General features: G+C 41.6%; 2 protein-coding genes across 4 annotated transcripts; one reads left to right on the top strand and one right to left on the bottom strand.

The window, feature by feature from the left end:
• Positions 1 to 183,693: 183,693 nt before the first annotated feature.
• On the bottom strand, positions 183,694 to 526,864 carry ARHGAP6 (Rho GTPase activating protein 6). 3 transcript variants are annotated; one of them, XM_075776398.1, is made up of 13 exons: positions 525,946 to 526,864; positions 248,269 to 248,428; positions 225,258 to 225,329; positions 215,296 to 215,552; positions 211,186 to 211,381; positions 207,956 to 208,011; positions 204,103 to 204,253; positions 202,835 to 202,983; positions 199,309 to 199,488; positions 193,909 to 194,006; positions 187,479 to 187,741; positions 185,846 to 185,926; positions 183,694 to 185,129 (listed from the first exon to the last, which is right to left on the bottom strand). In XM_075776398.1, the coding sequence occupies exons 1-13, from the start codon at positions 526,447 to 526,449 to the stop codon at positions 184,423 to 184,425; spliced, it is 2,874 nt and encodes a 957-aa protein (XP_075632513.1). In that variant the 5' UTR covers positions 526,450 to 526,864; the 3' UTR covers positions 183,694 to 184,422. The 3 variants fall into 3 exon arrangements, with proteins under 3 accessions (XP_075632513.1, XP_075632520.1, XP_075632527.1); XM_075776405.1 differs by lacking the exon at positions 525,946 to 526,864 and adding an exon at positions 351,722 to 352,030; XM_075776412.1 differs by lacking the exon at positions 525,946 to 526,864 and adding an exon at positions 281,329 to 281,454.
• An 8,608-nt stretch (positions 526,865 to 535,472) lies between these two features.
• On the top strand, positions 535,473 to 540,326 carry LOC142605240 (uncharacterized). The gene is made up of 3 exons (XM_075776361.1): positions 535,473 to 536,593; positions 539,135 to 539,182; positions 539,269 to 540,326. The coding sequence occupies exons 1-2, from the start codon at positions 535,514 to 535,516 to the stop codon at positions 539,141 to 539,143; spliced, it is 1,089 nt and encodes a 362-aa protein (XP_075632476.1). The 5' UTR covers positions 535,473 to 535,513; the 3' UTR covers positions 539,144 to 539,182; positions 539,269 to 540,326.
• The last annotated feature ends 585 nt before the right edge of the window (positions 540,327 to 540,911 follow it).

The raw sequence follows: 540,911 nt of genomic DNA, 5'->3' as shown, positions 1-540,911 counted from the left end.
GGAAGTCAGCCCTGCTTATGCCGGATCACGCAGCGAACAAGCCTGGCGCGTCTGACAGCCGGAGGTCGCCTTCCATGGTGGGGATCCTTTCATACGGGCGACGCTTTTTTCTGCATGTTTCTGTCATCTGAATAGCGACTGTGACAACGAGAATGGCTCACAGGAGACATTTTGGGGTACTGATGAACGCATTTGCAAAGAGCAATGGAAGAAGATAAATAATCCTAGGTGCTTTGCCATTAACACAAAACTAATTCTCCCAATATGTGATGATGGTCCTTATAAATAAGCAGCATGTGGCAGTGGAAAGGATATTGTGGAGAGAAAGGCTAGGTATTAACACACCATTTTGAAGTTTGCACTCCACCTCTGTTACTATTGTGTGCTTCCACTCTGACCTTGGGTAATCCTGAGCTCACTGTTCTTTCCTTACCTGTCCTTATAATGGAGATATTGTTCCCTCAAAAGATAAGCATTGTTAGGAAAAGGCCATTAAACTTTATGAGATACCCAGCTATGCTGTGGAGGAGTATCATAAAAAAGCCTTTGAGTCTATAAATAAAAGATATATATGAGAGAAGATTATCCTACAAGGTCTATAGCTCACAGTTATACCTTGATATTTTTATTTTTTGTTTTTGAATTATTTAGAGAAAATAATCACAAAACTACCAGCCCTATTATTGTTATTATAGGAAATAAATTGGTGGGTAGAGCCCAATTCCAGTCTTCAGAATTATTTAGCACTTTTATTGTCCCACCAGGGAAGTTAATAGTACCTTTCAGAAATTATTTATACGCTACTAGTCAAGGAAAGTATCAAAGAAGCTGTTTGTTGGTCTGTTCCTTTTACTGCTGATCATTTCACAGAATGAACAGAAATAACCATAAATCAGAAGAGAGATTTATAGTATGCAGAAATTATCTAGTCATTTTGACTATACAGAATTTCATTTTTAAAGGATTCACTTACAATTTAATAAGACATTCAAATCACATTCAACAAATCACAGTGTCTCCAGTAACAGAGAAAGGCGACGTGTCGAACAGCCAAGAGCTGTACTGATAGAGCAAACCAGCGTTCTCTAACCCTTCGCAATGCGCCAGATGCCCAAGAGCCAGATGTGCCAGTACAGTTGCTCCATATAGACTCGCCCAGTACTGCCAGCTTCTTGACAAACATCACGCACCCTTCGTAGTACTACAAAGAAAAGCCTAGGAGGAGTGAACAGACACACGCACTCTAAGAACATGCCTGAGAGCCAACAGATAAAATCACAGCTACGGGAAAAACAGCTGGAAGCCTTATTATTGCATTCAGTGGGGACAGGATCACGCTCTGTGCCAAAGCAGGCATGCGTTCCTGCACGCACGGGCATCCTGAAGCAGCATTAGATAGCTGGTTGCAGCAGTCCTGGTGTTCAATCAGTTGCTGACCTGCACTGTGAAAATCTGCAGGGCTCGTAGTTACCTGGTATACGAGTACATTGCTATTTCTCATTCCTACACCAATTAGCCCTAGGCCTTCTTAGCCTTCAACCCCCCAACGCATACCAAACTTTGGTGACGAAAAAAAGACTACTCTTTCCCTTTCTTCCCCTTTCCCATTGTTCCTGAAGAGCCAACACCTCCATGGCCATAGAGTATGCGTTAGGTCAAAATTTCCAGTGAGTAGACCTTTTAAGTTATACACTTCAGCAGGGATTTGGGCTAAATACAGCAGGACTGTAAATCCTTAGATCCTCAGTTTTAGGCTGTGAAAGACAGTCATCTACTATGCTGGTACAGTACCTAGACTAATGTACTTTTCAAGTACAATATAATATAAAAATGAAAATGTATAATGCAGTATAATACTATGAATAATAAAATGAAGCACTAAAATTAGAGCCTAAATTGACATTTAAGTGGGTAATAGAAAGAGGTACATGTGGGTGTACATCCTCCCCTTTTGCAAAAAAGCACCCTAAGAACAGACATGTACCTACTACTCCTATTAGATTTGTGTCACTGACAGTGACTACAAAGACAAAAGGGGCGGTAAATTCAATCCATACTCTCAGCAGACATATCAAATGATATTATATGAAGCATGGATGATGTGGGGTGGTGAGAGGGAAATCAGTGTGCAATGTCAGCTTTTCCCAAAGCCTTGGCAGTCACTCAAGTGGAAAAAAAATTACCCTTTGCAACCAGGACAGATCATCTATGTGCAAATAGTGGCTCTAGTGCATAGAAATAGTCAAGAATTTGGGACATTAAATGCTTTTCATCAGGAAACTATTGCTCCAAAAGACTTACTCAAAAAAAAGAAATGTTCAATGAAGATATCCAGCTTGGAGTTTTGAATCTGAATCTCCCCATCTGAAGTGACTGTCATAAGGACAAGCTATTTGGGGGGGTGAAATCTTGGGGGCTTTTCCCCTTCTGGGGAACAGCCTTAAAATACTCTTCCTTTTTTTTTTTTTTTTTTTAATCCTGAAAATTATAATGGGATGGGAAAATTGTTTCCTGCCCAGCTTTCATGGTGAGTGGTTGGCAAATGATAGCAAGACACAGAATGCAAACAGCTGGATTCAATCACTGCACTTAGTAGATCCATGAAATGTGCTTGTGGATGCACCAGATACTTTAAGTACCAGTAAAGAAAGTTCTTCCAGACTCCAGGACAGACATCTGGCACTAATGGAGTTATGAGACTATGAGGGAAGATGGCACATCACACACCCAATTAACAGATGAATTAATCACACTGTAATTAACATAGATGTGTAATAATCTGTGCTTCGCTGTCTTTATCTCTAAAGACACAGCAGATCCCTGAACTGTCCTACTGAGATACTGGTACTTGATAAAAAAAAAACAAACCCAAACCACCAACAAACAACAAAAAACCTACAACCCAAAACAAAGGCACTGTCACACCTTTCTGAAAATACAAATATGTGTTTCTACAGTAAAGCATTACCTAACACTTTTCACTAGCAGCACAAGTCAGCAGAAAATCATTACATGTAAAAGAAAACACATCTTTGAAGGAAAGATGTACAGATTCAACCTCAAAAGAAATTTATTTCTACCCTCCAGTCATCTTGCCTTCTAAAATCTATTACTTTAATTTATATACATCCTACCACATTACTGAAGTTAATGGTTAGGATAAGTGTGTTCACAATATAGTGTAACAGAACAATATTTTCAAAGTCATATTTTATTGTTTTTTCCCTGATGGTGTTAACAGATACAAAGAATTCCAGTTTGAATGAAAGATCAAGAAGTGGATGAAACTTAAAAAATAAATATATAACAAATCTTTGTGACTGTCAGCTTTGCTAAGTCACACACACATAAACTGAATTTTTATAGACATGGGAAAAGTTATGTTAGCTGAAGAGCTTTTGTAAACTTACTTAAATAAGGTGCTTGATAACATCAGTTGGGATCCAACAAAAAGAGGTACTTTAATAAAAAAACAACTTAAAGAACTGCTTTTTCATGTAGGTTTGTAGCTTATAACTAAGCAAGGGGTTGGTCTAGATTACCTTAAAAAATTCCTTCCAACCTGAACTGCCCTATGATCCGATGAAGTGTCTTCTCTAAGTGTAAAGCCTCTGAAAAAAATGAACTAGTAATTTGATTACTAGGGTTTTATTGTAATTTTAACAAAATGAAATTACTCTGCCTTTTATTTATTTAACAGCACCAAAATGTAACACTGGCCCTGCAGTTGTCTTCAGTGCTGCAGCTCCCAGATAACCGGGTGAACCACCCAGGCAGCAGGAGTTTGGCGTGCCAACGGTGAGCTCCACGGGGATTATTAGCACAGCCGCTTCACAGCCGCCCCTTCTGCCGCAGTGAAAGGCCACAGGGTGACCTCAATTTTTTAAAAAAATAATCGGAGCAGAAGGTAGAAACCCATTTGTAAACTGGTGAATGTGTGATCAGGATGCATTACTGCAGGTCTGGAGGACCCAAAGTAACTTGCAGAACAGATTACTTAATGTAGGCAGGATTTTATATGATTGCACTAGATGGGTCTGTTTTCACTTAAAGGTGGAAAATTAATGTCTAAGAACAGGAATTAATAAACTAATTTAACAATAACTACAAAACATTTCCATTGAATGAGAAAAGGCTTTATAATTATGAAATAATAGAGTTTCCTGTTTGAATAACACAAGTCTGTATAGAGGAGTTGAATGAAGACTGAAGCTAAGATTCAGTAGCTTTTTGTCTGCAAGTGTTATACTAGAAAGCTTTCTGAGGAGGCTTTCCTGTACACAGCACTGAAAAACCAGGAAAGTGACGTTTCAATCAGAGAGGCTTCTTCCAGCTTCTTTATGTGAGCTTATCTTCTCAGACTTTCTCTCCTACACTCAGTTAAAATGTAAGGTACAACAAAAACCAAAGAATTAAAAACTGTTGGATGAAGCTTTGGGCAACGTGGTCTAGTGGAGGGTGTCCCTGCCCACAGCAGGGGGGTTGGAACTAGATGATCTTTAAGATCCCGTCCAACTCAAACCATTCTACGATTCTATGTCAACAGAATCGTATCAGCCCTCGTTTTATCCTTGTGTGTGTGTGTGTGTAATAAAACAACATGATGCTATAATTACAGCAGGTTTTGTTAAACTAGACAAAAGTTGAACAAAACATAAGCAGCACAAGCGGACACAGAGACTCTGTTGAACTGCTGTCCTGCACAATTTACATTCTTCTCTCATTGCAGGTCCTATAGTTTGCATCTATACCTTATCCGAAACATATTTTGCTTTTCTGCTCCTTTGTCCTTCCTTTGGCTAGATAAATAGAATGAGAAAAACAAGCAAAAAAGTGAGAGTTAGGAGGATATATCAGGGATATGCTGGAGATTTGGGGATAGAGAACGATCTCTCTGACAAATTTGCTCACAATGGATGAAAGGTGCAGTTCAAATGAAATATGGAGGTCATTTCCTCACATGCACATTTAGTGTGCTTTCCACATCTTGCATGCATCTACCATGTATTATTTAAGGGGAACTATTTTTATCACATTTATTTGTGCAAGGTAACAAATTACATCTGATGTTCTGCATTTAACTCCTTACTTTAAACAGCATTTTCGTGTGACTTTAGAGGGTACACACATATCACAGAAAACAATTAACCAATTCACTGCACTCCAGAGAATGAGATGCTAAAAGCACATGCATGCTACATTGCCCTGGGTATGAGGTCTGCAGGTCCTCCCACTCTCTTACTTACTGTAGAGTACCTGCCTAAAGCACTAAGCATACTACAGAAAGAGCTCTGATTATATACACTCAATACTACCGACTTAAAAATACGCTGAACTCATGTCTAAAAGTGCCAGTCAGAATAGAAGCACCATTTTGCTGAATCTTAAGAAATATACACAGAGAGCAGAGTCCCTGCCCCACACTGTAATGTCACTCATACATTACAGTTAAAAAATATTATAAACAAGATAGGAAAAATGAAGATAAGTATAATTTTTCTAAACAGATTAAGGGATTAAGACGTCTTTATTAGCATAAAGTGTCAATGACCTCCCTCTGCCCCCAACACACTAGTGGTCTTTCATTTACTTCCTGGGAGTTGGGAAAACAGTGATTCTGTACTTAATTTTTACAACACAATTTCAAATACACTATTTAGTGGCTGCATTACAAGTGTTAAGCATCTGTATCTCCACTCCATTCACAAATGCAGGTACTTTAATGTGTTCATGCATGAAAGACTGCGGTCCTTTAAAGTTGACATTTCAAGGCAAGCTTCTGGCATGTGAATGTAAACGACCCATTAGAAATGAAAGGAAAAATATGTTTTACATAACAGCACTTCAGAAAAGCAGAACCATATCTCTGACCATGAATTTCAAAGTAGACACTCTGCAGTCTTGACATGGGATCCTACCTGTAATATTCCCCAGTTTGCTGACACCGTATATGCTGCTGTACTTGTCAGAATGGCATTAATTAGGCACTGAGAAGAGAGAACACTGCAGAACAGCAAAGCACCATTATTGCTGCTCCAATTTTACAGCAAATTCCAGGTATTTATGGAGCATGGCACTCCAAAAAAGAACACGCAAGACCTGAAAACAGTGCTGAAGCACAAAACTAAGGGATACCTGCATATTTCTTAAACCTCTCCTGAGTACTTAAATGTTTAACTGTAAAGGAAGACTATCAACTCCTTTAAGTTCCTAATTATCCTTCCATGGATGAACTCTACATAGAGAGCAGACTCTGAAAATGCATCTGAAGATTTTGACAGTATTTATGTATTAATAATATTTCATGTAGTTTAGGACTTTAAGAACTTCAACAGAAAAACACCTGTTAGTATCTAGAAAGATGATAGTACTGAAGCACTTTCCTTCTAGTATTTCACTGAGAGGTGGAAGACGTACCTTTAATAAGATAACTATAATAGCCCAGAAATAGTTCCCCTCACAAAAAAAAAAAAAGGGGGGGGGGGAACCCCACAACAAAACAACTCAATCAAAAATGAAAGCCTGCTTGGCCTATTGAGCACTCTTTCACAGCTTTCATTGCTACACAAGCAATGACTCATCAAAAAATCTAAGTGGTAGCTGGTATCTGAAGGACCTCTTGTCATACCCAAATACCTCCGTACATTTTAAAACTGCACATACTTACGACTGTTAAAATGAAACAGCAGTTATAGGATCAGACACATCCTGGACAGACAATGGTGAAAAGTAACTGTAGTCATTGCTAAAGACAAAAACAACTGAAGAAAGTTAAAATACTGTCTCTTAAAATTGGAAGACTGTTCATCTGAGGTATTCTGAATTATCAGATGACACCATGAAAACCAAACCAAAATCTGCAGTTTCTTTAAAAAAAAAGTATATATATATATAGCAGCACAATAATCAAGGATACAAGCCAGGACAAAATTGGATTTTCTGAGAAGGAAAAAGTTTGTGGTCATGGCACATGATTTGCAGCCGGGAAATCTGACTTTTATTCCCAGAACTGCCACAGACTCCTTGCCTCTCTCAAAAATGCCTTTCCAAAGCTGTAAGTACAGAAACAAATTAGGAAAAAAAAAAAAAAAAATTGTGACAGGAAAAAAAAAAAGGTGGTTATGTTAATCTAAATTCTTTGGGACTCCAAATACCATTGTGGATACTTGGTTAAATGAGTTCCCTGGCAGTCATGGCTTTCTGTGTTACTGTCATCTAATGCATGGCATCTGAACTTGCCGTCTTTGTGCCACAAGCCCCTGTACGTCTAGCAGGTACCTCAAAAGCACAGACATAAGGAGTGTGTAAATATGCAGTCAAATACATGGAGAAAAAGCTAGCAATGGCAGTAGGTACTTGAAAATGTAAGTAAAATTGTTCATTTCTCATCATCACTAAGGTTGGATGAAATTTGATTTTACACATCTGTGCAGCAAATCAGGCATAGCAATGACTCCAGACCATCTGCCACAACCCAGGTGTGAGACTAGCTACTGTGGGAAAGACTGCTCTCCAATTTTGACCAGGAATCCTGTTTCAGCCTTGGTTTTTCCAAATTAAAACTTTTGTTAAACTAATATATTTTAGCAAGTTATAGTTTCACCAGTAGGTACGTATCACTGAAAATACTTCTCTTCGAAAAAGCCCCAGCTGCCAACAGGTATGAGGTGAGAGCTGAACTCCTGGAGAGTCAAGGCTATCTAAAAAATGAAATTTGTTCTAAATTTTTAAGTGCTAAATGGGTTAGCACATGCTTGTATGAATCTGCATCTTGTGGAGAAAATACAAAATGTTTAGTGCCAAATGTGATGTGAAGCCCCCAGTGTGGAAGCAAATCTGCTAAAGCTTTCACTTATCTGCTAGATGACCTCTTATTCACTTAACCTTAGAAATCTTTTTAATTTTCAAAGCAGTGCTGGAAGCTATTAACTTTCATTTCTTGAGCCTTTAAAAACTAAACTTTGCTAAAATTCTAATGGAATAATTTTCAGTTATGATAAATAGTCTCTTCCTTTATTCTACTGAATTTCCTTTCTTTTTTTTGGCTGGGAGTGTCGTTTTGAAGACGTATTCTTTTCAATGTTTCCACCATGCACCGACAGTAGTTGCCAAAGAGAGAAACACAAAGAAAGAGAATGCTGCTCCTCTCCAGCTTCCCAGCTGTCATGACAATAAGTTTAGGATTACAGGGGTAAGTCCTATATCTTATTCAAGAACCAAAGTCACTTTTGTAACCACTTCAGAAAAAAAAAACTCTCGAAAAGGAATGCACTCAACAGCATTTATGAGCTTGGGTTTCAGAGAAATTAATTAATAAATATTCTCCATTTTAGAGATCAAACAAATGCCGCAAAAATGTCAGTACTGCCTGTACTAAAATGAAATATGCACAAGTAATCCTTGATTTTCAGGACTGTATTTCAATGAGCTGTTCAGCTTTGCTGTAAGGCCAGCCCACAGATATGAGCAAAACACCACTTGTTTGAAGATAAACAGGAAGGGTCTGTGATGTTATAGTTTATTAGACTTTGAAAATTAGGTAGAATAAACATCTTTTGTGGTGGGTTAAAGAGGTGCCAGCTGGGCAAGATTCCTTGGGCCAAGAGAAAACAATCAAAGGTAAAAATTATGGAAAACATTCAGTTTTCCTCCAAAAAAAGGTACAAATATCTGCAGATATAACACTGCTCTTAATGAGAACAAAAAAAAATGTTGCTGTAATGCCAAAATTTCCAGTGTTGTCTTCTGTCACATGGACTGTTCTTATTCAGAGTGTGCACTGCTCTGAAATGATCTAATTAAAGCAAGAATGATAACAATTCCAATAAAACTCTCAAGGAAACAGTTAGGAGAAAAGAAAGGAAAATATTTTATTCTCCGTAAAAGTCTTGAATGACTACAAATTAAAGATACATGCCACTGAAACAGCCAGAGTATCATGCTGGTCGAAGCTTATGTTATTTATGCCTCAAAGAACCAAGCTTACTGAAACATGAAAAAGGTGAGTTCACCATCAGATCACCATTTCACTTTAAATGAAGCGAGGGGGAATATATACCTGGCACAAGGGATCCTGATGTATGTGCATTGTGGTATCTGTGCACATTTTATCTGAAAACTGGAAGCCATGTGAACACCTTACACTGAACAACGGATTCCTCAAATTTTGCTTTTTATTCAAAAATACTGAGGAAAAACAACAAAACGGTGCAGGTGTATGCCATTCCCAAACGTATTCATTAACTCATTTCTGCCGATCTCTTCTGATTATTAGCAGTAAGCTGATAACTGATACTAATGAATTCAAATGATATGCTTGTATTATTGTGACCAACGACTTTACTCTTGGCTATTGTTCAGGCAATATGTGGGATGTCTACAGTTCCGAAAACCTTTTCCAGCCTGAATACTTCCATTTCAGAATGAAACCAACTGCAGCTCCCAGAGCTAGTAAGAGATCTACGGCCACTTAATGCTCACAATTTCAAAAGGCTTAAACACAGTTTATGGAGGAGTTTTTCTTCTCTACTCCCTAGATCATTCTCCAGAAATGTTTTCTTTATACTGTCAGTTAATAAACAGTTCTTAAGAATATTTGGAGAAAATATTCACAACAAAGCGTGCATGAAGAATAGAAGCAGTTTCATTTTGGCGACATTTCTGAGATCATTAAGGTTGACTGCAGAAAGCTGGATTTCAGCTCTTTCAAATCTACAGAAAGCACACAGGGCTGAGCAGTTTATAGCAGACAACATGCAGAAGCAGTTTGGCCAGTCACGCAAGGTGGTCTTATATTTTACCAGCTGGTCATTATACAAATGTAACAGCAGGTAGCATCATTGCCTAAAAGTTGGTTTTGCTTTTTGGTGTAGTTTTTTTCTTTCTTTCTATACGCTTTTTTACCATCTTCTAAAAACAACAAAAAAAACCCCCCAATGTAGAAATATTTTTCATGGTTTGAGGTGCCTGATGCCTTCCCAGCTGTAATCACAGCATAATACAATACTCAATGTTTCAGTACACCAACCGTGCCATACAGAAGCATTACAGTTTTCAGCCACTCTACAAATCAGTTGGATGGACAATTTTGGTACTTCACAATGTAGATGCAAAGAAAAATCATTATGTTCAATTTAGTATAAAATTCTTGCATACAAGAAGTGTTGCCCATATATTCCTGGTAGAATTTTAGATGGCAACTTCATAGCAGGGCCCAGCTGTCTCCCAGCAACAGGAACAAAAGTTTCATCATTCATTTTCCTGGAATCAAAAATAAGACCAAGAATTGGGCAAAACCAGACAGGGCTGTAAGACATCTTATCTCTCAAGTTTCGATGTCTGGATTCCAGGCTTCAGCTTAGCTGAAATCCTAGTGAATTGAGGGATACGTGTGTCAACTAAATGTTTCTCATTTAGCATTGTTTTCTATTCCAAAGCACACAACAAACCATCACAGATGTTAAAAATTTCTAAAATTTCATGCATTTTGTGCTCATCTGAATTCTTTCTTGTGGAAAATCCTAGACACATTATTTGATATTTTTGGTTTTGCTCTGCAGGAAATACAGACATAAAATGGAAAAAAGATTTTTTTAAACATCTGTGCCTCTCCTGAGACTTTACATGTTATTTACTGATTTCCTGAACCAAGAGCTTTGTTTCCTCGTTGTAAGTTAAACACCAGTGGGTATTTAGTCAAAGAATTGTCTCTTGTAATTATTTTGCCTTTCCTTTTTTTTCTTCCATTGTTTAAAAACTATACATCTAGCTGCTTTAGTTAAACTTGAACACTACTCCAAATAGACAGGATACACTTTTAGTCCTGAAGCCTGCTCCAGGTCATGATGAAGTAAATGGAAATCTTAACAGAAACTTCAGTGGCAGCTGGATGGAGCCTGTGCTATGCACACTAATGGCTTTCTTTAAGTAGTGCCAAGGACAATCAATCATATGTTTCAGATTCAGTTATTTTTAGATTATTCATAACATTGCATTATTTTGAAAGCAGATACACAATAAGATATAGTAAGAAACCAGACAAATTATAGTTCAGTAGTAAAGGTATGTGTTTTGGATCAGTTCCTCCCTCTACCACAGACTGTCAGCGTGGCATTAGGCAACTTGCTTTAGTCCAGTGTCACAGTCCATACCTTGTGCAACTACAAGGCGGGGTGGGGGCATCGTTCCAATGGACACACAGCAGTGAAAACACCTGAGGATCTGTCCATCTGATACCCCAGATATTATTACAGTACACATGTGTTCTTCTGTGCATTAAAAAAGCAAAAGCCTCAAGATAAACATACCTGCAGAAAAGGAAAATATAGAACTTAATTTTCAGCAACACACTGCTGTAGTAACCTCCAAGTATTCACTGGAACGATGGAAATTATCAAAATGAATAATTCAGGAATAACTTTAAATTTCATTAATCTTGATATGTTAATGTATACTTAATAGTTGGAATCTACCACTGTCAGCTATGTAAGTTGCTAGCAAGAAATACAACCAGAAACTGAAATAAAGGGAAACATCAGATGAATGTACTGAAGGAGAGAGAGATGTAGTACAACAGTTACTGTCACTAGCACCATCTGTGAAATACCAGCCTTTTAGTAGTGTGGGAAGAGCATAAGGAGCAGCAAATGAAAATCAGTTTGGTTGAATGCTGCATCATTCCATTTGAATAAAAAGCTACAGACTTTCAAGTGAGGACCTTTGGCATTGGGCAAGGTTAGACCTTTACGTCTGATTTTTCAGTTACCTTGCTCTCCCAGGAGGAAAGCAAGAAGGGAAGAATGAGAAAGCCTATGAATAGTTATGCATAAGTGCAGCTGATCCTCCACAAAAGTACGTGAAAAATGTAGAAAGAAGTCCTTGGCCCAGCAGCACTTTCGCAATCTCCCAGAAACCAAAGAGGCTGAACCGCAAAACCCGTTCAATACACAGATGTAAGGAGAAAAAATGACAAAGCAGAATGTCTCTCTGTTATCCTGTAGTCAATAAGCAGTATAAGCGATTTTCTTTGAGACTTAAGTGGAATTTACCATAGCATAAGCCTTCCCTTGTGAGTCCAGCCCTTCAATCCACTAAAACATGGTTGCAGTTTAGCCCTATTGGCATTTTCAGTTGAGGAGCCAGCCACTGAAGTACTTAGTGAATTGAGGTTTTCCTCAAAGGAAAGAATTTCGAACTGAAAGATGTTTCAAGTTGAAAGAAAAATGAGAAGCACTTAATTTGTCTACTTAGAAGTACTTTTGGAACTACACAAACAGGGATTCCCCAGAGAACCACCCTGTAACTACTTAGATATCCCGAAGACATCTGGGGCCTCTGCCCTCCTAAGAACAGCACAGATAATACCAAATTATTACAAATGGTAACAGGAAGGATATGCCTATCCTTCCTGTTACCATTTGTGAAGTCAGATTTATGAAATTTGGAGCTCGTCTGAGCCCTTTTCTAATATGTATTTCTGTAGCCCCGTTACATTACCCTAGCTCAGAATTGTCACTCAAACGCATTTTTTCCCCTGGGAGGTGAATGTTAAAACCTGAAGATTTTTACATTTTGGATGTGTGGAAGAAGCTGAAATCCTATCCTGCTTTGCTATACTTTTTAAAAAAGGTAGAGACCAGAGCTTATAATGTTTTAAACCATTTTATTTAAGATGACTCCATGCAGACTATAATTTTTCAACTAGAAATGCATACATGTATCAGTTAAATATGCATTTTCATTCTGGAGGGGTTTTTTACATATTTACAAGCCTCATTAGCTGTCTGCTTTCTCTACCTTTGGCCACAGTTTTCAAACCATCTGCAAATTTCTCCTTTCAATGACTTGTCAATACCTGCCCACTTGTTCAAAAATCAGCAGAACAGGCTCCTAGATCAACAACTAACAATGGTAACTTCTGTTTTCTACAACTGCCGACCCTATCTTGCATTCCTAAAATACAATGGGGATTTTAGACACTCAGATCTTCTTACTTGCACAAAGAAGAATAAAAAAGCAACATGCTGTCAGCATGTTTTTCTGTCTGTTTGAACTTAGAGATGCAATCAGGAAATTCCCCAAAACAATGAGCTTAAAAATTAGGGTTTGGTACTCTCATTTCTCCCTTACAGATTACTTCAATGGAGCAGAAACGTTATTTGTATTAATAAACTAGTTTTCAAGTTAAGAGCAAGCAGGGTTTTCTCAGAAGAGCATTGTGTTTTGTCAGCAATTAAAGAGCTGGTTACCGAAGATGATTTCTCACGGATTTCGGTTTGTCCCCTCCGTGGCGCTCCAGAGGCAGGCGTGCACACGAACCCGAGCCCAGCTGCACCCCTGCGGCTGCCCCGGCAGGGAAGAGATCCCTGTGCTGGAGCCCCTGGAGACTTGTGTGGGCAGGAGCGGGCAGCAGCCTCTCGGCGCTTTGCCGGAGCAGAGGCAGGGGTTCCTCTCCTCTGCCCAGCGCGCTCTGCTCACGAACGTGGTAGAAATGAATCCCTGTGGAGGGCTGCACCTTTCTGCCAAGCCTGGCTGAAGCAGGCCATCAAGTTTCAAAGCTAACGCAAGAAAAATGGCAAAGAGCGCGATCGGGCAACACAATGCTTAATGAGGAAACCAAGCTAAAACATCTTCTGATCCTCACAAGAATGAAAGGAGAGCTACAGAAAAACGACACAAGGCCAAGCCCTTGTGGTGGCTTTGGCAAGCGCAAAGCCCCAAGTCCTCATTTTCATGGGTAAGTGGTGAAGCATGAGGAACGCAACATGGGTCAAATGAGTTAGGAGCAAATCCCAACAAAGGCGACGGCTCTCTGGTACTTCACAGCCTGCTCAGAAACGGCATCCTTCTGCTGTTTTCCAGACAATGACGAAAACATAAAAAGTTCTACCAGCTGAAAGGAGAACATTGACACTGTAACAGAGCAAATAGGTACTGCATGTTACATTGTGGTTCCTGAGCATCTCTCAATTTTGGTGCTAAATGGGTCACATTCAGTAAGAATCTTCATGCTTTGAAAATGTCACTATGATTGATAGCAAAGCTGGATGAGATAAACATTGCAAAACGCTGTCAGGGGAGGTGTAGGGGATACATATTAACTTTGATGTAAGCCTTTTATGGCATACATAAAAATAAATGATCTTAAAAGTTAATACCAATCACTGAGCACATATATGTGAAATCACAAGAGCCATCAGTGAGTTATAGATCAGCATCTGAGTAACAGGCCCCTTGCGCTACAGCTTTGGATAAATCACATTTACATAATCCAGCTGTGCTTCTCTGCACATATCTCTGCAAAGCATCATTTCATTATCAAGACTGTTTCTCCCTGTGAAATGTAAATCTTACAGTAGGGGCCTGCTGAGATGCAGGGCTGAGTGCAATGTGACTCCACCACGCTAATTAACAAACAGGCAGGCTCAATCTCAAAGTAAATGTCGATCCTTGCGATTAGAGAAATTGCTGCTCTGGCATTTTCTTTACTACCTAAAAGAAAGCAGTTTCAGAGTCATTCTTTTCTTTAAATGTCAAACTACAGCACACTCTCTGGGCCTAGGCTACTATTCAAGTTTGTCCCCCTTCTTATTTGCTCTATCATTACCCCGATTTCCTCATTTTCTCCTGATTAAAAGAAAAATATTATAGGTTAACATTATAGTAGGTATATACCTTTGTAGGTATAATAGGTATATAACATTATCAAGATGTATAATTTAACAGAACTTTTCTTGAAAATAATAAAATTAAGCATAAGACAAATGAAGACATTAAGACATAAGAGAATAGAAAGCAATCATATTGCAACAAAAGAAAGCTTGAGAAGGGGAAGGAGAAAAGAATAAGCTAGAGCTCTCTCTAACTCATGTCAGGGAAAAGACAAGGCCCAGCATATAACAAAATAATCCACTATTATTATCCATCCCATGAGTGATTTAGAAGGATAATTTTCTTGCAGTTCAAAGAATGGAAGCACATAGTTTTAAAACCACCAGTTTGCTTTTTTCCCCCCCTACTGTCTGAAAGCATTTTCCACAAAAATTTTGTTACCAAACCTTTCAAAAAAAGCAGCTGCAACCTGAGATTCTTACTCTTGTTCTTTCTCTTCGCGGGACAGAGAGAACCAAGGCCAGTGCAATCTGTTTCATTGCTGCAGGCAGATATGTCAGGACCCACTGCCTCCAATTCACCTCCCAGATGCTTTCCACACCAGTCTCATTGCTGCATTTGTGGCAGGATCCCTATTTCCATCAAGTTCCTACAGGAATAGTGGGTCAGGCACAGGATCCATCGCTTAGCATTTGTGCAAATTACTTCTGATAAAAGTAATTCTCTGATGAAAGTAAAGGCACTAGTTCTCCTCCCCACACACTTAGAGATTTCCAGTGGAAAGCAAGCCAGGTGTGTAGGCATGGAGGGAGCTGCTGTGCGCTCCCTTGGCCTGCATGACTGGGGGCTGAGCACCGCAAGTCAGACCTGAAAGTACAGCCTTGGGGTTTGATCATTGCAGTGACAGAAAGGGGCTACAGTCACGCAGAACTTCTTCAAATGCTTTTGTCTGATCAGGAATGGATGAGTATCTTATGGGATGTGCCTTTGATTCAGTGTCTTGTATAAAGACACTTTGAGACTGACTCGTATAAATATTCCTTCCAAGTATAGTACCAAATTGTGAGTTTGTTCCTCCTGAAGATTTGCCTCATTCTTCTTTTAAAGCCAAATTATTCTTCATGTATGGTTTGTAAGTTTTATACCAAAATGGGAAACCCAAAGCAGGATAGGACCATTTGTATTGATCAGATGTTGGATTTTAAGGCTTCAGACCAGTCTAGTGTTTGCATGCTTCCTTGGTGGAAGTAGAAAGAAATCTCTACACAAGCTTCTCACCAAAACTCTTGTGCTTTTTTTCCTCTTCCACATTGAAATTTGCTCCCACTTAAACCCACACATAATCCCACTCTCTTGTCTGTCTTTATTGTTTATGAATGTCAGTCTCCCTCAGCCACGAAACATTTATTCACTCAAATGACTCCTTAAATTGTGCTTCACCTGACAGACTTTTCAGGGGTGGTCCTTGACTCTATCTCTTAAAAGGCTCACATTTGAGTTACGTTGCATTCACTGGGTAAGGATCTATATCTTTTCAACTTTTTCCTCTGAGGAACGGAAAGAGCTCAGCAGACAAGCTCTTATTTCATATTCAATGATAAAATTGGTTACACATACAGGATAAAAAACAATGGTCATAACATGCTAGATAAAGTAGCAGCAGCTCTAATTAGAGGAGTGATGATTCATTCAAAGTCTACTTGACAAATAGCTACGAGAAAGAGAAACTTTCTAAATATGATGATGTATATGACAACATCACTATAGTTTCCATCACAGTTCTTGCTTGGTTTCAGCCAGAAATAAGTTTGTTCATGAAGTAAACATACTCCCTTCCCCTCTACTCCCAAAATATTAAGATGATATCCAATTCATGGGCAAAAGAAATAAGCACCTTCCTTCTCTTCTAATTAGCTGGTATTGCCATGTCTTGAAGACTCCTCTTGTCAAAACATGTGTAACTCGTAGCAGTTTGCTATTAGTAATGATATTAACAGTGACCTGTCAAATTAACTAAAAACAAGTGAATTAGGATTGCTTGTGATACAGACAGAAAGCCTGACGGGGATGTCAAAACTAACAGAATAGTTTCAACTCTGGTGGTCTTCTAGGATTGTATATGCCATACTTTGAAAGGTCAGAAACAGTTAATCAGCTTAACATAGAAGAGTCGACTAGAACTGTCACTTCAGAAAGATTTCTAAACAATATACATGCCTTGGTTTATAAAAAAAAAAAAAAAAAAAAAGAAAAAAAAGAAAAGAAAAAAAAAAAGAGGGGCCTGTATTAAGAGCTTATTGTGAAAAAACCTCTTTGATACGTTCTGACATATTCTGTTGCAATCATATGTTCCGCACTGCAGACCTGTCTAGACATAAAAATTGGGACCCTGATTCATTACACCATAGAAATTCTTTTACGTTCCTTAATTGAATTAATAGAAGATTTTTATTAATAAAATGTTTCTTGATCCCAGGGTTTTCTTCAGGAATAAAAGGGTTTTCCAGTACACATTGCCACTGAAAGGCAAATAAAATCTCCAATAAACAAAACAGCCAATGGTAGTTTTAGGAGCATACACACACACAAAGATCTGAATTTCAACTTCTAATTGTTTTGAAAGCATAGCCCCTAATCTCCTGCCTAGAAGGAATGCTCCTCTTTGTCCACCCTTGTTTCAAATACAGATTTGTAACAAAAAAAAACCCTCAAAAAATAAATACATGAAAATCTACATCAGTGAAAGGAGTTACACATTTTGTATGTAAATGTAATACTGCCAAATCTGCAGATTTTAATTATGTATTTTCTTAAAGCCAAATTTCATACTTAAATATATCGGCATGCTATTACCAACAATACTATAAATTGGCAGGATTCTAATAATACATTTATTATTAAGAAATACAAATTTATCTCAATTTTCAGTGCATGCAATAGATTTAGGACATATTCTTGCACTATATGGACTTCATATAAGCACCCCAATACATTCCAGTTTTCATTGTCTTGGAAATAGAAAAGCGGGCTGAGGTTTATGTCTAAGACCTGCCTCTGGGTCACAAAAGGAGAATTCAAAAGAAAGAGACAGAGTTAGTTGCTAAGAGACCACAGCTATTGAGCGCATGCTGTTATCTAATGGCATGCAATGAAGGCTTTCCAGTGTGAGAATGTGTAATGTATCTCTATGTACCAATAACGCCTGTCATTTACGGAGGGTAAAATACCATAATAATAGTAGAGGAGGCCCCTCATGGTAAGTTAAAGTGTACAAATGCCTAAATAGAAAAATCAAAGTCCTGAGGACTAAAATCTCTTGAATTAAGTCCCCGTATGCTTTTAAATTAGGTAAGCAAACTCATCATTTGAAAAGTCACGTCTCTGTTACTAATTTGCTGATACTAACCCTTATCTTATGATCAGCCATGTAAACTCCCACAGTAGCAAAGCATATGGAAGAAAGCAGTCAGCACCAGCTTGTTAATTCCAGAACTAAAAGGGTTGCATGTGATGTTTGGATGGGATGATACTGCCCCACTCTTGTCTACAACAGCTTTTTAACTGGCAGGGTTAGAAAAAGCCAGCTTTGGGCTTCACCCTGAACACAAGGCAACACTTAATGTTGGAACCATCAAAAAGGCAAGCTATTTCAACATTCACCAGATTCAGATTACAAAACCCAAGAAACTGTAAAAAATAAAGGTATTGCCATTTAGAACTCTATTTTCCATATTTATTTTACTCATTTTTACTCATGGCACTTAAGTGTCACCACACTACTGCAAGTATCTCTGGAATATTATAAGGAGAATGGATGGTGCTGCTCCTGCAGCTCCTTTGCTTTGAAATGTTTCAGATACATTTTTCCTTAAGGAAGGTATTCCTCCTCTCTCCCTCCTCTCCTTCTTCTCCTTCTTCCCCAAAATTTTATTCTGTCTGAACATGCGGAAAAGTAGGCAGTCCAGGAGCTGTGAGCAATAACCCTACCAGCCATCCTAAACTAAGACATTCCTGCTCAAACATCAGCGTCCATAACTAGATTCCACATCCTCTAAAGGTGTTTCTCTTATTCTCTGGCTATAAAAATGCCTCTACGTGACTAGCTGAAACCAGACACCAAAGTTCTACATGGCTACAATTTGATAAAATTAATTACACTCATACCTTGGTAATCCGGATTTGGATTAGGTAACATGTGGGGTTACCCATATGCAGTACAGAGGTCCACCCGCTACTTAAACTTATATATTTATGAAATTTATGCAACTTACTTTAGCACAAAAAGGTAGGTTACTTCATAAAAATTGAATGATGCTACTTCCACTGTTTTCCCTTGCAACATCACACTGGAAAGGTAACTTTAAAGCTGCCTTCCACACTGCCTTTGCAGAGGGTCTTTGCCCAACACTGTTCTACCCCATGCCGGTGTCTTCCAGAACAGAGTGGCCAGAAGGGGAATGAAGTTCTTGTTGCTGGATGTCAGCTGATGTGAGTAATGATGCTCCCCTGAAGCTGTGAATCTGGTGTATGTTACTCATCCAGAGAGCTACAATAGATACTTGCTTCTTAGCAAAATTATTGAACTAATAAAGTGTAATTGTTCTTTCGCAGCTATTGTGGTCAGTCACATATCCAGTTGTTATAAACGTGTGCTCTATTCTCATGCCAAAATTCTCAATGAAATTTTCAAAGAAATAAAACATTGTGACATACTTCTCTTAATGCATGTGTTTAATTACTGATAAAAAACAATAGGAGTTATAATATGAACTGAAGAAGAGTTTTGTGTATTCACACAAATTAGATTGGATTTTTTACCCCATGAATTCCTGAAGGCATTAATTTAATTGCAAAATTTCATTTGAACGTTCAGAAATAGCAAAAGCAATATTTTCAACCTGTTCAATTTGAATATCTTTTTCACTCAGCCAAAAAGACCAACTAAATCTTCAGAAAACAAATAACCTTTATTATAAAATGTATGCCTGTAATTCAGACCAGTGTCCACAATCAAGATAGAAAAGGGGTGCAGAAAGGCAGACACCTTCTCCAGTCTAACACCAAACTCATAATGAAAAAGGCAATGAACCATGCATTTAATTTTCAAGAATATTTAATCAGAATATTAAACTACATTATGATTATGGGCTGCTGATAAAATCCACATCTGCCTTATATCCATAAAGTCTTCAAGTGATTTAATAAGTCAATAGGATTCCTACATTAAATCTACAAATACTTATATATAATCAACAAAATCAGCACATGCATGTGTTTTTATGTGTTTGTGCATTTTAAACAGAACTGTTTTATCTGTGAATTCATTATGAATGATATTCCTCCAAAAACGATCTTTGTACGAGCAGTAATTGTAGTTCTGACTCCACTATAGTTATTACAAAAACTCCATTTGCTTTTAAAAGGTCCATCTCCCTTCCAAAGGTACTAAATAGAAATGTATTTATAAGTATATGTATAATTATATTCTTAGATAAATAAAAGAATAAGCCCAGTGTCAGTAAAAGTACTGAAATAAGACCCTACAACTAAAGGTTCCATTTCTGTCATGAAAGTTACCACTTTTTAAAAGGGCCGATTATCACATGCATCAAATAAACTCTATAAAGTTATATTGCACTGTTTATACGAACTACCCCCAGATTTCTATCTGCAGGTAACGTTTTTCATAGTGCTAAAAAGATATGCTATAGAAAGCATCTGTTATTTTGCACTTCTGTAATCATTTAAATTATGATAAAACTGCATGTTTGTTCCAACAGAAGCAAATGTCTGACCTAAGGCTTGGAGTTAGGTTGGGGGGGGGGGGGGGCATGGGTTGAGTGGAGGAGAGAAGGATTTTCTTAACCTTACTGTAGAGGTTGAAATCATATGGGAAAAGAAGTGATTAAGTAATGTAGACCAAGCAAAACACGTCTTTCAGAATTCAGCACATTATACACAATCACATTACATACATAACATGCATTCTTTGTAATAAAGATCTATATTCCAAGTAAGCAGTTAAAACCTTTCCTAAGCAGGTTACAAATCCCTAAAAATGTTGCACAAACTGAAGCCACTTTGAACTTTCAGTGATGGATTGCACATGGCAGGCTTTGCAAGGAAGCTGGAGGCCAACACCTGTTCCAATGAAAAAGCTGAAGTTGTACAAAGTTTCTGGCTCTGGAAACTCAATTTCAAAGAAGTTCTTTGATTTTTGGCCTTGAATCTCCGTTTTCCACAATTTGACACCAAAGAATAGTTCTAACGCAATAATCCAGACATCTGAAGAAACTAATAGAATGTGCACAGGACAGTATTGAGCTACAGGCTTCCTACCAAAAGATTTTACTTGTATTCCCATGCCACAAAATGAAAACATTTTTCTGTCTGTCCATCAATTTATATAATATCTCTCCATACAAATGGAAAAGATGTATTTACACTGTAATACTAATGGAACTTTATGTCCTGGAATTCTTAGATCAATTGCTAAACAGCTTAAAAACTGAAACAAATAAAATCTATTTTCAATCTGTTATCATTTACCCCTTCCTTTTCCCTAGGATATATAGTACAGAACACTATACATGATTAATTTTGACCTCTGAGAGCAAAGAGCTGTTTTCTATCAATGCATCTAATCTCTATAATTAGCATAAACTAAAAAAAAAAAAAAAAAATTTCTTTCACTTACCTCAGTGTTGTGTCATTTTTGAAAGACTAATTAAAAAATAGGCAATTAATTAATTCCATTCATAATTTATAAAATGTTTGATAAGCATTTTCTTTTTCTTTTCAAAAATTGTTGCTTTCAGCAAGAACTGTTCATAGATATATACATTTGGTAGGGCTTCATACTTTAGAAATATTTTAATATACAAATATGTGTTTTGGCCACTCTACTTAAGTTATTGATAGCAATTACATCATTTCAAGCACAAGCAAACCCATAGCTTTATCATTCTCCTCGTTCCGAAGAACAGAAGATATAAAAACCCAGTAACTCCCACTGGTGGAAAGAGAAGCAGTGGGATGCCCTGAAGCAGTGCTCAACCAGGCCTGTGAAAGCCTCACCATGGAATTCCCAACATTTCCTCCACAGCTCTTGGGGTACTTCCCGAAGGAAGGCATTCCCATTGGCCTTCACATTTTACAGCTATGGACGTAAGGACACAAAGCGATGACTTCTCTTGGCCCAGGCACCTCAGAGCCCCAGGTCGGCAAGTTCTGCGCAGAGCACAGGAGGTAAAAACAACCCCACTTCCAGCAGAAGACAATCATCGTGCACGTGCAGGACCGACGAGAAGAATACACACAGCAGCTCAGCCTGCAGAGGGGTGGCGCAGGCCACTGGTTTTACTTGCAACTCATCGTCTGAGTGAAATAAAGTTAAAAAACATGGCCAGTACTGAAAAGCTAACAAGTAAAGGTTAGTCCTTTGGAAACTATGTTCTTGCAGAGATCTATGAGCTACAACATCTGAGAGTGAGTATCAGACAGGACAGAGAACTGAGAAGTGATCTTGCTGATACCCATTTTATTCGAGCAAACTTAGATACTGCTTAGTCTTACACTTTGGTTTCCTAATCTCAAATTTGAATATTGAAACCAAAACTAATTCAGGGAGGCGTTCCAAGGATTACGCAAGAATGCACTCCGAGGGGAGCTAACAACTGGAACAGAATGTAAAAGTTTTAAGTGCTAACATGAGAAAGACAAACAGTAAGATACTGAAAGCAGCAGCATTTAACCAATCTCAGTGAATCTTTAATGAACAAATAGCAGGGGAAAAAAAGGTGCAGGCACACAATAGTCATAACAATTACATTTAGGATCTCTCTGCCACTAGCTGTCACAAAGACCAAAGAGGAATAGAGCAGATTTATTGCTATGCTGTTGCAGAGGCTAATCACTAATTCTAGCTGATAGTTTGAAATGTTTTGGATGGTTGATTTTGTCCTATTACCAGACATGAAGTCATCAGCCACTACGGACAATACAAACACCTGGTGGCAGATACGATATTCCAGATCAATGACCAGGCAGCAAGAGGACCTAGCTCAGCTGCTAATAACTTCAGCTATTCACCGGCAGACGGGACTTTGAGCATATTAGGATTTCAGCTAATCATCATCCTTACATATAATGCATTGAAAAGTTCATTAAAAAAATTCCAATGAAATAACTAAAAAGGTTCAAGAAAGCTCACAATAAAAAATTTTGACAAATACACTCCTATTCTGAGTGTCAGGGAGAATCTAATTTCATACAGAACAGAAACTGATGGAGAGACCAAACATGGGCCTAACCAAAAGTCAGCTCAAATTCACGCAGTGAAGAGCTATTGTATCAGTTTGCCATTCCCTTAGATGCCTGTGAAATTAACTGATGTTCAACACTTCGGGGAAAAAAAAAAAAGAGGGAGTTTTATTCTAATTTATTCTTACCAAAAAAAAGTTCAGAAGCCTACCTAGAAGCACCCAGAAAAAAGGCCAGGGATCTGGCATGGTGCAATTATTTTTCCTTTCAAGCCACCTAGTCTGACGAGCATCGCAGGCCCCCTAACACCTTGCAGCTACCATGCCTGAGACCCAGCTGAGGAGCAGTGCCGCGGCTCATTGCCTTTTCATTTCCACAACACACTTGGCTTTCTCGAGAGCTTGCCAGAGGCAACAACAATGGTGCAAAATGTTCATAACTACATATTGCACGTGAGCCACCAAACAGGAGCCAGTTTATTAGTGTTGTCAATCTACTTTGATAGGAACTGGAAAACCTACAACAAAAGGCTTTGTTTGACTTCGTATGAGGCACCTAGTTGTCAGTGTTATTTCTTCTCTCGGTATCTTACAGTTCAACGTCAAATACAGTCAAGTTCCCAGATTCCATAAGCCCACGTGCATATGATCCCACACCCCCACTATGCATAAGTGACTCTTTAGTTTCAGATTACTGTCAATGAAAACACAAATAGAAGAAGAGGTCCAGAAAGGAGACCTCGCTGCGCCAAGGTAGGACACATTTTATTCTATTTAAAATGACTGTAGATACACTTAAATTGAGACAAGGAAAGCTGTGAGGTTTAGATTTAAAGAGAAGGAATCAATCATCTTGCTGCTCAAGGGAAAGAAGGATTTAAGAAAATTGAAGTGGCAGAACTGAAGACAACATCTTTCACTGGAGCCAGCATAGGATTATAGGCAGAGAAAAACAGAAAACCAGTAGGAGAAAGGGACTGGAGTGAAGATTAAGAAAGTATTTTAACCCCTGGAAAACAAAAAATGTAGTTACTTATTGCTAGTGACCATAAACCAACAGAAAAGATAAAAAAAAAAAAAAAAAGAAGAAGAAAAACGCCTTTGCTGGTCTGCAACAGATACTGTTCTCATTTACCAAAATCTGTAATTTTCATTCAAATTATTTCTAAATTAATTTGAGTTTAGGCATGGAAAACCTCTTTTGTACACACTCCTGATTTAGTACCACAAGGTCTTCATCTTGCTTAAGTTGAGCTCAAGCCTACAGCCAATTTATATTCTGTAATAAAAATAGATGCTCCACTTTTCTGTCTGGACTCCGTGTTCTTATGCACAGGCTTGTTTCCCGTGTGCTTTTCCACTAATTTTCTTCTGCGTTTTTATAACATTACTTAAGAGCCATACAGATAGGTTTTAACCTATATTGATACCCTTCTTCTCTTTTCACCAGAGACATATTTAAAAAAAAAAAAAAGAAAAATAAAAAAGCAGGCCGATATTAGCTATGCTAATAGCTACGTTATTGAATCTTGCATATAATTTCAACGGATTTTCAGGTTTTTGTTTCTACAAACTTTGGGAAAACTATAAAGGTTTCAAGAATGCAAAGCATGCAATATGTCTGAACATAACAGAAAAGGAGTCAACTGCTTAAAATCCATACACAGCTAATTAGCTGACATGACACACAAATAATTACAGATGTTTCAAAAATGTAACCTTTTTCCCAGTTCACTTTTTGAATTCGCACTGACAAAATTCCCACTTCAAACACCATCAGCTTTGAAAAAGCCTCCCCAAATGGTGAGCACAGATATGGCATGTGTATGTTTACATTATTTAATTAAGGAATGCGGTGTGGCTGAAATCGTGAGAGTAATCAAATCATCAGTGTCTCAGGAGTAACGGGTGACATGCTGGGAATGCTTCCCACCACAGGCTTCCCCCAGAAGAGCGATGTTTTCATTCCTCAGGAAAGTTCTGCAACAATAATCCTGCCTCATCACACTAATATTTAACAGCTGCAAATTATGTATCTTTATCTTTCAGGTAGCTTGATCTTGTTTCATGGGTTTGATGGGTTTCTTTTTTCCTCCCAACAGCCACTATGGAATTATAGACCATAGATGGGTTTAGGCTGGCTGGTCATCTGGGTCGACCTCCTGCTCGAAGCAGGGATAATCAAACCCTTTCAAGGGCTCTCATGTCAGAGGACGTGTATTCCAGAATATGGAATATGTCTCACTGGGGGACACAGAAGGCTCTCCACTTCTCTGCAAATACTATCTCAGTGACAGACACGTTTTCTCCACTCCTTGAAAACAACTGCAGGGTGGGATAAAGTGATGCTAATGGGAAGTCCCACATCTAACGCGGGGGTGTGGCAGGGCGGATGGAGCAGAAATAAAGCAGAATCCCATTCTGTTTCATCCCGATCCAGTAAGAAGAGAGGAGGAAGGCAGCAGCCACATGAAGGAGCAAGAGGGAGCACGGACACCAAAAGCCTGTGCGAGGAAACTGTTCCAGCTCCTGAATCCCATGTCATCCAGAGTGCAAACATCCTTCCACAAAGCACTTCTCAGCCCCCCCTCTTCTCTGCCACATCTCAGAGATGCTCTATGTATGATGCTGGTGGGCGGAGAGCACGCATATCCACACATCTCCCCAAAGGGTATAGACTCTTCAGAAGCATAACTCCGTATGGTCGGCACGGAGTACATTTCCGCTGAGAAACGAGTTGTTAAAGGTAAGATGACTGTTGGGTAATGCCAACCAGAGAGACACACTGGGCCCATGGACCTCTCCTCCCGCCCACTGTTTTGTTCTCTTGAGTGGGTTTCCTCTCTTTTGTACTGCACACAGAATAGCAATATTTGGCCTAATAACCTGTAACTATTATTCACAGTCCTTCCAAAGACAGAAAATATATTTTCCACATTTATCATGCTGGCCTTGATGCCAGCCCATTTTTATTTTTATTTACAAAACTAAGCATTGTCTGGTATAATAGAAATGAGACTCATAATGCTACTTGTAATGAACACTTTGAGGTGGAAAAAAACCTCCCACTTCACTTTAGAAATAAATTATCTGCTGGAGTCATTTTCTCACTTCACACCATAACACTGCCATTTAAGAGAAATCATTGAAAAAGAACATTTTTGTAAGATCAGTTCCTCCTGCTTTGTAAAACAGAAGTCTGAGCTTCCTGGTGACATTTGACTTTTTATGAATATTTCAGTATTTCTACTGATCACATGAGTAGTGATGTTACTTTACACAAAAGCTATACTGAGCTGGCACCGCCTTTTGCATGTTACACATAACCTTCAATAAAAGGTTCTTAAAAGTTTCCTATTTCTTCTAAAAAAAAAAAAAATCACCATTTTATGCAGCATACATTTGATAATGACACCCTCCCAAGCATTGAATTCCTAAAATGCTGCCAGCTTTGTCTGCCTCTCATTCTCCAGGCAATCTGAACTATAAGTGATTTGCATTATCAGTTGTCAAGTCCACAAAGAAGAGAAGTCATAATAATAAAAAAAAAAAAAAACAACCCACCACATTGGAAAGAAACACTGTGAATGAGAAAGACCATTATTTATTTTTGATAACAGGATGATTTTGACTCTAATATGCAGCTGCCATCAGCCCCTATGCTTGTCCCAAGGGTGCTATTTGGGTTCTCAATTAAGCTAGTTTAATAAAGAAAGGCAGAGAAATATCATTGCAATAATAAAAAGGAAATGACAACCCAAGCCAAGAGTACATCTAGTCACCCTTTTAAAATAATAATATTTTCAGACCTGTCAAAGTAAGTGTTTTATGATAAATAGATGTTCTATTGAGATTTTTAAAAAATTAAAAAAAAAAAAAATCAGACCACTCTTGAATATCCTCTCACTTTTTCCTTCAGTGTTTACCTAATTTGTAATGTACCATCTCTAATGTACTTAAGCGGAGGGTAAGCTGTGCAAATCCTGGGGCAGTCTCACTGGCTTGAACATGCAGAGCCAGCCCACTGTCCCTTCCGCAGGCAATAAGCTACCTCCAGTTACACTTACACAGCACTCCCGCAAGAGACCCCCAAACAGCAGTCATAGCACTGTGATGGAAAACAAGGGGCTTAGAGCTCCATAGCTCTTCCATCTGATTATACCCTTTTTCAACCCATAGCTTTAGAGAAAAAGTCCTCACTCGGAAGCAGAGAAGGGGGAAAAACTTGCCCTTTTTACAAGCTTGTGTAGATCTTATTTGTGTTTGCAGAAAGCATTAGATGTGGACATGGGACTTCCCCACGGGAATCTATGAGCAAAAGGTGTCTTGCAGACACACGCTGCTCAAGAGCACAAATTTGGCATCTGCCCTGTGTTCTTGGATAATAACACTATGACATTTGGCTTTTGAAGAAAGAAAAAATATCTCTTCCCTAAGTGACTGAGCTGTAAACAGCATGATTTAAATTATTTCAGGAAAAACTTTTTAGTATTTTGTTTATACACCGCAAGACCGCAAAACCTAGCCATGCTTCTTTTTACCTGAAGAGAGATGTACAGCTATGTCAATCCTACTTTAGTTAATAGTGTCAGGGTTACGCATTCAACGGAGATGATGTTCTGCAAATATTACATCTTTGGCTGCCTTTATTGTTTCATCACAAAAGCTATTAAAACTGGCTAGCAGGCAGACCACAGTGTCTTGGAGCTCTTGGCTGCTAGAGCTTTCTCATCATATGTTTTTGTCTCATCCTGGACCTCCCTGACTCCCCACCTATTTCTAAATAGTTGTCCATGGACCTACTCTGGATGACCCTGCAGAACTTCCCCCTTCCTATCCTTCTTGCAGTTATGACTTCTACATGTTCTCGTGCCTGCTGCTCCTTTCTTCACCACTCTTATCACCTTACATGCTCTTCATCATAGCCCATTTCACTCAATTTCTGCTGTTTTAGGTCAGCAGACTCACATTTTGGTTGATTCATGGACAAAAATCAGATTCCTTCTGAACTCACTGGTAATCTTCAAGGACTCTGGACATGAGGGTTTGGTCACAAACTTGAGGACTTACCTTTCAATCATGTTTTTCCTTCCTTTTTAATTTCTTATGTAAATCTTTAAATTTGTCTTTGCTTCTGTCACTCATTTCACCAATTTTTTAACCAAATGTTTCTGTAGTACTGTTTTCTACAGATTTCAGCAGACACTGGCATCTGCTTGTATATTTGAATTGTATAGTGCATTTCAGACTAAGTTTGGATAAGAAAAGCTATAAAAAGTAAAGTATGTAGGGAACACTTGTGCTGGTTTTATATTGTGCTGAGCTTCTTCCCTATCACAGATCAAAAAAAGGGAGACAAATCCAGACAAAAGTTCATTAAATTGGGCCAGACTACTTCTTAGTCACTGTCTTACACTGTATGGACATAACCTCCTTTTCTTTCACTGCTTCATTATATTTCCTAATTATGGTTTTCTGCTGCGAACAGGAGCTCCTATTCCACATTAGGATTTAGGAAGAACACTTAGTCAGATAATGAGGCCAGCAAGTCTACATTAAATTGACTTGAGAAAACTGTGATATTGTTCTACAAATGCTATGTTTTCCAATTAAATGTAATTAAGCACATAACTGTTATCTTACAGATGAGGTCTAGCATGAGAATATCTCAGATTTCATTTTTCCATGAACAGAGAAACATCATATGGAAAAAAAGAATACAGAATGTGTTTTGCTGCTATTAGGGAACCACTGCTCACAAAAGGTTCTGTTTTCTATTCTTTGTATGGTTAATTCAATGAATTTAATGTAAGACAGGGTAGACTATGAATGCAAGATCAGGTTCCAAACACCAAAGTGTGAGAAAGATCATTTTAATTAGACCAACTGCATGGCATCCAGGCCCATAATAGGCAATACAATCACCGAGAGCTACAGAAGACTAGACTGATTCTCTGGCTGACCTACCTTTCCACCAAAGCCAATACAACAAGTAATTATGATTTCAAATACTCGCAAAAATAATAAGCATCACACTAGGGAAAACGAAAATAGACACACTATTTTGTAGCTTCACCAAAAAATAGGCTTTTAGTGTTGCAAGTAACCAGCTAGCATTTCCAAGCTACTGAGGAGCTTACTGCCACCCGTCCACCTCTTAGGCTCTGGGTACCACGCAGGGTTCTCATGAACGCGTGATGTCTGGCAGTCACTATGGGCAGCTTAAGTGCACAGCCACACTTGAATTCTACTCAAAATTATAGAAAAAATATTAATGGAGAAACCCAACAAATATTTTAATCCTCAGGCTGTTTAAAGGTTATCACAGTCATTGTTTTACAAAGAACTTTACTGGTTAGAAGTTTCTCATTTAAAGTAGATTTACAAAATTAAAGTCTTATTTGCATATAGCTTACTTGCTAACTTATAGCCTGAAGTTGTTTAATGAGATCTTGAAAAATTGCTTGTAATGAAAATGTAAATTAAGCCTTAACTCAAGTTCTGAAAATTCAGTAGAAATTAAACAATAAGGAGTCTGTATTTTTATAGGGTTTTTCTTTCAACCTATAATTTACCACACCTGCTTGAATTCCTTTCTAATCCTTTATAAAAACTGAGCTGTTAACAGTTTATTGTTGTGTAAAGTGTATTATTAAAATATTAATTTGGTTTTTTCTTTCCCTATGAAGTCTGTTTTACAAATTCAATTTTTTTTCATTATTTGTACGTTGTTTTATATGCAGAGGTTATACAAATATATTAAATGGTTAATATAAATAACATGAATACTATTTTAAGGATCAGAAGTATACTCTGTCAGCCAAAATGTGATCTAGGGGTGATTGTGTTACCTGGTAGACGGTAACAATCCAGAACATCATTTTACAGAGTAAGAAGCTGTTCTGATTCAAGAAACTGACAGTACATTAGAACAGACAGAAAAAGGATGGGGAAAAGTGCCATTAAAATCTATCCCATGTTATAGATTCAAACCTGAAAAAATTACAGCCTCAAGTATATGGAAGGCCGCCATTTTAGGGACTGAATTATGACATGTGAAGAAGCGTGTCCAGCTAGCAGGAAAACTCATTGCTCACTTCTGAAAACTGAAGATGAAGTAGTTGGCTCAAAGTCACGCTGAGAGTCAATAATGCAGCCCGGTAGTGGTCCATGTTTTCCTCACCCCAGTCCAGTCTGCGGGTCTTCTCGGTTAAATACAACATGGACATCCAGTCCCACTTGCTGTTATTTTTCTTGACTAAGCTAGTTTTGCAGCCTCTTAACACAAGCACTGTAGGTGTGGCCAAGAGCAGTGGTACTTTCAAAAACCTGTATAGTAAAATATCCACCAGGTACGCCGCTGCGATTCATTGCCTCACTAAGGCTGAAAAATCCAGAAAGGATAAATTCCTCTGTTTGCTTAACGCTTTGTTGGGACACGGTGCCTACAATTATATGAGTCAATTAAATGAGCCTGGGACTGTTCTCCGGCACCAAGGCCAACAGGCATGGAATAACTCACATTCACGCTGTTAAATTCTCCTGCCCTCCAAAACAGGGTGGCCACAGGCGTAACCCCTTACAGGGGCTATCCCTGGCCCATCCTAGCGCCCAAACCATGCCTAGGAACAAGGAAGACAGTGTTGGTTCACCAGGCCAAACCAGCCCAGGACCTCTCCGCTTAAGCCCCAGCACCCAGGGACCCTCCCCGTTAGCAGAGACCTGCCCTGGCCTCCTCCTGGCCCCTTGTTCAGGGGTGAGTTTCTGTCCAAGCTAAAGAAAGAGCATTTCTCTTCATCTCTCTCTTTTAATGACACAGACAAATCAAATAGCAGCTGCGTCCATGTAATAGCTTGGTTCCTGCTCAGTCACAAAGAAACTAGGTATTTATCCACACCTCTTTCATAGGTCTGGGAGCCACAGCCAGCTCTAATTTTGTGCGCTTTCAAATTTAAGTAAAGAAGGGTTTTTTTTTCTCTAACATGACCATTAATGATGGATAAACTTTGTCCAGATGTTTAGTTTCTCAAAACACAGGGGCCCAAATTAAATCACCTATATGAAGGTAAAACTCCTTTTGATTTCAGAGTGGGAGGAGAGAGGTGAATACAGTTTTTGTTTTCACCTGCACCCTCCACGGACTTTCTATTGCTCTGCAGTTCCAGTACTGCTATTCAAGACGGGGGGGAGGGAAAAAAAAAAAAGAGAGAAAGACAGTTTTCCTCAGTCTGTTAAGAACAAAGAACTAACACCCACATGGAAAGACTGCTTTTTATAACAAACACACCTCCTAAAAGTTAATTACTTTCAATTTAACACAGCAGGAGTGACTGAAGGCACCACTGAAATGAGCAGTGCCATCTAATGGAGGAACCACCTTGTGTAATTTGAACATCCATACAGTGAGAAAACAAGTCCACACAATATCTACATCAAGGCACAAGCACACCAGGAATTTTTCATCAAATAGAAGATAATTCCTGCCAAGAAGAGCCTATCCTCTAAGTTTAAGCATTTTGGAAATAATCAGGCTGCATGGGTTATTGCAGCAAAGCCAGGTGGCAGAGGCTGCGCTCTCCTTGTCCAGTGTGCATGATTGCTGGGTACCAGTCGAAAGCACACCACTACCAGTTGCTGACTCAATCCCAAAACGACATGTGCCATGACCTACAGAAGGGTAGAGGAAGAAAATTAAGCTTTGGGATTTCCCCCCCTGCCCCAAAATCAGCCCTCCTGCAAAGCAGTGGTAGCACAGGATACCCCACCACAAGCTGCCTCCGCGCGGGCATCTCGCAGGCTCCACCACACACTGTAACGCTACATCAGGAAAAAAGTGTTCTCTTCTATAAACAGAAGTTCTGGGGATGAAATGGTAAGGAAAAGTCCCTACATGATGACTTTGAGTCCGAACCAGATAATGTCATATTTTGGGGTGAGGGCTGAGGGAGGAACATGACAGTTAAACAGTTATTTTTAACTATGGTTGGTTAAAAAATATAAAGAGAGAAGGGGAGGAGAGAGGAGGGGGGAAAAAAAAAAAAGAGTGTCTACATTTTTAATAGATTAAACAAATTAAAATGGTATTTATTCCAAAATCCTCTAGACTTAGAAAAAATATCTTGAGAAGGCAATACAAATCTAAGTTAATTATGCAAATTAAAAGAATGCTGAACTATTGTATGACAGACACACAAAAAAGCATAAGCAATAAACTTTTCTCAATGGAAGATTCATTAAAAATTCCTCTATAATTTAATTAAAATCATGCCAGGAAACTAATTTTGAGATAATTTTCATCTTAGCTTTAATTCTCTAATTGTTTTAGTGTTTGAGGCCTTAAAGTACATCCGCATGGGGAAAAATAATTTGGCACTTTGGAAAGCAAAATAATTAATGCTTGGATTTTAAAAGTGGATAATATCCTCATGGCAGTTAGCAGAGTATTTTGTAAATTCATATGGCAAGATATATATAGTTATATTAGCATATATGCCTAATTTGTAATCCACATCTAGGCTGGAACATCCTTCTAGAAATTTTAAGAAATCCCTTTTTATTTCAAAGGGAACCTTGGTGTGCAGTGATTGTATATTTATGCTCTACAGTTTATTCAAGGGCTAATTAAATTCATATTTACATTCAAAACCAAACTCAAAGCAACTACCAGTATACATAAAACATTGTCCTGCTTGTGTGGTTTCACATCTCTTGTTTATAATACACAAAGTACAAACTTAAATGTTTCACCCTTGTTTCTCTCTTCCTTTTATATCTATGGGAAAACCGATTAGTTGTTACAGGGTTCTTCATTAGCAGGATTTAGCAGAGAGAGAGTTTGGAGTTATTTTTATGTAAAAAGTTTTATGTGTTTTATAAAAATATACTAGATAAGCATCACTGAATCATTTTGGTTGGTTAAAAAGAAAAAAAGAAAAAAGAAAAAAGGAAAAAAGGGAGAGTTCTATGGATTTTATAAATATTTAAGGCCTAAAAATGGTAAGGCAGTTGGAGATCAACTAAAAACAAATGGCAAGGCAATTTGAGATAAACTAAAACCAAATGTACAAATACATGTTCAGTGTAACTGTGAATTTAACAGCAAACTATATTATGCTTGACCGAAATAGAACTCTGTCTTTTTTACATTAATAAAGGCATATGTTCAACCATGGTAAAGAACTGTATGTTCCCATGTGTCTTTATGCCTGCCTGTTTGTGTTACAGATAAGGTGATGTTTAAGTAATTTAACCAGTCCATGAGGCTTCAGCTTCTGTTTACCCTAAGACTCACCCTCACGTCATCCTTCCCACTTGGTCAACACAGGGGCTCTCAGGGAACCTTGCTGCCTCTACGAAGGATTTATATTCTTCCCACTGAGGCATGGGATGAAACCACTGGGAACATTTGCTTCATTGCTGGTATCAGCAGTTGACTTCTTTTCTTTTAAATCCTTCCCAGTATTGAAAAGTCTTCCTTCTCAGTAATTCAGACTAGACAATATCTTGGTGGGATTTTGCAGGGAGATTGTCAATGGAGGGACGAGAAAAAAAAAGAGCTGTGACATCAAGCTTCTCAGCATTAGACTCCTTGTCTCACCTCCACCTCTGCTCTCCCATGTGGAACGATGCCATCTTCTAGTCCCTCCGAGCAGATTGGCTGGACTTACCAGAGTGAGCTTTCAGAAGATATGTATGAAATAGGATACACCATACAACATCTCCGCCAGACCTCTCCCCAGTACAGCCCAGCCATCATACAGAGTTGTATGGGATGGGGAGAAGGTGCTGGAAGGCGCCCATGCATTGGCATTACCTTGTACCACAAGGTGCCCTGGCACCCCTATGCCACTCCTCTGCCTTGCACCGCCCAGGGGTGCGGAGCACTCGCTGATATCAGTCTTCCTCGTGTAACACAGGTGTGCTCTCGGCATGCCATGGCCACTCACAAACTCCTTGCTTATCGGGTTGCTTCAACTCAGTTAGCAGCAGCTAGTTTTAACATGGTAATGTATTCACCAAGGGGATGGTCAGCTTGGATGGGAGCTCTAGAGGTCAGTGAAGACATGTTTCTATTTACTGGTTTAATGACTAAGCTGGCCAAAAGGATCAAGCAGCTTTCCCTAGGTTATTCAGTAAACCAGGGCTGCACTTCTGCTTAACACCCGAAGTGTTTCCTTCTACCACTTTTAGCCCTGAATAATAAAGCTGTCTTTCCAGAACAGAAAGCTGAAGAAGCTAAGAAACCAATTATAAGCTGCTTCAAATTTTAGTGAGAGAACAAAGCGTGGAGAGCGTGAAAGTGCAGAATACTAAGTTAAATCTTGGAAGAACAAAGGGAGAGAGTTGTTAAAAACAAACAGAAAGATAAATTCGTACGGTTACCTATTTTAGGAAGGGACATATAAGACTTTGCCAAGATTAGAGATGAAAAAGCTACATTGATCCACATTTATCCTCAATTACTACTGGGAGATGAGGGTTCAGCTTCCTGTTTCATCTGCAGAGTTCTTTTATGAAAAGCCAATTAAATTTTCTTTTAGTAGAGGCAGTGTGCCTCTTTGTAAAATCTCTGTCCCTTGCTCCTCTATTTCTCAGGTCCTCCTCTGTAAAGTGAAGATAATGAATGTTTCTTTTTCTCTTACCCTTTGTTTCAAATGGCTTTTCAAGTTCCCAGGAACCACATCTGTACACGAGAAAGCCCATTTCTCGGCAATGCCTCTAAACACCGCTAGGGAGTTAAGTGTACAAAAGTTTGCGTAAATATACTTTAATAAATCAGAGGTTAACAAGAAAGTCCATAAATTTCTATCCACAAGTTCAAATGTTCTTTCAATATTACTGCAGTCATAAAAAAAAAAAAACCAACCACACATCCTCTGGCATAAAGGTTCCCATCATTTAGGCCTTCTCTCTTGATGTTTGCAGTGTGTTTATCAAAATAAAACTGTTCATAAATGAATCACAGGCTCCGACTATCAATTCAATGCTTTTCCCAGTAAACACAACATCAAAAAGCCAAACTGTTTTAAACATACAAGACTATAAAGCTCTCTTTTCATTCATTATCTCTTCTGCAACTGCTCTAAATACTTCCTAGCTTAATTGATGGTCTCTAAACAATCAGTGTTTATATTCACTTTGGAGCTGCTTCAGCAGGAAGATAATAGTTACTGTTTGTTTTCTTTCTGTGTCCTGGCTGTCACTCAGAGCCACGCTGAATGGAAACTGATTTCCATCGCAGGGGCTGGCAGGAGACTCCTGTACCCACCACAGCCATTTGTTGCCCGACTCTGGTTAACACCTCACACATTAACCATGCTTCTTCACCTACATTTTACGTTCAAGCACTAGCGTTTTTATTGCGTTCCAGTAAACCAAACCACTTTCAGGCAACAGGAACATACAGGGTAGTAAACCTTGGCCTCAGGTCAACTACTCCTACAGCCAGGTCTCTGGGACTATCACCCAGGGAAGCAAACTGCTTGTCCCTGGGGTCTCGCTCCTCCAAACTCCCCTACAAGATGGACCATGGGGGTGGTCCCACACCTCACCGATCCTCGGGGTAAATAATCAGGAGCACTGTATTTAGTGAGGCCTGGACCCGAACTCTGCTTCCCCACTCCTGGCATCATGCGGCCTCTGGAGAGCTGCATCATCTTGTCCTCCATGGCCCAGGCTCCCTGGGTGGGCCATGAGGAACAGAAAACATAACCCCAAGCTTTGAATATACCCTATACTTCGACCCTGAATCCACAGAGCACTCACCAGGATAAGAAAAATTAATGCTGTGTAGGTGGATGACTCACTTCCACAAAGAGAAAAAGAAAACGAGAGGGGCCCTGTATGGTGTTTTGATAGGGCGAATTTCCACAGCAGTCTAATTGTTCACTTTTCAGTGGGAACCAAGTTAAAACAAGGAGAAACAAAGAAAAAAGGTAATCTTTTTAGCCCATATGTGACAATAAATGTGGCAATCTCTAAAAAGTGTTAATGTTGCAAAACATAAAATATTACTGTTACTAATCAGTGTGCATCATCCGTACTTACAGACTCTCTCGTTACCCCAGTGTTCAGCTGACATCCCACTGAATAAATACTGCACGGAAAGCTGGGGAGGACTCGCACCTTGACAAATTTCTATCAGTCCAGAAAAGACACTAAGCAGATAGGCTCCAACAGGCTCAGTGCTTGCACCATTCAGACTTTGACCTTATACCCACCCAAAGAGAGGATGGGTACGCTTCAGCCCCAGAGCTGAGGAGTCATGTCATGGCTGACACTGTCAGCGCAGGAATGGTCTCTCAGCCGGGTCACAGGCGAAGCTGCCCCATCACTGCATGGCTGCAAGCTCCCCTCTTCCACTTCTCTGGTGCTTCCACTTATGGCCAGACCTCACTTCTCCAGAGAAGGTGGATCAGGTCTTTCACACCACGTTCCTGTAACATGCATCATTCTGTAATTTTACTTCCATATTTGAAAACAAACACCACCTCTCCCTTCAGCAAACAACCCAAGAACTGCAATATTTAAATTCACAAAGACAATGCGATTCACAGGAAAGGTGTGATTTCCAATATTAGGTCATGGGTAAGGTAACTTTTATATCACTGTGGAGTTATGCTTTCTCAGTTACATGGTTTTCAACAACACATTTCCTAGCATTATCAAAGCAAATTCAGTGATACCTAGCTAGTACGCTGCAGTTAACACCAGCATCCTCTCTTAGAGGAAGAAATGTTTCTCACTGACCAAGAGTGATGCGTGTGCAGAATTCTTCACAAGAGCTCCCTTAATTATCTATCAACTTTACCCCTCTCAAATCAGGGGGTAAATGACAGACAGCACCAATATAGTGCCATTCCCCATGACAAATTGACATGTTTTAGAAAGCATGCAGATAAAAGAATTGATATTGCCAAAAATATGCCTACATAACAAATGTTTTCTAATGAATAAAAAAAGAAACCAAAAAGCTTCCTTCTAGGAACTGTGTTTTAATAATTCTCTTGTGAACAGAGTGAAAACATGAGGAAATAGTGATTTCAGCTGTAAGGTTTTTGTATTTTAGGTAAACATTCTTGCCGTTAGGGAATTGATACCTCACAAATTCCACCCCTTAATTTATCACATTTCACACAAAAAATGCATCTAATTGCAAATCTTTATTTTTGCATTTACACTACTACCAGCTAGCCCACCATGATTACAGCACCTGTGAAACTCAGTGCCTGGGGAAAAACTACTGTACCGCCATCTCCTTTCTATTAATAGAGTAATTAAATACATTTACCTTCCTGTGCACTGTCATTTTATACAGCCAAAGCTACTTATTTCCTGCTGAAACACTACAAGAAATGTTCATACATTTTGCTTGCTTGATATGGTGGGTAATTCTCAGGAATAAAAAAAATAATTTTAAAAAATAAAGATATACTGATTTTACTTTTTGCCGGAAATTCATTTTTACCACTCATGTTTCTCTTTTTAATATTTAAATTTGAACCAACACTTTCTACAGTTTGTGGTGGTTACTTTAATAACACAGTTAGCAATCAAATTTGTCAAGTTGATTAATACAGCATTTTCATATTGATTCAGTCACCTTTTAATTTCTGATAGTCATCTTCACAGCCTATGGAAACTTAAAGCACGTCCTGTAATGATTATTACACAGAGCTTGGAAAATAATAAAAAAAAAATACCCAAACCCAGAAATTTCATTTATTTCCTTCATTAAGTAGAATCTGTAAGAGTAAAATTCTGCATTTCATTGCACATGCATGGCTTCTCTTTATAGTCAGTGGAACTGAGGGCCAAGTCACACCCCTATTTAATTATTCTAAGATCTTATTCAAACATAATTCAAAGCATATTTTTCCTCTACAACTCTATAAACCATGAAAAGAATTGTCAAGTTTGGTTTTCAGGCTTTAAAAGATACCATTGACTTGACAATGCTCGGAAAAAGTGCTCACGAAACAACTAATATTGCAACTCCAGAAAAAACGCTCCTCATTGTCTTTCTTATGGTTCCACTGCAAAAAAAGGCGAAAACCAAATATACCTACCCAGCAACAAATATTCCTCCTGAATCTGCTTATCTAGTTCTCATCCATAAAACCTGTTACATTTAGCCCTCTTAAACTGACTGATCTCACTTAGATCACCAAGCCTGGTCTCACCAAGATCTATCTAGTTTTCAAAATAATAGCTAACAATTAGAATGGGAGGAAGAAAAAAACATGGAAGTGAATATATTGAAAATGACCCACTTGTGAGCAAGCACGGTGTGAGCCAGCTCTGAACTTCAGGGAGTCCAAAATTAGTTCAATAAATGAGTCTCATTTTCACTTTAAAATGAGCCCCTACAGATGTTTTTCCCTTTGTTGGAGATAGTCATCAAAATGCTTATGAATGGAAAAGAACTGCTAATACTAAAAGATTGTTCAGTTGGGCTCCGCGTCAGCAGATAGTTTCCTTCCCTTTCACTGATGCATACACAAACCTGCATATTCATATTTGCACACATTTTTTTAAAGAGTGCAAACCAGGGGAGATTTGGATGCACCAAAACCATGATGCAGCCAGAATCTTCTGAGGATGCGTAGCTCAATCCTGCAAAGTATGGTTGTTGTGGGTCAACCTCAGTGGGCAGATAAACACCACACAGTCGCTCGCTCACTTCCCCCACGCCAACCTCAGTGGGATGGGGGAAGAACAAAGAAAGAATAAAACCAAGAAAAGTTGAGGGTCAAGACAACACAAACAAAAATAAATAATTGTTTAATAAGTGAATGATAAGTGGAAGAAGAGGAAAGGAAACAAAACAAGTAATGCAAAAGCAATCACTCACTATCTCCCGTGGGTAGGCCAATGCCCAGCCAGCTACTGAGCAAAAGATGGCTAATTCCCTAAAGATCCCTATTTTCCCTTTTATTGCTGAGCATGACATTATATGGTATGGAATATGTCTTTGGTTAGTTCACGTCATCTGCGCGGTTGTGTCCCCCCACCCCTAATCTATTCACTGGGGTGGCAGAGTGAGAAACAGAGAAGACCATGATGCTGTACAAACACTGTTCAGCAAAAGCTAGAATATTAGCATGTTAAATGTTCAGTCAAAATTCTAAAACATAGCACTGTATGAGCTGCTGTGAAAAAAATTTACTCTATCCTAGCCAGGCCCAGAAGAAAGGTATAATTACTGTGATCAAACCCAGGTTATATTCAGAAGGAAAGGAACAAAGAAGAATGTCTCCTAAGACATAACAAACGCCGGCAAGGGGCTGGGCTGTTCTGTTTCTTTGTTTAGCAGTGGACTGTAGCTTTCTCTAAGAATTCAGAGGGACCAAAGCACCTAACCACTTCTGCAACAGTTCAGCTTGGCTATATCATTCCCCCAAGGTTTTAAAGGCAACCAGAGCTCATGGGTCTTTCTAGAGCCATGGTGCACATCACAAAGAACTCAGAGGGCTTAGTCTGAGACAACTTTTCTTGGTCGTGAGAAAACGTGACAAAATATATGCCTGCACATTTAGGATGTAATTTTGTGACCTTAACTGCCACAGCCCATTCACAGCACTAGTAGACAGTGTACTTGTAGCACTAACAGTACCAAAGAGTCCAACCTTTTCCCTGCCAACCTCAGGATAAAAATCTGCATGTGTTCACACAGTTCACTTGTGAGGAAAGTTTGGAATTAAAAATTGGCTTAGTTTAAATGTGCAGACGTTCTAACCATAGTTATTCATGTTCAATATCACTGACACATAGAGGACATTCACTCAGTCTCTGATAGCATCTCTAGGATTGCTGTCTAGCAAGGAGGATTAAGGAGAGTAAGCCAAACTGCTACTTCATGGAGAAGCAGCTATATTTGTAGGACTCCTGCCAAATTTCCCATCTAAAGTCTAAAAAGGCATGTTAAAAGGAGATAATCTGGAGCCATGTTTCCTTGCTAACTGGTCAGGGGAAAAGCGGTTATCACTCATCATTCTCTTCTGTAGAAGACCCTTCCCTATGAATCTTCCTCCTTCTCACCAACAGGAGAGACTTGCCTGTTTACCTCTGAGAAAAAATGAACACATCCAGCTCTCTTTTCCCCATCCTACCACCAGGATTTCTCTCCTTTGATGAAGTATCTCCTAGCTGAATCCAACAGTTGAGATAGTAAAAACATTTCATCTGTTACCACCACAGCTATGGTGAGGAACAGACACTTAATAGAAAGAGTTAGAGGTTATCCCATCAGGTAAAAGAGACAGAGAATAATGATGATCCAGAAGTTCTGTGCTTAAAAATACAGGGCAGAAGTGTGAAGGAGCAGGGAAATAATCCAACTAATAAATCCTCACAGGAGTTGCTACCCATAGCAGAACATTTCTGGGGGAAGGTTTAAGTACTTTGCAGGATATCAAGGAACAATTTCTGCTGGGAATGACATGGACGGATTTGGAAGTTAGTCTATCACTAGAGAGGCAAAAAAACCACCTCTTTGTTACACATTTGCTTTTATAAATCATAAAATTATTTATTCCTGAAATTACAGATATGCTGATCCAGAATTGCTCTTACCCATCTTGCCTAGATGTCTAATAAGTTACAAAGAAATATCTCAGTGTGCCAGAGGAAAGAAAGCTTACCTTTAAATTTGTACGGTTTTTGGCACTCACAATTCCTGTCTTCCACAAATATATTCCTAGGCAGCAGTGGAGGAGGTCTTAACAGACTCCTATAAGAGGCAGCAAAGCCAACTTGTAGTTATTTTAAAGAATGCATCAGTTGTCTAAAATTTTGCACCCTAGTACAGATCCTGTTTGTCTGAAAAGGATCCAGGCCATGTACAAAACGGTCTGCTGGACAGAGTCCAGAGTTTTACAGACTAAAAGCATATAAACTTTACAACATTCCACTCAAATCTTGCATGAAAATGCTGGTTAGTCAAACTGTGATAGGTAAAGGGAGGGGAATAGCTTTTAACACTGTCAGAATATTTTGGAGCCAATCTCAGAAGAACTATAGGAAGAGCAAAAGGAAAAGGTAGCATCTGCAAAATTTTTCATACCCCACTCTTTCTGCCTCCTTGACGTGAGATTTCACTCACTGCTACACTTACAGGGAGGTATTACTGATATTTTCAGTTTACAAGGTATAGACTTTTTGCCATCTGTTCAAAATTCAGATAAAAAAAAAAAATCATCTAGCTACCACTATGGTCTATTAAGACATTCTACAAAACCCTTCACTGATTTTCTGATGAATTGAGAATTAAATATGAGGCTTCAGTCCTAAGAATACTTTCTTACATGTTTAGTTTTATTGCCATGAGCAGAGCTACTAACTTACATGGGACTACACTACGTAGTAAAGTTAAGCAAGTGTGTAAGTGTTTGCAGCTTCAGAGCCTTAGATCCCTGTTCTGGTCCACATGACCTAACATAGCAAGTAATATCTACAATAAATTCGATTCCTTCTACTTCCATTTCCCCTGTTACCCATGGGAATGATGCTTCAGTGCTTTTCCAAACTATATGCAAATCTGCTACATTTTCATTAACCCTTTTTAATCGTTTTAACATTGAAACTTTGTGCGCAAGATGTGTAATTTCTTTGCACCACTTAATTCTGAGATAGAGTCCTTTAATGTTATAGAACTGGCCAGTGAGACGAATTCATCACAAATGGCTTATGTCGCTGGTACAGGCGCGCTTACTGTAGGCTACAGCACTCCATTACAATGGGAGTGGCATACCAGTTTTCTCAGTGTGACCATACACGCATACAGTTGGAAAACAACAGGTAAAGCTGCTAGATTCAAGGATCCTTGTTCTGAACAGGCTGCAAGCCTTGCTTAGCCACAGCTCCAGTTTACCAAACGAAAGGGCTTTCAGCAAAAAGTGATCAAGTTCCTGGGAAAGGGGGAATCAAAGCCTGAGCAAGAAGCACATCTGCAACAGTAGGGACAAATGCTCGGGGCCCCAGACATGGAGACAGGCTGGTGAAGCTGTGGATGAACCAGGATAGCCATCGTCATCAAAAGAGAGGCCTCATGAGAAGCATTCGTGCCCTATTATTAGCCCAGATGCGTTTGAATGGTGCATGGTAAGAGTGAAGCTGGTAGCTCACATGGTTAAGCGCCCCCACACTAAAAGCCATTTGAACTAGTTCCAGGTACATACAGCATTGTATAAGAAACTGCCAAGCCGCATCGGTCTGACATAAAACAAGGTCCCTTCAACCTCCTTTACAGAGTAGGAGTTGCAGAAGCAGAACCATTTTCCTTATAGGACCCATACTTGCCCGTTTCATCATGCAGTAATTCCAACAGATTGTTTTTTTTTAAAAAGTTACTGCAAAGAAAGGACGCACAAGAAGAAATACTATGGAGATAAATTACGTTATATTGGAAAAGTTAGAACTAGGCAAAAAACAGTTTTCCTTTCAGAAGGGCCTCATTCTACACCTAAATAAATTTATGGTGGTCTAAACCAGAAAAGACGACAGAAAGGAAGACTCACTCATTTCAGACTCTCATAAAATGGTTATTACACTCACTTGTGTGTGCTCTGACCCCTTCTGGAAAAAGTAGTAAATTGTTATTTTACAAAAGGAACATCAAGAGCTATCGGGAGCAGCCCAAAGCAGCCAGGATCTTGGTTCACCCATTCAAGACATGACAGATTCAGGGTTAAGATCCCATTCTGTCAACAACTTGACATGAGTCTGTGAGAGCTGTATCAGAGAACTGAAAACAAATCCATCTGCACTTTCAAAGCTAGCTTCAACATTTCTCCTCCATATTCCCCATTTACTGGCTACTCTTAAGACTGAAGAGCTTTTTTATAACAAAATTGTAGTCAAAATTAATCAGTCCTGCAAAAAATGTGTTTTGACCAACTCATGTTTTCTATCAAAAACAATTAACGAAAAAAATAATAAATAAAACATGAACCAGAAATACCTCATTTTCCTTTGATAGTTGAGTAGAATGAACCTACTCAGAATACAACATTGAGTGTCATGCTCACAGGGTTTAGCCAAGATTTGTCTGTACCACATGCAAAGCTAGACTGCACGTCTTACAGCAGCTTCAACAACTGTCAAGTGTGGCTATTTGCATTTCTGAGTAAGCTGCTGAGATGTTCTTCATGTGTGAGCTACAAAGCCCACAGTGGCTTCTAATGCCACCCCATGAAATCAAGAATAAATGTGATAGACCTGGGTCTCTCTGTCTCATAACACAGGCTGGTGATCTAACCGGTGGGACATTTGCCATTTCAGAGTTTGTTACTTCTTGTGCTTTGTACAGAGGCTCCATCCTTATTTAAACTGGCACACACTCTCTTGACTCTCCAATGCATAACCATACGTATTTCCAAATACAGAACTGCTCAATCAGAAAATTCTCTAGTAGCAGGGGCAGAGGAAGGAGTTCCTATGCTCTGAATGCTGTAAATTTGGCACATCCTGATGCTTCCAAGACAGCACTTCCTGGCTTGCACAACTGTTGAAATGCAAGTCAGAACTGAGACATGGGAACTCCACGATGTCATCACGTCCACGCTGCCGCTCTTCTCAGATCTGCTTTCTGAAGAGCCTTCAAACACTTTGTACAGTTCATTTGCTAATGGTTTAGTACACAGTGCTTCACCACTTCCCTTGGAAGACTATTGCACATAAATGTTACTCATAAACCAGAGAAGAATTTATAATTGGATACAGATATCTTCCAAAAATTGTTACACACATATATATATTAATTTCTGAATGTTGATCAGTGCGGTTTGAGTGCTTCTGTAATATTTATTAAACATCCTTTGCTATACATGCTGGTATGAAACACTATAAACAATTCCTCTTCTTCATGCCTTTGAAATTCTTTCAGACAGTTGTATTCTTTATAGCCACCATTTTGAATATGAGGCAGATAAACACTGCACTGGAAAAGCTACACCATACTGAAAAAGGAAGTCTTGATCCTATTGTTTCAGTTTATTAGCTTGCAACTCAATTTTAGAGCAACATATATGGTGAAGAATATCTATTGAAGCAAAAAGAGATGCTTTGTCTTTTGTAGGGGAAGGCAGAAGAATGAATGCGCTTATGTTCTGCAAGATGCATGAACAGTGGGGTGCGGCACAGCAGTATCTGTCACCTGAAGAGTCACACGGAAAGTGTATTTATGACTGCAATTGTTTATTAGATTGGAACTATACCTATCATACATTGGGGGATGGAAACATGATTTAGAAAAAACAACAGTCTTAACATTAAACTCCTGTTATACAAGTCTCCTGCACCTGGGATCATAGGAAACAATAGAAAAAACTGCCCTCAGCTCTTAAATCTATTTGTTACTGTTCACGAGTTTTGATAACACAGAGAATTTCATTATGCACCTGCAGCTTTTAAAAATGAGGACAATTTCACTTTCCATGGACTAATGTGTTAATTCATGTGTTCAGAGGATTGAAATCTTGTGGTCCCATGAACACAGGGCTCTCTGCTCCCAGTAGTTCAGAAATTATCCATTTCTTCGTAGGAACTGCAGGCAGACTAATATTACTACTTTGAAAATACTGATCATTCAGAGAAAGGAAGTCATAGCTGTGCCTGACGTACCACCAGAAAGAATCCTCCAACGGAATTAGACCATATGTTTTCATGGGCATGGAAGAAAAAGTCTTGAGAACAGTCTTTGCTGGTTGGGAAGGTGTAATATTGTCACCTTCCTAGCACTGTGTTCAACAGATACAACCCAGTTCACCCTATACTAAAAAAACAAATTGTGGCTTGAACATAAGACCTAAGAATCAGCTGTAAATGTTAAAACTGACTTCCCCGGAGTCTGGCCATACCAAACAACTATGGTAAAAGATTGCGATTAATTTGCATGAACTTTGTTTTTTTTAAAAATCCGAAGTAAACACAAATCTGATTCAGTGCTTGTACAAACATCTCAGTATCTAGCTGCTGTCTCCACCTCTTCCTAATTTAGGAAGCCCAAATGAATGCAAGTGCCAGAAGCCTATGGAGGTTCCTAACTTCACACGGAGCTTTTAAGGCTATTGGAAGCCTATTTTGATTTAGTCTCACATTTCCCTCTGTCTTATCTCCTAAGTGTTTGCAACCTCCACGTGGGACGAAAGAGTCCTCGATCCAGCACCTAGGATTTTTTTTTAGTCAACATCTGCATAATGTAAACATGTGAAGAATTATATTAGTAAGGCCACAAGCCAGGGTACCTTCTTCTCTCACCAGAAGACCACAAAGTCTGGATTCTTGCACCATCTTTCTCCCAGTGGCACAGATGCTACAGGAGGGAATAAGAAATTTTGATTCACAGATATGCCATCTCGTGGCCATAGTACTGCCTTTCTGGGAGATATTGAACACAGACTAGGACCCCCTTAGTCAGGAAAAGGTCACCTTCACATGTCTTCCATTTCCTGGGCAAGCTGGTCATATAAAAGGTAGACCAAACAAAAAAAATCTCTAGTTGTGCCTAAAAAAAAAAAAAAAAAAAAAAAAAAAAAAAAAAAAAAAGCTTTGCTCAGCTCTTGGGAGAATAGTTAGTAGCAATTACTCTTGGAAGAAAGTCCCAAGTCAGTGAAACTATCCACTGGTACTAAAAAACATGTCCCTTGAGCTCCAGAGGAGGGCAGCCCATCTCATCCCCTGCAGGGGGATGTTGTAGGTCTTGTTCTGAGGTACTGATTATGAAAGGCACAGCAGTCAAAGCTTAACGTCATATTTCACACATCTAGAAGTTAGGCAAAACCTAATTCATAACACACGTAACTTTCTCAATCTAGTGTTTAATGACTTCAGTGAGGACAAATACTGAGGCCCAGCTCTTTAGAAAGCACAGGTTGCTTTTTGTTGAATATTGGTACCATATTGGCGTATTACTGGACAAGAGAATTTTGTCACGTGTTTCATTAGATTTTTACTTTGACATCTATCTTCACAATATAAAACCATGAAAAACCACTGACACAGTCCTGATCTAGGAGAATTATTGAACCTTGCTCAGAAGAAAGTCATCTTTCAAACAATTTTTAGCTTTAGATTTAGCTTGTCCAAGCATTTTAAAGAGGATTTTCCTCTAGGCAAAATGTTAAAAGCTGTTTTTGTATAGACATATGGCTATACAGTTGCCTACAATTACTGAATGTTTTAGCAGCATGGTTCAATTTAATTTTTGCAATATATTTTTAGATGCAGAACTTCTAAACCTCAGAAATGAGAGTCAGATAGTGATGTTGCCTATGAATATAAAATGCAATATGCTTCTGTCACAAAAGACAGTAATTGAAAGTCATAGTAATGATTGCCATCACAAACCAAGATTTTTTTAACAGTTACACATTGGTTACCTGAGACAACGTTCCCTTCCAGCGTGCTCAGACTGAGGATTGGATTAAGTCAGAGACCCCTGTGGAAAACAGTAACTTCCCAACAGGAATGAGCAGAATGCATTACGGCATCCCTTTTGCAAGACGGAGTTCCCAGTCATCAACCACATGGCCTTACCCAGAAAGCTGTCAAGTTCACAGTGGCCATCTCACCACTTAGGCTAAATACTGATCTGAAAATCAGTTCTGAAGAACACTACCCTAACCACGGTAAGGAGGAGGGGAGCGTATTCAGCTTCTGCTGCTGAAAGATGACTTTGAACAGTGTGGCAGAAGCAGTTTGTTCCGCTAACAAATATCACTGCTGCAAGCCCTTTGCACCCTCCAGTTCACAAACCAGTGAATAGATGGAATGGTTCAAGTGGTTGCTTGGATAGTAAAAAAAGGTTTTCTGCTAATAAAGATATTCACCGTCTTTTAAAATTGATGATATGCACTAATTTTAGGAAGGTCAGCAGTTCAGTGTTTGCCATTTTATGACCTAGACACTGACAATTAAGTCAACCATCATTTAGGAATTCAGTTTACCCAATCTCACGAAACAATTGACCTCAGAAATGCTAACTCAGGAGAATGAGGTTAGAGGAAGTATCACGTAAAAGAAATTAATCTCACTTCTATTTCCCTGTTGTTCTTTTTCTATTTTTACATTCTCTTTCTCTTGGATCATTGACTTCAATTTGGGACCTAACTGATCGAATGCTATGCCTTGTATTCTCATAGTGAGCTTAATGGATCTGGCGCTATTGTGTACAGCATTGATCAACAGTAATCAATGACTTAGCACTGCTACATAAACATGGGAGATGTACTAATTCGTTGCCCATAGCACATCAATAACATATTTTACACAACAAACCAAACACTACACTTGGCTCTCCAAGGAGAAGCTTATCATGTAACTCTGCAGCCTACCTTCTACTTAGATACAGTGCTTGGGCGAACAGTCTCCTCACCTGCACTAACACAAGGGAGTTTTTAACTTCCCCAGATTTATTTGCAGTAGTTACACTCTCACTTGCTTTACGTCTACAGAGATGGTGCTGTTCTGGGGTTTTTTTTTATGACTACGTCACAAAACTATACAGAGAGAGGAAAAGGTATGTATATTATAGAGTAAATGGCAATGGTTTCACACGTGTAACTATTCCCACTTACTTCAGCCATGATTTTATTAGGTTTTGCATTCATTCATGTAATCTCTGTATTTGTTGTGACTAAATGCTAATGTTAAAATGGGAGTCTTGCCAATAACTCTTGAGACTATAACTGGTAGAAGCTAAAAGTAAAGTAGCCCATTCAAAGTTCCCAAATTTCAAAGCAATGAGTCCATAGTGTTAGAATGAGTGAAGAGGACAGCAGTGGGCATCCACTCTCTCATACACTGTAGACATAATACCAGCTTGAGGCTGAGGCTGTTCTTCCCTAGAGATACGGGCCACCCGAGAGGCACCAGAGAGTCTCACTCTGCTGATCTACTAGCACCTGGTTAGAGTATGGGAACTGGGGGCATAAGGTGGAGATAAAGGGCAGATGCGGCCCAGCTGAGGCACTGCTACAGCACTGGGACTTGGCCATGAGACATGCTGAGGTCTGACATCATTGGGAAACATTTCCAGATTCCATGCTAGGGACACAGCCAAAGTCGTGGGAAGCAATCACACATATGTAGGTCTGAGGTTTATACGGCATCATTTCCCTGCTCACAGGAGGGTCAACTATACTTAGATCATCCACAACAGGTATTTGCTCAGTCTGTGGAACCCACCTCCAAAGGCAGATGTGACAGATTCTTTGGGAAACCAGTTCCAGTGCCTAATACCATTGTAGCTGTACAGTTTCTTCCTAAAATCTAACCAAAGCCACCATCACTGCAAATTGCTCTTTCGTTTAGTTGCCTGTCATATTATAACCATGTCTGTGTATTACAGCACAGTTTATTCTCTTTTTCTAGACAGTAATTCACCAAGCTGATTTTGTGCAAGTAGCACATTGATAGTAAAACCAATGAGGTGCCCATTGTAGCAGCCGCCGCCCAGCTCTGGCGTGTTCACCTTTTGCTCTCATATGAAGGCAGCAGTGGGAGCTCAGGCTTCTCCTTGGTCCTCTGGGTGAAGGCAGCTGGATAGAATATTAGTTCATAAGAGTCCTTGTACAGGACACTCTGGGAATCCAGGTTTTCAATAAAACACACTCAGTTCCTCAATCTATGTCACGCTTTCTTGTTACAATTTTTTCTTTGCTTTCCATTAGTCTTTCTCCAGTTTGTTTGTATATTTCTTAAAGTATCATGTATAGAACTGGATGAAAAATTCAGACTGGGGGCTTATCCCAGTGGAACAGGGCAACATAATTACTTCTCATCCTCTTGTATACAATACCTTCAGTAACGACTGCCAGAATGGCTTTCGCATTTTAACATTTTGTCACTTTGGTGACTTGCATTCATTTTCTAATTTGCCATAGCCCACAGATACTCCTGCTGACTGAATTATCTCCATTTCCTATAAAATATGTTTTTCTTCTGACTGTAGCAACTCATGCTTCTTTTGGTTTCTTTAGACCTTCGTGATTTCAGACTAGCTTGCCAGCTAGTCAAACTACTTTCAAATTTAGTTCTAGCTCCCTCAGTCTGGGTGATGTACTGGAAACTTGGCAGATGATAGTGACTCCATCAATTAAACTTTTCAGTTTTCTAAGCCCTTTCTAGAGAGAGAACTTGCTATTTTAATTTTTATTATATTACAGCAATTCTGCATACCCCAAAACTTTAAGTGTCTGGGGTGAATAAAGGCCCATTCAGCTGACAGTTCTGCTCAACTGTAATCTTCCATTTTCTCCTCATGTTTTGTTTCTTTAGTTCTCATGTGACATAAACAAAATGTTCAAGCTGAACTCTTCATGGAGCAGAAATATAAGAACTAAAACCTTCAAGGCATGTTAGGTTAACCTCCAAAATTAAAATGCAAGCTAACAACTGTAAGTCATTTCACTGAGTTCAATTTCATTAATCTAAACCAAAACAATCCTGTTGTGCATTCCAGAGATGTGAAATGGTACACATTAGAATCAAGTCTCCAAAACATCAATGTACCTACAGGGTATTGCTGAAAAGTTGCTGAGATCAACAGCTAAATTTATTTCAAAATCCAGGTAACCTTGCCATTCAAGAGCGTGCTGTAGACTCTATACAGCGATATCAAAACAGATCTGAATTTTTCTTATGTTCGTTCCATTTCATGCCGTGAATATGGTGAGATTCTAGAATGAAGGATATAGTGATTTCATCATTTTGTTTTCTAACATCAAATGCATTTCTCTCTTCTCATCATTGTTGTCTGATACACGGATGCATGCCAGTTTCACTGCAATCTTTTCTTCTGTACATGATTCCTTCCAAACCATTAAAAAACACACTAAAATATGAACTATTGGTGAGTCTAGACATGAACTTGTCAGTTTTCTCTTCTGTATATATCATATATGTCATCCCATAGGACATACATTTTACTAACACAATTTAAGGTTTATTTGGTAAACGAATCATACATGCTGGTTGAGTCCGGTGATTTACATCACGTAAAAGCCGAACATCTCAAGCAACACATGTGCAATAAAAGCAAACAGATGTTTGCAGTCTGAGCACTGCGCTAATGGTGGTGGTATGGCAATGTATCAAAGGCAAAACACAACATAGCCAGAATTGCCCACTGGAGCGTTAAGCACAGCTGCATAACTTTGAACCCACAACCAATAGGATATCCCAAACCACCCTGGGGTACATTGCCATATTTAAGGTAATAATTCATAATTAACTGCCAATACCTAAACTCCTCAGCTAAAATGGGGTGGAATTTCTTGTGAAGGAGACAACAAGGATATAAAAGGTAGTAAAACAACTGCTCATTTTACAGAATTAACATAGCAGGAACACTATCGTTGTTTCATACATAGTGAAATTAAATGTGCCCAAAAAAATCCACCTCAGGAGACCTGATCTGAGGTTTTATGTGGAATTTTCCAGGCTAGGCAGCTACAAAACAGAAGTGTTAGAAACTCAGCAGCAGGAGCACATGCATCACTGGAGGAGCACGGCAGACAAGTCGTGACACTTCCAAGCTGATACCCTGAGTAATCCAGTTCATTACCAACAAGAGTGCTCTCAGCCTGTTGGAATGACTGGAACTATGTGTGAGCTGTCAAAAATGGCATTTTGTTCATACCACTGAATGCGAACGTCACCAAATCCTAAATGAAGCTGAACGTGGTATAACGATATCTAACAAAGGCAACTGCTTTTTTATTTTTATGCCATCTCCCAAGATCTGACATCCAGAGGACCGATGTCAAAATTGCCACTGAGTGAAGGGACCAAAGGAAAAAAGAAAGTGCAACTTAACATCCGCCCCTCAAAGGAGTTTTACAAAAACCTGTAAAAGGAAGATGTTGATGTGTTCAAGAAAAATCCCATGGGTGTTCACTGATTTACCTAAAAGCAAATACCAGTTGTTCCAGCCTCTATGCACACAATCACATGAGAATAGTAACTTTTTACTAAAAGAATTCAGTAGAGAATTTAGGCGCATATGAAATGGAACATGTGTTACAATCCCAGATATAGATACATTAGGAAACATGCATCTGCTGATGTACAGACTTTTGGCCTCAAGAATGTTCTTAAATATCTTGCTGAACATATAATACATTTAACATGAAAAAAATTAAAGTGCGGAACCACACAAAATTTGCCAAGTGTTTATGCATTCCCTTAATTACTTGCTACACCATCAAAAACTAGATTTAATATTAATATTAAATCACTTTCTTTAGCGAAAGAAAAAAAACCCAACCACCAAAACAGCAGGGAAATATATTCTAAGCAGCTGGTAAACTCAGATCCTAACACATGTTGCATATTTTCAATACTTTCTTGTACGAGTCTCAAAGCAGCGTGTATTCCAAAACTGACTCTGATCAATAGTTTTGAAATATAACTTGGAATTAACACAGAAACAAATAAATTCAAAAGATAAGCTTTCATAAATAAGACTACTTGCAAGACAACACAGGACTAGAGAATTTTGGGGGCTGAATTTTCAGCCCAGTAGTTTTCTGAACTTTTCAGACTAAATAAACATACAAGGCATGATAAAACTGCAATGTCACATCTTCATCACAGACCTTCGTGCTTTACATTTCTTAACCTTTTCTAATTAAAATACTTGCATTTTTCCTGTCCTAAACAATTACATTGCACATTTGTGCGTAAATATACAGACGTTGTAGACTTTATTTTCTAATCCAGGGCACGGATTTAAGTCCTCTGATCTGAGAAAGGGCCTTCCTAAACCGTTCCTCAGCTTTACGCTCTCCAGCTTTTTGTCTCCTTCATTTGCACGACTCTTAAGCACACATGCTCACAGGAGCTGTAATGCAATGCTAGGCTAGAGGCTTCTAGCCGGGAACACGACGTCTCATTTTTGGGTTGTGGTTGCAGACTGCGATCATCATAACTAGATCCTCAAACCCAGTGGCGCAGCAGAGCCAAGCGAGGCACTGTGGAATGAGGACAGCAGCTGGACCAGAAAGCACAGCTCAGATTTGGAACGATATTTTTAATTTTAAACTCCAGATACATTTATCCGTGGGTGGAACAAGAGGGATATACAAGTTAAAAAATAAAATCAACCAATAGACATTTTTTGCGGATCACGTGATCTCTGGATAGCAGCATTAGGCAGATGAACTGGGCAAACCAATTAAGATGCCTTGCCTGTGCTTCCTGTACTTCCTTATCATTCATCTGCAAAGCAAAGATTGAACCTCCTGCAGTACAATGAATGCCACAGAAGAAGTGCTCTCACCCCACTCTCTGGACACCCATCTCCCTCTTGCGTTATTCTTAAAGTCCTTGCTTAGAGTTCTGCAACTGCAGATGGCAATTTTCAATTAGGCATTTGCTTCAGGGGAAATAAGGAATTTACCAAGGTCACTTAAGGGCAATGAAATCACACATGCCATATAAAATGCTTACACTACAAAATGATAGCATAATGGAATGGTAAAGCCTTTAACAAAACCCTAAAGGCAGCATGCAACTAGTACAGCATGTTCTTTTATTATTTCAAGCTCTCCCGTTACACCTTTGCAAGCCTAGGTTTTGGGTTTTTTTTTTAATTGAGTAAGTGAAAAGATACCAGGAAAAAAACCCATGATGTGCCCAACTGCCTCTTGCCAATGTGTAAGAGCACCCAGTTTCAAATTATATGCAAATCAGAAAATGAAAGTAAGTATGAGATGATGGCTCTAAGTCAAGCAAACTTAAAAGAAAAAAAAAAACAACCACAACTTTGTACAATGAGCAGGGTACTATGTGAAAACATTGAAGACCTTTAGCATGTTCTTTCATTAAAAAAAAAAGTGATACTATACACCAAATACATCAAGCATTCTCGTGAATGAACCCACCAGTAATACAACAGGGAGGCAAAAGATAATTTTGGTTCAAGTGATCCAAATTTTTTGCCATACCTATAAATAATTTTTGCCATACCTATAAATAATTTGGTGCTTCTCATCTCTGGCACACAAACAAAAATTGCAATTCAAGCATGCATTAAACTTCAGACTGTCAAATTCAAGTATTTCTGTTTCTGTCTTGTCTCAGCTACACAACCAAAGCTGGTACCATAGGCGTATGCACTGGCTTGCTGCACTCGGTGCCTTTGCCTGGGTCAGCACACTCATTTCCAAATATACAATCCAACACAATACCATTACCACACCCTGAAAACACCGCTGTCATTAAAACTGATATAAAAGAATCCTTGAATGAATGAAAAAATAATCTTTAAACAGGGTCAGAATGAATGTTAACTCTTTTTTTTCTTTAATCAGTGAATGAAACACGTCATCTGTAAACACAGATCGGAGACCAGTGCCTAGGGCGGGAGGTTCAGACAGGAGAAGGGTCATTTTAACTTTAAACTTCAGATACATTTACGCAAGGGTGGAACAAGAGGGGCATACAAGTTGAAAAATGACTTGAATCCAGCCATAGCTACTGGATTTTCTTGTGATTTGGGATAATACGGAAGGTCTACCCTGTACTTTAAATTCCTTCATCGACTTTGCAATGCTTTTCTCACTGTAAACAAGGATAAAATTTCCCTGGGATGTATCTTCCAGCCATATATCCTGATCTGAAAAGAATTTGCTTTTTGGGCATCCAGGCCAATGGAAACTCAGGCAACACCACAGGCACAGCACCAAGCAGAGGTAAAAATCCCAGGGCAGACACTGGTTTTAGGCAGGTCGCACTATGATGCTGCAGGCTCTGCAGCCACACCGTTACACATGGTGTGGGTGGCAGAGGTGGGCACGAGGCACATACTGTGGCTGAAAGGGATGAGACCTCACACCGCCCCTTGTCTCCCTGGAAGAGTCACAACCACAAAGCTCGCCTGGGGCGGGCTGCAGCCAGGACCAGCCCTGCACTAACATGGTCACACAGATGGCTGCTCAGATCCTGGGGCAGAGCAAGCTCATGTCAACCCAGAATATACTGTGCAGGTTTTGAATGAGGTTTCTACCTCACTTTGTGCTGGGAAATCAAAAGACCATTATGATTGCAGCATAGCTAGACATTAAACTAAGGGGGGCGATGCAGTTTACTGGAGAAAATTGAGAAAAGGTGATTTAAAAGCATGTTTCCCTGGAGTCTTCTCCTGTCCTTTAAATTCACACTTTGATTACTAACAGCCCCGCTAAAAGTCTGTCCTCTGTGCTCCCCCTCAGTTCACAATAATAAAGGTTATTTGCAAAACCACCAGGATGAGAAGTGAGACAAAGGAAAGTTATGGTTCTGGTCCATCAACCCTACTTTCTTTGCTGTGGTGACTTCCACCAAGACCAAAGATGTCTCATGACAATGAACCCATTAGCTTCAGCACTGAAGTAGTGTTTAGGAACTTGCTATCTACTTTGCAATGTTGATGCTCCTATAAAATCCTCTGTTGAAAATACTACGGCTATTCTGTGTCATTCCCATTAATACCTCACCAAACATTCAAAGTCAGGAGTTTAGAAAAGTCTTACATATAAATGAATGAGAATCTGTGTCAACACAAGTGAATTTTAATTCTGTTAGTTCCTTATTCTGAATGAATTTTAACCAGGTAATACCATATTACTAATTTTGAGTAGACATTCACTCATAAAAATTAGAATTATTTAGATGGGTTTTTAAATAACAATCATCTTCATTGTAAGCTTCTAAACCCTTAGGCATAGGAACACGTTTTGATTTCCCACTTTGACTCCCAGGAAAGATGTAGCTACATCTCCCATAACTAGTGCATTCACATGCATGTGCACACATAAATATGAATACCCATGAAAATAATTGAAAAGCAATCATATGTCTATCAGTTGCTAAGATCAGAAAAGTAAAATCATTCTGAAAATAAACTCCACCTGTTTCTGACTAGTTCTCTGCACTTCATTTTTGTCTTAGAAGGTACTCAGAGAAATCAGCTGAAAGCATTTTTCCATTCCTATTTTTTATACCATAACTGCATAAAACTTGAATGAACTGTCCTGAAGGACTGCACGGCAGTATTATTTCAAACAGCTTTCTAGTTGGAAGAAGTTTTCAACTTTATTTTTCATTATGTCCTGACTAATTTCTTCAAGGAACAATCTCTCTCTAGCTCTGTAAGGATTTTACCCAGTGCCTGTTGTAAAGGTTATCAGAATATGCAAATACTTCCTAGGAAACACATATCCTTGTTTTGAACTGGGGTAATCCCTATTGTAGAAGAACAAGTTTTGCTTACATTTCCTAGAACAGTACCTGCAGTTTATTTTTTAACTCACTGAAAAATCTTTATTACTGCAGGAACTCCCTGTATTCCAACAAACACATTCCAGCTATGCTGACTAGCTGCATTCATACACATCAAAATAAAGTACACCGAAACCCTGGGAACGCTAACGGGGTGCACCTTTTACAAAACGTATATTTTAAGGTGAAAAAGAAATCGAGGATTTCTTTTCCCAGACACACTAGCATCCTAACACTGTGCGTTAGCAGAGCTCCAGCCAGCTAACCGCAGCATCTCAGCCTTATTTCCAGTCTCGGCTCACGCCTGTGTTCCATCAGAGATAAGAAAGTTTGAGAATCTCTCCAGCAAAAAGAAGGTGCATCCCAATTAGAAGCGCATGGAATGTCAGATAAGTTAAAGTAATTGTTCACACAGATGCTGCTGGTCACAAGCAGCGCTCTTTTGCTTTGCAGCCCTTATACAACATGCAAGCCATTTTAGGAGGCAACAACAGTTGTAAGAACAAGCCTCACTCCGAGTCTCTCCGCACTCTAACACTGCCACCCTCCAGCTGCCGCGATCCCCCTGACATACCTGCTTCTCCATTTTTTCGCCCTGAGAGTTTTTCTTTTTTTCTTTTTTTTTTTTCTTTCCTCCTTCCTGAAGTTGAAGAGGAGAGGGGGGACGGTCCCTCCCGGGCGGGCGCTGCCGGTGCCGGAGCCGGGGGCTGCGCTGTGTCCAGGCTCCAGGCAGGGCAGCCCGCCCGGCTGCGGTGGGGGTGTGGGCTCCCTCCGCGCTCCGCGCCCCTCTCGCAGGCAGCCCCGCAGCCCTGCCGAGCTCGTTTGACTCTAACAGGTTTCCTTATATAGGTAAACACAAATTGCATTCCTGGTGAAAGAGGCTAACTGGCAGTACGCTTAACTTAGTTAACTCCACCGATACCAAATGGGTCTGAGTGCCTGAAGTTTGCTAGCACGGCACTGTGAAGTGTCTCCAGAGGGGAGAATGCTTTCCTTGCAGCAGTTTAGCACCTATGAAACTATTCCATTACTTAAACCCATAATAATACCGAGTACAATGTTAGCGTTACATTAAACACTTGACATTATTTACAGAACACCCTCCTTATCCTACATTTTACCCCAAGAAAAGTACACGAGATGACAAAGGTATGTGCATGCACACCTAATAGTGTTAAAATAATTCCAACCCCATCAGAATGTTCATATAAGGACTACCATGTATTGAACGCCATGTGAAAAGGTTAGGAAATGAGGATTGCAATACTGATATCAATGGAAAGAAGCAGTGTAAGTAAAGCTTGTTTTACTCTTCTCCAGTTCCTTTTCTATACAATGTAATAGTTAAGCTTCTGGTGATAGATCTGTCTTTGTCGGAGAGGTGTGATTGCAATATATTAATGGACACACCTCTATCTAAACAGAGAAATACAGACATAGAGGGAGTACCTAGAACAAGCATATACTGTACTCTGCAGACCAGTGACACGTGTGTTTCATGTATTTTTTTAACCCTCTTGCCTGCTCACTACTCACTAAACCCCTTCTGCAAACAAAACTTATATATCTTGAAGGACTTCAGCAAGCAATTAATTCATTATAGGAAAAATCATGCAATATGTTTCCCTTTATTCTATTCAGACAAGACTCGCCTGTTCGTTATGGCCCTTCTACAAGCTACAACATTGTCAATGTGCAAGGGGGGATAGACAGAAAAAAGCACGAGGAAAGGAAAAAAAGAAGGAATAAAACAAATGATAGAGGAAACCAAAATAAAAAATGAGTGAAAATGAGAAAAGTTAAAAGTTTTGACCAAATAATGGGAGGCTGATGTTTTTTAAAAAGTACATTGAACTCCAAAACATATACATTTTTTTTCATTCTTTGCCCCGGATGTATTGCCCGTAACTCAAAACAGACAAGAGACATAAATTTGGTTTCCTGGTGACCTATGGAGGATTAGAAACAACAGACTACCACACAAAAGCCGGGAATTATCATTATCCAATGGACTACAGCTTTTCTTATCCCCATGTAATATATGACTTAAAGATCATCAAATAATATCCTGCGCAGAAAAGCTATTCCTAATGACCATTCCTAATGGTTTCAATACTTTAGTTATAATTTTCCTCTTCCCCTGAGGCATAAACATTAGACCTCATGATACTGCAGAAGCTTGGCTTAGAAGTTGAGAAAAATGAAAAACAATGCCAATAAAAGTTGTAAGACACTCAATAAATATATCTAAAATAGTCTTTCTGTACAATCTATAGGGAATCAGGAATACGTGGCCAGGGGCTTGGTGTAATGGTCTTCATGGAACTCTCAGGACACATAAGTCACTTGTGCCTTCACTGCATAAGAAGAGTATGTTGGCTTTGTCAAGTTCATGCTCCTCTGACAAAGTATTCGTGCTGGGCTACGCAGCCGTGTATTCCCTTATCACCAGTGAGCTTGTGACCAGTTCCTGAACAAGTATCAGTTCTTTCATGTGAAGCAAACCAATTAAAATCCATCAGATTCCCAAAACTGCAACAACAAAGGAAGTTTAAAAGGGCTGTTAGGCTAAAATAGATGTTACTTCAAGTACGGCTGACTTTCTGTCCTTAGGCTAGCACTTCTTCTGTTAGCCAACCCACAGCCCACCATAAACATGGCATTCATTTATCCAAAACCACTCCCTCAATTAAGGATTTTCTTATCACTTCTTCAATGCTCATACATGCACTTTATTTCCCCTAGTTTTATGCCAAAAGTTCAACTAGCTGTCATATTCTACACCTGACATACCCCCTTTACATCCATCCCTTGAAACAAACATCGTATTGTCAGTCAGTCATGGCATTTAGGGTTGTATAGCCAGGCATAAAATATCATGCTTTAGTTGCTGGCCCCCAAACCGTGATTTCATTGGCTTGCTGGCACACACATGAGAAGTTTCCCCTAGTCCTGTATATGCTACCTATGCAAGAGAGAATCCCTTTACTTAAAAAAGTCTTGTAGTAAAATAATAATTTTTTCCTCAAATATAAATCAGGAAGAAATTTATCTATACTTTCCCTGCATGCCTCTGCTAAAGTGTTAACAACAATTAATTAGGGTAATAGACAGAACCTGGCAGTAACCTAGACCTACTTTCATTCACTTTACTGTTGTGCATGCATTATCTGCAAGTAATGCCAAGATAACATTAATTACCCTGTAATCATTCTCTCCTGTTCTCCAGGAAGAGGTCTGGTAGGTTTGAGCCTGCATTCAGAGTCGGGGTATATAGGAAAAGCTCTGAGGAGATCTCTAAAAGATGTTATTTTTAATGTTAGGAATTAAAAGATTCATTAGAAGTGAATGCAAGTTATGACAGTGTGTTATTTTCTTTGTTACAGTGCTCCAAGCTGTTTCCAGCAAAAGCTCAGCATTAACTAGACGCTTTCATTCAATGTGTCAGTAGTTTGTTTCCTGTGCACGATTCATACAAACAGTTTATGGAGGTTTGTTTTGTTGCTGCCATTTCGATAGTAACTATTTGTAAGCCCAATGACCTTTGTCCAGCGGAGCTGAGAACCACAGTCCCAGGCAGAACCTCAGTGACTGATCAACGTGCTAGTGTTTCTCTTTACTTCCACAAGCACCTCACTAGCCGTAATTTCTTCTATCTCAAAAGACAGATTATAAGAAATATTTTCTCTTATTAAAAGACTGATGGATTTTCCTTCTCCCATTTCTGCCCATTTTTTAAATACACAGTCCTGTCACTGTTTATGTTGCTGTACCAGAAATGGAAACCTAGTGTAAATTTCCATGGTGAATTTTGATTGAATGGAATAGATAAGTGCAGTACACCAAGAAATATATTTCCTATATATACATTTCCATAATATATATTTCTTATATATTAAACAAATAACACTAGTCCCTAATCCTACCATGCGTGTCTAAATATCTGCTTTGAATATTTTTTCTCTTTTAAAAGCTCAGGGTGGAACACAGTATATTCAGTCTCCTTTTACTCCAATTCTTACTTGATAATAAGGTTTTCTTCTGAAGTTCTTTGTAGGCTGAAATTGTCCACACTTGAGTGACTCAATAAACTGGCTAAATTTAGCCAAGTAAGTTTAAAGCAACAGAGACCTCTAAAGTTTCATTGCACAGCACTGCTGCCCCACAGTTTCCAGAATTAAAGCTGTTAATGCATTCTTGAAGTTCTAATTTTTTCCATGCAATGGCAACACTTCCTTTCACTTCGATTTGGACAAGATTTCATACCTCATCTTGGTATCTGCATCTTTATATCTTCAGTTTCCCTTAGAGATGTGCATCGCTGAACATCCCACAATGCATGCTCTGTTCTTGTGGGGTGCAACAAGATCATTCATTCAATCGTTCATTGTTTGTTCTCAGCTACATTACCCAGTCCTCAAATCAAGTAACGAGCTCGGCTAGAATGACAGCAGTGAGTACCTTACAAATAAGGTAGATTCAGTTCTAACAGCCTTTGTTTAACATATAAGTCTCCTCAAAGATGTGCAATGGCCTATTGCATCTCTCTTTCCATGTCAAAAGATCTGTTAGCTTAAAAACCTAAAACCCCGAATACATTTCTATTTCCAAGTCCATAAGTGTTATTTCTGCACTGCCATTAAAATATTTTATACACACAGAATGCTAACTTTGGATTGTAAGATATTCTTGCAATCTGCACAGACACACATTAATGCTCAGACTTTTGGTTTAACACCTGAAAAAGCTACGACCAAAATGCCCTGGTGTAGAGTACAGCTTTCTCTGAGCGAGCTGACTGCTGCGCAAACCCAGCTGACTGGGTCTGGCTGGGATGGGGTTAACTTTCTTCACAGAAGCCAGGATGGTGCTGTGTTTTGGCTTTGTGGCTAAAACTGTGTTGATAACATACTAAAGTTTGGTTATTACTGAACAATGCTTGCACCACCTCAATGTGCATGGTTGCCTTTTTTCCTACTCTGCACCACTCCAGTGAGTAGGATGGGAGTGGGCAAGAAACTGGGAGGGAATGCTGCCAGGACAGCTGACCCAAATTGGCCAAAGGGATGCTCCATACCACATAATGCCATGCTCTGCAATAAAAACCAAGATAGAGTAAGAAGAAGGGTGTTGGCTTCCCAGGTGACCATTGTCACTGGGCATTGGTCTGCTTTGGAGAGTGGTAACTTACTTTGTTGTGCTTCCCCCCTCTTTCACCTATCACAGAATCATAGAATTGTTTTGGTTGAAAAGACCTTTAAGATCATCAAGTCCAACCATTAATCTGGCACTGCCAAGTCCACCACTAAACCATGTCCCCAAGCACCACATCTACACGTCTTTTAAACACCTCCAGGGATGGTGACTCAACTGCTTCCCTGGGCAGCCTGTTCCAGTGCTTGACAAGCCTTTCGGTGAAGAAATTCTTCCTAATACCCAGTCTAAACCTCCCCTGGCACAACTTGGGGCCATTTCCTCTTCTCCTATCGCTTGTTACTTGGGAGAAGGGACCTACACCCGCCTGGCTACAACCTCCTGTCAGGGAGTTGCAGAGAGCGATAAGGTCTCCCCTCAGCCTCCTTTTCTCCAGGCTGAACAACCCCAGTTCCCTCAGCTGCTCCTCATCAGACTTGTGCTCCAGACCCTTCACCAGCTTCGTTGCCCTTCTCTGGACATGCTCCAGCACCTCAATGTCTTTCCTGTATTGAGGGGCCCAAAACTGAACACAGGACTCGAGGTGCAGCCTCACCAGTGCCGAGTACAGGGGGATGATCCCTTCCCTAGTCCTGCTGGCCACACTATTCCTGATACAAACTGTCTTTATCTTGACCCATGAGTTTTCTCACTTTTGTTCTTCCTGTTTTATTCCTCTGTCTCACTGGGATGGGGGAGACAAAGTGAGTAAGCATCTGTGTGGGTACTTAGCTGCTGGGTGGGGTCAACCCACCACAAGACAATATAGGAGGTCTGAAATGCTAGGAGTAATCCTTTCATTCCTGACATACAGGCACATGCTGAGCAACTTAATTGTCTGGTCCAGAGACTCACAGCAGAGAAGCAGTTTTGGAAATGACTCTTTATTACTCATCAGCTATTAGCTTTTTCCTTCCAGAAGATACCTTGTAGTGGCCTGTGTAAGTTCTTCCATCTCACTTCATGGAAAAGTGAAAAACTGTCATGCTAAATTACCTTCTGCAGTGGCCCACTGAAGTCATTTGACTTCACCTTGAAATGCACTAGAAGTACCTAAATGGCAATTACACATCTGAGAAGCAGCTGAAGTTGTTGTCTCTCAGCCATCAGTTCCCTGACTATAATTATGTATACATAGGCACATCAGGCAAAAACACGGGATTTCCGTGTTAGCAGGTACACTAGCAACAAACTTGGGACCGAGAGCTATGTAGACACAGCAGGTAGCTAATATGCTCAGCTAAAAGAAGGCACAAAGTTTTGGTATGCTATTCTTTTCTTCCAACAAATGCAAAGTAAAATTAATGTAAGAACCTACATTCATTCAACATTCAGGCTGTAAATGAAAATATTCGAAATATAAGAAACTAAAAGGTTAAGGTATTCAGAAGCAATAACTCACAATTGCACACACTGTAGGCAGTTGAGCATGTACCTTATCTGGGGAGCACTAGCTGTACGGATCAGTTAACTTTATGATACAACCTTTACTTTTTATTATTTCCTGATCTGGTGTTCAATTTTACAACCTTAATGCAAGTTACTTCGTTAATAAAGCATTACTTATAAAATTTGACCATATTACTTAACCTTTACACAGGAACAAAGATGTCAAAACGAGTTAAAGGCTAATGTCTAAGGGTATTATTTTTACCCTTGGGCAATGAATTGAGCTTTCTTCCTCATCAGTGTTTCAAAATGCATCATTAAAAGCTATGTAATACAACAAGTTACTATCTTTACCCTTGCACCATGTGTTCTTCAGGTTTCAGTAACACGTTTACACTAAACAAGAGCTTTATGTTTTCATTAAATACATTCAAAACTCAGGGTCTTGGTATTAGATGAAGCAATTAGTACAAGATCCAGCAAAAAGCTATTTGCTCCTGAAGAGTTTAAATGCTTGATCTGGAAAAGTTAATGAAGTAATTATAATGTTGTTATTAATGAAGATTAGGGATGGATTAAAATGGCATTCGGAAAATAAACCAGACAATTAAATAGGCTTTCAGAACTGTGGAAACTCCTTAGGGTCCAGGGGAAAACCACTCAGAACACCTATACTAAGAAGGACATTTGGAAAACACGTAGTTCTTAATGCTGTAGGACTCCATACAGCAGAAACTGTCTTCATGTCAACATCAACATTGGGGATTGTAAGCACTGTGATGTTTAACGCTGACCAGCTGTGCTTGAAGCTTTGTTTTAAAGTCCTTTCAAGATGACTTTACCTGCAGCACCTTCCACATTGAGCATACTATCTAATGATGGAGCTATTAGAAATGTTCATTAGTATTTGAACTGACATGACCATCAAATTAGTTAAATCTGTAACATGATCTTGAGCTACATGGAGGAGAAGGATGATGCTGTAAATGAAACAGCTGAATTTTTGTTGAATGAACAGTTGAATTTTTATATTGCATCCCATGTAATACTGCAGAAGATGGAAGAAAGAGTTTGAACTGGAAAATCCTAAATGAGTCCAGAGAGGTGTTCTGGAGCAGGTGTGAGTAGGAAAGGCAGTGTGGGACTGCATGTTGCCTTGTTTGCCGCGAGGGCAGCATAAACGTCACAGCTTGTTGACACACTTTGCCTAGCACTTCTGGAGGACTCACAGCTTGGCAACTGCATTTCTTCCCAATTAATTCACTTCACCTGGCTATAAAGGCTGGAAGTTGGAGCCCAGTCACAGATAAGCTTTTCTGCAGTTTCTGGAAGAGAAACACTACAGTTTTGCAGACCTAGATCACCTGAGAGAGGTGCACCTCTCTTAACTGATCATAGAGGGGTGACCACACACCTGGCTTAGACACTTCAGTTAGGTTCCTTAAATTGGGAGATATGACTGCTGGCCAAACAGTGTGTGAAAATAAGTTATATGACGAAGAAAGTATTGATTAAAATGGATAGTAACCAGATTATTTTGACTGAAACAACATTATATGTCGGTAGAACATATGGACTAGTGTGATCCTTAGTTTTGCATAGTCCATATTCAGGCAAAACAGTCGAGCTTAAGTGTGTCCATAAAGACATCAAAACTTAGGGAAAGATGGTAAAGGCCAGGCAAAATTTTATATTCTGGGAGTTCTGAGTATTTAAAGGAAAATGTGGGAGTTTTTCTTTGCAGGTCCTTGTTATACAGAAAAGCTGAAGGACTGGTCAATAGCAACTTTTGTCATGGGGTTCCCAGATCAGGGAGGGGAAGGAAATCATTCTACAGCACATAGAGAGGAATGTGTATATATTGCAAACCCAAATGTTTTTAATAAAAAGTGATCTGTCCCACTCACTGTGTTACAGTACACAGTGAATTATTTTTGTTCCAAAACTTATGAAAAATAACTAGTTAAAATGCATTTTTAGACTTTGTGTCTATACAAATGAAAATCAGAAATACTAGTGGTATATAAAGAACACATACTCAAAGAACTGTACTTAAGAGTAGGGAGGTAATAAATCACATATTCACATGACAGCTGAGGCCTCACTTAGGATATCCTTTGACCTTCACACTGTGAAGATAAGAAAGCAGCAAAGATGAAGAACATTAAGAAAGCTGCAAGATATAAGGAACAAGATGGAAAGGACATGTAGTTTAAACAAAATATGGAACTTTTAAGGAGTTTTTGAGAGAAATGAGATGAAAGAGAGACCCTTGATCATGGCTGACCATGGAGAATGTTCACCTAAAACGTAACAAATTTAGATTAGATGTGAGGACAAACCTCCAAATAAGAGTTATTCATCAGTGGAGCAGTCTGCCAAGAGAAACCCCTGAGTTATCAGAAGAGGAAATACTTAAAGGGGGATTAGATAATATACTCAAAATAGTGCAGCAGATAAACCTGTAAAATATGTAAGAGGCTGGAGAGGATAACTTCTTTCAGCCTATACTTCTGAGTCTTTGTTTAGGACTTTACATATAAAAATCCCCTTACAGTATTTGGCTTGCAACAGTAGGAAGGATCCAGTCCTGCAAAGTCTTAGTCATTGTAAGATTCCCTAACTATGCAAATAGCCTCTCTGAATTCAGTTTATTTTAACTTACTTCATATCATACAGAGCAACCAGAAATATTCCAATGGTTCCCCTCCCTAACTGTCTGAAAATTATTTTTAACAGTATCTGAAGGATTCTAGCTGAAGACCAGCAGACAGGAGAGAACACAGGCAAATTTTCATCTACTTTAAAGGAAATATGTCTCCCCCATTCTTCCATTGTCCCCTGTTACCCAAGGCTTGCTGCTGAGTGACAGTTGAACCTCCTGAAACTGGAGCCTTCTTCCCAAGAATTTTGTTACATGTACCCATAAACACTCTTCTGGTGTATCTTTTAAATTATCGTTAAATGGCAGCTTCAGGAGATCCACCGGAAAGAAAGGGGAAACCACCGTTATTCTGCTCTCCCTTGCTCCAACTGCTGCTCTTGTGGCCCTCCCACGTGGGATCCGCACAGCCACTCACAACCCCAAGGCAAAGGAAAAACACTGCCCTGCCAAGCTCCTTGCTCTCTCAAGCAGCATTTAACACCTGATATAACATGCTGGGGTGGGGAGGAATCAAGCTGAAACTCACTTGTGAGGTCACCTCTCGGATACTTGTGTGGCAAGTAGCAGAAGAATAATCAGGTCAGTATACATGGAGGCCACCTTACCCCATAGCAGCATCTGCCGTAAATCAGACACCTGAGATAGGAAACATCTTACCAGATCCTAGACATCCACGATACGGCTGCTTCCACTTCTGAGCTAAGCACCGTAGGCTGCTGCTGTATTCGGTGGAGAGAAATCAGCAGTTACAGGGCCCAGTTTAGCTGAGCTATTTTAGGCATCTGCTTTACGAATTATGCCCTGTAAGTGCCTATTTTTCTCCAGGGACTGTAAAGTGAATATTGATCACTGGCTCAGACACTTTGTCAGCTGATTCCCACCTTCAGATATTTATTTTTCTGTAAAATCTGGCATCATCTTAGCAACTGCTGCAAGTAGTCAGACAGTAGGAAGGTAGTACATCTGCCACTAGAGAGATAGAACCAAATCATCACATAACCTGTAACCAGTGATCTCCACCACCAGGATCCCTGGAGCCAACAGGAGCTGCCATTATGGGCAATGAAGAAAGTTTGGCTGTTTGGTTAGTTTGGCTAAGTATACTCATATTTGTAGATATTTGGCGGATAGAGGCTGGCTAGTTATCTTACTTTTTAGCTTCTTTCTATTTCTTTTTTTTAACTTTACAGGAGTACTATGACCCTTCTAACTCATTCGAGCAGAGAAAATAAAAAAGCTAGAATTTTTCTTTTCCTTTCTTTTTCTCTTTTTCTTTTTCTTTCTCTTTTTCTGTCTTTCTCTTTCTCTTTGCCTTTCTCTTTGTCCCTCCTGAACCACACTGCATTCTTCTCAAAAAAGTGGAAAACCAACAGGTCTGTGATTGCAATTCAGCTCCACACTTTGATTAATTCTAAAAGGAATTAGAACTGCTTGAATGATTAAAAAAGTTCTCAGTTAAAAAGTCTGCAGAATACTACACACACATGTTGGTATAATCCATGTTAATCACAGAGGCGGAAAGAAACACTCAATTAATGGTAGATACAGAAAAAGAAGTTTAATTAAATCTAACCATTAAGAAAACTCTTAGCCTGTAAGCTGATCTATAGGTAGGAAAATGTAGTCACTGTCCTTGGGGTTCCATTATTCTGGCAACAACATCTACTTTTATTTCTCCCCTTTTTTCTCTATTGCTTAAACACCTCTCATTACTCTCTCTCCCAGTAATATTGAGGGTGTAATTGAAGGAAGAAGTGGACAAAATTGTTCAACTCCTTATGGAAAATGCTGCAGCGCATATTTTCATGAATTTGGAAATACTACCAGCTGTCCCTAAAACCTGAAGGCAGTGCCATTTTCTTTTCAACAAGGGACTTTTGAGTTTAAAACTGTTAGAATGACAGCATTTACAGAACAAAAAAACAATTTTGTTTACTTTGGGAGCTCACAGGTTGGGGAAAATGAAAGACTTTTAAAGGAGTATGTGTTTTATATAGCCTGAAGGTGCCAGAATAACTTAAAATGCTTAGAAATCCGTGTGAGCAAGGCCAAGAAGTAAAGGGAACTTTCATTCCCTGAAAAAAAAAACCTATTTCTTTCAGCCTTCTACAGCAGAATATAAGCTTTCTGCATGCTTTGGCATCAAAATTGATTTTTAAAAAGCTAACAGGAAATTTTATTAGTTGAAACATCACTCCAAAATGAAGCATCAGAATTTACATAAAAACTTTTGAATACTGATTTCATTTTGCATAAAATAATTAATTCTGCTGTTGAAGTAGTTAAATATACTTCAGTTAACACACCACAAAATGAAAATGAATAAAACTTGCCCTTCTTTTATACTAAGAGACATTCAAATAAAAGAAGCCATGTTTCAAAGCCATGTCTCCTCTCATTCAGAAGGCAGGTGCTTGAAGGTGACTTGCACATTAAACAGGAAAAAAAAAAATGCCTTCATTCTTCATTTATACTGTGCTGAACACCTGAAATAGGAAGGATAGCAATAGAGGATGCGATGACCTCGTATGTCACAGGCTAAGCAGAAGCATGCTAGATCAGTACCTATAATGGTAGATTTAGATATGAAACACTACTATTTGAGGCCTTTCAATAATGAAGAAATGATGTGCTTTCCCAGTGAATCAACGGCCCAAGTGCAATGTCTCATGATACTGTGATAGTGGAAACATGGTATTTTAGAGCAGACAAGGAGGCAAAGCTTTAGCTGTTTACGTTTACTGAGCGTTAGTAGTTATACTTATTTCATAAGGTTTGCAATATTAACAGCTATCTGAAGTGAAGTTCCAGTTCAGATAAATCTACTCCATGTATGACATTTTCCCTACATCTGCAATCATCCCAACCACATTCTGCTGCTTTACTTGAGCAACTATATGTAATGGCCATGTCCAACAAAATTCACAGCAGATTTCTCAACAGTGAAAATCAGCAGGACAGTCACTCAGCAACATTTGAAAATGTGATCTTATATCACGATTATTCAAAAAATAATGCTTCGGTCCACATCCAGACCATGAAATAATTTTGCACCAGACCTCACTGTGGTCCCAGGCCTGTAACATCTCACTCATTTCTGAGAAAGAATACTCAATGTCCTTCTCCTCTTCAATTCTTTTCCCAGTATACACCCCCCAGTTACCAGCTCTGAAACAGATGTGCAGTATCTAGCTGCAAGACATTGCTTTCTCCTGAGCAACCTCAGTACAGCAGCCTACATGGTGCAGTAACTACGTGGTCCTGTCCTACGTCATCAGCTGGAGCCGCTGTTCATCTGCGTAGTTTGGTGGGGATATGCGTACAGGGTTAAGCTGCTTATTGATACAACACCAAAAGACAGCTCCTTACCCTTACCTTTTTAGATATCTGAGACATATTTCTGTTTTGCCAGCAACAGGAACAACTGATCACCCATTAACGCTGAGCTGGTAGCTGGGGTGACCCCAGCTGTTTGTTTGTTGACAGGTTACTGAACTGTTTGGAAAAGATGCAATACTGCTGACATTCGCTTCACCTCTGTGGGGTTCAGATGACACATATACCATACATTATGGCTTCCTGTACAACCTGAAAAAATACCTCTATGAATGAAAAAGTTGGGAGGGGGAGCACTTTTTTGCTGTCTACAGCACATGAATAACAGCAGCAATGGGGAAAGTCTGCACTAGAGCAACAGACTGTACAATGGCTTCTTTTCAAAGTTATTTGGAATAACCTGAAAACTCTTTCCGATATTTATCTTATTTACAGAGGGCTATGTACATATTAAATGGTTGCTTGGCTCAACCCATCTTGTCATATTTTCTCCCAAAGCATGGAAGTAGCAGATTGCTGGGCTCAAGGACTGCTTAGGCTCAAGGTTTATCCCTGGGCAAGGCCTGCAGGAAGGCTGGGAGAAAGCAGAAGTTTCTCTGCTTTCAGAGAACGGTGGTGCTAACATGCGGGAAAAAGAAGAGTGTTATATACTGTTCTGTAGTTACTCATGTAATGATGACAGCTAGTGAGATGTACTTCCCCTGTTAAAGCCCAGAGGAGACTGTTCAGGTGGTAAACTGTGACCTCTATAATCATCCACAGTGCACAACTCCCTGTGGACCATGTGTTCCTGCAGTAGGTTGTACATATATTTACAAACTCTGTTTCTGATTTTTTTTCCTTCTCAGGGCCCTGAAGATATGACAGGCCACCTCATTAGCATGACAATAAGGTGTCCCAGCATGTATGATACTAAGGTTTTAAGACATGGGGGACAGTAAGATGCTAGTAAATAGATAACAAAGCTACTGATGTTCTGTTCCCCTTTGGTTTGGCCAGTGATGGCTTTGGAGTTAGTTAGGAATTCTTTTCTTTTTTCTTTCTTTTTCTTTTTTTCTTGTTTCTGGTTTTTGTGGTATGAAGTATGTATCCCTTGGGATTCTTCTTCAGAAACATGTCAGCTTGAGGTTTCTTTTTATTTCCAGCAAACAAGAAGATAATTGAAACCCTTCCTGAGTTACAGCTATGTTTCCTGCTGGAGAGACTGACAGATTCAGCAAAGCACAGAGGACACTGAAAATGCAAAAAAGCATTTTGCTGAGTTTGCCATGTTATTCTCTTCGTACTCTTAAAATATAAAGCAGTTCCCTAGACCGGACTACGGGTCCTAAAAGGCAAGTAGCAAGAGATACTTGAAAAACAGACAGGAGCAGAAACTTTTTTATTTTTCTGTAGTCAGTGAAAGTGCCAAACTCATCAGTCTACAGCGCAGCACGCCAGCCTGGCCGCTGAGGGGCAAGGGGGGGTGCAGACCCCATGGCCATTCACCACCTGGTTTCTCTGCTGAGAGTCATTACAGCCGCCTGCCAGTTGTAGAGGCGAGCTAGCTTGTGCCAGGAACACCTGCCCAGGATGAGCGGTGGGGATCGACTGGCTTTCCAGCTGCTTCTCTGAGAAACTGGGGTCTTCTCTGCTTAGTCCCTTTATGGTGGGACATTCATTTCCTAGTGTATCTGCAATAAGCTTTACCTCATGGACCAGGTGGACATAATGTAAAGCCCATCTGCGAGACATGGCGACTACAGAAATCTGATATGGTTGTAGGGTATAATGGATTTTTGTCTGAAATGATGAGATTGTAAGGGATGCTCAGGCTTGGTACTGGCAGCAGCTAGAGCTAGGTGGGGAAATATTTATTATTTTTTTTTTTCTTCTTTGGAAGTGGAAACATATCTATTTCTCAAAACCAAAAAATTTCCACTGAAATAAAAATTTTATTGGAAAGTGTTTACCAGACTCTGGACAGACTCCTCTATCAAATGAAAAAGCCAGCCACTAGGTAGGGAATACAGACCTGTCATGTCTGTATCCATGTTATGCCCATCTCACACTCCTCTGAAGAAGAATCTGTTGGCAAGCAACAGCACAAATTTGCCACCCCTTGGGGTGTCCAGCACAGAGCAGGGCAGCCGGAGCAGCAGCGCTGTGCTGGACGGGCCATGGGACTCCGCGGGAGCTGGCTAAGCTCAGTGAGGAGCTTCCACAGCATGGCCTTGCACATGAGTATGCATCTCTTACATGATTGGACATGTATATATCTCTAAGGGTTTGATCTGGGAATCTCAGACCCAGCCTGGGGTTTTGTCAGATTTTAGAAGCTTAAAGAAAAACTGGTACTGTGCTGGATAAGGTGTAAATTATGGAAATTTGCTATTTGAGCTCTCCAGCAAATTCATAACCAGGCTATCCTAACTACAGGTAAAAGATTTACCAATGATTACAACAGACAAAATACCATTCACTGTATTTTTCCATGATGGTAAAAGTGCACTGAAGTGCTGTTTCACATTTTCATATTGAAAAGGAAAGGTCATCTGAACATCAGATTATTTCTGTTTTACACTGAAGTTGTATTCAAATATGCATGTCTAAATAATTAATTACTCAATTCTTTAAGCTTCATTGAGTTCTTTGCAAAAAGACTCGAGATTTTGTAATGCCTCTTTTAAGTTTATCATACAGAAATTTCTATAAATGAAAAGGAAAAAGAATATCGTGAAATTACTTAGATTTTTCTTTTACAATAATAAAGATTGCACTATACTGTGAACTAGGAAGAGAAGAGATGTAGCTTTCACAGACTAAACACTGGGTCCATGTGTGTCTTTTTGGCTTCTGTTTATAAAGGCTAATTGATTGGAAGAGCAGGATGGAAAGAAAAGATTTCATAATTTGACAACCTCAGACCAGTGAAAAAACAGCTACTGTCTTTTGATTACAAATATAGGACCTGTATTTCCTAAATGTATGTTCTTTTTAGCATAAATCATGCTATTAAATGCACACCTAATGTGTAAGGATGTGAGTGGATAACGCACTAAGAGCAACATTGAAAACATAACATAAAAGGTGAAAGAGGGAGACAGGCCTGCATGCAATTTGTATCCTTGAAAATCTATTCCAAAATCTTTTTTGCATAAAATAAAAGGGGAAAGAGATGGGCAAATTCTCTTTACATTTTCTTCCAAAAATAATAAGTTAATTGGAGCAGTTATGTGACAGTAATGAAGAAACTTATCAGGTGGTGGAAGAAGAGCAGGGAAGCATCAGCTGTTTCTAACAAACCTTTTGCTCTCAGAAAGTGTGTGAACACTTATGAAGCTGTTCCCTGACAGGACACATTCAGCCAGGAAAAAATCTGTAGGAATCACTCAGTCACTAACATGCAAGTGAAACCTGTCCACAGCAGAAACAAGACAAATTGTTTTGAGTGAGGTGCAAGTCCAGAAGCATCATTTCTGTATTTTAGAATTACAGACCAATAGTCACAGGTCTCATTAGAGCAGGCAGAGGGCTGAACTAGTCCTTGGCACCAGCTCCTACAGTCTCAGGACTAGGACTTAATTCTCATGGTTGGTGTCTGAGGTAGTCCAGTTTTGGTGCTGTGAGATCACACATTAGGTACACATGAAGCAGATGTGCTCTCTTGGGGGTGTTTACCTTTAACCAAGCCAGCTCGGGTGTGCAAGGTGTGCATCAAGCAGCAGTAAGCTGAGCTGCCTAGTTATCAGCCTTTTTTGGTGGGTTCTGCAATCCATGTTGAGTTTGATAATGTCATAATGCCCTTGTATTTGCACTGAGGCTAGCTAGTTATTCTTACTGAGACAGCTCAAAGTGAAGAGCTGTCATCATTTTGACTTCAATAGATAATATTGCCAGCCTATCCTTTGAAATATCACCTTTTTTTATTGCCCTGGTACTTCACAGGTCACAGCTTCAAACATACATCAGGTATATAACGCATCATCCTACATGTCTCCTCCAAAAGGCAGCAACATTCCCATAGAGCGCAACTGCAGAATCGTGGTCTCCCACCACTACAATAGCCTGGGATAGAATATTAGAGCTTAATTTGCTTTACATATGGAAGACTTTATAGAGTTTAAAATGTACTACACATATCTCCGTGCTGTGGTTGGATTTTTATGGGAAGACTGAAGGGCTAGATGATAAAAAATACAATGCAGTTCCTAAGCAATTCACTGTAGACTAAAATGTTGGAAAATCTCTTTGTGTAAGCAAGAACACGAATAATGCTTGTAGAGTGACAAGAGGGGTGTGGAAGTCATATAAAAGCAATAGAAAAAGCTACCTGTCGCAAGACACAGGAGGAATCATAGAATCACAGAATGGTTTGGGTTGAAGGAACCCCAAAGGTCATCTAGTTCCAACCCCCCTGCTGCAGGCAGGGACACCCTCCACTAGACCACGTTGCCCAAAGCCCCATCCAACCTGGCCTTGAACACTTCCAGGGAGGGGGCATCCACAACCTCTCTGGGCAACCTGTTCCAGTGCCTCACCACCCTCGCAGTGAAGAATTTCTTTCTAACATCTAATCTAAATCGACCCTCCTTCAGCTTAAACCCAGGAGAAACACTGCATTTTGTCATGAAATACAAGAGTCATTTCAGCACGCTGTGCATTAGGCAGCACAGTAATAGACCACTATCATTCAGATGCCACCGAAAGAAATTGTTTCCATCATTACAGTGCTGGTCCACCTCCTTCACTGCAGGTCCTTGTCCCCTGCCCCGCCACCTTCAAGTCCAGTAATGAAATCTCATAAAATAGAGCAGACGCCATTTCAGACCACAGTGCGTAAAACAGTCTCAGGCTATCTGTGAACGCTGCCACTGGTGTCTACAGGACACACGTACAGAACCAGTTAGGTTGCTGTAGGAAAAAAGAGCAACTTGGTCAAAGCCACCGAAGCACTAACACAACAGCTGAGACGACCCGTGTCACCAGGTAGGTGTCAGCCACCGCAGCTCCCTTCAGTCTGTGCCCGGCATCCGTGGGGCAGATGAGCAGCTCTTGCAGGGGGGCTGTGGGTGTGAGAGCTCCCCAGTGTGCCCAGAGCCAAATCCTGCCATTGGCTCAGCCAGCGCCCCGGCAGCTCCCCCGGTTGCCCGTCAGGTAGTGCTAGTTACAGGTCTTTAAACTTGTTAATAGTAGTACTTCCTAACTGTCCAGTTGTGAGCACTTTAATTTCTCCCCCAAATTACTTCACAGACTACACATCTGTTACTGCAATTTACACCTCTGCGGAAAGCACGTCTGGGGAGGCTGGGAGAAGCTACATATTTATGCTTGCTTCCCTCTGCAATTGACCTGCTCTTTCCTCATTTTTCTCAGCCTTCTCCTCTTTTCCTAGCTTCATTTTCCGCTTAACACCCAGAAGGAGAAATGCTACAACCAGATTTTTAGCTTTAAATTTGCCCCGCTCCACTTGAAGTTGCGAGTGGCTGAAGAGAAGACTGGGGCTCAGCTGTGTTTATTTTCCAGAGCCTGCAGCAGCAGGAATGATGTCCCTCAGATCAGTTGATTTTCCACCCCCCCGGCTGCCCAGGAGTGCCAGCGTGGCCAGGAGAGCTGTGCCCCTCGCAGGCATGGCCGGCGCGATGCTCGGCTTCTTGGGGAGGAGGTCAGTGCTGCTAAAGGTGGTCACGCAGCAGAAGATAAACAAGCCTCCAAAGGCTATGGGTGAGGCCCCCGGTAGCAGCTCCGGGAAGCACTGGACGATAATGAAATCCTGCTCCTCTTCCACAGCTACTGCCCTTCCCCTTTTCAGTTCTCACAGCAGGGGAAGTCGGGTCCTCCACGCTGCCCCCAAGCACTAAAAACAAGCTCTGCGCCTCATATTTGCCTCCCTCGTGTCTCTGTGGGGCAATTACTCAAATTTTTCTGAAGTATTTCAGGAGGAATATTTTATTCCATAAAGGAAAAAAGAAAAGTGCAATGCAACAGTTTGGCAAGCAAAACAACTCTATAAAATGTTTTGTTTCATTTTCCAGAAGTCACTCTCTGTATGTACTTCTAATGAATCTTAGAGATGCTAACAGGAATGTCTCTGGCCTTGCAACAACATCTATCTCCCAGCAGACCAGGTACCTCTTTTCACTTGGAGTGTATGGTTCTTACTGGCATTTTCAGAACCTCACTGCTGCCAGATTTTGGGCTTATAAACATCACTCTGGTTTTGCCTATTTCAGTATTTTCTTCATTACTTATTCAGGGCATTATTACAAGTTGTTCATTAGACAGCCCTCTGATACACACCACCACGAATGGGTGTTTGTAATGCTGGATTAAATCTTTCAGCAAATGTGAATTTCAAACGTTCCTGTACATAAGGAGAGGTCAGCTGTAGTGCTAGTCAGGCTTTCCTCATAACCATCTCTTAAAATGTATATTTAAAGTAAGTTGGTATTTGTTTCACATGTTTTGGGGAGTTTTTATCCTATACTTTCATACTGTGTACCACTGTATACCACATAGTAATTCGCTTGGACTGCATTTGCTTTGGGGAGTCAAACCATCCATTTTTCACTCCTGTCCTTTTGACTGAGTGATTTGCCAGATGTGACAAGGAGAACCCAAAAGTTTATGACTAGCCTGAAAGAAAAACAGATGATCCATTTCTGGTTTAATCTCTCTTTCTATTACGCTGGAATATTTCAACCATGGCATAAAACAGATGAAGAAACCACTCCGTTTTTATTCACAAAGCTTTTGTGCCATCCTTAACTACCTCTGGGACAGCTTTGGTCTCTTTGGAAGCTACCGTCCACTGGAGGAATAAAATTATCAACCTCAAGAGGAACAGGTGTGCAAAAAGGATCGGATGAGTAAGTAACCAACAGGTTTGGAAATCCCACGTTTAAGGAAGGAGAACAGCAGTGAATCGTGACAATGACAAGGAGAATTGCAGAACCAAATTCGAGTGTCTAGGGAGGTTATTCAAGTCCGGGATCAACACAAGTCTGCAGCGCTGCCGCAAAGAGGCAGTGCCTCCCTTGTGCTTACCTGGCGCCAGAACTAGAGCCCAAATGTCCCCGTAACAAGACGAGTCAGGGAAGCAATCAAGCTGAAAGATACCTTTTCTGGTTGGATTTGCTTTAGAAAGAACCATTTCTCACCAAGGAGCAGTACATACAATGGTGCCAACACAAAAGATGTAGTGGGAAGAAGACATACGGCCCCTCCTTCCAGTGGCTGTACAGACTTACCCTTAAAGTGAATGACTGCACAAGCCAGTAATTGGCCTGAAGTCTCTGAAATTCCTTCTGTTATTTGTAAAATTTGATACCAGTTGTGTTACAGAGAGAGAACAGGCAGAGAGACATACACATATAATTATGTATATACACATACAAAATTGTATTAGGGCTGTTATAGACCCCAGAAATCCCAAATATTTTAATGTTATAATACTACATCCTTAGCTTATACCGCTCCTGGAAAATAGAGTATCAACCTTCAGCTCAAAGTTCCTTTTTCTCCTGCTCAGTTTGTGCAACTACTGTAATCTCTGCGGATTTAGGTTTCCACAATTAATTTTACATGACATGAACCCTTGTGTTCTCTTGCTTTTCTTGAGGGTTAGTGCTGGTAAATAAATGACAACTAACAGTGAAGATCTAATTTAAGACCTTGAAATATAAATTTCATACTCTGCTAATAGAAATGGTTCCGAAACCAACAGCTAACCTCCATTCTGCTTGTGGCACCAGTTCTACTGGTCTCTAACCACACTCAGAGGAGAACTCTGTAACGAGAGAGACCCAACACAGTATGTGGGAACACCAGCCAGGGAGGGATACTGACTCAGGTCCCAGGAGCAGTGTCAGCGTGTCATTCTGCTCAGACCAGTAAGGTCCCATGCTGCAACTCCAGCCTATGCAGCTTCTCATGGAAAACTCTCTGGGCAGGAACCCTGGCATCTGAAGGCAGCTTTTGCTTGCATCCTACCATTTTAAGAAATCCAGATTGCTTAGCTTGGCTGCTCTGTTCTCAGTATTTGGACACACTTTATATAATCCATAAATTTTATTCACACTGCTTTTATATTTACCTTTCCAGTAATTTATAAAACAGTATTTAATAGCGCTGACCTGTAAATGATCTCTGCAAAATCCCATTTGAAATACTTCTATTCAATGATAAATCTTGCATGACACCACTTTATACATACCAGCTACCAAGTGCCTAAATCCATTTAATTTGCACTTAATCAGTATCAGATAGTGTTGACTTCTAATCACAGAAACATGCAGTTCAGTGTTTTACGAAAGGCAGTTTCTGCGGTATGTAAACAATTGCTTTAATGAACCAAACTTATCTCATCAGAGGAATGAAACCAGACCAACATACCATAAAATCTGGTTGACTCATTTCCATCTTTAAAATTTGAAATAATTAAATCCTGTATCAGCATTCTGATTTTCACCCTTCTGCCTAGGTCTGACATCAGCCTGGTTGGTCTAATACCTTCAGTCATTCCACCTGCCATTTCCAGCTACTCGTATGGCCTTAGCACGCACCCTCCTGCCTGCAGCCTCCTTGCTGTCAGAAAGATAATTCAGGTTTTCTGCCTGAATCATATTGTATTAGTAAATTCATCCAGTTATGCTGAAAAGCATAAATTCTTCAAAACATCCTTTCTGAATATTTATAGCTGTGTCATCCATTCAAGTAGCATCAGGGATGGCAGAAAATGCTATAACTTTAGCACATGCAGAGATCCCAATGTAGCATGACTATTCAAAACCCTAAACACAGAAAGCTTTTACTGAAGATCCAGAAGAGCCCAGTATTTGCTGTTTTAAAAGGCATAATGTTTGGATAATTCTCCAACATCAGCACTGACATGCGAGACTTACGATTTTGTAAACTTGTGAGCTCTTGTTTGAATGCTCTACAGGTTTCTTAACCAAGAAGTGTCTTCTTGCTTTCTTGTTACAATTTTTGTCTCTCATTTTTAAACATTGGCTAGCTAGTATGAATGCACTGCTTAAGACTTATGCTACTGGGCTGATGGTTAGCTAGACAAAGGAACTGTTTTCAAGAAATAGAATGAAACATGAATAATGAAGACATCCCTACTGCCTGGTCCCCTATAGCAGATCACAAACCAGTACTGCCATCCCATCAAATCTTTTTCAGGAGACAAAAGAAACAGTGCAGGTAAGTCCCAAAGAGATGGATATAGAAAAAAAGATCCATAATTAACATCTAGATGCAGAAAAAGATGAATTTCCATAATAAAAATATTATGCTTCCTGCTATTTCGGGGGCGTAAATGCCATATCTGAATTACAGAGTTGCCACATCCAGCAGTTGTAGCTTAAGATGAATGAGAAATTATCTTTTTTTTTGCTCTTTATTGCTGACCTGAAGTTTTCTCTCTACAACCAGTTGTTCTGACAACAACAAACCTGAGTATTGGGGTTACACCTGGGAGAATGTGTAAGGAGCATTCATACCTGGTTTTCACAAACAGCCTCGCTCAACTTCAAAATGAATGGAATAGAAATACTGCAAAATATATGACGTACAAGCAATGACAACAAAACTAAATCTTTTTTCTAGGTTGTTTTCGCCATAACCACAAAAGTTCCATTGAACAAAAAGTCTAAATTCCAGCTGAACATGCTGTAGGGCACAAGTAAAAGAAAAGAAGTTCTTATAGTGACAGACAGAAAATTAATTCCTCCCATCTGTAGGTATACAACTCCACAGCAGTGACAGAAAACAATTCAGGATGTTAGCACTTCATTTTCAGCTGTCATTTAAAAACAACTAGTCCATTTACTCTACCTGACCTCCAGTTATGTCAGATACATTCAGCTTGCTTTGGAAAGATCCACTGAACATTTTTCTTTAAGGGCACTGGAAGCCTGAGAAGAAAAAGTTCAAAACATCTGAGAAACGTTTCTGTCATTTGGTTTTCACAGAAGAGTGATGCGATGGTTAAAATTTAGCATCATAATGTCTAGCCACGTATACAATCTGGCCATAGCATTTTGAATTAACTGCAACCTATTCAAAATCTGGTATTTTCAATTAACTGGAGCTTATTCACATCTGGCAAGCTAGCAAACAGAGCGGGAGGGTGTTACAGCAGCTTAGCAGAAGCCTGCCATGAATACACATTTGGACAGCCTGGGAGAGCATCAGTGTCACTCTGGGAATGTTCCTGGCATGGTAAAAGAAAAACATCAAAGACATTACTGATTTAAAACTGCCTCCAAGAGCGCAATCTGTAGTGACAGGAAATGGAAAAATTATCCTCAAAGGGACTGCGAAGAAAGAGCTAGTCCAGCATGATAGTGGGTTCCACACATAAAGTTTATGTTTTGTCAAAAAAAAACCTGACTAAAGCAAAATACTGTGCAGGTTTTGGCCCAAAATCAGAAACAAGTCTTCAGGGCAGCTCAGAAATTGCAGGAACCAAATCGAGTTTGGAAGGGACAGCTCAGAAAGGAAGTCTTGTCATCTGCATGGTACATCTAATGTTTTAAAAGGCTACTGTAACCTAGATACCAGCATTTAAAAAACAACAAAAGACTAATAAGGTCTGAACATGGAACCCTGAAGAGCTATGAGAAGAAAAAAAGATCGACCAGAATAGCTATCAGAGAGCTCTGTCTGACACTACTCCAAACATGCCAAAATAATACTCATGGTAACCCAGCACTGCCTCTTCAAAGTTCACATTGCCTCGGCATGATTGATGGAATCAAAAGCTGCCAATAAACACGGGCGAAGAAAAAGGACGCAACTTTGATCCCAGGGTAGGCTGACGACTATTATCGTCCATGAAATTACTATGCGTAATTGCCATGCATAATGCACAAATGCAAATTCTCATGTAGTATATGTTATTGAGGCTTAATTGGAAGAATTAATTGACATAGGCTTTTGCAGTAGGAAAATCTATTTATAGGATGTGTTTTTGTAAACCATGGAAACAGCCCCTTAAGCTCCTTTACCAGTTTTTAAGCTGAACAGCCTAGCTTCTAAAATATATTTTAAGAAAACTGTTTAAGCATTCAGGGACAAAATACAGAGTAAATTTCTTGTCACAGTCTGAATCCTGTCGCTACACAGAGCTCTGCAAGAGCACTTCAGTACAATGTATCATTCTGATTACTCTTGAGCGTTTGAATATTCCTCCACAAAAATGAATTTCATATAGAGAGGGTAGGACATCGGTTACATTCCATCGTAACTTGGCCTTACACTTTTGGGGCATTCCCATTTGCCCTAGGCCAACTAGAGATTAAAAGTCCTTCACAAAGTTGGAGGAGACCCACTACAGTAAATTACATTTGCTTCAATGAACTCTCCCAACCTCTGGAGATCATGAGCGGCACAAAAGAGCTATAGCAAGGCTGAATTGTTGATCTGCTGCTCCTTGCTGAGTCACACGATCTATTCCTATAGAAACTAACTAATGTTTATACACAACCAGTTCCTGTAGTCCTGTTATGGTTTGGAGGCATCAAAATGGACAGCAATAACCAGGAGCCTAGGGAAGAAAACTGATTTTCATATGTATTTCCTTGTGAGTTAGGTACTTACTTTTATAGCTCATGGGACAAAGTGCAGATCCGGGGCATTTGTGAATATGCCTTTGATTTGTTTGCCAAATTTAAAACCAGTCCTTAACACTCTTGGATTTCCCATGTGTCCAATAGATCATTCTAAACAGCTGCAGTATTTGGCACAGGGGGCCCTTACGGGGTGACCACATCAAGAAGCGCTGAGGAGGAAAAAGGGCATATGCTACGAGATGGTGGTGGTGGAAGAGGAAGTGTGCGTTTAGGATACAGACAGCCTGGAAAATCCGAGGGGATCATTCTTACTTCCTGCTGATGGTCTGTGCCGGTGACCGGGGCAAGCGTGATCGCAGTCTGAATGGCGGAGGGAAGGAGAAGGGAGGCTGCGCTGCTGCGTCAAGGGGCATAGCAGCCCGCACCACATCTTGCACGTATTTACACCCGGAAAATCCCAGGCAGGCAAGCAGGGTACATGAATTAGAAAAACTAGAGGCATGGGTGACTACTGAATGGCATAGGTAGCCAGCTCGCATGTTTAACAAGATAAGTCTAGACAAAACTGATTCTTTGCACATGTGCTGAGCAGCCAATATGCAAATTTCTGCATTACTTAGATCTCTTGGGCAAACGGTCAAATTCCTCTTGGGTATCTGACAATTTCTCCAGTCATAAAAAAGGCGGAGGACACAAGAGGAAATACTAAAAGAAAGACAAAAGCCCCTGGTTCCCACCAGTAAATCTGCTTCTATGATCACGACATCTTTTCTTGATATCCTGAAGCAAAAGAAGGAAACCAGAAGCTACTGAGAGCAAATGGTACAGTAGATATGCTTTTCAACAGCATTGCTCTTGCAGTTTCCAGTGGGGAGATGGTTTCCTTTGGGTTAAAAAGACCCTTTTTCTCACAGTACAAATAATACGGAACTCTGGGCCAACTGTGCAAAGAAAGCCAAGTGTATTCTGCTCTGACTCATGTTAAGTCAGTTTTTGGTAGTCAAACGGATTGGCAGTCCTAGTTTACTCATTGGTTCAGGCGGTCTGTTCAAGTATCATCAGCTGCTATGTTTTACCTGGTATTCACATAAACCAAATGTAGACCTGAACTCCCTGACCTTTTTAAGGAAGTTTGTATATGAATCTAGTTTTGTTATGCAATGCCATTTCTTTGCCCCCAGTGGGGAGTTTTAGAGGTGTATTTTTTAGCATTTGGGCATTTTAACATGGAATTGCATAGACAGTATAGCCTGAACATGGTATTGTACTAGATCTTCAGACAATGAAAACGTTATGAAAACTTTATAGGCATCATTCCCATCAGAAAATATTTTCCACAGTAAATGTTGCTGGTTTCCTACTCCAAAGTAAAACCATTGTTCTTCAACAAAAAATAAACATTAATGCCTTTCCCAAAAAGGTGATGAAAAAGAATGAAGTACAGCTGTGTTACACATATAAGATTCCAAAGTAAAAAGCTACCAAAACCTTTACATTTTTCTTAGTGTTCTCAACGCTGTACTTTCAGAAAAATATTCCACCACCACAAAATTCATAGAAAATCAATTCATCTGGGAGAACTTTTGAGATCACAAGAGATACTACAACAGGTAGATATACATAAGCTGATATAAACAGTATGTGAATATTGGGGTATTACCAATTTTATATCAGTATAATCAATTTAAGAGGATCTTAATCGGTGTAATTGAAGTAAGTGTTGATAAGGTGCAACAAAATATAAACCAAACTACTGCCCAGGCTATCTGAACCCATCTCCTCTGCCTTATCCCTCCCATACCCTGAATTCACTTACATTCCTGCATGCATCAGCAGACTAGATGTAGGATTAAGAGATTCAGACCAAATTGAAACACGGCAGGTCCTTTGACTTTAGGTTACGCTCTGACATGCATCTTCATACTCGCAGAACTGCATTGCAAGAGTATGCCTACTCATTCACCTTTTAAGCCTTTAAGCCTGCCTTCAGCCATACTAGATGAGTCCAGCCCTTTTGGCCCCTTCATAGGTAAGCTCCACAGATACAGCCAAGAAACCCACTGTGCTCTAGTTTAGCACATTATTTCAATTGCTGACTCTGAAGTAAGCATTTGAAGAGAATCGAAATATGCAGGTGCTAAAAAGCACAAACAGTGGTAACAGCAGGAGCGCTTCTAAAACACTGCTGCTTCTACATTTCCTGGGGACCCTCCATTCCTGATGACTGCTGCTGTTCCTCAGAATGTGCAAAGATGGATGTAGAATTTATGCTGTTAGTAGAAGTCACTGATGTCTCTTGTAGACATTTGAGCCAGGATACTGTTTTCCTTAGTTTACATGCTTTTTTCCCCATTATTTTCACATGAGCACTGTGCCTTTCATTAAAACATAACTTTTCAGCATCTCTTGAAATAGGCTTGTTTGGAGGTTTGTGCATATATTTGATATAACTCATTACTTTCTGGTTTTAAGCAGACTCTATAAGTATACTTTTTGCCAATTAAGTAACTCTCAAATATCTGTAATATGAGGCAGCAATACCAGAGGTATATTATTTTGTTAGAAATATGAAAGCATATCCTTCCCAAATAATGCTAGAAAACTTCATTCACTCAGGAAAAAAACCAACCAACCAAAACAAAACAAAACAAAAACCCCACCAACCCACCAACCAAACAAACCCCCCAAATTTCTTCATATATAATAGTGCTGTTCTACTGTTACACAACCTTGACAAAAAAAGGAAACCTCATTAGACATTTTAAAACAATATAAAGGAATGACGCACTTCAGTTAACTGAAAAGGGTTACAGCACTCTGTCTTCCCTACTGAATTCAGTTGTGATCTACTGGAGACACACAAGCGTTATCAAATCTCAGTGTTTTAGTACAGTGAAGTTGTCTCTGTACTTTCTGTCCATGTCACAAGACCTCCCAAATAAGACAATGATCCTCAGCAATCTAAAGTATGATGGAACATGCTAAAAAAAAGTTATGAACACTAAACTTTATTTTCAGACACATTATTGATTCTTGCAGGAAGGAGATGAATTAAATTGGTTTATAGAGATGAATCTCACCATACCATTCCCTATGCTGTGCCTACTTGGCATGAGATAGACAAGTTTATTGTGTCATTTATGCACTACTAATGTTGCAATCATTTTCTATACAGAGATAGATAGATAGATAGACAGACAGACAGATAGATAGATAGAATCCATGGTTTCATAATATTTCCCCTTCTTTACCCACACATGGAAGAGAAACCATGAGACAAAACTTATTAAACACAGCAGGGAATCTGATTCAGGCATGGGACGTAAAAGTTGCCAACAGTTACCAATGTTTGAGCTTTTTAGCCTATTTCCACCACAGGCAATGCAGCAGAAGATGAGGACAAAGTGGCAGAATTCATTTGCTTACTGTCAGCAGACATATCGACTCCAAGCCGAGGGAGGCTGAGCAATAGACATCGCACGTCAGGAAGATAGCAATTTTCTCATGCGTCTCAAGCACACAGACAAACTGCCGACTGACAAGAACTTGAAGATATTTGTACTGCTTTGAAAATGAAGAACATAAAGGGAGTAACCATTGCCAGTGTTGTCAACTAAAGGTACCAGGAGATACATGCAAACAATTAACCCCTTTTCAAAGTCCACCATTTTATCCTGGATTTCTTCAAGCCTTTCTCTGCCATAGTTCATGAAGATGAATGTAAACAACGTGGAATAAGACAAAACCTCTAGTTACATCCCTGGTGGTTGCAGAATAGTAGAGGTGTGCACATTTAGAAAGTTGGAAGAAAGACACTGACACCATTACCATCATCTAGATGCCAACATTGCCAACAGTGTATATAGCAGTATCGTGGCACCTCCCGTAATGCTTGCATGCTAAAAGTGAGCAATTTTATAAGGAGTAGAGCCTGCACAGACAATGATCTATTAGTCATGTTATAAAAATTTTAAGTGCCCTCCTAAGCAGTTAGAGACAGAAGTCATGAATAAACAAACACCTGAGAATTTGATGAATACTCAAGAGGTAATACAGAAGGGCTTTCCCCTTGCCCACGATTGTTAAATACTGTGGGTCATGTTATAATAGTACCATAACACAGAGTTTTAGAATGATGCTTTTTAAATTATTATTTCTATGGTGAGGGGGCTGCTAATTCTTGTGAGTCATATTGGGCCTTATTGTTTTTGTAGACTGAACTGGGTAAGAGTTTACTTAACAAATTAATATTTAACTCTCTTTTCTTGCTAGTTTGGGGTTAGCAAACAGGTGTCATTTTATTGGCTTCCACATGTAGCTTTTGGTTTTGTTATGTTTCAATAAAATGTCTAGGTACAGCTCTGGGTGTTCGCTCAGTTGTAATGAATCAAGTGATTAAACACAGAATTTAAGTGAATCTACAAAGGCAACTGCAGGAAAATTCATAGTGGTGCAGTCAGACTCCCTGACTGCTAATAAAAATGCACCTTTAACATTTTTTGTCCAAGTTGATACCTGGAAAATCAGAGTGCAAACTACAATGCAACTTTAAAGAACTAAAAACCAACCCCCAAACCAAGCCTTCAAACAGGCTACCTCAACAACAATAGCATTTACCACTTGGGATTCCCCTCATTTATTCCCTTTTTTTCTATTTCGTCTTATGCATGCCACAAGCCAAACTGGAAGGACAACTTCCCTCAGGATGACATGCTTCCCTGAGCTGCCCTCACAAATCCATGACCTGACTGGTCAGCAAGTTACAGTAACGGAGTGGAGAAGTGGCATGGTAGAATTTGTCATGACACATTTGGAAAGGGACTTCTGTTGCAAGAGGCAATGAAGGTGTGCCTGAAACTTCCCAAAGCTATGCTTCATCCTGCACAAGCTAACATCCTCGTTGCCTGATCCTGCACACAACATTGGCAAGGGCCTAGTTAGAAGTCAGATCAGAGCAGTGAGTTGGCACCGGCAACTGATCAGTGCTGCAACCTGTTAATGCTGTCCTTGAACAGCACCAGTTCTCACACTGCTTCTTTTCCAAAAATTTCCTGAGCTTTTATTATCTGCAAGTTCTGTGTGTCATGGTGTTTCCATGCCTGCAGCAGTTCCTCGATCTCAGAGTTTCCCTGAAGCACTGCTGGTATGCATCTGTTCTTCCATTGTGCTTCTGCTGGAGATTTTGTTCTTCTGTTCCTGCTGTCCTGTGCACAGTAGCTATATCTGCAGGCTCCTCTGTCGATATTCAATGGGAAGTTCAGTGTTTGTTTTTTTTTTTTTTTGTGCAAGAAATTGAATCCTTTCTACCTCTTTTCTTCATGATAAGGCCACAGTTTGCAACCTTTATCATTTTGGTATGCCAGTCTTTCACAGGCAATAACTGCCCAGTCCAACTCTGCATCAGAAATGAGTAGGAAGCTTAATCACATGATAAAGAAATGTCGTCATACCCATATCTCACTTTTTTTTTTTTTTTTTAAAGCACATGCCTTTTTTTATGTGGCTAATGCAAAACACATATCAGATCCTCTTTTGCCAGCTGGTGTTCCATAACACCTGTCAAGCTGGATAACCCATCAATGATACAGCTTTTGAAGGTCCCAGAGTGGAAAAGAGAGTGGCAGTCACCGTTATTGATGTGACTGGAGGACTATAAGAGCTTGTCAACCATGACATGTCTGTGAATGGAAGAGATTAGCAAAAACGTAGGTGGACCAGCAAAGTTTTTTCTATCAACTAACATGACAGATTCACCAGTAAGAAGGATTTCTCCAAAGGAGCCAGACAACCACTGATAAGCTGCTAAAGTAAGTGTCAGTTGACTAACCAACAGGCAGTCCCTTTTCTCCTGCCTCTTTCCTCCCTCTTTGACAGCAGTGATAGGAAAGAAAGGACCAAACAAAAATGATCTCAATATTTCCTTTAGGAAATTCTCCACAGAAAGCATTTGAAAGGGTCTCTGTGAAGAGAACTCAAACAAACAGAAGACAAAATTAAACAAAAAATCAAACAAGCAAGAGACTTCCCTTTATTAATGGTCCTTTGCATGCCCAAAGTCATACAATTGACGTTCCTGAAAAGAGCCTTGTCTTTGATTTTAATGCTGGCAGATGTTGGTCCATTCATGATGGTCATGTAGTTCACAGGTAGACAAAGTCACTGTGCCACTTTTATAGATATATCCTTAAATTATAACTCAAAGAATAGATGTTTCAACAGTTTTTATGCATTGAGCATAAATCTCACAACATCAACTGCTTTTTTGGACTCACTTGAGCCTTCCTCTCCATTTCTGGGAAAGAAGAGTCAGTCATAGCAGTACATTTGTCTAGGGTGTCAGGTTCAGTGAGTGGAGTAATGGCAATAAATTCATCAAAATGCGCATGTTAGGCTATGGACTGGTGCTGTTTCTACATGCCTGTTTTGTGTACCTTGTTTTTCTACATAATTGTTTGAGGTGCTTGTATTTCAAGCCCACCAGCAGTCAGATGAGTTGGCTGGAAATTGTGTTGCAGAAGTGAACACCCCACCCCCCGCAACCCGCAGCTTGCAACATTTCTTCCAGATCTTCACCCCAACCCTTCCCTCTTGCCTACCTGTATACCAGGAGCTGAAAAACTGCCTCTTAGAAGAGGAGGTAATGGTTGGTCAGACACAGCAGGATCCACCAGTAGCCTATGGTGCAACAAAGGGTTAAACAGCCAAGAGAGCCTGTCACTGCCAGAGGTGAGAGAAAGGATGGAAAAGGACCAGAAAACACAAAAACAGGGATTTACAGGTTTGGCCGTTGGAAGACTGACTATATTTCAGCTACTAATTCCCATGCAATGTTAGCGTACAGAGAACTGACTAGCGAATGAGTAGCTAAAACGGGTACGTTTGCTAAGGCAGAGAGGGATTTTTTTTGAGTCAAGCTACAGCCACCACCCTGTGGAAGTGAATCTGGAGAAGCACCGTGTGAATGCTAGAGTGGTACAGGCAGGAATGCAGGCTCGTGTATACCTTCCACAGTATCTCCTAAAGAGAAATACCGGCACTGAACTAATACTCTATATAGGCTTTAAGTTTTGAAGAGTGATTTAGAAATAAGTAGACAACTTGACCTGTTCCACTCATTCCCCATATGCCCTTGGCAAGTCACTTGTGAATTTAATTGCTGAAATAGCTTCACCCAGCAGAAAAGTTCCCAGCAGCTTCAGTGAAGTTAGGACTTTAGTGTAGATACGCTACTGTCATTTGTCTCCAACACAGCTGAGCACCACTCTTCAAGACTGCCGAAGTAGTTTTGTGGCTGGAGCAGATCTTAAATTCAGTCTTTTGCTCAGTGCACCAACAGATGTTCCAGAGCAGCGGAGGTAGGAGGAAGGATCTAGAGCTACTGGCAAATTAAATCACATTGATCAGTGCAGCAACCGAAGTGTGTAAGCCTGTCGCCATCATGGCCTGGCTCAGCCAAATCCCTTTATTATCTCTTGAGGTCTATTGTTCTGTCATCTGCAGTTTCAATGGAGGTTTGTTGAACTCTTAGCATTTTCCATGGAAAATATCGAACATATTTGAAAATACATGTCACAACTAACAATATATGTTTTAGAGAGCTAGTTTAAGGAACATGCAGGAAATTGTGCACATACAGTGATTTCAAGATATGCAGAGTCATTATAAGGACTACATTTTTTGCCTTGCACTTTTCAGTTTATGCAAGATATCACATTACCTTCAACATTTGTTGAGCCACAAATAAACTCGCTTGCTGGGAAATGATATAAAAGATGATCCATAGCAGGAATATTAGAACTTGGGAGTTATAATACTACACTGAGTATTTCTAAATCCCTAATAATTGCAGATTTCCTGTAATTTATATAACTCATTCAGTATATTTTTTTATAAATCCTCTTGAACTTAACTGTAGTTTTAGGACTGCAAAATATAATTTCCAAATATTCAACATAAACTATCCAGTATAGTTTGATTAGCATCCCTCTGTGTGTTGAAAGTCCAGCAGAGTGGCTGTGCATGCAGTTACCCCAGCTGTGTGATTGCTTGGTTCATTGCCGTTCCAAGGTGTGGGGTGTGATTCATCTCAGAAGTCAGTAGGAAAGTAGGCACCACAAAATGGGAAGATTCAGTCATACTCTGCAGAAGCTCCATCCATTCCATCTTGCTCAGCTTTAGGAATGCCACTTCTTGAGCTCAGTAAAGCAGCGGTTTGAAAGTACTCATATCTTAGAGTTATAAATCATAACACTCCAACATCAATAACATGAAACTGCCAAATGCTAAAAGTGTTCATCTGAAATTCATGGGAAAAAAGTCAATTAAAAGACTACATACCTGTTAAGAGCTCGTATTTGACCAATTTCTAGATCTCCTCACAGGTGTCAATAAACCAAAGCTCGCTAACACTACATTTCTTTTCAGATGTCAGCTGACATTAATTAGAATCTGAAAAAAGATTATAAAGAATTGAACTGACCAACCAAACTCACTCAACTTTTGCCACGCTTGTGAGAATTATACAAAAGTAGGTCACAATATCACCACCAGTCAGAAGAAGAAATGCTCTGAATGAGTGAGACCTGTAGGGGAAATAGACATTTGGAGAAGCCAAATGAAAAACTTTTGCTAGAAATAACTAGCTGTATGACTTCTTCTAGAAATCTTACTAGATACAAATCTATTAAATCACTTCTGTGGCTTTTTTACCATGAATACTTTGATATAGGTATCTATAACATTATCATAGCCTACCAATCTCTAAATTAAATCTATGCTGAGGACTTCACTGTTGACATTCTCAGTAGAGCCACACTGTTATTAGCAATTGCTTTGAACACATTGCAAAAGTGCAGTAGAAATCAAGCATTACTAAGGCAGAAAAGTAAGATATGTCCTTGAACATGTCAACAGTAATTATTCCAAGTTTGTGGTTCACCAGCTTCTGCAAACTTTGTGGAGTAAGTACTCCATTAACCGTTTTGGTGGAGAGCGCGTTTGCTCTGTACTCAAGCTCAGCAGGAGAGCAGAGTAGGATTCCTAAATCAATAATTTTATTTCTTAAAAAAGGAAGCATCTAAATATAGTATTTGACCACATCATTTGGCAACATAAATGACACAAGATTTCTGAAGGGATAAAGCTATAACTTTTTACTCACACGCATAGTTTGCTGTATAATGAATTTAAAAGATTTTTTTTAACACTTTATACATTTATAAGTATTCCTCATCACAATGTACTTTTAAAAGCCTCCTATTTATTGCACAGGCTCTAGCCAGGTAACTCTTCTCACCTTTTACAATTATGGTATCAAAGCTACCCTATTTCCCTATGACAGCTGCAGAATGATACAAAACAACTGAAGTGCTGCAAGCATCCCTTTGCAAACAGCTTGACATCTCTATACACTGATTGAAAGTTACTCGAGTACAGTTTATTTTTAGGACAGCTTCAGTCTTCCTTATTGGAATTCCATTTATTGCAGTCAAAAGAATACAATTCTGATCGCTGCAACTAATTAGCAGCTTAAAGTAAACAGAAAAAGAAAGGCTGAAAGACAGCACTTATTAACTTTATTTGCATGACTAGGGGAGGAAAGAATTATCTAATGCTTCATCCATTTTTCCATTAAGGCCTAATTTAAGACATTGACTCATGAATACATTTTAAGAGAACAGTTTACAAGCAGAAATGTGTCTTCAAATGATTTGAAAATAAGTCAGTTGCAACAACAAATGACTAATAATCCAAAGGATGTGTAATGCCCTTGTTTGTCACCATCTACCATCACAATTCATACACTTGCAGGGAGACGATACAGATACATTGCATATGATACTGCATATATGATTAGTTTTATCTTTGTTTACAAAGTTATTTTCCTTCATATAAGAAGAACAGAAACAAAAGGCGTCCTCACAGATGGATGAAGGAGACAAGAGGGGAATTTCAAAAGAATATAGAAACTATGTTCACATAAATGAAACCCCCAAACCCCAGCCCTAATTCTGGACGTATATTGAGGACAGCTCTCACCCGCTCAGCTTCCTTTGACGCCTCAGCTTTTCTTATTTAATGTATCAAAGGGTACCCAAAACATTGCACTGTGGTGTTTGTTTTTAAGCTTGAACATAAATATGAAAAAAATGCAAAGAAGTTTTGCACACTGAAATATCTTGAAGATGCTCCTTTATACAATCTGCCAGAACACACAAATGCAGGCAAATTGTGGATTAAAGACTCTCACCTCAGTTTAACCCCTGGCTTGAATATCCAATCAGAACCCAGCAGGCATCTGAACAAGCATACCAAGGAAAATTAACTTCTAATTTTCTATAGGGGGCCAAGCATGAGTGCAAACTGTTTAAGTGTTTGCCAAGCAGAAGTGTACACTTTCATTGTTTCACTTGGAAAAAAAAGATCCATAAGCTGGCATACACCCAGATAGTTGGCGACTTGAAATTAGGATAGGTGATTGTGACTCCAGAGAAGCCTGAATTCCATTGTGCTACCACTTTACACAATGAGAATAACAAAATATCATCTCCAGACCAGATGGCAGGACAATAATTTTCAATCAGAAGACAAAACATGACATGTAAACTTCTGAAATGTTAATACCTAACCAAACTGCACATTGATTTTTGCAGCTACAAGGAAAACTGTGTATCTTCCATAAGTCAACCAGCGAAATTTTAACCCTTGCTCAGTCATCTGTAATTTTTTGTTAGATAGTAGATGGGTTAAGCAACTTCTTCTCATATATTCCCAATTAATTTAAACAGTAGCTCATTAAAACATCTTAATTTGAACAAATTTTATGATCCTTAGCCTCCTTCTTAGGTTATGAGATCAAAAAAAAGGTATGTAGAAAACTGATAAATAATCAGGCACTTACCCCTACTTTTCTTAATCATAACTTTAAATTACTTAAATTTAAAACTCTATAGAGAGGTTATTTAAAATGCCTGAAAAGTTAGAAAGTGTGTACACCTTCTACCTGCCTAGCCAAAAGGAATGTTGTTAATAATCTTATATTTAATGTTGCACCTCTTTACTGGAACACTTCCATCATACTTTACAAACTATATTGAACATGTATCAAGTAACACTCCAGAGACTCAGCAAAACCGGCTTGCGTAATGGCAGCTCCTTTCTCATAAAGCTGGAGAGGACCTGAACTCTGCCATACACCTGGGGACACGTCACAATATTCTCCCTAAACCAGAAGGAAGCCTAATAAGGCTGTATATATTTAAATTATAGGTGGATACACACAGCTCTATCTCTATATCTATAGTTATGTCTAGATATAGATAATATACACATTTAGTCTGCATATGTAGCAAAATATAGATTAATATACATGGATTTGTATAGATATCATAGACATTCTCACAAATGCTTTGTGTTTTAATACCATCCCTCATGCCTGAGCATGGTGCATAGACTTTCTTAATTTGTTCTTTTTAAGTCTGTGAAAAAAGCACGAAGTATTTTAACATCAAAATGATCCAGTGGAAAGGTAATATTCTACTTGAAAAGGAAGAGTGTAGGAGATAGTTGTTTCTTCATATTCTTCCTTCTCTGAAGGACTGATCATACCACAGCTGCACAGCTTCTCTCTGCCTCAAGTTCCTCTGCTATTTTGCTGAGGGTCTCAAAAGCAGATACCTGTTTCAAAGTGAGATTATGCAAGTACTATTAACCAGCCTACTTACCAAACTTCCTTGCCCCAATTTTACCTCCTTTTACCAACTTCATTTGGTGTGACCAACACAATCAATGCTATTTTGGTTCATCACTACCACCACTCTTCACCTCACAAGTCTGTGTTGGTTCTTTTTTACTTTCCCCTTTGTCAGCACCTCTTGTCTCCCCATCTCCTGCTACTACTACTCTCGCCCTTCGCTTAAAACCTGTGGCCCCCAAAACGCACATACAGCTTTCGAAGCCGCTTCCCTTTCCCTGGCATTCACTCTCAGATCTACCTGTCAGTAGAGAGCTCCTCAGCGACCAGCCCTCACCCTTCCCCTATGCCACTGCAAGCCTCCCCATCCGCCAGCACCCCTGTTCTGCCATCCCTGTCCCATGAGGCGATGCAGTATCACGTCCCCCTCTGATTGCAACTGCAGTGCCTGGTTCTCCAGGGTTCATTAAGTTTGGCACCTCGTGATAGACTGAGATAGGCACCTGTCATGTAGGCACTTCGAGCTCTTTCCACCTAGAACCCATGGCCCCGAATCCTCAGATATGTAATGCAAGTAAGCTTCACTTCTCCCTTAACAACTGAGGAGACCATATTGGTAATGAATGGGGAAGAGTGCTGCCTTTTCAATGATGAAACTGCACAGGGACAAAGAACATATGTAATCTCCAGACACGAGAAACAATGGACTTGCGTTTGTCCTCCCTTTATACTACTTACAATGTCCAGGTGCCCACTTTAAGGTCTTACTGCATTCCACTAAAACTGTCAGGTTCGCCTTTTCACCAAAGTGCTATTCTTACTACTTTGTAACTAATTAAAATGGTTTTATGAAATATTTCTGGCAAATATACCCACGTCTCCCATGAGACCACTGCACGCCCAAGCTGGCAAAGCATAGGAGTGTATGGGGAGAGGCAGGAGGAGGCAGGTCTGATGCAAAATCTATTGATGGCCACTCTCATTTCTTCTAATGGACTTATGTTCAAGATTATTTGGCTCATTAGAACAAGTGAGAATCTGCCACAGTATCCCTAATCTTTGTTAGCAGATGTCTGCCTTTGGACCATATGCTGGGTATAATCACTTTCAGTTGCCATTTCTACTGCATGGTGAGCAATTTGGCAACTACCTCCTCTCGTCTGAGAGGCATCTGGCACAGACAAAAGCAAGCCCTGCGGATTTTTCTAGCAAAGAGAAAGATATTGAAAACCAATTATGAATATCAAAGACTGTATCTGGAATATGCTGATAGTGCTTCCGCAGCTGTTTGCATATTTGTCTCCAATGATTTAGTTTTGTGTATGCACAATTATTATAGGAAGTTCATAATATACAAAAACATTGAGATGTGTGACTGCACAGAAAGTGAACAGCAGTTTTATCATATCATGATTTTTGTCAAAGCAGTGGTACCTAAGGTGTTTTGGGGTTCAAGACTCCCCTCTCCTGTTGCACTATAGTCATGCTACAAATTTGCACTTCACTATCACCAGAATTTGTTGGTGTTTCTGTATCTTTTGGTCATGAGGACAAAAGAAGTAATAGGAATAGCACCAAGGGAAATTTAGTGGAAAATTAGTGATTACTCTTATGTCATTCTTCAGTCAACTCTTGGAAGTGTTAAATCTTTGTGATGAAATACATCAAGACTCTGAAACTGCCCACAAATTTTCTTCACAGTTTCTTTTGCCACTTTTCAAATAATTCTCAGAATTTAGAGTTAAATTTCTTTCAGTTTTGCCTAACTTGATCAAAGAACATAAACCAAAACCAGTGTTATTCTCACTGCTTCCTTCTACTTGGTCCTCATGTTCCGTGTTGGGTGTTATCATTGCTATTGCACTGTAAAAGCCCTGATATGCCATCTATTTCATCTGGCAATGATTAGCAGTAATGTGTTCTTTAAGGCTTCTTTTTGTTTTAAAATGCTTTATTGCTATAGGACTTTTTTTTTCAGACACAATACACAAATGCATTTTGACACATTACGAGGCAGAGCTCCAATTTGTAGCAATATAAATAAATCTTCCCCTTCTCTCACACAATAAAAAAACTACTGTGTTGCTGGCATAGCTGCGAGTACATTAGGGACTTCTGCCAACCCAGCTATGCCAGTGACACAAATTACTTCTGCACATCTTTGACCAACATGATTATTATTCCGAAAGAACTGTGGTCTGTGGGAACAACTTCTGGTTAAGAGTTTCATTTCCTGATTGAGGATCACATTCTGATTTCCAAGCACAGTGATACAAATCCAGTATAATATCAAACACCAGGGTAATTCCAAATCACGTGGCTACAGAGGAAAGTCGCTGGGTAGATTGCACACAACCAAAGATGAGAGCAGGATCAACTGCTGATGAGAGAGTGCCACAAAGATTCACTTGTTCAAAAACTCACAAATTGCAGGCAGACTCTACTCAGCATGAGTAAAGGTGGCAGCCATACGACAACGTTTAAAACAAACACAATCACAGATGTTTTAATCAAATCTTGGTTCAAATTTAATTGAAATAAGCTTAAGAATTCTCAACTTCATTATTTGTTTGGTTCTGTACGTACAGCATGGATGGGGGGAAAGACACACGGGCTGACGAGGGGCATGTTAGAGAAAGCTTGTTTCCTTAGCAATTTACAAAGCAAATGAAGGTAATCTGAAACTTCAAATCTTACAGTATCTGCTTTATTAGACTTTAGTTTCTTGTTACTCCTTTCTCATTAGAAAACTCTTTCAAACACTAAAACGTCTATATAGCTCCTTCACTACTCTCCAATCCCTTTCTCTAAACTCTTAGGTATATATTAGACTTTAAGCTTGGTACATGAATTAGTTCCTTGTGATACTGTCCCACAGCAGGCATTTTACTGATCTAATAAAACCACAATGAAATTACTGTACACAACTTAATATTGAAGCCCAATTATTGATTTTTAGGGCTTTATTTCCAACCCAAAAGTGGCAACGTGTTTGAAATCCATGCAACTAGATCCGTCTTTGGCAAAGAACCAGCCAGCCATAGCGACATACTGTTCGAACATTACATTTTCCTCTGCTGCTCCAAGAGCCAGGAAATGATGTGTGCGTGTGGGTACGTGTAATATAGATGTCACTCAATCATCCTCCACCTCTCTAATTATTTTTATTGAACCGTTACTTTTCAAACACATAGATGGCAGGACTGTAAGAAGGATGATGGCATCTCAGTGGGGACATGACAATGGAGTAATTTAGTGCTACAGTTTGGTGTCAGTACCAAAGTGTCATTTCTCCAGACTGAAGGGCTTTGTAGGAAGCTGAAGTATCTGATGCAACTAATAACACAACCCAAGTGGACTTATCTATGCTACGGTATTAATTTCTACATTAAATTTACTTCAATATAAGGAAATGTTTGTGAGTTAGCCTGTGAATATTTGTTCATGAGGGAGTTCACACTGTAGTCACTGCATCCAAGACTGATCCAAAAAAAATCCCTTAATTTCAATAAACTTGGAATGAAAGTGCAATAGTTCATTCATACAACTAATTGGTGGAAAAATTCATAATATACTAATAGAGGAAGATTTCAGTGCTCACGTAAAATGTCCAGCATACAGAAAACACGAAGTAGTAAAGTAAAAGCAATGCAATAACTCAGATCCCATCCTGAAACGTATTCCCAAAGGAATAGCTTAAATGCTATATGAAACTGAAGTACTTATTTCCCTTTTCTTTTAACCTTCTAAAACAGAATGGAATATGAGAAGAGAAATAGCAGCAAAGTGTGTAGTAGGAAATTAAATCGAAGGAAGAAGGTAAAGTTAAAAAAAACGGACAACTCTTGAACCTTTGTGGAACTCAGAGCTCTAACTTAATTTTCTTAATTTAGTTTTCTTCTTCACTTAAATCCTTTTATTTCCAGGAAACCTTTGCAAATGATTTGACACTTTTCCAACCAGTCTTTTACTCATTACAACATCTTAGTGTCTCTAAAGAAGCTTAGGTTTTATGTGAAAACAGTTTTTGAACCTGGATGGATCAGCAGAGAACTTTTCAATTCTTACAACAATTACATGTATATCTCAGTGTCTGTACCACCTACTTGCTACCTAGACACAGATTATTCACCATTATTTGTCAGCATCATGAAACAAGCAGCTGAACTACCTATGCAGTACTCAAGATAGTGAAAAAATAAAGTATATAAAATGAGTATATGAAACGAGTGTTTCACAGATAGTCATGGGAGTAGAAACAAAAAAACTAGCAAAAGAGGATGTTTAGGAAAAGCCTTTAGAAGCCATTAGCAAGGCAAACTGTTCTGTAATTAGGGTGTGCAACCTAAAAGACAGGGTACACATACAGGGTATTCATCTAATTATTATGATGGTTCAGAACAGATATGAAGTTGGGAATGCTACGTGGTCTCTTCTGATTATAGAAGAACTTACCCCCCCAAAAAAGTTAAAACACAAGAATACATCTTGTACAGAAAGATGGGAGCTGTAATGACTCACCATGGGAAGAAGTAAATAGTAAGCAGTAAGGTATGCTAACTATTATCTTCTATCAAATGACTCTTAATGTATGTTCAGTGCATCCATTTGATCTTAAGGCACTGCTTTTTTTGCCTTCTAAATACAAGAGCTGTCTGCAAACCTTTGAAAGCAATTTCCATAATGGACACATCACACTACATTGTATGATCTTAAGTATTTTCCCCTCCTACCATTCTAGAGTCTGTGCTGCTATTTTAGTCAGATGATTACATTTCCATACATGAGGAAAAGATTAAAGAAAACTGAAGTCATATCTCAAATGCCTGTTCTATCGCTCTCATTCGTAATTCTATGTACAAATCATAGCAAAGTAGATTCTGAGTCTGGAAACTCCCATATATAATTCTTTGATTAAAACTGAGAGTCAGACATTCTGAAATTGTCTCAGTTCAAAGCTCCCTTTATTTTATAATGTTTACAACATTTCTTCATTACTTATAAGGAAATCATCTGAAGAACAGATATCTAAAATGGGAAATGGTAATCTGCTTTTGATGGAAAATCAGAGACCAGTAGACTGTCTTCCATATGCAACAGTAATCCCAGCCCATCCATTCTGAAGATTTACAACAGCAAGAGTGAATTAACAGCGTTCTAACTGTAGAAATTGCCTCTCAAGTTCACGTAATCAGAGTCTGAATTCAATATAGAGTTCCGTGTTGAATAAGCAAAAATAAGCTAACAAATATGCAGCCTGTCAGTTCCAATGAACCCAGACTGTGGAGAGTTGACAGCATATAGTCTCTCATACAGCTAAGAAAATTACAGATTGTAGCATGAAAGATTACGCATTGTTAAGCAGTGTCAAACCACATTGGCAGTTTTCACATGTCAAAAGTGTAATTACATAAGGATTATTGCTAGAAAAGCACAAGATCTGGGTGATGTGAGCTGAGTGCCAACTCAGCCATTGATCTGAAAACACTTAGTGTATATATGCATTCTGAATTAAAAAGAAACTATGTTTCAGTGAATTTGATTTTCCTTTTGCTGTTTGTTGGTTTTGGTTTGGTTTGGGTTGGGTTGGGTTGGGTTGGGTTGGGTTTTGTTGTGATTGTGGTTCTGGTGCTACCACGGATGGTACATTGCAGTCTCTAAAGGATACTCTGCCAACCTGAAAGCATCATCTTCACACAGAAGCTGACTGTTTCTGGCATGCCACAACAGGACCTCTACACTAGCAAGGAATAAGATAGCCCCTGCTTCAGATTTCCTTGCCTTTGTCAGTATAAGGCAGAGATGCAAATCTATTTTAAATATATTTATGTTTACTTTTTTTTTTTTTTTTCAGTGGTGCTGTGAAAGAAATCTATCTGCATTCAGCTACCACAGGGTGGAAAAATGGAAAAGAAGATTGTAGAAAGGTGCAAACAGACCGCTTGGGGATCAAGAAGAGAAATTAAGCCTGTCATAGGTCTAAATTTCATAAAGGTCACTGAGCTGGCCGACAGACCTCACCACCATATGCATAGCTTTGAAAAAACAGACATATTTCTAGTGCTGTGACTAGCTGTGACTTTACAGGGCCCTGTGAACTAATAGCTGACCTCGGGCTGAATTTTAATAGTCACCTGCTATAAGTACTTGCTATTAACTTTGTATTCAATTTTAAAAATTGGGAAAATTAACCCAAATAATTTATTGTAAGTACATAAATTATAGATGTTGCTTCTAGGGCAAATAGATGGTTATTTCTTCACAGAAAGAACAACATTTTGTCAATCACGAGTTAACACAAACTGAGCAGAACCCAAATCTTCACAGGTGTTATCAAAAGAGCAAAAAATGCAGATGCAGATACAATGACTAGAAACCCTTCTATGAGCAGAAAGAAAAAGATTGGGTCTTGAAATCTCTAACATCTGGCAGAAATTTTTAATTTTGATGAAAGAAGGAAGGAAAGAAATCTACACTTCTGCAAAATATTTCTAGCCGTTTTTCTGCTAGTCTACTGCTAGCCTGTGTTAATCCTAACTCAGACAATAAACACTCCTGTGCATTCCAGCATGAAGCAAAGCAGATACTATGCCATGGGAAGCTACCAAGAGAGCCAGGAAAAAATAACGAAAAATTAAAGTTGTGCTGTTGACTTTGTCCCAATGCTTCAAGTTATATAGTGCAGGCAGGATTATTTTTTTCTGCTGTTCATTCAGTAGCTGACCTACCTGACAGCAGCTGCATACAGTGGAAATACTGGGATATTTCAAACAGCATTTGCCAGCTAACTCAACACAAGAACAAAGAGATGGATTTGGTCCATGGTTGTTTTGGGGAAAAAAAAGAAGAAAAGGCACTCCTATTGCATTAACATACTTCTAACTTGCTTCAGCTTATACAGCAGGAAACTCTTTTACAGCTTGTTGCCTTCAGTAGAGAGTCCAAGACCAACAGCTTCTTTAAAAGTAATGTTCATCTGAGGTCACTTCAGTAATGCCTTTTGTTTCATGTGGTTTCTGTGCCTCTGGACCATCAAGGACTATATTACCAAAACAAACAGTGTAAAACTCACTGATGGTGAAAAAAAAGCAGTTATATATTCTTAAACATAAATTCAGTTTTGCATTGCTCAGTAGAATTCTGTTTCTGGAGCTATGTGTTAGGATGTAAGAGGCAGCAATTCTGCAACAGCAGAGAATCCCACATTTAGCTCAAACTTAGAGCATCTTCAGAAAACATATGCTTACTAGATAATAGTCATGCTTCACACACACAGAGTAAATCCTGCTAATTAGTTCATTTTTACTAAGTTTCACTTAGTTCATATTAGAATGGTCATTCACACTTATTCTAGATAGCATCTGAATGATTGGCTGACATTCAGTAGGGTCTTCCTTAAGAAATGAAATGCAGCTATAAATTGTGGACAGGAGTTAGACTAGATGTTAAGGCTTTGGCTGATAATGTGTTGTGGCTTGCCGATAGCTCTTATTAGAAGAAAATAAAATAGTCTGATGGAGTGAAATAAGAAGAAAGACCAAAGAAAATGAAGAGTAAAGTGTCTACAGTTTACCTGAATACTGGGAAAAGGTTAAATTGGCTGTGAAGTTTGTTCTGGTTTTGGCTAAGAAAGAGTTAATTTTCTTTCTAGCTGGTACAGTGCTGTGGTTTGGATTTAGGATGAGAATCATGTTGATAACACACTGATGTGTTTAGTTGTTGCTGGGCGGTTGTAGTGCCTACACCAAGTCAAGGACTTCTCAGCTTCTCACGCCCTGCCAGGTGCATCAGAAGCTGGGAGAGCACAGCCAGGACAGCTGGCCCAGGCTGGCCACAGGGACATTCCCTGCCATAGAACGTCAGGCTCCCCTGAGAACTGGGGAAGTGAGCCAGGAAGTTGGGTCACTGCTCGGAAACAGACTGCACCTTGAGGTTTTTTTTCAGGTAGTGAGCAATTGCATTGTGAATCACTTGGGTGGTTGTTATTGTTATTATTATTATTGTTGTTGTTGTGGTGGTGGTTGTTATTGTTGTTATTGTTATTATTTAATTATTATCATTATTATCATTATTACCTTCCATTGTTATCCTATTAAATTGTCTTTACCTCACCCACAAAGTTTTTCTCCATTCTCCACCTCATCCCCTTGGAGAGGGAGGGGTGAGAGAGCAGCTGCATGGTGCTTAGTTACTGGCTGGGGTTAAACCACGACAAAGTTGGTATCTCCTGCTATAAGTAAGGCTCTCAGAAAGATTCCACTTGCAGCTTGCAAGATTTTCTTTTATGGAGGCTTCCTGGAGGGTAAAATACTCGGGTTGTTCAAACATGAATTGCAGAAACAATCTTTAAAACCTTACAATTATTCCATGCAGTCATATAGGCAGTGCTGCTCCTTCAGGACAAGTCTCCTTCCCTTCTCCAAAATGCTTACACACACCTTCACAGCATACACACCATGGCCATGAGGCTTGGGCTCAGGCATGGAGAGCAGACCTTAAAAAAGATAAAAACATGCACTCAATGGACATGAACTCTGGATTTCCTTACTATTTTTAAATTAGTATTTGGCTTAGCTCTCAATTATTTTCATCCTCTTCAGCATCTTCAAACTGTTCCAAAGAGTAGCCATCAGTCTGCTGCTTTTCCAAAGCTTATGGTCCTTCCCACAGTTAGTTCTTTTGAGTATTACCAGTGCTACATCCAAATGTTGGTACTTTGCTAACATCTAGGTGCTTCTAAAATTATATGACATATGTCTTTTCTACTAGGCCAGGGTCTGATGAAAACTTGACTTACCTGGCCAAAGTCATCCTTAGTGACAAGGATTTGTTTCCATTTCTTGCTGAGAGGGGAGACAAGAAACCAGATCCATTTAGTGAACCTCTGAAGAATCTGAGCTGAGCATAACAGTCAGAACTAGATGTTTTGATATTTGAAGAAAGCACTCATTTACTAAACCGGGAACAAAACCCTGAAGGCAATTTAGGACAGTGATTCTTCCAAAAGGATAGACTCTAGAAGCCTTACACAATTTGTTACACTTCCTTCAGACACTTTTAGTATTTCGGGGGTTTTTTTTTCAGAGAAAATTAGATCTTTGTAGTCTGGTAAAGTAATTTGTATGTCTCAAGACTAGCCCAAAGGAACTGGGACAGAGCATGACTTTAGAAAATTAAATTGAAGATTACCTAGAGACAGAGCTGATCAGAAAACAGTTTCCTGCTTGAAAATAATATTAATAATAATATTGTTTCCATCTGAATCAACCCCAAAAGAAAGCAAAACAACAAAAAGATCTAGTTTATTGTGATTCAGAGTTTTATAGAAATTTTCACATCAGGAACAGTGAAGCATGACATTTCAGAAGCAATCTAGACTTTAATATTCTGCACAGCTGCTCTGTGAAACTGGCTTTCTTGTTAAATCTGAAAATGCCTAAATTGTCTAGCTTCCCTCAGCAGCCTTTGAAGATGCCAGAATTTGCAGCTTCCTGGCAGTAAAACAACACCAGTGGGACTATTCCAGCTTCCCAAAATCAATTTCGGCATGCCCAGGTTCCCAGTCTCGAGTCTGTAATGGTGAGGGGAAGGGGCTCAAAAACTCTCATCTGTCTCCAGCCAGGATTTTCAAGGCTTTTAGGCAGGGCTGGAAGCTGAAGCCAAATTAACAACACGACTTTCAGATTTCTCCCTTGGAGACTGGTATCTTGGAAGCCCTAGCCAGGGACCTGCCACTGTCTGCTGCCTTCAGCCATTGGCTTCACACCAAGAACAGTGACCACGTGCCACACAAGCCAGATGGATCAGTCCACATCTCCAAGATCTACAACCCCTGAAATCCTGTGATGTTTTGAATTCATTATTTTGCGTCGTATTAGTGAGCCATTTCCAACAAAGCACACTTTCTGACCAGCACTGCCTGGCAATGGTCTGAATTATGGTCTGAATTAAAATTGCCAAGAGCTTGACTCAGTTACTCCCAAAGCATTGAGTGCCATCTGTGATGGGGATATATACTTTAGGGTATCCCAGCTTTCAACTCCTATCCCAAAGTGCAAGGATACTCCAATATATCCTGTATAATATATGTTAACTGCACAGGGATGTGTATACATTAGGGTTCCCCACAGGATACTCTAATGTGTTGAAAAATTAGTTGTGCCCAAATCCATCACTTGTATCCAGCATTGTCATACTATCTCAGCAAATCATCTTGTTTTCCAAAAATCATAGAACCAGATATACTCCTTTAATTATTTGTCTTCATTAGGAAAGCTGCTGCAGTGACAAATATAACTCATCTCCTTAGTTGAATTTTGTCATTATTACAAGGTCCTACCCGTATTGACAGGGCAGCCATGAGCAGCTTTTTATCAGACAGTTCATCTGCAATGAGTATTTCCTGGCAGCCATCGTTTGGGGTTTTCAGTCCCATATGTTCAGACAGTGTTTGAACACGCCTGCACAAAGCAGGTCCAACCTGACCAGCATGCTCAAGGCTTCGTTCAGTCAATGAACATCCCCAAGAATGGATTTTTCACAGACTCTCTGGGCAGCCTGCTCAAGTGTGTAACCACTATCAGGATAAAAATTTGTATCCTCATAATCAGGATTTCCCATGTTCCAGCTTGTGTCAGCTGAATCCCATCACTGAAACCACTGGCAGAAATTCTGTCATGCAACAGTAAAATTAAATTTATTATCCTAAAGCAAGCAACATTTAGAAATTAATGCTCTTTTGAAAGGAGTCATTTTAGCAATGCTGTTAATTAGTGTGTAAAATATAACAAGCATCACTAGATTCCTATTTTCTCATATTATTGATAAGAGTTCTGCAAATGTTTGGTATTTCATATCAGTTACCTCAATGAAACTTGGTTTTAGGTATGTGCCAGAGATGCACAGAAGTCTACATATAGATTTTTATGCTTATATGGTTATTTGACAATATGAAGTAGAATTTTTCCATATGTCAATTAAAAACTTCTTTGTGGTTAAAAAAGAATTTTTTGACATTTCAGGTGTGGTCTAAATCCAGAGTAGGATAGCATGAGATGTTTCAGAGAGAATTTAGCTGTAAACTAATATGTAAACTAATAGGGAACCAAATAATAAGACTTATCAGAAATGATCTAGTATTCCACATCTTTTTTTCCAAGACAGTGACGTTTAAATCAGCTCAGACAGAATGGCAACACACCTAGGAAGAGGTACTTCTGTTTTCTTTGTCTTATCTTTAAACCTTTCTTTGTCTAATAATATTTCCTATGATACTATGCAGTAGGTCAGTAAATAGCTACAAGTAGCACCAAAAAAAAAAAAAAATATATATATATATATTTCACACCAAGGCTTCTGGAATTCACATACCAGCTACCACTGCTCTTGAACCAAAAGTGGCAATCAATATGAAACAAAATGTTCATTTATGTTAGGTTCTTTTCAGATACCAACAGCTACATCCCACTCCAACAGCAAGGGCACTGTTTGGTAATACTGTTGGTGAAGCAGAAACAAGACTCTGCTCTTTCAGCAAATTCTCCAAAGTTCTGGTAAAGATGTCTCACAGTAACTGCGCTTTTTTTTTTTTTTTTTTTTTTTTTTGGTGCAGTTTTGTGTAGGTTTGTCTTCATGGAGAAGATGTAATCAGCGTGCACCGCTGCTGTGCAGAAGCTGAGGGAAGAAGCACCAACGTCTCCACGGAGCAGAAATCCAGGACCTAAGGCCAGCGCTGTGTATTCTCCTCTCGTGCTGCCCCTTTTCCCACCTGCACCCTTCTGTCTTTCTCTCTAGCTAATCCCTTGTTAGGGAGCATCAAACCACAGCCACCACGTGGAGCCGGCACGCTGCATCAGTGCTACCACCTCACGGGACAAGGGACGGGCACAGAGCATGATGTCATTCCAACAAGAACACAGCAGTCCTACTGCCAGTAGGACTCTTCTAGCACATCCCCAAATTTGTGAATCCTCACCTAAAGAATTTCTGCCGGATTACCCAGCACCTTTACACCCTTGGTTAGAAACTATAAAGATGCTATAAATGTCAATATTTGATATGATTCTGTGTGTGGGCCATTTCCAACAGCCTTACAAATGGTAAATGGTCTCAGGATTATAGTTTTGGGATCACTACCTGAACATTAAAATCCTCAGGTGAACATAACTAATAAAATGAATAACACAGTCAAGTTTCCATGAAGTTTGTCAAGCTACTGTTCTGTTCAGGCTGCTCATGAGCCACATTCCTCTCTTTTTCTCCGCCGCTCTAAGTATGAGCAAATTTAGCAGGCGTTTCCTTACTCAGTATTTATAGGCCATATAAAAGCACTATTGTTCCTTTACACATGATAAAAATATTTTAAGATAGGCAATTACATGCAGTTTAATGGGTATTCTCAACAGTCATTGTGATTTGATAGAGAAAATAATTGTCCCATATTTCTAGCCCAAGCTTGTCTGACTTTTGCAAAGATCAGCTCTCATTAGTTCATGATTCCGCAAGCTTCTATGAGACCTTGATGACACTATTTTTTTAATAAAGACCCTTTTCAAACTTAACACTTATTTTGAAAGCTTTAGAGTTGACTGACTTCAAGAAGTCAAGAATAAATATAACAAATGTAGCAAAATGCCAGTTGCAGGCTGTAATAAAGAATTATGGGATTACAACAACTACTGATTCCCATAAGATTATTTCAAGTCTTCACATAATCACGTATTCTTCATGTATTTTCAATTTTGCTATAAAAACAAAGGCCAGTTAATAGTTTCTATATCTCTATTTGTTTTCCAAATTTTAAGCATAGTGTTCTGCCAACAAGCTGGATTAATGGTTAAATAAAAAACCCAAAAACAACAAAAAAACCCCCAACAATCTGAAGCATTTAAAAATTAACTGCTTGCTTTGTTGTTTTCATATTTGCCATAGTATCTGGGGATAAGTTTTCAGCCTGACCTTCCCAGTTTGTAAGCCCAGGAATTTTCGTGAGTGTCCAGATGTCTCAGGGAATCAGATTTATAGGACCTTAAAGGGAAACAATATTCATATAAAGCAGCTTTGTTCTGTTGGAAAAATAAAAAAGCCTCTAATGGGTGTCTTATGTGCAGCAATGAACACCATTTAATATTTGCGAACTCGGGTTGTTGGAAGGTCATTTAATACAAATTTCATTTTGATATCTGCTTATCAATTTAGTCAATGCTTTCACATTGTTACTTGTCTTTTGTGTGCTTTGTACAGTAGCACAGTAAGTTACTTAGTGTTAATGAATAACAAATATATGTGTGTGCTGCAGGGATGTGGGACCCTCATGGAAACTACTCTCCTATCCATCAGAGAGACAGGAGAACTTGCAGACAGTAATTCATATATAAACGAAGATAGACAGACAGACAGACAGACAGATAGATAGATATAGCCCTTTGGAAATGCTTATTTTTCCTGGTTGCGTACAAAGTGTACTTAAATGAGCAGTTCAGACTATTTTTATTGACTGAAAGTGTAAATTATAGGGTTTTCCAGATAATCAGTGTTCCTGTGCTTTTTGCTTCCCTGAATACTTCTTATTTTTTACAACAAATTTGTTAGCAAACCCTCCACAAACAATATTTTTCTTAGCTAAAGACTTTTCCAGTCTTGTTAGAGTGCAAACTTCACAGTTTTTTCTAAGTCTGTTCAAGTATACTAATTCCAATTAATTCATTCTTTACTTCCTTTGGTATTCCCAGTACAACACAAGAAACTTGGAATTATGCCTCTATGAAACCAACATTACTTTGATAAACGAAGCATTTTCTCATTAGCAAAAAGTACTCGTGCATATGATAAAATCTCCAACAAGGTTAGCAGCTGCTTATTAATGGCTGTTTGCTTGTTGATACAGTCATTTATGTTTAAACATGAGCCAATACACTACTGCAATATGTCTATCTGCTCCTGTGTTTTCCTTTGAATCCATGCATATCAGATCATATTCCTGTTTCTTTTACCATTTGCACCATTGCAAACTGGGAGCTACTCCTATTAAACTTAAGCAACCACAGCAGCATAATACTAGATAAAAATGAAAAAAGACACAAAGCTCGTATTTTTCATGCACATACATTTGCAATACATTACGGGTGCTTTATGTTTCCCTGTTCATTTTCTAGGTATATTTTCTGAGATCTGATATACTAAAGTGTTCAAAATGATATTGATGAATTATTCAACAACTCTTAACTGTGATTTATCTGAAAGCAGAAAGAATTCATCACCAGCAGAGCTAAAATAAACACGGTCTTATGACTTTAAGATTAAATTACTGACATAAACAAAATCTGAAATTCCTTCATATGGTGCTCTACATGAACATCAGCAGAGAAAGAAGTGGAATATTTTCTTGTAGGGGCTGTAAGAATGCAGAGACAGTTTCTCAGTTAAGATCATACCTCTTCTTCTTTCACAAGGATAGCAGAAGAACTATGTATTAAAAAATCTCCTCCAGCTGTATTTCTGACAACAAATGGTGATATAAATTGGAATGTACAGGTATTGCTAAATGTTTCATATAAAGCAGGTAATAAAAAGGGCACTTTACCGAGGTCCTCTTGGTGCCAGTTTCCAGCAATGAGTAAAATCCACAGCATACAGGAGTTACATATATATATATATATTTTTTATTTAACTTTACCTGGCATGCTTTTAATTGGTCTCTGAGGAACAAGTTACCAAGTAGTGAATCCAGTCATCCCTTGGGTCCTGTAACCGGGGGTACACAGTTTGGCTTTAGTTCTATGCTTCATAATTAAGCATCCATGATGAATGCACACACAAGATTGAAACACAGGATACCATTGTGCCTTCAGTTATTTGCAAACATGAAAAGTTTATTTTTAAGCTCAGCATTGTATAGAGGGTCTTTTCTTTCCCTCCTGTCACATGAAATACCAGAGAGGGACGGTTATTCTGGAAGGCCTTTTTTGTTACATATGGACAGCATGGAAATTAAGTCCCAGACCAAACATTTTAGGATTTGCAACAGGAAAAATTATAAAAACAAAACCCAGACAAAATTCTTCTGCTGCAGTAGGAGTCTCTAGTAAATTAATGTAATTCTGTTGGCTTACTTCATACTTACAACAGCATCAGGACGTGCAGGACTAGTGGATTTATTATGCATTTCTAACCCAGTGCACTTCTTTACATTTTCCTGTATGTTTCAAGGAAAAAATTCTCCCTGTTACACCTATGTCTGTCAGATCTAGATCCGGCTTTCAGGCATTTGAGCTGTTTAGATCCAAAGCCTGAACTAAGTCAAACATCTAGTGAGCAGTGAAAAGTTATTATCATGAACTATAAAGTTGTTTTCTTTTTCCAAAAAAAAAAGATTTTTTTTTTTCAGTTATCTTTCATAAGTTTTCATAATATTTGTCAAAATTTGATTTATCAAAACAGCTACTGGTGGAAAAACCAAATACATCTTTTTAATGTAATTATTTGAAAATATAAGAACTTTTCAAACAACTCTCTAAGACATCATTTTTGGTTACAAGTGCACATTCTCACACAATGCACTTTTAAAGTACATTTCTAGTTTAAAAACTTTATCTGTGAACTACTACTTCTCTTCTATATTCCTCAGCTACTTGCCACATGACTTCACTTTTCATCTTGTCTCAACTCTTCTCAGACTCCCTCACCCTGTAAATCTGAATGGCCTGTAACAATGGTACTTTGATCTGGGATGTTATTTTAGATACAACTGAGATATTCATCATAATAGCTCTAAGTACCATAAGCCTTTTAAAATCTTGTGCAAAATCCTGCTCTTTCAGTTTCAAAGGCATCAAGATATTACTCCATTGCTTCTTTCATAACCTTCCTCTCCAGCACTTAGCCTTGGGACACATAAGAAATACCTAGTCATTTGAAGGTTAGATTGGCATGTTTCCTAGAACAGAAAATAAGCTACTTCAATTTCTGAAATAAGAAAAAAAAAAAAGAGCAAGCAACCTACACCGTTTACACATTGCAAAATAAGGGATTATATGTGATCTTTCTCCTCTTCTGGAGTATATACTGGTGTATGCATTCTCTTTCCTGCCGAAGCACAGATTATTATACAACAGAGGGCTTCAAAAGCAATGAAAAACAATTTCTTATGATATTAGCTGTTACAATAGCATGCCTTCTATGCAAATATTTTCCTTTAAAGCTATTACTGCAAAATATTAAATGCACGTTTAACTTTATATTCATCAGTAGTCCCATTGTCTTTGTCGGATCACAGCCTACGTCTCTTTTCTACAGTTTTCATAGCCAGATGTTTCTCCTTAGTAATATACCCATATAAGGAGACACTAGGAAAAAAAAATAAAATTTCTTTCTAAAAGGATATGTTAAAATGTAATGCCTGAATTGACAGAACCTTTTGTACTTTAGAATAATAAAACAGAAATGGCAAGCATGGAGAAAGTGTTCTTAGAAGAAGATAATTTCAGTAAAATATATCTCCAAGCTTATATACTTGGTGAGTATAAACCTGTGGCAAATTTTTTTTCTAGAAAGTTGAGAGAATATTTCTGGTTTAAGACTTTAAAATTATTTTTTTTGACGCTCAAATGCGGGTTATACTGAATAATATTCCATCCCTCAAAAAGTTCCATCTGGTATCAGCAGAACAGAACGTGGAAGAAAGTGTACTCCTCAATATTCAAGTAAATGCAACAAAATCAGAGCTTTATTATACACATAAATATTTTCAAGTACCTTTTTCTACATGCATATATAATTTTAATCCATACAAACTATCAGAAAAAAAGATTTCTAAGAGGGCAAAGGAAACCTTCTGATATTGAATGGAAGACATATTTGCTAAATGTTTTACTGACTTTCAAATGTTAGCTTTTTCCAACAAAAAACCCAAAAGACTAAATCCAAATTGACTTTTTCTGGTTTTACAAGACCATAATAAATAGAGACAAAATAAAACCAACAATAACCATAAAAACCAGTAAGCTGACCAGAAAGCATTTCTGAAAGCTGTAGAAATCTTAACCATCCAGAGTGTTACTAAAGGAGTTTATTGTTCTTATAATTAAAGTATTAAAATTAAACAAGAAGTTAGGGAAAGGAAGAAAAAATTTAAATCAAGAGTTTTCCAGAGTGACCTCTAAGGACATTTTTTAATTTATTACCTTGTGGCAACAAAAACAAAACAAACAAACAAAAAAAAAGAGGGTGAGGGCAACAAACCAGTATCTTTAATAGAGAGATGTTATGCAATACAGCTAAACATAAGACATTTTGCCATCCACATTTTCTTGAAACAAATTTATGTCACCTTTTCCTAAGTTCATTGGGTTTATTTATTTTAAATTAGCAAGCCTTGCAGTTTGCGGCTTGCACTTTGTTTTTCTCTCTTAAGCACACAGTAACATAATTTTAAGGCACCCTCTTCCCAAATCCCATTTGGGTTGACATTTATCACTTGTAGATGTAACCAGAATTTAGAACACCAAAGTACTGTATTTCATGATGAAAAACTTGAACGTCTTTCTTTTAGGAGCTTCTGAACAAAGATTCAATTTGAATATGAAGCTGTCATGGATTTTATACTGTCTTTGCTGAAATTATCTGCTCTGGAGCCACTGTTCAACAGCTGTGATAAACATTCACAGTGGCAAAACCATTATTTAAGGAAATGTGAGTATCACTGTATGTCATACATTAGAATGGAAAGCACGAAACATCCATTTATAAAAAGCTGGGTTTACTGTAACAGAAATAAATCGAAACTCAAAAGTATATGTAATAGCTGTGATGCATTTAATGCACTGTTCTATCCTGTTTAAACTTGTTTTGAAATAATGTGCAAGAGTAGGTTGTTAGTGTTACTGGTTATTTGCCTCAAGATAGTATAAAAGTGGTTTTGACTGAAAAATATTTCCTTTACAGAATTCTATCAAGTAAAATATTAGAACTACCATCTTCCTGTGTTAAACAAAGTAAACCATGCCACTTTGAAGGCTTAATTTTATTTTTTCCTTATTCCTGGAGGTTATTCCTAATAATATTTAGGGAAAGAGAACTACATTTTCAACGTGAATACCATTTCAGAAGTTTGATGGTCTTAATTAACAAGAGCTAAATGAAAGCACTTCACAAAAGAATGTGGCAGAATGGTTGTTTTTTTTTTTCTCCATTCAGTTCAAGTCACTGCTGATTTAGAAGAGAGCTTGCTTGCTTTCTTGCATTCTTTAGCTAGGATTTGTGAAAGCAAATATGAATAACAGAGGAACGCCATTACTGCAGGTTTGGATGAGAGCTGAAAGAACTCAAAAGCACTACAAAAGGAAGCAGTGCAGATCAGATTTCTGAAAGAATTATTTTTCTAACCACAGCTGAAGAGTTAACATTGAAAGCAAATGTTAAAAGCTTTGAACGGTTGTGTATCTTTACCTGGATTACATTATACCATTGTAACAGGAAAATTAGTCAAACAAATTAATCCTGAGTACCTAACCATCACTTAAAACAGAAATAAAAGGAACTAAGATGCACTATTTTTTAAATTAAATATTTACATTTAAGATATTGTTGGCAGCATTTTTAAGGTAGTTCGGCTGGAACTTTGTTCAGACTGGTTTGGAGACATGATATTTGCCCACCCTGTTGCACGCTTCCATCACCGAAAAACATAGCATTACTTTACCTTGGGCCTGCTCCTATAGCCTGGGCTGCTGCAGACAGAGTGAGCCCAAACAGGGTGGCTCAGCCGTAACCAGCATCTATCAGGATGCCATGAGTGGCGTCAAGAGAGAACATAACATAACCCACTAAACTGGCTTCCACACCTACCAGGTAGGTGCTGCGGATCCCTGACCTTTCAGGGACTTCAGTGAGGACTCGAAAGTCCAAACTTAGCACCTAGGCTGCCCCAGCCTTAAAGGCTCCCTGGCACACAAAGATGCTTGGGTGCCTCAGAGACTGAGCCAAAAATGAGCCATTTTGAGTAAGAAGCCACCCATACGTAACCATGCAAATGTGTATTTCTATAGTACCAGTCTTATCCAGGGCATAAAGTTTATCCCTACAGCCTATACATTGCCATGCACACTCTTTTTGAGTAATGGAGGCCAGATATCAAAGGCAGGAGAGCCACATAATTACCCTGTCATAACAGCCTCTCCTCCCTCTTCTGCCCCCAAGGAAATAGTCATAAGTAAAGACTGACTGTCCTTCCTCCAAAAAAGTCACCCTGGCCATTCAGCTGCAGAAGCAGTGCTGGCTTTCCCTGCCTGCCCGCATGACTTTCCGTGTGGTCCCACAGCCAGGTTATCCCCGAGAGAGGATCTATAGATGGGATACCCTCCCAGCAAAGGCAGGACTCCAGAGCACAGCTGCCTCATTTTCCAGGTGTGTTGTCTAACCACCACCTGAAATAAGCATTCCCCACGCTGCCAGCCAAATGTTCAAAAGATGGCTACAACTGCATTTTTTGTGCGGTGCTCCACCCACAAGAGATTTTTCGAAAACACCTGCAGGCTCTCAGGTGCCACACAGCTTAGTTTCTGTATTTTAAGCAGGATTAGGTATGAAAGACTTAATTGAGTTGCTCAGGGGGAGATAGCAAGAGAAAAGGCGCATCACATGTTTGGGTATAAGCTAGGTTAGGCAGATACTAGATGGAGATTCTTTGCAGAATATCAGTTTCCATTGTCCACCAAGACTCAGCTCAAGCTCTGTTTGGCAAGTGAGAACAAGAGACACCTGAATTATTGGTTTAATTGAAGCACTTGAACTGCTTTGCTAAGGCAATTCATTAGGAACAGGGGCTTGCCATGCAGATCAGTATAGATTGTCTGACAGATACCTAGCATGGAGCAAGAAAAGTAGGGCTTTCAAGTATTATATCCAGATCACAGTGATATTGTAAGATGAAGACTTCGGAGTATAAATTTACAGCTCTAAATTAGTTAAGAGAATGTATGAAGGGTACGGTGGGATGACACCTCTGTCATAACCTGTCCCCTTGGGTATGCAGACTCAGATGAACTGTCTGCTGTCCTCTTTGGCTACTTGCGACTTAGTAGAATTATGTTCCCCTTGTTACCTTTTCATGGTCTATATCCTGTAAACAAAATTAACATTACATACAATTCTCATGTTTTAATTCCAAGTGACTAATAAATTTGGCAACATTGTTTCATTAGGAATAAATTCTACCATGCATAAAATTCACCGAAGTTAAATAGAGAACTTCCACTAGCTTCAAACCAGCCAGTATTTCACCCACGGAGAAACCCAACAGTAAAAAGTCATGGTCTTTTCTATGGAAGTATCAAAATAATGTTTTGTTCCGTAATACACACTCCTCTAGGAAGCGTAGCAGAGTAAGAGCAATTAAATGTTCATTTTAGATTCATGCTAGAGCCTGTTCCAAATAATCCAGCTTTAAAGGGAGCTTACTTATTCGAGCTGAGAAGTCAAGAGGGCCACATGTGATCCTCGGCACGACATTTCTCTGTAAACCATACTGTCTTGTAAACCATAATGTATAGTGAGTGGGCCACACAAACTAGCACACCTTTGCCACCCAGGTCTCAGAGGCTCACAAAGCTCAGGTGATCTTCTGGTCTCCAGCAAGAGAGGACAGGCAGCAGAGCTATTAGTGCTATCATCAAAAACTGTGCTCTTTTATAATGCCTGCAATAACAGTAAGGATACTATCGTCTACACAAGCAGGGCTTTCTGGCCTCTTGGATGACTTTAGAAGAAAATTTAATCTACCGTCTCTATTAAGCCTATTTACATCATAATTTTTTAATAAAAATACCAACATTTTAAAAGAAAACATACAAGAGTTAGACGCTCCACATGATTTAGCAGCTAGGAAAGCAGCTTTAATTTAATTTCAGACAAGTAACTTGGTATCTCAAAAGCTATAATCACCTATCTTAGTTGCTTAAATATGAAAAACATTAGAGAATTTTGGGTAATTTAAAGGAACCACTATCTCAGGATTTCTAACAATGCAAAAACAAATGGAAATGGCAGACGGTATAATCCACTGCTGCTCATTAATGACCTCACGTCAAAGAGATGTATATTTATGGGATAAATACTTGCTCTCATAGGTGAGGTCTCAAGCTATATCTGATCAGGGAATTTGAGCATGTTTCCCTGCTTTGCATTTGGCTCCATGCCCCAGCCAGTTCCCTATCAGGACAAAACCTGAACGAACACACAACATCATTCCCCACTTTCCACAGGCAGGAAAGCCAAATACACAGGTCAGGCAAGATCTGTAGAGATGCATGGACCAGAACCCCAGGGCATGCACGGTATGCCCCAGCAGAAAGTCTAAAACACAGTTCAAAAACACAGTTTTGAAAGATTAGTAGGAGACTGATTGAAGAAAACTCCTTCAGTTTGTAATGTCCGAAGTGCTTGTCAAAAGTGAGTTTCCCCAATATCAGCTTGTCACAAAAATCAGCCACTCAGAATGGGGCTCCACAGTAAGAAGTTTCACACAAGTAAAAATGTCACCATCTACATTTGAAAAATTCTTCAAAGTCAATTTTATAGTCAATGAAAAAAAAAAAGCTAGAAAACCTGGAGCACTGGCATCATGATAGGTACATCCCTAAATTCAGTGAGTTAAGCTAATTTAATTTTAGCCCTTCTTTAATGTATCAAGTGAAGGAATCTCTTAATCAGTGAAATATAATATTAAAGAAAAATAGAAGCTCTCATAATAAGCCAGTATAGCATACAAGACAACTTCACAAACCACAATTCTGAGTCCCCAGGATTTCCGGATTCAAAACCACATGAGTTTCAACTTTCAAATCATAATATTATTCCATTATGCTGAAATATTTAGGATGTTGCTACACTTCTTTTTCAATCTTGGAAACAGCATAGAAGAAAAAAGAGAAATTACCAAAAAGGCATGAGCAGAAAACATTCTAGCTCTGCGCAACAAATAATAGCATCACCATTTCAAACTGGCTACTCGGCATGTGTGTCAAATGAGATGATGCCTGCAAGTTCAGAATTTAGAGCTTCTGTTGGCAGTTTTGGTTCATTTTTACTCCTTGTTTCTAGTTATGTCCTGTGTCATTATAACCTTATTACATCTCAAGTTATAGGGTTGCTATCAACTTCACTCCAACACATTAAGGAGAAAAATGCTCTTTTCTTTTCTGACAGGTCTCTGAAAGTGTTTTTAATTCCTCCCCTCTCTATATGTATTATTCATAAATATGCATTATTCAGTAGCTAATTTGGACCAAAAGAATTTTCATGGATCACCTTAATAGCTGCTCAGGGAAAATGCTTTGTCAGAGACACCACTAACAACATCACTGGAAAAAGTTAATTTTGCTGAGCAGTGGTCAAAAACCTCAAAGACATCTGCTCAAAACACTATTGCATGTATTCACTGTATCAGGATAAAACTAACAGAAATCTAGGAACAGCTTCCGTAGAAATATAAGGCAGATTTACTGAGCTTTAGTCAAATCAATATCATTGCCAGAACAAATATTCTGGATACATTTGTTTAGCAATTTGTTTCACTGCACAGTTCTGTTGGATGATTTCTAGCTACAGGCTACCCCACTTATTTGCAGGAATAAGTGCAGGAATATAATTTTTTTCCCTGCTAAATCAAAACAGGGGAGAAGAAGGGTCTTTCCATTCAGAAGAACATTCAGCATATACTACTGAAATGTGGCTCCCTTTTTGCTTAATTTGACATGGCTGGTATGAAATTTGAATAAAGCCACGAAAGGCTTCCAGGAAAATCTGTAATGCTTCATCACGTGACACTTTCAAGTCTGTAAGTGACAGTTTTAAACCTCTTATTTCTCTCTTTTTTTTTTTTTTTCCTTTCGTTAGCATACTGTTGTCAAAAACACAGGGGAGCGTATCCATCTCCTAAAACCTCTAAGGAATCTTAGCCATTTGCTCAGCACACGCAGCAGTACACAGTTTGCATTTGTCTTGTGCCATGCACGGTTACCTCCCTTCACTTATGAACACAGCAATGCAGGTCTACGTACATCTACACCCCGCTGTAAAAGTCTCTGATAACATCAACAAGGTGCACAAGGCGTGATGAGACAGATACCCAATACACCACATAACTCGGTGACCCTTTGCAACCGGCTCACATGGCCTTACGCTCCTTCTTCCATTAAGCAGCTCTCCTATAGAAGTCTGCTAGAGCACCAGCTAAATCAGTTCAGTCCTGACGCTTTAGCTCATTTCTGACCTGGGACTTTCAGGGAATTTTAGCTCGGACCCACAGAGCCCTGCCTTTAACCTTAGCTCTGCTATTTCAGTCCAAGCGCAGGTTCAGCAGCATGACTGAGCACCGTGTTTTGGTAGTTACCCTGAAAGGGTCAGTACCTACAGGATGTGTCTGCACAGTGCAAAGGGTTATGGTGCATGATGCCTACTCCAGCATCAGCAGAGCTTGTTCCAAAATCAGGAACTCAATTTGCCATAGTAAATTCAACTGCTTTGCTCCCGGAACAGAGGCTGGCCATTTTCCATGGCATCCTACAGTCCTGAGGAGACCTACTACTAGTTGTGGGGACTCACCAGTTTCCCTACAGACATTGGAACTGTAAGAGCCCATTACTTCTCATACACAATGTGCTCTGGCTCTGTGAAACCACTTTGATGCAGCAGTTTTCTCTCTCAGACCTTACCAGGCAACACAGCTAAACACAGGGCTGTGGAAAAAGTGTTATCCCTACCTAGCACCATAATCCGGACTCACCATCACCACCTCTTGTAGCACCCCTGCTTTTTGTATTATTTTCTATCACAGGTATCTACAACAACATTTTCACACAGGAGCAGCAGCTGGGAGGATACAGCACCGTATCAAACTCCAGGCATACCTAGTCTGTGTATGCGTATGGGCACGAGGAGATGTCAATAGTTCATTTAGTTATAAATAACTGACCCCGCTGCTTCTATCACCAGCTTTTAGGCAGTGCAGCTATTCTTGATTCTGGCTTTTTGTTTAAAAAAGAAAAGTTAGCCAACAACAGCCCATGCTTCCCAGGTACTATTTGCTAGTGTAACTGTGCAACTTCAGAGTAGTTTCCGTAAGTATTTTACTGATTTTGACTTCACTTTCTGCCAACTTGTTAGATAGGCCTACAAGAAAACTTACACATTACTGTATTTTCCTATAATAAGAAGAAAGAATAGCCATACTTTTTAGCCTTTTTTTGAGGATTAGGAGAAATTAAATTTTTAAAAGTGGACCAATTATGTAAAGAATAGTTATTGCACAGTAAAGAAAGAGGTCACCTTTCCACAGCAATCTTCCTCAAATACTTCCCTCGGAGTTTTGGGACTCCATGCTACCAAAAAACGTTGTTCTTAATTTCTCTCTTTGTGAAAAGGTGAAAGCCCTTGGTTTTATACACTTATTCTTCTCTGTCTTTGCTTTAGGTGGGGACAGGAGAGTGAAGCAAGATGGACTGGACTGGAGCTGTTTAGTGTTAATATCACTGTTTCTGCCATAGTGTTGGCTTCTGCACTTGAACTGCAAGCGTCTAGCATTTGCGCAATGCTCTCCAGAGCTCACGTTACTAACAGGCAGAGAATATTGCTTTCCAAGAGAAGGATCTTTGCATGCCACCTTGCAAAATGATAGAATTTCTTGGAGTCTTAGCTTCTTTTCCCAAACGTTGGGCATCATGTTGGCTTGCGATGTCTCAGCACGTGCAGCTACCAGCGCTGTTTTTGTGTGAAGCCTGGGACTAGCACCCCACATGCCTTGCCTCCTCCATCCCACTGAGATGCTCTGTGGACCCAAGTCCTGCCCATGAACTGTATATAGGGATTTATTTTGCTTGACAAGTACTGATCTTCACCTCTTACTACAGCCCCAGCATGCTTTCTGCTCTGAACCAACACCCTAACGCAGTGCATTTCTACAGCAAGTCTCCCAGTGTCTCCACTTCCCGCGGTTTGCTGGGGTAATGGGAGCGTACACACTGAACTCCTCGCAGATGAAACAAAACTGGCAGTGCCCTCAACGTGCTGATGGATGTTCAGTCCAAAGGCTCAGGCTAGGGTGAGATTGAGGCAAAACTCCCAAACGGTGTGCAGTGCAGGCATCACATCACAGCATCAACGGCTGAGCTCCTGTTACACCACCTTTCTGGCTAACCCAGACACAGCCTTCTGTCACTAATCCTGATTCCAGCCCCACTTGGTTTCTTACTCAGGATTCAATTTAGCTCTTGCAGATGCAGTAGCCTGACTCCTCATTTTAAATCATTTACAAACTGTTCTCAGGATCTTTGATCTTTACTTAAAAGCATATAATTTCTGCTTTATTTTTTGTGTCATTCCCCATTCCATGATATTGTTTCTTTTGCCTGAGCTGTCTGAAAAATCACTATATGTCAAGTACTTTACCAGTAATTTAAAAATAAGGTTCCCTTCTAATGGTTTCCCTTCTAGGTTTAAGCAGCCTTTCTGCCTGGTCAGGTATCAGCAGCCTCCATTTTCCCTTCGAGTTTCAGTGAGGCCAGACTCAGAAGTGTCCCCATTTCTTCAGTTCACACCAGATGACACTCAGCAGTTACTTCAAGGCCACGAGACAGACACCCTCCACCTTCCCAGGGTGCTGGGAGGGAGCGGGTCGGCGTTGCTCCAGGGGCTCTGTGAAATCCAGCATCCTTTTTGCCAGACACCCCCACAGAATGGGCAGCGAACCAGCGGTTACGGGTTTGAGTGAGTGATGAAAAGGGAACCACTGCTGCCTTCCTGATAAGATTTCTCTCTGATGATGAGGCATCAAAGTAGGCTTGAGTCTCTACAGCTTAATGCAGGAAACAAACCAAACAAAAATACCAGATCTCGGGAGTGGTGGAAGGTGTTTACAACCATCACTCACCTCAAATAAACGATCCGAGCCTTAAATTTTACCGAACTGGAGCGAAGTAGTGACAATGCCTCAACTGAGGGGGTGAGAATGCCTGTGATGGGAGCCACGAGTCATCACACCTCGCACGGGTGCCACAAGTCACAAAATGCTGGTGGTGACAGCATGCCAAGCTCAGACTCCATCTGCAGGGGTAGCACGGTGCGTAAGGCCACAACCTACGGATGGATCATCTACACTCGCGTGAGGCAAAATACTGATTAGCAGCTTCAGCTTTTTCAGTCTGGATCTCAATTCGGCTAGTGTTCAAAGGCAGAAATATGACAGCCTAAAAATAGCTGTCAAAAGCACAAGCTGGAAGCCAGCATAGTGTCTGGGGTTATTCAGACTTGTGAATGGTGTTGTGAGAGTCCATGGAATTATAGAGCTAACTCTCTTAAGGCATTCCTCTTAAGGTAAAACAGTAAAAATCCTGAGATAGGAAATTAAAACATCAAATTGGAACCTAATCACCTCAGCTGTTTGAGAAAAGAGCTTAATACCTTGACTTTCATTTTATAATTTGCACTTGATTAAAAGGAAGATGAATTACACATCTGTGTGACAAGAATTGATTCAGACAGTATAGGAAAGGAAGAAACAGTCAGTTTTCTGGATTTTTTTACTCCAATTTTTTTTCTTTCCTTATTTACAGTGACATAACAATTACAATATAAAAGCAAGAGCTGACATGCTTAGCTTTAGTAGCCTAATGACAAAGTTTTCTCAGATCACGTATCAACTTTTCTACAGTAGTGTGCTTCGCAGAAGACACTGCAGCACCTCAGTTAATATGGCTGGCTGAAATGCACCCCCTCATAACAACCACCTGTCTACTACGCACTCGAAGAATTAAGAAATTAAAGCTCCTTGCCTCTTCCTATTAGTGAGCATGTCCAAAGTAAACCATAGGTTGCCAGCAGCTCGCTCTCCTTTGAGGGTTTTATTCAGCCTCATCCGAAGTCCCCAGTATTTGCCTGCCTCGTGCTTTATTAACCCAACAAAGCTGCATATAATGCACCTGTTCACAAGCTTAAACTAGCCTGAAGCCATGTGCTGACAACCCATCCTGCAGCCAAACACAGCGTTAGGCTCTTCTGTATCCTGCAGCAGGCCAGGCCTCCCTGGCACAGCAATGGCTGCAGTCCTCGTGGTCCAAACCCCCCGTGCCTGCCCCTGTGGGCACCATTCAAGAAGGGACTCGGTGTAACTCCATCTTGTCCATTGTCCTAAAACGGTCTCTGTCTTCAGGCCTTTCTAAGCATCAGCAAACGTTGCGGTGAAACGCTGGGATGATATTGCCGTCCCTGTTTCACTTCAAAGACTTTTAGGAGCAACTGCTGGAGCTGTGGAAACAAACAAGGACCTTTAAAAAGACTCGGACTTACCGTATTGCTGTGAAATGCAGACTGACGCCCATTAAACCACAGAAAATTGGTACAAATCTCTTGCAATAAGAAAATAGGTGCGGAGGAAATAGCAGCTTTGCAAAAAATTGAAACCTGTGTTTAATTTTCTAACAGGGAGAGTTTATGAACCTGATTTCTATAATTAATGCCTACACACACAGTTCCCAGTCCTGAGTTCCATCCAATACAAACATTGTTTTTTCGGCGGGGGAGAAACCTGTGATATCTCCCACAGCAAGAAGGCCAAGCACGGGGCGGGAGTGCATGCTGCCCAGATGGTGCAGGGTACCTCACTGTCTCTCCCATAAGAAATGTGGATACTTTTAGTAGTTAGGTTTTAATCTAGGTGAAGAATGGGGAAACAATGGCATATTGGCCAGATATGGCCTGCACATTCATTTCATACAACCTCTGACATATTTCTTTTCTGGCTTCTATATTGTGCCTATCAACAGACTATACAGCTCTCAGATAAATAAATAAATAAATGGATAAATTTGTCCAGTTGATTTAAGTTTGTCCCTTTCTGCCCAACAGGGTGTCTCTCATCCTTTCTCGTGTTGCTGCTGCCATTCCTTCATCTTCCGTGCTCTCATTACTCCTTTCCATCACATTTTTCCTCTCTGTATTTTCATTCTAAGCTGAATGCAAATCCAAAAATATTTGTTCTCAATTTATTAAAAATGTTGAAGCAAAGTCAATTCTCCCCATATGAAATCAACTTGCTGTTTATAATATTAAACACCAAATATATCCGTCTATCTTCAAAAAGTTCTAAAAACAGTGGGTTTTTCTTGCAACATTCATTTGTCATTAACATTATCCCCGCTACAAAAAGCAAAGTAACTATAAATAAACTAGTCAATATCTTAAAAGGGAACACTATTAGAGCTAGCTATGGAGTGCTTGGTTTTTCACTCCTGAGGCTATACAGCAGTAAGCCCCTTATTAAAGTTGTGTTTTCTGTGATTTCAGTGAACTGCACGAAACTCCAAAGATCTATTCCACGGCTTCCATTTTTAATAGTTTATGGACTTGTCTGCACATACACGAAAAAAGCCCCTTTCAGCTATCACAGTCTGGCTATCAGAGAGGAAGTTCATCCAATATTCTCCTATAGAGACATATATTTATAATATCAGTCAATCAGCAACTGAGTCTAGGTGCAAGGGACCAGATCATAAATCTAAATGTCTGAGTTCTGCCAATAAGTTTTTACATTATGACTTTGGACGAGTGATTTCACTCTTCTTTATGTACCTATGTACAGTCATCTGTGATCGCCTGTGACCTGAATTTAACTAATACCATATTAAATATTTAAATAATGTTTAGTATAACAAACTTCATTCTAACGGGAGGTTCCAGCCTGAGATTTCAAATGCTACTCCAATGCAAAGAGATGAGAGTCAAACTGAAAATATGTATTTCCTTTTCAGCTGCAGAAAAAAATGTATTTGTATCCAGAACACCACCCCATCACTTTGCATGGTAAGACTGGCTCTTTAACACTATGATTTATTTAGAAAGGAAGCAAATGTTCTGGATAAGCAACCCACTCTTCATAAATATTAACAGTATTAACTATCAGGCAAGATAAATCCACGGTGCTGTAAGTGAACCTTACTTTAAGGTCAAAGCCATCCCTCTGGCTATTGTTTGCAAAATGTACAAGACAGAGGACTTGTACCTTTTTATTTTTTTCTGCTCTATTTCTCTCTCTGTCTTTTTAAATGATTTAACTACCCTAGGCTCAAAACATGCGCTAGTAGATGAGTTGACTTTCCAGGTGGCTTCTCCCACCTAATAGGAGGAATTGTCCCTTTGAAGCATATACAAACCATCATTTAAGTCTAAAGAAAACATTGGCGAAGCGATGCCACTTTTATGATGCTGTTTATGACTGCCTATATTATTGCAGTTTGAGGCAAGGATTACTCGGCACTTACAGGTAATCCACTCAGATCACTGCTATACCAAATGAGGACAGTGCAAGGTTGTACTAATTTAACCGTTTTAGTTCCAATATGCATTGCCCAGGAGAAAACGACAGTGAGACTAACATATGACTTCAATAAACAAATAGGTTTCTTTAGCTCTTACATTGGGAGCCATGAGATGAAAGGTAGGGAACCCGAATTACCAAGCTCATTCAGAAGTACATGGCAACTGGGAGCAACAAGCATCTCCCGAGTTTCTCCAAACTCTGCAGAACCAGGGTCAGTTCACACATCAGCCCTCGGCAACTCAGTTCAGTGAGATTAAAACCAAGTATTAATGAAAACACAAAATTAATGTCATACTTTGGAGTAGTAACTTAATTTTTTCAATATTGCTAAACTTACAATGTGAGTCATCATATAAGTTAGGAAGTAATGGAGCCAAGATGTTAGGACACAAATATCCTGACCCCCTTTTGCTAGTTTCCAGGCACATGTTTTTCTAAACAGGTCACACACTGCCCCTGTGGGTCCCCGGGTACTGTCACTGAGCACATCATGGGATGTGTGTCATGAACATCTGCCTAGTTCATGCCCTCAATTACAGAAAAGAGCTAAAACCCAAGTGAACTAGTATTACATACATTCCTGCAAGAGCTGCAATACACGAATCACCAGAAGACTGAATTTTACCTGTAAGTGACAAAGAAGCAGCTATTTGGCATGTGCAGAATACAACATGCTGACAAAAATAAAGAGCAACCTCCAAGTGCGAGTGGGGAGACAGACATGAACCGCTAATAAAATCTCTCTCCAACCCATCCTCATGGAAGAAATGCAACACTTAGCAATTATCCCTCTCTCTACAATACTTCTTTCACAAAAAGTTTGTTTTCTTTAATAACTGGGGTGAATACATTACTCACGGAGTCACTGGCATGCTCTCCTAGCACTAACTCCAATGTGCGAGCAGACATCTCGCACTGAAGAGTTTAGGAGGGGCTTATCTGGAAGAAGGCGTGGGGAAGGATAAAGAAAACTAGTAACTCCAGCAGTCCCCTTCAGTCATTTCCTAAAAAGGGTCAAAGTGCAACTGCCCTGAAAAATCCAGACCAGGTCTAGCCTGAATTCCTCACATTTGCAGAATTCCAGACACAATTAGGAGACCAGTAATGACAGGGAAAAGCACAGACAATGTGCAGTACAAACAGCAACTATCAAAACCTTTGCCAAGTTTATATCCCATGGATGCATGCTTCCTTAAGTGAAACGGCACTGATAAGCGAAGCCGTGCCAGCTAAGGAAAGCAAGGCAAGGCAAAGGAGATCTTTGGTGAAGAGCGTTATCTCCCCTGGCTGCCACGAAGTGCAGGAGATTCCACAAGGCTGAAGTCATCTGAGCATGGGAATGACACCTTTATTATCACCAGTCTCCAGCCTGAGGGGAAACAACTGTACCAGTTAAGGAGTTATCTGGGCCTTCTCCTAGGCTTTTCTCCCCTTCTCTCACTCCTTCCCTAAAGCACGTTATCAAAGAAAACACAAACAAAAACTAATTTAGACTAGAAGAATCTTTTTTTTTTTTTTCCAAAAAAACCCCAAACAAACAAACCAGCAGAATTTCAAACACCTTATGACTGCTGATGAGAACATGAAGAGAACATTTCGCAGTATGTGGTGAACAGAAATTTTTAATTTAAAGCATGTAGCAGTTTCATGAAAAAATTATTTCTGGCACAGGCTAAAATGGTTACAGAATCCTGCAAAACCAGCACCAGTCATATATGTACTGATGTGACAGGAGGCAAGCTGTCACCAGCTGGAAGTTTCACTTGAAACTGACTGGATTCATATTCTTAAATTAATGTATATGGAGATTATTCATTGAATGCATTCAACTTTTATATGTTATGCCAACGAACTGATTTTCTTAATTGATATAACTACCAGGAGATACACAGTAATATATTAAGATGCTGGCTAGAATCCACATTTTTCATCTCTAAAATGCTATGGAAAGAATTGTGAAAGGTACAAAATGAAAATGTTTGAGGTACAGAAAATATCGGCAAGAGGCAGACGTAAAGACCGAGCTTACCAAGGAGAAGACTGACAGGTGATATGGCTGTAGCACGGATACATCATGGGGAAAAAGAGCAGGCTCATTAATCAAAGAGCATAATCCTCAGTGGTCAGAAGCTGATTCCAGATAAAGTTAAATTCAAAGTAATCGTTTGTTTGGACTTTGTCAATCATCATAAAAAAGCTATCAAAGCAAACCTTGCTTAATTTCAGATCAAAACCGGATGCCTTTTTGGAAGGCATGTTTAACTTAAACAGGAAGCATTGAGTTCAACATGGATAATGGGAAGAAGTGTAGCAGCTTGTGAAATACAGAGAGCAGACCACGTTATCGCCTTCCAGCTTTAGGCTTTACGAATCCCAGGGTTTTTTGCTGGACTTTAGTCATACACTGCCATCAATAGTTCTTATGCATTCCTCAAGGTTGGCTGGACCTCCACTTACATGCCATGCTGTACTATAGATTCTTTGCATGAACCTTTCCGCAGTCCGTGTCAGAGGCAACTTGTTCATTCACTAAAAATCCATTTGAACGAGTTTAACAAAAAATAAAGACAAATAAATCAGCTGTGAACCCTGTGGCTCAGAAACTAATTTTCAAAATATGCGTAAGTTGGTGACATGAAAATCAATTTCCTCTGGAATGTGCTTCTCCTCAGCAAGAGCTATTTCAATGCCCATGTGCTCTCTCACATCATTGGGTTTGGCTGTGATACTATTAAATGGAAGTGGCAAGATTTTTTTTTCCTCCCACAATGGATAAAACCCTTCATTTTCTGAAGTCACTGAGTAGGGTTTAAGTTCTGGAGGGTTTTAATAGAATTAATATGTGTATTTTGGAAGAAACAAGGCCTGAAATTTTCAGTGTAAAAACCAGGGAATATTAGATTTCAGTGACTGAGAAAAGCGGTTGGGAGAAGATTCAGTCAGAGACTTGAAAACTCAACTGCACTAAAGCTAAAGCTGTAAGTGCAATTCTGCAGCCATGACCCAACCAACTAAAATAACCAAAACAACCAACTATTAGTGGAGTTGCAAGGAATGAGGCGGAGGGAAGGAAAGCCTCACCCCTGCCATGGGCTCCTTGCCCCCTGAGGAAGGGATCAACATGATGTAAAACACCCCCTTCCCCCAGGGGCAGGCAGAGGGGGCACACAGGGAGCAGCAGGAGCAGAGCCCCCCAGCAAGGCTGTGAGCCCCCGGGGAGCCGCTGCCGGCTGCTCCCATGCACCAACCCAGGACCTCCAGTTCATGCCAACGGTGCGTCTTCTGATGGGGCTATGGGTTGCGTGTGGTGCCTCTTACGGACACAGGACATAGTCATAACCAAATGTTTGAGATGCCACTCTTCAGACCTGGTCACACTAGGAGAGAGCGGAAAAATGCAAGAAAATATAAAAGGAGAAACAAAGAAAGAAGAGGGAAATGGGAGGGAAAGGAATATTTGATGAGAAATCTTTCCTGTTCTCCCTGAGCCCACAAATCCTCAGGACCACCCTGGATATAAGTGAAAACATGCCAAAAAGAAAAGAGGAAATGCTTTTCACAGAGCGGTTACATTTCACCTCCCAGCTTTAGAAATGCCAGGCTGCCATTTTCAGAACTTATATAAGAACAGAGCTTTTTACCCTCAATTTCCATTAGTTACAAATCATTTTCTATTAGCAATCCATTTTAAAAAATTGTGGCAAAAATAAGCTCTTGGGAAACAGCATCAGTCATATCCATTCCCAGAGGCAAACTTGTTTCATCCCATTCTAAATACTGGTTAGTAAACAAATCCATAAATCCATTTTGACAATGTCATCAGATCAAGCACTGGCTTTTTGGGAGGAGGGAAAGGGGATTGATCAGGGCAAGAAACAACTTTAGAGGAATGACAGAAGCTTAAATTAAAAACAAACAAAACAAAACAAACAAACAAAAAAAGAATTGAGAAAAAACATGACCTGTTCAGAGAAAAATAATTATAAGAATCCTACACCAACCTCACTTCTCTATATCCAGAATTGGGCCTGTTTCCACCAGGAATGAAAGTTCTTCTGTATTCCATAGGGGGGGGGGGGTGGAAATCCCTTCCCAATTACACAGGTTTGATGGATTTCTTTCCTTTTTTTTTTTTTTGTGCCAAATCCAATAGAGAAAATCAATCATCTTCCTTCATGCACCTGTGGGGAAAAATCCTAAACATAGTAGTTTCCTTTGGTTGAGGGCAAGGAGGGAGCCTGGGCTACACAGCAGTGGAATCACACCACCTGCAATCCAAGTGCATATGCTTCATGAGGCACTTTTGCGGGATTGAAACACACACACGCCCTACATCTTTTTATATGGCAAGGGGCTACATGACATCTTCCATTCTAAAAGATACCTTCCTGTTTAAAAAAATAGAAGTGTTACAAGAAAAAAAGTCCTGGACTAGAGAAATCACCTTTTTAATGCCATGAAGTTTAGGCAAACTAGAAGTTTTCACAAGTTTGTATTTGTCCTCATATGCTTTTCTAGGGAAACTCCAAGTCAAGAACAATAAATGAAACAGGAACATTTGGACTATGCCTATACCAGTAAATGACACAAGGGGATGCTCCCAGGCACTATAATTTTGCTGTGCGTATCATTCACTGCTGGTAAGGATTTGACTTAGGCTACGGGGAACGCTCTCAAACTATTTCCAGGCACAATTTGGAAGTTAACTTGGGTCCACTGCTAATAGGTGGTCTGCATGACTATTTTGGAGGGTAAGAGTTTAATAGCATAGCTATGAGCTGCTCCACATATATTGGCCTCAGGGCCAGGTAATGATCCGGCCCTGTTGAGTTTACTAGTCTAGACTAAGTGCCAGACCGATGCTATTGCTAAAGCAAAACACACTCTGCGAGCAACACTGCTAGGGCTGCTCTTTCCTTAATCGGGAGAGTCTCCACGCTGAGTTATGTTAAGCTCTTCCCTCCGTCTCTCTCATGCATCCCGGTGGCTCCCACATCTCCGAGGAAGAGGAAGGAGGAGAAAGCTCAATTCTCTGGTCCCCATGCCTGTGGACCCCACATGTAGCCCAAACCACCCCTTGGCCAGCAGTTGGCCAACTTCACTGGTCCCCTTACTCCAAGAGGCAGAAAGCACAACAGGAGTAGCTCACTCACAGCTTAAATACTAACAGTTAACGTATGTTAGGGGGGTGATTATAGTCGGATAACACACATTTTCATTTTACTTTTTATACTGATGTTGGAAATTATGCACCAATCCGCTTTATTAAATTTATGATATTTTGGTTGACAAAGCAAATGCCTGTGAAAGTTATGAAATGCCACATTGAGATTTCTCTGCAAATATTATATATCTACATCCCTGATGTAAGTTTCCTCCTAAACCAGTTTTTCTTTCCCTTGCAGTTCCTCACTGCCAAATAAATGTATTTCCAGCTGTATCTGTGGGAAACAAATAGTGTCATGCAATGATCAGCTAGGAAATGCACACCTGTCATAAACTAAAGAGCATCTCATGGGATATATTGTATTCCGTTCCCAACTTACCAAGAAAGGATACAATGGAAAAAAATGGATTGGTGTCAACTACCAGATGTTTTCAAGCTTCTCTAATTAGGTAAAAATTAAACAACTGCTATGTTCTATATTATAGATATTTTGCAGATGTGTAATTCACATAAACATAGAGAGTCTGATTTTCATTTACTTTGAGGCCTCTTTATACTGCTTTGGCATCACAACATCACTTAATATTGGTGTAGGTTATTTACATTTGCATATTAAGTTCCTTTTATACTATGAGAGTATAATAATCAATTGCATGTAAGCATATCAATATCAGGCCCATTGTATGTTGGGGAATACTTTAGCAAGGAATCTTGAGAGACACCAGAAGGAAAAAAGAAATCTTATTCTCCTTTAGTATTTACATTTCATGTACAGTAAGTCTGCTAAGAATGTGTTAGGTTCAATTCATCTGTACTGTACATCTTTGCAAATGTCATTGCATATTTAATTGTAACTGTGATTAATTTGCTCAGGAGGAACACAAAATGTTGAGCTATGTTTTCTTTACCCTCACAGTCCTTTTCCTCAGGCTCTCCACAAACCCCCAAGCTGCAAAGTAATAAGGAAAAAAATAATCAAGTAAATCCTGCTTGTACCAAAACAACAGCAGTTTCTCATCTTCCAGATTAAAATAAGAGGAAAATTACCATTAGGCAAGGTAAAGGGGTAAAACTTTAGTAAAAAAAAATCTAAGACTGAACTAAGTGAACTATTTCATTCAGCTCCTAACAATGAAGGGGCAAAAAAAAAGTGTTTCTGTGTTCTTTCATACGAAGAAGGCTGGTTTAACTAGCTCTTGACAGACAGCCTAAAGTAACTCATAGATGAAGAGCCATAAGATGAAGGTACATATAATTCTGCTTATGGAAACTGAATGTACCTTATATGTACTTTCACCCAAGTAATAATTACCAGAACTCTCTACAGTTAAATACACATTTCTAACCCAAATAAGTAAGTATTTTTTTAAAAAGAAAGAATATCCATTATACAAAGAATTAAAGATAGGAACATGATTGACAATGCTTATCAGCATCTGTCTCCAGCCATTTCAAACAAGCTTTTCTCATATTCCTCAGTCTTGCATGTCTGTATTAGTTCTGGTACAGCAATAGAGTTCCTCCACTAGGGACTCTGGTGCTGGAAAGAAAAGCCTGACATACCATATGCTTAAGAGAAAGAATGCCTGGACTGAAAATTATTATTACTACAGAAGATTAGACAAACATACATTCACAGTGTATCATTTTGCACTTGAAGAAGATTGAAGCATGGTTATTAATGTATTTCATTTCTCTCTCAGCATTCCTGAATCATTATTTATCTTTTAGCCATCTGGTCTAAGTGTTAATTCTTCTTCGAGTTGGGCAGGTGTACTGTGTGCTTATGGTAACCATCTCTTTTGGTAAGGATTGTTTTATTATTATAGGCAATATCTGTCTAAATGATGTTGAACTACTTGAAAGCATTTGTCCAAAAACCTAACAAGACAGCATGGGGCAATTCTGATTAAAATGTTGTGCTTTTTTTGCTATGTTACACATTGCTCAGAAAAAAGGAATAGGAAAGTGAGTGTTAGTCTAAACTGCACGTTCAGCTATATTTGAAAGAGAGTTTTGTGAACTGCAGAGAAGTCTGGTCCGGATTTCTTGTTTCATTTCATGTTCATTTTGTGAATACATTCAAAATTACAAGGAGTGACTAGCTTTTAATCCACTTCAGCCTACGTGGAGCATGAGGATGGAGGCTGCCACCTGTTCATGAACTGCATATGCAGAAGTAACCTCAAATATGGGCTGGCAGGCCAAAGAGACATCAACAAACACCATTCCAGTAATCCAAGATACTGCATAATGTGTGTGTTACCCTAGAAATCACTTATATGTCCTATTCTACTTCATGTAGTCTAAGCTGTGAAGGGGGTGTGTGTTTCAGCTTGGTCCCCATACTGTGGGACTCCTCTTGCAGCAGCTTGCTGTCTTCAGACAGGCCTTGGGAGATGCAGCAAGACCTTGGGAGTGCTGGTGTTGTAGAGAGAAGGAACTAGAGGGAAGGATACCTGTGCATTTTGTTTTGATCCCATGACCTGTATCTCAGCCTGCATTATACTCTTGCAGCTTTTTTCATGCCCGAGTGAATCAGGAAGCTTTACTATTGTTTCAAGAAAATACACGGGTGATCCTTGGGCTGAGCACTTGAGGCAGGTGTGTTCAGCATGTGCTAATGCAGTGAGATGCAGCAATGTTTGCACTAGCATGAAACATCATGGCTTGGGGTACTACAAGCAGCTACGCTAACAGTTCTCTGGGGTGTAGCTAGCAAATAAAACCAAGTCTGGTAGTGCACGCTAATGCATCCAGATGCAGGGTGTCCAGTCCAGAGCCTGTTCAAGTGCGTCTGGATGACCCTGCATCATGCCATGAAAATACCCCTGTTCTTCCACAAGGAAGAAAGGTGATTTGAAGAAAAAAGAGGGTTAATAAGTGGTAGAACAAAATCTTGAAGAAAATTTTGGATGAGGATAGAGAAATGGAGACATAATTTGTAAGCAAAGAAGAGAAAAGATACAGAAAATTTATGAAAATAAAGTATTGAGAACACAGAGTTACCTGGAGACTGAAATGCAGAGAAAGAGGGAAAAGACGTTCTTTAGATGTCTAAAGAGAGATGTCTATGTCCTGTCATAGAGCAGGAGCCTCTTCCTTCATTTTCCACTTGTCCAGCAAAGCTACATGTGTGTGAACCTGGCAGACAGAGGAACAACTGGTCTGGAGCTGCTGGAAGCTCCTCACAAGCATCTGCATCACTGAATGGCTTTGGGAAATGTCAGTAGGGCTGTATGGGATGGGAGCCAGGGCAAGCTCAGGGGGTGTTCGGGAAGGGAAAAGGAAGCTTACCAGCACTGGTGAATAGTGGGGACAGATCCTTCCTCCCTCCCTCCCTCCCTCCCATCTGCCAGCCCAACCATCCAATGCAATATTCCTCTTTACTACAGCACAAGGGACAGCCCTCACCTCCCCCTCTGGCCAGAAAGACCTTTGTGCCATAATTAGACTGTCTTGTCCTTACCCTACCACACACTAGACATCCTGATTCCCTCCCTCTCTTCTTCCTCACCGTCCTGCCCATCCTCACCAAAGAAAGCATTTCCTTCCTCCAGTAACAGCCCCCTTCCTTCCCTTGGTCGCCCCTCACACCATCCCTCCCTACACCCGTGTATTTCCAGTGGCACTGGCACAACTGGGGAAGATGCTGGCTGAAAAGTACTCCTTGTACCACTGGGAGAAGGGAGTCAGAGCCACGAGGGTCCCACAGGTGGGACCTGCAGATCTTGCTGCCCTACCAAAGATGGGCAGCAGTGCCAGCCCCCCAGCAGTGCCTGGTCCCCTTGGGTCTTCCCTCTGCAGCAGCACCAGCATCACCGGGCATTCGGTGAGCAGATACTCCTCGAATAGCTGTTCTTTGGCAAGAACACCACAGGCAGCCACTGTTTCCTCATTCCCCTTTGTCTCTGTATACCACTGCCTTAGGCAATCACATCATTTAGGGAGCCCTACGGTTTCACTTCCAGCTACTCCTTTTCCCAGCAGCTCACCGAGCCCCCGACCACCCAGCCAGCTCTCCCCTGAGCCTCCCCAACTGGGCCCAAACTGCTGCCTGGGGGCCCCAGAACGGACCCAGCTTTTCAGACACAGCAGCAACAACAACAACAACAACAAAACCGTTTGCAAAGAGGTTTAAGTACATCTGGTCCTTTAATGAGTTTGTAGTGTGGCCCCTCCAACATAACTGAGGGGATAGAAGTGAGCAGGAATCAAAGGATCCCTTTGTCCCATACGAGCACCAAATAAAATATATCACCAAACACAATAAGTCGCCAAACCTCAGCTGTCTTAACAGCTTCCCTTCCCAAACACACCCTGAGCCTTGTAAAACAAAAAGAGTCGTTAGACCGTGGGCCTCACCTTAAGGAAGTTTGCTGTTGATCTGTAATCTCTTGGTTTTTATCTCTGAGGAAAAAGCGGTGGCACATCTGAAGGAATCTCTGCCTAAGTCAATCCCCACAGCCCTGTTTGCTTACCCCTCCATGTGCCTCCTCAAGAGTTAAACTGTAAACAAGCCAGCTCCCACTTTCAGTGAAATTCAAATAAAGTCTTTGTCAAGCTGCACTGGGAATCTAAAAAGTCAGAGCAAAAACCACAGGCTCAAGTCCTTAGAATGGGGAATTAAACAGGACGTCTTTTTCTTTATTTTTTTTTTTAAAGAGCAGTCCAGTTCTGACTACAACGATATTTTTATTCTGAATATTATCATTCCTACCACGAAGGAGGAACAGATAGAATTTCTGCTCGTGATTGTAAAGCAATTCAACACACATATTGACTGCGTCAATATTGAATTCCTGAGCCTCAATGCTATCAGTGAGTTAGGCCCTCTCAGAAATCCTCTCCTCAAAACCAAGGTATTTCATGATATGTGTAACACTGAATATCTGAAATGAAGCATTCAAGTGCAAAGAAGAGAGGGATTTTGGAATTTGGTCTGTGATTATGAACACCTTTCTATTAAATTTGTCAATTATCACACATCACCTGCCAAGCAAAATCTTTTTGCATAAACATATAACTTCATTCTAACAATACTAAACTTAATAAGAAAAAAACCCCTGAAATCTATATTACTAAATCATACCGAGGAAACAAAATACAAAGATTTAACAAAGATTGTTTTACCTAAGCTTGTTCAAATTGACTAAACAGGTGGACATGTGAGAGCTATAATTAATATAAGCAATGTTTGAAATTTCTAATCAATCTACAAAATAAAAGTATCTTCTTTGTAAAAGGCTGGTGAAACCTTCAAATAATATGTTTAGCAAGTTCATCATGCACAGAACCAGAAGTAAAGGGTTTTAAACTGAAGCAAATGAGGTTCAGGTTAGATGGTAGGTACTGTGAAGCACTTGTGAAAGATTGCCTAAAGCAAGCTCAGAGATGTCTATCACTCTAATTCCTGAGAACAAGTTAGATAAATTTGGCAAGACACTCATAATATATTCAACCAGCCTATTCATTCCAGGCTCAGGAAGGAACAAACATTTTGTTCAGTGCAGCTCACTGTTCTGTGTTATCACAGCTGTGGTACTAATTTTTAATCATATGGTATTTACTACCTAGCACTTAAGAAACACATATTGTCTGCTTGCATTTATGCAGCTTCCTTTCCTTATTTGACAGATAAGGAAAGAACAGAAAAATTGTCTCATTATAGCCTTTAACAAATCCATAGCAAAGTCAAAGATTCAGGATTTTCAGCTCCCATTGTCACATTCACTAATGGCATATAATAGTTCTTCATAATGGGGTAAGCAGAGCTAGGTTGGGTTCTAGAGGCATTAACCCAGAATTTCCTTGCTATGGTTGGTTCATTTCAAACAAAATATCATTTAAAGCAAGCTTTATTTGTTTTATCTATAGCAGCTGAACTTGCATAGATATTTGCATTTCCATTTTCTATAATGAATATTTTTATCACTTCTTCTTGCATAGCTATTCCATCTGCCGTCATCTTGACATCATATAAGAAGTCTCAAGAGCTTCATGAGCTGACTGTGATGATGCTACATGTCACATACAATGGAATTCAGCTTTTACAAGAAAACTTGGAGAAAAAACCTATCTATTTTAGGGATTTGTGCAACTTTAGCATCTTAACTGATTCAAAATACATTTTTCAGATTTTATCAAAGGCACTCAGAGAACTGCCTAATATCAAGTCATTAAGAAGAAAAATATTTTCCTTCTTTTTGATCTTATGCTTCCACTTTTTTTTTCTTAAAACAACAACATATCTAATATATGGAAGGCTTTGATTTTCACACAGAATTGCATTTGAGGTTGACTCAGCTGCATTTGTTTTTTAGTAAACAGAAACAAAAGATACACTTTTAATGCATGAAGTTATTCTTAGGAATGGTTTAGTATTCCAAGAATCATATTTGATACATGAATTGTGATGAAGTGTACTAGAACCAAAACACAGAAGCTAACTATGAATCATGCACAAGTAATGAACTTGCAGACAAAAAGCTTTGAAATCAAAAAACTAAAATAGTGAGGATTGAAGAGCTATTAATAGGACAAAGGGAAAGTTCAGAGGTAAGATGAAGTTCAGAGGTAACCTGAAATACTTAGAAGTGTGCATTAAAGGCATGGAAACAACCTTCGCTCTGCCTCACCACCAACATCAGTTTAGAGTCCTTCCTGGCTATGTGCATCCTAGGAATATTTTCCTGAAAAGTCGTTTGCTCAATTGAATGCTGGGAGGATGGAAAAACTCATTATTTATTGTATTATTGGAAACCTGAACTTCTTGGATCCGTCTCTTTGGCTACATTTGCCAAGAAGCATAATGCACTGTAAGAATAATTTGAAAATTAAGGACCATTTAACTGACAATGACATCATTTTCCATTTTTGTTATAAATGTTTTAAGGTATTTCTAGGTTTGCTGGTACAGCTTTTTATTTTAGTACCATCATTGTATTCTAATACCTAATATATATTAGCATGCACAATATATTTGTTTGTATAAATTGTGGTACATGTTTCAACACCTACCTTCAGTAGTTTTCTCCAGATAATGAATTAATCATAACTGTACCCAAGCTTGTACATTTGAGCTTTTTTTAAAGAAACCAATTGTCTCTACTTTAAGTCGTACTTAATCTAACTGCTTCATTGATGCCCCTCATTAAGAGAGACAGTCAAGGATGTTCCTAGGAGTACAAGAATGGTCTGTGTGGAAGCTGAGGTCCATTATCTGTACAAGAGCCACCTCAGGCCATACTGTATCAGTAGTTTTGGTTCCTGGGCTACACCTGGCAAAGCTGAGTTAGGTACTTAGGGCCTAAAGGAAGGAGGAAGAAATTGGTGCTCAGAGACAATACTTGCACAGCCAACATGCTGTGGAGGTTGACCTTTCTGAAGTCTCATGCATGTACAGGACCACCATCCGAAATTCCAGCAAGGACTGAGTGCCTCCAGAACATGTCTTTGGGCATGGGAGCATTGACTTACCCCTTAAAAATTCTTTCATTATTATAATAAAGTCAGCAGTAGTGGTGTCTACCTCTTTGCAAGACATAGTTAGAGCATTTGTCCATTTGAGCTTTTTCTAGCCACAACTCGTATTTTGCCAGAGACAGTCATAAACAGACATTCCTCAGCTGGCGAAAGAGACAGACTGACCACTTTCCATCCTTCACATGGACCAGGATAAAAGGCATGTATGAGGCAAGGGGAGACCCATCAAAAGAGCCCACCATGATTCTGCTGCCCAGCAACAGGGGGACTGACCTTTGATGGGGAGCAGTTTTGGATCCCAATCCCACTTCCACAAGATGTTTACATATGTTAATCTAATACTTTATTAATTCCAAACACACAAGCAGTCCCAAAGTGCAGAGAAAACCAATTAAATGAGATGAATAGCACGCACCAGGGCCCATGAACTACTGTACTCATCTTTAATTGTTCCTTTGGACAGTTTATTCTGGAGTGTTTGCATATACATATTAGCTGACAGCATATAGGTGCTGGCTTGAATAAGGAGGAGTGAGATGATCAGTAAGGCTTAACATAACATAAATACATGGGGCCACTTTTCAGGAAATGATCCTGAAAAGGATTCTTATGATGAGTCACTGAGACAGTAAGCTAGGAATAGCACACACATTAAAAAAAAAAATCAACAAAAAACCCCCCCAAAACCCCAAACAAAGAACAAAACCTTAAAACTAAATGAGAACAGACAAGAACAGAACAAGAACATCAGCAAGACATTTCTTCTTCACTTTTTTTTTTCCTTTTTTCCAGTGCTGTCACTAACACACGAACATATCAGGTGCTCAGCTATCATAGATTTCAGTAAAGGTTGCATATTTTATCAAAAAAGCTAATAATAACAAAAACGTGTATTTAAATAAAATTCAGACCTTCTAACCAATGAAGAAAAGACAGAAAGATTTTTTTTTTTTAGTATACCTTCAAAAACAGATCCTGGTAACAAAAAGCTACATTATAGTTCATGCTAGTTTAGTCATAGACTAGGACAAGAAATGAAGATAGGTGAGTATGAGGAAATAAATTGATTGTTAGGCAGACAGGTGGAAAAAGAAAGAGTAATAAAGTATATTTCTCCTTATTTTGTACTCTTATGAACACACAATGTCTGTGGTAGTCTCCTCCTCTATCGCCACCAGTGGCAGTCAGAGCAGTACGTCACAGCAAGGTTACCAGGAGTCAGAGCTGGAGAGCACTGCTCCACCCATGGGAGCAGCAGCTCATGAAGAGGTAAGTGACCAGCTGAGGGACAGAACAAAGGATGTGGTAATTCTGAAACCTACCAGAATGAAAATATACCAGAGTGTAACACAAAGCATTTCCTTAGGCTCTGCTGGGAAAGGGAGGACAAGAAACTAGCATGTCAATGTCAGCACAACCCTTTAATAAAGTTGACTGCATCTGATCTATAGCAGTATTTTGACCTAGCACTGTACTTTCTATCAGAAAGTCTCAATGGGTCATGGAAAAAACACCAAGTTTAAGTATGGAAACAAGAGGTCCGAGCTGAAAGAAGACAAGCCCACAACAAGAAGCAGAAAACATTGCATATACTATTTTGAGTTAATACACTGAAGGGATTAAGGCAGGTATTCTCCTCTGCTTTAGCTCTTGCAAGGGCAGAGAGAGGTTTTATTACTGTCTAATCCTGAGCCAGTCTAATCTGTCATGCGGTAAAGGATTATTTCTGTAGCTGGATTCATCCCTTGCTTCCTCCCCTCCCCTTCTTATCTATCAAGTTGAAGAGAGACCCTCTTTCATAAATGATGGTGGAAGAACCTACCAGGAAAGATACCCGAGCAGCTGTGGAGAGTTGTTCCAGCAGCAGCAAGAGGAGACAGGCACTGATTTGCTGGATTTAAGAAAGGAAAATAGAATTAAGACCAAGACTTGCTAACACACATCCAGTGAAATATCTGTTGATGACCATCGTCAAACATGGAAGTGTAAGACCTTGAGTCTGGTCTCACAGGCTCCAGGCCTAATTCTGCTACAGAACTTGATGGGTGATTTGGTACCTCTAACTGTGTCAACACCTCAGTTTTCCAGTCTGTAAAGTATTTCGAGATCTAGGGAAGTGTATGCTATGAAGAAGCTCATATTATCTTGCACTAACATTGAATGGGAACTGGATCTAGTTCACGTTGTAATTCATTTCGGTTGATTGGTTTGGAGGTGCCCAGTACCAGCAGCAACCGTAGACCTGGGCTGTTTGGGACCCGACCTGGTAGGAAGCAACCTCATGCCCTCATGCAATGAAACCAGACTCAGTGTATGCGTGTGTAAGGTAGCCCAACCCAGGCATGAAAAGCAGGTTACATCAGACTTTCCGAGCACGTAGGGATTAACTGCACAGAAGGTATCTCACTCACCACACCACAGAGGTGCAAGCAGGGGTCGATCGTGGCTTCACAACTCCTAAGAGCGGGACTGCTAAGTTTTGTTTCCCACAACTGTCCCAGCAGCCACACTTCACCGTTTCCCTTCAGGCTGTCGCTGACTGCGGTCCGACATAGCCAAGGGAAAGGATAATAAGGAAACTTCCATGGAGGGAACGTATGTTGTTACATAAATGCTTCCATAGGCCTGACTACTGTTTCCTGAGAAAGGAAACTCCATTCATCAAGTCTGTAATAAACTGACATCTCATCAGCAGGGGAAACAAGAGGAAGGCACTTGTGAAGGGAGAAATCTGTCCCTCTACATGTAAGAACTGTTTTCCTTTGCATGCCTAATCTGTGAGGTGACTAAAGTTTTACCCGCTAGTGCTATAATACTCACATGGGAAACATTAAGTTAAATATTACAAAATTAAAGTGTAAGAGTTATTGGAAACTAGAGCCGAGCAAAATATTAGAATTTTCATCCTGGGGGAAATTCTAATATTTCAACATTTGTTTTCTTCCAAAATTAGGATAGAAATGTTGAAATACCTCTTTTTTTCATAGAATGAACGTGTTCTCCGCCACTTTGACATTAAACTGAATTTGACAAAGGTGTTACAACATCTCCTGGGAATTGTTGTTAAGGTACCTTGTACTTAGAACATGTTAACAATGTATATTTTAGTTGGGTTATTGAACCAAAACCATAAAAAAAATGCTTGGGGTCAGGCAGAACATTCATTTCATCCTTTTCTTCTTTCAGGCTATTTAACCCTTGTATTTCCTTTAGCAAAAAAAGGAGGGGGAGGGGGGGACCCAAAGAAAAAAATAATTTAAAAAATTGTTCTATTTTGAAAGGGAAACTGGTTTTGCAATACAGGAGTCACACTATTCCATTTTAAGATATTCAACAGTGTTCTGGATTTTGTGTCTGATCCTCAAAAACGGTTCCTTTTTTTGTTAAACTTCAAAGTGAAAAAAATAATTTTGGTTCTCATGTTGTTGCCAAAACTAATTTTTAACATAGATTAGTTTAGTAAATGGTTTCAATTGTTTCACAACACTCTGACACCCTAACAAGTAACATCCTGGGAACTTGCTATTTATTTCTCTTCAGGAGGAATATTTCTATTGTCCTGATATTGTGCTGCTGGGCGCTGCTTGCTGGGTAGATCACTTTTGTTCTGAGAGTATTGCTGGTATGTTGGCTAAAGTCTGTTGACTTATTGAGTGGAGGAAGTAAGAGCAGAATGGAAAAATCTCGGAAAAGTGCCCTTATGGAAGTGAAAAGGTATCTTGCTGCAATTAAATGCACACTAAGGCACTTGAGAAGCAAAAAGAGAGGACTCCACTGTCCAGATTCTTTTTGCAGATTTAATCAGACTAGAAGTTTTCCACTTACTCATAGATCATTCATTGATCTTGTGATGTTAGTTTAGTTTGCTGGTATTTTCTAGACATCTGAGGTCTCAGGCTCTATTTATTTAATAGAAAAATAAAGCCTGAGACCTCAGATGTCTATATACACACACATTTTTTAAAAATCCCTGTTCGTATTTTTTTGCTATTCTCATACAAAGGCTAAAGGTTAGGGTTTTAGTTTAAGCACAATATTTTCATGGTTCATAAGAAAATCTGTATTAGTTTACATTTTTGGCAACTTTTGTTATACCCTAGTGATTCCTAGAAGTCCTTGTACTTTCCTGCTGGTGAGAGATACTTTCCATAAAATAACACATAGTAATTATTAACTCACTGTGATGTATTTTGTTAAGGTGCAGAGAGCATATTCAAAGGACTCAATTTATTCAGTGTCCAGTTTTGTGGCCATATTTTCCAGTTTAAAATTATTAAGTTTCAAAATGTACTTTTTAACCAGTATTAGAAGTTTGACTGATGAGAAAGACAGGAGCTAATCCTAGTTAGTTGTAACAGCCCCACATCCCTCATGCCTGACAGGCAACTACAGTTCAGCTGGCTGAGGATTTTAAAGGGTCTGTGCACTGCAGAAGGGTTATGCTTTGAAAACTCAAAAAATTAGTTCAGAAACTCCAACTCTCTGCTCTGGCAAGTAACCCCATGCAACACTACAGGCTTGGGGAAGAGTGGCTGGAAAGCTGTCCAGTGGAAAAGGACCTGGGGGTGTTGGTCGACAGCCGGCTGAATACGAGCCAGCAGTGTGCCCAGGTGGCCATGGAGGCCAACAGCATCCTGGCTTGTATCAGGAATAGTGTGGCCAGCAGGACTAGGGAAGGGATCATCCCCCTGTACTCGGCACTGGTGAGGCTGCACCTCGAGTCCTGTGTTCAGTTCTGGGCCCCTCAATACAAGAAAGACATTGAGGTGCTGGAGCATGTCCAAAGAAGGACAACGAAGCTGGTGAAGGGTCTGGAGCACAAGTCTGATGAGGAGCAGCTGAGGGAACTGGGGTTGTTCAGCCTGGAGAAAAAGAGGCTGAGGGGAGACCTTATCGCTCTCTGCAACTCCCTGACAGGAGGTTGTAGCCAGGTGGGTGTTGGTCTCTTCTCCCAAGTAACAAGCGATAGGACAAGAGGAAATGGCCTCAAGTTGTGCCAGGGGAGGTTTAGATTGGATATTAGGAAAAATTTCTTCACTGAAAGGGTTGTCAAGCACTGGAACAGGCTGCCCAGGGAAGTGGTTGAGTCACCATCCCTGGAGGTATTTAAAAGACGTGTAGATGTGGTGCTTGGGGACAAGGTTTAGCGGTGGACTTGGCAGTGCCAGGTTAATGGTTAGACTTGATGGTCTCAAAGCTCTTTTCCAACCTCAACGATTCTATGATTCTATGATGCTATTGATAAATGTATTTTTGTCTTTTTGTAGAATTCATGGAATTTCATTTCTTTTATGCTTTTATAATCTCTCAGGAATTATTTTCTCCACCAAGTCCCCTTTGAATATCCATATCAAATCTATATATTCTAAAATTTTAATATATTAATACTTTTTCAGTATATATTTTAAACAAACTGAGAATGTTTACAATTTTACATGCCTGTCTTTACAAAACCCTTATTGACTAGCAGAAGCCCATAGACACTTAAAGAACAAAAAGACATAACAGGAATAAATAGTACTAATAGTATGAGATGTGCATTTTGCAGAACCATACCCTATAATGTATTTTATATCTCACTAAAAAAGAAGTTGAACGTTGATCAATTTTCTGTACCTATTTAGCTCAGACAATTTTCTAATTTTTTCTTAAATTGCTTGAAAAAATATCTACCAAAAATTGCCTCCAGAGGCATCTCATGTAACTTGTTACTTCGAAGTAGAAAGCAGAGCCACAAGCAAGAATATGAAGCAAAAGACAATACTGGTGATCTCTCACATAAAATTTCACCCAGAGATCCAAAGCAAGTAATCCATTTCATAGATGGAGAAATGCATAAGCAGGAAGAAGGAGGATCAGCCCAAATTCTTAGCTTTTTACTTCCTTACCCTGGCTTTCAGCCGGGTTGCGTACTGCAGTTTGTAGCTGTAGGGTCTACAGAACAGCATACAGTAAAGTCAAATCTTAAAACAGATTTAACTGTGCAAAACAGTGAAGATTATGAATGGAAGCTCTACATTAAACTGTGCAAGGGAACACTGCTGGAGACAAGCTTTAAATGAAGTTTTGATTATTAATAGGATAACGTTATGAGAAACCAAGGAAAATGCTGTGAATTAATGCAGTGCATTTAATTAGGGCTCTGAAAGTCTGTACCTATCTTCATATTTTGACCAGTGAGTGAAATGACAAAATCAAAATCCACGCTTAGCAGAAGATCATCTGCTACCTTCCTATCAGCAGAACTTTACATGCTTCCCTAGTAATAGGACTGCCACGTGTTCACCATAGACTATGCAATTCTCATGAGTAAAAGCCCAAAGTCAGTAGCTTCATCACACTGAAAAGGGAAGAATAACTATTGATAGGCTGGACGTGCATACTAGAAGTTGTATGCTTACAGTCTACTAACAAAAACAGAGACCTTGCCACAGATTTTGAGAGAAGCAGAAGCAGACGTGAACTGTTTTGACTGGAACAATAAAAAGAACGAATACCAAACTATCACTTACATTCATGTATTCTATTTCACTTCTCATATTCCAGGTTCTTGTCCCTTTACTTAAAATATTTCCACTGGTCCAATTTTTCTTCTCCTTCTTTCTTTTATAACTACTTTGTCTGGACATGCTGAACAAGTTACTCTTATCTATTGACTTCAGTCTATTAGGCAAATTCTGAACATGCTGAAACGAATCATACAGATTGAGTTTGATAATGTGTCTGGTATCATATTTTGCAGAACACTTAAATTGCACACGTAATCACACACATACTGTGATTTAATTTTTGAAATATATTCACTTTAATATGGTTTCCAGATCAAAATATTTCCCCCAAAAAAGCATATGCTGTTTAATCTACTGATCTCTATGTCAAGAAACTTTGAGTACAAAATGAGTATTGTATATGTTTTATATCATATCAGAACCAACTGGCTTGAAAATTTCTCTAGAGAGAAATGAGGAAAAAAAATCCCTTGAAATAAAATAATTCTGTGAATCTTGGATGGGTCTTAATGAAGAATCTTTCATAATGATCTCGTAACCTAGGTCATGTTATTTCTGAAATGATAAGCCTATACACTCAGCTTTGCAAGCAGTAAAAATCTAAGCCAAAGATAGTAAATCGTCAGCTCCAAAAGCTGAACTCCTGAATGAACCATTGCAATAAAACTACACTTGCAGGAATGAGGGAAGAATGTAGGATGTGTTTCATCTTTTAATGTCTAGAGTTGAAAGAAGAATTGCTCTTTTCATACCACAACTTGTATTTCAGAAGTTAAAATACTTTCAGGGCAAACAGTATGTGATCAAAAGTACCAACAGGTTGTTATTGGTATGCACTTAACACACCAGCTCAGATAGTAGAACACTCTCTTTTTTTTTTTTTGTTTTTTGGGGGTGGGGGGGGAGGGCAGGGAAAGTCCAATCTATGCTTCTTTTTACATGTAGAATTTCCATGTCATTAAGCATGAAAGATTTTTTTAAAAGAAATTTTCTTCTTTTACCCCTTTATTTCTGTAAAGTGCAGTACCTTTCCATCTTATACCATTTGGAATAACAAAACCACCAATACCATGTGTTGCCTGAACAATTCTGTTCCAGCCAAGGCAAATCGACCTCGGGAAGCAAAAGCAGCCTTGGCAGCACCCAAATAAACTATATCCACAGACAGAGAAAACAACTCTAGCTCTTCAAACACAAATTCAGCTCAGAAAAGGCAATAATCCAAAGCATCAATGAAAAGGATGTAAATATCTTGCCTCTGCAACCCAGTTCATAATTTCTAGATCTTCTAAGTATCACGGAATCTCAGAATCACAGAGTGGTAGGGGTTGGAAGGGACCTCTGGAGATCATCTAGACCAACCCCCCTGCTAAAGCAGGATCACCTACAGCAGGTTGCACAGGATCGCATCCAGGTGGGTTTTGAATATCTCCAGAGAAGGAGACTCCACAGCCTCTCTGGGCAGCCTGTTCCAGGGCTCGGTCACCCTCACAGTGAAGAAGTTTTTCCTCATGTTGAGATGGAACTTCCTGTGTTCCAGTTTGTCCCCATTGCCCCTTGTCCTGTCAGGGGGCATCACTGAAAAGAGTCTGGCCCCTTCCTCTTGACATCCACCCTTTAGATCTTTATAAGCGTTGATCAGATTCCCTCTCAGTCTTCTCTTACTCCAGGCTAAACAAGACCCAGTTCTCTCAGCCCTTCCTCATACAAGAGATGCCCCAGTCCCCTCATCATCCTTGTAGTCCTCCACAGGGATCCCTGTCTGTCTTGAACTGAGGTCCCCAGAACTGGACACAATATTCCAGACGTGGCCTCACCAGGGCAGAGTAGAAGGGGAGGAGAACCTCCCTCGACCTGCTGGCTGCACTATTGCGAGAGAAGATCCTGTCTAATCCCCAAACTGCCAATTTTTCCTCATTACTGAACTGGAAAATACTACAGCCTCCTCCAAAATCCAGTTCCTCCACCTTTCACTACAAATATGTCTTCCATTTTGAAATTCAGATTCTTCCTACAATTTGCAGTTTTTTGGAGTTCTTTGTGGGTATTGCTTAGACTTAGTTTCCCCTTACTCTTAACCTTTCTCCCATCATCCCTCCTGTTATTTTTTATACACCTACAAGCAAGACTGGAAAGGCTGAGATTTTCAGTCTGGAATACTTCTACAAGGCTACACCTTCCAGCAAGGCATTCATACAGCTTGATAGCGTACCCTTAACAATAGCAGTTATTAGAAGCTATATTGCAAGTGCTCATTTTCAGTTAAAGGTCTGTCTAAGCTCCTGTAAAACTGTTAAGTTATAAATCACTTCGCTCTGTTATTATAAAAAAGCGGTAGCACACAATTAGCAATATAATTATAGAATTATTGCGCTCCACAAATTATACTGCCAGGCCCCCAACACATAGCTGCAGGGCCCCAGCGCAGCCAGGAGATTTTTTTTCTTCTAAAGCAACACATGTGTCAAGATGGATTAGAAAGCTTTTTCCAGATGCATGATCTTAGGGCTTTTCTCCCTTTTTTTTTTTTTCCCTTTTGCTGCCAAATCTGTTTTATCTTTTGAAACATCTTCCCTAAGAAAACGTACAAATCAAGATATGATTAAGAGGTAGCTGAAGGCAGTGAAGTTCAGGTTAAGACTCCAAAATCTAGCAAGCCTAGCTTGCATCTTGAAGTGTGGATGCTTGTGTGGTACTCAGCTAAAAGCCAAGATGTGAGCATGTGCTAGAAAACGCTCGCAGCCCATCATTATAGAGGGAAGCCGAAGGCCAGCTTGCTTCTTTTCTCAGAAGAGATCTCTCTGAACACAGAACACGTACAACCTGCTCTGAAGAAGAGTGGAGCGACTTGCCGACGCCAGTGCTGCAGCGAGGGACCCCCCTTTCTCCAGAGCAGGGCCCACCACGCCTGCCTGCCACACACTGCCTGCCCTAAGACAATAAAATATAGCACGTTTCCCCAAAGTTTAGTTAAGCCTTGTTAACTGCAAAGGGTCTTGAGACAAAACTGTTGGCTATTTTATATACGTACATAGTTAAAATCAGCGTAGCACCTGACTTCTGTTTACAGGAACATGAACGCAGGTAGGCAGTCAAATTAACCCACAGACCTGCAAGAAAAGTCAGAAGTTGGTTACCTTTCACAAAAACTGATATTTCCAGGGAAGGTATCAGGATCTCCTGAGCTATCTGTTCACATCAAACAATTTAACACACAACCATGGCCCTTTAACATAGGCACAAGTATTTCTAAAACGGGATCCAGTCTGTCCCTTTATAATAGGGCATGTAGAGGGGGGGGAAAAAAAAAAAGTAATCCTTTCTTTTTTTGCCCTCACATGGTCAGGCAGCTGCTGAAATCTGCACTCTAATAATAAAAGACTGGGAGTCACCAGGATGGGTTTGCATTCTCCAAGAGCAAAAAACAAAAGCAGCAGCTGCTGCATTAAGAGCACCTTTGGTGACTTCTGTTTGAGACAAGACGATATTTTTGGGGAACTTGAAGCAGAGGGAAGAGAGCAAAAGGAAGTTGTACAAAGTAAACATCATTGCAAACATGTCTGGGGAGACAAGAAATGAAAATGCAGAAGGATTTCCAGGCTGCAGTGGGCTGTGGATCTACTTCAGTCAGAAGGCATCCTGTCTCACTGTCTGGGTTCAGGTTGCTACATAGCTGCATGCTATAATTAGTCTGATAGCTGTGCACTTATTTTAATGAGTAGCAAAGCAACTGCTGGAGTTGCCTGTAGCTGGACTGATGTGTCAGCCTATAAATTACAGTTCTATTACCTACACTTTGGTGTTACACATCCTAAAGACCTTTTTCTGCAATTTGCTAATTGTTGCAATTTTGATAATTTTATATGACCACCTTTTTACCAAACAAAAAATATATTGAAGAGTTTTACTAGTTTAAACTGGCTCAGCAGTTCAAAGTAAAAGCATTCAGTACTTCCACCGTGCTTTTCAGCATGTGACCTCTCAGTGAACAAGCGGGTATTCAGCTGTTCATTTAGCGGAGCGTTCTGCAGAGCAATGGCAGTTGCACAGAAATGCGTACACAGATGAAGAGATATTTTTATTAAAAGGAAGCAAATTCTCAGACTGTTCCTCTTCCAGACATTTGCTATTTTTTTCTCATCATTTTTGGCAATGCCTGAAGAAAAGTGGCTGCTTCCAGCGGCTCTCGCTGGGAGTCCCTGCAGGGTGGTGGCACAGCCCTGCTCCTGCAGCGAGCCCCTGAACAAGGAGCTCAGGAATCTGCTCTTCTCCATCAAACCCTCGATGACCTTCACCTGCCCTCTCTTTCTGCAGTTCAAGCTCTCATCACTCTGCCACCCCCTGTACATATTTGGTCCCTGACTGAAGGAAGGATACATGTCATGGGTATGATTGAGCCCCAAAGAGAGATTTGGGAGAGGTTACCATTGTGTTTCAGCTGTGGACATCTATTTAAAAAATCCTAATGTGCCCCAGACACTTGTACTGTGATTTCCTATTTAAACCTTATCAGCTTTACCAGGATCCAAAATAGAAGACAGCCTTACTAACACGGGTGCCTTAGCACACTGTGGTGTCAAGATGTGACTCCACCACTGCCGAGGGGTCGGACAGCAAGACCAAGTTCACCAGTGAGCAAATCTAGACGGATTGCCTGCAGCACTACCACAGTTACCCTGGCATCTGCTTCCCTCCTCTGGATTTTCCGGTTCTTGAATATTTATCAAATTAAAGGTCAGTAGTACAATGCTCTCTCTGCGTCTAGAACAAAGAAAGAAAAGCACATCATTGAACATCTATATCCAGAGCTAAAAAGAGCTAATTCTCTCTTAATTAACACCTCACCACTCTCTCCCCTCATCAAAAAAACATCAAGGAACTGATGTCCCGCTCTTGCCAATTCTTATTAAATTGTCTGGAAGCTGATACCAGATTATCACAGTGGCTCCATCTGGTCATATAAACCGCTCTTTCCAAGCCCTTGCCCTCTGGATAAATTGTCTGTTCCTACTGTGAGAAGAGAGGCAGCCCACCTCACACGACCGTGGTACAGTGCCTGATGGATTGGTGTCCAGCATCAGTGTACCTGCAAACGCTCCCTGAATAAACACCCACCGTCCCAACTCCCTGGCACCTGGTACTGGGTAGCAGGGTGAGCCATCAAACCCTGCCCAGCTCTGCAAAACACAAGCAGAGCCTGACGTGACTCAGAATTCTTCAAGTCCTTTTCAGCACATGTCTAAGCATTGGGGAGTCTCTGAGCAACAGCTATTCCTAATTGTTATTACTTCCCTTTTACAAAACTCTAGCATAGAACTATGGATGCACAGTAGTTATAAAGGCGAAAAAAACCCCAACCACAGGTGGATACTCCCTATCAGCAGGAGGAATGCTACTTCTGTGCTTAGGCAGGAAGACTGCCCTCAAGATTACGGGAGAAAAGGCATGATCAGGATCATGTAAAGCCAGGTATCTTCTCTGAGCTTGGATTGCAAGCTGGTACACGAGCCATGTTCGCATCCAACTGAGAGGGAGTGACAGTGGCAGGGAAGGTTTGCTCTACACCTTCCTAGTTCCCACTAGACTAGATTTTCCAGTCTTTCCTTGTACAGCAGAGATTAAAAGATGTATCCCAAATAATTTAATAGTTACATGAAGAAATCCCAACAGTCCCTGGTGCCCTCTGTAAGCACTTTAACTCTCCTAGCAGTAACAGTAAAAAAACCCCTTCGAATTGCAGGGTGTTGTTTGCTTTTCACACTGCACTTCAGTAAAGATTACTCATTGTCAAGATTAATACTAACCAAACCAGACTATTTAGTTGTAAATTAGAAAAAATGGTCATAATAAGCTAAGGGCTTTGTAACTTTTTCCTATTTGTCCTTTCCCACACACAGCTTGAGCTGGTACATGCCCGTCTGTATGAGCCCGGGGACAGCCAGCAAAATCCCCACGGCTGGCTGCTGCGCAGGCATGGGAATGCGGGGGGATCTCTGTGTGTCCTCATGGGCTAGTTAAAAAAAATAAACCTAAGTGAACTATGATTTCAGGTTTTGCCATGCATTATATTATACCTGGCTAAAAACTTTAATTTTTTTTCACTAATTACCCAAAAATTTTTACTTTGAGGTTTTATTTCAAAATAATGAAGATGAGAAATACTTTACTATTAGTCTAATTAATTAAATGCAGTAGAAATCATACTTATATTGGAAAATTTGGCCAATAAATTAAATAAATACAAGAAGCTGCCAAAGCTATATTTACCTTTCAAAATAATTAATCGGTCATACACACTGCAAAAAAATGCTGGTAGCTTAAATTCTCTCTTCATAGCTTGTATCTTCAGTCTGCAACATCAGGTACAAAGAAAATAACAAACCAAATCCTCTGCCCTCTGTCCCCTCCCAGCTTTCATTGTTATTTATTAAAAGAGAGTATAAACAAAACCACACTGACTACTCTTGCACTTAGACTTTATTGCAAGGATCTGGAAGATAAAATTCATTCAAAACACTGAGGACAAATCTACACAGAAATCTGTTAGAATCTCTCCAGCCCAAATACAGAAACACACATTAATTCATTTTTTTCTCACAAGTTTTTTAAGAACTGGACTAAAGTTACATTTCATGGTCTCTTATTCCCATCTTTGCTGGATATGGGGCCAAGCCAAGACTGTAGGTTCAGTAACTCCTTCCCTGTAGTGAGAGCAAGTCCAAGTTCCCACACTGGGCCTTGCTCTTAGCTCCTTAGAAGACCTCAGTGACCTAACCTTTGGAAATTACCAATTTACATCTAAACCTGCACTTTGAACTCACATTTTGCATCAGTAATCTGCCAGACTAGCATCAGTCCATGCAAGAGGATAGTTTGAACGAGCTTTTCAGTCAAGCTGGGTAGCTTTTGCAATTGGACATAAATGCCTATGAAATTGGGATTAAAAAATGCTGTTGCTGATAGTTAACATCATATCATCAGCCATTTTGCCTCATTAAATCTCTTGTCTCCAAAACCTGCCAGGAAACACAGTTAAGGAGGTCTCGAAAGCATAAATATAAGCTAATTTTGAGTAAGAGGGAAAAATACACATGGAAATGCATAATTATATGAAGGAAATTATTTTTTAAATTGTCCATGATGTCTAAAGAGTTTGACAACTCCTCTTCAAATCTAGTAACCTAGAAATCTCAGAAAGAAATTTGTAGAAAGCTCACTTTTCAACTCAAGACTGGAGGGAGATGGGTTTCATTTAATATTTTTGTGACTTCTTCCTTTCTGTGAAAAAATGCCAAATATTCACTTCCCGGATTAGTTACTGGCATTTGAAGTCCATCTGTGAATTGGTGTCTAACAATGTATGAAGGGAGAAATTTACCCTGAAGAAGTTCAACTGAAGCGTACGAAAACAGAGATTAATTTAAAGCTGAGATGAGTACTCCTGAAGCTATATGTTTTGACATGAAAGCGAGATCCTAATGCTACAAAATACGATAAATGTATTTGTTTGCTCTGTCACAGCCCTTCCAATTTTTCAAAGCTAATTTGTAAAACCATTCTGTGTGTGGCCAAATTAATTTATTCCAATTGCATTAGAAGAGCACAAGAGCGAGTGCTGCGCTGACATAATACAGTCCTTTAAAATGACAAACTGCCTGAATGAAATTCACGACTCTCAGGGAAAAAAAAAAAAAAGGAAATTGTAAGGAGGGAATGATACCTGCAGCAGGACTTAGCAAAGATGAACAAGTTCCAGTGGGAAAATAAAGGAACGTGCTCTTTTCTAAAGAGAAACTAAATCAGAGTAATTTGCCTTGATGTTGATGGGAAATTACTGTATGCTTTGAAAAACTGGGACCTAATAGACCGCTCTTCGACTGGAATTGCAATGGTCTGAATGAGAGGAGAGAGGTGTATGAGAAAAGAGGGGATGGGCAGAAGAGGTCAAACACGGCAAAGCACAGACAAGGTTACCCCCAGTGATGTAAAAAGGAAATGGACAGCTGAGGTTCAAACCAGTTACCCATTGGATTTCATGGCTATTGTTTCTAACACTTTGTAAAGATTATTTATTTAGTGTTAATTAAAAAAATCAGGTCTAAGGGGGAAAAAAAAAAAAGCAGATGTAAAATTAATGTCTCTATAGAGATTCAAGTGGCCTGTTTGGAATTTCAAAGGCAGGAAATTCATGAAAACTATCATACAGTGGAACTGTCAAGCATTCAGTGATACCAGCTACTTAAGGAAAATGCTCAGTATCTCAGAGGCAGAGGCTGCCACTGACTGCTGCTCACATTTAATGGTAACTTACTCAACAATTCATGTCCATGCACTCAATGGGACTACCCAGTATGTGAGGTCCTATTATTGAAAACGTTCCCTTTATTACCACAATATATTACTAAGTGCTATAACTAAGTACACACTGTAGTATGGAGTTTACTCTACACACTCAAAAGAAAAAAACTGTTGCCAAGCTTAATATCTATGTGGGGATTTTTTGTAATTTAGAAAAGAACAGTAAACAAGCAATAATGAATAGAATAATGAATAACACCAAATTGTTACTTCTATTACTAAACTATCACTTTGATCCATTCTGACAATCATGAATTACTGCTCGTTGATCAGTGTGGCCTACAGCTCCTCAGATGACAGAAGTGAAGCAGGACTGAATTCTGCCTCAAAGCCAAAGAGTAGGATAAATCTTTACATTAGTTTTGTTTTTTCCTGTATAATTAGCTAAAATAATTCTATTGCCATTGTTGCCATTCCTCTCTGACCAGCTCAACTTATTTTACTATATTTCTCTTGCCTTTGGTTAAGGATATCATTCTGCCCCCTATCACACATAGGATGAGCCAAAGGAAAAAAAAAAAAAAAAAAAAAGATTTGCCCCATATTTGTTACGTGCTGTATCTCAAGGCATGGCATGATCCAGAACACATAAGAAGTGCTGTCAGATGCAAGATGCCAGTAGCACCTCTTTTCCTCAGTGCAAGACTCTTACTTTGGGATGGTCTGGGAGTCTACTCCCTTCGTGAAAGAAGGAGGAGCATCTGTCAGAACAAAGCCCATATTTTGCTGATTTAGTGGAAGCAGACTATGATCCCTGAATTCCTTTAGCAAACCCTTCACATTACCTATGCACTTCTTTCCTCTGATCTAGCACCTCCATGGGAACAGTGTACCCTAAGCTTACTGGCATCACCTTCACTCCAACCCAGGTTTAATGACAAATGCATAGGCATTTTTAGCAGGACTATACTTCCCAAGATGTAAAGAAGTGGGTTTAGATACAAGCACAGAAAGAAAAGATATATCAGTAAATCCTAACTCAAAGAAAATCCTCAGCCATACTTAAGGAAGCTCCTGCCCGGCTGTTTCAGCTCTGCAGCAAGAACTCCTATCTTGCCTCTCCTTGCTATAGGGCTTGGGACCTTGAATTCAGAGAGACATCCCTACCTCCTCAGCTGCCTCCTCTACTCTGGAGTCAGATTTTCTTGCTGATTCAAGTGCCCCTTGACAATCTATCTGACTATTTAGCAGGATTTCTGCAGTCCCAGTTTGGACATAGCCATCCAGGAACACGTGACCTAAATATAAACACTGATGGGATTGGTCAACTTATCATAGAATCATAGAATGGCCTGGGTTGGACAGGAACTTAAAGATCATCTAGTTCCAACCCCGCTGCTGCGGGCAGGGACACCCCCCACTAGACCACGTTGCCCAAAACCCCATCCAACCTGGCCTTGAACACTTCCAGGGAGGGGGCATCCACAGCTTCTCTGGGCAACCTGTTCCAGTGCCTCACCACCCTCACAGTGAAGAATTTCTTCCTAATATCTAATCTAAATCGACCCTCCTTCAGCTTAAGGCCATTACCCCTCCACCTATCATTCCATGCCCTTGTAACCAATCCCTCACCATCTTTCCCGTAGGCCCCTTCAGGTACTGGAAGGCTGCTATAAGGTCTCCCTGGAGCCTTCTCTTCTCCAGGCTGAACAACCCCAGCTCTCTCAGCCTGTACTCATAGGAGAGGTGCTCCAGCCCTCTGGTCATTTTTGTGGTCCTCCTCTGGACTAACTCCAACAGGTCCTTTTTATGTTGAGGGCCCCAGAACTGAACACAGTACTCCAGGTGGGGTCTCACGACAGCGGAGTAGAAGGGCAGGATCACCTCCCTCAACCTGTTGGCCACACCTCTTTTGATGCAGCCCAGGACACGGTTGGCTTTCTGGGCTGCAAACACACACTGCTGGCTCATGTTGAGCTTTTCATGGACCAACTTATGTGTTTAAAGTCTCCCTCCTACTCCCTTTAGTCAGCCCTGCTGGCTGACTGCCTCCACCCAGTCCAGATTACTCCTTTGGCCCACTAGAGATTACTAAAACACTCATATTAAATGTCATACAATGCATACGTTTTGTCAAGCTTGTGATCTGGGTCCCTTGCCAACTTTCTGTGGAGACCACACAATGCTTTCAAATATATGGGAAACACTCTAAGAGGTTAAGAAGTCCAGCTCTACAGGACCACACCGAAGATACAGCTAATTCAGAAGCTGATTTCAAAGTAGTGAATATTTTGGAACAGAGTAAGAGACAAGGGCAAGCAGACAGCGATATTTCCCTTGTATATTCTACCAGCTCCTGGCACTGCACAACGTAGGACTTCCTGAGCCAATGGTTGCATCAACATCTTAATGTTTAATAGGCCTGGGTGGAGTTTTCTTCCATGAACTTGTCCCATTGTCGTGCCTGGAAATGCTAGAAAGGCAAGCTCTCCTCCAGTCATTTGCCTTTACTGGGTTTCCCATGACACAGAAGGCAGTGAAACCCATAAGATGTTTCAGCAATTCAGAAGATAAGTACCTGGAAGACAGACAGCTGGCTCAGCTTCAGTCTGGATGAGAGCTTAGCGGTGCTGCTAGATGGAAGAAAGCCTTTCAAGGGTAAGCCACAAGCCTGGAATTAGATTTTAAGTGAATGCATCTGCCAGCCTGTGTTTACAAACCACTGCACATTCGAGGCAGCTTTCTCAGCTGCCAGACGCCCAAGCAATGGCACTCAAAAATTTTACCTAATGAGTAGATACATAATTTCAGAGCATGAAGAGGAGTAGCCAACCTCACCCACCCTTTCATCACACCAGAGCTGAGCTCAGCAGAGGGACCAGTCATTAGTTCCAGCCAGCCTAACATGTAAGGTTAAGGGCGTTGGGTTAAACAGTTTAATGATAATGGGGGTGTAATCTACAGGATTAATTACCAATTGCAAAGTGGTTTCAAGACGTGGGTGGCATGAGCTTGTAGTTAAAGATCTAGCTGATCCAGCTACTGAAGGCAGTGCTGGCTGACCCAAACCTGGCACTCTGCAGACCCCAAGGCAGAATGTGCTGGCTGGGGTTTCCTCCATCTTAAGGAGGAGTCAGAGTCTCTGCATCTATACAGCAAGATTCAGATTTGCAAACAAATACACAGCACAGACAATAAATGAGACAGCCCTGAAGGGAAGGGAGCATACAAATGCCCCTGAAGAAGTGAAGTCTATGTGGGATGCCATTCCAGGAAGGAGAATGCATCTTTCTGTGTAGCTGCAAAAACATTTGTGGCCATTCAACAAGCCTGTTGATGGACTTAGCAGGTCATGAAAAAGCACTAAAAATATATCCCTATATTTCTGGTGAAAACTTTTCTCCTAAGACATGCACCTTTTGGGAACCATGGTGGCACCTAGACACTCACAGATAGATTTCTCAAGTCACCATGTGGGCACAAAGCCAGAATCCCTGAAGAGATCAGATTCTAACAAGACAGAAATGCAGGAGTCAGAGGCACTGAAGGATTTGCCTGGAGTCACAAAGGCTCTAAATCATAGAGAAGAAAAGCAATCCTGCTTCTCCTGAATTCCAGGCTAGTTCCCAATGTATGCAGTCCCAGGCTCTGCACAAAATTCAAGCCATATGAAGGACAAAGAATTATAAATCTGGAGACTAATGCAGATAAACCATGGACAAGTACTGCATTCAACTCTGGGGCTCCCAACATGAAAAGGACATGGACCTGTTAGAGTTAGTCCAGAGGAGGACCACAAAAATGACCAGAGGGCTGGAGCACCTCTCCTATGAAGACAGGCTGAGAGAGTTGGGGTTGTTTAGCCTGGAGAAGAGAAGGCTCCAGGGAGACCTTATAGCAGCCTTCCAGTACCTAAATGGAGCCTACAGGAAAGATGGAGAAGGACTGCTTACAAGGGCATGGAGTGATAGGTGGAGGGGTAATGGCCTTAAGCTGAAGGAGGGTCGATTTAGATTAGATATTAGGAAGAAATTCTTCACTGTGAGGGTGGTGAGGCACTGGAACAGGTTGCCCAGAGAGGTTGTGGATGCCCCCTCCCTGGAAGTGTTCAAGGCCAGGTTGGATGGGGTTTTGGGCAATGTGGTCTAGTGGAGGGTGTCCCTGCCCGCAGCAGGGGGGTTAGAACTAAATGGTCTTTGAGGTCCCTTCCAACCCAACCCATTCTGTGATTGTATGATTCTATGACAATACTGGAAAGAGGAAAGTAAAGTGGATGTATATGGCATAAACTCAACAGGGCCAAGAAAATCACAAAGACTCATTTGTATTAGCACAAATAGCTTAAATTGATATATATTTGCACAATTCTTCTCCAAGAACAATTGCTTGAGCACATGTTGTAATGCAAACCAAAAGCAAAGGGAAATTAATTGTCAGACAAAAGCCTATAGAAAAAATATAAATAAACATACATATATATACATATATATATTTAAAGGAATACTCTAGAGGTATCGCCTGGAAATCACATTTGAACTCTTCTTTCCAGTCTAAGCTTCTTTGCCCTGAAGTCAAGACTTTAAAAAAGCTGTGCTGTGAAAAGCAAACAAAGAACTCACCTGTAATATTTGATTTCATGGGCAGCTGTAATTTTATATTCAGTCCTTTCACAGTCCTGCTAGATGGGGTGCATTGTCCTCCTAGCATTTATTCAACATCAAAATAGCCTAAAATATTGTTTAGCTGCATACCAGAAAGTGGGTGGAGTGCTCGCATCTTTCACCTTTTCTTTCAAATATTTGCAGAAGGAACCACTTGCTTGTATATATGGAAACTAAAATCCTAACATATAGTAGGAGACTGTAGAATACGCCTAGCCATAGAGAAGCAGCCTCTGCTTGCTGATCCAAGCAATTGCAGGAGCCAGCTCACTTTTCAGAGCCCCAAGAAAGAACAGTTATAAACAGTGTGCATCGCTGCTGTTTGCACCTGAGTCTCCTAAGATCACCGTCTTTTGCAAGGTTTGCTGTCAGTACTGCTGGAGGAAGGAGGAAGACCAAGGGACCAGATTAACACTTCATTCTGGTGGTTTATCATCAAGGTAATGCTGTTGGCTTCTTCAGTATGCACCACTATGAGATACTGCAGATCTAAAATAAATCCATTTAGGATTATACTTGGAACACCAAATTTCCATCCTAAAGAATACAATTGCTGATGAAGATGGTCACGAAAGGGCTGACCCTACATTGCCAATGCTCAACTAGTTCTCGAGCCAAGCCGCTTCCTGGCCAACCCTCCCAGTTACATATGGAGCATGATGTCATATGGTATGGAATGTCTTGTTGGCCATTTGGGGTCAGCTGTCCTGGCTGTGTCCCCTCCCAGCTTTTTGGGCATCCCCTGCCTTCTCGTTGGCAGGCCAGCATGAGAAGCTGAAAAATCCTTGACTGCTTGGCAACAGCTAAAATATTAGTGTGCTATCAACATTATTCTCATCCTACATCCAAAGCACAGCATTATACCAGCTGCTAGGAAGAAAATTAACTCAATCCCAGCCAAACCCAGGACAATATCAAAGGGCTTCAGAGGGTGGCAATGCAAGGATGGATCCCAAGTGTAACTGTTTATTTTCCAGTGATGGAAACCTTAAGCCTAATCCAGAAAAAGCACAGAGACACACTGGTTTGGAACAAATTCCTGTACTGCATCACCCCTCTACATATGAATTATTGCAGTGCCCTCATGGATATTTTTAATTCTCTTATTATATAAAAACATATACATTCAGGAAAATGGGAGGAAGATCCTCACTTTAGAGAAAGCATGCTGATTCCCAAAAGACTGGAAATGCACTTCAAGAGTAATTTGACTTAATGCAAATCTAAGCCATGGCTATTTTTGATGCAGTGACTGAATTCATAACTTATACAATGAAATAGAAACATTTGTCAAGAGCTGCAAACCAATTGTTGACAGGCGTGCATTTGTCATGGGATGTTAAATATAAATTTACACAAGTGCAGAAGGTTTTGCCGTGATGAGCCCTTTACAGAAACAGTTAATTAATGTTCAATTCAAGCTTCATTCATGGCAATTAGCAAAGCCCATCTTAGTAAAGTGTCTTTAGCAGCCAATATTTGTCATCTGGAGAATGGAACAAATCACATAAAACCAGTTAGGAATATGGGAGTGATTTAGAGTTTATTAATAATACAAAGAACAAACCTGTTTTCTGTTTCTTCAAGGAATCATTGTAATTTGCAGATTGCAATGCAAAATGAGATGGAGCACAATGATTAATCTGTGAGCAACAGAATAACTACTATACATATAACAGATGTCTGCTGTGACAAGGGGCACATTACCTCCATGTTTATATTAAGAAAGAAGAGGGATTCAACTGTTTTATATGGGAGAGTTGTGGGAAAGATCTCAGAAAGGCCCCTATGAGAAGGTGGGGAATTATAAATATTTGTAAGTGTTTATTCAGGTGCCAAGTACAGTACACTGGTGAAATTGGCCTGAATGCAAAGGGGAGTGAGGGGGAAAACATCTGATCTAAATGTTACTGGATTCATTTCACTGGTACAGCTATTGACTCAGTTCATCTCACTTGGTTGACACCAGCTCTGAGCCAAAACTTGCATGTTCATTAACATCAGCTTACAGATGACAGGATTTTTTTCAAGATAAAATCTTGCTGGAAAAAGAATACTATTAAAGGCAGTTATTTCTGAATAATTAGAAACACAGGAAGCAGCTTATCTTCATAAAGGTGGGTGGAAGTTGGGCTCTTTGGAGAGATGGCATCAACTACCCTTCTACATTCCTTGTGCTAAGCTTTGGCTTTGGCAGCATCTGATGCCTTTGCTCTTCCACCACCACCACCAGCTTGCACCACTAGCCCAGGTTCTTCAAGGAATATTAGAAGTCCATCTGCCTTTGCCAGGACGGCAAGGGGAAGATGGACAGTACCACTGCCTTTGAACAAGCTGCTGCAAAGATTTGGTGCCAGCTTCTGGCTTCAGCATTGTTCGAGTCCTCTTCGACTTCTGATAGAAGAATGTAAGTACTGCTGCCTAAACGAAAAATAAATAAAAAAACCCCCCAAACCCAAAAACCAGCAAAGCAGACAATAGACATAAAGGGTAGGATTCAGCTAAACTCACCTATGTATGACTATATATAGGTGTCCCCATGTGAGCTAGGTGCTTCAGGCCCCACCACGCTCAAATCACCTCGTTTTAAAGTGTGGAGCTGTAACTGACCTCCTGAACAGCTCTTTAATCTCTTTTGAGCACACTTTGCCCACATGGAGACACCTACCTGTAGACAGCTAAATGTCGATGTCCTAATTTACAAATTGAATATACCTAAATTTTGTCTTTATGAAAGAGAGACTATGAAAACTGAGACACAGTGCTGCTGTTCATTGAGATGGGCCTTCCCTTCTCACCTGTACCTCTGAACATCCAGAGAGACTGAAGTTTTTGGGGTCCTGCAGTGCTTATATCCAGCGATTACAGCATAGGGCACTCATACCCATTCTCCTCTCTGAAAACTGATCCTACCATATAAAAAATGGTGGAGTCACACCTGGATGTTTCTCTCCCCTGTTTAACAACTTCGAGCCGTCCGAATAACACACACTTCATTCCAAAATCTTGCTGGTTAAGTTTGCTACCTAATGGGAAATAGCTCCAGTGCCCATCAGATCGGCTCCCTTTCTTCCCAACCATTGCCTGCGGGGAGGGGGGCTGGGAAGGGAATGATTTCAGAGCACACCCAGCTCCATTAGCCCCCAGGGACACCAGCAGGAAACAATCGCAATTAATTCGGCCTTAGGAACGCTGTCATCTGTACCGACACAGGAAAATAATGGGGTGACACAGGAAAATAATGGGACCATCGTCAGCTGCTCTAGGTGGCTGGTAAGAATTACTTTGCTAAATGATGATAAACAAGGAAAAAAAAAAAAAAAGAAAATAAAAGAAGTTAAGCTCCAATCTGATACACCCCGAAGCTTCCCAAAGCCTGGCAAGGAAGCAGGGTAGCAGCTGGGTAGCTGGTTATACACAGTGTTGATTAGCTCTGCTTTTCTTATCATTGATAGCATCAACTTCCAATTTAATTTTAAACCACATTCCAGAAGAACTCAGAAGAAAAAAAAAATCAATTTATGTCACAGCATCAGAGAAAACTGGAATAGATAATGTCCAACTGGGGAAAAACATATTTAATCAAATCTACACCTTAGTTGAGCAGAGAGTAACTCATTGACTGACTAGCTAAGCATGCTGTATATTTGGGCACAAAAGATGTGTTTGTGAAATCCCAGCTGACTTCAAAAGTAACAGAATCAGGTCTTTCAGAAAACAACCTATTAAACATAGACTCACTAAAACCCACAGGCATAAGCGTAACTGTATTATTTTCACAGTGGTTACTGCTATAAAACTGCAGTATCGCCAGGCAGCAAAGCAATGCTTGGCTCACTCTCCATTGAAGAAAACTGAGAAATGCTGTACATGTAAGATTTCTAGTATCTAATGCCTGCCAGTTCTTTCCATGCTTCTAAAATATCATTTTCAACTGAGACCTGGCAATCTTATGTATATGTAAACAGTCCCAAATTATATGCAGTGTAAAATGTGCCAGGATCAGAAAACAAAGTATTATTGAGAATGGCTTTTTCCTACAAAATAGAAGTTATTTTTGAAAGGTTTTCCTTAAACAGAAACTGGAAGTGCACCTATAAACTCTGAATCCAATCTCATCTCTAATAAGAAGCCATTGTCACAGTAGCAACAATTAAAATTGTCTTTGTCAGACATCTTTATCATCACAGGAGGCAGGAAAAGGGACAGAAGACAGGCAACTCTTCTGTTTGACCTCATGCATCAGAAGGTACAATACGAAGCAAAGTGAGAAAATAAAATCTCGTGCAGGAGATGCAAGATAATATAAAGGTGGATTCCTCTGGAGAGGCAACAAGCACCTCAGGCCAACTGACTTGAGCAGGCAGCCGAAGGGAAAGCGAGCCACCGTACTGCCGAACACACAGGAGCCCCGACAGATGAGCTGAGCGCCTGGGGAATGTATACTATTTCAGGACTGCCTAGGTTTGTCTTCTACACTGACTTTCATATGATAGGATTAACAGAATGACTTGCAGCAAAAACAAGACGGTATTTGCTAAAGGAACCACTCAGCGTAGTTAAAATAACAGACTAGTCAGAGGAATACAGCAATATCTAGCTTATTCCCTGATTCATCTGCTCTGCCTGACAGTGTGGAGAGGTGAGAGGAAGGAGAGCAAGACTTCCAGTTTGCAGAGCAGGATATAAGGAACGGATGGAGTACTGTGGTCTCCTACCGTAGGACTACTCTAGTCCTTTATCGAGACTGCGGACACAAAGGTCTACATTTACCTTCCAAAATCCAAAACAAATACAACAGATAAACCCAAGGAAAAGCAAAATGAAAAATAACCTTAAGATAAATAATTTGCAAACAAGAAACATCAAGGGAAAAACCCAAATTCTTCTACAGGAATAGCTTCCTGACACACTTCAGCCCTAACTCTTTCCATTTTTATAGGAAGAACATAGAAAGCAGCAGAAAAATGGTGAAAGAAGGAAGGAAATCCAGCTGCCATTTTGCAGCTGCTTGTCTGGGGCAGGCATTTATACTGAAGCTAAAGGCTATAAAGAGCCCTCAGATCAGAATAACAAAGCCAAAAAAACACCAAAACCAACCAAGCAAAAAAACAGTTGCAAGGGCAAGTCTGACTGAGCATGTTCACATGTAAGTGGAGAAAGGCCTCTAATCATCTATAAAGCAAAGCTATGGAGCAACCTTTCAAAAAATGTAGTGAGACTAGAACTCAAGTCCATAAAGACAAATTTCTCAGATGTAGATGATATGGCTGTCTAGGTTAGCAGTCTTCCAGAATGCCCAAATTCATTAAGTCTCAAAGTCAAAATTTGTCTTCAAAAGTGCTTACCGAGCCACAAATATATTCCCATTAGCAGTAGGTTCTGGGTACCCAGCACTGTAACATTGAGCCAGAAGCCTGAGTCTGAATTTTGGTTTTTAGCTTGGTCCTTCAAATCTTGGCACTGTATGAGAAAGGCACTCCAACTCTAATGCTTCTACCAGTCCAACCAGCTCTATGTCCTTCCCACAGGCACATTCCTCCCTCTGACAAATCGGGGGTGGTGGTGGTAATATTTGGATTAAACTGATCCATCTGGAAGTGATCCAGTTCTAATCAACACTATGAAAAGAAAACCCCACTTTCCCCTCCTCTGCCAAAAGTAAGCCTTAGTCTCCCAGATCATCCAGCGCTAATGAACTCAGATCCATTTTATGTAGCTATTCACGTATGGTCAAAATGGAAAAAACAACTGCTGTCTTCCATCATATTAAAAAGATTCAAACCAGTTCAATCCCAATCATCACATTTGAAAATATGTTCACCACACTTGCAAAAATTTAGGACCACCTTTTATTTAATTATTTCCAGGAAATAATGGAAGATTTCCATTAAAAGTTAAATCCCAGGACCACTGTTAGCAATATGCACAATGTATGAGATCCTGGTTTAATACAGCTTTCAGGAGTTAGATTTTCACAGTGCTTCAAGATGTAGTTTGAAACAAATGCCTGGTTATTAGTTGAACCCATTACTATAAAAGTGAGCAATACTGTAGCGACAGAACATGTGAACAGCTGAAAGAAATACAGAATCATGAATCCTAAGCAAATAAAAACCTTTCATAAAGGAAACATTCCAAAATATATTTCCAAACAATGGTTGACTGCAACCAAGTAATTCACACCCCGTTGTGAAACAAACATTAATAATTTCTAGCAGACACAAGGGCTCAGAAGCAAACAATGATCCCCTCTCCTTTCCCCCTCCTATTCCAGGCTGGTTTACCAAAAAAATGTGATTAAAAGTAGCATATATTAAGTCAAAGAACTGAACTCACTTGCAGTTCTAAGGGGAGAGTAGCTTAGTAAAGGCATTTTTTCCTCAAGTGCTATTTCTAGGACAGTGCTCTTAAAAAAAAAAAAAAAAAATCAATCCACAGGCTTCAAAGTCAGCTTAACACTTCAAAAAATCGCTTTCTATCAAAACTATTTTTGGCATGAGCTTTGGCCAGTGTTTTCAGCACTCCTTCTTCCAAAGGCTGATACGCTGTAACAGAGTGGCTACAAGCGCAAACCTCACATAGGTGACAGTGGCTGTAGACATTAATTTTGCAGTTACTTGGGCTTGCAAGGAGCTCAAGAAGCTGAGTGGGGACAACGTTCACATATGCTATGTTTTAAAATAGTCACCACTTTTCCTTAAAATGACTTCAACATAATTAATATATTCCTATCAAAACGATAGAGGAAATTTTATCCCTAGTCAGTCAATGAATGGTTTCAGTTGCTTAAGGTGCTCTAATAATGCTAATAAAACTCAGAACATTAAAAGTCAAGGGTTTTTGCTAAAACTCGTGAGTGACAATTTCCGGTACTCTTTCAGACAGGTAGGTATGAGAAACAGCAATTAAATGTAAAGCACCTTAGGGCACAGGTCTGCAGAGTCCCCGCAGGCTTCCTTCTGGCTCTTCTGGTTCGTGCAGGTGGGTCACCCTTCTCCCCAGGACCTCTCCATCGTTAGACGATTAGCCACGTGTCTGTTTTCTCTCTGGCATTATGCCCAGCCAGTGTCAAAGGGAAGCAGCTCGCTCGTGAGCGACCCTCAAGCAAGGTGGAAGTTTTTTAAGTCTGGTTAATCCCTGAAAAGTTTGGTCAATTTGAGAAATCTGTGTCCCCATCTGGAATAAAGACCAGTCTGCTTATGGGGCCTAAAACCTCAAGAAACGCAGACTCTACGGAGATTTTTAGCATTCTTAATATCAGAGAAGAATTAAAATGAAAATGCTTTTTTAATCTTTAATCATTAACATTTTCTGGTTGATATTTTACCTTGTTATAAATCCTGAGGCTGTTTTCATTTTACCTAACCCACTCACCTGTGGCTGAGGTACGAACTTTGGCATTTCAGAGGTTTGATTGCCATGCAAAGATTGCGTGTATTTTTGATACCACTTACACTGTCATCATCAGTGTGCACATACTGCTGGACCCGCCCCCCGCCCCGTGTTCTGAAGAGTTTAGCTAATGCTGAATTTCTCTATTCAAAGAACAAAACAGTTTGTTGAGGCCTGACGAGACTGACCCAATTTTACAGAAATCTCAAGTATCTGTTACTGCCCAGTAATAAAAGCATAACAGAAATCCAGTAATAAAGACACTTTAGCAACAAAGTTACATGTAAATGATTTTGTATCATGAGCTGTTCTAAAATGCCATTCTAAAGCTTTTCCTTCTAAAATTTTCTCTCAAAGTTTTTTTCCCAAATTAAAACTTAAAGGGATGAGAGTTTTCAAAGGTAGAAATTTGAGCATTTTCAGTGTTGCAAATGGTCTCTAGCATGCCATGTTTCAGTTGGATTATTTAAGGTTTCTGTATGACCATATTTGCTGTCTTCTTCCCTCCCTCTTGCATTCTATAAATATAATTTAGTTTTAATGCAGCTCATCCTTTGATATAATCTGTATGGAGCAGAGACTTTTCTTTCTTTTCTTCCTTCCTTCCTTCCTTCCTTCCTTCCTTCCTTCCTTCCTTCCTTCCTTCCTTCCTTCCTTCCTTCCTTCCTTCCTTCCTTCCTTCCTTCCTTCCTTCCTTCCTTTCCTTCCTTCCTTCCTTTCCTTTCCTTTCCTTTCCTTTCCTTCCTTTCCTTTCCTTCCTTCCTTCCTTCCTTCCTTCCTTCCTTCCTTCCTTCCTTCCTTCCTTCCTTCCTTCCTTCCTTCCTTCCTTCCTTCCTTCCTTCCTTCCTTCCATGGTACTTAGACCAGCAAAGACTCAATTGGACTCAGTAGTACAAGTATATACAGCAAGGATGCTACACAAAGTGCAAGATGATCAATGTGTTACTTCTGTTGCATCATTCTGAGCATTACTTAAGTTCTGAGATTGAGGTTGTTGTAGAAAATTGGCAATTCTCTGAAAGAATGGGCCCCAGGAGTTTAGTTTTGGTCCTCTTAGGAAGCTGGCAATATAACTGCTAGGATGCTAAAAGAGATGCCTCTTGCTTTTTTGTCTTCCTTGAAGAAAGGAAATGCTTGCCTGTTAGTGCTTCTGATTAGTATAGCACAGCTCCTCTGCTGTGAGGGGCAATAATGCCCCTCAAGACAGAGGGAATAGTCACTCAAAGGCTGCATTAATATTTTTGCTGTAGATTTTTAGGATTTGTAACATTAGGGCAACACATGTCTGGCTGTTATACAGAAGTCCACTGAAAGCCACTACCACAGGCCTTCCCTCTCTTCAACACTTCAAGCAGGCAAACTGGAAACAATAAAAAGATTTTAGAGAAAAGCCATTCTGTCTTCTACCTCTGTGCATAATTCCCAGATGTGCCAGTGTAAGTTCAGCTCCCCTGCAGGACTGAAGAAGCAGCAGCTTATGTCCGCGAAGGCTCCAAAATGGACCTTGTCCTCCATGCTCAGAGTCTCCCCTGACTTCTCCTAGGCTGGATAACTGAATGATCCCTAAAGAAAATCTTATTAAGAAAATGATTATAGAAACCTTAACCAAATCTGCAGATAGAGCTCCATGTGACTTAGGCCATACAGAAGTGTTTAGATGAACCCAAAACTTCATTTTCTGCTTTCGTCTCTGAACACACCTAACCATGCCAAGACCTGGCCCACTGTTCAGGGGTGCCAGAACAACCAAACAGACGTCTATACTCCACCTGGACCCTACCTGAGGAAGTAAAAATAAAAGGCTGAGAAACACAAAGACATAGCAGGAGATAAATGGCATTACATACAAAATTTGCACACCGTAGGGGAAAAAAAAAATAAAGGAAAAAGATGTTTAATTACACACCCTCTTGAAGATTCATTAGGTCTTTTTCCTCCACTTCTCTCCTCCTAAATCCTCAGCATGGAAATCAGGCTCACACAACCCCATTTCATGCCATCCAAAAGTTCAGCTGGATTGAATGTTCAAGAATGTGTTTCTGGGGGGAAGGAGTTAGCACAATCACCACTTGCAAATTGTCTATGGAATAAAGAGAGAAAAATTGAACGGATCTTAGGACCACATTTAGTGAATAAAATACTGAAGTTCCCTCACACATGGATGCCAAAGGTAAGTTTGGCTTCTTCAGCTCTGCATGTGTATATAGAAATATAAAACCACACAGGGTTACAAAGCAGAAGCTATGCTGTGTTTGCTTAACAAATGAAATATAGATACTTAAATTAAAATTAAATAGTCAAGTCTTTGTTATTGTAGTAGAGCCAAACCAGTGTAAAAATCCATAGAATAAATAATCTATATAATCCTCCTGATAAAGTAATTCAACAGAATAACTCATATCAACTCCAAGAATTTGCTTATGCCTGTCTGCATGACTAGATCTCCATCTTTAATTTAAACTGCAAATAGAATATGCAGTTATCTTCTGTAGGGCTTTGCAATTGCTTTTCTCTAAATTGGTTGTAGGATTCAGCTGGTCCTTAATCTGGATGGGATGAGATATGTAATACAGAGCACTGTTCGCAATTTTGGTTCAGGTTTTCATAATCAATTTCTTAATAGGATTATGTTCAGGGTTCATTCAATTATCTCAGCACCAAGCCTAAAGTTTTCCTCAGCACTATGCTTTACAGCAACACTCCTATTCTTGCTCTGACATAGAATGTCGTTTACTCCCTACATATTTATTGTTATTGGCATGCAGCCCAAATGACATAATGTGGAGAGTGTCCTTAAAAAAAAAAAAAAAAAAAAAGATGGAAGCAAAAGGTAGAAATTTTTTCCAAGCCAAGTGTAGAGCATGAAGGAGAGATACTGTGACTGCTTAGAAAATGTTTAATTCAAAACCCTCAGAAGCATGAAGTGTTAGCAGTCAAAGAAAGGGAAAGAACAGGAATAAGCACTTCTCGGAAATCTGAAATTTCACTGCTGATTTCCATAAGAGCCAGGGGCACCTCATTGAAAATCCTGATGGACACCGATTGTAACTGCTCCTTCAGCCCGCGACAAGCTCCTGAGGGCTGCTACAGAAAGTCCTCAGGTAGAAACCAAGTCATGTTTATTTTTGTTTTCTTTTTTTTACAGGTTCTGTCCAAGAATTTTGACCCCCAAACTGTAAGGTTTAGAAAACAATAATCCTGTGGGTCAGGCTCTTTAGTAGTTACACCAGGTGCCAGGGTATTAACTGCAAAGGCTGCGTGCACCAGGTAGGCCAGCACAGGACTTTGTCCTAGTCCCTCACCGCGATAAAGAGCCACAAGGTTTGTAGGGAGAGGGGCTTTTGTTTGTTTGTTAGGTACACAGACATGCACGGCAGCGGCAGTGCCTAGTACAGACAGTTGGCCAGTTTGCCTCTGGAGCGCCACGGGGGGCTGGGGGGGGGGGGTGTGATCATGGATGAGAAGGGACGCAGGGCACCGGAGGAGGTGCCTCAGTGGGCTGCCAAACCGGCACCGATTTATATGGAAACCTGTACAAAAATGCAGGTCAGTCCCGCTCCATCGGCTGCCAGACCTCCTCTCAAGCTTCCTCCTCTCAAGTCAACTCATTTACAGCTCGGTCCCCCGTATCCCTTCACCCCCGTCGCCAACTCCTCCACGGCAGCTCAGCGCCGCCCCCACCGCCCCGCCCGCCCTGCAGCGCCGGGCCGGGCCGGGCCGGGCCGGGCCGAGCCGAGCTCCCCCCGCCGCCGGGCCCTGAGCGCCGGCTGCCGCCTGCTGTCCGCCAGCCGGAACCGGGGCTTCGGGGGAACGGGAATCGGGTAACGGAAGGGACGCTTATGAGGGGAAAAATGACCAAGAAAAGCTCAAACATACCTCTGAAAAATTCCTCTACCACTGAATAGTCCAGCAGTGAGGTAGCACACGGAAAGTCTGGGAGCGCCAACTCAAAATTTCTGATTAGACCATTGAGAAATAGGGACTTGCAACAGTGCTAAGTGTGATTTTTTTTTTAATTTTTCTCCCTTAAAATTCATTCTTGGAGTAAAGATTTCTCCATAGGAAAAAATGTGTAACTGACACATTTTCTCAGCAAGTTTGTTTACACTGATCATTATTATTATTGCACATAACAAAAAAACACGTTGTTGTTGTTGTTATTGTTAAGTTTAAACCCCAAACTTAATGCGATTTTTGTCAATTTAAAAGCCAGCGTACATCCGATCTTGCATAAGGGAAGAAACCAGACAGCACCTCATGAAATCAGTCCAGAGGTACGTAGTAGAGTTTACCTTCTGCTGCAGACACCGTCCACTTCAGCGAAGCACACAGGTTGGTAGCCCTTGTTTTTTTCTTTTTTTTTCGTTTCCTTCTCCTACCATTATAACCCTCCATAGCACCAGTCCTCAGAGATGGAAGCTTTACACAGTGGTCAAGCACACCTCAGGCCATATATCTTTTCTTTGAATGCACTGGAAGATGTGTCCCAGGTCCTAATGTTTCTTATACTATGAGTATGAAAAGTCTCAGGTATGGGGAGTAAGGTAAGAGGGCAGCAAGGCAGCGTTACCAAAGAGCAGTCAGAGTCCCAGCCCCACAGTGCTGAGCAGTAGATAGGAATAGCTCTGCATTGCCCTAGATCATCGCTGGGCATCAGCCCTCCTCTGCACCCTCTTCAGACGGCACTTCGAAAGCATCGTCTCCTAACAGGCTCAGGCAAGGGCTGCACATCATAGCTCCTTTAAACAACAGGCTCACCAACCGGTGTGCCAGACCCACAGGGTCGCAAACCAGCTGCCAGCAGCTGTGGGGTACAGCAAGGCCTGGGGAGCTCTGGTTCTCTGCCCGAGGAGACGGCCAGCCCTGGGACAGAGAGCGGTGAGAGGCCCGGGGCTGCAGGGAGGCACCCTCTGGGGTTTGGGCTGGAGAGGGGGCAAGAGGCAGAAGGATGGGGGAGAGGAGAAGGCATGTTTTGTGCACATCCATAAAGGTAGTAGTAACCCACAGTTATTGTGGGTATCGGAGAGGTTAACTCTGGAGAACCGTGCTAAGCACCTTTTATGCAAAATTTTGCCCATTCTGCCGAAACCCTGATGACAGGAGAAAATGAGGGTAAATAAATAGATCCTTCTCTAGCTGTATGTATTCCTGAAGTTCAAAGTGTGTTCGTACTTCACTGAACAAATCCTCATTTGCTAGGACATTTCCAGTCACTTAAGTTTAGAAATCCAGTCAATTACTAAAGAGAGGGAAATTGGATTATTCCTGTATTTCTCTTCTAGTAAAGCAAAGTCTTGCAGACTATACTTAGTGACCTAAGAGGGGAAAAAACACGCAGAACTTTAGAAGGATTTTAAGTCCTTGTGGGAGAAAGGACCTAATCCTGACTGCAACAGTATTCTGACAGTGTTATAAGAAAAAATTATGCATCTCTTTAAAATCATTCTATAAATTATGTGTTATACTGATTTATTCACCAGAAAGCATAAGTGAATCATAAAGATACAGGAAATGTAGTGTAAAGCATACATGAGTTGGTTAAGGCTCATGTGTCTCATAAGCCAAAGCCAGAGAGTGTTCAGTCTAACTAGCTGTACCATCAGTATGAGCTAAGCAAACAGGACAAAAAAGGCTTTCCCAAGCCAGAAACCCATAGTGGAAGGTGCTCAGAGCGGCATGATTAAACCTTCTGGCTGACAGATACCATTCTCCATTGCCCTGAGCAGACACGAGGTCCCTGGGCAGGTAGGGCAATGGGCTCTGTAGCAGTCTCCACTCCTTTTGGTTAGCTACAGAGCTGAAACTGATTATTCCGAGTGCAAAGCAGCAGGGTTTTTTGTGATGCGTGAGAGTGTGTGCACGTGTGCAGACAGGTTGCACACAAGCACACTTGAAGCTTTGCTCTTCTGGTGAGAAGAGGGTTGAACAGTGCTTGCACTACACTACGTGGAGGTAAGGAACGAGCAGATGCTCAGGCTAGTTACCGAGGCAAAACTCCCAATCTGAAAAGATACATTCTGAGATGTTTAACATCCGTTTGGTGCAGATTGGGACTGGGGGTTGGCATTTAAACTGATTTTTTGTCCTTGATGATGCAGAGGGTGTTTAGTAGAGCTTCCAGACCTGCACACATGCCCGTCTCCAAGGGCTTTAAAATCAGGACAGTAATAGTTAAACCAGCTCAAAGAGCTACAGAATAAGATAAAATCTCCTCAAGTTAAAGAACTGACACTTGGTGATTCCCTCCCTCGTACCCCAGTCTTTACCTACCTACATGCACATATACTCCAGATCACAATTGCATTAATCACACTTGGAAACTATTCTGTTGCGAATGTCAGTTTTTTCCCCCTCTCGGACCAGATTTTTTCTGCTAAACTTGCATTATAAAAGCATCTATTTTCAAGGACCACTAACAATTTTAATATGACTTCCCTATACATGCAGGTGCTCTCAACTCACAATAGTGCTCACAAAGCACACCGTACCTAAAGGTAGACAACTTCACTACAAGGACTGAACACACTCAGTATCTTGTGTGTTTTCAGTGAGTATAAATTGCTGCTGCTATACTGGAAGAAGCTTGTGGGGGCCAGATTTTAATGCTACAATTGAAAGGTTAAAGACACACCCAGAAGAAAGTCTCAGTTTTCAGCACAAATGTACACAGCCAACTTTGCAAATAAAAGCCTAGTGTTTCACGTGGCCTTGTTTAAAAAATCATAGAGGGAGTTTGGTTGTTTCCACTCCAAAGCAACAAAACATTTCATTGTCCTCTGAGAGTTCTTATATATTATGTATAAACCTTCAGACATCAAAATGAGTGCAATAAGCCAAGCATACAAGTCAATGATGTATATTTTGAGTTGTTGTCTGCAGCAAGTGACCATGAGAACGAGCAAGAGGAATATAAGCTCTTCCTTTGCCTATGGTCATGCTTTTCTGCTTTCTTGAATTCTTTCAGATTATTTAGCAAGGAACCAATTCAAAATTTGCTGGAATGAATGACTATGCCTATCGGAACAAGCCCTACTTCAGCATGGTCCAAAACATTTGAGATAAGGAAAAGAAAGACAAGATATTTTTTCTTTATTTGTAAGAACTGATTTCTCGTGCAGGGTATAAAGAGCATCTCCGTCCTCCTGAAGATACTTGGGAAACTCTGGCAGGGCAACCTGAAGACCTGCGCTATCGCATTTGTCCATCTTGCATCTGAACGAGCACTTCACTCTTAGGCAGCATCAGCATCATATGCGCTGGAATGGATATTTTCGGTTCAAGAGCTGGCCTAAATAAATAAAGAGCAGATCACTGAAAATTTTGTTTTTGTTTTCTTGGAAATAATCCCACATTTCATTCCAAATCAAGCAAACACTTGGCAGGACCTAAACCAAACATTTCAGTCAGAACTGGTGCTCCCCTACACACACCCTCCTTCAGCTGAATGATGAGGACATTTACCCCAGGCATGGAAAATTTAGGTTCAATCCCATTCTCTCTGTAAGGTTGCTTAATTTTTAATCAATCATCTGCCTTCTACATGCCTTGCTCTTCAAGTGATAAGGGTCAGCCGGGCACCGTTCCCTCACTCCCTTGTTCACACTGCAGAGCTTTGTGGAAAACACTGGGCTGTTGCCTTGAGGACTAATTGGATTGCGTCTCCCACTCCCAGCATGTCTCACCTCTCAGTGCATGTCCTGTCGCGTCCTTTTTTCCAATGAATATCTGCGTGTTAATAACAGATGGCATAGCACTATCGAGTCACCCTGAGGAAGATCTTCCTGCAAATACCCTTTAGCCTTGTAGTTCATACCCTGTCCTTAGGGGACCTGAGGGGGGGAAGGAGCTGAACACCCTGCTCAGGAAGAGAAAGTTTTCGAAACTGGGTATTCCACATTCCTGCTGGACTGGCTATTGAGTAAGTTACAGAGATGCTTGACTCCCTTCTATTCATCTAGCATAAAACAACAGAATGCACAGCAAGTTCAGACAAATAGCTTTTGGATGCCAAATCTGCATTTTTCCTTGAAGAAAATAATCCCTCTCCCCAGCCCCGCTTCCAAAGGGATTAAAAAGAATCTGCCAGCCCATCCCTCCAGGCTTGCCTATACAAAAGCAGCACTCCATAACAGCATTTATCTCTTGAGTTAGAATAGTTTTCCATCTAGTAAATAAAATACTTCTTGGTCCTAATAAAGAACAACAATTCATAGTTAATATCTTTAACAAGAACTTTTGATACAGTTCCAGAAAATAAACCTGCAACTAATATCCTGGGACTGAGAGTGTTACTGATCTTGCCAAGTCAATCTAGTGCATGGCTTTGGAGAGTAAGGAAGATAATATAGACCCTCTGTGTAGGGTTTCTTAAAATGGGCTCAGGGAGGAGCAGTTCTAGAGACAGAAGGATGCAGGGGAAACCACCCTTTCTCCTCTCTGGCATTGGTTCTCAGTCCCTGCCTGGTCCCAGAGCAGCAGTGATTAGGACATTAATATTCCATTCCTGTCCCTCACAGCAGTGACAGGTACATGCACTGTAGCTCCTATCTCGGATAAACCCCTTACACTCCACCTCACTATCCCTATTTCAATCTGCTGAGCACAGGATGGCCCCAAAGGACAACTCCACTCTGAGCAGTGTGAAAGCTTCTGGGGGGTTCATGGCCGAGAAATGTAGAGGCGTGGAAAGCGTGAAGCGTACAACAGGGCTGAACAGGAAAATAAAGACATACAGAACATATAGAAGAGAGAAAACAAGAAATTATTCAGAAACGGTTTTGTGAGAAGAACAATGGATGGAAACAAAGGCCACAGCAACTGTCCTTGGTACAGTGTGATGGGGTTGGAGGGAGGGAGGCACTTGACTGTCACTCCAGTCCCAGGAGGAGGTGTTACATGCACATACTTGGTGTGCACAATGCTGGGCACAATAGGATGAGAGCAAAGGACTTGAACCCCTTGCCCAGCAGCTTCCCGTGCGCCCAGGTACTGAAATGAGTGGTCTTCTGGAAGGACTGAACTTCAGCAGCCAAGCATTTGGATATCATTCCTATGTCTGGCTACATCAGTGAGGGGTGTTGGGCCTCCCTGTCATGGACACGTGTGCCGCCATCAGTCAGGGCAGCAAGAAGTGACTGGATTATCATTTAACCATGCCAGGTGAAGCCAGAAAACACAATACAGAAGGCCCTCAGTTGCCATGTGATGTTAACTACTGATACCCAGTTTCTGGGTGGGGGTCCCAGAGACTTTGTGGAGAGAAAAAGTTCACGGGATGGAAGAGGGCAAGCAAGGATTCATTTGACTGGGTTGGAGTCTAAAAGAAAATAAAATGGCAATTTTTCCAGGTAGGTTAAGCATAGGTATGCCCATGACACAGAAGGGGATTCAATGCACAGTGGATTTTAATCACCTGATTAAAAAGGCAAAGCTTCATACATTGTACCTGACAGTAGGTCAGAATTGTTACCAGCTGGACCTGATCTGGTATTTCCACACAGAGCTGTTCTCTGTCTTATAGATCTACAAGGTAAACCATTTAGCTTGTGATTTTACCCAATTCTCCGTTACATAATCTGGATACGCCCTAAGTATCCCTAATGATGTCTCCTGGGAGCATCTCCTCCTTTACGACCTCTAGAAATCCGCCATTAAAGAAATAGCTTCTTTGGGAGAGTGCTATGCTGAAAAAGTCTGGGTAAAAGAAGACCAGAAGAAAGATGAGCAACAACCGACCAAGGAAGTTTCTTTTGTGTTCCCAGTATCTCATGATGACAGTTTGTGGTGATCACTTCCGACAGTGCTTGGAGTGCTAGAGGGTCACAAGACACAGGCAACTACTGGAGAAAAAAAAATATATATATAGTCAGTTCAGTATGAGTATTGGTATTGGGCATCTACAAGTAGAAGGGAGAACATTCATTTTTGCTCACACAGTTACAAAGACCTGAACAAGCAGTGACAGCTCGTGATGTAGAATTTCTGAGACTTGCACCTACCCTCTGTTTTTCGGTGGTTCTTCTATGCAGTAGCAAGACCCCTTCAGTAGGTTACATTTCCCCAGCCCCACCACAGTGCAGCTCAGCTGGGATTCCCTTACATTCCCTGGCACTGCAGGGGTATGAATACTCCCACAGAACCAGATTCTTCTCAGTGATGCACAGCAACAGGATGAGAATGGTCACAAACTGCAGCAAGGGAAATCCCGACAAGATATAAGGAAAAAAAACTTTTTCATCATGACAGTGGTCAGACACTGGAACAAATTGCCCAGAGAGGTTTTGAAATTCCTGTCCCAAAACGATGGGACGCAGCCCTGAGCAAGCTGCTCTAACGGTGAAGCTGGCCCTGCTTTGAGCAGGGCTTGGACCAGATGACCTCTGGAGGTCCCTTGCCACTGAACCGTGCTGTGCGACCGCTCTCTGCTCGCCCCTCTGTCCTCACCAAGCGCAGCTGATCCTGGGTGGAACAGGACAGTGCATTGCTTGCCCAGTTACACACTGGCCTCTCATACAGCTTGTAATGTTTTAGCACTTAACTCCCAGTCAGCCTACGAGAGACAAAGCTTAGTTGGCTGAATCTCAAGCACCATCCGGGAAAGGACCAAGTTTCCACCATCCCCTCGCAGGTCTGCACAAAGTGAGGGACCTGAAGCTTTGTCTAGTGCTTCAGGCACCATGCTTTCTAAACCCAGGCACTCAAGGTAACTCTCTAGCCTCATTTCTTCCCAGCAGTCCCTCAAGGTCACATTGTATTCCTTGCCTATTCAACCCTTCCTTTTAATCACAGCAAAACCAGCAAGGTCTGACTGCATCTGTCATGGAACCACCACAGCCCCGTAGCAGCTGTGTGCAGACAGAGCACAACCACTCTGGGTGGAGACTTCCACAGGTGCACAGCATCTAACAACATGCAAGTAGGAGAAGTCCTGGAACTCCTGCTTGCACAACTGCTTGCATCCAAGGCACAGCTGAAGCAGCAGAGGCCGTGCCTTGCTTAGCCAGACCTCAGGTGTTACCGAAGAACCGTTTAGATCTGTTCAACCCTCCATATACTCAGAAGACTTAACATTGCTTAGGAGCTCCCCTTGAAAATGCCATTATTTGAACCACTTACTGGCAATCTCTTTTCCTTCCTTTATCTCTGCTGAAACCTAGCCGTGATCAATATTCACATGTTCTGCTGGATTCTCTCTAAGCAGTACTATCACAGCACTTGAACGCCTTCAAGCCTTCATTCCTTTTGATGTGGTTTTACTGACCAATACAAAACCTGGATGAAATTACAGCCTGACTGAAAGCCATAGCACATCATCCTCTTTAAAATCCTAGAGCTTCCTGACATAGTAATGGGCTGCTTTGGAATATTCATCTTAATGTTTTACATTAAAAAACAGACAGGGTAAGATCCTACTTGGGTAAGACAGAAGGTGATGAGATCATTTGTGCAAGGTTGCAGCTGAACCTTCTGGTCTACCACGTGCACTTCCATATGGGCTTGTCTCCCACGATAGTGGAGGTCTCAGAACCGCTAATGAAGAATAGCAACCAAGTCTGCCTTTCTAGCCAAAGGCTTCCCAAAGGAGACATCTGGGAAATTGTGTTGATGCTTCCCTCATCCCAGTGCTCCGGACACGGTGGCCTCCCCAGACCATGAGAGAACAAGTTGCCAGTGTGTGACTGAGCTACCCAGGGTGGTGCTCGAGACATCATGCTGCCCTTACGGACAGCAGCAGAACTAGGGTGCTACTGAAGCTGGGGATTTTGCTTATTAAAAGGTTTGTGTTCTGAGAAAGATGAGGTAAACCCCAAGCATTTTGGGTAACTAGTGCAGCAATGTCAGTTAATAGTAAGTCTGAAAGGGGATTTTGTGAATTTTTGTTTCATGGTGCCTGAAACTCCGAGGTATACGAAGTCCTTTCTAAACTACTTCATTGCACCACAGGGTCTTCATGTGAGCCCACCTCATTCACTCCTTTGAGCCTCTGTCATTCAATACTAAGGCAAATACTGAGAAATGTTTTGCAATTACCCCTGCACCTGAGAACAGGCATTAGGAGGGGACCCACCTTGTGCTTGAGAAGAGGTGAAAGGAGGGCTTTGGTGCTGCTTGTCCCCAGCCGCTCTCCCACAGCACGGGGAAAACATCCCAGCCACACCTGGGACTGTGCAAGTCTTTTCCCTGTAATAATACATGCAACATCCTTACGTGCCCCCTAAAATCTCCAGAAACTGATGCTTAAAATAACGTAATTCTAATGGACACCATTTATGTTAGATGTGAGCCATGAGGGCACTTCTTGGGACACTGTACTTTTTTATAAAACCATCAAGTGCTTCAGACACTGTCTGAAGAGCACGAAGGTCTTGGTACTGTTTCTCTCACGGCACACACACTTGTTTTATATATTTCCTTCCAACAGGTACAATCTCAGTTCTCCAAATGACAATCTCTTACGCTCAGTTCAATGAAACAGTCAATATTACGTGAGTCTGATCTGACTTGCAATACCATCCTGTTAACGTAAATCTTTAAATGGACTTTCTTTGGCAGCCCAATCATTCAATGTTCACTTCGGAGTGGCACTGGTGTAAAACATGTGACAACAAGAAGCAGAAAAACTGAAGCAGAACTTAACATCCTTAGAAAAGGTCCCACAAACAAAGCTAGTCTTATGTCTGGCCTGCTGTATCTACAAGAGCGTAACGTTCACAAAACATGAAAGGCAGCTTAGTACCCAGACTCACAGAGAGAGCTGGGGCAATACGACTCTTTCTCTTGTTAATCCCTTTGTGGGAACATAGCCCAAAACTCTCATACTTTAAAGAAAAGGTCCACAAGCTCTGACATGCAACAGCTATTTGAGTTTTCAGCTGGCCTAGCTATATGACCTGTGTCTTAGTTTACTGAATAAGAAGATATGCACCTAGACCAAAAAGCTGAAAGGCAAGGCCCATATGGACATATTTAAGAAAAGCTTTTTTTCCCTGTCTCCCCCCCTCATTGAACATCTATTTCACATGGGAGAAGGTTGGCAGGGTTTGGGCTCCAGCCATGAGGAACTCAGCCCAGCAGCCTATTTGCTGGGTGGAAGAATCGAGGCATTCAGCACAGCTCTTGTTGATCCAATTATAATGGATTTACATTAACGCAGTTGTGCGGTGAGCAGAAACTTTCTAAGTGGGAAGGTCTGCTTCAGTTGTCCTGCTAGCGTGTTTGCATATGCCTGCCAAATAAACAACATCTCCTGCTGGGTGATTGGAAACAAGTGTAAGAAGTTCTGGGTATACGATGCTAATCCTAACAGTATAATCTCTTCTGTGGTCTACAAAGACTTCTCCAATCACTGGATCTGGCGTGGTTGCACAGCAAATTCCCTGGGTTGGCAATGAAAGCTCGGCACACAGCCGCCCTGAGATCCTGCCTGGAGCTGGGCTGAGGATGGGAAACTCCTGAGGCTCGTACCCTGCCCACCCACCTCCCAGCAAGTGTGACGCTCCTCGTACAGACTCCTGTCCTGCACAAAACTTGCAGGTGGTGAAGTATGTGCTGTGGAGAGATGGAGACGCAGGGTGTGGAGATAGCGTGGAGCTCCAGGGCCCCGCGGGGTTCAGCACTGATCCTGCTGCTGTGCATGGCTGCGCATGGCTGACATGGACAGCTGACATCAGGGCGAAAGTTAGGTGTGCTCCTCATGGTAGCAGTTACGGTTGAGAGGTGCTTGGTGCCAGGGTGGGCTGTCTCGGTGGCTGTTGAGGAGACTATAGCAAATCACCAAGCTGCCTACAAAGATGTGAAGTGGACATTTGTCAAGCGGCAAAAGCATCATGATTGTGATTCAAGTGTTTCTTCTCTCTCCCTCCCGCCAAAGAAACCTCTTAAGATTTATTCAGAGGTGAACGTAAACCTGGGTGAGCACGAGTCAGCTTTTGGCTTTGGACACTGGGTCCAAGCCTAGCCCTACACTGGACATACAGTACACTCTGCTACCCTTTTCAAATATGCAGCATTGTGGAGAAGTGTCCTCCTTGCTGTCCCTTGATGAGTTTATAGTAAACACTAGGTAGTTTAAAAAAAAAAAAACAAGAAAGAAGAAAGAAAGAAAGAAAGAAAGAAAGAAAGAAAGAAAGAAAGAAAGAAAGAAAGAAAGAAAGAAAGAAAGAAAGAAAGAAAGAAGGGGGGGAATGGAACCCATTATTAAACTGTAAATACAAATCATGTCCTGAAAACTCTCATCTTATCTAGCTGCTATTAGCTTTGAGAGGTTCCCAGTGGTTTGCTGTGTATGTTGTGACATACCTCAGCAACCAGGGAGAAGTTGCCTACCTTTTACAATTATGAAATGAGTTCTGGTACAGCAGGAAACCTCTGACTGCAAAGCTGTGCTAAATTAATAACATCCCTTTATTGCCTTCTGTGCCCAAATTGGTTTCCTTGCCTTATACTGCACTCAGTTCTGCCCCATTCCACTGGGTGGGGACTGATCAGACTTGACAGCAGGTATCGCTCACTTGTGTGAAGGAAGAATGGTCATAGAAGATTTTTTTTTTAATCTTTTCTATGAAAAGGGACAGTGGGGCTTTCTGTCTTCCCAGTCTCTTCTGGTTGCTTTTGTTCTTCCATTGCCATCTGCATCCCCGATGTTCCTTATCCCCATGCTTACGCTAATCCCTTGTTATCGAAGGAAAGGACAAGTACATGTTCTCCCTGCCTACTCCCTGAAACACAGAATAGAAAATTGCCTGAGGCAAGTATGAATATTAAACCAAAAAGCTTCTGAACAGCTCGCCTTGCAGGGGCATACAGACTTCTGCTCCCTCTTTTGTACGCAAGGCAGATCCAATGGTCCACGTGCATATGAAGATCAGTGGGACCGAGGGGCAGAGCAGAGAAAGATTAAATAAAACCAAGCCCCCCACAACAAATGGGACAGGCACCTTGGGCAGAGCCCGGCTGTCAGGGAGCTGAACGCAGCCCTGCCCCATCCCAGCGTGACGCAGGAGTAACGCCATCGCTTAGGGCTTACCTGCAGCAATGATTGGATGTCTCCTCGAGGGCAGCGGCAGGAGTGAGGAATTTCCCTTACAAACACAGGTGGTTTTCTGGAATCTTTCCTTTCTTTTCAGCCCCTCCCCTTTGTCTTCATCACACTTTCCCTTTATTCCTGCAGTGGGAGTGAAGCAGAAACTTCTGCTACCAGCTAGCAAGGGCTCATTTTCCAGGGGTAACACTGCTGCCTTCCCGAGGCTCCTGGCTCAGCTTGTCCGGCTCTCAGGGGACACCCTTGTTTGGTGTCTGAAGGTGAGTCTGAAGGTGTCCAGAGCCTGAGGCTTCCTATTTACTCCCAGCACAAAACGTGTTGTTGGCACAGAGCACCTCGAGCTTTCCCAAGCTCCCTGTGCCTTAAACCACCATGGGCCATACCCGCACCCCCTGACGCTTGGGGCTTTGGCATTTCAGTGCAACAGAAGCCAAAACAGCTCAAGCAACCTAATCTCCAGTGCTGAGCAACCCTCCAAGGGCCCGAGGGCAGGGAGGCTTAGCGTAGATGCTGAGTACTGGGCAGCATCTGAAGATCCCTGTCCTTGGGGAGAGGCATCAGCCTTTCAGCTAACCTCAGCTGTCCAGACCTGCAGGACAGATGTGTGCACACCACCTCCCCTCTCCTCCGAAATCAGTCCAGCAGCCAGGCTCCACGTAGTACAGGACTTCTGCTGCTCCGACCTCCAAGTCCCACACATGTGCAAGCAAACACCAACCCCAACACCTTAGACTAGGCACTGCAGCTGGAGCAAAACCATCACCAGCAGCACAGCCTTGCAGCCCCAAGGACACCCCCTGCTCCATAACTCCCTGGGCAGATACAGTCTGCCAGCACAGGCCTCTCCGGCTGCACGATCCAGCCTGAGCAGCCCCTCCCCAGGTGGATGGGTAAAAGAAAATGGGGGAGGGCTGAGGAAGGCAGGACCAAAAAGCTGCGGGTGATCCATTGATGAGTGATGTGCAGCTGCTGCATTGCCCTTGGTCACCTTCACTAAGCAGGGGAATGGGAGAAGTAGATGATAGACACTGAGCTTAAATACACCTGGCATATCCCAGGAGTATTGTTCAAATCACCAGATGACAGCAAAATACTATGAAGAAGGAAGCACGTATTGCAGGTCACTTCTTGAGTGTTGGCTAGTGCACAAGGAAGGATGCAGGAGCCATAAGGCCAGAAGAAAATCAGAACAAAAGGCAGTATGGCTCTGTCCCAGCACTTGTGTAGCAATGCCATTGCAGCAATTCTCATAGCCACCTTCTCACCAGCACCAGGGATGAGGGAAGTTACTTGCATCAGCACAGAGGACAAGACACGCCAGCTAGCCGGGCCGCACCACACCTCCTGCGTTCCCTCTGGTGCTCCTACTCCCAGACCACTTCTGCTCCACCACACCAATCCTGGATGTTTCTAGCTGTATATCTCGACTCTTCAAGGATGGGAAGGCCTGCCTGAAGGTTTGGAAACTGGTCAATGGCAGTCATAGGAAAACAGCACACATTCTCCATTGCAAACTTTCTCTCTCCCTCTTTCTTTATTTTTTTATTAGTGGGGTTGTTCATTTTACAGGAGAGTCTTCCATCTCCCTAGGTCCTACCGCTCATTTACCACTGTCAGCTCACAGAATCAGCAGCAATAGGTTCTTCTAAAATAATGTTCACTCACTGAAAGCCCCACTCACTGAAAGCCCCAGTGGGACAAGATTGCTACTTCAGAGTTTTTTTCTTTTTTTTTTTTCTTTTCTTTGAACCTCACTGCTCATTTCACAGACCGCAAAGTGGCTGGGGCCATTTTGGGTTTTTTTAGGAAGATTTCAGAAGAGCCTCCTCACAGCTCTCAGCTCTTTCAGGGCTCCAGCTCTCCCTGCTATCAGAAATCAGGCCACAGCTACACGATGTTGATAACATCCTGGGCAAAAGCATAGCTGGTAACCTTTAACTGGCTATTGAGAGATACAGAAATAGCCTGTGGGTGTGAGGAAGAGTTTATTCAGCACCTCACCCTTTTAAACCTTTTTTTAGGAGAAAAGCCAGATGTTGCTTCCATATTCAACACTCAGTCTCCCCAAAGTGATCATATGATTCTTGTCCTCAAGTGAACGGTGTGTTTTTACTTCAGTAACCCTACTTGGCAGGCACGTGCATTTATTATTTTCTGCATGAGAAAGTGCTTTTCAGTCCAAACTAACTCTTTTTCTCTTTCTTTTTCTTTTTGTCTTTTTCTTTTTTTCTTTTTTCTTTTTCTTTTTCTCTCTTTCTTTCTTTCTCTCTTTCTTTCTCTCTTTCTCTCTCTTTCTCTCTTTCTCTTTCTCTTTCTTTCTTTTCCTCCTTCCTTCCTTCCTGTTCTCTTTCCCCTCTCCCCTTTCCCCTCTCCCCTTTCCTTTCCTTTTTCAACAGTAAAGAGGTTCACAATAGTAACCAGGGTTCAGGTGATCTTTTCTCTCCATGATTGAAGAGTTTTTAAACTCTAAAGGAAGTTGTTGTTTTTTTTTTTTTTTCCAGTAGCCCTTTTTTTTAAAGCAGACCAACTTTGGAATTTTATTAATACAATGCAGACAGACATCTTCCTTCCTGACCAGGGAGGCAAAGCACCCGGGCAGGGAGCAGTCCATCGGTGATGGTGGTTGTGGTTTCTGTGTCTGTAAGCTGCCTGCTCTGGGCAGAGATGGTTCAGCTTTGCAGGGTCCCAGCTGGCTAGAGCAGCGGGCATGTCCCTGTGCCCTGACTCCAAGGGGGCTTCACCTGCCAGGCAGAGGGAGCTGGGGCAGCTCTCTGCACCTTGCCCAGTGCCTGCGCGGCTGTGCGCACATCCACGCTCACCTTCCTCTCCTCCCGGTGCTGAGGTGAAGCCCCACAGCTGAACGCCCGGCTGCCGTCCGGACTCGCTCCCTCCTGGCAAGCAGCGTTCAGCCCCCCCAGCACACGTGCACAGGGAAGAGGAAGGGGCTGCTCCTTGTTTGGTAGGATGGGGCCAGATATTTTCTGATCTTTTTCTGACTTTTTTTTCCACCCCAGATTGTGAAGCACATGCTTTGGTTTTCCAGGCCCTTTTAAAATTCTTTTTTTATTAAAGCTATGCTTGGAAGGGGACATAGGGAAATGGAAAAGAGCCCCAGCAAAAGGAAATGGTGATCTGAGGCATCCCCTTATGTCTCCTTTGTTTAACAAAGGCATTGTTAATTTTTTTTCTGTTTTATTTAAAAGTTTAAATAATCATTATAAGAGGGTCCAGAGTCTGGGACTCAAGTCCTCACTGAGAGAGTGCGGCAACCACCCAGCTGGAGATACTGCTCTCGCCTGCTCTAACATGCTCTTTCACCCCCTTCCACATACAGTTCTGGATAGAAGTGGCTAAGGACAGCTTTGCTCTTCCCTCCCTCCCTCTGTGACCCTAAAACTCCAGTGGCAAAGGCATTTGCTTACTCAGCAGCAGAGGAAGGACGATTAACCCCCAGCTTTCTCAAGGAAGATTTTGTCTACCAGTCTCCACTTGCTAGCGCAAGCCCCCTCCTCCCTGTATTTCTAAGATGCCTGAATAGATCATATTGCTTTCATAGATCCCATTCATTTTTTAATTGGCTGAACAAATTAATTAAATCCTAGTCCTGTTCATGAACACTTTCAGATCAGCTGGAAACAGACTTCTCAGTGAATAAATAAATCCTATTTAAAAAAAAAAAAGGCAACAACAACAACAAAAAGGTGCAATTCCAGGCCAGGTGGTGTCTCTTCCTCACTTTCCATAAAGTCTGCATTTCTTACAGCACCCAACAGAGCTGAGCATGCTGTCTCCTTCCCAGGCCCCCAGGAACTGCTGCAGTGTCCCTGCCAGCCCCTCGAGCCCCAGATTCGCCCGGGACCCCAGGGAATAGCACAACATTGGTGAGGCCTCTGGATAAGTTTTGCTTTTCCCAGGAGCTGGGAAGGTGTGCTGAACATCTTGCTTTCCTTTCCCCAGGGTGTAATAATTTATTGGCATTAGACAATGGTGTTGTTAAATGCTCCTTCTCATTGTTGCTGGGATCACCATCCATCTTCTATTTTACCAGGCTCTTAGGGTGGGATTCATTCAGCCAAACTTGGAGGGCTACCGTAGAGAGCTCTCTATTTGGGCAACTTATTTATGCTTCCTTTATATAGGCAGTGGAAACAGGCTCAGCTAGTGACCAGTCTTTCAAAGGGGACCATGCTTCAAAGAAAGACTCAAGGAGGCTGTATGGATAGTGGCACAGAAATACCTGTCTGAATAAAAAGGGAGCTTGTGAGTGACTTTTCCAGATGTAGATACCACCTTTGGAGATGCTTTAAACTTCAGAAAAATTAGATGAATGCTGTTCTCAGAGATGGTGCATTTTATGACCCAGCACTCTGGGTGTCTACATGCCTTGAATAGCTCTGCGGTCTCTGCAGCACTGTCTGGACGCCGAGATGCCTTCCCCTAAAGCGACTGTAGCACAGCAGTAGTTTGCTGTTCTCAGTGATGTTGTAAAAGGGCTTACTGATGTGAAGATACTCTTTAATGCGACTGAGAACCATTTCCACTGCTTTGCAGTTCTGTGAGGTTACGGCATCGCACACTGAAGCTAGTCTTTTCTTTTTTTTGGAAATGCATACAAAGAGAAGGGAAAGAGAGAGAGGGAGAAAGATGAGGCTCAGACATCCATTGTGTTTCCCAGAGGAGAAAGAAGTCCCTGACCCCCTGCCAGACCAGCACCACAGAACAAGATGGTGCTCCAGAAAGGCTGGAATTGAGGTTTTTGACCTCGACCAATGCCTGTGAAACAACAAAGCCAGTAACAAAAACAGAAGAACCCCCCCAGACCATTCAACCACAAATTCCAGCCCATTGAACCACATCATTTCAACAGCAGAGACGTTCCAAGTGTCATTAAGCTGTACCATGGCAGCAGCCCAGGCTCCCGACGTAGACAGCAGAGCGCTTGAGAGATTTCAAGCACCCAAGGCAGCAGTTGGATTGGCCTGGGTTTGTAACACGGAGCCACTCTCAAGTGCTTGCCCAGGCTCTTGCCCACACACTGAAGCAGCAAGCCCTGCAGCTGCATGAGTGGCTTTAACAGGGCTAACTGGAGGCTGCTGCCAGAAGGGGCGGCCAGTCCCTCTCCCCCATCTCTGGCCATGTGCCTACCACTTGCGAAAGCCACTGAGCTACCTGAATTTTGTGTGTTCCTTGTACATGGCATGTTTCAGCCAGAACAAGTAGCCCTGGGATTCCTCCCACTGCTCCAAGAGCTGGTGTAAGGGATGGGATAGGGGGCTGGGGAAGAGGGAGAAGGTGCAACTTATCCCTTAGCAGCAGAGCATGGTCTTGGAATGGGCAAGTCCACAGTGAAACTACATCTTGTTTTAAAAGATGGCAGCAACAGTCGTTTTTAAAGTAATATTTTAAAATCTGAGCTTTTCCATTTTTTCTCTTGCCTCAGAGGTTCCCTTCCACATTTGGCTTGCATCTAGAGCTGCACCAATTCCTCACATTTTATTTTTTTTTTTTGCTTCTGCAACAAAAGAGAGAGGAGCAGCCCCTGCCTGCTGTCAGCCCGCAGGCACCCCATCCTTGGGGCACCCACATCTCATCTCCCGGGGCTCATCTGCGAGTGCAGCACACCCTTCCTCCCAGCGGAGAGGAGGTAATGCAGACCGTCAGGGCAAAGAGGGGGTTTTCAGTCCTAGGTATGAACCACCGTGGTGTGACAGGATGTGATGGGAGGGAACGGAACTGCAGGAGTTTGCCCTGAGGCTTGGGACCTCCAGAGGAGACCTTCTCTACCACACTTTTGACGGAAGCGGAGGCCCAGCATGCTTTTGCGACAACAGGAATTCTGTTCCTAAGGGAAACAGTCAGAGAAAAGGCTTGGATAGCCCCACGCTATGGACTTTCCCTGTCAGAGAAGTATTATGGTTGTACGAGAGCAGGCATCATAGGAAGAAAAATGTTGCAGAGATATAAAATGGAATAGCCCACACAGATCTATCAGCTAACATAAAGCTAGAAACAACCCTTTGTGACTACATTTCTAATGAAATATATATATATAAAAGAAGGTATCAAAAGAAATAGTCTCTGATTTCAGCCTGGAAATACAATTGTCTAACACCTCAGCAGTGTGCCTGCGCCCTCGCTAATGCCACGTCACCCCAAACAACCGTCCGTGCTCTCGATTTACCCGGTTGTTTATTGCTTTGCCCTCCCATCACCTTGGTTTCCTCTCTGTATCTGAAGAGACCTTACAGCGACGTGGGCACAGAGGCAGGGCACAGGCTGTGAAGGGGGGACGGGCTGCGGCGGGGCTGTGGCAGCCAGGGCCGGGTGGGAGCTGAGCTGGGGGGTGGCAGGTCCTCGGATGAACGGCCGCAGCACCGCTGAGCATCAGCCCCGTCTCCCAGGTGGGGTGGGAGAGGCAAGGAGAAGCTGGTCACTACGCGCTTCTAGCTCTGCACAGCAGGGCGGGCACAGAGGCACACAGGGATGCCCAACTTCCCTCATGCCATGTTTATGGCTGGATATAATGAGTGCCTCCAGATTTTGCAATAAATCATTGGAGCTATCAATTGGAGATTTTAGCCTTGGACTATGAGCTGCCTTTGTCCTAAAACTGGTCAATAAAATGATGCTTTTCTAGTTTAATTGACTTTTACCAAATAAAAAAAATTAAAGAAAATATAGGGTTTAGTAAGGCTAGACCTATTGTAAACACTTCATACAACCTATTTTGTCTTTAGGATGTTGGTATATGTTTACACATTGTGGTAGCCTTTTGCCAGAATCTAGTGGGGTCTTCCCCAGTCTCCCTTTCCCACACCACGGCTCAGCTACAAAAACCTCATGTCAGATTCAAGCACTGACGAGGGGAACGAGGGGCCTTACACATCACCCCTACCGCCTAAGCTCCAAACTTTACTCTGTACCTAGGACTGCTATTTCACACATCTGTCTATTCCTCCTGCAGTAGGAGGAGTAATTTTACAACATAATCTGAATAATCCTACGGAATAACCTCACTGTGAGAACAGCAAAGTGTTGGAATATAGCCATGTATGCAAGAGATACAACTAAGAATTACTACATCCTTAACCTGCTCGTGATAATTTTGCTCTGTCCTGTTCAAATGAAAATAAGACAGAAATGATGTGATCGTGGCAAGTGTTATTTTTAATTCATCGGAATTTATTCTAGATCTGTTTTCTTCCAAGCAATTGTATATTGAAATGTGTGCAGACAAGGCTGTCCTCCAGCAGTGGTCTCAGGTTTTGTTCTCTGTTTTTGCATAAACTCCATATAGATGGTAATATACACATATATGCACACACATATATACAGAGAGAGGTACTGGCAAAAAGCAAGCTCTTCATGAGGCTGAGTAATCATTAGCCACCTTTCACTAAAGATGTTAAAAATGTGCAGGTGCTTCTGTATTTAGAAAGGGATTTATAATGAAGAGACGGACATCTAGTGAACAGAGTATCTTCTGCAACAGGATTTCCACTATGCCTGGTTTTGCGGAGTATTATGGAGCTTTAATTCCCTGTAGCAAATCTGCATCAAGCCTGGGATAACATTGACGCAAAATCAAATAGTGAAGATTGCTCATAAGAGCCCTTTTTCGTCCTTGCTTATATTCTACTATCTTTTTAATTTGGGGTGGGGTTGGTTTTTTTTGGTAATAAATTGACACAGAGTTGCTGCAACAAGCTCACGGAAGAATCTTGTTCCTACCAAGCGTGGTATCAAGATTGTATTTGGAAAAATCCTGACAACCATCAGAAGAGCAGAGCTGAGGTTTATTCTGAATGCAGTATTCGTAAAGCGAGCTGGCCAGCCTGATGGTGCTACAACAGGCAAAGGCCAAATCCTGCCCCTTTCTACTTGGATTGGTGCTTTTATCTTATAACTCCACTTAGAAAAATGGAGATATGATGGGCAGGCTCTTTATATGATGGATTTTAAGCCTAAAACTCAAGTAAAACCTTGGATTTTGTGTATTTATGTCATCTGTGAAAGTGGTCCATAAGCTCCTAAGCCTTTCAGATGTTTTTGACAGAGGTACTCAAGAATGTAATAAAAACACATCAATTTTTACAGAAACCTTACTTCAAAAAAGGAGCAAAAAATATGCTCATTATTTTGCTTAGCTTTTTATTCCATCATTATGGCACAAGATAGAACTTAAAAGACAACATCACTGAATAAGTCTTCAACTTGATTAAAATTAAGACTAATACGTTTTATAAAATTCTTTTGATATGATACACTTTCCCTTATCAAGTGATAAGAAGAATTTTCTCTAAAATACTGAAGTACATTGCCACCTGCTGGCCACAAACAATTTTGCAATTTAAAACCACCAGAACGTGTATAAAACAGAAACATTTAACAATGCAACATACAGTTATTGAAGAAGTACTATTGACCCAGACTTTGGCACAATATTTATAGAAATGCAGCTGTGAACTTCTCCAAACGTCATGCTCATTTCTGAAACTCTGCGTGACTCCCTTTTGCACATCTGTCTGCATTTTTTTTCCTCTCTCTAACATTCTTAACGCTGAAGCTTTGTTATTTCAAAGGAAAAGCCATATTCTTTCTCATCTGTTACACACCTCAATTTATTGGGTTTGGTTTTCTAAAATTTGGATTCCAGTTTATTGTTTTAGAACAATACATAAAATCATACATTTATAAATATATATATTATATCCTGTATACATAACATTGGTTTTCCTGTAGAATGGGAGGGCAGACCTTTGCACTACATCCTTAGTTGGTTTAGGCATGGCCTTGCTCTTAGTTGATTCTCTGAGCTGCTTCCTACCAGAACCTAAAAAAATATTTTTACAATCTTGCATCAAATTTTAATTTCATTTGCAAATATATTTATAAGAAAAAAAAATATTTGGTATTTTTTCCCCTAAGCTCACTACTTACCCCTATAAAATATATGGCTTTTCATGTTCCACTCTATTTTAGTGTTTTTCAATAGGCAGTGAAAAGAAGGACAACTTCCCCCTTTAACAGGGTTGGGGTTTTTTATATAAGCACAGAAACCAGCTTGTGCACTTTCTATAGAATTCCAATGCATACCACGGTAATGTAAGTGCAGTGATTTTAAAAAAAGCAGTCATGATTGACTGACATCTGTATATGAAAACATAATATATGATTATCATACAATACCCATTACAGAATATACAATCATCAAAACTGCAGATATATAAATACATTTTTAGCAACATCGAAGCAACAGTTTTATCTTATACACAGCATATGCATACAGGGTTATTAGACTAAAATTTTCATCTTGTTTTTTCTCAAAAGCTTGCTGAAAAACAGGAACATACTGTATTTGTAAATGGACTGCTTGACAGTGCTGTTAAGAAATTAAAGTGAACAAAGTTTAAAAAAAAAGTATATGTGATTCAGTTGGTACAACACAAACAAGCCCTCCCCGTTTTCCAATGTCACCGTTGTTTTCCTATGAGGAAGGCATAGGGATGTACGAGTGGCAGTTCTGCAGAGTCCGATCATACAAGGGTTTCCGGGAGGGCATCGGGGTTATCAGCTGATAAAAGCTCCCAAATTTGCCACCTCTCCCTTTGCCAGTCGTGCCAGTCCGCCTCTGAAACATTTTTACTGTTCTGACTGTGAGGTGCTGTGGAATAGATGGAACTCGCTTGGGTGCGCGGGGCCGGTCGCTCCTGCCTGGAGCTGGCCTGCTCGGAGGCTCTGGCTGGCGGTCCTCCAGCTGCTCTGGTCCCTGAACTTTTTTCTTGGCGTTGAAGTCTCCACAAAGAGTGCAACGTTGAAGAAACGCTCGATCGCTGTGACGATGCAGAGCTTGTTTTCGCTGGGCCCGGGTAGGGGGGTGGTGGCCTCTCTTTTCTGTAGGAAGGCTTGGCCGTGCTTTGCGAACAACCCACGTTCGAGTCATGCTCACTGAGGTCCTCCACACTGCTTAAAGTCAAGTGCCGCTCCGACTTTGACTGTGACAGGTCTGCACTCCTACTGCCGACTTCAATCTGTGGGTTACTGCACACCCGAGACACCGTGGGATGGAGCTGACACTCGGGAATGGCAGCGGTCGTCTGGCTCCTTCGCATGACCTGCCTGCCGGCGTCCAATTCGGTGGAGCTGCCCTGCCACCGAGGAGAATACATGGCGAGGTTCCCCTGGGAGAGAGAGCACTGTCCAGGTCGCAGCAAGCTGCTTTCGTGAATGTTCCCGTAAGAACCTGGGGGCCAGAGTCAGAAAGACAACATCAGTCTGTGTAATCGCTTACATGGCATTTAAGAAGTTATTGCTTTTCCCCTGCATCACGCCGCAGAAGAGGGATAGGGGCTTTCATCATCAGGCTGTGCGACCAACGGCGTATCAGCCTCACCACCGGCTGAACCTGGGGACACAGAGCAGCAGCTCTCTGTCTACCTCAACCATTTCTATTACATTACCCAGTGACTCTTATACTTTGCTCTGACATAAAGCCTCACAGCACTTAACATCTTTCAAATGCTTGAAAAGCAAGGGGGTGTTTTAGTCTCAGAGTTCCTCTGCGAGGTGGGTGCAGATGGGAGAAAACCAAAAGGAGGACAGGCCAGTGACTGGTGATCACGCCAGCCAGAGGCAGGGCCAGAAGCCAGGGCTGCCAACCTCACAGCCTGCGCTCATGTGCCCCACCAGGTGTCCACCTTCCAATCACTTTTAGAAGAATATAAAAATATTTTTTGAAATAATTTTAAAACAACTTTTTAAATTATCTTATGACAGTTTGAAATGTTGCTACATTTGTATAACCGTTGCGCTTCTCTGCATTTTGTTGAACAGTTGCCTTTTAAAATTCCAACTCTCGACAACGCGAATTCTCCTCCTAGTTTCACTGCGATTTCTCAAAACCAAGAAATTGTTTATGTCTTTGCTCGATTTGGGCTTAAAACTTGAGAAATAACTGACCTGTCATTGCTGGATCTTTGCAGCCACTTTTCAGTGTTGAATGCCAGGTGCCCCAGATGTCAAAATGATCTTCGGAAACATCTAAATAGCAGTAAGAGCAGGAGAAGATGATGAATCAATCCCCTTAAAGCCATTATTTAGAAACATACAAATGGCATGGTAAAACCTTACGTAAGGTATGAGAGGCATTAACACATACTAGCATCTGACTTACTGTGCACCTAACACAAACAGATCTCAAATGTGTTTGTCCACAGTTACTTGCTGTTTCAGGCTCAGCTCCTGTAATGAATTCAGCAAGCTCTTCAGGGGCAGGACACCCGAGTTTGCTGAGAGACTGGAATTTCCCTTAAGTCCTCTGCCTTACTGAAGTCAGCGGGAGAATTTGCATAAGAACAGGAGGATTTGGTCAAAGGAAGGTAGTTCAGGGGCTTTTTAGGGGAAAGCTCCCTCAGGCAGTCCCTTCCCCAGGGGTCAGTGTAAGGCAGCTCTGTCGACCTGCAGCATCACTTGGATCTTACAAGGAAGTGCTGTCACAGGGTAGAGGTTTAATGAAATGCACACATCAGGCATTGTGCTGGACTGTAACTGTTTCGTGCCTTTTTCTGATTCCATCTGGCAGTAAAGCAACTTCCTAATTCGTCATGGTCCAGTACCATTGTGATGCATATTAAAGTCCAAAAGATGGTTAATATGATAAAACTTCATGCAATTTCCTGTTTATAACTTACTAGAAATCTGACCAGATTTTGAAACCTATTCAGAGATTTAGATGCTGAATATGGAAGATAAATGCCCACTGGCATTTATAAAGCATATAATTGAGATAACAGTCTAAATCCCATTAATTCCAAAGGGAATCAAGTGTCTAATCAGTACCTCTGAAATAAAACGGTTTTAAAAATACCACCAGTTATCTGCATCCCTAAGCACTGAAAGTCCTTAAAGTTTGGCTCACTAAATATGCATTTCATGAATGTAATTTTTTTTTTAATATTTTAAAATGAAAAACATCTTTAAATGCTGGTGAGCTATCAGTTTAAACCACAGTTCTTTACAGAAGAAATCATTCAGGTGTGCACTCCCTAGACAGCTATGGAAATTACACATCCCTGCACTAGTATTGCTAGGTGTGTAATTGGTAGCAGATGTAAAGCTGTGCAGCTCAGCTGTGCTCTCCAGTGAGATGGTGTTGAGGTCATTCTTTTGCATTGGAGAAAATTTGTAGCTTGATGGCTTAAAGTCTCAGATTTTTCCAAAGTATGGACCATAACCTTGCAGGTATTAGTCCTACAGAGCCAGACTAGAAATCAGAGTCTTTGCCAAGCTGTCACAGACAGGCTGAAAAGCAGGACATATATAGTTCTATTTTTCTAAATAATAGCTTCAAGTTTTGAGAAATGTCGTACCAAGAGCATCCCTGACAGACAGCTGAGCTAACAACGAGGACTGAGCACAAACCCTTCAGGCTCAACACAGAAAAAGGAGGTTGGTCAGCCATTTCTCGTAAGGTTATTTACACTATTGCCCCTCAAGTCCTGGTAGGTGATAAATCAGAGCAGACACTTTTCAATTATTTCAAAAACCCCCATCGGTCACTGAGGAGGAGAAACACGAGCAGGATGTACTCTACCTTTTCCAGCCTGTGATGCAGAAGAATTCTCCTTTGTCTTGGGCTTCAAATGTCCAACCAGCGTGTACTGTTCAGGTACCTTGTACAGCTTATCCGGGCTGCGGGCAACTTCCTCTTGTGTTGCCATCAGCGAGCGCTCAGACAGTACCGGGGAGTTGTTGTCGTAAGGGGAGACATCTCCGCTTGAAGCTTTGTTGGAGTCTGTGGAAGAATGTCTTCCTCCTGTGGAGTAGGAACCTTCTGACCGCAGCATCTCAGGGCTCCTGAGAAATTTTGATAAACAACTACTGTTAATGAAAAATGCTTTGTGTTTGCAGCTACAGGTGCAGTTTGACATCATACAAATAAAATCAAATACAAGAGTATGATCACAGCTGCAGAAATGAAAACACCTCAGAAGCAGTACAGATGTGAATTTTCTGTGAGTAAAACTTTTGCCATGAAGTGGCCAGCAGAGGCCACTAAAAATCAAAAGATGTTGCTGTCAAGAAAGAAAACAACAAAAACCACACAACTGTACAGTTCACCACAGGAAATTAAACAGTGAATCAATTCCTTATGTTACCTTGACGACTTAGCTTGTTGCAATACTATATCTGAGGGCATGATAGGGAAGATTAGTTTGATGGTAAGCAGTATGCTAAAATAATTTCTGCCATTCTGAAGTACTACACGGTCAGAAATCAAAACCTTAGCTTGCCTCTCATGCTATGAGAAGGATCCTCTTCTAGAGGCATCAGAAGGTAAATATTCTACAGAGGACAAGCAGATGCTTCTACTGTACCTCTGATGGGGGCAGCAAACAACTGGCTCTGCTGGTAACTGCGACAACTTCTTTCACCCTTTCACCTTTACATCACCAACAGCATGGCCTGCATTTAATTTTGACCAAAAAAAGCAAACAAAACCCCCAACAAAGTACAGCCAAGGCTCAGAGAGACAACTCTCATTTTTGAAATGTGTTGGGAACATTGAGGGAGATTTCTTGAACTGTTACAGTTCGCTATGCAGATAGGAGGCAGTCCATGACTCACTAAACCTGCCAAAGAATATGTAGAAATACTTTGTAAACAAACATAACATTTTTCCTATCGGTCCTCCTTAACTTGTATTTCTATTACTCATTTCTCATTTCTCTGCATCTTGATCTTTGTTTCTTAGATGCTTATCTTTTGCTTCTCTTGAGTCAAACGCTTCTCTCAGTGACCTCACGTTAATATCTACTTTAATTGCATGTGATACGACAGAAGCTCATTCTTGTAAATGTGTACTGAAAATAGTCAGCCATTCTCAGAATCAAATCCAAAGAGAGCTTGAGCTGAGTGAGCAGCCAAAGCACATTACTTGTTATGGAACAATAACCCTCTTTCCAGACAAATGAAATTAAACTGAAGAAAGAAAATAAAGAAAACATACAGCGGTAAGGCAGGCTAGCCACAGCACACTGAATATTAATACAGAAATAATGACAAAACTTAACACTGCTTTCAAGCTTTTTTTTGTTGTTTTCTTTTTCTGGCTGATTTACATCTTGCATGTCCCGAAGCATAAAATATATATATATACACACTCAACATCATTATTGTGTTATTCAATGTTCCTTTTTTTATTTTTTCAGTATAAAAGCAACCATAAAGTGTTTGGAATGAATTAACTAAGTTTACTCCTCAGTAACTCCCAGCAAGAAATCCATCACTGAACTGATGCTGAACCTCAACTGAGGCCAACTCAGAAAACCAGAGCTGCCATTTGGCAAAGCAGCGCTCTCTCAGGCTTCCCAGTGTGGTTGATATGGTAATGTTGAAGAGTCATTTAAAAAAACCCAGAAAAACCCGTGCCTCAATTAGGTAACTTCCCATCTCAACTTCTCATCTGAAGATGAGTTCAAAGTAAGTTAATCTATAAACAGCCACACACTGAAGAATTATTGTCTTTTAAATATGTACAATCTATCCCAATTTTTTTCCTCTTTTTTGTCCCTTACGACTCTCCTTCTGCCCTCTAAAGTTCTAAAAAAGTTTGTGCAGTGAGTTAAGACGAGATTTAAGCAATGTCTTTGGAATTTTAGAAGAACCAGAAAGACCTGAGAGGAAAGGGGACAAATGTTAGTATCTGTAGATCTCCTCTGACCAAATGTCTTTCCAGCTTTCTAGATGGAATGTCATCTAAAACCTACCCTGCTAGCATACAGACATACTTAGCACTAACGGTGACACCAATAAGGCTTATGGCATGTAAATCTTTGCAGGATCAAAACCTAACTATGTTGCACAGGGCAAAGAGAGAAGTATACCACCACTTAGCCATGGCAAGGTAACACAAGGAATGAGGGGAAAGGGAAATGGAAATGAAAGAATGTGGGAACATAAACTTGAGCTTCGTGAAACACTGATTTCATGTCTTACCTTGAATGATCTGTTATAGTCTATCTCTTCTCAAGACAGAGCTCCTAATAAAAATTTACTTAAATGGAAACTGTCAAGTCTTTGGAAAGATCCAAATGTTCAAGTTTCTAAACTCATTTACAGTTTCTGCTAGTAAGCCAATGCAATTATATAGACACATATATATATATAAAAAATATCACTTTCGAATTTGTTTAGAAAATCAAAGAAAATGCCTGTGGACTCTGCCATCAAAATGGATTGAATACTTCAAAGTTGGAAATTGATCTCATACATTTGCAGCCTTACGATGCTCTTCACGAACAAAATAAAACACAACTTGCGAAAGACTTTGGCTTGCATCTTCCCAAATAAAAAATAAATTCTCACATAATCCTTAAAACAAAACTTTTAGCATCTGTTTGCTTTAAGGTTTGAGCTCAGTAGCAAACGGATATTTACTAAAATTCAAAATTCATCTTCCCCTGGATAGCTATGAGATTCTCTCCCCATGCACTGCGGAAAAACTAAATTGGGAGGCAAATGTAAACATGGCACAAGATACCCACTCACCTATATGCAGTCTACAACTAAGGGCAGATTATGGTCTCCACAAAGAATAATAGAAGGTTATGTACTATCAAATGTGAGAAATTGGAAGGCAAGTAAAGCGTTTTCTCGTGGCTATGAACTATGTCAAAGAAAAGATTTAAAAAGTGGTTAGGTACAAACTGAAAGATGCGAAAGCTGCAGAAGGAACCTATGCCACGTGTGTTCAAAAATACCAGTTCAGATTCCAAAACAAAAATCAGCTATGCTATGAAGGAGTCTTGGGCTTTCCTTTTTAACTGGCATCCTTCTGAATTGGTGTTATCCACTAGAGTCTACTTGCATGGGTGAACTGGAAAAATGTTCATGCTACTACGACTACTACTAACAACAACAACAACAACAACTTCTACTGGGGATATTCCTACTTTTCTACTGGCATCAAGGTCATCAAAACAGGGAATTCCTTTCTGGTTTTGGCATAAATCCTTTTCTGTTATTCCTTAAAGCTTCTGAGTGGGAAAACAATTATATCTTACAAGGGGCAAATCATACGCAGTGTGATGGCTTGGCAGTATGCAGTAGTAATTTACATAGATACTTGAGCAACACAGGTGCCACCAACAAAACAGATTATTACAGGATTATGATATGGTCGCTGCTGTATGAGGGTAGAGGACTCGATTCAGGGAGCCTTTGAGGCTTTGAAAACTGCATTTACGCATACTACATGGCCTATAGTATGGCTTCATCTTTGCGTCACAGGTTAGGATGGATTAAAACCCATCATTACCATCCAAAAACATATGAAAATTCTATAACTTTAAAACTCAATTACTCTAAAAGAACTAGCAACCATGATAAGCAATAAATAACCATTAGAAACAGATTTTATTTTTGTGTTAGTTTAAAGATGCTTCATCTTACAGCTGGAAACCCCGAATTCCATTGTCATCAAGCCAACATACAAAAAAGTTGGAAAAGTCATCCACAAAAGCAGATTTCATAATTGCCAATGACAATCATGCTTTACCATGAACGACTTCCATAAGTTCCCTGATATCCCATTCACAATGCTCAGCTCTTAAGAGAACTGAAAGATGAGGAACATCTGATTTGTCCCCCGCTGGGGAAGAAAAGAGATTGCGTTGTCTCTGTTAGATCAGAGCCAAGAAAGCATTTGTAAGGACATCAAAAGCAGAGATGTGAGGACAATTGCAGAGGCAGGGCCTTCAGAGCAATTAACATGACACTGAAGTCTTGAAGTTGATTCCACACTCTACATTACGCAGTCAACTAGCTTTTCTGATGAAGAGTGCCTCAAGAATATGTAAAGCTTTCTGTTTCATGGATCCCAATCTGGATCTTGAGTACATGACCAGGAAATTTCCAAGAGTAGCAAGGATGTATTTTGGAGGCTCATTTTTATCAAATTAAGACAAACATCTCCTTGTTGTCTGCTGCCTCACATTTCTTACAGGCAAAATAACCAGCAAATACGTAGCCTCGAAATTGAGATTATGTTCTGAAACAGATGAATCTCTTAAGAGCATCACACTTCTGGCAATAACACTAAGCAATATTCCCTCTAATTGCCTGGAATATCTTAACCAAGAAGTTGCAATCACAGTGAAAACATATGTCATTAACATTAAGAATAAATCACTTACATGATAGCAGAGTAGAAGAAAAATGACAGATAGCAAGTTGTTCCTGTCTTAGTGATACTTCACCTGCCCATTACTGAAAATACAATAAATTGATACTAGTGTAGCTGTATGTTCCTATTTGGTTTTGTAATCTTTTCTTACAAACCCCCTTTTGTCAGTTGTGACCAGATTTGCACAAAAGATCCATTTTCTCCTGCAGGTATGCATGCTGGCTGAAAAGTGAGGCAGCTCAAGGAAAGGTCAATTAACAAAGGAAACAGGATCTAACAATAATTCGTTACATCCACAATAATTTGTGACAAATTTATGCTCAACTGATATGTGTAGCCACATGTGAGGTATAATTTTATGCCTTTATATTATATAGATGGTGGAATCCGGCATGAAGGTTTTTATTAGCTTGTGTTAGAAATAATATGATCATTCCAAAATGGGGAGTCAAAGAAAGAAGTCTCTACAGACTTTACCACATGTCATGTGATTCGCAGTGTCCCTCCCAATTGTGGTCTTGGCTCACGGCAAATGTGAAACAAGTGTAAAAGACAGCTAACATACCTCTAATTTATTATTTACTCTGCATTTATTGTGATCTAAATATATATATATATGGTTACTTGTTAGTCAGTCATAAACTAACTGAAATTATTTTGTGTCTGTGGTACACTAAGAAAACACACAATTACCACAAATCAGATGATATGCGATAATTTGCTACTGCATGTTGTGTGTTCCTGTGGTTATGTCCATAAACTAATAAACCCCTTTATAACACATGACATATTCTGCATGTATTTTTGTGTTTATTTTTTATAATTAAAGAAAGCTTTTTCCTCCATGTATTAATTATACTATTTCTTTTGTACCTCTTCCTTTAAAGCCAGGCACACTATTACATTACCTTCAACTATACAATGTTCAGAGGGAGAGAAAAAAAATCATAGCTGACTGACTGTACAAACTCAATTTTAATTATATTCTGAATGCACTAGGCACTTTCCACACACATAGGAAGACAAAGTCCAATCTGTCCCAGAGAGTTTAGAGTCTAGGAAACCTCTTAAAAATTAAAGCAAGCTTGTCAAATTTTGTGATTTTTGGGTCTAACATATTGGGATTCAGCAGACTAAAGGCAATGACTGTGTGTCCCATGAGAAAGCCAGGAATTCTGTTAATCCGAATGTACAAACTCATAGCGTTAAGGCACACGGGTGCAGGCATACATACACCATACACAAAGTTGGAATATGTTATGTATCATAACTGTAATAGTGATCGGTGTGATTATTTTTCTCTTCGGATCTTTCACAAAGCATACAATTAAATCATATCCATAGAGTCTCCATAAACCTGCTGTTGCGGCAGTTGATTTGTTTACAATGTCCTATGTGTCTATGACAGGAAAAGACCAAGCAACTGGTCAAACAGCTAGCCGTGACTGTGTTAAGGCACTCTAGGGTGTGTTTCAAGGATAGTGTAATACACGCCTCCTGTTACTGAAGACTACAACAAACCCAAGACACGAACCAGTAGATCACTAGAATACATCCTGTCAGATAATAGTGCACTGAATATTTTTATGTACATGTCATTCTGTTCTCTACAGCAGAACACAATCTTTCCTCTGAATCGGGAAACAAGATTTGTCTTTAGAAAACACTGTACAAGAGTCATCATTTCTTTGGCAGAGTCTGTGTAATGGGGACGATATTTCTACTCCACTGTAGACAGTGCAGAAGAGCTGTGGAAAACTAGAACCTTTTGAACACTTCCAGTGGGAGATAGAAATTCCCAGCAGAAACAGGGATGATGAAAAAACAGATTACTCACGATGACTGGGAAGCTTTCCTCCTCAACAAATAGTCCACAACATCCGGGTCAGTCTCTAATAGGCTAATAAGCACTTCATTCTGTAGGTCAGGGGAAACCTATGAAGACAACAAAAAATACTTAGTTGGACATGAATATCCTTTCACATAGATTAATTCTAGTACTGTGCTTAATCTAAAAGACCAAGTACAAATACATTTACAGAGAGTATATAAAATAAATACTCAGAAGCTTCCACTTAAAAGAGAAATTTCATGTAACAACAGCTGAAGTAGGACTAAAGATCATTTTTTTACGATGTCAAATGCTGATGACTGTTGAATATCCCACTGGTGTCCGGTTGGGTATTATATCTGGTAACAACAGTAGGATTAGTCATGTATTGTAGTCTCTAAAGCTCCAGTTCAAGGTCCTCACCTTACATCCCCATTCAAAGATCTGGGGACCTTTAAAAATTTCCATTCCAAGTGACTGTACTTCTCTTCTTTTAGAAAAAAATGTGAAATGTAATTAGGCAGGAAGGAGAATATATTCATATATTCTGTGACATTTGACTTATTTATGTCCCTCTCATATGGAAATTTCATAGTGACTGTTCTATCTATGAAGTTCTAAAATTGTTTCAATTTAGTGAGAGCTGCCAAAGGTGAACATTTTTCTAAATGAAGCCTTATAAACATTCAATGTTCAGGTATTCATATGGCCAAATCCTGGGATCTAGAAGCATTTAAAATCCTGCTTATACCCAAACAGAACTTGAGTAATTCCAGAGTTCATCTGCCCGTAATTCAGTTTTACAGTTGGGTACTGTTGGATCTCCAGCCACTCTGGACTTTGAGTAGTAGCAACAGGCTCAACCAGAATTTGTGCCATCTTCTTTGGAGTTTAGGCTTGTGATTTGCTAACTCTCTCCAGTGCACTTTGTATGGAGATAAACTTTCAGAACACTCGATAGCTTCAGCTGCTGCAAGATACAGCAACATCTCCTGGGCAGGTAGCGGGAATGGCACTCCAAAATCTGCCCAAGTAAACTTTGTGCTTCCAGCTGCATTTTATATGAATCTTATCATCCTTAAGTGAGCTTGTCCACATCACAGTGGAACATTCAACTCAGCCTTCACAGCAATCAAACAGATGAAACCATCTGAGAAACTTGAACTAACAGCCCAGGTTCACTCATGACGGATGGAGCTGGAGGCAAGACAATCTCAGCAAGGGGTCATCAACTGTGCAATATGCTTCTGGATGCAATTTGTCAGAGCCTGAATCTCTTGACCTGCAGGTCATACTGCATGGGCCATTTGTTCTCCCTGACATTTCCTGGGAAATAAGAATAGAATTACTAATAGATTCCTCAGAGGAATACCTCAGTTTGGGAGGTATTTAGGGAGTCAAGTTACAGAAAAGGCACATGTCTTTTAAAAAAATGAAATAATTTGAAAATAAATGAAGATATGCATCATTTAATTCAAATTGATCCAAAATCTTTATGAAAAACTTGTGTGACTACATATTCCTTTCCAAAAAAATTGTTTTTAGCCTCTATGCTGGAAAAATATTTTAGTGATGGGCATTGATATACTAGCATTTAAGTAAATATCTTCCCTTTATAGGAATACATTTTTAGAAACCTAGCATGCTGTAACTTCTCCGTTTAGACAGCCTTTCTATACAGTCCTATTAATTCCAGATAAAGTTTGAGGGTAAAGCAGAATTCATGTCCTTCTGTATGTAACTTACTATTCAGCTTTGTGTCAAGTTGATAAACTTGTAAGAATCTATTGAGAGAAGTTTGTCAGAAAAATAAAAATATATTTTCCATTATCGAAAATAAACAAATAAAATCGGTCTTTCATTCCATAAAAATGACTCTGAAAAAGCTCCAACAGGAAGTTCAGTTCCAACTGAAAGCATCCGTGGAACCCAAACTTAGCTGTTCTACCAAGTTATAGGAATTTAATTTGAGTGATTGAGGGCATATTAACCTCTGATCCTTCAACTGTATTTGTACTGATGGTCTCCTTGCTATCTATCTACTGGGTTTGGGGGTTCCTCCTGTGCAGCAATTTATTCAAGTTTAGTAAACTAACTTGACAAGTGTAGAAATGATATGCATGTAATTCTAAACTTACACTTACGGAGAACTACTATATTGGTATCTCAGAAAAACGTTACAGAGCTGCAATAACTATTATTGAATTAATTGTCCAACTGGCAGTTGTGGAGGAGTAGATGGATGAGAACTTGAAATTCAGGGACAGAAGGGAAGCCAAGGCACTGCTGAAATAACAGCTGTTGCAGCACATACTGGGACAGATCAGAGGGCTCTGGGGTTGTTAGGACTCCGGTAAAGTAGGAGATATTCTGATTTTTTGGGGCTGGGTGCTACATAAGAGTCACAGCTACTGACACACAGAAGGGTGGAGGGACCCTTTAAGTGTCTGCTTTGTGCTGTCCCTTGCTACTGATGTGGCACAGAGAGGCAGTGTGTGACTGCCTCCACAGCAGGGAGGCCACAGTAGCCTCTAACAGCAAAAATTTCAGAAAAACTAGATATTTCAGACACTATGTAGTGCTTCTTTGCAGCAGGGCTGGACTTGCGTGCTAGAGGATGAAAATGCATGACCAAGCCGCTCTTATCCGTCCTCCATGCCAAGCCAAAGCCAATGAGACAAAGCGTGGTTGAGTTGTGCCTCCCTGCACTCAGATGCTAGGCATAGTTCAGAGACTGGCAAAGAACAGTCCTCTGTACGCTCCCGTAAAACGTTTTAATGCATCCCTAAAACTCACGGAAATGGTAAGAACTGGATATGAAAGACTTTAACATCCTTAATATCCATGAATCAAGGTCAGAATCCATCTTCCATATGAAATCCACATTTGCACATTACTGATGTCAATGCTAATTGCTTAATAAAAACAGTCCCCAGTATCCTGGGTTGTTCTGACAAGCGGAACCTTCCTGACCCACCAATATGTCCGAATCATTCTGATACTGTGGTCGGGGCATCACAACACATCCTGGTTTCCTAGGTCTTATTTCACAAATGTTCCAGTTTCAATGCTGAAGCCAATCAGAGTTTTATAACCTCACCATATACAGAAGTAACAGGAAAAAAAACAAACCACCCCCACAAAAACACCTTAGCAGCAATACACTGTATGTTATAGTTGTAGCTGAATGCTCAAATCCAGCTGTTTTTCTTTTTGTAAGTAGCATAAATGTCACGTCTAAACAGCAGCTCTGCTTTGGCCCCACTCCTATGGGCTTGGAAAACAAATTGCTGCTGCCTGATTTCAAATTATCAGAATTTTATTACAATTACATGTACAAGTCTTTTCCCTTCAATGCATCTGTTACCAAATGATGCACTGGGCTAATTATCTTCAGAAGACAAAGAGTCTCTGTGCTGCTGATGAAAACATGAAAAAGCTGAAAGTAAAGCCCTCGTAAAAGCTTTTATAAAACACTAATTATGAGCAATTTGACACAAACCTAGAGATCAAGTAACATGTGTGAGTCTAGACATTATTCCAGAAAACAGGCAGAACTTGCCATGTTGTTTGTTAAACTGTGGCAATGGGAAGTGAAAGCACTCAGAGATGCTTGACTGTTAGACATCTCTATAAATTTCACATCAATATATTTTGGCTTTGAGGAGACTATCTGAGAGAGGTTTGTCTTTATCTCACATGCAGCTAGCCTCTCATTTTGAAATCTGATTTTAATCTCCCCCCACAATCTGAAAAGCTACTCTGGAAAACAAAAGAAAACTCCTCCCACACTGCATTTAACCTTCAGCTGAAAATGCAAGCGTTGAAGAGAAAGGAATAAATCCATCGCAATTAAAAGAGACCATATGTAGGTTAGTCTCACCCTAAGCCCCACCCTTTCCACACTGAAAGTCTGAACGTGTGCCTAAAGTATTACATACTGAGATGTGGCTGTGCCGTAAAATGTTCTTAAAGAGAAACAACACTAAGAATATTTCAATTTTTGCAAGTATTCTTATTCAAGTATTATTTTAAACTTGCTAGTGCCATCCATGCTCTGGGCCAGCAGACCTTCACACCAGAAGTTTTGCCACTTTCTTTTCCTGCTGTGGAAGGAAAAATAGCATCTAAAGTTTCCCCAAACTGTGAAAAGTATTATGGGGAAAAAAAGAAAAAAAAGAAAGATTGTCTAGTGTCTCACTTAAACAAGAATAAAAATAAAGCAAAGGATGTAATGAAAGGTAATACAGTGTGAAGGATGAGATGAGAAAATCACAAAGAAGTTCAGCTGAGGGTAAGACTGATAGGCAGGGCTCATGACTGCTTTCTCATGGTTGTCTTCCTGCTGAAATCTGGTAGACATTTTCCCCCGTACAGTACTATGTGGCCATCAGTCCCACTTCCCCACAGTCTAGGCTTGTCCATCTTCTCCCACCAAGGTTGTATCCAGCATCCAGCTTTGCTGGAGCACTAAATGAGGTTTCCAGAGTGTTCTTCCTCTTGCTTTGGGAACCAATCTCCTCAGCATAACATAAAGTGCTGCTTAGTGTCAAGACACAACAATCAAAGCTATTTTCACCTTTTCAAGACTACTGGTTTTGTTAAGATATGTATGTCTACTAAAATGAAGACAGGACAGTGCCCACCATTAGGTCTGACTGGCCTCTGCTACCGCAAAGCAGGGCTCTCTCAGGCACAAGTCACGCTGAGCTGACATCATTTTGTAGATAAAAAGAGAAAAAGGTAAAGCCACAGAATGAACTGTTCAGAAAACTGCTACGCATAAAGCATGTGATTTAACTAAGCTGCATTTTAAGTAAGCAACACATCCAAGTCCAAGGTCATCATCCCTTATATGAAGAACTTCCTCGCTTCAGCAAGAGAACAGAAAGGCACTCAGATCTATGCTTTACTCCTCTTATCTAACTGACAAATGAGAAAGCTTTGTCTTTCCATACAACCAACGAGAAAGTCTTCAGTAGGGGAGCTTGTTCCATAAATTAACCAAGGATCTTTTCTCCCTACAGAAAAATTGGCTCCAAAATTGAGAGGTGAAAGGTCATTTTCAGTCTTGTCTTCCAAACTAATGAGCAATGCGGGTGCATTTTTTAGTATACAGCTGAGTAGCCAACCCCACCATTTCCACAGACAGAAATCTTCTAAGGAAGATACTGTTATCAACACAGCAACCATTCCAGGCAAGATAGAAGTACATATTTTTAATATTATTGCTTACTGCAAAGCATGTTCCTTGATAGAAGACTACTTTTACTACCAATAATAATTGACCCTAATTTAATGCAGTTTCCACAGTTTATTTCACCCTAGTGTATTTTAAAATCAACCAGGCATTTCGTCATTTAACTTAAAAGTGCATATGAGTAACATGAAGAAACATCCACCTACCATGAAAAGGGCTTCATAGTTTTCAATCATCTTTTGTACAACAGCTATGATAGCAGTACTCTCTTCAGCTCGAGCTGAGCTCTGAACTGAGAATTCTTTGTCTGTAGATTTCTGCTTGTGCAACAAGTTAGGGCCAAAGATGGTAGCCAGGTTAAGCGATGTCATTTTGTTCCCAGTAATCTAGAAAACAGAATATAAATAAAGTGAGGTCTCCTAGAGTCTAATGTATACAGATATGTATGCATAGACACACATCTACACCCACACCCCCACGCCATTTGCCAGATGGTTCATTCATCAAAACCAAACCCAAGTGCTAGTCAAATAAAAAAATAAACAGTTTTTAGAAACAATTTTTAGAAATGTTGAAACACCTTGGCCATCTCGTCAACAAGTACTGTGGATTTTCTGGATATATTTTCAAATGGATTGGAGGAATAGAAGGTGGAAATGCTGCCTGCCCTTAATTCCCTGGAAGCTCAGCAGTGGCGTACTACTTCTGAACTCAGGGAAACCTCCTCCTACTTCGCCACCGGAACATATTACTGTCTCTTAGGACCAAATACTGAAAACTGTTAACCTTCTCAAGTGGCATTCATGATTTGAAACAGATACAGTGAGGAAAAACACACTTTTCCATGTTTAAACAGTTTAGATAATTAAGAAGTGTGCTCATTATTTTTATTAGTATTTTCCTGTCTTTTTGCTTGTTTCCTAGAACATGCCAAATGCTTACTTGTTGGGTGAATTTTTTGTTTTGTTTTGTTGGGTTTTTTTACTTTTTTTCTACCTTTACAACTCTACTTAAAGAAGCGATAGTAATCTGATTTTGGAAGAAGTAGAAGGCTAGGAATACATACTCGACTAGACAGAAATTATCTGAAAAATATGTCATATAGGTTATTAAATCAAAATTTTCATTGTTGTATTTGTGATTAGGCTACTTTTTTTCCCCTTCTATTCTTCTAACAGAGCAAAAAGCAGGGGTCATGTGCTTCCTCTCTGTGTCTCTACTTGGTTACTATTCTGGGAATGCAGAAGAAGATGCCAGCAGTTTGACTAAATAAGACTGTAAGTGAATTTCAGCTGTTGACCCAGTATTTCTTGAAGTGCTTTTTTTAAAGAATGAAAAAATATCAAGAGAGTTATTTTTCATTTGTTTCAGTTACATTTGAACTAATTATTTTTTTAAAAGGACTGGAAGAGGCACCAAAAAAGAGGCAGTAAAAACAGCATTTCAAGAAACAAGTGGTACAAACCTAATCTTTTCAAAGTAGTATTTTAATGATTTTCTTTGTAGCTGGTCATTTACTGAATACTCTAGTCAAACTTACAACTGCACCTGGTTTATTTTTTACAGAACTCAACCAGACAGCATAGAGATGACAATAAAAAGAGCTTTTCCTTTTTTTATCGGTGGGACCAACTGCGTAATCTTGGCAAGACATCTGCACTAAGTAGGTGCATGGGCAGTCATAACAAACATGTTGACTCTTTGTTTAGAGACTCATCCCAGCATGACTGTGAGTACAGCACACTCCCTTATTTGCGCACCACCACGCACCCGGCTGTTTTTCGGGTGACCTGCTTTTTGAATACTGTCAGAGTACTGAGCCACCAAGGATGCACAGGCATGTGGTGTCTTGAGTGTGCCAGGGGCAGCCTCTGGCTATGCCTGGATCTGCGTGTGCGAGTTGTTTGTACAAACAGTGAGTCTCTTCTTAAGGGCAGCCTCGGGGCATCCCTTAAAAAATGTTGTAAACATATCCACTGAAATTAATGGAATGAGTAATTTTAATAAAGTTAGTCATCCGTCTTCATCTTCATGAGAGAAGGGCTTTTGAAAGAAATTGTGAAGAGGGCCTGTGTGCCAAAGCTTGGCTGTTTTCCTTTCCAGTGATAGCAAACAGTCTGATAAAATACCTTCTCTTGCCCTGTATACTTCCCTTAATTATTATTCACTTAATTATTAATGAATAGCTTAAATAATTCTGAGTAGAATACTGTATTATCTATAAAAGGTATCCAATTGCACGTAATATTCCTGATGCTTACAATACTGCCAAGACAGCTTACATAAATTTGCCTTGCCAAAATACCTGTAGCAGAGCTGATGCACTGTTAAGGGGAATGAAAATGCCTTTATTACAACTGTTGTGCCTAACAAACTCTCTTAAACGGCATCAGTCTCTAGCCCTGCAATAAGATCCTCCTGGGTATGTTCCCGAACCAACAGAGAACTCTTTGCAGGACAAGGAGGACCATGACCTTAGCTGGCTTATACATGCAATGTTTTTAAGCACAGTAAAATTGTTACAGTCTACTCTTTTTAAATGCTTTCCACCATAGCGGTGCAGTTTTTTTATCAACTCCTTGCTGAGGACAAAAATAATAGCATTTAAAGTGGATTTAAAACTGAAATAGGCCTTGAAGTCACATACGGCACATTGGAATTTTGGACTTGAGGCAGAAATTTGGAAGAATTCAGTCTCAAAATGCCAATTGTTAAAACCAGCCTACTGCAAAATTTCACAGAAGACAGCAGGGTTTTCCACCTGGAAGACAAAATTCTCTAGGATTTTCAGCAGGGTCTCAGAAGTAACATCAGAAGTAGCCTCTGCTGCAGTTCAGAGAACAGAGAAGTCCCTTCCGTATTTGTACCAGATAAAGTGGTACAATTTCGTCAAGCAGTGACTGACTATACCCATCTCATTCAATGGTAATAGATGCCACCTCTGGCAGAGCAGCACACTAGTTCAAGCATTTTCCTGGCAGAAAATGGGAAGCCTGGATTTTCAGTTCTCCTCTAGTGCAAACGGCTGAGGTACACATGTGTGAATGCTCAGAAGTACAGCTCAGCCACACGGGTAGGGGTGTTCTTGTCTCTGCGGGATGGGTGCGCTCCAACTTCCCCACTGAATTTGGTCCAGAACGCAACAATAAGGAGGAAAGAAAGCAGGCAAAGATGGACCCTGACTCCAAGTGGTGATTGCACTAGTGATTGCACTCCAACAGTTGCAATGGCACAGGTGTAATTCCTGTCTTTTATTTGTTCATTCTTCGCTACCCTGTGCATACAAGGAAGCTCAGGCAAACAGGAGGTGAACTGCTATGTCCGAAGGCCATATAAGAAAGCAACAGCAGAGAATGAAAAGGGAATGAAAAAGCATACTCTTGAATGCCTGACACTTTTCTATGTGAGTGTTTTTTCCATAGAATATAATAGAATAAAACAAGGGGGAAGGAGGATGGATAACATTAGACATTCCTAACAACAAGACCAATGATGCTGTGAATCTCCCAAAGGAAGTGGTAGATTCTTTACTGGTTAAGTCATATAAAAATTAAATTCTCACAGCCCTAAGAACGTAGTAAACAACTAAATGGCAAATGCGCAGGCAAGAATATGAAATCTCGCTCCCATCTTTCAGGGGTATGCCAGCACCGTGTTTGTTTCACAGTTTTAAAGATCTCTTTTCAGATCATGAATTAAGCAAAGTTAAAGGACACAATGACCAGGACTTACCTCTTGGCCATCTTTGTCTGTGGTGTCTTCTGCATGGCCAGCCACTGTGGAGAGGAACTGCAGCAGCCGGTGTAGGGTATCGCAGTTACAGGGAGGTAGAAGATAAATGAGAAGCTGTAAGGTGCTTAGCTGTTCATCTGGCTCTAATACTAAGAGGAGGAAAAAATACATTCTAAGAAAATCACTCCAACTAACCTAAAAGCAGAACAAATATACTGTTCCCAGCCCAAAGGAAGGCCTAAGAATAGCTTCGTTTAAGGATCATTTTCCTTATAATGTCAGAAGAAAAAGAGAAAACTCTAAGGAAATACCAAAAGTGTAACAAATACTGTTATGGGATTTTTGCCTTGGTTGGTCAACTTTTTGCTCACAGGTTCATAGCATCTTTTCTCAGCCTATAGGAAAGCAAAATCCATGTTGCACACTCCATCACTGTCACTGGACACAAAAATTGCGTTTAATTTTCTACTTATTCCACTCATTTAGGTATAGCTACTGGTATATACAGGGTACCACTAGGAAGCATTCCAGTCAAGTTTATGCTTTAGACGTTTCAAATGGGTTTTCTTGCACTTTCACATCTTGTAGAGGTACTGGGAGACTGGAAAAGCAACTAGAGATATAAAGCACCGTCACTTTAACCATCTAAAATGCAATGGTAGCCAGTGACAAAGGTGGGACAGAGGCAGGGCCTCAGACATGAGGCCTAGAAAGAATCTGAAGAACACACTCCAGGCAGCAGCTTAAGCTTGAAGGGTCCAACTTTACTTTTTCCCAAATCTGTGAGAGTCTGCACTCAGGTCTTAAGCAACACATTTGGGAGTACTTAATACGATGGCTTTGAGGACCATTAACTATGGTGAAACTTGAACTTTAGAAGCTAGGTTTTTGAAGCCAGACTGGAATTTTGGTCAGTGAATAGCTCTAAAAATTTAAAGCATTAATGGTGCTAAGATACCAGGATTCAAATGGAAGTCTGTCATCTGCTACTGCTGAACCAGTGACGGGGTTAGGATTTAAAAGATAAAATGAATCACATCCTATATACACATGCAAAAATAGGTATAATTAGTGAAATCTTTGTGCTTGTTTTCTGGGCATACTTCCACAGTATGAAAACCTCAGAAAATTTACACTATACAAATATTTGGAGCATATCAAGGCTAGAGTATTAAACGCACAGAAAAAAGAATACAGTTAGTAGAGATTAAAGAATTCAAGCAGGTAAACTTTTGAAAATCAGTAAATCAAGATGACGCAGAGCTCACAGAGAGTGTTGATGAAAGGTGTATAAAGTTCTCTGGTGAGAAGCGGGTCAGGCATGTCACGCAGAAATTCCTTTAATAAAGCAGCAACATCGTGAATGCTGTGCTCTTCGTCTAATACAACATCTATGCCCCGGTCAAACTCTTCACGTAACTGAAAAAGATCACGACGCAAAACCACAGTCACTTGTTGTCCCAATTAGAACATCCCAACACAGAAAAATCTTTTAAGATGTAGGTCTTCATTTTCACTTTCCAGACTGGACATGACTAGTTTTTGGTAAGGTCAAAGACATAATTCATCTCTAATTGCTGCTTATTCCATGATACAGAACTTAAGGTTTGTACCAGAATGTAATAAAATACAATTCTTTCTTTCCACCTAATATATGGCACTCTTTTATGAAAAAATGTGCCCAAGTAAATATAATTTTTTTCAGAAATGTAAGATTACTATTAAAGGCAGAAACCAGAGAGAATAAGAAAAATTGCAGGAAAGGCTTTCTTATACCACCTTACTGCATTATCCCTAGATTTTAGGACCAGAAAACTAAAACTACATTTCATAACTTTTACGTTTTTTGTACAAAACCATTAATAATAATAATAAAATGCTAAAATCCACCAAACTCACATTTCTTTGGTGATTTAACACTGTATTTAAACATAAGCAGTAAGCAGCCAGATTCACTAAGACTTCACGGTATTTGTCCACACACATATTGTTCTGCCTTCCTAATTTCGTTATATTCACTAAGCGATCATCATTAGGGAGTTAACAAACAGCAAACTAATACCATTACGAGGTATCGCTATTTTTTACCAGCTACAGTCCTCCGACAAATTCTGTATAATTCAAAGGCCATCACACTTCCCAAAGGCAGATGAAATCCCTCTCCCACATCCAACATGAGTTACAAAAAGATAAAAGGCTGCCTTTCTGAAGAGATTTCCCAGCACCAAAAGCAGAATACTTTCTTCACGCTGAGCACTCCACCTTTTACTCTCTCTTCGTTTTGAAAATACTCAAGATGTTTTAAAACTATTTCCTAGGAAAATTTCCTACCTATTTGCTAATATTATGAGGTATCATGATCTTCTCAGAGAGTAATTATATCTAAATCTTACTAAATGAGAGGAAATTTGAGGTATCAGCTTTCTTGACCAGGATTATTACAGACATATCAAAAAGAAGAAAGAAGGTAAGTCACAAGCAAACTATGTGTCTGTGATAATCCGTGGCAAATCTTGGTCACAGGAAAATCTATCATGAGCGTGTATAGTGTGGAAGAATGTAGAAGATCCCATATTTTCAGCTGGAATTGTGCTTTCATAACGGGTGTGAAAGATGTTCTATAAAAACTATAGCCTCCTTTCTAATTTATTAAGATTACATTTAATATTATTAATATCAGTCATTATTAATAGCAAATAATTGTGCTATGAAGACCAGAATTTGTTCTTTATCCAATATTATGCTTCCCTCTGCTGATTTGTGGTCAAAGATTTTCCAGTGCCAGCTTGGGAAGGATTCCAGTCCCAGCTCAATTCTATTTCTCAGACTGGTGGCAAATGGGGAACATCCCTGTGGAGCACCACAAATTACCTCTATCCAGAAGACTGCTTCTGCACTTACTGCCCAAAATCAACTAAGGAAACAGATTAGCACTGCATCAGGAATTCGGACTTCCCAAACAGCTGTCTAAATCATAAATTGCTGTTATAGTCTTGAATATGGCACTTCTGATCTGATACCCTGTGACGCCTACAGAGATGTCCTAATTAGCACTATATAATCATTGCTAAAACATGGCCATATTTCAGGCCCAGGTATCGCAACTGTTAAAAATTGTATATTTCTAAGTTTAAACTTTCAGTCTCTCATTCAGACTTCATTCACAGGGAATACTTTCAGACTTTTGGAAAAATACACCTGGTGAACTACAGCATCCACCATGAGAGCTGAGGACATCCCTGCTGGGAGAGGGGATGGGAGAGCAAAGCACCAGCCATGTCGCTCTTCAACCTCAGGGTCTGGCAGTTGCTACCACCCAGCACAGAGGGCTGCCCACTCTAAGTTTGGCAACGATGCTCTTCCTCAAGCATCTGTATAGTTTCTGGGCACAAGCTGGTACCTGGCATCCCAAGGTACCAGACCTACCACCTTGAGTCAACGCTAGCTCGGCAATCTTTGTCCTACACCCCACTGAATGAGAAGGAGGGGCTTTGTAATAGACACAATTGTTCTATATTTTCTCTTCCTGCTCACCACCCAAAAATCCTGCTGGCACATGCATTTACTTACTTATGTGCATACTGCAACAAACTACCGTTGAAACAGGACATTTTCTAACTGGGGGGAGGAAGGAAAACAAAACTATGTCTACTTTCTACACAAGAAAAACTAATGAACAGCTGCAAAAGCACACCAAAATCCGAGTACTGGGTTTGGCTTTCCATGGTTCAGAAAATGAGTGGAATTTTAATTGAATCCAGACTTTCCCGTGTGTTCATGTTGACAGCATTTATTATTGTAACTGCAAGGGCCAAGCTGATGCTTCCATGTTGTTTAATGAAATATATTAGTTCACCTAATTCAATAAATTAGTCCATGTAATAGAATACATAAATACCCGAATCTCTTGATTTCCTCAGCTTTTGAAAACACAGTAAAAGAAAAACTGGTGAAAGTCATTATGTTCGAAGTAAGGCTTAGTTTACAAGTAAATGATACAAGCCCTCTGCTTTTTCCCCAGAGGTATGATGCAATTGTACTCACCCCTGAATGATAATATATGTTTTGACATTGAAGCTTGTAATGCAAAGGACAGGCAACTTACTTTTCAATACTTTCTCTACTTCAGTGTTGATCTAACAACTGCCTCGGCAGACCAAGAATGTTTTTAGCTTTGTGTTACACCAGCCACTCAGCAATAGAAACTGCTGGAGAATAAGCTATAAATCAGTAGGCTATACTGTCCTACCAGCCAGGATCAAGTCTAGCTATTCCAGGTAACTTTCCAGAGCACCAAACATTATACTGTGTAGTTTTTGCAACGAAGAACTATTATTTGTGGGATCAGATGCAGTCACGCTTTCTATTGCTTTTTTCTATTTGATCTTTTTAGTCTTATACTTCCTGGCAGGGCTATTTTCCTGTAACTTTTTATCCCCTCACTAAGCATCAAGCAACCATTAAAGCACTATTCTCTACTGCTCTAATTCAACATGTATTCCCAACTTCTGGGAATAACAATGCAATATCTAGGGCTGAGGAAACACCCACTTCTGAGATTGTTTCTGGAACCTAACTGTACACTATCTTTGGTTTTTCAAGATTTGGCTGAGATTAGGACTTGGATGGGTCTACCCTGACCTTCAAGTTTAACAGGGGTAAAAGTGATGTTTGGGAGCAGCTGTTTGAGGGTCAAAGAGATTGCTCTGTACTTTCATATTTTCTCTTGCTGTAAGTTTTCCAAAAAAGATTTACAGTTTGGGTTTACTTTGCAAGCTTCAGCTGTTTCTGAGATGCACCTAGCTGCCAGAATTTTTTTTTCCCTACAGTGTAACCTTTGGAAAATTTCATCACTGTAGTCTATTTGGATCTCCAACCCTGTGCTACTTCTGCAGAGCAAAACATACAGAAACTGTTAACCTGCTGAGAACCTAACAAGGATTTCACCAAATGTAAAAGATGACTGGAAATGGCCCTAGTATGAGCCATCAAAAAACCAATAAAGTCACTGACCCAGAAAGCCTGAATTTCACCACGTGATGGATGGGGAGGAAATCACTTAACAGAAAGGAATCAGGTTTGTTTATATCATGAAGGAAAAACATATCCATATCCACTCACCTGTCTTACTCTCTTTTTTGAGCTTCCAACTCTGAATATTCCTACTGTCTGGAGACCTGCAAGTGTAGCACATCAGACAACTGTTTTATTGTTTAATTTCTGCTGAAAATTGCATTGAACCAAAGCAATCTGGGCTATGTGTGTACTTAAAATGAGTAAAAAAAACCAAAACCCAAAGTACTTCTTTATAAACTTGTACTTACCATGCTGAGGCAAACCTCAGCTAGCTGCCTTGGATTAAGAAGCCATCCAGTGTAGTTCTTAAGGACTTCACGTCACCTAACCCACAAAACGGCATCTTTGTGACATTTCTTGTGATGCCATTTTTGTCCCTCACTACTACTTTGTGAGGGACAGAGGTATGCAGAGAGTGAGGCACTGCTCAGCATTTAGAGGTGGCACTTCCAGGACTCACATAAAAGGAAACAGGCAATAAAATAACTAAATATTTGGGCTCTGAGCTGTGTCTCTGGATGCAAGAAGCAGTTGGTGTTTGGGGTTACCCGCTGGCTCTACAGTGCCTGTCAAGACAAAGCTGAGAGTTTCCTTCAAAGGGACATAAATACGGCACTTGGGCAGATTACAAGAGGGAAGAACTCTGCCTGGAAGTTGTGTCCTATCGGGTGGGAACAGCTATCATACAGAGGGAGAGCTATAAAGAAGTACTGTTGTACTTCAGGCAAAGTGCAGAAAGTTCTGTCATTTAAAGTGATTTGGGAATGGGTGTTGCCTGCTGTTTGGTATGAAATCAGTTCAAACCTTCTTCTAGCCTTGTGGATACTACCAGAATATCAAACAACAATGTGGTTGTTGAATGGACATACTTTGCTGAGTAACAAAAACCGAAAAATTTGAGAGTAAATGCCACGTTGGAGATGACATGGTCTTTATAGCAATGAGAATGGGAGTGGAAATTTTAGAGACTTAAGCAGTTGTGTACATAATATCATTTTATCGACATTTTTGCAAAAAGGATGAAATTATCTATAAGCTTTGAAAAGTTTATGGTCTAACAAAGGCTAATCTGCAACATTCTTTTTCTCTACTTACATACAGTAGATGTAAAATAACGTTGCAAAACAGATACCTTTGGACAGCCATGGGGCTACACTTGCTAAAGATGTCTAGCTTGGCTGTGGTGTTTCAAGTTGCAGATTTTCATCAGAGAAATTCAGATACGATTTTGCCTTTCAGTTTTTAGTGTCAACAGGACACCTCTCCAAATATTCTTCTATCTTTGGTTAACAGAAAATCAAATTGATGGAGTAACATTTAGTAAACCCAGGAACATTGGTGGGGAATCATCTGAAATGAAGATACTCATATTGGGCAAAAACTGGAGGCTGGTTACCAGTTTCTGCACTAACATACAGTATTTGTTTTACACTATGGGCCTACAGGACGTTAAGCCTTTACAACTCTGGGACATGATCCCAGGGAAAATGGGGAAGGTGAACAAGGCCAGGGGTTTTTATGGCCAAAAACATAACCTTTTTTTGTTATATAATGCTCAAAATGACCATTTAGAGCATTTGTTGGAAATCCCTGGGTGATTTGCTGCTGAAAATTTGGCCTAAAGGACTTATGCATACAGGCAAATATTTTCAGAATCAGAAACTGGGTCCATCATATAGCCTGGAATGATGTTGTTACAGGATTATTGCTAGAACAGAAAGTCCTCTATTATCCTTAAAGCCAACGAGCAAACAATAGTGTCTGTTTTCTGCAATCTTTAAATTTCTCAAAGTCAACCAATCCTAATGACTGTTTTGTCGATGGCAGATTAAATTGAATATTGAAGAACATCAATATTTACCCCAAATTATCTCAGATTACTGTGTTGTGGGGTAGCTCAGTGCATTCTTAGAAAATGTACAAAAACCATCATAAATTTTCTTTAAAAGGAAACTTTAAAGTAAAGCAAATATTTTAGTAAAGAATGTTGTATAGAAAAGAATCTTTGTTAAGACAGTGGGTTAAGTGGATTAAAAAAATTTATCGCAGATGTTCACGTGACATAAAATCACAGCATCCAAAGGATAGTCAGCTGGGTGGCTTTTTTTGGCTGACTCAGACACTTTTATGTTCTCCAAACCCAGCTACCTTTGCTTAAAAGGACAAAAGTCATTCATCTCAAACTTAATCATCCTCACACTTATTTGTCAGTCATGGTATCTAATCTCTGTAAAAGGCTAACAATGACTCTCTCTCTCAGTTTTCCTTTACATATTTGTAAGCAACTTGGTTTTCAACTATGTATTGTAAAAGCTTAGCGTTGTTTAAATTGCAGTCCCTCATGTGCAAAAGCCTTTCATTCAGTCAGGAAATTATTTCTTTCTGGTCAAATTAGGCACCAAATGCATCATTTGGTGTTGCAGTCACCATTACTTCATGGCTTGTTTATTATCTGGCCATGTGCTAACTCTATCTTGCTGTGGTCAAATTATTTCAGTTCTCATTAAAAATCTTTACAAGACAAAGATACATTGGGAGAGATGCTGAACAGATACCTTGATTAACTATTGTTTCTGCATTACGTAAAGCTGGTGGGAGGTTTATAGCTGGACGATCATGAAGACATGAGAAGAATATTGGCAGGAGTTTGTAATTCCCTTCGGAGAGAGCAGGCCTGAGCCTGAGGCTGGTCAGGACTCAAGCCAGGGACAAACTGAGTAGGCAGCCCACAAGCCTTGTAGTGAACAGGAAAAAGCTTCTTGGAGCTTAATATAATTTAGAACGGGATTTTATTTCTTTCTCTGAGCCTCTATCTTCAAATGCTGTTTCTAGTTAAGTCCTGCACTGTAGTATAAACAGTTAATTTAGCTCTTACACCTTAAGATCCACTGGTTGCAAAGCACAACGCCAGGCTGACTGGCACATTTCAGACTTTCATTCTCACGATACGGGCAAACCCGTGGGGTGCGGAGAGCCGTTCCTGCAGAGCTGAGCACTCCAGTATGACATGAACGACCTCCACAAAATGTCTCCTTCCCTGTGCTGTATGGGCCAGTTTGCAAGCGTGTAGCATAGATCCTCAGTTTGGAAAGATGTCATCTAAGTAATTACTTGTGAGACAGTATCTTTAGCAAGAGGCAAAATACAAGGGAAAGCGTCTGACATTCAAAGATGCCCTTCCAATTGCAAGTATATGCTTGCTTCTCAAAATAAGCATTTATTTATATTATAGTAAAAATATATCTGCCACTCCTGGGAAAACGAAAGATTCTTACCATGCTTTTCCAAGTGCTGGCAGCAGCTATCTACAAGCCGGGGAACCTGCCTGTAAATCGGGTTCAGGCTTAGTTTCTTATCTCTTGCCTTTTCTTTTTTGCTCTGGGCTTCTGCTGGCAAAGAGAGCTGGAGAGCCTCTAACAATCGTGACTGATTGTCATCAAGGTCTGTAATAGAGTCCACAGACATCGCGCCCTGTAAAACACACACGCAAGAACAATCAGTATGGCTGGAGAAATCTGAACACCGCAGGACCTTACCTCATGAAGACTTTTGCCTACCTGCATTTTAAACAAACTAATAGAAAAACACAATTTGCCACACAGTTTTTGTAAATTAATGAAGTTATAAAACCAGTGTAAAGGATGGGAAAATCACAATGGTACCAATGCTATTGTTAACACATTACAAGGAATATAAATTAGATATTGAAAAAACTAAATGCTTTCCATTTACTCGGCACACCTTTTTATTGTTGTAAGCCTGCACATACTTTAGGACAAGGATGAATCACGGTCTGCGTGTGCACCTCAGCAGTACAATATTTAAGTGCATGGAGATATATACACATTTTTAAACCTGACTATTTCTTCTGCAGCTTGGGCCATTGTACCAGTGAAAATTATTCAAATGGATTTACAACCATACACCACATGCAGTTAACTAACACCACAAATACATACAACTGTAGAGATTGAAATAATCCTGTTTTATCACAGAACAAAGACACACCAGAGCAGTAGAGGGATAATGTTTTTTAGATAATTCTACTTCATGCATCTTAAGATTTTTAAAATCATTAAAATACCCATGAAAGCTTTGAAAACTATGTTTGGATTATAGGAAGGCACAGAAGTTCAAGCCGTCTGTAAAGCACAAAGCAGCACAAGCAGCAGGAGGTTTATTGCATGTTTCAATGTTCACACTTGAAAATTAAGATTATTTTTTTCAAGCCACAAGATTACTGTCACTTCAAAATGATAATTTCCCTCAAATGTTATTAAACACAACAGGCAAAAATATTTTAGGGGACATCTAGGCTTATAAATAATAATAATAAAAAATTTCAAACTTAGGTTTTAAGTCTCATTACAAATATATATTGTAAGTTATTCTCTTTCCCTCTGAAAAAAAGGATACATTTTACCATAAACTAAAATGAACTGTACAGGGATCCAGCATGTCATTCTAAGAAATAATGAAGAAAATGTAAATTCCCATTCGAAACTTTGCTGACAATCTCTAATTTCTTAAAAGCAAGCTGTTCAGCTGATAGGCATGTCATAGACTTCTGGTGAGACCTCCACATCTATTAAATGAGAAGTGTACAACTGCTAGGGAATTTCAAGCTCTAGAAGTATTTTCTTCCATCAGCCTAGACAACTGAACTTTATCAAGATTTCTGGCTCATGGGTTGTAATAAAGTCATACAAAGTCCACTGAGATTTTAACTGAATTTTAGTTCATAACATCTGGGGGGAAAAAACCCCCAAACCATCTAACTTATAAGGTATAGCTACGTTTCTTATAACTCATGGAAGACTTAAGAATAAAACACAGTGAAGCTTTTAGATTTTTTTTCTTTGACCCACATCTCTAAATAATCACTAGATCCTCTAAAATGCAACTTTGACCTTGATTTCTGATGCTTCTCAGAAGCACATTTGCTTGATTCTCCTCACCATTTCCTGTCAAAAGGAAACAAAAAAACCAAACAAGATTCCCTCAAGATTCCCTGGCTATGATCCATGCGTGTAAATTTCCAAACGGAACACTTTTTCTATTTTAAGAGTTCGGTGTTTCAGACATCAAAATTAATCTCCTGACACTGAAAATCCTAACACCTTCCTCACCGCTGCAGCTCTCCGGCAGCTCCTGTACCACAGGTGCCCTCCTTTATACCCTGCCTTTACTGGTCCTTCCCTGTCTGCAAAGCATCCTCACCTCATGAATCATTATTATCACAGAGTCACATAAGTCGGATTCAGATCCCTAAAATAGATGTAAATACAGTCAGTTCACTATTATCCTTGGGCATTTTATCAAAGTTGTGGATTAACCGGTACACTGAGCTGGCTTTAGGAAGAGTGACCTTGAGTTCAGTGTCTGAAGCACAGCACTGCTGGGCAATACCACGCCGAGGTCAGCTTTGATTTTAAATTTCGAAGTGCACAGGAACTTCTAGCAACATATTCCATGGCTCCAGCTCAAACTCAGCCAGACCTAGTATTTCTGGCTCAGACAGATCTATATGATTGCTGAGGAACGATGCAGGAGGTCATGCACATTGCTGCCTGGTACTCCAGGACTATTAACACAGACACAAAGCTATGCTGCAATGCCCAGCAATCAAACAAAAATCAAGTTCCACCTACTAAGCATTATATTTGCACATAATGGATAGCAGACCCTGCTCCAAATGTAAATAAAATGGCCAAGTCTTAAGCTAAGCACACAGAAACATGAAGGAAAGTAGAGAGTAAAGAGGAGATGGAAATGGCAAAAAGAAAATGAAGGCCAGAGGGACAGGTGTGGAATGAAGGTAAGAAGCAGCTTTTCTTTGTTTTTTAAGGGCTATGGAAGGCTTCTCTCTTTTGGAAAGGTGAGCAATATTACAAAGTATGCATGGGATCAAGTACTATCCATTGGCAGAACCATGTTCACTGTATTATGCTGTTGGAGTAGTAAAGCAGCATGACTGAGCTACTGATACATGAATTAGTTTTGGCTGCTTAACATGTATAAATAATATATTAACAGAGAGTCAGAATATTCTCTATAATAAGCACATAGAAAGTGCCTTGATGGATGACCAGGGTCTCAACTTCCAACTGCTGGGCAAAATCCTACACAGGAAATGCAGCAACAGTGATTTCTGCCTAGCTCTTGGAGGAGAGAGAACCATAGCACTCATACCATGAGCTCTGCAGCCAGCATTATCTTATATCCCTTACCGAAAGCCTCAGCTGAGTGTTAAAGACTCACCGGAATACACAAAAGTGAATGACACAGTTACAAAGAAGTGAAATGGTACAGTGATAAACAATCCCTTCGATTTAAGTTTTAAGAGGGCTGCACTCCAGATGTCTGTGCAGCATTTGTGTGAGAAACTGGTTGTATCAACTGCATGTACTAATGAATCAATTTTTATTTTATTTTTAAGCATTTGCCTTGATACAGTTGAAAATAAACAGTGCAACACTGCTCAAGAGATAAAACATAAGTGCAGGCTTCCTTACCATCCCCTAAAAAAGTCTCAGGGCAGTAGAGTAAGTACAGTGATAAGCAGAAGTACAAAAGCCAAAGACAGACAAGATATGGGACATGAGTTTATACTAATGTGAAATAATTGACAATTCATGAAGTACATTACTGAATAACTGAGGTTCAGTCCGGAGAGAAAATGTCAGCTCCTTCCACATCACACTGCCCACCATCATCTACTCTTGCTGCTCTGTAGGTGAACCATGTGCTACTGCATTCTCATGACTATGGACTAGAGGCTCAACACCCTGAAACCTGTAATCCTGGTATTAACAAAAAAACCCAAACCAAACAAGCAAAACACCCCCACACTTCTAGGAACTTGGCCCTGATGGAACTCTATCCCTTGGATGCAGCAAAGGAGCCAGGTTCCTTCTGCGTGCTGGGTGGTCAAATGCATGTCAGAGATCTTATCACACTTGGTGAAAAGAACAGCACATGACCCATATCTGGCCACATGAAGTATCTTTCCCTCATATGAAAACTGGTTCTGAAGCCAATGGGCGTATATGGCGAACTGCTATTTTTTGAAAGAAGTTGGGTTGGCAGGTTTCCCTTCACACATATTCAAATGTACTTTGCACTTTTGTGTGAACACAACTGCCTGTTCACATGGTCTGGACAGGCCAACAGTCCCTACGATCTTTCACCACCAGCAACACAGAAAGGTGATTTCTACTACAGTTAGAATTTTCTGGTATTGACCTGAAAAAAAAAAAAAAATCACCATTCACACATGACAGAAAAAATATTCCACAATCCACAGACACAACAGGGCTTTTTCCTGCTCTGGCTAGACCCTCCAGACCTACTGGCATGCTCCACGTTGTGATGGGTCTACTTACACGCCTCCTTGCTCGTGGTGCGGGCTCGGGTGTGTTAGGAGAAGTGGATTCGTTCGGTGTTTCTGATGTTGAGCTAAGAGATGAGTTACTGCTTGAAAGTTCCTTGTTCTGCCTTTTAGTTCCGAATGGCAAGAGAAAGGCCACAAAATCTGAAACATCTTTTTGCTCTTCTCTTTGAGAGTCTTGCTTGAGCTTGTAGGCCCGGTCATTAGCAATCACTTGGGACAAGGGCATTCCAAAAGCCTGGGGAATAAATTCTGCAACAACAACAACAAAATTAGAATTTACTGAACATCTGATATTTATTTAGTACAAAAAGAATTAAGTATTAAGCTGCTAAAAAGAAAAACAATCTGAAGTCCTTTTAAATATATAATAATACCAATGAGGTACTGGACTGCATAATAATAATAACAACAACATTCAAACAATAAAATAATAGTGGAGATATGCCAGGTAGCTGTTGTCCATGGTATCTTTTTCCAGTTGGATTGTGCAAGAAATACCACACAGAATCTGGGAAACTCAAATGGGAACAGATCTAATTAAGATCTTAACTTCCACTGAAAGCAACTGGAAGTCAAACACCTTTGGCTACATCTAGATGGTGCAGAGGGACATCACAGGCTCCGGTAACCTAATCCAGGGACTGGGGACCCTGGCTGGACTGGTGCCACAGCTCCCTCACATTTCAGACCCCTTCGCTAGGTTTCTTTCTCACAGATGCTGTATGGCACCAGAGTCAAGGGGTACAGGCACCTGCATGGGTCTCGTTACAGGTCAGGAGGGTATGAACCTACCCGTACAGGGAGCTTGTAAGTGCATCCGCTATTCAGACTAAGCCTTCAAGGATACGGTTTTAATTATATACAAGAACCATACCACTTCAACATACCGGTAAGATTAAATCAGTTTAGTAGTGGTATATCAGTATAAAGGTCCCTTTTAACAGTACAAAAATATATACGGACATAAAGAAATGCAGGAGAATACAGTTTTCTCTCAATTAACAAAAAGACTATTATCCCATCCCACATCAATATACCTGTAATGTACAAAACCAGCATATACTTCAGGTCTCAAAGTAAAATGCTCAAATGTTTTACAAAACAGAAAAATGCTCTACAGTGAAACCAGGCAACAACAACTAACATTGAAATTCTTGTCATTAAGTTTCAAATCTAGACCTATTTGAGAACCAAAACCACTAGGCCGAACTGCCAATCAGAACCGTTTTGTGCTCCAATGGAAAGAAAAAGTAGCTGACTCTATTCATACTGGTGAAAGTAGGTGTAGCTTCTACTAGGTTACAGCTTCAGACCTGCCTGTATCAGGAATAAATAAAGCACCAGAGATTAAAAGCAACATTTTTTTTAAAGTATGAAAAAGGAACAACAACAAGCAAACAAAACCTCCTTATATATTCATCCTTTCTTTGGCTACAATCATCTAAATGATTAAAGGCCAAAGTTCCTCCTGGGACTTAAAGTCTGTTTGTATCTTTGATGACACTTTCAAATTTTATCTAGGCTTGCCTTATCATTAAGATTAAAGTAAAGCATTGAAGAGTGTATTTTATGAATCTTGAATGAGGACACTACTAGGCTATCATACTAAAGAGACAAGGGCCCATTGTTCTGATCTAGTGAGAACATTACTGCTCTTTAGAAATATGAAATGTTAAGACATGAATTGACTTTGGTGGCCAGACAAAACCAAATCAGAAAGCAAAGCCTCACATATCAAGCAAGTCTGGAGGTGACCTGTGAGTAGAATGGCATCTAAAAACATCTGCATTTAATTTAGGACAAGAACGAACATCACCACATGCGTATCAAGCAACACGGGGATTGCCAGTTCCAGGAGTCCAGAGTTAGACCCATCCCTCCTGTACCCAGCAGAGTGTGCCTATAAAATGATGAGAGTAGTAGTATTATATTTTTTTTTTTGCTGTTCTACATTATCTGTCCAATGAACATTCGAGACCACAAATGAAACACACATATGCAACAAGCCTCCCCTTCTGCCTGTCTAAGCATGTACTTTCCTATACCTTCAGCATCGCTATTTATCCGTCCTTCCACAACATGTCCTTAGAAAAGCCACTGAGCCAAATGAAATCCTGAACATGAAATATTTCTCTGGTTTTGGCTTATAGTCACTCGTGCCTCAAATTGGGATGGAACAGCAGTATGTACCCAGTGATGCCCAGTAGCATGCTGATGCCATTGAACCTACAACACTAGGATCCACTGGGACAAGATCAGCAGGAGATGAGACCTCAGCACTGCTTCGTTAAAGGAATTTCATTAAAATGACCCTCTCCCTGACTTTGTTATGTACAGGCTGATATTTTGAGGTAGGTGTTGCTCTTCCTTGAAAACTCTCAGGTGTGGGATGCCAGGCTTTTAATGGCTCTTGCTCAACGTGTCTGTGGAGCAGTAAAAGGACACTGAGCTCTAGGCTGCTTTGCTGTAGGCCTCCTTTTCAAGAGGCCATGAACCACCTCCCTGATTTCTCAATGTCTGGCAGAGATGGGGAACTGGACGAAAACCAACTGGCTGACTTTCAGACTAAATACAGATGGAAGTGATGCTGGCTGGCAGTGGTAATTACGTTAAAGAGTTGGCAAAACCAGTAAGTTTTCGTTCGTTTGTTGAAATTAAGAGAATTGGTTGCACTCTCTGCAGATTGGCCACAGCCTTAAGTTCCCACCAAAATGCGTCTTTGTGTGTGCAGTGGGGGGGTGTGGGGGTGGTCAGCATAGTTTGCCCACCACTCTTCAGAATTATTCAATCTCAACAATCTCCTTGTTGGACAGGTAATGTCATGTCCATTAGAGTGAATGCCAGCCCTTTTGATATTTCAGAGTCATTAAAGAAGAGTTGTTACCATGCAAAGTATTAATGATCCATTGATGGGGGAAAAAGGGCACTGCCTCAGATGTGTAGGTTTGAGGCTGTGGTCTCACAATCCAGGTAAAAGTACCGACAGCCTATTTACTGCTGTAGGCTGGGGATCCCTACTGTCAGAGATGTCTCATTTGTATGAGGAAACGTCCCTTAGAGCAGGGGCTCAAACTTTGGTCTGTTGTATATACACTAACTGAGTGCCAAAGCTATTAAGTTAGTTACTCTCTGTAAAACCAACAAATCTTTGATCACTTACTCAATCATCAGAGTGGGCAGCTTAAAAAGAAATTTTGCAGAAGGCACCATGTAAAAATGTGAAACAACCTGGCAGACTCGGCAACTAGTGTGGAAACGCAGATTCATATCCTTAGCCCGAACAGCAGCATATAAAGACTTCACTTTTGATCCATTCTGGTTTTTCGTGTTTACTGGCACAGAGGACAATTTGCTATTTTGGAGAAGTGCACAATGTCTTTTATCAGAAAGTCCATATTGCAGCTGAGGAAAGTTTCTTAAGAAAATTTTGATCAAAACTGGTATGTTCCTAAGAAATCTTAGTGATGGAAAATTAACATTTTCTAATAAAAAGCACCATGTCACAGAAAAACTCCCAGCCAGATCAAATAAGAGTTTCAGTGACCATAAATCCTTTTCTTTGCTAATGAATTGATGATATCCAGGACATTGACCCATACAGTTAACTTACTTGGCCTCATGCCACCCCATCCAAGTATAGTTTTGAAGACTTCTCTGAAGTTTGAGCTAGTGAAAATTGCGGTTTCCATCCCACAAACCATAGCAGTCTATTAAGAACCAGTGAGGTCTATATTCTAGACCCTAATAAGGCCTTCAATGCTAATAAAGTGAACAGCATACAACACAGCAATTTTGGACAGTCTCTTTAGCACTTTGGGTTTTTTCTGAAGTACAGCTTAAGTGCTAGTTTTGAGCTGCTAAAGTCTTGTGATCAAGATCTCCTGAGGTGCTTGTACTACCTCTATTTAAATGACAGGAATAGAGTTGGAGACAGCTCCAAGAATAATACACTTTAAAAGGGATATTTAAATGGAGAGGAGTCTTTAAGTCAACCTCCTCAGCTAGTCAGACTGGTAACTGTGTTTTGCCAACAAATTAATTACTTTGAATCTGTAGAGAGAGTGACAGAGGCAAGAAAATAAGGAAAATGGAAACCTTGATCCCTAATGGGAATGGCGAAACTCCTCCCATCTGAAGGTTCATTAAAACCCTGCATTGACTCCAGAAGACTCATGGTAAGACAATGGTCTCACAGTATCAGCTCTGTGGCTGAAACTGCCTTCTTCAGCTAGTCGGAGCTCACTGACCTTCAGGAGTGATATAAGGCCTTCCCAACTACTTGGGCTTTTTCTGTGGGCAGGTCTTTGGTTTTGGTTTGTTTTTTTTTTAAATTAAGAGGTTCTTCAGTCCTTTAGTTAACTTTAGTACAAATGATGACACAACATTACTTAAAAAAAACCCTTTTTTATGCATAGAGAGCACCAGAAACATTTCTGAAGTTTTTTAACTTCACGTTTCTGATAAACTATAATAAAAAAGAAACTTCAACTATTCAGCTCTCTCCTTAGGCTGTGCCAAGGCGTACTGACATCACGATAGGTTGAATTACTGAAGAACAAACACAAACGTTAAGAAATACCTCTAGATTTACTGAGCATGGCTGGGAAGTAAACATGGAAAACATTTTTGAGAATTCTGAAGTAAAGAAAAATCAAACATCTACTGCTGGATCTGCATATGCCACAGAGCTACCAGGAAGGTCTATTCTCAGAAACTCCAGCATACAGACCAGGTCTGCTAAGGCCCCGTGGATGAACCTGTCAAGTATTTACATTCCACACAGAAACACCAGCAAAAGGGATGATCCTCAGTTGCTCAACAAATCATGTAACAAGTGATTATTATTTCTGAGCAGGTCTCTCAGTTCACTTCTAGGGTTTACTGGAACCAAGACAAAATGGAGCTGGTTTACCGATAAAATCTTCTAGGAGAAATCCTTTCTGGGAGGCATCTCTCTCAGGAACGCTTGTGTGTACTTTCCAAGTAGGCATGCTTACGCTGACCCCCCCATCACTAGCAGGAGAAGGACGAAAGGCTCCGCTCCTGCTGCCGTCAAAATTAGCAGTGAATTTGTAAGGGAACAGTACCCAGCCGCCAGCATGCAGAGCATCCTGAGAATTTCTTATTCCAAGCAGCACTGACATTTTACTGCTCCTCCAGCCTGAGTACTGTTTGTCAGCAGCTAAAGCAAATGTTTGGAGACATATGTAGACTGCACGATTGAGAGTCACGATGGCCATTAATAACGAGGAGACAGGGTAGAGAAAAGCAAAGACACTGAATGATGGAAGCTGAAAATCTTGCTTAAATATCTGGGTGGAGTGGTGCTCTCCTGTTTTGTCTGTTTACATCTGGCAAGTTTTGCTATATCCTGCTCTGGTGAGTCACTCAAAAATGTAAAAACAACTGAGAAAACACTTGTTTTAAAATTTTTGCCGCTTTAATGAGATGATGACAGATGTACCTGTCAAAAAGGACAAAATTAAGATATGAATCTCATTGAAAGTGCATTCAATTCTACTTCAGTCCTTGCTGGCCTTCAAAAGTATAGTAGTTCGCTGACACTCTCACTTAACAGAAAGACAGGTTGATCAACTGATCCATCTAAATAAAATATGATGTTAGGAGTGTAAAACTCCACAGATTGGACTGAGTCCTAAACTATGAGCGATTAAGTCTCCAAAAAGTCCTAGAAGAAATAAGTAAGTACCATATCCTTTTTGTTATGCTTTTTAAGCACAGACACCTGCTGGGGTGGGGAGAACAGTCTTGGGCACAAATCAGAGAGAGGTGGTACCCCCCCAGAGACAGCAACTCCGGAAGTCTACAGCCTAGGGTGGTTCAGTGCACATCAATCCTAAAGGAGAGGGACTGTCAGGCAAGACCAAGGACACAAGTCCTCCCTGCTCCTTCTCAGGAACTGGGCACACCCCAAGACAAAACGCTGACTGCAGGCACTACAAAGTGCACAAGGCTCATGCCTCGTGTGCCCTGCAGCAGGGTCTCCATCCTGTGTCCATGGAGATGAGCACAGCGGCCTTTTTTCCAGCTCTGTGGCTTCCCGCACCAGGCACATCTCAGTGATCTTTGGCTGCAACCCACACACAGGATCACAGAGTGCTGTGCGATTATCAGGATTAACCTTTGGGAGGCTATGCATGCAAGAAAAGATACGTTTCAGGTGGCATGTATTCCAGGTGAGACCTAACAACATGGCACCCTCAGCTGTTACTTTTCCTGGTGTGTGGGGTCTCCCAGGCTGGGATATAGGAAACTCAAAATTATATACTCTTCAAACTGCAATTGTGCTTATAAATGTGATGGCTGCAGTATAAGCATGGTGGGCTCATCCTTGCAGAGACCAGCAGCACCAGGACACAAGGCATTACGTTTTTCTTTCCAGAGCTAGCTCGTCACCTGAAAGTTCACTGACACTGTCACTCCTAACTCCTGAGGCTGGCACAGACACGCACGTCCCAGCAGACGCAGCAGGGCAGGAGATGCTGGTGTTGCCACTTCCCACAGGAAAACAGTCACCTTTCACCAACTATGCCAGGTCAACAGCCTGCAGGGCACAATCCAGCACCATCATGGTTGCTCATTCCTTCTGCCATCACAGATTAGCAACATGCCCTCATGGCCAAGAAGGCCAATGGTATCCTGGGGTGCATTAAGAAGAGCATGGCCAGCAGGTCGAGGGAGGTTATCCTCCCCCTCTACTCTGCCCTGGTGAGGCACATCTGGAATGTCCAGTTCTGGGGTCCCCAGTTCAAGAAAGACAGGGAACTACTGGAGAGAGTCCAGCAGAGGGCTACAAGGATGATGAGGGGACTGGGGCATCTCTCGTATGAGGGAAAGGCTGAGAGAGCTGGGGCTGTTTAGCCTGGAGAAGAGCAGACTGAGAGGGGATCTGATCAACGCTTATAAAGATCTAAAGGGTGGATGTCAAGAGGATGGGGCCAGACTCTTCTCAGTGGTGCCCAGTGACAGGACAAGGGGCAATGGGGACAAACTGGAACACAGGAAGTTCCATCTCAACATGAGGAAAAACTTCTTCACTGTGAGGGTGACCGAGCCCTGGAACAGGCTGCCCAGAGAGGCTGTGGAGTCTCCTTCTCTGGAGATATTCAAAAGCTGCCTGGACATGATCCTGTGCAACCTGCTCTGGATGATCCTGCTTTAGCAGGATGATCTAGATGATCTCCAGAGGTCCATTCCAACCCCTACCGCTCTGTGATTCTGTGATTCAGAGTTCAGCAAGTATATGTGGGGCAGACGATCTTTAATAACTCAGTAGGGCAGAGAAGAGTACAACCAGAAACAACCATGGAGAGAAACCCTAACAAGTAGAAAGCCACTTGCTGCTGTCTGGGCTATTTTTGCCTCTTGTTTGCTGCTGGCAACAAGTAAGAGCCAACATGTCTTTCTTTTCACTCTGCTGACACAAGCTGGTTGGCAACCTGACTCCTTCCAGTTTCCTGGCCCTCTGTACCCTTACTGACCATCCCGACACCCCTTACAGACATCCCAAAGGAAGGAGAGAAATATAGATTCTGCTGTTCAAGTAGTGCTGGACTATTTTCCCTTCAGGGGGTGCTCCTATAATATTTTATGCATGGAGAGAGCATGTAAGACATCTCTATAAATGAGAATAAGGCAATGGAAGATGGATTGAAAGAGGATAAAAGCAGAGGGGTTCATGTTTGAAATGCCTGAAGTTAAAAGAGGGAGTGGGGTGGGTAGAGGGAATTAAAATTAAGAGAATCAGCATAGTGATTTTTAAAAATGCTTGGGTATAGTTAACCAGAAAATATGAGCAATACTGAAAAACAGGAAGCAGATAAATATATACAGGGATGAGTAAGTACAAAGTGCTGACTTTTGCTGTCAGGGCAACTACTGAGTCCTAAACAGCAAAGTGCACTCAGAACATCCATCTGAATGAAAATAGAAAATAAATCCCCAAAATTTCTAACAGAATGGAGTATAAATTCTGTCATGTGTGGCAGAAGCACAAAAAAGAAATATCCCTGGACAGAAACGTAATAGCAGAAAATAATATTATCTGTAAGTATTCAACCAGTATGGTTGTGTAATTACCAGAGGTCAGCTGAAATAAAACAAGGCTATAAGGATCACAAAAGAGTACAAAGCAATGTAAGAAAAAATATTGTTTGAAAGATCTTTGGCAACAGAATTTAGGGGAATAAATAGCAACTCTGGGATAAGCATTTGTATGCAACACCAGAGGAAGCTATCACTTCTCAGGGCAACGCACCAGAGAGGCAGTGGAGTAGTTGTGGAAGTGCACCAGGTTTGGGTGACACAACAAAATTAGGTCTTTGGTGAATTATCAAACAAATGTATTATTGCTAACATCTGCTACTGCAATGAAAAATGTGAGAATAAAAAGATAAAATGGATTTAAACTTTCAAAAAAACTTCTAAACAGAAACTTTCAAAGGAGACTACTAGACATGCTATCCATGTGGGTGGAAAGATAAAAGCTCTCAGTGGATCAGAAATTCATGAGAGACAGTGCTGCTTTTTAAAAAAGAAGCAATAAGTGCCTACCCATTTCCGATGCAGAAGAGCACCCCACAAACCACTATGGATATCAGTATCTGGCAAATGCACTGAAAAGCTGGGAAGGTTTTGCACAGAACTATGTTGCTTTGCACTTTGAACTGCATAGAGAACTATGGGGAAAAAAACAAGGCAACTAAGCAACATATTGACTGATTAATTACGCTGCAGCCAAATGTAATGCATTGACAGGAGCAGTACAAGATAGATTTTTCCCCAAAGGTGGCTATAAAATCATTAAACCTCTTCCTCAAAGACTCATTCTGCTTGTAGGTTTAATCTTACTTCAAGTAATTCTCATAACAAAGATTTGTTACTCACCACCCAACATGGGAGGCAACTGGATTTATCCAAACAAATGTGTCAGAGGTCTTTCAGTCTTAGAAGGCTTAATGCAAATATTTTCCATAGCCATTTTTAAAGCAAGAAAACAATAATCACATATATGAAGTCACCAGACAAACAAAAAGGAAAGTATTTTCTCCCTGACAAATATTTAAAGTAACTTTGAAGTGGGAATGTGCATTTTTTGAATGGAATTTCAAAGTTCTATCTTTCTACCAAACTAGTTTACAAGCAATAACATCAGAATAACCAAATCGCTTCTCTTGTTATAAATCTGTGTGTGTGTTTATGAAACTGGGGTGTCAATACTGAGTTTTACTACCACTTTTCCAGAACTTCTTTTCTAGGAGGGCACACAGAATTAAATGCACAAATCACCTACATGCAGAAAACTGTAATTTCAGAGACATTTTTCAGGTCTCAATGTCTAGACTTAGTTCAAATGGCTGCAAATTACAAGTCAAGTTCAGTGGATTAGGACCCAGCCCATAAAGCTGATTAGCGTCCAAGCAAGAGTCCAATGGTATCTGTAAATCCATGTCACATGGAGTTTAATAAAACCCAACTGATCAGAAGCACTGAAGTATTTATATATTTTAAACAATGGCTGTTTTCCTAAGGTTAAAAAAAGAAAAGCAAACCAACGGACTAGCTTGGGCAGGGCTGTGTTCACATGCTTTGCAAAACTGAATGAGGAAAGTGCAAATGCAGGTAAACAACTGGATCATGTTATCCAGACCACACTCTGCACTGGATGGTGAAAATGGGGAGAAAGAACAATGAATTAAAAAAATGTAGTCCTTTAACTCCTCCTTTTCTCCCAGGAAATACGCTTTCAGTTGAAGAGATCTGGGTTATACAAATGATAAGGATTAGACATATTTTTCAAATTGGAAATTAATACCTAGGCAGTACATCAGCTCGGTACCATTCTCCTACTCCAGAAGTACACATTTAAGACTAAAGAAAGCTCATATGCAAAGCCAAGACCCTATCAGTAAATATGTACTTGTTTTATTTTACCTTTGTCTCTGTTCTTCTCCTTTCCTAATGAGTCCAGTTTCTTTCTTAATGATTTCTTCCTCTTTTGTCCATCTGTAAGAGGAAAAAAGAAAAAAAAAAAAGGAAGTGAAGAGAAAGAATGCTGAACAAACTGCTGCAGAAGCTGTAGGAGCATGGAGTAAGATGGCCATGGCACTTGGAGCCAGGAAGGGTGTGGGGTACATTTCACAAAGGCTAGGGACTGTCATGGTCCTGCAGCCCTAAGGAGCACTGCTTTGTTCACACAAATGCCAAGGTTGTACTGGGGAACCAAAATTCATCCGACTGCATGCTGCTGGGCACATCTGCACCTGCGTGGTAACACAGCCCATGTAACAGAATGGAAAGATAATTTCGAAGATGTAACAATTGAGATTTGTTGCTGGATGCTCTTGATAGCAAGGTACCATAAACCTAAAGGTACTGGTTAGCTCTCACCCATGGTCACAAGACTGTGATTCAGCTGTGGAGCTGAAGGTAGTATTTGGCAAGGGAGGATTACTAACCTCCAAGATAAATTCTGCATACCAGTCATACCAGGCGGGCAATAGCTGACCACCTTCCCATGACCCATCTGATCTGAACTCACACTGGGAGCTTACAGTTTGGTACAGCACGTCCAGATTGGCTGAGATGGATTAGCGTCTCAGAGAAATTATTGTTCTGACACCCTATATATCATTCAAGTTTTCACTAAGGTATTAAGGACCAAAGATTTTAAGCAACAGCATGGGCAGGTTCATTCTTGAAACAATTATGTCAAAAGGTTGGCTATCATTATTTCCTTCAGCAGCATCTCCTATAATGAAAAGCCAACAAAAATGCATTTTATTTATTAGGTCTCAACAAATACCAGGGATTAAGACGTGGGCCTGCTTTAACTTGTACCTTTTGCATTTTTTAAGTTCCAAAGCAATATAAAGGGTCTAACATAGGGACTAATACTAACATAGGTACCACTCTAGCTAAAGGTTAATGAACACGTACCTCTGCCTTACTGGTTTTGTAACATGGCAAAAACTCAAAAGGAACACACCATATCTGTTTTTCACTCTTATGATAAGAAGGTCACCAAGTAATTTGCCTTAACACGTTTTTCTAGTTATGTAAATGGTCTTTCACAGCAGGGAACACACCACAGAGGAGCAAAGTGGATCTTCATCGATTAATTCTCAACTTTGCAACTAGGGGCCACGAGAGAACACGAGCCCTTTCCCCACAGTTTTCCCTCAACTCCTATTGAAAGCCATGCTCAGAACATTACTCAACAGGCAGCTGGACAAACTCTGACTTTTTCATAGCCAGTTAATCTTTTTTTACTTCAACATTAACATTTCTTTTTAGCTTATCTAACAGTGGTTTGATCGACTGCACTTGCACATTTGCGCACTGCATTTATTTAGAGCCTGTTTGCTCCTAGCACTCACTTATCTGTGATACGCAGTTCCTGTCTCTTGAGGCAGACTGTCATTTGCTGGTTATGTTAATTCCAGTTTTTCCACACCTGCTCTGGTAAGGATTCATCTCTCTGAAATAAGACTGATTAGAATGGGTAAGGTATTCTGGATGAGAGTTCAGCAATATAATGGTGGTAATGCATTACCTGATATGGTCTATGATTAGATTTTCCTTTTTTGTAGCCACATGACAAGTTCGTAACTCAAAGTCGTACTTTGATTGATTAATATACCCAGGCTTTTCACACCTTCTGACATTTCCAGTTGATAAGCCTGAGGTTATTACAGAAATTCTTCTTTCACCTCCTGGCAATATGAATAGTTGGTATCCTGCTTACATAAACCTGACAGTACTGCTTGTTTTTGTAGGGTTCCTTACTATCACTGTGTTCTGGTTTTATATATATAAAATTATTTCCAAATTATTTTTCATGTTACAAATTCAAATTACTGCTTTACAGTAGCCTTTTGACAAATGACTTACATTTCTTTGGAGTCTTAGAGCCTTATTCTCCAAAGACCCATTTATTGACATTCTGACATTCCACTGAAGTCTACCGAGGCGTAAAATTGAGAACAAAAAATTGAAATTCGACGTATAGTGTTTTGCTATTGTAATTACACAACTGTAATTTCTCAAGTGTTTTAGTGCTGCAAAGTCAAATACAATAGAAATACAGGAAAAACATATGTTATTCAATATTGAACACAGGAACAAATGGCACTCATATCCACACGGAAAATAGGTTAACAACTTCTAGGGCCAAACCACCAATGCTTGCACATGAACCTTGTTCTTAATGGGCGATTCTTTCAACTCCAACAGTGAAGTGATTCCTCAGTGAACGACAGGCTGAGCCAACATTTGTGCATTTGTGTCTGCAAACCTTGAAGTCTGGATACAAGTGATGCTCAGGCCCAGAAGAATGTGAGAGCAGGAAGCAGTTGTGGAGACGGACAAACCAGAAAACAGAGAAAAGAGTCCACTCTGTGCGTTCCTGAGCAAAGAAAGAGTTCTCAGAGCGACAGAGGAGAGACACTTACCTTGGGCAAACGGGTGCAGTTCCACTGAAGGCAGTGAGGCTGCGACCATTTACATTTACAGTTTACCCCATGGCAGAAGAAAAAGAGTTGCATATAATAGAGAGGAATCTCAGTGAAAAGCTAAAGCTTAGGAAATCTGCGAAGAGGTCAGTTCCAGTTCTCTTCCTCCCCCAGCAAAAGACATAATTAATTACAATCTATATTCTGTAAAAAGAAATACATTTTGAAATGATTGTTGATTTAGGTTACCATCAGGCATGAGCACTGCTAAAATACTCATAATATGCTTAAGGACTTGTGCAACTCCAGCAGTTTTATATCTTAAATCAACCCTATCCATAATAATAATGCTTAGTACTTATTATCTGCAATGTGCTTTGAGAATATAATTAATATCCAAACCATTCTTGGGAAACAGGCAAAGATTATTACCTGTGCTTAATACCTACTGTACATAGTAAAATTAATTAGCAAATATTTATGCAAAATAGTATTATATCAGCCCAAAGTACTATTACATATGGCCTGTTATTCTCATTTCTGGATTGGAAATGTTTAAACCACAAAGTGATATATGCTGTCGGGCTTCTATCCAGCCTTTTGCGTATATAATTATCACTTAATGTCTTCTTTCTATAGATCAACAATGTACTGCTCCTCCAACAGATCTCATTCAATAATATTAGCAGGACAAGAGAAGTCCTCAAAAGACAACAACTGTCAAAGTGAAGGAAGCTGCTTTTTTTTTTTCTTTGTTAACCCATTCTGTTTTTTTCTGAAAAACAACTGCACAGGCAGCTGTCCAGATCAGTTGTTTCCAAAATGAACTTGGTTTGTTCAATACTTACTCATTTATTCATTCATTGCATTTTTCACTGCAATGCATACATCACTCTTTGGGCATCTATACGTTAAGACTAGCATGATGAATATTTAAGAGACCAAGAGTCTAGTATCAAAGTCCTGAGTGCATATTAAATTGCTACTTGACCTGTTTTTCCAAAGTGGTGAGCGCTTCCAGGTTCAGTTAATGCCAAAAAGACTTTTCTATTTGAAAAATTAGGTCATGTTTTAGGACTCTGTCAGTGAATAAAGCCTGCAGAATGTAAGAGTATTTGCACTGATAGACCAACTTTGGATAAGAATTGAGGAGTTTGACTTCTGGGATTATTATTTTTGAAATTTTGGGTTACAATTGAAATTCATCCACAGTGTCATCCCTAACACCATTTAATTAGCAGTTACACTCTCAAACCCCAGATTTTATATAGCCTATTTCAGGGCCTAAATTTCACTCTGAGAGAGACCATAGTTATACCAACTAGGTAAGAAGAAGCCATTTTCATGCTGAGGATATATAAATTTCAGCTCTAAAAGTTAAAAAAAGGAAAGAAAGAGAACTTTGTATATTTTTAATGACAGATTGCTCAGTTGCTTTGCACAAGACCACCTACCAACACCACATATGACTCAGAGAAAGTAGAGGCTGAATCCTATTACTATTATTTACTCCCAGTACTGCTTTACTCATTTTAAAGTCCTGGAAATCAACAAGTCTATTTGGTAGGTACAGGTGTTGCTCAGCATGAGCACAAAAGCGTCACAAATTAGGTATAGGGAATTTGTTCAAGATGATACAGTTAACGGCACACCGGGAGCGAACATTCCGGAACTCTTGGCCACCAGTCTCATATTATGTCACTTAACAGGCACTATACTGTGTAGCCCTAATCCAATTTATTTTTTTTTTTTAATTAATATAACATGCAGTAAAAAGTACAACAGCACCTAAGCTTTCTAAGTCACTTTTATGACACGATTATAGTGTTAGACCACAGATTATGGAAAATACCCTGTCAATAAGCTTGAAGTGAACCTGTTAAAAAAAAAAAAGATTCTTCAGCACTTCTTTTCCTTATCCATGGGCTTGTGTATTATCTATAAGAATGAACATTTCTTTTATGTTAGATGCAAGGACATTCTTTTTTTGTTAATCAAAACCGTAATTCATACCGACACTTCAAACTAATTTAACTAAGTGGGGTTTTGACCAAAGAGACCTTCTGTTGCTTACGGGGTTACTGAGTAAAGAGAACTCCCCTCCTCAGCTACTGGCAACTTCCTTTGCTTATGACAATTGTGTTTCTCATCCATTTAGGGAAGAAAATTTGTCGTGTTCTAGAATTAAGGGTTATTTTCACACAGTATAAAGAAAGGAGTTATGTGAGAGATGAATATCATACCCATAGCTCATTTATCAAAACAGAAACGGATTAAAAAGTTGATATTGGGAAATTTCTAAAATACTTCTTCATAGTAGTTATATTCATGGCCATTCTCCCATAACAGGCATTAGCAATTAGATCTAATTTCATTTAAAGAAAAAAAATAGAATATATTTTCTAAAAGTGTAATCCATTCTGTCAAAATTACAACCACAAAGCATCAGTTTGACCTCTCTTGAGGACTTCTTGGTTCACTTCACTCATCAAGAGCGACTCGTTTCCCAAGTGCCAGCCTCCCGCACTCAGCCCGTGAGCCGAACATCAAGCTACAGTGTCTCTTGCCTGTGCAATACTGCAAGTCATAGAGACTCTGCAATCAGAAAACACTGCTAAATTCTGTTGACAGAGGACAATAAAGACAAGACTGCGCTTCATTCATTGACAGTGGCACTGTGTGGTTGCAGTCGCTTCTTCGGGTCGCTATACAAAGCAAATTCGCTTCTGAACGCACACTTGGAGCTGCCCTGCTGAAGAAGAGGGTGCTGGTTTTATTTAGCTATTTCTGTGACTATAAATGTCCATCTTGAAATATTTATTTAGATTAACTTCTTGTTGAAATGGCCTGTCCCCATGGGGTAACTTCCAAAGCACTGCCAGCTGCAGGACAGATGGAAGTTAAACAGTTTCAAGGAGAGAACCAGGAGCTACAGATTTTGGCACATAAGGTGATATGAACAGGGAAGGGCTGAGCCCACAGGTATTTACTTCCCATTAGTCTCTTTCTCCCTTTAACCTGTCCTCAGCCGTACACATACATGGAGATCTCCCTCAGTGATGCAGATTGTTATATTGCTTTGGAAGCCTTGGACTAACCCCCTATTTCTCACACTGCTGCTCCTTACAGCCCATGCTGCTCTCTTTATTTCACTTGGACTTAAAGTCAGCACTCCTTTTGTGCTTGTCAGCCTGCAGCTGATGGAAGAAAAGCCATAATCCTTCAAGCCCATCCCGCAGCTGCAGCCGTGACCTTCCAGGTGGCAGCGGGCTCACACGTGCTCACCTCAGCCCACGGAGCCAGGTCTGGGCTGCCGGCCGCAGGCACCACAAACGCACCCAGAGGCAGCTTCCCTCTGACGTGCTGCTTTCTCTGATGCAGAAAACAAGCTGCATCAGCATTTCCCTCTCCGGGAAGTTCCCCCTGAATGCGTTTATGGCAGAAGAAACAGAAAAGGGCAGAGCTGAAGTCAAAAGCCCGTTCTTCAGGAGAGAGGCTGTGGCTCCCCGTGGGCTGCGCGCAGGCGGGACCAGCACCGGAGCATTGCAGCCCTCTGTGCAGAAGCGCTGCCTGACCCAAACCCTTCCCAGGGTGAGAAACTGAGTCAGGCGTGGGGAAAGCCGACTGCGTGGAAAACAGTGTTCTCAGCAATACATTGTGCGTACAACATCAACATTTGAGAAAACCTGAAACCATTAGGCAAAAGTGTGCTTTTTATTCTCTTCCTCCTCCTCATCCCACCAGATGCTTTGGTAAGCTGTGGTTAGCGCATCTTTTTTGGACATAGGTTCCAATCGCTCTGGGCTAAGGCATTACTGATTGTTAAAATGAAACGCAGAGGAATTACAAAATCCAGTTGTGCAGGTTTAAGTGATGTAGCTGCTGGAAGTTGAAATTCTGCGTTATACACGATCTCTTTACTGTGGAACAGTAAGAATTTGGTCACACTGGTACATGAATTAAATTATTTATCTAGGAAGTATTCATAAGTTGCCATGGAACCTGCCTAGAAGGCAAAACTGCTGGAAACCTCACCTGCTTCAAAAGAAAGCTGCATCCCTGCAGGAACCTGAGCTTTATTAATCAAATAACACTTTACAATAACTTTTTATGATTCTGAGACAAATTTAAAAAAACCCCAGAACGCAAAAACCAACCCTCCATAATTTGCTTGCCAGGTATTAATAGATTTTGGATGCTACACATCTGTTCTGAAGGCAAAGGTGATATACCAATTTACACCAACTGAGCAAATTATCAGTAGACTGTCCTGTCTTTTAGGAAAACACATCTAAGAAGTGTAGTTCCAAACTAGAATTAAACTTGTTAGAGTGAAAAATGCACCATTTCTATTGAACCTTATTCTCAAGGTCTATTTACATGAGAAGGAGTCATGTCCTAACTTGCTGAACAAAAAAATGTTACGTGCTGGAAAACAGCAGGATATAGATATAGACTATAACTGCAACGAGATAGGTACGAACCTTTCTTCAGAAAAAAAACCCACTGCAAACCAAAAAAAACAACCAACCAAACACCAACCAACTACCACCACCCCCTAACCCCAAACTTACTTTGGGCAATGCTGTAATTCAGATAGCAAATACCACTCGATTCCTGTGGATAGCAGAATCGTAAGAAAACACGACATTTCAGCTCCACTTGCCTACACCTTCCCTAGCGTATACAAGGTTTTAAATAGTCTTAGTAGATGGGGAATAGGGGACTCGGGCTCTGGAGCGAGGTCAGGGCTGCAGAAGCCACGGCTGGAGGGAGGGGGCTGCCAGCACAGCCCGCCCCTGCCAGGCGAAGAGCCGGGCAGGAGCCGCTTTCCAGTCCTGCGCCAGGCCACCGCGCTGCAGGGAGCGGCAAGTCTAACAGATGAGCGTGAGCAGAGCTGCAATGAAAGCAACCCTTGAGAGAATACAAAGAGGACGCCTGCCTTAGGTTTGTGCATGCCGTGTATAAATATCCTTAAAAGATCAGAATTTTTAACAATTTCAGAATTTTTCAAACCACCACACCAGAACCAAGAATAAAGTTCCCTATCTTCCCTTTACATTTGATTTTTTTCATGTATTCTTTAATCCCGTTGCATTTGGACTCTTGATTAGAGGGAATTGTGTTTGAAAAGTTGAAAGAAAATCTTTTCAGCTATTTGGGCATTACTGGAGTGAAAAAAGACATAGTTTTACATCAGTTAAATACTTTTTTACTCACCGATACATTTAAAATGGCTGTATTACATGAACTCTGAGGAACGATACATTCAGTGAGTTCTACAGAGGAAATGAAAAACCAGAACACTACACTATAATTGTTTTGGAGCTTATTGGTATTTGCTGAACCTTTAGCTGGACCTAAGGAAACCACTCATTTTGGCATGAAAATAAACAGTTGGCCGTATCTTTTTTTATGCTAGGATGAGGGAAACTGCTGCTGCTGCCATATATAGAAGGGATGATGGAAATAACTTACTCGAACAAGCATGCAAAGCTACCTGGCAGCCTTTAGAGGATTACAACGGAAGGGCCAAATGCCCTTCTATGGCTGTCACTGGAGAGCAGCAAAAAGCAGGTGAATCCCTGGAAAGGCAGAACAGATGAAGTTGCAGGATGCCAGGTCTGACTTCCCTGAGCATAGACAGAGTCTGATTCTCAACTAAGACAAAGCTCTGCTTGCTTCAGTGCCTACATTAGCGCAGGATTTCCTGTGTCAGAAGTCCCAAATCATAGTACTCCACTAAAATAAAATTAAAAAACAAAACAAAACAGAGAGAGTGGGCCAAAGGGTAACTTGCTACACATTTTTCCTCCGGGAAGGTCTTTTGATGAAGCACATGCCTTGTGTCAATATTGGAAGCAGAAAATATATCCGGGTATACTGAAATTAGAGGGAACCACTCCTTCTATACCTCAGGGCAATATTTGCTATGCTGAGACTGATGACAGGATTCACGAAACAGTAATGTGAAATAGCAGCTGCAAGACAACATGTAAACACACTATTTTTTCAGTTTGTAGCTGTATCTACAGTGTGGCAGGAGTTTCCCCAAACTCAAAAGGTAGGTAAGTTCCTAACTTAAACAGATTGGGGTACATCAGGGACTTTGCTGCTGCCCTTCTCTCTACATGGAAGGCACTCAGAAACCACCATGATGGGAGAGGTTTAAAAGCTTTGAGAAGGACTGAACAACATTCCCTGCTTGGGGTGCTTTCATAACTGACGGTAAAATAGGTCAAAAACTGTCTGCTCTACTACATCAAAACAACTACAGTAAAAGAAAATATTTTAGCTGTACTGACAGCTAAAAAAAAATCAAAACATCAAACCCCAAACAAACAACAAACAAGAGCCTTGATGCTGTAGAATGAGATAGGAAAAATACAAATAACAGCTCTAAAACTGCCTCCAGTCCACCGGGGTCAGGGGAAAATGGACTGTCTCCTGGCATCAGTTACCTAAACAAAAAGTCATTTTATGATATGGAGGGGGGAGAGTAGTTTGACACCATTCCTAGTCGCAGCCTCTCTTGATTCTACAAGAGGAGGAATTGCCTTTAATCCCCACAGTACAGGGTGGGCTAGGGGCAGACCAGACATTGAATTGCTAGCATTTAGCTGGCATTGAACTTTTTGTGTACTGATAAGCTGGCTTGCACACCTGTACTGGCAGGTGAAGCAGCAACCAAGTTTCCTTACATCTCCCTTGGAGCCTTCCCCCAGGTTGCTCTCAGCGTGAGCACGGGCTGCGCTCTTCAAACGATGAGGAAATTCCCCCAACTCTCTGCAATTCAGAGGACTCGCCAGTGGTCACAGAGGTGGTTTGGGCCATCCAGGTCCCCACTGTCTTCTGACCATCGTTTTATTGTTATTGTTAACCCTTCACACAAGTCTTTGCTCAGACTCTCACCTTAAAGAAGGAGCTGTGCAAGAGACTAAGACGGTCTTCATAACTTGCTCCCTCCAGGACTAAACTCATCCACAATACTGCTTGGAGCCTTGATGAAGATATGAAATGAGAGAGGAGCCTTTAGTGCATGGAAGTGAAATCAAGGTGCAGAAGGTCTCTCACTGGACAGGTTGGTGGCCTCAGTACTTGAGATGCTGTCCCTTTGAAAAATGACCAACGGATCTTCTTTCCAATAATGTTTCATTGTAATAATTATCTGTCCTCTGTATCATCATCTAGCTTACATAGTTTTTTATTAATAAAAAGGAACAGGTGTTGAAAATGTAAACCACACAGATAAAAGGCACAATGAGCTCTGCAGAGAACACTTGGGTCAACTTCCCGCACAGAAATAGAGTCACATAGACATTTATCTAATCTATTCTTAAAAACCTTCAGCAGGAGATTAGGTCTCCATTAAATCTCGAGGTAGCCTTTTCAGTGTAAAAGCCTAATACAAAGATATATATAGTAACGCAGCTCTGATAAAATAAGTCTGTCTGTAGTCATCTCATCCTTCCTAACCAGTATTTAGAGACATAACTTAGACTTGTGGCACCAACCACAGTAATGTCACTGAAACCATGCCTTTGAAAAAACTTTAGAAATTAACTCTTCTACCTAAGGCAAGAAGAAATCATAGAATCGTACGATCCTCATCAGAAATACTTCCTTAATGCACTTTCGAAAGGAGCAATACATGTAAGATAATGAAATAAATCTGATTTTCAACTGAAAATTTTAAAAGATGTATACCAGAAGAATACACATGGCAAAGCTCTGCCAAAGGCAAGTGGAACATGGAAACTAGCAGGCTGCAAGGTCAGTATTCTTACTAAAGGTTCAAAAGTTTCTCACATGGGATATATTTATTGGTATTCATTCTTTGGCTTTGAATTGTAATAAAGCACAAAATCTTAAGTTACCATAGAATCACCACACACTTATGTGGGTTATTTGCAAAGCACAGGACAGCCTACTCCAAAAACAAAGGGCTGGTACTACATCAAGTACTAAAGACAGATTTGGCACAACACAATCAAGATTACCTCTGTTACACTAGTGTTCTCACAAAGATTTAGAAAACAAAAAGAATCATATACACCTAATTTTGCAAAACACGGTGTTTTAGAGCCTCTGTATGTGCATTTTGCTTCCTAACACTGGTTCCCTCGGGTCATTTGTCTGAACTTCTCAATACAGCCAATGGTCATGAGTAACATTTTAAAACGGAAGCTGAGATTTCCATGTGGCACATTAATGCAGACAAAGTACTGAATTTATTTATATGTACTTATAGTCAATAGCTATTTCAAGTGTACTATTAAGGAAATTGCATTAGATAGGAATTACTTCTTAGACATAAGAAATTCCGAAGTTCAACGGGACTTCACATCAAATGTATGCGTGCAGCAGTCTCTGGCTCCGGATTGAGAAGAGTAGTACCCTAAACCCACAACAGTTAGCATCTAAATAAGCAACTGCCCTAATAATGAAGACCTCTGGTCATGATTCCATCTCCAGTAACTATGTCTCATGACATTTGTACATGGAAATGTGGATTGCAGTATTTCCCTATTTATCTTTGGAGTTTCAGCAAGGTCTCTTCCCTTCATTGTGAAAGACTCCTGCTCTTTGGCACTCCTGCCCAAGGAGCTCCGCAGCAAAGCATCCCTTCAACGTCCATCCCTGTCCCCATTCCCTTTGTCCACCTTCACAAAACACACCTACACAACACAAGTTACACAGATCTTTCTTTTAAAGGTGTTGTGTTATTCACTAATTTTTCCATGTTCACATTAATGGTGCCATTGATTGCATCAAAAAGCCTAGCATTTTCTGCATCTGTTCTGTATTCATACAGCACTGAAGAAAATGCATGCTGCTTCTCGATCAAAGCCCCTATTTACCAAAACAGACACCAATTATTAAAAAGACAAACTTTCTTTTGTTTGTAGTGAGTAAAAATGTTTGCTTGTAAACTATTAGCTTGTCCTTAACTGACAGAACAGATATGCTGAAGAAAGTTTTCCTGATGTAAATGGGCACATAAAACCTGCTATGTGATACAAGAAAATTTTGGAAATCAACTTGCTGAGCATTACATAGTGTCTTTTATGAAAAAGCTGCCTCACAGCAAAATTTTAAAAAGGAACAGATTACTAAAAACTTGCTTAAGTTTTGAAGATAATAAATTATTTCCCCTGTTCTACCATTAGAAAAATTATGGTCTTGCAAGCTTTGTGTGTTTCCATTTTGTTCTTGTCTCAATGGTGGCAAAAAGTCAAATTAAAAAAAAAAAAATCACAACCAGAAATTTCTGCAAATTTCCTTATTGGGAGAAAAAAAATGTATTTTTTTTTTTTGCTTGCTTATCTCTCTTCCTGGAAAAGTTCCTGTCACCTTCACTTTGACAAACTTCTGTGTAGCAGAGCGCAGGCAGCTTGCTCTTACAACCTCTACCCTGCAGCAGCTGGGACTTCTCCTAGCTTAAAACATTAAGTCAATTTTATTTTCTTTTTTTCCAGACTGAAAGATATGGCTTTTATTTTCCCAGGAGGAAAAAAAAAACCCTCAGAAAAAAATCATGTTTCCACGGAAAATTTGGGGGTGAGGGGAGCTTCCATCCAAAAATCAGCAAGATATATAGTTTTCATCTCTGGCCAAGTCTGATACAGTATATCCAAGATTTATTAATGTAGCCTACAGGAGCAGAATTTGGCTCACAGTCTTCCTTGTCTTTAACATAATCTTCATGAACATTGCTGTATTGAAAGAAAATCCATGGACTCACAGGATCATGTTAGAGACAGTATTTATATGACAAGAATTGGCAGAGGTTGGCATTAAGAGGGGTGGTAATAAGCCTCTTCACTTAAAAGATATACTGATGCCAACTCAAAAGCATCCAGTCTGTAATCCCATAGCTCCACAAAGTATAGGCTACAGTTTATTTAGATGCTTTGCACTGTTAACAACAGCCTATAAAGTTTATAACATGGTCAGTGATTAAAAACAATGAGCAGCTTGGAGTCCTCACAAAAATGCAAGTCCAGATAAAAATCATAGTCACTCTCAGTGTTAAGGAAAATGGATAATGAAATACAATGACAAGTAATGTAAGCAAAAAACAGATCCAAAAAACTACTCCCTGCCAAAATAAACAAGAAGCGGAGAACGCGTTAACTCTGAATTCCCATTTTTATTCAAAGCTAAACTGGAACATATTGGGGGCAAAGTGCACCCATGAACAATAAAAATTCAGAAAGCCCAATTATCTATGGTCTCTTACGTTTCAGAGATGGGGCCGTCTCAGCACTGTCTTTAATCACACACTTATTCAGCCCTGCTCCTTCAAATTCACCTTCCTAAAGCGAGTTGTACAGGAGACTAATGCCCGCTTCACGTGAGCAGATGCTCAGCATCACACACCTGGTGGAACTGGCTACAAAACTAGCATACAGAAACGTACAACAGCACATGTTCAAGTAGCACAAGCAGTATCTCCCCTTAAATGACTGGGACTGCATTTAGGTCTCTAACCCAGCATTAGTTATACTGAATACGATCCAATAGATTTGGCAGTAAAATTAAGGATTACCTTCTCTCTCCCCAAATGTCCCAATAAGTCTTAAAAAAAAAAATAAATTCCCTCTGAAAGTGCAACACTTGATGCAATCGCTGAAACTACTGTGTATGACCTAGTTGCTGTTAACTACAACTAACTGTGTGGATACACATTCTTGTCATAGGTGGCATCAACACAGTAAACAGTCTTTTTAGTAACGGCAGTTAATCTCTTCTATTACATTTGGTACACTTGCTGAAATACCTGGGTAACGTGTTTACTGTCAGTTCTGGTAAGTGAAGACAAATTCTGTGGCTCGCATTTGGATTTTCACTCCAAAATAGTTGAGAAACATTAAAATAAACCTGAATGTACAAAGTAAACATATGCAACACTTGCATCAAAGCGTAAATATACTTCGGTATGTGGTGCATGTTGAAACCAAAACACTACATCAACATAATGTTAAGGTTGTGACCTAAGTCAACAAAAACAAGATAAATCATCAGAGATGGATGTCCTGGACTTAGCCCAACCTACTGCATGTACTGCAATCTGTTGCATTTGATCTGCTAACAGTGCTGGGCTAACACGTAACCTCAGCATTCAGTCTTCGATACGTCAACCTCCTATTTTGTAGTGAGACTGGAATAAAGATATTTCACCAAGGCAATTTGAAGTTACGGGCCTGATTTCTTGTGCTAATAGTCCTCCTACAAAAAAATGCAGTTTGATAGCATCCCAGTAATACTCTACTGAAACATGGGTTAATATTGGGATTCATTATTATTAATTCTAAGAAAATAATGACATATGAAAAATAAAAAAATACTTCTAAGATTCTTGCCCAGTAGAACTTCTAAACTGAGCAAGCCCAGGCCTCTGAAATCAGATCTAGTGCACACACGAATAAAAGCTCCTGTGTCAACTTTCTCACAGCTGAAATTCTGGCCTGAAATAATTCAGGAGGTTAGAATCAAACAAATTTAATAAGGAAAACAACGCGATTCTGCGAAGGTCTGTGAAAAACCTGGATAATGTATTCCCCTTGCTGACTCAAATTCTACTCCATCCACGTTAAATTAGTATTTCCAAACTTTAATAGGAGAATTCGGCATAAATTTTCATTTCTTTCCCCTTTTTTGGGGAATAAAAGAGAACACCTTTTTCTAAGTAGTTTACCTCGATGTCTCATAATTGACTAGTCCTACAACTTTCTTCATCACAGGAACCATTTCTAATTCCTGGTCCTTCTGAGTCCTCTCAGTATCTTCACCTTCTCCATCTTCAAGAGTCACTTTGAATGTATCATCCACTTAAGAATGAACATTAGCATATCAAGAGGCTTCATAAATTCTGCAAGCTTAAGCTGATAGATCTGCTGATGCTACCTTAAGCTGGTAGATCTGCTAAACTAAGATTAAACACAGCTATAAAATGATCCACTCTTTGAGGCCATATTCTTATTATGGGATTGAGGGGACATTTCAATCCACAAATCAGTGGGGCAGCTCTCTCCTAAAAGCAGAAGGTCTTTTGATTTGTTGAACTTTTCTGGAACTGAGGGGCAACAATCATATCAACTATGCCTCATCCTGCTGGTCACCACTTCCTCTGTATTGAGAAGCCCCTCAGTGGCTGGCCCATCCACGTACTGAAGGCACGTCTCAGGTCTCACTCATTGTTCCCTTGTCCTCACCCACCCAGAGCTTCGTGTCTTCTGGTCTGCACCAAAACAGAGCCCTGACACATACCTGGAGCTCTAATGCACGAGTCCACAGGTCCAATTGCAATGACCACCTTTCAGCAGAAAAAGAAACACACCTCTCTTTTTATTTTTTTTTTTTATTATCGGCCCATGAAAGGTACTTCTTTCCAGCAGGTAATTTCAAACATGCAGCTGTATTATTCAGCTGCAGCTGTAAAACAACAGTCTACAGGCTGATAGATATGAAAAAGCTTCACAACGTTTGTTTAATAAATAATTACATGCTGCCCCAAGCTTGTCAAAGCAAATCAAAACAAAGCCAACAGACCAGCAGATATGCGCTCTGTGTGTCTGTTCTCTTCCTTTGGTGCCTGAAGTCAGTTTTGAGTCTGAGTTGTACTGTGTGGGCAATGGCAACGCACATGCCTTTACAACACCTTGCCAATTTAGCCTGGTAACTCTCCGAAGCAGCACTGTAGTCTGACAATTAATAAGGCAGAGAGAGAAAAAGGGAGCAGTTTGGTCTGTGCGCTCTTGGTTACTACGCTTGAACCATTGCACAATCACTGCGTGAGAAAAACTGGTACCTACCGATACGATTATCAGCCTACTGGGTTTTTCCTTCCTACAGTAGTTGAAACTGCGAGGCACGCGGCCGGTGCTCCCAAAGTGGGAGGCAGCATATGAATCAATAACAAATTATCATCTACCCACAAAGAGCAAAATAAATAATCCCAACCGGTAACATGTATCATGCTTTTATAAGACAAATGTAAAGCCTCTGAATAGGGTAAAACAATTCTGTGTAAAAGAAGAAAGTCTTCTTATCTACTTCTTCCCCCTTGTCTATTAAGATCCCTTTCTTTCTCATTGGACCCATGTCTTCACCCCCTGTTCCCAAGGGGGAGCCTACCAACTCCCTGTCCCAGCCATAGCAGCCAGGGCTGGGCAGGAGTAAGTGGAATGTTTTCTTCTAAAAGCTATCTTGGGCAGTGCTGGGCAGCAAACACTACTGGTGACACCTATGCTTTATAAAAATAAAGGCAATATTAAACAGACATGAGTAGCAATATGGCTGTTTTCTGGTGCTTGTCCAGAAATACCCCCAGATTTTTTGATAACTTTTCAAAGAAATGCAATGGAACAATATCATATACACTTTCGAGTAGTCAACAGCACTTAGTAAATTATTTTCCCAGACCCAACTTCAGGCATCAGTGTTTCTCCTTTATCAAGAAGCCCATCTGTATTTGGCTATGGAAGAGGCAAGAGGATGGAAACTCCGTGGGGGAAATTCCTAACCTACAAGACTTCTACGTGCTCATAACTCCTAAGTCCTCTGCCAGCCACAACCCTTCCCCAGAGTTTTGGAGATTACACTTGGTGTGGTAACAGCACATGAGTTTTCTATTTTGCTCCACAGACACATACATGACACGCTTCTTTTGCACCCCAGGACAATGCAAACAGCTGGATTGTTATTGCAGTAATAATGCAACATACCTAATTATACCAAGATGCTTACCGTGCAGCAACTTTGCCCAAGTGGCTACAGCACAGGACAGTATTATTAGTGAGAAACATAACTGAGCAACTTCTGGAACTCTAGGAGGTTTAGTCATGGGAAAACATCAACCATTTTCCATCATTCTTTGTTGACACTATGAAGAAAACATGTCCCGCTCGTGCGGTCACAAGGGACAAAGTAACGACAAATAAGAAAATCCATAAAACACAAAACATTGTTGAGAGATGGTGACTTGAATGTGGCCATTTCTATATAAAGAGGTAGATCAGGAGTCAAAAACTTGCTGTCAAGAAGATAAGAAGCAAAGGTGCTATTTCCATCTGAGTTACTGGAGATGTTGGCCACATTTCTCCCTGTCATTGTACAGGTAAACAAATGTATGACAAAACATACATTGCTTCTATGCTCCTCCACTACTGAGATCAACAAAAGCTCCTCAGGAGTGTGGTATCTATCACGAACATCAACATCAGGAGATGACGAAACTCAGACGAAAAGTCAGGACTTCACCCAAGCTATAGGAATAACAGATAGCTGGACTCAGCAGACAGCGGTTGTCACACTATTGGAGTGACAGCAGAGAGGTCTCTCTCACAGAGGTGAGGAGGGGCTGGCTCTGTGGCATAAGGCAGCCCCGGGACACGCTGTAGGGAACTGGGCCTGAAAGATGCACAGATCCCACCTGCTCTTCCTACATCCACGTCCCTGCACTGTCCTTCCCTTCCAACACAGGAGTTTTCGAAGAAGAAATGAGAAATTAATGTATGAGAAATCCAGGCTCAATAGTCAATCTGTACAATTTGCTAGGTCAAATTAAAAAAGAGGCAAACAGACAGAATTACAAACTTCCAAGTATCTGCCAAGTATCCAGTTTGCCCCTTATTTTCACTGAGATGCATCGCGATTTAGCATTAGCCACTGTTTACAAGTCTTTGGTCAGCTTACAGTCTGATGAGCTTAATCATGTGCTAAATCATCTCTAAGCCAATTTCAGATACTACTTTTGAGGACTTTCATGGGGTGGTCAAGCTTTCTATACAATTCAGCTACAGCATGTCTACTTCTCTGAACACTGGTAGTACCTACATATTTTTCCCACTTCTTGATAGGTATTTGCCCAATTTTCACAACAAGAAGCAGCCTACAGATGCCTCAGAATATAGGCCATGCAGATTCAACAGTTTGCAGATAGCATTTAGTTTCTAGTAATCCTCTCATCTTCTCTTTTTCTGTACTTGTAGTTATACAAGCTCCATTACTTCCTAATTATCCATCTATCTCCCCGTTACTTCTTAATGAGCAACCACAAAAAGCAGCTCAGCCATTTAATGTTCGCATGCCCTACTGGTAAATGCACACGTATCTAAGCAATATTCAGAATTATCACTGAGCATTTCTTTTCTTCCTCATTTATCCTTTCCCTCCACAACTCCTCCAGCCCCATTCCAAAGCTGGGAAGACAGCAGCACATTCTGCTGGGGGCTGGTGAGAACACGAGCAGTCACAGAATCACAGAAGGGTAGGGGTTGGAAGGGACTTCTGGAGATCATCTAGTCCAACCCCCCTGCTAAAGCAGGATCACCTACAGTAGGTTGCACAGGATCACGACCAGGTGGGTTTTGAATATCTCCAGAGAAGGAGACTCCACAGCCTCTCTGGGCAGCCTGTTCCAGTGCTCGGTCACCCTCACAGTGAAGAAGTTTTTCCTCATGTTGAGATGGAACTTCCTGTGTTCCAGTTTGTCCCCATTGCCCCTTGTCCTGTCACTGGGCATCACCGAAAAGAGTCTGGCCCCATCCTCTTGACATCCACCCTTTAGGTATTGATAAGCGTTGATCAGATCCCCTCTCAGTCTGCTCTTCTCCAGGCTAAACAGCCCCAGCTCTCTCAGCCTTTCCTCATACGAGAGATGCCCCAGTCCCCTCATCATCCTTGTAGCCCTCCACAGGACTCTCTCCAGTAGTTCCCTGTCTGTCTTGAACTGGGGAGCTCAGAACTGGACACAGTATTTCAGATGTGGCCTCACCAGGGCAGAGTAGAGGGGGAGGAGAACCTCCCTCAACCTGCTGGCCACACGCCGCTTAATGCACCCCAGGACACCATTGGCCTTCTTGGCTACAAGGGCACACTGCTGGCTCATGGAGAGCTTGTTGTCCACCAGGACTCCCAGGTCCTTCTCTGTAGTGCTGCTTCCCAGCAGGTCAACCCCTAGCCTGTATTGGTGCCTGGGGTTATTCCTCCCTAGGTGCAGGACCCTACACTTGCCCTTCTTGAATTTCACTTGGTTCCTCTTGACCCAGCTCTCTAGCCTGCCCAAGTCTCGCTGAATGGAAGTGCAACCTTCTGGTGTGTCAGCCACTCCTTCCAGTTTTGTATCATCAGCAAACTTGCTGAGGGTACACTCTGTACCCTCGCCCAGGTCATTGATGACTATGTTGAACAAGACCAGACCCAGTACTGACCCCTGGGGCGCACCGCTAGCTACAGCCTCCAGCTAGACTCTTGTGCCGCTTACCACAACCCTCTGAGCTCTGCCATGCAGCCAGTTCTCAACCTACCTCACTGTCCACTCATCCAACCCACACTTCCTAAGGTTGCCTATGAGGATGTTATGGGAAACAGTGTCAAGTCACAGTCTCTTCTTGCATAAAGAGAGGTGAAAACTGCAACTGTGACCCCCTGACTCCCAAATCCTATTCAAGTCCCTACCGATAGGTTCACATCATACCTTAAAACCCAGCCAGATGCTTGCAGAGTTGAATTAGGGCTGAAGCCCCAATTCCTCATTTGCTCTAACCAACAAAGCCCTGCAGCACCTACCAGTGCTCCCAAACCACCAGTGAACTGGGACAGGACCGTGAAAGAGAGGAGATTTGTAACTATGAGGTAGGTATTTAGGAAACTGCTCCAAACAAGCCTCATTCAATACCTCTTCTGCTCACGAGCTACCTGGAGCCTATGAACAGAGGGGAAGAAAAGGAGCTCCTCTCCTGCTTTGATCCCCATTTTACTTTGAAAAAGCCACCTGAGTTACCTTTTTTTTTTTTTGTGAAGACAGAGTGTAAAAGGTTCATTTTTTCCCACTACTTGCGTACAAAGACATACACAATTGGAAAGTCACCACGATGTACGCACATCTAAAGTGAATTTCATCACAGGTTTGTTTTTTTTTTTTCCTCCCATTATAAAGAGAAGACTGACTTCCTTGAAAATGAGAAAAACATGGTATATTCTAAACAGCAGCTGTAAAGAAATTTCACCAGAATCATTGTACTGTGGTGGCACTCAGAACATCACGTAACAAATTAAAAATCTTTCACAGAGTAATTGCTTTGGTAGAGAAACTGTGTAATGCTCTGTTTGGAAATGATAGCCTCTTGCAACTTAACACATGAACCTAGAGACAGTATAAATGATTCTTCCTATAGAATCTGCTGGTGGCAGATGAAAGAATGACAGGGGAGCTAAGAAAGATGTTGATTACAGAATCTGAAAGACAGATACAAGGCAGAAAAACAAGAGAACAAGAAACAAACCTGAAGGCTCTCTGTCACACAAAAATAGTAACTCTTGATCAATTTGAATTCATTTAATTGCCTACTGCAGTGCAATTGTAGCGTATTTTAAATGGCATGCTGGTTAAATAAATTCATGTGGGAAGTGGTCCCCTCTCTGTGACCACAGAATATTTAACTAAGAGATGTCAGTAATGTGCTTCATTAATGGTAACGGCTGCAGTACAGCAGAGGACAGGGATCACATATGAGGCATTACATTCTATGCATTCCTCTCCAGGGTGAGAATAGCCAGATGTGCCCTAAAAGTGCTAACTAACTGTACTTGCTGGGACAAAGGGGGCTTCTGAGCATGGGAGGACGGAAAAATCATGAAGAAGCAACCACTAGCGGCATGACTGTGATCGTAAAGATATGGCAGATGCTTCTGCACTCTGACTTAACTTAAAGGCAAGCATGTTTGGCACAAACACTAGTTACCCAAGAACAATGAATTTTTACTTTCCACAATACCTGTGCCAGTAAATGTAATTAATCAAATGCCTGGAGGAAGCAAATGCCCAGCAGGCATAAGCATGTTCTAACATCAGTCATTCACAAATTTTGAAGAACACTCAAAGAACCACAAAGAATCCCAACTTTTAAAACCACTTTCTGTATTTTCTAATACATAGATTATCCCACTAACCTCTGCTCCTGAGTATCTTCATGCAGCATTCTCTGCAGTAGAAGCTGTAGAGCATGGCTATTCTATCTCTCCAGACCTAGAGAGCTCCCCCAACTCTACACATCACTTTTTTTCTTTTTTTTTTAAAGAGAAAAAAATTAACAGCCTTCAGTCTGTTTTTAACTTGAGACACAAGTGGTTGCGATGGAGTTTTACGTTATTTGTATTCCTGCATGCCCAGAGTGCCCGAGCCCATTTCAGACTGCTATTCATGCTGCTAAAACTTGAAATTCTCCATTTACGCAGTTCTGTGATGTTAGCAAATCAACTGGATGGCTACCTGCACCCACAAATACATTTTCATTCCATGCCATTCAAGGGTGATGGGAACATGAGGTGGACTTCAGAAGAGTCTCTGCAAAGGGCCTAAACTGTACTAATTTAAGCATATAGCTGATTCTTATTCTCCTACCAAAGTGCCAGCACAGATGTAGCATGATGGAGTGACAGAATTACTATTTACACATATTGCGGTCTGCCAAAACTGGTGCCAGATTTAGGAATAGGATGGACAGTTAAATACTAAATGCACCTTAATTCTAGCTACTACCTTCACTTCCTTCAACAGACGGTACTACATTTTAAAACTCAATTGCACCTGCTATTCATTCACCCTGCATACCTTAGAATACAGAAAAATTCATGATCTCGTCACTCAGAGCAAGTACGCAGATGTGAAATATGCCTCATCAATAATCTCACTGGTAAATCTAATCTGAATTGTAGAACCCAATAGCTAATTTATTTCTCATCTAAACTGAAGCAAAAGATACATGAAATGATGGGGTCAGCCACAGAGATGAAACTGGAACCCATGTTTCTGAGTTTGTGAAGTGATTTTTATTTTAATATGCTTCACCAGAGATTGCATTATTCCTGTTCAGTTTTTATGCATAAAATTATACTTTTCAGACTCAATATATCTAAAATTAATTACACATTACATCTTTACCCATATATATATGTGCTGTGAAAATAAAAACTGTTCTTATGTGATATCTCAACCTGAGAGATTCAACAGTTCCTAGTCTGCGAGCACTGGCAGCACTGTGCCAAGTTGCCTGTGACTCCAAAGCATCTTGCAGAGAAAGGGTGGGTTGACTGGGAAGAGACCCTGGCTTTCCCAGATGGTTGGCCTTGTCATGGCAGTCCCAGAAGAAAACAGCAAGGAGAACACAAAAATAATATTCACTCTCCGAAGCTCAAAGTTTCTTAATATGCATATGTACGCTCTATTGTCTTGGATAGTATTACCTCCATACATGTATATTCATCTCCCACTGGAACTGCCAGTGGCAGTTCAGACTGCCAGAAAACATTGCAGTACCCTTAGTGATCCAGTTCCTCATATGAACGTCTTGTAAAATTGTTTTCATATTGATGGACCATTTTTTGAGGGACCAGGAAGGCTGTGGTGGAGCTTAAAGAAGTTGATCGTATCCACCTCACTACAAACTGATGCCCTGCCAGAATTGGTAAGCTGGTTTTGGCAGGAGTTTTCTGCAGATCCTAAAAAGCTGATGAATACCCAAGCTGATGTGTTTCACATTGGTTCTTCTCCACACCATTGTTTTCATTGTCTAGACAACTTTTTTCTACTTAACTTCAATTCATTCAAAAACTGGTCCTGCGCCATCACTGCATATGCACTGCCACGCAGTACCTCTGCTCACAGCCAAAGGTGAGAATTCAGTGGTTCCTTGTCATTCCCTAAATAAGTATACAACAACTAGAAAGAAACAACAGGAAAGCCAGATTTGCAGATGATTGTATCATAGGACAACAGCTGTCTTTGCTAGGCTTGATCTCCAGCCTACAGGAAACAATGGAAACTTTTGTGTTAGTTTTAGTGAGATTTAGATCTCTTCCATAGTAACTTAAGTAGAGGTCTACTTCGTGCACATATCCTGCATCAGGACTCTGATAACTGAGTCTCTCCTTTCCAATTAATCTCCTGTTCCTTCAGAGTTCAATGTTTTAGGCTGAAAATTAACTTATTTTCTAGGAAATAATCACCACTCTCTTTAGTAAAACTTGGATAGGATTAATCTTACTTGATGAAATGTCTTCACTGTCTGTCTGACTAGTGATGGTTGGCTTCTTCCAGAGCCTATACAATATAGAGTGAAACAGCCACTTCTGTGGTATGATCTATGTGACCTACACAGATGAATACTTTTGGATGTCAGGAAGTGTAAGAAAAGCCTTTTTCTCTCAACTGAGTATTAAGAGATGCTAGCATGAATAGGTCTGATTTAGATTATCTACCCTATTGACATCTGCCCTTGATCAGATGATCCCACCCCAGGTGGCCTGAGTTGGCCATCGTGGATAAACATTACTAGTCATTTTTACATAGTTACTACGTCTAAGCAGAAATGAAATAGAAGACAATGCCTGTGGAATAAACAATCTAGTGTTTTCTCCCTTCTATTGCTGCGATATGAAGTCAGTGGCTCAGCAATCTAAACAGAGACGGTTTATCAAGCCCTTACCTTTGGGGATAGTAATCTGACAGCCCAGGTCACAGTCCTGCTGCAACTGATAAAAAGCCACTTCCTGCAGCCGAGCACGCTCCAGCTCCGAGAGGCTTTGAACGGGAACTGACTTCAGCCGAACACTGCGCCCTGACATGCTGTTCCAAGTGAAATCACCCTACAGGAAATCAAATGGAAAAATATGAAGCATCATATGGTATGCATGGTTTAATAAACAGAACCATCTCTTTTACTGCTAGGAAAAACAACACAGGTCCTCTTTTCTAAAAGGCCATTTTCTTGGACATCTCTAACCTTTCAAATATCTTTGTTTTCCGAAGAGCAGCATTCCTTAAAAGGAGTACAGACATGCAAAACAAAAAGTCAGTTCTCTCTGAAACAATTTAACCAAGTATTGTTGCAAAAACATTAGGATTCCAGTAACCAAAAGCACAAAACAGAAAGAAAAAAAAAATAAAACAACAACCCTTGTCTGCTTTTCCCAGTTTGCTTTCTTTGTACAGTACTCATTCGTCACTTCGTTCCTTTCCCAGAACAGTCAGTAAGACATGCAGACCTCCACAGGTCCGCGGACAAGCAGCATCTTACCTCCTTCAACCTGCTAATCCCACTCCACCAGGCCGTTCACAGCATACACAGCCGGAGCCCCTTCTCTTTTCTGACACATCCCATCCCCTCCTTATGATGGTATTGCGTTTAGACCACGATTGACTAAAGGACAAGCTGTTTCACGGTTTTGAAAAGCCGTAATAACAACGTATGCGTTAAAATTTTTAGAGGAAAACAACATGAGATATGCTACATCTCTGTGAGGTACCAATTATGCCTGGAAAGCAAATCAAAAGCTTTAGCTGTTCTATCTCCCACCTGTGATAACATACACAAAAAGCTATTCTCTTAGCTAGTATTTAGCTAGGGTGGAGAGAAATAATCATCAGTCAAAGAGAAGTGCAAGCACACAGACAAGCTTAAAGGCTGACAGTTAACTTGAAGCAAGAATTTCAGAATTCATCAAATCATCATCAAAGAGCGCATTTTAGTACAACAGGGAAAGATAGAAGAATTTGTTTTTCACATTCTAATGGTGTTAAAAGATAAACAAACTTGTCAGTAGGTATAACCTGATGCAGCTGTAGATAATGGAAAAATTCTGATGTGCATCAGCGGAGCTGTAAAGACAAATCCACCAACCTGCCCTCCATCACAACATGGCAGACTTACAATTAAGGAACTTCACTCCCAATTTAAATGCTCATTTTGAGTTTAAATTTCAACATCTGTACCTTCACTGCATGCTCATTTTTTCACTGTTCACTTATAATTCATCTGTTCTGCACATACACCTGCAGTCAAAGGATGTCCATTGGCTTTAAAAGACATTGGCTGAAGCCCCTTATTACAAAAATCAGGAAAATTTGACTTTACTTAGCAGCTATACATTCTATTGTATGTAGACATCTTTGTGCATGCTTCCATATATTTTGCCTATATATGTGTATATATATGTACACACATACAACCTCTATATATATTTGTGTACACAAACACATACACGTATCTATATACGTATACCTTTGCATGTTTGCATTCACATATACATATGATAGAAAAATTGTTCACAAATATGCAGCACCATCTAGCAATATAGATCAAAGGAATTACACATTAAACACCATTTCTTATGATGCATGAAGTATGAGTTCATCAAGGAAGCTTTTTTGCATGGCATTTTTTTCTAAGTCATTAGGCAAGCATAACAGATAAAGCTGTTACCTCAATGTGAACAACTGCACGTTTATACACTCAATGCATGTACTGTGCTCAATATCTTGATGATATTTAGATATACACAGGCCACATATGCAAACTTCTGCGCTAGCTCAGTGTCTGACTGCCGGAATTCGTTCCTTCAATTTTTGCCTCTTCATGTCTCCTTCTTCTAATGCCTTACTGTTGATTAGCTAGATTTAGTAATCTCAAACTAAAGGTTTGCACGGTGACACAAGCCGAGCCGATTAGCTTAACTCAAGCAAAACCAAAGCAAGAGTCACATAAACCTTATTTGCAAAACTGCAAGTAAACATTTACATTTTTTAAAAAGCTGTTGTCATTTATAGATAAAAGTGATCAAGAACAGAATCCACAACCAGACAATGTATACTAAGAAACTAATTCCTTTCCAACCCTGATAATGCAAAAGAAACTTTACAAGTACAGAAGTATGTGATTCAATCGTCATGAACATATAACGTACAAAATGTTCTACAAAGTGGCACAGAGAAAAATATAGGTCTTTATGGTAGAGTTTGGAGGTATTTTATCTTATCTATTTCTCTGAGATGAGCATTTTCATAAACAAAAATATCACTGATATGTCTACCATAAAAAAATGTCAAAATGAGATAATTAATTTTGAAACAGGAATGGGAAGCAAAAAGGAAACCCATTAGAAAATATTGAGGTAACAGAATATGGAAGACTCTAAACTTTTTAGGCCAGGTCCTCCTTCCCATAGAGCACAAAACAAAGGGGCTTTTTGGAATTATCACAAATGAAATAAATACTCCTTAACTGAATTTTGTGTGGACACATGATTATTGCTCTTTTTCGGATAAAAATTACCAAGGGAAAATCTAACTCTGGAGGTAACTCGACATGCTCTGCCTTACCTCCGAGTTAGCTCTGTTAACTGCACAGTGAGCTGTACCACTGCAATGCTGCAGCTCAACTGTTACAGAATCACAGAATGGTTTGGGTTGGAAGGGACCTCAAAGATCATCTAGTTCCAACCCCCCTGCTGCGGGCAGGGACACCCTCCACCCCATCCAACCTGGCCTTGAACACTTCCAGGGAGGGGGCATCCACAACCTCTCTGGGCAACCTGTTAGCCCAGCCAAACCAATTGAACTTGGAGAGACAGGGTTTGCTAGCCGTGGTACAGCCCTGCATTAATACTCTGCTTTAGAGACCCCAGTAAAGCCTTTTGCACAGAACCATGCTGCTTTATATGAGCAGAGCAGCAGGCACTGGCTCAGGAATCCTACTCGGGCTAGTTTTACCTTAATAGGGGAGCACCTCACCTCATTTTTTTACAGGAGGTCAAGGGTTTAAAAGCAAGCGAAAGAAGAAAGCCCCTCAATGAGATTATGAGGGCCATTCCTTCCAATCACGTTTTTTATTCTGGCAGTCTGCAAGCTCCCGGCGTGTCCCTGACGCTCACTGGGTTGGCCCTGCCTGGCTAAAAACGGTGCGATGCAAGCTCTGCCCCTTCCAATGCCACGACAGGTCGCGGACCAGTGATAAAGAATGTGGAATCACTCTGTCCAGTCTGTGCACTAAAGAAGGCATTCCTCTTTTACACTCGATGGTTTTGATAAAACCTCTGCTAGGTCACATTAACATAGGTTTTTACTATGCTAATAGAACACATGACTAATTAACTAAAATATTTTTGGAAGATCATGTGTTAGGGCCAGTGGAATCTCCTAATCTGCTAAAGAAGTGAGACTCTAAAGAAGAGAAAAAGAGGCTTCCTTGAAAACGTCTGTTTTATTTGGCAAATATCACTGTCTTCTAGGAGCCAAAACACACTGTTTGATAATTTAATGTATTCAAAGACTCCTATGCTTTCCATGACACAAGGTAAATTAAAAGCCTCATCTTCCGTTTACAGCACTGTACAACTTTACATACAGCCTGTAAATTACTGCAAAATCAACCAGGCTTGGGAGATGTCCAAAAAAGTCAAGCTCCCTTGGAGAATGGGTGCTGGTGCAATTCCATCAGTCACATCTGCCTAAAGCTATTCTCCACTCTATGGGGCAACTGAAGGAGGGAAAGGGCAGACAGACACGGAGAATATTTTCTGTTTCTCTCTCCACATGAGGAGGAACATTTCATCAGCTTACTTCAACTTCAACATCAGAAGAAGCTTCCTTGCAGAAGCTTAAGAGGAGCAGAAGATCTTTAAGCAGCAAGTCAGAGTAACTTCGTTTTTGAAGTTCATGCCCTGCATACGTGTTCAGACATGCATACACAGCTCTTACTCTATTGTTTAGATTATAGGATTGAAGGTTAGAATATGACCTGCAAATGGCTCCTTCATCACCAAGAAGAAAAAACAACAACAAAAAAACCAACCACCAACACACAAAACCAGAGGAGTGCAAACAGAAATATTGCTCTGGGACAAAGTGATCAGCCTGATAGGATACAAACTGCTAACTGGAAGGGTGCTTTCATAACTGACTTTTACAAACCTAAACCAGACCAAAAGCCGCCTCTGGTTTTTTCTACCAACCAGTCACTTTCTTTCCCTCACAAGTCTCCAGCTTCAGCTGCGTTTTCTCTCTGGCCCTCCCACTAACATCAAACATCATTCTTCCACTCAACTGAGCAGTTCACTTGTCGGGTAAGTAACTAACATGCCAGAGCAGATGACTCAGCCAAGGAGATGACTGGTTAACTGCATCTCATGCCTTTGAAGAATCTGTCCACTTTTCCTATATTTCTTATCCACGGTCATAAGGACATTCTTAATAAAATGCAGACTGCAGTTTTACTAACATTCTTTCTAGCATTTTTTAATGGGTTGGATGTTCAGTGGCTCCAAAATAAACGTTAAGTGGTACATCCTGACTTAAGTTTCTCTTAAGCGTCTGTAGGCTATTCTTGTGTCCCTGACCTGTTTCTCCTGAGCCTGAGTCTTTCAGGTGTCTTTTAGTGAAGTCTCATTCTTCTGTCCTTTGTACAATACAGAAAATGGTCGACAACTACTGCAAGGAATCCTGAATGCAGATGTAAATCTACAGGCGATGATCAACCTCTGTTGATCTCTGCGGAGTTTCAAGCCTTAGTGAGCAATGTGGATCATGCACAGGATAGGAAATAAGACACACACACCCCCAGCAGTTTTAGATAACACAAATTTTAATGCAAGATGGAGAAAGCAATTTTTATCTTACTGCATTATTGTTATTGTTAATGACTTTAGCCTGTACTCATTTAGGTAAATGCCATTATCAGATTAGCTATCTACTTTTCATTAGTCTTTTGCTCAAATCCATTTGAAACCACTAAGATCAAAACCAATTATGCCTACTTGTTTTCCTCCTACCCTAGCAACACTTAGCTATGTGCTTGTGTTTAGATGGGTCTCCACTGTAAAAGAATTCAATATTTTTGTGCACGAAAATATTATATTGCAAATAACATGGCAAATATAGCATTACGTCTTAATTCTGTTTGCTTAATTACTTCTTTAAGCTTCATGAAACCGCATATCATTGCCACTTTATAAACCTTTCACTTACCTTCATCATTTATTTCAACTCTCTCTAAAATTATTTCCAGACTCCTCAGGCATAAACTCTCACAATGAGACTGTTGGTACAGGTAATCCCTCTCTTCCTCACTTCCCTGGTGTTCCCGGTAGCATGAACCAAAACCAGTTCCGAAGTGAAAGCCAGTCACTCCAGTGCAGCTATACAATCTATGGTATGAAATCAGTGTACATAACACTGTTCCTGACAGGGGAAATAAACTACGTTAAACATCCATTTTAGCTCTACATGCAGTTAAGGACCAACTGCCTAGTCCTAAACACGAAGAAGCACAAGACTTGCTGCATGACATGGAAGCATTCAGAGGAAGATATCTGAACATGGATGCACAAAGCATGGGGCCCCGACAATTAATCTTCATTAAGAAAGACTGACTTCATTAAGGTTGTTATCTAGAGTGACATCCTGTTCCCCTTGACGTCAGTGGCAAAATTATTAATATGGGAAGAGAATAAGTACAGTCCAGATGATCCTGTGTTACAATTAGGAGCCTTGCACTAAAGTTGCCTTACCCCCTACTATATTGTACTTATGAGTATTAAATAATGTATGTACAGAAAAAGGTATTAGTTTTGGCAAAAAGATCACACTTTACAAAACAGCAGTTTAGATATCAAAACTACTTAATGGTAATTAATATAGCGATAGCGTTGCCAAAGACAGACACTTCCTCACTCCTAGCTAGCATCCTGTCTCGTTCCCAAGGCTGGAAATCCACATGCTCGGGATCGGTATCGCAAGACAACCCCTGTGGGACACTGGAAGGCTGGTATTCCCCACAGGGGAGGCAGAATTCACACCCACAGCAGAAATACTTCCTTTAGCAAGATGGCAGGAACCTGCGCCCAGGTAAAGATACACATTTCAGAATATTACAATGGTGATTTCCATTAATTGGGGGGAGGCGGGGGCGGGGGGAAAGTCCCTCTAACTTTAGTCTAAGGGTAAACAGGGAACAGAAGAACGATCGTGCTTTCGCAGCAGTATTAAAATTGCTAAAATAAAGGGGAAAATATTTCCTGTTCTTCCACGATCAAACTCTCCAAGTTTTTCAAATGCCTCAGGATACAGTTTCATGTTTAGAATATTTAAAACGCATTCTCTTTAAAAACCTGATGTGTAATGGAGATGTTTTTCATTCCTTTTCTGACATTAATAAATATGAATTATGTACAAAGGTATTACCTAGCAGAACATTCATTCCTAACATATGCACTCCATACTGTACTTTTTATACATCCTGAAAACCAACCTCCAGAAGTTAGAAAGCTCCATCAAAATGCATCAAAATACATGTTCAGAATTTCTGAATTTCTTACTTCAGTAGATATCACTATTTTTGGAGGAATTTATCCAGAAGCACCAAGATTAGAGCCAGAAGGGGCCAAGTACTTTTTTGGAGGTGCCAAAATGCAGACAGAACACCTTAAAAAGCCTAGATGCAACTGTAAAAATACAGTTGAAATTTTGACGGTCTTCATGTAAACAGATTTTTGTGTATCTTTGTTAGGAAAAGAGAATTAAACCACACTGCAATACTCTGAATTTTGCTGCAGGTTGAGAGTACATGCACAGGTGCACGCAGTAACAAGCTGAACCACAGTAATTAAACCATCGGAGACCACAGTAATGGGCTACACTACAAAAGCCAGAGGTTTCATTGCTCTCAACACAAGAGATGTGGGATAGCCTGGGTTGATTAAGAGGAGAATTCTTGTCCTAAAAGGGATAAAAGTTCATATAGCACATATTTTGAGAGGTTGGTGCATATTTTGAGAGGTTTTTCTCAAGTGTTAAAAGTTGCCTGCTTCAGCAGGAATAACGTGAACTCTGCAAGTTAATGGCAGCTGACCCAAAATCAAATACAATAGCTGCAGGAGTATTATTTTTAGTGGCAAAGCTGCCTTATATAGACCCCGCTCCAGCTTCTGTGACCAACACTAACATGCTCCCAACAGCCCTCGGTGTTCAACTGCTCGTGAAGCTGAACAAGGAACCGCCAGCCCGTGATACACCAAAGAATGGCACGTCCTCTCATGTCCTCTCTGAATTTTCCTGTGCCCCAAGTCACGGAAAAGGTGGGCTCCGTCCCGAGGACATCCTTTGCTCGATACTGCAGGTTGCAGTATCCATTCGTGCCATGAATGCCATCCATTCACGTTATGCTCTTAATAAAGGTAAAGATTTCCAATGAGATTTTGAGTATGAAATAGTGCTCTTTCTCCTAAGCGTTACGAGATTAATGTTAAGCATATAAAAACATAAGGCCGAAACTACATGTGAAATACACTTAAACAATTTAGATTAAGCAAATATAATCACATGTCCTATTTGTAGCTTTACTACTCATCCTGAAGTAGTACAGAATGCCCTGGTGAAACAAAAAGGATCTCTGCTAGCACAGCACAGAAATTAACCATTTCCGCATGCAATTAAGAATTAATGTGGCCGCAGCCAATGCTCTGAACAGTTAGGACTCGCATCTATTTCTATTATGTTCAGTATTTAAAAAAAAAAAAGCCACATGTTAGAGAGAAGTAAATTATCTACTATTTGAAAGACAGAATGCACGTGAGAGAGCACAGACTGTCATTCCCAAGCATGAAAAAAACCGTATCAGCCTGAGTAGTGTATAAAAGGCTAAAAACGTATGTTTGAGTACTTTAGTTTACCTCATGGATTTTGAGCTTTTAAGATATATGTAGATTACATTACCTGGCTTGAGTATACAGCCAGAATCTCATCATGAAGCAAAATAAAATTATTAATTCCATGACTCCAAGAACTGGGATTTGACTAATAGTAAAGACTTTAATTCAATACAAACCCCTATTAATGTTTGAAGCAGTTCAAACCAGTACTTTCTATAAACTGCAGTTACTTACAGAAAGGGGTTTTGGTCTAAGAAAAATGAGATCTGTTGCGCTTGTGGAAAATAGCCATTCTGTCTACCGACACACCAGCCCTGGTTGGAACACAATTCTAGGGGTTTTTTTTTCTTCTTTTTGGGGGGAGAGTGGGGGTGGGCGTGATTTAGTTGATAGGAATAAAATGCAAGACATCTCCAAATATTTACATTTGAAAGCAGAGCGAGAGCTCTCAGTTACTCGGCCAAGACACAGGACTCAGGCAGAGGTCTGTACTACCTGGCTTAGAGCAACAGCTTGAACCAGGCTTTACACCACCACAGGCAAATGCCCTAATCAGGAGGCTACTGACAACTAACATCTACCCCCACTACCATACCGAACCTTGGTAGAGATTGTCAGCCCCCCTCCCCGCCCTCCGAAGGACCTGCAAACTCATTATACGAATGGCTACTCTCAGAGCCATCTTGGACACCTCCAACAGCGACTCCCCTCAGTCCGTACTCTAACCATGCATGCTCCCTCATGCACACTCTCTCACAACCTGGGCTGAAATAAAAGGTATTGTAGGAGCCGTTTTCTTATTTAAGGATGTTTTCTTTCAGTCATGAGTTTATATCACCAGCCAGCAGTGTTGCAGGTGTCAGTGACACGGAGTATGCGTGCTTCTAGGAGGCAGGGACAGGCACGTTTCAAACATGCAGAAAATAAGCAATTAGCTTTTAGGAATTAGGAGTTTTCACTTCATTTGCTACATAAGTACTCCACACTTTCATTTTGGTTTTATCACTCTCCCACTATGTTAATGCAAGCATGACCCTGTCCTACACACTGATGTCAGGCAGCCAAGGAGAAACCCATACCACTGAGTGAGTTGCAGTGCTCTGCCAATCTACTCTGGTTTATTGGGATTGTGTTTCTTTCTTTGTTTTGTTTTTTTTAAGATCTGGGCTATCAAATTCCACCCACAGCGGCAGCTGTTTTGATGACTCTGTCGCGCTCCTAAAGATCCTGCAAAGACAATTCTCAATGGAAAAGTTCTAAAAATAGAGAAAACACAGAAGGTCTAATAATTAGGGAAAATATTGTGAGTACAGAGAGGTGGCTTAGCACTCACTAGCATTGTCGTTACTTCTTACCTATGTAACTACTCTTCCTCTATTTTCTATGTATTGAAACAGCACATGCTCTCTTCTCGCAATGCACAGCAAAGGACGATACTTCAGCTTATTGAGATGCACTACTTCAGCATTTCTTAGAAAAAATATCCTGCTTGCACACATGAATCTGCTGAAATGACATTAAGTTAAATACCAAACAAGAGTTTAAGTATTTTTTAAGAAACCACCTCAGCTACACTGGAACTATACAAACTGCTCTGAATACACATATAGCTATAGGTCAGATTGATGGATCAGCGTACATACCTGGAAAGACCACTAAAGAGCACCTTGACACTCATCACTGTCTATTAACATGGAAGCTTGTTAAAAATGTGGCATTCTAAAGCAAGAAATGTAAAATGGATCCACACAAATAAAACCACTGTGCTGCAACATCAATTTTCAAGAGAAAGGTACGCTTTGTAAACTGCCCCTCCAACTTGAGGCGCTCTGAGTTCAAACTGTGTGCCTGCCAGACAGCCCGCGACTTCTTTGTTTTTAAGCAGCACATTTACTTTGGACAGAGAAAGGGAAAAATAGCCCATAAAGTTCCCACTGTTATGAAAAACAGAAACAATTGCTAGAGTTACAAGCTCCTCATGGACTGAGCCAGAAGATGAACAGCTCTTGGTGTCTACTTTCTTCGACGCAGCTAACCCAAATTTAAAAATGCAACAATAACAGAGTCATGGCCATAAAACCTGATGCTGACAGAAACTGTTACTTGCCAAACTGAACCTATGCAGCTGCAGCTGTCATGCCATCAGCTTTCAAGAAGCCTTTATCCTCAGCATATTTTGCTCACAACTGCCTAGGTTACGGAGCCTTCATGCACAGAGCATACAGAAAAGGATAAAAATGTCACCGCACATTTCAAAGCCAGCCACCTGATGAAGCCACTCACATACAAATCAGCCTAATTATGCAGTTTGGTTTAAAAATGTGACGCCAGTTCTCATTCCATAGTTTCATTCCTCTCGGTCCAACTATGAAAACAGGCAAGGTCATCAAACCGGTCTGAAAACAAACAGTATTTGAGGGCTCTCAGTTTGTTGATGGATCTCCAGAGCATGGTAAGTGGTCGGTAGTGCCAGTTTTTTCCCCCCAACGAGTCAAAGCTGTTCTGTTTTCTTCAAACGTAGCTAAAGCACAAAAAAATTAAACCCAGTGTCACCATGATCACCACATTCAGCACATGTTCTCCATCATGCTTATCTCTACCACACTACGTACGAGATTATTCGGTTTCCTTACCCATTAATTAAGTTCCTTTGCTTCTTCAGTGTCCTTTAGTATTTGATCAAACAAGATTTGAAGTAAGAACTTGAATCTGACTATGGTGCTTCATAAAAAAAGAAAAAGGTAAGAATAATGTCGTTGTCCTGAAGCTGTGCACCGAGCATCTGAGAGCCCCCAGGTGGAGCAGCTGTGACTCTCCCAGGACACCTTTTGCTGCCAGACGTCATGAATCTTAGGGGGGAAATTTGGATCTTTTCATTTCTCCGCTTTGAAGCGAGCCAAGAGCCCAGCCCAGGGGAAAGCCCACTCACACGGACAAGTCGTGACCGCGTTCCCTGCTTCTTACTGCAGAGTAGATGTCCCGAGACAGTGCAAGGAGTGGCGAGGAAGGGGCAGGTCTCCCCTCAAAAATCCTTCCTCCACCGTGGCTGTGCAAGCTCAAAACCAACTGGAACTGCCCAAACTGTCCCTATTAGAAGCAGCTGAAAGAACGCTGGATGCAGCTGCCATGGCTCCTTGGAGCACTCAGCAGTTTCTGCCTGACCTTCTCACGCTGTTAATTTGTGGCTTTTTAAAACACCTTTGAAAACTTTCTACTCAAGCAGGCAGGCCAGCTATATTTATAACATGGTTTTGACAACAGCAGCAGAGAGACCGAGCATTTTACACAGTTTGCTAGGGAGAAAAAATCCTTGATAAAGGTGCTGCTTCATAAATAATGTCTGTCATGTTCACAGTCCCCATACACAATGCTGTCATCTATAGTGCGTGGGCAGGGAGCGGAGGAAATTTGTGAAAAACAAACAGTGAATCACTAATGATTCTGATGGCAGCTCTGCCCTACGTGGCATTTCACCAAGTCATCATTCAGAGCGACAACTTTGTTTCTCGGCTGGCACGACTTAACGCTTCATCAGGTTGTTCACAGAACAGGAGAAACCACGGGCCAGAGATCACGGCAACAGCAAGGCAGATTATGTAATTATTTCCCCCCCCCCCCCTCCCCATATATCCACCCAGATGCTTTGTGCACCTCTAAATTGAGGTAGGCTGAACAGCCTCCCACCTGCCAGGGTACGAGAGCCCATGCTCAGAGCTCAGAAACACACGCAGCCCTGCCTGGCTCCACGTCTTGGCCCAAAGTGCCTGGCTGACAGCAGCAAGCACAGACATTGGATGTCCCTAATTTCAGAGCCTTATCCAAAGCCCAGGGAAAATCAAGGCACAGGTCTCAGCATTTTCAGTGCCTCTTACTCAGACATCAAATCCTCAAATCACACAGCCCCTCATCTCTGTTTCCAGTCTCTTTCCACGCTACTACCCTGGGCTGAGCGGTGCTAAGGACAGCCGGCGTGTTGTGCACAAAGCATAGCATGCAAGACTTTCAAGGGAAAAAAAACACCTGTCTTAGCTGCAAAGAGAGATGAATAACCTTCTCAGAAAAGTACCGTCACCGATTGTGCTTACATTCCAATACAAATCCGAGGCACTGAAGTTAGATTTCTCTCTCCCCATCAAAACGCTGTAGCCAGAGATCAGTGTCCTGCCAGTCATCTCGTAATTATGCTGTACGTTTGTACTTCTTGCAATCTTTCTTCAAAAACAAGTTTCTTCAGCCCATATATCCCTTGTGCCATTATTCTTTGAGTTTCCTCTAATGAGCAAAACTCTACTATTTATATAACTGGAAACGGGGAAGTGCTCCCTCATGAACCCACGATGAAGGAACTGCCATTTCCAGGCTCTACACAGCAGCCGCCCTGGAAGCAAAGAATCTACAAATCACCAACCTTTTTTGGTGCCCTGCAGAAAAGATAAAATAGAGTGGCTGTGAAGAATCCAAGTAGCTTGTCCCCCTTGTATTTATGAGCTCCAGATAAGGATCCATTATCCTGGATAAAGTATGTGGAACTGTATTGGAACTATAGGTTCCAATTCCTATTTATTGTAACTATAGGTTGACAGCAAGGGTTTCCTTCTCAGAAACTCAATACGTGTTGAGTTCTGCTTTGAACTGGGGTTCTTCACGTTACTGAGTAGCTAACGGTATTCTTTGCAAGTATCAGGGTCCTTTGGGGTACACTGTCTATACCTAGATAATCTTATTTTTATATCATTTCTATTAGCTACCAGCACATCTGTGGAATTATTTTCCCCCATTTCAAACTACTTTTTCCAGTAATGCACAGCTTTGTATTTAAAAATATGCTATTCAGGATGGAATCTTATAATACAAAATGTTCACAGCTAATGGAGAGGTTATAGAAAATATAGCCTATCAGCAACCAAATGGCAGAAAATGAACACTTCTGTTGTCTACTTTGTATTCATTTCTTCCCAGATCACTCAATAATATTCATCTTAAAATTTAAACTGAGCTTGGCTTAAAAATCTCATTGAGAAACTGGTTAAGTGATTCTGATATTGTAAATTTGTCATTCACAGATAAACAGTATGGGACTTTTAATTTGTTTCTTAATTATGCAAAATTCCAAGGACTTGACTCTCATTCCAGAGGGGTGCAGGATTAGGAGAACCAAATTAGCAGGCAGCTGAGAATTCCTCTGGCTGATCTCTTACTACATCAATGACCAACGCGGGCCACAAAAGCCTCACGGGACTGTCAAAAATAGCTTCAGAAACAGAATTGACCTAAAAATCTCATTTTTTCAGTAGAAAAAAAAAAATCAGGGTTTTGTTTTAAATAATAGTCATGAAAGATATGTTTTCTGTAGAAAAAAAATGATGGTTTGGTCAAAAAATGAACAAAAAATTGCAGCTAAGAAAGATGATGTTTTCAGTCCAAACCGCTCTGGGGTACGTCTTGTGGGAGTTGCGATTCAAGCGCCTTGCGTGCTTGGCTACCTTTCCACTCCTGAGCAGGGATTCCTCTGACAGAACCTTCCTTCACCTCCAGGGATGCCACTGAACCATGGAAGTCCCTTACGGCTCATTAAAAAAAAACCTGGGGTATAAAAAAAAAAATCCCAAAACCCTGTGAAACAGCTTCCAGAAGACATGGCAGAGCTATTTTGAATAAGCATGTTTCATTTTTTTATTTGCATGAAAAGTAATTGAAAAATGCTGACTACTTTAGCCTTTCCTGGATCCCTTTTGAGCTATAACAGGGAGCCCCAGAGATAAAGACGGCATCCACAGTCATGCAAGGTTACACGCATTAAGCTCGGGTGACACCGTTCACTCAAAAATAAAAATAACTAAGAGAAGTACAACAGCCATGATTAGATTTACGCTTGATGTTATCCTAAGACCTGTAAAAATATAGAATCGGTAGCAAGTTGCATATGCAAAAAAGGCATTTTAATTATATCTAGGCTGTCTGGTTCAGTAACAACAAAACACTCCATCTACCCCAGAGACTGTCTGCCGGTGCCTCAGAAACTTGAGGCAACAGAAAGCAAATAAAAACCAATTAAATATACTTAACTCAGCTCTTTTATCTCATGATTTTAAGTGTTACCTATTAGCAGAAACTGATGACTCCAAAAGAGATGACGTACGTACTCTGTCAAGTTATATTAGACTCTAATAAAAGCCCATACAGTGAGAGAGATTAAGAGAGAACATGCAGCATCATCCCTATTTCTAGAAAAGGAAAACCTCTGAAGGAGTTGCAAAGACTTTGGTAACCTAATGGAGAGTTGAAAGAAGCGCTCACAGTCCTGGAGGAACCAGAGCTGGGTTTGCTCAGACACGCTAAACTCTGAATAACAGGAAAAGAGGATGTTCTATTTTTTCTCTGAGACTTTTGAAAGCAGTCAAACATATTCTGAGTCATTGCAGTATCTTGAAAACCCCACTTTACAGCTTTGCTTTTGTAAAGTCCGTACAGTGGATTTTCCCTTTATTGAAGTTATAAAATCCAAGTGCGATGAGCAGCGTTAGGCATTAGGTACAGCCCATACGTTACCAGTGGTTGAATCACAAGGACAAACTCCCATCTTTGGGCATGTTTAGATTTCCCAGGCAGGAAGCGGCACATACACAGAACTATGGATTCAAATGATGTTTTGGAAAATGATGCACTAGATTTTAAAAGAATATTTGGTGAGAAGAGGGTGCAGCAAGGACCTCATCCGGCTCTCGGAGGGAGCAGCACAGCCCGGGAGAAGCCCGCAGCAGCTCCCCGCACACACAGCCACGCACACGTCTGCAAGGCTCCAAGCCCTGTGCCTGAAACTTAAAGCTTAAAGAGAGCAGGCCCTGCTCCCAAAGCATTTGAAAGGACACATCTCCATCCACAGTCTCCAAATGAAGGACATAAACATAAACAAACTCAGAAGCAGACCGAAAACCTATTTTTAAATGAATGAACAGCTTTCCAATGTCCTCTTCTTACCCTCCTCTTCTATTTCTTCTCTCCCCCCCCTTACGCTTTTGTTGCCAAATGCTCTCTGCTCCTATTTAAAATTTTTAATGGCAATCTAGCAGACATTCCCAATCCAATTATTTTAATCTGTCTGTGTTAAGTGGCCACAGCAGCTGTTCACCTGCTCTTATCGACATTATTAATACTGTAATTAAAATATACATTAGTCAGCTGAAAGATCCACATAAACCTCTTCGAATTTGACTTTTCATTATCGGTTGAGGAAACTGCTTAGTGCAAAAAAGAGGAACCAAGAGTAGAGGTTTTAAGAGCTGGTATGAAGCTCTTGCTAAAAAAGGCATGCAGACACAGGAAGTTCAAAAGCTTTCACTGCAACATCCTTGTAAAATCAACAATTGCTTACCACGTTAGGTTCGCTGCTGGGTCTCACACTATTGCCGTACGAAGAGCTCCCCATCCCACAGCCACGTAGCAGCCCAGCATATTGCTTTTGAACTTTTATCAAACTCTACTAACACTGAAATATCACAGCATTTCAGCTTACTGTCAAAGATTTCTGGTAACATAGAGGTCTACAGAGCAAATTCATTTTGAGGTTTACAGGATCTAAGGAGTTCTTATCTCATCATGCCCTTTAATGACCTAAAGGAGATTATTTGATACAGCTCATTAATAATCACAAAGTTATTCAAGGGAAACTCAAGCCATAAGCCTGTATTTTGAAATAAGAGGGATTATACACTTAAGTATCATTGCAACTTGCTTCTAACCTGCTGCGGCTGAATTTTAATTGATCGCCTTAGACGTACTGTTTGTTCTACAGATCCCCAGGGATCTCTTACAGGGTCTATCACATGCCAGTCTCTTTTGGAAGTTACACACTTTTATATAATTACATATACGTTCTCACATAAGGGTCCAGCTCTTCAGAAAAGTCACCCCAGCAAACCAGCAGGACCTTATAAGCTTAGCTGCAGTATGATAATTTCCATTAACTGAAGTTGTGGCTATTTGTGCAGAACCAGAGGAGGACAGAAAAAAACCTGATATAAATAAAGCTCTTTAAGAGCCTTTACTCAGGTCTCAAGAATTCAACAGCTGCATCCCATTCAAAAAATGGAACAGAATAAATATCCTCAGCTACAAGAACAACTTTCCAGGGGCCAAGTTGAAAACTGGGTACATTTCTAAAAGACGACATTGATTTTAAAGGCATTTGTAACAGTCTCACATTTCATGGTATTTTTACAAGTTAACTTTGTGTTATTGGTATTTGCTTTAAGGCTTTATTTCCAGGAGGTCTGTGAAAGTATAGGCGCATCTCAGGTGCGTATTTATGTAAGGAATACATAAAGAAAGGCAGGTATCTAGGGCAGCATCATTCTGACTTCTCTCACCCCTGTCTGAACTTCTGTATTTGAGTCCCTAGTTATCCACTCAATGCAAATGGAAATTTGCCTTAGTATTTTCTCCTAATACAGCTCTGGGTCATACAGAAGCATTCAGTATCTTACAGGACTGACACAATTAATGAAATACATAACCTGGATCAATAAAAATTATATACACTGTTTTGGTAAAGATGGATAAAAATACCCAATAATGCTCGCAGACGGAAACTGAGGGAATAATAAAGAATGAAGCATCTGTTAAATGTATAACTTTATGTTTATTATTCCATAGAAGGCTGCTTCCCTTATACGTCTCTATTCAAACCCTCCACTGCATAAATATTAAACATGCTTTTCCTCTATGACTTCTTACACAGCACAGAATTAGTGGCAGAGTGTTACTGGTGTTATTACTTTTATTATTATTACCCATACATCATTCATTACAGAATGAATTAGCTTATCCTTGAGGAATCCCTTACACTTGGTGAAGTTTTACCCTCTCCATTTGACAGAGTAATTAAAGCCAACAATGGCAAAAATGCAGAGTAATTATGGATGTTTCAAATGCTGATAGAGCAGCTATGGGGTAGACCAGACCTACAGTGGGATTGCTTTCAAAATACAGGCATCTCCATCAAACTAGACACCCTAAGTACCGCTTCCAATCAGTGGCGATCAACAGGAACTTTTGGGGAAGCAATTAATTTCACTTGGTTGACAGAGATAAGAATGAAACTCCAGAAATGCCTTTTTCCCCACTTCCTCCCATGCAGGGAAGGAGCGTACGGTGGCCAGCTCAGAGGTGTATGTCTACACTGTGGCTAAATTGCAGACGTGTAGCAAGATGAGCTGAATTCTTCCCTTAAATACCATTACCCCTGGCTGCTGCGCACTAAGTTTCCTCCAAGCACTGACCTTTGCTAGCAAGGCAGCAGGAACATGATGAACATGTTTATCAGCAGCCATCTCCACGTCTGTCTGATAAAACACGGGGTTTAGTGGCAAACTTGCCAACAAGTTCCCTGAGGCCGAGCATTCATTCAGCTGCAGCCTCTCCCCACAGCCCCCTAAAACAAGTGGCTCCAACCAAGCTCAGTCGGACCACCACCACCTTCACTGTACCAACCCATCCTTGCAGAGCCCAGCCCACGTCCCAGATAAAGCCGAGGCCCTTGCAACGTCCAGAAAGCAGCTCAAGGTCATTCTTCATTTTATTAATTTCAAGCCCAGCAGTGAAAATGTCAGCTGTGGAGGAACCTGCCTTTGCTTAGTTTGTTGCCTGCTGTAATTCCCTGAAGTCCAATTGCCATTTATAGCGATGGGGTTGGGTGGAGCATCCCTGGGAAGAAGGAGATCACAGGCTGCATTCTTCAGCTGCTGCAAGACTCTTTTCCCCTAGGAACTGGGCACACGCTGTGCTACTATGAAACAAACAACAGTCGGTCGCAATTTTTAATTATACTACTACTGGCTTTCAACTAATTTGGTGCCAACCTCTACAAGAGCAGTTTCCAGCACTACAAAAATTTACCCTGAAAATCATTCCAATGAGTTCTGTTACTAAGGATGTGAACTCCCACAAAAATGAATGGCAGATTTGCAGTAACTTCACTGAAAGCAGGATCATGCTTCCCCCCCCCCCCCCCCCCCCGCAGTACAGAGCATGAAATGCCAGATGAAACAATAATATACTCATCATAAACATTGACGTGTTGAACTCAGAGTTGAGATGCATTGTGGTGTTACGTAACTAGCAGTGAGTATTAGAAACCAATATAAATTAATACTGCCTTAAACTTCCCTGCCTTTTACTGGCTTCTCTCAAAAAAACATCCGTAATCCAAACCAGAAAAAGAGTCAGAGCTCTTTCAAGTCCATTAGGGACTTGGTTATTGCCAGTCTGTCCTATACAGAAAGCATTCAGGCTACAGCAGACTACACAGGGAAGCATGCAATAAAGATATGCAAAGAGCATCCATAGATTGCAATCATATAGTTAAGGCTGTCCTCCTCCCCCATCTCTTCCAAAAGGCTAAAATTGCCTTCTATCTGAAAGCAAACCAGAAGACAATAGTACAAATACCATCCACAGTTCACACTTCCAAGAGTACTGTTTAAAAGCAAATAATCTCCTAAATTGCTCTTTCCAAAATAAGCTCCATTTTTTTTCTACTAGTTAATAATTACAGAAGAATTTTCTCAAGTTTATTGATGGTGGGAAAGAGAAGTACAGTTAGAGCATTATTTTCTTGTAGAGAACTGAAATAACACTTTTTCCAGATTTCCACAGAGATGTTCAGTGGAAAAATGCCCAGTATCCTGAAACACTTCTCTCTGGAAATTAATTTCACTCTTTCCTTCCCATATAATCTTCTATGGATGTGCAGAAAAGTACACAATAAAACAATATGCAGTCCTTAAAAGCACATTGAAACATTCATTTCTGGTATCTGAAATGTCTATCTGTGAGGCCCAAGTTGATTGTACAGTATTCCAAACCAACAAAGATTTTCTACCAACCTAGAAAGTCTTAGGGTTTGGGTTTTGGGGGTTTTTTATATTGTTTCCTAGCATTGCTTCTGATAAGAATCAGCAAGTTCTGCTTGGATTAGTTGTTTTATAGAAATAGTTGCATAACAAAGAGGAGTAAACTCCTGTGCCCAAGCCTTAAGCTCTAAGGTAAAAGACTAAAACGCCAACTATTAGAGTGTGACTGCATGTCTCAAGTTCTCATTTATTTTCAATTCTTCGGGTAGTTACAGAAGTAATTCTAAGAGTCATCCATCATGTCTCCTGTTAAAGATGTCTTTACAAAATGTGTCCACTTGTTTTTTCACCCTACCATGGGTGAGAGGATAAGAAGCATTTCAGACTGTCCAAGATAAACAGTTTTTAAAACTTGAGATTACCCAGATAAAAACTTTCTCAGAAACCTAGGGGAGAGCGAGAGGGCAGGAGGGGGCAGAAAGAAGGGGAAAGGAGAGGGAAGAGGCACTGACCCAGCTCATTTATCTCACTGCAGAAGAGAGCAGGGATATGTTCCAGACCAGCTAATAGTTTCAATCGTATCGCCTCATACAACCCATTTAAGTTTGCCTTGCGTTTTGCAATAGGAATTAACACATGATAACTGTTACCGAACTGAGCGATGAGTTGACCGTCCACGCCGCCGCACTGTCGCTGTCCCTTCAGAAGAAGGCTGTCCCTGCAAGGGCCAGACAGCTCCTCTCCAGAGGCAGAGCTGACAGAGGTGGGCACGCAGCCACAGCTTTCGGCTTAACCCAGCATCCTGCCCCTTAAAGGTGCTCATCTCCATCCTTGCGGGTCAGGACTGAGCTGAGGGGAATGTCGTGAAGGCACACAGTCAACTTCAGGTGTCACCAGGTTTCTAACAGTGCTTTCCTATTTTTCTGCAATGTTTTTCTCCAGTCCTACTGCTTTATGGTCACTACTGCCCCGTCCGCCCTTCAGCCCCGCAGGACTCGCACAAAAGGAAAACAACTGCTGCACAAAGGCAAGTGAGAGACTAAACACCTATTAACAACACAAAATAATACAACAAAAAAAAAATCAGAGGGATGGGGAGGGAAAAGGGACATCATTTATCTTCCACTTAATATCGCTCCTGTATTACACGACATACGGTATTTCAAATGCAGTATGATTTTAAAAGGTGATCGCCCCTCGTAAACAGCTGCGGTGAATTACTTGAGGCTATTGCAGAAAACGGCTGTCCAAGCTGTATCCCACTGCCCAGGCTGCACCCCGAGGGACCACTCGGTCCTGCTCCCAAACACTTCTGTCATCAAATAGCACAGCCGGTCCACAGACAACTGTTCTGCTGTATAACGTAGCACTGGGCTGGCCAGACAGACCTGTTCTAGACAACATCACCAATTTGTCTTTGCAACCCCCAAAATAAATTTAAAAAAATTAAAAGAAAAATTAATTTTTTTTCCTTGCCCTTACTAACACAAGATGCCTAAAATGCTTTTGATAGTCTACTGATCTGTGTACCTACAGCTGCTTAGGTTTACATGATGCTGGCATAAAATCAGCATAATTATGCTTGAAATAAAAGACAGGAAAAATTTTTAATAACAAAATGCTTGAAAGGTCAGCTTGTAGTACACGGCTGTTGAAGAAAACACATTATTAATCAGGATGTTACCGCATGTTTTTATTTGAGCATCTTGTTTCATAATTTAGGACCCAAATTTTGAATGTAAAATAATTACACCAAGTGTTTGTTTCCCACTGACCTTACCACCAGATTTGCCCATTCCAGTGTGAATTAATAAGGCTATTAAATCACTTGGCATCTGTCATCATGTAAACACAGTCAGAATCTGCTCCTTCACTCTCAGTGACACTACAAACCTTCTGACGGACTTTTCTTTGTATAGAAGTTATCTTCTGTAGATACACATATCTTCTGCATAGAAGATAAACTCCAGAGAGCAGACACTTACCTGGCCAACAGCATTGTGTTACTACCTAAAGCCAAGGATGGAGAATTTATTGGCTCTGCTGACAGCCACCATAGATTTTCAAACCCTGCAAGCCAAGAAACATTCATCTAAGCCATCTTGTGGGTTTTGTGCTGTGCTGGATCTAGACATGTTTTCTAAATCTTGGACTCTGCCTCCCCACTAAAACAACCCAAGGGAAACCAGCGCGGCACGCAGATACAGCTGGGGCTCTGCAGAACCTGTAAGGATTTTTTGCCAGCAGGGATATCAACATAAAATTTGGAAGCAGATGCGTGTGTGTTAGTGTGCATATGCATATCTGTAACGCAACGGTGGTTTGAGAGAAAAATGCCATACATTTACAACAGCTAATTATCAAAACAGTACGAACAGAATGAGAATACTCAGTTGTTACAGGCTGAAAAGCAGGAAAAAAGACTATTGCAAGGATGAGGACCTTGTAGCTGCCTCCTATGCCCCCACGTCCCACCCTGGCTGAGGTACCCTATGTCCCTAGGTAGGCCTGGGCTGCCTGCAAAATTCCCAAAATTCCCTGTAGTGCATTAGCAAGCAAAACTAAACAAAAAAACCCCAAACCAAACCCAAAAAACCAACCCCTACAGAAACTCATAACACATTGTAACAAGTTATTACCTGTTTTATTTTGCTACATATTTAACAAGTTTCCACAGGAAGGTGGCAACCAGGCCTGAGCATAAAGACAGCCACCTAGTATACAGTTATGTAGTCTTTTACAAGGTGGAGGGTTTTCTTGTGGGTTAACAGCTGACCTCACCTCACTAGCGCTACTGGGATAGTGAATATCCATCCCCCACGTTCTCATGTGTGCGGCACTGCTCTCTGAAGATTTTGGGAAGGTGTGTAAGTGCTGGTGGAGACAGACCCCACTGTCCCCAGTGGAGGTGGTCAAGCCTGAACTGAAGAGCTCGCACAGCTTCACGTACATCAACAACGGATGCTTATATTTTACAAATATTGTACTTATATTTTATGTAAGGCTGTCCCTACGCTTCAGGGGACACCGACCCACTCCAGACAGTGCTTGGTCTTACCAAGGCTCCCGTCTGACCAACCCACCCAGGTTTCTTTGCCGGGAGGGGGTGGGTGTGGAGCTGGGACCCATGCATGGTCCAGGCCTGGGAGCTGAGACGTGACCTCAGTCTGGTGGTACAGCAGCAACTACAGATGCGAAGAGAGAAGACGACGTGCATTTCTGGAGTCCAGAAGCATGTATGCAACCAAGCTTACGCAGCTGAACAAGTGACAACACATCAACAGCAGTGCAATTACTATCCGTGTTAGCACTGTTAATTTGCAGTTAAGGAAAGACACCATGTGCTAGCTTATGAACCTGATGTAACTTTAACTTAATATATTTACAATGCATTTTGCCAAAGAGTGCACGTATGGTTAGCTACCTTAGCTCAGCCATCTGCTAAGCTTCGGCAGCCCCGCAATGTTCCTGATATAGTGGCTTATCACTGCTGGTAAGGACAGTTGACCAAGACCATAGGTACTCTTGCTCAGGGCTCAGGCTGAAAGCTGATTTCAGTTCAGGATGGAGAAAACCACAAGCCCAGAACCAGAGGCTGAAGTTCATATTCACATACTACACGTGCCTAGGCTCATGCCCTGGCAGCAACCCAGCTGGCAGGGAACAGCCTTAATCCACACTATTAAACTGCCTCCCTCTCCAAAGTGGCCATGTCCAAATGGTGTGGCATGAATAATTCCCAGCCTGTGCTAACTCTATACTCTGGAACTGTTTCAGAGAGTTGGTCTAGACCTCAGCTACATCAGAGACATCAGCGATAACCTGACAGCACAGATGACTGAGTCCCAGCACCAGAGGATGCTCTCTGATGTGGTTCAACCTCTCCATGTAGACATGGCCAAAGAGAGCAGAGCAGGCAGCAGAGGGTAGATACACCTGCAGTCATGGCATTTACATGTCTCAAAGAAAGTGACTCACATACTGCAGTAAGTCCTAAGTAAGAGAAGACATGAAGCTTCTCTCAAGAGTAAAGCAAGGGGAGAGAGAAAGAAGCATCTCCTTTGTTTTCCTTCTGCTTCCACAGTTGTGCTAGACCTGTGCTGTCTACTGCCTGACCTTGGGAATGCAAATGAAAAAGAGATTCTTGCCCCTGACTGATTAGGCCAATTCTTCAAACTTGTACAAAAAAGGTAGTATTACATTTTGTGTTTTATTTTTCCTGTCTAAGCTATGTGAAGTATCTCTGTAAGAGTGAACTTGTGTGCATACCCTGTAGTAACAAACTTTTAACTAACTGCAAAAAAAAGAACTAACATTAATATCAGTGCTATACCATTAATTAACATTTACCTCTGTTAGGCAAGTCTTCTCAAGGTACTCTCAGTCCTACTGACTGGGTCACACTACTCTTAAAACTGGCATTGAGCTTCACCTAGATTAAGGCCAAATGACAGAAGACTCAACGTATTTCAAGTCAGGCAAGTCTATTTCTACAGAGCTGATTTATACTTTTGTGATCATTTGATGCTGTTTTCTTATAAAGCAGACAGTGGGGCTGCCTCTCTAAAATTACCTAGGAAGTTGTACGCTCCAGTTAACAGAGACAGATGAAGCTACTGGTATTATTCAGACAGTGCTAAGCACTTCTTTCACCTACTCGCCAACCCACACCACAGTCAGTGAGACTTTATGTCCAAGCAGTTACGCACGAGATGACTTGTGCTGTTCAATAACAGCCAATTCAGTAAATCTCTCAAAATACAAAGGATATCTTTCCTTTGGCCACCCTGTTGTATACAACTTGCAACAAATTTGACTGCTGGCAATCCTTAGCTCTGCAAGAGAACAGTAGCAGTGCTTTCCTCATGGCACACTTTAAACCAGATTTTTCAGCTCAGTATATTTTTTTTTTCCTATTTTCATGCCTGCACAATTCTTCTGATACCAGAAGACAAAAAAAAACCAACCCAACACCACAAACCAAAAAACCAAACATGAAGGACTTGTTCTGACACAGTGGGGTGCCTGATGGCTACAGTTTCCCAGCTCCTCAGGGGAGATGCCACTCTCAGAGCCCCTCTCTCCTGTTCTCCTGGGATAAGAGAAGAGTTTGACATTTTCCTCACCTTTTGAAAGGAAAATGAAATAAGCAGGCCTATCATCTACCTGATTTATTTTCCAACTTTGAGAAGCATAAGAAGGATCTGTTGCTACCTATTTACTCTTTTTCCTTTAGCCTTTCCAAGGGAAGAGCTGTTCCCCTGACTCCTTGGCAGGATAGAAGAGGTGATCCCATTACTCCTTGGGAAGCAAGAGCAAAAGGGATATTTTCACTTACCTCCACAAGGAAGTAAAAGAGGATCAACAGTGTTTAAAACACCAACAGACTCTGTGTAAGTGGAACAGAGCAGGAAGTTTAGGCTGCATAAGGATTTTCTTTAGAGTTCAGTTGCATCAGCAAAAAAAGGCAGTTGTGATTTCCCTGTCAGTTAACGCAGATGAGCATTTTTCACTCCGAGCTTTTACCTCAGCTAACTACTATCCAACCAAACTACTTCCATTTTTTCTCCTACGTAACGCAAAACATTAACATCAATTTCTAATTAAAGAATGCTCACAGAACATAGAAATTATAAGCCGCAGAAAATCTTTAGGTTGATTTACACTGCTATTGCATTTTATTTTTCATGGTATGAAAAAAGCAACTATAACCTGCTATGCCTTACTCAGCATTTCTTCAACATTCTTCCTTACTGAGACGTTAATAAGGTCAATGATAAAAAAATTGGAAACATCACTTACAAATTAGTGCATTAACCTAATTTCTATCACCATGAAAACCTTGGATTCTTTTGTCCTGAAGCTTCACACCAGGACAACAGAAGCACCATGTCTGGCTGGCAAAATGCATACCTAAATACTTCAGAAGCCAAGAGCTTTATACATCGAAATTGAAATTTTAGTCATACAATTTTGCTTTCTGAAATTATTTCTGAGTATTATCAAACCACACAGTTAACTTAAGCTTGTTTTCGTGACCTGACACAGTACTATTAACATAGGTTATGGCCTAAATTGGCTGACTGTAAGAAAAGCAAAATACCTTACTTTTCTTTAACTCCCAACTGTGATGACATGAATGATGGAAGACCTCAGGGCCATGAAGTCATTAAGTGCTGGGAAACGAAAAGCCTTTCAGAATGTGATCCAAATGTAGGAATTCACCCGTCCACTCTGCTCCTCCTCTTCACTGGGGCGAGCAAGGATGTTCCCTGTATGGAGATCTTGGTGCCCACTCGTTGGGTAAGGCATGGGTGACAGTCCTGCAATTGCTTAAAACTGTGTGCAAATAGATATTAATCCTCCTCTTCCAATACTCAATTTTGAGTCTGAGAAGTCTTTTCACTGAAAATCTATTTATTTCTGAATGCAATGAGAATAGACGGGTTCCTGCAATGGAAATATCAGCCCCTCCCAGTTTCTTAGCTCCGCTCATGGCAGCACTTTGAAAGCATGACCTCCTTAACTTTGACGCACACTTTTGCAGAGAAGTCGCTTCAGATAATGCTTTTAGCAAGGCAAACGTACCACACCATTATAATAATAAATGATATGTGAATTATAAATTTGGCACAAAATTCTATAGTCCATGAACAGAATTACATTAAGATAGATAAAACGGCCAGGAAAAGCAGAAAAGAAACTCATAACTCTAACGAGGGAGTGGTCTTCAAGGCAGCTTTTAAGTAAGTATTTTTATCAATTTTTTTTCTTGTAAGTCTCCTGTAAGGTTTCTCAGAAAAAAAACCCAAAAACCCAGCCCCCAAGAGTCATGAGAGCAAAAACTCAACACAGCAAAAAAGGATCATTCACAGCTCAAATATTTTTGCAGATTCTCCAGTTGCTAAAACCTATTGTTGTTTTTTTAAGGCTATGACTGCTCCCACATTCCTTTCTCAGAATCTACTAAAGCTGCGCTGTTGGCAAGTATTGCTACATTACTTTTAAATGACATTTAGTCCTTTTGCTCTTGGTACTCATGAACTGGGCTTCAAAATTAAAGGGAACTGCCCTCAGAGATTGCAGAAACAATGGAGACCAAAACCAAAAAAAGTTCAAACATTTGCGTTCTGTCTCAAGATAAATTCCAAAATCCAAAAGGAATTTTATCACCAATTTGCTGTTCCCACCAAATACTTAATAACGAATAATCCAACTTTCCAAAGAGACTGCAGAAGATTTGTCCTCGACTGTTTATTTTCATTCAGATCCAGATGCTAATATATGAGCGTTGGGTTTTTTTCTGATATAATGATAGCCAAAGCAGTATTTTTTCATCTTGTTACAGACACTATAATTTGAGAAAGACGGGGGTCTGAATCTTGACCGCTTGCCTCCTAGGTGTAACATATGCTATGCCACTGAGCGTTAGCAAAGAGTCGCCCATCTTGGCCTCAGAGTTAACACACGGCATTTGACAGCTCTGTGCCATTACTGCTTTCTGAAGATCATCCTGCCTTCACGAATAGCAAAGAAAAGAGATTAGCATTGCAGAGGAAAACTCGCCCTCCTGAGACTGGAATAGCATTTGGTGTGCCACGGCACGATGTGCTGGAGTTGGCAGCCGCTCCGGGCCAAAGGGCAGGATTTCTTTTCCAAACTCCTCCAATCTTATTAATCTTTCCATAGGAATGAAGTAGAGATAGTAACACTGTTTTGACTGCTAATGCTTCATGTAAAAATAAGCTCCTAATGACTTCAGACAGAACACAAATCTGCCAGTCAGCAAAATATTTAAGTACATGCTTAGTTTAAGAAGTTTTGCTATCTATTGTGTGCAACTATTCTCTTGAATCATAGACGTAGGCTGGGTTTTGTACAGCCAAACTTGAGCTATTTAGCAACTCATCCCACCCATCCCAGCATCCTAGAAGGGAATGCTTTGACCTAAAGAGGTGCTCGCTCTTTCTGTCGACTGCAGTGAGGTACGAGACAATTGCCTTATATGTTTAACTGGTAGATGAGAAAGCTCATGCCTGAAAAATCCTACCCATAATGGCTTACCACTAACTCAGCGAGACAAATCTGTCACCGCTATATTCGTTACGTGAACTCAAAGATTGTCAGCAAGACCCAGGGCAAGCACTATGTTACTACAGAGTAATTTTACTTTGTAACAGCAAGGCAAACAAAATACATCTTACAGTTTTCTTTTCTAGTTCCCCCTCAGCAAACACATCCTGGTTTTATCAACTTGAGCTAATACATAAAATATTTCATCTTTTTGACAAACGAATTCACTTTAACACACCTGGTAGCAGGAAGAAAGTTATTCATTACTGAGCTTCATCAGTTTTAACCAGCTCCCAATTATGTAAAACCAGAGCACTGCAAATTGAACCTGACCCACTGGGTCTTCAGACAGAGAAGATTCATTTCAAAGCAAGTTCAGAAGATGAAACTACATCAACTATATGGAATACCTTCAAGTGCCAGTCTTGGTTTATCAGTCCAGAAATTTGTTTCGAACATGGAATTTCACGCAGTAAATGAAATTGTGGTTTTGCGGTATTGTACGACAAAGGAATTTGCCTAAAAATGGGAGATGTTCATGCATTTGTATTCAGGCAACTCCACAGTCATAAAAGCCCATGATATCCTTTAAATGAAGGAAGAAAAAAACAGAAAACAAAAAAAATCTTGTCCAGTTTTAGGTAGTACTTTTTGCCTGTACCAAGTCAGAAAGATGAGAAGTGTTGAATATTTGGAAAAGGTTATCTGCGTAACAGAAAACTTGATCATTACACTAGGAAAAGAGAATCACAGATTTTGGAAACTATGATATCTGCTTTTTTTCCTGCTTTAGTGTTTTTGCTAGTCCAAAAATATTCCCCATTTCTCTAAGACCAGATGGCTTTAAGTTTTAACCTCGTGGACTGCGGCAGCAAAGTTGGAACAGAACTGGAAACACAGAGGTTTTCATTCTCATTAAATGGTAATGTTTTTAAAATTTAGTTTCAGCTCACATCAGGTCCACAGCAAAACTTCCAAAATGTGTTACAGCAGGAGGTTCTGAGCTAGGGAAAAAGATGGAAAAAACCATTTAACAAAATGCCTCCATCTGCCTTACTTTCACTTCACAAACACAGAATTTCTCAAAATTTGTGACTTTGGGCCAGTATCTCTACATAGGCAACTCTAGACCAGAACCTTCAGGGCTTCTGGACTCTTGGCTCACCTGAAAGACATCCCAGTAGACCCTGTGGTTTTAAGATATGAATCTTTGATTTGCCGCAAATTAATCAAACTTTTTATGTTTTTGGCACACAAAGTTTGACCATTTTTTTCTATAGAATTATTCTTCCCAAAGTGTTCTGTCGTCTTGTATTGCTGCATGCTGTTCAGCACACAAAGAATATTGAAAACCTTCTCTAGAAAACGATGCCATCATAGGTATTACCACTGACTCAGAGTATAACAGCACGATCAATGCAATGCTTGGCTTCACCATCTGTTCTTAGGCAAGGAAATACGCTAAACTAAACTGACATACCTACGGATTACGATGGTCTCCTTTTCCTTAGAGGAAGGAATATCTTCTTTGGAAGGTATTAACATCTTTAAAATGGTACCAGAGCTTGATGAGACCCCAGGCGTCACATTTCAATTTTCTGCTTTTCTCTGTACACACAAGCCTCAAAATCTCCATCACTGAAAGACTGGCATCGACATTGACTGCCTATGAACATGTATGTAGAGGCATATTACTCCTGCACTAGCACTTAGATTTGTTACAAGAACACTCAAATGCCAAGCATTTAGAACTGCTGCGTCAAGGCATCTGGAAAGTGAAGCACTCAAGTACCCTCCATGGAGACGTAAGTTAGGAGGAAGCAATAGAAACTCTTCCTTGCATGTTCCATAGCTGGAATTCAAACACGAAGGAGGACAATACATGAGGCAATACTCTGCATGGACAGATATGGTGCTGTATTGTGGTCTAGAGACACTTTTCCCTTAAACATCACACATAAGTATTTTGCACGTTTCTTCTGTTATGCTTCTATTATGTTATCCTCCCACTTGGGGAAGGGGGCATATAATAAAAGAATATGCTCCCTATTTTGGAGAATATAATAGTGTTCTTATGTGTTTTGAAAAGATGCAGACCGTCCAATGACAGGAAAGACAAACTTTGGTGCAAGAGCTTTTATTGTATGGTCTGGACAGCATAACAGGAGCCATCCCTGAGAGCTTCTATGTGCCACTGTTAAATACATGTTAAATAACAGTGTGAACACAGTAAAGTGGGTGCCTTTCTCCACCTGCGCCTCCATCCTATGACTGATTCAATGGGAGCTGGCTACATCAACCACCACCATTACCAGTGGCAGTCCAGCACCACCCACAAGTGCAGAGCCGACCACCTCTCCAACACGCACTTTATGGCACTCCAACACCCGCTGATGCAAATCCCCCGGCTGTATCCAGTTTCACCAGTACCAACCAAGCCTGCCAATGCCAGCTCAAACAGCACAACCGCAGGCGGGTGAACAGCCAAACCTGCCTGAGCAGCCCCAGCACCCTGTCAATCCCAGCCAACCGATGCGGCCCCAACAGCTGGGGAATCCCCACCTGCCCACGTACCCCATGAACCCGCTGCCCTGTGTGCTCCCGGACATGCCTCTGGAGCCATGGCAGTCCACCAGCAAGAAAAAGCAAGGAGAAATAATAAGAAGGCTTTTCCCCGCCCCCCACCTCCCCTCAGCCATTATGGCCAAGAGTGTGTTAGTTAAATCAGTGTATCTCTCTGTGCAGTCACACTCCTGTCAGGTTGGAATTGGTTTATATCAGTTTAGCTTCTGTCAGACCGGACCAAAAGATCAAATTTTAAACAAATTTGTAATTAAAGCAGGCAGATGACTGCCAGATCAGATCTCTTACTGCAGCTTTATCGTATCAACACAGCTTCGAGTCTGTCGCGTCAAAGCTACACAAAGTTACATGGAATTTCAGAGGAAGAAATGTGTATTAACAAACTGTGCAATGCTGTACAAAGGGAACACTACACATTGCAGGACCTTTTGTTCTACAGGAAAATACAAACATACTAATATCATGGCCTTTCCAACAGATAGAGTTAATAACATGTCCTATTCTGTTTAAAAGAAACCAAGCATGCAATACAGTATGTGCTCACTATGTGATTCAGATAGCAGGAAGATTATAACAGCTTCTTCTACCAGTGCAACAAGCTTCCACAATTTTTAACTCACTGCTTTTCTCCCCATTTTATACTTGAAGCTCACTAATGCTTTTACTTGGGAAAAAGCCACAAATCTCATTCTTTCTGTATCTTAGAACTCATTTCTTATCATCACTGGGAAAGAGACAAAACAGAAACCCCATCACTACTGCACGAGAGCTCTTTGTAAGGCTGGTTTTAATTTCATTGTTTTCCTTCTCTCTCAGGATTAAAGAGACCAGGAAATCAGAAAAAAACCTGAAGTATTTTAGGCATTTTCACTTGCTTTCAAAAATCAATCCATCTCCTGTACTCAGTGGTGCATGCCTCCATTAACCCTCCTTCTCAGTGAGCACTCTAACTGGAAAAACAGAAGTGTGTAACTAGCAGAGAATAAAAATACTTTAAAAAAAACCCCAACAAAACAACATTTTTGTTGAGCTTGGGATTTAAAAGATGAGCTTGAGGTGTTATACTTTGTACCAAAAATAGTATGATGATTGAGCGGAATAAACATGCTATCCTGAAAAATAGTCACACTGTGGTTTGAAAAACCAAATTTTAAAGACTTTCTTATAACTTTAATCTGAAAATGTACTTAAAATAGAGACATGCCTAATACACACCACAAACTTGTACCATGATTGAATTTGACTTTAGACAGTGAGAACATGACACTGTCACAAAGTACCCTGTGCTTCTAGTAAAAACATAGAGAATTAAATCTCCATGGACTGTTTCTAGTTTTGTTTTTACAAATCATCTGAGAACACAAGACCATATCTTACTCCTTCCCTTACTAATGAGATAAGAAAGAATACAGTTTGTTGGGTTTTTTCTGAGAGAACTGAGAACTTAATAAAAAATATTTTATTAAAATCACTGGCTTCACTCACTCCATGTCACAAGAGTCCAAACCATTTAATTCCTGTGAAAAGGCACACTTACACAGGGAGTTATTAGCTATAAAATCCTTAAATTAAATTTGACAGGCTTCTACTGTAAAAGTTACCTCTGTTAAAGACACGGTGCCAGCTCACAGGCTGTACTAGCATCCTCCACAGAGGTACCTAGGGGCAAGGTAGAAGAGAGGTATTTCCTACCAATGCAGCGAGGACTGTCACTGATCTGGCATGTTGGGGGAGGATTTACGCCAGACTCATCAGAATTCACCTTCCCAAAGAGTCAGGAAAACAAAGAAAGAGGCTTTAATTCCTTCTGTAACAAAAAAAAATAAATCTCCTCCCCAGACCGGTACGGGGAAACCAGCATCATGCTGCCCATCAGCCTGCTCGGACAGCAAAAGCGCTGCCAGAGCTCTCAGAGAAAGGCAGCACAGCTGGCGATGGCAAAGCAGCGATTCAGTCACCGGCAAAACAGCAATTCAGTCACCGGCAGTGAGCACTGGCTATTAAAAAATCCCCAAAGCGGGTCCCAGCAGCAAGCGCAGGCTGAGCCTGGGCTAGATAACCGCGACCGGCCGAGGTTGTGCTCACCGCGCACCCGCGCCTCCGCCACGCTGCGCAAACATCCCCTGAGACTTGCAGAGACTGTACTTCCAATCCCTTAAAGATCTCTACGTTTTCGTTTTGCTTCATTCAACAGGAACAAAAACACCTAGAAGTGAGGAGGGTTGACCTGGTCTAGCTGTCTCCACAACAAACAGAGGCATCGCTGTCAACTGCACCAACGTGAGCCACCTATAACGCCAGGCTTTAGGTCTTTGCATCAGGCTCTGGCCCGCTTCTCTTCAGCATCACTGACAAAACCCATCTCCAAGGTGTATTTTTTTCTGTTCTTATCTCCTTTATGTATGATGCTAGACCTACTAAAGATTAGCTCTTATTATCTTAGTGGTCAAGGCAGCATCTCCTGAAGCCAACAGAAATTCAGAATTCTACTATCAAACCTATTTATCTTTTCTTGCAAAATATTCTACATTTTTAGAATGCACAGCCAAAAAAAAATCATTTTACCCTTTTTTTCTGTTTTAAAAACCAAAGAAATTTAAGAATAACAATAACCACCTAGAAAGAGAGGAAATTAAAAAAGCTTTAGTTGACTCCAAACCAACCAATCGGTTGCTTTATTAATCAAAGCAAAACCCAACCTTTACATTATGCTGTCCACGCACTGAGATTTTTCTTCTGCATATTAACAGTATCGTTCTGCATGGATGCTTGCACTAGAAAAAGGTAAATGGTATTGAACATTTCAAAATAACTGTATGGCAGGTGGTGTTATTTAAAAAGAAAGGATTTTATCCACTACACTGGACCTTTTGCAGAGCCCCTTTATGAGATAACTCCTTAGTGTCCACTTCAGCCCTTGGAAGCTACACACAGCTTGTCTCGAAGTCCCACAGAGAAGAAATGCAGAGACCTGGAAAGGAGGTGTTGCAGCGCTGGGGATCATGCGCTTCAATCCATTTGTAACTCCACCGTGCGGGATTGCCCCACCACATAACATGACATCAACAGTAGAATTTAAACCTCTACTCGCCCCCCTTCAATTGAATCTGTATCCGCCCCTGGATCTCAAAGAACAGCTTACCGCAACAAACGTCTATACGCACAACACAGGAGACACAGCTCACACTTCAAATTAACTTCATCTGCCTACGTGGCCCGGCACAACGCTATGCTGAGCTGCCAGCTCAAGTCCCGCCAGAACGGCGGCGATGCCAGATCGACGCTCGGTGTCGGTGGAGCAGAGCAGCCCTGGAGCAGCACAGTGCAGCCTTCCCTCCGCCGGGACCGTGACTGGGGAAAGCCGACTTCATGGAGACTGAATTCAGGTCCATGAAGCCCAGGAAACTGAGCAGAGCAGTGAAAAATAGAAGAAGGAAAAGACAGAGGAAGAGAATTTAAAAAGGAAGGAAAAAGTATGGTGCAAAAATAAAAAAAAACAGGATCAATAAGCAGTATTGGACAGACAAACCTTTGAATAGTGATTAAAAAGTTACTAACCTCTATGCACAAGTAGAAGCAAGGACACAGAATTCAAGTGGAAATTAATCTTAATTTGTTCTTAAAGGTAATTTGCAAACTAATATCAGGCTAACTGCCCTCATTTGCTTCTGAGAACCATAGTGAGACTTTTAGAGAAATGGGAATCAGGAACTGGTGTCAGAAAAAGGAAGATATAGACCTAGTTCATTTGAATGAGACTAGAAAAAAAAGACAGAGACAACAGCCCTCTGCATGCAGGCCAGCGGACCGCAAGGGCAACCAAAGTCTTGTATATCAACATTTTGAAGGATCTCTACAACTTCATACTTCTTGGCTCACTAGGAGAACATTTCCAGGGCCATAAATGGCAATTCAGAGCGACAGCCGACTGGGAAGCGTGTTCGCACATTAACCATTTGCAAACACAAGAAATGCGTATCTCTGAATCCAGGCTTCTGACAACCTGTCCCCTAAGATGGAGATTTTGTAAGAGCAAATCAGTTATCAGTTAGATGCCCATATGTTACCACCTTGCAATGATCTATAGCTGCCATTTATGATTTCAGAAAGGTCTATTTTTATGATTACCCTGACAGAAGAAATGAAGTGACAACTTAAGAGAACAACGAGAGCAAACAATCTTTTTCCTGCACTTCTACAGAAATGCAGCCCACTATTCTAATGCCAGTTGTTCCAGAAGTCCTCCCCCATGTATTTACCATTTTTAAATTCTGAAAGCGGCATTTCCCAGTTCGCTAGCTCCCGCCTGACAGAGAATTATTCCCTTGCTTCCTAACATATAACCAAGGAAGAACAAAAGATGAGCTCAACTTATCATCAAGCAACATACCCGCTAGCTTTGCATTCCTTTCTCAGACAGAAAATTACACATCTGGATTTAAGTCCTATTACCTCACCTCTAACCTTTGCTATACAGCCTTTCAGAGAGGGAGAGAGCATACAGGCATAACATATTTGCATGGAGCAGACAACCTGGGGTAGTTAAGAAAATCACCTGCACGTTTGCTGAGCTCCTTCTTCTTCCTACAGCTATCGACTTACTGCTGGAGAAAAAGGTAACCTCTATAAATACACAACATATTTGGCATAGGGCACTGCCGGAAATCAAGGCAGAGATAAGCAATGCCTGAAATGAGCTAATTTTCTTTAGCCACAGCCAACTGGCTTTTGCAGAGACTGCTAACTGGGAAAAAAAGTCCTGTAAGCCACTGAAAGGGACAGACTGGGGAAGAAAATAGAGGGGAGAGAATGACAAGAATTGGGGAAAGCCTCCAGAAGACTGCAAGGCGCATCATGCTAGAAACCTGCAGCCTGAGAGAAGATGGAGGAGATTCCTAAGATACAGAATCAAGACAGGCTGAGAGAGTGAGAAGTACTGAATATCCCACTAGAGACAAGAGAAAAAGGTAAGTGAAACTTTGGGGGAAGCAAAGTGTAAACTTTGGTGTAAAGCAAAGAATAAAACAGAAGAGAGCAAACAAAAAGATAAAAATCAATGTGAGACCATATGAAATTAATTGAAATTCATCTAGAAAGCAAAACAGTTATGATTTCCCCTAAGGGATTAATATCTCTGTTTCTCTTGATACAAGTTCACATGCAAAGACTATTTATTATTGTTGCCTAAAAATTCCAGCAAAGTAAAGTACAAGTATTCTCAAGTCTAAAGCATCCATGGGAAATTTCTCTTCCTGACAGCTAAAATCAACCAAATCGGTACGTTTCAAATATCATAACATGACGAAAAAGAACAGCGTGAAGTAGCTCAGGTATTTTTTTTCATCACTTTTATTCTATCATCAAAGCCATGTAAAATGACTGAAAAACATTCTCTGAAAAACAACCAAGCTAAAAATTGGGCCCCACAGGGATTCCCAGCAACCCAGAGCTGTTTGTGGAATGCAGCCGCCCCAGGAGGCTTCATCTCTTTGCCGAGCAGGAACGAAGGGATCCCATCAGATACTAACTGTCCATAGATAATGGTACCTGCAATAAGATCAATCAGAAAATGATCTCCCAAGCAAAGTACCAGGCCATTAACTTGAGTGAATCTGCATGTTATCATATGTTAGAGTGGAAAATTTCTACGGAACTTAAAAACCTCGGGCTTAAAGTCCACTTAGATCCCTCTAAACTGATTAAGTCCTTGATTAATGAAGAGAAAGGAATGATTTTGAAGGCCTTTAAGGAACAAATCACTCCCCTGCAGCTGAGAAACTGAACAGCCCAGAGTTACAGCAAACACTGAGAGCCCAACCGGAATGTACTGCTTTGAAAGAGGCAATTAATAGACCTTGACTGCAAGGTCAGCCACCCTCCTGGTTCCTCCCATGGCACAAGCTGCCCTCCCAAACCCTCCTTGATGGTGCGGACAGCCCAGAAGTCACTGACGGTCCACGTAAGTGCAATATCTCTCCGAACAGAACTATTGATAAGGTCAGGGCCATAAAGATTTCTAGACACAGACTTTTATTTCACAACTTAGCCTTTTAATTTCACATGTGTGCAATGAGTGTTATTTTAGGCCCAAGGGAGCTTCTTCAGAAGTTAATGGATATGCACATACCATGATGAAAAAGCATGCCTGTGATTATTATCAAATCACATTTTCCCTCACATCTAATTACGCAAAACATGAACTCAGACCAAGTTAAGCATGGCACTGGGGAAAAACAATTTTCACGGTAAAGACTAAATGGAGTGGCCAGAAGAGATCAGAGACATGAAGAGCAAAGGTGAGGAAAGAACAGGAAACTCACACCTCTAGGTGGAATTCCCCCAGCCTTGGTGAATGCCGAGGGGTGAGGATCAAGCTCCCCTTGATCATGTTGTGCAGAAACAGGTAAGGTACTTGTTCCTTTCCTGAGCAGCCCAGACTGGACCCAGCTCCTTAAACTGTGTCCTCCTTTATCCTTTTGTAGGGATATTCAGGCAAGATAAAACTGATGGCACTCAAGTACTCACAGAATAAAATGAGAGGCATCTTCCAGAGAAGAAATGGGGGAGGAGGAAAAGTTAGTTGACGTTACAACCCACAAACAGAGGGAGACAGGTAAATTAATATCTTCATTCCTCCTCAGCGCAGGGCAAGATGTGTCTAACAAGACTCCCACTTGGTTATCAAATTTTCCCTCTTCTGAACTGTAATAGATGCGTTCTGTGCCTCACTGAGCTCTCCTAATAAACCCACACCTTTCTCGCCAGGATATGGATAAATTACCTCAGTAATGTTTCTGGCTTGGTGTAATATACTAATCTATAATGATAACAGAAATGGACATATCGCTGTCATCTTCAAAGCACTGCACAAATACTAATTAACTCATCAATGAACACCGCACCAGGGAGTGCTAACATAGGATTAATATGCTCATAGGTACGTAGGCGGCTAATGTTTATGGTCAGCATTTAATTTATGTGCTTGATTTCACCTTCCAAGAAAGGTTGCTCCCTTAAGGCAGGTCATCCGTCTGCCTGCAAGGGAAGGGTGAGAACCAGGAAGCAGCAGCTGACTCGGCGCCAGACCCCTCCTGACAGTGGAAAAAGCCGCTTCAGAAAAGCCTGGAATGGTCCCAAAACCTCCCCGCCTCCTGAGCCAAGCGAAGGGAGAGAGAAAACTTTACAACTTAGGCGGGATAATGCCGGAGGTGGCTGACATTTCAAGGAATAGCATGCTAAATTGGAAAAGAAAACCTTGGGACACAAAGCAGGTCTGAGGAAACTCTGCGGTGGTGGTGCTTAAAATTTATTTTGCACTAGAGCATCTTGTAAGCACCCCGAGGAAGTGCGGAGACTGGCAGGAGCGCACCCAAGCATTCCCCTCCCAAGTCATCCACCGTCCTGCGTGTTCAGGCTGTCAGAGCCGAGGAAATCCATTCCTCGTGCCAACATGCCAGATTTGTTAGCATTTTGCAAACCTGATAATCTGGCCTGCAGATCCTGAAAGATAACAGATACAGGCACTGCAGCACTGTATCTCTATATGTAAACAGCTCCTGTTTTTACGTCCCCGGGAGCACATCTACAGCGTGAGGTCGGTGATCCACAAGTGACCAAAGTCTTAAACAATGGTGAGACCATGTTAATAAGCCTCTAGACTGACAACATGCATAGCAAATCAAGATTTTCTTCATAATCCCATTAAGTGCCAGCTTTTCAGTTCAGCTTTGTCCAGCATGCCACAACCATCTTCCACTTCCAACCACAACTTGCCTACCCAATTTCTGAAATCCAGTCTGAACAAACAGGCCACTTCACCGCCAAGCAGTCTTTTGTAATGACAAAATAACTGCATGGGATTATTATCTAGCTGTAAAATCTTAGTCAGTGAAATGTCCTGCAGACCTATCTACCAGAAAAAACCTCTAGGTTCTGTTCTACATTGATCTCCTATATAGTATACCTATTAGCAGAGTTTAACCATCAACAAATGGTACAGTTTAATTGGGTCTAAAGATAAGCTAAAGAAGTTAGGTGGGATGGCCATCACCATGAAGGATACACTGTTACCCTTCAGAAAAAAAAAAAAAACAATGACAACGACACAGACCCAGGCATCTTGGTACAACAACGTCCCCCAAATTGTTTTAATTTCCAGAAGGAGGTGCTCTGTGTTGTATGTGTTGGGGGGAGAGAGCAAGTCTTCAGCCTATCTCCCAGCTTTCCTTCCTCCAGCCCAGGAGGACAACTGCTTGCTAAGGGAACCTACACACTCAACAAGGCAACTTCCCTGCTTCAGAAAGGGGGAAGCTTTGAAGTAGCTTTGACTCACACCTCTGAGAAGAGGAATCTCGCTGCAAGTGGCAAAGGCTTTTCCGTGGCCTCCTTTGCTTCTGCAGAAAAAGCAACGCCCTGGCAGTACGGAAGCCCTCAAAAGCTGAGAGCCACTACACTCTGTTACAGCCTGGCTTCATTTTCACCTCTGGAGAAATTACCACCCAAATCAGTCACATGTGTTCACAACAGTGTGATAAAGTAGCAATAAATTTTTAAAAAAATGATTATTTTGACAATGCATCAGAATTTGGCTTTGCTAATGCAATGCTCCATGGCAAACGTATCCAGGCATGGGTAAAAAAATGGCTGCTGTTTTTCCCCAACTTGCGTTAGGAGGTTTGCGGTTTCAAACTTAGGTGGCAGAAGCTGGATTTGTTCATTAGTGAGCTTTAAAAGTACAGTTGTTAATGCTCCTCTCATTATTTCAGTCTATCTGGTTTTGCTAATGGGATTCTCAGCAAGTGATTGTAAATACCAGCTTCTCCTAAAAGAAACGTTATACATTCATAAATAGATGGATAAACATATATATGTAACCACCTAGGCAGCACACATAGCAGCGAGAGCTATGGAAGTTCTTTCACGCGCAGTCCAGACATCTCACCACCGCAGCAGCACAAGGTGGCAGGGAGAAGCCCACTGCTTCACCGTCACGCGTGGGGAATGGCAGAAAGGCACAACAGGGTGAAAGACCTGTCAGACCCGTGAACGTAAATAAGCACTGCTGTAAAGAAGTAACAGCCCCTACACGAGTGCTGCTGTTATGTTAAACGCTAAATACATCTCCTTGTAAAACTGCATGTAACTATCAATATTCCTGGCAACGCAGATCATATAAATACTTAGAAACAAAGGCCAGGCCTCACTGAAAACTCTCCAAATGTCTTTGGGTTAAGAAATATTGCAGCCCTTTGCACTGCAAGGTTGGACTTGCGCTCAACACTCGTGGATATCATATATCAAAGAAAGCTTGCTCCTTTAAAGAGCTGAGTGCCTTTCTTAGAAAGCTACCAGAACTTCTTTCCATCTTTTTTTGCCAGTCTCACATCACCGAAAGTTATCATATGCAGACATTAGGCAACAGAGATAACACTCCATAACTCTCCATGTACTGGACCGGGTCCTGGATAACAAGACCTACTGCGACTGGTCCAAACAGGGCTGGAGTTGTCAAAAGTTTCACTCTTGGGCTTTGACCACAGCTGATTCAACAAATTCAAAACCATCTCCTTTTAGCAGAGCATCAATTATTTGATAACAAAAGTCATCATATCTCGGTCACCCCTTATCTGCAGCTAACTCTAACTACATTCTTACGTAAGGCTACAGCTTACTCATTGACTCGCCAGGTTTCACATGCTACGTAAGAACTTCTTCCAGAGGCTCTGGCGATACAGCTCCGTGCTCCGGCATCCCACGCTGCATTCCCACGTACCAGGCACTCCCCAGGCGTCTCCGTCGGGAGCCCCCGCGCAGGAGGGTGGCCACGGCGCGATCCCAGCGCTGCCGGGGGGTGTTTCTTCATGGATTGCGATCAAGGGATGTTCAAGGGAGTCCTCGGGGAAGGCACGTCCTCCTCACTGCAGCTTCATGGCACGACCTCTGCACTAGATAAGGAGCCCGCTGCACGAAGCCTCGCTCCATAGGTAAGGGAGCCGGTTAGGAAAAGGTCGTACTCACCAGCATCCGCCTGGGAGAACCCATCCCTGCGGTCTACAGAGCACCCCCTCCGCGTCTCTCTGAGCCTTCCCAGCCTGTCAGTGTTTGCACTGACACCTTGAGCATCGCCTCCCCGACCGGCTACTCAGCTCCCTCCCTCTCCTGCCTGCTGAGGCTTTAGCATCTCTCTTTGATGTTCGGCTCAGCCTTGCGCAGAGTAGCCTGCATGGAGCCAGCCAGGAGACGTCTCTCCCAGTCGATGCTGTCATGTTCAACTGCTGTGGGTCCTACAACCTGCACATACTCTCTCACTGCTCTTGCTTTTTGTGGTGTTTTTTTTTTTTTTTGTTTTAAATGTAACAACCTTTTTACCCTTCAATTTAAATCTGTGCATTTAGGGATGCATTAACACTAAACTATAGCACGGAAACCCAGACACACCTACAGTTTTACACATCTCTCCAGAGGAATCACATGAACTTGCTAACTCAGTAAAATTGGTACAAATTAAAACAAATTTTCCTTCTACCGCATAAAATGCAGTGGTGCCTCAGGTAAGCTGGTGCACCTACCTTATAGAAAGACAAGTGCTAATACATACTTCAAAACATTGGAGAAAAAAGCTAACCTATCATAATTATGAGCTGAGTCCCAGCCAGGCCAACTTCCCTTTCAAAGGCAGAATTTTGCCCACTAAATTTAACGTTTATGGACAATTTTGCACATGGAGCTTCCTATCATTCTGAGCACCTGCTTTCCTTGAAGAGCCACACAGAACCATTTGCAGGAAAACACGAACCATGACCTATTTTGTTCAATTTCCCAAATGACAGTTTTCTGCTTTCGATAATGTCAGAGACAGGAGTGCTGCTTTTTGACAATAAAATATTATCATCAGTTGCACAGACTGAGCTTCAGTTCAACTACTTTAGACTTCCATCAGTCCATTAGTAATTCCATCAGTATAAAGGCAGAAATATCTTTGGTTTAGTGCTACTTTGAAAACACTTCTTAGTGGCAATTTTTAGCCATTTAGTAGGAATTCACTTTCAAGACAACTGTGAATGACTTCTTGTCTGATTTTGGGAGGGGGAAAGGCGGAAAAAAAAAAGAAAGAAAGGCGGAAAAAAAAAGAAAGAAAGGCGGAAAAAAAAAGAAAGAAAGGCGGAAAAAAAAAGAAAGAAAGGCGGAAAAAAAAAGAAAGAAAGAAAACGGTGCTTTTCCTTTATATTTCCTAAGATAAAACACATGTGTAACATCCATGTCCAAAAGATTTTTAACTAGCACTAGGTTAGGTCACTAAATTAACCTGGATAAGATCCGAGTATCCTCATATATTTTTGTCTCAACTTTCCATTTTTACCGATGCCAGTGATGACCAATTAGTCTGATGAACTGCAAGTAACTTCCTTTTGCTTTCCAATTATACCAACGTTTCTTTAGGTGAGAAACTTCAATTTATCTAAAGAAAGTCTGAAGTGGTTGGCTAAATGACACACTGCAATACTCCATCACTCAGTAAATCTCAAAGTTAGCTGTTCAGACCATTTACAAATGTGTGCTGCACGCCTACAGCTGCCGTCAGTGTTAGCGTGCTCCAGCTGAATGCCCAAGAACCAGAAGCCCAAGAATTCTATCAAAAAGCAACAGCCCACTCAGTTTGGGGGGGGGGGGGGGGGGGGGGGGGGATCAAATAAATACCTGCATGCTCTCCCACACCAGAGCATAATCCACAGTATTAAGTGGGAAACATAGTTAAATACTGAGGGGAGATACTATTACCTTCAAGGTATGGTAGGTTCACATCCTATGTAATCACTCCCTGACCATCACATTTTCTCAACAAATTTTTGCCTATTTCAAAACAATAAAATCATCAAAATGTTAGTGTTTTCTGTTACATGTAGTTCTTCATGTCACAGCTGCTCTTATCTGTTTCCTAGGAAATGCAGTATCTTCCTTTCACCTACACACTAACAATTCAGCGGCGCTGAAAGATTTCAATTTTGTCTGACCTAAAGAGCAGAAACAATGCACATCGATCTAGTGCAAGAAGTTCTGCTGGCGTCCCTCTACTAACGCAGTGCTGCTTGGTAGTCACGGAGTGCTGGACGAGGGCAGTCAGATGCAGTGGAAGAGATGAGAGCCAGCCTGGAAGAAGTCCAGACAGAACTGAAGAAAAATAATTTCCAGCAGCTGCATCAATGACTTTGACATGAAAACAAGAAGGGAGATGGGCAGCAGATGGAATAACATAGGGAATCAAGCATGCAACGTGATTTTTCAGATGAGAGAGATGAAAGCAGGTTTGTATCACTAAGGGAAAGGTGGTGAGGTGCAAAGGAGAACCTTGCAGCAGAATAACCCTGAGGGAGCCTGAAGGAGCGAGTGTAAAAGAGATTTAGAGATGGGGTTGTGTCACCGGGGCAAGCGAACGAGTTAGAGAAAGAAAAACAATGAGCTGTCTCAACATCTGGGGAAGGATGCAGGAGGAGAGGGCTGCAGGAGGAAGGGAAGGACAGACAGGACACTATGGGGACGAAGACATTCACATCATCAATATCAAGTGTTGCAAATTTCTCTTGGAATAAATACTGGTCACTAACACACGAATATCTAAGAAGAGAGCTTTCTGACAGTCTTCCCTTTACTTCAAATACTTCAGTTATCTCCCTCATCTCACACGAATCCACAAAATGGCTTACTGAATGGCAAGCAGCTAGTAACTAGTCCTCTACTGAGTTTAAAAATGCATAAAATTTGTAGCAAATGTTTATTACTTTCTCATCCGTGCAAAAAAAAATGTGCATGCTTCATGCACTGCTTCTCAGCAACTCAAGAGCAGTGAACTTATTCCAGTTAAATACCTCAGTGTCATTCACTTGAAAACCTGCTCTTAGTTCAGTCATAATTTTTAGTAGGTGCACAGTGCAAAATTGCCATGAATTGTATAGAAGGTAACTTTTTTTTTTAAAAAAACTGGAAAACGAAACACAGGATTGCAACCTACAAGCCTAGGAGCTCTGGTTATGAGTTGTTAACACTCATATTAATATTAGCAAGGGCATCTGTAACATAAATCTTACTTCTAAAGAGCTAAGTAAACATGTTTGGTTCATGAAAACAGGGCTTTAAAACTGGTGTAAAAATTGTGTAACCTTATATTTAAGATTCCCTAACTGTTCGTATTTATCTTTCATTTTATAAAGATACTTAATGGTTTAATATCTACTCTTCAATGAAAATCAGTAACCTTAACTCAGAATTAATTAATTCTGATCTTATATAGAGAACCCAAGGGGGAGGCAAAATGCTACAAGTGACCCTTTCCAGCCTAAGACTTCCAGTGAGATTTCAAAAAACAGAGTATTAGCCAAACCGTCTTCCCCTGAAATTCAGTTGTAAAATGCCCCCAAATTTCACTAGTAAAATTGAAACCACCATTAGATTAAAATGTCACCTTAAATTGGTAAATGAAAGCTCAGGTTAAGACATTTTTTTTGTATCTTAAAGTGAGTGTTGCTATACTCTGGGATGCGATGTGTGGTTTCTGCTCTGGTATTGTTCCTCCCAGATGTTAATAGTCAGCGGGGTCCTAAAAAAGGTTACGAGGGTTAAATTCTCTCCCTGGACAGCAGTCATTGGAGCGCTTCTATGCCAGGGCTGGTTCTGCAACACTGCTGCGGGGAGGGCCAGCAGAATTCCCCTCCTGCCACGAGTTTGCATCATTTTTCATTTGCTCTATATTATCATTCCTACATTAAAAAAATAATTCCACGGTAACCAAAGAGAGTTTTAAAAACTTTGCAAAAAAATTATCACAGTGGGGGGAAGGGAGAGGATGAGAAGAAAGGAAGCCATGAGATAAAGAAGGCTCAGCCCAGTGACATCCACATCTAACAAAATTTCTTCAGGCAGAACAAGGAATGCATTTTTTCCCTTGCAAAGTATACTTTTCAGAAATGCTTGAATCCTTGCTTTCCGGTGTGTAAATAGTTTCTTCTCTGCTGTTTCTATAAAGACCACGCAGTCTCGCAAACGCGGCTGAGCTGGGCAAACGAAGAGCCATTTCTCAGCCGAACTCATAAATTACTTATTGTTTTAATATACTGGAAAATTGGCAGGAAGCAGGGGAAGGTATGTCAGTTACACAAGACTTTATACCATCATTTATCCTTGCCTTCCATTAAAAAAAACGTTAGTTGCTGTAGCAACTGTCAAACCACACTCTGGTTCCTCTTCCTCCAAGATACAGAACTTCTCCAAAACACTCGCATACAACACAGTCCTCTCCCATCCAAAGGACATGGTTTCTGGCACTTTTGAGTTGTTTAAAAAGAAAGAGGCTCTCCAAGGAGCTGACAAATCCTTCTCAGGTTTTTTGCTCCAAGGTATACTTCCGTAGAGACAATTACCCCAAATCCTTAAAATTCTTATTTGTTTTTCCCTGCTTCTATCTCTTCTTTTTTCTCCTCTTCCTTTTTTTCTTTCTTTCTCTGCATTACAGAGAACATTACTCCATGCAGCTTATTTCATCGCTACATCTTCCAGCATTAAACAAAATGCCTACACATCTCTCAGACGTCACTCCCTCATTCCTTCCCTCACGGGAAAGGCACATGCAACAGGGACATCACATAACACCCACGTTGCAACATCCCTAGGTCAGGAAAGGCAAAGCAAGACACGTCTCCAATCCAACACCTAAAGAGACAGCCCCTCTCCACAACCACCGCTTCTCAGTCATTCCTAGTAGATCCCTGCTCTGTCACTGAGGAGAACAAATCTCTCAACTGGCTGAAATTCTCCTCCACTGAACACATAGGAATAGGCTACAAACAAACAAAAACCAACCAAAACAAAACAAAACACAAACAAAAAAAAGAGACTGGAAACCATCGGGATAAAGCAAGCCCTTGAGAAAGTTCGCTCAGAAACAGGATAAATCACACACTGCTGAAGAAAATCTCATGAGAAAGTGAAAATATATTCCTCCCCTCTGTGCAGCATGCCAATATTAATGATAAGCAAAGATCCCTGGGAAATTCTTACATGTTCAAGGACACTATCCAGGGCAGGATGTTTGTACAGCAAGAGAGGTCCTTCCCACCTTCTTGCCTCCCTCAATCCCCAGCAGCTCCATTCCATTTCCAACCAGAATTTGATGCTTAAAATATTTTCATGCCTAAATGTTTTTGGGTTTAGAAACTATTAACATAAACAAATCTGTTCTCATACCTAATGGATGATTATTTTTAATTGCTGTCTAGAAAAGAGGACATCATAGTATTGCACAGATTGTATTCAAGAATATATACAAAGTCTACTCTTCCAAAACAATTTCAGGCTTAGATATACTTACCTTTTCCTATTATAGTAGTTTTATCTTAATTTTCCTGTGAAGTTTCTTGTAAACTGGGGGATTAATGGTTTCCACATAAAATTATTTTTGTTTTTTCTAGAAGGGTCCGAGCTACCCGGCCACTTCGCCTTGCAGTTTGTTTCTTCAGTACCGTAAGTATCACCTTTGCCCCCTTCTACCAACCCACTTGTTTCTCTGACAGGGCAAAAACGAACTGAAAATGTACAACGTACTGGTTCTGCCTACACCAGCAGAAAGCACTCAGACAAATATGGGAGGAAGGGTTAGCGTGTGTGTCCGCACAAAATTAATTGCAAAGTAATATGCACAAGCATACCCTGAAACCAGCTTTCTATGAGCATTTACAGTGGAAACAGCTGCATACTGGCCCAGCTACATCGGATAAACAAGGTCACTTGACTCCTGGGAGCAGCGACACACAACCACCGGACTGAGCTGCAAGCGTTGAACCGATCCGTTCCCCCAGTTAACAGCAATCACTCCCTGCCGTTAGGTGAGGAGTGCTGAGGGATGTCCTTACTCGGTCCCGGCTCTGCCCACCAAGCGCAATAGCTGAAAGCTGGCATTGGTGGGTGATTTTCCTGTCAGAAATCCCAAACCAGCTGACAGTCTTTTGCTGCTCTTCAGAGATTGTTTGCCTGTTCCCGTATCCTAGTTGTTTTTCTGGTCTATCTTGCATCTTGTTTGACACTCTAAGCAGCTTTGTTTTCCGGTGCCCAGTCTTCCTTCCACACTTCTACTGATACTGCCTCTCTTTTATCACATCCCTTATTTCTATGGTATCCCAGAATTTATCCAGACTCATGCACCTGCATGACAAGTACAGGCTGCTATGCTAATGAATGCTCCTGAATGAAGTGCAAGATACCATTTGCCTTTTACTACCACTTAGTATGTGTAGATCTTCTGCATAGAATGAAGAAACACATGGCAGCCAGCAGCTCAAGGCCACCTTGAGTCGTTTTGAATGTCAGACTTGGGCTGAAACAAAGAACTCCAGAACTATAAAGAAGGGCTGCTGTAATTTGCACTAAGATTCCCAAACCAGAACTGTGAGATTTACGTCCAAAAAAGGTGCAACAGAGTAAGGCCTCATTAACTACAGCGTGCTTAACTATAAAGCAAAGCAAGCAATTCCATCCCATCAATTCACCAGTTAAGATCAGTCAGGAATCTCACCAGCGATCTTCATCCTAAACATAAAAAATACCCACGCTGTTACGAAGCCGTACGCAGGCACGCTTTCACAGATGTGGGCGGACTGATTTGAGAAGTTACTGACCCTAGATATTCATTACCACTTTACAGCTGGCAAATCATAGTTGAGCTAGCTGTTGTTTAACATCTATGCTGCGTTCTTCAGTTGATTCAAGTTACCTCACTGACCTACATGAAAAGAGAAACAGAAGCATTCACACTACGCATTATGGTGTGTTGTCTATGACAGCCATAAAGCACAGGTCATACAGCTGTAGGCAGATATTAAACTGCACCTTCTGTGCTAGAATGATATATGGGCTGATATCACCTGGATCCCTTCTGCCTTTGTATTCATCTTCCATTTGCCTGTGACTCATCTTGCAGGTGTTTGGGAGAAATGATTTTCAGAGTGCTGCTCACTGACTACTTGCACATATATCCACGTTTCAGCTCTGGGAGAAGCTTACGTGCGCTGCACGCTCACAAGAGGCATAACCACAAACTGCAAATTATGCATGCTACATGGACAGAGGCAGTTCATCATAATTTGCAGGATTACAGGAAGATGTATTCTCCTTGCCACAGCGATACAAAATGGGAAAGATCTTTGCTCATCAGTGGTCAGCACCTCCTGTTGATTATTAAAACTCCACCTCAAGAGTAGGATATTGTATATGATGTGAGCATTTGAGTGTTACTTTAAGATGCTCTGAATGGCAATTCTTGCAGTGGTTTATAGCTCTAATTCATGCCTAGACAGCAATGAATTCATTTGGGACTCCAGCACATTTGAAAAAAAAGTGACACATAGCTAGTATTATAGCCATTTTAACTTTTTTTATTATTATTATTATCCCTATACAAAAATGTCCACATTACACAAACCTCTTCAGATATAGCATTTTAAATATGATAGCCAGATGACAGGACCAGCCACTGAGCAAGACGGTTCTTAATACTCCCTTAAATACTTCCTCTATTATCTACAGCTTTACATTTCACGTTACACTATGAGTTCTATCACCCATTTTTGCTGCTCCAATAGTATTTTCTGTTGCAAGCTTATCTCACTTTCAGTACCACACCTATTTAATCCGAAATCTTTTGTTTTAGAATAATGATAATGTACAAGTAGCTCTGCTTCACCAAATATTACAGTATTTTACTAGGAGTTATTGTAAAGGGACACGCATTCAAGCCAAGTTTTATCCACATGTAAACAAGGTGACACTTTAAAAAGAGAAATTATAAAATGTGGAAGAGGAACTCTCTAACTTGGCTACAGAGATAGATTTTAAAATACTTCTCTTTAATGTTTTTTATAACTTCAGATTTTTAATTTGCAAGACATTATCTCAGTCTGCCTGTAAATAATAAAGTGAACCTGTCCTTAGAACAAGCAAATACTTGATAACATTTTCTTCTGAGTTCTGCATTAACTACAAACCAAAAAGGACCTCTTATGCTGCATAGCCCACTCCTGGAGCTGATTACTAGAAACTCAACTCCCTCAGATGAAGGAGAAAAAAAAAAAAAGAAAAAAAAAGCCACAAGGACTAAGGGAGAGAAAGAAGTTTCATACTCACTTCCTAAGACAGGAAGCTTGAGCGCACATGGCCTGATAGAAGGCAAAAAAACCCAAACCTTCAAATGTCTGAGCCTAGTAGCTTGGTTACTTCTGAATACACACCAGGATACAGCAAGTCCCTCCTCCCAAAAAAAGCATGATGAGTCATACCCTATAGCACAAGCTCTTAAGTTATTATTTTTTTGTATTTCTTTTTTAAATTTCTAAATTAAAAGTTTTACAGCTTTAAAGAGGAATAAACAGTTTCAGGATAAGGCAAGAAAAGGTAAGAAAGCTTCAACTAGGAGGTATTTGCCTGTATGATCACCTGTGATGGTACCAAAAAAGCAAAGAAAGTCAATTTCCAGAGAAAGAAGGATTTTTTTTCTTTCATTCTTTGGACTTTCATTCTTTCCATTTATATGAGGAGCTGCTGCACCTTAAAGGTGATGCATTGCAATTGCACAAATAGCTTATATTCCATCTCCTTCAGAGGCAGTTTGTAAAATTACAAAAAAAAAAAAACCCCAAACCCAAAACTCTTGCCAGCTTAAAAATTTTTATAGTAAAGAACATAATTTTGATGCAAAGAGAGCATTTTTGTAGTTGCAGAGTAGCATGCATATGAAGTCCCACAGACATCCTCTTGCAGGTATCAACTACTGTTAGAATATAGAAGCATTTATCAGGAACTTTGAGAATTAAAAAAAAACAAAACTATTTCAGCAAAGTCCAGTATAACCACATTTTAATAATAAAGTCAACATTATGATGGAGAAAACCACTGTAAGACTGCAAGATCATGAGTATTTATTGAAGAACTAAGAACAGTAATGGTAAAATAAATCAATTCGTTCTCTTTAGAGGAAGTAATCCAGCTCTGACCTACAGTTAGGAGGTAACTATAGTATCAGTTCCCAAAATACGAGTCTTAACAGAGAATTTCCCCAGTCAAATTTAATTTGTTATGGCAGAAGACAGAAGGCTGACCATAGCTTCTGTTATACCATGACATCTGTGTATGGATCTGCCCATACTTGTAACACTGCGCATAAGAGCAGGGAAGCTCTGGCTACACCACCTCAGATCCAGCCTGCCCAAACATTTGTCTGGATTACTTGCCCTTTTTTTTGCCTGCTGCCGTGTCCTCTGGAGGCTTCACAGTCCCTTCCCAGCCACAGGGCTGGAAGGACACCTCTTACATGACAAAGGACCGGCTCCTCCTGCCATCGAGTCTGTAGCGCACATCTGCTCGGGTAAGCGCATGAGCGCTCCCCGTAACCACTGGGTCACAAGGTACAGGCTGCCTCAGCATCCATCCCACCCTACCGCTAGGCATGTTCCTGTCCCATGACCAAGGTGATGGTGTGCCCCACCAAATCACTAGGTATTTACCCATGGAGAAATGCCTACTCTTCGTTACTGTGATGGAAACACTGCTGGTCACACAACGGAAAACTCCGTAACAAGCCTTGGGAAAGACAAAAGGTCAGGCAGAGCTGCGTTACAAAGCCTGAATCTGGTGGTAAATAGCTTGATGGCTAGGAGGAGAAAGGGAAGAGAGAGGACCGTAGGTTTGGAAGAGGAGGAACAGTCTTAGACACATTTATGAACCAGGTTTGACTCAATGCTTTTCACTAAATGGAAAATAAAGCTTAAAAAAAACGGGCGGGGGGGAATCCCTCACTATCTTTTACAGAACTTGGCTATCAGAATGTTATTCAGCAATTAACGCTGTTACCTGGTTATCTGAATGCAGAATTTGACCAATGCAGAAAATATCCACGTGAGCAATGTGGGCAACTAGAAATGAATGACTGACAGGCAGTCTTGAGATGTTCAAGTACGATTAGCATTTGTTAAACATGAAAGGAGAATGCAAGGTGAAACAGCACCATCACTATATTGTCATATAATTAGTAACAAGCTGTGATGTCACTTGTGATGTCAAGATGTGGACTCTACTCTTGTATGCACTCAAAAACGTAAGATATTCTGAGCTTTGTCCTGGGAAGAAATCTTCCAGGGTTCAGAGAGGAAATGACTTCATCAAATGTCCTTACTAAGCATGAGTCCACCAGTCTTAAATTCACTGTGAAACTATATATGATACATAGTAACTCTTGCCTTTTCTTAAAAGTAAACTTCAATATTGTAAATAAAATTCAACGAAAGTTACCAGTCAGATGCATGTATATTGCTCAACCTTGCCAACACAAAGATAAGCACCAGAAAAATAGCTGCTTGTGAGAAATGAGCAACAAGCTTATCTCCACGAACAAATTAATTTAACAACTTCAGCAACATTGCTATTTCAGTTGCTTGTCTGTAATCAAGTCACCTCGAATTGATATTGGATTAATTCACAGTTAACGTGATCTTTACAAAAATTAGGTTGTATTAAACTACGTCTGCATACATAGACGCATACATACCTTATGCGTAGATACAGCACGCTACACAAAATACATCTGCAAATGTTTAAAGAGGTAATGTTTCTCCAGCCATTCCCTGTTCCCCTTTGGACTCTTAGCTGCTGATGGCATCTACTGCTCTTCCATGTTTCAACTGCTATTAAAGTTACAGTTACCATTTGAATTACTGTCACGGATCGGGTCATTACAAGTGGGATGTCCAAATGCTTAACAGTAATAGCAGTAGTAACAATAACAACAATCTCTGCTGCGGGGAATAACATTTTAGAGCATTCTTCACATCTGGATGGAGATACCTGGATAGAGACATGCCGTGAGTTTCTATGTGCGACACATTAATCTCCGAAGCCACGAAGCAGGCGGGTTCAGAGTCACACTAGCCTAGCATTATACTTGAGCTAAATTTCCTGCCTAAGCACAACCAGTTCTGTCAGGCAGAGACATCAGCAGAGACAGCGGAGCGGAGTCTGGTCTGTCTGTAAACGCCCCACCAAAGCAGGAACAAGAAAAGCAGCAGCAACTGGACACAGCTGAGCAGATGGGAAAGCAGAGGAAGAGTGAGGCTGTACCAGCCAGCATGACAGGCAAAGTTTATGGGGAAGAGAAAAAGTGGTTTACTTATCGAGTCCCCAGCCAACACCATCTACCATCCTTCCAGCCATGTTTCAGAGCCAGCGGGCAGATAGGCTGATGCCTGCTGAGTTACCTGCCTGTTCCACCATCCATCTCTAACATTAAGGGTCTCACCTAAAGGGTCAGGAAGACAACATAGAAAACAAGCCATGCCAATAGGAGAAATAATCATCGGAATAATCAATAATAATTCTGATAATCAGTTATCAGAAACATGAACTTCAAATGATTCTGCCACACCTTTGCATTTTTTCCTTGTGTTCATGTATAAACATTTTATAGGTAAATTGGGGAGGGGGAATTTTACCTTACTACAAAACGTCATGTGAAAATTCACTTTGGTAGTCGGTCTTCTGGACTGATTAAACTACATGCAAGTCAGTTTTATAAATTCATAGCTCTTGAAGAGATGTGCTCTTACAACAGTTCTATAAACATGCTTTGTAAAACTTTTATGTGGGCTCAGCATGTAGACTTGCTCACTCCCTTCTTCCTGATGACCAATAACCAGAAGAGGAAAAAGAAGAGATTCTTTTTAGAAGAATAGTCTAGACAGTTCAAAAATAGCCTCTATGCCCTTGCCAGGTCCAAGGGAAACTGGAAAAGTGGAACCGTGATGCTTACTAAAACCAGGGTGTTGTTTTGACTGTATTTTTCATCCACCCTCATCCTTCTGGATTTCAGCAAGGAGACTGATTCCCATGCAGCTCCTGAAGAAGGAGGCCACCCCATCCCAAGGCTTAACAGAGAAGCTTTATTGACAGGTTTCTAGGCGGCCTTCATACAGTGCAAAATCCTGAACATTAGGAGTATTTGTGATGCAAAGTGGCAAGAGGTTTCAGAAGCTGAGATGTCTTCAGGGCTTTAGGCTCATCCTTCCCCCCTGTTTGCTCCAATAAAAAATTCTTTTTGCTTGCTTATGACACATTTTTGACCTGGGGAAGGAGTTAAAGGTAGCAAGGGAAATCGTGTTCCCTCTTCCCTGTCTTGACTTTTCAGACAAAATGGCAAAGGAGGAGTTGTTTATTCTTTCAAGTCGATGTGCATGTTCTGTGCACTCAGGATGACATACCCTCAGTGGAGACATATGGAGTTAGATAACATCAATTTATGTTAAATAATCTTAAAATAGAAACACATACAGTACTGTTTTTAGACATACTAGATAATGCTTTCACATAGTCTGGTTTTGCATTTTTGGTGGGCTGGGTTTTTTTCAGTGCATGGGAGATATATTATCTCATGTTTTAATGGATGTGGTCATTTTCTCTCCGTGGCCAAGTTTACAGACTCTTGCAGGTTCTGTTCCCACATTCGGGGACTCTACATTTCCCTCAAGATCCTGGGTCAGCATGAATCTGCAAAATTCCACTCTGCCAGTGAGCCTTCACAAACCTGAAGTGACTGAAACCAGAGAGAGCGCAGGGACAGCAAGGGCTGCTGCAGGAAGATTTATCATGCAATGATCTGCGACGTTAAAGACTCTAGCTCTCTAAGCAGAGTGCTAACGCTGCCTACAAACACTGTATCTTATAATAAAGTAGGGCTGTGGTCATCAGATGATATCACAGCTAGACCAATTTGAATTTATAATATTGACTTATAAATTACTATATGCTTAACACCAAACTTCAAGTTTGTAAAAACTAACTCCATTCTGCTCTTACTAGCAGCTATAAATACACCATTAGAAAGTTAGTACTGTGGAGAGACAAAAAGTTGAATTGCTTTTTGTCTTCCCTTCCCAAAGTTTTAAGTTATGATACTGTAGATATAAGACAGATCTGCAAGTCAAAACTGCTAAACAGTTACCGAGCTGCTAAAGTCTGAACTGTTGTAACCTGCATCTACTTGATGCTTCTCCTGTCATAGCCAGAACGCTGTTTAACTGCTCCTCTCCCAGTCTTCCAGCATGTTATAAATGTGGCAAGTAACTAAATATTGAACAAAAGACATTATACAGAAGACAAAAAGAAATTATGCTTGAAAACACCAGTACAACTAGAAATAGAGAAAGTGAGTCTAAATTTAATCAGGTAGGTTTTTGATTTAGTTTCTTTTTTTTTTTCTTCCCCTCCCTTAACTGATGGTATAAATCAGCTCTAGCTTCCTCCACAAGGTGCATCACCACAGCCTCTGTCAACCTCTGGCCTTAACTTCCCACCGCATAGACGCAAGTCTCTCGACTCCAAAACATTACAAGTGGGAAATACCAATGGAGTCCAGATCCAATGATATAAACTACAATTAAATGCTTGGCAATTTAACAAATGACAGCAACTACCTAAAACACATTGAGAAATACCTAACAATCACACAAACCAGATGAATTAAATGCTGGGGCCAAAGGTGATTTCCCCATACCCCCACCTTAGAAGCACCCCTGCATGCACTGCTGAACTACTGATGCATTTTGCAATGCTGCTGGGAAGGGAAGGGAAGGGAAGGAAAGAACAGTACATTCAGGGAATCTTCCTCTTTTTACTACATCCATTTTAAGACAGTAAGGAAATACGAGGGCCTTTAGATATATTTGCTTAATTCAAAGAAACTAGTGATTTACTCTGTGTGATGAAATTCAAAGAAGAAACAAAAGGAAAAGAAACAACAGAAAATTACTGACCTGGAAAAAGCATTCCTGTTCCTTAGAAGAATATCTAACTTTATTTAAAAATTACAGCTGCCTGAGTTTCGCTCCAACAAGCGGAAAGAGTTATCTTAATGCAAGATTTATACTTTTTTAAAAAATAAGCAAACGTGGCTTATTGGCCTAATACCTCTATCTGCTTGGCCTAGTGAGTGGAAATAACTGACTAGACAAGTATTTTCTAAACTGACAACAAACTATGCATGGAACTTCATTTTTAAATTGCAAATCATCTCAAGTAAAGATTGAATCCTAGCTTTGATCTAAGGTATCACACCACCGTATATATTTGTTATGTCATCTAAGGAAACTCAATGCAACAGAATTTTCAAAAAGTAGGTTTATAGAAATAACCTGAGGTAATAAAACAGGGTAATGCTGGAGAGACTAAAGAAAATGTTTCCAAGTCAATAAAATCTTACACCAGACTTGCAAGCTATCCCACGAGCACCAGACTTCCTTGAAAAGCTGGTATTCATCATCCAAATCTTAGGCTGCAGAGAAACGTTTTGTGCACAATTAAACGTTCTGGTATCACACTGACAAAGAAAACAGGAAAGAGAAAAATATGTTTTGACCCAGTATTTTTCCCCATGATCTTGACCAGTTATTTATTCAGCCAAACACATAACCTAAGCATCCCCAATACTACTGCTGCAGTTTTGTTGCTAATTACCAGAGAAATTTAATTTTGGCACTCAGTACATATGTTCATAACAGATGATCTTTTCTGTTTCAGAGTTCAAAATTCCGTGATGAGTATTTCTGCTCAAAGAAATCATGATTTGCAACTACGTTCAACTCGGTCATCTTTCCCCCAGGTATTAGATGTAGCAAGTCAGCTCCAAGGACATCTTTCAGACAGACCTGAAGTTTGCAGCGCCCTCCCAAGATACAGTGCTCAGAATGGCACTTCAAAGCCTAAAAGAAGCTTCTGATAATTTAGAGTTTACACTCAGAATCAGATGTCTCTGGCAATTCAGCATCAAAACCAAAAAGCAGATGAGGTACTGAACTGCTTCTGTTCCTGTAACAGGAATAGCGGGAAAGAAGATGAATACTGATCATATGCACGGTTCCTTGCATTTCTAGATCTTCATGTCAGTACTTCAGGTTTTGTATTTTTCTCAGTCAGATCTGAGAGTTCCCGAAGCACTGCTCACTTCTAAAACGCATGAATTGGCTTCCCTGGAAATAGCACTCAGCTGGAAAAGAACGAGAGTCATAAAAGCTGTACCAGGGAATAAGAGAAAGAAATCCTTTGCATTTACATTTCGAATTGATGAAGCACTTTGTTATCATCAAGATTAGTGTAGCATAAGAAAATCTTGGTGGGCACACTGAAAATAAGTCAATTTTGACAGCCTAGTTTTCCTTCTATTCTTTCATTCTACCATCTTCCCTACCTCTTGCTCATTCCTTCCCATAGTCCATACCTTTAATCCATACTCCAGTTTCCACATCACCTCACAGAATCACGAGCACTCTGGCCACCCTGACGCTGCATTATCCCACGGATACAAAGCAGTTCAGTTTTACATACAGCCAGCCTGGAGCGGTGGAAGACATGCTTTATCCAAAAGCCTGGAAGTTTCCAGAAAAAAGCTTTGCTAACAGTCAGTCATCATTCCCTGAGAAGGATGTGCTAATTAGAACATGAATACCTTTTTGCCACTTCTTTAAAACCTCATCTCAAGAGCTACTTGAGTTTTCATGAGGAACAAAATCTCCTCCTGCTTTTTCCAACAAGAGCTTTAAAATCTATTGTGACCTTCAGGTACAGCTTTCTAAAGCCAAGGGCATAACATTTCCTCACATTGTTATTGATGCTCTAATTACGAGCGGAGCATTTGCCCTGGAAATAAAATAGGAACTCACAGACTATATTATCCAAATTAGGACCTTTTTTTTCCCCCACCCTTGTTCGGAGACTATGCCAATCAAGGGCTAGCACACAGTTTACAGTTCTTGTCCGCTCAGGGCTACATTAGCAACAGCAGATTTGCATCTAAGTAAATGCATCACAATTCTATACTGTCATAGTTTTGGGTTGATGGACACTTTGCTGTTTTTCAGTGAACTCCGTGAACTGCAGTGAAGCTCCTGTGTTTTTAAGCCCAACCCACGATTACATGGAAATCTCAATTTCACATTTTATTTTGCCTCTCAAAGCAGGGTTTGAGCCCTCAGAGTTATGCAGAGAAGTTTGGAAATATGTGAATGTTTAGAAAACAAAAACCAAAAGAGCCAACAAGTACATACTATTGAAATCTATCTCCATATTTTTCAATCCATCTCATGATTTCTGGATGCTCCAGATTGGACAGTCTGGCTGCAGAGGAAAGAATTTTACAGAAATGTAAAACAAAGAGGTATGGCACACTATGAGAAGGATGTAAATACATGCATAGCTTCCTCTCTGTCAAAGTGTGGACTGTGCCACGCTCATTTGCAGACCTTTTGATTTAAAAGGCAGCTGGGAAGTAAGACTTTTCTAGGAATCATTAGCTGTGGAATTAATTCGCTGTTGGTTTAGTCATTTGTGAATCCTGTGGACATGCTCCCAAGTACTGAGGGAGAAAGCAACTGAAGGACTTCTGTTATTTAGTGTTTGAATGGGAGACTTCTAGTGTACTACATCTGAAAATAGATATTCACATACTAGATGAGTTTTACCATGAAAATTAAACTATGTAATAGCTTAAGGCACAGATTGTATATCTCTTAACATATAAGCAGAAATATACATCACTGCAGTATTGATACTTGGGGGGGGGAGAGGGGGGAACAAACAAAAACAACCACAAGAAATTACACATTTCATTATCAGACTGTGGTTCTACATACATTTATGTCCAAACATATCCTTATTCATGCCATACTAAATAAGGCATATCCATTCAGGAAAAGAAGTTACAAGTAACTGCAATACTGGAATCCATAGTCTACTTCACAGAGTTCAGATTATTGTCACTAAAGCGAAAATAAAGTACAGGAAGCTGAGATTCTCTCAGTGCTTTACAGACCATTACAAAAAGAAACAAAGAACAAAGGGAGAAAGAGTTCAATGCTAAGCACAAATCCTGTCTCTCTGGTTCCACATCCCTGCATAACTGCTAAGGGCTGCTGCCTGCAGGACCTTCAGATCAGTCCAGGATGTTCCACTGTTACATTAAGTGGCAACACGTGAACTGCAATCTGGCATAGCTACATCTGAATAAAACACATCCTTAACTCTCACTATCAAAACCCCACCCAACCTAACAATGCATATACATACATTAAATAAACAACCATTCAATATTGTCTGAATGAGCTACCGTTTCAAGGCTGAGCATAGTAATCAATAGCCCACTTCAAATTTAATTTAGTGTGTATGTTCAACTGTTAAATGTTATGATCTGTTCTGCCTTTTTGGGATGCTGGGTGAATTCTCTTTGAATAATACGTCTTATACAAATGCGGTTCTCAACTTCAAAGTCCATGGTCAGGTTAACTCTTTCCACAAAGCACCTCAAAGTGAAGTCATTGTGGATAACAAGTTGTACTAAACATAGATGGAATGTGAAGAATGTCACTACATAACAAATAAATTTTAATAAGCATACACTTCAAAGGGATAGCGCGCCATGTTCTTCTGACCTACTCTCTATTCCACAGGATTCTACATCTTCCTCTAAGAAATATAAAAAACAAAGCAGCCTGGAAAAAAATCTCTAGTTATTTGCAAAGTAGATTCACTGAGGAGATATTCTGGATTGACACTAGCTTCACATTTCCTTCTGACATACTACAGTCTACTGCTTTTAATCACAATCAATATTTATATTGCATAACTTTGATAAAGATCAGATAGCACGTCACAGCTCTGACGTTATACTCAGTGTAGGCTGGTCCCATTTCTTCTTAGGATAACAATTTAGTCATCAAATGTAATATTAAATAAGTTTTTAAGTCAGCAGATGGCATCACTTAGTTATTTTTAACTGTTGTATACTGGCCACTTACCATGCAGCATAACCCATTTTTGAAGATTAGTAAATGGAGCTGTATGGACAGCACAGAAAAGTGACATTTCAAAACAGAAAAAAGTAAGATATCATCCTTTTACCTATCTGGTCGCCTTGATCTGTATCAAGTTTCATACAGGCATCTCAAAAGAGCCCAGTTTCCCACAGCTGTGGCTGCCCTTCTTTGATTCACCAGCCTCCTACCAGCCACCAGCTGAAGGCATTCAGTATCTTCACTAGCTCAGCCAGAGTAACGGCTGGCTTTCAGAAACCTGGTAGATGTGGCTACAGCTTAGAGGTAATTTATAGACTCTTTTCCTCATCTCTTCCCACTGGGATCACTATTAGAGCTACGTCACGCCACCAGGCACAAATTCACAAAAAATATTCTGAACGACTATTAGAGGAGCTGCCCATCCAACACATCAGAGTTAACAAAAATGGTGAATGCTAGAAAAGCTCTTCATGCCCATTCAGTATCACACGGGAAATAACAGCCAGGATGAAAACAGACCCGGCTCTGAGCTTTGCGAGTGGCTGCAAGATCTGCTATTCAAGCTTCTTTTTGTAATTTCCTTCTCCTCATGTAACACATAGGATGACGTGAAAAAGAGGCAGAAAGAGACATTTCTTTTGTGTGTTCAAATGATATGAAGTTTGAAAAGGTAAACTATAAAAACAAAGGTGTCTGTGCACAGGCTCAAACTGCTGTACAGAAAATTGGAATTCAGAGAAGGCAATGTACCCAGTCATTTTTCAGAAGAATAACAAAAACGTTATGTTCTACTCAGGGTATTTAAACGTGGCTGTCACAGTCATTTGTAGGTGTTACAGTAAGAGTGCGTGATCAAAAAGGGTTTATTTTTCCAGGTGCTGTTCGGTTAGAACGGATGCAGGAATGCACTGTGGGGACCTTCAGCTGAAGATGCCACCAGGGAGCAGTCGGGGAGATGCCCCTTAGCAGGGGGCAGTCGGGGGAATGTCCCTTAGCAGCTTGCATGCCAAGATGTATAAATTCAAAGATGGTAGCCCACGGTACAAACCTAGTCCAGAGGTGGCCCTGTGCTGGCTGATCCCTGGTAAGTGCCATTGCTTACTGACCCCTCCTGATCCACATAGTATTCCACGGAGAGCAATGGGAGGGTCACTTCAAATCTTGCATGACAGAGATGCATGGGAAATGGGGAAAAGGGAAGAAACAAGCCAGAGTAGAGGAGAAACGCTCTCCTCCTCGCCCACACATACACAGCTCTGCTTTTCTTTACCCAGTCCTAACTAACAAGTCCTCTCTGGTCTTGCCTTTTTAAAAACGTATTCAAACAGTCACGCCGTATGTGCCATATGAACTCATACATGGCAGCCTTAGAGAATATTTAGCAATTCTTTGCAGGGTTGCTAACAGTTTATCCTTGCTTGATGGAGAAGCACAAATACCCAGCAGCACGCATGCTTAGTATTTAGTGCGCATATAATAGTGGCCAGGAGCTTGATCTGAACATCTTTTGTCTGTAATATGAGATTTTTCAATGAAAAATGAATTAGGAAAACCAACAAGGAAAAGCAATTTGTGAAGAAGCTATAGATTTCTTCAGAAAAGAAAAAATTACTAGAGAATGATGAAAACAAACATTAGAACTAATGAAGAGGTTATAAAATCATTTCATTTTATATCTTTGTAAAGACCTGTTTTCTCCCTCAGTGTTCAGATCAGCGCATTAGCAGCACGCTACCAAAGCATTTATCCTCTTTCTGCTCTCAGCGTAGGGAGGAAATAAGCTTTTTCAGCCACTGGGAACATGTCATTATACTTCTGAAAAGCAAACAGAGCTCCAAGAGGTGTGAGGAACAGAGGAGGGAGGAAGGGAAGGAGTCAATCTCTGATACAATGAATTACAGAACCATTCTGAAATCTTTTTTCTTTTTATGGAAGTCACCTTCTAAAGTATTGGCACTGTGTTCTCTAGACAATACCTTCCCTCTGCCTCCCGCCAAGGGTTACGGCGTTTTTTCCAACCTAGTAGTAATAAAAATCGAATGTCATTTTTTCTGCATAAGGGAATGAATTAGACATATAAATCTAACAATAAAGTGAACCCAAACCAGCAGCACCACTACTAATGTCATGATAATTGGCATTTGTACTCGTTCTAGCCATACGCTTTCTGCTGAGTCAGTTTTGAAATACATACTATTCCAAAAGGTATCAGACAGAAGATGCGAGACTAAATTCCTAGAGATCACCAAATAGTCCGTAATGATATCTATAATGAATATCACTACCACAACGACAAGAATTATATGATACAGTTGCCTACAGTAGCAGAGGTTAGCCTCAAGTGATCTTGCCCTGTCCTATCTTACAGCTGCAGCTTAACAAAATAGGCGATACGGACACAGAAGCTAAAAACTGCAAGGCACTAACGCAGGAGGCCTGTACTCAGTGTCACAAGTGAGGTGCGGTAGACTTCAAATTTTAGGTGAAGTATATACATTTAAATATCAGACCATATTTTAACATTACTTAAATATCTAAATTTACACATCCAGGTCTAGCAGGCCTTTCTAAAACGGAAGCAAGTCAGTTGCCTCAGCCCTACTGTGATCAGTAGTTATTAACTCAGCAGTCTGTTCAAACACTGTAAAATGCCGCTGAGGACTTCTCATACGTTTATGTGCCTAGGCAAGTATCTGGCCTCTAGGTACGCATGAACTGGAGCCCTTTAAAGTTCCTCAATACTGAAACCATTCTGCCCCATTCGATGAATTTTGTGGAAATTGAATCTCATCATCAAACTATATATTATAGCCTTTATGCAGAGACACGCATACATAAACAGAGGAAAAAAACATTTTCTAAAAATCAGAGGGAAAGTTTCACAGACATGCCTACATTATTTCACATTCAACCACAGCAAGCTTTTGAGCTAACCTATGCACATAAAGCATTATATTCTCCCCAGCTTACTCCCGGCAGGGATAACAGGTCTCCAGAGCTCCACTAGTTCCTATGATGAACCCCTACAGGATTCACTTCATCATTTGCCTTCCTGTACCTTCAGAATTATTTCCTTCCCAAATCCTCCTTCCCCGTCTTCTGGACTAGTCTTCCCAACTAAATTCTGCATTTAAATAAACAGCAAGAATGGATAGCTTCTCAAGCGAGTAACAATCTACTCACACTTTTATCCCAATCTCGGCTGGCCAAGTGGGTTTGCAGACACCTGTGCAGCAAATGCCAACGGACTGGCTATCTCCTCACTTCCTTTAATAGGGTGGAACTCTGAAAACCTGAAGAATTACCTCCTCTTTGCTGTCTTTTGCAGTGCTTTTAAACTGGTGGTGGGAGGAGCAGAAAGTCTTCCTATCTTGTGGTGTGAGAAAAAGCTAAAAATCCCATCAGAAGTGACTCACCGACATTAATTATATATACACACCAGATTGAAAGGCACTCAGAACATGAAGCTTGAATCTCATCCTCAGTTAAGCAAATGAGAAGCAAATTGCTCAGCACTATCATATTAACTGCCATATCTGTGCAATCTTGCACAATGGAGCTGATGAATATAAGTTTATTGTTTCTAGTGCTGAACTCTGATAGAGAAGTGCTGCTGCATCTTTTGGAAGAACAAACAGCTGAGTAATGTGCAACTTTATTCTGAAATGAATAAGTATCAATGTAAAAATTTTTGTATACAGTACATTCATTTCACTTACCACCTGGTTTATGCATTAGAACAAATATACTTTTTGTTTAACCAAGCAGATGCACATCAGAATCTTCAGTAACCAAATTACACCACAGCTCGAAATACTGCAGTTTCTGTTTGCTTCTCACCGGGAATATCGTGAACTCTTCAGTTTTCATTCAATAGTACTAAATTCAAGTATAAAAATCCAAAGGGTACTGTTTACATTCAAGACTATTCCTACAGCTAAATGTTGGAGGTGAGGGGGACTGAAGAGAAAAATAATTTATTTTTTAAAAAAATCTTACTATCTTGGAAATATAGCTTGAGAATTAGAGGACTTACTTTCTTATTAAAAAAAGACAACAGAATATCATATTTGGAAACTTATACATTCTACTGAATCTACAAAGCAGGGAGTTCTCCCATTCATACCATCTATGCAATGCTGCTCTATGTTCTTCATAAAGCGGACACGGGCTTTTTGCCTTTCTGGTGTTTTTAACTTTGCCTAATATTAACTATCCAGCTCCTACAGCACTATGCTCAAAATTGCAAACAAAGCATATTATCTTAGCCACAAAAACAACAGATGAATTATAAAAAATGAACTACACTCCTGTTTTTCAGGGAAGTATTCTGATGCCCGGGAACTAGATTATGATCTGTCACGGTCCTGTAAATTCAGGATAAATCAAGTGTTGCTCTAACGTTACCTTGGCATAAAAGAAACCAAGGTCTCATTGCAATACAGTGCTTGAGCTAGTGCCAAGTTAACAATTCCTATTGGCATTTAATTATAGCGTGTTTCCTGAAGTTTCGGCACAGCTTTAGCACAGGCAGGGCTACTCTGAGCAAGAGACTTGTTCTGTTCAAATCAACACTCATCTAACAAATAGTTTTAATATGTAGCAATGCTTGACACAGAAAACCGGCCACGGATGTAAATTTAGATCCTCGCTGAATGTTAAAGAATACCCAACCCAGAAATTATAATTACCACTACAAATAATAAAAATACTTAAGTACGTCCTACTTATGTTTTGCAAACATAAGAGCAAAAGAGTAAAATTTTCTTCTGGGTACGTTTATAAATATAAGAGTCCTGGTCAAAAAATTGGAATCTGCTATACTTCACACATTTCTACATCTCTAGAAGAAATGTTCGCATGACTTCAATGCTTCGGTCTGTTCTAGTTCCTCATACAACAAAAGAGCTTGCTACTTTGGATAGACCGTGTATGTTGTTTCTGGTGTTCCCGCTCCCAAATCTTAAGTAAGCCTCCAGGAATGAGCAAAGTGATAATCTCACTCTCTGTGACTTGGAGTATGGCTTTTTGTATAAATGTGCTGCCTCAGAATTAGGTTACAGCCATTCACTTTGTGAAGCTCTGAGGTGGATTGCTGATGAGCCCCCATCCTTTGCAAAAAAAAAAAGTAGCTTGAGTTGGTCATCCAAAAATTGTGGTACCCCAAACCAATACTCAATTCTGAGAAACTTGGCTCTGCCTGTACATCATTAAGGAAAACAAAAATCCAAGAAGTAGAATCCCAAACTGAACATTATTAGGGTCCCTAGTAACGTTAAGTAAATTAAATTAAGTTAGCTAGTGAGAAAAGAGTTAAGTGGGAGCTACCCAGCAGGGTGGAGCTGCTACGGCATCCTGGTATAGAGCCCATACCTTCTCTCCCTGTTGTATATGCCAAGGAAGACAACCTTGCCCTAAAGGAAGCTCACATCAGTCCTTCAACAAATGTCAGCAGGAGCAGGACTGCATTCATTTGTTCTACTTTCACACTTCATTTATCAAAAAGTTTTTCTACTAACGTTTTAACTGGCAAAAAAGGCTCAATGGAAGGAAAGCCTTTCCACCAGGGCTAAACAGAGCCCGACCCAGGTTCACAACTTTCCTCATATGGTTCCTGAAGGTATTTATTTTGCAGATTCAGTCAGTGCTTAGTAAGGTGACATAGCAGCAGCAGCATTCTGATTTTTGGTGATTAGGCTTTTTCACAGTACTTTTAATAGCCTTGTGACAAGCACTCCATAAAAAGGGTTAGAGCAACTTTCTAAGTTGCTATTGTCCCTGAAGACTAAGTCTATGTCCCCTGGGTAAAATTTTTACGTAGTAAATAACAAGGAAGACTGGTGATAAAGTGGTAATCGCTACAGATGGTCCCAATGCCATGTTGTTGTTGTTGAGTTTATAAAAGAGTGCAAGACCTGGAAAAATCACATTAATAATGTAGAAAAGTTCAATCTAAGGAATATCAGTCTGGTTGTTAAAGAAGATCCTATAAAGAGAAAATCAGAAGGTAAACCTTCATTTCTTACTAGATTTTGAGAGCATAAAGAATGACTATGCTTGATTTTATTTTAACAGTGAGCATTTCTGCTCTCTTCTGCGCTGCGTATTAGAAATCAAGTGGGAATAATGCCTCATAGCATTTGAGACTTGTGACAAATAAGAACAAATCAACTATGGTTTGTTAGTAAGCTAAGTTCATAGCAACATATACAGCACATTGAATCCGCAGAGCAGCAGAGGGGACCAGCCCACGTTTGTGTGAAGTATCTAGCTCTCAGTAATCGCTCCACTTTACATGCAAGAAGATTAAAGCAAAAGCTTTGGGTTAGATGCCTACCAGGGACTGCACATAGGTGTTTAAATTTAGGCCAGGGAAACATGCAGCCCTTCTGGTGTGATCAATGAAATCTCAGTCTAGTCAACCCTCCATACCTCAGCCCCACCACACCACCCTAAGGTCCACACAGCAATGATTCAAAAGGGGGAAAAGTTCAGGCGGTCACCTCCCAGAGGCACATCTAAAAGGCCATGTGCTTACAGGATGGAAGGATGATCAGAGCTTTCATTCAAAAACATGGAAACAGGCTCTTCTTTTATATAGAGACCTCATGGCCAGAACACTAAGCAGATGTGGGAATGTATTTCTGGAAACAAATAAAACCAATCCAAACAACCACCACCACAAAAAACCCCCACAAACAAACAAACAAAAAAACCCCACAAAAACAACCCATTACCAAGCAGTGCAAGTATAAGACAGATGAGGAGGCCCCCAGTCTCAGGGCACTCTCTAACCTAGTGGCTTGTAGCTTTTCCAAGAAGTTGGAGTTTGAACCTCCTCCCAGGCCGTGCTGGAGAACCGTGATTCTGAGTTTTCTGGGTCTTGTGCAGCTTAGTCTGGCACACTGGCAGGTCTGTGCTACAGCATGTGGTTCTTCCTTTCCATTGCATAATGAGGTGAGGCACATACTCAAGGCTGTATTTTCCCCTCCAGAAAAAGCCAAGCATATCAAAAGTCCGAGTTCGACTTTGCAGCTTCACGCTTCCCTCCCTATTTTAATTTAGCCCCAAGGAAATTGATGAAGGACAGAAAGGACCCATTTGTAGAGGCCGGAACAGAAGCCCACCACCAATCTCAGACGTAGACCAAACCCTGCTACTCACTGCGCAAGTATGAGCGCATCGTTCAAGACCCAGGGCTTAATCCTTTCCCTTCTCCAGGTGCTTTACAGCAACTCTTGTGAGACAGGCTGGAATGCAGTATGAAGCTTTTCATGATAAATTTCAAGCACATTTTTGTACTCTTATGACTCTTGATTACTCTTTCTTGTGTGTTTAGAAACATACTGAGGTAACACACACTATAAATAAAACAAATGCCTTTGAAGAAGGCCTCAGATGCTCAGAAAGTCCTTTGCAGTTTGTGGTTCAATCTGTTTCCTCTTCAGTTTAATCTGACCTGTTGGCTTGTTAAGATCTGTGTGGTGCTTCATATACGTTTAATTAGTCTTACTAAGACCAACTTCCCTCCCATTGGAGTTCTCATCCCTGTTATCTGGACTTTTTCACTGATCAGAGAACAAGTCCTAAATTGATAATGTATTCATATGGGGAAAATCGAAAGGTGAGGATCTGAATGAGAATAATCAGAAATAACACAGTTATCTAAACAGAGAACTCAAAGAAAATCTGGGTCTCTTGGAGTCAAGAGGAAGATTTTAAATTTCACGCTTTTAATTCATTTCTAGCCTTGTTATGCACACCAAAATACACGCTTGCCTTTGTTTCTACTTAACGACACAAGGGTCTCAGAAAATTATCTCGGTAAATGGAATAATGACCAGTCTTGATTCTAATATGACATGAAAGAAACAAAAGAAGGATCATAAAGAATTGTAGAAGCAAGCGCTGAATGCCCAAAGGGAACAATTCACAGGAAGTTAATGAGTACCCAATATGAAATTGAGTAGGAAAGCAACAGAGTCAGGGCATGAGACCCATGGAGGAAAAGCAGAAAATGTAAACAAGGACACCACAGAATGAAATAGGGTGTCAACAACAGACAAAGAAAAATTCAAGGCATTAGAAAATGAGGAGAATTGAAATGAGCAATCAGATGCAGGAAGGCAGAGAAGAAAAAAAGGCCAAAAAGAATCATGAATAATTTAATAAAAACTAATAATAATGTACTATTGAAAAAGAATGACAACGTGATATACAAAACTTAGCGGCCTGTCAAATTTTAATTATCTTTTCAATTACTTATTAGGTCTTCTCATTGATTCAGTGAAATGACAAACTTTTAAGAGTTATTAATATTACATTCTCCTCTCCCCACCATGATCTGCTGATCACAGTGGAGAACCAGAATCCCATCAAAGAGCAAAATGGAACATTTGCTGCAAGATAATCTCTGCCCCTTAATATTATAGCATCCCTGAGGAAATGTCTATCCTGAGTGAAGAACATGGCAGAAATTTCAATGCAATGAGTGGAGTATGATTTTGCACGTATTCGTGACAAATAAGCCTCTCAGAAAGCAACCTATCTAAAATGGAAATTATCTTTAGGTTTTTTGTAGTCTTGATTGGAACAATTACTTCTCCAACCACACGAGCATCAAAGAGAAGGCAATCGATGAGCATTAGCAGGCACACAGCCACATGCTGCACAGCAGCAGTACCTGCACACGACCATACCAAGTTGCGCACACACTCATTTGACACATCTTCCTCCCAGCTCTCCGGAGCTTTGCCCCTGCTCCTTTAGGGACAGTACACAAGCTACAAAAGAAGAAGCCATGTACACTCCTTTCACACATGCTGGCTTTCAACTACGCGTGCTAAATCAAAAAAAAAAAAAAAAGTGCACTGGGCACAGGAACATTAACTCATTTTTGTATTACTGCTTTTGCTAAAATTACTTCAACTGGTAGTTTATTAATTTCAGAGAGAATCTTAAGTCTTTTTGCTCAAATTCAGTGGGAACATTTGTGCAATACATGCTACAGTGAAAGCACGTGCATTAAAAACTGGCCCACTGTCAGCCCTGACCATTTGATGAGATTCAATACATAGACACTAGTGCTTACTCTGGAGCAACCTAGGAAGGCATCCTTCATCTCTTCTTTTATCTTAATTTTAGCACTTACAATTATTCCTTCAATAATTCTTAATGCTTAATTAAGAAAGAAGACAGTGGGAATAATTTCTTTTAGAGAATCCAGTACTAAATATAAATGCCATTTCAGAATGGATGTTCTTACAGATTAGGTAAAATTAATATTATATTGAAAATGGACAAAACTGAATTAAATCGATATTGTATATCTAGGGAACTCTGATAAATTAAGCACTCCTGCTCACAGCTGTGTGAGAAGAGAAGGTTTTCTGTATATTGCGGCAGCGCACAAAATGCACCGGAGCAAACAGAAAGAGTAATTGCTGCACTCTAAAAAAGCTACGCCTGAACGAGATATGCATCGACTTCTGTGCTCACGGTCACTAAAAGGCAAGGACAGATTTCACAGAGCAAAACTGGGTTTGAATCTGTAGTAAAAATGGTCATAGTACCCGAAATTTTGCTGGAAACAAGAGAAAAGTTCAAAGGCAAGCAAACTTCCATTTTTGCAATGGAGAAGGCGGCAGTGAGAAAATTAATCTTGTGCATTACTCTTGGCATTCCTCGTAAGTGACTCAGGCCTGCAGAAGAAAACATTCCCACTATCTGGTTAGAAAACCTCATGTTTCCCACACGGAAGGGAGGAGGAGCCCGAGCGGCACTGGTTTTACTACTTTCACCCTGATGAATCTGTCTGCAGACCCTTCAGCTGTTCAGAGTCTCAAACTGCTAAGGAAAATAGTTTCCATTTACCAACAAAAATTAAACTAGATCTCATATGTATAATAAGCTCGAGTCACAGCATTATAAATCATTAAATAATTGCTTAGGAATTTATTATGATAGTCCTTGGTAAAAGCATCTGAGAACGACAAGCAACAGCAAAGTAGAAGAGATGCGAATAACTCCACAGCAATATGTGTTTACACACTTAAGAGCTATAAATATATAGTTCATGTGGTGACAAGTGTGGAAAAGTCCATTCAAGAACGAAGAGTAGGAGATGCCCTTGGTGAGCAGGGGGAAAGAGCTCAGAAAGCCACCTGCAGCACCTGAACCTCCACCATTTCTTGTGCCCGAGCCAAACAGTTCCTTTTTTCAGTGAACACCCAGTTCTGTGGGGAGTGCTGACTGCACCCAATTCTTTCACCTCAGTAAAAGCCAAAGCAGTTACTAACTGAGAAAGAAAAAAACCCAAACATTTCAAGGGTCAGGTTTGCAAAAAGGGCAGTCAGTCCTGATGCTTCACTCTTAAACCCTCAATGCTTGCAACAGAAGCAAGAGTGTCCTGCTGGGAAGTACAAGAGTAAGGGGAGTCACAACCAAACGCTTTCACAACGAGCAAGCAGCTGCTCAAACCAGCCCCTAAGGCAGCAGATGTGGGTGTCCTGCCTTACAGTACTTCAGAATGCGGAATGACCACGCTCCAGGAGAGCCCTGTATTGTCACAGCATCACAGAAGGGTACGGGTTGGAAGGGATCTCTGGAGATCATCTAGTCCAACCCCCCCTGCTAAAACTCACTCTCAATCCCCCAGCGCTCAACTCTCTCACCCTCCTCAGCACAGGAGTGCGCACATGGAAATTGCACCATGTAGAAGAGCGAGCAGGAGGCCGAGCAGCAGCCTGGTTACGTCACAGCTGGGTGCTCAGGGCGCTCGCCTGGAGGGTGAGGTGTTCCTCAGCATCACCGCCTCGCACCCGCATCCCGCGGGTCTCACGGGAGACTCCAGGTGGGTTTGAAGACAGGAGCAGCAGGACAAGCAACCATCTTCATAAAACACATATGGGACAGGAAGGCAGAAGACACAAAAACGCCTCCTGTAGAAGCAGGTAAAAAACCCCAAAGCTTAACCACTTGCAAAACAAGAAGGAATCAATATGAAACAATTAACTATACAGAACACTTATGGTAAGCAACAGATTGTGATTTATTCACCTGAAAAGTATTTCCCAATACAGTTACTCAGCTGAGTTTCTGTTTTGTTTTTTATTCATGTGATATGAAAGTTGAATTCAGAATGATTTTTCTCTATTTTTATTTATACACGTGGGACACATTTACAATTGAAATGCTATTTTTTACTGTGCCCCTGAGTGAAAATTACCAGTTCGGTCTGAATAGTTTTTTGTGCCAGCTTAGGTCTTTCAGTAATTGCTTTTTCACAACATAATGTATTACGAAAGGACCAAGATTATTTAAAATAATTGTATTGGCAACCAAGGAAGGCAAATTATAAAGAGCAAATGTTTCAAGTTTTTAAAGCTATGTCCTCCCATTATGAATTGCATTTCCAACTTTCTTCCACTTATCTTTATTGAATATTTTATTAAATTCTACTGAAAAAGAAATGTTGTAGAAGGATATAAAATATTCTTTAGGCATTTCCCCTCTCTCTCCGTATCTCACATATTAGGTCATTTGCCCCACTTCACAGCTCAGCTGAAAAGCCGTAACAAAAAAAAGTGGAGGCAAGGTAAGTTCAAAGAATACCACCATTGCAAAACATGCAATTCTTTGCTGTTTCAAACAATCTCAAGGAGTTTTTCCACTTCTCACACTACAGCAAATGATGTAAGACAAAAGGATGGAATTTAAGTTATTAACAGATTTTCCCATCTATCTCCTGTATCTCACTGTGGTTTACAAAATCCTTAATCATGTTTGGGTTTTTTGATGTTTGGGTTTTTATTTTTGGTTGCTGTTGAGTTTGGCACAGACAAGGATGAAGTGTCTCCAAGCCATGACCTATTAGAAGCTTTTATATGAAAAAATAAAATAAAGGCTTGTTACTAGCTAAGTGTTTATTTTAATCTGTCAACAGGTTACAAAGAAAACAACTAGATAAAAGTGAGATAGCGTGAAGAAAAAGAATGATAATATACCAGCTACATTAATTAGACTGATGAGTTTCCAAGGTGATCTTAAAAATGAATGCCTTTGGAAAATATTACAGACTTTAAATTACATACATGTAAACGAAGACTGTAACAAGTCATTTCAAGAGAGAATACAACACAGGAAGGTTTCTCTTATGTTCTTCTAACAAAGTTACAAACTCCAATAACTTCCTTTCCCTCCTGTCACCAGGAGCTCAATAATTCCACCAAAAAGAAGGGCCAAGTAGGCATCCACACATATTCATTCGCCATTCGTTTTTTTCTTTCATCCATAGCACAGTACTTAGCCTAATCTGCATACATGCTAACATGCATATTTACTAACTTTTAATAAGCACCTTTCATAAATATATAGCACATTGATGTGAACTTGGGGAAGGATTATAGAAAACTTTATGAAGAAATGTATTCATTTCATCAATATGTCTGACAGCATCACTAAAAGATTTCACTGGAAAGATAATACCCAACAATAGGAATTGTAACCTTAACACAGCAGGGCAGAAATGGCAGATCTTTGTTTAGTTTGGAGTGGCTGCTTTTCTAACGCTTTAGAGGATCTCAACCATAACAGAAAGGCATCTCTCACTCACATGCATCATCTAGAAAAACAGCAATAAAGCAAGCTGTTGATCTTTAATAATTGAAATAAATAAGGATAATGCCAGACTCTCTGACTCAACAGAAAAATAGGGAAACTCAAACCGCTGAGAAGTGAAGTAACGTGCCACAAAAAGTCAGCAAAAGAGAAGGAAGAATACCCAGTTGTCCTAATATGTTACTTTGGCCCTGGGATGGGAGATTCCACCTCAACTTAAAGAAGTCCAACAGACTGCAAGTTAGGACAGCTATAAGCTAAGATTTGTCATAATGTCGTTATTCTTGACAGAAAATTAGAATCTAGGGTTTCTTTGATCCCTATTTTAAATGATGAACTAGAATGCTTAGAATTGTAAATGTCAAAGAAGCAATCCTTATACAGCTCCAAATCTTAAAATGCAAACTTTCTTCAGGTCTATTTCATGCCATCAGTTTCAGTAAGACACTGAAAACTCAGGAGTAGAAATATTCTACTGAAGTCAGTTGGACTACACACGCTGAGTTCAGTCACACAGGATTTTATCTTAATCTTCAGTGCTGATACTTCAGAACTGCCCACGTAACTAATTTCATGGTAGATAAAGATGAACAGTATAACCCACATCCTTTATCATCACAGTTAACCATTACTCACTTCTTCCATTCTATAAAGATTGACTTCTTGATCTACAAAATCTCCTGGTAACCTATCAAAACACGACCCACTTAGATCCCTGAATAAGCAGTGGAACTTCTCAGGAGTCATTTGACCTGCTCCTCATTGTCCTTCTCCCTTTCCCTGAAATACTTTTCTTCTAATTCATCTAACATGCTGGATGGGCTCTACGTTCTGCTTTCTCCACTTCCTCCTCTTAGGCCTCTTGACTCTCTTCCGTATGGCTTCTTCCTCACTTCCTTTATGCCCATACTAGATCTAACAAAATATTAACAAAAAAGTACAATTGCTTTGAAAACACACCCATAAACTAATCCCACTATTACATTGCTTCCCCTGCTTCTACTCTTCTTACTCAAATAGCATTCATTAGTAGGTGTCTGATTTCTTCTTAGCTTGAACCACGGACAGAGCAGGCAGCTGCTGCAACGTTGCCGCTGGATAAACTCCGTGGTGAGATTACAGCCAAGAAGCCTGTGCTCACGCTGCAACCTCGTAATGAATATGAAATAGGTCACCCTTTAGTGACAAAAGAACCAGCCACTTTTCATTTCTCATAGAGTAAGAGTAATGGACATTAATAGCCAATATGCAGCAAACTGACATTTGAGTTTATTTTGATATTATTATTTTGATACAACTTGCTTACATTTCATAAATGTAAACTCTCTCAATGTCACTTACACCACCCATCTTCATAGTTACATTTTCTACCACTATGAGCTGCTTTACACAGTCAAAGAAATGTAAAGGAATGTTATTGCAAGTGACAACCAAACCTTTCACATTACATGTAACAGAAAATGCAGTAGAACATGTGCATATGATAAAATAATCTTCCATCTGAAACAGAGTCCATCAAACCTCTCAAAAAACCTTATTTCTGCTATTTATTTTAACCTCGGACAATCTTTCTTCATTTTTTTATGAAGACGACTAAAAATTAAATATTCTTACCCATAAATAATGCAACAGAACCACACTGTAGGTAGTTCAACGTGACTAATGTTGTTTAATCACTTTTCTTCTAGGATTCATCCTTCATTTGAGGTTTCAAAAGTTATACAGCAAGTCAACAAAAAATAATGCACTGATGGGAGTATTCTGACAGAAGCACAGAAATCTGCCGCTGCGATGTTCTCAGTAAATTTTTTTTAAAAAGCTACAAGACCTAAACAAACATTTAACAACAAAACTACCATTTAGTTTCAAATACACCTCTCCATACATGCTAACTAGCTCCTGTCTCTCTCTGTTGAGGAAGTATTAGGCAACTTGGCAACTAGATGCGAATGAAACAAAATAAAAAAAGGTCTCCAAATGTTCAACCCTGCAAAAGTCTGAGTACCTGAAATGCAAGAGGCTCCCTGGATGCTTAATGCTTAACAAGAACTTTCCCTATCTCTCGAGACCAAGCCTAAAAGAGCTTTTTATTTCTTGGTGCAGATCTATTTAAGGTAATCCTGTCTCCTTGATTATGTGTAGTCTGGGAAATGAGAGCAGTGTCCTGACTTCGACTAAATCTTTACTTTTTTGATCCGCACAGTTCTCAGTATCTTTTCAGCTATACGTACCTACAGCTTACTTTGCGTTAATTAATATGACTTTCCCGTAAAAGCTGGCTTGAACATTCTTAATAATTGACAAGCATTAAACAAACTCCTTGGAAAGCAAAGCTCAGGATGAGATGGAGACTCCCCACCACCGCCCCACCTGGCAGCAAGAAGGCAGGGGCCACCGCAGCTGCTAGTCCCCACCGCCCCAAAGCTACGTGAGACATTCCAAGGCAGCGGCTCATGTAAATATTTTGCACGTCACATTCGCGAGGAACATAACTGGGCAGTTGGGTGCACTGCTGTTAGGGAAATCCCTTTGAGAAGATATAGGTGCAATTAGAGCAAACGCTTTCTACTTCCCTGCTTGTGAAAACTCCAGGGCTAACATACAGCCGAATTTTCACACTTTTTCCTCTCATTCTTCAAGTTACAGAGCAACACGCATGTGAAACATCTTAAAAATCAGGCAGAAGACAAACATTTTACAAGCACTTCTGACAGCACTGGCCTAAATAAGCTTGTGGTCGCCCCTCAGTTTTCCTCAAACAGTACCAAAGGAGGCCGCCTGTGTTTCTCTTGAGCAAGCGGAGCAGCTTCAGACAGACCGCATCCTTCTGTCCTTCTCTCTTTTCCCAGGTCTTCCTTCACATTTGCCTTTACGTACCCCAGTCTGACATTTTCTCGGCCTGCTAGCTCTCCTTTTCCCTTTAATTCCCATACAGCAGTAAATCAGCCCTCTCGCCTCCTTCCCTGTGTGTGGTGCCATCTCGTTGTACCTATTTAGAAACCTATACGTCTCTCCCCTCATCTCTTGCCAACCGCAACAGCCTCCATGCGTCCCAGCTCCCTAAACCCTCGCACGTACGCAACCCTGTCCAGGACAGGAGGGGATCAGGGGGCCTGAAGGGAACCGAATCATCAAGAACTGCTTCAAAAGATGATTAAGCAACAGACATTGCCAGCATAGCTTCCCTGTGCGTGCATTCACCAGGTCCAGGGAGATAATACAGCTGGGAGAGACAGTCTCTTCTGGCTGAGGAGGCTGTCTGGAGAAGGAATTACGGAGCGAGGACAGGGCTCTCCCTCCACTCTGGGCCCCAGCCAAGACGAGGCAACAGGATGAAAGGACCTGACCTCTGAAACTTGCCTGAGGATTAAATGAGCTTCTTCACATTGTGTACAAATCTAACTGTTTTGATTGTGGTTTGCTGTCCTACTAGACTGTAATAAGAGTTTTTCTCTCAGTATAAACCAATTACTTCAACAGCCGAACACGTTGTGGGACTGCGTGCACACTTTCTCTGTGAGCGTCTCCCCTGTGTGACACACAACTGTTGCACCGACCCCTCTTCTTACCTGGGAGAACAACCCTCCTGGCCCACCGGCCCGTCAGGCACGGGCTGGTTCTTGCTGGACACCATCCATCACGGTGTTCAGCCAGGTCAATATAAAAATGTTTATGCGTAATAACAATGTATCTTTAGTATGATAAGGATCCTTCAGGTTATTATTTTTTTTAATTATCAAAATCTCCTTTTCCCTAACACGACTGTTATCAGTGATGTCTTCTCAAAGTTAAATGTGAAGAGGACAATGGCTTAGGCTCCAACAGCATTACCGAAGACAATACAGATGTGCGAGGAGAGTTGTTTTGTTGCTCCTAAGAATATTTTAAGTAATGGAAAGTCAAAAGCAGATATGATAATACCATCTGACAGAAAACATCACACTGCCAGAAGAGCAATCATCTTAACTGACAACAGGTGGGGCCGATCTCTTTACCCAAGGTGATAAGTCACAAGCAGAAGTGCTCTGCCATTTCAACACCCCACTCAAACCCTCCCATTCGTTACGCTAACAAAATTTATGTTGCCATACTACTAGTACGCTCACAAGGGGCTCCTGCTGTGCTAGGTTCCCACCTCAAAACTCTCTCATCAAGAAGTTATCCCTCCCACTCTTGGTGTGGCAGATAACATGCAAGTACACCAGCACAGTGGCCGTTTGCTGCGCAAAGCATGTGCCAACTGCTACTCATCAAAAGGCCCCACGCCTCACTTCTCAGTACTACCAGCGAAGAAGCAACTCCTAAAGCATAATCTTAAAAAAAAATATATATATAAAAAAATCCCCAAAACAACCCCAAGAGTAGTAGCTCCTACCATCTGGATGATTTAACTGATCTATGCCAGCATAGCCTGCCTTTCATATAATGATACATCGAGCCTGGTCCTGTTAGTTATAAATACATCCAACGTAAGAGTAATCACATACACTGCCAGAGTAAAGAGGATTTTGTGTACGTGGCAATCAGCCTTGGTCACCTTGACTGAGACACTGAGGGAACAGCTGGGGAAAAAAAGGAGAGGTATAATGTCTTTTGTAAAGATACAGTGGTAGACTTGTAAGGGATGTTTAATATTAATTTCATTCTACTGATGAAGAGATTCTGTGATGGATGCGGGAACACAGCCATGGACTCCAGGGAGCAGTCCCACAAGGGACAGACCAGGGACCTTTCTCATTTTAAATTCCAAGAGGACAGCAGTACTGCAACACATCAGCCTCTGTGAGCTTCCAAATACCCAGTGGGATACGGGTGTTTGGCAATATAACAAAACATTAATGTCCCCCCAAAACATTAACAGTGTGACATGGCTAGCTACTGACAGTTAAACAGAAGCTCATTCTTTCCCAGCTGGAAGGAGTATCAAGTCCCAGCTCCTAAGAATTAAAGGACTGTTCAGGTTAATGTGTAGAGAGGACCATACATGCAGAGTTGTCCGTCTGACAAGCAGAAGACAGCTTCCTGAAAGATTTTCTGCAGGTTCAGTGAACACTAAGCAACAGAAGTGAGCTTAAGTGAATACTTAAGCTACCGAGGCTACTGCTTTCGTCATGAAGAACATCTCTGTACTAAAGGGTCTTGCACGCAGCCAGAGTTGGCAAGAGCTGTAGTGAGCTCCAGTGGAGCTAAGGTACCGGAGGACTGTAAAAGAGAAGTGTAGAGTGAGGTATCTACAGGTGTAATATTTTCACAGTAAGGAGAAATGTGAAGCCTGCTTATTGGAAACAACTGTCCTTCACACATTGGACAGCAAAGGGGAAATCCTTTCAATGGGAGCAGGAACCTTTAAAAGGAACAGGAAATAAGCTCTTCTCTGCCAACACGTCCTTATTTCATATATGTGTATTTTTGACCAGGTTTCACACACAGGTACTTAGCTCAGTCCAGTTCTTGTAGATTCCTCTGTAGAGTACAGACAAGTACTAGCAGTTCAGTACAACTTTGTGAGCATTGCATAAGATGAATACTGCTCAGCCTAAGTAGAAACAGCTGTTGTTAGAAAAAGAGTCCCCTAAATCATTAATCATTTCTACATCAGCACATGTAGCCCTGGCATATTCCTTGTTCCTGTGCACCTCAGAGCGTACATGCACAGCCCAGAACATGGCTATGAAGAGATGACAAAGCACCTCAGCCTATAAACCAGAAACATTTGGCTAACTGACTGGTCCTGAGGAGCATCCAAGATGAGAGAAAAGGCACTCTGTTCTTTCTGGTAAAGAACTCGGCACTCTGCTCCTTCTTCCCCCTTTTCTTTCACTGAGTGGAGATGGTTGGTCCAGCTGGTCTTATCTCAGCTACTTCAGGACTTCAGAACTGGTTCATTCTCTTGCAACAGCTCTGCTCTTCTTCACCACAGGTACGCATAGCTCATCATAACAGTCTGTGGTCAGAAGACACTACCAATCTTCCATGCAATCTTGCTACCAATGTAAATACTTTTAACTCTCATTTCAAGGACCATCTGCTTTTTGGACCCAACTGTTATCTTCCAGAAGAGTTATTGAGTACTTATAATTGTTAATGCATAGACTCATGCATTTCTCTTTTCTATCCCTTATCTAGTTGCTACTGTTTAAGACTGACTGTTGATAAATAAATAAAGGCAAGTTTAATTCTTCATTAGTCTAGTGAACATTTGGAGCAAAACAAGTAACTACTTCGGCATTTTCATCCACCTAACTCAGGGCAACGTGCATTTTTCATGACACCACCACCACTATGACCCTAAAAATGACTAAACCTTTCAAATGCCATACATGTCTGAGAAAAATGTATCTGCTGGCAGCAAATCAGGAGAAGAAAAAAGTTTTACATAGGACTTTTGTATTCATTTAATTACTTTGACTCCAAATACAATGGCAATATTAGCTGTTTTCATCACTGATACAAGGTTATACAAATAAAAAAAAAGGAAGTAAAAAATGTAATTGTTCTTTTAACATCCTACTTCCACTTCAAGGCTGGGTTTCAAGGCTTCAAGTACTTTTGAGTGTCTATTAAAGTGATTCTTTCATGTATTGGCATTATATGGATAATAAAAGTTTTCCTATTTCGAGGCAGAAAAGTGTTAAGTGGAAAACCAAGCTCATAATTTTGACAGTCTTCTGCATTTAGAAAGGTAGAACTGCATCTTTGCATTTGACAGAAAGAAATATTTAATGCCTTCTTAAAAGCATTGTGATGTAAGGTTGCAAAGAAAACATGAGAGAGCATCTTTGATTTCCTTGCTTTTGTTTCAGGACATTATTCCTGTTTGATAAAGATTTCATAAGATGCCTTTTATGTCCACATGCAGGATTTCTTGGCTCCAAAACACGCATAAAGCTTTCCAGCTTCCTTTATTTCACCAACATGAAAACACAGAAAGTGTTGAGCTGCAATCCAGCACAACTTAAATAGGAAGCTAAGAGTAGTTGCAGGTACCACATCTGCTCCTGAATCATACTAATTTTTGCTGGTTTACAAGCAAGCTTGTGGAGTTTTTTTCCTTAATATGAGTGAAAGATCCACACTTAAAAGAGAGAAGACGTACACCTATAAACCACTCGGGGAAAGGGGTTATATAACAACAATGGATCTACACTGGATTTTGAGAACGAGACCAATTCTCCTTGCGTCAAAACCTTTTGGACACTAGCTCACTTTTTGGTGTAAGGTAAGATGCTAAGGCATCCACAACAGAAAAAGCTTGGTGCAGAACCAAGCTTGTACGTTCTTGTCTATGCTGTGTGCACAAGCTGAGCACACAGTAGTGATTTCAACCCTGGGACCACGTGTCCTAGCAGATGACTGCAGCTCTGTCAAGTAGCCATCGTGAGGCCCATAAGCCAGCTACAGATGTCAAACGCTGCAGGAGTTAAGGGGTATGTAGATTACCTATGCTGCCTGTAGGACACTGTAGGCATGACGCACAAAAGTACACAAACTTAATGACAAGGTTACCTGTCAGGCCCACACGTCACAGACCTGCCCAATCTCTACAGACACTTGGGCATAATGCTAGAACTGTCCACCATACGAGTCAAACATAGCAGGGCTGGAAAACAGCTTTGTAGAAAAGGTCCAGGTTCTGGTGACAAGAAGCCAAACGCGAGTTAGCAACGCGCCCTCACAGCAAAGAAGGCTGACAGATTCCTAAGCTGCGTAAGCTGCATTAGGCAAAGCGTCAGCAGCAGGTCAAAGGAGAGGATCCTTCCCTTCTGCTCAGTCTGGGTGAGATATAGCTGGAATGTGGGGTCCAGTTCTGGGCTCCCCAGTACAAGAGAGACACGGACTTAGTGGAACAAGTCTTCTTGGCCATCAAGGGGCCAAAAAGATGATTAAACGACAGAAGCATTGTGCATACAAGAGGGGCTGAGACAGCTGGAGATGAGAAGCCTTACAGGGGTCTTACAGATGTGTAGAAATCCCTGATGGGAGGAAGTACAGACTCTTCTCTGTGGTGCCCAGTGGCAGGACAAGAGTCAGTGGGCACAGACGGAAATCCCACTTAAACATAAGAAACAACTTTTTACTGTGAAGATAGTCAAACACTGGAACAGGTTGCTCAGACAGGTTGTATAGTCTCCTTCTCTGGAGATACCCAAAACATGACTGGACACAGCCCTGAGCAACCTGCTGTAGCTGATCCTGGACTAGATGATCTTCAGAGGTGCCCTTCCAATCTTAACTATTCTCTGATTCTGTAAAAAAATAAAGAGAAAGAAAAAAGATAACTTCTAATCTTTCCCTAGTACAAGTCATATCAGACAGGATTTGTAAAACTGGCAGGAATGCACATAGAAAAATACGTTTTTTAAGCTGACAGTGCCATTCAATGAAGTTTATCAGTAGACTCGAGCGAGTTACTGCTTTCATTCTCCACCCTTCCCAGATGAAGGAAAAACTATTTTAAACCTATAAAACTTCTTCTGTCAGATAAACAGAAACTGTTATCTACAGTAGTTTACCGACCAGCTGACAAAATAAGTGGCAAAGTATCATTTAGAAAAACAAATTAGTACCTCATGCTATTTTCCCCAAACCTTCACTGTCAGTCTTGGATTTTCAGAGAGTATTAACGTGCTAATTAGTACATTGTTGAAATAAAAAGTACCTATCGTGATAAGAAAGTACACCCCACAGAACATTCGAAGTTATTATGAAAACAAATTTCGTCATAATTCAAAATGATAGCACACACTTTTTCATTACGCAACGTAAGAAAGCGTGCTGGCTGTACACCTATACTCCATCTAAATGTGGCCAATAAAAATTGCTGCCAAAAGCAAGAGTTCTTCTTCAGGGGACAAACAAAAAAATGAAATAAGAAAGAATGTAATAAAGACATTTGCCTGAGTAACTCATTACCAGACTACCTAAGAAATTAATAAGCTAATAAGCCTTTCTGTTTAAAAGAAATCCATCACACTTAGATTTTATTTGACTATTTCATGCCAACGATGAGACTGACTCAAAGAATTTAGATTCAAACCTGAACGTGAAGTTGCCCAAAACTGCGTGGCTAGGGAAGAAATCCAAGGAAACAGTCTGGTCTTTTACTGCAAATCAAAGAAAGCAATTCTCAAAATAAAAACTGACATTTTCTAAAGTCCCAAAACAATGAAGATAAGCAAGACCATTTCCTTCTACGAGGAGCTTACGTTCGTCTCACTGCCTTGAAATTCCTCCAGAGTGGAGCGGTATCTTCCCTTTGGACTCAAGGTTATTGATGGGCAGCTCCATTCAAAACCCACAAATATTGGCATCTATCTGATCCCTAGGCTCAACTGGGAGCAGCACTGCCCTAATCAAGTCTCTTGCTTTGCCCTCTTGCCACGATGCTTTATGCCTTCATCGAGCCTACTGTTTCTTACTAACAGGGGTAAAGAGGATGAACTTGTCACGTTTTGCAAGCATTTATCCACAGCTGGATTTAGCTGCATCCTGTACTGTCTGTACAGTGGTGTGGCATGCTAATAATTATTAGTAATAAAATACTGAGAAGTCCTGTAAAGTAGCAAAGGTTGTTCTGCCCTCCATGTCATGATGATTACAAATTAAGTCAATGCACAGCTAAAGAGCCACTATTCAAAGTCTGGTAACAGAGCCATTTCCAGAGGTAAAATGAGACAGACACCTGAGAATGCTTAAGCAGCACTGGAGTGTCTGACATACCAGCAATATTTGGGGGTTGGGGGAGAGAGGCTGAAAGAGACTGCAGACTTTTTCAACTGACTCCAGTGAGAGAAGAAACAACTCCCATTTATGTTAAAGGGATTAGGATCAGTCTTCTGCAGACAGAGGTACGCTACAAGCCACACAGAAATCAAATTTGTTTCAAAAGTTCCACATATAATAGGAGTAACGCCAAAAATGTCAGGATAGACTTTACTGCATTACATTTATTCATAGCCAGCTCACAGCCTGTTACCAATGCTAGAGAGCAGCCTTGGCTAAGCCAAGGCCATTCCAGAGGAGTTTCACAGATGAGAAGATGCATTAAGGGATTTGACTTACAGGAATGATTTTAACATTTTGCTAATCTAACTGATACTGCATTAAACCCATGCTAATGCCTAAATTAATAAAGTTTTCTTTTTCCTATTCTAAACAAGATTGCTCTATCAGCTTGCAAAGCCAAGCACCTCACGCCCATTAACCCAACAAACGTTTCATAATAAAGCCACGCATTGAAGAGGAATGGCATTAAATCCAGTGATGGCTAGCGAAGCACGGTGCCTGGTGGGAGGAAAGTTAGGTGTAGCGTGCAACCTAATCACAAGAGCTAGAAACGGGAAAAGCCAGACATATAACGCACGCAGGAAAGAATCCTAAAGCAGCAATCCCATTTTTCACTTTGTTCAAAGGCTCATAGGGTTTGCCTGCTACAAAATAACCGCAAGCTAAGGAAGCACTCTGAAAAAATGACAGGCAAATGAGCACTGCACCACTCAGTTCCCCATTAGCAAACCATATACACCGAAATCCCAAAAGCCTCCATCACTGCATTCTTTAGCAATTCATGGAAGCCAATAACTGAGTGTTTGTAAAACACTCTTCAGATCCTTCTTTGAGCCCCTAGCTCAGCTACACTTACGCAACAGGAATATACCATACACTCCCCAACCATCCAAATCAATTTTAAGGCAAAGAAGCCACGAAATGCATCAAACCTCCACCTAATTTCTACAGAGCTTTGCATTTCTACTGCCATTTCTGGTTTCCATTTCACTCCAGACCTTCTCATATTATTTAATTCACTTCTTTAATGATTTGTATAGCACCTATATCCTTAGCTATCAGCCATCCTTCTCATATAGCCTTAAAAGGACTTGTTTAGGTTCGCAGGGGGAGGGGGAGGAAAGGGGGTTCCTTATGAGTGCACTATGTCAAGGTTGTTAGAAGCCAGCAGATCCTGGCTTCCCGACCCATTTTTAAATTATGAAAACACGCTGCTTCTCACTAAATTCAGTTTTATGATGCTACCCATAGCAAAAGATAGAATCTGCATTTTGGTGAGAAACAGTATGTGAAGTTTCTATAATTTTCACTTTAAAAGGATGCAAGAATCGCTGGCTCCTTACAAACTTGACATATTCAGCACACACACACAAAAATTTAAACAAGTCCTTTTAAGGCTGCATAGCTTCTGTCTTTAAAAAAAAAAAAAAAAACCTCACATATTTACTGGACTGGGTTGCTAGCACTTCCCAGGGCTCTTCTCTATCCCTCTACAAGAATCAAACCATGCTCAGTCCCCATACACATGGGGACAAAAACGCCATCTCATTCCTCACCAGCAGGGAAAGGATGGCCAAGTGACATTTCTTCCACTTGGCAGAAACCTTAAAATAAATACATTTAAAAAATAATAGAAAAGTACCCTACAAATGGGAAAGGGAAAAAAAAAAAAAAGTGGGGAAAAAAGGAATTGGATTAAGCCATTGCACTAAAACTACCAGCTATTTTTCTGCTCCAGTGAGACTAATGCTCAATCTTCATTTTCCTAGTGTACTTGACTACCAATCTTTGATTGCTTAAGTTCTGCATTTGCTGCCTTCATGATATTAATGTATTTTAAAGCCCAGAAGACTACTTGGTACATAGGATTTTATGTCTTATAAAGTGATCTGCCTCCATCGTAAATACATTCTGTTCAATAAAAAAGTCTAGAGATGAAAATATCTTATAACTTTTTCAGTTTTTATGTCCTCCAGCACATTTTGTCTCCATGGATATTCAAGGCTCTATTTTTCATTTATTCAGAGTGAAATATGAGCCTTTGAACAGATAAACACAATCCTAATAGTCCTTACACACAGAAACCACCACAAATTCCTCAATACAAACCTTTCTGATCTAAAGTAGTAGTTCTGTGAAAACCAATACTTCTTGTGGACCCCACAAGTCCTGGTCAGAACAGGTATTTCCTATTCCAGGCAACACTTTTGATGAGAAAACATGAGAAGAGAAAGGTGAGCACCATCTGACTGAGAGATTGTTTAAGAAACACACTGCTTCTGTAGCAGAAGCCTCCTAATTGCTAACCTGAGTTTATTTATGTCTAGTTTATGATTCCTTTGTTGTCATCGCTGTGCTTTACTGGAAAGAATTCTTTTTCTTTTCTGTTTTATTCCCTTGATACGGTCATTGAGAATAATTGTACCCTTCTCATCTTCCCTTTTGCTAAGCAAAGTTATTCTCCTCCAGTCCTCAAGATGACAGTACCTCTGTTTCCTTAAATGTTTTCTTAAAATTGCTCCAGACACTAATTTATCTTTCTTGAACATGGGGCACTGGAAACATACTTCAGATTCCCAGTGAAACTCTACTAGTACTCTTTGCAATGGTATAAACACTTGCCCTTTCTCTATCAAAAAAATCTAACACCTGATATATTCTACAAGGGTTATGTTTAGAAAAGAAAAAGAAAAAAACCCACACGCTTTTCAGAAATGCAACAACTATGAAAGAGAACCATCAAATTATTCGGGCATAATCTGGCTATGGCAAAATTATGCTTCATTTTTCTCTCATTTTTCATTCATCATTATTCCTTGTCTTTAATAATGACTCCCTTGTTCCAAAGCCTTTCACATAACTGATGTCAGAATAATCAATCTATAGGTGCCTGAGTCACATTTGTGCTTCTTAAAAGCAAGGAATATATTTGTTATTCTCCAGTCATATGTGAGCAGCTGTGAAATGACTGATCTATCAAAAATGCTTGAGATCAGATTTTAAATTTTATGTGTCAGTCCCCTACGATATTTTGAGATGTCTAATGAAATAGAAAATGCAAGACTTGCAGCAAGAAGTAATATATTTCATAAGAACAATCAATGTAAGTTAGGAGGAAGAAAACATACACATGACTTTTGACATTGTGGGATGGCTATCATATAGTTCTCAGGGTCCAGGAAGATCAGACACTTCAGTTTTACTCATAAATCAGAGATTCTCTTTCTCAGGCCCTCACTCATACCAATTATCTTGGTTTTAATACAGCACATCCAATGTAATCAATGGAGGTAAAAAATATATATCGTTTTGAGATCGTATCTAGATTATTTTTAAGGTATACTACACCTTCAATGCAGAGTGGCTTCATTTCAATCCTCATTCTTATGTCTGGAGAGCCTCTTTTATTTGCATCAGTTTCTTTGAATTGGTTTGGGGTTTGGTTTTTTGTTTTATTTTGTTGGGGATTCTTTTGGTGTTTTGTTTTGTTTTTTGGGTTTTTTTGGGTTTTTTTAGCATTTAGGTTGGAAAAGATCCTTAAGATCATCAAGTCCAACCACTAACCTGGCACTGCCAAGTCCACCACTAAACCTCGTTCCTAAGCACCACATCTACACATCTTTTAAACATCTCCAGGGATGGTGACTCAACTGCTTCCCTGGGCAGCCCGTTCCAGTGCTTGACAACCCTTTCAGTGAAGAAATTTTTCCTAATACCCAATCTAAACCTCCCCTGGCACAACTTGCGGCCATTTCCTCTTCTCCTATCACTTGTTACTTGGGAGAAGGGACCTACACCCACCTGGCTACAACCTCCTGTCAGGTAGGTTTCCTCTGTAAAGAGCTCAGCTTGACTTCTGACAATTTTCACAGAAGCCTTTAACCTCCAAGCCATAGCTTGCATTGCAGGATCTCTGCTTGCCCTTTATTCTGAAGCAGTAAATCCATTTGTGCCTCCAATAAAACATTTTAAGCGCGGTTCAGACAGTTTGGAGACTTTGTTTTAAAAAAATTAAAATGTCAGGTCCCCCTGATCTCTTTAGGTTAGTTAATTTAATTAATTACTTGCCCTTGATTTCTGATTGTATTTTGTTTACCTATTTGAATTTAATTAAATGGTAAGTATTTGTTCGAGGACTGTTTTCTTAGCCAGCTCTTCCACAAGGTCATTCTACATACCAAAGCTATGCCTGAAACACAGTGATCTTTTCATTCAATAACTATTAGAAGTACGTTGACTACTCGTCCTGGTTTCAGCTGAGAGGGTTAATTTTCTTCATAGTAGGTACTATGGGGCTATGTTTTGGATTTGTGCTGGAAGCAGTGTTGATAATATAGAGATGTTTTTCTTATATGGACCTGTTGTTGCTGAACACGCAGAGCCAAGGCCTTTGCTGCTTCTCACACCACCCCACCAGCGAGGAGGCTGGGGGTGCACAAGGAGTTGGGAGGGGACACAGCTGGGACAGCTGACCCCAACTGACCAAAGGGATATCCCATACCATATGACGTCATGCTCAGTTTATAAGGAGCTTGGGGAAGAGGAAGGGATGGGGGGCAGCGGCATTCGGAGTGATGGCGTTTGTCTTCCCAAGTCCCCGTTAGGCATGATGGAGCCCTGCTTTCCTGGGGATGGCTGAACACCTGCCTGCCCGTGGGAAGTGGGGAATGAATTCCTTGTCTTGCTTTGCTTGCATGCACAGCTTTTGCTTTACCTCTTAAACTGTATCTCAACCCACGAGTTTTCTCACTTTCACTCTTCCGATTCTCTCCCCCATCCCAATGAGGGGGAGTGATCAAGTGGCTGCGTGGGGCTCAGCTGCCGGCTGGGGTTAAACCACGACACTACTACATCCAGAAATATCCTTCCTATTATTATTAATAGTATCTTCCCTAAGAAATAAAAGTTTCACGGAGACATGTATCTCCCAAAAGTATTTATTTCTCTAGTAACATCAAGGACTTCTAGAGCAAAGCTGAACTTCGCATCTACAGCAGACTCCTAACACCATCCCACTGCACCTCACATCTTAAGCCTGCCCAGGAATCATAAAGCAGGACAAGGGGGGGCGCACGGGGTCTTTGCTCCACCCCATCAACCAGGAGACCTTCCTGGCCACCAAAAACTGCAATAACCTTACCACCACCCCCACGCCATTCTGACACTGTGTGAACAGGTTGGGAAGGACAACTACCAGAATTCTTTATTTCATACAGAACTACTCAAAATCCATTTTTAAAGTTCTCCTAGCAACAGAACAAATGAAAACTTCATAAACCTCATCAAGCTTTTTAAGACTTCTTAAGTTTGTGGACTTCTGAAGTTTGTTGGAGAATTATCCAATCTGACCTAACAGAAGATTATCTACATTAGACAGATGTTTACAGATGGACAAGTCTGAGGACAATTTAATCTTGATGTGGCATTTCAGAAGCACCTTTCACCTCTGTAGTATAGCAAAGGCAGCTTTAAGCAATTTGAGTGCAGTTTTATTTATTAACACTTTGCATGACTTACTACTTCAAAATGCCTAAGGCTGTCCTTAAAATCATCTTGGCACATGTTTCCTTTGAACATTTTGCTAAGTGCTACTAAAACTTTACAGCCCTGAGGAAAAAGATATCGGAGAGAGCTGGCACACTTACACTTTAAACAATGAGGCAGACATAGATCTCTTCATCTCCTTCCCCATTCAGATTCACGACATGCAAAAATATCCCTTTACTTAATATAAAATTTTCAGGATGACATTACAAGTATAAATTACATTTCCCCCAGAAAATGCAACATATCCCTGATGAGCATGCACAGCACAAAGGGCCGCTGCTTAGCACAAAGATAATGATTTTAAATCTTCAGTGTAGCCACGTAAGAGAGGAATAAAGCCAATATGAATGGAAAATTTATGTAATTTTTAAATTAACTCAATTTGCAACAGATTTTTTTTTTTTTAAACAGTATATACTGTTCTGTGTCTTTTTAATCTCATATTTTCTGTTTTCTCAAGTTTGGCAAAACAGAAAGAATAGCACCAGTGAAGTAAATGAATTAGGGACAGGAAGGGAACTGAAGAAGTGCACATTATTTCTTTCAAGTTATAGTCATCTTTGTCATTGGGGAAAATTGCACTTCTGCCTGGAACATAATATACATATTTGACAACGTATCCATAACTATTGCTAGGCAAATGTAAAAGTTGAAGGCTTCCTTCAAATTAAGTTATCCATACAAAAACTAGTTATTGTCACAGTAGTAGTGGTGTGAACAAAAGAAATCTGTCCATATGAGCAAAAGGCTTCCCCATGGTAACAAACATCTGCTTCACTTGCAATGGTTTAATGCAGTAGGGAGGCACCTAGGAGCTGCTTCCACAGGTGCTATTCCAAGCACCGCGAGTTTTTATACCCCTGGGCCATGCTAGGGGTACTGGTGGAAGGGCGAGGGGCTGCAAGGGATCAGCATGTGGGCTGCAGGCTGGCTTCCAAACACAACGGCAGTAGGGTCTCCTCAGCTATACCCTTCTCTCTCTCTCATCAATACTTTGCCCTTTTCCTTCCTTTTTCATCCCTCATATCTACAGTTTGCTATCTCCCAACTCCACCTCTCCTTCCTCTGTCCCCAAAAGAAAACGCGTTTCAAGAGAAACGCCAGCAGAGCAAGTTGGGTATGTGCTCGGCTCCCCTCTTCTCTGCCTGCGGAGGCAGCACGTCCCAGTCTCTGAGGGGATGCTTCTGAGGAACTGCAGAATAAAGCTGATTAGGGCATCTATTTACAAGATGGGAAACAAAATTTAAAAAAAAAAAAAAAAAAAAAAAAAAAAGCCATGCAAAGGTCGCCAAGGGTGGTATTCATCTAAATGAAGAACACTGCAATGCTGATGTCAACTGCTAAGCTTGGGCTCCATTTATAGTTGGGGTGGAGGAGGGATTGGGACAGAGGACGTTTTCTCTTTGACTTCAGGCCATGATACAAACTCCTGCCACTCTGGTCTCCCAGGCAGCCATTTGTTTCCACTATGCACGAAGTCCACACCTGAAGAAGGCAACAAGCGCAAAGGAGAGTTTCTAGGTAGAGGCACAGAATAAAGCTGTCCATCACAGCAAAGAGCCAGCTCACCTTCCTCAGCGGAAACAAAATGAAGGGGGAAAAACTTGGATAAATACCAGGGCAGCAAAAGTGTGTTTTAAGTTAAAAGCTCACATTGCCCCAAGAATAAATTTAGGTCAATATGAACAAATGACTATGGGTCACAGAGCTCTGGAAGAGCCCTTCAGCTGAAGAAAAACTAGGGAGACACAGAGCCCACTGTGTTTATGTAAGGGATTACGCGTGGCTGTGTGCAACAGAAAGGGGCAGAGATTCACGGCCCAGGAGGTCCCCCGTGTCTTACATTCCTAGATATTGGCCAGGTGGAATTTTGCTAAATTTTCCAAATATTTTCCTTCCAAAGAAATCACTTTCAAACTTCAAGCAAGTATGAAGAATTCCAGGCTCAAAGACTGATTTTCTTATAGAAAGTTACATCAAAATAAAACAAATAGGTTTCTTGGAAACCTTTGGGAAAAGAATTGGTCCCCTAATTTGCCAAACACGTGAGTAATAATTGCACTAGCTTGTTTGCAGAGTCCTTTTTCTGTTTGCTATTGCCATTCTTTCTGAAGAAGAAACAGATTCTCAGGGGAACAATAATTAATAGACTCAGTCAAGAGATCATTTCCTCTGGTCCCTCCACAGTGCTAAATCGCATCAGTCTCCAGGAAATAGAGTAAAGTGCGAGTGCTAAAAACAATCTAAGCCTGCTACAAATGGGAGGAAAATGCGTACCGAAGCAATGGGGGGCATGCGGATGTTTAAGGGAGCTCAAGAAAAGCTATTCTTTCTTTTTTGTTTCCATTATACAATTTTCCTTGATGCTCAAGTTACACCTACCTAGATTTACTACGACTAGAAGTACGTGTTTCAGAGGTTATTTAGGAAGTAATTTAAATACATTGAAGAGGGTATAAACCTATGGGATGTGTAAGCGAGCCAGGAAACTACCAAACACTCCTGACACAAATATAAAAACCCAGGACTGAGCAGGATCACTGCAGACTCTTCCCAGCAAAAAGGTCAAACAGCAGACACAGTTTTGATCCTTCAGTAGGGAAGAGGTGCAGAAGCATGAAAAGAAGGCAGCAGAAAGCAGGCTGTCAAAACTATTATACAACCTTAAAAACTTGATAAATTGTTTTTATGCATCAGATCCAGACTATGTGCTGTAGAAGAGCTGCAAGCACAGCTGTGAGTAAAAGTGCATCGATGTTATTACTCTTAGTGCACCTATGCTTTACCTGTATCTTGGCCCTTAATTTTTTCTCCAAATTGGTGTATTTTTCATTTCCAGAACTAATGTAATTGCTTCTGCTGCTGTCAAAATTAAACTTGCTCTTTTTTTTCTTCCTTCTTTTTTAATTATAATTATTTTTATTGAAAGACAAAAGCTACCACTGAAAATAAAGGGGTTTTAAGGAAAAGTATTTCAGAGAAATAATCATCCAAAACTCACAGGTGAGGTCTCTGAAACACCAACACTGAAAACACCACAACAGTCCATAGTCACAATTAGGTATTACGCCAGCAAATCTAACCTTGCATCAGAATGTGGCACACTGTGCTCTTTTTTTACAGGACACAAAAAATGCCCATAGTCATAAAGAAAACATTTCAAAATGGATAACTGAACTTGGTCTTGGCAAGGAAACTTAAGCATCTTCCAGCAAAAGAGAAAACTTTTTCTGTCACACCCTCAAGAGGCCAACCAGCAAGCCTTGCTCACTCTCTCGTGCGGCGGCAATGCTGATGACATTTGTTAAAGACCAATCATAATGTGGTGATTGGGTAATCTTGTGGATAGCCTCAAGTGAAATATTTCCAGCAGAGAAGAAAAAAGTATATACAAACACAGTATTAAAAAGCACCAAAATACGTAACTAATACATTGTAATATATGTACACAAGAGAACGATACAAAGCAGACGTGCTTGTGATTACAAGCGTCTCTTCCGCCCCCCAAAAAAAGTCTTCTTTTGAGCATTGCTCCTTGCTGACATGGTGGGAAGGTAGGTCTGCGTCCTGCCTCAGCCTTCACTTACATGGTTAGGTCAGCAGGACTGTTTATAAGCCACAAAGATTTATACGAACATATAACTAAATCTCCAAGTGTCAGTGATGTTGAGCAAACAAAGCGGCAGCTGAAGTCTTTGGGAGCTAAGAACCTCTGGGACTAATGAAAACCAAGCCATCAGTAATTAGTTGAAAAGACTCAGGATTCACCGAACACAAGAGGGTAGGGTTTTTTTCAGCCCTGTTTTGAGCATCCGCACAATTTCTACAAAAGGAAGTCAAAAAGTGTTACACTCACTCAGACAGAACACCAAACACCGGTGCACGCCGGCCGAGGAGGCGGTGGTGTTGCAGCGACTGGCTGCCACGGGACGGCTGGAGCTCAGGAATCACCCAGCAAAACCATCAGTAAGACTGCATCTAGTGTGCCCACCTAAATGCTGTCTTACTTTCCTCGTTTGAAACAAATGAGAACGCTCTCGTAGCTCGTGGTTGCTCAGAGCAGCTCAATGCAGTAGGGCAGCAATAGTCCTGACCTTCAATCTTCACTAGATTTGCTGATTTATAAACATCACCGAGGCCGAAAGCACCATTCATAGGGCTGGCACCATCTGAACTGCATGCGGCATAACACGGACAAAAAGGACAATCCCAAATGCAAAGAAACCTCAACATAAGACATAACAACGTGATCACAGGGTGACAGGGAATACGCACCCGCTTGTTTTCCCACTTCTGCTTCAAGCAGAGAAGCCTTGAGGAGATTCAAAGAAAGCTCATGTAAAAGCAACCGCGGCTGCCTGATCAATGTGATCAAAAAAGCCCGTTTCTCTTTCTGCTTATTTGGAGCCAGATGGAGAAACTGCACTTAGAGTTAAATATCTGTCTAAATACCTAAATATGCACTGTGATGAGTCAGAGTATTTATTGTTGCCTTGCTTCAGTCACCCTGTTTAAGTTGCATTCAAGCTTGCTTTAAAATGGATCCACAAAGATAGCTAGAGGCTAGTTCAAGTGGAATTAAAGAATATGAATAGCGAGACACGTTAATACCTCATGGTAACTCCATTAACTGCAGATACTTATCCCAGAATAAATGTGACCTTCTCTTTTCCCCCTTGCTTTTGCATCCTTAATAGACAAATATCAATTCTACTGAGTTAACAGAAAACCGAATAGTATTACCACTAGTTGGGGAAAAAAAAAAAAAAAAAAAAAGGAAGTTTCATGCCAGAAAACAGCGAGATGAATCACCAAGAACATAACAAGGTTATTTGTGAAAACCAAGGACATACATACACACTCCCAACACTATCACCTCTGAATGCAGCAAAATGCATTAAACGCTTCACAGAGCAAGCTACGTACAAGCTCTGTTCCTATCAGCTTATAAATTTGATTTCATTAAAAACTATGGAACTGACATGCTCAAAAAAAGAGAAGGGGCAACATAAAGGTTACCCTAAGGATCTGGCATGGTTGCTCAAACAGGGGTACACTCTGTTTCTGATTTGTAGTTAACCAAAATAGCTGTAAGATGACAAGATACGTTTCAGATCAACAGTTTGGTTTCAAACATTCAGTTCCACCTGTGTGCTGATTGCCAGGGAGAAAATAAATGTAATTTGTTTTTTAAAGCAAGAAACATATTTTTAATGCTAGTCTCTCTAGTACAGAATACACCAATGTATCAGTTCATGCAAAAAGAACTCCAAAGTTTTGCAGTACACATTGTAAATTATTTTAAAGGAAATTTATAGGACATGCTGCTTTAATGAAACCAAGAACAGAAACAGGTTTGAAATTTCTTTTGATCACAGAAGATTTACCGAATTCCTGAGAACTAAAAATACTGATAAAACATGTTTGACAAAATCCCATGTTTTCAACTGTAATAATTATATAGGACATAACAACAGTATACAAGGCACTCTAGGGAAGGAAAAAGGATGGTTACTCCACAATTTGAGTTTTCATTGTAAGATGTAAGTTACTGTCTGGACTACTTGGAGGGGAAAAAAAAAAAAAATTCAAAAATCTCCTGAGCTTCCACAGAATCTAAAACAAGCCTCAGAGGTACAAGTCAACCCAATAATTTCTAACAGATGATTCAGATGCCTGCATGGAAGAAAGACGTACCACATAACATTTTTTTCTGCTGGGGAGCGGAGGGGGGCGCATGGGGCTACACATACAGAATGATGCAGCAGAAGAGAGGCCATGTATAAACGGAAAAGCAAAGAGGAAATGGATGAAGACTTATTTTAAACAAAGACCACATAAGTAATGCTGAGAACCACCCTCACCCTTGTCAAGCAACCATGCAAATGCTGGGATTTTCAAAAGCAATGACTGAAATCAGCTTTCAGTGAAGATGAATCACAGCATCATTTTGGTTGGAAAAGACCTTTAAGATCATCAAGTCCAACCAGTTTGTTTTACTCCAGACTTCAGCATGAGCAAAGCTGCAGCATTTCAGAAAACTTCAGATAGAGTGTTTGTAATATATACCGTAAACAAAACATTCACCCATGTAAAACGAAACCTTGACTTAGCCTGGCCTAGCGCCTCTCAGAGAGGAACAGTGTTAGATAAGAGATCAAACAGACAAGTGTCTCCAACACAGGACTGGCACACGCAATGCGATGACGATCCATACAAGACAAGGGGGAAAACAGAGGGAATCATTTTAACATCACTCTTTTACATCTTTGCAGCTGAAGCCCTCCAGCAGAAGTGAATTTGCTGGGTTCAAACCAAAACCCCACCTTGCACAACGACACCAGAAAAATTAAAGGAATTATAATTAACGAAGGAGAACAGCGTGAAGATCTCAGTTCTAACAAACCTATCCTGCAGAATGCGTGCTAGCAAATTAAATAAGAATGCATACCTACATGGGAGAGGTGGAAAATCCTGCTATTGCTGTGACTTTCAGTGAAAGGGATGTTCTAATTTGCAAAACCTCACACGTTAAAGTAAATAATTATCAATAGCTAATTGCACTGTACTTATTTTAACAGCAAAGATGTAGTGAAGACTAGAAAACTGACTAAAAGGTGTAAATATTCCACCAGAAACAGTACAGGATCAGGTGGGCTGATAATGTGCTCTGTACAGAGTTTTTCTGAAATTGTTGTAGATGACCTACAGAGCACCTGCATTTTTCTCACTTTCTTGCAAGAGACAGAATTTAAAAGAACTTAAAAAAAAAAAGCAATAAACAAAAACCCCATCCTCAGGAACATGTTACTAAAGGAAAGGAATTCAATGATGTTTCTTCGCTTGGAATTCCTTTTTCAGGCATGAATTCTACATAAAGGGCAAGTGATTTAAACAACTGGTACAAAATAAGCCAAAAGCAAGAGATAAGTGAACTCTGTTCAATGTTACATGCAAGTTAAGGTAACAGGTACCATATTTATAGTCATAGATAATAACTGTAAGGGCTTTCTGGCACTAATTTTTCTCGACAAACACTTTGGGGTTATGCTCAAGAGACAGAAAAAAAAGAAGAAAAAAACCCAGCCGCTCGCTACTCATCAGTTGTGCTCTGTGTGCATTTCAATTACTCTCTATTTATTCTAGAGACAGAAATACAGCCCTTCACCTTTTTCAGCCCTGCAGAGAAAAAGGAGTTGCAACAGCATTAAAAGAATATTGCTGCACAGTAACAATTAGTGGGTATTTTGTATTGGCAGCACCACCTGAGAAAGGAAAAAAAAAACCCACAGCCCAAGGCTTCAGCTGGCTAAATGTACAGGACTGGTTCCTACCAAACACATCTTTTCAAATTCAGCTGTGCAGACCTAAAAGTCACTGAAAGACATTAAATTTGAGAATCCAAAGTGTCCCTTTTTTCCCCCATCACTTCACAGAAGAAGTCTGAATGCCACTACAACATATTTGAGGGCACAAAAATAGGTTTTGCTCATCTGGGTTTGAGAAAGCCTGCATCAATGCAAATACAGAATTAGATGACTTTAAACGGATGATGGAAATGCATAAATGGAAAGTGATACAAAATGGTGTGACACACAGCACGGGAAAACCCAAATTCATCCCACTACAGGAAGGGCCACAATCTTGACTCCAGTTCAGTCTAATCTACAGTCCAGTAGGCACACTATGATAACGCTAATTTATAGCCAGAAATGCTGTTCTAACACTGAAGGATTTAAATACTCTCCAGCCGTTACGTACCCTCTCCAGAAATAAAATATATGATTCTGTTCAGCATCACTGACAACAAACAAAATTCCCCAAATTCATGCAGAAAGACTCAACAAATGGAGAGTCCCAAATTTTTCTTATCAAGGAATTCTTTCAAAGACTACAGCACTACCAGATAACTAAAGATTTGCAAGGACCACTTCAGATGCCATGTATCACTTGTCCTGGGACAATTATTCTCCATTAGAGAACTCACGGCAGGGAGAATTTGCCCCCAAAAATAATTAGCCAGAGGGTAAATCATCAGCCCATCAGCAATCAGAAAGGACAAGACCATCTCTTCTGTAAATAAATGTAACTGACTCACACTCTCCTTATTAAATTCAGTAACAAAAACATTTGAGCAAGTAATCTACAATTACAGAGAAGGACTGCAGAGTTTGCTCTTTTTTACCCTTTTTCCTCCTCTGTGATTCTGATGGAGATTAATTCTGCCCCGTTGCCACACTTTTATTATCTTAAATTCCCATAAATATAGAATTTGACATTGCTTCACATGGGCTGGGCAGTTGTGCATGGCAAATCCTGACTAAAATGCAGATGTATTCTGGAAAACGACAGGTAAGGGGGCAATAAAGTTCTCAACTTTGCATTTAATTAGGTTGTTTTCCTGCGGACTTGGACTGAATTTCATTTTTACATCAATCTAAATCAGACCTCTAACACACATTTCAGGACAAGAACATTAAAAAAAAAAATCCACAAATACTTATAAAGGAATCCATATTGATGTTCCTCATTAACTTCAAAAACAGAGCCCATCACTAGCAACTTTATTTCTTCCAGCCAGGACATCCAACTGCAGGCTGAGGCAGCCACGTGAAAACCAAGCAGCCCCGAACGATGCACTGGCAAAACCCTTGCCCGAAAGAAAAAGCTATGCACCCTGAAGCTCAACAAACTGAGGAGGAGGCGGAGGAGGACTTCACTTTCTGCTGCAGAAGGACTATGAACCGCCTCTGGAAAATGCGATGGCTTTAAACCCAAAACTGCCAGGACATGCTGAGAACAGGATTGACTCATGGCCTCGCGTGACATCACCTGGGTGTAGGCGAAATCTTTTGCTGTTTGTTCCTGGATGATTTAGGCTTCTGTACCTCACATGTAAGTGGAAGCGAGAGATGCAATGCTCAGCTGTTACATGGTGTTACACCTCCGCTAGCAGCAGTCTCCAGCGTTCCTCCAACAGTCGCCCCAGGCATGCAGCACCACAGCAATTCAGCTCTGAGGTTACAAGGAGACAGGTCAGCAGCTCCCTACTAGAAAGGGTCACCTCCTATTCCTGAGCTAAACAGAAACATTAAGATACACTGCCTGTGACCCAAAGGATGCTGAGAGCTATGCCGGTGTATACCAGACATCCCTCTAGTGAAAATATGTCATCAAGATACGTACATCTTCAAGCCTTGAACATCTCACATCCCTCACCAGAGGGATAGCTCCCGAGGTTCGTGTTTACTCCTCGTGGGCTGAGGCAGCAAACCTCCCGCCCCCCACCTACCCTCGGTGCTTGCTCCTACCCCTACCTTTGCAAGGCACTGCAGACAGCACAAGAAGCAAGAGATTCAGCAGCTACAACTCTGAAAGACATCCACCCTCCAGCAAAAACCCAAGCCATGCTCCTTCTCTCCTACCACCTGTTTCTACCATCTGTCCAGATGCGTTCAGACGCTGGAACAGGCTGTGAACCCGAGTACGAAAGCACTCACAAGGAAAGACCACAGAAATAGGCACCTGGGAGAGGAAGCAGCCAGCTAGTCAGGGGGTTCCCCAATTACTCATAGAGATTTCTGCTTGCAAACCAGCAAAATCTCCACTGCTCTGCCACAAGTTCCTCAATAGCCTACTCTGCGCTAAACTAAATCACTCATTTGCTTTCATTTAAGCTAACTTTCATAGAAATGGGGACTTTTTCCAACATTCAACATGTGCAGCTACAACAGCTGACATCAGAAGCACATAATCACAGTATGCAAATATTAATGACAGCCTGCAATGATATAGGGCATGCATGATTTACCATAGAGGAAAAAAAGGAAACATTTAAGGCCACAGTACCAATCAAAGGATGTTTTGCCCAGAGGGTCGCTGGAATGCGAGACAATTTGCCAAGGGAAACAGCGGGTGTGGCCTCTGCACAAAGCTGGACTCAACATCTGTTTCAAGAGCTGGGACATATTTCGGCAAGAACAGGATCAGGCTGCTAGTACCTAAGGTTTTCTTCCTACACAGTTTGTTTGTGGGTTTCGGTTTGGTTTTCACACAGACAGCACTATACACTATGGTCATTCAAGATCCCACCTGGAAAGTGTATTTCCAAGTTTTTAAGCAAGCTTAAAATCCATCTATCAAACTATTATCTTCAGATTCTTTTCCACAGCTTGTGTTTAAAAAACAAAGTGCTTTGCAAGCCTCAGGATATTTATTAATAGGGCCAGACTGGAAAAAATACAGTAATCTACTCCAATGAGAATTTCAGCCTGCAAGGATACTGAATCCCTACGCCAAGTCACGTATAGATGAGCGTAACAGGAGCTTTTACAAACTAACGGGCAGAAGGAGAAAATAATCAACATTAAACACCACCTAATTTAGGTCTCTAAATCAAATCTGACAACCCAGACAATGCAATCAGTTTTCTAAATACGTAAACCTTTGCAAATATTATACCCTTATCAACACCGAAAGAAAATAACTGCAAGTTTCAGGAGATACAGGCACCCAGGCCAAAGTTTGCGTGCTATGCACCAGGTACTTGTAGACATACTTAGGCATTCAAGATCCTTGATTTCAAAAAACTTGATCATCTACAGTAAATAAAACCAGTGAAGACTGGCTTTGATCTAGTGGAATTATACAGCACAGTAGCAGTCATAAAATCATGGGATCATCTACCTTCATGGCAGCGTAGCAAAGGTGATTGATAATCAGATTCAGATAAAGTAGTGCACAAAAATATGTATATTATTTAAAAGTAAACAATTCAATTGTATGATGAAATATCAAACAGCCTTCAGTACCATTTCCAAAGTTTCATTCACTTGCTTCAAAAATATAAAGCATCCAAGTATGAAATTACAGCAGACTATCTTACAGGTAGGTATGATCAGCACTTACTCTTCCTGCATACCTGAGGGCACCGTAGCCTGAACAAACCCAAACTTTATGTACATTGCCTTTAGCAACTGAATGCTACCGCCATCTATTTAAGTACTGTTGTAATATTCAATTCCCCGTTAGCAATTCCTAACACTCTTTGATTTAGTAGAGGATATATTCAGGATATCCTTTTAACTGTGCACTGTCGATAACACTTAGATAGTAATCATTAGGAAGAAAAACATTACTTATTTTTCTTTCTGAGTCAGCCGTGCCCGATAAGACCCGGGCATCTCCCAAGGGAGTGCTGAGATTTGACACCCCTTTAGAGAAACTGAATGCGAACCACATGGATTCGTCAGCCAAGACTTGCTACAGAAAGGTTGTCCAATGCCTTTTGTAAGCAATACCATGCACGCACAGCTCCTTTATTCCCTAGATGAGAAAAAGCCATTTCACTGCAGGGAGTGAAATGGCTTTCTATATTCTCAAATACAGAAAGGCGGGAATAGTGTGAAATTTGAACTCTGCATACATCTTTTCCAAACCACTGAGAGTTCAGCTGTATTTTTGCTCCAGGTACAGATATTCCATTAGAACAAGTGCAGCAAACAGCATTTGCACAGGTATACTACTTGGTGAATGACAGAGATACTTAGGCAAATGAAAGTAGTTCAAAAGACCCGGTATGTCATGTAAAAAGACTGTTTCTCAGGTTTTAGTTTTATTTGGAATTTAAATTTTAAAGAAATTAAGCTTTGAAGAGCTGTGACTAGCAAAAATGCTATTTTTACATCAACAGAAACAAGTATCACAAGCAAGTAACCTCCTTCTTCACAGTACCATGCAAAGACACTCAAATATAAAAGGTAAATGATTAGCAACTTAAGAGAAATAAAAGTAGAACAAACTACCCAAATATATCTGTGACCTCAATCATCTTCCATTTACATAGCTCCACTCTCCAGGCCGAAAGAAACGTAAAAATCCGCCTCCAAATTTCAAAAAGGTTCTGGGAAACAGAACTGAAACACACACCATCAGCCTGCAAGAGGAGTATTGGCCCCATGGAGGCCAACATTTTTACTTAAAGGTAGTTCGGTATCACACCACCTTCACATCTGAACATCTCCTAAAGGTTGGCATGTTTTTCCATGTGCCAGTTCTTTTAGGAAGAGAAACATTTCTGCAGATAAATAATGAAAAAGGACCAGACAAGCACTCTACTCAAAAATCACCAAAAAAGGACGACAGAGACCGAAATCCTCAGTTCCCATCTCGCACTTTTCACTTGCATGACTAACCTTCCTGCCAGGCACAGGTTGCTGATTTTGGCCACGGGCGACCTTGCTGTTCAGGCAGACTTCCTCAGCACCGTGAGCACAAAACCTCATCCATCCAGCACCTTTACCAAGGACTATTGCTGGTTGATTAAAACCCCTCTTGCAGAAGCGCAATCAGCATAAATTGCGGGGAAGCATACTGCCACATCAGAGCCGAACGATTGTGTGCCTCTCTGAATAAAAACCCCAACACTCCACTCCTGTGGAGTTTTATTAAACAGCACCTTTGCTGAGTACTATTACAAGAACTGTAATTGCGCTGCAGTGACAGATTATACCGTGTAAAGACAGGCAGAGCAATGGAATGAAAGGGAAGCTTTACCTCCTGCTATCCATACACGGAGTGGCCACTTGCTCCATCCTTTAGACCACTTCTAATCCCGGCCGATGTCTGTGGGCAGACTAATACGACCACATCAGCGCAGCTCTGCACATGACCTAGCAAGCTTTGCCAAACCCAACCTGCATCTGCTGCCATCTTTTCTCCTGTATATGAGAGAAAGGACATTAATACCCGTGTGTGTGTGGAGAGCCCCAGGAATACATTAAGAGTTCAAGCATTGTAAAAAAAAAAAAATGACCTGATCTGAATTGAAATTTACTTCCTGCAACTTTTTAAAAGCCTGTGACACACACAAGAGCTCTTCGCTTCCTCTCTTCCCCTCATCCTGGCTCTTCGGCATTAACTCATGGCCACTTTGCACAGAGGATAAAAGCTGGCTGGACTCACTTTAGATTCCATCAATCCCAATCAAAGCTTGGCCTTGGTGTTCACTATTGAGCGACAAATAGTGCTGGTTTCCTATATTTATATATGCTCTTTAGAGATTAGCAATAAAAGCACTTTCCAATGTTGCAAAAGTGTAAGCATGAATCATCGCCAGCACTGGGAATTTCACCCAAATGAAGAATGAAGGATTGGGCTCAACAGCGATCGGAAATCATATTCCTTCAACAAAACGTCCAACACGCATGAGGTCAGCATTAAGTCTCTGATGAATAAAATCTGAGAGTTGGATGCCAAAAATTTGACATTTAACCATTCCTCTGCTGCTAACTGCCTCTTTTGTAGCTTGCTTATCTGATCAAGTTGGAAGTATTTTTCACAATTTCCTAATTAGAAAACACCTACTGTGTGATTTTATTTATTTTTTTTTTAACTAGTTAACTCTGCCTTTGAGTCCCTGGAATATGAGAAAATATGCAGCTGTCTCCTATGGAGCAGAGATGTTTAAATTACAGAACCCGGTGGGCAAGAACTTATGCCCATGTCGAGCACTGCCTGAATCCCACAACCAGTCTTCCACCTCACCAAACCTGACTGCAATCGTACATTACGGTTGATCTGGATATGCACCGGTCTGGTCTGCTCCTACGCTGCTTCTTGCTGGCGAGCCCGTTGGGAAGAGAGAAACCAGACAAACAGTCTAGGTGAAGGCAGCACACTTATTAGTCCTGTAAGATAAATTACTTGCAGGATTTACTACAAGCACTGAAATAAACGTGGCGTGCAATTTTGGTGCTAAAAAAATCTGCGAGAGGCTGAAGGCTGGAGTCATCAGGCAATGTATCTTGAAGTCAGAAAGGCAGGCAACTCTCTTCAAAAGTGGATTCTTGCAAAACGCAAGCAAGCCCACAGAAGGATGTCAGTGCTTGGGTCCTCCTCACAAAGAGGTTTTTACAGCCCTAGCTTACAGTTTTACAGGGTCACCACCAATCTTGCTATTCTACTTTGAATTATTCTGTAATCTAATTTTGTTACAAGTAACAGTTAGCATTACTACAACTAGAATACTGGAGGAAAGCGTCTATTATCCTCTTTTTAACTCCCTCCGTGCTCCAGAAGGCATTTGTGGTTCTCCAGTGTCATAGTTTCCCTTGAAAACCGTTTCTTTTGTTTCCTCCATCCTTCCACGCAGACTGGCAGATTTAAGACAGTAAGAGCGAGCAGCAAGTCTGCCCACCGCACTGTCAGCTGGACGCAGGCTGAGCCAACACACAAGACAAGACAATGCCCCAAATACTGCTGGAGGCAGGGGAAAAAAAACCCTTCCTTTCCCAAAAATATTCTCTGACATCTGAACTGGAGGTGACCTCAGTATCAGTGATAGATTCAGAGCCTTAAACCAACTCATAGTTGTGTCCTCCAGGGACCCACATATGCCCTCCATCCAGCTGCCAGAACTCCCAGGTTTTGGCCCCAAGGAAGCATCTCGCATCTTCTCTTCAGACAAATCCCCCGCAGTACCCCACAGGTCATGGCAGCCACTTCCAAATCCCAGCTCCTCCGCATTTTCTTCTGTTCCCTGGTTAAAGGCACACAGAGTTTCCACATTACAGCAAATGTCCTTTCCCTTCAGGGAAATCCCTTCTGGTAAACGTTTCAAGACAGACTAAGATTAAAGATGCTACACCAAGATTAAAATGGCTATATCCAAACCAGATCGTACTTCAGGCTTCCTGCTTTGGACCACTGAGGGCCAGCTGATTGTGCAACACCCGAGGCTATTTTGAGTCTTTTCTTCACATATGTAAAAAAACTACATTTCAAGTTACCGATGGATCTCTTAAAATAAAGTAAGCATAATATTGCTTTTTGATATTTTAGCTGAGATACATGAAGCAGCTTTTAATTCCCTGCTGCTAAGATGAAAAAAAAAACAAAAAAACAAACCAACATATCAATTTAGGAACCAACAGTAATAAATCCCAAGTCAGGAAGGTGACCATCCCTCTTAATGAAATCATTTGAAAAATGTTCCTAGAACATTTGGAGATCTTAGTATCAGTTATGAACACCACAATAGCAAAACCAGCTTGTAAATCAGAGTGAATTCAGCCTGATGATTAGTGGGCAGGTAAAACTAACCTAGATCTAAAAATTAAAGGGTACAGCTTGGCCAGGCAACACACAGTGAGGATGAGATACTATTTAACTTTCTACAAGTTTTCATAAAAATACTAAGTAGGTGTAAATACCAGAAAGGGAGCTCTTTGAGCTACGGAAAAGATATTAGGAGGGGGAAAAAAAAAATAAATCATTTATGTGACTCAATGCAAGTGTAACACTCTCTTTTTTTTCTTCCCTCCCACCCCCCCCTTTTTTTTAACCTACTCAGTAAGATTTTTTTTAATAATTATTCATTTTCAGCTCGCTCACTTCTTTTAACTTACTTCTCATTGAAAAAAATGTTTCAGCTGGTTAAAATTACCTCTTTGCCTACTGAAGCTTTTAGGTGAGTCAGCACCAATGCCGAGTTCAAAGTGTAACTGTGACATAATTATCAGTCATCCCACTCACACTTAAGATAACCTATAACGGTTTTGATCCAGTGTATGTCATCATTCCCACAGATGTTACAATCTTATCTTAAAGTCTTCATTTGTATAACCTATGCTTGCAAAGCTCCAGAATCACAATAGCATCCATGTGGATTGTCATGTTACACTGGCAGAGTGAAGGAGCTGGTATGGAAGACCCAATGTCCAAATCATACGAATTTCAGACGTTTACACTCAAGCTTACTCTATTGGTCCTGAAGCCCGAATACCCTTCAGGCACTGGGCAGCACCAGGAGCACATCCCCCAGTTCAGCATCACCTGAACGAACACCAGTTCCCATGCTCCATGACTGCCCCGAGGCACAAACCAAGGCACATGAGTGAGGAAGGCCAGGAGATTCCCTCCAAAAGCACACTGCTGGTCTGAACCAAGATGCTAACGTAGGCGCTTCCTTATGCACTTCTACAAAAGTCATGAAACTTTAATTATCAGTCCTGAAAAGCTGAAAAGCCCACCACAGAAATTACTATAATTTCTTCTGCCGATAAAGTAATTGCTATTAAATACTATAACGCTGTATAATTTTTATTTCACAGTTATCAAAACAATCCCAGAACTTGATTTGTATTTACACCACGCAATTATTCAAAGTTAATGAGAATGGTATGAAGTTACATTTAAGCAGTAATTACTAAGGCCTCAATCCAACAAAGCTCTAAAGTCTTAGCTTATCTTCAGGTCAACAAGCATTTGTTTTCAATTAGGCTATTCATAGACTTCACATTAAGCATATCCATGGATAATGTACAGCATCCAGACCCACATTCTCTAAACAAACCAGTAACATCACCTGCAAAAGTCACTTACCTCCTAGATGTATCTAGGTGTTGTTACTTTAACACTTTAAAATAAAATCTTTTTTACTGTTTTAAGATATATTTTAATAATATTCTCAGGTGCACAATTTCTCCTTTGCTGCAACATACAGCAATCAAAGAGCAGTGGCTTTGCAACAGTGACGATGGTCGTGTGTGGTGGCCGGCCATCCTGCCTTTTTCTTTGCATGCCTGCTGACCTGAACTTAATGCACTATCTGCTGCTGGCTGCGGGCAAGAAAATGGACTGATACCCAACTGACAGAAACAATAATGTGTTTGTAACCAGTAGTTAATGGTAGACTGACAAGCACAATCAGAGGAAGTAATAAAAGTTTCATGGAGCTAGCATGTAACACGACTGGTCTCCTATGTGTATAAATATGAACTGGGCAATTACTCTATTAAAAAAAGAGATACCAATTCATTTGATGCATGATAATTAGTTTTCCAGAGAAATCACTATCGCTACTCATACACAAAAGTTATTTGCTTCTATATGACTGCTTCAGACAATGTGCCGTTGCCTCTAAAGCTATAGTGTTACTATAGTAGCTGAATGTACTGAGTAATACCTGCAGGTGAGTGAGTATGGAAGAATTTACAAAGGCAGATGTTACCCCCACCCCCACCCCCCCCCCAAAAAAAAACCACCCAGCAACAACTACTCTAAACTGTTCACAGAATATTTTTTTTAAAAAGGCATAAAAAGAAACTTAATTTAACAGCTAATACTGAAGGAATCAAAGTGAACCTAGTGAGAAAAGCTCATTGCAGTGCACTCCACAGGTGACACACCTATCAACCCACCGTGCAGTGCCAGCAGCCGTACTACTCACCAGGACCAGAAAAGCAAACCTGCTCTGACTGACAAATTCTCACATAACTTCATCAACAGCAATAAAATTATTCATTATTTACACGAGTGTAAACGAGAGTAGCATCCGACCTCGCACGCTGTTACTCGTGCTAGCATTTATTTATGACTTCAGGAGAGGAGGCAGCTGGTTGTTTCTATGCGGCTTTTTTTCTTTTTTTTTTTTTTTTTTTTTTCTCTCCTGCCCGAGCAACCGCGAAAATGCTCCTAATAAGGCCGGTAGAAAGGAAGTGGCTTCTCAACAGCACAAACTCTAGTGAAGGAAATAATTAAATATGGTGTTATTATCTCAAATGCAGCGGGAGCGGTGCCGGAACCAGTTTCGGAGAGCGCTCCCGCCGCGGGGGGTTCACCCCTCGGGCCGCTGCTGCGAGCGGAGACAAGCGCAGGACGCGGAGCCGGCCCCGGCCCCACCGCGGCTCCCCAGGCAGGGGCGCCTCTGCTCCCCCCGGGCAGCGGCTGCACCCCCACGCTTCGGGCGGGCTGCAGCCCAGCTTCCCCGCGGCTGGGATCTCACCCCGCTCTTTTTTTATTGAGATTGTAAAAATATATAGGTATTTTCATAGCATCTCCTGCAAAGTGCAAACTCCCACACGGGAAAGCGGAGGGAAGCTCAGCGCCCCGCCATGCACGCCGAGGCTGTGCCCATCGCGGCTGGGCGGGGGGGGGGGGTCCCCGGCGGGGCAGGATTGCCACCAGCCTTCCCCAGACCCGCTGCTCACCCCGCGCACACGGACAGACGGACGGACGGACGCACACAGCCCCCGGCACACGTGGGCGCAGCGTCCCCCCACGACCCCGCCGCCCGAACCCCCGTCCCACGCAGCCCCGCGGCCCCTTCCCGCCCCGCCGGCCCCAGCCCTCACCGCGTAGCGCAGCGCCAGCTTCTCGCTGAACACCGAGTCCCCCATGGGCGCGGGCGGGCGGAGGGGCCGCTCCCTCCACACGGCGGCGGCTGCAGCGGCGCTGGGCGCTGCTCTGCCCTCAGACGGCGGAGGCGGCAGCGCGGGGCTCCGGCCCGGCAGCCTCCTGCCCGGCAGCCTCCTGCCCCGTCTCCCGGCGCCCCTCCTCGCAACTTGCCTCCACCCCGCCCCCGGCTGTCCCCACCCCGGGAGCCGGCAGCCCCTCGGCGGAGCGGGGCGGTAGCAGGAGGAAGAGGCGCCGGCGCTCCCCCGCGCCGCTGGAGGGGCGGCGGTTTCAGTCCTCCCGCCCAGCGCCGGTGACTCCCCCCGCGGCGGGGCCGGTCTCTCGCCCGCCCGCTTCCCCCCGCGGCGCTCAGCCCTGCCGCACCTGCGGGCCGGTAGTGGCGGAGGCAGCGCCGCCGCGGAACGGGGCTCCCGGAGCGCTGAGGGGAGGGGAGAAGAGGAAGGGGCAGGGCGGCGCCGGGGCGGGGGGCTCCGTGCCCGGCTGGGACCGTCCCGACGCCGGCTCACGGCCCGCCGGGCGAGGTGTCCCGTGGAGGCGCTGAGCCACGGCCCCGGGAGCGGCGGCTCCAGCGGTCCCGTCCCTCATCCCCAGGGCAAAGCATCCCACCAAGTCGCGCCGGCCCCTCGCAGCACCTGGAGCTTGGCGAGGCGGCCCGGGTCCTGCGAGGGAGGACCTAAAGTTTAAGGAGAGCAGAACAAATAAAACTAATTTTCTAATACATATTTTTATAATACGTGATTTGGGGGCAGTGGCTCACGATTCTTGAACACTTAAGCTTTTAAAAATGAAACGGTGTTTCATGGCCTATTCGTTATTTTACAAATGTGTATTTACACAAACTGAAGCAAATTCTGAAGGAAAATTGCGTTCTGCTGCGTTATAATTAGTAGTGACTTCTGTGTGACTTGCCTGGGAAGACTATGGCATCTCCATCAATGGAAGTGTTTTAAAATAGATAAACCTCCCTCAGTGAGGCATGACCTCAGCAGAGTGAGGCTAGGGCCAGGCTAGGTGATTTCCTGAGCCCTCTTCCATCTTTTTAATCATTTTTCAATGCTTTTCATAAATCTTTGTTGGCACAGTAACTCCCCCAGTTACCCTCAGTTGTTCTCTGAGGAAGTGGCCTTATTCTAGTGCTGCATGACATATATGAAATTAATGAGTTTTACTGTTTCCGACGTACAATCCAGGCAAACGTGTTACCAGCACATTACATTATCTATAAACAAAGGTAACATAGTTCTTCCGGGGAAAAAAGAAAAGGGGTTTTGGGGGAAACAACTTGTAAAATAAATAACTCAAAATACATGCTGGAAAGAGAATCAGTTGAGCCAAAGTTTTTACGTGCTCTGATGATGATGTACTGTACTCAACGACCTTCCAGTTATGGATCTTGCATGGATCTTAATTCCTATTGCAGAGGAAATCATCTTTAAGAGTTCCCATAGACAGGGAGATAATTTCAGTTAACTTGGCATGGACAAAGAATACAGTATCTGCATTTACCCATAAAGTCCATTTTTGTCTCTCGGGTGAACAATCTGTGCTACTCCCTTCCTGGAAAACGAGGCAGAGTAGATTTTGAGCAGTTGCAGGGCATCTATTGGAAAGCAGCACCCAACAGAAAGAAACCTGACATATCAAACATTGCAAATCAGCAAGATCTCCAAGCAGGCAGAGGAAAAAAAGTTACTTAAAAAAAAAAAAAAAGAGTATCTCAGTGCCTGATTTTCCCTTGTGAAGTTCTGCTTTTTATTTATTTCAAGGAGATGGTTTCAACCTGAGAACTCTGCATATATCATACACTCTGACTCCAAACGTAGTTTTCCCTCTGCTCTGCAGGTATGGCATTTGACCACAGAAAACAACAGAAAGCAGGCGAACAAGAATGGGGAGAGGTATTTCCACCCTTGAGCTCTATAGCATCACCATATTCTTTTTAGCCCTATCTTCTGACAATGGTCAATGCAAAAGGAAATGCTAAACATCAGGATTAAAACATGGGGAGGGCAGGGGCACATTTCAATAAACACCCCAAAGTGAAAAGAATAGTATGGAGGAGCTCAGAAACCCCCAACTAGAAGGTACAGAAGGAAAAGACTCGCGAAGGGAAAGATGCAAAACTTGGAGGAAGCAAGGGAAAAGGGAGAAAACCATAAAGCCAGGAAGGTGAGGAATGCCCCAGAGGGAGCATTCCCTGGAGAGGGGAAGGTGAGGTTTTGCAAGTTGAACTCGTTTGACCCAGCAATTCATTGCCACCAGAAAGGGGAGTCCAGCTCCTGGAACCCTCTTCGCGCCCTCCCTCCCCCCCAGCCACACGCTACCACCACCTCCCTTCCCTCTGCCTCCCTGCTTGTCACAAACCAATACAGCAAATGGAGCGTGCAGTTTTCTTCCCATTTAGCAGGCTGAATCAGCTCTCCGAGGGAGGAGATGAGTGCCAGAGCTGGCACAAAGGAAACCGGGACGTTGTCTCGTTGGGAGCAGGGTACCGGGGGCAGAAGAAGAGCGTGCATGGAGATACCTGTGCAATAGCTGCAATATTGGTGCAGCTAAGATTGAAAATAAAGAATACACAAGCACAGAAAGTAGTAGAACTTTTCACAATGGCAAGGAAAGAGTTATGGGCAAAAACCTAACAGTTTGGAAGTGGGGGTGTCAACCCAGAAAAATGCAAGTTTACTAGATGTGCGTTTTTTCTGTTCACAGAAAAAACAGGAGAAAAAGATTTTTTAAGTATTTTCATTTATAAAATCTGAAACGATCTGGTAAGCTGCAACTATCAGAAATTTAATAGTGCAGTTCAAGATTTTTGTGTACCTAGTAACAAAATTTAAAACTAGTTGCTAATTATAGAATGTGTTTTCAAAGGCCAGACCTTAAAACAAAAGCTTTCTGGATTTTCAAAGCAAGCTATTGTGACTGTGACTAGAAAGCTCACTCATATTATGGTGGCCAAAGAGTCTTACCTGTCTTCAAATTGCACTGGATTTGGAGCACACTCCTGGTCCGCAACGAGCAGTAACCGATGGAGCTGTACTACTCAGTTGCTTCCTATCAGCCATCCCTCTTTTAAGCCACTTAGCAACTAGGATTAACATACAGATCTTTCATGGCAGTTCTGATTACCTTTTCCCCTTTCACATTCCTTCCTTATTCACATTCATTTATGATTCCTCCTCGGTATACCTTCTAAATTTCCTTCCTTCTTTATTTACCTGATAACGGGTACCTGAGGAATGCACGCAGCTCACTTTGGGAAGCGTAAACCTTCCAGGTCAGCTTCTCTTAACAGGTGATGCAAAGCACAGCAGTTCATTTCCTGCACATTTACTCCGAGGCTACTCAATCAAGAAAAAAAACAATACAAACTGGAAATTTTTCAGTAATTAAGTTTAAATCATGTCTATTGTATGAGGTACTGCTTCCTTGCATTTTTTTTAATGCTTTCCAAGATTCCTGTTGTGGTTGTTCCTTATACTGCTTTGAGAGGCTGTAATGTATGCTTTACACCTGCAAATGTAGATTAAAATAAAACCTTCACTCTTCTCCTATTTATCATTTGTTGTTGACAACAGCGAAGAACAACGAACAACATTTCAGCTGAAATTTAGTTGCTTCCAACACAGCAGCTGGGAAATGAGTAGGTAATTGAATTTTACTGTGCTGATCATTAATGAAGCCAGGTTTTGTTTTTCCAGTATTAGTCCATGAACTGAGTGCTTTCTCAAGAGTAATTGCTCTTAAACAAAGGAAACTAGCTATACACTTGCAAACAGCACACAATTATGAAGTTGGGGAGAAGTTACTTCTCTACTTCTCTGCCACAACTCCCGGAACTAGTGACTCAAGCTGTCTGATGTCACATCGGATGAGGTAGGAAAAAATTTCCAAATCCACCCTGTTATGGGAGGGAAGCCAGCTTGGTCCTTCCGACAGTAATGGATTTGTCTCACCTAAAAGTAAACATCTACAATCTCCATCTTGGCTTATCACCGTAGGCTCCCCTAGATCATGGGAAGGAACAGACACATCTGGTGGACAATTTATGTCATTCCCAGTCGACATCTAAAATAGATGACATAAATTGAAGTGCCTACATCACTCCACTGGGAGTCCATGCCAATTAGTTCAGACAGCTGCCCTTCGGGCATCAGCCGTTAAGTGAGAGGAAGCCCACCTGGGAGCCGAGCCATGGGATCAGCTTTTAAAGCTCACTTTGAAAAGTCCTTAACAGTTTCAGTGTCTTGATTCTTTTCATTCTGGAAAGCAGGGGCTACTGTACTTATCAGGTGAAAAAACAGTCGACATCTTCAGGCGAAAAAGCTTCAAGCAAGCACGAGGGTCTTGTTTTGTTTGACCTTTCTAACAGCCCACGAATGCAGTTTCCGCAGAGCGCTAACTCCAAATCTGGAAAAGACTTGCCTCTGTGGCTGCTGAGCCAGGGCCAAGAGTGATACTGGCAGCACACTTCTTCCTCGGGGAATTAGCACTTTTCTTATCCTGGCCAAATAAATGTTCATTCGGTCATTACAAGTTACAGTTTAAGTCTACTTCCCAAAAAGAAGAGAGAGAAAAGATGACAGACAAGTAAATCAAATGCATGAAGCTCTACAAACAAAACCTAGAAACTAAGGAATCAGAATTTAGGGATAACACACTGCAAAAATCCTTTGTTCAGAACTAACTTTTTTTTAAGAAGTATTTATTTGCTACCTATCAAAATATGTTGATAGTTTCTCACCAGCTTGTAACAGAACTAAGGAAAATAGTAGTTAATGCCCACGAAGAACGAAGTGCCGACTCACTTGTGGAAATGCTTTTCCACAACAGTGACACAAATCTTCTTAGACAAAAGAAATCCTGTTTAAAAAGAACTCGATCACTGTAATTTCCTAGATGTCTGAAACCCCTTTATACGAGATCTAATGCACCACAAGAGCATGGCAGTGTTACAGGTCTCAAGGAGCAGTTGCCCAAGAGTTACTCATACTGGCGGAGAGGAAGCTAGCGCTTTATTCCTCGGGAGCAGATACAAAGCAGCCTGTGTTCCCCAAACACAAACACCCATCTTGTGCTTGCACCAGGTGGTGCGAGCTGAGAGGAACTGCACCCTGCTGCACACCCACGTAACACTCCCGCACTGTCCAACTCTGCGAAGCCCAAGAGAGGAAACCGGACTCCAGATTACTAACTCGAACTTGTAAACTGTCTAGAGGAGGACCTTCCCCTCCACCCTTCCCCATGCCCTCCGCCTGTGGCCAGCCGGAGCTGCTGCTGCCTGAGCCAGCACCACTTGGGATGGAGCAGCAGCAATGCAAGAGTAGCCCCAGGGGAAGGTGAGACTCAAGACAACGTGCCCTGGGGCCAGAACAAGCTCTTCTGGTGAGCACGTGGCATAAGGAACAGACAACTCATGGAGAAATCACAAGCAAAATTTTTTCCCTGATGAAAGTGCATTAGCACGCATCCAGGAGTGTGTTAGCACTGCTGTGACACCAGAATTTCACTCAGGTATTTAAGGCTAGTTACCAGATTCCTCATTTTTTTCATCCAATAAATCACTACGCTGTTTAATTTATAGGCCACTCTGTGATGTTCTGTATGTGATTGTGCACATTACTGTTACTGCACTGTCACTTATAAGGAGCTTGGCAAAGAAATTTAATCTAAAAGACGTGCATTTTAGAATGCTAAATTACTTCATTCTTTATGTTCGCACATTGGTCTCTATCTCCAGCATCACTGAAAATTCGCTAGAATATCTTTAAACTAAAACTCCAGACCGCTAACTTGGAAATCAAAAATATGACCCTATCACATAGCATAAAATAGTTTTTCAATAAAAATTAGCATTTACCCTGTAGGTCACTAGAATTGACTTGGGTTTTAAAGTTGCAGAAGAAACCAACAGTTATCCTGCCATCTTTTTCTCTCCTCAAAGGGCGCACTTTAAATAAATGGGACCACTCACTGCTTCCTGTGTAGGTAAACGACAGTTTCAGGCTTAATTATGTTTGGGGTTTTTTAAATATTTGGTTTTCCTTGCTGATGGAACAAGCTAAAAAGGCAGACAGGAATGAGGTGAAAAAAATAAAGGGAGGAAAAAAGATGAACAAAAAAAATGGAAGCAAACGTAACTCCCAAGTTTAGAGTTTCAAAACACCTTAAGGGGCTTAAGCATACAAACCAAAAATCTCAGTGAAGTCTCATCTCTGTAAATGATACACATCTGGGAAAACAACAATTCACTGGAAGATTTTTCTAGTTCCTGAAAGTGGGTAGATCGCCATGTATTTCCTTCCTTGTTTATCTCCTTGCAACTCACGTTCACTGTAAACTGCATTACTGGGCTGAGCTCTCACTAGCAATTATCCTCCTCCCTAAAATGTCTTCCGAGAACTGGAGAGGGAGAAAAGCACAATTTTCTTTCATTACATATGACTTTTACAGAAATTGCAGCTATATAAGAAAAATAAAAAAACTCCACTAACTTGAAACAAATTGGCTACAGATGCATGATTTGCTTGCTCTGACTAGAAGGAGGAGTGCTTATCAACAACGGATAGAAGCATAGGCTTCTATCTCAATTTACCGTCTGGATATTTGACTTTAGGAGGGGGGAAGGGTTCTTTCACAAACCTAAAGTTTATTCAAAATTGTTTCATGGATAGTATGGGATTGTTAAAATCCATTTAGTGTGCAGAGTAATAACTACACAATAAAACCTCCCAAGAAGTAAGGTGACTACTGTACATTTTGATTTAATGTTGTAATTCATAAACCAGCTTTGCAGTGTAAAAGTAATTATTTCAAGACTGGAACAAGACCAAGCTTCTTGTGACCAACAACAATAATAATATTCATGATGGTAACAAACCTCTTCAAATGAAGTCATTGTTTAATAGGTTTCAGGCTATATCTGAAGCGGTTACAAACATCATGTTTTTGTAGTTGTCAGTAACTTTGGAATCGTGTAAGCAGACGGACCTTGTGTTCTTCTGTTCTGGAATTCAACTGTAAATTGAGTTAGGGTATTATTATTCATAGCCTTCACTGGAGCTAGTTGAAAAGCTAGTGTTCCAGTTGAGAAGGAACTTTGCTTTTCAAAATTTGACTTTCATCCGATTGAGTCTGAAGCCAACGTTTTAAAACTTCTTGTGAACCGTAAGTTCTTGTACTTCTTCTGAGCCAGAAAAAGACAAGTCATGAAGCAGTCTGCTTGAGTACTACCACTGTTGCTCTTAGCAATGAGCCCGACAAAAATTCCCTTTTCCTCTGAGCCCTGGGGAAGCGCTTGTGCAAACTGCCCTGGGAGTGACAGTCCCTGGGTGGCATCCCGGTACATCTCAGCTCCAGGGCAGCAAGCCTGGGAAGCCAGAAAGCCAGCCTGGGAATTACTATGGAATTAGGATTTGCCACAGTCCTGTGATGCCCTGAGGTCTTGGCACTGGCAAGCTGTGTGTCCGTGCCATCTCCAGTGGTGCCAAGCCCTGGCAGGCAGCCTGCCCGACAGCCGGGAGCCCGCTGTAGAGCACTTACGCCAGGCAGCCTGGCATTAGAAATGGGAAGCCTGAATTTTCAGGATCACTGGATCTTGGTCTTAATCACTGGATGGACTTAGCCAAAGATACACACTCTGAGTCAGTCCCAGGGCTTGGGCTGCGGCACAGCCCAGGAGGATTTTCTCACAGTCGTAAGTAAACCCAGAGTCTCCATGCAGCCTGCCTGTAACCCAGGGATAGTTTTCTTGGCTTGATTAGAAGTGGATTCAAGGAGTTGCAAATGAAATATTTGAAGGCCAGAAAATTGCCTTTTTCCACTGCAGCAAATTTCTGCCCATTACTGTGATTAATGGCTTTTGAAACGTCTCTTCTTTTGCAGTTATAAAATGGAATCACATGCAACAACCTCACACTATGAGCTCCTCATGAGGTATTTTAAACTTGTATATATGACTGTCCACTGAGTTAGCAAGGAGTGTTTTTACAGTGTGCTCTAGCAATTTTACGGTCACGGTCCATTTTTGCTCTGAAGAACAGGTATGGTTACAGTTTCAGTGTGTGGTTACAATTTCACTGTATGGAGTTCTGAGGACTTTGAGTGGTAATGATTTCTATTTGAGCATCATTTTCCCTGGCTATAAGTCCATCGTTGTTTTCACCTCGAGGCTGCAGAAGCATCAAAGTAGGCTTGCTTTCTAGTAAGAAACTTCCATCACCTAATGATTCGGGCATAAGTCGTGACAAGTGAGAGAGAATATGAGGGAACTGACTTCGGCACTCAAAGGAGAGATGGGGAAATGCAGAGTCTTAAACACCCTGAATGACTCTTACCCTAAGCCTGTAAATATCGTAAAGTAGGTAGTGGGGGCGGGGGGGGGAACAAAAAGAGAAAAATAATGACCATGTCCAAGTGTTCCAGGTGGGATTCACCTTCAGATTCAGATAGCTACATGTCAGTCCCTGTGCATGAGTTAGGTGGTTTGGTCCCCATTGTAGACACTGAAGACCTACTCTACAGAGACAACAGAGTCGAAAGAGTTTGGGACATGGCAGTCTAAGGCAGGCAGCACATTTGATCTGCTGAATACATTTCCAGACCCAACTGAGAATGCTGACTTTGTGTGCCCACCTGTGGAAGCTGACATTGCAGACACAGCCTGTTTCAACCCTCACACGTTCCCAAAATATAAACGAAAATGCACACAGGTTGGAGCTTGGGGAAGGGATTTGCAAGAAGGCCTGCCTTGTATGTCCAGGCAAAATGGATGACTACCTTACCTGAGAGGATTCATGGACTGACTCGGTACTCAGCAGTGCACATTGCTGAAAGCACAGCCCAGTAAACATACAGCGAAAGGTGTATTTATTGCACTTTTGTTCTCTCCTGCAGCAGTCGTGACGACAGTTGCACCAGATGTGATGGCTGTGCCATAAAGATGCCATCTCACTCTCACAAATTAGTCCTCAGGCCAAAAGAGCCACATTTAACTGAAGGGTTATGATGTTCGTGCTCGCAACTGCTTCCAGTTGCATTCAGTGAAAGGCTAAATCACCCAGCGCTTGGGCGGCTGGTGCTCCCTGTTACCTGGAAACTGGAGCCCTGAGTGCAAGCACTGTTGAGAAAGTGATTTTAAAAAAGCAACAGGAACATGAAACCACGATTCATATAAGACATGCACCGTCGTCCAAGCACAGTTTCTCTGCTTGCAGAGCTGTATTGTTCTAAACTGCAAGATCCTTTACTGACTTAAGTATACTGAATCCCTCGTAGCTTTGATGAAGTCATTTCAGTGTATCCCAAACTGGGGCTACTCCCTTTGCAGGGGTGTAGCAAGGTGAAGGCAGGGCACAGCCCATAGCCTCCTGGATTCAGAGGTGGTATAGCCTCAGCGCTGAGCAATGACACTACTGCTAATCTGGGAGGGGAAGATCCCCCTGGGCAAAATAGCTTGGGAAAGGCCAGGTTGTATACAAATGCTGGCCTATTCTCAGGCAATTGTTTTGGGAAAAGGTAAGCCATGAATTGAAAGCACTGCAGCCATTCCTGAAGAATCCCTCGTGAGCTTGCTCCCCTTCTGCAATGAGGATGCCCAGTTCCTTTGTAGTTAAATTCTTCTCAAGTGACTTGTATTGCTCTAACTGTCCTGGTAAGACTCACAAAAATGTACGTACAGAAAAGGCCTTGGAAAGCTTCACCACAGTTTTACTCTAGCTTGATAATACCGGTGATTTCAATGAAGCCAGTGTAGGGGAAAGCAGGAATAATGCAGCAGTGAAGCACAGCCGTGATCTTTTTCCCCCCTTTTCATCCTTCTCCCTTGACTGCAAAGTTGAGGGGAAATCTTGGAAGTGGTCCTGTACGCGACGATTGTGCTCCTCAGCAGAGCCAGAGTGCTGCGAGCCAAGCGCCGGGCTAAATCTCCAAACTTTTACTGTTTATATGGAAGCTTATATTCACTGGCTGCAGAAGTTTGAGACCACTTCTCCCCACACAACAGCTGGGAGGTATCAAAGCCCGTGCGAGCTATCCACCCATTCACCTCCAATTAGACCAAGTACCCGCAAGATGCTGAGAACACCAGAGCGCGTTAAGGCAAAAGAATTCGTCTGCACGGGACAAAGAATTTAAGCCGTTTACAACTTTCTGCTCTCTAATGTTTATTACTGCCCCCCCTATAAAATCTGCCTCCGTCTGCGGTACCTCGTAGCGACAGAGTTAATGAAAACCCAAGCCGCATTCCAAGGATGGCAGTACAGAATGAGAGCGACCTCAGCATTGTTTTGTTAAGATCTCAAATTGCCAATACGGCTAAATGAAGTAATGCGCTCTGTCAACATGTAGTATGCTCTATAAATGGGATCGCTTGTTCATCTGTTAGTAAAACATGCAGAAAAGCACTATTTGATCGGCCCTAGAGCAGCTGACTGCTTGCTTTAACTTCTTCCTTAAGATTTATTTGAAGCATGAAACTGCTGAAAGTCTCCAGTGAGTAAAAAGACAAAAAGATATCAAAAAATAATTAAACATATTTACAAATAGCCCTCACTTTATGTGTCCGCTCTTGAATTAGCATTTCTTAATCAGTAGAATTAAGAGTTAGCTACAGCACTGAATGCTGAAAATCCATTTCCATGGGCTTCAGTATTAAGTTATAAAACTGTTATATCTTTTTAAAAACAAAAGATGACTTTATTAGTTAACTTAGAAACCTCAGACAGGTTTCATAAATTTATAGACAGCTTCCAGATTGAATTTTGCTGATCCAGGCTTCTTAGGTGGAGTTTATGGAGCCAGACTCGTCATATGAGCTATTTCTATAAGCCTCAGGTAAATATACACAGGGTTCGTGTTGTTTAGAGAAAGGGGTTTTTTTTCTCTTCTAAAAATTTAAGTTAATCTTAAGCAAAAACAAAAGTTCATTCAGTACATTTTGTATTTGTTATTTTTGATCCATTTTGGGAAGTATTTTCCTTCCACAGATCTACACTGCCCTTGCTTCTCTCAAACTCACTTTAACTCTTTCATTTCTTTTACCACTCTGCTTCATGGTCTGCTGCTCTGGTCTCCAAGCTAGAAACAGCTAGATGGCACAGCTGGAGGAAAGGAAACAGGGGTTTCAGGAATTTCCTTCTCCTTCTTAACAACCAGTGGCCCTCATGCCTTCCCCTTCCTATATGTCTACTCTAACTCAACTCTCACAGAAAGTTGGACCTGTATTGCAAAATCAGTTTGGAAGTGTAAGTTTTTACTCATGTAGCTGAAGTCTTGATGTAGATGCGATTACAGGGATCAAATGGATATCTTTTATTTTGTTTTCCATTCAAAATTGCTATGACCATCTATAAGATGACCATCTTTATATAAGATACCACTCTGTCTGTAATAACAGTGTTCCACAATTTTTAGTGTACTTAAAGCTGTAATTTGTAAAACTGATAGCCCAAGCAGTATCTCTTACTTAAGATGTCTAATTATGATCTTTCAATGAAATGTTATGTAAAAGTTTACTCATAAAACTCAGACTAAAGTGCGCAAAGACAGATATCAAAGTCAGGCATCAAAGGGTCTGTAGCTTCCCCTTTAGGTATACGTGCGCCTGGCAGCGAGATGGGAAAATGACCCTCCTCCAGTTCATCAATAACATCTCTCCATCCACCATTGGTATCTAAGCTGAAATTTGCAAAGCAATTCAGGTTTTCCCACAAAATTATGATACAGTATACTCACTACAGGTAAAGGTTTGTTACTACATTTGCTACACTTTACAACAAACTAAAGGTGTCGTCCCATAAATGGAAAAAAAGAAATCTTTCTATGACAGAGGATATGAGAAAAGATAGTGTTGGCAAATAAAGAATGGAGAAATGGATATGGCAGTACAACAGGGATGATCAAACTTCTTGATCATTAGCTGGAAATGGTCAACTTTGTGGGAGCAAGAGCCGTGAATCCCGAGGGGGCATGCCTGTTGGAGCAGCTCACAGAGACAAAGAGACACTGCCAGGAGCTCCCACTGCTCCTCTCTGGGACAGCACTAAATGGGACACGCAGCTGGGGACCCAGCCGACCCAGCGATGTTGCCTGAGCAATCCCTGTTGGCTTAGCTCTGCTCACAGCCAAGGATGCAGACCAGTCCCTGTGCCTGCACAGCTTCACTGCTGGCCATACGATGAAATTGGGGTACAGGAACTGTCCCACGAGGACTGGAGAGACTGGCTACAAGCCCACAAAAGACCCCCAAAGAAAAGGAGAGCAATGTTCAAGTGAGGAGAGACCCAGGCAGGTTGTCTGAGATGGAAAAGGTAGGTTTTCACTCTTTGTTGGTACTTGTGAGAAGGCAGGCAGCAGTGTTTTTGCTGCTGTTGGTGCCCAGGCCTTGGTGTTGTTCTACAAATAAACACGCCAACAATGGACACGAAACAACAAAGTCATAGCTGAAAACTGCCCGTGACAGGCTTCTCTGCTCCCTCAGGCTTCCAGCTGTACCAGCACAAGAGGTTCTCTTGTGACCCTGGGTGAATCATCACTGTCCTAACAGAAATTACTGATCCCTTGGGTCCACAGAGAGAAAAAAAAATATACTGCTCCTTAACTTCATTTTAAGCACAAACATCTTGGCTAGCTTCAATGGTTTACACCAAGAGTCAGAGAAGATTTGACTGATTTCTTGCTTGAACCATAAGCAGCCGGCTGTCACACATCCTGGTCTGTCGGTACCTCTGAGACCTACCAGCACAGCACAGTGATGAACAGATGGTTGCGGTGACCTGTTCTGTCAGCCTAGAGGGATCCAGAAGATGATGCCTGTGTTATGTCTGTCTACCATCTGGATTATTCTGATAAATGGGATGATTTTTAGACTGCTGTAGTTACCCTACAGAATTGTGAATGAATGCTCTCAGTATTGTGTTACTTTAATTCAAAACCACTGTGAAACATCCAAAGTGCAATACAAAGTGCTCTCTCTTACTCTTTATTTAATCACGGGCTGCTGACAATGGCTGTGATTCAAGGTAGCAGCTAACTACTCACATAGCTTTAAGTATGTTGTAGTCCAAAGACTGTTCGTACTTTTAAAGCTCTGTACGTGCTTAAATGTTTGTCTAAATCTAAGTCTAACTTTATTTTTTTCCCTATGATTCTTTACAAAGCCTTAGGGCAGTGTGGTGAATCTTGCTGTGACCCCTGGAAATTATACCTATGGGATTCTTCCTGCTGTCTTGTGGAAAACTGCTCCTGAACTACAGGCAGAGAAAGCTACACACCTCCAGGTTCTCAAAGCTCTATCTGTTGCCTCCAAGATGATCTCAGGTCCAGCTAAAGGTCTCAGATGGAAAAGACATCTCTCAGGCATATTATTTCAACTGCATGGAAAGCCATGGCAGAACCTCACACAAGAAAACCTTCCATATTGCCCCCTCTGTCCCTCTGTCGTGACCTTTGATCAGTTCCTCTGGATTCACCTCTGAAATACCATCCAACGAGCAGAGTGTTTCACTTTGCATTGTGAAGTGTGTAATGCCCCCACAGGTGCAGCACAACAAATGCTGCAGGAGGTACCGGAGCACAAACCATGGTGCCCACTTGACGGAGGCTAAGAAAAATGTGGGCAGTTCTGCTGCTCAAGGGCTGTCATGACACACAGACCTACACTTTACCATTTTTGGTGGGAATCCAATTAAAACAAATGAGGGGAGACTCTCAGCAGAAGGGACGATAGCACTCCATGTCTGCAGCAAACAAACAACTGGAGCCACCGATGTCCCTCAGCCTCGGCTGCAGCTGGACCCCAGCATTCCTCGGGAGCTCGTGTGTTACTCGGAGCCTTTTCTGTTTATTTTCTTAACAAAGTTTTATGGACTTTTTAAGTGGGGGAAAGGAGACTCAGATGTTCCCCTCCCTCAGTTTTAAAAAATCAGACTAAATTTTGTAAATAGATATAAGAAATAAATCTCCATTAGAACCTACCAATCCTTTAAGGTCTGAGCTTCGAGGCTTTTTTAGCTGACTCAAGTTCTTTTCATGTTTTAACTGTCACATTTATTTTCAGTTGAATCTTATTAAATGAGCAATACCATTATGGCAAAATTGGTATTGTTGTAATTAAATAATATGAGATGTATACAAAGCAAAGGAAATTAAGTGAATCAATGTTCTTTTGATTTCAATTCAGAAGTCAAATCCAAATACCTAAGTGAACTTGACAGTATCTGTTGCTTCGTCTGCAAGTAAATTCTTACTTCTTTTGTACAGCACTGGAACATAAAGGCGCTGCCAATATGCAGATAAGCCCCGTGCATTATACAAAGCAGCAGTACATTAATGTCTCATGTTGTAATGGAAAAATCTTGATTTAAGATCTGAAGAGCTATAATAGAGAGGAGGAAAACTTGTAGCTACCATTTGTAGCATAGTTGGTGGGATTTTTTTCCAACTGAGGTCAGGGAAACAGAGTGGAGAACTACATTTACGAGGCTGCTCCGACTCAAGCACAATAGGAACAAGCCCATCGTTCTCCTTGCAGTTAATAAACTGTGTTCTCTTCAAACTTACATGGCTGTTGTCCCCGTGTCACTGAGGGTGGAATTTGTTTTAGTAGATTACAAAAAACCAAACAGGTTCCTCACTTAATGAGAAAGCCCTGAAAAGCTACGGTATCTATATGATAACTTAGACAAACAGTGTATGCCATATGCTGTCCTGCTGCTCTACACTTCCCAAACACTCCTGCCACTGAGACCCTGTGCACACTCACGATGGGCTTAACCCGTCCGGCGGTGGGCTGCTGCCAGAGCAGCGGTCCTGCATCCCTCCGCTTCCCTCACGTCCGTCTGCGTGCTCCTTGCTTAGTGGCTGTGTGGTAGGTGAGGCTGCTACTCTGAAGGAAAATTAGTAGCCTTTGGGTGGAGTAATGTTCTGTCAGATCAACTCCCCCTGAGGTCGCTCGGCTGCTATACCTGGTGCAGGGGAAGCGGGAAGAATGGATGGTTATGTGGCCTGCAATTAAACTGGAGTAATTAAACTTTTTGTGCTACTGTACATTCGCTCTACTAAACCCCTGTGTTCAGGGCTTATTACCCCTAATAGAGGTTACATTTCTACAGAAGGACAGGCCCTATCTGTTAGGAAGTATTTTTCTGGACAACACTTAACTCTGTTGTGGAATTCACTGTCACAGCTGTGAGAGCCAGGAGTTCAAATGGGTTCCAAATCCAAATGGACAAGTTCCCGGCCATCAGTGGCTATTAAACAAAATCACTCAGGTTATTGTCTAGTTCAGGAAGACCATAAATCACTAACTGTCAGGAATGGGAAAACATTTCTTACATCTTCTACTTAACTTCTTTATTCTACTACTGTTTCTTTAATCATCGTTCCTGCCTACCATAGGAAACCCTCTTGTCTCACCCAGTATGCCAGTTCTTGTATCAGCTACCTACATCTCACAGGAGTTCGGCCCCTTGTCTGTAATCAATGAGTCCCTTTGCGGAAAACACAGCACTATCATTAGCATTATCATCATGTCACTAGCGAAGGTCTAATTTTGAACTCCTCTATAAACAGTGGCTCGCAAAATGAAGACTGAAAAGGGAAGAAAAAAAGGAGATCCGTAAAGCTGAATGTCTTTGAACAGAAATACAGAGCAGAAAAATACAACGGCTGCTAAGACAGTTGCTTTCAGGCCAAAGAGAAAAAATGAAATCAGTAAAGATGGCATTTTTTACTCAAACAATAAATAGGAATAAATATTGAATAGAAATATTAATTTTTAAATGAATGCATTTTAGACTTCAGATTTGATTTAAACATCACCTGATCGATTAGTTTAAGCTTTTCCATCAAGATTCGGATTTAGATGGATCACGTTTCTCTGCAGAAGAGGCCTTTAGGTTTCACTAAGCTGGAAGGGATGTAGTCACAGGTTTTGGTACTGCTGTTCACCTGAGCCCCCATTCCACGGGACATTACCCTGCCTTTTACTCTGGAAACCAGGACGCCATAAAAAACAGATCTTCAGATTAAAACAGGTGCTCAAGAGTCCTCTTGAAGAAGGATGCTTTCTTGAACTCAGAGCCAGAGGATTAGTGTGGACTTGGCTTGGAAATACCTACATTAAATGCATAAACAGGAAACACAGTCCTTTGATGTACCGACTAGTGTTAAGAAAACAAGACCTTCTGCAGGATGGCTCTTCTGACTTTCATCTGAATTTATCGGTGATAATTACGGAGAAGTAAAGCAGGGTGGAGCACTGTTTGACAGACACCAGTCAGAAACATCATCCCTGCCTGTGAATCCCACCTGAGCCCCGTGACGGAGACACGGCCGCAGGGCAGGCAGCCCCTGCGCCCTCCCTGGAGCAAGCTCCATGCCGGGGAATGACAGAAGGCAAATTAGGAGCAGCAAAGCTTTTACAAGCGCGTTGCAGAGCTGGTCACAGAAGATATGAAAGGGGGAAGAGGAAAAGTCAGGATGGAGTCTGCAGACGGCTTTGGCACCCACAGCCCACAGAGCACACTTACCGACCAGGAAGGAGAAAGGCGGTCGTGTATTTAGCAAAAAAGGCAGATAGGCTCCCTTGAGAAATGCTCACTGCTTTGAAAAGTTAACGCAAAGCAAGAGCCTTGTCCGTGCCCTTCCGCAGAGGCCACCGGCGGTCCCCACATTCCCCCGCTGTCACCACCTTCTCTGCTCCCTCGCCTGCCAAGTGCTCGGGCTTGTCGCAGAAGCCTCTGCTCACTCTCCCGGAGAGCCCCGCTCATTTACTGCTGCTCTGCCATGCAACACCCATGCGTGTCTTGGCCACTGCCATTTATGAGCACGGACTAGGAAGGAAACCTAATTGTTTGATAATTTTATAATTGACCACTAAATTTAGATTATTCAGGCTCATCCTCCAGAAGCAAAAGGGCATTTCCTTAACCCATCACACTGCAGAGTTTGCAAGTCAGATAATTGTGCAGTCTGCTGACGACACAGACCTGAACTCAAGCCTGCCTGTTTCTCTTTAAAGCTATTTTTGCTCTGCCTAAATGAAAAGCCGTACAATGTGCACCACAGCTTTACTCCTCGTTTTCCACTGACACATTTTCCTCCACCCTTCCCAGAAGCCCACAGCAGTGAGGCGAAGGGAAGGCGGAAAACTGCACAAATTTCCCATTTCTGCAGGGAAAACAGTTTTGAAGAGCTGTGGGGGATGGAGGCAGCTCTTCTTCCACACATGTCAGAGCGGCAAGGACAAAAGGCACTTTCCAGAGAAGAACGGAGCTACCCCGCAGGGACGAGGGCTCCTGGTTGTTCTCCATCTTGCTGCCACGGCTGGGGAGGCTTTAACATCGCTGTTTGGCCCTGGGCGTCCCCGCAGCAGGGGACGACGGAAGCTCAGAGGGTGAGGTATTCTGCCTTCTTGGGTGCCTGATTTCCCGACAGACCCGTGCAGCTGTGGTCTCCACCTCACCAAGGCTTAGCGCCATTACACGGACAACATCTTGCTCACGCAAGCAAAGCAAAAGAGGAAGCTGGCTGGAAAAACCTTTACTTTCATGCAATGCTTTGCTTCTCTTCCTGCCCCTAATGTAAATTATCAGTAGAAAATCTCACCATTTAGTATTTTCTTTTAATTTAAGCGAATCTCCTGGCAAAAAGTCAGGTTTTGAGAATGGCAAACACTTTTTGAGACAATATTGTGTTTCAATAAAGACCAGTTTTTCCATACAAAATAAAGTTTCCTTAGATGCACTCCAAGTGCTAAGCTTGTTTTGAGCATGCCAAACTCCATGGGTGATGCAAATCCTTCCTTTTTTCTGACTGGTCTTACCTATTTTGCCTAATAGGTAGTTTGATTCACCCTTTTTCTGTTGGCTTATTTCTTTGGTCACCTGTAGTAATTCTTTTCTTTCTGTTACTACTTTTAAAAATACCAACATTATGTTTTAAAATAATTTTAAAGTATTTCTGGCCCTCCTCTTACACTGTGTATTTCCAACTCTACCTGCCTTCTCATGAAAGCTGGCCTTACGCCTAAAGCCATTTTCCTAACTTTTGGGGCTATCCTTGTCCTTTGTTCACAGAACAGGCTTTTTATTTGTTCTCTGTTCTTCCATGTATTCCTGGTCTTGGCCATGTTGTTCAGAGAGAATTGATCACTCTGAGGACTTAAAAGGAAAACAAAGGATAAATATCACTCAGAACCTTCACTGTGACCTGTAATAATCCAAATACGTGTCCAGGGCACACACACATATACACAACACCCCACTGCATACAACTTGAAACAAAACCAAGCCATTACTTTAACACACATTATCTGTGAACTGTGCTTCATGATTCTGCAAGCTTTATGTAAAAGACTGAAGAGAATATAAAACTGAGCACCTGTAGGGAAGATCTTGAGGTAATCCTGGATCAGATGTAGCAGAAACATTAGGAACCTTGCCCGGAACAGTCTTTGCCTTTTTGCAAATTACACTGTGGTGTGTTTAATTTGTTATCTATTAATGCCCAGATCCTCTCCCCCACTGTTGCTATATGACCTTTTTTTTTCTCTGGGTTTTGATTGATAAAAGTTTGGCTTGGGATTTTTTTCCTCTCATTGACATAACTTTATGACATTGAATTTCCTTTTGGAAGTTGCAGGTGGCCTTTGGTAGTTGCAGTGCTCCAAAACTGTAACCTTTCACAAATGGCAATAATAATCTAGTTTAAAATGCCAGATCATTCATGAAAGCAAAATACAAACAAAATTAAATACAGATTTAGCCTTGACACAAAGATATTTGCATAAATATCTTCATTAATTCCTAAACTTAGTTTCAATTTGATGATATCAGCCCTGAATTTCACATCAACTCCCTTATTAAAAAGCTTATGATTGCTTAAAAAATATACAAGTGTGTTGGTTTTGCGTGGCAAGGTTTTGGTAGCAGGGGGGCTACAGGGGTGACTTCTGCGAGAAGCTGCTAGAAGCTTCCCCTGTGTCTGACAGAGCCAATGCCAGCCGGCTCCAAGACAGACCCGCCGCTGGCCAAGGCCAAGCCAATCAGCGCCTCTGGGATAACATATTTAAGAAAGAGAAAAAAACAGTTAGAGAGAGCTTTTGCAGCCAGAGAGAGGAGGGAGAAGATGTAAGAACATCTTCAGGCACCCAGGTCAGTGCAGAAGGAGGGGCAGGAGGTGCTCCAGGCGCTGGAGCAGAGATCCCCCTGCAGCCCGTGGTGAAGACCATGGTGAGGCAGGCTGTCCCCCTGCAGCCCATGGAGGAAGGATGAGGGGGTGTAGAGATTCCACCTGCAGCCCATGGAGGACCCCACGCCGGAGCAGGTGGAGGCACCTGAAGGAGGCTGTGGCCTGTGGGAAGCCCGCACTGGAGCAAGCTCCTGGCAGAACCTGTGGCCCCGTGGAGAGAGGAGCCCACGCCAGAGCAGGTTTGCTGGCAGGACTTGTGACCCCGTGGGGGACCCACGCTGGAGCAGTTTGCTCCTGAAGGTCTGCACCCTGTGGGAGAGACCCACGCTGGAGCAGTTTGTGAAGGACTGTAGCCCGTGGGAAGGACTCACGTTGGAGAAGGTCATGAAGGACTGTCTCCCATGAGAGGGACCCCACGCTGGAGGAGGGGAACGATGAGAGGAGTCCTCCCCCTGAGGATGAAGAAGCGGCAGAAACACCGTGTGATGAACTGACCGTAACCCACATTCCCCGTCCCCCTGTGCCGCTGGGGGGGAGGAGGTTTGAAGCCGGGAGTGAAGTTGAGCCCGGGAAGATGGGAGGGGTGGGGGGAGGTGTTTTAAGAGTTGATTTTGTTTCTCATTCCTCTACTCTGTTTTGCTTGGTAATAAATTAGATGAATTCCCTCTCTAAGTTCAGTCTGTTTTGCTCGTGATGATAATTAGAGAATGATCTCTCCCTGTCCTTATCTCGACCCACAAGCATTTCGTTATACCTTTTCTCCCCTGTCTAATGAAGGAGGTGAGTGATAGAGTGGCTCTGGTGGGCACCTGGCCCTCAGCCATGGTCAACCCACCACAACAAGCTTTGCAAAGTTTGCTCTTTTTTCTCAAAATTCATGTTCCCCACAGTATATCAACCTGTTGCCACCTGACTGTTTGCAGAATAATCTCTTTATTTGCTTTTCACTATGCTAGGTGTTGAAGTCAGCCAAACTGGCCAGCAGCTCCCTGGGTTGTTTACTTAACCATTTACGAAGAGGAGCTCTCAGCAGAAATCCATGCCGGTATTGCCCCTTATCATATCACCCGAATGGCTCTGCTTCTCCCTTCAGGATGCTCCAGTCCAAATCTCCAGGTCTACCTTATTCTGATGTGTTTCGCTTATCTGGAGACTGAGTTTGTTAGCATGAGTAATGATCAATACACCGCTTTTCCTCATCAAAGCCCTGCGCAAACCTTGGCTTGGTGTGAGCTCCAGGAGCTGGGAGTGGGGAACGGCTCCAGCTGGGTGTCTCAGCACCAGCACTGGTTTCCTGCTTGTCCCACCAAGCCCCAGCTCATTCCCCGGGGAGCACCCCGGGCCCACTAGCCTTTTCTGAGTGACCGTGCAATGGGAGGAGGATTCTTCCCTGAACTAAAAGCTGTTTTCAAGTCACGTTTGGCCACTTAGTAATTATTCTGCTATGCATATTGCCTTGTAAAATGCGTTCAGCAATTCATAAGCCTAGTGGGCCAGTGGCAATACCAGGGTTAAAGACTTCTTGACGCCCAAGAGCTGCCTCCCAGCTGTATCAAAGGCAAACCCCACTTCTACACCAGTTTACACCTCCCTAAGCACAGTGCCAGGGGCGGGAACCCGTTCATCCAGCGCTGCTGCCAAACCACTCGCGCTATGGAACTGCAGTCCAAAGCATACAATGTTTCATCGCAAAACTTGCTTAGGCAGCTGCTGAAAAGGAGAGACGAGTTGCTTACACATGCATAGTCCTGAATGACCTATCTTATACAGACTTCAAGATGCTTCATAAATATCCTCTAAACCAAAATATTATTTAAACCATCAAAAAAGAAACCACATCTCTGAGAGTCAGAGCTCCAGTTCACATGCACCAAGGCGATGAGGTGGGTACCGACATCCACCATCCGTTGGCTGCTCAGAGCAGGACGCAGCGTCTCCAGCAAGGAAAGCTGAACATCATCTGAAGCATCTTCTGGACCCCCACAGTGTCCGCCCCGTACTTCAAAGTAAATTGAAATTGCACCACTGTACGCTCTCAGGCAGGGCATTATGGTAACTCATTCCTGTTTCAGTTCACCAAATGCAGGTCAAACCATCACTCCGTTGTGTTAAGGGGCTTTCTGAATGCACATTCATTTAAGGACCACAGTGTTGTAGTCTTTAGAGGGAACATGGTTCTGAAGCTGAGAGAACAAGACACTGCTTCTGATTGCCTGGAAGCCCCTACCCTGAATCACAGCTCTCCTGTGGACAACACAGTATTGCCAACAGCTCAGTCCCCCGCTTGCGCACGTTTCTTTTTCTGTGCTTATCACTGTGCTATTACTGCTTTTCCCTTACGTTTTAACAAAAATCATAACCTTATTTAGCATTTTTCTACTGTATTCTTCTAGTTACTATGATGTTTTCAAATTTCCATTTGACTCATTTTTTCTTCCCCAAAATATTGTTACAGCCTGGAGAAAGAGTCTGATGTCAAGACGGTCCTAGGTTTGAACCCAGGGTGGAGAAACTTTTGATACGCTTCCAGACCATTTAATTCTCTAGTCAGGTCTCTCGAGTAGCTGAAAAAAACAACTTTCCCAGGCCCCGCATGCTTGTGAGCTGCAGGAGAGTAAAGCACCCAGTCTTTCTGAGAGGTAAGGTGCTGATTACACAACTTTCAGCACATCCTGAAAGCTGATTCCAAAAACTAATATTGCTTTTGGCGTCACGCAGAGCTCTTCACATAGCCTTTTGAGGAGAACGCAAGCATAGGAAAGTGAGGGGTTTTTTAATATAACTTGCAAAGAAGAAAAGTATGGAGTTGCGATATGAGACCAAACAACCCAAGATCTAGCTCAGATTTAGCCAAACCTCGGCCACATCATTCATAACATTTTGTTTCTATCCTCTCCATTCAATGTGGTCATGCATCAAAGGTCATTCCACAAAACCATATTGAACTGAAATTTTTACACTCTGTCCTCTAGCTAGTAGCCATGGAGAAGGACGGATGTGCTGCAGAACTGCAGTATCAACTGCTGTACTTGGAGACAAAACATTACTCAGATGCAAAAAAGCTCAGAGGCATCAAAACTGCTCCTCAGACAAAACTTCGTCTTGCCAAGCTGATGCCATGAATGGTTCTAGGCACACACGGGAGGCAGGAAGACAGCTTGTCTTGCTGCAATGTGAATAACTGAGACTGTAATTTGTATAGCTGATCAAAAATGACCAAAACTTCAGTACACATCTTAGAATGATTCTGCTGTTAAAATAAAAGCTGTTGGTTAGACACTATCGCATGCTGAAAAAAACCCAAACCTTTTTATTACAAAAGCAAATTATTTCCATATATATATCTGTGTGTGTGTATGGAAAGGGAGACAGGACAATGCAAATTTCCCCTCTAAGCAGGTAGCAAAATATTGTACTGGCAATTCTTTCCCTGCCACACTACCTTGGGAAATCACTCTGGCTTTTCTTAAAATATAATTCAGTAAAAGGAGTTTTCTTTTCATATTTTTTATATTCAAGCTACCCCAAAACAATTTACCAAGCAGCCTGAGATAGCAGCGGCCACATACCAAGACACAGCCACCTAAACGTTTAATGTAAGAGGGACCTTGATCCCAGAGCGGGTGGGAAATGTCTGTGTGGCTGCTGGTCCCCCCCAAATCCCACTCCCACCTCTCCCGTGTCCTCACAGGGGAGCTCACCCCTCTCAGCGCCTCCTTCTCCTCTCTTGCAATGGAGAATGACTAGATCAGGATCACTTCATCAATGTTGCCTGGAAGCCAGAGAGACCCGAAAACGCACCGAGCCACTGGCCTCCCCAAACTCCTTGCAGCGGTGATATTGCCAGAGCGGCGCAATTCCTTTAGCACTGCTGTGACATCAGAGAGTCCTAGGCGTGAGTGGAGACCTCTCTCTGCCAGGTGCTGCACAAACAGCATAAATTCATAGTTTACTGAAAAAGCAACCAGAACCTGAAATGGACACTCCCTTCCTCCAGAGCAAAGGAATGGAAAATAAATAAGTGAGATAGATAAATAGAAGTCAGCAGAGGAATTACTGTCTAGCCTAGAAGGTATTTCAGAAAAAGGGTGAGCCTCTAAAAATGATAGCTTGAGAAATAAGCACAGTTGCCAGGAATCAGAGACTGTATTCCCACCAAGTTTAAGATGTTTTAACAAAATGCAGTTCATTTCTTGTCCTGAAAGAACATTTAAGCATTGTTTTAAAGAGTGGGACTTTTTCTCAACCTTCAACTCCTGCCTGTTTTCACCCTTGGCTTTGGAAAAACAGGCTCTACCCTTGAGGAAAAAAAAAGCAGGCTCAAAAAAGAAAAGCCACCAGTTTCTTTTCCAAGACAAAGGAGGATTTGTATTGCAAGAAGGTCCTCTGGTTCAGCACTAAGCCTTTGCAGCTAGAGACCACATAGTATTTTTCCCGATGGAGTATCTAGTGGAATACAGAGGTGTACATCATCGAACACAGCCTAGTGGCAACACACTACTGGGAACATTTAATCACCCTGCTGTTTTCCTGCATGTTCATCTCTATCAATCAGGTATTTAACTAATATGGAGTGGACAGAGACCATATTCTTATGCTAAGCCTGTGAGGAGGACAGTAACCACAGGTGAGGCCAGGCAGAAGTCTGGCTCTTGCTCAGAAAGATTCCAGATGTTTCCCAAGTCAGTTTCTTCAACAACTAGACACCCAGGAAAGTAAGGAAAACCATGGACTTCTCTTTTGATACCTGTTACTTTTAAGATGAAGCAAGATGGTGTTGAAGAATGGGTTTTCAAAAATGGAATAGAGTAAATCCAAGGAAAAGGATAAAATTGTGATACCTAGTGAGCAGCTATCAATCAGCAGTAAAAACAGATTACAAAGTTTATTTAACTTGGTTTTCATGGAATCATAGAATCATAGAATGGTTTGGGTTGGAAGGGACCTCAAAGATCATCTAGTTCCAACCCCCCCCTCCATGGGCAGGGACACCCTCCACTAGACCACGTTGCCCAAAGCCCCATCCAACCTGGCCTTGAACACTTCCAGGGAGGGGGCATCCACAACCTCTCTGGGCAACCTGTTCCAGTGCCTCACCACTCTCACAGCAAAGAATTTTTTCCTAACATCCAATCTAAATCAACCCTCTTTTAGTTTAAACCCCTTACCCCTTGTCCTGTCACTACACTCCCTTATAAACAGTCCCTCACCATCTTTCCTGTAGGCCCCTTCAGGTACTGGCAGGCCGCAATTAGATCTCCCTGGAGCCTTCTCTTCTCCAGGCTGAACAACCCCAACTCTCTCAGCCTGTCCTCACAGGAGAGGTGCTCCAGCCCTCTGATCAGCTTCATGGCCCTCCTCTGGACTTGCTCCAACATTTTTTTACTGCATACTTTGGCATCTGAGCCATATATTGGCTGGGATAGTTTTTTTCCCCAGACCTTTTTCTGAGCATATTGCTCCCAAGATGGTGTTCCTTAACAATCCATGCCACTCATCCAGAGACCCTTTCTAGCAGCAATGTCTTCAGAAGCATACAAGTCTGGAAAGCAAATTTGCTTATAATGATTCAGTGTGCTTGTCTGGGACGTCAAGGAGATGGGGCACTCTTGTACCTTTGATGTCCACAACACATGGTCAAATGGAATGAGTCTGCTCTAGAAATACTATCCCAAAGTCAGTGCAGGTGGGAGAAGCACATGCCTCCTAGGAAGCAAAAGCACTTGCTGACTTCTGATGCTTCTGATGCTTAGATTTTTCCAGAAATCTCTCCCAAAACAAACTGTTTTATTTCCTTGTGTAAAACAAGGCTTGGCGCTAACAAATCCAACATAAACCAAAGGGTTTGATTAGTTTGATGTCTTCTTGTTGCCAAAGCAATATCAGACAGAAACTACCTGGGTTTTTTCCTGAAGGAAAACAAGTTCCAGAAAAGTTACACAGTACGAACTTAAGAAAAACATCACATTGTCATACAACCGATCACAGTTTCTTATGACATTAGGTATTCAAACTGTTCCAAACTGACTCTCACAGTAACACTTGTAAACTGTAATCATCATTTTAGAATACATTTATTGGTGGATGGCAACCAATTGAATACTCAAGAGTTCAGTAAGCTAAAAAAAATAACTTATTTTCCCAAGAGATAAATACCTGATGTCCAAAATACGTCATTTAAATGCATATCCAAGCATTAAAAAATATGTATAATAAAAAGTACTTCACGAAGCTGGTAACTCTTAGGACCTAAAGCATGCATTTTTGTAAGGATGGATTTGCTAATATAAGCATTTTTATTGTAGATGTGTTTTTATTTTTATTCACTGGCACCATAGTTTGCACGAGAATCCATAAATCTAGCATGCTGTGTTTCTTATATCCAAAAAAAATCAATATTATACTCTTGAGGCTCAACATGGTAAGTACATCAGTGACGTGCTCAGCAGCACAGAGCACGTTTTTGAATCCACTGCCTATTTGCGGATGCCAGTTAGCACCTGCGGTCGTAAGGCAGTGCCACTGAAAGCCTTCAGAAGCTTTACGCCAGCACAGTTAGATGCGTATCTAGAACGCATCAAAACACAGGCAAAAAAGAGAGGTTCACAGGGATGCAAACTAACTTCTCATTTGCCTCATGTGCACGCACTGTGTTTATGTATCATCCTGTCAACAGCGTTCAGGTCACCTTCAGCATCAACAGGACGCCACCTGATGAGGTGGTGCTGGTGAGAGCCAATTAATTCTGCCCCGTGTTTTGACCCTCTTCTCGTTTACATGTCAGTATCAGCAAGACAAGCAATAATGAGGGTGGAGAGAAGGGGGCTCTGCAATGCTGTCCTAGATTTGAGGCATCTCACAGCACTTCAGGAGTGTCCCTAGCTGAGATTTCCAGAGGGACGTCAGTCTGAAGCAAATAGGTGGTTGCTATGAGAGTTAGCACTGGTACCAGCCTGTGCTTGTTTTCCTCACTGCCACAGCCTGAGAAGAACGAGGGAAATGACTCGGCTCTCTCCAGACATGTATAATGGCATTTCCACCGGCCCTGCAAGATCACAGTTCTGTGACACGCGACACTTCAGATCACTGCTCAGGGAATCTCTGCTGTCATGAAATCAGGCTTCTTCACAAAGACTTTCAACTCCCGGGACATTTCTACAAGGAATATAATTAGCCCCATTTTAAAGATGGCAGCTGAACCAGGGAACAACTTGCGAAAGACCACACACGTGGGTCGGTTTTCTGGGGCAGATCCACTCAATGCCAGGCAAGTACTTAAAGCACATGACTCTCATGAATTTAAAACTAAATTTCTACCATCTCCTGTATTGGAAGTCATGCTAAAGAGTACTATTAAGATTAAATTCAGCCCAAAGTCTTATGGTTAAAATAAATTTTAAACATATCCTTTAAAAAAAATACATGAGCAAATAACAAGATCTGCAATAATGCAGAGAAAATTAATTACCTAGGCAGACTCCTTTTCAAGTTCATGACTCATGCCAGCATATAAATGTCTGCGTGAAGCCAGCTCTTAATGCTAATTTTGCTGCTGTAAGAAAATTGTAACCTTCTCTGTAAAAAAAAGAGTGCATACCTTGCTATCGATTTTTCAAGAGCGTGACTGGCAGAATGCTGTACTGTAACTGCAGATTTCTGCTAACGCCCTCAAATGTTTTGCTAAATTTTGTTCTTTCAGTGCAGATATGCGAGACCCCTGGCCATGCTGCAGTCGGCCTCAGCTGCACAGAAATTGTGGTCACATCCACTTAACTTGTTCCTTTTTACTGAATATAGACAGGGCAAGTGTATCACTTAACAGGTCAAAAATCCCATTCCATATAATGGCAATACCACGATACAAAGAGTACAATGAGTAGGAGTAAGAAAAAAAGATCCATTTTTGTTAAAGCTAGTCCATGGTTCAAACTGTCCTCCCCCCCGCCGCTCCCGTGCCAGAAGCTGATGTGTTTATCAGCCAGCGCTGGCACCGGGTCGCAGCGCTGCGGCGCTGATGGGGTTTCTAAAGGAGCCAGCCCTATCTGCCTCCCCGAGACCCCTTCTCAGAACAATCGCCTCTTACCACAGAGTTAATTTAGACTCATGAGCTACCAACTTTAGGTATCTGCTTTTTATATGAGAATTACCAAAGCACTGCTTGGGTGTTTGGTTTTTTTTTTTTCATCCTAATGGAGCACAACAGGAGAAAGCCAATGTGCCTGATACTCCATATGCACAGCCGTACTTGCCCACGTGGTGCCAAAAGCTACACGTGCCACCATAAAATGTACTCATTACAACTGCAGCATCTCCTTTAGGGGTCACGAGCTCATGAAACTGGGGAAAAATAAACACACGTGCACCAACATGGGCATTTCTCTCCATTTGAGGCAGGCAGAGCCCAGCCAGCATGGGGAGGAGGGAGCTGCCATGGTGGGTGCAGCAGCACTGCTGGGCTGCACCACCCCAAAAGCTGTCGCTCCTCTGCATCTCCCTCTGTAAATCGCTGGCAGCAGGTGGGATGTCGGCATCATGCTGACACCAGAGGTGGAATCAAGATGAGGACCTCGTTCTGGCAGGCCCTCTCCAAACATGTAGCTGCAGAATGTCCCTGCCTCAAGGGGCCTGAAGCACCATGTCTGATAAGGCACTGAGCAGAGCAGAGGTTTTTGGATGGCAGGCTGAGAGCCCGTCAAGCGTCCTGGCAGCCCATGGCATGCCACAAGCTGCCTTCCCATTACACAAAGCAATAACAGCACAAGAAAAAGGACAAGATGGGGAAAAATGCCTCCTCCCCACAGATGCTTTCTCCTCCCTCGCCAGCCCCACACCTATGGCAGCGTGCACGGGGAGCGAGGCTCAGCACGGCGACAGCCGAGGGCAGGGGGAAAATGCATCCCGTCACCTGCTGCACCCAGCCTCACCCCAGACACCGGGCACCCAGCAGACCAGTGCACTGGTACAACTGGTCGAACGTTGATGGGCCCTGTGGAGCAGGGAGGGGGTAGGAGATGGAGGCACCTGCCCCCACCCCACTCTGCAAGGTGGCCAGGCTGGCCCCAGGCACGGTCCCTGGGGAATGAGAGATGAGCGGAGAGTAAGACAGAGAGTGTGCGCGCTTCACTGTTTACCACAGGAAGCTGCACAACGCAGCGTTCACACCCAAACCAGCGCAGATCTAAGCAGGTACATTTATAAGGTGCAGTGGCTGATGGTGTGGAAGTCCTAGTTTGCATCTCCAAAGCAGCCCGGTCTTATCCCAATGTGCCAAACCCAAGCAGCATCTGTAGGCAACATGGGCAGCAGCATCTCTGCATCCCATTTCCTAGACAATGTGGACACAACACTTTCCTCCTTATTCAGACGGCTGTGATGTAAAGATGAAAAAGGGAGAATTCAGAGGAGTTAAAAGGCAAGATAATTAGAGCATGTATTATTTTTTTTCAGTAAAAATTATATATTTGGCCTTTTTTTTTTTTAAGCTAATTTTAAAGGTGAAATGTTTGGTTAGTAAACTCATGAATCCCTTGCATGTGTTCTCAGAAGTGAAACAGAATATGGCCAGTGTAGCCCTAGATTGCTTTTATGACTTTGTTGTTATTTTTTATTCATACACTTAACTTATGGACACGTGGAACAATCAGTCAATGGGGCAAATATCAGCATTTCCAGCTGAAGTGGGATAAAACTATTTGCTGGATGCTCCAATATTTCTGCAGCAAATCAATAATAGATATTGAAATTGTTGTTTAGACTTCAAAGCTAAGATGAATGAGTACATTCTCATTTCTTTCCTGCTGCTATGCTTTCAGGCTATGCCTTTTAAATAAGACCTGGCATGTGCAATTCACATTGCACAGAATAATTTATACTTAAAAGCTACAGATCTTATTTTCAGAGCAACATGCCAGCCATCTCCATACAATATGTTACATTGATTTGGTCTGTATATCTTAATTGCAGCAATTGAAAAGCATCCACAGCAGTCTGTCATGTGGCTTGAATACCTTCTTCATCATTGCATCCAGACAACGTGGCACTCGTTTGCACCACTCAGCACGCTGGGGAAGATCTGTGGTACTGCAGGCTCCTGCTCAGGAACCTGTCCCATGCTACACACCTTCCAGAAACCAGGACAATTCTAGGGCTTGTGATCAAACTCACATAAGCTCATAGTCATTTTCTTGGTGTCCATTAATTTTCTCAGTGTCATTTCCCAAATACAAAGAATTTTGGTCTTTAGCTCAAGTCTATGGACATTTTATTAAATTTTGTGGGAACCCAGAGAGGGAAGAGGCAGAGTACAAGTGAGTGGTTTGATGTGGCAATGTTCTGTAGAAATGTTAGGGATGTTATTCAACTAATAGGCTCTTTGCTGGACGTATTATTGGACATGTGATTTATTTATTGTTTGCTGCCCTGTTGAAGCTGAAATTATTGAAAGGATTCATTTCTATATAATTAGAAGGGCAAGAGATGGATATTTTTTACTTAAAACAGGGATGTGGCTTTTTAAGTGCCTGAGAAAATATTTGCACTTGTAAAAAAGGACAAACGTGAGAGCATAAATCAACAACAGCACTGCAAGTATATTGTCAAGACCATAGACCTTAAGAAGGCCATTTAGCTTGTGTAACCCAGGCCACACTTGGAGATTTACAATTGCAGAGAAAGGTTATATCATTTCCCTCTTTAGCAATGCAAAAAAATAAATTATTAATTTGTGTTTCTGAAATGTATACATATAAATGTATACAAATGTGTATGTACAAATGTATAAATCTGATGCCTGCAGGTCTCAGATGCATTCCATCATGACCCCTCTTTGCTGACTCCAACAGTATACCAATACCTCCTCTCCTCTGGGCACACCTGCCATAAAGCACCAGGATCCTCTCTTTAATAGGGAGCAGGACCATGCTTCTCTACTGCCAAGAGATTAATCGTTCTGCTGAAGTAGCAGCTGATCCTTTGGAGGGACCTGCGGCTCTGGCATGCTGCTCGAGCCTTCGCCCCGCAGGTATTATCCAACAGCCGCAACACAGAGGTGCGCAGCTCAGCTGACATCTGCAAATCTATTTTAAAGGTAAGCACCAAGCAGGCCTATTATGAAGACAACACAGGAATTAGTCATGCCCAAACGTTGCTTCCAGATCTCTGGCGTAAGGTGACTGACCCTGACCAAAGCGGGGAAACTAGCTAGGAAGCTGGAGAGATGAGTGGGACAAAACCCTTGGCATAACTGATGGCTGTTTTCGCCCGATCTTCGTGTGATGAAACTGAGCTTGTGACTCATTACATTAAATTACATTTCCAAACTGCCCCAGTAGAGTAGAGAAGAGCAAAAATATAACTCAGAAATTAAAAGCTCTGGTTTTCAGCAGCAGGTAGACACTGCAAGGGACCTGGAGAGGAAACAACAGCCATGGAGGTATCTTAACTTCAGCCAATCCCCCACTTCACTTAGTTAACAGTACATCCCTTACCATAGGCTTTGGATTTCTGACTTTTAAATAAAAAGATTGGCAAAAAACATTCAGAATTGTAGAGGCAACAGATTCTTAAATAAAGATTCTTCAGCTCTTCACTTCTATCAGGTATCCATCCATATACACTCAGCTGGATTCTGTCATGTTGGTATTAAGAGCACATCCCAAAAAATCAGAACAGAAATAGCAACACTCTGATAATGTCAGGCAATAGCAAAAGAGGGAATGTAAAAAGCATATCTAGACAATAAATATATGTTCTTATTTTTCAGCTGATTAATGAAATTGGAGGTTTGTTGTGCTTTCTCGTGAGACAGAATAAGTGTAAATCAATACTCAGCTTTCAAACAAGTGAAGTCAGCGGGCATCCCAAATTCTGATCAAAAACTCTATCTGGCCTCTGTGACAACAGTTTTACTGTCATGACCTATTACTGAAACACGGGGTTACTTTTTATGTCAATGCAGTGGCAAAAATGGAGTTTGCTCCCGCATTTTCTGTGGGACAGACGTAGGGCATTTTTAATTCTCTTTTTGTAGTGTCTTCCAGTGGAAAATGTACAGCTTAAATCTTTCATTTCCAGACTGGTTAAGCAATTTTTAGTATCTTAAGCAATCTTTAGTATCTTTTTTGTTCTCTCTTAAATTACACAGTTATAATGGGACAAACTTTGAATGAGAAGACAGAAATGACGAATCCTCTGTTCCCAACTGCTTCATGCATTGAAAGGAAACCCAGATATCCACCTACAGAAGAAGGTCCAGACATGATTTTCTTCCCCTCAGTGTTTTTTCACAGCTAATTGCAAAAACAAAGAGCTTTTAAACCCAAGTTTAGTTACAACTATGTCAGCCTGTCCCAGTCACTACATTTACAACCACACTAATACTACGTCCTTTTTCACTAAATGCTTCCATTGTCACTTTAAAAAAATTCCTTCAAATGTGAGATTAGTCTTCTTTATTATGTCAATATATTCAAATTACTTTGTTTTCTTAACCGCTCTTCACAGATGCCTTTTTTTTTGCTATAAAGGAAACCAATGCCTATCAATCTATTGCAGTTGAAACTGCAGTCACACTCACTTTCTTACTCTTGCTAGAAGCATTATCAGTCAACTTGCTTACATACAGCCCATGATTTATCTGCAAAAACAGCCCCAAGAATTTAGCAGTAATGCAGGCTATATATACATGTGTGAATAGATATGACATCAACCTTCTAATCCCTCTCTTCCTGTAATCCCTTTGTTTTGATCCTCCACGTGGTTACTATACTAAAGCAACACATGAAGAGCTCAAGAAAGATATTTGCTGTGCACACAGTCAGGGATATTCCCTGTTGCAAAAATGCTGAATGACATCATAGACTGAAGCAATACAGACATATTTTCTGACAGATCCTCATTTTACTATGAGGTTGGTGGAATGGAATAAATATAATTTAAGACACTCCTTCACAAATATACATTTCATAAAAGCACTCTTTTTGGTAAGGAAAAATCGTTCTGAATGAAAGAAGGGCAACATGTTAACAAAATATATCACTGCTTCATTTAGGAAACAGGGTCAACCCCATGCTAGCTTTTTGTGTATGGAGATATTTGTGGCTAAGATGCTATGATAAGCCTTGCACATCTTCAATATCTTACACTGTAATATCCCAAGGCCTTTCACTAACAAAGATGTGACACACGTTGAAGATAGGGAGCCATGAATACTTTCATTATCGACTCGTGCACAAGGAAGTTAAATGAGGTTCTTGGCCACAAAGCCATTTGTAGCATAATTGGAAAGAAAACCCCCAGTAAAATTTGGTTTACCACTCTATCCAGTCCACAGTCCACATGTTCCCCTGAGGCCATTACATTTCAGTCCCTAAATTATTATTTCTCATTCTGTGTTCCTGATATTATCTTGATGTTCTTGGCATACGTTAATAACCCCCACAGGGCAGATAAACTGTTCTGATGGTCTCAAACTAATAAAGAAAGGTTCTTACCAGGCGTAGAGGAGATTCCTCGGAAACCTATTAACAGTTACAGTAATTCACTCAATTTTCCATGGATTTGTATTTGCTACGACATCAGCCTTGCTCATTGCATATTAACAAATGTCACATCTGTTAAATCCCCAGTAAATGGTAATTTTCCCTTGATTACTGTCCAGTTTGACATGCATTACTTCAAAGATACATATTGTGGGATGCAGCACAGTAATGTATCTGTTGGGTTTTGAGGATGTGTCCAGCTCTGGGGCAACCTCCACCCTTCCTATTTTTATCACAGAGGCAAAATACTGACTTAAACATGTCCTTGTATTTCAGGTTCCACTGTTCCCCTTACCAACGCAATCCTTAGTACAGTCCCGTCTCCTCCCATCACAGACTTTGTCTAGTCCCAGAGAAAGCCACCGAGGTTCTCAGCTGCTCTTTCTCACTCCTTGCTCCCACATCTGCCTCTGCCACGGAAGCAGCAGAAACAGGAAACCTCCCCAACCTGAAATGCTCCGCTACTGACAGCGGTGATTCATCCGTGACTTCTCAGCAACCACGAGCTAACAGCATTTCTGAGATGCGATTTGAATTCACGATTACGAAAGAGTTGAACGCTACAGCTTATGCAGCTGTTAAACCTGCATAGCTGTTGTCATCTCAAAGTATCCTCCAAGTAAAAAGGCTGGGTTTATACACACAAATATATATCTACATATATACATACATATTTAAACAATGACACAAACATTCTTTGAGGAGTTTAACCGCACAACCCAACCCTTCAGCTAACAAAAGGCAATGGATGTGAAGTTTGTGTGCATTTGTACACAAATGACAGTTTTTATATGTGTACAGGGTTTTCTCACAGTGTAATTTTTACCACCTCACCACGTCATGTCAGTCACTTTCCACAGTATCAACAGTCCTGAGGACACTGGGAAAGCAGAAATTATTATTAAAGTATAACAAGATTGAATTGGATAAACATGCATGGATTTATTTTACCAATGCTGACATAAACCAAACATCTAGGTTTTAAGGCAGGTCAGTACATAGCAAATGAGCAGAGAAACCTCTGAGCTGTCAGGGTGCCTGAGGTCAAAAACATGACAAAACTCATGTTGGTTAAGTTCAGGCTTCCTACTAGCACCGATGCTTCAAAGCTGGAGGCTCCTGAGTCAGGGGCCCCTGGAAAGGAGAAACAAAACAACCCCAGCAACTAGTCAGCCAGAAAAGGCTGATAAAGCCACAGCCTCTATGACTGACAGCAAAACCGAAGAAAAAGTCTAGAGGAGTAGACAAGGGGGCCCTTGGAATCACAAACAACAAAGATAAATATTTTCTTTCATACACTTGCCAATTTTTGATGAAACAAATGAAAGAGAAGCTGCCCTAGGATCTTGGTTCTGGATGCCAGTATTTTCCACATTTTAGCACTTTTTGTCTGGATTTAATGCACAATATTGCAATTTATGGGAACAGATTTAGCAGTCTTTGAGAATAAAAGGAATGCAATTTTTTTTTTTTTTTTGTTATGGAAAAAAGTTGATTTTGAAGGCAGCAACCCCAATGCCAACATGAGTTAATAACAGTTTAAGTAGAAGCATATTTTTTAATTGACTCAAACTATAATTAGGCAATTACAAGCAATCAAGTGAGAGCTGTTTAAAAGCTACTGGCCACAGCTGTTAGCTACCTCACCTCAGTCGGAAATCAGCACCCCCTCAGCTGGGGGATTTAAGCAAACTCATTTTATCACAGCCCAGTGTAAATGCTCATGTCTTCAATTACTCAGCTGAGAAATCAGTAACTTCTGGGAGCAGGGCAGTAACTTCGTTACAGCTCCACATGGATCTGAAAAGGGCATATCTGACTGTGCCCAGCAGTTTGAGCTATTCTTTCTCCAAAGGTGACTGTCAGACTTTCTAGTTCATATTGTTACTAATATTCCTCTCAGGGCTGCCAAGATAGCATGCGTTTAAAATCCTGTTCTTCTCTGAAAAATGATTTTAATTAAAATAGTATTCGGGGGTCCCATATTCTTTGTTTCTCACTAATTATCATAGCACATTTGTTCAGTTTCCAAGCTAGTGGGTGCTTTTGCTAACTGCTAGCTCCCAAATTAAACGTGGGATTTGAAATGCTGGGTCTTCTTCTCAAGTCATATTTCATTGCCACTCCATCTTTTGGGATTGCATAGTCTCTGCAAGGACAGCATCCTCCAGCGTCTCTTCACATAAAGCTCAGAGATGAGCCCTGCTGAGTGTGTCTGACAGAGCGCAGCATGCACCTGGTAGCTGTGCTAGGTCTCTGGACGCAACAGCAGCAAGGATATACTTTAGACCTTAAAGTAAGAAATCATCACCAGTGAGCGCATAACACAGAAAGCAGAGCTATTAAGTATAATTTGGACACAACCACCATCCCAAAGCAAGCAGCGCATAAAGATGCAGTGAAAACCCACTTCCAAAGCAGCAGTTTTTGTATAGCAGTTCATCATGTGGCTTTCTTGTTCCATCAGCTCTCCTGCAAGGGTTTCCCAATTCACACTGATTACACAAACATGCTAACAAAAATAGGATTTCTGACATGGTGCACTCTTGGAATTCTGAATACATACTGTGTCTCTCATACAAAGTCTTTGCTCAATACATTTGCTTCTTCAGGAGGAGATTTGTGTTAGTTACTTCAATATATACATACCATATTTGTTTGATTCAGAAATGCAGGCTAACATGCTAAAGTTATACCAGCCAACCCTACCAGCCAGATCACAGTGAACTTTCCAGGGAAACTCTTAGTCAGAATTCAAGAAGATTTTACTTAGCCCACTAGGAACAGTCAGTGGGCACACAGATTTTTGCAGCCTTTCCAAAAGGCTACCTTGACGTGTACTTAGCCAATGACCAACACAGAGAATAAAACATTTCAGACCTTGCAAATAATGCTGCTGTTCTCCCTGCTCAGAGACTACGAACCAGAGGAGCAGGAGCAGAGGTGCACAGAGCATAAGCTGGGGACAGACTGGGTCTCGATGACATCCATGTGCAGCGCTCCCATGCATAGAAATGAAAGGCATTGCACAAAGGGAAAGGTTGTACAGTAGATTTCTCAAAAAATCAGAGCATAACCGTAGTTGTAAAAGATATTGTTCAAGTTTAGCGTTGACTATTTTATTGCTGTGTATTCCTATTGAAAAAAAAAAAAAAGTATACACTAATAAATACAGCTGCAAGCTAGTCCAAGAAAAGCCTCAGCAACTTCTTCCCCCATGGGAAGTCCGAATAAGGTTTCTGCCATTCCCTCTGTGGGTTTGCAGGGGGAGCTGGCCCCCAAAGGAGAACTGCTTCTCCATCTCCGATGGATGAAGTGATCGGAGGGTGCAGGGACAGGGGACATGTGGCAGGAGAGGACAGAGTAAGGACACTGGGGAGAAGGGAGTCACGGGAACCAGCACTTGAACTTTCACAGAGGACACGACTCTCTTCAAGAAAAGTGATGGCTTTATCACTAGCAAATTAAAATAGTTCTTTGCTTTCTAAATGTTTGTTAATGTATCAGTCTGACATTTCCATAGCGATAGCACAGTCATAATTGCCTCAAAACCACTGTGCACTCAATCCTTCCAAAAAAGCTTAGTGAAGCCACTGATATAGCACACAGTCACAGAAGTGCTTCAAATTATAATTGGAGAGACTGCCTGAGGCCTGACCTGTGCACCCAGTTTCTGGATGGATGTGACTATTTCTGTAAGTTAGAGGTTAATGCATTCATACCGGCTGTGTCAAAACACCCTTTCTAAATTGGTATAGTCCACCAGCATATTGAGTGCAGACCAGGCATAAGGCAGTGGGTGGATTTCAGAACTCTGTGGACTGGGCGGCTCTGGAGGAAGAGGTTGACCCTCCCAAGCGGTCCTTCACAGCCCCTCTCCAGGAGGTGGCAGCTCCTTCAGGCTTGCGGGCTCACTTGCCCAGCGAAGGACTTCCCAACCCCTGCCCGAGTGATTCAAGCTAACTTAATCCCTGGCATTTGGCTAACCTGGCTCTATAAGCAAATCAGAGAAAACACAAGAGCAGGTGAATGTGCATAAAGGAACTTGTTTTCTTTATTTCCTTTTGGTTTTGTTTTTATTTTTTTTTAATTAAGAAAATCTTGCTGTGCCACCAGGAAAACTTCTTTGGCTAATCCAGATGATTTTTGATAAAAGTGGGCTAGGAAATAATCACGAAAACTGCTCTCCTAGCAGAGCTGGTGGGGGTGGTAACCTTCTAGCAGGCCTTGTGGGTAGTACCATCTTCAGCTGTCCAACTTCAGAGTGCTTAGTTTTAAAATCACACCATTACTTTGGCCTAAATTTTTTCAGTGCAATTCTGTGTTGCAACATAAACCATATTTTTACAAATAAAAATCAACCATTTGACCAAAGGAAAATAATAAATATTGCAGAATGCTCCAAAGCTGCCGACGGAGAAACAGAAAGGGGGTTCAATGGATAAGGATGATTTTAAATTACCTCTGTGCTTCCTGGGGACTCACATATTGGGCTGCACTGTCACAGCACTCATCACATTATCTGCATCCTGAGCTGGACACAGCGCTGCAAACACTGTGTCCCCACGGAAATGATCGTTCCACCTCAAGCAGCAAAGATTACCTGGGAGCCGCTGCATGTCCCCACACCCACAACCACAGCCTGGGAAACACTGCCCGCTCTCCCAAGTCTTGCTCCTAGTCCTACTGTGACCAGATGCACATTGGCATTACCATCAGCCCTGTTGTAAAAGGAAGAACAAATGACCAGGCAGAGTCTGACACCAGGATTAGCTCTGCTGGCTTTTGCCTACACAGCGATGAACTCCTCTCTCTTCGGAATAAGCAAGGGAGACTACAAAGAATTTCAAAGTATATTTTGTTTACAGTGTAGTGACAGAACCCAAGATAAGTATATAAAAAGCTGTAAGACCAATCTTCTTCCCTATATAAGTCCAAGAAATTATTTTGCTGCCTGGAAATACAGATAATTATGAAGCAACTTTCAGGACTTTTCCCCTGAAGCTGTCTTTGGGGTTCACCTGATCAGGTAACAAGAGTAGAACCACTCCTTTGTAATAGCTTTCAGACTTCTAATGTTTTCTCAAAACAAAGAAAGGTACACATCCTACTATAAAATAACATCCAGCTTTACAATCATTGCTGCTTTAAGCACATTGGTATAAAATGAGTAATTCCTGATTAATTAAAGCTATATTAAAATATCATGATGGATTTTGGTGTAGTGCACTTAAGACTAAGAGTCAGAAATATTTTCAATGTTTTTATTTCTAAAAAAATTTTTTTTCTACCTCATTTAATTCATTACCGGGTTTTAACCTAGGAAAACTCTGTTTTCCCTTTCACCCCTTTGAGATAAAGTCTCAATTCTGCCCCATGAGATATCCCTGCCAGTCAGACTACAATTTTTGACCTATTAACATAACAAAAATATACAAGCTAGTCTTAAAAAAAATTAAGCAGAATTTGATTCCCTAATCCCACTAAAGTAAGAGACATTACAAACACTCCAGTGATGTTTGTGATGCTATTGCTTGAGCGAGAAACCCTCATGATAAGTGCTGTCTAGTTTCAGGTGTCATGGTAGGCAAAGGTACCAAGACTTTGGTACCCCTGGTTTGGGATGATGGCTTCATTTCCTCTTCTGTAAAACAAGGTAAATAAAATCTGTGCCTCATAAAGGTATCTGTGCCTCATAAAATATTAGGCCTAATATTTTAAAGACTATATAATCAGTATTACTAGGTCTATTAAAATTATGCATACCTAATTACAAATAGGCAGCAATTAAGTCACTGAACTTTAACTGTTTAAGTGGCTTTTATAATGGTTTTGTCTATCTTTCTTTCAGCCTAACATTATCAACAAAATACTGCCCTTCAGTCCATAAGGGCGGGTTGCTGAGGTGGGAAGATATGAAGACCAGAGTTGGAGACATGAGGCACTCAAACAAGGAGACAAAAGACAGTGCGTAAATCAGCAGTGTTCCTGATGACTCATGGAGGTGGGGTAGGATGAAGAGCCAAAAGCTCACAATCCCTGTCAGCTCCTACAAGGTATAAATGTCGCATCCAAAACCATAGAATGGTTGCAATCATTAAGGCCCCAAGAGAGGTGATGAGGACTCACCTGCATCCCTTGACGTTTGTAATCCTGGCCGGATCACTTGGACTTGGTGACTGAATGCCGGACAAACCACTTGGAGACATGGTCTTGGTGGTTTTGTGTATATGGGTACAAGAGAGTGAGTGAAAGTGTGTGAAACTGATTTTTGGTTTTAAATAGAACTACCTTCCCCTCCCATAGTGCTCTGCTGTGTTAGCTAGGTTTTGTTTCTGAAATGTTGCATCATTCGCTATGCTATGGCCTTAATTTTGTTGAGCATCATCCAGGTGCTGTTATTATAGAGATATGAAGTAAATGTGTGGCTGTTTTATAAGCAAAAGGAAAGGGCTTTTTAGTTTTGTGTGTTATGAATAAGGCCTCCAGATGTCATGTTGTATACAAAGGAACCTAATCCTTTTTTGTGGAAAAAGAATCCATTTCATGTCATGTTTCACATGTTGTAACAGCACCTGGAGAAATGCAACATTAATGCACTGCTACCTGTGCTGCCAGCAGTAAAGCCAGGCTCGTGTGCTCTGACCAACGCCGGTTGTGTATCCTCATAAACACAACAGCAACTTCTGCAAACGTAACAGCAACAAAACAACAGCACTGAATGCAGAAAAGAGGAAAACACTGAAGTTGCATTTACAGGTTGGAAATGAGTGCTCATCAGTCAGAAAGGTGAACAACAAGAAACCTAAGCTGAAATGTATGATCAAAGCTTGAGTTTGACTGTCCCAAGGTTTGCACACCACTGTGCTGACACAAACTGCATCAAGAGTTTGCATCCTTCATACCAGCTGTCTGCACCAGCATGGCAAGAGGATCGTGCTGTCCCACTCTCAGTCTTAATGCACCTTGACTAGATCACTGCTCTGCAGTAACACAACTGCACAGGGTGACATCATCCCTCAGTGCTGGATGCCTTACTGCAGACAGGCTGGTATTTTGAGGCACACAGAACTGTAATAGGTACGTTAAGACCTCTACAGATGGGGAATGGAAGGGAATGCCTGGCACAGGAGCAGCAGGCTCCTGTGAGAATGGCAGGTAGTGGTGTCATCTTGGCTAGCCCATCACCAAGGCCTCTGCATATCTTCAGGACACTCACTTCTCAGACAGGGCTCCCAGATCAGCAGATGAAGGACAGTGAGTAGACCCTGGTGGCTCAAGAGAGGAGGAGAACAGAGAGTAATCCCTGTCAGAAACCAGCACATGCTCACCAAGCTCTGAAGAACCCGGGAGACGATCTACCTGTCATAGCAATGAAACCTGACCAGGCCACCTGGATCCACACATCTTCATGCCTGAACACTAGACAGACTACTTGGACACACACACATTGGTGCTCATGAATATGACAGGAAGAATAAGTGAAACTGGATTAATTCTAAAATAAACAAGGTCCCTAAGGCATTGCATTGAGCTTTGCTACACTGTTGGTACAATGCTGCAGCGCTATTTCCTACAGAGATGCTTTGAGGCAAAGTATTGTGTAGGATCCTGGTGTCTGTTATTGTTAGACTAGCAATAGTTGCATATGCATGCATTTCCTAGATGCTATAGTCCACTTCCATGCTAAGCCATTGAGGCAAACAACAAAATAAGAAAAAGAACAGGACATGAAACACAGATGTCCAGCATTAACATAAAGAACAGTGAAAAGAATTGGAAGGAATATTAGATCTAATGGTCTAGAGTTTAACCAAATCTATCACTGATACAGTACAAAACATTAACCAACATCCGCCTGCTAAGGTGCCTAACACCACCATGGGGGACTCTCAGTGCTGGCTACTGTTTAAAGTGCCTCAAATACTGGACAGAACAGACCTGATATCTGGTCTAATCCTATGTTTCTCCTCACAATAAACCAACTACAGAACCCCAAACCCTTTGTCATCCTTCTTTAAGTTTCCCTCCCCTTCAAGGAGAAACTTCGTATTTATCTTGAACCTACAGCTGTCAGAGCAGGAATGAAGAGTGACAGCTCCAATGACATGTCAGGCACCTATCTGCATGCAGAATAAACTTCAGAGTTTCTGTTGCTTTGTAAAACTGTAACAATAACTTTTAGGGCTGTTTCTTATCATGCATGGTCTTTGCTAGTTTCTTATCAAGCATTAATTTATCACTCATATACCAGCAGCACTGAGCGCTGCTCAGCAGGACCCAGGTCATGATGTACTGGGTCCTACACAGCTCTGTTGCAGCAGAATGTCTGCCTCTCCCACAGCAAGTAAGTATATTTCTACAGCCAAATCGCTCCCGTTATTCCAAAAGAGCTGTCACCAACTGTCAGTTATCAGAAGGGCTTAAAAGCTACAGAGAAAAATCAGAGAAATTCAGAGCAACTTAATAAAGCTGCTAGCTATAAACCAGTTGTTAAGGTTGCACAGCAAAGCTCAGTCTGCCTTATCAGGTCCTTTCTTTCTTTCTTTCATTAGAACAGGGACGCATTTACAACAATGATCAAGGAAGCATTTGGAGCAAAATCCTTCCTTGCTAATAGCCCACTAATCACTAGGATTGCTACATACTATGTGCACATGCACAACTCCCCCCCCCCCCCCCCCCCCGCCCCGCTGCCCCCAGCAGCAGTGATGTCAGTGATGACTTCGAAAATGCTGAAGCTAAAATCTTCTAAGTTATGGTATCCCTGCTGTATACACTTTGGTGCTGTTTCATTTACTTAATGTGTGAGAGGGGGTGCTGAGTAAGAACACAACCCCTTTACAGTCCAGAGAAAGAGGCAATAGTAAAGGTGATTGTGCAACTGGAAGCACATGTGAAGCCTGACTGATGACTGCTTTCATAACAGACTGGATACATCATTTGGTTTTACCTTGATAATGTAACTTGTCTAGTAACCACCAGGTGGTGAAGTGTCCCAGGAAGTTCAATAATTTCCAAGAACATCCCATTGCAAACCAGAATCTTACTCAAAACAAGTCCACTTGTACCAAGAAACAGCTGTGAAGAACGTTATTGCACAAGCCAGGACTTGCTGGGTATACGTGTATACCCCCTGCTTAGAGCAGATGCAATAAATCCAGGATTTCCTGAAAGCATCAGACCCACTGGGTCTACGTGGGACTGCCCAGCAAGTTTTGGAGCAGTAAATTAAAAATGAGTAAAGTTTCCAGTATATGAAGTCTTCAGTAAACACAGAAGCAGATATGTAGAATTTTCTGCATTTACCCACAAGGACAGCACTGACACCAAGGCTCAATTTAACTGAATCTGGTGCTACACAGTTACATGGCAGTTCAGTTCAGGCTGTGGGACACTTCACAGAGTTGTACAAAAATCCACAACTGCTACCCTGACAAAATTCCCAGGCAGGAAACAGTATACATCTAGAGAAACCCAGAAGCAGAATGATCTTGAGCATTAAGTAGCGAAGCCAGAGTTGGACCTTGCCCAGGATTGCAGGAAATGAGAAATACACGGAGAACTGAACTATCAGAGTGATCAGTCTGTTGGCTTAAAGAAAAATGATTGTTTTGTTTAAACACCACTCCCCCTCAAAATAATCCTAAATACAGGTTTTAAACAAAAATTACAAATTTCTCAATGTGCTCATCTTTTCATTCCATGCACAATTTTAATTTGAAAGCATATAATTTACAGATGGTTCATTAGTTTAGAGTCCCAGATCAATTGTAGAAAAGAAAAATAACTTTCTATTTACAAAAACCACTTGAAAGGTATTTAATTTCATTTATGGTTGATTAAGGTGCATTACTGTATATAGTTTCAACAATTTCATTCAGGTGAATAAAGATATGGAGCTGCATCAGTAGTAGCTAACTTAAGTGTTAAGAATGTTTCATTTTCTTCAGTCAACAAAATCTTTTCTAATACAATACTTTAATTTTCATGTTATAGTTCTTAGGAAAATATCAAGAATTAGAGGTGTGTGTGAATTGTAAGTACCCATCTTATGAAAAAAAATCTGTATTTCTGTGTTTTTTCCATTTTAAAATGGAGTGAAAGGCTGGAAATGTGACATATTCCACTGAATAGACATTGCTGAGAAATAACAGGCTGTCATGCCACCTCCCTGGATAGCTGTCACTCAGCATATCAAGCAGCCTGCTTTGTTCATAGCCTACCTACTACACTAGATGGGTAGGAGGAAAAAGCAGGCTTCACCGCCGTCAAGAACTGCAACAGAATTGTGCACATCTCCAGGGATATTTTGATTCCAACATACAAGATTTCTCTGACCAAAAGCTCTCTGAAACATTGTGGTCAGCACATATGCACACAGGTGCAGGCACAGAGATACTATTTGGTACAGGTGAGTGTGTGTAGTTGTCGGACCAAGCAAAATCCTTTTGAAATTAGCTGTGTGAGGTGTGGGGAAATGATGATAGAAATGGAAAGCCAAGGGGATCATCTTTAGGATGAGAACACTATCAGGGCACATCTTCTACTCAAAAGACTGGAAAAACCTTGGAAAAAAACCACAGACCATCTTCTCCTATACAACAAGAGGCCTATAGATACAGAATGGAGGCCAGGTAAGGGCTGCATAGGAAACAGTGGCTCACCAGAGTTCCCAGAGATATGGTTCCAGCTACAGCTAAAGGGTTGAGGTTATTATGTCAGTAAATTACAAAAATCAGTTCAGGAACAAAGCTAAGACTAGTAGAATTTGCTCCTAAATAAGCAAAACTCTGTTATCCCTCTTTGAGCATTGTGCATACAGGTAGACGCAGGAACCTTGCAACTTCTTTGGTGAGAAGTCCTGGAAATCACACAGAACAAACATGCTGTTTGCCTGATCTAAATACTCTCCGACCAAATCCACGTGTTATTTCAACCGGCTGTTTTCTACTGTCATGGCAATTAGCAGTACCTTGCTACACCAAGGCCTCTGCTTGAATTTCACAAATCTTTGATGTTCTCCCACCCTACAGGAAAAGGGGTCAGTGCATCTCGAGTGGGACGGTGCCAGCAGCTTCCTGCTGAGCCCAGGTGGCCATGTGGGCTTAGTTCGCAATACTTGGACACCTGGCACATTTTCCTGTGATGGGAATCTTTTATCTTGTAAGTACGAAATTATTGATAGAAACTTTGGTAAATCCCTAGTCCTTTGATCTGCAAAGAGCACTTGCAGAGCTCTGACTCACTGCATACCAGTGGCACAGTGTTTGAACTAGATTGCCGACAACCTGCAACAACAGCTGAGAGAGGTGTGACCTTTCTCAGTTCAGAGCAACAGGCTGTTAATTTTGAAAGCCAGTGATAAATGTACGTCAGCTTTGTTAGCAACCTAATGAAATTACCAGAAGTAAAAGGGAAGATCATGCTCTGAAGTAAGCAGCTTGAGTAGCTCATGAACAGAACTTACAATAACGTCAGTGGGGGGGTTTTCCAGATATTCCCAGCCAGGAAAAAGAATATTGAATTCTACATGTCAAGCCCAGTCTCCTACTGTCACAAACATCCACATCACACAAAACCTTCTGTAAATTACCGAAGTGCACAGGCAGAAATAGATAAGCACTTCCATTTCTCTCGTTGGGAAGCTGCTGCAGAATTTTGCTCCTTTTGATGGTTAGAAAATTTTTGTAGTTTCTAGTCTAAATGTGTCCTCCTTCAGATCATCTGTTTATACACTAAGACAGCCCTTGAACTGAAACAGTTCTAAGCATTCCCTGATTTTTATCTTCCAGACAGGTAGTAATGAAATCCTCTTAGGCTTTGTTTTTCTAACCAAATAGCCAAACTCTTAATCTCACCTCCTTAGGCACTCTGTTCCTCATATCACACCACTTCCATTCGTCTGATTCACAAGATAATCCAGCTCCTTCCTTCCCCTTAACAAAGGGGTATCTTAATCTTCCTTTCTGTTGATTACAACTCCAAGCTTTGAGTCATCAGCATATTTCATTCGTACAGTTCTTTTATTCCAAAGGTCTATTATACTAAATTGGTCCCAAGACCAACAGGAATTTCTCTAGTAACTTCCCTCCAGCCAACATTTCCACTTTCAGCACTAATTGTTGTCATATCCCCATTAGCCAATTCCTTACTCATCTCAGATTTTCTTCCTACTAATCTGACTCATTGTATATAACAATTCTCCATGTAATAAAAACATTAAGGTCAATTAAAGAACTATACATCAAAAAAAAAATCTTATTAAAGGAAAAACTCAGGCAAATACTTCATTAAGTCATCTTCCAGAACAACCAGAGCCATAACAGAGTAAAAGTATCTGCTAGCCAGCGAGTCTTCCAATGGGGACTACTTGGTCACTTTTTCCCTTTTCCTCTGTCTTCTCCTCCTCATCCCAGTTTGAGTGCAGAAAATGAGCATGAGCATGGCTTCAATGTTTGCTGTGGTTATTTCCATTGCAAAAGTACTTGTGCCAAAGCTGATTTGGAAGGATTTTGGCTCCTCAGCAAAAACTGCTGATGAAGGTAGTTTTATGCCAACATTTTGACAGTTTCCACTCAACTGACAGAACTTCTGCTCCTGCTGCTGTGAGGGCAGCCATCTCCAATTGGGAGATGGTGTCGGGAGGGAGGGACTAGTAACCTTTTAGACTGCTGGAGCAGGGTTTGCCAGAGCATCTTCTACAACACGCTAGAGATGGTATTTTAAATGCATCTACCTAAGTCAGAGGATGCAGTGAATTAAAGCCAGTCAAGGGTGCAGTTCCATGTTACAGGTAATGATGAAGTGCCACCAAGAGCTGCTGTGTTCAGCCCAACACTGCTAGCACCAGCTCCTGCCTGAGCTTACAGTGAGATGATATTAGGAATTCACACAGAAGAAAAAATATCACTTCATCTTTTTTTCAGAAGGTTGTTTCTCTCTCTCAACCAGTTTGCCATGAGTACCAGTGCCAGCGAAGCAGTTTAAAACTTTACTAAAATAAGCATACCCATCAGGCAGTTGCACTGCCTGCAAAACCAATTTTAAAACATATTTAAATAGAAGCCATGCAACTTTTTTTGGTGCAAATGGAGCCTGTGGGCCCAGATCATGGTTGGGTGCTCCTATTCCCAGCTGTCTAACTTGTCATCTTGCCATATGCTATTTTCCCCGTAATAAAAAGGCATGTGTCTCTGCTCAGATGGCCTGTCAGGAGCAGGGCTGGTTGAGCAGCATCATCCTACGTCTGAAGTCATGCCAGCAAAATGTAGCAGGGATGTCTACTAGAGGATCTGGGTCGGGATGATTACAGATGTAGCTACCATTTCCTTGGAAGAATGACTGGAACGCTATCCTAGCCCTATGTGAATCATCTGTCCATTTAACTCTTGTACCCACTTCTAAGAAAACTATGTTAAAAGCTAATTTTATTTTTTTCAAAGGAATGTATTTTATATTTGTGTCAATAAGGAAAATTTGAGTCCTTGGTGAGACCAGTTTCAGGTAAGTATCCTTAGGTACCTGCATATATCTTGAAAAATGGGGTTGCAACTCCTGGAGTATTAGCTTGCTGCAAAGACAACACATTTTTTATTGTCTTTTTGGTACTGATGCTTCTTAATGCCACAAAACTGAAAACAAAACAAAACAAAAAACAGCTATAGAGGCTGAAATAATAGTTAATAAATTATTGTACTTTAGAAAATTCCTGAATTCTTTGGATTTATTCTTATTGAACACATCCTTTGAAGGGCTGTATTGTTTTCATGTGAAAGGGTGAAGGTGGAGAAGGTCATGTTTATGTACTTAGTGTACATTCTTGACGCACAATCAGGAAACTCCTCTTAAAGTATTTCCAAACCCATCTCCAAATAATATTCAATACTGTAAATCCCACTCACATGTAATCCTGCTCATCATCTGAGATGAATCATGCTCCTCTGAAATAAGAGAAAGTCACCTGGATTGTCTTCCTGAGCAGCTACAAAACACTGTGAGTTCACGCTAGAACTATGTATGAAAATGGAAATTAGAAACTCTTAATCACATCAAAGCTTTTATATTAGTATAAATGGCTAGAGCCAATTGCCACATTTGACACACGTAGCACATGATGGACCCAGCAGAGTCCTCCAGCAATACCTCCACAAGCTTTGCACTCTCAGGAGCCCCTATAAGCCCTCATGCCACACATATTCTTGGGTTTATGCTGTAAAAACATACTCTGGATGGCTGTGACATAGCCATCTCTCTTTTTTTTTTTTTAAATACACTTTGTTGTTATTTTTCTTTATGCTTTTTTTCTTCTTAAGTTCAATGTCCAAAGGCAAGAGGAGATGCAGGGTCAAGTGCTGTGTGGTGTGGTGAATCCAGCCGGTATGTGCCAGCTAGCCTCAGGCCACATCTTGGTTTATTTCACCTTTGAACTAAACACAGATGTAGGCTTGGGGGCACGTATACTGCAAAGCTAACAACAAACAGTGTGATCCTTGTGAAGCTTAGGAAAGTTAATCTCACAACATCAGTCAGAGGATTGGACCATGGCACCTACCACTTCACATATCCTGTACTTGGCCAAATAACAGCTAGGTCCTTCTTTCTGCGGGCTAAATCTGTACCCAAAGTCTTGAGTTAAAGCAACATGGAAGGGTGTCAAAGGAAGACTTGCTCCCAGGGGCAAATGGACTGACCCTGCAGGCCTGTGCGGCCACACCTGTACAAAACAAATCCTTTAGGAGCAACACCAGCATGGGTATTTTGATCCCCAGCTCACTGCTGCTTCATCCCCTCCTCTGCTCAAGGCTGAGCACCATTGCCCCCCATGGTGCCAATGCATCTGCTTGCAGGATTGCACTGTGAAACAGGACATTCTGCAGCCCTGCCTAGTGCCCACTGGGGGTTTGTGGGCATAGCGGAGAGGGTGGCAGCTTGGAGCACAGGGATAGGGAAGAAGAGGCCAGTGCTAGAGGACGGCCCGAGTTTGGATACTTAATCAGAAAGCTCTGTGTCAGCACAGTTTACAGGGCTGATCTGTTCTCAAATCCCTCTGGTTAGAACACGTAGAAACTTGGAGGGAAAAATCCAATGTAAAAAGTGAGGATTCTGTTCCCCTCTCCCACATTCAGAAACTCTCAGAAATACCACCTTTATTTTGCTTTCCACTAACTCCATCCCAGAATACGAAACCCAGAAATATTTTCCAAGAAGCTGAGATGCTGATCCCTGAATTTTTCTCATTTATCCATCATTATTTCCCTCTATTTGTTAATTTTTGCTATCATTTCATTGGCTTATTTTTTGTATAAATATAATAAATACTAAAATTACGTAAATATTTGTGATACAAATATTATAATTTACCATGCTAAATGATTTCTAAGTAAAAGCTGATCTCACAAGTTTCTCACATTAGTGCTGGAGACAACTGAAAAAGAAGATGCAGTATAGAATCAGGTTTTATTTTATACAACATACCATCTTTTCTGTTCTGGACCATCCAGCCTCGCCAAGAGTGACTTCAGCTGGAAAATATCCTGGTAGGGAAACGTACTTGTAACTTTAGATACCATGAAGCACAAGTCTGAAACTTCAAATTTCAGCACTCTGTCCATAACAGTAAGGGGCAAAAGAACTCCACTTGAACTGAAAGATAAACTTAAATAAAGCTAAGTAAAAATATTATTGCATAGTAGTCCAGCTAACAAGCAGTAACAGAGAAACTAATGTAGTGAAATTAAAGCAGGCTTAACTCATTTATAAAATGTAAAGAGAACTCAAGATTGATGAGAGGCTCAAGTAAATGTAATAAACTTCCCATTTTCTGTAAAGTTTGCTTCTCTGGTTCTACATGTCTCAGCAATGATTGGGTTTAACAAAATACCACAAGAAAGACTGGTTTTCTGATAGCTTACTTTCAAAGAGTGTAAGACCATAAAATCCTATGCAATGGCATAGATTTTCATTCCAGGTTTTTCACTGAAAAAAGAAAACCCAACAAGCAAACAAGAAAAAGAAAAAGCATTTCAACTTCTAGATATGTCTGGATTTTCAGGCCTTCAAAGCTTGGTTACTGCCAGCTTAAAACTCTAGGTGTGTTTGTTTCCAAATGTCCAAAAGACTGCAGAAGACTAAACCCCCCTGAAGATCAGAGGAAGGAAGGGATTGACCTGTACACAGCAAGGAATGCTTACTGCTTACTACCATAGTACCTCAATCCCTGAAGAGACATTAAATCACCACCACATAAAACTACTGAGATGGTGCTGTCATTCCTGGATCACACACTCTTCGCTATGCAGCTCTACCTCTCTAATGGAATTTCTCCATCTTAGCAAGTTTATCAAAAAGAGGGGAATCCTTTTGTTTAATTAAATCATGATGCTTTGAAACTGAATTCCATGAGTTACCATGCAATTGGGCTTCCCGACACTGAATAAAAAATATTACCTCTTTGACAATAGAAGTCATAAGGCAAGATGCCCAGCTATACAATTTCTATTCAACTAATGGCTAAATGCTCTTATCCAAGAGCTTAGTGGCAATTAAGACCGATGTTCCCTATGCTAAATGTGCTCCTGGAAAGTTCTCTCTTTAAGGGCAAGCAACTAATTCTTGCTTCTCTTTTTTTGTCTTTTTTCTTTTTTCTCCTTAAAAAACACAGTAGTGTTCAGAACATGAGGTTTGGAAAATAGACCAGAAGTTATGACAGTGAGTGAGCACCATGGTCAACTAGTCCAAAAAATAAGTACATTTTTTGTGGAGAGGGGCAGGAGCAGTGGAAAGAGCCCTTACATGACTGGAGGGACCACACAGCTGCGGTGTGTCAGAATACACCACGGCAGGCAATACTCTGAGGCAAGAGGGCTCACATCATCTTACTCTTCTGGATAGTGAATCCTCAGCTGGCAGATACCTGAGTTCCTGTCGTTGCCAAGACTGCTGACAGATTTAGCATTGAGAAGTCATTGAGAGGACACAGGAACAAATCTGCCACAAGAAATCAGGTTTCTTCTCCATGGGAGTGTTTGCTGCTTTGTTGAGGGGAACCTTACCCCACTTTTTCCCCTACTCTTGAGTATTAAGACTCAGTGACAGCTGTTCACTTGGGCAAGGGTTGTCCTCAAAGGTGAGCCTCAACCTCCTAACTTCAGAGGCACGCCAGTTTGAAAATATCTGGCTAAAAAGAGATCAACCAAGCAAACTCCTGAAGTAGTTTAGCAAAAATAATTAAGCACTTGCTAGTGCAACTGCATTTGTACCGCAGCTCATTTGCAACAAGAATGTTACAAAAAACTGACATAGAAATTTGGAATGAGATGTTTCCTGAAAAGCAGCACAGTCCAGGACAGATAAATATCATATCCTGAGGAAGTAACGTATTGCAATATCAGAGAGAAACAGTTTAAAAGCTGATGATTCAAGGGGGAAACAAAAATTATTTTGGTAGATATGACAAAATTAATAACTGATATGAAACTGAATACATAAAATTATGAGGAATGTACAACACCAGTGACTGTTCTATAGCAGCAAGGGCAAGCAGACAGACCTCTGTTTACTTTTATCCATTGTTTTACAAGGCTCAAACAGGGTTGATGCCCCAGAATACAAATAACTATATTGTATCCATTCCCCAAAGTAACCTCCTGGTAACAAAATGGGAGCAACATTCAATTCCTGCTTTAGGGCTGGCTCCTAAACACACTCAAATAACCAGAAATTTCTCTACTACTGTCAGGGGGCTTTGGAATCCTGCCACTGGTCAATGCTGGCACTTCATGGCTATGGATTGTCAAGCACGATATTCATGTTTAACTTCCACCTCCTATTTCCTCACTGCTGTGACAACATCTCACAGATAAGCAACATAGTGCAATGCCACTTGTGGGACATGTCACTGGCTCAGCCTGGTGCATCCTCGTTGAAGGCAACCAGCTTTGCTTCACCAGGCAACTCCACCCAGTGCGGAGGCCATGTTGCTCTGCTGAAACAGGGATGCCTTTTGCTGGCAAAGCCCTGTGAGAAGTCCTCTCCAGAATATGGCTGTGTGTCCCCTGCCCTCCTCTGCCATGTGATCTCCAACACCGTTACTTGACCCTTGTCACCTTGCAGGTGTGCTCCTGCCTGATTGCCAGTGCCCAAGAATCCCTCCCATCCCATGTGCTGAAATATGGATCTGAAATAGAGATCACAGAAAACTCAACCATCTGCAGAAGGGAAAACAGAACTAGCAGTGACCATGGCGTGCAGTCATTCTTCAATAGAAGATGATGATGGTCATGATAATCATGCTGTTTGCTGCACTGTGATTTACTCCAACTTAGACACTTCACAGTTCTTTCCCTGTTGCTAAAAAGGCTCTTAGGTTTACTTGCCAACACTGGTGCTCAGAGGTGAAGCGGAAACAGGGCGGGTATAAGGGACATACCAGAAGAAGGATCATAGAATCACAGAATCATGGAATGGTTTGGGTTGGAAGGGATCTCAAAGATCATCTAGTTCCAACTCCCCTGCTGTGGGCAGGGACACCCTCCACTAGACCACGTTGCCCAAAGCCTCACCCAGCCTGGCCTTGAACACTTCCAGGAATGGGGCATCCATAACCTCTCTGGGCAACCTGTTCCAGTGCCTCACCACTCTAACAGTAAAGAATTTCTTTCTAACATCTAATCTAATAGAAATCTAATAGATCCTTTCTTGGCAGCCTAGAACATGAGTCTTGAAGCTTCATTAACCCTTTGCATAACTGTCTTGCCAACTGAAATGCTGCTGGCAGTCCTTTGGCAGGTCACGCAATGGAAATTACATACCAGGTATGCACTGCTAGAAAAGCAGTCACCAGAAACATATCACTGAGTGCTCTTACCACTCTGTTCCTCCACCTCTCCAGCTGCCTACTTGAAGGCAGTAATTCTCAGTTATCTTCCCTTCCTAGAGCAGTATGAAATCAGTGTACAAAATGCAATCTCTTCACAAGGGGTTGCTTACACAGGCATGTCTGCTTGGCTGTGGGAAAGAATACCTCTGTGCACAGGTTTGCCTATTTCCCACTGGGAACCACATCTATGCCAGCTATAAATTCAGACATTTTCCTGATTTGCTTAAGCCAATTTTAGCATAGCTGCTTCTTAAAGTGATGGTCACACCTTCCCAGGACTTCTATATTCATGTTTCCAGTCTCCTCCTCCTCACAATGCTAAAAATTGTGTGACTGTGTGATAAAGGAAATGACTTGCTGAAAATTCACCCAGCAGCAGAAAAGGAGCAAAAGATGAGTTTTCAGCTGGATCAGTTTTACGGTCTGAAAACTCACTATGCAGCTGTGTCTTTACTGGGTGCTGACACAGAGGAAGCAAAAGGAACACTGACTGCCTTAAAGAAATCATGAAGTGGCAATCTAACCGATCTAATTTTGAAGTACTGTAACTGGCTGAAAGTTTTATCATAGGTGGGTTTCCAGAGCTCAGAGTATCAGCCCAGTTGAGGGAGTGGTGCTACACTGTAACCTTCACCTGCAGGACCGCAGGGACACTATAGCAGTCTGATGGGAGCAGTACAAACAGGGCCCCCCGGCTACCTTCAGAGTTAAGTGTGTCCATGTCATGATATATTAATAGTGCTGTACAAAGGAAGAGCACAAAAGGATGACTGGAGGGCTGGAGCACCTCTCCTATGAGGACAGGCTGGGAAAGTTGGGGTTGTTCAGCCTGGAGAAGAGAAGGTTCTAGGGAGACCTAATTGCAGCTTACCAGTATCCGAAGGGAGCCTACAGGAAAGCTGGAGAGGGACTGTTTATCAGGGAGTGTAGTGACAGGACAAGGGGTAAGGGGTTTAAGCTGAAGGAGGGTTGATTTAGATTAGATGGTAGGGAGAAATTCTTCACTGTGAGGGTGGTGAGGCACTGAAACAGGTTGCCCAGAGAGGTTACGGATGCCCCATCCCTGGAAGTGTTCAAGGCCAGGTTGGATGAGGCTTTGGGCAACGTGGTCTAGTGGAGGGTGTCCCTGCCCGCAGCAGGGGGGTTGGAACTAGATATCTTTGAGGTTCCTTCCAGCCCAAACCATTCTGTGATTCTATGAAGAAGCAGTTATTGTTATCTGAAAGTCATGATACAAACACCCCTCCAAAACCAGCAATGTCAATGATCTATGAGAAGCAAGGTAGCCGGATCTGTTTTGTTTTTGTGCAGCATTAATTACTGAGATATCATCATACTTTCATTTCAGGGAATGGTTGGCTCTGACATTTTTGCAACTTTCTTCTGTGTTTTTATTATCTGTACATACAGAAATGGTTTTCTGTGAGGTTCATCATTGCCTTATTAAATGCCTAATCCTGTTGGGTATGGCAGACACAATTATTAACATTAAATTTCTGGCATTAAATCTAGCCACACAATTCTACCTGATGTTAAATTTTGCTTTTCTTTAATTTAGCCCATATTGAATGACACAAAAACAGCAATAAAATTAAAAACATCCTAAACGTATAAAACCTACAAGTAAAACAATTCACAGAAGTACTCACGTAAGAGACATACTTGGGCCTCACCTTGTGCCAAAGACAAGGAGACGCTGCCTCCACAGGGGGTCAAATGCAAACTGTTTCTTTTCTCAGCAGGAAGGCTGTATCTTGTGGGGGGGACGCCATCCAGCACGTGGGGCTCCCCCTACCCTGCCCAGGGCCCAGGATCCCATGTCAGCCCCCCCAGGGCCATCAGCCCCTGCCCCAGCGACACCGCGTCAGGGCCAGTCTCCAGCTCCCCACAGCCGTGCCCTGCCTGGCCATGGGCCCTGCCAAGCCGGGCCCACCTGTGGGCCCACATCTTGACCCTCCACCCAGGGACATGCCCAATGCCCAGGGCTGGGGCTGCCCTGGTGCCCCCGGCTGCTCTGTGCCTGGTGTGGGTGTGACATGGGCCCTGGCTGCCAGCACTGCTGTCACCCAGCACAGGACCCACCATGGTCCTGGCCTGGGGGAGCCCCCGGCCCCCACAAGGCCTTGGCATTCAGGATTAAGAACTAGGTCAGCAGCACAAGCCCGCCAGCAGCAGGTCTGGTTTAACCTTCCATTGTTCCTGAGCGCTCACTGCGATACGACTGCTGGAGATTTGCAGGTGATGCCATTTGTGAACACGGATATGTTCAACAGCCCCAACAGCGAGAGGAAACAGAAGCAAGAGTGTGAGTTAAAAAATATTTGTTTCCCATCCCAGAAATGTCTTCTAGCAAGCCAGTTTACACTTCTGAAGGTCCTGTGGTAAAATGACAACAGTGGCAAGCACCAACATGGCGTAACACTGGGGTGGTTAAACAATAATCGCCTGCACCAGTGGACCACTGAGTTAATGTCAGTTCTCCAGCTCCCTCAACACTAACTTTGGTGTCCAAAATATGACCCAAATAATTATGGCTACAACAGCTCAAGTTAGGAAGGACTCTGGTGAGTTCAGACTTAGAAAATTAGATAGTAACAAAGACCTATTAAAAAGGTGTGACCTATTAAATGCAGCTCCTCACTGATTTTAATTATAAAAAACCCTACAAATGTCTCCTCCGGTTTTCCCCAGTCTCCTTTTAAAGTGCTGCAGTCACAAGGGTGATGTTAACCATGCTGGAAGAAGGGTGGCTGACAGTAGCATTATCTTTAGGTTGGCCTCTGGATAACCTGGTGACACAGAACTGGGAGGTCTGCCTGGAACTGGGAGCGATCTCTCTCCTCCACCCTTATCAGACCATAAAATTGGGGCGTGCAGCTTCTTTGCCTTTCCTATTGTCTCCTACCTCTGCGCTGAACTGGAATTTTAAAAGCAAACAGCGTTACGTTAACAAGCGAGGGTTCATCAGCTGAGACGTGCCACTGAAACCGAAGGGTCCCCACGCGAGGAGCGGACCCCTTGCAGCCAAAGGGTTCATCAGGAGCTGGATGGGGGTCCCGAGCACACCCACACAAGCCTCCTGACACCTCCATGTGCATCCTCCTGCATCCTCTGGGTTCCTAATCACTACCGAAACTGAGGCAGGGCTAGCTGGGCTTGTTGTAGACTAATACATTGCTCCTAACCTACTCCATGCCGAAACACCCTCTCCTCTCTGGTGACTGCCTTTCAGTTGCTCGGGAATTTTTAAGTCCAATAAGGCTGTTGTTACTGCAACTGGCTATAACATTGGTCATATTTTTCCCTCAGACACCATCATATATACCTTGTTTCTGTGCTCTCACCTGCTATTCTATGACTGGTGTCCTCCACTGTAAAATACTTGCTAAGGGGCCACTGAGCCAGCCTGAAGGCTTGCTGCCGGAAAGCCAGGGGCTTCTTTCCTCCCTCCCCAGGACCAAGCAAGTGCTGCGCCTGCACTCCTCTCCACTCTTCCTGCATGTGTGCCAGTGCTCACTGGGCTCTTCAGTGAGCCATAACTCATTAGGACAGCAGAAAGCTATACTGCTTTTTCAATGGATCCGTTACATTTCTAAAATTGCAGGAAAAGGCTCATGGTAAGAATGGGGGGATTTCTGCCCCCAGCTCTGATGCTGAGCTTGATTTCTGGTTGCACAGACCATGACAAGCTACCCTGGAGGGCAGGCCAGCTCCTTTCTGTATCCATGAGCTCATCTGAATCACTCTGCTGCCATACTGATGCCAGGGAAGTGGCACACACATCCTGCAGAGGGGAAAGTCCCACAAAGGCCTTTCCTAGGCAGCCCCAGGCCAGCTAGTGAAGAAGACCAATGCACTGACCTAGATTTAAAATGTTAGCCTGGGTTTGCACTGACTCAGTTTTAACCAGGAAGGCAGCTCAGGGTGAGCCAGCTCATTGCATGGCCTCCTGACCGACACGAGGGGGACAATCTGTCAACCCACTGGTGGGGAAAAAGCAAGGATATGGAGTCAGAGCCACTGCAGCGCACTGTGGTCCCTCCTACATGGTGATCTGTCCACCTGGACTCTCATCATGAAACTCTTGTGCTTCGTGGTTAGCCAAACAGACAGTGTACTCCCTTGCCACAAGGAGAAAAAAATGAGTAATCTGCAAATTCCACTGGAAGTCGGTTTAGCTCTTCACTTTCCCAATGGGCTTAGCCTTGATGACTAATATGATACTACTAGATTCTTGACAAAACACAGTTTATATGTAACAACTGGTGCACATCAGCGCCTCAAGGGCACATCAAGGCTGAGCTTCCTACTTCTCTGGGATAGATTAGGTTTGGGTCCAGTAATTTAGATTCTTGAAGGGGTTCCCATCCCTTATACTGAAACTGTTCTCCACTGAAATTTTTCAGGCTCTGAAAGTGCAGTAAGAAGTCATAGTTTTTGAAACACCCAAGGGGTAGGTTGGTGCTTTCCAGACCGTTCTGAGTGAAAAGTGACTAAAAATGGCACTTCAGGGAGGAGTAGCAGCTAATAACCTGATACCCAAATTAAGACTTTTTCACCTTGGGTTAAATAGCTGTTTGTCCTAGCCTTGCAAAGCCTGCCTGAAATCAGCAATATGTGAGTTGATTTGTTTTATTCTAATGAATTATCAGTGACAAAGACCAGTCTATGTGGGGCATTATTCTGGAATAATTATACATAAGCTAACTCAAACACTCATGCAGAAAACTATCCAGGGACAGCTACTTCTTAATTCATATCTCACATTACCTTGCCTGGTAGAACAAACTCGAATGCTGCAATTTTGTGATGGGCCCCAAGACAACTTAATTTCCTCACTGTCAAAATTAGGAGTTCCCACTCAACTCTATTTCTGCCACCTAGTACTCTCTAGAAAGCTAGAAGAATAATCCAGGTTTAAAAAAAAGTCTACTTTTTTTGTTTGGTTGTTTTTGCTAGGATTGAGAGATGAACTGGTTCACCATACAGAAATGCAAAGTCCTGAAGGGAGGAGGAAGATGATGTGATTGAGTCAGGGAAGGAAGATCAAGTGAGGGAAGAGTGAGACTGTCCCTTCTGGCAGAGGTGAGCTCTCAGCCTGACCCCATCATAAGATGATTTCAGAGTACTGTGAGCCATGAGTCTCCTTAGTTCGTAGAATCATAGAATGGTTTGGGTTGGAAGGGACCTCAAAGATCATCCAGTTCCAACTCCCCTGCTGTGGGCAGGGACACCCTCCACTAGACCACGTTGCCCAAAGCCTCATCCAACCTGGTCTTAAACACTTCCAGGGATGGGACATCCACAACCTCTCTGGGCAACCTCCAGTTGCCTTCCAGTGCCTCACCACCCTCACAGTGAAGAATTTCTCCCTAACATCTAATCTAAATCGACCCTTCTTTAGCTTAAACCCATTACCCCTTGTCCTGTCACTACACTCCCTGATAAACAGTCCCTCCCCAGCTTTCCTGTAGGCCCCTTCAGGTACTGGCAGGCTGCAATTAGATCTCCCTGGAGCCTTCTCTTCTCCAGGCTGAACAACCCCAACTCTCTCAGCCTGTCCTCATAGGAGAGGTGCTCCAGCCCTCCAGTCAGCTTCGTGGGCCTCCTCTGGACTGTCTCCAACAGCTCCATGTCTCTCCTGTACTGGGGCCCCCAGAGCTGGACGCAGTACTCCAGGTGGGGTCTCATGAGAGCGGAGTAGAGGGGCAGGATCACCTCCCTCGACCTGCTGGTCACACCTCTTTTGATGCAGCCCAGGACATGGTTGGCTTTCTGGGCTGCAAGCGCACACTGCCGGCTCATGTTGAGCTTCTCATCAATCAATACCCCCAAGTCCTTCTCCTCAGGGCTGCTTTCAATCCATTCCTCACCCAGCCTATAGTTGTGCTTGGGATTGTGCTGACCCACGTGCAGGTCCTTGCACTTGGCCTTGTTGAACTTCATGTGGTTCGCACAGGCCCACTTCTCAAGCCTGTCAAGGTCCCTCTGGATGGCATCCCTTCCCTCATGCACATCAACTGCACCACTCAGCTTGGTGTCCTCTGCAAGCTTGCTGAGGGTGCACTCGATCCCACTATCCACGTCGCCGACAGAGATGTTAAACAGTGCTGGTCCCAGTGCCGACCCCTGAGGAACACCACTCATCACTGATCTCCACTTGGACATTGAGCTGTTGATCACAACTCTTTGAGTGCGACCATCCAGCCAATTCCTTATCCACCATGTGGTCCATCCATCAAATCCATGTCTCTCCAATTTAGAGACAAGGATGTCGTGCAGGACAGTGTCAAATGCCTTGCACAAGTCCAGGTAGATGACGTCAGTTGCCCTTCCTTATCCACCGACGCTGTCACCCCATCATAGAAGGCCACCAAGTTTGTCAGGCACAATTTGCCCTTAGTGAAGTCGTGTTGGCTGTCACCAATCACCTCCTTATTTTCCATGTGCCTGAGCATAGTCTCCAGGAGGGTCTGCTCCATGATCTTGCCAGGCACGGAGGTGAGACTGACCGGCCTGGAGTTCCCTGGGTCTTCCTTTTTACCCTTCTTAAAAATGGGGGTTATGTTTCCCCTCTTCCAGTCAGCGGGAACTTTGCTGGACTGCCAGGGCTTCTCAAATATGATGAAGAGTGGCCTGGCCACTTCATCCACCAGTTCCCTCAAGACCCGCGGATGCAACTCATCAGGTCCCATGGACTGGTGCACCTTCAGGTTCCTTAGATATTCTCGAACCTGATCTTCTCCTACAGTGGGCAGTTCTGCATTCTCCCAGTCCCTGCCTTCTGCGACCTGGGCAGTGTGGCTCAAGCACTTGCCTGTGAAGACTGAGGCAAAGAAGTCATTGAGTACCCCAGCCTTCTCCATATCCTGGGTAACCAGGTCACCCGTTTCATTCCGGAGGAGACCCACATTTTCCCTTGTCCTCCTTTTATCACTGATGCACCTATAGAAGCTTTTCTTGTTGTCCTTGACATCCCTGGCCAGACTAATTTCTATCAGGGCTTTGGCTTTCCTAACCTGATCCCTGGCTGCTTGGACAGTTTCTCTGTATTCTTCCCAGGCTACCTGCCCTTGCTTCCAGCCTCTGTAGGCTTCCTTTTTTTGTTTGACTTCGCCTAGGAGCTCCTTGTTCATCCATGGGGCCTCTTGGTGTTTTTGCTTGACTTCCTCTTTGTTGGGATGGATCGCTCCTGAGCTTGGAGGAGGCGACCCTTGAATATTAGCCAGCTGTCTTGGGCCCTCTTCCTTCCAGGGCTTTGTCCCATGGTATTCTACCAAGCAGATCGAAGATAAGGATTGCTGCAGTCCCCCACATGCTCACATTAAGATGCTGCTTTTCCTAAGCCTTAGTTTTATTCATTTGTGCCAAGCTTCAAAGGTGATTCACTGTTGCATCATGGCAAGTGCATTTCTGTGCGAATTTGACAAGCAGAGTAATAACTCTCCTTTCCTCATACAATTCTAATCTCTGGCATGAAACTGGAAAAAAACTATTTCCAGAAAATGACTATGATAAGTGCAAACAATTCATTTTCATAGCGATGTGCTTTCAGCTATCATTAAGTCTGCATGAGAAAAACATCCACAAAACTTCTGGAGGACACTGAAGCCCAACTGGAGGTTTTACTGTATCTGACATTTTCCATTGTATATTTAAAAAAAAACCACAACAACAAAACCAACAACAAAAAACCCACACAACTTTTTGGCATGCAGAACTGTTGTATTCAGAAAAGTTAGCCAACATAATTCTTCAAGAAATGTACATGTACATATGCTGATTTCTACATATTGAACTAGTTTCATTAATCTCACTGTAATTATGCATATGCATTAAATTTAGGAGTACATAAACATTTGAAAGACTAGAACCTAAACTAGCATGTTGCAACTCCTTTGGAAGTACTTGGGACTAAGGAGGAACAAGAGGATAAAGAGAATATTGCAAACTCCTAATTTCCACACAAAGCCTTCAGAAGAAAGAGAGCAGTTAAACCAGACAACTATGTTATACAGTCTTTTGACAGTGATGTGTGTTCAGTCTAAAATGGGAGAGACCATCAATTTTAAAGGCCTCCTTCCCAATAATACAGATGTTCATCTTTGTGAGAATGTAAGAGAAATCAGTCTAGGCTTTCTAGTCCTGCAGAGAAGATTGCTATTCTAAACAGTGTGTCCTTCACAGCTCCCTACTGGAGTTGTTTCCTTAGGAAAGATCACGTCAGTGCCAACTTCTTCAGTTCCATGATTTATTTTTATTGAACTCCACCAGGAACCTTTTAACGCCACTCTTCCACACAAGAAGGTTATGGAATGATGAAACATGGAAGAATATCCAGTGCTTGGGCAGTGAGAGATAATGACATCAGGCTGTCCTGCCATCTAATGACAAACTTATTTCTTTACAAAAGGGTATGACTGCCCACGTTAACTCACTACTCCCTGTCTCTCATACCTCTTACTGTTTAAGGAGTTATAGCTATGACCTTAGAAGATGGTTCTCCTTGGCCAAAAAAGCAGTGACTATGATACGATGTACTGATAATAGAAGTTGCAAAAGAAGCATGGGACTCCCACTGATTTTGAAAGAACATCAATGCTTCCTGAGTGAATTAAAAATCAGATTGCTACACACTTTTAATTTTCTCATTCAAAATCTTTTCTACCAGTACTTAAGATCTTTACTGGAATGCAAAGGGTATTATCATTTATTTGGCATCCTGGTATTTAGCAGCCACTGCTATTTTGTTCTTATCGTAGTCTCCAAAAATATATTATTCACTGTATTTACATCAGGCCTATTATTTTATGCATGGCTGTAAACCTCATGAGAAAATTGTGACTATGAATGATTTCAGCTTAGACAGAATTCCCCCTGGCGACCCACTGGGAATGAGTGCAGCTGCAGCTGGACTGATTTACACCTGTACCTTTATTGTCTCTGAGGTCTCTGCTTCCCCAGCTAGAAGAAGCAAAATACATCAGGCTTCTCATCCTAAACCTGGAGGAGATGATGAGCAATATGTTGTGAATTAAGCTGGAGAGACCTCTCAGAAGGAAGGCTTACCTTTCATCTCATACTTCCACTGAATGCGGAAGATGCCGCACAGAAGCATCAACAGCTGGGCAACGTGAGCCACAAAAGAAAGGACCCAGGGATGGGAACTCAGAGACTACATGCTGCTGTGGGAAGACAGTAACAGGAGATGAAACAGAAGCTGTGTGAGGAAAGAAATGCAGTGGGGTAAGGAATTGAGGATGAGGACTGGTAGACAGCCATTTTGAGACAATTTGTTGCGTGTATCTAATGCATTTCAGGAGGCATTTCCTTAAGTGTATGAGCAGACAAATGAAATACTCTTCTTCCAGGAGGAATTAGAAAACAAGAAAGACCAAAATACAGTTGAAATTAGAAAAAAACCTCTAGTTATGTAAAGCTAATATTATTTTAGTCATTATTTTAAACCAATGTGTTTATATTTTGATTTGTCTCATACCTTCCAAATTCACAGGCAAAATATTTATTTTTTCAGTACATGATTAATACGTGGTATTTCTCTGCCATGTGTTTGACTTTAGTACTACACATAATTTCTGGATTTAAAATCTGGTTTCCAAAGTTCCTTTGGTTTTGAACTCGCAATGGCCTCTGCCATCATCCTTTACCTCACAAAAGTATTTCGAAGATGTGTTCCTCAAACACTAAACCTACAGTGCTTTAACCAGTATTCAGCAAGTAACTCTTCTGTGGCTTAAGTTTTCAATCCAGTTCTCTTTCAAACAGTGTGAAAAAGCATTCATAGCATTTTTAGTATTCCCTGCCCTCACAACCCACAGTTTACAATATTTTTGTTGGAGGCAAGAAGAAGGAAACATACAGAATAACCACATTGAAAACAGTCATGGTTTAACACTATAAAATGCTAATTCTGCTTCATCTGCTACAGCATATAAACCCTGCTGTATCCAGTCCAGTGGCAGACAACATTAAAAGTGCTGGCATTTTTATAGTGCTTTCTATCTTAAGATTGCTGGCCTAAATTAGACATCAAAAATTGCTAGTAACTGTAGAAAAACTGGAAGGATTTTAAACAAGGTGATTTGTTGCAGACCACCTTTTCTGGAAAGCATGCAGGAATCCATGCCTTTGTAAAGGTGCTTCAAGCTGGGCAAACAAAATCACCTATGACTATTCTTTAATGCCTCCAGAAGCTTGAAAACAAATGCAATTTTTTCATTGAGAAATGGAGGTTTTGAGTGCTGCATCCCTATTATGCAGCAGAGGAGTATCAAGGGGGGCAGAGGTATAAGAGCAAGCTGATGGGAAAGCTATTACATACCCCCAAGTGCCCTGTTACAACTTACTCCTGAATATATAGTGAATCTGCCAAGTCAGATTTCTTGACTTCACTGCCCCAAGGTTCCCAAGTGTTTTACTCACAGGGGAAGGGATCTGTTAAACCTACATCTGGCTGGGACACCGTCAATCCAGCAGCACCGCGTTTTGCTGCATAGGAACCTTCCAGCTCATTAGAGAAGCAACCAGCGGGTTACATGCAGCTTTGCCAGAGGGACTACCTGCGCACAAGGTGTTCCTGCCAGGAAAAGCCACAGGTTTCGAGGCTCGCACAGTTTCACACCCCAGCTGTGACCCAGCTGCCTTGGCAGAGGTCTGGAGCACAGAGCTGGCCTCAGCCTTGGTTTGTAACCACAGAGCTAGCCTCTCCATCAACAGGATGAGTCAAGTCATTTAATTCCTCTTGATAGATGGACTTTCATGCAATTTCACCTGGTTTTCTTTCACCCAGAAAGAAAACTGTAAATATTTAGGCTTTTAAAAAATAAAGAGGGCCAACTTCCTGAATGTGATCCGTGTGCAGCTCTTTTACTGCTACAAGGAAATGGAGAGCAAAGCTATTTGAGTGCCATCTGGACAAACAACTTCCATCTACATAAACATGTCTCAGCGAGTGCAAGTCCCATGGGCAGGATATTTGCCACCAACTTTCAGATTCACATGACCCTTCTCACAAACACTTCAAGGCCTTTAGATGAGGCGTCTCTCTCTGTTCCCGGCACAGCCTTTTGGTGCATATTCCCTCATGGCTGTGGAAGAGGGGGCTTGTACACACATGTGACTTTGATCCTTCCAGCTCCACGAGACCCCAGCTACAGAACTGTTGCCCAGTATACATTACACACTGTTGATTTGTACATTTGTCAGCCCTTTAACACACCCCTCCCCTTTCCCAAACAGCAATGTATTTTTAAAGCTCTGTTCAAGTTTGATTTTAACTAGTACATGCTGCTTCTTGCTAGGTCGGGACATGACCATGCATGAAGGAACGGGGCACCCCAGACCTGCTGGAAAGACCTGGCATGTTCTGCTAAGGCTGACCCTTGGCTACAGGTAGGGAAACGTGATGTGCAAGTCAGTGCTCTGGTCTGTCACAGCTGTTCCCCTAAAACAGGCTGTGATCCCATGAGGTCGTGCAGAAGGGGGATGGCTAAGTCCAGCTGCATCACTTGCCTCCTCTGTCCATCCCAGCATCACTGCTGTCCATACTGGAAAGCATGATCAAGAGGAGTCAGTGGGAGTGAGGCAGAGGAGGCCTCTCCATTCCCACTGCTCGCCTGGGATCACCTTCCTCTCTCCTAATCCCTCTCCCACCCAGTCTCTTCTGCAACATCACACATACCCTGCAAAGAGTCTTGTCATTCCCCAACTCCCCTTCCTGCCCTTAGGGCAACTCCTCTCCCTCAAAATGGCATCAGGTTTATTCTTGCTGCGGGGAATGGGAAGGAGGGGAAGTCTCAGAACAGCGGTCCTTCTTCTTCTCCAGCATCACTCTGCTGTATGCCTCCTGTGTTAGGGAAGAGGTGGGGGAATGCAAGGTAATCTGTAGGTGTTCTAAACAGCTACAATGGTAATTGCATTATTAAAATCCTCTAATGTAAGACTGCCTAGAGAGGAAGGAGAACAGCGAAGCTGCCTACTCAATACTTCTCCGTATAAACAAGGCCATGGAAATGTACGCAGTGTACCATGGAGACTGGCTTATGAGAACCTCCTTACAATCTCTGACGCTCTCTAGAGCTACATTTTCTCTGTTGTTCACTTGCCTCTTTTGTTTCTTTGTTCGGTGTTACCTAATCATCCAAAAACAGTAGTTCACAGTCACAATAATGCACTACTCTTCTACCAAAACCATTAATTTCCTACATCGGTATTTTTCAAGAATCAAAGTCAAGAATCAGGAAGAGGAAGCTGTAAGAAAAAAATGTTTAAGCATAATTAAAGGAAAAATGTATTACTGCTTAAAAGAAAAAAAAAGAAAAAAGAAAAGAAAAAAAAGAAAAAAAAAAGAAAAGAAAACCCAACAGAACTATCATGTTTTGATTTTGTACCATTTTTACCAGTGCCAGGTAGCCATACACACCTTTTTTCTCCTAACTGATGGCAGCCAGACTCAACATCTTCCTTAGGTAAGCCCTTTCTTCTGCAGGACTGTCGAAGCATGCTGGCCACACAATCATTTTGAAAGAGTGATACTCTAAAATAGAGTTCAGAGCTTCAGTAACCACCTACGTGGGGACTCCCACCCTCTGTCCCTAACTCCACCACACACTCAACTGCCCTTGCTCCCTGTACAGTTGCCATTCATGGCCAAGACAGTCTTGCACCTGGAGGTGCTGCTACAGAGCATCCCATGATAATGCTTCAGCCTTTGAAGTCAAAGCCACAGATTCTGAAATCCTTTCAGCCTGCTTGAAGCAGGGTGCAAGCTGTTTGTGGCTGGTGGCTTTTCTGAGTATCTGTTCATGATGTTGTGTGGGGAAAAAAAAAAAAAAAGAAAAAAGAAAGGTATGCCTGGAAGTAAACCAGGGTTGCACTATAGCTACAAAACCTGTGGTACAGGGATTGGAAGGCACCTCTGAGCCAAGAGTCCTGGGTATTGGCAACTATTGCAGTAACTGGTCAGGCCAGGGTCACAAGTCTTCTGAGCAGACAAGTCTCTTCATAAACCTGTTGCCTTTACTCCCATTACTTTCATTTTGAAGAGTTTCAGAGCCTCACTCTTTTGATGGCTGGAAACCATCTCCTAATTTCTGTCCTAAAGTTTTTCAGAGCCACATTACAGCCCTTTAAATCTTCAGCTTAAATAGCTGTGCTCTCCCATTTCATCCCTTGTATTTGGTCCCTACTAAGAAAGGATAATCCTACTGCCTTCTCAATGTCCTTCTTTTGTGAGGCTAAGCAATCTAAAACCTTTTGATCTTCCTCCTCTCTCATTTTAGCAGCACTTACTTGGAACTACTCCAGCCCTAGGTCATCGTACTTGAATATGGATGACCAAAATTGTACATGAAGTCTTAGCCATGCCTTTTACAATGGAGTAACTCTTTTTCAAATAAAACTATATATACAAATGCAAATTAATAGTTCTCCAAAGATTATAAGATATTTCTGAAATTAAGTCTCATCATGATGTTACAACGTAGATGTTATTTATGAGCAGACATGCTAGGGCTTCTCTTGCAAGTCACCAACAGAACTGGGTCTTATTCTTTCATTTATTGAAGTCCCTTCCTCTCTTTAACTCAATGCTGGGGTAAAAAATTCCATTAATCAAACTTGGGTATTGTTGTAAGTGCATCTGATGCTGCAGTGTACAAATATTGGATTTCTAAGTGAAAACCCTCCCAGTAAATCACATTCGAACTACAACTGTTATTGGTCATTAGTGTATGTGAATCAATTTTTTTGGTCAACTTTTTTCTCCAAAAATTTCACAGTTATTGTTCACTCCATAAACAAGAAATCATCTTCTCTGTGTCATTCTGTTATGCTCCTGTTCCATCATTTTAAGTTTCCTTCTGAGAAGCCATAACCATTCCATGAGAAAAACAAAGGTCACAATTACCTACATAAACAATTCTTTCCTATTCTTTGTTCACTCTCCTGAAAAGGAAAAAGTTGTTTTCACAATACTCTATGCCCAACTGTCTAGAAGAAAGTATGACCAAGTAAATTAAACCTCACTAAAAGAAACAGCTTAATGACATTTGAATGGGTCTTAGTTCACATTCCCTAAAATCCAAACAGTAAAGGTAATTGTAGTAATGCTTATTTGTAGAATAATTTTCCTTCTAATGCATGAGACCAGCATACATATCTCCAGATGTTTCCAAGATATTGATATCATATTGATGCCTAACCTGCTTGTAAGGATGGAGGTATGAAACAACAGTACTGATAAGACTCAAATTTGCTGAGGAGGGAAATACTATGGACAAGTATTTGCACCTACTATGAAATTAAAAAGTAGTTTCCATTTTTAATCCATTTTCTAGTTTTCCAAATTCCCCTACAGTAAGGCAACTCATCCTCCAGTGCGTCCCTCAGAAATCTTTACAATTCTTTCTATGCTAAAACTGTTTTGGAGCAGCTGTGGCACTGTGAAGGCTACGCAAATGCACCAATACCTGAAAGTCTAAAGATACATTTAGGAGGACCACAGCATTAAAAAATAACTTCGTTATCCTATGAATAGATCTCTCTGAGGTCTGGTGTGTCAGACCAAATGTTGGCTCGACCTCAGCCAGTTCCTCTCTCACAGCACTACATGTTTAACAAGACCATATAAGTAGTAGGCAAGTATGAAGTTACCCTTACACTGGCTTTCCCCCTCAGTTCCAGCAATGCAAAGTTTAAGGACTGCCACAAGCTATATCCAAAGCATTTTGTTTCTTAACTAATCCATTTTTAAACTTGTTTATACTCTTGCCCTTCCTAATATCCCGGAGGAACTGAATCATGTACTTTTAAAAAAAAAATCTTTCTTTCATTTCTGATAAAATCTGCGGCCCAATATTCCTGCATGTCTCACCCAGCAGCAGAACAGTAACTTTTACCCAACAACTATGATATAAGAAAAAGACATTCTCTCAGAAATGGCAGAAATACACAGAAATTACTGTGAACCAACAGGTGTCATTACAGCATTCGCTCAAACATTTCCACAAGTACATATGTGTACATATAGCATTTCTTGTGGATGTTGCTACTGCTGTGATATGGCTTGTGACAACAGACCGGAGGTACCAAGCCAGGACTTCAGCAGAACATGTCCCACATGGCCCTTCGCTCAGCAGAGTGGCCAGCAGGACTGCACAGCAATAGAGAAGCATGAGGACCAGCAGTGACAGCAGCACTGACAAAGGCCGTATTTACACAATTGGCTCTGGGGCTCACGCCAATGCTCTGTGGCAGAAATCTAACCTGGGAGCACCCCTCAGCACAAGAAGTATGTTGTGAGCCCCAGCTGGACGGGATCTATCCCTGCAGCCAGTAACTGCTGTATCTTGCTAAGAAGCTGGGCAGAAGGTTAAAATCCTGCTCATAACCAGAGGCCTAACTTACACTTGGCTTTCCTGGTTTATGAAGCCTCCTACTGAAAGCTTGGCCAACAGAAAGAGGAGATGTGACTGAATGCAGAGAAGTTGTACAGCTGTGTGGTTTTGGAAGATCATCACCCATGCTTCCTAACTTCCTGTTTCTCAGAGGGGAACAGTCTGCAACAGTTTGCCCAACATTTAATGAGCAAAGTCCTGGATAACATGCAAGAGCAGGACATGAAGAGACTTTTTGGAAATTTTGGGCAGTTGGAGAGGCCAGTTCTGGGAGAAGTAGTGCAGTTTTTCAAGGAAACAGGTCATAGATACATTAATGTCGCCACTTCAATGGCAAGGGCAATTGTGGCTAGGAAACACTTTGCTAGACAGGAAATGTACTTTTGCATGGGGAGAGAGAGGAGAAAAATGCAAAAGGAGAAGTTAGGTATAAAGAATGCAGAAAGCTGGCATATTGTCATTTACAGACTGACCCAAACTATATAAAGTTTTTTTGAAATATAGTTAAAAATGCACTTGTTTTGTTTCAGAAAACACAAGCATTTGTTCCACAAAAACTGGAAATTTTTAAACTTAGGAAGAAGAGAAGCAAGTCTTAGCAAGGAAGACTTTATCTCCTATGGGACTGAGTACGGTGGAAACAATCTGCAAGTTGGCCGATTGAAATGGATATTCCAGTATGGAGTGTTTACTCAGTTTTGCAGGGCACTGGAGTGTAATGCTTGATCTTATAATAAGAGATGCAACCCAGCAGCCGTGTTCCTCTGCTGGTTTTAATACTATCACTGTACAAAGCTACATGTTATCATTTGCTCCACTGAGACTGCTCCAAGAAGCTCATTCTCCACAAGTCTGATTTCACATCTCTCAGTTGGGATGAACCAAATGTTTCCTGGAACTATTTGGAGCTATTTACGGAGTGCTGAGAGAGTTACTTGATCATTTACTACTCTTGTCAAACAGAATACTTTCTTTGCCTTAACTCCCAGAGACCAAACTAAAGTGTGTTGCCAAACTGACACATTTCTGTAGGATCACCACACATGACAGTGCCTTAAGTACATAAGGATTTTGAACTCCTTGCAGCCTCGCTTGAAGCCTTTGAATCACGACCGCTGAAGTTTCATGAAAGAGGAATGCATGGACAAGATACTGTAAGAAACAAAAGATAAAATATTTCTCTCTCCGGCATAGAGACCACTTGGGAAAAGCTGGCAGTAGGGGGCTAAAAGCCACACATCACTAGACAGATACTTTCCTCTACCCAATGAAGTGCCAGGCCATCTGTAGGTAGGAAAAGTAGCTGAAATACACCTGTTGAATTACACTGCAGGGAGAGATCACACTACTGGAGAGACTCACAAAGCAGTGCTTTCAAAAGGACTCAGGGGTCTCCTGTAACATCACTCATGGATAATGTTCCTCTCTGGATCGATTGCCAAATGACTGCCATGCTCTCTGCAGGGCTCTTCACATTTCTCTTTCAATGTGTGGTAGTATTTCCTCCAAAAAATAGGTTCCAGTTCTTCAAGGGAAAAGTAGATACTGGATAAATTGTCCTGGGTCTTGCTCTGGGTACATCTACCCCGGAGACTTCATTTTAACACTTGAACAGTTATGAGCCCTGGCAGTGTCCAGCAGCCACCCATCCTATGGGACATGCGAATAGGGCCATGAGGTCCAGTCCTGACTTTATGTCGCAGGGCTCAAGACTCACCTCTTGCTACTGCAAGCGGAAGGGCCGTTCTGGCTGCCTCAAGCACTAGAGAAGAGTCCAGCAACTCACAGGCATGCAGCTACCAAGCACCTAGATTCAGTTCACACAAGATGCCTGTTTGAGGGCTGCCAACAATGCAGCTGCAAAGAATTTGTCTGTGCAAGCCTTAAAGCCAAAACACCCCTCCATAAAGCAGAAAGGGCGATGCTCTGAGAAGATTACTTACTGAAATCTAAAATGCAAAATAAATGGTGTTTGACAGACACTCCCAACATAGCAGATGCTGCAATGTGAACTAGAGGTAGTACGACAGAAGGACTCTTTGCAGGTAAGATCTAACTGAACTTGTGCTTCTATGGGCAGGAAAAGAGGGAAGCAGAAAGTATGTAACCCAACCCTGCCAGCTTTCCCCCGACTCGCCCTCCCACAAAGCACACACTCCGAGCATGGCTGGTGCACGGGGCGGAAAGCCGGTGTGTCAGCTGCAGAGCCAGCAACTCAGGATCTGCCACTATTAAGCAATAAATTCCAAATAATATCCACTGATTAAAAAAAAAGTTTGGGGTTATTGAGAAACTCCTTCAGCCTGGAAAAAGTTGAGAACTGCCGAAGAAAATGTTTTCCTTCAACAGGGTAAACCCAAGAAGCTGCAGTGCCCCACGCTAGCAAGAGAGCTGCTTGCAGCCAGACATGCGGAACAACACTCCCTCCTGTGGGCTGAGAAATACAGTTCTTCCTTCCCAACAAGCTGCATCGGAATCGCCATCAAATACCAAGCTAAGCAAAACTCAATCATTTTTAGTCAAATGGGTACATCAAACGAGGAGCATGGGAAAACAAGGACAGAAAACTCTAAACCCTTGCAGAGGGACTAGCCCATCAAAACCTTTTACGAAACAGATCCCATTGAGCAGCACAGCAGGTGCCCAGCTTTTTCCTCTCTAGAGGTGGCTTCCAACATTTTTTACTTTTTTCTTCCAAAAGAATATTTTTATTTATTTTGATTGTTATCAGAAAATTCTGAGGTGGCCAAATAGAAATGTCTGTTTATATATATATACATGGAAGAAGAAAAATTACAAATTGGAAGAGCAGAACTTTCTTCATATTAATTTTATCTTTTTTTTTTTTCCCCAAAAAACTAGCAATCTTTGCTGTAGCTGTGTATCAGAAATTGGCATTGCTGCAAGCTTAATCCTTGTAGCAATTCTCAAGTGTTTTGTCTAGTTCATTTTTCTTTATCTAAGGAAATAAGGGAATCTTATTTCCCTTAAGGAAATCATAAGAGAAACTTAATTTACAATCAAATACATCTCACTCTCAAATTATTAGAGCCTGTATGAATCTTTCCTTAAATTCTGGTAAAAGTTATTAAGCTTTTCTTTGGATTAATGGGAAAATAAAGTGGGAGGGAAAAAGTGAGTCATCACACGCATCCTCATGTTCTGTACCAGTGAATCACTGAACACTCATTGCATCACAGATGTCCCGTGCAGCACCCGGAGTAACTACTATAGTTAAAGACGCATCAACTTATGTATATTTGTACATAAACAAACAAGAATGACGTTTCCTTCTGTTTTACATAGCTGCATGCACACATCCCTCTAATCTGGGGCCAGTAAGGTTAATATGCATTTCATCAGCTTTCTTGAAAACTCCAGCTTCAATACGGAAGAAACAAAACATTTTCAAACTGATAAGCCCTTTGTTAGCAGCAGCATGCTGTAAAAGACACACTCCTGACGCACAAACCTCAGCTTTTTGGTCAGTTGACATTAATACATCTCCATTGGTACATGCTCTAATCATGTCTCTCTGTTCCTTTCAGAGTCACAGCAAAATGGCATGTACAAGCCCACAGGAAATAAGGAAAATCACCCAGCCAAGTTCTTTTTAATAAATCATTTTTCAAAAATTAGTCATTATTCTACAACAAAGAACAGTCAGCGACAATGCTCAGAGGAAAGCAGTGTATTTTTCTAACTCCCAGTTATCACTTCTCTCCTTATTCCCATATGTAAAAAAATATCATATAACAAATTGTAGCTTTTTTGTTTAAAAAAACCTGACATATACATACTAACTTTAGGGAAGCAGCTTTAAAAGCAAAGGTGGTGGCTATAGCGTGACTCTGAGGCCACAGGCAATATGAAAAAAAAAAAAAGCAACAGAACCAAAGGAGCTCAAAAATCTGAAAAACTTTTTGAGTGGAGGACCCAAAAAAATCATCAGGCTTAGGGTTTGACCAGGAACAGGTTTGCTAGCTGAAACAGCAGCTACAAGGCAAGAGATATCCCGCTAAAGGCCATGCCTGCTTTCTTCTGGCCATGCCCATGCCTGGCTCCCGGTGGCAGGACAGCGTCTCACTATGTCAGCCCGGAGCTCCCCCTTCGCCCATGCCAGCAGGGACCACAGAGTGGCAATGGGGCCGCAGACATCAAACCCAGCACACAGGAAAGCAGCGATGGAAAAATCCAAACTGTTGCAGAGGGACTGGCAAAACACTCATGCACTATGTGTTTTTCATGAGCCTGCGACTACAGCTCCAAACAAGCGGAATGCATACGGCCATTGGGTTTAGTGGCCCCTCAGCATCAGTTGGCTGGGTTGGTGAAGGCTGCAGTCTCCCTGGGAGGATTCAGCTTTCCAAAATTTGGGCAGCATCGATCCAGGCCAGCATATGAGTAACAGTGCGGCTGTGAGCCATGATGGATGCTGTCTCCCTCGCAACACAACAGAAACAGTAAGATTGCCAAGAAACATTAAGGGAAAGTAATTTGATCTCTTTTCACCTGCCAAGCAATCAATTACTTGCAGAATTAGCTTGTTTTGCAGCAGCTCATGAGCAGATCTGAACTTTCACCACGAGACCAGACAGCGGACCCAGGCAGCACTTTGGGATGGGACAATAACGATGGGACAATAACAATGTCAGGCTGGGCTGCTCTACTTGGGTTCAACCAGGGCTCACAGTCTGAGTGACTTCGGTAGTAAACCAGACAGGCACCATTAAACTAAAATCCCATCCTTTTGGATGAAAGCAAGGGTGAAGGATGAACCAAAGTTACTGAATCTAACTGCCACCTTCAACACACCCACGCTCCTTCTCTGGTGCCATCGCTGCCTTCAGCAGCCAGTGTGCAGCAAACCCCCTGCCACCGCAGGAGCCTCAGCAGCCTTCATAATACCAAGGAATACCAGCTACTGCTTGGTAGCAGTTAGTAACCTGGCAGGCAGACGTGGAGTGCTTTACACCTCTGTAAGCTGCAACTTGCCAAACTTCTTCCTTTGTGAATGTCGTCAACCCTGGGTTTCCCGAGAATTTCAGAATTGATGGCATGTTATGTGACGATGCCTAAAAAAAAAAAATAATCTGACTGCAAGTTCCTAATTATACTGTATCAGTCATTTTAGAACAAATTCACTCCTGATGAGATCTCGAGATCTCAAAAAACAGTATTTATGAATCACTAGGGGAAAAAAAATCTCACATATTTTTCTACTTTTCCACCAGAAAACATTTTCTTGAGTTTAAGTATGTAGGAACTGAGCTTTTTATCCTGGGAAAAATATATTATTAATAGTAAAATTGAATGAAAACTTTTCATCATGTTTCATTTTCTCTTTTGTATCTAATAAATAATGAAATATATATTAAAAAAACCATTTCAACATAAGACAAAATTTTTGGGTTGCTCTTAATATTTTTCAACTACTTTCTTTATAAAAGTTTGAAATATCTTAATTTTTATTCTAATTCAAGGGAAAAGCAAAGTTCTGAAATAATGTAATTTCACACATTATATGAACTCCATTTTCAGCACAATTTTTGTGTCACTTTAAAATACTGATCGTAGTTTAATAATAAGAAAACAAAATGACTAGTGAAAAAACAAATTAAAATTTCAGCTAACTTCATAAAAAGTTAGAAATAAGAAAATAGCAAGACAATGACCGAATATAGAAAAGGGACAAAAATCTTAACTTTTTCTCAAAATGAGTGGGTTTACATCTTTACTAGTAAGAAATTCTTACTTGCTATTTTTTTTTTTCTCCTGGTCTCTGTCAGAAGCTGACCATATTCCTCTTCTCCACTTGGTGGCATTACTACCTAGAGATGTAATATTTGATGACTACGTGAAGTTGTTACAATGAAGTAAACGTTTCCCATACATTATTGATCTGAATCTATAGAATTAAACAGTTTCCTGAGACAGCCATCTAAACTAGTCTGCTGATGTGCAAAACTGCCTCTTCTTAGCCAGATAATAGCCTTGCCGGATAGTTTCAGAATGAAGATTGCTGTAAAATAACTAGATCTTTCAGCTTAATTTAATTCATACTATTGGGTTTGGCAATGTTGAATCACGTACATCTCTCTGCAAAGAAGAAATTCAAAGGAAAGGATTAATGTAGTAAAAACACATAGTCACTAGATATAAAATTAGATATAAACCACCTCACAGCTTCAAAGAGCATTTGAGCTCTAGCAAAAATCAGGGTGTTCAAGCACTTAAGCAGTCCCAGTGAAGTGAGGCACATGCCTGGATGAAGTGTGCTGGAGGTGCCAGGAGAAAAGCAGAAGAGTGGATGTTATGCTGTCTGCTGCACATGAATGAGACATCTGGGCTCTGCAAAGCATCCCACAAATCCCACCACCAAATTGCCCCTTCTTTCCCATCCATGTACCATGACCATTCTGCCTGTTTCATTCCAGTAAAAGTGAAGTGCAGGGAGTAAAGAAAGAAGCTACAAACCCAAGTTACATGTCAATTGGCAGGAAGGATGTAAGTGGTGTGAACACACAGATGCTGGGTTGGCAAATACTTTGGGTCGCAATTTAGATAGCAACTCAGCAATACTAGGAAATACATGAGGAACAGGAATAACTCTCAACAATCTCTCTTTTTTCCCCCTTTTACAATGTTAAAAAGTAGGAGGTCAGAAATAAAAAGATGAATCCAGTTGTTATGCAAGAATCCATGTAAATAAATATTAACAGGTGGAGGGCTAGATTACTGGATAACACACTAACAAGATTTTCTGATGTTGTTAAGGGTTTCATTTTTGTCTGGTTTGATCATACGTCCTAGACCACGATCCCTGAGTTCTGTTTGGTTATTCCATCCTTCTCAACCCACTTTTTCCACCCCTTTCACTGAGAAATACTGTTGTTAATCTCTTAAATAGTTTGTCTTTATGTGCATATACCAGACCTAAAACACACATCAGGCTTTCATCCTTGAAGGACTCGCACACACTTACGACCGGACAGCAAACCTTTCACTTTAGGCATATCACAACTATCTTACTGCAAAGTTCTGTTCTCATGTTACTGTCACTTTTTGTCCCAGGTCTTACCCTGGGCTTGAACATCTTCAAGACTGGGAGTATGAGCACAGAAGAACCTGCCCTGACTGAACCTTCTAGGAAAATGAAACCCAAACAAATCCCAAAACTTCTTATTTCTACCCCCACTCCCCCAAATAAAATAATCCATGGGGTAGAAACTGTCTGATGTCTTCAGCAGTGCCCTCTTCAGGTAATGAGAATAAACCCCACGCTTCCTAAGGCGAGGGCCTCTTGCGTTGCACAGCACCTTGCTTCTTGTGCCTTCATTCCAGCAAAATCCATTTGATCTAATTTATAGTCCAGACTGAGAGGCCTGAGTGTGCCCAAACTCTCTCCCACACAATGATGGGCAGCCGCACATTCCTGTCCAGCCCCCCCCCCCCGCATGCATGACGTGCACGGCTGCCCACGCTTATCTCCATGCATGCGCAAAGGGAAGCTCAAGACACAATGCATAGTGAGTTTCTACACCACTGAATTAATGTAAACATTTAGAAAAAGAGAATCCTCTCTGTAGAAGGAGTTTGTGGTACAAAGCTGTCTACCCACTACTTCCTTTGCTCTGATACTCTCTCTACAAGCACGTACATTTCAGGTAAGAACTTGATGAAAGAGCCAGATTTGTCTTTCCCTGAGAGATTTGTATTTAAAACCTCCCCACAGAAACAAGGGTGGAATCCTTCCTTCTCCTTTTGATTCCTTTCAACAGCCATATTTAACCTATTTTTTTTCTTCCACGGACTTCGGGGGTTTTTTACTATTCATCTGTGGACCAGCTTCTATAAATTGTGGTCTTTGTCCTCTGAAAGGAGGCTGGAATAGGAGGAATGAAGTTTTTTTCAATAATGGTTTTTCAATAACAGCAAGTTACAGATTTTCTTTACATCACCAAGGACAAAGTTATTTTCATGATGTGACTAATGGTTATTGCGAAGTGACCATAAGAATACAGGAATTACTCTATTATTGCCAAATCTAGTTTATCCACTTATTATTTCCAATAGTTATATACCCTCTCCCACCTAAAGTTACCATCTTCTCAGTTCTTCTAATTTAACTATTCATCCAGTCCTATCTTAACCCAGCTTTGTCAAGTAATCCAAACTATGAAAAAAAGGAGGGAGGAGGGGAGAAAATAAAGAAATAAAATCTAATACAAGCTGTTCCCCACACATACACTTTTTGCAGTCCATTTAAAAAATGCTTATTTCACAGATTTGGAAGAAAAGAACAAGTGGGAAAGTGAAAATGGCAACCATAGAAGCCAAATCTGTCACCAACAGAAGAACTTCTTTTACTCAAATAGGTTATGGTTCAAGCCTTATGAAGGTACTTTCTATAAGTTCATCTCCATTCACGTATTTCAGCATTGGGTTGGCTAACATACATGTCTTCCTGCTTCTTACCGCATCAACCACATCAAAGAAGCAATGCCAGCTAAAGAACTTGTCTGTATATGTACAGTAAATGCAGAGAAGATTTCTCCTCACTCCCAGCAGGATGGGAGCCCTGCTGCGGGGCTGCGCTGCCAGGAGCCGGAGCCGGTACTGTCTGGCACATACCATGGGTGCCACAACTGCATTTCTGGTCTCACTGATGCAAACGATGCTACCCACCATGTTTGCAAAGATGTTGCTCATTATTTTAATGAGTATACAGAATGAGCAATTTTCAGCTCCATGTGCCACATCATGTACAAATTAGCAACTAGAAAAAATGTCTTGCAACAACAGCTAGACTGACTAATTCATGTGTAGTTGCAGCTGCGCTGCTTTGTCCAAGAAACATACTACTTGTCATCTCTGAGAAAGTTTGGGTTAAAGATGCACTCAGGCCAGTAGTTCTGAGTTTCCTTTTTCCTCACATGAGGGATTTGCAAATAATCCTACAGATCTCCAAGGTCTCTGGATACATGGACTATGTACACACCAGAGAATTTGCGCTGCTATTAATCACTATATTTTCTATGTAAAGTAGACTGGCAACAGAGGACTTCATGCAGTCTTCGATTCTTTCTCTTGCCAGTTTATGGAAAATTCTGTCATGCATTTTTGGGTGATTTAAAAAGTACAGGAGATGTATCACACTTTACAGTTGAATTCATCACCAACAAACTCTCTAGCCATTGTCCATCTACATGCTCTTCCTCTTTCTGCAACACATTGTCACCTTCTCTACTTGTTTCTTATCAATGTATAAACCCATGTGCTGAGCTGTAGACAAACTCAAGAGTCACTGAAGGCATAGTTAGAAAATCCTGACACCTAGGACCAGGTACAGCTGAGTATTCCAGGACATGGCTACCTAGCAAAGCTGTGAAAACCCTGGAAGGTAGGTACAGGTTAGGCAATCTATTTCAGTGCTTCACTATCCTTATCATCAGAGAAATACTGATGTTTACATATCTCCCTTTCACTCTATTTTTGGGGGTCTTATTTGCTGTGGACACAGAAATTTATATTGCCTCTTTGCCTATGGTTGTATTTAAGAAATTTGGAGTGTCTCTCCCACATCTTCTTTTCTGTAAATTAAACAATCCCAGTTCTTTCAGACTTTTTTATATATAGCAGTCTGTCAACTTCTGGTAGAGCAGAATTACTTCAAGATGGCCCACATGGTTCTTGAGGGATGCCCAAAAACAGACATGGTACTTTTTTGCTAAGGCCTCAGCAGGGCTAAGGAGAGTAGGCAGACTACTTTGTAAGTCTTGTATGGAGCAGTCCTGTTTATACGTGCTGGTATGGTATTTGCTTCCCTTACCACACATGCCACTCTGAACCACAGATTAAATGCAAGGCAACAATAATCACTCCATCTTCCTCTGCAGACCTGTTGCCTAACAAACAATTCATGCCCTATCATGGGGATGTGCCCTTGATTGCTGATAAAAAATACAGTATTTTACACTTGCATCTTATTTCAGACCTTGCTGACCAAAACAAATTAATTTTAATCCCATCCTTCAATGTCTGCAGAGCAACTCCTCTCTCAGTTTGACATTGGCTGTGTAGTGCATAAACTTAGTCTCAACTCCACTTTCCAAGTCATTAATAAAAAATGTTAATTCATTTTGGACTATGATGGATGTCTGGCTCAGTATATAGGATTGACCTCTTGCTCAGTATGTAATTCCCATTAATGCCTGCACAGACAGAGAGACAGGCAGTTTACTGTGAAAATGGAGATACAGCACACCAATCTCCCACACTTTCTAGGATTTTCAAGGCTATATTGAAATAAAGATCAGATCTACAAGATCTCCCTTTCTTGAAAATGAGCTCTTTTCAAAGAAAAGCATTAGGTTATTTTCTATTTCCTTCCATGTTTTTAATTAGTCTTTCCTTCAATACATGTCTAAAGCCCTCAGGTCATACAGAAACTCAGTTAATGAATCCATATTGCCTAGACCACATTTTTCTAACTGTTCTCAAATTTGAGTACTGTATTTCCCGCACTGTGTTCCTTTAGGTACAGTCACCAACTTGACTGACTTGATATTCATTAAAAATCCTTTTTGCCAGATCTACAGTTCCATTTACTTCAAGAACCTGGTAATAATCAGAGAAACATGCTCTGAATCACTCAGTTGAGTTGCCCTCCTCTTAGCTGTGTTATCTTCCACTTCTAAGTCTCATTTCCATTACTCCTCTTTCCTTCAGTGGGCATCACTGAAAGCTAAAGCGTATTTTTTATTTGATCATTTTGGTTCTGTGCTCTGCCATCTCTGCAGAGCAAATGCCATCCCTTATTTTATAAATAGCTAAAGAACTTTTACTATTGGCACATTTCTTTTATGGTAACTAAGCAGGACTCATGGTTTTTTACTATGGATCTGTGTTTCTGACTTTTAAATATTTCTTTATTGATGCTTCTGTTCTTTTTTTCTATTATTTGTGGGAAAACTCACTACTTGGCTTCTAACCGCCTCAAAAAGTTCTTTGTTTGACTAGACTGAGTGGGCTGCTCTGCAAGCATTTCTCCTCAGTTTGAAGTACCACTTCCAGTTCCTCTGTAATGTTATCACTATTTACCAAACCACACATAAACCAGCATTAACAGGTTCATTAGTTATTTGCTGAGAGTCTCTTAGATGTAGTAATATCTAAACATCACTGTTAAATGTGTCTAAACATCACTTGTTCCTACCCCCTGTATCTGCTGTGATGAGGAGTGCCAGCAGTCCCGTAATGCCAAACGAAGAGCACCAGCCAGAGGGACTTTCTGGCACAGGGACTGGGAGAGTGAAGACTCTCCGTGGGCTCATCTCCATGAAGCTGTGCAAGCCCAAGTGTCCTTTTTGCTATGCCACTTAGAGGCTCTTCTGCCTCACCTCTCAGGCAATACACCGACACTTTTTCTTCAAGATCCATGCAAACAGCTTTCTGCCTATTGCCCTGCTCAAATGCAGTCCAGAAAATGAGACAGTGCCCCACCACCAAAATGCCAAAAGCAAAGGAGAAATTAGTATTAATAACAGTTCTTTTGCCCTCACAATGTCTTTTTTTCCCCAAGAGTAACTTCTGGGTATCTCTGTAAGAAAGTAGAAAGCAGAAATACTCATTTCAGGATGACAGCTGACTGCTCTAACCTTTCTGGCTAATGTTGTCCTCATTTTCTAAGTAAGAAAATTTGACATGAAAAAACAGAATCTCAAGCGAAGGCATAAGCAGTGTTTCTGTGATCTGGCCTTTATATCAACCCCTTCATCTCCAGCCAGCAGGAAAAGCTCCCATCGCCTGCACCCAGCACCCACCCCAGCCCACAGACAGGACAGAGAACAGCAGCATGAATCAGTCCCCAAATTCACTGAGTGTGGCTGCAGAGATGCCTGGTGACAATGGTCACATCAGCACACTTGCTCTTCTGTGCTGCTCAGAGCCTGACCTCTCCAAAGAGCATGTCCTACCAGATACACACCAAGTTCAGTACTCCACCCAAAGGGATCCCAGCACGAGGAGAACTTTGAAAGACAGCTCTATTAAAAGCAAATTGCATCAAACTCTGAAGGACTCTCCCCAACAGCTGCCACAGGAACCAAGTGCTTGTAGGAAAGAAAACAAACATAAAGTCATATTAAAAGCTAAGAAAAAATATATAAAGAATATCAGAGGCTGGAGATTATGGACTTACAAAGCATTGCCCTAGAGGATGATGACACTTCTTGTCTGCCCCTCAGCAGCAGGATCCTTTGTCAGTAATACACATTTTAGGATACTCTTATTTAAAAGTGAAGTACATTTTTCAAGGATTCAAGCCCTATAGGGGATGAGTTTGCGATTGATTTTTTTAAGAATCAGCTTTCTTTCCTCAGGCTCTTTTGTTGAACTGACGTAGCATTTCAGTAGCTTGTAGACAATTTTTAGAAATTATCCACCAGTGATGATTTTCAAGAAATAAAAGACTCTATACATACACAGTCTTGCCTTTATATCAACTCCTTCCTTTTGTCATTTTTGAAACAGATATCAAAACACAGAAAAATACCCTAGGCATCTGTGACTCTTCAGTATGAAATGATGCTTTTGTGAAGCTTTTATCTTATAAAGTATCTCTGTGTCAAGAAAACATTCATTTCCTACTCAGAGGCCAGTTCTTGTCATCATTTTATAAGGATCGATTTTGCAGCTCTTTCAAAGCAAGATGTTCCTCTTTGCACTTTTCTAAATTAAGCTAGTACCGCTAGATGTTATCTGCAGGATAGATACAGTAAGCCCCCTTACCATGCCTTTTGACCTGCATCACTGAAACTTTTCTTCTTAAATGCCTAATATTTACTATCTCTATTCTATACAGCACATATTCATGTCTTACTGCATTCATGTTTTACTATGTATTTGCCCATAAAAGTTGTGAATAACCAAAAAGACTTTTAGGCAGTTCAGAAGAACAAGTAAAATGTCTCACTGATCAGCACCAGAAACTGAAGTCTGAAAAAATACAGGCTTGTGGATTACAGGTATTTTATGTTCCCACCAGCTTCCACTGAGTAGAGGATACAGTGCTACAACTTCTTCTCAGGACAGTAGGTCTCCTACAGCTACATTTGCCTACAGATAAAATCACTTACAAAGTCTTTTACTGATCTGAGAGGAAACAGCAGTCTCCCATCCAGCAAAAGCCCAGTCTCTTCAGCATATAAAACAAGACCTCAAGGTTTCATGTTAGATTTCAGACAAGATGCCTCCCACCAAACAGGACCGGCCATTGTGGCTACCTCCTCCTTGAGTGGAAGGAATGCAATAAATGCCAACGATGCTGCTTTACCCAGGAGTTACCTCATCCATAGGGATTGCTGAAGAGTGCACTCCTTTCAACTCTTCCTATTCACGTGCAAAACTCATAAGTATTCTGAAAATAACACAAAAACCCCAGCTTGTGGTGAGGCTAAAGGGAAGATGAGATGCTTGCAGACACACCGTGTTCCCTCAAAGCATGGCATTTGATTCTCACAGCAACGGGGTAAGAGCTGTCATGTCCGCTATCTGAACAGGGGTTTCCTCCCAACACAACAGGCCACATGCAAGCCGAGCCTTACCAGCACAGTCCATCACTGAAGTAAAACACCAGGACCCTCACAACAGGGAGAAACTAGTATCACCACAACAGCTAAAGGTGCTTTGGTACACATCTCATATTCAAAAATTATTTATTTGGGCAATCATTTCTTGATGTCAGCCCATTTTGTATAGAGCTGCAAGATTTTAAAATGTGATAAATACTGGATGAGAAAACATTTTCATTGGTTTCAGAAACTCAGGGACTGTCAGGATAGCTCACCTGCAAACATGAGGGGTAACCAGAAGGCTGCTACAAAGAGTACGGTTTTAGCACTAGCTTGTTTGTCATAAGAACTCAGAGTTAAAATTAGTATCAGAGCTTCTTCAGAGTAAGTTCTGGAAGATAACACGTTAAAGGGGTGATAGCAAGATGTCTTGAATCATTTTCCACTGTGATTGTACAATAAATGTGTGCTTTCAAGTCTCATGAATAATCTCTGCAAAAAAGAAGAGGATGAGTCTAAGCCTGGAAAATTTCCAAGTGTGTCCCTCTCATCCTTTCAGGGTGTCAATTTAACAAAAACACCCACACATACACACAAAAGATCGACTTCCATCCTAATGAGTAAAAGTACTTACTAGCAATCTAAATGAGACTTCCTCAATGGATCAAGGAGATTTAATCGCATCTAGCCCACAAATTTAATGCTTGGCAATTTTCTTGCCAGCATCCTGCCATCATTAACAGCAATATCTGTTGAATGACACACAAGTTCTTCTCATAAGTGACTGAACTAAAATATACCATGATGAAAGAGCTGCTCTTAAGCCAGTCAACTTTTTGCTTCCTAAAAATGCAAGGACAGGATCTCGTACCCCTTTTTCTGTTGTTTTTAAGAAAATTTGGAGCACAGAAACCCCCCTAGAGAGTTCCCACAGTCATGGTGTTATCTAACTGTCATTCTGTGCTCATTTAACATTTGTTTCTAGTGGAGCTGAACCACCACTCCCAAACGCCAAGATTGAACTCAGGGTCTAATCTTTCTCCTGAAGTGGGCAAAAGATGTTGTTGCCTTGCCTTAGCACCAGCCTCCTATGGGACCCAGCCTGGAAGAACAGCCCTTGGAGTGGGATCCCTAAAACCTCATGAAAGCAAGGTTGTAACACTACAGTCGTCTGAGGAAAGACCAGTCAGCGTTTCTCTGGAGCACCATGGAGAAGATTCAAAGCACCAGGCTGAAATCCAAGGGCCAGAGCACAACCTGACCCTGCCAGAGGTGAAATGGATTATTAGTATTAATCCTGGTCAGACTGCGGACTGGCTTTGTTGATATTTTCTTGAAGAAAAGTGACTGTTCTGTGCATATTCCAAAAGCAAGGGACACACTGTATTTATTTTTGCCACTGTCCAGGAAGAGTTTGTTTTATTATCCCAAAGCCACGGGACTAGCTTAAAGTTTCTAAATCAAGGAGAGAGGTTTATGCAATCCCAAAGATTAAAGGGGGGGGAAACAAACCCACCCAGTCTGCAGTGATCCCTTTCCAATGGATTAACTCCTTTCCTGCCAGATGTCCTGAAGCTTCCAGGGATATAGCTCCAGAGAAAAACAGAGAATACAGGATGATAGCACCATATTTCATTTCCCTATATAAAAATCTGTGACTACAGAATAAATTCCTGCATGGGAAAAGCGCACTGGCAGCGCAACCCATGCTGTGACCAGTAGCGCAGACGCTGTGGCAGGTGACAACAGGATGTGGGCTGTTGAGTAAGTGACAGCCAAAACAAATGACACCTCACAGATCTGTAATTAGGTCTTTAGCAAATGTCGCGGCTAGCATCTATACAGATGATCTCATTTAAGAAGTGCACACTCAGTTCTGACAACAAAAAGGCACAAAGTATTTCTGAAATAAAGAATAAAAAAGAGCCATAATATTTGCTTGAAGGGAAAGCATAATTGTTTCCTAGACTGTAAAGCATCTAAAGACAGTCCCTGAAATGGAAATGTTTTCTTAGGCCAGTTTATAGGTCAACCAGAAGCCCTTCCTGAGAGATGACAGGAAGCATGGAGTCTTCCCGGCAGATTTCGTGCATTGGGCCTTCCTCATTTCCATCCAGTTCCCAAACTCTAGTACTAGGAACAACTAAATGTGAAATATGTGTTATTTACATAAAGTATTACTGGAATATGCTTCTAGATGAAAAAGCCAAAACTAAACCATTCATTTGGATTAATTGCCATTTTTAAGAAGTCCTCATCAGGGGACTGACACATGGGTAAGATTCAAGCTAGCAAACCTGAGCTGTTCATCTAGATGCTTTTTATAAGCAAAGGTGGCACTTCCAGGGTACTACTCATCCCATCCTTCAACAGGCATATATAGTGATGCTTCTCTCTGTTGGACTGACTGCAAAAAGACACCGGGGTGGGTAACTCTCATGTAGACATCTACATTGCAAACACCTAAAGTTAGACTAGATGAATCTCTACTCACCTATGCCAAGAAAACAAAAAAGAAGGGCTTGGGACGAGAAAGGTAGCAACAGATCATGCTGCAGAGTGAGTCCTGGGAATGAACTGTTTTCAGAGGGACAGATTTGTATGGCTGTTCCCACAGTGAAGCCAATAGATCCACATGGAACCAGAGGAGCAGATGCACCACCACAGTGGCCGCCTCCAGCCTGACATTACAGCAGCACTGGTTTGGCTTGGCAGTGCTAAAATTAGCACTTTATTCCCACCAAAAGCTCAAGTTTTGGCTCTCTTCTCCCATGTGGCACAACACTTTGCCCTCTTCCATGGAAATGAAAGACTTTGCTCCCCTCCAAGCAGGTTACTCTGAAACATCTCCCTGCAGCCTTAACTTAAAGACACAGGCCTCCAGAGAGGAGAAAAGGTTCAGCAAGGGACACCATTAAAAGCTGTGATTTTTAGTGATTAAGGGATTCAGGCGTGACATTTCCTACTCCCCATTCCATTTCGTCCCTTTCAAATTAAGGGCTGGATTCAATCACTGGCTTGTTTCTACAGGCATTTAATCATAACGAAAAATAAACAAAAAAACCTGGCAATGAGACAAGCTCTGCAGCCTGCCTTCTTCCTTATGCTGCTACAACTCATCACAAGGCAGTTCAGTTCAGCTGTGAAAATGCCAGTACCTATCCTGCTACAGTCCAGAAAACCATGATGCATCACCAGCTCTCTGGACAGCTGTAAGAACTATTTGAAATTTAAGACAAGCACAAAACACGATTGTCCTTACAGTTACAAGTAGTTAAGGAAAAAATTAACAGATGCCATTTTTGGAAAAAAAAAAAAAAGCTCTTATTGCCCTCGTCCTACCACAGGTCTTAGAATTACCCTGTTACCCAATTCTGAATACACAGTGTTTTCAAAATACAGTGCCAGTGCTTATCTGATGCCTGGGTCCAAATATTTTGTTTTCCTAAAAAGGGCCTGAGAAGCCAAATAAATCAACATCTTTAAGTTTCTGTTGGACGCTAGAAAGGATTTGAAGCTCAGGACAAACAGGGTTTGTCACATGACAGGAAAAAAAGGAAGCAGAATAATAAAATGTAACATCAGCATCTCCCCGTGAAGATCAGTGTTTTTGCATCATGTTCTTACTAGTTCCTAATTTCAAGCTGTGGATCTTACATAATAAATTTAGCATGGTCACCCTTAGTAACTTACGCAGGGAATGATGAATTCAATTCAATCAAATGACTACTTAGTCTCACTGACCAAAACCTTGATAACATGAAAGAACCCAAAAATAATACTTTGATGATATTTTAGGGATTTCTACCACTAAAGGTTTGAAAAGGGAAGAGACCAGAGACAGGAGAGATGATTAAGAAGCATGTCATCTAATGAACTTAAAATTAAGGAGAATCCGTGAAATGGAGTTGAACCCCAAAATGTAAAATGCAAGAGACAAAACAAATATTTTACACTTATGGTACTGAATTTTGGAAGGCAGGTAAACTTTTCCCCACTCTCTTCCCTCAAGCAGTCCTTGGGGAAGCACTTGCAGGAGGAGTCCTCCCTGCTGAGACTGGCAAAGGAAATAGTACATGAAGAAATACTGACCCAAACCAACTCCGTCATCTGTGCCGCACACCCAGGCAGACCCTTCCAGCAGGCCACTGCTGGAGAAATCACGAGCACATCACACACTTTGAGCTCTCCCAAGCAACCCTCTCTCTGCTGCCCTTCTTTTCACCTTCCTTATGGCAGTGCAGGCAAGAGTAAGGAGAGGCTGAATCTAGCATCCATATGTTCATCGCTTCTGACATAGGCATGCAGCTTCGCCTTTGGCTCTGCCCTGCTTCAGCTGTACAAACACCAGATACCAGTACCTTTTTTTTACCCATGAGGTAGCTTTACACTGATACTTAGGATTAACCAGCTCTTAAAAAAAAATAAAAATAATCACCATTCACTGCTGGAGACAGAGTGATATTAAACTCCACTGGGAACAAAAAATGAGGCTGTTATTGGCAAGAGAGCTGCACACAGTTGCTGGGTGAAATCCTGAGGATGCAAGGCATAAAACCAGGCTGCTGGTGACAGCAGTTTTCAGCGTATCCTCTGTGGAATTGGTTAAAAATGTTCAAATCACAGAGCTAATGCAGCTTCAAAATATGACATTTTTTTTCTGCAAACATTTCCATGAAATACTTTCTGTTCTCCATCTAGTTCTCCATCTGCACAGAAAGGGGGTTGCTGTGAATATCCCTGAGCAGTCATAACTAACCTTCACTTTCTAGCTTCCCTCTCCTCGAAATTTGTCCTATCAAGCATGTGATTATTTGGCTTCAAGCTGATTGAAAAGGCCTGTATTTAAATATTCAGGACTCGTAAAAGAGCCTAAGAATTAAGGGAGGAACTAACATCAGCCTGTCCTCAGTGGAGAGTGACCTCCGCAGGATGGCAGCACCAAAGGGTAAAAGCTCTGATGTCAAAGACAACAAATCTCTTCCCTCCATCCCCCCGCAATAACTTAAAATAAATAAAATAAAACCTGAGCAGCATTAAACAAATAGCAAGTGAAAAGACAGTCCCCATTTTCAGTGTACTGTTCGCAGTATGAATCCCCTATAATGAAAAAGCACACTTCTTAAATTACAGATCCTAAATATCTATAACTGCCAAGCAAACCTTCTTGACTTCAGTTGCTTTTGGAAGACCAGAAATTACTATTATCGGTGTGCTACACTCCCATTACCAAGAATGAGCGTCCTCTGATCTTTTCTGTATCTGGGTGGTGAAAACTTCTACTTTGTTGTGCATTTCTTTAGCCAGCAAAGCTTATCTGGATGCTCCATTTTTTTCCTCTCACCCTTCACTGATTTCTGCTGCTATCTTCCTACAACTTAAGGAAGATTAGAAACATTTTAACAGTACTGGAAGATTTCCATTATTTTTCTTTAATACAAAAGAGTCATTAAAAGAGAGAATTGCAATATGCAGAGAGATGTAAATCTAGGACTGTTCAGCATTCTAATGAAAATGGAATCCCAAAGGTGTCTGTTATATGCTTCTAAACCAGGCTCCTTCTGTTTTATGGGAAAAAAGCCCAATACCACACCAATCACAGCATTTTACAGTTACTATAGAATTAAACGAAAGGGCCACTGCAGTTGCAAGCAGCTGAAACAAAGCATTCAGCATTACATGACAGCTAAAGTCAAGCTCATCCTTCTTTCCTCCTCTTATTAAAATGCAATGCACATGAGAAGTATTTTATTGTCTGCTTCAGAAAGTTGATAATAGTCAATTTGAAATTTATAAGCACTAATAAGTTAATGAATCCAGTTTATCCTCCTGTTCACCATTAGTGTTGATGAGATCCAAAAATGGGAGATAAGAAAAAAAACACAGATGTAATAAAGTAAAATCAAATGACTCACCTTGGGTACCAAGAGCTTGTGGGGAGAAAAAAGGCTGAAGCTTAATGCGTGAAACATTGCAAAGTAAGATGATTTTTTGTTTTCCTGCATGGGACATACTGCTATAGCCACAAATGAAGGAAAGTACATAGAGCATAAGAAGGTGGGGTATGATTTTAGTAAGAATTGGCACACAAATGTGACATAAAACACAAGCCATCTAACTTTTATGTAACTGTGACAAATTGTTATAGCTAGCCTGCATTTACAACAGTGCCAGCAAGACCATATTTTTTTCACTTTTAATGAGCATTATTACAGCATACAAGGTGGATTCAGCACATTCAATCTCTTTTCCCAACACATTCAATATTTGGCAAATGTTTTATTTAATATCTTTAAAACAATATAATATGCATTAGATACATATATTTCACAATATACAGAAATACTTCAGATATTGATCAAGGTGAGGAAACCTCCCTACAGTTCTCTGTGCTGCTGCTGCTCGAGTCAAAGACAACGTTTCCTCGTTATTTTGCTGCAGCAAGTTCCGAAATCCTACTGGAGTGACCACGTCTCTGACACTGCGTCCCCGTGGGTTTATTGCAGGGAGGTCAGACTGCACATTGAAGGTCCACCTGAAGCACCTCAGTCCTGCCTCTATGGGAGACTTGGGCTTTTTGCTCAAGACAAAATTTACCCACTTGCCATGGACTAGAATTTCCATGGACTTTCCATGGACTCCACTTTCCAGGGACTGTATTTCAATATATTTTAGCAATCTCTACAGTGCTGTGAATTGTCTCCTCAACACTCTCCAGAGACCCTGCCCTGGCTTTTCTTCTGCCAGCTACAGAGTAACGTAATTCTTCTGAACTCATGAGGAAAAAATCAAAACTCCATCAAAATATGAAGAAGGGAGCTGCTAAGTGTAGAGAGGCCCTCCAAGTGCATATCTAAGTCTTGGAAGGATTCATTTTATTTACGACTCCAGTATTTATATGCCACTGTACTGCACTAAAATCATAAATATTATGATCTGTAAGACTGATACTAACAGCCCACTAACAACATGGTTGCTCGAGGTCTCCAGACCTTTCAACTTCTGCTCTGCTTGGTGGGGCACCTGATGGTCTGAGAGGTGCTGGCGGCCGCACTCCTGCCAACTCCAAAACAGCAGGCAGCTGCTTCCCATGAGTTTGCACCTCCATCCTCTTCAATGGATGGAAAGCTGCTTCTGGAAGACCCCTTTTAAATAGACAAACCAGCTCGAGGGAGTGCAAAGGACAATGGGGATGAAATTAAGAAAGAGTTGCAGAGCAATTAAGATCAAGTTTTCTTAGGAGGACAGATTTTGCTGCTTGATGTCTGTTTGCATTTACACCCAGCTACACCAGTATCTCTGCTTCCTTGGGTAGCAACATGTACAGCTCTGAGCTATGAATCTGAAGAGATGCATCACATCACACTGACCTTCCTGACCAGCTCTGCTGATTAAAAACTTCAAGTGAGAAGTTTTGCATAATTTTAGCTTTTAATTCTCAGGATAAAAATGACAGTTTAAGCAGTAAGAAGTCTCAGGGAACTCTCAGTAAAAGCTTTGCCTGTCATTTAGTGTAGCAGGTGCTTCACAGCTCTGATCCTACAAACAGGTAGGCAAGTGTTCATTTGTGATCCTAATTTTTCCCTTCATAAGTAATGGGACTTCTCTCATGCACACATGTCTATCTGCAGCTCATGGTGCGTATGTTCCAAGAGTGAGACAGCTGGTTTCATTCCAGTGAGGATTTCAATAATTACATTAGAATCAGCAAACTTGTATAATGCCCAGTTTAAAACAGTGACGTTCAGTCCCATATTTCTAAAGCACAAATACACTACAAAGTTAAGTATTTTAAGAGTTGACAAAATATAACAGCTAGCTTAAATACATATGCCCATGCATGCATATGTATTCTGATGCACACTCACATACACAGAGCAAAATGTAAAAGTCCTAAGTTTACCAGATAAAACTTAAGCAGCACAACCCAAGTGGACCAGCGATGGCAACATCAAGCTGAAGGATGGGTGGTGTTGAGATTCGCTGTCAGACCAGTGTGACTGGGGAGAGGGTGGCTCTGTGTGTCCATGAGGGGATGCGCTGCCGGCAGCCTGGCTCCAGCCCTGGTGTGCAGAGGCAACAGGAGACCCAGCTGAGCAAGTCACAGCCATGATGTGCAAGGCAGAGGTAGTAGCTACGCCTGCTACAGCATGCCAGGGAATAATTTACTGCTCTCCAACCAAAACCACAGCAAACGCTCAGAGCATCACCAAGCCTGATGGTGAAAGAAGGGCAGACCCCTGTGGGACTCAGAACTACTTGTAAACCCATCTCACCATGCACACCACCATCACCGTGATGCCACCACACCAAGAGCCACCACCACCCACCACGACACCGCTGAATGCCACACTGGCAAATGCCACGGTGGCAGCGGTGGCTAACAAGAGTGTGTTTATGTGAGCCTCTGTGGTATGGATGCAGCATTGGGCCATAGTAAAAAAAAAACCAACAAAACTAAAACACGCTGCCCACCAAACCCAGCTTCCTACTCCCTGCAATAACGTTAGCAACTGAATTTTTCCCACTCAACTTTGTAGTTGTCTGCCAAGAAGACAGGGAGACCAAAAGGTATCCACCATTCATCCTGATTATGCTGAAGAAGCTCAGCAACCCACTGGACTAACCCAAGGCAGCTTTCACCATGCAGCAGGACTAGTATGAGATTTAAAAAAAAAAGTTACATGCATCTCAATATTTTTCACCAGAATGTGGGAACAAAATAAAGCAACACTGAAATAAAGGCAAAACCATGCATGAGGCCAGTAAGAAACTCCTTTCTAAAGACTAAAACCAAAAGCTTCAACTCTGCAGACATTTTGCAAAAGCAGAAACACTGTCTGATCAAAAATATGTTGCAAGTAATTTGCCTTGCTCTGCCCTATGTCCCTTTTACAAAATGTAGTTCCTGTTGACAACACCTCTTTCTTACAGTCCTGGTGTTTTTCTGGCAGGAAAGACACTATAAGAACAATCATAGAATCATAGAATCATAGAATCACAGAATGGTTTGGGTTGGAAGGGACCTCAAAGATCATCTAGTTCCAACCCCTCTGCCATGGGCAGGGACACCCTCCACTAGACCACGTTGCCCAAAGCCCCATCCAACCTGGCCTTGAACACTTCCAGGGAGGGGGCATCCACAACCTCTCTGGGCAACCTGTTCCAGTGCCTCACCACCCTCACAGTGAAGAATTTCTTTCTAACATCTAATCTAAATTGACCCTCCTTCAGCTTAAACCCATTACCCCTTGTCCTGTCACTACACTCCCTGATAAACAGTCCCTCTCCAGCTTTCCTGCAGGCCCCTTCAGGTACTGGAAGGCCGGTATGAGAAAGAAAGACAGTATGAGAAAGAATTTCTTCTAAGTCTTGAACTCAGGAGTAATTTGCTTTGTTCGCTCCTCACTCTTGCTCTTCTTCCACCCCCCCAAACAGATAACCTATCAGTACTTAAACAGGAAAGCAAGGAGGAGTGGGAATGTCTTCGTAATTGTGGTCTTTTGCAAGTGTATTTATTTTTTTCCCCAGTGTGTTTATTTTTAACTGCTTTAAACACTCAGCAAAATCATGTAATTGCTCCCAGACCTGGCCTCACGGTGGAGGCACCTCGCAGGGCGGCGAGGCCGGGCTGGCAGCGTTCGCAGCTGCAGCAGGGCTGAGTGTTCGCAGGGCTGAGTGTTCACAGGGCTCGCTCGGTGCGGGACAGCATCTCCTGCACCCATCGCTGCCAGCAGCGAGAGCTGTGTCCGCATCTGGGACAGCAGCGGATGCAGTGTCTTCTGCACAGAAATGCCTGAAGAGGGAAGTCCCAGGTTTGCCTGCGCCGAGATGCATTTCGTGGTGGGTGTCATTTCCAGCTGGAGGGTTGGTGTTGAGGGCAGAATGGCACCACAGCAGCAGTGGCTTCTGCCATACGTCACCTGTGCTTTTTTTTCTTCAGGTCCCAAATATATACTAGGAGATTCTCCCACCCTCACCATGGTCCGCTTTTCCTCCCCTTCTCTGTCACACAAGGTTTTTGCTATCTCAAAGGCTGGCACCTCTTTAATAAGACATGAGGTCTTAGTGCTGGGCTTTCACAGTGGCATTTACAGGAATCAAAACACAAAATATGCAAGATATAAACAGAAAGAAAAAAGGGGAATGAGACCTTCCGCAACAGCACACTGTCAGCCCACTGCAGTGGTCTCTTCCAGGTTAAAGCCGAGCTGCGCCTCTGTTTTTCATCCCACTTAAACTTGTCACTGCCTTGCTTTCTAGCTTTCTAGGATCGCACTGGATGTGGTCGCTGATGCACTCTAAGCGATTTTTTGTGGGCATCCTACTATTAATAGAGCAATTTGCTTCCCCTGCACTATGTATCTACTTGAATGCTGCTCACCAGGGAGGCAGCTTGGGATGGAGCGCACAGCACCTTGGTGCTGTGCAACCCTGCCAAAATTACCTTCCCCAAACTGACAGGGTCAGAGCTCTTCCCTGCTGTCATTGCTACACCAGTCTGCAGAGAGAGAGGGAAAAACCCCATGAACTCGTGCAGCTAGAGTTGCTGGAAAGCTGGAAAACAGCATCTCTACTGGCACCGGGTTGCAATCTCCAGAACAGGAGTAGTTGAATTCATGCCACATGGGAAAAAAATGAATCCAAAAGACAAATTGAATTAGCCCAAAAGTTTAGGTTTTCTAAATGGAAAAGCTCAGAAAATTCTCATTTTTCTTGAAAAATGCCTCCTTTTTCTTAAGAATTTGTCCCAGTGTCCTGCAGCATTCAGCAGAAGGTTGTCAGTAACAGTGAGGGTCCCTGACGCCACACTGCCCTCCAAGGGGACACCTGGGAGCATGAGGATGGCTGGACATGGTGACCTCTTCCCTCCCACCACACAAAACACCCTTCTAGATCTATGAGACATGGTAAGCAGCAGTGTCACTTTTTCTCCAATAAAAGGCAAAACTAAAGGCAGTTCAGATACCACATAGGCCAGGAAAAAGGTGATGTTTCTAAATTGAGCAAGACTTTAAAAGATGCATTTAATTTTTTTTTTTTTTTCCAAAATGTTTGAGCTTTGACAGACATTTACAGATTCCTCTTTTGCTTCCCAGGTTGCGACCACCCCTGACTGAACTGTGGGGGGCTTTGCCTTCCCCACGGGATGGGGAACCGAAGAAGAAAGCAGGAGGGTGGCTTTCTCTAAAGTTCTCTTTGCTATTCAGAAAGCCACACTTCACGCTGATGACAGGCATGGGTACAGGTTACTACAGGTTGCCTTATGCTACAAATATCCCCTGATTTTAGTGGGATTTTTAAAAAAAAAAAAACAAAACCCAAAACCAATATTGTCTACAGTGGCTTGTAATCTCAGAGTCTACAAAATATAAAATATAACCAGCAACTCTTCTCAGTCTGTTCCGTGTTCATTAGGAAGGAGGATAAAATATGCAGTCTATAAATTCAAGTCAGCATTAGTATGCGCTTTGCTACTGTTCTCGTGATCTTTCACTGGACAATGTTATTCCTGAATTAAATACTATTTTTAAAAGGAACCTGTTGTTCTCTTTAAAATGTCATGCATTCTTTTAATGCCATATACCAACACTGAACAATGAAAACCATTTTATCCTTCTGGAACTCATACTTTGAAAACTTAGTTCTACAAAAATAAGTTATTTGAAAAAAAATTTTCATCAGAGGTTTTGAATTCTAATAGGTTCCTAACGTTCATCTACCCTATTTCTGGGCTACAGGTACTACGAGAGCATGTTCCCATGAACAGATAACGTATTTTCACTGGAAAGCCTGCCTATTAGAAAGAGATTATCTGATAAATAAAAATGTTCCACAATTATACAGTAATTAAGGAAAAACATAAAAATTATTATGACTTGCCTGTATCAAAATGGTTTATCAAAATAAACACAGCTAAAAGCATATTTTCTCTTGAAATTTTGAATTTTTAACTTTTAATACCAGTTAAAAGAAAAGAAGTGCTACAGAAGGCACACTTCAAACTTCCGGCAGCTGGAAAGCCAACCTTGCTTTAAACACGTCAAGTTACAGGCATCCCACTATATCCTTTCATAGGACATTAAACCATGTACATCCTCACTGAAAACTTGCTCTCTACCTCTCATATTGAGTTTTGCAGCTTCTAGTAAATGAGTTCATTATACTTTTTTTCAGATAAGTTAAAAGTCAAGGTCTGTCAGAGATCTCTTCAACCACACGCAAAGATGCGATCATGGCAGCGGGTTCTGTCTCTTACTAGCCAGACTAACTGTGCAAACAAGGAGACGCTGTGGAGCAGAGGTGTTAAATGGACACAGAGCAGAACGTCCATATGGCCATCAACATTTCCACTCTATTCCTCTAACCCTCTAGAATTTACTTTCATAGTTAAGTTTCAAAAGCCGGTGTCAATACTGGATTTGCTGCACAAGGTACCCACTCCGCTTTGCAGCCTAGGTGGTCTGCCCATCCAGAGCGAGCAGCAAGCGGTGTCATACAAGAATGGCAAAATCACCGTACATTTCCGATGAAAGAGATGACCTCATTTAGGTCAAAGCTACAGAGAACTGGACACACCTGGGGACATTTGGTGGCAAAATGGATCTGAATTGCAACCGTGTGAGTACCTGCTTGCTTGTCTTTTTTACTTGAGGAAAATAAAATTTAGGCTGATTTAAAAAAAAACCCCAAACTTCAAACTTTTCTCATTGAAGTTAAAAAGGAAAGCAACCCTTAGTTTTACTGCAAGTCAAAGAAAATATTAAAATTTGCACTGAAATGGCTATTCCCTGGGCATGTTTTCTAACAGCACAGGAAAGAGAGGGCAGCAGCTGTGGTGGTGGCAAGGTGCTAAGCTGCTATAAGTTACAAGCTGTTATAAGTACATAAATAACCATCTGGGTCAGATCTGGATCCAGGGCAAGTGCCCTAAAGACCAGCATGTTGGCAGTCTCACCCTTTATTCCTGGGGCTCACCAAATATCTAAGTCTTTTATTTTATTGTTTAAAAGGAACAGGATCAAAAGGAGAGACAAGGAGTAATATACCCCCAAATAGACTTTATTTTGCAGATCCCACTACTCTCTTAAGAGATGATTGATGTGGCTTCAAGTGCTTTTGGCCTTGAACCCATTCTTCATTATCATCTTCCAATCACAGAGTAATTGGTAAAAGCAGAAGAATTACCACTTTAGCCTGAAACCTTTCTCCATCCAAACCTATTCAGCCAATCATCCCAAATTTCCAAATAGTTTCAGGATGACAGAAACCACTTTTTTTTTTTTTAATAAAAACTGTTTAACTCTGTTCTTAATGAAAAGTTGGAATGGCTGGCTTCAATACCCTCTATAAACTGAAAAGCACATTTTTGATGGTTTACGTGGATCCGCCACAAAGAATGTTAAACTCCATAAAACCCACTTTCAGGTTAAATGTAAGGTATTCTACTCCTTGCTAAGATGAAACAAAATGACCAAGGAATTTAATGTAGTTAAAGTTTTTGAATTTTTTTTTAGGGATTCCCTTCCTAGGCAGAATCAAGGGCTCGAACACATGGTTCATTACAAGAGTTAAGCAGTTTCTGTGTGTCAGCTGATGTGCGGTGACCTCTTCATACATATGCTTAGACCTAGATAAATGCAAAGTAATATGACTTAAATTATTGTACTTTCACTGCAATCTAAACTAAATTGAATTATTTAGCATTTGCCATGGGTGAGGAACATGTGCACAGCCTATTACAAACAGCTTCTTTACTAAAATACAGTACACTACTAGGCAGCAGTAATATGATTATGCAGCTGACACCAAACCTGTCCATCGCAATACTCCCAAACTCATCGTTTCATTAAGTTTTAATTACTTTCTGGACTGTAAGTGCAATATTTAAAAGCTATAACGCTTTTGTAATTTATTTCTCTTTCCTTAGTACATTACTGATATATACTACAAAAATTCACTGGAGTTTAACAAAATTTGTCCTTTGCTATTAAGGAAGAGCATTTAATGTTGCAAAGCGTACAATTACAAAGTCCCCAGGAAAATTTTCATTTAGCAAGATGACTGTAAACACAGAAATCTCATTAAAAAGAGTTGTTTGAAACTTATACCAACCAGATCATGACAAAAATTGCTAAATGCTAATTTGATTCATACCCTGTTTTTAGGGAGAAGGCTAGTCTTGCAAAAGATGCCAGTTACTCTAACTTCAGTCTTGCAAATGCCTCTGTGTGGAAAAAAACCCACTAAGGAGGGCTTGAATTTTGCTTCTAAGCAGGTAATGATACAGGAAAAGATAGAATGAAAAAGAAAAGGGAACATGTTGAAATTATTAAAGCAAAATGGTCACAGGGAATTGCCAGAAAAACAAACAGTATAAATTGAAAGATGTTTTTTAAAGACTGGATTCTCTACCCCATTACAAAATTGAGTGTTTTCTGATGGATAAAGAACATTTATAAGAAACAGCCCTCCTGTACACTGCAGCATGGCAGTCAAAAGCAGAACAGGTCTTGAGGAACAGAGTAAGCCTTCTCCTTTGAAGGATCTCAAAAAAGACTGCATAAAGCACACATAGATGTTACTTTCTTTGTTCATTTGTGAATAATCATACACAAACATAAATACTTTGCAAAGTTTGCCAATGACTCCTTCAGCTTCCTGAAAGTCCAAACTGTACAGCAAAGTTGTCCTCTGGCAGGCGTTGCAGATTTGTTATTTCACGTTCTACATGTAACATCATCAGTGGAGTTACTGCTCACAGAAAATCTTTCTGCAAAGGCAATCATCTTGCCAACATTCATAATTTTAGCACTACTCAGGCAATAGCTGGTGGTTTAGTCTTAATTGGTTGTAGTCTTAATATCAGGAGTAACGTGAATCTACCATTATGGGAAAAGTTCTATCAGCTACTTCAGAGAAAATATGAAAAAAAAATGCTATTGGTTCCATATCAAAAGTAAACCAAATGCTTTCCTTCCTTGCTTTTAGATTTCACTTCTAAAAGTCTAATGCACAACATGGGGCTGCTAAGAACTTAAGCCCAAGCCCTTGCACACTTTGAGCCAGGAGCTTATCAATGGATACAGCGGTTACCCATATAGAACACGTAGCTTTTGTTCCACCAGAAAAAAACGCTCGTGGTCAGAAGGGTCTGACTATGCTTCCTTCCCTTAAGGCCCTACATGCTGATGGGTCTGTGTATGGGTCTGCAGAGGGGATCACTTGGCAGGAAGCAGCCCCTCACATGTGGTCTGATTCAGGATGCATTAATGCTCCTTAGAGTTAAATCTCAGAGCTTGGGTCCATAAAATAAACTTAAATGCAATATATTAACAAAAAGTTAGATTTTTACATTAACAGGATACATATAATGCATTTGCTATGAAAATAAATCTCTCTAAGTAAACCAAAAATGCCCTTATTTCTAATAATAGGAGAGAAAATTACAGTTGGCAAACTTGAGAGACAATTAAGCCAGTGTTTCAGAGAACTCCAGATCACTGCCAAAACAAATATTCAGATAAAAGAACACAGCTTCCACTCCCTGCTTCCTTATTAATTGTGTTTTCTTCTCTAGCCATTACAAATAGGTTTGTAAAATAAACTCCAAAAATATATTGGTCTCTGTTTTTTGATTTGCACTTGATTGTTGTTTCTGAGGATGCTACCAACTGCTGAAGAAGAAAGGATTGCACTAATATTCACTCTATAAATAATGTCATCAAAAAAAAAAAAAAAAGAAAAGCCACAGCAGAGCAAGGTTAAGCGAGGACAATGTGGGAAATTCACGCTATAAGGGACTGTGAGGCCTCTCACTTGGCCTTCCAAGTGCAGGATATTCATCGCATTTTATTAGCTGATTAACGAGGTGTGTGGCAATTCATCTGGAGCTACTAAGGTCCTTTGATCCACCCTTCTTGCAAGCATTCCCCCTAACAGACAAAAAATGTTCTTTGTGGCTAAAATCCCCCTGTGTCCAGTGGGACAATGCTGTTGGGGGCCAGGCTGGAGACAGGGGGCACAGGCCCCCCCACGCCAGGGGGAGAAGTCCAAACATCCACCCCGCAGGACCGATCACTCACCCTCCAGGGTCAGCCTGAGGGGCCGTCCCCCACCCACTGGACCTGATTCAGGGCACACGGCTCCTGCCAAAGCACACAGAAGCTGGCGGTGTGCTTTCTGCATGCCCACCCATGCTTCTGTGAGGCTCTGAGGAGTCTCGCCACCCTCTGTCTTGATAGGACAGGCAGCTGTTGCATGGGTGTTCCTGAACATACATGCTTGCTTTGGGGAAGCCCTCAACTTGCAAAAGCCCTCTTTGCCATTGCACGCACAGGTATCGTTAACTTCAATACAAGCAATTCAAAGCTTTTTTTTTTTTTCTCCAGAGAAAGCAAGGCCTCAGACCTACATACGATTTGTACTGTTCAAGCCTAAAGATCTCAAATACTAAAATTCTTCAATTTGCTCTTGGAAGCTGAAAAAAACTCTCCACCCGGTGCCGTAAGGGAGATGTGCAGAGCCCACTGGACCAACCATCTGTTGTGATTGCCAGCAGAGGTGGGAAGCTGGACTCAATGACCCAAGGGTGCCTCTAATCCATAGCCTACAAAGGCCAAGGTTAAGCTCGTATGGTAGGGTAGGGTACACAATCCTGGCTGTGTTCAGCTGGTAGTGGGTATTTTGGTGTTTAGTTTGCAGCTTTAGAAGGATACTAAATAGTACAGTCTAAAGCAGGAACTCTTGAAAGCAGGAAATGTCACAAAAAAGGCAATTTTTCATTAGTGTTCTCTCTTCTGCCATCTTCACTTTAGACCAAAACCCTAGAAACTGTCCTCATCTAGTGGCTTTGGAAGCCAGCTCCAAGCAACAGGGAACAGACGATGACATGAATCCAGAGGGAGCAGGGCAGGAAGGAGGCAGGAAAAGAGGTGTGATAAGAAGTATCATCCTGATTAAGAGTACAGTGTCTCTGGAGAGCAGCTGGGATCTCCATCTGCACCAAACAAACGGAGACATGACGGTTTCACAAAGGTCTCTGAGATTGGATGAGGCAGTCCTCTACGCCAGCTGAGCATCAGAGCAACTGCTGATGAGCTTTACAGTCAAATATCATCCAGAACTGAATTATGTTTTCTTGTGCAGTGAGTGTGCTTCTGCTTTTGTAATCAAGAACCTAAATTTTCTAGAATAATCCTACCTTACTTTAATCTTCTTCCGTAGTAACAGGGTGATCTCAGAGGAATCAGCAGCACGGAAACACTGAGCTCATCAGGGAGTGTGCATCCATTTTGGGAGGGACCCAAGGGCCTACGCATAACCATCTAGTGCCACTTCAAATGCACTTTAGGATACGTGAGACTTCCCGAGGAGCTAGCAGAGTGACACAGGCCCTGTGCTGGACTGCCAACAGGTGGGACAGCCAAGGTCACCTCAACTGGCACCAAACACCTATGAACCCCAACTGTCCCTTTATGAACCCCAACTGTCCCTCTCAGTGCCAGGGTCACCCAAGAAATGAATTTGAATTCCCAGAAGATGAATATGCATTTTTCTCCACCAAACCAGAAAGGGCATTTTGAGAACAAAAATCTACTTGTGGCAGGTCTAAACCTGCACCCTTTTAGCAAACTGCAGCTGGTGAAGAAATACCTTATGAGTTAAAGTTTACCTATAACCATCATCACAAAGCTGTTCAGTAAGATGGAGGCAAAAAAAGGGAACTCCAGTGGCATCCTGAAGGACAGGGCTCTTCTGAGGAGGAAGGACTGCTGCTGCTCCTGGCTCATCTGGAAGGCGACAATCGCCACAGCTTGCTCTGCCAGTGAGCTTTTGAGCCCTTTAACTGGAAGTTGATGCTGCTGTTAACGATTAAACTCATAAAACTAAGTTTTATGGATACCTAGCTTTAATGGAGTTCCCCACTCCCGACGGCACCAACCGGCCTGTCACAGTTACCATGCGAATCATTTTAAGTACGAGCTGTGCGCAGGTCTCAACGACGCGCAGTTCAATGGTAATTTTCTGTTAAGAAGTCACATGTACAGACTAAAACAATAAAGAGACTGCAGTGTTAGAGATTTACATATAGTAATGAACAAAAAGCAAATGCATTAGAGGAATTTTCTAAGAAATGCATCTTATGCTGTGTTTTCTAATAGTAAGTACTAGGTGATAAAATGAAGCTGACAGGAAACAGCACTAACAGCCATTTCCAAACAGAGATTTCATTTACTCAGTCCTGGCCTGTGTCAGATTAAATTCTTTTCTTAAATAATGCCCAAAATGACCTTTTCCAGAGCGATTAAGACAGCAAAGGAAGCAATCTGAGGAACAGGGAAAAAAATATCAAATAAGTGGGCAGATGTAGATGAAATGGAGCAGTTCCTCCACGCTGACGTTTCCAGACTGCAGCAGCAATTGGCCTCGATGGTGTTGGCCTTCTCTGATTTTATGTCTTCCCTGGGTGATGAAGGGCAGGGAGAGGGGCAGGCTACGCTGTACCTCTGGGGAGAGGCTGATGCTGCTCCCTTTTCCAACTTGTAGAGTATTTCCCGCAATTCCCACCATCATTTCCTTGAGACACAATGTGACATTTCCCTTAGAAAATCTCCTTTGCATCAAACAGATGCCTCTTCTGCTGAAGTCAGTTAATTGATATTCCCTTGGCAAGCTACAGAGCAGCATGAGGCAACACCTAATTAATCTGTTCTCAAGAAGGCAAAATTTATCTGTAATTCTGGTCTGGGTTTATTTGGGAAGACCTGTGCTGCTCTTCAAAGTCACAGGTAGCAGAAGCCTCACTCTCCGTGGCATGATGTCCTGGTGGGAGGCTCAAAGCAGCTCTGTGCTGTCACAAGCAACCAAACACCCTTTTTTAGCCGAGGCCTCTGTACCAGGAACACTGGGCGCATCTTCAGGAGACAACGCTTGACTGCCTTGTTCTTCAGGTCCTGCTGATCTCTCTAAATTGGAGAGGCATGGATTTGATGGATGGACCATTCAGTGGATAAAGAATTGGCTGGATGGTCATACCACAGAGTTGCAGTCAACGGCTCGATGTCCAAGTGGAGACCAGTGACGAGTGGTGTTCCTCAGGGGTCAGTACTGGGACCAGCACTGTTTAACATCTTTGTCGGCGACATGGGCAGCAGGATCGAGTGCACCCTCAGCAAGTTTGCCAATGACACTAAGCTGTGGGCTGGAGCACCTCTCCTATGAGGACAGGCTGAGAGAGATGGGGTTGTTCAGCCTGGAGAAGAGAAGGCTCTGGGGAGATCTAATTGCGGCCTGCCAGTACCTGAAGGGGCCTGCAGGAAAGATGGGGAGGGCATAAAGGGCATAAAGGGCAACAATATTTGAAAGGCAAAAAACCCACAAAACCCCTTGAAATTAATCTCATTCAGCCTGAAATAAATGTATTTGTTGATTATCATCCAGGATTCACTGAAATAATTTTGTGGACTTGACTCCAAAGGAATTTTATATGAGTTTATGGACATGCTGACACACCAGGAACATCCTGGGCTCACGTTTAACACTATCGATTTCCATTGCTGCTGGCGTGAGCCAGAGATGCTAGGATGTTAAAAACAGCACGACTACACGTACAAGCATTCCCAACAGTGCTTACAAAAAGGCACTACCAGAAACAATTGTAGTTACTAAATATATTCAGTAAAACTCGCAAAGCATGCAAAAGCCAGCCTGGCAATGGCAAAACGCCTGCTTAGTAACTGGATCCGCTCTGAGATTGTCCTGGATGTCACTCAGCTTACAGAAAAGTGACATCCCATCAGTGGAGGGAAGGAAGACAGGGAGGTGGGTGGATTTTTTATTCTATAATTTTGATTTTTTATTCTATGATTGTAACTTTATTTTGAGATCAAACTGATTGTCTAATGACTCTTCCTAGTTTGAAAACAGGATCCAGGAAGAGATGTGGCCAAACAGAGGCAACTGTTGCATTCCATCTCTGATAAGCTCCCAGCTGCTAAAAGCAGCGCCTGCATGGTGGGAACCCCTGGTGCACCCCCGGATGGGCCGAGCCCCTCGCGTCCCTTATGCCTTACGCTGCCGGCAGGGACACCAGGCTTGGGGACGCTTCCAGCCAGGGTGCGCTCAGGGCATCTCTCTTGGTAGGCACCATGCTACCTTGACATGAAGCCAAGAGGTCCATGAGGAATGGCAGGGCCCTCAGCAGCTGCCTGCTGAGGTGCACCGGGAGCAGAGGGGGACCTGCCTGCCCCCCTCTTCTACCTGAGGTTGATTCCTACCAAAAAAAAAAAAAAAAAAGAAAAAGAAAAAAAAAGGGGAGCACCTACGTAGAATTTAAGAGGCACTAGCCCCCAGAAAGAGGGTGGGGGAATATGAAGAAATAGTTGAAAAAGCAAGAGAAAAAAAAAAAAAAAAACAAAACCAAAGCTGAGTCCAAGATATTGCAAGATGAATGCATTTGCAATCAAAGCCAGATTCTCCACCACTCCTCAGCAAAAATCAGGAGAGTTTACAACACTTTCAGGAGAATCAGTCCACCAGCCTGTGCTAAAGGCACCCAGCCCAAAGTTTTGCAATTCTTTATCTGCTGTTCGTAAATGACTTGTGATTTATTTCTCCAGCAAGGAGAAGACAGGCCAAACTAAAAATAAGTTTTGTGAACAAAACCACAGAATTCCATTCAGATCTTCAGCACTTGACAATTTTTAGGCTACAGTTCCAAACCATCTCTTTTTTCTTCAGCACAAAGAAACAGCAAAATATTTTGCTGATGTGAGGTCACATAATACATGTTTGATAGATGTACATAAATACATCCATTTGTCCCTACCACAGGGTATGTTTAAAACACTATGTTTAGAATAACATCGGGATGCCTCATTTTCAAGCAAGAAAATCCTAAATGATTAACATGGCGAAACGTACTACTCACCATCCAAAGCTTTCTCTTCCACCTCTGCCCCCTCCCTAAATCGAGCAAACGTGGTTACTTTTAGTTTCCTTCGGAGGTTGTGCCAAGAACTGAGAAGTAATAGGAACAGAAGTCTTTCTCTGTAGATTTTCATCAAAACAGTATACTTTCAAGCACAATGGTGTACCATTAAAGATTTCAAAAAAGAAAGCATCAGGGTTATTCTATAATAAAACTTTCACGAAACCTGGGTCCTTGTACAGCAGTGACCATGTTAGTCAATATGTGCTGCTAGGTCTTTCCTCCTAAAGAAACTCTGTTTAACTTGCTGCGATGGCTATTTTAAATGTTTTAATTGGATAAAATGACAAAAATTTTTAAACTCCCACACCTCTAATTATAGGTTTGCCTTTAAAATCACCATACAGAAAGCCAACCTTGCCTGCTGTTCATGCACCCCCTCTGTCATCACTGCTAGCACTGTTGATGTGACGATGTGACGACAAGCCCCAAATGCTGCTACACTTTTCACATGTGCAGAGCTCTTGGCCCCAAAGCATTTACAGCAGGCTCCACACAAAACACTGGCAAAAAGGGGGAGCGATACAGATTCTTCCATTTTTGGGCCAGTTTTCCAAGGGAACAGGGCTAATGCCCTTCTTCCTGCCTGTTGGTCCTCCCGTACCAGTGTTTGGGGCGAGCACGAGCCACGTTCCACAGGAGGAGAGAGGTCTGACAGGGGGTGCGTTGTGTTCCCACCAACTCTGTAACATCCCTGGCTGGCGAGCAGAAGCCCAAGGGGAAAAACCCAAAGGGTTTCCCAGAGGGAAAACCAACAAAGCAAGCGCAGCACGAGTCCGTTCGACCCGCTGGGCTGCCCGTCACCGTACGCGTGCCAGCCAGGCTGTCAAACGGGGAGCTGCGGGGTGCGCTGCCTGTTCGCCCCCCGGCAGAGGACCATGCAGGCTGTACGGTACCCGCGCAGGGGAGGAGGGGAGGAGGACTACCAGAAACGTTGGGGCAACAAGTGAACCAGCTGAGGAGGAGGTAGGCGAGACTTAGGAGGCTTCTTTTCCTCATGAAACAGCCTGTTGTTTTATTATATATAAATAATATACATATTTTATATATAATAGAGCAAAGCCCTGCTCTTTCAGTCTTTGTCCCCGCAGCTCTGCACGCTGTGAGCAGCCAATTAAGAACTAAAATCCCAGCTGTTAAAAGCAGGTGGGTGTGGGCATATGTGTGCACCCTCAAGGAGCACGGCGCTGGCACCAGCGACGTCCAGTCCCACCAGACGCGTGGCAGCAAAAGAGCGTGTCTGCGTGTGCCTGTGAGCCAGGGAGACAGACGGACGCCCAGGGGCGGTGGGCTGGATTTGCTCATTAAAGCGAAGCTTTTGCTGACTCCTCCACACCCACAGCGTCACAAACTCCCCACCTAAGCTGCCGCTTTACTATTTCAGTTTATAAAGCACCAATCTAGAAAGTGAAGCAAACCCCTCCCAGGTACCTGCTTCACAGGGCAGCGCTCACTCGGCCACAGCTTTCCTCTGTCACACGTGGTCGAGAAAACTATCTGACAACCTAAACCCTCTCTCCCTCTTCACTGTGTTCACCTCGCTGCATTTCAGGAGTTGTAACTGCAGCTGCACCCCAGACCAAAGAGGCACTCCGTGGCGGTGACAGCTGGCAGGAGCCCCCAGCGTATTTCCACGTCGATGGGAAGCCAGTCCCTCCCTGGAGGGTTTACAAATGAGCCCCTATTCTTGCAGAAGCCAAATGTTTCATTTTAGGCATTTTTATCTATGTAAACCAAACAGATAACAAGGAGAGCAAAGACCTTTGAAATATTTTAGAATAAATTGAAGTCCTAAAGCTTTCTACTGCACAGTGATAAGGGGCGAATTCTCACATAAGACGCCAAGGCATGCGGAGCAACTGATTTTATCCGAGTTCAGAAGAGTAGGTTTGCATACAGAGAAAGAAAGTACGCAAAAATGAGGTATACGCAGATTTAAAGATATATATATCACTACTATATAACATAGAAAGCAATATGCAATAAATTAATGTGACAGAGCAAAAAGACTAAAACAACATGAAAGCTTTATCAACCAAACCTACAAACTATAGACTGAGGTACTGATGGAATACTTTCTGATGGCTGTACTATTGTCTCAACCATTTATGACAGTAGTTGAAAGTTGTATATAAATACGAAACAGCACGTTCTTGTTCAATGTGGATGAAAATTATGCTCTTTTTTTCTCAGTCGCAAAGGTGCTTATTTTTCTCATAAACAGCACATTTGGGGAAACTGGAATGTGAAAATAAATGGCTTTGTTTTGTTGCTTTGGTGTACTTAGTTTAATGAAAATGAAGCATGACTTAGTGTGAAGGTCACTGTTCAGTGTGCAGAACAGCAGAAAAATGAACAGAGTGCTGGGACACACCGACAGAAACGGGGACTTGAAATAGATTAACTTGAAATAACCCAGGGCAGCAAGATCACAGCAACACCAACATAACATGGAGGGCTGGATGGTGTTGTCTCTCCGAATTTGTCACCGTGCAAAGACAAGAAAGAAGGAAGGGGCAGACGGAGGCAATGCCATGGTTCAGTAATGTCAATCAACTGTTCAATACCTTTCCCTTGAGTCAAACTGTATTTTTCCTAACTTGCCTCCTTCACAGTGGTTTTTAAAACTTGAAAGCTGAAATTAAAGCAATCTCAGATGATGAAAAAGCAACAGAATAAACGCACCAGAAAATGAACCGCCCATCTCCATACACCGTAACTGCAGGGGCAGGTGCTGCTGGCACACATGTATGTCTCCCCACGTTATTCTGATGCATCTGCCACTGTGGTATGCAGGCAACATTGGCCAAATTCACAAGGGCATTGCAGGTACTTTGCACAGCTCACAGGCGTAACTTAGCCCTAAACTTAACTCTTTCACTTAGTAGGGACGAAACTAAAATGTTGTATCCCTTACGTGTTACAGTCTTCGAACACTGTCAGAGAAACAGGGGAAAAAGAGGAATAGCACAATAAAGCAATGGTACCTTCTAGTCTTAGCTATTTTTTTCACCTACATTTTGCTAACCCACATGCAGGAACAAAAAACCCAAACTCAACCCCCACCACCACCATTGCTAAAAACTGCTTGGGGAAAATGTTTTCCTCTTGGAACATGCCAGTTCTTTGAGCATGAAACATTTCACCAGAAATTATCAAACCCATTCCCTTTAGGAAAGAAATCTACCTGTTTTCCCAAGCCCCTCTTACCTCCTTGACAGCTCCTAGGCTGGCGGGCCAGCTGTGCACATGGGAGACCAAAAATCAGGCTCTCAGATCTCATGACTGCCTAAGAAGCCCCACTGACTTCTATTTAAAACTCGATATATGCCACTGCTGTAATTATTTCAAATTCGTCCTGTGGGAGCACTGCCTCCAAAATTTAAAATGCCCTTTAGAAAGCATTTTTCCGCATCCTTATTCCAGTGTAAATTATTGCCATTTAGAGTGTCATTACAACACAGCACATCTGGAGGCTGAGCATTACAAAGCGAGGGCATCTGTACCCAACTCCAGTCCCTAATTTCAAGGCAGTCAGTTCTTACAGAAGAACAATACTAATCTGGGCTGGTAATACTACATCGCTTTTCATCACATGGGACTGCCTAGCAAACCACGAGGACATGTGCAACGCATGTGTGTCTGGGCAAGAAAGCCGTCCTATGCACAGTGCAGCACTCCAGAGACAGCCCCAAATCCTGCAAAGATTTAGCAGAGAAGCATCAGTTTTCTGACACGCCACTGGCTCCAGTGGAACTACTTGGTTTGAGGTACTAGTCAGCGTGCAAGACCAGTCATGCACGCTTTTCTACCTGGGTAGCTAAGCAAATTTTGGAAGCCTATGACATGCGTTGCTGCCCTGATGGTCACCGATCCTGACCCTGCCTGTGCTGGCTCTTCTTGGAAGCAAAACTGAGAGAGGCACACAAGGAGGAACAAGTGTCCTCCAACCTGCACTCTTCCTGGGGAGCAGACAGTTCTGTTTAGGTCGAGAAAAGTTCAGCTCCTCAAATGGTGATTTATAAACTGTTGCGGCTTGTAGGACTAGCTGGCATGGCCTCGAACTGAATCATTTACAATTTATGTGAAGAACAACTTCAGAGGTTTAAATACTTCACTGCAAAAGGTGCAAGAGTGGAGATATTTTCATTGTTTTGCTCTAAAGCAGGTCACAAATGTCCTACTGGGAGGGGAAGCCCTTGGACAACGTCGAAGGACCTGCTGGTGCTAAGAGTGGGCTGGAGAGACCTGGAGGTCACATTTTACATTCGGACGCGGAGCCTGCTGCTCCCATTAACATCTCCCAGCGACGGCACCCGTGCCTGCACCCGTACATTAACTCCTGTTACAGCCTGTTACAGCCCCATAAACAGCACGGTGAGAAACGAACCCACGTGCCATTAGCGGCTGAACCGGGCACCTGCGGAGGCAGAAAGGGCTGCTCTGCCGGCCAGAGTAACTCCCCGGGGCAGCGGCACCTTGCAGTAACGCTTCTGCTGCCACCCTCTCCCCAGCCCTTCTGCTCCATCACTCCATCCTGCCAGGGCAGGAGGATCAGGCTGTTGGCCCTCTTTTCTCTCTGGGTGGTTTACTTACTCGTCTCCTTATTATTCACAGTCTCGTTGAAATTCCTTTCCATCCCGGAGACAGTTGTAGTGGAAACAGATGAGACAGAAAGGAAGTTGCTTTTGTACAGAGAAGGAAAGACAACGGTCTCCGTAAACAGAGCATGATATTAACAGGCTGATGCCTGACACTAAGCAAAAATAGCATCATCTCCAAGAAACACTTAATTTGTTGAAAAGATCTCCAGATATGTGAGGATCTTTGATCTTCATGATTATTCACCGGTGAAGCCTCCTGAACTACACGGCCGGCCAACACATTGCCTTTTGTGGCAGCGATGGGAACTTCTCTTTCAAAAGGGATAATCATGTGTCAAACATGTTTAAAGGCAAGAACTGACATTAAGAAGAGAAGCACACACAAAAATAGAGCATAATCAGTGGCAAAGTAGAAAATTAACATGTAAATTAATAAAAACAAGGGTTTAGTAATATGGAAGTAATGAATGCCAAGCAGATTATGAAATGCTCCTTTTTTGTCAACGTGCCAGCTCCTCAAGAGAAACACAACTGGCAGTTTTGATTCTTAAGTACCTTCCCTTGTATGTATGGAAGAAGTGATCTCAACAACTTTATACCAAGTGCAACGGAGCTGAACATCGTCAAAATACTTGGGTAACTGATTTTAGAAAATCTTGCTTTGAAGTCTATAAAGCTCAGAGTCAAAATGCAGCTGTAAGCAGCCTGTGATACAGACCCGATCTGCACCGTGGCCAGCAGGAAGGGGACCAAAAGAGGCTTCAGCCCCTCTGTACACACCTAAACACCCTCCACCCGCTGCCAGCATTGCCAGCAGGAGAAATCACTTGAACTCCTTGCCCAAAGCACCGCAGAAGGCGTAACAGAAGGGCGTTAGCTCCACCAAAAGAAGCAAACAAGCGTAACTGGCGGCATGTAGTGGTTCCTAGGAAATATGAAAAAGAATCAAAAGAGGCACTGGAGCGAAGAATAACCTTTAAACACACCCACCTCAGACCTGGAGTGGGACGAACCAGATCAGTTTGTGGGAGCTCGGTATAATGATGCACAGAGAAAAACAACCAACCGAGCATCATAAATCTTTGCTTCTTCCAACCAAAAGCAGCACTGCCCCGCACACAGGCGGGCACGAGGCACGAGCGCAGAGGCACAGAGGCAGGCGGCCCCGGGGCTGGGATGGAAATGGCACTGGCACACCGATCACCCGGAGGTGAGCCTTCGCGAGCCAGAAGTAAGACCTCCGGGTGAGAAGCAGCTGCACCGCCTTGCCCCAAGGTTTCTGTTTGTGAACTCGTCGTTCCAGAGAGCAACACGGCTTCTGACATACGGTTCAGTCCCACTCTCTGTAGGGCTGCTGCTGGATTTTTAGAGGGGGAACAATTAGTCATGCTTCAGCAGTGACTGATCCAAAGATAAATTTTCCCTCTCACAAATCGATTTTGGCTGCTGTATCTCTGAAAAGCCCTAGCAAGTACGAGAAAAGGATAAAGGTGAAAAATCTGGCTTTTGGTACTGCATATGATTTGCTGTTCTTAAGACACTGACTCTGCATTTTTAATACAGAATAGCTTTTAATAATAACCTGTAACCTGCAAAGGTTCATTTCTTCATAGCTTGTCAGAAATGCTGAAGTGTTAAGATGAATATGGTACGGAGGCTCTGAATTTTATCATTTGGATTTAACTTAATTCTTACCATGTCAATTAAAGATTTTGGTTTAAAACTTGCTTTTATTTCTCTTTTAAAAAACCTTAAGATGGCAAATTTCAGGTTGCAAAATAAAGCACTCTGTGGTGGGGAAATGGTAAAGTGAGAACGAATTGCTTACACACTCCTAACTATTCCCTTTCTCACTTGCAGTAGCAGCCTGCAGATCGGTTTTGAATGGTCCCGTACTGTTTCTCTAATAATGAAATAGCAGAATAACGCAGTTTCTAGGCTAGCTCAGTAGTCAGAAGCATTAACTTCAATAGGATTTCCAGTATTTTGTAAGGTTGAGTACGTGTATATATGTATTTATATATGGGGGGGGGGGGGGGCGGCATAGGTATCTACATCATGCTGATTTCCTGTGGTAAGATTAGGGCCATGTTTTTTCATCCTTAGAAAAAGTCATACTCACACATGTTAAAGTTAAGAGAAAATTAACCTGGGTGCATTTTGAGTGCAATGAGATTTACAACAGAAATTACTGTTTGTTATCTGATTTTTCCCCTCCAAAATGTGAATCATACGATCCAGTCCCTTACCGGTACACAAATGGTTTGTTTTCTTTCTCCAGCAGAAGCTATGAATACACTCCTTTTCTATTTCTGTTCTGTGTAAACACATTTTTCCCAGCACTTCCATATTTCAGTACGTGGAGGGTGTCCTGCAAATAGCTCATCCATGAAGCCATACTGATTGCAATAAGCCATCTATATGCAGATCACTCAGGTCTGAAAGCATGCGTTTTTCATTTTACCTGTACAGTAAAACTGCTGCACCCTGACCAGATTTAAACAGGACCTCAAACCCCAGAACATTCACAGCTACTTACATATTTGTGCTACAATTCACATCTAAAATGAGACCATTAGAAGCCATAATAATAAAAGACTATTAAACTACAAAATAGCGTCAAATTGAAATAGCTTTTCAAATAGATGTATTTATCCAGCTTTAAACACATTTGTTTCCATAATTATCTCGGTGTCTGCTGTAACATAATATTTAAGCTCTCAACAGTGTTTATCAAATCAGAACAATCTCGCAAGACCCTTCAGTCCTCAGAAATCACAGGCAGGAACAGCAATGTAATTATCCAGAAGGTATAGCAGATGTATAAAAAAATTGCATATTCCATTCCCACCATGCATGGCAGATGTGCCTGCAAGATGTAAATGTGTCCGTGTGTAAAGGCGAGCAAGCCTCTGAGGGGCTGTGTCCTGTGTCCTAGCTTACAGAAGAAACAGACACACTGAACGATAAAAAGGTGTAAGCATTCAGCACGTTAAACAGTTTCTGTTTGCATGTATATTATTTATTATACATATATACTTAAAGTGGTAAGAGCAATATGATTCTGATACGCTATGGCATTGAGAAGCCAAGTATATTGTTGCATCGTGCCACAAACTGATTTTTCTGAATCAATGGGAAAACTGAAAAGTTGCAAAAAATACAATTTTCTTGTACTGACACTGTTTCAGTTTTCTTCCTGATAGGACTGCCCAGCATCAGTATCACTATAAATTAAAAAAAAACAGTTCATCAACTTATATTTCTCCATTCCTTCATGTAGTAGGCTAGGGGCTACTTTTCACTCTTTTTTAAAATGAAAGTGTATTTATATTCAGCGTCAAGTGGGTTTTGTGTTGTGAAATGAATAAGGAAACATTTTATTTTTAAGATGCCAAATGCTTTGACTTTTCAATAATGTGTCTCCGTGTTTTTCCAGGTGGAATTATTCACTGAAGGTGCACCTCACTTTTATTTCGTGTTCAACCAAATTCTCTAACACAAATGAACGACTCCTTAGTGAATCGGTTCTTTTATTTAATATGATAAACCATACAAAAATACTCAATGTGGGTTCGTTGGAGAATGAAAAAAAAGGGAAACAAGCATTCAGATCTCTTCCATGGCCTGTATCTAGAATTATTAGCTCACATATGGGTCTCATCTGCTTCAAGCTGAGTTTCGGAAGAGTGTAAATAAATTAACATCATCTTTGAAAGCTAAGGGGGAGCAATAATAAAACATGAAATACTGTAAAAGAACAATGTCTGACTAGAAACTCTAAAGATATGGAAACAATTGCGTGATAATTTGTGTATTAATTATATGATACAGGACTGCTCTAGAAACTCTTTCAGGAATGGCACGGAGTCATCTTGACAGGGAGTCTGAGATTTTTAGGACCCCTGATGAAATATGATTAGTACGTTTCTCCTTAGTACGTTTCTCCAGTGACAGTGACATTCGTCAGAGGAAACAATATCGCTCCCCTTTCAAAAAATAAAAACCAAGTATATGGGAATATGATCTACCAGCTTTTCATGCCAAATACAATCATACTTATCATACCGATCTATTTAGAAAATATAATATTGCTAAACCAGTTGTTATGGTTGATTAATCCAAGCCCTTCTTGTTAAAAACAGATGGCACATGCAAGAATAACCAAACACATTCTGGAGGGTATCTATCTGATGAGAAACTCCATTATATTTCACTAGTTTCTTATTTATACAGAGCAATAACAGCTGGACCACAAATAATTACAAAATATAAACAAAATGGAAGGCTGAAAGCAGAGATCAGTGCATTATGTGTATGGACAAGTATTTTTATGGGGTTTGAGCAGATTTCAGCTCAGGATCCTCCTGGTCCTCACACTAAGAAAAAAAAAACCCTGAGGAAAAAAAACCCACCTCTTTTTGAAACATCTATGGAAACATATCTATGAAGACAGGCAGCATTTTCCTGAGTTCCTGTAGTGTTCCTGTTTGATTGTACTGGGCTACTGCCCATTTATCAAGCCTTTTGTGATGGCCTGATTGACTCATTACATATCCTTTATTTGTCTAATTTTGAAGGTCCGTTAAATGACAGCTTGGAAAATGTTCTAATAATAGTAAGGCTGACCTCAATGTCCTATCAGATAAAGTGCCTGAAATTAAGGAAAAGCCACAGGAGAAGGGAAATTACTCTGCTGCCTGGCCTGACACCCACACCTTCTACGAAGATGAAGAGAGCAGCTGGGCTGCATGAGGGAGGAAACAGCAAAACATACCGCACCATTTGAAAAAAGTAATTACACATCTCAAAAGCGGAAAGTCAGAGATGAAGCCCACCAGGGCACCATTTAGCAGCTGTGGCCGATTTTTACATACAAGGGACGGGAAGGAGGAAGCACCAGAGACAGGCAGCAGAGACCATACATCAATCGCTCCATGATACTCATCCATGACCGCACAGCCCGCCCCTCTGGGAGCTGCCACAGTGGTGACCAACGGCATCACCTACATCCCGGCAGCGCATACATCCTGGCAGCACGGGGCATCAGCTTCCCCAGGGTGCCCAGGCACCGCGTTCCAGCACAGCAACCCGGCACCAGCCCAACATCCCTCGTCCAGACATCTGCTGGTGCGAATCCCATTGCCCCTCACATTCCTGATTAAAACCACACTGTCTATAGGCACTCTGGCAATATTTCCATCTGCACCCTTAATGCCCAGGGAATATGCCCCCACTACCCGGGCAGGGACCGCTGTTGGAAGGATGAGTGGAAACTATGGTGTCCACCATGTCGGCAGACAAGGCTTGCTGCCCTAAGCAAAATCAGGGCACTGCTCCAAGCCCCATTCTCACTCAGGAAGTGAAGAGGACACTGGAAATAATTGCTAAACTTCATCCCACTTCAGTCTGGAGCAACACGTACCGGCTTTCAGCTGCTATGGGAGCTCTTATACCTTCTGCACAGCACTCCCAACACTTCCTGCTTGGACCCAATAAAATAACTAGACCAATTTCTTGAGAAGACCCAAAATCATCATGTGATTTCTTAATGAAGAAATCTACATTTCCTCTTCATAATAAACATTCAAGACCTCACAAGGAGGAAAAAAAAAAACATCTTGAGTTGAGTCCTCTCTGGGATCATGTGTCAGGTCGCAACCTCAATATCCTTCAGCTTTCCAAAGAAAAAGAGTTTACAATTTAGCCCTCTTCTTATAAACTCCCCTCAGCCTCCTTCCTATTACTCTCCTTTCTGAGATACATATTTGAAAAACTGAACTTTGTGTGTTTCCTGGCCTTACCCAAGGCAGGCATCTCCCCTGCCTCCATCCTGCCTGTAGCCTTCCGCTTTGGCCAGCTCCCGGGAAGGCCAGGGGACAACCCAAATGCTTTCCTTCTCAGAAGTGTAAAGAAAGGAAACTTAGTGTGAAATGGGATTCTGGGCCCAAAACAAATGTACACAATACACTACTACTGATTTAGGATGGATTAAACACTTTGCTTTCCCTGTATCCTGCAGCCTGCTGGAGTCAAGAGCTCTCCAGGTTCCCGGAGACAGGTCTCCATCGCAAACACTACCACAGCAGGACCTGGGCTATGAGGAGTCAGTCTGCGACAGCCTCCGGTCAGAAGCAAAGCCTGATGTGAAAAGACCAAAAGGAATTTTTTGGAAAATAAACATTGTAGAACAAAATGAAACAAGTGTGTGCAAGACTTATGCAAGAAACTGCAACGATGGGAGCCACACGCAAGGGCTAGAGAGAGTATGCAATCGGTTTCTGTCAGTTAGAAGTCTGCTCTAAATTCCTTTTTTACCAGGAACTGTAGCTTTGCCTTGATTTTCTGTGATCTCACTACAACAGCATTATTATGAAAAGCAACAAATTTGCATTTACAAGACATCTGGAAGAATTATCTTCTCCAGTTGGTCTTGATAGGAAATTCAGGCATGAAATATTTTCATGTTTTTACTACTATAAACACCAAATCTGTGAACTTCATAGTCACCCGGCTCAGCATTAATGCACTATACCAAGACACAGCTATAATCCTCCCCTTCACAACAGCCCCTAATTTCCAGTGTGCCCTGTTCCATGTAAGATCAACAATAGTTTAATAACAACTATCAGCTGTTGCTGACCAAATCCTCCTTCATTGCCTTCCAAAAGCAGGAGAGGCTGTTAGGGACAAGAACATGGTGCACAAATAAAAGTTCTGGAGCAAAACACATGAAGGAAAAAAATCACTGCATGTGCACAGTTGGACACAAACTCGCTTTCTCCCCATTGGGCTTTTGCATTGCCTCACAGCACTGCAATTACAGTTTGGTTTTTTTTAAAGCTCTCTTTTTCTCCTCTCTTCTGTTTTGTGGTTATCTCAAGGAATTCAGGAACACCTTAGTATTTCCTACCTGTTTTGCCTGCCTGCCCTACCTCAGATTTCCATTTACAGATTAACTCCAATCCTTGTCTGATGTGTTACGGCTTCTCCCCAGAGATGTTGCTGGGATATGGCCTTCAAAAACATCCAGTGCATCCCCTGACACTGAACAGTTGAATATTATACAAGCACAGTGTTCCTTCACGCTGGATCTGCAAAGAATTAAAGAAACTATTATAACACAGGCTAATATACCCTAAAATCATATTTGGGATGCAAGAAACTAGCTGGGCTATGTAGCAGGAGCCCTCTTTGCTGGGGCATTTCCAGTCCCAACGTGCTTACCTCTGGATTAAACCCTGCTGCAGTTTGCTTCCTGACATGGTGTCTCAGTTGTGCATCCAAAACAGATAAAAGCCTGCCCTATTCCCTCTACTACAGACTTCAGAGATTTTCTTCCCAGCGCTTTGGCACAGGAAGAAGAAAATCAGCTACTTGCATCCTTGCTCCATTACGATGTCAAAATAACTTAGCAAAATCTACTCCGTCAGCTGTGCATTGCAAAAATGAGAACTTAAAAGCTCTGCCTCCCTAAGCATTAGTGTTGCCTGCAAATCCAGATGTAGTCTCCTTGAGACAACGGTGCACTTCAGGCTGCCTGGGGGAGAGCTGGGGGAGCATCCACACCTCCCTGAGAGCGGTCGACACCTCAGCCTCCATCAGGAGCTGTGAAGGGAACAGGGTAATGTTTCCTAATTAGGTCTGGAGCTAAAGACCAGCAGCGGAGCCCAAACAAGTAACGACCTGTGGGGTTAGACGTGGTCCTGGAAAAGGTCTCCATGATGCAGGGAATGAAAGCAGTAACTTTTGCTATTTCCTGAAGTACACGCATGAAGGAAATTCAAATGTAAAATGAATGAATGAGTTCTTCTCAAGGCGAGGACCTGTGTTATTTATGGATTTTGCCGGTATGCTACTCTGACTCTCAATGTTTAAGCAGCGATTACTGGATACGGGGGAGCCAAACAACCTGGAAGCGCCATCAGGAGCTACGCCAACCTGTTTGGCTTTCCCAGCTCTTGTATTTGAAAGCCAGCGGCCCTGCTTGCTCACAGACTTGTCACCAAGCTGTAGAGCCCATCCAGATCTCTTTAGCTAGCACCACAGTACGACTCTTGCCAGATCCACCTTCCCTCATGCCAGATCCGGCCACCAGCTAGAGCAGAAGCCAGCCCAGCCCCAGCCCGGCCCCAGCCCAGCCTGCCTGGAAAGCCAGGGCTGAGCAGGGCCGGAACCGAGCCGGCTGGCACGGCCCCTCGGGCAGCCCTGGCGGTCAGGGGGTCCTTGCCAAAGCCCAAGCTGCTGAACAAAGCTCTGCCGGCGAGAGGGCTTGCTTTAAAAGCAAACGTAAAACGTAACATTTCAGAATAAAGCCTTTTTGGATTTACAGAATTCCATTAGACTCGTTGGCAAACCTCCCACAGATTGCAGCAGGGTGCCAGTATTTTACCCTTGATATTTTAAGTAAAAAACCAAATAATCCACAGAAATGAATGAAATAAATTAAAAAACCCCGCAACCACCAAACGACAAAATGAGAAGCCCCTCGGGGATCTTGACATAGGGGCTACCAGACACCCACATACCATTGCAACGTCTCCATTAGGACCAACTGCTGTCTCTCGCTTTTCTTCTTCAGCCATGTAAACGCTATAGGGACATCTCCAGAGGTAGGAAACCATCTTTTTTCCCCAGGGATTTTGTGGACATTTGATTAAAAATGGGGATGTTTTCCTGGGAGTCTTCACCAAGAGGTAGGAGATGCTGCTGAACGGACTGAGCGGACTGCGTATCACCCAGCCCAAGCTAGAGACAGCGACGGAAAAGCCAGTTCCTGGAGATTTTTTCTGACTACAAGTCTAGACAGGAAGCTTGAAAGAAAAAGCGTTGTTTCATAGGGGTTGGGGATGGTTTTTTTCCTTTTCAATTAGAAGGATATTCCTTTTATATGATATCATATATTCTATATATGATAGAATAGACAGTCTATAGAGTGACTAAGGCACATTAATATTTGTTGCTTTCTTTTTCTTTTCCCATGACACAATAAAAGCTATTAATATTTTTGAATTGCCTAAATCTGAACTGTTCCTGGAACATGACACAGTAAATTTTCTAACTAAATGCTAAGTTAAACTAGAATTAAGATTATGTTAAGATACTAAGTAAGATAATTTACTCATTATCAGTATGTTATGAATAGAAACATAAGCAGCACGTTTTAATTTCCTCTGAAACAAGTACTATTACCCATTTAAAAAATCAAATTCAAGTACCTCCAGACTATTACCTGTAGTTTGTCTGGAGCAAAGACAGCAGGGTGGTGGTGGTGGTGTGGTGTGTCTGGGCTCCCACAGGGTGTACCAGCTCAGAGATGAGGGTTATGTTGATGGCAAAGGCAAAAGCACACGCCACGTAACTGGCAGTAGGAACCTCCATTCCCACAAGCTGGCGTTTACATGGGGATCTGAGCCCCATGTCTCTTTGTAATGTGATCATCTTTCTTTCCTCTTAGCCAAGAGATCTCTGGGAACATTTCCAGGTCTGATAATATGATACTCCTTAAAAAAGAAAGAAAGAAAAAAAAAAAAAAAAGGCAATATCAAGAGAAAGAAAAATCAGAATTGAGAGAAATGGTGGTTATGAAAAGTGTATCACATCTTCTACTGCTTCTTACCATGGAGCTAGAACTGTCATGTTCTTGGACTGGATTACAAGGTCCACCTATTTTATTAACAAAAAGTAAATTTTTCAATACTGAACTGTTAAGGGAGGTCAGTGACAGCAATTGCTATTTCCACTATTTCAGTCATTAATAAGCAGAAAAGAAGCTAAAAATGACATGTCGAAAAAAACACTTAATATACCAATGTTTTGGGAAGTAGGAGGAGTGGCTAGATCACAGTTTGCCAAACAGAAGCAATAGGCAAAATTCAGTTTGTGGGGTTCTCCAACTGCAACCGAAGGGCAGGCTGCAAAGTTACAACTGAGGAACAAGAACCAAGTATCAGAAACCAAAGGGTGAAAGGACAACATCACGGCGACACTACCAGGGCCTTCAAAGGCCTCCACAGGTCTGGCTGACATAAAAATTTACCACCTTATTTATGCACGTAAGCAGGTTAGCGGTGTAGTCCCCATACATTTGATTCAACCTTGACTAATATCTTCTGCAGTGCACCCTTGATGTCCCTGCCCGTGGAGGGGGGTTAGACTAGGTGATCTTTCAAGGTTCCTTCCAACCCAAACCATTCCATGATTTTATGATCCCATAATCCTCTCCTTACCAGCTGATTTACTCACCTTACAAAAAGACCACTGCAGCTAGCATGCTTACCAGCAACCTGCGAGGCCAGCCCAACAAGCTGGCCAACAAGCTCTCCCAAGTGGAGAGCAAGGGTAGCTCCATGCTGGGCACAGGTGGCTGAGAAGGGTTTAGCCCAGCAGTAGCCCACAAAGAGCATGCTGCTACTTTAAAACCCACTTCAGTTCTACTTGCAAAATAGATGAAACCTAAAGTGCTGCAACAAGCCTAGAAAGTACTGGTGTTTTTTTTTTTCAAGGCACTGTTATTATGTAGATAAGAAATGGAAAAATATGTTGTTTACTATAAGCTCTACTTCAAGGACACTTTTTTTAGTCATGTCTTACTATCTAATTAATAATCACATTGAAGTTGCTGTGCTGAATCAAGGGCATGTTACAAAGCAAGCAGCTGTAACACACATCAGTGAAACTGGAAGCCAAGAATTTATTTTTTTTTTTGTATCTCAGAAGCAAAGATTTTTTATCAAGATTGGCAGCAAAAGTTTGTATTTCTTATTTAGTAGTACTAGAAGATGCAAGATCAACACTGGAATAACCAGATGAAGAAAAAAAAGTCTGACATTAGAAAATCTCGTTCACTGGGTTTTTTTGATATTTTAAAATAGCCAGTAAAATAGGCTTCTATGACCTTAAATACATTTTCAGCATTAGGACACACAGATATAAAGCCTCAAGAATCAGTGTTCAGCACTGTGGGGCAAGAAAAATACTACTGAAAACTGACTGTTTAGAAAAGTTTCAATAGTAAAATGTTTCTCCATTGTAAATTTTCTTCAGTTAATAAGTCATTTATAGGAATACTGTCATAAGTTTTACACAATTCAACTTACATGCAGGTGGAAGTTTCATAAAGGAACACTAGTAAAAGCTGTATGAAGAACAACTCCATTAGAAGAATTCATCTGAATGTAACAAAAGGAATGTTCCTGGAAGAAAGTCATTACAGTGCAGACAACCCACCTGCTCGTAAAATGTATGATGAGCTAAAACAAAATCTAGAATAACGCTGCTTGCTTCCTTCCTTTAAAAGAAAAGTATGGACTTTCAAGGACTTTACTAAAAGAGGATGAAGCAGATCAATACCACTCTGGTAAAACGAATTCTTTAACAACCTTACGATGCAGGAACTGTCTGTTCAAGGAAAAAGGTCTTCTTTAGGATGGACATAATCGATGGAGGCTAATTTACAAGCAGGTGACAAGGCAGGCTATCAGGCATCCTAGATGGCATTTCAAGCCAAGACAAAGAGTGTCTGTCAATTATCACGCAGGTCTCAATGGCACCTGGTGAAAGTCACATCAGCATCTTTACTGATGTTACACATCCCGTGTGCTAGAGCCATCCATGCACCTTGCAGCACCTGGCCCGGGGCAAAGGGCTCCCTCCCACTCCAGCACTACACAAGCTTTATTCAGAAAAGGGTTTTGTGCGTGGCATGAGGACAAGCATCAATCACAAACACCTTGGTACTGCAGAGTCTGCAAACATAGTTAAGGCCACATGCTCACAGAGGTGCTGGGTTTTGCTCCCTGAGGGTCCCTGTGCTTGCTGCTAGCCAAGACAAGCACTGGTCCTTCATATGGGAAGAGGGCAAAGATGGAGCAGGTACTGTGACTCTGTTGGTGGGGAGATCTTCCTCTCTGATGTTTGTCATTCCCCTTATCTGTTTTTATCTTCTTCTTGTTGCTACCTCTGCTTATCAATACATACAATTTCCTTATCAAATATTTTGCCATGTGGTTTAGTCAAAATAGATGCTATCAGCAATAGTTACTCAGTTTAGCTTAACATTAATATTTAAGGAGGTTCACTGCTGGGCCACATATATGTTGCAATATATATAATAATAATATATAATAATATATATAATAATATATAATAATAATATATATAATTATATATAATAATATATAATAAATTATAATTATTATTATATATATTATATATAATATTATATATAATTATTATATATATTATATTATATATAATATATATTATAATATATATAATATATAATAATTATATATATATAATAATATATAATATATATAATAATATATATAATGTATATCCAGCTAAATGGGAGAAAGAATAAAAAGACAAGAAAATGAATAAGAAAAGCTGGTCTAATGAGACAGGTGAGATGATTCACTTTGATCTCATCGTTTCTGCTACTCTGAAGGTTTTTTAGTCTTTCTGGCTGTTCCACCTACCAACTGGGTGCTCAGTGTGAGTGAGCCGCTCAGCACTTCTCCCTCTGGAGAAGTTTGATCAAGGCTGTGCTGGGGGATGTAGTCCTCCTGTTCCCCATTCCCACCTCTGCAGCCCAACGGCTTTCACCACAACAGGTGGCTCACACTGTGCGAGCTTACGCAAAGATCCAAGCGTTTGAGGGATTGAGAGTCTCTTGAGTCATTCCAGATTTGCTGGGGTAACTCCAGCTACGTTGAGAGATGAGAATTTGATCCTCTGTCCTTAAAGAGATTAGTTTTACGAAGCAGTTATGCAATTCAGAAAAATGAAAGCTATGGACCCACATTCTTCTTCTCCTGTTTTACTGTATTTAGCCAGCCTGTCATAATGCTGTTGTATGTGATAAACAACTGAAATGTCCTAGTCCACTGAGGGCATTTTGTAGTGGGCGTGCACGGGCAATTGCTACTTCCATATATGATGCAGTATTTTCAAACACTGTGACACCAGTGCAAAAAGTCAACTTGCAGACAGAATTTAAATGAAGTAATTAAAATGTTCTGTATTGCAAAAATTCCATCAATCTCAAAATTTGAGGCCGCCTTCACAGCTGTTTGTACTTGATGAATTCCCATAATCTCTTGAATAGGTTTCTTCCACATATCTTTGCATGATAGAGTCGGGGCATTACGTTTCTATCATTCCAATAATACTAAGATTTTTCTTCAATCTTTTCAACAGTGGATGATGTATGTGTGCTGCATATCACTACTATCTTCCTGAGCTTTACAGAAGCATGCTACAAAATCCTAGAGTTATCTTCTTACAAATGTATTTTTGTTTCACTAATCTCTGCTAAAAAAAAAAAGAAGAGCAAGAAACTCTACTAGAGTTCGTCTCTGACTTTTTTTTCCCTCAAGGACGATTTTCCCCCTTTGCTTACAAGAGGTGATACTCCCTCCACCTGAAAATGGATGAGATTCTTGGTGAATCCCATGTCATCACAGGAGAGCAGAACAGAGCCACAACACATCCCTTCCTGCAACCTAATGCCTTGGTGCCAGCTTGCACCACCCAGGAGGCTTCAGTACTTAAGAAGGTGCCCACAGAGGAGACCCAGAGGCCCCGTGGAGAGCGGACAGTGCTGAAAAGAGGTAGCTGGCAGGTGCTGCCAGGTATCTGGGACATGGCAGCAGAGCAGGAGAGGAGATCGGCGTCTCCCTCCTCCCTTCCTTGCAGCCCTCCTGCTCCCCATCATGGCCCTGACCTCCCTGCTGGCATCTATCAGGACATCTCTGCAGGAAGAGCAGGCTGTCCTTCTCCATGAATCCAGCACACAAAACCCACAGACACACGGTCCTCGCTCCTTGTTGAAGTTCTGCCATGAGTGACGTGATTGCAATGAAGCAAGGACTTGAAACAAAATGGAAATGGAAACAATGAAGTTTTATGCCCTGGAACAAGTTATTAATTGTAGTCAACCGATGCTGTAAGCATAGTAACTGAAGGCAAGATAGACATTATTACTAACCATCTGATCCAATGCTGTGCCCTGAATCTGAGGCTAATCATGAAAATATTTCTCTCACACCCACTCACTACAACAACAAATGCAGCCAAGTGTAATAAATTTTCCTTTTTTTTGTTGATCTGCCTATGTCCAGAGTTTGCTGCCTTTCAGTTAAGATCATTCCAACAAGAACAGTGTAAATCCTTCTCTAGCTGCCACATTATCAGTAATTGCACGGCTTGAGAGTTACTTTGCATGGGTTTACCACCCAGGAAGCTATTATTAGATAAATAGAAACAGTGGAAAGAAGAAAAAAAGATCAATGCATTAAAATTGAGCACAGCCAGGTCTTTTAAATAAACATATGTTCTTCAGCCTCCCCCTGGCAATACACAATTTCTGGAAAGGTTACAAACTTCACTTGAAAATCTTAAAGTCTTAATGGAGGTGCCAACATGGCTCCTCTGCTCCGCTGTTCTCCCAAGCCCTGGCCAGCTCACCACACTAACAGTGTAGTTGTGTCTGATCTTCTGCCTCTGCCTCCTCATCTGGCCTGTTCTGACCACAGCATATTTCATCCATGGGCACTAACACGTGCTTAGGCCCCAGGCGATGCTGCCAATCAGTATTGCAAAGCTTATGTCCACCAAACTTGCCATGCTTTACTTACCAGTGCTCTCAAGCCCTTCTCCACAATGGTCCAACCACTAATAACCTTCTCCTCTCAAAACCAGCCCTCAGCTATTTTCATGGCCACCTCTCCTCTTGAGAAGATTGGTTTGTGGCTGTAACAATTCAATAATCTCACCAAAGGTCTCCATAACCATTTGTCAGAGCTTTCCACAGCCTGGACAAATGTTCTTTGACCATTCGCCTTTTCAAAGCTTTTCCTCATTAATTTAATGCTTAAAGCAATCTTCTATCCACCCGTTTTGGATGATACAGGTGTTCAAGTAACAAAAAAGGGATTAGTATGGTAACATACTACAGTGAGAAACTCTTGGGGGTATGAAATGCATGATGAAAGTTAATAATCTACCAGCTAGCACAAGCAGATCTTTTATGGCATTAAACTGCCTTTACTAACATAAAATGCAGTGCTGGAATGTAGCAAATGCACCAAAGCACCGCAAAAGAACAATTTCATATCCATAAATACATATTTTCCATCCCAAATGAAACTATTCCTTCCCTCAAAGAAACAGATGTTATGGCAAAGCAGTCTTCTCTTTTAGGACTGATTCTTTTTGTCAATCTAAACCTTTTACATTGGTATACAATCACTTGGTTTTGATCGGTCACTGCTTTGCAGTGGAAGTGGAAATGGAAAGAAAAATGCAATCTCATGAGATGATGAATCTTAATCACAGCAGGGAAAAGGAATACTTTGTGCTACTTCTGTAGAGGCAGTGGCAAAAGTATGAAGGAAATCAAATGAGGTAGACTGGCAGCTCAATTACACAGCACCACTGAAAGCAAAAATGTTATGATTTAAAATAGAACATTGCTCAGTACTTTACTTTGGGCTAAAGTGATACAGCAAGACAAATATTTTAAAACCTCTTAGTGTTCTCGTTTTTTTGTATTTTCCCTTTGAAATTCCTAAACACCATTCATGATTAAGTAGTAACACAGTGGTCAGGAATTATGCCTGAATTATTATGAAAACAATATTACTTTTCCATTTCTCACTTGCAATAAACTGAGATGATACACTAAGATCATCGGTATTTTCTCTTAAATTCTGTTTGTGGTAGCTGAAAATACCTGTCAAACACAGACATGCAGCACACAGTCAGCTCACATGGCGTGAAACGTCAACTCCTTCTAGGCCAAGCAGATGCAAAGAGAAAGGGGTTTATCGCTGAAGTCTCGGAGGTGCAGGGTTGCCTGCCTGAGCCTGCATACTAAGTACTCAGAGACGTGTGGACGCCATAGATTTTAACAGGTATACATTGAAATTTGCTAGTGATGATCTATATTTCAGTATGGACCCTTTCATTCCTAATCCAATCATGAAAAAGTCTATCAAAATAGAAGAGCCCAGGAAGAGCCTTCGGCCACGGTTCCATGCTCCATGATACCCATCCTGCATGCTGCAGGATAAGCCAGCAATAGAAATTTGATCCAGACCAGGAACAGACACACAATTACATTTTCGTTAAATAAGTCAAATCATTATGCTTTTATGAGGGCTGCAGAAGGCCAGAACAATACCTGACTCACAAAAATCTTGTTGGCACAAGGTTAACCCCCAGATTGTGAAAGAGAAGAAGTCAACATTGGATGAGTGCTTTACTCCAACTGGCCACAGCATTTCTTATCTGATAACCAGGACCAAGAAGTTAGATGGATTTGTAATGGACCTTACATTTAGTATGAGGAAAACAAACCTTGCAACAGTGACTCGTTTAGAAAGAGAAAAACTTGTTAACCAAGGAGTTGTCTTGCTTTTGGAAAAGTTACTAAGGTGTTCAATATACTGTCGTCTGTGTTTCCCATAACTAGTCCAGACTGTATGTGATAAATACCTTATGAGATTAGAACTTCTCAGTCAGAAAACAAACGGAAATTCAAATTTCAGAAATACACAGAATTAAGGAAACGAAGATTTGACCAACAAGTGGGAGGAATGGGGAAGGCCTGCCACAGCCATTCGCCCTCCTTGTGTGTTCATTCAGGTCTGTGAGACGCAAAACAGTTTCCTCCACTTTTGCTATGAAGCAAGTTGTTCCGGTCTGATCTCTCCTTTCAACAAAAGTCAGTGCAGGGCATAATGCTCTTTAACACACCACTATTAACGTGTTACTAAGTCGCCAAACAGCATGTTTTCAAGGACATTTCAGGTAGGAATTACCATTCACTGCAGCAGCCTACGATCATTGCTAATGTTCTGTTCTCATTAGTCATCCTCCATACGCTAGCACTAACAGAGCTAAAAATAACAACACGATTTTGGAGGATATTCTCCAATATAAACAGTTTATAAATTACGAGGGTTTTTACATTGGCTATGTATCTTCAGCAAGCCGGTTAAGTATGGCACAAAGCAAATTGTCCATGAGAATAAGGGAATACCTTCTGTATATTCTCAGCCTGCTAGAAAGAGAGAAAAAGGACTGAAATTGTTCTGTTTCCTGCCTGTGTTTAAAGTGTTTAAAGTAGCTCTGGATAACGTTCAGGAATCTAAAGTCCCTCCTTTGACTAAATGTATATTTTCTAGGATAGAGCTGAAATTAGACCACAGCTACATGTTTCAGATACCCTGCCTTTAAGTTACATGCAATGTTTTACAAATTACTCAAAAATTACTCCTCCTCTGCTATAAAAAAAAAGTGCCTGTAGTAATGATAACTGAAATGCATAGAACAGATCTACAGATTTTTATTTGTGGAATGATCAGTCCACACTACAAATCCAAAGACTGTCTTCTATTAAACATCCCACCTTACTGTAATATTACTATGGGCATGTGTGTATTACTTAAAACACACAGTCAGAACAGCATGTGGTGAAACAGAAGGAACATATGGTTTGCGGTTCTTGCCTATGCCCTATTTGACAGTTGTGGATTTAATAAAAGCTAGTTGGCTTAGGTTAAATTACTGGTGCAAAACCAATCAGACATACTTGGGCACATGCACGTGTCCGCATGGGCAGGGATCCCGATGCACGTGTGTGTGTGTAGGACATGCCTGCACGTGGTACGTACGCACGCTCTCTTCTCTCACTGATGCTAAAGGAAAGATCCAAGGTAAAAGATGGCAGCCACTGAACCATAGGGAGAAACGAGGCTGGGCAAAGGCAAAGATAATGAAGAAAAAAGAAGGGAAATTGGAACACAGAATAAAGAGAGGAAATGAAAAACTGATGGTACACATAGCAGAAGGATAAATCTGTGGCTAATGTACAGGACAAAGAGTCCTTGCCAAGCACCATGTGTAACTGCAGTCACATCTTCCCTTATTATTTCAGTTAACGTATCTGCCAAGCGAGGGAAATACTGAGCTAGCGCAGGTAGGGAAGATCACATGAAGGCCTGGGAGTAGCGCTGCTGACTTGCTGTTAGCAGTAAATAAAGTAATAGTGTCTTAACCTTTTTGGTTCAAAGGCGAAATAAAGCCTGTTATTTTGAAGAGGTCAGAGCTAGAATGAAGACCTGCTGACAAGAATTCTGCCCTATTTCACTCTGCACCCCAAAAACACCTGGGAGGGTCCAGCTTTCCCCTACTTCTTCCTCCCAGCCCCCAGGAGTGCAGCCATTGGGGGGCAGGGGGATCACTGCTGCTTGGGATGGACTTTGGGTGACAGGAGCCAGTGGGACAAGCGAGAGCAGTCCCCGGCCTGTCCCTCCGCAGCAGGAGCCAGGAGCAGCAGCTGTCCCTAGCTGCTCACTCTCAGCTTCTCCTTTCCTTCTCCTGCCACAAATGACTCAGGGTGGCAAGGACTCAAAGCCACTGCAAAAGGCTTTCCTGGGCAAGAACAGCTCCACTCTGCTCTTTTGGCCACTTCCATAAAGCAACGTGAGTTTGAGGAGGCCAAAACCCCTTCTCCTTCCCTTCCACCCGGTGCAGCAGGGGAGCTGCCGGGCCCCCGGCTCACGCTGCAGCCAGGGCTGCAAGCCTGGCAGCGGCCACAGCGCAAGCGCCCACACACTGCTTTGTGCTCCCCCATGAAGGGCTCTCCTGATGTGGTTCGGGGACCACATTTTCAGGCACAACAAAACTGAAATGCAGTTTTTCCTCCTAAAGAAAGTTGTCCCAAGAGGCCAAAAGTGACAACCATCCAGCCCTAAGTAAAGGAAGCCCCTGCCAACCCAAAAACATTTGCTTGCTTTCACTGCATCTCCAAAAATATCTGTTGCTCCAGAAACTACTTCAGGCTTCTTCAGAGCAGCTGGCGGATCTGAAAGCTGTCTTTTACATTTCCACAGTATCTCTGCTGACCTAGCCAGCAAACCCGTCTCCTAATTTGGTAGCAATCCTCTGGCTTCTCCTGCTGTGGGGTGCATGTTTGCTTGCAGCCTGAGGAAACTGCTGTCAGGCAAGGATCTGCCTCAGCACAGCAAGGGGCAGTGGAGGAGTATTCCTAGGATGACAAAACCTGCACCCCAGATGTCCCGAACCCCCACATGGTAAAGAGCAAGCAAGCAGGAAAAGCGAATGAGCAGTTAGGTACGGCCCAGACCACAAACAAGACCCTTTAAAAAGAAGAAATGCAGCAGTGTTTTGCGCCACAGCGTGACTAAACACAGTTCTTTCTAACACCGTGGGGACAGGAATCTCCTCCTCCATCTCCCGAATCCACCCCTTGGTTCAGGGAAGCCCTGGATTCAGCTGTAGCTCCTTATGTCTCAGGCACATGTGCTAGCCAGTGGGCTATGGGGCTAACGTCTCAGCTGGCCTAGTAAAAGAATGTAATGGGAAACACCCCAAATTTGCAGCCAGGTTGTCGCAGCAGTAAACTAGGTAGAGCAGGAACCTGAACCTAGCTCCCTCATACCCTGGTGAAGGGGAGCGAATAATTCAGGGGTGGTTTTTTGCTTTCATATCCGTATTTGCTAGCAGGAATCCTACCTTAGACCCAAGAAAGATCCTTGCTGAATCTTCATTTTAAAAAATATACATTGCAAAAAGTTTTTGCTTGGATAAATTAGAATTTTCCGATACAATATATATTTTTAAAAATTTGCAGCCACCTCTGCAAAAGCTTCTCCTTTTATACTCACAGTCCCAGCATATGATCTGCAAGCGTGCAACAGCTTCAGGGTGCGAGTAAGTTTTAGTGTGCTTCTCCTACAAGAAGCACATCCAAATGCAAAGGCAGAAGGGAATTTTCATTGTATTTCAGTGCAAGGATCCTCTGCACAAGTACTGAGAAGTAACTGCAAAGAGTCCTGTTGCCCCCATGGGATGGAAACATATAAATTCCAAATAATTCAAGGTGAGCCAAAGAGAAAAGGCATCCAGACAGGGTAAAAAATTCCAGCTGCGTGCTGACCGCAACAGGAATCAAGACAACTGTTCAAAGAGCTGTGCCAGGCATCCAGATGCTGCTGCTGGCATCAGAAGAAGACCTTCCACAGTCTGATAGCTGGTTCCAGGGACTGCAGCCAAAGCCTGAACGTAAACGAGAGAAGAAAGAGAAGAAGGGAAAGAGAGAGAGGTCACAGCTTGCCACCCAACCAGCATCCTTCCTCCTACACAGGTATATGCATGTCAGTTACTAATCATTGACGTTCATCTGGAAATTAAACACTTTTTAAAAAAAAAAATCCAAGTTTGACGCACTAGTGTACCCGGGCCTATGACCTTGCGATGAATAGGACCGACACCTGGAAAAAACCTCACTACACATGTAGGCAGGGCGATTGCAGGCGATTCTTTAGGATACATGGATGAGAAAGAAAGACTAAGAAGCATGAAGTCCTCTCTTAAGTCTGTCTTTATTTCTGCATAGTGTCCTGTGTTAAAATGTCCACTTCTTCTTCGATTACTGGAGCAATCAAGGCTACCCAGATATTCTGCGTATCTGTACCTATCTCCCTTCACTTCAAACTGCTGCCCACCTGCTGCTGCTGACACCCTCCTTCAGCCTCATGGCACATGGTTTGGGCACGGCACCAAAAAGGTGCCTCGAACTGAATGGCTGTTACGCATCAAGAAATTTAAATGCTCCCATTATCAACTGTCCCCCAGGATTGCTCTCCAGGCACTTCAGATGAGTTTATGGCCCAGAAAACATAAGGTGTATATGCTCCCGCCACTCCAGGTTAGTTGAGACTGATAGAAACAGGTCACCAAAAGGTAAGTAAGTGCTTAAGTTTCCCCTCTCCTCCACTCTTCTCCCTCTACTCTGCTCTTGTGAGACCCCACCTGGAGTACTGCGTCCAGCTCTGGGGGCCCTAGCACAACAAAGACATGGACTTGTTGGAGCGAGTCCAGAGGAGGGCCACGAAGCTGATCAGAGGGCTGGAGCACCTCTCCTATGAGGACAGGCTGAGAGAGTTGGGGTTGTTCAGCCTGGAGAAGAGAAGGCTCCGGGGAGATCTAATTGTGGCCTGCCAGTACCTGAAGGGGCCTACAGGAAAGATGGAGAGGGGCTGTTTACAAGGGCATGGACTGATAGGACAACGGGGGATGCTTTCAAACTGAAAGAAGATAGATTTAGGTTGGATATAAGAAAAAATTATTTTTATGATGAGGGTGGTGAGGCACTGGAACAGGTTGCCCAGAGAAGCTGTGGATGGCTCCTCCCTGGAAGTGTTCAAGGTTAGGCTGGATGGGGCTTTGAGCAACCTTGTCAAATGATGTCCCTGCCCACAGAAGGGGGAGTTGGACTAGATGATATTTGAAGGTCCCTTCCAACCCAAACCATTCTGTGATTCTGTGATTCTAAGAAGTATGTGGAGCCGGCAGAGAGGGGTAGGGACTGCCAGAGAGTAACTTGGAGGATCTGAGTTAGGTGTCTGCTCTTGGACAGATTTCAAGTAGCTGTTGTGACATGTGGTAGGAAAAACTGTTGTGTTTTACAAACAGATGGTGGCAATTAGCTATGACACTGTATTCAAGTTATGCTGTACAAAATGAATGAAGATGGAGCATCACCAGGAGGCAGAAAACACCCTCTGAGATGAAAAGGTTACGGAGAGAAAATTTCAGGGATGGATAGCACCGGAGCACAGCTTGGCTGGGGGATCCCATTCCCCAGCCTTCACTAACAGCATCAGTAAAGCCAGTTCTTGTGAGAGAGGTAAGCTTGTTCTTAATATGTGATGTGGACTGTATTAGCAACAGAATGGATGTTCCTCCTTCTTACATTCAGAAAGGGATGCAACGAATACAATGTTCCTGGTAAGGTCCTTACTGCTGAAATGACCAAAAAGAAAAAAAAAAAAAAAAAAGAAAAGAATATGGTCACTGTTCTTTTTCTGTAACTCTATTTCAAAAACATCTCTATTAATGTCTCCATTAAAATTAAGATCCTGATATCCTTCACACAGCCATAACAGACCAAAGGTCTAGCCTGGCCCAGTGTCAGGTCCCTAGTACCTGGAGACACCTGGAGAGGAGCACAAGCATATAGCAAGTACAGCTCTACGGCACGCTCCTTCATGCCAGCGCCCCAGAGCAGGAGCTTCTCCAGCTACCTCTCCATCAGCAAGTACTGCAACACCAGAGGCACAGAGGACCTGACTCTATATACCTGTTCTGAGGGGTGTTATTTTGCAATAGATCAGACCGAATGCCCGTTTGCACATTAAGCATATTAGGTTTGTTTCTGAACACATCTTTTAGGTGAGTTTCACCTAAAATGAATCTTACTTGTGGGCCTTGAGACTTCTCCTGGGCAAACCAAAGCAGAGGAGGCAAGGATGGATCAGGCAAGTACTTCAAAAGCTCTGTTTCTGTTTTGTTCTTTATTTCTTCTCTAATTCCTAAAAATCTGTTTGCCTTTTTGACAGCTACTGAACTGTGTTTGTACAAAATTATCTGCTATAAACCCAAGGTCTTGTTCCTAAGGTGCAACAGATTACCTAAACCTACTATCCGCAGCAAAAAAGTAGACATTAGAAATCAGAACTGTGCCCAGCTTTTTCTTTTTTAAGGATAAGGTCACAATTATGGTCAAATATATTCCATCCCCAAAACCCCAATTAAAACCTCCATCAGATTTTTCTGACAACATTCTGATCACCAGTGAGCTTCAAATGAGCTGCTTATTCTAAACAAGCGTCTCACAGGAAGATGTTATTTTCCTCCACTTCACAGAATAAAATTTTATGGTTGGAGGCACTGGACAAACCAGAGTCAGTGTGGTGAAAAGTGGGAAGAGTAACTGCTCTCCTACTAACAAGTTCATCACCAAATTAAGTCTGACTGCTGGCATCTCTGCAAGACTGAAAGGTGGTCCATTATGCCACCAGAGAGGTTCTCCAAGCTCCAAACTGCATCAAGCAAAATCATCTAGTCTTGGAAAGAGTGGGCCTTTCAGGTAGAGGTAACATACATATATGGTTGTTCACAGCTCCCAGGGAGCAGCAAAGGGACAAGGTACGCCAGTGATCCAGGCTGGATGATACGAAAGTGGCCCCGTGAGACCTGACAAAAATCATGTGTGCTGGTTCACCAGCCCTTCATGGGTCTGGCCTGCATGATTCAAGTGCATTTATTTTCTTTCTTGACCAAACTGGACCCTCATAAAAGACATTATAAATCAACCCTTTGATCAAATCTTTGATTCCTCTTGTGTCTGCTCAGCAAAATAAACACTGCTGCTTTAGATGCAATGGCCTAATCAGGTTGCACTAAGGGTGCTAGGACAAAGGTGGGGAATGAGAAGACAGGTGAGAAAGGGGCCAGAAACCCCTGATTTCAGGCTAGCCCTAGTTAGAGCACCTCCCGCCTCATGCCTGAGGACTCTGGAGTAGATGGCTTCACAACAGACAAACTGTACTGGAGGTGGAGATGTGGTCCTCAAAGAAGTCAGCCAGCAATCCCATCTAGTCAAGCATCTTCTACAGCCTGCCTTGCTTTGGTAAGATTTCATCATAACTAAACTGCTCTAAAAACCACCAACTTGTTCAATCAATTTGATTGTTCTAATAAATTAACATTTATATTTTGAATTCATTCTAGTCATAACAAGAATTTAAAATTCTTGAAAGTATTCCTCTGCCCATATACAGTGATTTATGTGAGTTATGCATGATAGAGAAGTTTCTTACAATAGTCTCCCCTTCATTTATCCTGTCTTGAATAACTCATTTGTGACCTTTGCCCAGAAATAACAGAGCTATCACCATACTAATGCTGATATATCTTTTCTTTATATCATCCTGGATTTTCTTCTCCATTTGACATTATATACACAGGAAAGAAACATGGACAGATACATTAAAATGTACTAAATTAAGGAATTACAAGGAAACAGGAAATAGGGTTTCTGCAACTTTAAATAATGGAAACAAAATATGGTCACATCAAAGCAAAGCCCAGAGCAGGAAGACAGTCAATTCGGCATGAAATTAAACAAATATGCAAGGAATGAGGTCTACGAGAAGGTCCAGATTTCAACCAAGGATTCAAGTTCAAAGGAGAGGCAAGGTGACAGGGCGGGGCCCATAAACCTTCTCATACCCACGGAGGGTAGGAACTGGTTGTAAACGGAGGGAATAAAAATTATCTAGCAATATCCTACAGGACGAATTGACTATTGGCAGCAGCTTGCTGAAGCAGGGCAAAAGCGTTTAGAGACTGCAACAGACACTAACATAATACCCCTACCTCTGATCTGCTGGCTGCAGTAGTTTCTGAGGATCGTGTCTATCGTAAACTGATGTGTATTTTGCTTTTGCTCTCTCACCTTTGAGTTGGGATCCAAAAGGACTAAAAATTGGAAAATATCAATCTGCTCAATTTCCCTTTTCAGTAAGCCCACCCTGGAAAATTAACTGCAGCCCAGTTTCAATAGAGATGTCAAAGGATTGTGCAGAAAGGACTGGGGGGAATAACTGGGGAAAAAAATAATCCAATAATTGGATTCTAACTTGGACCGAGCTCACAGACCTGATGCCCAACACACACACACACACACAAAAGGAGCAAATAAGGGCAATAAGGAAAGCCAATGTCATACATCACTTGAATATTCCAGGCACAGGCCTAGTTATTCTTGAGTATACATTGTTTTGACTGGATGCCCAACTACTATGCAAAAATGATGATGATAACTTTAATGAGAACTTAGCGCACCGTACCATAAATGCCAAACAAAGGTGCAATATTCTACAAATATTTTTCTATTATTTTGTTAGGAATATTTATTTTAAAATTGAATCAGCCAAAACAAACAGCTGCCCTGAACCTCTTCCAGTACATGAGCAATCTTCTTCTAATATTTACCAGATTGTAGCTTTGCCTTTAGAGAAAAGGGAAAAAAAGAAGTCCTATGTTCTGATATAAGACGTAACATGCAAAATTCTAAGTGTCACCTTTTGCTGCATCATCCCCTATGCTATATAGATAAACTCTTCTCCCATTGGAAACATCTGCATCCCATTCAGAGGCAGAGAGACCAGCCTCACGTTTCCGTCAGACAGCGATGGCACTCATCCCAGGACAAGCAGGTGATTTTTTTTTCAGTCTGCAGCATTTCATGATGGCACTGTTCCCAACCAGTGTGTATTTGCCAGCTGCAAGTGATAGCATTTCAAAGTTTGAACAAAAGAAATCAGAATTAAGATATTACCTGATCCTGTATATTTTTAGAATTAGGTCAATAGTTATTTTATTTTTGAAGCCAAGGAAGTTTGAGCAAGATGAACTTGGCCAATCAGTACAAAATGTATTCATTATTTTGTCATGTCTGTTGGCTTAGATGCCTATTCCTGCTTTACCATTTTAGTACTGAAATGAAATACATTATGCTGAAGCAGATAACCTTATTAGATTTTGACCTTTGCTACTAACTCTGCCTAGTTGATTCGCTGTATCAGAAATGTAAATTACACACGTGCTCACAGGTGTGCATATAATGCATATAAGCACTTGTGTCTTTCTGACCCATAAAGCCAAAATTCTGCTTTTGCAGGTTACTTGTGGCAGAAAAAGAAACCAGAATGGAGTCGAGCATTTGTCTGATAAAGCCCAACTCTCTTACAAAAAGCATGTTACGTCCTTTTCCCTTCTACACAATACAATCACAGAACAGATAGTTTCTTTGGTAACAGTTCCCAGCCCTATCCTGAACAACCCCTCGGCCACAACTTTTTCTCCACCGATCTTGTTCCTAGAATTTGTTCTGATTTTGTGCTTGGTTTCCTAATGTTTTTCCCTTAACCACTTGTGTTTTCAACATACCATCTTCCCATCCCAGGAATGGTTATCAGAAGACAGGGGATACCTCATCTGCCTCAAAGTTCAACCTCTATGCCAGCCAAAGGACAGGATTTTGGGGAGCAGAGGTTCTCAGGCTTTCAGCTGTTTTTATAACGCCCTTCTTATTTTTACTATGAATAAGGTAAGTCAAACATTTAGTAAGGTTTCATCCAGTCCACAATAACATGTTTTCTATTCAGTATGAAAAACAGGAAGCTAAGGGAAAAAAAGGAATCGAATTTTCAAACAGGTTATGTATCTGACATCTGGAGCCAACGTATCTAACAAAAATTAGTGTAAGCATTCATTTGCTTTTAATGTATTTTATTTTGTACTTTAAAAATATATATAAAAAAATAATCACAAGTTGGTTTATTTCAGCCACAAGATGCTGGGGTAGATATAGGAACAGCTGGCCTCACTGGAGGTCAGCCTGGATCATCATGTTCTGTTCTTGCCTTAAGGTCTAATATGTTATTCTGGAATAGAGCAGAAATGAATCTGAAGAACACGTAGGGAAAGTTTCTTTCTGTATCTGCATTTGAAAAAAAGAAAAATGCTAAAGCAGAAATATATACTGTTGATTACTGCCAGTCTATTGCAAAACACACATTTTAGTTTTCAAAAGTCTCACTGCAGAAAGGTCCCAGATAGGATGGGAATTGGCGTAACTCTTCTAATTTGTAAAGCAGATTATTTAACATTTAAGGATTTGATGTCTCCTCTGTGATTTTTCTATGTTATGTTCACACGCGTTATTGCCCTTTTGTAAAAATAACTTTATTTATTTTTAAAATATAAACTTTGTATGATGAACAAAAATAACAGTGCCTCAGCTGGATTTCCTGCCACCCCAAATCCAGTGCTGAAGGAAGTGGAGGAGCAAAACCTTAATAATTGGATATGTGCTCAGATTTAGCAAATGCAGTGAGAGAAGGGTGGGAATGGAGATTGCGTTTCATCAAATTCACTGCTCTCATCTAATGTAAATATAAAAAAAAAATTCCATCGCACTATAATCACTACAGGTTTTCTCCATCATGAATTCAACTAACCAAAGAAATCTCAAGTTCAGTTAAATCCACCCTGAATTTTAGAAAGCCAAAAGTGCTTTGTAGGTGATGCAGTTACAGAGTTTGTAGTCCAGTGATGACATCTCTGGCACTTGGATAGCCCTTGATATGCAACCTTCCTCTTCATGATTTGTGAACGATACCTTGGGAGGCAATGGAGTAGGAAAATGGGCCTCTTCTGCTTCATTATATGCACCGTGAAATGGCAGTAAAGAATGGCCATTCAAGAGTTTTTAGAAAATAAGAACAGAGACTGAACACTGTGAAAATTAAGGCAAACTACAAAAGCTTCAGTTCATCATTGTGTTAGCCGTAAAATAAACTCAACTTGCTACTTTATATCAGCTGATTCTGCAATGCTGGCACAAAAAAACAAGGGCAGCACAAACTTCCTTCAATAGCAAAGGTCAGCAGATACTACTGGGAATAGATGCACCAGGAATAAGGTAAGGAGATGCTACTGTCATTTTCAGAACTACTTTATACAAATCTGTCACCACAAGTATATAAGAAGCACAATTACAGAGGAAAAATAACCTGCAAGCATCACATTTATAGATTTTTTTATTCAATTATTTACTATAAACTGCTGAAAGCTGGACTACATGATTATTTGCCTGAAGCACTATGAAAAAGCCTTAGGCACCTTCTACTCCAAATGAAGATAGTGCACCTCAGGAAAAAAAAAAAAAAAAAAAAAAAAAAGGAAAAGGACAGACATACTTGTGGTACAATATTCTGTTGGGAAGCTGGCAAATTTCAAAGCCTTGTCAGACTGCAGTGATGTCCTGGTTTCCGCTGGGATAGAGTTAATTTTCTTCCTAGTAGCGGGTCAGTGCTGTGGTTTGAATTTAGGATGAGAATCACATTGATAACACACTGAAGTTTTAGTCAAGGACTTTTCAGCTTTTCATGCATGCCCTGCCAGCAAGAAGGCAGGAGGTGCACAAGAAGCTGGGAGGGGACACGGCCAGGACAGCTGACCCCCACTGACCAAAGGGATATCCCATACCATATGATGTCATGCTCAGCATATACCTGGGGGGAGTTGGCTGGGCAGAGGATCGCTGCTCGGGGATGGGACAGGCATCAGTCAGCAGGTGGTGAGCAATTGCATTGTGTATCACCTGTTCTGTATATTCTATTATTATTATTATTATTATTATTACTACTACTAATCTTCATTTGTTGTCCTGTTAAACTGTCTTTACCTCAACCCATGAGTTTTACTCTTTTTCCCCCTCTATTGTCTGCCCCATCCCACCGTGAGGGATGAGAGGAGAGTGAGCGAGCGGCTGCGTGGTGTGTAGCTGCGTGCCGGGTTAAACCACAACAATCCTCTTGATGTAGGGGGCATCCGGATCAGCATCCTGTAACAACCTGGCGTATTTGGGGCTCCCTTAGAAGACTGCTTCAGCAAGAAGTTAGGACAGTGAATTTCACGAAACACCTTCTGTAGACATTCAACCTGGAGGTGGAGGAGTTGTCTTTTAAAGCTGGTAACACACTCTGTAGGCTATTAATTTTCACAATTATTTTGGACTTAGCATGTGTCAGTAACAGACATAGAGCTGCCTCCAACTATTATGAAGAGCAATGCATTTAAACAGAACGTCAGCAGAGATCCAGGAACCATTTCCTTGATTCCCTTATTGGCTCTTTGGTAAGAGAGACAGAAAACAAAACTACTGCTGGGTCATAAGACAAACAGTTTCTTAACATCAAGGGTAAATGTCTGAGTATTTAATACTCAGAAATGTGATGAATCCCCAGTAGGTAAATTAATTACTGTGGGAAGTTAGATGAACTACTGCACGAATGTCCTTCAGCATTGTCACTTTCTGTCCTTCCTTTGCTGCCTGCTGAAGTGCAAGGGCTTGTGGCAGGCAGAGGAAAATAAATCCTCATGCCTTCTGATCTGGAAGGATGTGAAGCAGAGCACTGAACAGGCTCAGAAAGCTGCCAGCTCCTCTGTCTCACTCTTACAAAGTCTCAGGAAACATTAGCCTATAGCACAACACCCCACAGCACATTCAGAAATCCATATATATATATGTATATATATGTAAATTTGTATGTATATTAGCAGGAGCAACACGCTTTTGAGATTAAAAATATTTACATTATAGTTTTCATATTTCATTTCCTCTACTGAAGTATCTATATCATTTAAAAACCAAGACTATTTACACGCAAAACCTCCCAGCTGTTGTACTTGGAAAGCCATCTCTAAAACCACATAACGTTAGTGTGAGCACAATTCTACAGAGAACATTTTTCACCTCTCCTGGTATTGAGCTTAAAAGTTTTCATAGGAAAAGTTTGGCTTTTTTAAAGTAACAACTAGTGTACTCTTTAAAACTGCTTGTTTATTTATAAAACATATTTGTGTACGTTAAGTGGTGACATTTGTTAGCTGTCTTGGTGCTGCTTTGTTTTGATCCCAGTTCTTGTAGCGCTATGAGATGCTTACCATCCAGGCTAGAGCTACTGCTGCTGAGAGGTGGAGTAGGACTTCATGTGCAGTTACTTTCTGCAGAGCCCTGAAAACTGGACATTTTAATATCAGATTAGATTTCCCAGAATGAGTTAACCAAGTGCTTCACTCCAGGTGCAAAAAAGTAGAAAGTATAGCAAGAGAGACAGGTCACATAAGGACTATGATGTGCCAGGCTAAGCCAAATAATCTAGGCAGTACTTTTACAGGCACTCAGGAGATGAACATTTGTTTCACTTCCACTATTTATGGCACACTACAATACAGTAATGATTTCTTTAAAAAGAGGGGAAAATGCTCTGGAAGTGTTACTGCCTTTAAGACACCTGTTAGAGTTCTGACAAACTCATACAAAACAGCATTACTTACACAACACACACACTGCCATTATGGTCTAAGGGCTTTAAACAGAGTAGTCCAACATCATGTCATTACTCATGAGTTGCAAAACCACAAAGGAATGATGTTGTTTATCTTAAGTGAATGTCAATAAAAGCCTTCCACAAAACTAGCCTGTCAAGTGTTTTCTGTAAGTCGTATTGTTTGGGGAAGGTTTGTATTAACTTCTGTAGTCAGATCTCCAGCGAGGAGAATATCCAACCTGCAGTGGGCACCAGCAAGATGAAGGTCCACACATAACTTCTGCAGCCCCACGGGCTGGTCCATGTTCTCGGCACGGTGCTCCTTCGACTGGGAATCCTGCAAATTGGGTTGGTCTTGCATCAGGAGCCATCTCAGGTTGAGACACAACAGCACCAGCCATACTGTTTATGTATGGAGAATACGCTGCCTCCTCATTGCTGTAACGAACGTAAGGGGACAATTCATTGGGCTGCTTTTCTGCCCATTTGCCTATAAAGCTATACTTCCTCATTCATGAAATCTAGCTGTAATGTAGGGAGTAGAGAGTTGTAAATCTAAATTACACCTCTGTAATATTTACCCTTCTATTTATCTCTTCAGTATCTACTTTAATATTTCTTCCACTGTGCATAATACAATAATAGTGTGAAATGCCTTCTCTCAGGATACCTCAGGTCTTTAAACACATTGTACAATTCCTCTGGGAATGGAGGAGTGCTTGTTTTCTAGTATTATGAGGCTTTCTTTTATAGTCCTATTAATTCACAAGTTACCAGGCTTTAAATCTGCCATTATTCCAATACTGTATATTAGTTGTTCTGCCCCTCAAGCTACTGCATCCTTTTCAACCTTGTAAGAGAATAAAACTCTGCATTCGGAAGGAGAAAACATTTCTATGGACAAAGGGTAAGGAGGATGTTTCAGCCAGCAAATAGAACATTAAAAAAGAAAAAGTCATCTGACAAAGATGTATTTTACCTTTAACCACAAACTCTACATTTAGTTTTCTCACTAAACACTTCTGTGTACTTGGCCAAGGAACTCAAAAACAAGGAAAATAATAATTTAACATTTGTAAGATTGTCTTCATGAACTGACCATGTGTCTGGTTTGAAAGGATGCTTTTTTTTACATGTATGAAGAATAATATTCCCCTTCCCTTACACATGACTTTCCAAGGAATAGGTTTTGTTTATATCTGATTGTAACAAAAGTAAATTAAATTTAAATAGACACAATATACAGGAGGCTTTCAAGCTTTTGATAGATTCAAAACTTTATTCACATATTCAAGAAAACTTCAAATTACTGAAAAGAGACTTATTAAAGATCAAATTATTCCTCCACAGCTATTGTCACTTTTACTTAACACGGTTACTCCAAAATTCAGCAGCTTCCGTCCTCATGGTGTGAAAAGCCAAGACTGGAAAAGACGTTACAAAAGGGCAGTTAACATACTGCAACTTCATGAAACTTGGAAGAACATTGTTTCCTGCAACACTTTACAGTTCCAAACATATGTTTTTGTTGTGATATTATGTTTCCTCAAGCCTTTTTTAACCCTAAGTTACTACAGTTATTTAGCAGTATAAATAGAAGGATGGGAAAAAACATAAAAAAAATGCAGAAGCAAGTTCTGTGCGCCTCTCCCATGAAGCCTGGGGCTGTATAGCTGGAATGGCCTTAGAGGACTTTATGCCAGCATAAAAAGTTAAAGCTGTTTAATCCAGTTTTATGTAAGGATAAGGTGGCTGGAAATCATGCAGTCATGACCAGCTCCAAGCAAAGCCTCCTGTCCCTTTTCCCATGGGGGTGATAACACTGAATCAGCCCCAAAAAGCTGGTATCACACAAACCATTCCTCTTTAGGAGAGACAGGCGGCCTCAAGAGCAGACACCGAAGACACCGAGTTGAGAAAGAACAGATCTAAGCCATGAGCTGGGAGTTTTTCTGAAGCACTATGCCAAAGATGACATCATGCTTGAACTACAAACAAAAGCTAATAATAGTTTCTGATCTTAATTTACAAAACAGAGTTTTTACACATTTTTGGAGTCTTACCAGATTTGAAAGATCCATGGAGCCTAATCATTGCCCACAGGAGAACATTCATATTCCTCTCCAGCCACCACCAGAACCGACTAAGCAAGTACCGCTGCTAGAAAAAACTAATTGCTCTGTGGCTGGTGAAGGGTCCCACTAACATTCAAAAGGTGGTAACTATTGATTACCAACTACCCAAGCCCATTTCTCAATAGGGGGGAAAAAAAAATCAATATTTCTTCTTTTAAAAAGGCCAAGTTCCTGCTTCTTCATTTCAATCCAGTGTTTGTATGGTAAAAAATAAATCCTTCCAGGGTTTTCAAAAAATGCTATCAACACAGAAGTCACTGGGAACCCTCCTTCCATTTTAAAAGACATACTGAACAGGCCTAACAGCCCCACCAAGGACATCCGAGCTTTCAGCCCAGCCTTAGCTGAGGTTCATATAAGACAGTTCCCAAAGATAAAGAAGAAATTGTTGAGAAAAAGTCAACCAAACTAGCACTGAAGCCATGACACCAATTCTCCTTTCTGCAACAGCAATTCTTCCGGCATCAATACATTGCTTCCAGCCTACACCCATGGGAAGAGCCTGCAGGTGGAATGAACTTCTTGAATTATTTTACTTTCATGGAGCAAGGTCGTGCACATCGGCAGCTATTGGGACTCAAACAACCTTTGGTTTTTATAATCACGGGCTTATACATTTCAGCTGCAGCAAATATTTTGGTAGGTCAAACCTGAGGACTGCAGTCCATGTCAGTGCAGCAGATGGTTGGCATCTCAAGTACCTGCAAGCACTCCCATTGTTATGTAACGAAAACCATTCTAATTTCAAGACTGGCTCACTGTTTCAGGCTAAATGTTGATATTTGAAATACAAACGGTTTAATGGCTCGCAGCACAGGACAATCTTACTAAGCATGAATACATACACTTTTCTGGTGATATTATCCCCACGATTCTGGCCCAGAGCTGTTTCATCCTGCAGGATAACCAACCAGTGCAATGAACCGAAAAGGTCACCTTGGATGAACTAATTTCACTCCATTTTGGACAGAAGGCCTTTCTAATTTCCCCCTAAATGCAAAAAGAATCATGTTTTTTAATATCTGAAGGTCAGTCTACCTTTTATCCTTTCCTTCAGTTTGAGTCACAGATTCAGCCTAGGGGCTTGTGCTTTAATTCGAACCAAGTGTTGAATGCTTCAAGTTCTAAAAACAGATCCTAAACTCAGAATTTCTAATAAGCTTACTTCCTTTTCTTTGAGCTTTCGCTCATCAATATTTTCATTCCATAAGGGACCGCTTCCAGTGCAGCTACATGAAACAAACTCAGTAAGAAACCAGACTCTGGCAGGGTCCTAGGAGATGTCACCCTTAATCTATCAGACAGTAAAAGATCACAGTGCCTAGGCGCTCTGTTCCTCTTTCCTTGTGTTTATAGATCTGGGGTAGCTTCTCTGCAGAGCATATAGCAAGTATAATCAATATGGGGGGGGGGGGGGGGGGGGAAGTCCATTATTCTTATTCCTCATGAAATAAAACCTGTAAGTCACTGTTAAGAGTACCAAAACCTGATGGGAGCAGCTTCATGCCTACTTAACGCACTGGTATGTAGAAACGCTCATTGAGCCATGGTGGTGAGGCGGTGGGTGTGAGTGACTGTGGCCCAGCACCACCACGTGCCACCCCATGGGCCACCCGTCACAGGGAACAGGGCCAGGGACGCGGGAGGAGAGAGGCAGGAGCTCGTTCCCTCCTGAGGCAGCTACGGAGGGGACTACCCAAAGCAGTTCTCTCTGGGAACCACCCAGAGAGACCAGCCAGACCTCTATAATTCATCACTTAATTCTAGCTACTTTGCAGAGCAGGCTGCAAAAGAGCTAATTAGCCTCACAAGCTACCTAAAATGCTAAAGCGGGAAAGAAGAATTGGCTTTAAGTGTACCCTTAGTAATATGTTTTTGTGATCTTAACTTTTTTAGTGACTTCATTCCATTCCTGTAAATCTGTGTTTTGAGTAAACATGCTTTTATCATTAAATCTTCTCAGTGATAAAGCTGATTCAGAGTAATATGACACACACCAAGACCTCCTTCTTTCCAGGGTACCGAGTCATCTTTCCAGGACAAACCCGTCGCTCTCTTTGTTTCCCACTGAAGAGCTGAAAGCCTTCCTGAAAGCCTCGCAGCAATCTGCCACAGGGGCACAACGTTTTGGCTATAGCTTTTCAAAAGCTATCTGCCTACGCAGCCCAGCCTTGCTGAGCATCGTGAAGACGGCAGGAGAAAATCCCAGAACTTGAGCATCAAAAGAAATCATATTTACACTCAGATTTTAAGGAAAAAAGATAAACAATCTCATAACAAATATTCACCAGGGTCCTTATGGAAACAAGCACGGTGTATACGTAAACTCCTGGTACCACCTCGCCTATGTACAAGTGGTTTGGTGCCTGTCCCGACAGTTTGAAGAGAAAGGGTGGGGGAACATCTTGGTCGAGACATACAGCCTGAGCACAGAGCCTCCTCATTAGGGTGGCTGGTCAAGGGCTGATTACCACAGGCACAAGGACCCATCCAGGACCAGATGAAGAAGCTCAAGGACATCGCTAACATTGCTGGAGCCAAGGGATCCCCATTCACTGCTCCCCGGGCCATCACAGGAGGGGGATCAGCCTACAGGGCACAGGGAAAAGTACCTCAGGACTGCGCGAGACTCACCAAGGGGTGTTTTTAAGGGGATTGTGGGAATGTCTGAGACTTATTATGGGGTGTTTCGGGGGGCGTAGAAGGTGGGGAAAGAGAGGGGTCAGGATGGACTGGGCAAGAACAAGCCTGGGGAAATAGAGGGGAAAGGGGATAACAGGGGCCAGTCACATATAAATGCATTTCTGATCAGTGTCTTGCCATGCCCTGCCCCCTGCCAGCACAATGCTTTCTTGTTAAGCTCCATTTCCCCTCCTCAGGGGCCACCTAAGGATCAGGCCATCTATACCACTCGTGTCTGACCGCTGTGTGTCCTCTGTGATGATCCGTGTGTATAACACATATATAACCATGTATATACTACATACACACACACGCACACATAGATAGTGACCACGTGTGCCTATCAGGGATAGGTGCTGGACCTGGGGACACGGAGCCGCAGCAGGCTCACCTCTACTCGGCTGTTAGATTCTGCACCCCCTTGCCCTGTGCACTCTCTTAAAATGCTACCAGGCCTTCAGAAGGTTTTTTAAAAATCATTGGTATAGCTTAAAATGTCAAGTGTTGTTGGAAAGCACTAAACAGTTCTTCCGAAGACTTCATCACCAGATAGCAGGCTTAATCATAAAACGCTTTTTGCAGCTCTTCGCTGGAATCAGCTGAGGAATCCTAATGACTACAGGAGGCTTTAAATGTTCTTACACAGCAATTTGCAACATGAAAAGGCACTGGCTTACTTTATACTGCTAAAACGCTCACAGTCCCCTCTTTTAGCATGTCAGAAAGTGATCAACGAATCACCCTTCTTTCAATGCTGGGCTCTTGTAAGAAACAGTTTCATCATCTTGATCGTGTATACCTGAATGTTGTTAAAGAGTAACGTAGATAAAACAAGGAATTGGACTAATTCCAGTTTTAACAAAAATCTATATATAGGTAACTAGGAAAAGTTCCGGAGTCCATCCTTATCAAGAAAATACTACAAATACACATCTGGGAAAACCATTTCCTGCTCTCTAAGACACCATTTCAGCTGTGGAGTACAATGAGGACATATATCATAGACAAGAAAACACAGGGGCAATTTATTCACTGGCTCAAAGGGATTGGAATAGTCTAGGAAAAATCAAAACGAGGAACGAGTCACCAGTCCCTTGATCCTGAGAGTGAGCTGCATTTAGAAATCAGAGGTTCACTATTAAGTACTAGGTACTGCTTTTCATTGCAGTATAAATATAGAAAGCCTCAAAATAGAAAAAAGAACAAATTCTCCGCTAGGTCCAGCTTGAAAAAGTAGTAAGCTTTGGTTCTCAGTGTTTACCATGGATGAGATAAGCTATACCACAGGAGCTGGAGGCAGCTGTGAACACAGAGAGTTTTGAGATTGTTCTAATTTCTTGTGGGAAGGGGGGGGTTCTTTGGTGTAGGTCCAGCTCCTGAGAAAGAGTTTGACACAAAGTTCACTGAAGTCTCTCTCTGACTACAGATAGCTTTACGTCAGGTCCAGAGGAGCATGCAACGCAACTTTCATCCATAGAGCAGGAACTCCAGGACCTGATGGGATGCAGCTGATGAGAGCAGCCTCCATCACAAGCAAGATCCTGAAGGCAGCAAAGGCTATTCTGCTACTGGCAGAAAGGCCGGAGTGTACAGAAACGCAAAGAAGGGACACCAGACCAGATTTTTCATGTTCCTACTGCTGAAATCTGCGCTAGTCATTGTATTCAACACCAGCTGCAAGTTTCTTCAGGGTCTGTGAATTAAAACGCTTAGGTGAGAGATACAGACTGAATCAGGACATCAAAAATATCACGGATTACTAGAAGTAGCCCTTTTACTAACACACAGTATAAAGCACTGTAAACAGCAACAGACATTTCCCATTTAAGGCTATAGATTATGAAATGAGGTCTAAGCCATACCTTAAAAATGTAAGTTAAGGAAACAGTCAGCAAAAGAACCGAGATGATTACCTGAGTTCACATGACTGAAGATGTACACCTGCAATCCAGGCTCACGACCTGTCATCTTCTTGTATCTGTGGCTGCTGCTTAACATTCAAGAAACAGAAATGGCAACAAGACCTCCTATTGTTCCTAAGGTCCACCTTAGAGAAGGGATGGTCTCAGATGGGCACAAGTCTCCCTTGGAGAGGTGGAATGGTGCTTCTCAGAGGGTTGATAAGCAATGAAGAGGTTACTTTAGTTTGCACCTTATTTTTTAACTCTGTCCATTTGAATATAAATAGATTTTTATTTTACTTCAATTTGAGTTGAGGAACAATTTAATTTTGTGCTAAGAAATACATACATACCGTAAAGTGGTTACACTGTGTTTTAACAATACCTCCACTACAGAGGATAAAAAATTTTTTTTCCTACAAAAATAATAGTGTGAATTCATGCTGAGGTTGGTTCCCAGTACAAATTTTCAGTAGTCTAGCTCAGGAGGTTAAAATTCAAAAGTAAGCTTTTCACCATTTACGGTTTGTGTTTTCTTGTTTACTTTGCACGCTGGCTTCAGGCAGACAAGGCCAGTCAATTAGAGTTTCAGCCCTTCAACATCAGAGCTATGTTACTGTGCATGGGTTTCCAACACTAACAAAATTACTTGTATCCAAAATAAAACTGTTAAATGAAATTAGGAAAAATAGTTCATGTTCGCAACAGCAACGTAACTATTCACAGCGGCTTAAACGCTCTGTTTCCCATTTTGAAAAATGAGTTTGGAAGCCAAGCTGCCTAATCCTATCTCTTTAAGAAAATTCAGATTTGCCATACTAAACGGCACAAATAAGCATTAAATATAAATCACATCTGTTGCACTTATTATTTTTGATCCAAAAAAGGCAAATTTAAAGTGTATGAAGGTAAAGTCACGTTGCTGACTTGAAAAACCAGCTGTGTATGGGTTTCATTGGGGTGTATAAGCGGTGGCACGGGATGGGGACACACTGGAGACACGCACGCACATGCAGGTCACTCCACAGGATGCTCTCGTGCCCCGTCACAGCAAAATGTTGAGCACTACTGTTTCCGACTGTTCCGGATACATTCATTAATGTTAATCAGAAGCTTAACAGCGAGGGAGAAAAAAACGATGTTTCCTAGAAAAGCTATGAAGAATACCCCAAATTCTGTGTTGTCCCCATGGAAAAGGAGCAGGAAGTTACTGAGAAGTCCCCAAACGTGCCTCATGTCTTTCATACGACAGGAAATCTAGTTAGATATAAATGCTGACACTCTTGTGCGCTCTATCCAAGATGCTTCAGGTCATGAAACAGACATCTCCCAGTTAAACACTGCACTCATTTTCACAGGACAAACCGCAGTAATACTTTCAAACCACAGCTAATCCCATCCAAATGGGAATGTAATCTGTTTGAATAAATAAGATGTAAAAAGAAGAGGGAAGCCAAAGAATAATGAGTGTTTCTCAGGGCTGTGTGTCACAGCTAGCTGAATATCTGAAATTGGGGTTGCATCATTTATATTGTATACTCTGAAAAAGACAAACTGTGCCCTGTAAGGCAACATGGACAAATGTCTCGGGACAAAAGACTCCATAGGCTAAACTGTGATTTTCTGCTTGCTGAAGAGTGCTCTTTGAAGTTGCTGCATATTAATTCCTTCTGTAATTGTATTCACACAGGCACATGCATTTGCATTATGAATTTTTCATCTTCTACAGCACTAATGTCCTGGTTTGGGCTGGGATAGAGTTAAGTTTCCTCCTAGTAGCAGGTGGTACAGTGCTGTGTTTTGGATTTAGCATGAGAATAATGCTGATAACACACTGATGTTTTGGTTGTTGCCAGGCAATGTTTACACCAAGTCAGGGACTTTTCAGCTTCTCACACCGTCCCACCAGTGAGGAGGCTGGGGATGCACAAGAAGCTGGGAGGGGGCACGGCCAGGACAGCTGACCCAAACAGGCCAATGGGATATTCCATACCATATGATGTCATGCTCACTATACAACTTGGGGAAGCTGGCCAGAGGCGGCCAAGAACTAGCTGGGCATCAGTGGTCTGCAGGTGGTGAGCAATTGTGCTTTGCATCACTTGTTTTGTACAGTCTTTTATCATTATTATTATTATATTATCTTTATTATCTTCCTTTTCTGTCCTATTAAACTGTTTTTATCTCAAGCCATGAGTTTTACCTTTTTTTTTTTTTCTGATTCTCTCCTCCATCCCACTGTGTGGGGGGGGGGCGGGGCGGGAAGTGAGCAAACAGCTGTGTGGTTCTTTTAGCTGCCTGCCGGGTTAAACCGCGACAACTGAGCATTAGCCGCAGCCAGAGCCAGAATGACCGACTCCACGGCACAAGGCCCAACTATTGCAGAGATTCTTGAGCAGCATGTGCTAACTTCTAGTGATGTCCAAATACCGCATTTCTTAATATTTTTTGCCTTAACCTTTCAAAATGTTTCAAATAGCTGCAGTGGAACTTACAATTATATTGCAACCATTCCTATGCAGTGGAACTAAAGACTGCAGAGTGATTTTATATCCCACACAAAACTGAACTGCAATAGCATGAGTTTCATCCCTAGCACAAAAACTTCTTACCGCCTCACTTAAAGAGAAGGTATTTGGTACACATAACGAGAAAAAAAACCCACAGTGGGTATTAAATGCCTTCCTGATGCTGAGGTATTTGGCTGCACGTCGCTCTTGAATGCCAGCTGTGCTGACTGCAAAGGTTATTGCCCCTCGCCTGCCCTGGCTGCCTGTCATCTCCCCGTCACTGGAGATTAACGCCTGCCCTGGGCTGCTGGTATGGCTACTCCCAGGGGTATTCCAGCACCTTTTGGGCAGAAATAGCTGTGTTAAGAGAGACAGTACTGGAAGCTAACCTGGCCAGCCGAGACTTAACAAAATGTGGGTCCCAGAAGTGGCTCTGCCGGCCGGCTGGACCAGTGCCGCACTGGGGTGAGCAGCTGGGACAGGAACTTCTCCATCCCAGCAAGCTGGAGAGACAACGTGATCACAAGTGAGCCGTAAACCCCTATTTCTTTGTCTGACATCTCAAAGCATCCCGGGTTTACACCCAAAGACCTTGCACCTCACAGACCTACAGACACGCACCAAGCCTGCTCTGAGCACCTACCTCTGGAAAGCCCAGAGAGACTGCCGTGCTGACCATTGCAGATCTGGCAGATTTCTTCCATGTATGTATATTTTTTAAAGAAACAACCTTTAAATGTGTATGAAAGGTAGAATGACAATTCCCAATGTATCGTACAATAAATCTCCTGGAGACATCCAAAATCCACCTCCATATCTCCTGCTACATGGCCCCACCTTATACACCGGGGTCTCTTCAGGGACTGGGTTTAGAATGAAGCTATCCTAACCCTGTGCCTCCAGTCCTCTACTCCAGTTTTTTATTGTTTCTATTTCTCCTTCCTCGTGAATATTCGTGAACTAGCTTTTATAACTGTTCATGTCATCCCAGAAGAAATTTAAGTGGAAACACATGTGATTTTTACTATTTTCCTTTCTGTCACAAGGATCGAAATAGCCACAGGGAAACCGCCCGCAGCATTATCAGAATCACTTGTCTGCAGTTTGGCAAAGTTCAGGCGCTGGCAAGTCCTGGAGTTGTCTAACAGCAGAATCTGGAAAACAGTTTTTTAGCCTGACACATTTGCAAGAGACCTCCTCCTGAAATCAAAAGAACAACAGGCATTTTTATCTAAAGTTAAATTCTACCAGAACTGGTAATGCACACGCCTTACTCCCTCAGCTATAAAATGTACTCTCACTTTTTTCTGAAATGCTGACCTTGTGTAACTTCACTCAAAATCTCCCCAAATAATAAGATCAAAAATCCGTTAGAATAACTCATTAATTATATAACTATGTGAACAGAATAGAGCCTCCCTTTTTGCTCAGCTGCAATAAAGATACTCAGAGATAATATAAGGACGTCAGTGACGCTGCGATCTATATAGGTTTCCAAATATGCCTGTAACCAAAACCTCTTTAAAGTACAGCCTGGGTTAAATAAACAAAGACTGATCATGACTGCTGCAAGCAGCAGTGCTCAGCTGAGTTCAGTCGCTGCATATCCAAAGGTCTTGCTGGATGAATATTCAAACAATGCATTCAAACTCATGACCTTGGACTCTGCTAAAGAAAATTCCAGGAGACCTCCGAGGTCTGATCCTCTATGACCTCCCTGGGAAGGGAATGTAGAGATTAATGACCTGAAAGCATAACGTAACAATCTGGAAGAAAATATAAACCATACTGAACAAGAGTTGTGAAAAAGGTAAATAACTGCAAACAGCACCAGAGCAACTTTGACAGATATCAAAACCACAGTAGGGGCAGGGGAAGAGGGGAAGGGAAGAATATAATATTGTAGCATCGAATGACAGCATGTAATACGCCAAAGAAAAACTTTGTCAGAAATGGATATAAAACTCCGTGCACATACTGTGAAACTGTGCTGCTGTAGCCAAACTGGGGACCAAACTACATGAGAAAATAAGCCAGAGTTGACTCAGAAGGGCTGTGACACTTAACACATTGTTCAAGTACATTCATTATCTAGAAGAACGAAATACTAAAAGGAGTACTCTTTCCTTAGTAGCCAAAAGCACAGACTCTGCAAAGATCTTGCTTAAACCAAAGAAAACTCTTCTTTTGTTTTTCAGTATCAGTGCTTACCTTGGCCCTAGACAGTCCAAAAGCAACAAGGGAAATTTTTCTTTCATTGTCAGTTGTGTCACATACAGACAACGGCGACCTCTTGCTAGGTGCGCACAAGAACGACGAGTTCGTTGACTTCCGTCCTCCTGAGCACACAGGCTGCGACCTCACGGGATATCTAGGCAGAAGCTGTATCTGTTCTGCCTGCTTGGCCAGCTCCAGCCTGGGGCTCACACTCTGCTACACACAGAGCTGAGCCATGAACCCAAACCAGAGCCCCCCACATCTCCCAGCAGTCCCCGCTAGCCCACAGGGCCGGTTTCAGAAACGCACTAAGGGCCGACCAGTGAGCCACTGCCACAGAAACAGCGCTTCTTACTTCCCAGCACCCAGATGCACTGTTCCTTCGCTTTATTTTTGGGACATGGGAGAGAGCGATGCCCTCCCCAGCCCAATGCTGACCGTCTTAGAAGGACTTAGGGCACACAGACAATTCCGATCATACGGAACACCCCCTCACACACACAGCTGATCCCCAGGATGCAGCCCAGCGTGATTTTTCCTCCCACCCAGCCCTGCCACTTCCTTGCTTTCTTCATGGCTGACTCGGATACAAGCACAAAAGTGGTGCACTTCCTCCAAGATCACATCTTAAGCCTAAGGTGCTCCTAGCCATCTGCTGGAAGAGAAACTCATGGTTATGACACATTTTGGAACAAAAGAAAGCAAAACAGGTAGAAGAAGGGAGGGCACAAGGATAAGGAAAAGACACAAAAGCTGCATGGCTGCCCAGAGAAGCTGTGGATGCCCCCTCCCTGGAAGTGTTCAAGGCCAGGTTGGATGGGGCTTTGGGCAACCTGGTCTAGTGGAGCGGGTTGGAACTAGATGGTCTTTGATGTCCCTTCTGACCCAAACCATTCTATCATTCTATCATTCTATGATTTCTTTGCATCTTTCACATTCCATCTTTATAATGAAAGGATGTTAGCAAAATAACACCCATACTTACTCTTTCCCAAAATATACTGTTGATAGCTGAAGATGAGAAAGAGCAGAAATAATGAAGGCCAGGTATGGTTTGCATCCCAGGGTTCTGAACAATGTAAGTTACTGACGAGATGGATAACTATGGCTTTTACTTATTTTATTTCTAAATAGATCTATTTAGACAAGTAGACAAGTGGTTATTGCTCAGCTGCAGACAGTGTATGACATCCTTAGCACCAGGAAAATTTCCCCAAAAGAAAAAAACAACAAACTTTTAGAATGTGAAAATCTTACTTACTATAATCTTATGTTTTCTCATTGTATTAAAATAATTTATATTAAATTCAAACAGTACACATCTGCTGATGAAGTTTACAAGGAAGTTAAACCACTTAACTAGAGAACAAACTGCTTACGGACCTGTAGGATGCATCAAAGTGATAAAACAGCAAAGTGGTTTGCTCAATCACAAACTATTTTGCTGATAATAAAGAGCATTTTCTTCAGTTTGGCCCAGTTCAAGACCTAGTTAATTTAAAGGCTGAGGAACTGATTGGAAGAAAGGATTTTTTTCCCCTCCAAATCTATAAAAACTTGGCAGAAGAGGCTGATATCTCATAGCTCCACAATCTGAAAGAAATGGAAACCAAGAACGGTCCATTCAGATACCTACGTGGTCCTGCTGACAGATACTGTTCAGGATTTCTAATAAGTTAATAATTCCCTTTGCTGTAGACACAAAGCACAGCTTGCTTTTTCAAACGTCCAGCGTACCTGATGCGGGCTGAACATGCACTAGTGCATTTTGCAGTCTAATTTCATGTAAAAGCAGTTCCGTTCACATGCTCCAAGGGTGCTCCAGGATGTGAACCCAAGCTCAGCAAGCGCGGATAATCAGCAGAGTTGTTTCAAAATGCACACTCCCGACCCAAATTAAATCGGTAATTTTAATGCACAGATAACATTAACTGATTGTCTGATAACTCCTTTAGTTTCAACAGCAAAACATGGGTTTAGACACTTCAGTGCTTCTCATATATGTAACTCAGTATTATTTAAACAATTTTATAACACTGATTTTCTGCCAATTCCAAGAAGACATCACGAGTAAAATATGACCACATGCTACATACATCATTCATTTATAACAAGTATGTACGCAGTTTGTCAGTCTGAACAGCAAAAGAAGGACCAAATTAAGGAAAAAATTATATTGCCATTGACACTCAACACATGAAACAGCTATCAATCAATCCAAATCAATCTTGCAAGAAAAATAACTATGAAATACAATCCAAAAAGTTTTAAATCAAATTTCTCTCTTACTAATTAAGTACACATTTAAAATCAATGATTACAATCACTTCAGCTAACCAGCCTGAACTGCAAATCCAAACATGATTTAAAGGACTACTAATAAAAATATAATTGAAGACTCAGACAAGAAGCAGACAAGGGGTTATAACACAGTTATAGACAGCATATGACATCCTTAGCACCTGGAAAATTTTCCCAAAAGATTAAATAACAAACTTTGAGAATGTCAAAAGCATCTGAGGACAAAATACAACTGAATTAATAATTTTTTGTTATTTACTCTTAATGAAGTTACAGATGCAATTCACACCTTTGTCTCTATTTTCCAGATAAATTTTACAAGTTTGGCAATATTCCCAGTGGCCTCTCTTCTTCTATTTCCCTTGGTTAAAGGGAATTTTACTTGTCTCAATATCCACAGCACATGTCTGCAGCTACATTTATTTTAGCAATGTGATGAGGCAAAGTTTGGATCTTTACCTACTCGCAACGGACAAGAAAACTTTGTGAAAGCTTTTTGCTGAGAGCCCCCAAATCACTTCCAATTAGCTCCATTTTCTCTGGGAATCTGTTCCTTACTCATGAAGGCTGTTTGCAACCCAGAGTTACATTATCCCAAGCAGATTAAACCCATCGTAAAGAGTTATGGGTGAATGCATTTTCACAAAAATAGCTGAGCCCCAATTCAACTGAGGCTCTGAAAGGCAATCGGGGACCTTAGGGAAACTGAGGACGGGGAATAGGAGAGGACACCTCACCTACTGCTGTCATTAGCCAGGGAAGCAGGAAGCATTTAAAAGACGCGTAGATGTGGTGCTTGGGGACATGGTTTAGTGGTGGACTTGGCAGTGCCAGGTTAACAGATGGACTTGTGATCTTAAAGGTCTTTTCCAACCAAAACAATTCTATGATTCTGAGCATTTTGAAGCAACTTAATGGAGCAGACCCCAATAATCCGAAACAGAGTGGAAATAAGATATTGAAGGCATTGATCGGAGACTGAAATTTTTTCAGAATAAAACTCAGAGCCCTCGCCTTCTGATCCCATCTTTATACAGATTGTGCCGAAGTGGGTGGAATTGTAATAATTTCATTTGCAGCTCACCATTGACAAAGCCAAATAAAACCACAAAAAAGAAAAAGCAATGGCAGCAACTCCAGATTTCCACACAAGTACAGAAACATAACAAGGTAACTGTTATCATTTGAGCATTCCCAGAACTCTGACCTGGATGGACAGGTTTAAACAAAAAAATAAAAGCATCCTTCTCTTTCAGCCTTAGCATTTGGGCAGCTGATAAGTGCAATCCGGTATGAGAGGCCACCTAATGAGAACACAAAACTTGCAAATATAAGCATTCAAAACCAGAAACTTTTGATGATCAGTTGCTTGTATAACTTTGACTCTCAACTCAAGTGGGAACTAGTCATTAATTATACAGTCACCCAGAATTTCTCTAGCATGATACTCTACACATTTTTTCTGTAACTCTGAACATATCAATGTTGTTGCTGGAACAAGCGGTTGATACACAATCACATGCAAAAATGAAAAGCACCTGTGAAAGTCACATAATAAAACCAGTTATATGGTGCTTTCTTCCTAATAAACACAAGACCACTAAGGATTTAAGAGAGTGCGCCAGTCTAAATCTTCAGCTAAGTCAGGTCCGTGGAGCATTTCTTCAGCAACAGATTCAGGAGCGCCTCTGCACCCTTGGGTCCGGCTGGTTCTTGTCCCTACCCGGGGGCAGGACCTGGGTTTGCACCAGACCTGCTCTTCCCACTCCTTTGCCTCTTCGCTTCTACATGAAGGGAAAAGAGTTACGCGCAAGGGAACCACGATTCGACCTATTCACGTGGCTTCTTTATCGTAGCAGCTGGGGATCGGCTCCCCAGCACACACCTGTCCAAAAGCGGCACTTACGTCGAGACGCACCGTGCGTGTGTCTCAGTTTGCTGGTCAGTGCTTGGCAAGCCAAAGCTCCTCTTTCTGTGCTAGAACAGCACTGGACAGGAAGATCTGAAGCTAATTTACAAAACATAAGCTTAAAAAGGACTTTGGAGGAAAATATTATGCTCTAGAGCTTCCTCAGATGTGAGGCCAATAATAAATCTTTATTTTTGTCCAGTTTTCACACGTACCATTCGGCCTGCCAAAGTCAAATGTGGGAAACATTTTGTCCTTTATTTCGAACGTACACAAACAATTCACGCACGAAAGTATACAAGAACATACGCATGTGCAAGAAATATATTTGCAATGTTATATGGGCGTAGTTCTTTTAAATCTTATCTTTTCAGCTGCATATTTGTTTCTGATGTCAGCATATATAGATGAAATTATATTTATATAGAAACATCAAAATGAGTGATGTCCTTTAATTTGAGGGACACTTAAAAACATAGACCCACACAAATCGGATTATATAGCACGAATATAAATGCCCAGCACTTAAAGATAACATCTGCTCATTAATTTGTGTTGCCCTACAGATCCTCAGTTCACTGATTTGTTCTGTCATTTGGATATGCATGGAATATACACTTTTCATATCAATTTTATCAGTTCTTTTATCCTTCTTCTGGGAGAAGAGGAAGACAGATCATAATATTGCTTGTATATATAAAAAGAAAATAATTCATATCCTGTTGAATGCTACTTCTAACATGAATGATGTATCAATTGTCTGCTTCTGAGGTGTGGTAAGGCATTTAAGCAAAGAAATTCCATACCCCATATAAAAATGACTAAAAATATTTTGTCGCAAATACTACTTTACAACTGTATTCATGTGTTAATTCACCAGCTGCAAACAACACAACAGATGTGGCAATAATCATACACATTCGGCATTTCTTTCCCATTCAGTATATTGGATTAAGTCATCGGGGCAACACACTCTCTAAATGAATGTTGCTTACTCCTCTCGCAATAGGAACGAGTCTCTCTATGAGGATCTGCCTAAGCCACGAAATACTGAGTCATCTAAAAACCAAAGAACAATGAAGTGAAAGAAGTCTTGAAATTAAATAAGCCTGTGGATGTAGGAAGTCTAGAAGGAGGCAGATCGCGTCTTACACAAAAGATTATCGAGAGACTCGTGCAGGGACATACTGGAGTCAGACAGGGCACTGCCTATGGAAGTAAAACATAGTGGTGATTGATGGGACAGCTTAAACAAATATTCACACCAAACCAAAATTTCCAAAATGTTTTTTAAAGAAATATGGTAAATATGAAACAGTGTCAAGTAAAAACAAATCGGGTCCTTATCTCACCGCGGCAGTTGACATTGTATTACAGCTTCCCAGCAGGTGTTCGTGTTAGATTAGGCATGGTAAGATCTAATAAATACAGTCCTCCTTACTACAGGAAGGCAAATTAACTGAAAAAACAAACCCCAATCACAGACAGAAACAAATACCGTCAAGCAGAGACTGCAACAGAGTCCTGACTGACAGCATCACGCTATAAGCTTTTTTGATTGAATATTAGTTTTCACTTTATTAAAATAAACACATGTATTAAAAATGGACCATGTGTTGTGATTCCCTGACAAAAAAATTATATTGCTTCAGTCCCAAAATAGGAACCAGGATACCCTCTATTTTTTCAGTATAAAAGACTATATTTCCTTCGTGAGCATTACATGACCAACCCTAATTTTAAAGCTGACTTATTTGTGACCTTTTCCAGCTAGGAAGAGCATGGTGTTTACACATCTGTTGAAACACCATCCCATTTGCAAAGTAATATTTAATTGATTCCATAAGATGTTAAGACGTTTTTTAAATAAGACCGCCACTGGTAAAGAAACTATGCCAATTAAAATCAGCATGCTGCTTGACAAAGCATCATGTTCGTTGGCCACACCAATCTCTCCAGTTTTTTTTAAAAAAATAAATAGCAGAACTTGTTACAAAAGTCTCTGATTTTCTGGCTAGAAATATTTCTCCTACAGACTACTGCCTTGCATTTTTGCAAAACAATCAAAGCATGGCACTTTGAAGCCTAGCACATTCTAGCAAGATAAAGGCACTGTAAATATTAATTAATGCTGCAGGTGAGTGGCTCTCCCCTACCATGTCTATGAGCAGACGTGGATCCCAGCATCAGAAATCAAGAAAAATCTTATATATATGTGCCTTTAAGGAGAGTTGATTGTATTCCTTCAAAATTGAAATTCTTATTTTTTCAAGTACTTTAAAGAGATTCACCAATTAAGATGAAATACATATTTTAGTTAATTCTAAGACTCACCTTGGTAACTGCCCTTTAGGATGAAAAGATTTTGAAAGAAAAGTTTTAAAATCTTACACATTAAATAGTCACTGAAGAGTATAATTTTTCTTGTTGTATTTATGGGATTGCATGTATTTAAGAGAAGGAGAGTGAAAAGTGCTTGTATGTGTATAGAGCATATTCCCATTTCCCTAATTTCAAACCTACCATTTTCCTGGATGTCCAGAACTCCATCACTTCATGGAATGATAGAATGGTTTGGGTTGGAAGGGGCCTCAAAGATCATCTAGTTCCAACCCCCCTGCCATGGGCAGGGGCACCCTCCACTAGACCACGTTGCCCAAAGCCCCATCCAACCTGGCCTTGAACACTTCCAGGGATGGGGCATCCACAACCTCTCTGGGCAACCTGTGCCAGTGCCTCACCACCCTCACAGGGAAGCATTTTTTCCTTATACCCAATCTAAATCTACCCTCTTTTAGTTTAAACCCATTACCCCTTGTCGTGGCACTACTTGCCCTTGTCAACAGTCCCTCTCCAGCTTTCTCTTTCAGTGAAACAAGCTATTTCAGAAGCGCAGCTCAGCCACCTCCTCCCGGGCAGTGATTTTTAACACCACGTGAAGCACATCTTTACAACTCAGCAGAGCAGGGGAAAAAGGTGGAGGAGCAGCATACTGGGTACCTTAATTCACACCTGCCTCCGATGAAAAGACTCTCAAGCCAGCTTTGGACAGCACACGCAGTGCATGAGGGCGCTTCAGAGAGCCCATGGGACACAGGGCATCCCGCGGGGCAGGGGGACACGTACCCTAGGACAGCCAGGCATGTTCAGCTGTCTCGCCAGTTCCACCAATACTGCAGAGCTGATTGGTCCTTTGCGCTGTCCTTTTATGAGATGTTTGTTCAGGTAAAGGTAAATCATTAGATCCCTCTTGGTAATGGCTAACTGTGAAAGGCACCTGTTCCCTAACAAGGCTGAAATATTGAACCCTGACTTAGAAGTTGCCTCTTCCACTCTCAACTTCTCATACAAAGATCTACTCAAAACACAGAAATACCCATCTTCCAGGGCAAAAGATACAAATTATTTCATCTTCTTAAGTGACCAGGTCTCCGATAATTAAAGTCACATTCCTGAACTTGCATTTCCAAGTAAGATATATGGTCTTTTAAATGGAGAATGGGTCTTCAGCTTCTGGTGGGTTTGTTGCACTTTTTTCTCTCTTTTTTCCCAGTACTAAAAAGTGGCCGCTGCAAAATCAATTCTTACACAACTAAGTTTGTCTCACATCAAAGTTCTCACAGAAGTAATCCCTGGTTTGGAGAGGATGATACAGTTCTGGAGGGCACCAGGATGAACTGTACCATGCAATCTTAGCTATAATATCCAGCAATATCCTTCCGAGATGTTATTTCACTATACAAGATGGAAGCTTGACAGTCTGTCTCCAAAAAGGTACTGAAGGGAGAACATGAAGACAACCATCCAAATGAAAGACAGTGTCATGCTTCAGGGTGCACCTCTCCTTGTCCAGGGGCTGAGATGCTGAAGAAGACAACAGCTGTGCGCTGCGCTGTGCCCCACAGGCTGCTCTGGTCCAGTACTGGGTATGGGCAGGAATGGGGCTCCAGGCAATGAAGCACCTCCAGAGTACTGCGTACGGTTAAAGGTTGGTTTGCCGTTCTCAGGAAGAAATAATAAAGAAGGTATTTAGAGCAGAGGCTTACAATTATTGCTGCTGACAGAGTAACAGTTCAGAAGTAGTTAAGTGGTCATAACAAACAGGTAAGAGACTTAGATGTGCACGGTTAGCAACACTGGAGGAGGCTCAGCACAACTGTTATGTATAAACAACCGGCAGCCACTTTCTCCTACCTCACCTGCACCTTTATTAAAGCACTGGCTTGAAAACTCAGTGTTTTCAGAGAGTATTACAGAGCTAAGTTTCAAGGCAAACATATGTAAACATCTGTTAGGTGAGTGTTAATAATTCACAGCAAGATGCCAGCTTTCCATTAAGACATTTAATGTGCAAAGAAAACATTGCAAAAGGTCCTTGGAATAAACTAAATAACTTTCAAACAAAAGGAATTACTTAGCTTATCAGTATCGTTCATCAAAACTTTCCTTTTGCTGCTTTTTTTAAAAAAAAAAAAAAAGAAAGATGTTTCCGCTTACAGTTTAAATTTGTGTACTTAAAACCACACACATAACCTCCTCTCTTTCTGACGATGATGCCTCTGCCTTTGCCAGCTGAAAGGGCAGCATCCCCCTCTCGTCCAGCCACCAGGGTTCAGTAACCCACCACAGGCGGTGGTACCTTCACAGCCACCACGGCTGTCCAGTAACTGGTTCATAAGGGGGACCATCCCCACGTGCTCAGCAGACTGATGGGGTAACACCACCACTGCTCACGGGGATCAAGAAAGAAGATCATTAGACACTTCTTGGGAAGGGCAGTAATGCTGCCCCAGGCAAAGGGCTGTCAGAGAGCCAGCCAGGTTCCAGCTGGGACAGGAGACAAGTGGGGTGGTGAGGGATCACTACAGGGGCCATAGCTGAACTTGGTTTTATGCTTCGTGTCTGCGTAATCTCACTCAAAGACAACAAAGGTCAGTATATGTAATATTCTTCCTATCACCAACCTCCAGCCAGGAGCTAAAAGAAACTATATTTACACACAAATTGTCATTACACAGCGTTTTCAATACAAAACCCAGCTAGAAATCCTATGCAGACTTCTATCTTCTCAATGGCTGTGGCATTCTCTTTCCTTGCCCCTTCCAACAAAATGCTGCTGTACTTATATTCATACAGAATGCTCTGCAAAGGCTATTTGGTTTTGATGATGTCACCTTTTTCTGTGTAGCCTTCCATTGCATCTCAACTTGTTATTACATCAAACATTAAACATTTCCCCCCATTAAACAACTAGCCCCATCCTCTCCATCATCCTCAGCTTCTGCCTACATTCATTCTTCCATGTCAGGTCTCTGTTACTCAGTTTTGTGCACTGGGAAGTTCACTCCTTCTCCCCTCATTCTTGAAGAAATTATCCCTAAACATCTGTATAATTAACCTATTATTCCTGTGGCTTAAGACTCTCTAAAGCTTAGCAACGGCAAAAAAATTGTTTGCTGAGCTCATTAAATATCACAGAACAGTCTGTACAATTCCTGGTGCAACTGTGTCTACCTGTTGTCTCTTCTGTAAAATTTCTGAGAGAAAAAAAAAAAAGTCTCTTGTGTTTATACAACATCTTGTACAGTGATGTCCTAACCCACAAATAAGGTACCAAGACAATATGGTAATGTAGAAATCACCTCTGCAAGGCAAGGCCATCAGCAGTGCAGGGATGCCCACAGGAATCCTCTGGATTCTGTGTGGACTTTCATGCTGTCAGATGCCCATTTCTGACTCTCAACCCCCTACAGTCAGGGAAGAAACAACAGATACTCTTATCACTCAGCTTTACTGTCTCGTCCCTAATTTGGGCATAATCCCAGTTTAAACCAGTTATCTAACAGCTAAATATAATTTCTGTAGGCTGTGTAGTTTCCAGAAATAACTAATGCTGCATCCTCTTCCCCCCATCAGGGAAACACCCAGCAGCACTCGCCAAATCCCACCCCACTGCCCTACTCAGTAGGGCCATGTGGCACAGAGACCTACCTCTCTCAGCAGACGCTTCCCATGCTCCTGCGTGGAGTAGCCATCAAATCCACAGGCTCATCTGCAGCTCTGATTTTTTTGAGCCTTGTCCCTTCCTGGTGCTTCGATGAGCCACCCCCAGGCAGCTCCTAAGGACCAAGCGATAGCCTGCCCACTGCTTTATCCCACTCTTTGGGAGGAAGTCAAAAAATACTCTAAGAAGCATCTAAGTTATGCATACTGTAAATAAAACATATTCTTACAGAGTGGATGCAGTCCCGATCCATAGTTCAAGGGGAGGAAGAAAGCAAGGGCAAAAGCTTTCTTAGTCCCTGCAGTAAAATCTGCAGCTGATCCTTTTCCAAGCTGGGTAAATTAATTTCTCCCTCAATGGTCTTAAGCACTGCCTCAATTCTTTTGGTTCAAATATTTCCTAAAAAGCTGGGAAGAACAAAAGCAAAACCAGAACCACAGTATTTCCAGAGTTATCCTAATACAAAGCATGGAAAAAAAAAAAAAATTCTTCATTTCTTCCAAATTCAGTATGCTAGATCCTTTTCTACACATTGATGTTGCGCCAGTTGAGCATAAATCATCAGTTCCTCGCTCTGAAGCAAGGGCAGAAGCCCTGCAGTTCTCTCCGGAGGCAAGTGACCTCCAACTATTTGATCTCACAACTGCTCACATGCCTCCTTGCTCTGGAAGCTCCTCAGTAAAAGGCATCTGGAGGAGTTTGCTAGGGACACCTAACGCCATCTGAGCTGAGCATGGCGGTCCCTGGTGTGGTGGCATACGCAAGCGTGGAGTTGCTGTGCTGGAATGCAAAGCGATATTCCACGGACTCACCACACTAACATTCAAACACGCGCCTGAGGAGCCTCAGCTCTACCTGCTACGAACTTCACCCACCCTGCTTTGCAGTGTCTCCTCTCCAAGAAACCACATCTCATAGCTGGGAGATGTTTCTTGACAGAACGAAGACAATAAAACCTTGACTTAGTACTGAGAGATACACATTACTAAGAAATGGTACATTTTAAGTGATTTTTGTTTTCCTGGGCATTATACATTGAAATTTTGTATCAGTAATATAGATTTTTAGTAATTATTTGGACTCCACATGTATTTAGATTATTGTGAAATGGTTAAACTAACATTTTTACATGTGGTAAAAATTTCTCTTCATAGAAGAGAAAAATGCAGAAACAAAGAACGTTCCATGCAAAAAATAATGTATCAAATGTTATCTGCAAGTTTAAAAAGAAAGAACCAATATATATATTATACATATGTTTTTTTACAAGCAAAACATCTTGTCACAAAAATTAAATAATCCCCCTGCAGTTCCTAACACCAACCATCCCAAAACACCCCTGGTTTCCTTTTCCCTTAATGTGCTCCTAAACGATTCCTCTTCTTCCCATCAACTACTTACAGTCCCGCTCTCCTGAGTAACTACCCCTTACAGAAGGTGTGATAATGTAGAGATGCAATTCACAATTTCCCTCCTCAGGGGTTCAATCCCAGGCTTCTTTAAGGCTTACAAAGCAAATTAAGAACACTTCACCGCTGCACAAAATAAACTTGGCTAATAAGACAAGCCCCAGCAACTCAACCACTAATGCCAAAATATATATGGTACTTTGAGCGCATCAACACAACAGCTGCCCCGGTTCCATCTCCATCTACACTCAATGGCCACCGGATCTCTGTTCAGCCATCCCAGTCCTTCCTCCCCAAATCTCTCCTGCCCTCCCCAGCAAGGCTTCTCAGCCTCTCTGCTTGCAAAGGCTGGGTTACAAAATAACCACAGTAACTGAAAACATAACCTTTGGACTTGACAGGAGGTCCCACTACACTCCCCGCGTGCTGCTTGTTCTGTGCCCTCGACAGCGCAGCAGCTGCTGCTGCTGCACCGCCATCCCCCACCCTCAAGCCTGGGAGGAGACCCCTTCCCTTGCTCCCCGGGGCCCTTTATCGCTGGCTCCAAAGAACATGCCAAGAAAACTCCCCTCCTCTTTCAAGAGGAGTCAGCAAGCAAGTCCCCCTGTAGCTCCCCCTGCTATCTTCTAGAGGAATCTTCCACACTCTTCTCGGGAGCATCCCAACTAATTGTTCCCTTCCAGCTTTGCTTAGCTTTGCCCCAGATGTTGCCAACCATATTTCTCCTTTCCCCTCGGCTTCCACTCCATCTGTCTGAGTTAGATCCAGCACAAGAAGAGCTCCTGCTTTCCAACAGATGCTTTGGTCCTATTTTAATTAAAGGGGCCAGTCACCCTCTAGGACAGCAATACGGTTATTAAATGCCTTTATCTCAACCAAAGGACCGTATTTCAAAAAACTGTAAGGAAGCCAGAAATAAATAATTCACTTCAGGAACCTCACTCTTTTCAACCGTAATTCAAGTGACACCTTAAGCCTGCTATCTTCAGCTCCAAAAAAATGTGGTTAAATCTCTTGTCGAATGTTAAGTCCAAGTAGCTGAACTTGGTCCAGAAAAAGGGTCTCCACTAGCTCAAAGCACTTAGGAAAGATGTCCTGCCATCTGAGACCATAAGAGACTGAGTAGCCACCACAACTGTAGTATGGCCATACTACATCGCTGTTCCCATGTCTCTATTTCCAGGGTGCAACAGCTTTTCAACCTGCCAAACAATGAGTGCCCACTCTGTTCCCTACACCAGCCATCTGGATTCAGAAGACATGATGTAAAAGCTGGCATTTGTGGAGCATGGGCATTATGGATCATGCGGTATCAGCTCCTTTATCTCTACCTGCTCCTCCTGCAGTGGCACCTCGCTTGCTCTGCTGGGACTGCAGCCTTCAGCAGCCTTAGGGATACAGGAAGGATGTCCTCCATAGAAAGCAAGACAATATCCAGCTTCCAGCCAGTTTGTCAGAGAGATTCCCAGACAGCCAAGCCCTCGAATCCAGCATCTAAACATCAGAGAGCTTTGTTTTCAAAAGACTCCCAGAGAATAAGCTCTGTTTGACAAACACAGCTCTGCACCATAGCACCCTGAGTGTTCCCTCCAAGCCGGCTATCACAGGGACAGAAGGAGTTGCCAAAGAACAGCAGATCTTCTCTTTTTAATTCTGGCACTTATGCCAGATCCCACACTCTATGGCAATCACAATTTCCATTTACCATCCGAGTGTATAAGTTGGATGCTACTGGATTAAAGAAATAAGTGCATACATTTGGCATTTAATGATACAGCCTCAAGACATGTTTCTAAAAAACAGATATGCTGTCACAAGCTGAAAATAACAAATGATAGCAGAAGGCAACTATAATATAGCAAGTTGTGCTGAAGCACATAGTAATCACCATAAAACAAGCACAAACAAAACATGAACAATATTTACAGAGACAACTTGAAAGCACTACTGAAATGAGAAACAGCTCAAGAAGACACATGGACAAGACATAAGACCTCTTTACTGCTAAAAAATGGTCTTCAGTTGTGTGGAAGACCTCATCATTACAGACAACTTCCTCTGGGAAGGAAGGAGAAAGGAAGGAGGTTCTAATTACTATAACAAAAAGTAAGGACATAGAAGATCTAGAGTAAGACTTCAAAAACTATCTAAACGATCTAGGAGCTTGAGGTTCATCTTCAAAAGAGAGCCAGGGGCTTCAGAAAATTTCATCGCTAGAGACGATGGTGAGAACTATTCAGGGAGCACATCGCACCACGGCAGCCAGTAAGGACCACGCACCACTGGTCCAACACCGACCTTTCATCTTACCAAACCACACCAGAGGTGGGAGCTTCTCTGAGGGCCAGGCAGCACGGCGGGCACAGTCCGAAGCGCAGAGCAGCCCCAGGACGGCACCTCGGGCGCAGCACTCCCGGGAGGAAACCAGGACGTCGCACCGCGAGTGAGACGGGGCAGGGACACCCAAGCAGGAGTCAGAGCTCTCCTCTTCCCAGCGGTGGTGGCACTTCAGTTGCAATCCTGTTTTCTAATCCTAGTGATGTTTTACTTAGCTACCCACTTCTGTTTTGGTCTTCTCCCCTTCCTTATCTCCTTTTATTTGAATGATACAGCTGTAATCCACAGTCACCTTTTTTCTCTTTTTATTTTCTTGTCCATTCGAGGAAAAAAGTACTTATCAAGACTGCAAAAGGTTATGACTCTGAGCCATCAAGACTTTGTTCTACTGTGGGCAAGATGCTTCTGTCAGCCCAACTTCATACTCGATGCTGAAGGTTACACCTGCTTGACAAAACCCCTGCCAGCTAAAGGCAGACTTGCCAAAATCATTTTTCAAGAGCAAGGAGAAGAGGCACAGGAGATCAAGTGTTGACCAGCATACTCCAGAAGCTCAAAAAAGCCCACCACTGCACTGTAAACAGCAGCAAATTATGCCCTGTGCTCCTTTTAAATAGCAGCGTGGAAGCATTTAGTTAGCAAGCCAATTTGGTACCAGCTTTTTCTGGGCCGCGTGGCCCCATCTGCGTATTCCAGTTTAGTTTAGCTTTGACTGATCCCAGTTACATAACTGTACCCTTAAGCTCATAAGTTGTAAGGTCAATATCAGGTTAAACTGTTGCTGTGTAAGACAATATAGGCAAAGCCTGAACTGTCCTACTGCCACATCTATTTTACTGTGTATCTGATGCAATTCCCAGCTCAAAGCTCGGCAGGAGATTTCCTTTCCTTCTCACATACCTCTTCAATTTTTTTCCTTTTCATCTGCTGGTTCTCTCCCAGATTATGTTGACTTTTGTAAAACACTCAGGAAGATGACTAAAATGAAAGTGATAAAAGCTAAATTGACAGGAATGCTTCTGTACCATCATTTTACTACAGGTGTTGAAGTGTGCTAGGCAGCGCATCATATGGCCTGTCATGAACACACTGAACAACCATGAAATGGGGCAGGAAAAGATAACAGTGTTTTGCCAAATGTTCAGTATTTTTAAACCTAAAGTGAAATAACCCACAAAAGCAGATGGAGTTCAACTTCAGAGCAGGTCTGTCCCGATGGCACATACTCCTGAAGGTAGACACCTTGTGAGCCCTGGGCTCCCTAATGCTGGACCTTGCAGGCAAGCTTGGCTAAATGAGCTGGCAGGAAACCTACCTGGCAAGTAGGTAGTGAAACTTCCCTGCCAAATTCCTGCTGAACTTCTGCTACAGCACTGTCAGGCTGTCTCTTCAAAACACTTGTATTTGAGAAGGGTCTGGTTGGGGCTTTTTCAAAATTTTACTGACATCTTTGAAAAAATCATCCTTGCTTTCTTTGCATTTGTGAAACACCAGCAGTGTAGCTGCAGTGTAATTCATGGAGTATTAGCGCAGAAACAACTTTGGACAATGATGCAATGAAAGAAATCACTCGTCTTGTACGTCTGCTTCAGCCTTGACCTGGAGAGCATCATACTTTCTGCAGTAACCCATCAACTTCTGTTTGGTCCAAGGTATGTTGTAGCAAAGGGAAGAGGTAAGAGTTTTCATTCTGCTGTGGAAAGAAATGATACTCAAGAGTCATAGAATCACAGAAGAAATCAGGTCAGAAGGGACCTCTGGAGGTCATCTGGTCCAATCTCCTGCTCAAAGCAGGGCCAGCTTCAAAATTTGGCTTGGTTCCTTGGGGCCTTGCCTTGTCAAGGGTTGAAAATTTCCAAGCACAGAGATTCCACAGCTTCTATGGACAACCCATGTGAACACTTAACCACTCCTGCTGTGAATGGGGTTTTTTTTCCTTAGATCTACTCAAAATTCCTCTTGATGCAACTTGTGACTGTCATTGTGCAATTCTGACAGTACCCAGCTCCATCTTCTCTTTAGTCCCCATGTAGGTAGTAAAAGTGGAATTACATCCCCCCCTAACAAATCTCAGCCTTTCCTTGCATATTAAACACTCTCATCCCCCAACCACCTTGATGGCCCTCCACTCTACTTGCTCCAGTGTGTCAGCATCTCCCGTGTACAAAGGAGCTCAGATGTGGACTCACAAACATGAAGTCACTTTCCTTGGCCTGCCGGTTACCTTTTTGCTCATACAACCCAGTATGCAGGCATCCTGTTCTCCACATTACACACCCTCCACCGCTCACTAACTTATCTAACTGGGTTTCCTTTGCTCCATGTGAGCTGCTGTAATTTAGCTGCATTTAGGCTGAAAAAACAGGCAGGAGGCTCCATTACATAGTTCACTCCAAGAAAGAAAAGCATGCTCATCTGTCACACTTGCTCTGCCTCTGATGAGGAGAGGTTTATGAAACAGAAAAGTTCCATCTGAGCCTTGACGGAGCGTGAAAATGGTATGCGCTCAGACCTCAAGCAGAGAAAAGAATCAAGAAGCATTTTGGACCGCATACCCAGAGATTTTTTCAAATATGCAAATTTACCGATGTAAATCTTAGTAATTCTTCTACTAAAAAGTTGCTTTAAAATCCTCCATACAGGTTGACTGCCAATTACACCACATTCCCATAGCGAATAGAGAATTAAGGCACATTATCCCTTAAAATAAGTAAAACTTCTAATTGTGTTTAAGTAATTTAGTCACCTAATTCTCCCAGCTGGCTATGGTTTGGTACCTGCGTTCTGGCACAGTCCACTTTGGGTACGGTTTGCGAATACGCTGTCCCCTTCTAAAGATGTTTGAGTCGTGTCCCCATGGCGCGCTGCTACAAGAGCTGTCACTAGATGCAGAGACACGAACACATGCTTGAGAAACAGTAGTGAAGCAATGAGCAAAAGGCACACCATATTTTGTCAGCAGGAATGTTATGAAATAGCCGCAAGAAAACTCAACCATATTGTTCTAATTTAGGATAGAGTAGATAGGGTCTTATTTTGGAGTATGAAAATGTAATCTATCCCAGTCTCTCTTTCCCCACCGCCCCTTTCAAATAACAGCCTGCCCTGTCATCCACATTAAATTAACAGCTAAACATACTTGACTTCCAACCAGGATGTTACAAGGATTTAGTCTTCCTATATACACATACACTTACAAAAGAAATTGTGGTAATGAGATTGAGATCAAAATGTTATTGCCCAGAATCCTTTTAAAATAGAGGGCAAGGAAAAAAGAAGAGGGATTTCTTTATGATGTAAGAAGGATAAATAAGATACATGCCATCAAAAGAACACCATTTGAGAAGTTATAGCACATGTGTTAATCCGCGTTCTTTGGCTTCAAATTCTCCCACTTCACGTAAGTGTCAGCTTATCCCAGAGCTTGATGGCACAGTATAACAAAACAACTGTGTATCTTATAAAAACAGAAGATGGTGAGATCTCTTGGACAGTTTGCCCAAAGACTCTATTGTGCCTCAACTCTTATGACAATACAATTCGGAAAAGTTTATTCAATAAATTAAAAGAAATACCTCCTACGGGAAGCAAAAGACATAACAGAATGAAAAACATTTCCTGTAGGAGGAATAATTTTAGACTTTTAGAGAGAGAGGCAAATGAAAACTCAACAGAGCACTGCCAACTGGTTTCTCACCACATTACTCTCAGTAGGGTGCAACTCAACTGAAATTACCCTTCAGAGAAAAAAGAAAAAGACAGTGCTCAAAAACCATCTTCCTGTATTACAACTGTGGCAGAAAACAAAGGGATAAGGCCAATAAAACCTGAAAATAGCAGTGGAAAAATTGTATTAGTCTTCCTTGTACAAAATCTGTTATAGATGTTCAGTGGAGGTACAGTCCCATCACTGAAAATCAAATCCAGGAAACCAGTCCTTTGGAGAAGCATGACACTGAGGCAGTGCAAAAATAATCTTAATCACACTATTAAAAAAATAATATTAAATTTGTTAGCAAAGTCTGTATCATACTCTGCACTTTGCTGAAAACCATTTGTCCATTTATGAGACAAACCATTTATGAGAACAAAAGGACTCATTCACATCTGACGTGGCCAATCCAAATAATAGGCTACAACTACAGTAAAGCAGCTTTTTTTTTTTCTTTGTATGACCTTCAGGTGATGAAAGCAAGAAAAAGACACATTATCTTCCTTTTTAATGTTTGGTATGGAGGATAACTGAAGATATACATAACAAGGACAACTAGAAATGGATAAAAGACAAGCCCAACCTGAAAAGGTCTGAGTGCGTGGAACAGGAACTCATGAATGAACAGGGGAAAAAACTGAAAAGCAAGACCTACCCAACATCCCAGAAGGTTCTCAGCACCCACAGTGAGAGCTTCTGCACGGGACTGAGCACTCCTTTGCATCCTCACTAAGTGCAGTGCTCAAAAATCTCTTTTTCAGCGTAAGTCAAAGAGTCCTCGTGGAGAAATGCTGTAAATCAGAAGGACTTTGCTTTGAGAGGATACAGAGCAAATAGGAAGACCCAGAAAAGACGGGTCTGGTTTGACAGCTTGAGAGGCTGACGCAAGCTGTTCCCACAGCCAGGACAGTGAGGATGATGACCCAGGGCTAAGAGCTTTAGGGTGGGGAATGGGGTGTTTGTATTTACTGCCCAGAGACGCAGTACCTAACTTACTTAGCTCCAAAACCATGAACATGTGGTACCCAACATCTGGTTCCAGTACGACAGTGTGGTGACCGTTGAACACTGGAAGCTCATCAAATCCTTCAAAAACACTCTTAACTCTCCCAGGGATTTAATAACTCCTTGCTGACAACCAGAGTGGAACAGACATGTAACTTGAAATAGCCAGTCTGTACACATCTAGGAAAAGCTGAAACTCAACCAGAAAGCCTGTGCATACCTTTCCATCGATATGTATTATTGCCTCAGGATAAGAATAGGTAAAAAATAATAGAAATTATTTTGAACAAACACCACTTAAAAATCTGCAGAAAACAATAGATACAAAAGTTTTAAGGACAGATGAAGTAAATAAAATTCCTAGGACTGAATGACAACTAAAGGTTTTGCTTCCTACCTGATACTCTGTTTTGACTGGTAGTATTTGCCCACTAAAAGTAAACCACACACTTGAGTATTCTGTCAGATCGAAGTCTGAGAGCACGATACATTGACAAATTGGACGATGAGTTGCAATGTCAAATTCCAATGAAGTCTGAATCTTGCCCTTACCTCCCTATTGCCCCCTTCCAGTTTCCATAAGCTGAATGAAATTACTTGGCCTCCTCTCTCACCATCCAGACACCTGGTTCAGTTAAAAACCAGTATAACCCAGGATGTACAGAATCTGTGTTTTAGTACATCAGCTTAATTCCAGTGACCCTTACGTTCTCAAATACTATGCCACATAGCCAGAAAATCAAATACGAGCAGCATTATATCATGTTTAATGAAACTAAGATAGTATTGTCATTATAACCTTAATTTTCATTACCTTTTTACATTAAAATTTCAACTCTGCAACTCTGACACTGGTAGAATCTAGTTACTACCATACTAGCACGAGCGTTCAGCCCTACTTGCTCAGAACTCCCTGCTGATTTTCATTATGATATTTACATCTGGAAGAAAAAAAACCACCCCAACAAAACCCAACCATGCTTAATACCTATATGCTTATATCACCGCTACACTGCAGAAGAGTGAAGAGAGATGCCTGAAAAGTTCTCCACCTGCAAATTGTCAGAGCTGCAGTTCTTGTCATACAAGAGAATCTGCAAAGCTAAACGTGCCACAACTTCATCGTGAAGTCAAGACAGCAGTCTGGGTTGTTGATATTTTAGAGGCTGCTCAAAATTACCTTTCAGCCTCATTTCTATGATTTTCACAAGTTCCTTTCCCATTACTTAAGCAATGCACACTCGGGGAGAATTCTGTCTGTCCTAGCTGTCAACTCCCATATTTTCACCAAATGTCATCAGATGTAATTTAGTTGGGAATGGGAAGAGTGCATTTGCCAAATTCAGAAATGTTGAACATGTTTAGTTACTTTTAATGGCATTCCTCTTCATACAAGATCCACAACATTTCTGCCCACCAAATTTTGCAATTCTAGAACTCCTACAGCATTGACTGGGTCGGATTTAGGCTGAAAAGAATCTGTGCATCTAGTGTTTTAGGGTGTTGTATGGAGGAAAATAAAGCAGAACAGTTCAGTGATAAATATCAGCACACAAAGTTTTTTACTTTAAAAAACCAAAAACCTTCCAAAATAAAGTTTTCACATATTGCATTAAAAACCCCCTCTCCAATGCAAAAATGCAAGTTAGCAATTTGGGGGATGGGGGAGTGTCCAGTTTTTTAAATGTTTGGAGGAAGATCAAAAAAACAGGGTGACAAAAGCCCACCTAAACACGCTAGATCCCCATTTTATTCCCTGGACAGTTAATCGGGGCTCTGCATGGGAATTCATCTCAACCTGTCTTCCACCCACATAGAAAAAGGTCTGGATAAGGTATCAAGATGCTTAAAGATAACAGACACTGAGCTATATATCACTCTTCAGAGATTATTATGGCAAAAAGATCAACTAGTGGTGATTCCTTGCGACTCCTTCCCAAAGATGGACAAATCTTCCAGCCAATGGGGAAACAATTTTAGCGCATCTCATCATAACAAGCCATACAATAAGCACTGGCAAATGCAGAAGCAACAAAGTCAAAAACATAAGGCTGTGAACACAGTGAAGATAAAGCCTGTAAGACTATGGCAACTGGAGAATAATAAATATGACATTGACACAAAAGACTAAACGTTGAAGAGATATACCATTAAAATATTTGCATGTGTAGTGTTAAATTAGTGTATTGGGGAGTACTGACCTTTAGATGATGTGAGCTATTGCAGCCTTCAGTGGCAGAGCCCTATGCCAGTTCTAAGTGCAGCAGCTTTGCTTTTACACGGGGAAGGCTTGCTTCCTCTGGCTAACCCCTAGTGTGACAAATGTGCTGCCACATCACCACCACTCGAAGTGCAATGCCTAGTGAAAACTGGGGAAAGGGTGTTTTCACTTATGTATCTCACCCTAAATCTTTTGAAAGCAATGCAGCATATATTCTTCTATTTCACGTTTTCTTCCTGCATCCTAATGAATAGGAGAAAACTGCCTTCTTTCTCTCTTTTCTGTAGGTAATCTACAAATTTCAGAGGATATATCAATCGCTGCTCACGAGTTGAACAGGGGAAGGAAAAATAAAGAAAAGCTCTCCCTCCTCTAAATTTACAATGAACAGGTTCTGTTCCTGCAAACTTGATTATGCAATCAGCCCTTTCCCTCTCCAGAATAACTTGTCCCACTAACCTCAAAGAAAAAGCACCCAACAATATATAACCATATGGGAGTGTGACCTCTCGGTTTGCCCAATTGTTAAGCATTTTGCCTTGCCCTTTTTCTCTGAAAGCATTTTTCACACATGTCCTTCCATCAGCATAGTTTTGAAGCAAGCACTGGCTGTAAAAAAGCAGGAAGATGCAAGCTACCCACTCACAGTACCTTGGGAAAATGGGGTTTAAAATAATTCGCTAAAAAAATCATGCTCAGGGGAAACTTTGGTAAGCAAGGACATACAGAAAGAGGGAATCTGAGACCATCTTCCCAATGGATTTAAACTCTTAAAGTATCAAGCAAGTGAATTTACGGATGCTGACCTCCCAAGGTACCTATTAGTTGAAACTGGTCTTGTGAGCGCTCACTACTTCCAACAGCCATGCCCTGAATTATCACTCCACATGACTCAAACAGAAGTTATAAATTAATTTAGCTAAACCAATGTTGTTCCGATTTTGCAGACGGGCATCTCCAGCATCCTTGCAGCTAGCCACCGGTTGGCCAGCTGGCAGCTCACAGGACACCAGGATGACTCCTGGCTTGTCCCCCAAAACGTAGTGAGGAACCAGGGTGACCTTCCCTCCTGCACTGTGGGAAACCCCTCGCCCCATTGTGCTTGACAGAAAGCCTCCCTGGGTGAGCGAGCAGGTCGATCTCAGGCAGCTCTCTCAGGAGGAGGAGGAGGAAGCGAGGAAGGGCTGAGCCAACCGCCCGCAGCAACCCCACGGCCCTGAGGAGCAAGTTGCAAAATCATGATGGTGCCTCCTGCTTCCTGGCAGCCAGGCGTGCGAGCAGGAAGGCTGCAGATGTTGTGCTACCATTACTTTAAAAACAGCTCTCCCCCCCGCAAAAAAAAGCGTATTAGCTGGAGACGTTAACATTTAATTATTCAGTAACACACGGCGTATGATAGCAAAATAATCAGGCCATGTAAGTTTAAGTGTGTAGATTTGGTTTATCATAACAAAGAGATTACTCAGATACATTCACATGATTTGCTCTATTTGTTATACGCATGCTGTGGCTTTCCATTGCCATCTTTAGGACAGAAAAATAAGCAGAAGAATTAACACAACTTGAGACTTCACACAGATCTATTCATTTTGAGCTATTCTGGACTTTTCACCTGGCAAACGTATTCCAGTCGGTCACTGTAAAACACTTGCATCCTTAACTTGTATGGGACTGCTCACAGACTTTAGCATAAATGTATGACTAAATGTTGGCAGAATCAAGGCATTAAGGTGTCTCTACATATTTTTACCGCCTTTTTCCATGATATTTAGTTTACTTAGAGAGTCATTCAACCTTATGAAACACTTAATGAAAGCATAATAGTCATAACAGACTTAATTTTGTAAGTGAAAGTGAATTTTCTTTAAGGAAAATGGCTTAAAAGAACAGCTGAGATCTGATGGGAATTGAGGATGAATGCTTTTTTCCCTTGTTAAAAATTCCCCACAGCTTTGCCCCGCTGAAACCACTGGAAAGGTTGTCACTGATTTCCACAGACCCAGGAACAGGTTTTTTATTTAAGCAGCTTATACACGAGCAGATAACAGGAAGGGGAAAGAATGCTTGTCAGCGAAGTAAAGCTCTACTAAAAATAATCTTTACAATTGTAAAATATTCTTGTGAATAAAATTAGATGTCGATACAGAAGAGCCAGATCACCTGGGAGGAAGAAACACCTCTGTCGCATGATGCTTCACGTCCAAAAATCTGTGGATCCAAGAATACAGGCCTAACACCTTTCTTTGTATCAAGTCTTTAGGTGCGACCTGCTGCCGAAACTGGAAATCCCCTGTGCAGTCTGGGACCTATTAAAAATTATTGATGAATGGCCGCGTGAACTGAGCAGCCACCTTTCCATCCCTAGGCCAGTAGACAGGGTTGTGGTATAAAATGCTGAAGTTGAAGAACTACAATTAAAAAAAAAAAAGAAAAAAAAGGTAAACCAAACAAACCATCCTTCTCCTGGCCTCTTATCAAAGATGTTAACAGAGGTTTTGGCCTCTCATACAGAAATGTGAATACAGCTGGTCCGGGTGCTCCCACCCCTGCGGCACCAGGCTGCCCGAGAGCGGGACTGGCACAGCGCACCAGCCCAGGCTGCGAACCGCATCTTCACCGCATCCCTCCTGGTGCCACCGCACTGGTCCAGCTTGGGACAGAGGAAGGAGGTCCTGCTCAGAAGTTTTTCTTTTGGGAGGTTCTGAAGAGAAAATCGCCATTGGGTTTTAACTTCTCTTTTACCACTTTAGAGATTAAGGTAGGGGGAAGAAAATAATTCCCATATACCTCTCCTAAAATATTATTTTTAGTGCATAACTCTGTTGCTTGCACAGTGGCTTTAGAGAAATATTTTCCAAAAAGTGTAATTATACTGAAAATGTTGGAATGAAGGTAAAGAAAACAGGTTTTGTAATGAATATCTCTTTTATTCCCCAGCTAACAGGATGGGAATTTTTAAATACTCAGACCAAAACCTTCCATGCTCATTTTCGGCTTGCAGTCATCTATTCAGTTGTCTTTTACAGCTGAGTAAAATCATTGTCATGATATACTTCATTTTTCAAGTTGGAAAAAACCTGAATGACAGGTTTCCTGTTGAGAATGCAGCATAATTTCGATAATGGCACCTTTTAAAGTTATGATATTACAAACAGTTATTTCCTTTTCACCCAGTAAAATGTGGTTTTTCCACCTCCTCAAGCACACTTGCTTTGCCACAGCTAGGGTGAAGCCCCAGAGACAAAGAATCCTTCACTTCCTAATGACTGACCAAATCCTTTTCCAATAAAGACTAAATAGGAAGCAAACAACCAAATCCTTTATGAACAATGCTATTTTATGATAAAACCAAAGTGAATGACCATGAGGGTGCACGACTGCAATAAGAGGAGGAATACGATCAAAATTACGTATGTGCAGTTTCTTTTAAAATATCAATTAAAATCATTTATACGTGTCATTGCTGATAGCTATAACTAAGTTAATATTTGTATAACACCTTGAAAATAGAAACTCTGCAACCAGCAGGTATCAGACTGTACGTCAACTGACGTACAACGCCACAAATTCACAGCGACGACGTTGACCCACCGCAGCAGCCCGGCTTCAGGTGCAGCACACCCTGCTCCTACATCGCAGCCCCACCGCCGGGACTGCCGGGACGATGACCGCGATGCCGCTGTGCCCGACCGAGGGCTCGTGGAGAGGGGTGGCCACCTGCCCAGCCCAGACCCAGCACAGAGTCGCAGGCACTCGCTCGTCCTGACAGCACTGGGCTCAGACCTTCCAAAAAATTGTTCTTTTACAATAGAATCATATGTTGGGGTTTTTTTTCCTAATGTAAATGTGATTTTTTTTTTTTTTTAAACTACACTTACACATATGTCTCAGTTACTCTAAAAATCAGGCCTCACCAATAGGAAAGATGCCTCCAAAATACAAGACCACACTTTGTTAATGTAAACACCCATTTCTTAAATGTATTAAAGATAAATCACCCGGGTTCAAATGCCAAGTAAACAACAATTTGTCAGAGGACAGCTCTGTAACATCACACAAAACTGCACTGAATCAAATTCAACTATAAATTACATCACTATACTGCAATCATGCTACTAGTAATACGATATACCCCCCCCCCAAAAAAAAACATAAACAAAACTTTGACTATTTAAAAATGCTAGATACACATCAAATTAGGAAAAAATCACACTTTGGAATTTACAGTCTGAAACTGTGCTGTGCTACATGGTTTGACGACACACAGATCTGAAAAAAATGTCCCGTGTGTCTGACACCTTTGCGCGGATTCAGTGAAAACAGGGAGACCCGCTTACAGTCGCAGATCAGAGACCGTGCTCTGAGTCTTGGACTCAGTCAGGAAACTCTGCGCAGGAAATCTTACCTATCGTATACTTTTGGGTGTTCCTTATCAAAGCTTAAGCAGATAAGCAGCCGACTTGACTTACCCTTAATTAGTGCGAGCATCCGCTATCTCCCTGGAGGTTTTTTGTCACTGACACTGCAACTCCCACAAACTTTCATTGAAATCACGAAATTTTAGCTAACTTAAAATTTGGGCGTCAGTAGGTGAAACACTGCTACGAGTCACTTCTGATCGCAAGACTTGACTTAACAATAATCCATTTTTGAAAACTGTTGAAAATCTTCGCTGCCTTTTTCAATGCCAGCCGACACCACGCCTGAAGCAGGCACCCAAGTGCTGTCGCTCCATCCCAACTGGCAGATGGTGACAACTTTCATACCCCCAAGCTAACAGGTGGATGCGAGGGCTCGTTTGGGGTGAGACGCAGCCTTCGCTCTTAAAAACTACATTTGGTAATCTTACGCAGTGATGGTGCCTAGTCTGGCTTTGGATCCCAGATCACTGCGTAAAGTAGCGATTTTTCAAGGGCTTCCGCATCCCGCAGAAACAATGGGGCTGCTTTGTTGATAGGTCTAGTTAGTGGTGGTTATCTATAATAAATACTTCTTAAATGGCAATGGCAATAAAAGGAAAAGGCTGCCTTCCGACCCCAACCCAAAAGCTCCAGGAGGCACTACTAAACAGCGAAGCGTGAAACCTCATCGCCACAAACAGGATGGAGAATTTCTTCAAACAAAAAATTTCTTCTCCTGCTACAAAGGGGCGTGCGTAACCAACTCTCAGAGCAATCGTTATCAAGAAACAATGCCACATTCTTTGAATACATTTGTCCAGATGGTATGATATCTGCAGCCCAACATCGACGACATCCAAGTTAAATGAATAAATATTTGCATTGCAAAGTTGGATTTGTCTTGGAATACGATCGCTCCTCATGTGGTTTTGACACATGTGCGTTGTCAAATAAATCATGGCTCACTGGGTGTGCACATTAAAAATAATTTGTCTATCTTGTTAGAAGCCATCACATACTTCGGTTTACGAGGTGTGAAACTGGGAGGGGAAGGTTTTACATGCCCGGGACAACTATATATGGAGTCCGTCACGGGAACATCAAATGCCGCCGTCCGCCCCACCAACGCCGCGGATCCCCACGCCCGGCGCTAACACCCGTGCCCCTTTCCCACAGCGGCCTCGACGGCACCGCAGCCGCAGCCCGCGGCCGTGGCCGGCCCTCCCGCGGACACGCGCGGAGCCGCGCCGCGCACCAAACACCGAAGGGGGGGGGGGGGGGCGCAGGCGGCGCCCCCCCCGGGGCCGCCCCGTCCCGAGGACCAGCGGCTGCGGGGCTCCGAGGGGCGGCCCCGCCGGGGCGGGCGGGCGGGCGGCGGCGGCGCACGCCGGGGGCGAGGGCGGCGCGGCGAGTGCCCGTCCCCGGGGGGCGGGCGGACCTACCTCGGATTTCCACACGACGTAGGCGGCGGGGCGAGGCCCGGGCGACGAGGGCTGCCCCTTCCTCTGCTGCAGCCAGCGCCGGGGCGAGGAGAAGATGCTGTTGGCGGAGCCGGAGGGGCCGCTCAGCGCCGAGGCCGAGGGGGTGCGCGTCAGGAAGGGCAGCTCCCAGCCGGGGCTCCGCTTCCCGCGGGGGCTCTCCTCGTCGAAGAGGGCGCTGCCCGGCGGCGACCGCTCCAGCGGGGTGCTGGGGGTGGAGAAGGAGGCGCCGGGGGGCGGCGGGGCGCCCCGGGGACCGTGGCGGTCCCCCGGGGGGCTGCCGGCTGCCCGGGACCGAGACGACCGCCCCACGCCCTCGCCGTCCTCCCGGCCGCCGCCGATGATGGCGGGGTCGAGGCTGCGCGTCTGGCGGAGCCTCCGCTTGGAGAGGCTCTTGGCGGCGACGGGGGCGGCGGCGGCCGGGGAGGAGCAGGAGAAGACGCTGCTCAGCAGGCTCTGCGCCGACATCGCGGCGGCCGCTGCCCCGGGCACGGCGGGGGTGGCCGGGGGTCCCGAGGTCTCGCTGTCTCTGCCTCCGGCCCCCGCCGCGGCGGCGTGGAACGGGGCGGCTCCCGGGGCGCCCTCCACGCCCGGGTTCAGCCCCCGGCGGCGCGGACCGACGGCGGCACCGGGGGGCTCATGGCGGCGTCTGGCGCTGGGGCTGCTCCGGGGCTGCCGCCGCCGCGGTCACTTTGCTGGGAGGGAGAGGGAGGGAAAGGGAAAAAAAAAAAAAAAAAAAAGTTACGAGAGAAAAGGGGAGGGAAGGAGGCAGCAGCGGAGCTTTTATCTCGGCTCGCCGCAGCCTGCCAGAGTCACTCCCCCCTCGGCTGCGATGCGCACGGGAGCCGCTGGCCTCCCCCCCCCCACCCCGTCGGGTCTCCGGGTGGCAGGGCCCGCCTGCCTCCCCCCGAGGCGGGGAGAGCCGGTCCCGGTGTCGCCCGCAGCCCGGCGCCGCCTCGGGGCGCCCACGTCGGGGGCGCGGCGGCCGGTAGCCCCGCCGGGCTGCGCGGGCACCGGGGCTGCGGCTCCCGGGCGCTGCCTCGGGCGGCCCCGACGGGGCGCTGCGGCCGCACCGGCATTGTGCGGTTGCGTTTTGGGGAGGGATCGAGTAGCGAGAGCCAGTTGTTTTTCGGAGCGATCGTTCCGAAGGCGCAGCCGGGGAAAGCCCCGGCCTGACCCTGCCAAGTCCAGCGCCGCATCCCCGTCCCGCCGGCGTCCGCTGGGTGAGCGGCGGGGACACGCTGGGCTGCTGGTTGTGGGACCCCCGTATCCTCCCCGGCCGTGTCGGGGAGTGCTGGTGCCTTCAGGGAAAACTTGCAGGAATAGGCAGGGTGCTCGCAGTGTACAGCACACGTCTGTAGTGCTACCAGGACCGGGTCTTCAAGGGATCTTGACCAGCAATTATGTTCTGACTCAAGTCTCTCTTTCCATCCTGTGCCAATTTGAGAAGATGGTCTTACATATTTCACCTCAACAAACACCTACTTTGAAGGCAGACTCTGCTATTCCTGTCTGACAGCCTGTGCAGAACAACCCCACGTAGAGGCACGTGAGTCCCACGGGCAGCCTGGGTCGCCCAAGACCTGTAACTGTTCTGCTGGGTACCTCACCGCGGCAGAAAAAAAGGAGTGGGGTCAACGAAGCTAAGCCTCCTCAGGACAAATAACTAAACTTGCTTCATCCTTTATAGAGACTTTCTCTGCTCTGTCTCCAAGCATAGGCGAGGAAACCTTTATCAGGAGAAAGGAAAAAACTTGGGAAAGTCAAAACTGTAAAGAAACGCAGGAACAGAACGCAGGCGGAGGAAGAACACCACACAGCCCCACGAAGGCTGCCAGCCAGCTCCTTCCCCACCTGGAGAGGAGGAAGCAGTCCCTCAGCTGCAGGATCCGACTCCTGCCCCCCTCTCTCAGCTGGGAACACTGAGTCCTCCCCTCACTGGAAGCAGTTCAACAGTCATGCTTGTCAGGTTCTTTATGGAGGGTCTGCACCATTGTTTACTTACTGTATCAACTTTATTGATAGCTGACTGCTAGCTTCATGGATGAATTCAGATCTGTCGCTTTTTTGTTAGTGAGGCGTACAGACATTAATTTTTTCAAGATGAAAAGCAAAATACAGAAACCCAAATCCTGGTTTGCTTCTAGACCTATACTTTAATTTGTGGAGAGAGTGGAAGAGACCTAGGGAGAGACTAGCCAAGAGCTCCAGAGCAAGTCTTGAGTCTCTCCTGTCTTGGACGAAATCACTGTTAGACTACTGGTTCTTTGGGGCCTAGGTATCCTTCTTTTGACCTGAGAAACCACTATCTCCACAGTCTCCCGAAAAGTATCACAGACAACTCTTAAAATTCCTTAGAAAAAGACTGGCTATTTTGGAAAAGAAAAAAAACAAAACCCCACAAACAACAAAATCAAAACCAAAACAATCCTCCCCCACCCACCCCCAAAAAAAACCCTCAAGCACAACACAAGGGTTATTTTCCCCTTATGCTGCATTTTTCTCCTCAAACCCTAGTGCTGGGTTGGGTTGTCCTCCCAGGTGTCCTGGAGCCTGTGCAGGTAAGTGCTCTGTGGCAGTATTTTCTAGTTTCATCAATAGAGGGAGTAGACAGTTCTTTTCTTTGTGGCATTATTTAAGGTTCATAAAGAGAAACAGCATGCTAGCCCATCCACTTTCAAAGGGAGGCATTCTGCTTTCATCTAATGTTTCCAATTTTTTTTTCCATTTTTTTTTGTTTGAAAAGGAGTTTTTCCTCCATATTTTAATAAACTGTTCTATTGCCTAATTCCAAACCCTGCTAGTTCTTCCACAGCTAAGGTTGCAGCTGTTTCTGTTTAAAGCTTCATTTTGCCTCCTCATTAATGCCTTCAATAAGGTCTCATGCTTGAGACTAAAAAGAAGGTCTGAAGCATAAAACAATGATCCAAGTTTGTTTCTGTGGTTCTGTGCCCATGCTAGCGATTTTCTTGAGAGACACACGACTGCAATACAGCCACAGTCCTGTGGCTCCAAGTATTCACTTTGGTCCTCTACAAAGGTATCGTCGGAACACGAAAGGACAGGAAGACGTGAGGAAAAACAGTAGAGGGGGAAATTCAGAGCTGTAATCATGTGAGGAGCAGAGAGGACAATCACACCTGCCTCCAAAATCCACTAGAAATGGTTCCTGCCGTTCTCAGTAGGTGAATTGCCCGCTTTGAAGAGCTGACACTCTTGGGCACAGCCAGCTGCCAGCAGGCAAACCTCCAAGTGCAGGCTCAGATCCTTACACACCACACACACAACCTGTGAAAGGAGATGGAAACGATCAGGTAAGTGCAACATTAAGAGGATGCATCAGCTTACAAGTAACTACTCTAAATTAAGTGGGAGCAAAGCATTCTTATTTCCACCTATTTCAGCTCAGGTATTGCTATTGCCCAGCTGATTTTCTCCATGAGAGCCCTCATGAAAAATTGGAGGATCGGTTTAGTGAGACAGAGACCTGGAGAATCATCACAGCTGCAATTCAGTGAGCAAAGCCAGCATATGCATAGAGATGCTTTGTGTCGACAACTTCACTACCTGTCTTTGCTGCTGTCTGTATCTTTCGGGGGCAACAGCAATATAAGCACTTACTGATTATTTTTTAAGTCGGTGTTTATTATCACTATTACCTGCATTGTTGTGAGACTGGGCAGCACCACCCATGCATGCAGCTAGGCTCCAGGGCTCTGGTGGGCACTGGACAAGCACAGAACAAAAAGACAGTCCTAGTCCTCAAGCTTTAGCACTAACCTCCAGCCCGAAGGTATCAGCAGTGTAGCCATATAAGCAGAGGAATAGCGAGACAATACTAGTTGATCCGATACTGGTCATCAGCCCTTCTCTTCTGAAGCAAAGCTGTTTGTGTAACTGCTGCCGATAAGGTGGCAATAGCAGTCAAGGAACTGGACGGTCCTTCCTGGACCTGGGAGTAGCAGTATAGGCAGTGGATGTACTGACAGCTGGGGTTGGAAAGTCTTTCCTAACAGCTTGCACTGTCATATTTTTTTACAGTGAAATCTTAAATCCAGTGCGAATCTTTATTCTCTGTTTTGTCTCACTGCACGTCACTGCCTTAAGCAGTAGTTGGCTGACTGACTGCAGCATGAAAGATCTCTCCTCAGCTTTTCAAGTCTGTATTTCTGAAAGTGAGCAGTAGTGATATGAATCAATAATGCAATAAAAAGTCAGAAATATTCTGAGGGATGAATGCATTTGGAAATTATGACTTTCTAATCGTCAGTTTTATTCTGAAATATCTTCAGTCTTAGCACACAGAGTAGGAGTATAGAAGCATTCCCTGGGCATGCAGGCATGGCACTTGGGAAGCCGAAGCTCAGCTGTGGGTGTAACCAGTGAAGGATGTCAAGGGCAACAAGAGCAGCTTCTGCCACCACAGTAACAGTGAAAGAGTATCAGGAAGGTGCAGGACCTCTGCTGAAAGCAGCAGGTTACATAGTGTCAATAGGCAGAGACAAGGCCTTCTTTGCCTTGGTCTTCACCAACAGAGTCTGCCAACCCTTTGTGCCTCAAGGAGAAGAGAATCTGTTAGTAGTGGAAAAGGACTGTCAGGGATCTTCTCTTGAGGAATCCCAGCCCATGCAAGTCTGGGGAACCAGCCAGGTGCCCAGCTGGCAGATGTCACTGCAGTGCCACTTTTTATCTTTGAAAAGTCATGGTGATTCAGAGATGTACCTAATGGCTGAAAAAGGCTAAATGTTGCACCTTGTCTTCCAAAAGAGCAAAGTCAATCCAAGGAGCTACAGGCTGGTGAGTTTCACTTTGGGAAAATCACAAAAGCAAGTTCTCTGGGAAGCCATTTCTGGGCATACAGAGGAGAAAAAGGTGGCTGGTGACCAAGGGTAAATCATGCCTGACCAACCTGGTCACCTGCCTTGATCCATGGATGATGGGAGACCAGTGGATAGAAGGCTTTCAGCCTTTCCCATTTTCAAGTCAGTGGGGTCTTCACCAGACTGTCATGACTTCTCAGATATGATGGATAGTGGATATGATGGATAGAACTTCATCTGCCAGTTCCCTCAGGACCTACGGACGCATCTCATCAGGTCCCATGGACTTGTGCATCTTCAGATTCCTTAGATGGTGTCAAACCTGATCTCCTCCTACAGTGGATGGTTCTTCATTCTCCCAGTCCCTGCCTTTGCCTTCTACAACTTGGGCAGTGTGGCTTGAGCACTTGCTGGTGAAGACTGAGGCAAAAAAGTCATTGAGTACCTCAGCCTTCTCCATGTCCCAGGTAACCAGGTCTCCCATATCATTCTGGAAGGGGCCCACATTTTCCCTTGTCTTCCTTTTATCATTGACATACTTATAGAAGCTTTTCTTGTTGCCCTTGATGTCCCTGGCCAAATTTAATTCTATCAGGGCTTTGGCTTTCCTAACCTGATCCCTGACTGCTCGGACAATTTTTCTGTATTGCTCCCAGGCTTGGGAGCCCTTTCTTCCAGCCTCTGTGGGCCTCCTTTTTGTGTTTGTCTAGGAGCTCCTTGTTCATTCATGCAGGCCTCTGGGTTTTTTGCCCGACTACTTCTTTGTTGGGATGCATCTCTCCTGAGCTTGGAGGAGGTGATCCTTGAATACTAGCCAGCTTTCTTGGGCCCCTCTTCCCTCCAGGGCTTTGTCCCATGGTAGTCTACCAAGTAGGTCCCTGAAGAGGCCAAAGTCTGCTCTCCTGAAGTCCAGGGTGGTGAGCTTGCTGTGTGCCCTCCTCGCTGCCCTGAGGATCTTGAACTCCACTATTTCATGGTCACTGCAGCCAAGGCTGCCCTTGAGCTTGACATCCCCCACCAGCCCCTCCTTGTTGGTGAGAACAAGGTCCAGCATGGCACCTCTCCTCGTGGGCTCCTCTATCACTTGGAGAAGGAAGTCATGATCAATGCATTCCAGGAACCTCCTGGATTGCTTGTGCGCTGCTGTGTTGTCCCTCCAACAGATATCAGGGTGGTTGAAGTCCCCCATGATGACCAGGTCTTGTGAATGTGAGGCTGCTCTTATCTGTCTATAGAGGCCTTCATCCACTTGGTCTTCCTGGTCAGGTGGCCTGTAGCAGACCCCCAGTCCCTGCACCCTCTTTAATCCTGACCTATAAGATCTCATTTGACTTCTCATCCATCCCCAGGTGGAGCTCCACGCACTCCATCTGGTCATTGACATAAAGGACAATGCTCCCTCCTCATTTCCCCTGCCTGTCCTTCCTAAAGAGCCTGTGTCCTTCCATCCCAGCGCTCCAGTCATAGGAGCCATACCACCACATCTCCGTGATGCCAGAAAGATTACAGCCCTGCAGGCATGTGCATGTCTCCAACTCCTCTTGTTTATTCCTCATGCTACATGTGTTTGCATAGAGGCATTTAAGTTGGGCCTCTGTCATGGTTTTACCCCAGCCGGCAGGTGCACCCCACACAGCCGCTCGCTCACTCCTCCTCATTGGGATGGGAGAGAGAATCGGAAGAGTGAAAGTGAGAAAACTTGTGGATTGAGATAAAGGCAGTTTAACAGGTAAAGCAAAAGCCGCACACACAAGCAAAGCAAGACAAGGAATTCATTCCCCACTCCCCATGGGCAGGCAGGTGTTCAGCCATCCCCAGGAAAGCAGGGCTCCATCACACATTAATGGTTACTGGGGAAGACAAACGCCATCACTCCCAACGTCCCCCCCTTCCTTCTTCTTCCCCCAGCTTTACATGCTGAGCATGACGTCATACGGTATGGGATATCCCTTGGGTCAGTTGGGGGTCAGCTGTCCCAGCTGTGTCCCCTCCCAACTCCTTGTGCACCCCCAGCCCACTCGCTGGTGGGGTGGTGTGAGAAGCAGCAAAGGCCTTGGCTCTGTGTGAGCACTGCTCAGCAACAAGAAGAACATCTCTGTATAAGAACAACATCCCTGTATTAGTAACAGTTTCCAGCACAAACCCCAAACACAGCCCCATATTAGCTTCTATGAATAAAATTAACTCTACCCCAGCCAGAACCAGGACAGCCCCTAGTGAAGCTGACCTGCTGGCTGGAGTGGCTGGAATTCCTTTGTGCCGCACTTCAGGTGCTCTCCTGCTGACCTGTGATCCTCGTCCTGGCTCTGGGCATCTATTACTGGCACTGGCATCAAACTGGTGGGAGTGGGATGGGTTGAGGTTCGCCTCCCCTGGCAACTTTAGCTTAAAGCCCTCTTCACCAGCTTGGCAAGCTCTTCCCTTTCTCTGACAGGTGGACCTCATCAGCCCATATCAATAGTCTGGAGGAGGAGACAGGGTGCGCTCTCATCCAGTTTGGGGACAACATCAAGTTAAGATGGACAGTCAACACGCTCCAGGACAGGGCTCCCATTCAGAGTGGCCTAGATCAGCCAGATGAATGGGAAAACAGGAATCTTATGCAAATTGGTGAAGACAAATTGCACTTGGTGTGGACTAACCCCCTGCATTTCTATGGGCCAGGCACTGACACGCTGGGGAGCAGCTCTAGTGGGAAGGACCTGGGCACCCTGGTGATCAATGGGCCAAACAGGGGCCAGCGAGGACCCCTGGCAGGGATGAAGGCTGACAGCATCCTGGGCTGCATCAACAGAAGCATAGACCAAGGGAAGTGATGTCGCCTTTAACACAGCATTCAATAGACCTCATCTGGATTAAGGTACCTGGTTTGGGTGCCCCCAATCAAGGAGGACCTCGATAAACTTCAGCAAGTCCCTTGGAGAGCCACCAAGACAGTTGGGAGCTGGAGCATTTGCCCTGTGAGGAGATGCCAGGAAAGCTGGGCTTGTTCAGCCTGGGGAAGGGAAATTAATAGCAGCCTACCAGTAAGGGAGGTCCCCTCCAACTTTAGTGACTCTGCAGTTCTAACCAAATATGAATGTTGGGTTAAAGTCAACACCTTAACCTTCAGAAAACTGTCAGAGATTTCATATCCATGTGTATCACCTGTCTTACTAGCAAGCTTGCTGCATGGGCACATTTTAGAGAAATTATGGTGTTACTGTACTTTTAAAAATCTCTGGATAGATACTGGGTAGATACTGGACAGAATTTAAAGTCAAAATGTTGAAAACCTCAGGACGGTTGCACTTGTTTTGATAGCATTTATAAAATATGGTTTTATCAAAATATGAGTGTATTCATCTCAAGAATTAAGCAAAGTCTATTTTGTTCTGAACAAATCTCTGAAAATAAGGGTGAATTAGAAAATAGGACCATTTCGGTACTGTTATTATTGATGCAGAATTTATTAAGCATGAGAAAAGCAAAGCCACTCTTTCACCTTATTTTTTTTCTTACAGAAGAATTCCTAACTTTGTAATTCCTGGAATTCAGTTGTTCAGACAAAAAGACTTCTATCTAAAATTTAGCTTTCCCAGTTTTTCCCGTGAAGACAGAAGAGCTGTTAACTTTTTTTTGCAGAACTTTTGCCTATATTACAGTGGGAGTAATGAATCAGCATTTCAAAGCTGCTCCTCCAGAGGAGCAAGCGCTACAGAAGCGTTTGTGGGAGCAGCTGGGCAGTGGGTGCACAACTGGGTGCACCCAGATTTGGCTCCCGTGGTGTCTGACCTTCAGCTAGGTGGTGACCAAGTACCGCGATGGCCCGGTCCTGTTTCTACAGAGGCCACCGTGTTGTTCGGCAGTGACCTTGGTAAGAGGTGTACGGCTGTGCAGTGCTAACACTGAGAGCGTTCTGACGTGACTAGGAAGGAAATTGCCTGTAGCGCTGTGTCTCCCGGAAAGTCACACGTTCCCCTATTTCTTGCCTGGCATGGGACTCTGCACGTCAGTCGGCGAGACACCCTGAGGCAAGTGTTTGCCCAAACTGGCTACTCAGTTCTCAGCTAGGACAGCTGAATCCGGGTGAGAGCGCCCTTAGAAAAAAAAAGAAAAAGAAAAAAAAAGCGCCATTTTCAGTAAAGAGAAAAAGATGCTTATTTGTACTGAAAGGGAAAAGTGATGGGATGTCATTACTCCTCCAAACTTTTGCTGCACTGAAGCAATAATAATGACATGAGTGACTGCTACTGTATGCCTACTATACAGTCAGGTACATATATACAGTTATACATATATAGTGTGTGCATATATATAAACACTATAGTGTGTATATATCTCTGTATATCGTTTTATATGTGTAGCGTGTATGCAGTGTGTATGTAGTGTCTATATACACGCTACATAGTTTTATATATATATATATATATATGTTTTTAGAGAGAGAGACTGTATGTCACGCTCTCCAAGCCCGGTATTTAAGTGCCAACGCAGGCGGCACCCCGGGGACGGCTTGGCCCGCTGGCTCACCGCACGGCACGCCTGGGCACCGCAGCGGGCCGTCCCCCGGCCCGTGTCACCCGGCGGGGGGCCGAGCCGTGCGGGGCCGGGGGGGCGCAGGGCCGCGCGTGGGCGGGGAGGCAGGCCACGCCCCGTCCCGCCAGGCCACGCCCCCGCCCGGCCGTAGCCCCCGCCCCTCGCCGCGCGCCCTGCCCGCAGCCGCCGCGCCGATGCCACGTGGGAGGCGGCGGAGCCGCCGTCGGCGCCGGGCCGGAACCGCGGCCCCCCTGACGCTGGGGACGGCCCTCGCCGGGCGCCGGGAGGAGGGGAGGTCGCGGAGCCCCCGGGACCGCGGCGGCATCGCCGAGACCCGATGGGTGCTCGGCGCGGTGGCGCCCGGCTCGCGGCTCGGCCTCCCGGGCCTAGAGGCGCTGGCGGCGGCGGCCGGGCCTAGGGGCGGCTCCCCGCCCTGGGCGGCGCCCTCGCTGCTCCAGGTGCCGGCGGCGGCCCAGCCGGCCCCGCGGCGGGAGGGCAGCGACCTACCCGCCGGCGCGCCGGCCGCCCTGGCCGTGCTGCGCCTCCAGCCCGGCGCCGAGGGCTCGGCGCGGGCGGCGGCGGGGGCCGCGCCGCGCCTGCGGACCGTCTACGTGAACCCGCGCTGGCTGGAGCGGCAGGCCGCGCTGGGGGCGGCGGCGGCGGCGGCCAGCCCCTGCGCCGAGGCGGCGGCGGCGAGCGGCGCGGCCGGGGGCCCGGCGGCGGCGGCGGCGGCGGCGGGGCAGGGCGAGGCGGCGGCAGCGGAGGCGGCGGCGGCCACCCCCTACGTGGGGCTGCGGCGGCCGCTGGGCTACCAGCTGGCCAAGGCCACCAAGGAGCGGATCTGGCGGGGGGAGTTCATTGACCTCTTTTCCTTGCTCCACACAGAGCTGGCCCCCGAGCACGGCCCGCGCCCGGGGGACACGCTGGACCAGTGGGTCTCGGCCTTCCTGGTGTACGCCAGCGTGCTGTGCGAGAAGCACCCGGCGCGCTGCGGAGCCATGTTCAAGTACCTGGACACCATCCGCAAGCTGCACGCCACCTACGGGGGCACCTCGTGGATGAGCTACGACGAGGACTTTCGGCGGCGGGCGGCCAAGGACCCCACCCTGCCCTGGGGCGACGTCGACCTGGACCTCTGGATGAAGTGGATGGCGCCCCTCAAGTCGCTCGTCAGCAGGCAGCCGCGTGCTGAGGGCGAGACGCAGGCCCCGCCGGCCCCGCCGCCGCCACCACCACCACCGTCCCAGAGCCCCAAGCAAGAGGAGAAAACCCAGGTGTGACGGGCCGGCGGCCGCGCGCTTCCCCGCACCCCTGGCCGGGCACGGTGCTCCCTCGGAGGGGAAGGGGAGAAGGGAGCCGTTGAGGTGCTCTTGAGTCCGTCGGCAGGTCGCGCGTCGCAGCGCTGACCTTTTGCTCGTGCTGACCATGGTGTCAGCTGATGAGGCGTGGGGCCACGTGGGAGTCCAGCTGGCCACCGTGGGAGATGCAGGCACTGCTGGAGAGAAAAGCATACTCTCAGCAAATAATTGTTTGTGGCATTTATTGCTTTAGCCACCAGAAATTAGGAACCCGACTAGTTCCCTCCCCTGGTATATAATTGCATCTTCCTTAAGACATTAGAAGAAAGATGTGTTGTTTCTTTTTTTCCTCTGAGTTGTCTTTAAAAAAGTTAACTTTCTCAGCAATACAGTTATCCGTATGTAAGACAAAGTACAGACTCTCCTGTTACTATGGGAGCATGTGGTAGTTGCAGGCTGTGTGGGAGGCCAGAAGAATTGATGTGAATAAAGATAAACTTCAGTATGAATGGCCGCAGCTTGCAAATTCACTGTGATTTGGAGATTTAACCTGATTTGGGACTCGGTAGATTTAATCCATGAGTTCAGGCCTGTTTTGTGGGAAAAGCTGGTGGGTGTAATTAGGGGAAGTAGGGAAGATTTTGTGTACGTTATGGTTTTGCTTTCAGTGTAGACATGGAGTGTCACTGAATTGGTATAACGCCTGATGTACCGGGGCAGATCTACCCTCTCCTCTGCCTGAGCTGTGACAGCGAGCTCCATGGGTACAAAGGGCTGCCTGCCTATATTGAAGGTTGTGCTGCTTCTCTTATACCAGTGGCTGTAGTCTGTCAAATCCCCAGCACAGAAAATGCTGAACGCTGAACACTGAGTTTCATGGCAGCTGAATAATGGTAGGGACATTCTGTTACATCGTCTCTATGTATTTCTAAACAATTTTTTTAGGACCCTAGGAAGAACCTTTGTGTTCTGGAAGGGTTTTTGCTAGCTGGTCAGGTGCTGTGCTTCCTGGGGATTGCCAGCGCAGAGGAGTGGCTAAATTGTTCGACTCTGTTAGCCCGATCTGGAAAGGGAGGACCCTTTTTCAGGCCATCTGCAAGTGTTTGGTGTGTCACACCAAGCCCTGACTTTGGTACTTACTGAAAGTGACTTCTCTGGGCTAATGCGTGACAAAAAAAGTGAGCTAATACCACACAGTAATATAGAAAAATGGTTCCCGGCGCAGGCCTTGTCGCCTTTGTGCCTTCTGTCGTTCATGCTTTAGATTTATGCAACTTTTTGTGGTATCTCTGTTTAGATTTCTCCATTCTCAAGAATGATGACTCAGTTCTTGTTTTGCTATGGATCTTATGTGAGCACCAGATGAGCAATGGGTCAAAGATTTCATCTCATCCGAGACTGGATCTTCAGCTTGTCATGTTAACCAGACTTGTAACTTCTTCCACAGCAGCCGGTCTGTCAGTGCAGAGCTTTGCACTGTTCTCTACCGAGGCACCAGAGGTCTCGATCCCCTTTGGTTTCATGGAAATTTCCCAGTTGATTTTTAGCAGTGGCATTCATGTTTTGGGTTGGTTCCCCCCCCCCTAGAAATTGTCTAAAGAAAAATTAAATGTTTATTTTAACTAAATAACTTAGAAAATACTAGAAGTTTAATGTTGGTAAAACCAGCAGTGCTTTAGCAGCACAATGAAAGCAAAAGTTGAGCAATTGTTGAGTGGGGGTTCAACCACCTTTCTATTATTAGAGCAGTTTTTAATTGGTAGCACAGAGTCTCTTATAACTGTTTAGAACAGAAAAATGCCCTTAACTGAAATAATGGTTTGAGCAGCTGTTAAATGTAGACGAGGCCTAGGATAAAGCATGAGTTTATCATTGGCAAGGCAGCAGAAAGGAAATGTTGCTCTCTTGGAGGTGACCTGTGGGTTTTCCCTGCACCCCCCAGCTCCTTACAAGCTCTAATTATGTTGTGTAAAACTACATCAGAGAAATAAGATGTGCCTTCACATTTGGGCAAAAGAATCAGAGAATTAAGATGGGAGAAAATAGGCTTTTATAGACTTACAATTTTGGCCAGAACCTAAGCTTTCCCGCATTCGTGCTGTCAGGAGGAAGAGGAGGTGTTTTACAAAGACCTTTTCTTCCAGATTGTTTGTTTGAACTGATTTTGTTTTCATAATTTCAAGGGATAGCATTAGGCAGCCTGACTGGATTTCATTTCCTGTTTCAGTTTAAGGCTCCTTAAATTTCAGCTGATGTAGTGCCTGTATCTCTGGTTCTGCAGTACCACAGAAGGTTAACCAGTAAAAACAAAGTCAAGGAAGACAAAGTGTTGTCTTTGAGGCTAGCTGCCTTTCTAAGGCACCAATGAAGAGCTGTAACTTTGCTTTACACAGAAAGGACAAAGTGAGAAACCTGAGTTTGAGTGCAATAACTGGTGTGTATGTAGGATAGCTGCGATTGATTCCTGCAAATTTATGTTTGCATTGACTTCAGACAATTCTCAATTTTTTTTTCCAGACTCCATGAAAACAGAAGGCCAGTTGGGATGGCAATCAGACTAAGTGGGTGAGTTTATATATAAAACTGACTAACTTTGGATTTTGAATATTTGCAGATTTGTTAAATACAGAATTTCTTATTGGTGCCAACAGCCTGACTCCGTTGGTGTTTAAGTGGAGCTCTGGTATGCTAGTGCATTCTTTTACCTCTGCTTCTGTTGCGTTGCAAGCTGTGCTAGAGAAGACGTAGGAAATTCATTTTACCCAATCAGCAATTATAACAATGGACTACAAACCTGCAGAGCAAGCCAGTTTGCTGGAAAACAGGAATTCCTGCAGCGCAGCACTTGTCACAGACTATCCAAAGAGGGCAAAGATTCAGGAAGGTGAATAAATTGAACACTGGTTGAATGAGGTCAGGAACAGTCTCCCGGAGGAGAACCCTGCCCTAAAATACTACTTTGAAAGTATAAGCCAATTTAATGCGCAGATTAACCCTTCTCATTTGAGCAAACGTGTGCAATCCTGGATCTTTGCAGATCACAACCGGACACTTCAAAAACCTATGTACTATATTTGTTTTAAACAAATAAATCATAACTTGTCTTGTTACAGCTGTTACTTTTACCATTTCATTGAGAATATCTGCAACATAAATGTATATTTGACTTGAAACAGTATCATACAGTTGGTATAATAACTCAGGTTGTCAACAGAATTATTCTGCGAGGCTCAATCTCGCCTCTCCATTCTTCTCAAAAATGCATTAACCGTTGCTGTTATTGCCAGAAATCAGTTATAGCCTGATTGTGCATTACAAAATTCTTGATCAAATATAATAATTGACATAAATTATTATTCCTTTTTTATACTTATAGAATATTTAAGATCCTGAGCATCAGACTAGACCTTCGTAGTCTGGTGTTCATGAAAATCATAATCACTGGTTCACGGTTTAATCATTCTACATCTCAGTATTTTGTTTTCTCTTCCTTTTCCCTTGCATACTAGGGGGTATGATCAAGGTAATACTATGATCCAGTAACGCGCATGATGGTAAGGGTATGCCTTTAGTTGTTTCAGGAAAAAGCTGCCGTTATCTGCTCTCCTTTACCTTTCTTGATAGTTTCAATAATATGCAGAACATGAAGTGTTTGTAAATTGATACTAAACTGTTTGTGACTTCACCTAAATAAATTTTTATATATAAATGCTGTTCTTAATCTTAGCTTTTTTATTCCTCCCCTTATTCTTACATTACCAATTTCCTTTTGTAACCACTTGTTTACATCACCTGACCTTTTACAAATGTCTGGTTTTCAGTTATGAAAGCACAACTGAATCTTAACTATCAACAGAAAACAAACAAATCGGCCTGAATTTGCTTTCAATATTTGGCATAAAGGCTTGATAATGTTGTAACTGTAGTTGTCATTGCTTATTCATCTTTGCTGGTTGTTGAGACAATGACAGGTATCAGGCCTTGATCTGTCTGAAGTTGAACGAGCTGCTGTACTGAAATAGCAGTATTTTAATGGCCTCCAAACTGTGAGGATCCAATGAGTGCAGAGATATCTGCACTCAATACAGTAGAATCTAGAACACTTTTCCAGATGGAATTACAAGTTATAAAAATACCTTTCATTTTTGAGAAGGTGCTTAAGCACAATAATCAGATTACTCGTGCCATTTTCCCCTTGCCCTGTTTTCTTAAGATGTCGGAACTTGGTTACTCGCTGTATCTCTTCACCATTGTTGCTACACGTGAACCACTGCAGGCATCTCCTCCTGAGGAA

Source organism: Balearica regulorum, chromosome 1 (genome assembly GCF_011004875.1).
Source record: "Balearica regulorum gibbericeps isolate bBalReg1 chromosome 1, bBalReg1.pri, whole genome shotgun sequence".
Taxonomy (NCBI): domain Eukaryota; kingdom Metazoa; phylum Chordata; class Aves; order Gruiformes; family Gruidae; genus Balearica; species Balearica regulorum.
Note: the sequence above shows the minus strand (reverse complement) of the source record. Positions and strands in the feature narration are given on the sequence as shown.

What these genes read in the sequence shown, in the direction of transcription:
- ARHGAP6 (XM_075776398.1), bottom strand. Translation starts at nt 526,449, where the DNA reads ATGTCGGCGCAGAGCCTGCTGAGCAGCGTCTTCTCCTGCTCCTCCCCG. An exon ending in TCAGATTACTATCCCCAAAG is followed by an intron (nt 225,330 to 248,268) that starts GTAAGGGCTTGA and finishes TTCCTCTTACAG; the next exon opens with ATGGACAAAAGAGGAAGAAA. An exon ending in AGGAAAGCTTCCCAGTCATC is followed by an intron (nt 187,742 to 193,908) that starts GTGAGTAATCTG and finishes AAAATTTCTCAG; the next exon opens with GAGCCCTGAGATGCTGCGGT.
- LOC142605240 (XM_075776361.1), top strand. Translation starts at nt 535,514, where the DNA reads ATGCCACGTGGGAGGCGGCGGAGCCGCCGTCGGCGCCGGGCCGGAACC.